Source organism: Coccinella septempunctata, chromosome 1, assembly GCF_907165205.1.
Source record: "Coccinella septempunctata chromosome 1, icCocSept1.1, whole genome shotgun sequence".
NCBI lineage: Eukaryota > Metazoa > Arthropoda > Insecta > Coleoptera > Coccinellidae > Coccinella > Coccinella septempunctata.
Window position 1 is genome coordinate 55,387,988 of NC_058189.1, and position 576,716 is coordinate 55,964,703.

Below are 576,716 nucleotides of genomic sequence, written 5' to 3' on the forward strand. Positions count from 1 at the left end.
AAAGGAAGAAATCCAATTAAGGTTTTGTCATGTACAATCGGGCGTCGCATAAAACTTCAGGGGTTACTGCCGTCGACAGATAAATTTCACAGGCTGTGGAAAAGGAAACTTGGAAAATCTGTTTAATATTTCAAAAGGGTTGGGTCAGACTATATCATATCAATTATAAATATTGGGACGGAGCTACAAAGGAAAAATTATCATACTTTCTATCTGTTCGTTTAAGTTTCGAAATGAATATTTGGTGAAAAAAATCTAGACGCGATCCTTAACGACACTTCCGAGTTTTGGCTTGAATCGACCAATGTTGAAATTTGAATTTTTTTTCGATCTCCTCTGGTTATACCGAAGCAGAAACTTGTTCAATATCGAGCTATAAAAAATTAACCTTTCAACAATCTGGAGACGGAAAAACTTTCATATCCAGAATTTTCATCATGGCACAGCCGAGTTCGGAGGAAAAGTTATCAATAATCGAAGATACAGTGGGTTGAGTAGCGGCAAGACAATTACACAAGGCTAAATGGAAGCATTGGAACGTAAGCCGATTTGGAGAGGAAAGTAGGGCAATTTAATGAAATATCAATTGCCTTTATCTCGAGACAGACCGGAGAATTGAACATATTTTCGCCGCAAAATTGCTTGTTTCGCCGGAAAGTGGAGTTTTCCGTACTGATCTGTATCTATCTCTTTTTGCGGCAACAGCTTTGGTGTTCTTCGGACACTTCACATGCGAGGATGTATTGATATCTAGTTAGCCTAGACCACTTCCATGCATAAAAAAATATTGCGTTACCATAGCAACGAACAATAACTCAATAGAAGTGTCAGTGTGAAGTTTGAGGTCAAAAAAGTAAACCAGAGTTACGCAATAAATTAAAAGATAGAAGATGTCCACCGAAATTGTAAAAATCGAAAAATTGAAGTATCGAGCCATCATCAAGTACCTGTATTTAAAAGGGTTAAGGAGTAAGCAGATTTACGGAGATATGCTTAAGACCCTTGGTGATCAATATCCTTCGTATGTGACCGTGAAAAATTGGACTGCAAGCTTCAAGAGAAGTAAATTTTCCATTGAAGATGATGACCGATCAGGAAGGCCAGTTTCTGTATCAGTCCTCGAAAATATCAATGCAGTTCATGACATGATTTTATCAGGCCGTCGAATTGGTCTAAAACGGATATCTGAAGCATTGAATATTTGATACGAACGCGTTTATCATATAGTTCACGTCAATTTGGACATACGAAAAATTGCTGCAAAATGGATCCCCAAATGTTTGAATGTTGACCAAAAGCGTGCAAGGGGTAGACTTCTTTAACCGAGACTTGGGTACATTTCTACGATCCAGAAACAAATCAACAATCGATGGAATGGCGAAACTCTGGTTCTCCAAGACCTAAGAGGTTTTGTGTCGAAAAATCTGCTAGAAAAGTTCTTGCTTCAGTTTTTTGGGACTGCCATGGAGTAATCATGATTGATTTTTTGGATAAGGGTAGAACAATAACCGGAGATTACTATTCGACATTACTGACCACTCTACGGGAAAAATTTAAGGAGAAAAGACGCGGAAAGCTATCCAAAGGTGTTTTGTTTTTGCAGGACAACGCCCCTGCACACGAATCTCATGTTGCCACGAAAAAAATCTTTATTTAGGGTTTGAGTTACTAGAACATCCCCCTTATTCACCAGATTTGGCTCCATCCGACTATCATATCTTTCCTCAATTGAAAAAAAGTTTAAAAGGCAATAAATTTTCTTCCAACGAGAAGGTAATAAAAGCTGTGGAAGTCTGGTTTGCAGAACAAGAAGAAACATATTTTTTGAAAGGTCTAGAGACGTTGCAGGTTCGCTGTAATAAATGTATCCAATTGAGAGGTATAGAGATAGAGTCATGAGATAATGATCATTGACTTTATCGATTTCTTCTTCAAAACAATGGAGGTATCAAGAATATGTACACTGCTGGACAAAAAAAACCAGACAGAAAAATTTTTCACCGAATTAATTTGAAATAACTTTTTAAGGTGTGCATCGATATTGATTGTTCTGTTGCTTATTTTTAGCCCATTTCATCTAGTTTATCACCTGATGTCGAGTCTGCCGAAATTTCAATTCAATTTGATGGTATACAGGGTAGAACTGAAAGTTGCAATTTCCTTCAAATTTCTGAACAACCTGTGGAGTGACGCAATGATTTGAAGCATGATCTTTTCTCAACATTTTCTTGTTCAATTCACTCCAATCTCTCCTTCCTGAAAGGAAAAACCATTCTTCATGCAATTTATAACATCAAGACGTTGAGAAGCATACATACCTACTGCAGTAGGTGATACGAGCATGTGGAGGCAATACTCAATATAAGAATGTGTTTTTTTCATAACTTTATCTGTATATTCCTAATGTTTTATCGTTAATGTTACAAATTGCATAGCTTCGTTTGAAAAATCGTATTTTCTATCAGGAAAGTGCTATTGAAGTGAATTAATCAAGAAAATGTAAAAAGACTTCAAAAACTCATTCAAAGGCCAACATTTCGTTCCACAGGGTGTTCAGAAATTCAAAGGAAATTACAATTTTCAATTCTACCCTGTATGCCATCAAATTCAATTGAAATTTCTGCAGACTCGACATCAGGTGATAAACTAGAAAAAAAAAGGCTACAAACGAAGAACAAAATGATCCAAATCGATGCACACCTTAAAAAGTTATTTTGATATGAATTCGGTGAACATTTTGTTTGTCTGATTTTTTTTTGTCCAGGAGTGTACAATAACAAGGTATTTATACTGAGTCCTGAAGTAGTAGAACAGTGTTCCATATTTCCATTTCTAAAATGGTAAGGAAACTAAACAAGGCAAGCGACCTTTTTGAAGGGTGTTATTCCTTCCCAAAACAAGGCCCATAAGATGCTTCACAACATATGATGGTTTTATCCTGTAGTTTGTTGAGAAAACTTTTCTACAAAAACTGATTGATCGGAAATAGAAGAATTGGGCTCTCGTTAATCGTATATGATAAGGGATAGTCCGTAAAGAATGGGCCAGAAAACAGCGTATAAAGGAGTTTTCTGAAGAGAAAGCTGGGACAATAACACAATAAGGTTCACCTTTACTTGTTTTTCAATATAAATAGTGATGTGTGTAGAGAAGGATGAGAAACTGTCTATCATTGATAGTAAGATGTCATTATTTGGTAAAATTATATCCTATTAGCTTTCTTACAACAAGGTATATATGAGAGTTTCGGTTGGTAGAGCAAGAACAAGCCATACAACCATTCTTAAAAATATATATTGCGATTCACCCATGAGTGAAGCGTGCATTGCACAAAATAGTCACGTACCAATGAAAATATGGATCAGTGCAAGAAAAATAAAAATTATTCTAGTTCAGCATACGGCGGCCCTGAACATCTCATGGCAGGTTAATGATACGCTATTTCGTATTTCTTCTTTTATTCAGTTGTTCCTTAATTGGCTCGATAAATCTTAACGTGAGTGTGTCTCATTGCTTTCCCCTAATAAGAGTCGTTGGTTGAATCTTGATAGCTGCAGCTTCATTCTGGTGCACCATTATACCCACGCACGTACTCGAAGTACTTATTGAACGTTATGTTGAATAACGACACCATATAAATTACATTTATGAATTTGAAACATTCGCGAGGTCGTCATTATGAAGAAAACATGTGATACTAAACAGTCATTTCCTTATGAATTCAGGTCATAAAGAATGGCGCAGCACTCAGAGAAATTGGTATATCAGAAAAAATGTGTTTTCTAAGATTATTGTGCACATCCAGTTGTCACATTCTTGGTTATTTCCAGTTTGTGTAAGCCCAATTGATTTGACTTTACAAAACAGCCAGCTTGCACAAATGCAAATGAGCTTTATCGACCTTAACTTATAGAAATCGAGGAACAAATTGTGCGAATGTACATAACCCACATTAAAAAACCTGAAAAACTATTCTAACCCTTTCATTTTAAAATGTTACAAATATCACAATTGCAAGAAAATTTTTTCCTAATAATCTGAAAACTTCTTTTTCGTTCACCAATGAAGCCACATTTACGAGATGAGGTTCAGTTGCAAGAACGTCCATTAAGATTTTATGCCTCATTAAAATCTAAAACTGTCATTTTTGAAGGGAAAAATGGAGGATTAACATTTTGATGGAGTATTAAATTTTAACGGACTCTCCTGCATCTCGGCGAAGGAGTAATAATCTAAAATGAACAGTGTAGAAGAATTGAGACACGATATGGAAAATGATTGGAAAATAACTGATTAAAGCCCTCAAAAAAAAAAGGCAGAACGAAATCAAATATCGATTGAAATTTATTCTGGGAGGATTCTGCATTTCTTAATAAACTTTTTAGGGTTTTCACTCCCAATCTCTGAAACAAATTACTGTCAAACAAAAGCCACAATTCAGAAGATTTTCGCAAATAGATTTTTCGTCTGATGAAGGAGTTTGATATAGACTCCGAAACGTTACCACTTAAAATTATAATTTCAACGTTATTTATTTTCAGTTCATTGTCAGGCATCAATTTTTTCTAGTTAATTTGCTCCTGACAAATAAGTACAAGAATTTACGCAGGAGCAAATCGTCGATTTCATTTTTAATTGATTTTGTTTCAGAGATTGGGAGTGAAAACCCTGAAAAATTTATTAAGAAAAAGAACGAAATCAATTCAGATGCATAACATCCGCTGATAACTAACGAATGTCACGATCTAAAACGAACTAACAAACCATCATCCCTCATTATAATAAGATAAATTCTATCTCGTCAAGAAGGAGTAGATGTTGACCATGATTTCGTTCTCATTTGACCTCGCCAGGGCAACACAATTCATACCTCGACGAAAATGGAATTAATTGATGTCCCTTTATTCGATGTCGGTTGCGGGTATGATGTAGGAACACAACTTAGCGACATCTGAAAGCAAACTCATATACAGTACAATCGCGATAACGTGAACAGAATAAAACCAGGGTTGTTCACAAAATAGAGGTTGTTCATGTTACCGGAGGTCACTGAAATACAAACTCTACAACATATTGCTATACAGATTTATTATCTTATAAAACTAAAATATATTTTAATCGACGATTCACAATGGTTGAAAAAGTTGTGGGATCTTAGTTTGCACTTTTTTGGCAGAAACAATGTTGTTCACGCTATTGAGCCGTTCGAACGAGCGAGTGTTCACAGTATCGCGATTGTACTGTATTACGATAAGTAAGCATAGTAAGCTAGGAGAGAGAGCGCGAAAAGGTTCGAATTCATTGCAGTAACCGTTTTGCCCAGGACAGAAATTATGAATGGTTAACGCCATGCCTGGTGAGGCAGGTGAATAATGAACGAAATTAATTCAGATGCATAACATCCGTTGATATTGAATCAACCAACTTTACGATTTAAATCGAACTAACAAACCTCCCTCACTCAGAATATTAACAAAAATTTCATCTCGTCGAGAAAAAGTAAATGTTGACCATGGTTTTGGTCCCATTTGACCCCGTCAGAGCAATACAACTCATACCTCGACGTCTAGACGAAAATGGAATCAGCTACTCTTTCTCAATGAGATGGAATACTTTGAGTGATACTGGTTTGGTCGTCCGATTTAAATCGTAACATTTGCTGATTTGATATACATTTGAATTAATTCCGTTTGTTGAAGTGTTCATGGTTGAAGAGATGTAACTGCTACCGCATTCTTACCCATTTTTACGCCGATCAAGACTGCTTGCACATCAAACTATGGATGATATCCAAAACATGTCATGCCCGAAATGCATCGAAACAATCGTCCTTATCGTGAGGGATTGCCTACGTGTACCCAGTATTCATTTTCACTGAAAAAATAACATCTAACAAAGTGCTACCTACTAAGGTGTTTCGTAATTTAGGAAATGTGGCTACAAGAGGCATGTTCCAGATCGATTCTAGCGATAGTTGGGCGAATGAGGGTATACTGACGACTAATTCTTCTGATTCCGTAAAATAAACAAGAATCAGTTTAGGAATTGGTATTTTTACATATTGACAATTAATTTACTACTAGTGAGGACTTAACATTCTCGACTCCTAGTGGTGTTCTGGATAATATTTTACTTATAATTCTTTTTCTTCACCTCTCTATACAGGGTGAGTCTTTGACTCATACAAATATTTCAACAATAGATTTTTGCGGTCAGAAGAAACACTTTTTTTCCTCGCCATTTTTTCGGAATCGGCTCGGTTTGAAAGATACAGGCTGTTGAAAACCATGAAAATATATTATTTTTATTTCTAGCTCAAAAACGGTTTCATCGAATGATATGAATTCCGAAATATAGTTTTCTTAATATGACCATTACTTACCATAAAAATATCAAAAATTCAGAAATCCCAACTGTGAAAACTAAGTTTTACGCTATCTAATGAATATTTGAATGATTTTTTAAATGAAAGTAGTCCTCGTATTTCATCGTATAATGCGTCGTTTTCTAGTGATTTGATGTAAAAAAATTAAACAGTAACTGTGAAATTTGAAAAATTTTGTGTACTTTGGCTTAATACAACTTTGTTCAAAAGATCCACAGATGTGTAGTGTCACAGATTCAGCTAGTTATTCTGAAGGTTATTCCAGAAGTTTTCCAGAAGTGGCACAGCTCATTATAAAAACTGAAAACGGCTAAATCTTTTTATCAGCGCCGAATCGGAAAAATGGTATGGAAAAAAAGTGTTTCTTTTGACCTCAAGAATCTACTGGTAAAATATTTGTAAAAGTACAAGACTCAGAAAGAAATAACAAGAAACGAAGTAACTTAAGACGGCACCTGAACAGTTATGTTACCCACAAATCAAGCTACAATGAAAAAATTTCCGAAATCTGCGGGTTGAAGAGAAAATAAACTACCCAATCCCTTCACTTTCGTCTGTTTTCCTTATTTTGCCGGTGTGTATATGTTATCGATGTTTTTCACATCTTTCTCCTATTGAAAGTAGCTGTTTGCTAAAAAAGTTGATTCGGACGACTTCGATCTTCTGTAAAATAAATTGCCTGTATCATTGGACGTGTTAAATTATGGCGGAAACTGCACAAATGGTCATACAAAGAGATCAGTAATATAAGGGGCTTTCACATCCAGGAGTATTCACGATAGATTCTAGGAATGCTCACGGTGAAATATAGATTTACCACGAGTGTGTAGCTCTTGAATGCTGTATTTGGAGGCAACCGAGTTTTTTTTTTTTTATATAAGAGTTTGAGGGTTTGAATTCCTAGAATCAATTCTTTCTTCAGGGTCTTTACAATGATTGTAGCATCGCAGTTGGCTTTGAATCACTCTCTTTTGCTCCTTATTGAAGGATTTCCTTCAATGTCAGAGAATTTCAAAGTCGAAGTCCACTAGGCATCTTTTGATGTGGGTTTATGCTGGAAAAAAGTAGAAAACAACTCCTAAGAAGGTGAATTACTAATTTTGTTGTTTCTGTTACAGGAAGACATCGCTGCGAACAATTGGCGCAATTAAGCCGCCTGATCCCACGTCGCCAATAACCCTTGGAGCAGCCAGATCGGATCTCTTACTCACGAGTTCTCCGGCGACTGACAAACCGCGAACTGCACAAGGAGTGCAGTCGGGGTTGCGCTTTATCCCGCTCTCTATCGTGACAGGCCCCCGTCCGCTCGCGTGTTCTAAAATGCGAAGAGATACCAGAAATCACGTTTTCCACGTACTCACGTTCTTCGACATTTGACGAGGACCGTGAGAACTTTATTCGATTATCGTACCGCGCCAGGACCGCGAGAGCAACAGAATTTTCCGAGGAGCATGCTCAATATCCTTTCGAAAGCTCTCCGTGCCCGAACGGCGAACACAGAATCGCGTCAAAAACTACCACACGGTTCGCGGTAAAAAAGGCGTATTTTCGCAACAAGTGCGATCGGCCCGGTGCCGTGCAATTTCACGCTCGCGTTTTCTTGTGCGCGTTATGACGATAGACCTTTTTCATTAGTGCGTAATTATGTGGAGTGTCGAGATGTTGTTGGTGCTTTTCTTCGTATATTTCCTGTCGGTGCATCCGGCAGAGGGTGCCGCTCCGGGGGAGGTGGAAAATGGTGAGTATATGCAGATTTTGCCACGTTTCGTAATCCGTTCGGGAAGGCGAAACGGCCGGGGCGTTTTGTTGAACGCTCGGCGACTTGTGGCGGCTAATTTGACTCTTTCGTGGAAGGGTTTTTTTGGGGGATGTTTACATTTATTATATCATGTGGTACCTATCAAAAGTTCGACTTTTGGCTGAAAGATCTCATATCTTATGATGTTTTGTTGTTACTTGAAATTTATTATTTTTGTCCTTTTACAATGGACGAGTTCAGAAACGCCTGCCAAATATAAGATTGAACTCTTACATTAAAAACGTATTTTCCTCAAATTTTTGCCTTCCGGTTGCTTTAAGCATTTTACAATCCTTGGAAGGTCGCCGGCTTTTAAATCCAGGTGATATGGAATAAAATTCATATTGTATTTTCTAGATAATCTTAGACATTATTCAGACGTTTTTTCGTGTTTTCTGAATTTTATTCATGGTTTCATCTCAGAGCACGTTGCGACTGCGCGTAGAGGTGATACTATGTTGAAACTATCAAAAAACACATAGTAATTTAGGCGTTGTGAGAAGAAACCATAAATACAACACTGGAAAAAACGCCTGAATAATGTCAAAACTTTCCTCGAAAACACAATTTAAACTTTCTTCTATCTCACTTAGAATTGTGATATTCCACGGATTGTGAAATGATTGAAGCAAACTGAAGGTGCAAATATAATAAAAAAATACGTTTACATTGTAAGCGTTTAGTCGTATTGGGTATCAATAAATTAAGGGTAGTCCATTTCTGATCAGATTTATGATTGTTGTGTTCAGTTAACTGGTTGACACAATGTTTTGTATTTTCAAACAAGTGGAGCATAACATACATATGCGAGTATATGGCACATCACATAAAATACAGGGTGTGAATGGATAGTTGTGATAGTGTTCCCCCATAATTGCAAGAGCTAGAAAAAGACACCCTTAATTTTTTTTGCATACAACTCTTTTCCTTATCATATAATTCCATTGAAAAATGAAGTTTTGACAGCTTTATTCACTTTTAACAAATGAGTTCTCTCGTAATTTGTTGCTTAAAATGACGGTTTGTGAAAAAAAGAATCATCAACAGGTACGCAGCCTGAGTAAGTCAAGTTGGAATTATCTTCGGACTTAAATTCACCTAATAGGCGAATATCATGCTGACATTATAAGGGCACACCAACAAAATCTTTCTCACTTCCATATGATGTCTGCTCAAGTTCATTTCATTAAGTTTTTTGGTTTCTAAGAAAGAAAAAATAAAAATTGCTTTTCAGATTCCATCTCTAGGGGGCTGCATGTAACCAATTACTACACACAAAAAAAACAGTGAAAGACCTACAATTTTTTTTGACCAGGAATCACCCCTTAAATTTTCATTTACACCCTGTATATACCACAAAGAACTTCAATAATGGCTTCATCCACAAGAATCGTTTTTATGCACAGGGTGGGCAAAATTGGTGATACCTGAATTACAACATTTTCAACCCAACGAATTAGAGGAAAATGCATTCCTCTATCATCTATTGTTTTCGACTTATAGGTCAAAACTCGGGTCAAAATTAAAATTTCAACTTTGGTCATTATCTGCATTTCTGTTTGAGCTATGATGTTGAAATGAGAACATTATACAGACACTTTTTTGATAGCAATCCAATGGCGTACTCTAATTTTTCCAACAGGTATATTTGCTGAGCTAAAACATAAATGGCATTTTAAACTACTGTTTTCATACGGAAAAACACAACTTTATGAGGTAGCTCAGCAAATAAACCTGTTGGAAAAAATCATAGTACGCCACTGGATTTCTATCAAAAAAGTGTCTTGATAATGTTTTTATTTCAACATCATCTAGCACAAACAGAAATGGAGATGATGACCAATGTTGAAATCGACCAAATTTCAATTTTGGCTTATAACTCGAAAACAAAAGAATATAGGGGAATGCAATTTCCTACCTCGTTGGGTTGAAAAAGTTGTAGTTCAGGTATCAGTAATTTTGCCCACCCTGTAAAGAGAGTTGAAGTGGTGGACAATTGAAATTGTAGCCGAGTCTATGTGCAGAATGTGTAGAGTAGGTACATATGTATGCAAATATTTTTTGACTAGATCAAGGTAAGAAATGTTCCAGCCCCAACAAATTTGAAATGAGATCCATGCCCAACAGTTATAATGAGAATCATAAGAGACATTTAATTAATTTTAACTACGACCAATACAATAACGAAATTGGCCACAGGTACTGTTTATACATGATATGAAAAGTATAAGAATACGATAGAAGTTAAGCATATTACATAAGAATATAGAGAGGTACTAATAGAAAGTTTTCTGCAAAATTTTTTGGAGATCTCATCACTAGAACATATGAGATACTAAATAACTACTAACCAGATCAAATCTGACCAGAACTTTCGAACCTTCGATTAAAAGCCAAGTACTAGTCTTCATCTCTATTGGATCTGTATTTTTATAAATACATATCGCAAAAGTTATGTTTTTTCCCGGTTAGCTAAGCAGCATTGGGCGAGTTGAGTACTAGGATGGGTGACAGCTCTGGTTCTGAATTTGTCCAAGTGTACAAAAGCTACAGAGACGATAGGGATTTTCCCATTTTTTGTGTACCACCTTCCTAGACTGATTCATAATCGATCAACAGAATCACTGCAAAATAATCAAAACTATGGGGAGAAACCTATTTTTCAAATACAAAAATACCCATGTTAGTGCAAAAAATCAGGACCCTCCACATGTAAGTAGAATCATAACATTATTTGAATTGTTTCTGCGCGGGTTACTAATGAAGAATATCGATATAAAGTTTTGTCTACGCAATAGTTATAATTTAAAAATGTAAAAGAAACATAAAAAACAAGAAATCAACGTAAACTATCTAAGACTCAACAACCACATCATGTAAATGTTACAGCTAACTTGGCCAGACATAAGTTCAATTCCACAGTTGTTTTCGGTGAAGCACTCTTGCGTGTTCCAAAACAATGCCCCCAGATAGCCCCCCTAGCGCATTGAAATATTCAGAAAATACGTCCTGGCACATGACAACTTCACCCCTTGGGGTTCCAATCTCGACTATATGAAGATATAATAGAATATCATCACCAGAACTTGAGGTGGAATTTTTAATTTGATCATCAGTGTCCTTGAAAAACTTGGTGATCATATATCTACCTTTATCCAATTCTGACTACGCATCTGAGGCAACATCTCTATAAAAATCTTCTACTTTCTGATTTGATCATCATCTGGCTGCAGGAAATTTGGAAGAATGTATACTCTTTCCAAGAAATGATATCTGCAGTTTTTGTGAATAAGAACTGTGTGAGTTTTTTTTTTGTTGGGACACCCTGTAATACTGGATAGGAACGTATTAAGCTTCCTTTTTTGATTAATTGAAGAGCCATTGTAAAATATACAGATATGAGTTTGATGGTCCTAAAATCTCTATTCGGTGACAATGAATCTAAATATCCTCAGTATTAGTGGGAACTACTCAAATGCATTCCATAAATACCGTATAATAATCTTGTAAGAAACAACCTCATTGTTCCTGAAAGAACATCGATTTTTCTTCGATGCAACAACGGCTTTGTATGCATTATATAAATAGATCTTTTTAACTAGTGGGTAATTGAGTGGAAAACCGAAATACTGCCTTCTCTTTATACTATTTTCATGCAATCGACTTAGCGACTCAAGTCTCGAGTTGTGGAAATTGCTGGTGTATGGATTCTGGCAATTTTCCTTTTTCATTTAGTAAGGTGAGAGTGCCGTGAAATGAGAGCCATTTCATTAAATTCCCGGATATTTGTTGAGGCTAATGAGGCTCTTCTGGGTTTTGAATGAGTAGCGTTTGCTTGAAGACTGATGTCGTAATAGAAACTTCTAGTTCTATATAGGAAGCTACGGACTAATCAGGGTTGAAATAGTTTGGGATTTTCTTAGATGAATTTTGCGATATTAAGTTTCTGTTGAATCATTAGAAAAGTGTAAGGATAAGCTCACCAATGATGATGATGATTTTATTATTGGGTTGATAATACCTATACCTAAAACTATCCAAATGTTTCTGATGTGTGTGTATAACAACGCGTGAAGAACCGTTTTAGGTCTTGCTAAAAGTGAATGGGTAGAACCGGTGTTAAAAAGGCGAATCAACTGTTTTTCACTGGATTCCCTCAATTAGCGGAACTAACACTCTTTCTGAGGATCTTGGTCAAGAATAGTCTTCTGGAAAGGCTTTCGATGGTTGGTTTTGATGCCCAGGCATATGACATACGAGGATATATTGAAAAATTCTTAGCCTACTATAGAACCAAAAAAAATTTCAATGTCAAAATATTTTATTATTCAACATATTTTCCTTTTAATTGGATACATTTATTACATCGAATCTGCAACGTCTCTAGACTTTTCAAAAAAAAAAGTTCCTTCCTGCTCTGCAAACCAGACCTCTACAGCTTTTATTCCCTCCTCATTGGAAGAAAATTTACGACCTTTTAAACTTTTTTTAGTTGAGGATAGAGATGATAGTCGGATGGATCCACATCTGGTGAATAAGAGGGGTGTTCTAGTAATTTAAACCCTAAATCACGAATTTTTTGCATGGCAACATGAGATTTGTGTGCGGGGGATTGCTTTCCGCGTCTTTTTTCTTCAATTTTTACCCGTACAGTGGACAGTAATGTCGAATAGTAATCTCCGGTTCTTGTTCTATCCTTATCCAAAAAACCAATCATGATTACTCCATGGCAATCCCAAAAAACTGAGAGAAGAACTTTTCCAGCAGATTTTCTGACACGAAAATTTTTAGGTTTTGGAAAACCAGAGGGTCGCCATTCCATCGATTGTTGCTTTGTTTCTGGATCGTAGAAATGTACCCAAGTCTCATCCGTATAGTAACAATTCGGTTTGAAGTCTACATCGTTTTCAAATCGAGCACAGATCTACCGCGATGCTTCTACCCTTGCACGCTTTTGGTCAACATTCAAACATTAGGAGATCCATTTTGCAGCAATTTTTCTTATGTCCAACTTGACGTGAACTATATGATAAACGCGTTCGTATGAAATATTAAGTGCTTCAGATATCCGTTTTAGCCCAATTCGACGGTCTGATAAAATCATGTCATGAACTGCATCGATATTTTCGGGTACTGACACAGAAAATGGACTTCCCGATCGGTCATCATCTTCAATGGAAAATTTACCTCTTTTGAAGCTTGGAGTCCAATTTTTTAAGGTCGCATACGAAGGACATTGAGCACAAAGGGTATTTAGCATATCTTCGTAAATCTGCTTACCTCTTAACCCTTTCAAATGCAGGTACTTGATGATGGCTCGAATTTTTCTATTTTTCACAATTTCGGTGGACATCTTCCCTCCTTTAATTTATTGCGTAACTATGGTTAACTTTTTCGACCTCAAACTTCACACTGACACTTCTAATGAGTTATTGTTCGTTGCTTTGGTAATGCAATATTTTTTTTTATGTATGGAACTGGTCTGGGCTAACTATATCAATATATCCTCGTAGTAATAACAAGCAAGCATGAGGTCTGACAGAGCAGCCGAATGCTCATTATTGCCCTCAGTATAATTGAGAAGTTGTGTGAGGAAGATATACCTACTAACCGTCGAACCTTTGAAAGCAACTTTGATATATGAAGACTATACGCATATTTATCATATGTGTGAAAAACAAACATTAACCAAAAATTCTACCATCAAATTATTTAAATTGTTTATGAAATGTTTTCCACGCGACTCAGACCGTAGGCCTTAGCTTACAAGTTATGTGTAACTTCTTCCACTATACAAACACAGGTTCCTAGAAGTCGACAAATTAGAGTGTTCAAACTGTGCCCATAAATAAGAGAAAAATCAGAACCAGTTTGCTTGTCTCGGTCACGATCCCTATATTTAAAGTTCGGAACATAAAAGTGATGTTTGCCCCTATGCATAGTAATTGTGCTAATAAGTATCGGCTTCAGCGGCAACGATTCATTATGGTAAAAATTGTTATTTATTACCCGTTCAAGATTGGTGAAATTAGATGCTTATCGTAAGTGATGAGCACCACCTAAAGATACCGTAACCACTGAATGGTGCTAAACATTCATGTATCAGTTAGAAGGGATCTAATCTAATTGACTGAATGATTCATATGATTTGTTGTTGTTTGTTCAGGAGGAGAATTTGAATACAAAATTGTCCTAATTGATGATGAGCAATCCTCCGGTGATTATCACTAGTTTTATACCGACTTTATTCTCTAAACATAACGACTGGGAAATTCTAAGTGAGATGTTGACATATTAGGGTTTTCGATTATCTCTAATCCTAACTTGTCATACTGAAATTTGTTCAATGTTCTCGGTTTATTTTTTTTTTACCCAATAAACCAACAGTTCAATAAGAATAACGCTAGTAAACGAAATTAATTGAGATGTACAGGCTGAGTTCTTGACTCGTACAAATATTTTAATAGTAGGGGGAGTCCGGGAGACTTGCTCAGGTAGGAGACTTGAACCACCTCAAATATCTCGATTCAAATTTTGCGCTATTGATATCGTGAATACATTGCGACATACTCGTAACAAGGAACAACTAGTTGCTGCTCCATTTTGGCCGCCATCAGAACAGTTCGAGGGTGAGAGGGTTGAACGTGATTTTGTTGTTAGGAAGTAAGAAATTGAATAATTTTTGTTTGTTACACTGTCTCAAAAGTTTAATAGGTGCGTGGTGTTATTCAGTTTTATTGCTTTCATTGATTAATATTGTTTTACAAACGATGAGCTTTTTTGATAATAGTTGTAAAAGTTTCAAGAAATTATCTGTTAAATAGACTAAAAGGGAGTGCGGGAGACTTGACCCATGCTATGGTAGGGAGATATGATCAGTGGTCCAAGTTGCCCGCACTGAGCTTAGATAAGAATTAGCTTCAAAAAAAGATATTTGAATAATAGAAATAAATATAAAAAAACAATAACAAATGTTCAAAAAAGTAAAAAACATCTCGGAAATAAGTGAGAGTGACTCTGAAATAGAAAAATATGTATTTCATACGCTGATACATATGATGATGAAAATCTTGACATAGACAATCGTTGGTCATTGGAAATTGTTTTCTTTCAATGTTTTTCCTGATAAACTAACCTATGGTAAAGTCTCTCTCGCCCCCTGCTCAACTCTACCATGATTTAGGGGAACATAAGCCAATTTTCGGTTACTAAAAAAAATTGCTGTACTCAAAATGTTCATCTCACCATAATTCTATCACGAATGGGAAAAAATGGTGAAGAAAAAAAGTGTTTCTTTTGGCCTCAAGAATCTACTGTTGAAATATGTATTTGTGCGGGTCAAAGACTCACCCTTTATAGGTTAAATCTATAAATACAAATCATAATTGTTTTTGAAGGCATCAACTGACACCGAGTTCTTGTAATGTACAATGATTCTCCGGGTGGTACTTCAATGCCGGAATAAATTTCCAATGTCACTTCATTTTTTTCTCCATTAAAGGGTTCGTAGGGGTTGAAAGTTGTGCATGAACAAAACTTTAATGGTCGACTTTCATTCGTTGACAAATTTCATCAGGTACCATCGTCTCAAGGTAAATGAGCCATGATAAAGTGCACATACTGAAAACCTTTTTGAACTAACTGATTGAAAAAAAAAAATTTTTTTGAAAACTTCTGCACGCCTGTGACCCACTTTCCCTATTCAAAAAATTTAGAGGGTTGATGGGTATGGCACAGGGTACAAAAAAACAGAAATGTATGAAAATTTGGTAAAAGTGAAACAAAAATTGATCTGTTTCAGGATTTTGTTGCCAAATATTTTTCTTCTGAGAAATTTAATTTGTTCCATAATTTTGACGCGCACTGTGTGTGTATAGTTACGAAGAAATGCTGGGTACTTAGAACTCACAGTGAATTTGCAACATTTCTGCCTACCGTCACAGCAACGATGACTAAGAGCTATGCTTCATTAATATACATCATTAAGATCCAGCTTATTGAACCTATCCCCTTGTGATTACTTCCAACCCCAAGGTGATAATCCAGTCTCGTGATTTCCGCCGTAGAGAAAGGAACCACTGTAAACATGCGAGTGTTGCGAACGAGACGACACCGTTTATAACAGCAGATAATGAGCCCCACTAAATCAAGTTGAGACGAAACACAGAAGCATTTATTGTTATCCCCCAATTAAGTGCATCCCACATCTCGTAGGAAGAGTACACATACATGCGAGCGGCGAGATCTGTCGTCCTCATAATGAAGGAACAAACGGTCGGTTTATTTCTTATCTGCTGGATCAATTTCCCTGGAATGCCCGAGATGCCGTCTTCGCCAGTTTTAGTGGCGAAGCCACCTAGTATAGAAAGGCCCGAAAAAATTCGGACGCGCAAAAATGAGTCACTGGAAACGTTATAATTAGCCAGTTGTCTTTGGAGCGGAATTCATTATGACGAGAGAATGGTTTATGCGTTCCTTTTCTTCTGTGTTGCTGGACATCCTGTCTTCTCGATGCAATCAACAGCCATTTCGGAGGAATGGATGGAAGTAACGAATGCAAGAATTTTTTTCTCGAATTCGTAATTAGCGCAGTATTTGGAAAGGGACACAGCATCAAAAACGGACTGGATTTAATTAAAGTAACTCACTGTTCTGCAGGAAGTGTTTCTCATTTAATAAAAACGGCTTGCTAACAAACAAACTCTCTTGTAGGTTAAATATACAGGGTATGGCGTAATGAATGTATAATATGGTGACTGTGGGTAGAGGACCTTATGGCGGTTCAGAAAAATATATTCTATGTTCAGTAAAAGTCCTTGGTTTTCGAGATATTCGAAATTTTTGAAACTTCAAGAAAATCACACCTTTCGCCACTCGTTTTGCAGGCAAAACTCCAAATAAGGGAATTTTTTCAAAATGTTTTTTGGACAGTATTCCTGGATAGATGCGCTATCGAGTGTAGATTATTATTTTTGGGGCGCATGAATAGTTTTTCATAAAAAAAGATCTAACTCAAATTTTCCGTTATGCTTATTTTCTTTTTTCCTACCTTCAACGTGGTGTGAAAAATAATATGGTTACCTGAGTGCCAAAGCAAGAGGAAACATGCCTGTTTCACTGAGATTTTGAAATGGTATAACTCACTCTATTTCCAGCGTTAAATACAAAATAAATTTCTATTTCAACTCGTCATCGCCTTCCCAACGCTGTATGTTGGAAGGGAGGTCGATTTCGAAAAAAATTCATAGGAACTACCCCTCTCTAAGTCCGTCGTATTTGTTTATAGACATCCTGTATAGGGTGAGTCCTTCACTTGTACAAATATTTTAGCAGTAGATTTGTGAGGTTAAAAAAACACTTTTTTTCACCATTTTTTCCGAATCGGCTCAAAGATACAGGCTGTTGAAAAACCATTAGAAAATGTTTTTAGTTATCACAAACGGTTTCGTCGACTGAAATGAATTATGGAATGTATAGTTTTTAATTTGATGAATCTTTTTCGAACACAAGATATCACCCAGATCTCCAGTTTTCTCATTATGACCATTACGTGCCATAAAAATACCAGAAATTCAAAGAACCCAACTAAGTTGGACGCTATCTAATGAATATTTGAACGTTTCGTAAAATACAAATATTCCTCATATATTATTTTCTCGTATAATGCGCTGTTTTCGAAAAAATTAATGTTTAAAATTGAAATGTAGCTGTGAGATTTGAAAACTTGGGTATTCTGGCTGAATACAACTCTGTTTAAAAGATCCACAGATGTGTAGTGACACAGATTCAGCTAGTTATTCTGAAAGTAATTTTGTTTCTACAGGGGTAGCACAGCTCATTTCAAAAACTGAAAATGGCTTCAGCTTTTTATCAACGCCGAATCCGAAAAAATGATATAGGAAAAAAGTATTTCTTTCGACTTCAAGAATCTACTGTTGAAATATTTGTAAGTCAAAGATTCAACCTGTATATTTATTGAGCTATTTTTAAGCTAAAAATGGAGAAGGATATGAAGCAGACGGTAAATATATGAAGGACAAGGTTATACAACCAGAGCGCTTACAATCACATACGAGTACCATTTGAAAAAATTCAGATCAGCACAAATTAAAGCAATCCATAGTGATCAGGCACTACCCCTCATAATATTAATATGTCAAAAATTCAATGTAAAACAATATAGTCAGCATATAATTAAAACTAAACTAGAAAAATCATAGTCATACGAAAATCTGAGGCAATATGATGCAGGATCAATTATTAAGAAAGAGTACCTATCCTTGCAAAAAATATACACATGTAAATTTTCTCAATCACTAACATTCTCACAATATTATATATACTCCATTCACTTTTATTTTAGCACTCGGTTGGCCATGGAAATTTGACACATTTCACTCGTCAAGCTTGTCAAAACATTTTTTAGTTTTAAATCAACGCTATGTTGCCCGTTCTCCGTAAAAGTTTCTGTTATTACGTATTTTATCACAATCTTGAATCTCTTCGGAAAATATTTGACGAACATAATTGAAGTTTATACAAACTGATTGAAGGCATACCAAATCTAGTTATTTGTATGGAAAATTCAAGAGATCAGTATAATATCATAATATGCACTAGCTTGAGGAGAGTTAATGTTCGTTATTTTTTTGGCCAAAGTTTGAATACGTTACATCGGTTGTATTAGATTTCAAAAATATTAACCCGAAGATGAAATGCATATGTTGCTGTGGTTGGGAATGGGTGTCTCCCGAAGCAATTAACAGATAATTATAAGAATGTTAAATTCTTCAACAAAAATCATCTTGCATCAATATAAGTAAAAGGAATTAAAAGAAGGTTCAAGTCAAGATGAACTTCACCTTTGAACAAAAATTTCACATGAATAAACAATTAACAGGATAACTGACGCGTATTGGTGGCTGTTCATCTTAATACATACAATAATAATAATTAGGTATTTATTGGTGCCTTAAGACATTTACAATGTATAGGACAAGTCAAATCAAAAATAGAAAAATCAATTTTCGGGAACTTATTCTACGATGACATTAATCGAAAATCCTGTAGTAACGTTTCGCATCATTCATTCACCCAAACATAAAATTCTCAAATGCCAACACTTTTTTGGGTCTCCCAATAGAAGGAAATTCTTCATCCTCTTCATTCACAATCTTTCTGATTGTGGAAATATTCAGCTGAAATATAAGTAGTTTAGATTCAGATGAAACATTATATAAATTGTCTTACATTGAATATGTTCGCTACCGTCTGACGAATTGTGGATTTTAGAATACAGGGTATAACTATTTGAATGAGCGGATGTGAATTCTAAATAGAACTTTCTGAAACCCTGTTTCTTTTTTTCAATCAATTTCAGCATTTTCGTAATAAAAATTGATATTAGTTGTGGCAACGGCGTTATGACATTAACGACATTTCACGAGTGCCAACGTTACTCCGTTCTAGTTACAAAAACTTTAGAAAATTATTTCACGGCCAACCGACTGCTAAAATAAATGTGAATGGAGTATATAGTCTTTAACTAGGTAACGTTTAGCTTACTTAGATAGCTATCCATTTCCCGTCAATCTCAATAATCGCATCCGGTCATTGGGTCGAATCGAACACCAATCAATTTTTTCCAGTAAAAATAGAAATCACCGCGATATCAAGGAGTCGACCATCGAATTTATTCTCATGGCTATCATGGAATACGAAAAGTTCCTGGAATTTTTATCATATTTCACGGGCTATCGGACCATTCGACAGAACTTGGCAAATTTATTAGAAGAACGGCTATTTCCTAAAGTTTCTTGGCTATTAGTTATGGATATTGAAAATGGGAGAAGAAGTAGGTGCATTCCAGGTCGAGAAGTACTTTATATTCCAGAGGATCAACAAACAAGTTACCATCCTCGAAATGGCGTGAAAAGAAGAATTTTATTAGATCAGGAATTTGCGACTACTGAAATGGATGCACTACGGTATTATGGTGGGCAGTTGTTTGCTCTCCACCTTTGGTTGGAAAAATGGGGGTGATGAAAAAATTATAATGACACCATTCAACTCAAAACTGATTAATCGGGATTATTTTGTTTGGATTCCATACAAAACCTAACTATCTCAAGTTTTTTTTTTCATCTTTGGACAATAAGTTTATAGCATTATAACACTTTCTGATCCGCAGAGGTTGGTTTCAGAAATGTTCAATCACGAATTCTGAAAAAAGGATGGTCTGTAATGAAGTTTAATTTTTTTATAAACATGCACCCTTGCACCCTCATTTTAAAGTAATTTGACCATTTATTTTCTCGTTTCGACTTTAATTGGCATACTTTTGATTCAACTTCAGGATTCAGACATCGTTCGAAACCGTAAACATTACGGACCGTTTTTATTCCTTTTTCAGTTCTGAAAAACGATGCAGCACTGTGAAAAACATCCTGAATTGAGAGATAACTCAGTTTTTGTTCGATAGTACAAATGAGCAGAAGTCAAGACGTCTGCATCGACGTGAGTTTTACCGATTTCCGAGAGAGACATTCCGTTTCCATACCCCACCGGTGGGTACAAAAGGAGATGTCCCCATGCTGGTCCATTAATTCTGATCATTCTGTACTGAATATTCGATTCGTTAATTGGAGGTGATTCCGTATTTAGTGGTGATTCAAATTCTGATAATCATTTCAATTAGTTCTGATTTCTGTCTAGTCTAGGCCGTTATCAACGATAGAGTTTGCGATTTTCCCTTTCTGCGTTTTTAGTTTGAGTGATTCTTCAAGTTACTCTTCGAGAAACCTGTAGAGATAGGCTTCATTTTTTTGAGTATCATCTCTTCTCTTCCTAGCGTTTAATTCAAGGTACGCCACCGTGATTTCAACCGCTCAACAAGTAGCTTATTGCTTGAACAGCCCCTGGAGATAATTTTCGTACACCGAGTCCGGAAGTAATACAGCACTCCGTACTTTTGATTGGGAACCTCTGTTTCAACCCCTTATCCTACTTAATTCTACTACTTCTGTGAGTACGATTTTTTAGCTGGCGTGCAAACCCGTTGGAAGCAGAAATTATACCTTTCCAACTCCAAATTGAGACTAATCACATTCGAGTTGATATTAAACAAATTTCGTATTGAGAAAAGTCATTTCTAGTTTTATTTCATCTTTCAATAAAATTGTTAAAAAGTAACTAAGAATTAAAATGAGGAAAAAATTTATTTCACAACTCAGAGTAGTATATAAACTGAATCTAACGCTATTTTCTGAACAATTCAATTGACAAAGAATCTGATCAATATCTTTATTATTTGACAATATCCTTGATGATCAGATTTAAGTAGAAATGTCATTTTCCAAAATGAGATTGTTCAGTCCCACTTTGAATGTGTTTATTCCCAAGTCGATTGCGTTTACCATTTTGAAGTTGCTTTTTCTCATTTTGAATTTTCTTAATCCCAATTTAAATGTGATCAGTCTCAATTTGAAGTGGAAAAGGTATAAAGTGGTGAACAAGTGTGCCTTCTCCCCTTTTCTAATCAGTTCTATCACTCAAGAGGTTACCATTTTCTGGCTGGTGTGCAAACACGTTGGAAGCAGAAACCAAGTGATAAACAATTGTGCGCCGTTTTCCCTTATCCTTCTTGGTTTCTTTTCGATGGAAGTACGATTTCTGGCTGGCGTGCAAACCCGTTAGATGGAAAAAACAGAGTAGAGAACCGTTTCCCAACGCCGTGCATTATTTCTCCGACTTGCAATCCGTAGTTTTGAAACTGAGCCCCGACTTCATTGCCCGTTAAGGATCTTGCTTCTGGCTGGCGAACGAATCCGTAACACCCGTGGCGCGTATGAGATCGGATTCACTTTTTTTTTCGTCCGATTCACTCCGTGAATTCACCACTTTTGCATTGCTATGTGTATTTAATTTTGAGGAAAACCTTCTTAGGCCCAGTTTCACAATATATGGTTAACCCAAAGTTATGTAGTGACCAGCGGTTAAATCAAAAATTCTGTTTCACAAAGTGTGGTTTATTGTTTGACCTAAAGTAAACTTGTGGTTGACTTAACCCCAAAAATTTCATGAGTTAACTATGAGTTGCCTGGACATAGAAGTTTCGTGGCGTATGCTTTCCTGCATAGATAACATATTTTGAGTTCTGTCAGAGACAAGTCAGCATTTCTTCTGAAATACTGGTTAGGAAGCGTTTCACATTTATTGGGTGTTATTATTTACGATTATCGTGGACGATTATGATGAATACTCATAGTAGTGATGAGGAAACAGTGAGGCCCAGAAGATTTGGAGCTAGGAGGAATTATTTTGAGTAATATGTCGACCTGGATTTCTTCTGTAGATTAAGAAACACAGTGGAAAGGAAGGCAGTTGGAAGAATCTCAGCTCCTTCAATGAGAATATTAAAAGTATAGATGCAATGATGATGATTAAGTCCACAGTCCATAACATATCTCGTAATGAAAATGAAGGACAACCTCCTTCATGAGAAGAAGAAGAAGCAATGAATCATATCAAAATGTTGCTGTGCCCCCTATAGGGGATCAAGAATTATTGTCAGATAATAGAACTAGAAGAACTAGACTGAATCTTATGAATAGTTATTATGCAAATATGTTGAATTAGAGTGGTGAAATTTGAATTTTTGAAATAGATCAAAGCATCTCAATTCAAACTCAAATAATCAATAAAAATAGGCTTTTGTAGAATTGTTGAGGAAAATACCTAGATAGATATGAATTATTTAAGGAACTTTAAGTTATAAATGCAAAACTCAATTTTGTTTGAATTTTTCAATGAAGTAATAATTTCTATTGGTCCAGCACTGTTTTTTCTTATTTCGCACAAGAAAAAACGAACGCTTCAGCTTCACTTAAATCAAAATCCAAACGAAAAATAACCTTTAGGCAATTATGAAACTCATATCAACAGAACATCAAACATTCGTACGATGCTCATACGTTTTATTCGTTTTCTGTCATACTCATAACAATTTCTATATTCCTAAGTTCTTGTTTCACAGAAATACGAAATGTCAGTAATAAATAACCCAAAAGTAGATCTATCGTACACGAAAAACATTACCAACTTTCAGAAAAAAATTTAAACCGATGGTCAAAAAACCATCACTCGTATTTTGTTGTGAAACGAGAATCTTTTTAAACCTTGGGTTAACTCAAAGGTAGTGGTTAGTAAACCACCACTGGTTACCAATGATTGTGAAACTGGGCCTTAGTTGTGTAAAGTAGACTGTTCCTATTCCACCCATTCCACCGCTTTTCACTTAACTCATTTTATAATGCCTATTGTGTTACTTATTGCAAGACAACGAGTACAATTTGAGCATTCTGATTTTCCTGGTTGTCGCTAACACCACAGATAACAAGGAACCACAAGGGTCAGTTTGCTATCTTCCCTTTTGAAGAATAGATGGCGCTTGAGACAACCGAGGAAAAGTCGTTACAGGTCTTCACCCACAGAGTTGCTAAAAAGCTGGAAACCATTTTTTGGCTCTTAACACTTAAGAAATTCCCAACAATAACTCATACAGAACAAAGGCAATTTCTGTAGGCGAGCGATAAGAATAAGCCTATCAGTTGAATCAATTAGGAAACAACTTTCTTAAGGTTCCACAGCTATCCAGACAAAACTGGAGTGGGCCTTAATCTGATTACTAAGAAATTCCTATTTTGAAAGGCAGTGCAGCAGCTACGCTTCTAGCTACCAACCTCTATCAACATTTAAAGTGGGAGCAGTGCTGTTTTTAACTGGGATAATTCCATGTTCGCTAAAATACTCCCTGTTGGAAATATGAAGTAATCCCGTAAAACTTTGATCGTGTGAATATTTCCGCAATAACATCGACTGCTCCTGACCATTTCCCTTCACCCGTTCACTTCAAATTTCAATCGGAAACGTTACCACCCGAACTCGTCGATAGTCTGTTCGCACGCCCCTGTAATTATCGCAGCAGTCGATTATCGGGAGGCGTTTTGCGTACTGCTCGCTCCAGATGGGATTAGCATAGCGGCCGCACACGGCGGGGTCCCAAGGGGGGCCCTCTCCTTCGTGGAATCCAAACCTTCCTTGTTGCAGAGCACACACGCAATCTAATAATGGGGAACAGCGATCAACGTAAATCAATTTTGATGGGATTATATCGAAACGTGCAATATGAGTGTTTGGGGAAGACTGTATCTCTATTGGGTTGATGTTCTGCTGCGAGAATTGGGTATTGTTTGCTCGGCAGGTGTCGAAAACCTGCGGAGGGGAATCATCCTTTGATCCAAGATTCTGCCTTATATTGCATTCTTCGTAACAATTCGGGAGACCTATAATAAAATTCCTCTTCCAGGAATTGAGTAACAAAATTTCGAGATATTAAAAATGATGGAAGTAATAATCCCATCTTATTTGATAATGAATCTTGATTTCCGATAAAAAATAATTCCAATTATAGGGTAATTCATGAACTTCCGAAAAAACTACTAGAAAAAATCCGCTAATATACAGGGTATTCCTTGAAGACATGCTAATATTTGAGGGGGTGATGCTTTTACTCATTTTAAGAAAAAACTTCCTGTGAAAGTATGAAGTATGTCCCAGAAGTCTCAACTCCTAAGGTACAGGGTTATAATATTTTGAAAAAAAGGCAACTTAAAGCAATTCTTATCAAGAACAAAGCATCTGACAAGAAAACATATTTTTTAAATTCTCATTTATTTAAAAAAATATCATCTTTTAATTTGCTTTCAGTCGATGCACAAATATTTCCACATCTTTGTTATTATTATTATTCAATTCATCTTGAAAGTAAAACAATTTTATTCTTTTAAGCGAAAAATATGCGTCGGTCAAATTTGTTCAAAAATGAGGATCTCAAAAGCAATTTCTATGTCAAGAGAAAGCAGTTGCGTAGTAATTTTCCCCAAAAATATTCACTGCAAAACCCGTAGGTGCGGACGCCACTAGGGGTAGTAAAGGGTGCGCAAAATTCGTTGTCTACTGAGGGGAGCTCGAGAACTATAGCAGCTAGAAGAAAACAAATTCTCAATTCTTTTTTCTTGACTAACCCAAATCTGAAAACAGAACTGTTCTATCATTTCTAGATTTTGAGTTATAAACAAAAATTGAGATTTTTACGATTTCGAAAAGTTCTGATAACTTTTTTGTCTTTGAAGTTACAGATCTGAAACTGGAACCTTCTTAGGTACTTATACATAGAATCTATTGAAAAAAGATTTTTTTCCAATTCAAAAATAAGAAATTCAATAGAAGTTTCCATTTAAAAAAAATGAAAGTTTGCCTAATGATTCGAAATGAAAACATATTTCGAGCTCGCCAGTGGATTCTACGAAAAAAAGTTCCTGCAGAAAGTTCAAGTTTCAGATCTGTAACTTCAAGGACAGAAAAGTCATGAGAACTTTTCGAAATCGTCAAAATCTCATTTTTTGCTAGTAAACCAAGAACGAAGAATCGTAGGAGGCTATGGTTTTTACCATTCTTTGTTTTTCTGAAAAAGAGCTACGAAATATGTCATCCGTTTCCTTCTAGCTATTATAGTTCTCAATATCCCCTCAGTAGACAACGAATTTTGCCCACCATGTACATCACAAAATTAATCTTGATGTCTACAATATTACCTCAGTTATTATCAAAAAGCACTGTTTATTTTTTAATTTCATCATCTTGTATTTCAAGAGTTGAGACTCAGTAAATAAGTTCATAGAAAGTTTTTTTTTCAAAATGAGTCAAAAAATCACCCCCTTAAATATATCTAAGCCTGTCTTCAATAAACATCCTGTATAAAAGTCTCGTGCCGTAGTGTTAGTTAACGAACTCCGAAACTACTAGACCGATTTCAATGAAATTTTGTATGTACATTTGGTACCTTTATCTAGAGAAATTTTCCTTATACGGCATCAAAAATTGAATATAACCCCAAATTTTCCTATCCCTTTCCTGAAGAGTTTCACTATTCAGAAATTTAAAGAAAAACTATGATGATTTGACTTAAAAAAAGCCTTGTGAAAACAAAGAAAAAGAAATATCTGGTGCTGAGCCATAATTCACCTCATCAATTGAATGAAAAATTCGAAAAAATCTGAAACTTTCGCTAGTTGAGTCTAAAATTCATACAAAGACATTCATAATTGAATTCTTATCGAGAAACTAAGGTATAACCAAATTTCCTCGATAAAAACCAATCTCATTTCAATAGTGAAGGAAAGTGGATGATTTCTAAATCGATAACCGAATGAAGGTCAGCAGCACACTCATTGAATACTGATTAGAATTTCCACAAAATAAGGGATCCAATCTCTGAAATCTAATTACAAAGCAAGAATATTTGGCCTACCATAGACGAAAGTCAAGCAGCGCAGTAAATTGAGTTCGGAATTGATCAAGATTCCGAAAATTCTTGAATGGATTCAATCAATTCAATGCAAACTATTATACAACAGTATAGAAAGAAAAATACTGTAAATATCACATATTGGATTATCATTTACGTCAAATTTTGTTCTCATTATATTTTCATTTTCATCAGGACCTATGATTGTGGGACAATGAAATAACTACCGCAGCTCAATATGAGCGTAAAGTAAGGCAAAAATATATTATTTAAGCTTGTTTGTACAAAAAAGTGAATACTGAACATATATGAATTTTGGGTGCTATTTTTTTCACTCTGCGTATAGTAAAGACAGGTTGTTCAGTCCAGGCTTAAGCAGATTTTAACGTCGATTCCAGTTTAACTTGACCGAATTTAACCGAACTGTCAAAATTAATCTAGGATCAACTTAAAACTAGGCTTAAACCTGAGCAGTGCTACCGGGCCTTAACAGTTTTTATTGCATGAAATTTGGGCAGAACATGGATTGAGTATCAGGACTCCAGCTGCAATAGTATTTGAAAAAAAATTATTTCTTCATTTCCAACCTCGCCTGTTGAAGCTAAGGAGAGGAGTAACTTTACTTCTGTACCAAGTTTCAACGACAAATCTCCATTAATTTTCTTGAGAAAGCCAAGATTTTTCAATGAAATCTTCCTTATTTTCATATCTCAATTAGATTTCAGAGGCTATTATCCTTTCTCTACAAAATAATATTTTTAATTGTTGGATTTCTACTTAAAACAACCGATACTTTGAAAAGAGATTCTCATTTGGGTTTTCTCATCCTGATTACAAAAAGAGAAGGGTATGAAGCAAATCACTCCAGTTCACTCCTGTTTTTGTTCAGTAGGAATGGCTTCAGTTAGCTACTACTCTGTACATGATATTCATCTCTGTGAAAACTGTCGAAAAATGTTTTGTTACCTCACTTACTGGTAAATATTAATAGGTAACTGCTCAACCTGACCTTAATGCTCATGCAGCAATGAAAATGGTGCTAAGTTAACGAACCAATTGAACCATCTTTTACAGAATAATACACGAATCAGCCAGAAATTGGAGAGTGGGTAATTGCATGGGAACCATTAAGGATTTCCAGCTTTTTCCCAATTCCTTTGCCGAAGGACACGCTAGAATTGGATTCTTTTCATTTAGGGCTCACAATTACATCTGGCGGAGTTGAGAGGAAGAACACGAGGAACTTCGCTGTCTTTCGAAAGGATTTTTAATTTCATTGTTCAACAAATTGCTCGTCAGCATTCCGTAATTACTTCAGTAATTATCTCACCTCCTTTGTCTTCATGGATACGATCGATATTGATTCCTTCAAATCTTGAGGAAAATAGCGGATAATGAGCATTCGTTTAATTGAGGAGTACAAAATTTTTATTACTAGTCGAAGAGGCGATATACGTTTTGATAAGCGGAAGACGTATATGAATCCTTAATTCAACAAAGTAGATTTTCAAACTTTTTTGTAAGATTATTTGTGGGACAAGTAACAGGGAAGCACACCTTGTTAGGTAGATATTTTACACATTCTCACAATTAAAAAAATTCAAAGAAATAATCAAATAAAGAAGGCACATATCCAGATGTGCTTTTCATAGAACTATGAACAGGGTGTAAAGGAATAGTTGCGAGAACAGTTTAGGGTTGATTGTTTGTCAGAAAATAGTGTGTATAGTATTTCCCAAGCAGAACACCGATAACTCATTGTATATTGAGTTAAGGTCCATTCATAAATGTTCTTTATATTCAGAATGTTGTTCATTCACTCCGGAAAATTAGGTCAGTGAGACAGAGTAGACTCTCAACACTTCCATGAACATACCTGTTTTTATCTGCGAAGTAGCAGCTGTTGAAATTCTAACCATGTTTTATGTTTTCTGAGAACTCACTTCAAAAACATCTAAATAGACATAAATTCCAGCAAGTTATTTAATTTTGAGAGAAAACGCAAATAACTTCAACAGTCTGAATTGGAAAGCATCGAAAGCAAAGCTCCGAAATGGAAAATTTCAACGGCAGAAGGATTTTCCAAGTCCTGCTCCCGTTTGCTTAAGAGGATTTATTGAAGCGTCGAAAATATGTAAAAATAAAAGCAGAGAAATGCTCTAATTAACTTCTTTTATTCGATGGGCTAACCGCTGCTTAGTCAGTAAAAAAACATGCTAAATGAGTTTTCTTCTTTATCTCTGTTGTTTGCTGGCCTCTGTGCTGCTTTGAGCTAGTTCATTATTCTCAAGCTCTTTGAGGTACAATAAGGGTTCATTATAGGGAAGCATTATTCTGAAATGAATTTCTGATGAACAGAAACAGGAAAATTTCGAGATGAAATTTTATGGAAGATTACCAGCCTTTCAACTGATCAATTTTCCATCAATTTCGAGATTTTAAGTGACAAATAACAATTCCAACTGAGTTTTCCAATTAACTGATGTAACTTTTCCCCAAATTGGCTCATAGAACAATAATAAATTTAAGAATTAAAATAATTAGTGAGATTAATTGTATGGGGAAATTGACGTTTTTTTTCTACATAATTCATTTAACTCAGATCATGAGTATCGGTTGACGTAGCTCAACACAATATTTGTCGTTACATCTGGTGTTCCACAGGGAGTCAGCTTGGGACTTCTGATTTGTTAAATTCCTGAATGAAAAGGGAAGACGATTCATAGATTTAAAAAAATTCCATTCAGTGGAGATTGCTTGATTCCCAAAAACACAAATACGTATAAAAAACGTTGAAAATTCTACGGAAAAATAACGTTGCAAATTCGTTTCGAACTTACTTTGTGGATATGAGAATGCTAGATGCTACAATGTCTTGTCGTCTAACGGCCGGTTTCATAATCAAACCTAAAGTAGCTTTAATTTTAAAGCTTCCTTTAACCCTACTAAAAATGAGACTAAAGGAAGCTTCAAGTTTAAAGTGACTTTAAATTCGATTATGAAACTGGACGTGAGATTATTGACCATCAATTCAATCATATTTTCCAGTTTTGTCATCTATGCACATTTTTAGACAACACGGACACTCCTACCAAGCCAGGACTCGAACCAGGGCTCCGGTAGGTAAAATTGACCGCCTCTCCATCGAATATTTCTGGCACTGGAATGATGAGGTGTTTCAATTTTTATCACTTCCTTTCTTTATCTATTGGAAATTCAATTACAATTCAAATTGTGGGTGCGCAGAAAATTGATATAAGCTTTTTTACATACTATTGATGAATCCCAAACAATCGACCCCAATCTGAATCTAATCTATTCATTGTTTTGTTCACGAAGATTGTTGAAGAGTTGAATTTTGGCGACCATCGCATTTTCACCTGTATCCACAATTTTCCTATCCTTTTTCCCTCTCTCAACTTTCGAGAAACTTCCCCTCAAGTGGTTCCTAATTGGCTTTTGAGGAAGAATCCGAAATTAAAAATCAGCGGAGAATTCTGGATTACATGACTGAATAAGCTGCAGGACATGAATATTTATCTGTTGGCTTCATTAGATTCGAATCAAATGAGTCAGCGGTTTCTTGCTCTGTGCCGAAAGTCTCTTCCCGTTTTGCCTACGGCTACGAACTAATTCAGGAATGAATTTCATCGCGGGAATTAATTAGAAGTGGGTCGGAATATCGAGTGTTCCAGGAACTGATTTTATTAAGAAGAATTAAGATGTTGGAAAGACATCATCGCACAGATAATTCGTCGATTCCTAAGAGACGGTTCCTGAAAAAGCTGAAATATCTGAAACACGTGGGAGTTGTCGTGAATCGATTATTTTCTGCACCACGGAACTGCTTGGATCATGGTTGGTAGTGTTTTCTGAAATCATAATTTTTACAGCGCTGTTCAACAGACCTTCATAGAAGCTTCAGTTATCAACCTCTAAGAATGAAGGCGATACGTAAAATTGCAACAATTACAGGGGCATATCATCGCTCCGGTAAAATTGTCTCGAAGATTATGGCTAATCGTGCTTTCGACCCAATCGAGGTACGGTGGACCTAATTTTAACACTGCAACAGCTGCAAGAGAAGGCCCGTGAACAACAGTCAAGGATTTATACATCCTATATCGATTACGAAAAATCCTGAGACGCCTTGGAGTACCCAAAAAATTCTTAGCAGTGTGTAAAAGCCTCCATACCAACAACACCGCTGGAATATTGCATAATGGCTCTACAACCGACCATTTCTTAACCAATTCTGAAAAAAGAACCAGGCTGCGTGTTAGCTCCTTTACTGTTCAATATTTTTGCCATAGCTGCATCTACAATTGCTGACATGAGGTGTTGGAATAAGATTCAGATTTGATAGAGGCCTCTTTAACCTGAAGCGCCTCAGAGCAAAAACCCGTGCAAAGTTCATCACGGAACTTCAATATGCAGACGACTGCGCACTTTTTGCTAGCATCTCAGAGGATCTACAGATAATGTTGGACACCTACAAACATATATACGAAGTTTTAGGCCTTAGACTGAATATTGACAAACCAAAATACTTGTAAGTCCGCCAGAAAGCCTTCAAACAGATATCAGCCTGGAGGATTAAACTCTAGAACAGGTTGAGCAGTTCAAATACTTGGGAAGCTTCATAAATGCTAGGGCTAACCTGGACACGAAAATACTCAACCGTATCAATTCGGCATCACGGGCATTCCTGAAGCTAAAGGACAGAGTGTTTCCAAATCACGACCTCAATCTGAAGAACAAGACAGCTGTTTACAAAGCAGTGGTCCTCCCAACGCTTCTTTACGAAGCGAATGATGGACGCCATACAGGCGACATATTAAACAGCTTGAATAAACGCAACAACGTCATCTTAGACAAATAATGCATATCAAATGGTTCCGTAAAGTTTCAAATGCGGAAGTCTTGCAGCGCGCGAGTTGTATAACAATTGAGACTCAAGTAACGAGGGCCCGACTCAGATGGAGTGGACACATTCTGAGGATGCAAGACACGAGACTTTCCAAAATACCTCTGTATGGCGAGTTCACATAGGGAGCTCGGAATCCAGGAGGCCAGTATAAGCGGTTTAAGGATATCCCTAAAATCAGTTAATGCCAATCATAACTGGGAACAACTAGCGTTAGACAGGTCACAGTGGAGGTCTTTGGTCCACAGAGTACAGCGGCGGCCAGATCTGGTTGGTGACTAACATGCCCGGTGCGTGGAAGGATCTGTAGGTCACGGTTGGGTTGGGTTGCCCACAGGAGGGCACATAGTCGCAAGTAGCCCTAAGAAAGTTTGATCGCACCGATAGTTTTGTTTTTGTGTATTTTTGTAGATTCATTCTAGTTAACGCGGGATACAGCAATGAATGAATGAATCAAGAGGACTTCTTAGATTTGGCTCAAAATAATCGAACTTTTGTTTCAATCCTTTCTGTTCAAGCAGACAATTAAACGGAAAATTATTCAATGAGTGGAATTATCAATCGAAGGTTACAACTATACAGGGCGAGTCTTTGACTCGTACGAATATTTTAACAGTAGATTCTTGAGGTCAAAAGAAACACTTTTTTCCTTCATCATTTTTTTCGAATCGGCTCGGTTTGAAAGATACAGGCTGTTGAAAAACTAAATTTATTTATATTTAGTTCTCACAAACGGTTTTATCGAATGAAATGAATTTCGGAATATATTTTTTCATTTATTTGATGAATCTTTCTCGAATACAAGATGTGACCCACGAATTCCAGTTTTCTCATTATGACCATTAGGTTCGTATCATAAAAATACCAAAAATTAAAAGAAACCAACTCTTGAAACTAAGTTGGACGCTATCTAATGAATATGTTAAATAACAGTTTATTTTCTCGTATAATGCACCGTTTTCGAGTAATTTGATGTTCGAAAAAATAGTAGGTATTTGTGAAATTTGAAAAATTGGTTATTTTGTCTGAATACAACTCTGCTTAAAAGATCCAAAAATATGTAGTATCATAGATTCATCTTGTTATTCCGAAGGTAATTTTGTTTTTTCCAGTGGTGGCACAGCTCATCATGTAAACTTAAAATAGCTTTATCTTTTTATCAGAGCCGAATCGGACAAAATGGTATAGAAAAAAAAGTGTTCCTTTTGACCTCAAGAATCTACTGTTAAAAGACTCACCCTGTATTTGTTCCCCCCCTGAAGAAGCGTCGATTCGCGAAAAGTATTCACTCCACAATTTTCAACTCGCCGAATACCTAAGAGCCCCTCAAATAAATTATTCCATCTCGAACCTAACGCGAGATATGGAATTGCTTTGAAGTCGCCAACCCCCGAACCACGAATTCGGAAAACTCGTCCTTTTTTCCAGCCCGAAATCCTTCTTTTATCCTGTCAACCGGCCCAATAAATCAATTATACATTTATTCCTTTCGGAACCGCGTTTATCCGAATTTATATTCTTATAACTCTTCCTCGGATGGCCCGAATATTGTTTCGACTCTACCCTTATATTTGGGTCAGCATTGATTGAGAGCCCTTTCGGCGACCCCGGACCGAATTCTGTCCGTTGATATAGTGGGTGTCAGAACTTTTTAAGGAACGGATCGGTTGCGCAGTGTGGGTTATGGGGACGCGAACATCAATTCGCAAGAAATCCCGCGTGTCAACACGATAAAAAGCTTGGAAATAGCACAAATAAGCCTATTTATAACCTGTTCGGTTTTTCTGGTTTGGACAGTTTACGTTTCAACAGGTTACTTCGGAGAAGTAGGAGACCTCTGTCAGCTTCTGTCTTGGAAGGGTTTTATGCCAAATAAACTGCTCGTCAAAAGTTGAAGATGAATGAATTTCTGTTTTCGCTTCAGAAAAACCGAATGTAGTACTGTGGGTATTGGTTAGATGAAAATCCAAGATTATTTCGTTAATTAAATGTTTGGGCGGGTATTTATGGAAATAACATAATCGGTCCTTTTTACACCCAGTAATTTTACTGGCTAAAATTATTTAGATATATTGGACAACGCTATTCATCAAGCCCTTTTGTGCAAGTATCGAAGAATGCAGAAGATCATCAAACGATCATTTTCTAAAAAGACATATTGAGTGGCCACCCAGATCACCTGATCTGCCTCCACTGGACTTTTTTCTATGGGGTCATCTGAAATACAAGATTTACTCCACCCTGCCTGAGTCACTGGATGATTTGTGAACTCTTATTATTAATGAATGCCGTCAAATTACACCAGAAATCTTGAGTAATGTACGTGAACGTTTTCAGCAAAACTTATATTACTGCGTGGAAGTGAATGGTACTCGATAAGATCTTCCTTATAAGGTATCGCAACTCTGTAACTGGAATTCAAAGAACGGAAAAGTTGTTCCCCCTAGAATCAGAAATTGACGGGTCGGAGCGATTGCCTACATTTTCATTTTAATTCCGGAAAATCGAGATGTTGAGTTTTCGTTGGACCACTCTGTCATTCATTCATTGCTGTATCCCATTACCGGGAAGAAATCTACAAAAAGACATAAAAAAACAGACTTATAATTTCTTAGCACTACTTGCGACTGTGTGCCCGGTGACTGAACAGACCCAACCGTGACCCACAAGATCCTTACACACTCTGGGCATGGATAGTCACCAACCAGATCTGGCCGCCGCTGTATTCTTCTCGAGTCTCCATTATAACCGTAGACCAAAGACCGCCACTGTGATCTGTCTAACGCTAGTTGTTCCCAGATTAGGATTGGCATGAACTGATTTTAGGGATTGATGCAGTATATCATTAAACTGCTTATACTGGCATCCTGGTTTCCGGGCTCCCTCTGTCAATTCGTTACAGTAACAGTAACGAGTAATAAAAATACAATATTAGAAAAAGTTTAAAATTGTATGAAAAACCGAAACTTTGAACACAAGTTTGACCTTCACGTACATCAATAAATGCTTGACGTCTTTTCTCCTTACATACTTTCTACCAAAAAAAAAAATTTGTTTCCAAAATTGTGGCAAAAAATCTTGGAGTGTTTAAGTGAGCATCTTTGTAGTTGATCCCAAGCATACTCGATTGGATTTAGGACAGGGAATCTTGGAGGTAATGCTTGATGTGGAATATCCTGGGTTTTCTAGTAGAAATCACCTGGTAGGAACTATAGTTGGGGACCCGACGATGCTACATTGGGATTTACTCGAGCGTCGTGAAGACCTAGTGGATTTTGATGATAAGATGGTAGAAAGAAAAGAAGATTCTATGATGTATACACTTTCAGCGGTGGGGAAAGCGTCTGCAGGTTTTCAAAGATGTCGAAAACGTCAGGTGTACATACTCGAGCGTGTCAGATTAAGATACGGTATATGGTCTATGTATCTCTGATAATAAATTCATGTTAATCGGACAGTTTGCGTGGTGGGACTGGCCGTACGGAAGAGTTAAAATGGTAAAAAATAATTTTTTTCGAGCGTGTCAGATTTTTGAACGATATGTTAATTGGACCCAAAGGAAGCTACTTTTCGAGAGACTGACAATTCGGACGTGACGAAGGTCTCAGCGGTCCTTCAAAAATGCAAAAAAAAATCGTTACTTGTTCATGCTCGAGCGTGTCAGATTTTCATACAGATGGTTAATCTCGGTGTTGCAGATGTGTTGACCCTTTAATCTGATACTAATCAGGGGGTTTTCTTAATCTGAAAGGACCAAGGTCAATTTACAAACCCAGTCTAGTGTACCTTCATCGCCATTTATCTCAAAAAAATTCAAACGTAGGAAAAATTGCTATGTATGGACATTTTTTATTTTTTCGGATTGCGAAAACTGTCAGATCATATTTTTTTCGTTATTCTTGAATCATTAGCTTCAAAATAAGAAAAAAAAAAGGCACCGCGCTCTAGAATGTGCACGTGACGTTTTTTTTTGCAAGTTTGGCGCTATCCCATACACTTTCGACAAGCTTTAATTGTCAGATCATGGCAATATATACTTTTCAAGATATAATTAACCACATATATCTTAATCTGACAGGTTCCAGTATGTACAATGAACGTTTTTTTTTTATATTCTGACAGGCTGTCCTAGACGATTCCCCCTATATACAATTTTTGGTAGAGGTAGTCTACAGGGTCGAAGGTATCTGCCCTTATATCAATCTGAGACGCTCGAGTAAAACCCGAATTTCCCTTTTGCGCTCCCCAACTACTATGTGGCAGTGCATTATCATCCAAAAGAAAAGGAATATTCTCCAATAGCTGCATGAAATTGTGGGTCTACACTCTACACAGTCTACACCATTGATAACTTCATCAACGTATGCCTCTGTTATATGCATGATGAAAATTTGATTTTTAATTGCGTAGAACTGTTTGATTTATGTGCTCTTTCTTTTTTTCAGTTTTTTGACAATATATCATCTTCCAAAATTTTTTGTGAATATCAAGAGTTTTGGGTGTACGATCGCTTCAAATTTTAATTCGAACAAGCGTGCAAAATCGCAGTTACCTTTTTCCTCATTTATTTCCTGTCCATATGATGTCAATTTAATCGTATGCAGTGTGGGTGTATCTTCAACTTCTGATGAATGGAACTGGATTGCCTGGTTTCATGTAGTAGAGGTTTAATAAAAGATAATGCACCAGCGATTATTCTCCCTGAAGTGATTGATGAAATTTGCTGCCGTGACAGGTAACACCATTTTGTTGAACACCCTCGTTAACTTCATTAATCATCGTAAGATATGTCTGATATCGTTTTTTCGTTGTTGATCAGTACTTAAGATAGCAAATTGAGTCTGCTGTTGTAGTCGATACCATCATTCATAGTTCGGAGATAATGGATCATGCAAAATTATAGGAAAAAATTTGGAAAACCGATTAGTTCTGATAGATAAAGTATAGAGCATTTTTTTCTCGCGCATTGAAGAATAATTCCTGAATTAATAACATCTGGAAATGGTAGGTATAGTAATAGACGATGTAATGACAAAAATAGCTCGAGAAATAATAGAGCAAAGCGGAAGGATTCAAAGTCGTTATTACGATTGTACATTGAAAACTATGCATGCATTTCTGTGGATTTTCTGCCAAATTCACGGAATGCTTGGATGGAATAAACATTCCACGTGCCACCGGGTGTATTCAAGCTGTTCGTTGTAGCAATTCCGATGGTTGTTTGCGGTTGATGTGGGGAAATGATGGTTCCTGAATGCATTATGCGCATTGTTTAGTGGATAAATTGACATGAAGAAATTTATGGACATTAGTGCTCGATATAATTGTATTTTGATGATAAAATGATGGGTTTATTCTAACATACATTCAGCCTGCGATATGGTATGATGCAATGTAAATTCCCTGTAACAATTGAAGTGTTGTGATTTCGAGTTCCCCCACAACCACTGAGAACAGTTGAGTTATGAAAATTTCTGCGAATGCAATCATGAGTATAATCAATTAATGAACTTCATAAGTAGAATATCTGGATGATTTGAAAAATAACGGCTGATATATTCTACAATATGTTTGTTTTGGGATGGCGAATAAATATAACTAATCATTATGTCGGCAAAATATGAACGTTTGAAAAACTTCGTCACTGAGCAGCTCAGATTACGTGTTTGAAAGGAGTGCACAGCTCGTTTCCTACTAGTCTGTGTTTTGATTTCAACTGTATTTTGGACTTCTGTGAAATGAGAATTGGGTATTTTCAAACCCAAAATCTTTTATCAATTCCGTTTTTGTATTCATTATGAAAGTTGTAGATGATAAAATTCTATACAACTTTTGTCTGAAGCAATTTTACGTTCTCTTAACCGTTTTCGAGTTAGAGGGCAAGGAGCTTAGCCACACATACTAAAGGCCAAGGTCAATGTAGAAACCCAGTCTAATGTACATTCATCGTCATATTTCACAAAAACGTTGAAACCTAAAAAAAATTGCTTCAAACAAAATTTGTAGAAAATGCTATGCTCTGCACCTTTTATAATAGTAGTAATAGTAATAGTAATAGTATTTATTGATTCCAGATAATTACAAAGTTTGTAAAAATGGAACATGTCAAAGCCAAATATACAATATCATTGGTTTTTACAAAATTCTTTGAACTCACAAATATCATATGGTTCACAATTCAAGATTAAAGTGTACAAAGATTTTCTGAATTTGGAAGGGCATGAAAGTTTTCTAATCTGAGAGGGCAATATATTGAATAAAGATATTGACATACATTCAACGCTTTTACCTCTTAATGAGGTCTTGTGGGATGGAACTGAATATGGAAACATTCTTCTGGTAGCATTCTGGTTTCTATGTAACTCAAAATAGCGGCTATGATTGCGGAAGAAAATCAGTAATCTATATATGTAAAGTCCATATATGGTAAGAATATTATTACTTTTGAATAAACCCCTACAAGATTCTCTAAAGCCCAGATTGAGCATAGTTCTTAAAGCTCTCTTTTGAACTATGAATAGATTACCTACATGGGAAGAGTTACCCCAAAAAATAATCCCATAGGACATAATTGACTGGAAATTAGAGTAATATATAATCTTCATTAGGTCAAAATCAATCTGATCCCTTAACATAAAGAGCATATAACAAATGGAGTTGAGCCTACATCTAAGTTGTTCAGTATGAGTTCCCCACTTCAAGTGTCTATCTAAAACAAGTCCCAAAAATACAACACTATGTTTGACCACAACATTGCTATTAGCAATATTCACTGATGAAGGATAGTTCAGTTTGGATTTTTCAGTGTAGAAGAAAATACACTGTGTCTTGTCAATATTTAAGATAAGATTGTGATCTTGAAACCAATCACCCACAGACTTCAAGACATTGTTCGAGTCCACAACAGCTGACACTATATCCGAAGATTTTAGCAAATAGTTGGTGTCATCAGCAAACATCCTCATAGAATACTTAGCTGAGACTTTTGCCTTAGGTAACTTGTTGATGTAGATGATAAAAAGAATAGGTCCCGGAATACTTCCTTGAGGAACGCCCATCTTGTTCTCTCTTATGTCTGACTTGACTAATTCACCATCAACCTCCATAACAACTATCTGTTTGCGAGATGTAAGGTAGCTATCTATTAACTTTAATTGATTGTCTCTTATTCCACAGTCATCAAGGATCTCCAGCAGTCTTTCATGCTCCACACAATCGAAGGCCTTTGTTAAATCTAAGAATAGTCCCATAGGCACCTCACCACTCTCAAGGGAAACTAAGACTTCATTAATAAGCTCATAAGTAGCAGTTTCAATGCTTCTGTTTCTCACAAATCCATGCTGACAAGCTGAAATCACATCAAATTTATAGAAAAAATTCAGTAATCTGTTGGTCAATATTTTTTCGAAGACCTTGGAAAAAGCAGACAGAATGCTGATAGGCCTATAGCTATTGGGATCATCAACAGGACCCCTTTTATACAAGGGTTTCACAATAGCAATCTTGAGTTGGTCAGGAAAAATTCCCTCTTTGAATGAGCGGTTAACTATAAAACAAAGGGGTGCAATAATGAATTCAATCGATAATTTGAGTATCTTGATTGGTATCTCGTCATAGCCACATGAAAGTTTATTTTTTAGAGCTTTAACTGTTTTCCGAACTTCATCGTGTGTAACATCAAACATATAGAAGGATTTATCAAGTCTGTCCCGCTCTGTGCTAGAACCTCTCTCCAGACATTCAGTCAGCGCAGTAGGGAAATCAACGAAGAAATTATTGAACTCATTCGGACACAAGGAAGAATCGTCCAGATCACAAGAAGAATGCGAAAACCATTTGAAACCCAGGTGTAGAGATAATTCAGAAAAACTTATTTTTGTGACCTTTATGGTCAATTTTTATTGTTTCGGCTTGCTGAAACTGTCAGATTATGTGTTTTCCGTTATTCTTGAGTCATTATCTTTAACATAAAAAAAGAGCCACCCCGCTCGAGAATGTACACGTGACCTTCTATTTTTTGCATGTTTGGCGCCTTTCTACACATTTTAGTCACGCGTAAATCAGATTAAGAGGATGTATACTTTGCAACATGTAATCAACCACATATATCTCTGACCTTGATAATTCATTTATATATTGCTCCAACTTTCGGTAGAGGTCACCGAATTTCTCTCTTGGGCTCCCCAACTACAAGTATAATTCAGGAATGATGTCAATTCAATGTCAGAAATGGTTATTTGAAATTCAGTTTATTCATGGTTACTGCAGAAACCGTCAATTGTGATTAAAATTTGTCACATTTATTTCAGAAACCACAAAATGTAATTCAGTTTAGTTACATTCATTTCAGAAACGATCAATTGTAAATCAGATTAATCATACCTAGGTATTTCAGAAATCACCATTTGTAATTAAGAAAATAAGAATAGAATTCTTTCTGGATTACAATTGATATTTTCGCAAATACAATCGACGTTTTCTGAAGCTAATGTGATTAAGTTGAATTACAATTGACGATTTTTAAAATAAATTTGACAACACTGAATTTAAAATTGATATTCTGAAATGAAATTGACTAATCTGAATTACGTTTTCGTTTGATGCTCTCTGAAATAAAATTGGCTAATCTGAAACACAAGTGAGGTTGGAAAGTGCTTAATATCTTGTACATCAAGAACTTCAAATGAAAACATGATGCCTAGACTCAGTTACGATCGGTTCAAAATCCAATCGAAAAATTCCACAAATACTCTGGTATTGTGTTCAATTGAAAGCTCAGGTTGAAATTTTCCGATAGAAACTTCCCAATTTACTCAATTTTTCATTAAATCCTGAAATTTAGCTCAATGCCCGAAACGCAGATGTAAATGTGTCTGTAATTTCATTACAGAATTCTTCGTCGAAGGTAACTCCACTCTGAAAATAATCCCATGGCACCCCTGTTCATTTTGAACTTTTGGTCTTTACACAAAGAGGACCAGAAAAAAAATTCATCAGGTTTCATCTGTACTGTTATTTATTTCTTTCATTCACAAACATCGAAAAAAATTCGAACTCTATGGATAGAAATCTTCTCAGAATTGCTAGGATATTATTGGAACGAAAAAAAGCACGTTGATCCAGAGGTACTTTTATCGAGTTTCATCCGATTGTTTTCGGTTGGAAACACGACGGTTAAAAGGTAAAAACCGAGTATTATGAGGAGGGCCTAACCCCATAAGCTCATCTTATAGCTACCGACCTTCGTTGACAATGACGTACATAGCATAGCGGATACGAATGTCCTACCAAGAAGATGAAGAAAAGCCAATTCCTCAAATATACGGAAGATGCAACCATTCCTAAAACTTCCAACAAATTATGTCGTACAAGACGACTCTCCGTAGTGGACAAACATAAAGGTACACATATCGCGATTGAAGATCCGATCCTGATTGAAATTTTTCAAGGATCCATTCCGCATGAGCTGCATCTGGCAGCGCTGCGAGAAGAAATAAACATCGTATGGAATCGGCTGCTTTCATTCAGTCTCCTCTGACCTCCACGGAGAAATCGAAATAAACTGGCGAATGTAATTTTCCTCCGAAAGTCACCTCTGTTGATACAGCAGTGTATTACTTGTTATACTGTACATAACGAATTCAAACTGGTGAACCAGAAGTTGCGAACGAGGAACAGGACCGACGTCAGAGAACACAGGAAGATTTACCGGGAGCATAGTGTGTCGATTGGGATTGGCACTTTAAAGGAGTGAAAATGGTAACCATAAATTGAGTTCCAAAATGTTGTTCACGGCGAGATGTCTACTTTTCCTCGTTTCTCATTTTGAATCTCCAATTAATATGAATATTTCAAACTAGTATTTTAACTCAACGACGAATATATTACTTGAAATTAGTTCAATTAATGTTTCGTGAATAGAATAACTTTGTTGTTGAATTGTGATTGAAGATTGGGCACATAGCCTGATTGGGCTGAGCCCAGATGACCATCATCCTGGTTTAGAGAGGCTGCTAGCTGGGATAACGTGATTAACAGTAAAATGAATATCCCTTAATTGAAAATAATGAAAAGAAAGCCTATAGGTAAAGTTATTGTAGTTGTGTGGGATATTTTAAGTTTCATTATAGAGGGTTAGCCTTTGACGGGTACAAATATTTCAACAGTTGATTTTTGAGGTCAAAAGAAACACTCTTTTCTTTCACCTTTTTTTCCGAATCGGGTCAGTTTAAAAGATATAGGCTCTTGAAAAAACATGTGATATTTAGTTCTATCTCACAAACGATTCTATCGAATTGAATGAATTTCGGAATATAGTTTTCCATTTATTTGATGAATCTTTTCCGAATACAAGATACCACCCACGTCTTCCAGTTCTCTCATTATGACCATTACGTACTATGTAACACTAAAAATTCAAAGAGCCCAACCCTTGAAACTAGGTTGGACGCTATCTTATAAATATTTGGTCGTTTTATAAAATAAAAGTATTCTTCATATTTTCTCGTATAATGTGCCGTTTTCGAGTAATTTGATGTTTTAAAAAACTAAAAAGTATTTATGAAATTCGAAAAATGGGGTACTTTGGCTGAATGCAATTCTGTTTGAAAGATCCACAGATGTGTAGTTTTATGAAATTCGGAAAATGGGGTACTTTGGCTGAATGCAACTCTGTTTAAAATATCCACAGATGTGTAGTGTCCAACAAATTTAGCTAGCTATTCTGAAGGTAATTTTCTTTTCCCAAGGGTGGGATAGCTCATTATGATAACTTGAAATGGTTATATTTTTTCATCACGGATGAATCGGCAAAAATAGTATAGAAAAAGTGTTTCTTTTGACCTCAAGAATCCACTGTTAAAATATTTGTACGAGTCAAAAACTCACCTTGCATAAGTGTGGCTTTGGGCACGAAAAAATATAAGGTTGAAAAAATCCATTTTTGGCATTTTGGAGGTAGTTTCATAATGATTCTATTATAGGAGCCTGGGTCCTTATGGTGAAAAACTAATCGACTTTCACAATCTCCCTTGATGTCCATTCTTAATCCCTAAGGAAGCTTTACAATGCAAAAAAAATGTTAAACGCCTGATGACAGACTACCAAGCGCTTAGAGTTTTTGGCTAGTCCTATGTAATAGTCGTTTGTGGTTTGGGGTTGTGCTTATGGCAAACACCTTTCTTACTGGCCAATTATAGCTGTTTCTGGTCAGTCTCTAGCTTCAAACTGTCCAATTGTCAGTTGTGATCTGAATTCAGTGTTTGGTCATATTTGAAGCATGTCATAATTCATTATTGCTTTACAGTTTGACCGAATGCACAACAAATCCTTCCTGATAGTAAGTTTTTTTTTTGGATGTCACCCATTTCTCATCTCTCATCGGCTTCTCCGATAGAAACCTTTTATGATTTTTCTGTCAATTAGTGTAGCACCCAAACATCGAGATTTTTGAATTCAGCTTTGTGCAAATGGTTTGTAAAAGTTTTATGGTCGATCTTTAGCTCCTTGCCGATGCTACCTACGACTGTTAACGTGAACTCCAATTATTTCTGTGATTTGATATTTTCAACGACGAGCCTAACTGTGTTAACTTGAATAACCTCGAAAATACCTGAACAGAATTGACGAAACCAACCTCGCATTTTATTGGCTGTTACAGTATTTGGATCATAAACACCACCCACACTTTGATCGCCTGCTTCGCATTTTGGCCTTCATCGAAGAAAAACTGTGAAAACTAACGAATTTTCTACTTGTTGACTTCCGTTTTCAGACGGACCCTAGATTTGATATTGTCGATCGATATTCTACAACATATCCACCACTACAGACATCTACCTAGAAAATAATGGATTTTTTGCTCCCCAACCAAATATTGAAACTCATTCTGAAATTTGCACAGTTTAGGTATTGGCAAGTGTAGGCAAACGCTCAAAAACAAACCGTGAGTGATAAAAAGAAGAATAGGTATTTCTTACACCTCTCATTTGTGCAGAATGTATCAAAATCGACGGGAAGGAATGCTGTCTGAGTGCCACCCTGCGTCGCTTCAGGAAATGTCCGCCAGAAAATTACGTTTATTTTGCGACGTTTGTTTTATTACTTGTGGACGTTCCGAATTAGATTTAACCGTGAGTTATTCCTCGTTTTGTACCGAAGGGAAACAATTTCCAAGAGAACTACAAAGTTAATTGAAGGAGGTAAAAAGTGAATTCCGTCCTTGTGAATAGTGGGGTCGTGAGATGTGTTTCCCTCTGCCTTCCATGTACCTTGAAGGGAGCTTATTTCCACTGAAAATACACAAAGAGGTTGTTCTTACCTCTTACCACAATAATGATTATAACAGCTTCGTTATCCATCATGGGCGAATAGTGTACCTAGGATCGGGTTTCCTATTTATATTGTTTTTACATTACAAGGGGTTTCAACTTGAATACGCCACTGGCCACCCTTTGTAAGTATAGTTAAAAAAATAATACCTACAGAAAGCTTTGGCTTTTGAATTCTAGGCAAACAGCCATTTTCATTAAGAATAATGCACAAATCCACTTACGTTTTACGCGAAGCGAGAATCTGTTAATTCTATTTTTTTTTTTCAAGATAATGGTGAGATTCAGTTTTTCATTAGTTTTCCAATGATATCACACATGGTATATTTATTTCCATTTCAAAAAAGGAAGTTGAATGAGGTTAGGTACAGCTAAGGGTTAGAAGGTTATTGCCAGAAAACGGGTGTATTTAAAGATCAGGAGTTTTATTGTATATGTTTGAAAGTTTGAAACAGGGGCAATAAGTCTATGGGAGTAATTGAGGACCAACCTCATTGGAGAGGCACGCAAATATCTCTTACGGCTTCTAGATTATGAAATACTATAGGCGTTTCCCGAAAATCATATAATATTCAAAACCCTATAATTTCTAAACTGTTGATTCGATTTTGATCAAATTTTGGAAGCTCATTGCTTAAGAGGCACTTTTAGTAATTCAGAAGCAACAATTTTAAAAAAAGATTGCACTAGATGATTAACCTTTTGTAGCCTCGTGTGACATTTCTGTAACAAACCTTAATAATCCTTCTAAAATGTATACTCAACATTTGAGTTCATCCAAATCAGTATCACAGTATTATGACATACCACACCGAACATTTTAGCATCAAATATAAATCATAGGAGGTATAATTTGATGCATTTAGCGGGTTTGAATTTCGTGCGTTGATTAAAGTGACAAGAAAAAACATTTTGGAAGTTTGAATATTATATAAATAGGTACACTAAAAGTGTATAAAATTGTATTGTTTTCGTCGAAACCTATAGGGAAGTGATTGACTTTGTTCCTATATTGTTACCAAAGCATATTTTTGCGTTTTTAAGTGCAAAACGTAACTTTATATGTTTGTAACATTTCTGTCACATTGGGTGACGATAGAAATATTATTTGGAACTAAAGTATCTGGATATTCATGTAAAATAGGTGATGACAGCGTTATTGATCCAGATTTTCAGCCGTTATTAGACGAATTATTGAAAAATCTGAACGCAGTGAGCCTATTGCTGGCCCCACGTCTGCACATCCTGGACAGCAAGGTAGCCATTCGAATAAAGCTTCCACTAATCAAAGGCAAAAAAAGCGGCAACTACAATGCAATAACAACACCTAGTTCTTCACGACCAGCAGTTACGATTTACCAGAAATACTACTTTACCGCCAAATTTACTGGAGCTTGATACACCAATTCAATTTTTCCTATATTTTTTTTTCAAAAGAATTGAACTTTTATTACAGAACAAACAAATCTTTACATAACACAAAAAAAACCAAACCAATCCTTTCAAATTACCGATACCGATATCCAGCAGTTTATTGGTGCAACTTATATAATGCCATTGATTCAATTGCCAAGGGTAATAAGTCATTGGAACACATCTTCCTTCCATACCTCATAAGTGTATTTTCTTTTAGTTTCACTCAATGTTACACTCCCTAAATTGTCAAATAAATAAATAATAATAAATATTTTTTAATTTTTGAGAAAAACGGGTTTTTTTATTTGTTGAAACCTATCATATGCTAAAGTGATTTAAAATTTTATGATCTTCGGCTACAAAGGGTTAATTTTTTATGTCTGGGTGCCAGACAATCAATCTGTATAAGCGGTTCAAGGATATACTGCATCAATCCCTAAAATCAGTTAATGCCAATCATAACTGGAAACAACTAGCTTGATAGATCACAGTGGAGGCAGGGACCTATAATACCAGTTAGTAGTATTCGTTATTAGTTATTAGTAGTAAGTATTATACATCTATGAGTGAAGGACTTCGGTCCACAGCTATAATGGAGACATATATAGGTCACGGTTGGGTCTCTTCAGTCACATGAGGGCACACATTAGCAAGAAGCCCTAAGAAATTATGAGTTTGATCGCACCGATAGTCCGATTTTTGAGTCTTTTTGTAGATTCAGCAATGAATGAATGAAAAAGAAATTTTTAATGTAAGTTTCGTGAAGACAATAGAGAATAGCATGCTATGGAAATCAATAATAAATTCCAATGGCACGAAAATTTGTATGGAGTACAGCCATCGAAGAAGAAAATATCTCAATTTGTTTCATTGAAAGATAGATAATCTATAAAGAGTGAGTTTTCGACGCGTACAAATATTTAAACTGTAGATTCTTGATGTACAAATAAAACACTTTTTTACTTTACCATTTTTTCTGAATCAGCTCCGTTTATAATATACAGGCTGTTAAAAAACCATAAAAAAAATATTTGTTGTTCTATCCTATGAATTTCGGAATATAGTTTTTCATTTATTTGTTTTGTTTTTCGAACGCAAGATATCGCCCACCTCTTCCAAAAATTCAGATAATAACCCAATTCTTGAAACTAATTTGAAAGCTATCTAATGAATATTTGAACGTTCTATGAAATGAAACCATTCTTCAAATTTTCTCGTATAATGCTCTGTTTTGAAGTAATTTTATGTTCAAAAATTCGAAAAATTGGGTAGTTTGGCTGAATGCAACTCTGTTTAAAAGATTCACAGATGTATAGTGTCACAGATTTAACTAGTTATATTAAGGTAATTTTGTGTTTCCAGGGGTGGACCAGCTTTTTATGGAAACTTGAAATGGCTATATCTTTTCATCCGGGCAAAATCGGAAAAAATGGTATAGGAAAAAAGTGTTTCTTTTGATCTCAAGAATCCACTGTTGAAATAGGTATTTGTACGAGTCAAAGACTCACCCTGTATAATTCTCGAAATAATCATCTGACTTCAATGATCTTTAAAAGGACGATAATGAATCAGGTTTTTTGAGCCTGCTCTGTTGAACAGAGTTATTTTTGATTTCCATAGCATTTTTCTCCTCTTCGCGAAACAGAGAATGTTTTTTTATGTAGGTACATGTGTTGTTTTGGTTCACGTATAAATGAGTGCAGTTCTGTGTTTTTCTTGAATTTCGCTTCTGGATGTTTTTGAGCGTCTCAGAGACAACACGCAGTTTAGATATTTAAGGAGTTTGAAAATACTATCATTTTCAGGAAACATTTAGTATCTCAGAAACAAGTAGGCATAAGAGATGTTTGAGTGCCCATTTTTGACTCCTTTTATGGTCCTTCATTACTCACCATTTATATCACACTCAAATACTCAGTCTGCAGAAGAATCTCTAAACTTACCTTTCTCCTATGGGCCTACAGAATCAACAGTTCTTATTACATAAACTGCGAGGTGAGCTCCATTTCGAAAGTTTTTTATTCGAGGCAACAAAAACTGAATAGAATACCGAATTATTCCTAGTGGGCACTCGAGCCCAATTTCACCCGAATACCTTGTAATCGAAAACAATAACAGCACCAATAAAAACATTCCCCGAACTCGGAAGAACTTCTACATACGTCCAAACACCAAATTCGCCCTTGTCTATCAGAACGCCAGAAACAAATTGAATTTGCAAGAAAAACAATATTTCTTTTAAAAGCCCCCATTGCCTCCGGAACACCTGGCCAATCCATCAGGAGAAATAATTGATTCTGCCGCGGTCGGACGATAGGGGATACAAAATTCACCTTCGAACATGCTGTTTGGCAAATAAATCAAGGGAACGATTCGGTGGAAGATGCTTTTCTTGCCCGAACAAAAACCATTCAAAGCAGCCGAATCGGCTTGCGGTACACAATTCAGGCCCGAGACAAATGCCTTTTTCTGATGCCGTTCACATTGTTTCAGGCCACGGCAGACAATATAACGTGGAATAAAATTATGGCACACTCCTTTCAGAAGACATTCTTTGGGCGATATGATGAATGGTATCTTTATTTGGTCGATTTTGTTCGTGTGGCTGAGGAATATGTAAAGGGGCGTCTTCGGAAGAAAATTTACGTCTTACGCTTATTAGGCTTGTTCGTGTCCTTCAAAAATTTCAGAGTTTTTACTCACGCGATAATAAAAAATGAGGAAGGCCATGGCGTTATTTTGCACGTTTTTTCAAATTAATAACAGTATCGGTCATCCATCCAGGGCCTGTATTCTTGAGCTCAATAGAATGAAAGCGGATCTTTGATCTTACTTTATCGCAGTTCGCTTGTATGTTTCCATCTCACTTTTCTCTCGATTGTTCCCTGCAATTCAAGAATACGGGCCCTGGTACTGTTCAGATGTCGTCCTCTGTTACTGCGTTTTATTGATCTGTACAGAGGTGAGCAAAAAGAATAAAAACTAAGCTTTTATTCAGAACACCCTTGGAGTGAATCGTTGACAGACGAAGATAACACTAAGATGTTCCTTAATTTTTTTATTTCATTTGCAGAAAAGAGTCGAGTCAAAAACCCTATAAAGATTCAGCATTTAATAATAAAAGAATGAACATAAAATTTTCAATAATTAATCGAACCATGTGAAAAATAACAGAATATGATATAGTACTCTCGAGATACTCTATCGAATCCAATCAAACACTCTGTAATCCCGAAAAATCTAACTCTGATGTGTGTTCGACAAAATGATTTATTTTTCATTTAGATTTTTAACACAATATAAGGGAAAGTGGGGGAATTGGGAACACTTAATTTAAAACGCTGAAAAATTATACAAAAAATCACTAAAAGTATTAAAGTTCCACTGAAAAATGAACTTTGCTCATTTATGTACTAATCGGAAACAAAAAACTATAAAAAATCAACGTTTCCTAAAAAATATCAACGAAATCAAAAAATACTATCGTTTCTATTTATCCGACACCGTATGGGGTAATTGTGAACAGTCCTGGAGCAAATAAAAATAATTAGAAATGGCACATATCACACAAGTATCCACGTCTTGTTTCTCTTGCAGTACATTTTTCATGTGCCCCTAGTTTACAGGTATCTCATATGATCCAATCTTCCATTGGTGGGGCTTCATACCTTACATAGCAAATTATGCAGAAAAATTCTTCTTCTGTGTGACCTGGGTTGAATTTCTCAGTTCTTTGCTTTTGGCGTGCCTTCTTGTACCCTTTTTATGTTGGTTTTAGGTTCTCTATGTTAAATTTTTTCTTTCTTAAAATTTCTCTGTAGGTATTTGCCTTCTTTGCTTTCCTTCGTGTTGATTTTTCATTAGTGAACTTGATAATATCTTGAATTCATTTTGTTTCAATTTTCGGAACAGGGAGTATTTAGTTCAAGCTTAGCCTGATGTGAGCTTTTCGTTTCTTGAATCTTCGAACACACAGCAGGGATATTCAATTTTATATTTCGTTTCAGTCTTTTTTCTATAATTTCCTTGGCATCTAGATAGAACACATTTCAATGTTAATATATTTGTTAACTATCAACCAGAGCAGCACAGAAGTAATTGGGAACACAAGGAACGTTCCCAATTACCCACCTGACATCGCTCCTAATTATCTCAAGTTATCAAAAGAATCAAAAATGGCTGGCATTCACTTACCCATTTTCTTTCAACTTCAAATCACGTAGGTTTTGGAAAAACATAGTACCAGTATGGAATCAACAAAATATGGCACCTCTAAACTTCAAAATAAGATAGTTACAATTATTATTAACACAAGAAAAAATTATAGTTGAAATGCGGAATCCATTCATTGACTCACTGTAACAGGAAATATGCAACTTATCGCCGCAACTTTTGAGTAAGCCCTGAGAATCGCCAGATGCATCCGTTGAAAATGTTGAAGACAGTGTCGCACATGAGGAAGTATTTTTTATCTAGCTGTTCCCAATTACCCGCCGTTCCCAATTACCCCACTCTCCCCTAACCATAAATTGTGATATCAGATAGACTCAATTTTGAAAAAAAAGTTTAAAGAGTTTATGCATTTTAAAATTAGGTATTTTTGCTCAACTTTCCTGTGTTGAGTTTGTTCCATTGTTTGGCCTAATTATGACAATGATTTGAAGATGTCTCCTGGTTTGTTGTTAATTGTTTTTTGATGGATGTAGGTGGGATCCCGGTATTGTTCTTCCTGATAAAACAAGATCATCCATATCATTAAGTATATTAACATTCTATTATTGATTTATTCGCTTGTAATTGACAGAGGTGTTTAAAATTCTAATTCTTCCTGGAAAATTTATATCCATTATGAAACCTACGGTCAACAGTTTTTCACAAAACAGACATGGTCAGAAGGAACAATATTTTGCATGGTTTTACGACAATTTCTATCAACATCATAGTAAATATTATTTCATACCCATCATGGCCACTCATGAAATGAAAATAAATTATGAAGTTATGAGGTCAGTATTAGTTTACCTGCTTTTTTTCCTGCTACGAGGATGTATTGATATCTAGTTAGCCCAGACCAGTTCCATGCATAAAAAAATATTGCGTTACCATAGCAACGAAAAATAATTCATTAGAAGTGGCAGTGTGAAGTTTGAGGTCAAAAATATAAACCAGAGTTACGCAATAAATTAAAAGAAAGAAGATGTCCACCGAAATTGTGAAAATCGAAAAATTGGAGTATCGAGCCGTCATCAAGTACCTGTATTTAAAAGGGTTAAGAGGTAAGCAGATTTACGAAGATAAATATACCCAATGATACCCTTGGTAATCAATGTCCTTCGTATGCGACCGTGAAAAATTGAACTACAAGCTTCAAAAAAGGTAAATTTTCCATTGAAGATGATGACCGATCGGGAAGGCCAGTTTCTGTCCTAGAAAATATCGATGCAGTTCATGACATGATTTTATCAGACCGTCGAATTGGGCTAAAACGGATATCTGAAGCACTGAGTATTTCATACGATTGCGTTCGTCCTATAGTTCACGTCAATTTGGACTTTCCAGAAACTAAGCAACAATCGATAGAATGGCGACACTCTGGCTCTCCAAGAGCTAAGAAGCTAAGATCTTTCGTGTCCAAAAATCTGCTGGAAAAGTTCTTGCTTCAGTTTTTTGGGATTGCCATAGAGAAATTAGGATTGATTTTTTGGATAAGTGTCGAACAATAACCGGAGATTACTTTTCGACATTACTGACCACTCTACGGGAAAAAATTAAAAAGAAAAGACGCGGAAAGCTATCCAAAGGTGTTTTGTTTTTGTAGGACAACGCCCCTGCACACAAATCTCATGTTGCCATGCAAAAAATTCTTGATTGAGGGTTTGAAATACTAGAACCCCTCTTATTCACCAGATTTGGCTCCATTCGACTATCATCTCTTTCCTCAACTGAAAAAATGTTTAAAAGGTCGTAAATTTTCTTCCAACGAGAAGGTAATGAAAGCTGTGGCGGTTTGGTTTGCAGAGCAAGAAGAAACATTTTTTTTTGAAAGGTCTAGAGACGTTGCAAGTTCGCTGTAACAAATGTATCCAATTAAGAGGAGAATTTGTTGAGTAATAAAATATTTTGACATTGAAATTTTGTTTGGGTCTATAGTATTCTAAGAATTTTTCAACATTTCCTCGTATTTTAACGTGTTGATGACTGTAATCTGATTGTGTACATTTGAAATTTTAGCCTTGAGGAAGAAACTAGATGAGTTTCGAAACGTCGGCATTGTAACAAGAAATTTAATAAGGATATTTGGAGTCCAGATTCCTGTTACTGTTATTTCTGTAAAATACCTAACATTGTTCAGTATAATTCCTAACATTCCATGTCCTGTCTTCATAATATTTCAATGTTTTTATCAACGTCATAAAATAATATGAAATTTTGGGTCGTCACGATTTATCCTATTCTTCCATCATTTCGAAGCTTCCGTACGATTTTAGTCCTCCCCATATCCTCATATGCATAAATTTCGGTCTGTTGTCCCTCTATTAACCTGGAACTTCGTTCTGACTGAACAAACGAGTACACAACTTGATAAACGGATGATATCGTTATCATCGACTGATCCCGCCATTCGACAAGTATTCAGCGAATATGCAAATTATAACATGATGCCCGTTCATTCTCTGTCACGAGATTTCCCTCAGGTGGTATTACGATTTACATGATGCGTTGTCCTGTGTTGTCCAGACATGTTATTTGACGACAGGCGGCAAAAAAAGAAGGAAAAACCATTAGAGTTCATTGGTAAAATACGGCCATTCACCTATGATTCGAATTGAATCTTTTCATATTATTGTATGTTCAGAAAGAAGAAGGTTTGCTTTTCAATTGAAAGGTAAGAAAAAAAAACGAACGATGTCGCAGTGAAATATAACCTCGTTACAAAACTTAAGAAACACAATATCTTCTTCTCCCTTCCTTTTTTCTAGGACATGGACCTGTTTTATAGCAACGACTCGTTTTCATTCCTGGGAAGTTGAGGTCCACCTTTCGTACCACCTTTTCGGTGGTCTGTCTGGAGCTCTTTTCCAGCTCGGTACATGATCTTTGACAATTCTTGCTATCCGATGTTTAGCCATCCTGTTCACATGATCTTCTCAGCTTCTTCTTTTACCTCTAACCCGCAGTATTCTCTCAGCTGTTCGGAGTAGACGTTTGGTAACTGCTGTGTCAGCTCTTGTTTCTGTAGCATGTCATGATAGGTCTGACAATGGCATTATATACAAGGATATATTGAAAAATTCTTAGCCAACTAAAGAACCAAACAAAATGTCAATGTCAAAATATTTTATTACTCAACATATTCTACTCGTAATTGGATACATTTATTTCATGAGATGGCACCATGAGATTTGTGTGCAGGGGCGTTGTCTGCAAAAACAAAACACCTTCGCATAGCTTTCCACGTCTTTTTCTTTAATTTTTTCCCGAAGAGTGGTCATATAGTGTCGAATAGAAATCTCCGGTTATTGTTCTATCCTCATTCAAAAAATCAATCATGATTACTACATGGCAATCCCAAAAAACTGAAGCAAGAACTTTTCCTGCAGATTTTTGGACGCGAAACTTCCTGGGTCTTGGAGAACCTGAGTGTCGCCAATCCATCGATAGTTGCTTTGTTTCTGCATGGTAAAAATGTACCCAAGTCTCATCCATAATAATTATTCGGTTTAAGAAGTTTACATCGTTTTCAAATCAAATTTTTTTTATGCATGAACTGGTCTAGGCTAACTAGATATCAATACATCCTCGTATTCTCACTTTGCTGAATTGACATATGCTTATTTCAGTTATTTCTCCACATGATGTCCCTTAACACGTTGACTGTCCCATGAATCACATATGATACATGAAGATTTTCGCCAGGAGTCCATGAGTCGTACCTATGTGATTCATTGATTCATTTAACGTTCAAGATAAATATGCAGTGTGATCGGTTCATATGGGCTGAACGTCTTGTAGAAATATGTATTGATAACCTCAATCATAATTAATCATACGTGATTCAAGAAATGTCAGCATCAAGCTGTCCATTGGACATGAAGATTTTGAACAAGAACACTTCCTTAAATGGCTGCAGAATTAATTTTTTCATAGAATATATATTTTATCACTCAAAAGTAACCCTTCTCTTTGGATAAATGTGTTGGACGTGGGGGGTGAAAAAAAAATTAGAATGGGGACAGTCAACGTGTTGAAAAACCCGATATCACTGTAGCCTTCGTCATCTGGCTTTTCACTTCTTCTGTTAAGGTTCTGCTGCTGGTAATGTTGACGCCGAGATACCTGAAACTCCTAACCTGATTCACTGTCCGATCGTAGACATCTAATTTACAACTTGGTTCCTTAGATGTTGTAAGTGATTCAGTTTTCTGAATATCTTCGTAATATTTCTTGTATAGCATAGAAAATATTGATACAATTTTGTTGTCCAGTTTGGCGTCGAATGGTAAACTGTTACCCTAACTTTGCAGCGTTTCCATGTGAAAAATTTAATCACAAAGTTCTAATGCAAACACCTTTTCCTTGTTTCCTCTGGCTCGTATATAATTCATTGAAAGTTATCGATTTTTTAATCCTTCTCGAGTCTGTAGGATTAAGTCTAATTCCACAGAGTTTCGAATGAGGATCGAGAAAAAACAATGAATAAATCATAATGCAATTTCCGTAGAACGTAGAATAAAATAAAATATTTGCGAAGTCTACATCTGGGATTAATAAACCGCCTCCATAGTGCCCTGAAAGCCATCAAGGATTAGATGGCCGAATCCTGTCGCCATAAAAATACGTAATGAATAAATAATTCCATGACGGAATATGATATACCAGAATATTCGCCAGGACAGGGTATTATGCACCTTCAGGATCGAAGCCAGCTTTTAGTAACCCATTAAGAACCCATTTCGCATCGCAAAGTCTCCGCGTGACTAACGAACAAACGAAATTAATTTATCATCTGGCCCTCGATAAAATCTCAGGCAGCCACGTACGAACCGGCCCCATTTATCTTTTTTCCTCCTTCAAAACCGGGAGTGAATTAATTTGGCTCTACCGACGCAAACTTTGCGAACGTAACGCAAACTTTGTGCACAAAAGAATCGATCCTAATTGAAAAGCGAAAATGTCACATGGGGTCTTTGAGGCTGCGGCGTGAGGATTTCAAATCACGCAGGAATGTAAGAAGTTAGAAATTAAAATATGGAAACTTCGGGAAGGGATTCGGGGTATATGGCAGCAATTTTTCATCCGAGTCGTTTTTCACTTTCAATAAATAGCCACGAGAATTTCATTTGTGGCAAGGGAGGAATGTATTCAAATTTTCCTCTTTCGATATTTCAAAGACCGTTTATATTACATTCGCGGTGGGGGGCCTAAGATTGTAATTCCACTTGGGTACGAGTCAGGGGAATCCGGCAATCGACCTCTTAATATATGTTCAACCATTTCATGATGATAAGAAACAATATAATTTTTCGCATACACGAACGGTTTTTTTTGTGTTGGTTTAACATCAGGTCATCACAGGAACTTGAACACGTTTATTGAAATTTCCAAAACTGAGCTGACGCGCGACATTTCGAAGGGATTTGCCTTCTTCTCCAGAGGCAGAAAATATGCTTAGGAACATGGTGTATAACCAGGAACGTCTTAGACTATATCTTGAATGAAACTAAAAAGCTAAAAGGCAGGTAGCATGTTTATCACGAATCAATGTGACTATTTGTGAAGATATTACACAGAAGTAAGTCTCCTCCTTGTCGAAACAAGCAGAAATATTCAGCGTTAATGATTTCCATCAATTGAACAATTTATCTTCAACGGTAGATAAAAGTGCGTGAGGAAATAGTGTATAGTTTTAGACATATGTGAAATCATCGAATTTCTTTCGGCTTATATGGCTGTGTTTGGAAAGTGGCAGAAATAATGTTTCTCCACTATCAGCGACATCTGGTCGCGGTCAGAATATACTATAACTATAACAAGGTTAAGCTAAAACTAGCTGAAATGTTTGCTCATAGCATCCAACTTTACCAATCTCCATGGAAATTTTTCGCTGGCCCAGGTATTACCAGGATTAGAATACTGAACCCATCATTGGGGTACTGTAGCACCAACTTCTCACGTATTGCTCGTATTGGTCCAGCAGAGGGCTCTTTGTCTGATAGATGACCCCAATATCACCAAACGTTTGGTTCCTATGCATCGGCGTACTGTGATCTGTTATTTTTCACTGTTTTATGGATACTTCAGTTCCTTAGTTTATATCCAGGAAGCCTGGATATAAACCCACCGTAACAGAGATTCGCCTTATTGGCAAAAAAGCTGATCGGCATCTGCCAATTCTAGGTCGATTGGAATGCTGCATGAACCTACAGTTAGGTAAACCTAACGTTTGTCTGTAGAAGACCGGTTATGTTCCATGTGTTGTTTGAAAATATGTGCTTGTCATGTATAGGTGGGTTTCAGGGAAAATTATGTGATTTTCCATGAACGTCTAATATTTGATCAAGGTGAATCACCCTGTATATGTGGCAACAATTTCTTATCTGAGTGGTTTTTTACTTAAATTGTAATTTCACTTGGGTACCTGCCTTTAGGGGAACCGGTATCGACTTCTTAATATGCAACATCTTCAACCAATTCATGATGATAAGAAACAATATCATTTTTCGTGGCATATCAAACGTTGCCTACTGGCAAAATAGATCAGTACACACTCAATTGAGTGAATTCACTCGGTTGGCCATGGAAATTTGACACATCACATGGTACAGTGTGAAAATGTGAGGTTATAACGCTTGTCAAAACATTTTTGGGTTTAAAATCAGTCATGAGTATAATTAACTTTTATACAAACTGATTGAAGAGATTTCAAATCTAGTTACTTGCATGGAAGAGAATTAAATTATAATATGCAGTTGATTGAGTGGCAAATTGACTGGGACAAAAGCAATGCCAAACTAAGGGCTGTCAAAAAAACGGTGGAAAAGCGAAAACTAAAACATCTGCTCAGTCGTACAGAAGATCTTTCTTTGACCAGACTGAGGATAGGACATACAAATCTCACATCACTCTACATGCTACGAGGATCTCATCAGCCTAGATGCCAGGAGTGTAACCAGGTACTCACAGTTCATCACTTATTGTTAGAATGTGAAAAATACCGAGCTGTACGAAATGAACTGAACATGAGCGACATTATTGAAACTGTTTTAATGGAGAAGCCTGAGCATGAAGAAAAAGTTATAAAATTCCTAGAGAGGACACATTTGATGGGAAAAATATGAATTTCAATTATCCTAGTCATATTCATGCACCTCCATTCTAGTCATATTTTCTTCTAGTCATATTTTACTCTAGTCATATTTCACTCTAGTCATATTTTACTCCAGTCATATTTATTATACATTGATCAGTCTAGCTACCCTATACACTCTTTGTTTTGCATAAAGCCCCAGCTACAGGTCTTCATACGAAATTCTGACGATGGGAGAAATGATCTACCCAAGGCTAATGACCATAGCAGTCGATGCCTTTAAGTGAAAAAAAAAAAAATATGCAGTTGCTTATTGAGAAGGGTCAATATTGGTTAACTTCCTGGGCTAAAGGTTGAAGATGTTATACCAGTTGTAGGATTTCAAAAAATAATCCCATCGATGAAATGCTTCTGATGCAGTGGTAGGAAATGGGTATCTCCCAAAGGAATTAATGGATAATCACAAGAATATTGAATTTTTCAACAGAACAGAACCATATTGCCTTAACAGAAGTCAAAATAGTTGAAGGGATTTATAATACAAGTGGAACTTCACCTTTAAACAAAAATTTCACATAAATTATCAATTGAAAGAAGAACTGGCTCATATTTTTAGCTGTTGCATGTCTTTTCTGAAAAAAGTCCCCAAATATCAACAACTTTTTGTGTCTCCCAATAGAAGAAAATTACTCATACTCTTCATTCACAATTTTTCTGATTATCGAAACATTCAGCTAAAATACCTATAAATTGTTTCGATTCATTCGAAAAATAATATAAATTTACTTACATGGAATATGTCGAATACCGTCTGATAGATTGTAGATTTTTTTTTGAATGAACGACCCTCAATTCTAAATAGCACTTCTCTTCTCTCTTTTTCAAACACTTTCGCCATTTTTGTTGATATTACTTATGCCAACGTCGTTATGACATTAACGACATTTTATGAGTGCTAACCCTTAGATTAATATGTGCTATCTATACTCCTTTATAGGTACAAAAACTGAAGAAAATTATTTCATTGCTAACCGAGTGCTTTTATGAAAGTGAATGGAATATACATAGACGAATCCCATGGCTAACTAGTTGAATTGTATGATAGAGAGATAATGATTTTGAAGGGACTGTTAGCCCGTCAAAAGTATTTAGCTTATTAGCTCGTCCAACCCCAGGTTTCATAAAGCTTGATCGGGGAATCAGCGCTTGATTGACGAATAGACGTCAATTAGTTTTCAATCGATAATTCAGTCATGATCATTCAGGATATCATTCTCGCATCGAATTATGATGTTCACACGTTCATTTAATTATTCTCAATTGCTATTTCTTTAATAGATTCAGAAATAAAAAGGTTTCAGTGATTTCGTTTTAAAAATCGATCGACTGTCAAATCGTTGTTCGGACAACCAAAATTTTATGAAACCTGCTGTAAGTGTAGCGAATCACCATCTACGTTCAATCGAATACTACATGTAGCCCAAACCATGGTCCCTAAATTCTTTTTACGTTAGGACTTAGTCCTGTGTTTCATTGGGATGCTAAGGTCCAGATTCTGTACCAGTGGTTTTTGGCGGTTTTCCTGGGAGTCTCGTGCTGTTGGGATTCTGTAATCTACGTGGTGCCTCCACTCTCTGACCACCCATCTCACCACTGCTTGCATCCTACAGATCTCTATTGTCCTCATTTCTCCGTAAATTGTGATCAATTATTGCCGTCCTTTCTAAATTCGAATCTCAAGTAGCACGATATCAGCGTGTACAAATACTGTTCTCAATTATGTGAGTGTTTCTCAGGGTGCTCAATAATTTTTGCGAAAGACACATTAAACGAAATGGAATTAAGGTCAAGATCAAGAAGTACTTGGAGCTCTCTTCCCCGAGTCGGAGAAAGGAAAAGGACAAGTGGCTGAAAATATTACATTAGCTGAAATTAATTCATCTCTATCAAGCCACTCAACAGACGGAAAACTTGATACGAGTGACCCTCCAGTAGCTTCCCTGATCGGGTAAATGCCTCACGAAACCGTGAAAGAATGAACGTCGGAAAACAAAGTGTAAATTCTCCCTTAACATTTTCTCGTTCTCGTCCCTTTCATTCATCTCGCGATGTTTCATTACTCGAAGCGAATAAATCTTCGGTGCTCTCGGCATTTAATAGTTGGAAAATAACTCTTCCAAAGAGGTCCGCGCGCGCAACCAGGATATCTGATGCTTGCAGGTCCGCGCGCCGAACCGAACACGGATTCAATTGAATTTCAAATTAAGAAAGTTTGATTAGTCCAGATTTCGGCTGCTTTATGAGGCTGAAGTTATGGGTCTTAGATTCGAATCGGGGGTGCGCTGAATTTTGTCGCGGCCGGAACGATGCCGATGATTGATCAGGGGTTGAAAATCGCTGATCGAAATCTCGGGAAACTTTGACTTCCGGGAACTTTGAGGTCATGTATGCATGAAGTCGTTCTTGATGAGAAGGCAAGGTTTTCCCCTGAAACGTTGAGAATGGACTGCGCACTTCCTAATCAGCTGTACAGGGTGTCCCAAATTGTTTGATTTTGGCTGTTTCTGGTACTTCTAGACTTGATAGGTGAAAACGTTCAATGGAGTCCTGAGCTCAATTTTCGTGAAAAAACATTGGTGGAAACATATTCATTAGTCTTGGAGATATAACCAAATATTGATATTCTGTCGATTTCGGAAATGTGCCACAATTTCTTTATTTTCGAAAATATCTAAAAAAGATGAAGAAGTTCTACAGGCACTGTGGAAAAAAAATTCGTTTTTTTAAATACGGATGTACAGAAAAAATTAACTTTTCAAAAATATCTACTGGGTGAGTCTTTGACTCGTACAAATATTTCAACTGTAGGTTCTTGAGGTCAAGAATATACAGGGTGATTCAGAACTTGAGGCGAAAAATTGAGGAACGTATACAGGCTGCTATTCTTGATAAAAAAGTAAAATAAAATTTTTGAATATTGCCTTGTTTCCGAGATATAAGTGTTCAAAATTTCTGCATTCTGATTTTAAACTTTAGTAGCTGATAAAAATACAGAAAAAATTAAATGAAATGTTCAAAAATGCCACCATTAGCTTCGATATATGCTTGGCAACGCAGAATAAAGAAATTGTACACTAATTGCATGTTTTGTCTATTCTGATTGGATTCGACTTTATTAATAATTCGTTCCATTAATTGTTCTTTATCATTAATTTCCACTGCGTAAACTTGTTGTTTCAAATGTCCCCATACAAAATAATCCAAAGGATTCAAATCAGGTGATCTCGCTGGCCAAAGTATAAGCGTCAGAAAACATCCGGCGAGATGGTTGTCGTCTCGGTTGTCGTCTATTAGGAAATCTCATGTTGTACCCACTCCTGACAAGCTTTTAATGAGTTGCCATCACAAAAACCGTACACAAAAAAAAATATCTGCATATTCTTCGTTAGAAAACTGCATGTTTAACAGAAGGACTAAATCAGCAAAGCAATTTTTAAATTGGCAAACAATAAGTGTACTGTTACCAGGTGACATTCATCTCAATCATTTCTAGGCTTAATGTAATTTATGAAATTTAATTGGTTGCAAACATAAATATTAATGACCAAAAACTCGGAAACGAAGCTTCCTCGACCAACATTTTTTATTAGGTACGTTTCATCAAGAATATCACTCTCCATATGTCAATTTTTCGCCTCGAGTTTTGAATCACCCTGTATAGAAGATATAACTATTTTAATTTTCCATAATGACTAAGCTACCCATAGAAAAACAAAATTACCTTTAGAATAACAAGCTAAATCTATGACACTACACACATGTGGGTCTTTTAAACAAAGTTGTATTCAGCCAAACTACCAAATTTTTCAAATTTCACAGATTCTTTTTAATTTTTGATCATCAAATTACTCTAAAACTGCGCAGTATAGGTACGAGAAAATATGAAAAATACTTTAATTTTATAAAACGTTCAAATATTCATTAGATAGCGTCCAACTAAGTTTCAAGGATTGGGTTCTTTGAATTTTTGGTATTTTTATGGTACGCCATGTTCATAATGTGAAAACTGGAAGACGTGGATGATATCCATATTTCCAACAATGTTGAGCTTAAAGTCATCAATGAAGTCAAAAAAGTTGTGCTCCAAAAAAATTTTATACAAATCTGCATTTAAACGATCATTTATAACATGTACTGGTTTGAAAATCCCACCCCAAACGTTTACACTGAAACGTTGCTGACATCATCTTTGTGTAATGGCATAAGGATTCTATAGTGCCCATACATGTTCATTATGGTTATTGTTGATAGTATTCTTAGTGAAACAAGTGTCAAATGAATAATTAAGATAACGTCAATTATATCAACCGATATTTTCTGTCGGCATATTTAATCAGAACATAATTTTTTTTTCAAATGCTTGTAACTCCTAAACGAAAACGAATCAGACCTATGTACATAGGAAAAAAGATTTCAAAAGAAGCACAGCTATCTTTTGTCAAAGTTTGTCATAGAGCTTGTAGAACACCCTCTATTACAAATCAGTATAACTGTTGAGTCTCACAAACATTGTCCTATGAATGAAGTGGACATATATTACTTCAATACGTTGTAATAGTAAAAGTCATAGAATGAGATGAATTTTCATAAATTTTTCGCTCTAAATTATTTCCAAAAAGAATCATTGCCATAAATGTAGGCAATCAGTGGATGGAAACGCTTGGTCCTATTGCTTGGCCGGTAAGATCACCAGACCTCAATGCTTTGGATTTTTTGTATGGAGATATGAATGAAATTTTTCTGATTTTGTCACTTTTCAGAACCCATTGACGTTTTGAAACGACTGATGATGAAACGATACTTGTTTCCATAGCAATGGAGTGAAAAATTGAAGAATAAGTCACTAGACGATTGTATAGACATTTTTGGTACTTTTAATTTGAATTCATAGGCATATCCTATTCAAAATTAGAAAATTTTATGTGGGAAACACTATTTTTCGTATTTCGCGTTCTTTTGCGCTTGATATTGTCTTGATTCCACATCTTGAAATATCTTTACTCACATATGATGAAAACGTTAAAATGTGTTTATTTACATACCTATATATGTTTTATTTTCTCGATATATTCTAGGAATAGTTGGATTGTGTGTTAAACAAGAAACTGACATAGTATGACATGATTTCATCAAGCAGACTTTTCACTTCAACGCCACGTTGCCTGATAATATTATTCTATAATAAACGGTCATGTATCAGACCAACTATGAAAACCTATGACCATCACCGCATAAATTCAGTACACCCGACAGCGGATATTGAATTTCTGACCCCTATTTATCAATTAATATCAGTAAATACCTTTATTGTCCGTGCTGGGTAAATATTCCGCTCGTGATCATCGACGATATCAGGCTCGGAACAAAAAAAAAATGATTAATTAGCTGCAGAATTCCGCTCACCGCTAGCTGAATAAATATTCATCCCATTTTCGATAAATAAAAATGACGGCAGCTCAGCGTTATTTATTCCCATTTAAATGAAAGCCATATTTCAAATAAAAATCTAGTTTGAATGAAACACGATGTTTTCGCGAGAAATATATCGAAGTGGTGCGTTTTTGCGGATATTCATCAAAAACGAGCGCATGGGGCGATTAATTTTGGTGGTGCAGGTTGGAAATGGAGGTTCGGCACGAGTTATACAGGGTACACCCGTAAGGCAGCCGGAGTGAAAATGAACCATTACCAAAAATTGATTGCACTGAAGTCAACATATTCGAATTTCACCGAAACAATCTTTGATATCGACAGTTCAAGCGAAATCAAAAACGCCGCAAATATTGCAATTTCACTATTAAAACCTGATCGAAAAAAAAAATTGAAACACAAGCGAGCTTTGTGATCGAAATGCTTGATAAAAGCCAAAGGCTATGAGGATGGCATGGTCTTGATGGAGATCATGAAAATGATATATTTCTTCACCACATATCATTATGTGTCATTCACTTTTTGAATTACATTCCATTTATCGTAAAATGATTATACAGGGTGAATATTTGATTCACACAATATTCCAATAGTAGATTCTTGAGGACAAAAGAAACACTTTTTTCCTTTACCATTTTTTCCGAATTGGCTGGGTTTAAAAGATACAGGCTGTAAAAAATGAAAATTTTTATTTTCAGTTCTATCTCATAAACTGTTTTATGTTCGACTGCATTATAAACACTTTATTTATGAATTCGTTTAGAGTCCATAATTGACTACTTTATTGGACACCACTTTATTGGACTCAACTGTCACTATCATTCTGTCAAGTAAATATATTAGATGCAAACAACACTTTATTCAATAAAGAAGAATTGAACTTCGACCTAAAAACAAAATCATGAATTACTATTCTAAAAATTTGTGTGATAGTGAATATTAAAAACACATTCTTTGTTATCATAAAAATGCATGCCTGCGGAAGTCAAGCTCGAAGTGGAAGTACAGTTTTCGATCTCCAATACTCTTGATGCTAGAATCAACTACTTCCTGGGCCAATATTATGGTGGCCACACTTATTTTAGTACTTTTCGATTTATCTATGCAGTCCATAGCGAAGAACTTTTGTGAGCTTTCACTTCACTATTGAAGTAAGCCAGAATACTGTCTTCTGTTGATTTTACAATTTTCTTTGTTTCACACCACTTGTTATAGGCCGCATACATATTTTCATAAGCACTTTTAGATTAAGTGGGTAAGAGAGATTCTTTGGCGCTTACTGCTGAATTTTCTACGCTTTCTTCTCCAGCACTATCAATTTTTTGGATTATTAAGACGTTTGTCACAAAATTAGTGAGGTAAACAACTGTGTTTACTAAGGTTGCTAAGGTCGCTGGTTACTAAGGTAAGAAAATCAAAAGCACACTTAATGTTTTTCAGTAATAAGCCATTTCAGAAAATAAAATGTCTGCATTGCAGTCCAACATAAAGCTTTGTATGCAACTCGTACATAATTAGGCTTTATGGACTTGTCCAAGTTATGGGCCTCGTCCATAAGACCTAATTTATGTACTTGTTACATAAAAAGCTATTATCGAATGCAATGAATTTCGGAATATAAATTTTGATTTATTTGATGAATCTTTTTCGAACACAAGATATCACCCAAGTCTTCCAGTTTTCTCATTATGACCATAACGTACTCTGAAAATACCAAAAATTCAAAGAAATCTTCGAACTAAGTTGGACGCTATTCAATGAATATTTTAACGTTTTGTAAAAAAAAGTATTCTTCATATTTCCTCGTATATTACGCCGTTTTCGAGTAATTTGATGTTCAAAAATTAAAGAGTATCTGTGGAATTTGAAAAATTGGGTACTGTGGGTAGAAAAGTTGAACTCTGTGTAGTGTCACAGATTTAGCTAGTTATTCAGAAGGTAATTTTATTTTTCTAGGTGTGGCACAGCTCATGAAATTTAAAAAGGCTATATCATTTCATCAGGGCTGAATAGGAAAAAATGGTAAAAAAAGTGTTTCTGTTGACCTCAAGAATCTACTGTTAAAATATTTGTACGAATCAAAAACTCACCCCGTATAGAATAATCGAGTACCTTTTCGCTCGATCATACACAAAAACTGCACATTACCTCTAAATATGCCTTCAAGGTGTAATTAGCTCTCATAAAACATTGCGAACCTTGAGGAGCAAAAACAAAACAAAAATGAGTGAATAGGGTTAAAAGGTAAAAATCACAACGTTTTTCTTTTGTTGATGAAACAAAAATAGTCACATAGCGATTCGCTATGTGGTCTTGTTTTTGCCACAAAAATGTTTGAATTGAGTAAAATCTTCAAAGTATTCTCTGAATTATTTGGATACATCCCTGCAAAAAACTCAACACTGCAAACGGGGAAAACCATTATTGCATTCAGTTACTTCTTGAGATTGAGAAGATGTATATTCCAAGCAGCAATGAGACATAATAATAATTGAATTAAAATTGGATGGAGAATAAACCGTTGTCTGAACATGAACAGAAAATAGCTGCAGTCTGGCCCTGGCATTTCATTCTCCTTTGAACGAAGGACACGGAAGCTTATTATACCTGCTCTTACTCCAGGCGAATATTTTTGCGAATTTTGGCTTACACGAAAGTATACGCTTTTATGCCCAAATACAAGAGCCAAACCCAGAACTTTTTTCGTTCCGAACCCTCCAGGCTATGTTTTCCATACAACAGGGCTTGCAGATTTACAGAAAGCTAGTTTTCTCTTTGAAAAAAGACCCGGAGAGTTTGGTTCACGTTCGGAAATTCCGATATTAATATTCAGTTTAACGGAACTGCATTTCTGAAACAAAATTCACGTCAGAAGGTCTCTAAATTTCGAACTGTTGGTTTTTCTTTCGACAGTTCCTCCATATTTTTGTCGAACTAAGTTTTTCTCCGTATAATGAAAGTAGGACATAAATATTCATGGAGTTTTTCTTGTTGTTTTGCTCGAATTCCAAATTGAACTTAGACGAGACAAATAAAAATTCAGTTCAGTCGTAGTTATTTTTCGAGGACGCTGAATTTTTCTCGATTAAATAATAACGTAAATTCTTTCAACTATATGACGTTTTCTGTGGTTCTTCAAATACAACTACGTCTGTAGGAGGCTCCTCATTTTATTCATTAACATTCTCACACATTTGGCTCTCAGATGCAGCCCCAGAAATCAGTTTACCTGAAAAAGGAGTTGAAGGAGAATTCACTTTTTTTTCTTTCCCTTATAGTTGGGGAGCCACAGAGGTAAATTCGGGATTAACTCGAGCGTGTAAAATTAATATCAGAGGAGATACCTTGGACCTGTATAGTACCTCTGTCAAAAATTAGAGCTGTATATAGGTGGAATTGTCGTGGACAGCCTGTCACAATGATGAAAAAACGAACATTGTACATACATACCCAACTTTTTCAGATTTTTCGAAGGTCAGATTTCGGGTCGTTCATCTCTCAATAAACGTAACCGTAGATGGAAATGTGATACATATTCTGAAAGAGCAACTCTTCTAGTAATAAATCTAAGAATTTCATTCATTTCGGCGCAAACGTCCGGTCTTGACGAATTTTTAACTGAACCCATCTTTTTCATGATTTTTCGAAGGTCAGGTTTTGAGTCGTTTATGTCCCAATAAAAGTAACCGTAGATGGAAATGTAATACATATTCAGAAAGAGCAACTCTTCTAGTATTAAATCTGAGAATTTCATCCATTTCGGCGCAACCATTCGATCTTGACGAATTTTTAACTGAACCCATATTTTTCATGATTTTTTGAGTCGTTTATCTCTCAGTAACAGTAACCGTAGATAGAAATGGAATGTGATACATATTCTGAAAGAACAACTCCTCTAGTAATAAATCCGAAAATATCATACATCTTGGCGCAACCGTTCGGTTTTGACGAATTTTTAACTGAACCCATCTTTTTCTGGATTTTCCGAATGTCAGCTTTCGAGTGGTTTATCTTTCAATAAAAGTAACCGTAGATGGAAATGTGATACATATTCCGTAAGAGCAACTCTTCTTGTGATAAATCTGAGAATTTCATCCATCCCGGCGCAACCGTTCGGTCTTGACAAATTTTTAACTGAACTCATCTTTTTCAGGATTTTTCGAAGGTCAGCTCTCGAGTCGTTTATCTCTCAATAAAAGTAACCGCAGATGAAATGTGATACATATTTCGAAAGAGCAACTCTTTCAGTAACATATCTGAGAATTTCATCCAATTCGGCGCAACCGTTAGGTCTTGACGAATTCTTAACTGAACCCATATTTTTCAGGATTTTTCGAAGGACAGCTTTCGAGTCGTTTATCTCTCAATAAAAGTAATCGTGGATGTAAATGTGATACATATTCCGAAAGAGCAACTCTTCTAGTAATAGATCTGAGAATTTCATCCATCTAAGTGCAACTGTTCGGTTTTGACGAATTTTTAACTGAACCCATCTTTTTCTGGATTTTCCGAATGTCAGCTTTCGAGTGGTTTATCTTTCAATAAAAGTAACCGTAGATGGAAATGTGATACATATTCCGTAAGAGCAACTCTTCTTGTGATAAATCTGAGAATTTCATCCATCCCGGCGCAACCGTTCGGTCTTGACAAATTTTTAACTGAACTCATCTTTTTCAGGATTTTTCGAAGGTCAGCTCTCGAGTCGTTTATCTCCCAATAAAAGTAACCGCAGATGAAATGTGATACATATTTCGAAAGAGCAACTCTTTCAGTAACATATCTGAGAATTTCATCCAATTCGGCGCAACCGTTAGGTCTTGACGAATTCTTAACTGAACCCATATTTTTCAGGATTTTTCGAAGGACAGCTTTCGAGTCGTTTATCTCTCAATAAAAGTAATCGTGGATGTAAATGTGATACATATTCCGAAAGAGCAACTCTTCTAGTAATAGATCTGAGAATTTCATCCATCTAAGTGCAACTGTTCGGTCTTGACGAATTTTTAACTGAACCCAGCTTTTTCAGGATTTTTCGAAGGTGGGCTTTTCGCTTCTCTGAAAGAGTGAACTTTTAAATATATCAGTTCTCATAACCATGAAAACTTAAAAACCAAACGATTACTTCTGAACCACAATCTGCAACACTTCAAAAGGATCATCCCCATAATTATCTTCCGTAAAAACCCGGATTTCTCCTTTTCTCACGAAAAACACATCATCATTTCGTGTCCAATAGTAATCTGCGGGTTCACGCTCTCAGATCTCGACGTTCATTCATGGCGATATTCTTGGCTGAATTTATGACACACGGAATATTGATCGTGACAATCTATTGAGACACCACACAATAATCTCCATCGTAAATTAAGAATGGCGTTGTTGATGCGTGGAATTCATAAGCACAATCGCTTAATGGGCCTTAAACTGCTAGGACGAGTTAAGCCCTGATTCATGTCGAATTTAATGGTGAATTGAGTCTCATATACGATGGAAATTAGTTTATGCAAGACGCTGGAATTGTCATCTACCGAGAAGCGAGCAAAAACGCTGAGAGCGCTTCCTCCTTCTCGAGGTCGGAGGAGGAGAGATTCGATGAGGTTCAAAATTCTAACAGCATCTCCCAAACGGGATAAAAAAACTGGTATTTTTTCGAATACCGAAAAATGATTTTATTTCCCTTCAAATATGAATTAGTTTCAGAATAGTTTCCTTTCGAACATATAACATATTTTACAATTATAACGATATACCTATTTATTTTATATCAACAAACACCTTACAGAATTTCAAATATAGAATTATGCCCCCACCCCAACATCACCCCTGGAACCGCCACTGCAACGAGCTCGATGAAATTTCGAGATTAATAACAAGAAGAATTGTTGTTTTAAAATATGTATCACATTCAGATATTCGTAGATTTTTCTGTGAGATTCGCGTGTCGAAAGTTGACCTTCGAAAGATCCCCGAAAGAGATGGAGTCGACGAAATTCTCAGATTTATTACAAGAAGAGTTGCTCTTTCAGAATATGTATCACATTATCATCTACGGTTACTTTTATTGAGAGTATAGATAAAAGACTCCAAATCTGACCTTCGAAAAATCCTGAAAAAACTGGGTTCAGTGAAATTTTCGGATTTATTACTAGAAGAGTCGTTCTTTAAGAATATGTATCACATTTCCATCTACGGTTATTTTTATCGAGAGATAAACGACTCCAAATCTGACCTTCGAAAAATCCTGAAAAAGATGGGTTCAGTTAAAAATTCGTCAAGATCGAACGGTTGCGCGGAGATGGATGAAATTCTCAGAATTATTACTAGAAGAGTTGCTCTTTCAGAATATGTATCACAATTTCATCTACGGTTACATTTATTGGGAGACAATCGACTCGATAGCTGACCTTCGAAAAATCCTGAAAAAGATGGGTTCAGTTAAAAATTTGTCAAGACCAAACGGTTGTGCCGCGATGGATGAAATTCTTAGATTTATCACTAGAAGAATATACTATATCACATTCAGGTCTACGGGTCATTTAAAAAACCGTCAAGACCAAACAATTGCACATAGCTCCATGAAATATTGAGAGTCGTCACTAGAGAAGTTGCTCTTTCAAAATATCTTTCAGATTTTGGTCTATGATAATTTTTCTGAGAGATATGCGTGTCGAAATTTGACCCTCGAAAAGTTCCCGAAAAATGGGGGTCAGTTAAAGAATTGCCAAAACGGAACGGTCTCACTGAGCTAGATTAAATTCCGAAATTTATAACTATACTTCATTCAAATTTATTTTAGCAGTCGGTTGGCCATGAAATAATTTTCTCAAGTTTTTGTAACTAGAACGAAGTAAGGTTGGCACTCATGAAATGTCGTTAATGTCATAACGCCGTTGCCACAATTAATATCAATTTTTATTACGAAAATTCGAAAATGCCGAAAGTGATTGAAAAAAGAGACAGGGTTTCAGGAAGTGCTATTTAGAATTCAGGTCCACTCATTCAAATAGTTATATTCTAAAATCCACAATACGGTAGCGAACATATTCAAGGTAAGAGAATTTATATAATGTTTCATCTGAATCTAAACGACTTATATTTCAGCTGAATATTTCCACAATCAGGAAGATTGTGAATGAAGAGTATGACAAAGAATTTCCTTCTATTGGGAGACCCAAAAAAGTGGTGGCATTTCAGAATTTTATGTTTGAGTGAATTAATGCGAAAAGTTAACTACAGGATTTTCGATAAATGTCATCGGAGAATGAGTTCCCTAAAATGGATTTTTCTGTTTTTCATTTGACTTGTCCTATATAATGTAAATGTCTTAAGGTACTAATAAATACCTAAATATTATAATTACATCAATGTATTAAGATGAATAGCCACAAATACGTGCAAGTTGCCCTGTTACTGTTTATTCATGTGAAATTTTTGTTCAACGGTGAAGTTGCATCTTAACTTGAAACTTCCTTCAACTCCTTTTACTTATATTGATGCAAGATGATTTTTACTGAAAAATTTAACATTCTTGTAATTATCTGTTAATTCCTTCGGGAGATACCCATTGCCAACCACTGCATCATATGCATTTCATCTTCGGGTTAATATTTTTGAAATCTACAAATGATGTAAGCCAAAGAAGATAACGAACATTAACTCTCCTCAAGCTAGTGCATATTATGATATTATACTGATCTCTTGTATTTTCCATGCAAATAACTGGATTTGGTATGCCTTCAATCAGTTTGTATAAACTTCAATTATGTTCGTCAAATATTTTCCGAAGAGATTCGACATTGTGATAAAATACGTAATAACAGAAACTTTTACGTAGAACGGGCAACATAGCGTTGATTTAAAACCCAAAAATGTTTTGACAAGCTTCATAACCCCACATTTTCGTACTATACAGAGTGTAATGTGTCAAATTTCCATGGCCAACCGACTGCTAAAATAAAGTTGAATGAAGTATAGAAGAGCTGCTCTTTCAGAATGTGTTTCACTTTTAGAACGGCTATGATTTTAATGGTAGATACGCGTGACAAAATCTGAAAACAATTGCACCAAGCTCGATGAAATTCGAGATTTATTACTTGAGAGAAACATTTTTTCGAATTACGAAAAATGATTTCATTTCCTCCAAATAAGAATAAGTTTCAATGGAGTTTTCTCTCAAACATAATATATAACTTTTATTACAATTATATCGATATTATTTTTACAAAAATTATTCAGAATATTTTCCATATCCGCTACCTCCCTAATTCATTATTGAAGAACTGAGAATTCGGTTTAAGTTCAATTATCCTTCATGTTATGATAGCCCAAAATAATCCTATAAAAACTTTCGAACTCTATGCTCAAAACGTTTCCGTTTCGCGTACATGCTATCGCCTACCCTACTCAACATTTTCAACAAGTCTCCTCAACTGAACCATTTTCCGTGATGAGTCGAAACAATTCATTTTCAATGAAATTACCTCTTGAAGCTTTATTTCTGAACAAAGTTAGCGTGTGGAGTTAATAGCACGTTAATCCTTTGTCAAACGAATGAAATATGAAACACAGCGCGAGAATGCAAACATTGAATTTACCTCAAACGAGGGGATGGTGAAAAATGTGCACTTGTGAAAAGTCCATTCAAACACTAGCCCAGGAAACATCAGAAGCTTTGGCTCACATTAACAGTAGGGTAAATCTCGATTCTTGACCCTCCAACAAAAAACTTGCTCAACCATTTTGAAATTCGTAACACGGTATATTAGTTCCACTTGAATGAAATAACATTATCTTTAGTGATGAATCCACATTCTGTTGGCATGCATGCTGGTGCTGTCCAACTCACTTTACCAACAAAATGATTTAGACAGAATTAAGTTCACATTTTGAGGGCTATCTGTCTCGATATTTCACTCATCGAACACGTATAGGACATTATGTGAAGTAGATTACACCGTTTACCCCATTTGTTTCAAATTTCAATAACACCTGACCCTAAGAGCTGTATACAAAAAATTGTTGTAAAAAATTCATTGATATTCCATTCATTGACCCTTAGTGGAATGAAAGACTTTTACTTATGCTTCATCAATCTCTAATGGTGAATATGAAATTACATGCTTTATCTCCATTGTATTGTTGATAACGAAAAATTCGATTCATCTAACTGTACAAACACCAGCTCTAACATGTTAATGAAAACGGGTTCGCAGAATAATTCAGTAGGTATGATACACAATACCCTAAACGTATTGAACGGCACATATACAAACAATTTTCCCACATGTAACGGGATAGAATCGTGCAACGAAGATATGATGGAACAGCATCCAAGGGTTGTAATCAGATTCTTCGGGGATTTGAATTTATACCCAGGAGCTTAATAAAAGGTAGGGTCAAGAACAAAAGATCTAATTGGCCGATGTTCGAAAGGGCTCATATGGCCGAACGACCCCTCATCAGAATTTGCCATTAGTTTGCCGTAGCCCGCGGAGTAGATTAAAACAACCCCTCACATATATCAACACGCCTTCGGTGAATTTACTCAAATAGAAAAACAAAACTAGAAGCACTAACTTAGAAGGCAACAAGAAAAGGAATTGTTTCTTGAGAGTTGAACCACCTAGGAAAAGGGATATTCTCATGTTCTGTAGAAAGGGGAATTCTAATAAACGGATGTTGAATGTCAGTTGAACAGCAGGAAAATATGTAGGCTTTTGATCTAGGGTATGATCCTTTTACAGATAAAAGTACACCTATATTTCCCTTTTTCTTTATAATTACAATGAAACTCGTACCCTATTTGCATTTATTTAGAAATATATACGAGGATGTATTGATATCTAGTTAGCCTAGACCAATTCCATGCATAAAAATATATGGCATTACCATAACAACGAAAAATAACTCATTAGAAGTGTCAGTGTGAAGTTTGAGGTCGAAAAAGTAAACCAGAGTTACGCAATAAATTAAAAGAAAGAAGATGTCCACCGAAATTGTGAAAATCGAAAAATTGGAGAATCGAGCCATCATCAAGTACCTGTATTTAAAAGGGTTAAGAGGTAAGCAGATTTACGAAGATAAGCTTAATACCCTTAGTGATCACTGTGCTTCGTATGCGACCGTGAAAAATTGGACTGCAAGCTTCAAAAGAGGTAAATTTTTCATTGAAGGCCAGTTTTTGTGTCAGTCCCCGAAAATATCGATGCAGTTCATGACATGACTTTATCAGATCGTCGAATTGGGCTCAAACGGATAGCTGAGGCACTGAATATTTCATACTAACGCGTTCATCATACATATATATAGTACGTATAGTTCACGTCAATTTGGACATGAGAAAAATTGCTGCAAAATGGATTCCCTAATGTTTGACTGTTGACCAAAAGTGTGCAAGGGTAGAAGCATCGCGTTCGCTTTGAGAACGATGTAGACTTCTTAAAGCGAATTGTTACTATGGATGAGACTTGGGACCATTTCTACGATCCAGAAACAAAGCAACAATCGATGGAATGGCGACAATCTGGTTCTCCAAGACCTAAGAAGTTTCGTGTCCAAAAATCTGATGGAAAATTTTGGGATTGCCATGGAGTTATCATGTTTGATTTTTTGGATAAGGGTAGAACAATAACCGGAGATTACTATTCGACATAACTGACCACTCTACGGGAAAAAGAGAAAAGAAGCGAAAAGCTATCCAAAGGTGTTTTGTTCTTGCAGGACAACGCCCCTGCACACAAATCTCATGTTGCCATGCAAAAAATTCGTGATTTAGGGTTTGAATTACTAGAACACCCCCCTTATTCAGCAGATTTGGCTTCATCCGACCATCATCTCTTTCCTCAACTGAAAAAAAGTTTAAAAGGTCGTAAATTTTCTTCCAACGAGGGTGTAATAAAAGCTGTGGAGGTCTGGTTGAAGAGCAAGGAGAAACATTTTTTTGAAAGGTCTGGAGACGTTGCAGGTTCGCTGTAATAAATGTATCCCATTAAGAGGAGAATATATTGAGTGATAAGATATTTTGACATTGAAATTTTGTTTAGTTCTATAGTGGGCTGAGAATTTTTCAATATATTCTTGTACGTTGAATTCACTCTACACTAGTCTACACAATATATTCCCAATATAATTAGACAAATACGAACATCCTAAGTTTCCTAAATCATTTTGAAAGTTTTGAATGTGTTTTTTGTGAAACGATTTATTTTTACCAGTTCTACCTTCTGTTCATATTTACCATTTTCCATTGGAAAAAATTCAAATTCAGCAGGGTATTTATTCAAGGAGTTTCTCTACGTGCCATATAAAAACGTCGGAAAAAATCCGAGGGTTACACAAGTTTAATCTGTTATCAAAATTCTGTCATAAGGCAAGGTTAATCTAGCACAACAAATAGTTAGACCGCGGTCCCTCAAAAGCAACAAAATACGCTTAGGGTGACACGGGGTCGAAATTAAAAAAGGCTTTCTAATCCCCTTCAGCAACACCAGGGGTGCAGATACGGAATCAATTGAAAGTTATTGCCGCCAACTTCGGGGGCGATCTACATTTTCCTCCAGTCCTACTATTAATTGAATTTTGCAATTTCGTCACAGAAGATTAATGAGCAGAAAATCATGAGGTTTGGGGTTTCAAGGACACGTGTTTCACGGCCAGGGGACGTGGCAGAAATTGAATTTCAACAAAAGATCTTAATGAAAAATAGCTGTAATAAAAGTTCTTGGTCTCGGCTATTGCTTCTAATGAAAATTTCATCGGACCCGTTATACGGATCCATAATCTTGCGATTGTCGGTGACGAATTTTGCATTTACTACATCCCCCTGCTCCCTTCGATCAGAGAAAAGGGCATTGTTCATTATGATTGAACCGACTTTCATTAGTACGTTCAGAGCACAATTTTCAGAATGTGTCATGTAATGAGTACACTGACGAGTCTTTCTTTAAGGGTATTATCATTACTGGAAACTGCCAATTCGAAAAACGCCGAAACATCATGAATTGTAATCAAATTCATAAAGTATATACGAGGGTATATTGAGAAATTCTTAGCCTACTATAGAACCAAACAAAATTTCAAGGTCAAATTATTTTATTACTCAACATATTCTCCTCTTAATTGGATAGATTTATTACAGCGAACCTGCAACATCTCTAGACCTTTAAAAAAAAGTTTTTCTTCTTCCTTTACAAACCAGATCTCCACATCTTTCATTACCTTTCGTTGGAAGAAAATTTACGACCTTTTAAACTTTTTTTCAGTGGAGGAAAGAGATTATAGTCGGATGGAGCCAAATCTGGTTAATAAGGGGGGTGTTCTAGTAACTCAAAACCTAAATCACGAATTTTTTGTATGTCAACATAACTTTTGTGTGCAGGGGCGTTTTCCTGCAAGAACAAAACACCTTTAGATAGCTCTCCGCGTCTTTTCTCTTCAATTTTTTCGAGTAGAGTGGTCAGTAATGTCGAATAGTAATCTTCGTTTATTGTTCTACCTTTATCCAAAAAATCAATAATAATTACTCCATGGCAATCTCAAAAAACTGAAGCAAGAACATTTCCAGCAGATTTTTGTATACGAAACTTCTTAGGTTTTGGAGAACCAGAGTGTCGCCATTCCATCGATTGGATCGTAGAAATGTAACCAATCGAGCACAGATCGAACGCCATGCTTCTACCCTTGCACGCTTTTGGTCAACATTCAAACATTTGGGGATCATTTTGCAGCAATTTTTCTCAGGTCCAAATTGACGTGAACTATATGATGAACGCCTTATCGCCTTATTATGAAATATTCAGTGCTTCAGATATCCGTTTTAGCTCGATTCGACGGCCTGATGAAATCATGTCATGAACTGCACCGATATTTCAGGGAACTGACACAGAAACTGGCCTTCTCGATCGGTCATCATCTTCAATGGAAAATTTGAAGTTTGAAGTCTAATTTCTCACGGTCGCATACGAAGGACATTGATCACCAAGGGTATTAAGCATATCTTCGTAAATCTGCTTACCTCTTAACCCTTTTAAATACAATAAAATGATGGCTCGATACTCCCATTTTTCGATTTTCACAATTTCGGTGGACATCTTCTTCCTTTTAATTCATTCCGTAACTCTGATTTACTTTTTTGACCTCGTTGCTATGGTAACGCAATATTTTTTTATGCATGGAACTGGTCTAGGCTAACTAGATATCAATACATCCTCGTATCATTAATTTCTCAATCAACTCTTCGAATAGGGGATGTGGATGATTCAAATGGGACTTAAATCGAAAACAATGAAATGATCAGAAGAAACTATCGACTGATATTTTTTTAAATACATAACTTCACAAAATTACTGCACATTCTGAGAACAACCTGCCAACTGCCTTTGTAAGCTGTCATCTAGACAACTCGAAATAATCATTTTTCTACTAGCGTTCCGAAAGTACTACTTCCCTCACGCATTGACGTTTGGAAAGTGGTACTTTTCCAAACTCGTGCGGTAAAAAGCCCTGCTATTCACTTCATCGACACGCATATTCAAAATCAAGATGTTTTTGCTCACCCCCGTTAGGGGGTTGCAGTCACGTGGATGAAAAAAGCAGAAAAATTGTTCCCCCTCGAATCAGAAATTGACGGGTCTGAGCGATTTTCCACATTAGCCTTTCAAAGTCGGAATCGTCAAGTTTTCGTTGGACTATCCTGTATGTATTCCGTTCACATGGTGATCGGCTTCCTCGGTATTCATAATACCGAAGAATTGTTGACTAGTACTGATGCAAACAACCAAACAGACAGAACTTATTCCATACAATGGGAGAAATAGAACATTATGGATTCAAAACAAATTTTGTAGCGAACTTTGTAGCCAAGGTTGACGAACATCCAATCTGTGAGTATTCTAATTAATGTCACAAGTCGCAAGCTTTCATAACGAATCGCTCGAATTCAGGGTGAACTTCTCAGATGAGAATTCCTTCATGTACAAGATGAAACTATTAACTATTTGGTTTCTTTCCTTCCCTGCATCTAACGAAACAGAATTAATGCAAATTTTTTCGTACAAAATGCTTTCACGCAAATCCACCCGTAATTTTGATGCACTTGCGCAAATAATCCGGGGCCCGAGCCAGATGTTTACGATGTCTTTTTTCCCGAATGCCTGTAGCAGACCCCGTTAGTTGGAGGTAGCTGAATAATGGTGTCCAAAAGGAATTATTAACACGCACCATCTGAAAACATGATTCGGGAAGGGAATTCGTGCTCGTTAATTATGTTTTGTACGGAGCTAAGCCTTTTGATATTTCACAAAGAGGATTATTTTGTCCTTCCTTTTCGAACTGTACTAATTAGGACAAGACTAACTTTCACTGCTCCTTTGGACCAAAGGGAATCTTGCGATCGGCTTTTCGTGTCTGCATGCCGCTTTTCTACACCTATCCATTGGTGAAACTTCGCCTTGAAAAGTTCCAATTTGCGAGGGGAAATACGACACGAGTTTGAGTTTTCTCATTGGTTGTTGCCTGAAAAGTTTCCCTTCTTGATATAACACTCATTAAAATACTGATACTCATCTGATACCCGAATAAGTTAAAAAAAAAATCACCTCGGAGTTTCAAGCTGTATCATATATCTGGTGAAAACGGTTAAAACAATATTTGGGTAGAAATTCTCTAGATTGTTCGCTTATTACATCTATTGCGCACATATATTACTTTCTACTCTCAAATTTTGCACTTGAATTTGTTTTCCCTTTCAAGAAAATATCCTTTGATGGTCTTTCATCCCAAAAAATTAAATAGGTGGACTTCAGTTACTGCCTTGAGATTTGGAATAAAAATGGTTAATTTTATATTGAGTGGTACATGGTGTCCGAGTTAAAGGGTCCCTATACCTAGCTAGAAGAAAAAGTTGAATACAAAATTGGTCTATAATCGATTGAACTTTTATTTTTTATAACCCTCCTCAATACAGCGTGCTGCGTTTTTTCCCTGTTGGTATCAACTTTCTTATTTTAAAAGGAACACCCTGTATATTATTGCATTTTTGAATTCCTTGTCAAATTTTAAGGTAACTTTGGTATGACAACCATGGTCCTATATAGCACTGATTCTGAAATATTCGACTTTTTCCTAAAATTTTAACAGCTGTAGGTGCTCACTAAAATAGCTGATACTAGTTTTCTAATGAATGCATCGAAACCAAATTTTGCCCAGCTCTTGTCAACATATTGAATCATAGGTTACATGTCTATTTTTAGCAATCTGACATACAGGGTCTTCAAAAATTAAAGTTAAAAATTCGAATAGAACCAGTTTCAGTATGGTCGAATAAAATGAAATGTCAACAAATTTTTTTGTTCCCTTCCTATAGGACTCATTTCTTTCATAATTTTCTATTCGTATTTTAAAAATGTTAACGTGCCATTTCATTTTCAAATTAAGTTTCATCAACAATGATAATAATAATTTCAAAACAAGGAATATGTGCTTTCATCAATTGTATGCCATTTATTCAATTTAAAAATATCAGCACCCTAAAATTAATATTTCGACATTATCATCATCGTTTCTGGTTGAATAAGCTAAAAGAAGAACGTTTTTTTCAATATCAAAAACCTATTGTCTCACTGGAGTTCGAATATCATCTTGGATATAGGTAGATGTTCATGAAACATATGGTTAAGTTTCGTGTATTCTGCTTGATATGGGGAACAAATAAAAAAGAAAAAAATCACTGCTGGTCAGTTTACCTGGTTAAATTTCAGTGGACAAAGGGATAAAAATATGAAGAATAAATTCTAGAGGGTGATTTCGAGGAAATGTTGGCTTGTTGAAATTGTAGTTGGAGAATTTAAAATTTTAGGGTTCTCACGAGTTTCTTATTTGATAGCCATTCGGTTTCGTATTCAAAGAAACTTTTATGCATGGTGAGTCTTTGACTCGTTTTTTAACAGTTGATTTCTGAGGTCAAAAGAAACTCTTTTTCCTTTACCATTTTATCCGTATCGCCTCGATTTAAAAGATACAGGCTGTTAACCCTAAAAAATGTTTTTTTTAGTTCTATCTCACAAACGTTTTTATCGAATGAAATGAATTTCGGAATATAATTTTTCATTTATTTGATGAATCTTTTTCGAACACAAGATATCACTCACGTCTTCCAGTTTTTCCATTATGACCATTTACGTACCATAAAAATACCCAAAATTCAAAGAATCCAACTCTCGAAACTAATATGGACGCGATCTGATGAATATTTGAACGTTTTGTAAAATAAAAGTATTCTTCATATTTCCTTGTATGATGCGCCGTTTTCGACTAATTTGATTAAAATCAATAAGTATCTGTGCAATTTGAAAAATTGGGTACTTAGACCGAATGCAACTCTTTTTAAAAGATCCACAGATGTGTAGTCTAACAGATTTAGCTAGTCATTCTGAATGTAATTTTGTTTTTCCAGGGGTGGCACAGCTCATTATGAAAATTTAAAATGGCTATATCTTTTTATCAGGCCCGAATCGGAAAAAATGGTATAGGAAAAAAGTTTTCCTTTCGACCTCAAGGATGTACTGTTAAAATATTTGTACGAGTCAAATACTCACCCTGGATATAGAAAAAGGAGCAACTAACAATCAACAAATGGACATAAATAGGTCAGAAATTTTTGCAAGAAAATATTCAGAATATGAACTTGATTATCGATTGGAAGCCCAGTAAAATAATGGTCCAAAAGGACTACCCATAGCGCCAATCAAGAAATACTTCAGCGTGTACCACAAATCTTGACTTTCCATTCCCAGCATTCGAGAATTCAATCTTATGTTCAATTTCCTGTGTTTTCTTCTATCATTATCGGCACCTCAATAAACATGGAAAACCCTGCCTTCTTCCCGAATACTCATACATCCATTTTCTTGTTTATTTCTGAAAGGAAGGATGTTCCTTCACAAGGTATCCCGACTCTTTCCGCTTGATATCTCATATATATTCCCTTCCTGTCTGGAGATCAACGTGGCGAACGTGATTGAAAACCGCTTTCCCGATAGTCGGCATTAGAAGAAAATAACAGAGTGGAAATAAATAACAATTAACTTCAGCTTAAATACATTCTCCAGTGCCGATTCACGAATTTCAATCTACGTGTATCGGCTTTATCGCCCTGCCGCCGTAAAAGAAAATTAGTTTTTCGTCTAATTACGGGAAATCTTCGAGACGAAGTAAATCGAGACAGGACATTCGGGAAGCTCCGATTAGAGAAATAACAATGAGATTTCAGGCGGGAGGGAAATTCGATCGGCTGTTTTTCGGTTTTCGGATGCAATCGAGATACCGGATTTCTGAAACAGAAATGATTTTTTTTAACAATAGTTATGCTCAGTTAAGGGGAAGTAATACCTCAAGATCTCCATTCAAAAACGGCATTCACTAGATCCTAATTTACGCTTCCAATTTCTTACGTGAAACCTTAATTTTTTTTTTAATTGAAGTTAAAGGACGTCTTGATGTCACCCCGTCTCTTTAGTGTCAATAAAACTTGTTTTCACAATAATTTTTCGAAGGTTTTTCGACATATTTCGATAAAAATAACGACAGGGTGACATCGGCGATTCAATTCTTTATATATTGCAAAGATTTTTATAGCGATACCAAAATTACGCTGAAATACAGGAATAACTGAAAACTATTAAATCTCGTATTAAATATTCCTAACCTTTCTACCTCTCACGTGGTAATTTCTAATTTTCTACTGACTCAGTACGTAATTCAGGCTATTGCTCAAAGATGACGCATTTTTCTATTTGGGGTAGCATCCGTAAAGCATCCAATGTTGATCGTCTTGATCTCGAATCGTATGTACTACTTCCGCTTAAGTCCAACAATGTCCAAACAACAGTGATATCATTATTCAAAAACGAGCTACGAAAAAAAGGGTTTTTTAACGATGAGTTATGAAGAGTAGAGATATGGAGAACGATCGCTGCTTTGAGACCACAGATTATTTGTGCCCTTAAAAATGTACCAATAGGTAGTTCATGCTTTTTCCAATAGCAGCGCTGTCGATCACGGGATGACGAAATTTTGATTCAAACTAGTTGAAGTTGGCTGAGTGAACTGTCTTCCTGGTGACAGATGATTAGAATATTATTATTTTCGATTTTTGATAAGAGAATAACATATGACCATGGTGAAATGTTGAACAGTGCGCTAGTGTAAGAGTGTTTTGGCATCGGAAAGGAAAGAAGAAGAGATAAAATTTCAGAGTGCATTTTTGAGAGAAAATTGGAAAAAACCTTACCTCAAGAATCGACTCGGAATCGATTTTTGTATCAAAAGCAGTTTCGCGATGAAGATATCAAAAAAGATGATGGATGCATTATAAGCGAAGTCGAAATTGTCATTCCTCGTGAGGAGTGGACTCCTCTGAATCTAACCAATAACACTACATGGTTCAGAAGTGTATATTCTTGAAGAATTTTGTTCGCATAACAACAAGAAGGTTGTTCATTTCGAATTGACGCGTAAATCCACACCCCTTATCTATCGCGTAGCGACTCCTATTTTCCCTGTTTTTGGTTCACTTTAAACTAGGCCTCAACTGATTGTAATAGGAATTTATTATTTATTTTGAATTAAATGCTGGAAAAACTGACAATTATACCATTTCGGAATCTCAATGAAACAGGATTTTCCTTGCTTTGGCTCTCAGTTAACCGTATTATTCTTAACGCCACGGTGGGTTGAATTTAGGGAAAAAATAAGCAAAACAGATATTTTTGGGTTATATCTTTGTTTGAAAAAAAAACTATGCATGTGCCGAAAAATCATAAATTACATTCGATATCGCATCTATAGAAGAATATTACAAAAAAATTGGAAATGTCGAATATCTCGAAAACGAAGGTCCTCTACGGGCAGGCACCATAGGTATTATCCATTTATTACACCCTGTATAGTTCATTCACACCTGAGAAAATGTCACGTTGTGCCTGTACATCCTATAGGCACATATTAATACTTTCATTCGATGTATAGGGTGGACAAAATTCGTTGTCCACTGAATCTCGAGAACTATAGCAGATAGAAGAAAACCGATGATACATTTTCGAGCTCTTTTTCGGAGAAACAAAGAATGGTGAAAACCGCAGTCTCCTACGATACTTCGTTTTTGAGACTTTGAGTTTGACAATTTCGTAAAGTTCTCCTAACTTTTTCGACCTTGATGATACAAATCTGAAACTTGAACCTTCTACAGGCACTCTTTTACGTAGAATCCACTGATGATCTCAAAATATTTTTTTATTTCGAATCATTAGGTGAACTCTCATTTTTTTTAAATGCAAACTTTTATTGAATTTCTTATTTTTGAATTGAAAAAGAATCTTTTGTTAGTAGATTCTACGTATGAAAACGCCTAAGAAGGTTCAAGATTCAGATCTGTAACTTCAAAGACAAAAAAGTTATGAAAAATTTTCGGAATCGTCAAAATCTCAATTTTTGTTTATAACTCGAAATCTAAAAATGATAAGCCGATTCTGTTTTCAGATTTGAATTAGTCACGAAAAAGGAGATCGAGAATTTTTCATCCGTTTTCTTCTAGCTGCTATAGTTCTCGAGATCCCCTCAGTAGACAACGAATTTTACCCACCCTGTACAGTATCTCAATATTTCAAAGGTTCTTTACCGGGTTAGATTCCAATTCTTTCATTTTTTTAATAGTTGATGTTCCTACATATATTAAAATATAATGATATGCACTCAAAGACTTTCAGTGTAATACTCGCAAAAAAAAATCGAAATTCAAATCATAACCGTTGTTCAATCAGCGTTTAACCATTGTTTTATGTTCCCGTTTTAACAGTCTCCTAAGACGCCAGACCGAATACTAATGCGACGAAGTAAACGATCGAATACCCCTTTCTGCTTCCACACCGGCAAGAGGAATATCATCCCTTTTCTAATTTCCACCGAGGCAACCGAGAATAGAATGCTCAATCTTTCCCTATTCCTCGCATTCTCCGCGAGATCGTGCCTCTAGACCACGTCATTCATCCAGACTGCGTCAGGTTTGTTTTTCCGGCTTCGTACGGACTTTATTGGCTGAAATTCCACACAAAAGGCTTTCAATAACGCGGAGTGGAAAGTCCGTTGTTCTAAGGCGAACGCCAGCTGTTGCCTGACGTTTGTGGAGATCGATCGCGGGTCGGGAAATTCGCCTTGGATTTATACGAATTCGATGAATTTTCCCCGTTCTGATGGATATTTCCTCGATTGTATTTATGCGATGGTTCGGCAGAAAATTAGGATTTTTGGCTTTTCGAAAATTTAGCAGTACCTACTCGGTTGATTGTACGTCATAGATTTATTGAATATTCAAGATGTCACATGTCAAGAGACACCTGTTTACTGTTATACAGGGTGTTAAGTGATCATAGGGCAAAAATTCAAGAGGATATTCCATGGACTATTCTAAGGATATTTCCTGCATTCTATGGTCTGCGGTATGACCCTCTCCTCCGAGGAAGATAGTTCTGTACGCCATTATTCTATTTTGTGCAACATCTAAGGTCATCAGTTTATACTAGGCCAGTAGAAGATGTGGATGATTTAAAAGATCGGATGATTTGTTGTAACTCAATAAAAAACGACCATGTCGTCGTTCTATAACTAGAGGCAGTTTCTTAAAAATAGGCTTCATATGAAGTCTTTTATATGGTTATAGGACTCAGGTTTTTGACCTGAAGATGGCTATAGCCGGAACATATGTCAGCACAAACCCATAAAGAGTTTTTTCAAAAATAATCGAAGGATAAAATATCCTCAAATTACCTCTTGAATTCTTGTATGAAATGCAGGCTGACAACAGTACAGACAAAAATTTATATATTAATATAGCTGGAATAAAAATATGGCATACATTTTATACAAAATATCACAAACATATATTAAACAAGTCAGTTTTTTCAACTCTTTCGAGTTTGGTTTATACCGGGAGTACCTTTATCGACAAACACTCGAAAATTTATTCGGTTTTATACGAAGGCGTAGAGGGTCCAAAGATATATTTTATCTTCAATCCCGACTTCTGAGTCGAAATCTCGAGATCCCGAGATATAAGTCGGGATTATAACCTATAACTTTCAAATTCAACGCAGTCATCATTTCTTCGAGGTTATGAAAATAAAACACGCTAAAAGTTGGGCAAAGTCAAATTTTTATTATATCGATGGTGAAAAAAACCAGGATAGTCAAGAATTTTGTTGTCGAAAGGCGTTCTGACAAATAATGATTTCATTTTGAAAAAATCAGGATGATACATTTTCTACAGATTCAAATAGACCATAAATATAAGTACCATGTTTGTTTTTATTAATGATTTTCAAGTTATTGAACGAAATTTGATTTTGTCTCAATCCTACTGTGACCTGTGCTAGAACTTCGTTTTCCATAATATTGATTGTGTAATAAGCAAAACAAAAGAATATGCGAAAATTCTGGAAAAAGTTATTGTACCAAGGACGGAAAACTGTCTTTTACAATGGAGCCTGCAAATTGATAGCCGAGGCGCAGCCGTGGACAGCAAACAGGCGACACAATATAGACAGTTTTTTGCCGAGGCGCATATGACATTTTTTCGTCGATCTCACATACCTTTATGAAAGTTAGAAGTTACCAGTTTTATGTCCTCATCTAGGAGTCCTTAATTGCCAATTCCCTGAGCTCTGTGAAGTGTTACTATTATCTATATAGGTATCACTATCCATTCTCGATTATACTGAACACTAACATTCAAGCCACAAACCTAATTCACTGGTCAAATCTAGCCGATTTTGTAAAGAATTAATTTGACAACATCAAATGACAATTGATGTCACAGTCACTTATGTTTTCATCAGATTCTGTATTCACAAAATTGATTCAATCACCATAGGATCTAATATATTGCGTAGTGACGAACAGCCGGACGAAAAGTGAATCAGGACGAAAAGTACTCGCCTGTCATTTTTTGTTCAGGTCGACGAAAAAGGTATTTTTCGTGACTTCCTAGTCAGAATACGATGGAATTGACATACAGAATATATTATCAAAAAGTGATTGTTACATCCAAGTTTGTAGGAAAAGTCAGTCTGCGAAAATAATGAATAATAGATTCTAACAAATGCTCTATAGCTGAATTATATTTCTTCAATTTCCTGAAAGAATCGTTATATTCAACTTGACTTCGTGAGTTGTAGGTTATAATCATCCCTTCTACGCCTTCGTAGTTTCAAGCTATAAATTGAGAATTGCGTTTCAGGTGCTATCTTCGGGGGACTGCTCAAATGTTTATGAAACTATTCTTTTACACCGTGTACAACCAATAACCAATATAACTAGCAAGATTACATACACACAGCTGAACTAAAAATTTATCATGAACCTGGATAACCGAGGCCTTTGAGAGCCTACTCACATTATATGATATGATGTGTGGCTTATACAAGAAGTAGAACTTCTAGCACCTTCTCTTTCAATAGCGGTTTATTTGGAACATTATTTTAACTCATATTAAGTGAAGTGAATAACTGACCTGAAGATTACCGTTGACTTGAATTTAAATTTCCTTCTCTTAAATCCGAAAAATTCTCATTGCACCAAAAATATTCGTTAGCAAACAGCGACTGAAAGTAAAACTCAGTCAATGGCTTTAACTTTCACCTGCCCTGCTTACTCGAATGCAAAATAGCCAAGCACACATACCACCTCAGCGAAATAACATAGCCAGCTCGTGCGTGGAATTCCCAACACAGTAGTGTACAAAGACACAAATTAATTTATGACATTTTCCTTCCTCTGTTTCCAGGGAAGGGTGAAACCCCCCACGTGAGCAATACAAAGTAGTCTGGTATCATATTCCGCCTCTACCTCTACGACATATGCTCCATTGGACAATGAGAGGAAGTTGAGTGTTACTCTAGGTGTTGATTTCAAAACGTTTAATTTTATTGGCTTCTGTTGGGGCCGCTAATGGTTGAAATGACCGCCCTCTATATCTTCCCTGTTGGGGTAGTTGGAGAGTTTCTAATAATGCTTGTCAGCGCTATGTGTAACGAATTGATGATTGATTATAGTCTGGCTTAATGATGAGCGGCAAATTGGCGATTGTTTTCAGAGTAGCAAAAACTGGCTGATGAGAATATAATTGTTCAGCGTGAAGTTTTTTTCCATTGTGCGGTTTTCGTCGATGACGGTGAATTTTTATCATTGCAGTTGGAGATTTGGAATCGCCCTTTGTATGAAGATGTGATGAACTTTTGTACAGAACTTTTTATTGATAAACAATTGCATTTTCTCAAAAGCGTGCGTATTTTTCTACAGAGAATGCAGTCACCTTCTTGGTTTTGCCATCATATTTAATTGATATCAATATTAGAAGTTATAGTAAAATGACGAGTAATAATAAAGAGGGAACTGTCATCCGGTAATTTCAAAATTAAATGAATGAACGTTTCTATGCAGTCTCTGTTTCTGTGTGTTGACAATTAATGTCAAACAAAAAGCCACAATTCAGAAGATTTTCAAAAATAGATTTTTCGTCTGATGAAGGAGTCTGATATAGACTCCGAAACGTTACAACTTATAATTATAATTTCAACGTTATTTATTTTCAGTTCATTGTCAGGCAACAATTTTTTCTAGTTAATTTGCTTCTGACAAATTAGTGCAAGAATTTACGGAGGAGCAAATCGTTGATTTCATTTTTAATTGATTTTGTTTCAGAGATTGGGAGTGAAAACCCTAAAAAGTTTATGAAGAAATGCAGAATCCTCCCAGAATAAATTTCAATCGATATCTGAGTAATAATAAACAGAATTATTGATGAAATGAATTGTTTCGATTATTTGGTATTACCAACTTTCTTTAACTGGTTCAAAATTGTTTTCTCTTCACTGTCCGAATCCTTTCTTCGAAGAATTTTTCTATCAATCAATTTATGATTAGTCGAAGGAAATTGAATAAAGTATTGCTGTGTTTCTAAGCACCATGACGTTTTATAGAGATAATATCAGCTATCAAAAATGTAGATGACTACCGAAAGCAGTTGTGAAGTGTACAGGGTGGGCGAAATTCGTTGTCCACTCGAGAACTATATGAGCTAGAAGAAAACGTATCGAACATTTTTAAGCTATTTTTCAGAGAAACAAGGAATGGTGAAAACCGTAGCTTCCTACGATTCTTTGTTTTTGAGTTATCAGCAGAAAATGAGATTTTGACCAACTTTTTTGTCTTTGATGTTACAGATCTGAAACTTGAATCTCCTCAGGCACTTTTATACGTAGAATCGATTGACAACAGATTTTTCTCCAATTCAAAAATAACAAATTTAAAAAGCGTTTGCATTTAAAATAACGAGAGATTCGAAATGAGAAAATATTTTGATCCCGTCAGTGGATTACGTAGAAAACTGTAGAAGGTTGAAGTTCCAGATCAGTGTACAGAGTGTACACTGATCTACAGAAATGTTTTTTCAAATATTCAAATGAAAGAATTTAAGTGCAATTTGATTGATATTAATATGACATTATTGTCATTTTTGTGAGATAACTGAAAAATATATAATATAAGTCCAGAAAGACTTTCCCCATGTTAGTCTCGACTTGCTTCAGGGACTTTTCAAATGGAACTGAAATTTTGCGTTTAGTTAAATTTTTTTTGACTGTTTTGCGTCTTCACAAGAGTGAGTCTTTGACTCGTAAAATTTTTCAACAGTAGATCCTTGAGGTCAAAAGAAAGACTTCTTTCCTACAACATTTTTCCCGATTCGGACCTGATAAATAGATATAGCAATAGTTATGTCTTCTTATCTTTTTTATCGGCATTATGAAAACTTAAAATATTAAGTTTTCATGATGAGCTGCGCCACCCCTGGAAAAACAAAATTACCTTCAGAGTAACTAGCTGAATCTGTAACACTGCACATCTGTGGAACTTTTAAACAGAGTTGCATTCAGCACAGTTCCCAATTCTTCAAATTTCACAGTTACTTTTTAGATTTTGAACATCAAATTACCCGAAAACCCGAAATTGTACGAGAAAATATGAAGAATACTTTTATTTTACAAAACGTTTAAACTTTCATTAGATATCGTCCAACTTAGTTTCAAGTCTTGGTTTCTTTGAATTTTTGGAATTTTTATAGTACGTAATGGTCATAAAGAGAATACTGAAAGACGTTGGTGATATCTTGTGATTAATCAAATAAATGAAAAACTATATTCCGAAATTTATTTCATTAAATAAAACCGTTTGTGAGATAATATTTTTTATGGTTTTTCAACAGCTTTGTATCTTTTAAACCGAGCCGATTCGGAAAAAATGGTAAATTAATAAAGTGTTTCTTTTGACCTCACGAATCTACTGTTGAAATATTGATACGAGTCAAAGACTCACCCTGTATATCAGTGACACATTCTCACTAAACTAAATTTAAACCCCCATTAGTTCTGCAGCAGCTCCTTCAGTAGTTTTTTCACACTTTTTGCAGATTTCATTTTGAAAAGTTAATAAAATGTCTCACAAAATCGAGCATAATCTTTCGATCACAAAAAGAATTGTTGCTTTCTTTTAGATCCTTTTCTATTGAAATCCCCTTTTTCTGAGAAATATATTCCAACCTCATACTGCTCCTGTGGCATGCATACAGTAATCGATGTAAAGTTTCATTCGGAAACACTTCGAGCAACTATCGATCTTAACCATCAAAGTGGGCAATAAATGGCCAGAATATGATTAAGTGGTTTCACACAGTCATCTAAATTGAACATATGTGTAGCTGGAGGAAGGGCCGCAGGAGGGACAAAAGCGCACAAAGGGAGAAACGTTATTGCTGCCAAGTCCAGGTCGGTCATTGTTCTCGAATCACTTAGAAGCTTGATTGCACACGTGTCCACTTACCGGAATACAAGGGTAGGTGCACCCGGTATGCAATTTCTGACCGAATACCGAAAGTCAGGGTTGTATTTCGAACGAGAACGTGGAGGGAACTGAATTTAAACTTAACCATACTATTTTCCTCTGTGTTACAGCTATTGTTTGGAGGATATTTTGGGAGAAGCATGCATCTAGCCTCCTATGCTCTCTGTAGCATTTGATACTAAAGAAATAAGAAATATTTTTTCGATATTCCGAAAAATGCAGATCCAATCAGATATTTCGAAGGTTCACGTAAAATTTGGTCCTCGTATGGCTGAAGGTTCTGAGATTCTTATGATTTTCTTCGTCAATCTAAACAAATATGATATTTCACGTACTTATTTCCAAACGAAAAGTCTACTATTCTTGAAGGCAAAATTCGTTGTCTACTGACAGGATCTCGCGAACTATAGCAGCTAGAAGAAGACGGATGACACATTCTCGAGCTCTTGTTTTCGGAGAAACAAAAAATGGTGAAAACCGCAGCCTGCTACGATACTTCGTTTTTGAGTTTGACAATTTCCTAAAGTTCCCATAACTTTTTGTCTTTGAAGTTACAAATCTGAAACTTGAACCTTCTACAGGCACTTTCTTACGTAGAATCCACTGATGAGCTCAAAATAATTTTTCATTTCTAATCATTAGGTGAACTTTAATTTTTTTTAAATGCAAACTTTTAATGAATTTGTTATTTTTGAATTGGAAGAAAATCTTTCCTCAGTAGATTCTACGTATGAAAGTGCCTCAGAAGGTTCAAAATTCAGATCTGTAACTTCAAAGCTGAAAGAGTTATGAGAACTTTTCTTAATCGTCAAAATCTCAATTTTTGTTTATAACTCGAAATCTAAAAACGATAGGCCGATTCTGTTTTCAGATTAGGATTAGTCATAAAAAAGAGCTCGAGAATATGTCATCCGTTTTCTTCTGGCTGCTATAGTTCTCGAGATCCCCTAAGTAGACAACGAATTTTGCCCACCCTGTACTTTTCGTCCGCATACACTTTTCGTCCGCAGACTCTTTTCGTCTGGTTGTTCGTCACTAAGATACCAATAGAGGAACGATTGAATCAATTTTGTGAATACAGAATTTGATAAAAACATGAGTGCCTATGACAATAATTGTCATTTGCTGTTGTCAAATTAATTCTTCACGAAATCTGCTAGATTTCACGAGAATTAGGTACGTGGTTTGAATGTTAGTGTTCATAATAATCAAGAATGGATAGAAATAGATACCTATAAGTGACACTACTGCAGAGCTGAAGGAATTTACGAGTATACGGCAATCTAGATGAGACCATCAAGGGGATAACTGCTTGCTTTCAATAAAATGTATTTGTGTCTGAAATTTAGGCGAGAAACTGCAATATCATGCTACTATAGTGCCTAAACATTTTCTGTGAAGATTTTTCGTAGGAATGATTCAAAAACTATAATTTCATTTGAAAATAATTTCACTGTTGCGTCCAAGTTATTGAGCAGGTTGTGCCATCTTTAGTGGACTGTACTTACGAGTAAGCAGGGGCTGCAAAAAAAAAATTATACGCAAGGCCTACACAATTTTTTTTACACTGAATCACCCCTTGATATTTTGGCAACAATTCATTCATACTCTGTACTATCTCAATTCTCAATAAATAATTCAAATAATGTTAAAATAAAATCTGTATTTGAACCTTTGATCTTTTTAATTTCTTCATAAACGAATTCTGCGGATTTTCGCATCCATGAAAAAGGGATTTTGTATGTTCGATTGTCTGATGATACTGCCGTCAAATATCTATGGAATATTGATCTTCCAATACCACCCTGTTCGTTTCATCAATCTCTGTGTATCCTGTGTACAATATCGCAGGTAATAAATGGCTTGCGATAAAGGGCATTCATAGCAGACATTGTGTGAATGTCGATTAATTCAGGAAACGATTATTGCAACGATGAATTTTCTAGATGAAAGGGTAACAAAATATTTATATCTTTTTCAGATACCGAGTTTCAAATAGTCCGATTCATTGTACTCCATTTTCTCTGATTATTCATTGATACACATGAGTTATGTCTATCACTTACATTTGTTTAGATACGTACCAATTATAAGTGAAATACATAATTGGAAAGTGTACAGGGGCAAAATTCGTTGTCTACTGGGAGGATTTCGAAAACTATAAGAGCTAGAAGAAAACAGATGACACATTTTCTAGCTCTTTTTCAACTAAACAAAGAATGGTGATAACCGTAGCTTTCTACGATTCTTTGTTTTTGAGTTAGTAGCAAAACATGAGATTTTGTCGATTTCTCAAAGTTCTCATAACTCTATTGTCTTCTTATAAATCTGAAACTTGTACCTTTTCAGGCACTTTTTACGTAGAATCTACTGACAAAAAGATTTTTTCCAATTCAAAAATAGCAAATTCAATAAAAGTTTGCATTTAAAAAACCAAAGTTCGTCTGATGATTCGAAAAGAAAAAATATTTTAAGCAGTGGATTCTACTTGAAAAAGTGCCTGTAGAAGGTTCAAGTTTCAGGTCTGTGACTTCAAAGACAAACATTTTTCGAAATGGTCAAAATCATATTTTTTGCTGATAACTCAAAAACGAAGAATATCGTAGGAGGCTACGGTTTCACCATTCTTTGTTTCTCTGAAAAATAGCTCGGAAATGTTTCATCCGCTTTCTTCTAACTGCTATAGTTCTCGAGATCCCCTCAGTAGACAACGAATTTTTCCCACCGTGTATATCTTTCCACACTCAGCTTCATTAATATTCGAATAGAACTGCCAAAAAAACCTCGTTAAAATATTTTCATACAATTGAATATAGAATATATGTGAAAATCTTATATAGGTAGCAGAAAAAATTCTTTTTCGAAATTATCATGACTTTTAATGCCAGCATTGATCTAACCTATGACAGACTGACTTTTCAATTTATTGATGGAATCAAATGAATTATTTATGTGACTGCCACTTCCACACATTCAACACATGTTATTTACTGAGCACTCTTCAAAACAAGAGTAACCCTAATAGGCAGCATTTCATTATTCTCCACCCTCATTACTAAATTCATATGTTTCGTTCAATCAGATCAATGAAACCACTGAGCATGTGAAATTATTTACACTTGATCGCGCCAATTCAGCTCTCTAACCGTTGTGTTTGTTGGGAATTCACAAAAGGGAAGGGTGGTGTTTGGATAGCACTCGTGTCCAAAATTTTCAATTAGAAAAAGTGCCACAGAAATAGCAATTGTGCGTATGGCAGAATGTTTTCGTATAGGCAATCAATTATATATACAATGTTTACCCCAGAAAGGGTGAGCATTTGGCGAAATAACTGTTTCTGAGAATGATGGATAATGACGACTCCTGTTCCATTACAATGGATACATGTTTATGATATTAAAGGTATTTTAACTCGTTTCAGGAGAGGAATAAGAATATGACAACAACAAGATATTTGAATTCTGGAAACAAGATATTCCTTAATGTATGACTCTGAGAGAAAGCTCATTCTTGGAAATTATTGAGTCTTAAGCCAGTTTGTAACAGCCAAGAGTTCTCTGGAGAATTCTCTAGAAAATTCTCGCAAGAAAACGGCAGAAATTATTTTGTATGCAACTGAACAGAGAATTCTACCGAAAGTGCGTATGTAACGGTAAGGAATTCACGGCGCATGAATTCTCGAGTAAATTTTCTAGAGAATTCTCGGCTGTTGCAAACGGGCTTTAAACGACAAGAATTGCTCACTGCTAATAAACAATAAAATCAGTCATCATGAAGTGGCATTCATCAAAATGAGAGCAAAATTAGTGCTCAGTTTGTTCGAAATTTATTCTATACTTCATTCACTTTTATTTTAGCAGTCGGTTGGCCATGGATATTTGACACATTTCACTCTGTATAGTACGAAAATGTGGGGTTATGAAGCTTGTCAAAACATTTTTGGGTTTTAAATCAACGCTATGTTGCCCGTTCTACGTAAAAGTTTCTGTTATTACGTATTTTATCACTATGTCGAATCTCTTCGGAAAATATGTGACGAACATAATTGAAGTTTATAAAAACTGATTGAAGTCATACCAAATCCTGTTATTTGCATGGAAAATACAAGAGATCAGTATAATATCATAATATGCACCAGCTTGAGGAGAGTTAATGTTCGTTATCTTCTTTGGCTTACATCATTTGTATATTTCAAAAATATGAACTCGAAGATGAAATGCATATGATGTAGTGGTTTGGAATAGGTTTCTCCCGAAGGAATTAACAGATAATTACAAGAATGTTAAATTCTTCAACAAAAATCATCTTGCATCAATATAAGTAAAAATAATTGAAGGAAGTTTCAAGTTAAGATGAACCTTTGACCAAAAATTTCACATGAATAAACAAGTAACAGGGCAACTTGAGCGTATTTGTGGCTATTCATCTTAATACATTGATGTAATAATAATAATTATAGGTATTTATTAGTACCTTAAGACATTTACATTGTATAGGACAAGTCAAATGAAAAATAGAAAAATCCATTTTAGGGAACTTATTGTCCGATGACATTTATCGAAAATCCTGTAGTAAACTTTTCGCATTAATTCACTCAAACATAAAATTCTCAAATGCCACCACTTTTTTGGGTCTCCCAATAGAAGGAAATTGTTTGTCATCCTCTTCATTCACAATCTTTTTGATTGTGGAAATATTCAGCTGAAATACAAGTCGCTTAGATTCAGATGAAACATTATATAAATTCTCTTACATTGAATATGTTCGCTACCGTCTGACGTATTGTAGATTTCAGAATATCAGGGTGTAACTATTTGAATGAGTGGACCTGAATTCTAAATAGCACTTCTTGAAACCCTGTCTTTTTTTCAATCACTTTCGGCATTTTCGTAATAAAAATTGATATTAGTTGTGGCAACGTGGCAACATTAACGACATTCCATGAGTGCCAACCTTACTTCGTTCTAGTTACAAAAACTTGAGAAAATTATTTCATGGCCAACCGACTGCTAAAATAAATTTGAATGAAGTATATATATTCGTTGTGTTGTCAATTCCTTTTCGTTTCAATACCGAAAAAAAGTCCATTAGTTATTAAACTACCAACAACTTTGGAAACAATCTGTACTTAGAAAACTATGGAATAGGTACTTTATTTGATGGTTTAATAAGTAATAAGACCATTACATACCATAAAAATACCGAAAATTGAAGAAATCAAACTCTGAAAACCAAGTTGGACGCTATCTAATGAATACTTGACCAATAATCTGCTGTTGAAATATTTGTACGAGTCAAATACTCACCCTGTATTTTGCTTCTACATCTCTCTCTCTCCAGGGTGTCAAATCTGAAGACGCAGAATTTTCTCATTGAAACTTAATATGTCTATATCTTTCTATCAGGGCCGAATGTAGGGAAAAAGTGTTTTTTTTTGACATAATGTTGAAATATTTGTATGAGTCTGTATAGGGTGGTTTGAAAGTTCTGAGTGACCTTTGATCCTGGATTAATTCGATATTAAAATACCATAATTAATTTCAGGTCAATGTCGTACTGCCCTCGGGATGGAAGAGGGTAAAATTCCAGATCACGCAATAAGTGCCAGTTCCTCCTACGAAGCGAAAAGTGTAGGACCACAAAATGCAAGGTAAGAACCACCCCCCACCCTCCAACAAACATCATTTTTCTCCGCTCAACAACAGACCAAGATTTTTCGGTCCAACCAGTTCGCTGTTGTTGAAAAAACATTTTTCTACCGTCCAAACACCGCGAAATTCTAGGCGTGCGTTCGGCCGACGGTTGAACATTATTTTATAAATGATGTGTATCCACACGAGGGGTACACTCCCCCAATTCAATTTCGGCAGAGAGCAACCCCGACCTTTAATACGTACAGTCATCATATGCAGCATATGGGGTTTGGTGGGACTGATATGCGTATGATCCTTGCTAAACTTGGCAGAAACCGCTTTCATTCCGAAATATGAATAGGGGTAGGCTTTATCATAAGACAAAACAGTCCTATACAAATCTCTTCGCGAAATCTCTTCGTGAGGCATTGAATCTCGTTAACCTGGACAGTTTTGGGAAAACCACAACAGCCTCTGACATAATTGGTTGAATTCAACAAGCCTGTTTTCATCCATTTCTAATGGGTAATCTTTTGAACTGAGAAAGGGGTATGATTAATACGAACCCTTGTTACTATACATACATCTTCCAAAAATTTGCTGGAACTACCAAGACATGTTGGGATGAATGTGTTGAACGAATTAAGAGTCTGTACGGTGAAGGTACACTCTCTCTTTGATTACCGCAACATGACCGCAACATGCGGTTCTTGCAATTGGTGAACTTGAGCTAATCCATATGTGCTGCCATCTCCACTCACAGAGTTAAAGAAGTGAATTGAGTTTTCTGTCAGATGGCGGTGGGGTGTAATCCTTCACCGTACCGACTACTGACATCCAATAAATTCGATCCATGTGAGTGATTTTAGTTTCCTAGTTCGATTGAGACCCTAATTTTTGGTGATGTTATATCAGCGGAAGTTATGTATTTGAATTGAGTTTGTCCAGAATGATAAATAATATCCAAATTCAATTGGTGCCTATTCGAATAAAAATCCTACGTGTATTTATGCCTGATTTTATATGATGTGGGGTAATTGATGATTTAAAATTCATTGTTGGATTTATTAGGCTAATTGCATCATTTTGAACTAATCCAATAGCCCAATATATTTTATATCAGTTGCGAAAAATATTTCAAACGTCATTGAATATTGAATTTTTGTCATAACAATCATGACTGAAATTTACTTCAGTCAGAATAGTTTTCAAACTCATTTTAAAAGTTTTCTATAAAGTTTGAAAAGGTATTCAATATTCATAAATAAATTTCTCCTCGTGCTCATTGAATACGTGAAAAATTCAGATAATCTGTATAGGAGGTTTTCAAGCAGAAAGTTCATAGTGTAGTGAAAACAGTACATCAGTATTATTTGATAATTGGTATGTTAGTACAAAAGCAGTACCAAGTTCTGATTTTCAAAGGAGGATTTTTTTTAAAATAATCAACTACATATTTGGTCAGTCATATCACGACATTAATATGAACTTTTCCTTTAAATTTTGTGGCAAGAAAAATGATTCGAAATTATTTCTAATCTCGACAATGACAAAAGTTTATTCATCTACCCATGGGCCACACAACACAGGTTATTCTGTGCATCGGTTTCTAAATCGTTGTGTGGTCCTTTTTGTCTGTTTATAATGCTGTCAACCTGTTATTGTAAAAATTTGAGACAAATAAACAAATGATGATGATGATGATAATGATGAAAAACAACCGGATGGCAGGGATGCAGAAAACATTATTTCTGCATATTCATAGTAGTTCACTGAAAATGCTGAATGCGATATTCTGGGTGCCCAATGGTCAACACAAGTATCGAGTATCACATAATCGAATGCGAAGTCAAGATTCAAATTGTGAGATTATGTCACAAGTGAGGGAGAACTCTTTTTGATATACTACTAATAAATACAGTACAATCGCGTTAATATGAACACGCGATCATATGAATCACTCCGTAATATGAACACAAATTTTTTTTTATGGACTATTCTGTAATATGAACAAAATAGAATCTCACTAGTATGAACTTGTAGTAACTAGTGTATTTTATTCCAAGGAATGAATTTGTTTTCACGATTTATCGTTAGTTTGATTGAGATACTTACCCTGGAGAACATACATGAAAAAGCGGCTTTATCGAAATTTTTCGCGAAGAAGACTCAGTCTAAAATAACATTTTTCTCCACAAAAGATGAGTCATTATAATTAATTTTAATTTATTATTTTTTGAATATCTGATGGTTTTTCTTTTTCAGTAGACTTCTTATATATAATCATCATCGATATTTTTGTACTCAGTAAAATAAAAAACCTAGAAAACCTGTAAAAAAATTATTTTTTTGACCTTCAGAAATATGAACAGTTCCTGTAATATGAACAAGCCGGAATTTTTTGTGTTCATATTAACGCGATTGTGCACCAGAAAATACCCAAGAAGAAATTGATGTGACAACCGCCAGAAAGAAATAGAACAGAGGAAGTTGACAAGGAACTGAAGGATCTAGACATACCTGATGATTTATGGACAAATAAAGAAGCTTGAAGATTGGGTTTTGGAAAAAGGCGTCTAACGTTAACTGTATTCGGGTTCAAACAAGAACCATTCTCGAACTGTCAGGAGTTTGCACATTATAATGTATTTGTTCGGGTTTTTTTTGGACTGTTCTAGGACTAACATCTTCGTGTTCGGGTTTTGTCAGAATCATCCTGGGACGATCCTAGAACCATCCAAATTCAGTATCTGAGAAGTGATTTGGGATATTTTCGACGCATGTCCATGAAAGAGAATTCGTTGATAACAACCTAACCTAACCTTAATTTTTGAACAGGTAATTTGAAGATGAACCAAGTTTTGTTTATGAAAGTTCTAATTGTGTTCTATTTTTTTATCCCCCTGTTTTCTCATTATGACCCATACATACCATAAAAATACCGAAAATTCAATAATCCCAACTATTGAATCTAAGTTGGATGCTTTCTGATGAATATTTGAACAATTTGCGAAATAAAAGTGTTCGTCATATTTTCTCGTATGAAACGCCGTTTTCGAGTAATTTGATTTTAAAAAATTGGGTACTTTGGTTGAATACAACTCTGTTTAATATCCAGATTCAGTCATTCTGTAATATTGTTTTTCCAGGGGTGGCACAGCTCATTCTGAAAATTTAAAATGATTGTATCTTTTTATTAGGGCCGAATCGGAAAAAATGGTAAAGGAACAAAGGGTTTATCTTGACCTCAAGAATCTTCTGATAAAATATTGGAACGAATCGAAGACAAAGTCTGCTGGAAACGGTCTGCCAACACCGGTAAATTTGTTTGCAGAATAAACTCCCATAGAATGTCGCTCAGAACTTTAGGGGGTTGAATACATGCAGGGGTTGCTCAAAAGAAAAAATTTTATGAGAAAGAGCCACACAATTTTGTGATAAAGAATCACCCCTTCAATCTTGTCGAAATTTAAAAAAATTATTCACACCCTGTATTTCGAACGTTTTCACATGAAAAAAAAACGTCAATCATCCAATAAAATCATGCACTACTACGGCAAATTCGAACACATGGAAAAAGTATGAAATGAAATGAATCTGTTCGGTGAAATCGGAACATAACGATAAAAACGCAAGCCGTGTCGATGCCGACTCGTATTCTAGGCAGTTACACCAAAGGGCACTATAAACCTTTCGCCTTCCAACGGCCCTGCCGCGGATGAAATTCGGAATGCTGATTCCTGTCGGCGGAACGGCCTGAAAACGGGTAGATTTCGAGCCCGAAGTGTTGATATTTCAGACGGTCTATATGGGGGGGATCTTGAAATAGCTCAATTTCCCCATTCGTACCATCGCTGACGAATTAGAGCGTCCCCTAATTGGAGATCTACCCCGAAGTCGCATTTCCTACCAATTATAATGGTAGGAAAATGGGTAAATAGAGAAGGAGCGTTTCGGCGTCAGTCTCTAATTGCCCAAAAATCTCATAATGGCCTGTGTGCCGGGAAGATTCCGACTGAATGGCTTCGGCCGTTTGGCAACGCTTAATTAGTTGATAAATAAGACTCGGGATGCCGGAATCGGGGGTATTCAATTACGGTGGCAAGTAAATCTAACGGGAACCCTTTCGCTCAGCACTAAGCGAATCGTATTAGGTGGATAATCTTCCGGTAACTCGAGTTGAACCATTTTTACCCATTCTTACACTAAAAGGGTTATTCTGACACCTTGGCGTCACGCGGGATATCAGGAAAACAGCATTTTTCACTGCGGAAATAATTATTTCCGACGCCGACACAAAATATTCAGAAAAAGTATTTTTTCGTCGACCTGAACGAAAAATTACATTTTACTTATTCATTTCTAGACGAAAAATCTACTATTTTTGAAGGCCAGTACTTTTTGTACTGATTTACTTTTCGTCCGGCTTTCGTCACTTAGCAATATATTAGATCCCGGGACGAGTGAATCAATTTTGTGAATACAGAATTTGATGAAAACATAAGTGCCTGTGATAATAACTGTCATTTTATGTAGTCATATTCTTTACGAAATCGGCTAGATTTTACCAGTGAATTAGGTGCGTGGTCTAAATAATAATAATAGGCATAATTAGGCATAAAACAGGCAAGAAAAATCAATCAGAGCCAGATGAAGAAAGAACTAACGGAGGAGTTCACCCGAAGATTGAGAAGGATAATGAGAACTGGTCTTAACAGCAAGAATCTGATGAAAGCTATCAACACCTACGCTTGCTCGGCGCTGAGCTATTCATTCGGTATCATCTCTTGGACGACCACCGATTTAGCAGCTTTACAGAGAAAAATAAGGACGATGCTGACTAAACATAATAAACATCACCCCAAAAGCTCAATAGAAGGGACAGAGTTGCCACGACATCTTGGGGGTAAAGGAATTGTTGATTTGTCCAAACGTATGTCCCAGGAAATTGAAGGACTTCGAAAATATTTCCTGAGCAAGGCTGCTTCGTCAGAACTCCATCGAGTAGTTTGTGTTGCTGATAGTTCTACGCCGTTAAAGCTACAACAGGATCACTTGGAAACCGTCGAACACTCTGCAGAAAGTAAAATGCAGAAACTGATTGGCAAACCTTTGCATGGAAGGCACCAGAACGAGGTCAACCATGATTACGTCGACATATCTGCGTCGAACTACTGGTGGACTTCCGAAAGGTTGTTTCCTGAGACGGGGGGCTTCATGCTCGCTATCCAGGATCAGGTGATTCCAACAAGAAATTACATGAAATATAACGCCAAGGATGCCTCAGTGGCGGACGATAGCTGTCGTTATGGCTGTGCGACACATGGAACTATCCAGCACATCACCGGGGGATGTCAGAAGTTCGCGGGTACGGAGTATAAAAATAGACATGATGCTGTTGCCAAGATTCTACATCAAGAATTGGCACTAAAACACCAACTTCTAAGTTCGAAAAAGGTTCCTTATTACAATTACTATCCGGATGCTGTATTGAAAAATTAACATTACGAGCTATACTGGGATCGCACGGTTCTCACAGACCGGAAAATAATCCACAATAGACCAGACCTCATATTGCTCAATAAGGATGAGGACAGAGCACTATTCATCGACGTGGCAATTCCAAAGAATATCAATCTTCTAGATAGGCATACTGAAAAAATTTCAAAATACAGAGATCTCGAGAAAAAAACCAGAAGACAGTGGAAGCTGAAAGATATCAAGACCATCCCTATTGTCATTTCATCTACAGGCCTGATACCGAAGAAACTACTAGAACTTGAGGAAACTTCAGTTGGACGAAAATATCTATAGAGTCATGCAGAAGGCGGTAGCCGAGGAGCGACCCGGACCCGACCACCACTACGAGCCCGAAAACCTGGAAAGGGCTCCAACAGAGCTTAATCCTTTTGAAATCTGAGATATCTGGGATAAGTGAATTTTCCTCTGGAGAGGAGTGTGAAAGCCGCAAGGATAAAGTCATAATAAAAAAACTGTCTATATTGTCTCGCCTGCTTGCTATACTCGGCTGCGCTTCGGCTATCACTTTGCAGGCTCGACTGTAATAGACAGTTTTTCGTTCTTGGTACATAAATAACTATTCTGGACAAGAATATTGTCGCTATACAGGGTGGTGACAAATTAGAGGCTCACCACTACTATCTTTATAACTAGATATCATCCTCGTCTTCCAGTTTTTTCATTACGTACAATAAAAATACCAAAAATTTAAAGAACCCAACTCTTGAAACTAAGTTGGACGTTATCTAAAAAATATTTGAACGTTTTGTAAAATAAAAGTATTCTTCATATTTTCTCGTATAATGCCGCGTTTCGAGTAATTTGATGTTCAAAAATAAAAAATACCTGCGATATTCATAAAAATTGGGTACTTTGGCTGAATGCAACTCTGTTCGATAGATCCACAGATGTGTAGTGTCATAGATTTTGCTTGTCATTCTGAAGGGAATTCTGTTTCTCCAGGGTTGGCATAGCTCATTATGAAAACTTGAAATGGTTATATCTTTTTATCAGGGCCGGATCGGAAAAAATGGTAAATGAAAAAAGTGTTTCTTTTAACCTCAAGCATTTACTGTTAAAATATTTGTAGGAGTCAAAGACTCACACAGTGCGGAAATTGCTTATACCTATCTTCTTTATTTTACGATTTCCGATGATATTTTGAAATTCTTCAATGTTATCGACATTTAATGAAATTATACCATTCCAGTATTTCATCTAAACTTGACTATTTTGCTTAATGTTTTCGTGATATTATTTATGTAACTGACAGGTTACCATTTTTTTTATATCTTGAAAAAAAAAACTCAAAGAAGTATGCGCATTAGCAGAAAAAAGTGGTTTTGAAGATCAGAACAGAAGTTGGAAGCGTGAGGGGGGAGGACAATTGTTCGTCCTTGGAACATAAGTAACTATTTGGATCCTAGGAAAAAATATTTTTCTACCACGAGAAAAAATATTTTTAGATTCTGGGAAAAACTGTCAGGACAAAGCGAAGAAACTTCCAATTCGAACTCCAAGGATTATCAGATTTTTTTTACTTCTTCAAATTTGTCCTGTACAATCCGGGATTTCATATTCACCAATTCACCGTTTTCATGACAGCAAGTAGCCGCGCCAATCTGGCGCCCCTTTCATGTCGAATATCAAAGTAGCGTTCACAAATCTCTAGCCTAATTCCAGAAACCCCAAGTCTCACACTTGAGTGATTCTTGTTGGTGCGATCCTCGCTGGTCAAACAGACTACGCTGATGACGGCTACGGGTTTGAGTTGAATCGGACCGTCGTGTAATTGAATACCCTCTATTTCCAGCTTTATTTATCAACTAATTAAGTGAAACCTAACAGTCTGAAACGATTCGAGCTACTCGAGCAGATTCCGCTGTACATAAACTGATGACCCTTATATATTAGCAACGAGACTTCGATACCAAGTAATGACGAAACGCTGGAAGAATATTTTAAATTTATAGTTTGTTGTCTTGATCAGTTTGACTTATCTAGATATATGATATCTATACTGTTAATGATAAAGCATACACAGGTAATGATCTTCGTGTGAGGTATATCAAAAATACGAATACATTCTGATATATTTTCCGCACTGTAACAAAATGGCGAATGCACCACCTCAACCTTTCATCGTGGTTCCATGAAATTATTGCTTTTCTTCTTCTCCATGATTTATTTTTAGTTGCTATATGTTTTTGATTTTTGTTCAGTTGACGAGAGCATCAAATAAGATGCTCAGATACATCGATACGTCTGAATAATCAATTACTATCTTCTTCTCTGCATTTGTCTCAATCCACCTCAAGTCTCAAGTACTGAGACTTTTAAGTAGAACGGACAACATTACGCAGATTTAAAACCAAAAAATGTTTTGACAAGCGTCCTGATCCCACATTTTCGTACTATACAGAGTGAAATGTGTAAAATTTCCATGGCCAACCGAGTGCTTATATAAAATTAAATGGAGTATAGTTGTATACAAATTATTGGTCCAAATGTTTATTTAGAAATGCAGAATGAAGCTGATTTTTTTTCGTCATGTGATCTGTTAGATATTCTGAAAAGTGTTTTATTAATTATTTCAATTCAAAATATATATGTTTCAAATTGCATTACAGAACATAATTTTGTGAGGGCCACTGTACTTACATGAAGATTTGTAGGTTAATGTTTTTTTTCATTAAATATATATTTTCCCATTCTTTCGAAGTTTGCGAATTCCTTATAGCATTGTTATCTATATCTTGAATCTTGCTAATTTATGTATGAGGATCTATTGATATCTAGATAGCATAGACCAATTCCATGCATAAAAAAAAATATTGCGTTACAATATCAATGAACAATAACTCATTATAAGTGTCAATGTGAAGTTTGAGGTCAAAAAATTTAACCAGAGTTAGTAAATAAATTAAAAGAAAGAAGCTGTCCACCGAAATTGTGAAAATCGAAAAATTGGAGTATCGAGTCAGTTGGTGATCAATGTACTTCGTATGCGACTGTGAAAACTTGGACTGCAAGTTTCAAAAGAGGTCAATTTTCCATTGAAGATAAGGCGAGTTTCTGTGTCAGTCCCCGAAAATATCGATACAGAAAATTACATCACTTTAACAAACCGTTAAATTGGGCTAAAACGGATATCTTAAGCACTGAATATTTCATACGAACGCGTTCATCATATAGTTCACGTCAATTCGGACATGAGAAAAATTGCTGCAAAATGGATCCCCAAATGTTTGAATGTTGACCAAATGCGTGCAAGGATAGAAGCATCGCTTTCGATCTGTGCTCGATATGAAAACGATATAGACGTCTTAAACCGAATTGTTACCATGGACGAGACTTGGGTACATTTCTACGATCCAGAAACAAAGCAACAATCGATGGAATGGCGACACTCTGGTTCTCCAAGACCTGAGAGGTTTCGTGTCCAAAAATCTGCTAGAAATGTTCTTGCTTCAGTTTTTTGGGATTGCCATGGAGTAATCATGATTGATTTTTTGGGTGAGGGTAGAACAATAATCGGAGATTACTATTCGACATTACTGACCACTCTACGGGAAAAAATTAAAGAGAAAAGACGCGGAAAGCTATCCAAAGGTGTTTTATTTTTGCAGGACAACGCCCCTGCACACAAATCTCAAGTTGCCATGCAGAGAATTCGCGATTTAGGGTTTGAATTACTAGAACACCCCCCTTATTCACAAGATTTGGCTCCATCCGACTATGATCTCTTTCCTCAACTGGAAAAAAGTTTAAAAGTTCGTGAATCTTCTTCCAACGAGGAGGTAATGAAAACTGTGGAGGTCTGGTTTGCAGAGCAAGAAGAAACAGTTTTTTTTAAAGGTTTAGAGACGTTGCAGGTTCGCTGTAATGAATATATCCATGAAGAGGAGAATATGTTGAGGAATAAAATATTTTGACATTGAAATTTTGTTTGGTTCTATAGTAGGATAAGAATTTTTCAATATGTCCTCGTATAGATATAGAAAGAGTTCGTTATTCTCTCTCGTGATGCATTTCTATTTTCAGGGATCCTGTAGACGTGTATTATGTTGCTATCAACCTGAAGCTTTCTTCAAGCTCCATCTGATCCACCATTGAAGCCGTAGTTCCTTCGGTACGTCGCGAGTGAAGAGCAAATTTTATGTGCGAAAAGCACTTTATTGAATGATACTAGAGAGCGGTCTAGAAATTTATACATAATAGAATTCCGCTATATTCGAATTCTCTCTACTTTATGATGTATATTCCATATCCGGAATATCTCCCGTATCCTCTGGGCGCATTGAACACCCTATCGACTTTTCATATAAATGTCCCGGTTACAGTACATCAATATCGGGAATGCCTTCGAGCCCCTGGGATATAAAAGCTTTTCATTGCCATGAAATATAATTCAGGATGGATCAATCAGCTCACCCGCCTCGCGGAAGGTGACAGAAATTCGAAATTGTCATGGATGGCGTATAAAAATTCGAATAAAATTCTCATCATTCCTGTGCTGTTATTGGAATTGTAGCCGTTGCTCCTGAAGGGACAAAAGCCATTTTCAGTATTTTTCACTCATTCTGTCACTTAGTTTATAACCGGTAGGTGGTTCACTAACGGACTGGATCTTTTATTAACGATCTACCGGTTATACAGGGTGTGGATGATCTATTAGACGTTTATAGAGAAATATCACAATTTTGTGGTGAAAATTAGTATGTTGGGGTTGTTGACTATGAGCATTCTCCCTAAAATATTTTCAAACCAGTATATCTTTGCATCTTTAGATAGCTGGTTTAATGGCAAATTTAACAGTATGAATCAACGGTTTATGGAATTTTATGAAAAAATGGTAGAAATGGGAGGTCACACTTTTTTGAATATTTCTGCTCTGGAAGTTTTTTTCAGAAAGAAGAATTTCTAATGTGGACCCCACTAGCTCAAGTCGATTGTTCCCATTATTCGAGTGCCATAAATATAGTAAATGATATTTGAAACCAATAATCAGAAAATTTTTGTTATACTACGAAGAGTAAATGAGGTAGAAGTCGAAACATCTCAAATGTACTGAATTGTTTTTGATAAATAAAAAAAAAACTGTTTGGATCAAAAATGTACAGAGTCTTTATGAGAAGATCATCAAGTTGGACATATCGAATTCAACAAAACTCAAGATTCTCAAATTACAACCAGAATTTTCAATTATTTCAGTCGTGAATTCAAAACTGTTTCAATTATTAATGAAAAACTTGAAATAAGGGAAAACAACAATTTCTGACTGCATGATTAGTCTGTGTCTTCCGGAAACCCTAGATGGGTAACAGCAAAGATAAAGAGGTACTGAGCATTAAAAAAAAATCAAATTAAACCAACCCTATAATTTTTTCTATTGAAAAAATCTACTTGATTGTCTTTTCAATTGGGGGGTGCACTGAAACGAAAGCTTTTGAGGATACTTGAATAATGCAACAAATTTTTGTAATATGGTATGGTGATATTGCTTGTGCCATATTTGATTGAAATTATGTTGAGAACGTAGAGCAACTGTAAATAAAGAATTCAAAATTCAGATATTAAACCGAATGGAAAATAAAAATGCTACGTAGGATTGACCAGAGCCGCCTATATATAAGACATTCACGGCTGTGGATTGATTAGGATTCGTAGAAAAAGGAATGAACGATGCCATTGCATTCATACATATCATTCATAAGATAAAATCTTTGATTTTAATTCATAAAATATGATGTTCAGATCACCTCAGAAAAGTTCAACGTATAATTGAGGTGGTATTTTATGGGTACTCAACGTTTAACCTTCATCTGAACATGTTTCATTGAAACACCCATTATTCCATCCATCTTTCATGGAAAATAAATGAAACATTTTTCCTTTTCGACAAATGTCAACATGCCATCCTTATCTCGAGAGACTGCAATGAAAATCCATCCGGATCCATCAGCAATTCTCATGAAACGCAATTGCTTAAACAATCAATCCCAAACATTCCAATAGGCCACCCACCGTGGGACACCCTGTATACTGCAACACCTGTTGAGCATCCAGGTTCGAGTTGCATCATCTTCATGAAATTCCATTCGATCCATTTCCTACAATTCAGTGCGAAAGATCCTTAACAGCCAATGAATCAGAGAAAAATTCAATTAGGATAGAAGTTGTTGCTCGCCGCGATGCCCGGCGTTGTGCTCTAAAAAGTTTCCCGTCTTATTCGCGATAGAATTTCCCCGGCTCGGTACCTAATCGATCTCTCGAATTAACGCGCACGGTCTCATTCATTCCGACGTATTCACGGGGCGCGAAGCGGCAAGGAAAATACGGAAGACACGTATCGAGAAACGCGAAACCGAAGGAAAAAAAAAGGTGGGCAGCAATCAGGCCGCTGCGGACCATCAATCACCACCAGATCAGTGCGATTCGCGCCTCGTTCCGGAGAGAAACGGCATTAATCTGTTCGACATCGATTCCGGGCCGAGATTAATTAATTATATCAGTCGAGTAGATCGAAAATATCCGACGAGCGTCAGGTCAGATTAATGATTTTGTTCCGCCGGGGCTCTCTGAGAAATATTATTGCAATTAGGGGTATTAATCTTGTCTGGATGATAGTTATTATTGCAGGAAAACTTGGGATTGATTGTTTAAGAAATTGCGTTTCATGAGAATTGCTGATGGATCCGTTTTCATTGCAGTCTCTCCAGATAAGGGCGGCAGGGTGACGTTTGTCGGAAAGAAATATTTTTTTCATTTATCTTTTATGAAAGGTGGATGGAATGACGGGTGTTTCCATGAAGCAAGTTCAGATTTTATCGGTAGGTTTTGTGTACCGAAACATAATTGTAGAATTGAAAAGCAATGGAACTTAACTGGATGATGAATGAACTGTATCAAACCTAATACAAAAAATACAGATACCTAAGTGGAAAAAACGTTGAATTTTTAAGTGATGCTATTGTAATTCATCCTTTGAACGTCACCTCCTCACGTTTATTCTACAGGGTGTTGAAGAGCCGATTGAATTTCCAAGGGCTAAATGGTAAAAGTAAAAAAAAAACACGATTTTATTTATTCAAATCAGTAGGAAATACAATTTTTGTACCCAAGTTTTCGATAGCTTTGTTTTTTTCCCTCATTTCAAGTTTTTCCTTGAAAATCGCAATATGCATCTAATGACGTCTCATGTTCGAAAACCTCATGGTTTCTGAAATAAAGACAAATTTCTATGAAAGTGGGGGTTTTCATAATGTCTTGCTAATTTGATCTAACAATTCCTTGTATGCGAATGAGGCAAATAGCTTCATTCGAGTTTTCAATAATTTCAGAATCTCACTAAACGTCGCAGTATGTTGAAATCCTCCTTTTCAAAGAAATTTTATTTCCGAAAAAACGTCGTATACGAAAATGGTACATCATTAGATGCGTATTTTGATTATCTCTGAAACTATCAGATAAGTAGGGTGTTCCTTTCGAAAAATCAACTTTTTGCAGTTACTTCATCGAGTGAAAAGACGAAGAATTTTGGAACAGCCTACATATCACAAAGTTTTTTTTGCTCGAAACTCATCGAAAGTATCTCAGTGAAGTATTTTCAAAATTTTTCTTTTTTATGCCTTTTTCATTGGATCTATGTTTTCGTCAATTTTTGGGGATTATTATATCCGAAAGTATCAGGAATAGCGATAGGGAAGAACCAAACAAAAATACTCAGATGGGGAAAGAGAAGTAAAAAAGGTCATACTAAATACTGTCTCATTCGAAATGACGAAGATTGTAAAAATGTTTGCGTATAAAAAGAAACATTGATTATGATACATCAGAAGCATAAGCCCTAGAACCTATATTTACAGAACAATTTTATGATCCATTCTGCGTAAACGTCTAATAGGCCACCCACCGTATGACACCCCTGTATAAGAGGCTTTTGTTTTAAGAGATGGTAGACGTATCTATAGGTAATTTTTTGGGGGGTTTGCATTGCACTGCAACCAGTTTCAGAGTTCTTATGAACTATCTGGGATAGGTTCAATGAGATGATTTCCTCGCCCATAGTATTTTTTGCGTTGCCCTGCAATGTGACGCACCAGGCACAGATTGCTTCTCCAGTTCACTGCACTCGTCAGGATACCATAGTCAATTTTGATATAAGAATAATAATAACTTTATTTCCACTAAATTCTTACATACCACGTGTACCTCTTGGACGAGAAAATTATAGGAGTAATGAGGGCCTCGAATTTTTTCCAGATACTGAAGTTTATTGGAACACTAGAGCTGGAGGGGGAGCTGTAGAGGGTGAAGTTGTGAGAACAGCTCTTATGGGGGCAAAATAGACCTTGATGTCGCAGTAACATGTCACCTATTTATCAAACTGTAAACTGAACTACATACCTCGTGAAAAAAGTCCCAGATCACCAAAATACATTACACAAGATCTAACAAAGAAATACCATAGAAATTTAGCATCACTGTGGGAATATCTATCAATTAGGAAATTTTTCAATCTCTTTTTTTCAAGTGATTGCAAGTAAAATATTCTTGATGCTCATTGTTTTTGACATAAGTTTATAAGTCATAAACCAACGTCGTCAATTCTGAAAAGAAATTTTCAGGGATTTGAAAAATGATTTCTCCCTGTTCAATTCCACCCAGACATCTCAGCATCCTCATCTGACTCACAAAACCTAGTCACGAAAAGCATCCCTATAAAATCTACATCATACTAACTTGTTCACCAATGTCCAATAATATCAGGTTATTGTTGAACTTCAGGAAGGCCAAAACTGACTGAAAAACATCATAAATTATCAAGCACATGGAATATTGCATCAAATTTACCATAAAAATCGCATAAAAGAACTGGATGGCATGTCTAAATGTACTTTCACATAAGTAATATGGAATTGGAGTAGCCAGGAGCCTTCATGATGAAGCATCAAGACATTGCTCAGGCATAGAAAAGTATGGCTTTTCCGAAAGTTCAGAAGAATTATACTAAAACTAAACGTACGACAAAATAGCTCCTTCAATTCCTATAAGTTAAAAGTCCGGGAAGATGTGAAGAATACACTCTGAGGAGCGCATTCAAGATTTAAATTAATATGGAACCTCATTTTGCTGAAGTTAAATCTAATAATCAGAATTAAAAACATTCATGAAATACTGAATTGAATGATTTATCGCATGAAATACCATGCGAATATACATACAGAAACCAAATGATACATGGCTATTTCTCCTGACAATTGTTCAGTTTTGCTCTTCATCTTATGTAGCATACCTGAATACCTAGACAAGTTGTAGGCGAATGCTCTAGCCTCACTGTGATCGAATTCAACCAAGCATCAAATGGATAAACCTCAACGTATCTCAGTGATAATGCCACCGAAAGAAGCACCAGAAGACAATAAACCGTGCAATAAATCGCAGTTTTCGAATAATCCGGGAGCATCCCGGATTATCTACGACGTATCCGCGGGTAGCGGTGTAAAGTTTACTGCATCAAGCTCGAGTATGTTGTAGACCATTATTGCGGTAATTCCGGCGGTAATTGTATTTTCGAGAGACATTCTGGCCGCGGAAAACAATCTTAGGTATTTATGGATATAACGTATCGATTCCGGCAGCTCAGAACAATATTCCGGGTTCGCAGCGATTTTACGGTCCCGGAATAGACGTATTTACGAGACTCTGCGGATGCGATGATCTACTGGCAAAGTCTTCATCTCGACATTTTTATTCCAGATGCGACGGATCATTTTCGCGAGAGGATGTGAAACTGGATCATTGGTATCAAACGACCCGTGTCATTTCGTATCTGTCTAAGATTTCACGATGAAGAAGAACCAACCAGTGTCTAGTATTTATGTCGAAAAGTATTCGATTCGAAAAACTGTCTCAACAAATAACTGGATTAAAACAGCACTCATACTGATGACAGCCTCTTTTGGTCCAACAGAAATTTTTTTTTTTGCATTTCCTAAGAAATGAAAATGGGGTGGGTAAAAAGTTGACAAGGGGAATATAACAGCAAGGGCATTCAAGATTATTTATCACATTCAGATCTACGATGATTTTTCTGAGAGATACGCGTGTCGAAAAATTTCCAAAAAGATGGGGTCAGTTAAAAATTCGTTAAGACCGAACGGTTGCACCGAGGTTGATCAAATTTCGAGATTTCTTACTAGAAGAGCTGCTCTTTAGAATATGTATCACATTTAGATTTACGATTATGTTTATGGAAGATACGCGTGTCCAAAGTTGATTTCGGAAAAATTCCCAAAAAGATGAATCCAGTTAAAAATTCGTCAAGACAGAACGGTTGCAGAGAAGTCGATAAAATTTCGAGGTTTATTACTAGAAAAGCTACTCTTTCAGAATGTATATCACATTCAGATCTACGATGATTTTTTTCTGAGAGATACCCTTGTCGAAAATTGATCTACGAAAACTTTCCAAAGATGTAGGTTAAAAAAATGGTCAAGACCGAAAGATAGCACCGAGATCGATGAAATTTCGAGATTTATTACTAAAAGGGTAGCTCCTTTAAAAAAATGTATCACATTTGGATAAACAATGATTTTTATGGCTGATGCGCGTGTCGAAGTTGGACCTCCGAAAAATTATGTACCTAACAGTTGGGGTCGCTCAGAAGTTCGTCAAGACCGAACGGTTGTTCTGAGTTCGATGAAATTTTATTACTAGAAGAGTTACCCTTTGAGAAATTGAGATTAATATTTTTTATGTCGAAATGATTTCATTTTTCTCCTCAAATAAAAAATTTCAAAATAGTTTTTTTTTTTCAAACATATTGCTTATATAGCAATTATCACGATATAGCAACCTATTTCAAACACATTAGAATTTCAAATATGAAATTATGCCGTCCCACCAAAATCACTCCTGGAACCGCCACTGTATAAGAGGGGGAGTATATCGCTACAACTTCTTGGGAAATTTCAGGTGCAAGATATTGAGTTGTTAGGAGTAGGGTGGTAAACAATTAATCGAGGAAATTTCATTTCCCAATGAATGAAGACAACCAGCAATCCGTCACAATATACAGGATGGGTCTTTGACTTCTACATATTTTTTGACAGATTCTTGAGGTCAAAAGATACAGTTTTTTCCTTGAGCATTTTTTCCCATTCCGTTCGATTGAAAAGAGACAGGTTGTTGTAAATCCATAAGAAAATTAATTTTTGTATCTCACAGACGATTTCATTGAATTGGATGATTTTGGGAATATAGTTTTTCATTGATGTGATGAATTTTCTCCGAAAACAAAATTCAAACCACATCATCCAGTTTCTTCATTATGACCATAACATAACCGTAAAGATTTCAGAAATTCAAAGAACCAACTCTTAAAATCAAATTCATCACTCGTTTATGAATATTTGAACATTTTGGAAAAGAATTTTTCTTTTTTTTGAGGGTATGAGTGATTTGATATTAAATTAAAAATGAAAAATATCTGTGAACTGCGAAAAATTGGATACTTTGGCTGAAGGTTGTGTAATTTAAAATTTAAAATGACCCGTTTGTGTATTATTTGACAAAATAGTAAGTAATGAAGTGTTGAGTTGCTAGATGCGTTGTTTTCTTTGCTCCATGTGGATATTATTATTTCTGTGTTCTCGACAAGTAGGACTACGACGAAAGTCATCGAATTATGCCAAAAGTGTGTAATGTACGGTCATATTGGTAGAAATTCACTCACCTGAAGATGCTAGTGTCATAGTGAAAAAAGTGTCGTGGTTAAAAACTCATTTTATAAAATCCGCATAATCTGCTTCAAGTTCACAAATTCACATTCAAATTTTTCGTAATTGATGAGCGTGCCCCTTTGTTCTATGTAAACGTAAATAATGCATAGAATACACAGAACACCTACATCGCAGAATAAACACAAGTTATGTTTCCATTTAGCAATCAAATCCATTTCTACGCTCCACGTCTGAACAATAATAACATTCCTCAGTTAACTAATTTTCTAGGCTGTATTTGTATTGCATTTCCCTCGAGTGTCTGTTCACGATTCCTTCCATCATATTATCACCCCTGAATGGTACAATGAATGTTTGTTTATCCTTCATAACTTCGAGTTATATAGGACTAGAGAACTATCAAAACTCTTGGTTTACTATCAAAACTATGCAAAACTATTTGTATATATGATGTCTTGTATTTTATTGTTGAAGTTATTCTATCAGTCCGACATGGAAGTTTCTGATATTGTTTGTAGGACAATATAATTCACCAAGCTTGCTGAAGTGGGTGAATTCTATGTAGGTAGTATATTTTTACAAGGATGAAATTGTTGCAACATCTTCATTGAAAGGCAATTACTTTCATCTGTCGAATTCGTTTTCGGCAATGATCATTATAAAAATTTTCAGCTGCACTTTCTCCTAATTAAAGCAGAAAACGAAAATCTCCCTCAAATACTGTTTTGTCAAAACATAAGTGAAATCTAATATATTGTCCAACACGGTGAAGAATAAGGTTTCACTATGAAATTCAAAGCGATATGAACTGAATGTATAACTGCCTCTCTGCAACCAACAAAATCATCTGCTACTATGAGACCTTCATAATTAAAAGCCATTTCTTCTTAAAATAATTTGTACTTCCAATATTCGAAACATTACAATCCATTATGTCAAAAAAATGCAGAATGCATTGAAGGAGAGTCAGGAGTTTTTACGGGCTTCTTTCCAAAATTAGATCATGTTGAATATTCAACATGGCTTCAAAATAACATTCAGATATTCGTGCAAAATTCAAGCGTTATTTGCCGGATTGTTTTTCATTATGAACTTTTCAAGATAAGGCCTTTCACTACGAAGTTGCGAAAATTACTCGTGTAACTGGGACAGGATCTGCGATCATTATCGAAATGTGAGCATGCAACAATTTACATGTGTGTCTATACACAGATGAAACAACCCTTCCATCTTCTTGATCAAAGCTCGATGCCACCTACAGCACGAAGCTTTGCAACTGGATCTTTCACCAGTTCGGCTTCATTTGATGAGGTTCTGAATTAGAAATCACGTACAAATGAGGAACAGTGGTCCTGATTTATCTTCTCCGTTTCTACCTTTCGAGTCCGGTTCTCTTTAATTAATGATAAGGTTCTGTATTAATCATGAATATGGAGAGGCAGGTAATCCGAATATTATATGAAAGACAACTTTCGAGAAACAACGTAAATGTTTTAATCAGATGGAGAGTGCAAGATGAAATTTATCGCAAAGCTCCAGCACTCGATCCAATTTAGCAATATATCCTCGCTTGACGAGAAGACGCCACAAGTTTATTGAAATTTTTTCATGAATAAATGGCTATATTTGGTCTTGATAAAATATACAGGGTGTTTTCGAAGGTGGAGCTTTTTTGATAGAAGGTAGAACACATAATCAAAATAAGTCGTTTAACCAAAAATTCTCTATATAAAATGACAAAGATAGATAGATAGAAGTTCGACACAATTTCATTGAATTTCAAGTAAAGAACAGTAGAAGGTGACTCCGGCATCGCAAAAACGGAACAAAACATGAACATATGGCTGGACAATTAATGGTTCAGTACCAAGTTCATCGGCTTAGATGCATCAGGTCACTTTTGAGAGAATCATAAATGTTGTATCGTTCAATTTAGGGTAAAAAAGAAATGTAGAAAATCGAGGCAGTTTCTTGAAGGTTATGTTAGTTATTTTGAAAAAGTGCTATGATGTCTCTCCATTTCATCCCATTTTTACGACGATTGTTGGAATGTTGGAACAAGAAGAGTGTGATGTCCATTGTGAAAAAATTCGTGAATAATTTGGACGAATTTTATTGGATAAATTTTGAAGTATTATTCTATTTTTTACACTTGTGTCCTTCTGTGTGTCTCTTCTGTCAGTTGGTATCGAAATGAGCCATTTAATAAAATCGTGTAAAAAATAATGACAACAAATCGGCAATCCTAAGTTTCCATTTTCATTACCATGTAAATATCGAACGATCCAATATCCTAAAAGAAATCACATTTTCGAATCAGGAGTTTTTTCCCACTGCTTTGCGATAATTCAGCTAACAAACGGTGTAGGGACGTATTAGGATCTATTTCAGTAATCATTTAAAATTTTTTTTAACATCATTTTGATCATTTCTACCTTCTGTTGAAAAAAAGCCTCACCTTGTATATGTTATCGGCAAACTACAAAGCGTTGGAACACCTAGGTCTGCCTAGGCAAGTCGCGTTTTGTTCAGAGGAAATTTGAGACAGGTTAGGGGAGACTGGGGAGGGTTGATACGTTTTTTGGAATTTTTATTCTGGAAACTGAATTATATGAAGAAGCAGGACTTTTCTTATATTATATAATTCTTCAATTAATCGTTCAACAAAATAAATATAGAAGTCGCAAAACATAAACATCTTATTCTGTACAGAACGTTGAACACAAAAACATGCAAACTGTCTCAAGCCTCCCCACATAAGGGAGGATTGATACGATGTACTGGGAGAGTAATCGAAAGGATTATTCAGCTCAGTAGGTAGGTCAGCAATGATACTGGCTTGCTTTGGTCCTATAGGTGTAGAAAAATCAGGAAATTGTCAGTTAGTCACTTCCACACAAGAAAAGTCGGCCTCGTTAAATACATGGGGATTGTACGGTTTTTAAAAATCCCTTTGATATGTTGGATGGTGAAGACGCCTTCATGTAGGCCTATCCAACTAGCTACGGAATATTTTTTGAAGATTATACATGTATCAGGCCTCCCCACGACAAATGTCTCAAACCTCCCTGAAAGCAATTTTTAAAGTGATTTATGTTTTCATCTTATACCCATATATTTTGAAAAGCGAATAAAACTGTAAATTGAGTAGTTTTATGCATATTTCCCAGTGAAATGTTTGTTTATGCCGAAGAATTAATGCATGATCATAAAACCCTTAGGTAACTTGAGTAAAAACTTACAATTTCTCACCTGGAAACACTCTTCGTTGAATATTTCACAAACAAACTACTGTTAGCCTTACATATTAACGTCACGCAATGCCCTCTGCCAAAGAATAGTGTTCACTAGTATAATACTTTTGAAAACGGCTACAGATCGCGGATATAAGCCTGTATCAAGCCTCCCCATGTATCAATGCTCCCTAGTCTCCCCTACACCTTGGTTTGAATGTGGTCATGATTTGCGCTTAAAGTTACAAATAGAAAAGTACAAATGAAAGAGAACAAGGATCAGAGCATCAGTTTCGAGGTTTCATTCAGCAAGAAGCTGGACTCAAAGTGTTAGTGGTCAAAAGTTTCCGGAATGAAATCGAAGTGAGAGATGTAGGTACCACTGCTCTTAGAAAAAAAACTGTTCATGATATTCGAGAATAATACTCCCTGTCAAGAAATTTCAAGATCTTGTCCTGTCCGAGGAAAGGATTCTTTTGAATTTCTTAACTTCTTTTAGACAAATCAAGCTGTTTGTCATCAAGACAAGAATTCTACTCTGGTAGAACCCTACACATTACACAGTATTCATTTTTTCCCAGCGTCAATTTTCCTTTAAAAAATTTGTACCTTTATGAGTTGATAGAAATTTGTCTGTCTTTTCTATTTCAGTGTCACTCAATATACAGGGTGAATCTTAGACTCGTACAAATATTTAAACAGTCTATTCCTGAGGTCAAAAGAAACACTTTTCCCCAAACAATTTTTCCGATTAGGCCCTGATAAGAATATACAGGGTGATTCATAACTATTGGTTAAGGGCAGATTATTTTTACCAAAATATGGCGATAGGACCAAATATACCTCAATAAAATATTGCTGTGAAAAGAGATAGAGGGCGTTAAAGTTGAATTTTTTATAAGGGGACAGAATAATATTTTCTTCGAAGTTCGAAAGTCCTTTATTAAAAGAATTAGAAAAGGCAAAGAAGTCGCAGGTGACCACGTAAAACATTTAATTCAAGTTTATTCTTTTTATGTTACATTGTTTTTAATTATGCTTTATCCTCGAAATAAATAAATGAAATAAATAAATCGTTACTTCAAACCCCTACCGATGCTCTGAACTGTTCAATTGTGTTTTTTTTTAAACGGATGAAATATACAGTGAAATTATTAGCAAAAAACGAAAAAAAAATTCAACTTCAACACCCTCTATCTTTTTCCACAGCAATATTTTATTGGGGGTATATTTGGTCCTATCGCCATATTTTGGTCCAAACAGTCTGCCTTTAGCCTATGTCCCAATAGTTATGAATCACCCTGTATAACCATTTTAAGTTTTTATAATGAGCTGTGCCACCTCTAGAAAAACAGCATTACCTTCAGAATAACTAGCTAAATCTATGACACTACATATCTGTGGATCTTTTAAAAAGAGTACCCAATTTTTCGAATTCAACAAATTTTTTTTTATTTTTTAACAACAGATTACTCGAAAACGGCGCATTATACGAGAAAATATGAAGAATACTTTTAATTTACAAAACGTCCAAATATTCATTAGATAGCGTCCAACTTAGTTTCAAGAGTTGGGTTCTTTGAAAATTTAGTACTCATATGGTACGTAATGGTCATAATGAGAAAACTGGAAGACGTGGGTGATATATTGTGTTCGAGAAAGATTCATCAAATACATGAGAAACTATACTCCGAAATTCATTTCATTCGATAAAATAGTTTGTGAGATAAAACTTTTAATGATTTTTTATGGTTTTTCAACAGTCTGTATCATTTAAACCGAGCCGATTCGGAAAACATGGTATACAAAAGAAGTGTTTCTTTCGGCCTCAAGAATCTACTGTTAAAATATCCGTACAAGTCAAAGACCCACCCTGTATACTGCTGAGGAATGAGCGGACCAGAGCATGGACCCCACAGTCCGCGGGGATCTCGAATAACCGTGTAGGTGTCAATTTTTCCCCCCAAGTCCCGGTTCTGGAAACACGAGAAGTGCATAGCAACGAATTAATCTCATCATCTATTTTTATCTCCCCCCGCCTTGTATTCATAAATGCAAATCTGCACGGACTGGAGACCGCGGGTGTTCGGGGATCGAAACGTCGTCCCACGTGGGTCGTACGTCGTCTGTGAAAGGGGTAAGGTCGCAGTCACGCTGCAAACATATTCCCTTTGAAATATTGATGCGGCCCAGAAAATATTAGATGAGACCGGTAGATTAACGGTTAGAACGGGCGTAACTTCCTGGAAGGGTTGCCTACGTGCGAAATTTTGAAATGCAATATGGGTTCTGTAATGTTTACTCTATACGTGATGTGGAGGATACCTTTCGCTTGGATCTATGAATTTGGGAATAGTCACCATTTAAATTTCATGGCGTAGGTGTGGAATTATTCAGGGGTGCTTCTGGTCCGACGTCTGTTTTGTGGCTGTTCTAAGAGATATTTTTGTGAAGGTTGCTCTGGCAGGATGTTATGTTCGGTGAACGAATTATTAATGGGCATCAATGTCTTTTATTCTGTCCGAGAAATATTTTATTCGAAGATTAATTTCTTTTCGAATACAGCATGCTACTGAAGCTCAGAAGTTCCTTTCAAGCATTGCTACTTTTGTTACTCAACTATTGCAGAGTTATTGGAACTTTAGATTACAAATAAACAGGATGATTGTCATTTTGAGTTATAGAAAGGTTTTCAGCTAAATAGTGGCAAAAGCTCAATGCTCTTTATTTATAGAGGACTATATCATACCTATACTATTTCATAGTAAAACGCTAGTTATGATATCATTAGAATAACTCGAAAGAGAAAATTGACAGAAAAAAAAATGAGATTGAAAAGGAATTATGATTAACGATCAGCATCAAAAAATTGATAAGCCTGGGAAGAAAACCATCACGATGAAGAGAACTAAAAACAAACTTCAATTACACCAGAGGATTCGTACTTCTTTCCAGAAAAAAAAACAATTATCTACAGTCTTCGACACTAACATATTACAATCCAAGTCCAAATCGAAATGATCATGCTCTTTTTCTAAACTCGCCTCTATATAGCCGTCAAGTTTCTTCCCTGAATTCTTATTTCTTCAACTTGTCATATCTCGCGAAATACCTTAGAAAACTATGCTGTAAAGAGCGTTTTTCATCAAAAATGAATGATGCAATAAGTTACATTTATTTTCATAATAATTAATTCCAGTCAAAAACCTTCTATTATTGAAACATTATTTTGATTGATTTATATATTATAGTCGATATTTTTCGTCATTTCTTTATTTAGAATTTACAAAATTGTTACCCTAGAGCAAAGAAGGGTTATTCTTGATCAGATATTTTTTTTTGGCATAAAGAATAATCATTTCGTTTTTTCCCTTGTTCATCAGGTTTATTTCAATACTGGTGTTTTTACTAGTCGCTGTAGAAAACTTGTTTATATCCCGAGAGTTCGAACATCATTGTTTTACAATTCTACTTTTCTGAGAATTAAGATTTTATAACTTTTTTATCGACATATTCAACTCTTCACAAACTGTTTTTAGGAGAAGACTCTTAGCGTATATTTGTGGAAATTATTGACAAGAATAAAGTTTTTTTGGAAATTCTTTCTTATTTTCATTATATAATGTGTGTAATAAGTTCATCATCATTATTGTATTTTTTTTTACTTGTATTTTGGTGAATCCTTGTTATTGGGTTTTCCTGTTAGGATTCTTGATCATGTTGAATAAATAAATTTCATCATTATACAGGGTGAGTCTTTGACAAATATTTTAACAGTAGATTTTTGAGGCCAAAAGGAGCAATTTTTTTCCTTACCATTTTTCCGAATCGGCTCGGTTGAAAATATGCAGGCTGTTGAAAAATCTTGAAAAAATGTCTCAATCTCAATTCGTTTCAACCGAATGAAATGAATTTCGGAATATATAGCTTCTCATTTATATGATGGATCTTTTTCGAACACAATTGTAATCCACTTCTTTCAGTTTAAATTCAAAGAACCCAACTCTTGAAACTAAGTCGGACGCTATCAGATGAAAATTTGAACATTTTGTAAAATAAATGTATTCCTCATATTTCCTCGTCTAATGCGCCGTTTTAGAGTAGTTTTATATTAACAATTATCTGTGAAATTTGGAAAATTGAATACTTTGGCTGAATACAACTCTGTTTAAAAAATCCACAGATGTATTCTTCATATTCTCTCGTATAATGAGCCGTTTCTGTGTAATTCGAAGTTCAAAAATTAAAATGTATCTGTGACATTAGAAAAACTGATATTAAAAGATCTACAGAAGTATAGAGTCACAACCGTCTTTATCTCCGATCTTAAGGAGGCTGTGGTTGTGTCACAGATGTAACTATACTTCATTCAAATTTATTTTAGCAGTCGGTTGGCCATGAAATAATTTTCTCAAGTTTTTGTAACTAGAACAAAGTAAGGTTGCCACTCATGAAATGTCGTTAATGTCATTACGCCGTTTCCACAACTAATATCAATTTTTATTACGAAAATGCCGAATGTGATTGAAAAAAGAGACAGGGTTTCAGGAAGTGCTATTTAGAATTCAGGTCCGCTCATTCAAATAGTTATACCTTGATATTCTAAAATCCACAATACGTCAGACGGTAGGGTAGCGAACATATTCAATGTAAGAATTTATATAATGTTTCATCTGAATCTAAACGACTCACATTTCAGCTGAATATTTCCACAATCAGAAAGATTGTGAATGAAGAGGATGACAAAGAATTTCCTTTTATTGGGAGACCCAAAAAAGTGGTGGCATTTGAGAATTTTATGTTTGAGTGAATTTTCGTTTTCTACAGGATTTTCAATAAATGTCATCGTAGAATAAGTTCGCCAAAATGGATTTTTCTATTTTTCATTTGACTTGTCCTATACAATGTAAATGTCTTAAGGTACCAATAAATACCTAATTATTATTATTACATCAACGAATTAAGATGAATAGCCACAAATACGCGCAAGTTGCCCTGTTACTTCTTTATTCATGTGAAATTTTTGTTCAAAGGTGAAGTTCATCTTAACTTCCTTCAATTCCTTTTACTTATATTGATGCAAGATGATTTTTGTTGAAGAATTTAACATTCTTGTAATTATCTGTTAATTCCATCGGGAGGTACCCATTCTCAACCACTGCATCATATGCATTTCATTTTTGGGTTAATATTTTTGAAATCTACAAATGATGTAAGCCAAAGAAGATAACGAACATTAACTCTCCTCAAGCTAGTGCATATTATGATATTATACCAATCACTTGTATTTTCCATGCAAATAACTGGATTTGGTATGCCTTCAATCAGTTTGTATAAACTTCAATCATGTTTGTCACATATTTTCCGAAGAGATTCGACATTGTGATAAAATACGTAATAACAGAAACTTTTACGTAGAACGGGCAACATAGCGTTGATTTAAAACCCAAAAATGTTTTGACAAGCTTCATAACTCCACATTTCCGTACTATACAGAGTGAAATGTGTCAAATTTCCATGGCCAACCGACTGCTAAAATAAAAGTGAATGAAGTATACTTAAGAATAAGTAGTTACATTTACATACCTTCAGAAGAAGGTAATTTCGTTTTTTCAGCGGTGGCATATCTCATTATGTAAACTTAAAATGGCTATATCTTTTTATCAGGGCCGAATCGCAAAAAGTGGTATAGGAGAGAAGTGTTTATTTTGTCCTCAAGAATCTACTGTTAAAATATTTGTGCTTGTGCGAGTCAAAGACTTGCCCTGTAGAGAAACAAACAGTTTATTATTATAAAAATAAAGTATTGAATTAAGATTTTCAAATTTGAGCGGGAGCAAATTTTTGAAATGCTGTATGCAACTACACTGTGTTCGACAAGGTTCAGTTCTGTCATATTATCTCTTTTTCCAGTCAGTAGTGAATTACATGCGCTCAAACAAACCCGATGGCTCGCATCTTAACGAAGTTACCGTGATATAGAGCGAGCCCTCTGCCCGATATAAACCTCATTTGCACCCTGCTGATCTGATTTATGATTGTTGCACTACGACTCGTTTATGCCTCCTTCGTTATTCATAAATGCAGATTGGCTTTCGTCCGGGATACTTAAATTATTGAAGCGAATCAAAATTTTCATCCCATGGGCACCGTTCAGCAGAATGCTCAACCCTATACCATCTTGTTTTAATATTCATAACCGTTGTTGATTTCGGTAGGTGGATACTAATGGAAGGGTGAAAATGATATGCTTTATATGTATGATGGATGGACGCGCCGCTGAACACTGTCTCACGTGTCTGATGACAATCAGTGACAGGAAACGTTTGGGAGAATGAGCAAGTGCTCAGCAACTCTGAGCAGGATGATGATATCTTGATTACCGAATTTCATTTATAATCAGTGAAAAACATACGAGATGTGTCATTTAGGGCCAATTTTACCAAATGGTGATTAACTCTGCTTAACTTGAACTCAGTTTAAAAGTCAAACAAACTCTTTCTAAAATTGACATCTAGTTTGTCTATGAATTGGAGTGAGGAGGCTGAAGAAACCACAAAACACAGAGAGACACTCCATTTTAACTGAAATTAAGATGAGTCATCGACATGAATCGGCAAGTTTTTTCCTGAACGCCAGTTATGTCTAATCTTGCTTTATATGCCTGGTGAAATTGGTGAAATTGGTTTATTTATTTATTTATTTAGAGAATTGGGGATACAAAACAGGTGTGGAACCCAGAAACAGTATCCACTATTAAGAACATGAACTACAAAAGTTGTTCATTAGTTCTCATTGCATTTAATCTTTATCACCAAAAATTATTCCATTCCTCATTTTCCCCAATTATGTTGGAAACGTAACCAATAAAGATAAAATTAAATGGTATACAGAGTATGTCTTTGACCCCGACAAATATTTCAACAGTAGATTCTTGATGTCAAAAAAAAAACACTTTTTCTGATTCGGCACTGATGAAAAGATGTAGCCATTTCAAGTTTTCATGATGAGCTGTGTCACCCCTGTAAAAACAAAATAACCTTTAGAATAACTAGCTAAATCTATGACACGACACATCTGTGGATCTTTAAATCAGCGTTGTATTCAGCCAAAGTACCCAATTTTTCAAATTTCACAGATACTTTTTAATTGTTGAACATGAAACTACTCGAGAACGGCGCATTAAACGAGAAAATATGAGGAATACTTGTATTTTACAAAACGTTCAAATATTCATTAGAGAGCATCCAACTTAGTATCAAGAGTTGTGTTCTTTGAATTTTTGGTATTTTTATGGTGCGTAATGGAGAGACTAGGAGACATGGGTGATATCTTGTGTCTCAAAAAGATTAATCAAATGAATGAAAAACTATATTCCAAAATTCATTTCATTCGATGGAACCGTTTGTGAGATAGAACTAAAAATAATTTTTTTATGATTTTTCGACAGCCTCTATTTTTCAACCCTAACTGATTCGGAAAAAATGGTAACTTCTTTTAAAATATTTGTACAAGTCAAAGCCTCACCCTGTATATGTAGATATATCATATGGCCAACCGAGTGCTTTTATGAATGTGAATGGAGTATTTATTATCCTTATCCGGATAAAACTAAAGAGTTTCGAGTTCCGCTCGTCATTCTATTGAACATATGTTCCTCAATCCTTTCCTCTGCAAATATCCCGCTCAAACTCCACATTTCGGAACACTTAGACCGGCACAACTCACTTTTATGACTATTCGAAATGTTCCAAAGTCGTAGTTTCCGCTCTCAGTCATCCTCGCTGAAATTCAAAGCTTTATCAAGACAGAGAAATCCCCTATTCGAATGAGCTATTCGCAGGTTAACAATAGGAATTTTGTGCCATTAAGACCTGCCGTTTGTGCATTTGTTCTATTTGCCTCGACATCCGTGTCTGCAAACCCAATTAATTCAGGTCCCGCCTTGCCAAATGATTCTTGGCAGTCCGAAAATTCGGCAAACTATATCTCGTTGATCGAGTGTTCTGGCATTGATTTTTGGAAGTGGAGGAAACGGAGTTATCCGGGTCGAATTAGTAAGCAATCTGGTACTGAGTTGCTTTTGATGGATGCCGATGTTCTGGAACAGATCGACCTGGAGAATGCTTGGTCGAATTCTTGTTGTTCCTGAAGGATTTGATCGGGGTTCTCCGGATGCTAGAATTCTGGCAGTATCATCTAATCTCATCGAGGGATTCTTGGCAGTTCGTGGTAATTTAATTCTCGAAATGAATCATGACACTTGCAACGACAATTGGAATCCTGTGAAACAGATATACAGTGTACATAAATTATATGGAATAATTTCATTTTATCGCACTGGGATTAAGAAAAAATGCTGGAACACGTCGATCTACTTTTTGAGAGGGAAAAATTTTAGCCATACTACCTTTCCTCTAGCTTCACCCCCTGAGAGGAGGTGAGTGCCACCCCTAGTTCTGTAATGGGAAGGAGGGTCGAGTGATACCTCATTTTGAAAGTCTCTGGCTCCAGATGAAGCTGCTAGTGTCATCTATGTTAACATGACAGCTTGTCAAAATACCTAATTTTATTAGTTTTTTCAAGGAGGATATATTGAAAAATTCTTAGCCTACTATAGAACCAAACGAAATTTCATTGTTAAAATATTTTATTACTCAACATATTCTTCTCTTAATTGAATATATTTATTACAACGAACCTGCAACGTCTCTAGATCTTCAAAAAAAATGTTCCTTCTTGCTCTGCAAACCCGACCTCCACAGCTTTTGTAACATCCTCGTTGAAAGAAAATTTACGATCTTTTAAACTTTTTTTCAGTTGAGGAATGAGATGATAGTATGATGGAGTCAAATCGGGTGAATAAGGGGGGTGTTCTAGTAGTTCAAACCCTAAATCACGAATTTTTTTCATGGCAACATGAGATTTGTGTGCAGGGGCGTTGTTCTGCAAATACAAAACACCATTGGATAGCTTTCCGCGTCTTTTCTCTTTAATTTTTTTCCATAGAGTGGTCAGTAATGTCGAATAGGAATCTCCGGTTATTGTTCTACGCTCATCCAACAAATAAATCATGATTACTCCATGGCAATCCCAAAAAACTGAAGCAAGAACTTTTCTAGCAGATTTTTGGACACGAAACTTCTTAGGTCTTGGAGAACCAGAGTGTCGCCATTCCATCGATTGTTACTTTTTTTCTGGATCGTAGAAATGTACCCAAGTCTCATCTATAGTAACAATTTGGCTAAAGAAGTCTACAACGTTTTCAAATCAATCACAGATCAAACGCGATGCTTCTACCACTTGCATGCTTTTGGTCAACATTCAAACATTTGACGCTATATGATGAACGCGTTCGTATGAAATATTCATTGCTTCAGATATCCGTTTTGAACCAATTCGACGGTCTGGTAAGTTTTCATAAACTGCATCGATATTTTCTGGGACTGACACTGAAACTGGCCTTCCCGATTGGTCATCATCGTTTTTGGAAAATTTACCTCTTTTGAAGCTTGCAGTCCAATTTTTCACGGTCGCATACGAAGGACATTTATCAAGGGTATTAAGCATATCTTCGTAAATCTGCTTACCTCTTAACCCCTTTAAATACAGGAATTTGAACTTGATGATGGCTCGATACTCCATTTTTTCGATTTTCACAATTCCGCTGGACATCTCCTTTCTTTGAATTTATTGCGTAACTCTGGTTTAATTTTTGGACCTCAAACTTCACACTAACACTTCTAATGAGTTATTGTTCGTTGCTATGGTAACCCAATATTTTTTTTATGCATGGAACTGGTCTAGGCTAACTAGATATCAATACATCGTCGTATATGTTTCAATCCTAAATTGGATCAATCTCTCTTTTGATCAATCTTGACTTCTGAGAAGGACACACAATAAACTTATAGGACGATGATTATTCGGATCCGAAGAATTCTTACCATGCTTCAAAAATGAAATAACTTTCGCTTCTTTAAGTTGAGTTGGAAAATTTCCAGAATTTCAAATATCATTATGAAACGGTGATAGCCAAGATGAAACTTTTACCTCCAAGTGTTCCATGACTGTAAAAATGTGATGCAATAACTTATCCGAAGGACAGAACACAGAACTTGCCTGAAACTGAAAAAGTTATCAAACAAGGATCAAAAAACCATTCAGATAAAACAGAGTAAACACTGGTAAACAAGAATCAGCAGCTTCTGAAACAGTCACAAGATTCTATTCTACTGTCTGTTCAAATATCAATATGTCACATTTGAAATTGTGGTGACAAAGGACAGAGCGTGTGAAGTTCAACCTATTATATTTTCGTTCTTCCTTCCAATTGATCGATTATGGGGCATATTCTTAAGAAAACTTGCGTATACAGCTAAATGATATGTAGAAATATTCCTCTGGTATGAAGACTATTCTTCGTACTTCCAACATGAGCCAATTTCCCTTGTGAAACCGACGTCTGCCTCGAAAGGGAAGGCACATTAAAATCCTCCTATTTCCCCGTCTGAATGGGGGAATTCAGGACTACATTCCCGAAAAACCTACTTCATTTATGTCATAAGCGATGAACATTCGCATATAATACGCATTAAAATCAGTCTAGCGTGACCTCGAGAGCTAGTTTGGAGGGGTTCGACATCCCCGCATTAAGCATTAATATCTTTGCCATTGTTATGGCTTAAGGGTTGATGTGTAAGTTATGACCAGAAATGGGTTCATTATGTTCCAGGTATCGGGATGAATGGACAGGATATCAATGATCGAGGCATTGTTGTTGTGAATACTTTGTTCGTTCAGGGGGAAAATGGCTGATTTCATCTGCAGGCGATTTATATTTTTATACGTGAGATTTCAGTTCGCAATTTGTCACTTCCATGTATTTTCATGCATGAAGAGAAGAGCAATAAACACACACACACAAAAATATAATATACGGGGTGTTTCTGAAGAATCTCAAAGAATGATCCTTCAGCAAAAATTCCATATAACTTTTTGTTCAACACCCTTTTTCCTCCAAGCTATAATAAAGTTTCATTGGAAGATCTTTGAAGTCAGTATTAAACTGTCTAGAAATTAGAGAAAATCAGGACAATAAAACTATTTGTCATGTGTCATATGTATGTAATTCATGTTTAAGGATTCCCATGATTATTGTGCGTGAAACGGATCCATTGCCACATGACCTAAGACAGTCACGTCCTTCGCTTCGTCTCTTTCATGCACCCTCTTCTTTTTTCCAATTGAACCAGTAGCGTCAAGTTTGGCAACTACACTGCGCAAAAAAATCAACGCACATTCTGAAAATCTCAATTTTAATGAAAGTTAACTCTACATTGACTTTATAACTTATTTTTTATGTTCTCTCGGGAAGGATTTGAACGAAACAAGACACATTAAATGGAAGAAAAATTCAGGATTTCTCTTCTTATGTGAAAGAAGAGAAATAAACAATTTCCAAATACTGAAATGCTGATAAGTGATTTAATACTGGGCATTTCCACCCCTTGCGTTAATTACAGCTCGGCAACGACGGTTCATAATCAAAATGAGTGATTCTAAAATGTTCTGATCTAATCCTTCCCAGATTTCTCCGAGTTGGATTCCTAAGTCATTAAGAGTAGCTGGATGATTTTCTGAACTTCTCAGCCTTCTATTGAGGTTGTCCCAAACCTGCTCAATCGGATTGAGATCTGGACTTCTTGCTGGCCATTCCATTCGAGAGACTTCAACCTCTTCAAGGTACTCCTGAACGATGCGCGCATGATGGGGTCTGGCATTATCGTCCATAAAAATGAAATTTTCACCAATGTATGGGGCAAATGGCACTACATGCTCTTCAAGAATGTTCCTTATATACTTATCAGCATTCAGAGCTCCATAATCAACGACCACTAGGTATGTGCGAGCAGTCAAAGATATTCCACCCCATACCATAATCGATTCTCCCCCGAAACCAGTAGTATTCAGGAAATTGCACTGAGCATATCTTTCATGTGGACGTCTGTATACAAGGGAACGTCGATCACAATGGTAGAGGCAGAATCTAGACTCATCTGTGAAGAGAACTCTTTCCCGATCGGCCTCTTCCCAATGGATATACTCTCCCGCAAAATCCAAACGCGCCCTTCGATGGGCTGGGGTAAGAGCTGGGCCTCTTGCCGCGACATGAGGCCTTAAATCACATTCTCTGAGGCGATTTCTTATTGTCTGAGTGCTAATTTGCACCTCATGAGTTTGCTCAAGCTGAATTTGAAGGAGACGAGCGATTGCAAACCTTTGTCTCAACAAAGAAACTCTCAAATAACGTTCTTGAATGGCAGTTGTTACCCGTGGTCTACCCTGTCCTGGTCTTCGGACATTCATACCTGTCTCCCTGAATCGTTGCAACATTCTGGACACACTTGTATGGGAAACTCCAAACCTCTCTGCAATTCTTGTGTATGTCCACCCTTCCGCTTGGGCACATTCCTCTTGGGTCAAATTGCGTGTTTCGCGTTGCATAGCGATCGAGTGTAGAAGATCAAACAAAAGAAAAACTATTGATCACTAGAATTGATCGAGAACAACTGATTTTAGAATGGAGCCAATACATTCAAAATCTGATAATATCATCTTTTTTTATTCCTGCTGGGAAAAAACATCTGTATTGAAAAAAACCGTTGAATGTGGATAACATATGCATGCACAATGCTGATAAAAATAATTATGATTGAGAACACCTTCAATTGTAGAATAAATTTGAGATTTCCATAATGTGCGTCAATTTTTTTGCGCAGTGTATTTGCAAAACTTGAGCAGCTCATAGGTTTTTTCCAGGATGTCGTTAGTTTAATAAAGCCGCTGTTGTTCGCGCAGAGTCGGTATTTCTAAAAAATTATTTTTCCATTCTCACCCTTCCTTCTACGGAATACACCATTTCAATTCTACTACAAGTTTCGAATCGGGTAAATCAAAAATATGGTGGGTTTATTTTTTTAAAAATTTAATAATTGTTTTTTTCAGTTTTCATTTGGGATGGATAATGTTGAATATTACAATTTGTTTGTCTTATTTTACTCTATGAATCTAGAAATTGAAATGAAGGATTTTGTTGATTAGAAAATTCCAAACCCAATAAAAAAAATGTAATCATCATAAAAGTTCATTTTGTTTCTCGCATCGACAGGATATCTCCTCTGACAGAATTCGGTAAATAAGTACATATTTCAAGATATGTTCATCGCTTGATGAATATTCTCTTTACATACCGTCAGTTATTCTTTTGATCGACTACCTTTCACGAAAGACGCTAAATATTTTATGAACTTGTTTTAAAAACCATCTTAGTCTCGCTTTTTTGCTGAGAGCAGGGAATATTTTGTGTAAGGGGATATTTCTTCTCTCCACTGCGTTCCTTTTAAATATTAATGTGATATTGAGTATTCGAAATAGAGTTGAGATGTATATTCTGAAGTGGGTATATATTAGAGAGAATATCTTGCAAAAAAATTAAATTTGATCAGATACAAATTTGGCCTCTTAGAAATCTTATACCTATTTATATTTTGTTCCAAACGATCATTTCAGCGAAAGTATGAAAGCATGCGTTGTTTCTTTCATTGGTAGAGAATAATATCTTCATACATTTACAAATATTTCCGGAATTACCGTTGTCGTATTGTGCATTTAAGATACTGGTGGTATCGATCTATGTTCGTGAAAATTTATGAAGAGACTGTTACTGTACCGGAATATTTCTATTCGAACATTTCTGATGAAAATGCTCCCTAATCATATTGTTTTTTTCAATATTGACCTAAAATGGAAATTAATTTTTCAGCGGTTGGAGGGTGTCTCTAATTATTTGGAGCGTTATCCTGGGCCAACCCGAATTTTAATTAAACTGCTGTTGTTTTTCCACACCTTCTGCACCGCACCATTCGTATAGGTGCCCGAAATGTGTGTTTTTGTGTGCTGGAGCAGCCTAATTGTTATTCAGCACAAACACTCTTCAAACAGACATGAATTTTAACCGGTTATTCTCAAGCAAATTAACCTTTTTGCGGGTCTCTCATTCTCCTTGATGGTCATAAGCATAATTTCCTCTAATGGTATTCGATCTTTCACTTCCCACTTTCAAAATTTTAGAGGTTATTTTTTTTAAATTAGCTTCTCTTCTCAATGCATTATTTTATAGTTATTAAGGATAGGTTCTTTCAATTTTCAATATATTTCGCATTTGACCGTCTACCACACAAACTTCTATTTCGCAAGCTGAAGCATTTTGGAATTCGTGGCCTTTTCCTCTGTTGAAATGTCGAATTGAGGCATTTCTATCGTTTCAGGTTCGTGTTGGCAAGGTATTCTCATCGTCAAGACCTGTTTTAGGTGGAGTTCCTCAAGGTTCTGTGTTAGGACTACTTCTTTTTATTCTTTATTTTTTACATATCTGATTTGCCAAAAATTCTTCAGTCCAAATGTTCTCAATTTGCTGACGATACAAAATTGTTTGGTTATATAGCTCATAAACTCTTTTGGACCAATAATATGATTTCTGTAACATTTTATTTTATGAATTCATATTTAAGATTTTCATGTCACATGACTTCCTGCATTCTACCTCCCCAAAATCTATTTTTTGTTATTGTATGTTATTTTTAATTGTTTATTAATTTTTGTCATTGTATGTCAATTTAATTGTTTATTAGTTTTTATATTATGAACCTCCACTTGAGATACTTCGTTGCTGAGTTTGACTTGTTTTTTCAGCTTAACTTCATTGATTTTCGCTCCTGAGGACGAGCTCATTGCAGCTCGAAACATGTAGAGCTCATTGAACCATTTTGAAGATTTTATATCTGGTTTGATCACCTCCTCCTCCTATTATGAATACAAAGATCCACAGATGTGTAGTGTCACAGATTTTGGTAGTAATTCTGAAGGTTTTGTGTTTTCCAGATGTGACTTACGGCCGTTTTCAATAAACCTATCTATCCATCGTTTCACTTACTGACGATTGGTAACCATTCTAAAATATATCTACAGATAGATCATAGAAACGAAATCACATGCATTTTCTATCTTCGATAACTGAAACAATGGATAGGATTCCAATAGGATTATTGAAAACGTCCGTAAGCTCATTATGAAAACTGAAAATGGCTGAAACTCCTTATCAGGGCCGGATCGGAAAAAATTATGGGATAAAAGCGAGGATAAAAGTGTTTCTCTTGACCTCAAGAATCAACTATTAAAATATTTGTACGAGTCAAAGACTCATCCTGTATAGTCAGAGTGTTTTGAACCATCAGCTGCAAGAGCTCTAGTGTAATAAAATATTTCATCATGATAATAGTAGCTCTTGGAATACACGAACTCAGAATATTTGTTATCGAGTGTGGGAGGTCTCCAGAAACATAAAAATTGAAATTCGAAGTTTTGAGACAGTTGTAGTGAATTTTCCATCAATTGTAGTCCAAATCCCATTTCGCTATCAGAACTACTTCAATAGTTTCAAGTCTATTTGTACCATCTACATCAGGGGTTCCCAAACTTTTCTCGGCCAGGGACCTCTTTTATATTATTCTTGTTAGCAGGGACCATCTGTAATAAACCTGTAATAAATCTGAAAATTTTATGGAGCTCGATGCAGCCGTTCGATCTTGACGATTATTTAATTGATTCCATCTTTATGGAAATTTTTGGATAGTCACCTTTCGAGTAGATTATCTCTCAATAACAATAACCGTAGATGGAAATGTGATACATATTTTGAAAGAGCAACTCTTCTAGTGATAAATATGAAAATTTTTTGGAGCTCGTTGCAGTCGTTCGGTCTTGACGATTGACGATTATTTAATTGATACCCTCTTTTTGGAAATTTTTACGTATACCTACTCACAATGGAAGTTTGCAAATAAAAGCTCGATGGTTATCTTCAAAAATGAATATATTTGCGACATTCTGAAGTTTTTCATCAAGTTTGTATTGACTGTACTACAGATTCTATTCACTAACGCCATCTATTAAACATTTTGGTCTGAAAGCAGCAGTTAAATCTTAAATAAAAAACTGAAAATCATTTGCGGACTTTGAATTAAATTCCATGTTCTGAGTTCGCGGACCATATTTTGGCTTCTGCGGACCATATTTTGGCTTCTGCGGACCACTGGTGGTCCACGTACCACTAGTTGGGAGCCACTGATCTACATCAAACGAGCATATAACTCGAGAATGACGAGTGAAATGAAAATTTTGATTGTGTAGATAAGTTACTCACTATATTTTTTTCCCAATTTCCCTTATTTGAAGTCCAAAATTTTTCTGATCGGAACAACGAGTTAGTGTTACCCTTGTCAGATGCTACTTTTACTGAATCCCATCGAGTTAACTGTAGCAGTTTCCGATTTTTATTATCTGCAAGTTTCTTCAACAAATTATTTCATGGACCAGTGATTAATTGCTCATTAATCACATGTGATTTATGGATCATACTAATCATACTGAAGGGACCATTATGATCACTTTGTGCAGTGCACTGGAATTCCAAGATTCCAGATAATTGAATTCTAGGATAAATATTTAAAGATTTCTGTCTAAGCAATCGCCTTGACGTCAGAGATTAAATCTACTTTTTTTCATCGACTGTGTGATAGTATCTTTCTATCTTTGTATGATTGATTGGGAGGGCTTAATACGGCGGTTGCGGGAAAGAATTTCAGAAGTTGGACTAATGGAAAAGTTACCGCTTGGAACTTTTCCAACTTTACATAACAAAGCGGACGGTTCCCATTTCACGCCTAACTTTCGAAATAATAATGGACCGGCGTTAGAAAGAGAGCGTAACCATGTCATCGTTATTTTGTTTACTAACTACATATTGGTTATTCAGTTTGACTTCGGAAATATAGTCTAGAATTCAGAAGGGTTGCGGCATTCCAGAAAGAGTTTCAACGTTGTTAATAACTGACCGTAACTTTCAGGCGGGTGCAATTTATTTTGCGAGCCGACCGTCGATTAGGAATAATGGAAGATGTCCAGCTGAAAATTGCTCACAGAAATATTTCATCGATCGTTTTTCGAAACTGTGTTAGTGGTGGAGGGTGAACCATTTCGGACTGGGGTCTTTCGGTTTTTATTTCCGATAATACTCATTATCTGGAGGATACTGCAACGGAAATTAAGGGCGGTTTTTCATAATATAATTTGTCCACGACTATCGTATTGAGTTATCGTTATCTATCTGTCTTTTTGATGAAAAGGTTCAACTTATTGTATTCGAATCCTTATTTTTTCACGTAAATCAGTAACATACACTTTAGGGGATGTTGGAGTAGGTAGTAATTAATAAAGGATGAAAGAACTTATTAAATTACTCGTTGATTAATTTTTGTCATTCTAATTTTAATTTCAGATAATTAATTAGGTAAAAATCATGTTTTCCACAACAATTCTTTGATAAAGTGTATGTCATTGGCCCCCAAAATAGTGAATCTTCGATTCGTACGAACAGTAGATTCTTAAGGTCAAAAGAAACACTTTTTTTACACAATTTTCTTCTTATTCGGTCCTGATAAAAACCCTGGAAAAAAAATTACCTTCAGCTAAATTTGTGTCCTTACACAACTGTGGATCTTTTAAACAGAGTTGTATTCGGCCAAGGTACCATATTTTTCAAATTTCACAGATACTTTTTAATTTTTGGACATCGAATTACTCGAAAACGGAGTATTCCGAGAAAATGCGAAAAATACTTTCATTTTACAAATTAATAAATGGATTCTTTGAATTTTTAGTATTTTTATGGTACGTAAAGGTCATAATGAGAAAACTTAAAAAACGTCAGTGATATTTTACATTCGAGAAAGATTCATCAAAGAAATAAAAATCTATATTCCGAAATTCATTTGATTCGATGAAACCGTTAGTGAGATAGAACGAAAATACCATTTTCATATGGTTTTTCAACGGACTGTATCTTTTAAACTGAGCTGATTCCGAAAAAATAGTAAAAAAAAAAGTGTTTCTTTTGTCCTCAAGAATTTACCATTACAAAATTTATACGAGTCAAGTACTTAACCTGTATAATAAATCTAAAACTTCTAATTCAATAGGTTTAACCATGCCATATACAGGGTGATTCATAACTATTCGGACATAGGCTAAGGGCAGTTTGTTTGGACCAAAATATGGTGATAGGACCAAATATACCTCAATAAAATATTGCTGTGGAAAAGGATAGAGGGCGTTGAAGTTGAATTTTTTTTCGTTTTTTGCTAATAATTTCACTATATATTTTTTCATCCGTTCTCAAGAAAAACACAATCGAACAATTCAGATCATCGGAAGGGGATTTGAAGTAACGACTTATTTATTTTATTTATTTATTTCGACGATAAAGCATAATTAAAAACAATGTAACATAAGAAGAATAAACTTAAATTAAATGTTCTACGTGGCCTCCTCCGACTTCTATACCTTTTCTGCTTGTTTTAATAATTAGGACATTCGAAGAAAATTTTATTCTGTCCAAGGGGACAGAATAAAAGATAGAGGTCGTTAAAGTTGAATTTTTTATAAGGATAAAAAATTCAACTTTCTATCTTATTCCACAGCAATATTTTATTGAGGTATATTTGGTCCTATCGCCATATTTTGGTCCAAACAATCTGCCCTTAGCCCATGTCCCAATAGTTATGAATCACCCTATATAATATAGAAAAGGGGTTGATAAAAAGAAACCTCATTGAACCAATCATTTTCAACAACAAAAAGTTTATCCATTTTAGCCCAAATATAAGGGTTGTCATTCGAAAAATTTCAACTGCCATCCACCCCTCTTAGAAATTGCATGATAAACTCCCCAAGAAGTTGATTAATTCAAAATGAAATTTGTCTTCTCGAGAATTTTTCAACCAAATGGTAAATACCGAAGATATACATTTTGTTTTCAATTTCCTTATCATATCTTTTCAATTTTTTCATAGAAACATGTAAAATGTCTCGCGAGAATTTTGTTAGAGAGGAATGAAGAGTTTTACCAGCTGACAGGATTGATTACACTATGAAGAATAAGTTACCATAAAAAAGAAAAAGTTTTGTCTGGTAAAGGACGAAATCCTGTACAATTAATATAAGTGATGTATGCCTATGTGTAAATTATTAATTTCTTATGTTATACATTTTTCTTTGAACTATCATTATATAATTGTTTCCATCAAACTTAAGTTCAATTTAGAACCAGTATGTTGAGGAAATTCATTAATTCAACAGAATGCTTATTTGGTTCTTGTTTTGAAATGTGAGCAATGATCAATAATTGAATGGGAGTTGCGTAATAATATTTCGTTGCATTACAATGAAATCTGTAGATATATTTCAGAATGGTTTTTCCTATCGTAACTAGTTGAAATGATAGGAAGATAGTTTACATATTGAAAACGACTGTTAGTTATGTTATTTGTAGTGTTTCAATACCAGCAGGTACTGTAATTTAACTGTTATCATATTTCTTTTTCTATAAGTCTTCTCTCCAAACAATATAATAATATACGACAGCAGAAAACAAAAGATTTGACGGAAATGGGCACAATGTACTCTGTACCACTATTTTGGCGAAATTCTATACTCTTTTATAGATTTTTTCCAGCAATAAATATGAAAATTCCTAAAACCAATTCAAATATCTCAATAACCCTCATCAGGTCAAGTTGTGCTACTGGGCAGAATCCGGTGCCTGATTGATTTCAGCCAACCTATTAAAAATCAACTCATTAAGACATGCCCACGAGCTTTGAATCTATATATGTAAATGTCAGCCGTTTTTATACCAGTAGTTCAATTTCGACTCCACCAGTCAAACAGTATTTTTCCCTGAATAATTTGCGTTCGTTGTAACCTTTACAATGGTCTGAAAATTGGCACTCAGCCGACATCGTAAAGGAGTTGATAACGACAAGTAAGTGTTTGACCTACGTCTCGTATAATGAATTACCCTCTTCAACGTTGTAAGAGACAGGAACACAATCTCACACTCCTTAACATATTTTTCCTCCATGCATCCACTTCTCTTATCTCAGGAGCATCGTAAAGGGAATCCTTGAACAGGGACGGCATTCTTCGAAAAAAAAAGACGAAAACAATGAGTGGTCAGAGTTGAGTCCTAGTACTTGTGTAGGCCGCATTCTTTACTAACACAGTTGCTTCCTAAGACATTCTGAAAGAGATAATTTGAATTTTTTTGTTTCGCTCTAAAATTTTGTAGATGGGACGAGAATATCACATGACAGACAATAGTGTTTTCAAAGAGTTGGAGGAATCTAGTCATGAACTAAAAACAGAATTATTAGATTTTCACTAACATGAGTTGTTAAACCACGACAAGCGTTTCGCTATCGCAGAAGCATCTTCAGGTGGGCGAAGGTGAACTGAAACTGATATTAGTTCACCTTCAAATATGTTTATGAGATGAATACTATGTTAAATTCCCTTGCTTAGGAGGAGTTAACACCACGGACTTTCTTGCTATCCGTATAAGTCGTAAAGAGGACTACCAGAATGTGGGATGTTGCCAGAACACTTGAACGATAAGTAGAAGTTACGAATATTACAATAGTTTCCACTTTCTTCGAAAAGATGGCAGCACTTAACGAACGTCTGTTTTCAATTTCACCAGGATACGAATTGTAGCCAATGGCAAGACTTTTCTAGAAATTTTTTCATCTGGAAATTCATAGAAAAGAGAATTTCACCTCGGAAAGTCTACTTTTTGTCGACGAATTTCCAGTTCGTAACATTTGTAGATTTCATTATCGGCGGATGTTATGCATCTGAATTTATTACGTTTATTATCCACATGATCCAGTTATGATTACTTTGCAAAACAAAATTGTTTTTATCAAGAAGAGAATTTAGTTGGTACTCGGCAACCTTGATGGTATCAAGTTCCCTTAACAGGATGATTAAGTGAACTTTGTTGAACTATTCGAAGTTTTTAAATGCGGTCCTGCAAATCAAATGATATTTGACAACAGTATTTTTGAACCGTGAGATGGATCTCAGCCATCGATATAATAGGTATCATAAACTTCTGTGCACCAAATTCAATGATTTTCGCATAACGATTCTGATATAAGAAGAAAAAAAAACCATTTTTAGGGGGTTGTAATTCCAAAAGAGGAGGCGTTCTGGCTAAAATAAAAACTAGAGGTCTCCTTATTGTGTCTCCAGAATCTGACACCAAACATTGTATCATTAATTTCGGGACATGCTGTATTAAGTTTTGGTTATCCAGAACGGCTCTTTAGTGCCGCACTTTTACAGCTAGAGCATCTAGGCTTTGGAAATCTCTGCGTTCAAGTGCACTATTAATAAACTTCCTCTCTCCATAGATCCACGGTAATCTCCGTATTTATTTCTAACCTGCGCGGATCGTTACAGTAAAAAAAAAACTGTGCAAGGGAGCGAACAACATTCGCGGTATGATCTATGCTTCGTCATCAAAGAAATATGCTCTGTGTTGGTTTTCTCGAATTTCCGGGTAGGCGAACCGTCTCTGCCCTTATTCCCTCATTTTATTCGCACAGAGATGGGGTTTTCACCGCCGTATTCACCTGGAGCAGAGTGTCCCCGGAGTGCACTTTGAAGTGGTTAGCGCAGTGCATCACATTCGGTCTTGCTAGGAATGTGTTCTCCAGAAATAATGAACCGAATTTGTATAAGATTTCCGCTCCGCATATCCGAGGCTCATTTCCTCCCCCTCATTTCAATTCAGAAGAGTAAGTGTGATTTCAACGTAGGTACTTCTGAATGCCTGCGACTGCGATTATTTGAAAATGTCCTGGAAGTAACACTCAGCTAGTTGTTTATGATGTAAAATGCTTTATTACTACGTGGAACTGTCATGTAATTGGAATGGAGTGAGGTGTAACTATGAATAATGTTGAATTTTTTTACTACATGTTTAAACAAAATGAAAAATTCGGATTGACTGATACATAGTCCATTCAAGAATGATTGACATTCCAGTTTCTTGAAAGTCCAATAATTTTTGAAGTTTCAGTCACAGAACTAGAATATATAAATATAAATTAGAATAGTATTTGAAAGGAGAAATATTCAAATTCAGAGCAAATAAATCAACATTCCAAATTGATACAATTATGTTATGGGTTGTTACCATCTTAAATTCGATTTTCTATAGCCACATCTTTCTTGAATGGACTCTACAAGAATTTCATACAAGAAAACTTGCCATTCCAATAATGTCACGACAAGAATGATTTAAGAGAAAATGCCGGAACAGGCCAATTTCTATTGATAGGGGGACATATTTTGAGCAGAATTGTAAGCCGAAATCTCCTCAACCCTAAGTGCAGGTCAGCTGCACCTCTAAATTCTCAATAGGGAATAGAGGGTGAGCTATACCTCAATTGAAAGATCGTTTGACCCTCTACATGAATACTATGGTTTGCAAATTTTTATTGACTACTTTAAGTAGTGACAGGGGCTGACAATTTGAAAACTTTCCAGGCCAATTATGTCTCGACAAGGATGTTTTCAGAGAAAATGTCGCAACGGGTCTATTTTTATTCGGAGGTAGACATGTTTCTAGCCGAATTGTAAGCCAAAATCTCCTAAATTTTAGGTGTATTAGTTGTCACCCCAAAATTCTTGATAGGGAATAGAGGGTGGGGTATAGGTACCTCAAATGGAAGACAATAGTGTTATGTAGAGGGACATATTGTCTTCCAATTTAGGTTTAGCTCACCCTCTATTCCCTATGAAGAGTTTAGGGGTGATAGCCTCTACAGCTAAGTTTAAGGATATTTCGGCCTACAATTTGGCTCAAAATATGTCCCCCTCCCTTTAAAAATTGACCTGTTCCGGCTTTTTCTTTGAAAACATCCTTATCGAGACATAATTGGCCAGGCAAGTTTTCATGTTGTCACCTCCTGTAACTACTTCAAGGAATCAATAAAAATTTGCAAACCATAGTATTCATGTAGAGGGACGAGTGATCTTTAAATTGAGGTAAATCTCACCCCCTATTCCCTATTAAGAATTTAGGGGTGATATCCCCTACACCTAGGGTTGAGGAGATTTCGGCTTACAATTCTGCTCAAGACATGTCCCACTCCGAATAAAAATTGACCTGTTTCGACATTTTCTCTGAAAACATCCTTGTCTCGACATAATGGGCCTGGCAAGTTTTTGAATTGTCACCCTGTATACCTCATCGTTCATGTTACCAACCGTAGGACTATTTCATCGAAAAGGTGTAGATTATGAGTATGGGTTTGTTCTTATTTGTTCTCATCCATCATAGCCTTCAATTTCATTCGAAAATTTTAGGAATAAGATGAATACATAGTTTTAAAATTCATTTAATTTAAGGCATGAAATGTTTCCATAAAAATTAAGATCACCCAACAGATAAAAAGAGTTCAGGCCATGCCATTTGAAGAAATTCAATCATTTATTCATATTAAAGGTTATTTTCGAAAAATTTCAGTGACTTTTGAACCAACTGAGAAGTGATCCGAAAAACTGCAGGAGACTTGAAAATTGCAGAAGACTTGTAGAGTGTATATAAGGCCGGTACTTCTGCCTTCGAATAAATTTTATTCAATGTGAATAGGTGTCTGTCAAATAATTTCCTATCTGAAGGATACCTTATTTCGGTGCTTTCAGATGAAATTATTTGACGAATAACAATTCTATGAAATGAATTCAGTGAAAACAAGGTATACTACTTTTCACTGATTAATGTAAAATAAGACACCGCATTGTAGAAATTGTTATAATTCCAACTAGAAAGCAAATGTTTCGTGATAATCACATAAAGAATAACCATACATCAAGAATCTAAAATATTCAACCAATAATTGACGTACCGACATTCGATCTATGACTAAAACAAAACCCTTATTATTAAGTTTCAATGACAGATTTATTCGATGAATAAAGTGAAAGTGAAAAGACAGCATTTTTACTTATCCTAAGACCCGGTACTTTCACGTGCGAATAACTTAATTTATTCGATAGAAAATGCAGTGTTTTCAGTTCCAGATAGTGTTATTCATCGCATAAATCTGTCATTGAAACTTAATTAAAAGAGTTCATTTAGATCGAATGTCGGTACGTCATTTTTGGTTGAATTTTTTAGATTCTTGATATATGGTTATTCTTTATGTGATTTTAACGAAATATTTGCTTTCTACTTGGAATTATGACAATTTCTACAATGCGGTGTCTTATTTTACATTAATCAGTGAAAAGTAGTATACCGTGTTTTCATAGAATTGTTATTCGTCAAATAATTTCATCTGAAAGCACCGAAATAAGGTATCCTTCAAATAGGAAATTATTCGACAGATACTTATTGACAGTGGATAAAATTTATTCGAAGGTGAAAGTACCGGGCCTAAGAATAAGACTTATCTATCGAATAAATTTAGTTATTCGCACGTGAAAGTACCAAGCTGGTTTGTTATGATAAATGTCCTCTTTTCTGAAGACGAAGCATTTAGGTAATCATGTTCACATTTGCATATTTTGATGGAGAAAATCTGTTCTTTATTATATGTCCCTTCAGTCCCTTCCACACTAAAGCACTCTATATAAAACAACTGGAGCATTTCTTCCAAATACACGAACGACCTCACCTGTCAAAATTCCAAAACCTACGAAACTACTATTACGATTTTCTTGACTCCTCGTTATTCTGTCGCAGGAATGTCTATTGCATTTCCACCCGCATGTCCAAAGAAATCTCGCATTCGATTTTATCCACTTCAACCCCGAAAATCGCATTTTACACCTTCGGACACGTCGAATATTCCGATTCAACTGCATCGGGTCCATCGGTGCATTATAATTGCGATCGAACTCGGGAACGGTCAAGTGGCAAAAGCGAAGTTCTCATACAAGGTTATGGACGCGGAAGAAAGGCATAAAATAAAATTGGGTTTCGAGGAGTTGTTGGAGATTAGTGCCTCGTAAAAGTGGAGGCAGAGCTTGAAGGGACTGGCTCAAAAGAGGAGGTCACTGGAGATTTGAAACCAAGTTAGGCCATTAGGCGAATAGTCCCGATGATTGGATGTGCTCAGCTGAGGGCACGAATAACAATCCAAGTTCATCTTACTGCGAATAAACACCCACTGAAAAATAATAGCGAAAAGTTTATAGTTTTTAGGGCTGCACGAGTGAATATTATGTCGGAGATATTTATGGCTATTTCGATTATAATCGTTTATTCTTTCGTTTGAAGCACGTTAGACATTTCCCATAGGCACTCACGTCATATTCTTTTTAGAATAGTAGACCTATTTATATTGCCCTATCAGGCAATATTTTCGATCACACAATTCATCTCGATTAGTGAAATTTTTATATCCTGGCTAACTAAAATGACCTAACTAGCAAATAACATTTCTATTTCATTTTATTCTCTAAGTAAGGAAAATTATATTTTTCATTAAATATATGAAAACATTTTTATTACAACTTTCTCAGGGGGTTTACTAAAGGTTAACAATGCGAAAATCTAGAGATAATAAATGTCGGGAGTTTGGATATGTTGAACAGAATAATAAGGTCATCAGCCTACTGTTCGTTCCATCTTCTGGCAAGATGCAAATTTGCAGGTGAATACTTCTAGAACCTTGTGGTGTACAGGGTGGACAAAATTCGTTGTCTACTGAGGGGATCTCGAGAACTATCAGCTAAAAAAAAAAACGGATGACATATTTCTGAGCTCTTTTTTAGAGGAACAATTGAATGGTAATCCGTAGCCTCCTACGATTCTTCGTTTTTGAGTTATTAGCAAAAAATTAGATTTTGACGATTCTCATAACTTTTTTGTCTTTGAAGTTAGAGATCTGAGACTTGAACCTTGTGCAGGCACTTTTTAACGTAGAATCTACTGACACAAAATTCTTTTCTTATTCAAAAATAAGATATAATAAGGATAAATTCAGATGCATACCACCCACTGATATGAATATCAACAAGTGTTACGATCTGAAATGAACTAGCCAATTTGCCATCGTCAAGGCCTCAAATGGAGTACGCACCATCGAAGAAAAGCAGATGCTGGCCATGGTTTCGGTCTCATTTGACCTCATCAGAGCAACATAGCTTTTTTCTCCGATGGCAAGCGCTACTGAGTAATATCCAGTAACACAGCGACTACTGAGTACTATACAGTTACCCAGAGCGCCACCCATGTTCGATTCAATCCCCTCGGGGGAAATAATAAAAGCTCGCATTTGAAGAAAACGAAAGTTCGCCTAATGTTTTGAAATGAAAAAATATTTTGAGGTCGTCAGTGGATTCTATACGTAAAAGAGTGCCTGCGTAGAAGGTTCAAATTCAGATCTGTACTTTCAAAGACAAAAAAGTTATGAGAACCTGTCGATATCATCAAAATATAATTTTTTGCTTAAAACTCAAAAACGAAGAAGGCTCCGGATTCCACCATTCTTGAAAATTTGTCATTCGTTTTCTTCTAGCTCTTACAGTTCCCGAGATCCCCTCAGTAGACAACGAATTTCAATGCTCTAAATCCAACAGTTTCTGAGGAAAATGGCCTAAAATTGTGTAAAACTATCAACATATCGAAAATTTTACCGAAATATTTCTTATCCTTTCAAACTTTCTAAAAAAAAAATGGAGAAAAGTTAAAAAATTTTGGCCTCAGAAGTGGTGCAACTTTGTTCCTACGTGTCTGTTTACCACTCTACCACTTACAAATAAATAATATATAATACATTCGTTTTTCCGTGTTATAGTCCTTCATGGAATATATCAATACCTCACGGGTAATATGGGCTGACCAAAAAACACAGACATGTAGAAGAAACGTTGCATTTTTCGTTGAATAAACGGCAAAATGTCTGTAGGAAAAACTTTTCCTTCTAGTTTCAGAGCTACGTACTACCTCACGTTGATTATTAGTTTGCTACGTGTAGCAACTGCAACTATCCTCCAAAATTCTAAAGAGAAATAGCGATGCAAGTTTGTTTGCAAATTAAATTGTTGACACCCATTCTAAGCTAGGACTCAAACTCAGTGCTAGTCAGAGGTACACTGCCCACCACAGAAACTATCTTTAACTGAAGAACGATTAGATAAAGTATACTGCAGTAATATATTTCGGGTACTTCGTATGATCTTACTTTATCTATTTGCGTATCAGCCAAATGGGATGAATTTTTCAGAATTGCAAGAAAAAAGTGGTGCGACATATCCCCAAATTACCAACACCAACTGTTCTATTTCAAAAGCAGCATATCGTACATCACACAATTATTGGAGTCTGCAGAAACCTACAATTTCCTTCTATAAGTGTCAATTTTTGCTAGAAACCTACAAACACCCCTTATTTCTGAGACTGTTGAAATGTGTAGGATATTTTTTAAGAGTTGTATGATTACTCCCGTAGTTTCATCGGAAAGAACTGAAGATTTATTATATCCACATTCACATAATGAAAACCATGGGCAGCATGACCAAAGTTGCTCCATTCGGAAGATATATTCACTCTGGAGACCGCTAATATGGCGTATATACCGACCATTACTTTACAAGTTATGCAGCAAATTCGTAGTATTAAATTATCTCGATCGATCTCAAAAGATTTAATTACTCTAATCCCCCATACCTAACTTGTTCAATAAACTGATGATTTTTCCATGATCAGTAGGTATTGCATCATGAACGGGTGTTCTGGCAGGTGTGTTGAACAGTTCTTTCACATCTTATTCAACCTGTATGTATATTCCTCAGACTGTCAGAGTTGATATTGATGTCATATACTCAAACGAAAATTTTTGGGTCCATAAGGAATTCTTCTAGCGAGTTCAATACCAAAACTAGATTTCTTTAGGGTTCAGGTACTTATATCAGACAGTCGTTATTACCTTTTTATGTACCCATTGCAATTTTAATCATACTTTCAGTTCTTCAATTTGAATGAAGAAATGATATGATACTAATATATGATACCTAAATATATCACAGCCTACGCCGTTTCTCTTGTCACATTGGCAGTAATTGTTCATGATGTTGCTATTTTGAACCAGCATTTAATACCTATGTCTGTAAATCCTTGTTTAGACTAGGATTCAGGTTTGCAAAAACCCATACAAAGTTTATCACGGAAATTCAATATGTAGACGACTGCTCACTTATCGCTAGCAGCTCAGAGAATCTACAGATAATGTTGGACACCTATAAACATATAGGTATATGAAGCTTTAAGCCTCAGACTCAATATTGACAAAAACCAAAATCCTGGTAAGTCCGCCAGAAAGCCTTAAAACAGAGCAGTTCAAATACTTGGGAAGCTTCATAAATACTAGGGCTAACCTAGACACAGAAATACACAACCGTGTCAATTCGGCAGAGTGTTTCAAAATCACGACCTCAATCTGAAGACTCTTTACAAGCAGTGGTCCACTCAACGCTTCTTTACGGAAGCGAAAGCTGGACGCCCTTTATATAGGGCGTCTACATATTAAACAGCTTGAACAAACGCAATAACGTCATCTAAGACAAATAATGCACATCAGATGGTTCCACAAAGTTTCAAATGCGGAAGTCTTGCAGCGCGCGAGTTTTATAACAATTGAGATTCAAGTAACGAGGGCCCGACTCTGATGGAGCGGCCACTTTCTGAGGATGCAAACCACAAGACTCCGCAAAAAAGCTCTGTATGGCGAATTCACAGAGGGAGCTCGGAAACCAGGAAGCCAGTATAAGCGGTTTAAGGATATACTGTATCAATCCCTAAAATCAGTTGATGCCAATTATAATCTGGGAATAACTAGCGTTAGATAGATCACAGTGGAGGTCTTTAGTCCACAGTTATAATGAAGACTCGAGAAGAATACAGCGGCGACCAGATCAGGTTGGTGACTACCCAAACCCAAAGTGTGGAAGGATCTGTAGGTCACGGTTGGGTCTCTTTAGTCACAGGAGGACACACACACTAAAAATTATAAGCTTGATCGCACCGATAGTTTTGTTTTTGAGTCTTTTTGTAGATTTATTCTCGGTAACGGGATACAGCAATTAATGAAAAGTTCAGACTAGGCTAGTCGAGAAGCTGAAACACCCTCTATAGTGTCCTACTCGACTGAATTCTTTATGTTCACACACAAATTCGCTTCTCGACTAAACTAGCCTAGTCTGAACAAGACTTCAGGATGTACCAACGGCTAGTGGCCAATAATAATTTACATATGCTGAGCTTGTCTGGGCATAGCGAAAATGAGGAGTATTCGAATATTTCCTCATATTCGGTACACAATTTGAATTTATGAATAGATACACCCACTTATTATGCAACATCTGAACTTACGCCATAATTCTTCGGTTGGAACAACTGCAATGGTACGTGACATCTTGGGAAACGCAAGTAGCCGGAATTTATGTTACAATTTCAAATTACGGCTGCATTTTATGTGAGTTGTAAAACCAGACATAAAAATTCGAAGGGGTTTCCTGGAAGAAAAAAAATTATGGAGGGGAGTAAAGATGGGCATAAAATCGGGGAGTGGAATCTTGGAAGTGATAATATCATTGCTGCTATGAGCAACATTGTGGGAATTAAAAATATAAATCGAATCTCGGTTGAACGTAGTATTTTTTTGAATTTTTTTCTTCCTATATCTAGGACACAAGGAAACAAAGACCACTTTAAATGTATGTTGATTGAATTGTACTGAAATCTTGAATTCTTATATTGGTAAAACTGGTAGAAAATTCATTGAAAGAATTATAGAACATTTAAATTATTCGAATAAATATTGAGACCCTGACATTGTAAGAAGCCAATTATCTACTACAATGGATGAGTTCGGAAACGCTACCAACCTTTTGAATATTCCAACAAGCATTTGATTTATATTGACATTTGGTAGTTTTGTTGTTCTTCACATTGGTCTCGTCACAGAGCACCTCAACTATTAAAGTGTTCTGAGGTAGTATCAATGCTTTATATTAACTCTATGTGGAGCTCAGAATATAGAATAATATTCTATAGATGAGAACTGCTATTGGTAAAACTAGTGCAGTGCGAGTGCATATTTTTATGTCACTACAATCATTTCAAAAGATCTGAAGCTAGTTCAGAGCAAATTTATCAACATCGGAAATTGATACAATTATATTTCCAATTCGTTCGATTAAATTAAGGATATAAACAGCAGTACAAAACTCGAACTATCGTCGGTCAGTGCATAGGTTCACATAAATAATAGGTCTGTTTATTCACAATACCAACCTAAATTCCTTACACAAAATCTTAACTTATGGGCTATTACCATACATCCATTATATTATATTATATACTCCATTCACATATTTTAGCACTCGGTTGGCCATGAAATAATTTTCTCAAGTTTTTGTAACTAGAACGGAGTAAGGTTGGCACTCATGAAATGTCGTTAATGTCATAACGCCGTTGCCACAACTAATATAAATTTTTATTACGAAAATGCCGAAAGTGATTGAAAAAGAGAGAAGACAGGGTTTCAGGAAGTGCTATTTAGAATTCAGGTCCGATCATTCAAATAGTTATACCCTGATATTCTAAAATCCACAATACGTCAGATGGTAGCGAACATTTTAATTGTAAGTGAATTTCTATAATGTTTCATCCCAATCTAAACGACTTATATTTCAGCTGAATGTTTCCACAATCAGAAAGATTGTGAATGAAGAGGATGACAAGGAATTTCCTTCTATTGGGAGACCCAAAAAAGTGTTGGCATTTGAGAATTTTATGTTTGGGTGTTTTTATGCGAAAAATTACTACAGGATTTTCGATGAATGTCATCGCAGAATAAATTCCCTAAAATTGATTTTTCTATTTTTCATTTGAGTTGTCCTATACATTGTAAATGTCTTAAGGTACAAACGAATATATGATTATTACTATTATATCAAAGTATTAAGATAAACAGCCACAAATACGAGCCAGCTGTCCTGTTAACTGTTTATTCATGTGAAATTTTTTTCAAAGGCGGAGTTCCTCTTGACCTTAAACTATATTATACTGATCTCTTGTATTTTTCATGCAAATTACTGGATTTGGTATGCCTCCATTCAGTTTGTATGAACTTCAATTCTGTTCGTCACATATTTTGCGACATTGTGGTGAAATACGTAATTACTGAGTGTTTTACGTACAACGGACAACACAGTGCTGATTTATAACCCAAAAATGTTTTGACAAGCGTCATAACCCCACATTTTTGTACTATACAGAGTGAAATGTGTCAAAGTGTTTTTTTTTACCTCAAGAATCTACTGTTAAAATATCTGTACAAGTCAAAGACACATGCACCCTGTATAAATTCGTTACATTTAGGCCCAATGGCTATTAATATTTCTAGAAATTTATAATTAGTAGAAATTCTCTTTGGATGTCTGTATCAGTCCGATTGAGTTTGGTAGCTAAAGTCTATTCAGAAATTTGTCCTTCCTTTGATTATGGTGTTGACTTCTTTCATCAGAATTTTTGTTTTATTTTATTCTTCTCACGCTGATTCATTATATTTTTTTCTTATGGTGCTAAGACAAATATCCTATATTTCCTACCGTCCCTTCAGGTAATCAAACATTATAGATAATTTTCAACCATCAGTCTAATTTTTCTGATGGCTTATTCCTCAAGAATTTTTGTTTATTGCATGTTTGTATAATAATTGTTTGCTTTTATTTCAGTAATGTAATTCACTGAAGTTGAGAGCTACGGCTCTGGAAATGCTATAATAAACTTTTTGTGGACATTGTATACCTATACATACCTAGAGAATATTTATATTGAAAAATTTCGGTAAATTCAATTTTCGCAAAATAAATACCCGAACATCAATCACACAATGAAGACATCACCTCCATCCGATGCTTTCGAGATATTCCATATTCGCGAAAAAGTGTCATTTGCGGAATACTCCCTTCGTTCATTTCCATCGTCGGCCTAAATAGCCCCGTATATATCTGTTTACGGGGAATTCAACATATTGCGGAAAAGCTACTCCTCCAGCGCCCTCGAGATCTTATTTTCGAAGGTATATCTGTTGGAAAATATGCACTTTAAATTCCTCGCTCGGTACTGCGATTCTTATTTCGGGTAATATTACACCGGGGAGTTGGGATGGCGCATGTTATATCCTGAAATATTTAATTTCCATCTAGTTTTGACAGTAAGCATTCGCCGTGATTTATCTTATTCCATGGGCGGAAAATATGGGATTTAGATTTCGCAGCTTACGGATCCGTGCGTTGAACGGATTCGAGTCAATCTATTTGGGTGCGTTGTGTTTTCTCGCCTTCCTCAGAGGTTTTTCCAACCGTTGAGAATACCGCAATATTGTTTTTCCATTATGTTCGAAATTTCTTGCTGGAATCATTCTCTGGCGGAATACGAGTAGAAGTAATTCATGTATCTATTGTACTTCAATACAGAAACTTGGATCTAACGCTGACAGTGTTCCATTGATATTTAGAAAAACTTGATGTACGAGGATATATTGAAAAATTCTTAGCCTACTGCAGAACCAAACAAAATTTCAATGTCAAAATATTTTATTACTCAACATATTTTCCTCTTAATTGGATATATTTATTGCACCGAACCTGCAACGTCTCTAGACCTTTCAAAAAAAATGTTTCTTCTTGCTCTGCAAACCAGACCTCCACAGAGTTTATGACCTCCTCGTTGGAAGAAAATTTACAACCTTTTGAACTCTTTTTCAGTTGATAAAAAAGATCATAGCTTGATGGAGCCAAATATGGTGAATAAGGGGGTGTTCTAGCAATTCAAATCCTAAATCACGAATTTTTTGCATGTAAACATGAGATTTGTGTGCACGGGCGTTGTCCTGTAAAAACAAAACACCTTAGGATAGCTTTCCGCGTCTTTTCTCTTCAATTTTTTCACGGAGAGTTGTCAGTAATGTCGAATAGTAATCTCCGGTTATTGTTTGACCCTTACCAAAAAAATCAATGATAATTACTCCATGGCAATCCCAAAAAACTGAAGCAAGAACTTTTTCAGCAGATTTTTGGACACGAAACTTCTTAGGTCTTGAAGAACCAGAGTGTCGCCATTCCATTGATTGTTAATTTGTTGCTGGATCGTAGAAATGTACCCAAGTCTCACCGATAGTAACAATTCGGTTGAAGAAGTCTACATCGTTTTCAAATCGAGCACAGATCGAACGCGATGCTTCTACCCTTGCACGCTTTTGGTCAACATTCAAATATATGGGGATCCATTTTGCAGCAATTTTTCTCATGTCCAAATTGACGTGAACTATATGAACGAAATATTAAGTGCTTCAGATATCCGTTTTAGCCCAATTCGACGGTCTGATAAAATCATGTCATGAATTGCATCGATATTTTCGGGGACTGACACAGAAACTGGCCTTTCCGATCGGTCATCATCTTCAATGGAAAATTTACCTCTTTTGAAGCTTGCAGCCCAATTTTTCACGGTCGCATACGAAGGACATTGATCAACAAAGTCATTAAGCATATTTTCGTAAATCTGCTTACCTCTTAACCCTATTAAATACAGGTACTTGATGATGGCGATACTCCAATTTTTCGATTTTCACAATTTCGGTGGACATCTTCTTTCTTTTAATTCATTGCGTAACTGTGGTTTACTTTTTTGCCCTCGAATTGACACTCACACTTCTAATGAGTTATTGTTCGTTGCTATGGTAACGCAATATTTTTTTTATGCATGGAACTGGTATAGGCTAACTAAATATCAATGATCCTCGAAAAAAAGGTTTTTTGACCTTTGAAGTTGGTGTTTTATTGTCAATTCTTGGTGAAGAATCTTAGCAACAGCATAATGTCTATTCCTGTGTTCCGTGCTCAAGAAATATGTAATGTGACCTTGTTTTTAGTTTATGTTATTCCATTGAAATATTCCCATCCCAACCCTAAAATTATACAAAAACTTGATTTCCGGAACTAATTGTGTGTTTTTGTTTTCAGGTGAGTTACCATTAGCATCGGGCAAAGGATATTCTATAGGTAAATCGTGGGATCATTCGTGAGTACTCTTGTTAATTTGAACCTCAGTATCAAATCTCAGAGTTCTGCTTTTTGTGAGAAGAACAAAATTTCATCACTTCGGTTTGACATGAATTCATTCTCATCACAAATTCCTCTCTTTCACTCATCTGAAATTCGAAGAAGAATCCTACTACCTGACACGGTTGAACTGGAAGGAATACAAAGCACCCATTTTTTATAAAAATAAAACGAAATCAAGTCGCAAAAAACATCTTTCATTTGTTTTCCATCGAACTATCCTACTGAATACAGCAAATTTTAATTCAGAAAAAAAGTTTGGGGTTGGGGTTTTCATTTTTTCAAGAACATTTTCTGGTTTTCCCAACAAAAAACTATGGGAATTTCTGAAGGTGCTCTAGTTTCTCTAGTGCTCAAATCAAAAAGCTCGTTTTTGGAAATATCAAAACGACAAAAAAATCAGCAAAAATTAACAGAATTTCCTGAAAATGATCAATATGATCCTATGGTTTATTTGACATTATTTATTTGTTTTCAAAAAATAATCATAATCCAAGAAAGGTTCGGTGAAAACCTGAATTTTGTGAATAACCCGATGAATTCGTTCTTGGAAATCACTGTGGAAAACAGGAAACATTGCTTCAATGAAAGTTGAAAATTTCATCCCTCTTGCGTTGAAGGGCAAGTGGCTATGACCGTCCCTCTCATCATCCCTAATAGATAATTAGCTCAGATAACTTCTAGGAAAGCTTGTGAATTTCAGTGAATTCGTATGATCAAAGTTACATGAAAATTCGATGGGGAATCCTCTAAAATGTTTAACGTTTTAATAAATTGAGCATGAAATAACGAAATTGATTGCTACTTTCAACCGGAGTTTAAGTAAAGATGAAAATATTTCTCATTTTACACACATCCCGAATGATATGGGGAGTCCGGGAGAGTTGAACCCCTTTTCACTCTGAAGCCACTTGAGTTGTATCCGTAAATGGTATCCACTCATTTTTTGCGTGAAGAAATCATGCCCAAATAGGTAACGATAGATAAATAATAGTAGAGTGATGGTGAGATGGATATTTTGAGTACCGCAATATTTTTTTTAGGTACCAAAAATTGGCTCATGTCTCCCTAACCCATGGGAGAGTTGAACAGGGGGCTAGGGAGACTTGACCATAAGTTTGTTTATCAGGAAAAACATTGAAAGAAAACAATTTCCAATGACCAACGATTGTCTATGTCAAGGTTTTCATCATCAGATGTATCAGCGTATGAAATACATATTTTCTATTTCTGAGTCATTATCACTTAATTCCGAGATGTTTTTTACTTTTTTGGAACTTTGTATATTTTTTTATATTTATTTCTATTATTCAGTTTTTTTTTTGACCACTGTTTGTGTCTCCCCGACCATAGCATGGGTCAAGTCTCCCGCACTCCCTTTTTGTCTGTTCAACAGATGTTTTCTTGAAACTTCTACATCTATTATATTAAAGGCTCATCGTTTGTCAAACAATATTAATCAATGAAAGCAATAAAACTAACACCACGCACCTATTAAACTTTTCAGACAGTGTAACAAACAAAAATTATTCAATTTTTCACTTCCTAACAACAACATCACGTTCAACCCTCTCACTCCCGAATTTTGATGGCAGCAAAAATGAAGCCGCCACTAGTTGTGCCTTGTTACGAGTATGTCGCAAGCTATTCATGATATCGGTAGCGCTAAATTTGAATTGAAATATTTGAGGTGGTTCAAGTCTCCTACCTGACAAGGCTCCTGGACTCCCCCTACATTCAAAATGAATTTAATGAAAATATCTGGAGTATAATTGTGATTGTGGATGAAAGGATCACACTGTAGGTATGGGCTTTACCATTTACCATTCTGTAAATGGTTCTTTTGATATCAGTTGGAGGAAAAATAATATCGAACCACACTTCCTCTCTTCGATTTTCATTATTATAATAACGATGATGAAAAGTGGGTAATTTATAAATAACCTGGCTCTAAATTCAGAATTTTCCCTTCCAGTGGCATAAATGTGAGTGCAAAGCTCCCTGAAGAATGATTATTTCTATCTGCCGCAATTACGTAACTAACCAAAACCCTGATTCACTCAATCCATTCGACCCTGTACCGATATCAGCACTTACACGAACCATGCTATCGGCCATTACGCTCCAAACACTGAAATATGGGCACTCCTGCCGCTAGAAACATGTGCCACTCTCAGTTATTACGACAAAATGAGATTTCGTAGACCTGAAAGATTACCGCCCGCTAGTTAAAACGGCTATTGGCTTTTTATTGGGAATTCTCCTGTAGGAAAGGACTCCAGGAGCTGTTTGCTCGGAGTGGATGCTTTATTTTATCGTTATTACATACTCGCTCAAGGAGAGTTATGTCCGGCGGTTATTCATATCCTATTTCGGGAGGTTCTTCCTCCTTGACACCAGTATTTACTCAAGACATAACTTCAGTTTCTTCATGCCCAGCCTCTCTGGTCAGTTTGTTGTACAGGCTGTTCCTAAATTGGAAGTTCAAACGAGGAGGGAGCTCATAAACGTGGGATCGCAAAACGTTCCCTATTCGAGACAAGGGTATCAAAACAAGTTGAGAAAACACATTCATTATTAAAAATACCGAGTTTAATTTGATGTATCAAAATTAATAATGAATTTATTCACCACAGCTTACTGACTGAGTTTTTATGACAATTTGGATTTTTCTGAGGATTTCTCAAAATCGGTAACAGATACGACCAAACCACAAGAGACCATAAAGTTTAGTACAAAAACAAAGCCACTGCTTCTTACTCAATCAGGGGTGCCTGGTGGATCTTCTGGTCTCAAATTGAAGCTATGCAATTGAGAAGAGTTGCAATAGTCCATTATCGCACACCTACGAGAAATGTGTTTCTTGTAATTGAAAAATGAGAAATAAAAGTGCCCTTAAGAGAAGGTTGTACGGTCTCAGTTCAAACTGAGCTCAAGCTTGGTACAATATGGGAGTTTCAGTGTCATGAGGGCATATTTTGCAACGCACTTGAAGGAAACATCGAGATAAAAGTAAATTAAAGAATTTTGAACGATGTCCTGGTATGCAAACCTGATACGAATGCATCGGAATCTTGTTATCAGTATTTTACGGACGAGAGTTTAGGTTTTCTACTCACTAGAACAGCGGAGGAAAAAAAAATGTACCCCTAAAACAAGAACGATGGTCAGTAGCTTAGTAGGAATCAAACTCTGACGAAATAGTCAAGAAAAAACGTCAATATAGGGAATTCAAATGAAGATTGCAGTGACATAGTGATATGACAGTTCGAAGTAAGAAGTTCATGGAGTCATTGTAATTTTTGATGGGGATTTTGAGATTTCGTCAAATAAATCCTCTTTGCACAGTTGTTTTTTTTTTTCAATTTTGAAGATTGCTAGTCGAAACTGCATTCAAGTGTTAATTATTACCAATTTTAGGTCAATAAATATCATGAAGTATTCATGAAAAAAACTCCGACCATGTTCTGAGTCAGCTGATAAAAGGGAGCAATAATAGAAGAAAATTCATCATATAGAGAGCCACGATCATGATATCTTGCCTTTTGCATTATATACAAAGGCTAAAATTGCAACATTGATACTAAGAAAACTTGTCCAAGTTGAACTGGAAATCAGATATGATTTTCTAAATGAATTTAGTGTGAAATTTATCGAAATTCATATGTAGGTATATAAACTTTCTGTTTGGAAAAAGTCCTCTCTGGGGAAAACAGATTTGTTTTTTGTGTAAATCCTTTCATTTTGAGGTTATATATCCAGTTTAGTTAATTTACATTCTCTTCTTTGTAACTACTTTGAAATGCACAAAAACTTTACAGTACTATAAGAACGAGATTCATCTATTCCTAAACATTGACTAAACGTTCATTTCATAGTGGAAAATAGTAAAAACTGACATCTTCACAAGTAAGTCGTAATCGAAGATTTGCTCAAAGGATGCAAATTATGAAAACTTCTTTAAGCTTTCCCCATTGTCACAAGATAGATTAAGATATTTTCAACAGATTGAAATATATTTTTTGAAAACAAACAAAAGTGCATTAACTGTTTCGTTACAAAAATTGACTCCATGAGGCGTATCGCTTCTTTGGAATTCCCAATTTGTTTTCTCTATAGGATGTGTTTTTATGACAGACAATGCAAAAAGGAATACTCATTACGGACTTAATACGGGTCTATACCGTTTTAGTTGTCAGTTCAAAAAGAGAAAATGAATATCTTACATTAGAAACCACTACTTTATATGAGGTTTTCATCATAATTCAATTCAATAAGTTCAACACCTCGGAAAGTCAGAATTTTTTTATTCGTCAGACGGAAAAAAAAAATTTGAATTTTTTTTTCATTGAAGGACAAATATTCATGCATGTTATTCACTTTCCGAGGTGCAATTATATTTTATATGAATTTCTACACGAAAAATTTTCTCGAAAAGTCTTGCTATTGGCTACAATTCGTAAGTTTAAGTGCTGTGATGACAGCAAAAGATGTTTTGATGATGCTGAAAACTAAATATTCTTAACTTATCTTTCAAATGTTCCGGCAACACGTCACATTCTGATAGTTTTTCCCCCATTACGCCTTATACGGATGGAGAGAAAGTCCCGTGGTATAAACTCCCCTTAATAGCGGAAAAATATTTGATTCTATCATAATAGTCCACTGAAATAGCAGTTTTCATTTCAAAGCCTTAAAAAAAACATTATATGTGAACGTAAGATTATTTTTGCTATCATACAGATATAGATCAATGAGATGCATCTATGCAGAAAAGTCCCACCATCACCATTCATCTCGAGTACTTGGAAATTCTGAGAAAAATATCGGAATTCGCTGCTCCGGAAAGTTCATTGAAATAATTAAATCAGAACTCGTCTGGCGTCTAATCTGCAGCAACTTTCAGCTTTATTTTGACGAGCGAGAAATCACGCCAGCGAGGGAGATGGAGGAAAGCAATATAGGCGCCATTATTTGGCAACTTCTATTTGCAATCCATTAACTTAATGGAAGGATTTGATCAATGTGGAAATAGAAACCGAAGTTCGATAATTACTTCCACCTGTGGTTATTTTTCAGTGCAACTTGCGTCGAGAATTTGAATTCTGGGAACTGATGGAAGCTGCGAGCGACTGGCGAGGTCTGCATAATTTGATTTTGAAGTTGTACGCTAGAAATTTGTCCTGAATCGAGGCTTTTTGTGACGTCGGGCAATTAGTCGAATGTTCCTTGCAGTCGCCAAGTTTTATTGGTTATGAGAGGAGGGAAAACCCATAAAATTCATATTAAAGTCCTTCAAGATGTAGATGTGCCAGGTAAAATTCCAAAGGAACCTGCAGACTTACTTAGGAAAAGCGAGTCCAGTGAATTTTCCCCATTTTTATATATTATATTTATATCAAGCTTCAGAAAAATATATCAGATTTTCACGAAGGTCCTACATCCGGTTTGTTCTATAGAGCGTTCCAAAATTGCAGCTACGGAAAAATGAAAGTTTAAATTTTTATGATAATTCTTCTAATTTTCAAAATTTCATCATGATGCCTTGGGTTCTGAATAACAAGATATCACAGATATCCAAACACCGCCCACCACGTTAAGTTTCGTTATACAGGCTGTTGAAACTGTATAAGTAACTGAATGTAACTTTGTTAGTGACTTTGGGACCACCCTGAGTTTTTCAAAATATGATACCATGATGTATGTCCACCTCTGTAGGAAGTTTCATTAATGTACAAAAAACAGTTGCAAAATTATTCAGGTTCAAATTCGGATTTCATACAATTTTATTGTGTTATACCTCTTCTTGCTGTTTGGATCGAAAATTTACAAAATGTTCATGGGAAGATTATCAAGTTGGATGAATCGAATTCATCAAGATTTCGGAAAAACAACCTATATTTCTTCTAATTCTAATTCTAAAATATTTCCAATAACCGTAACGTGCAAATATCCAGCACAAAATTATGATTATGATCTCCGTAAAAGTCTACTAATAGGCCATCGCGATTAATCACCCTGTATAACGCCTCTTAACCTTGTTTTTGTGAGGTTGATACCCTATGTTAACAAGCGAAGAAGTCATTCACTAGGTTTTTGTTTCCGCACATTCATCCCACATATAAACATTTTAAATACACTACTTCGCCACAGCTTCATGAAAACTCACATCTAGCTCTACACGACCCATTAAAAAGTAATCATACTCATCGCATTTCATACGAAACGAGTAAAAATATTAATGAATTCTATTCATAACCTGCACGTTTATACAGGTTTCCGATAGAAACATTAGCGGTATGTTTATTCCCCACAACCATCCATACTCCATACACATATAAATTTCATTATACGAACTCCTCTAACGAATCCACATCTGTGGTCTTTCCGTGGCCCCTGATGGAGAAAGCATGTTTTCATCACATAATAGAGCTTGTACTCGTAATGTTTCGGTCTGTGGGGCCTTCTCCAAAGGTCCTCCAGCTAAACGTTCGGAGTTCGGAAATTATGCAAGACTTGCTATCCAGTTGAGGTAGTCCTACTTCGAAAAAGTTAATCCTGCAAGCGTTGTCTGGTCCAATTTTAACCACGATGCGTATCGATCTCACTGAACGAATGAGAGGAAATCGGTTTCTTTATCATTCACGAAGTGGAATTTTTGTTTGATCTGAATTGTAAATTGCGATGATAGTCCGATGTCTGAAAATTAAATATAATTATGAAGATAGGAATTTTCAGACATTGCAGATGTCCTCCTTAGGTAGCTCAGTTGGAAGAGCACCTGACTGGTAATCAGGTGGTCGTAGGTTCGAGTCCTTCTCTGGGAGGTACTTTTTTCATGATTCAATTCTTGTCTGCCAAAACTTCCATTATTGTTTCATCATCAGTGCAGCAGAGCTGCTGACTCGAAGTGTTACCAACTTCACGCTGCTGTATTTGCCAAACGGCTAATGACAGCGCATTCAAAGATTGACAATAGTTAATTCATCAAGTTGTGTTCAAAACCACAAGAGGACATTTGTTTCGCAGAAGAAGAGATATAAAAAATTGAATTCAAACGTAACAGCGTGATCGCCTTATATTTGGCCAGAAAATCGCAATCAACTATTGCTGCAGCATTCATGTGTGAATAAAATGTTTGTGTACCGGATCATCATACGTCACAATGCTACTGGTAGCATCGCAAAACGCCATAGTGGTGGACATAAGACATAAAGGAACAGCACAATCTCCAGAAATGATCCAGAAAGTAGTATGCCGAATTCAACGAAATCCAATACAAAGTGCGGCAAAAATGGCCGCATCCCCAAAAATATCGGGTAAGAGACTTGTTTACATGATGAAAACTAAGCTGGATTGCAGTCTCTCAAAATAGAAAAAGTGCAATGTCTTACACCGGCGCAGAACAAAACGCGCGACTCGAAAGATTGAAGTAGTTGAAATGGTTGCTCGAAACTCATAGTCCAAGAGCCCGCAACAGCCAGGCGCACATTTCATAAAACCTGAAAGTTTGTCCACACACGTCACCAACACAGGTAAGAACGATGGTCGACTACACATGTAGTTTGGGTAGCACCACCTTCAAATACACCCTGTTTTGCAGGTTAGATTAGATTATAGGAGAGGTGATGAGGATTTGAAAACCTTATAGATATATTGACCTTAAGATCTAGCAACCTCGCGCTGTTCACCAGTTAGGCAGCAAACCATCAATAAACTTTACTAATAAACTTACTACTGGTCGACTACACATGTAGTTTGGGTAGCTCCACCTTCAAATACACCCTGTTTTGCAGGTTAGATTAGATTATAGGAGAGGTGATGAGGATTTGAAAACCTTATAGATATATTGACCTTAAGATCTAGCAACCTCGCGCTGTTCATCAGTTAGGCAGCAAACCATCAATAAACTTTACTACTTCGTGGCTCTACATCCATCACCTGTTTTGATTTCAAGATCCACAAGCCAAGGTTCCATAGTCTTCTTCTATAGACAGCTTTCCAATCGCAAAGGAGATGTTCTTAAATCTCACAGGACACTGTCCTGAGAACCTTTTCGATCCAGCTCGTCGAATAGTTGAGGAATAGCGAGGCGTTTCTTAATCATTTTTTGTTTCCATTTCTTGACCGCCATCACTTCTGGGAAACGACAACATGGCTCTGTTCCAATGAAGGCAGTTGTGTCTCCTATACTTGTAAGCTGCTGTCATTTGTCAATTTCCTGAAGATGCTATTGTGCTGGCGAAACATGTGTCGTGGTTCCAAAACTCATTTTTGTGTAAATCATATAATCTGTTTTAAGTTCAATATCGACCACATCAATCCAAGATCTTCAAGTGTGTGAAGTCGACACTCTGCCACTTGCTGTTCCATCACAGCAGTCTGTAAGGTCTTTAGATGGAGGTGGTTCTATCCAGCAATTCGACGAAAAAGTAGATGCCAAAAAAGCCCTCAAATTTGAATGGCAAAGAAACGACTTGTTCAATAACCCCTTCTATACCACTTACCAGACGTTCGCAGTATTTCAAATACTGCTCCCTTCAATACTACACATAAGTAGGAGTAGATACTCGAAATTCTAAACTTCCCCTTTCCCTTACACCGAACGAATTCTTCATGTAATCCAACTTCTTGAATGACATGGAGCCCCAAGTAGTCGAGTTTGGAGCCTTTGTTGAAGATACGATGTCTCTTGATCTGGTGTATTATTGCCACTCGATAGCGTTAAACGTTCCGCCGGCATGTTGTCAGAATTCGCGGTGTCATATTAACCTTTAATACTCTATAATTAGTTGTTGATGGTTAAGTCTGCCATCAGAGAGGAAATCGATACAAGTTAATACCGCCTTGTTAGAGAAGATTCTCCTGGATGTTCAACATTGGGACGATGATGTCGTGGAGAAACATTGTTACTTCATGACATGATATCCTCCCATTACGAGGCTGAGTACAGTGTTGGATTTCGAACAGGATAATTATTTAATAGTAAAATATCCTGTCATTTTCGTGGCTGGAGTTACCTTTGTAATTGATTAAACATTAAACTCATTTCTCATTTCAGAAAACATAATAATAATATTATAATAATAATTAATAATAAATTTATTTGATCATTTAAGACACAAAATATGGTGTGTAAGACAGGTCAATACAAAAAAAATAACAAATAATAAATCACAAATATGAATTGAGGAACCAAAGAATCATTCAAGAATTCTTGCACAGAATAGTAACCTATAACTAAAAGAAGGTTCTTGAACCCTTTCTTAAACATTTTCGAATTGCTAGATTTCATTACAGGTGATAAATGGTAGAACAACTTGCTACTTAGATACAATGGAGAGCATTCAAATCTATAAGTTCTATGTCTAGGCAATAATGAAAAAAAAAACAACAAACATTTGAAAACATATATGCATGGCAAAGTTTTATTTATCGATTATTTTCCTTCTTTCTTGTTTGATTTCTTTAGTTGAATTATTTTTGCTGTGACATTACAATCTATTGTAGTTCAACTTTAAGTTCCTGTATGTTCTTCTCACAGCAATAGCTTCTCAAGGCATAGTTGATTCTCGCTATATTTCGATCCTCAGTGTATATCCCATTAGTTATGAATCACCATCATGTATATTATCATTGAATGACACATGCAGAGAATCCTGGAAACGTGAAGGCAGAAAAACTAGCAAAGCAAGGGGCCTGCTAAGATTTTGCTTGTACGTGCCTTGCACTGCCCATCTGTCAGAAACTTCTTTATTCGATGACTAGACAGAAAAATTTTCTCTTAATGGAGCACTGTAAGTGATCTTAGGTGGACAAGGATCCTCGATTTGAGAGGAAATTGGTATGAATGGATAATTCATGGGTAGTTGATGGCATTTCTCTTACAATATGTAAGGAATTTAACAACAATGAAAAAAATCACTGTGGAAGTTCAGGTATTGATAAATTGCATTTTTGTAACTTCCCATATCGTGGAAACTGAACATAGCTAACTCTCACAATTATTCAGCTACACCCCTACCCTATTTGGGAAAAGTTTCGAGCACCTATATTCCACTGTTCTCGATAACTTTCCACCAGTTTAACATGATTAATGAGCTACCGCCTTTCTAGGGATGGCTTCCTGTTGATAAGGCCTCGTTCTAGGGAAGATGTCGACAGAATTCCTGATAAAGGCCCAAATGACAAAAGTTGAAATACACCTTCTGTACGGATCCCCTTTTTGCTCTTGTACAGACGTCTGTTTCAACGAACAATGCCTTTGTTCGGTGATTGATCATCGTCATCTAATTTGGTTTATGAATGTCTTTATGTGCGCCTCAAACGACACAGCTACTATCGTAAATTTAGGTTCATTATCTGGTTTACGTATATACGTATCGAGTTTTCACTGAAGTTTACAAAGCCAAAGTGGTCTTTTCATGATTGATATATTTTAATAGGATTCTCCAACTAATTCTACAACGTATGCTATTCAACTACTCTGTCATTTCGTTTGTACACGATAAGGAATATATGTATAACGGATTTGTCTTTGACTCGTAGAAATATTTCAACAGTAGATTCTTGTTGAAAGAAACACTTTTTTCTTTTACTTTTTTTCCGAATAGGCTCGGTTTAAAAGATACAGGCTGTTGAAAAACCATAACAAAATGTTATTTTTAGTTCTATCTCACAAACGATTTTATCGAATGAAATGAATTTCGGAATATCGTTTTTCATTTAATTCATTAATATTTTTCGAACACAAGATATCACCCACGTCTTCTAGTTTTCTCATTATGACCACCACGTACCTTAAAAATACCGAAAATTCAAAGGACTTATCTCTAGAAACTAAAATAGACGCTATCCAATGAATATTTGAACGTTTTGTAAAATAAAATTATTCTTCATATTTTGTCGTGTAATGGGCCGTTTTCGAGTAATTGTTCATAAATTAAAATGTATCTGGGAAATTTGAAAATTGGGTACTGTGGTTGAATACAACTCTGGTCGAAAGATCCACAGAGGTACAGTGTCCCAGATTTAGCCAATTATTCTGAAGGTAATTTTGTGTTTCCAAGTTTTTATGAAAACTTGAAATGGCTATATCTTTTTATCAGGGCAGAATCGGACAAAATGGTATAGGAAAAAAGTGTTTCTTTTGACCTCAAGAATCTATTGTTAAAATATTTGAACGAGTAAAAGACTCACCCATTATATATACAAACTGATATAACAAGGAGAGCTTGAGTGAGACATAGAAGTTGAAATACACAATTATATTTCCCTTGAACTTTTAGTTCCCTTTTTGTGTGAGAAATATGAACATTAATTGTATATTCAAAAATGCAGCTTGTGTAGTGGATTGAAATTTTTTACTACAATAATTATTATTCGATATCTTGCACTCAAGTTTTCCGCTTAAAAAGTTGAGCGTAGGACTGAGATTTTCCGAATAAAGTTAACCAAAAAGGTTGGCGGAAGTTGAATGAGTGTTTGGTTTGTTCGTGAGCTCTCTATGAATATTGAATGAATTGAACTAACTTCTCTGCCCTATCTAACTTAGAATTCCCTAGTGAAATTTCGAGTTAGGGGCAATGAGCTTCGTTTTTACCCAAGCCGAAAACTTCATTTCGATTTTATCACACCATAGTTTCGAGCTTACAAGCTTTCCTCAGTACTTACAATAGAGTGATATTTTCTAGGTTTGTTATCGCTAAGGTGATACTCAGTGAGAATCCACAACTGACCTAAATTACACGATTTTTATTCCTTTATATCACAGTAGCTTCTACAAATTATTGGAAATATAATAATACTCGAAATGAATTCAGCTACATAACACCCGCTGATATAAAATTAACAAATGTTAGGAGTTAGGATATCTAATTTGAAAGGCCTTTCTATTCTGATTTCATCATATTTAATTTTTTTTCTATTCAATCCAGTCGTTATTTTATTGAGATATTCAAATTCATATTATGTATACAGGGTGAGACTTTGACTCTTACCAATATATTTCCACAAGTGATTCTTGAGGTCAGAAGAATTTGTCACAAACGTTTTCATCGAATGAAATGAATTTCTGAATATAGTTTTCTCATTATGACACCTTTACGTACCATAAAAATACCAAAAATTCAAAGAACCCAACTCTTGAAAATAAGTTGGACACTATCTAAAGAATATTGGAACGTTTTGTGAAATAAAGGTATTCCCCATATTTTCTCGCTGTTTTTGAGTAAATTGTTGTTCAGAAATTAAAAAATATCTGTGAAATTTGAAAAATTGTGTATTTTGGCTGAATACAACTCTGTTCAAAAGTTCCACAGATGTGTAGTGTCACTGTGACTTAGCTAGTTATTTTGAAGGTAATTTGGTTTTTCCAGGGGTGGCACAGCTCATTATGAAAACTTAAACTGGCCATATCTTTTTTTTTCAGGGCCGGAAAAAAGTGTTTCTTTTGACCTGAAGAATCTACTGTCAAAATATTTGTACGTGTCAAATACTCACCCTGTAGAATAGGGAATACTCCTTCTGACGAAAATGATGTATTTTTTATGAAATATCTTTGAAACGTCACATTTCAACCGTTTCCCGAAAAAAAATTATTTTAAGCACTTAAAAATAAAAAATAAAAATTGCTATTTAAAATTTAAAGCGTTTTATGTGGATTGCACAAGTTGGCAACATCGACTGAAATATGCCTTGATAATAAAGGACAACAAATACATTATCTTGATGAGATAGACAAAGATGGCTGTCTATGAAGTCTGCGACGAACGAGGAAGGTCGTAGAATTTTATGGGATTTTTATGGCCGGTTGCAGTTACCGGTGTGAATACAGCGGCCAAAGATTGCAGACCAAATCTCCGGAAACACCCGAACGCCCAGACCAGTGGCGTCCGGATCGATTCAGTTTTATCATACGAATTCGATGTATAACGGGAGGAATAGTGGGAATATCAGTGGAATCAAGATTTTCTATATTTGATCAATTACTTGTTCAAGGAATGAAGTCATCTAGGAAATTAACCTTTAGAATCGGACTAGTTTTTATTCACGGTTCGTAAATTTATCAATGTCGGCATGAAGAAAATGGATAATGCAAAGATACCAGGAATATACTGTATCCACCAAATTTGAATAAAAAGTATTTCTAGGCAATATCATTAATTAGCGAAAAAAAAATTTGACTTCCGATGGGATTCAGGGGTTGAATTTTCAACCCTTAACAGTAATGGTCGTATTTCGAAGTGAAGGCGTGATCCTTGCATAACCAAATTTGCAGTAAATATTCTTCCTAGAAATATCATTAATTAGCGAAAAAAAAATTTGACTTCCGATGGGATTCAGGGGTTGAATTTTCAACCCTTAACAGTAATGGTCGTATTTCGAAGTGAAGGCGTGATCCTTGCATGACCAAATTTGCAGTAAATATTCTTCCTGGCAATATCATTAATTAGCAAAAAAAAAATTTGACTTCGGATGGGATTCAGGGGTTGAACTTTCAACCCTTAACAGTAATGGTCGTATTTCGACGGGAAGGCGTGATCCTTGCATAATCAAATTTGCAGTAAATATTCTTCAGGACAATATCATTAATTAGCGAAAAAGAAATTTGACTTCCGATGGGATTCAGGGGTTGAATTTTCAACCCTTAACAGTAATGGTCGTATTTCGAAGTGAAGGCGTGATCCTTGCATGACCAAATTTGCAGTAAATATTCTTCCTGGCAATATCATTAATTAGCAAAAAAAAAATTTCACTTCCGATGGGATTCAGGGGTTGAACTTTCAACCCTTATAGGTAATGGTCGTATTTCGATGTGAAGGCGTGATCCTTGCATAACCAAATTTGCAGTAAATATTCTTCAGGACAATATCATTAATTAGCGAAAAAAAAATTTGACTTCCGATGGGATTCAGGGGTTGAATTTTCAACCCTTAACAGTAATGGTCGTATTTCGACGGGAAGGCGTGATCCTTGCATAATCAAATTTGCAGTAAATATTCTTCAGGACAATATCATTAATTAGCGAAAAAAAAATTTGACTTCCGATGGGATTCAGGGGTTGAATTTTCAACCCTTAACAGTAATGGTCGTATTTCGAAGTGAAGGCGTGATCCTTGCATGACCAAATTTGCAGTAAATATTCTTCCTGGCAATATCATTAATTAGCAAAAAAAAAATTTCACTTCCGATGGGATTCAGGGGTTGAACTTTCAACCCTTATAGGTAATGGTCGTATTTCGATGTGAAGGCGTGATCCTTGCATAACCAAATTTGCAGTAAATATTCTTCCTGGCAATATCATTAATTAGCAAAAAAAAAATTTGACTTCCGATGGGATTCAGGGGTTGAATTTTCAACCCTTAACAGTAATGGTCGTATTTCGACGGGAAGGCGTGATCGTTGCATAATCAAATATGCAGTAAATATTCTTCAGGACAATATCATTAATTAGCGAAAAAGAAATTTGACTTCCGATGGGATTCAGGGGTTGAATTTTCAACCCTTAACAGTAATGGTCGTATTTCGAAGTGAAGGCGTGATCCTTGCATGACCAAATTTGCAGTAAATATTCTTCCTGGCAATATCATTAATTAGCAAAAAAAAAATTTGACTTCCGATGGGATTCAGGGGTTGAATTTTCAACCCTTAACAGTAATGGTCGTATTTCGATGTGAAGGCGTGATCCTTGCATAACCAAATTTGCAGTAAATATTCTTCCTGGCAATATCATTAATTAGCAAAAAAAAAATTTGACTTCCGATGGGATTCAGGGGTTGAATTTTCAACCCTTAACAGTAATGGTCGTATTTCGAAGTGAAGGCGTGATCCTTGCATAACCAAATTTGCAGTAAATATTCTTCAGGACAATATCATTAATTAGCGAAAAAGAAATTTGACTTCCGATGGGATTCAGGGGTTGAATTTTCAACCCTTAACAGTAATGGTCGTATTTCGAAGTGAAGGCGTGATCCTTGCATGACCAAATTTGCAGTAAATATTCTTCCTGGCAATATCATTAATTAGCAAAAAAAAAATTTGACTTCCGATGGGATTCAGGGGTTGAACTTTCAACCCTTATAGGTAATGGTCGTATTTCGATGTGAAGGCGTGATCCTTGCATAACCAAATTTGCAGTAAATATTCTTCAGGACAATATCATTAATTAGCGAAAAAAAAATTTGACTTCCGATGGGATTCAGGGGTTGAATTTTCAACCCTTAACAGTAATGGTCGTATTTCGAAGTGAAGGCGTGATCCTTGCATGACCAAATTTGCAGTAAATATTCTTCCTGGCAATATCATTAATTAGCAAAAAAAAAATTTCACTTCCGATGGGATTCAGGGGTTGAACTTTCAACCCTTATAGGTAATGGTCGTATTTCGATGTGAAGGCGTGATCCTTGCATAACCAAATTTGCAGTAAATATTCTTCCTGGCAATATCATTAATTAGCAAAAAAAAAAATTTGACTTCCGATGGGATTCAGGGGTTGAATTTTCAACCCTTAACAGTAATGGTCGTATTTCGACGGGAAGGCGTGATCGTTGCATAACCAAATTTGCAGTAAATATTCTTCCTGGCAATATCATTAATTAGCAAAAAAAAAATTTGACTTCCGATGGGAGTCAGGGGTTGAACTTTCAACCCTTATAGGTAATGGTCGTATTTCGATGTGAAGGCGTGATCCTTGCATAACCAAATTTGCAGTGAATATTCTTCCTGGCAATATCATTAATTAGCAAAAAAAAAAATTTGACTTCCCACCATTACTGTTAAGTGTTGAAAATTCAACCCCTGAATCCCATCGGAAGTCAAATTTTTTTTTCGCTAATTAATGATATTGTCCTGAAGAATATTTACTGCAAATTTGGTTATGCAAGGATCACGCCTTCCCTTCGAAATACGACCATTACTGTTAAGGGTTGAAAATTCAACCCCTGAATCCCATCGGAAGTCAATTTTTTTTTTCGCTAATTATTGATATTTCCAGGAAGAATATTTACTGCAAATTTGGTTATGCAAGGATCACGCCTTCACTTCGAAATACGACCATTACTGTTAAGGGTTGAAAATTCAACCCCTGAATCCCATCGGAAGTCAAATTTTTTTTTTGCTAATTAATGATATTGCCAGGAAGAATATTTACTGCAAATTTGGTCATGCAAGGATCACGCCTTCACTTCGAAATACGACCATTACTGTTAAGGGTTGAAAATTCAACCCCTGAATCCCATCGGAAGTCAAATTTTTTTTTCGCTAATTAATGATATTGTCCTGAAGAATATTTACTGCATATTTGATTATGCAACGATCACGCCTTCCCGTCGAAATACGACCATTACTGTTAAGGGTTGAAAATTCAACCCCTGAATCCCATCGGAAGTCAAATTTTTTTTTTGCTAATTAATGATATTGCCAGGAAGAATATTTACTGCAAATTTGGTTATGCAAGGATCACGCCTTCACATCGAAATACGACCATTACCTATAAGGGTTGAAAGTTCAACCCCTGAATCCCATCGGAAGTGAAATTTTTTTTTTGCTAATTAATGATATTGCCAGGAAGAATATTTACTGCAAATTTGGTCATGCAAGGATCACGCCTTCACTTCGAAATACGACCATTACTGTTAAGGGTTGAAAATTCAACCCCTGAATCCCATCGGAAGTCAAATTTTTTTTTCGCTAATTAATGATATTGTCCTGAAGAATATTTACTGCAAATTTGGTTATGCAAGGATCACGCCTTCACATCGAAATACGACCATTACCTATAAGGGTTGAAAGTTCAACCCCTGAATCCCATCGGAAGTGAAATTTTTTTTTTGCTAATTAATGATATTGCCAGGAAGAATATTTACTGCAAATTTGGTCATGCAAGGATCACGCCTTCACTTCGAAATACGACCATTACTGTTAAGGGTTGAAAATTCAACCCCTGAATCCCATCGGAAGTCAAATTTCTTTTTCGCTAATTAATGATATTGTCCTGAAGAATATTTACTGCAAATTTGATTATGCAAGGATCACGCCTTCCCGTCGAAATACGACCATTACTGTTAAGGGTTGAAAGTTCAACCCCTGAATCCCATCCGAAGTCAAATTTTTTTTTCGCTAATTAATGATATTGTCCTGAAGAATATTTACTGCATATTTGATTATGCAACGATCACGCCTTCCCGTCGAAATACGACCATTACTGTTAAGGGTTGAAAATTCAACCCCTGAATCCCATCGGAAGTGAAATTTTTTTTTTGCTAATTAATGATATTGCCAGGAAGAATATTTACTGCAAATTTGGTCATGCAAGGATCACGCCTTCACATCGAAATACGACCATTACCTATAAGGGTTGAAAGTTCAACCCCTGAATCCCATCGGAAGTCAAATTTTTTTTTGCTAATTAATGATATTGCCAGGAAGAATATTTACTGCAAATTTGGTCATGCAAGGATCACGCCTTCACTTCGAAATACGACCATTACTGTTAAGGGCTGAAAATTCAACCCCTGAATCCCATCGGAAGTCAAATTTTTTTTTCGCTAATTAATGATATTGTCCTGAAGAATATTTACTGCAAATTTGGTTATGCAAGGATCACGCCTTCCCGTCGAAATACGACCATTACTGTTAAGGGTTGAAAATTCAACCCCTGAATCCCATCGGAAGTCAATTTTTTTTTTCGCTAATTATTGATATTTCCAGGAAGAATATTTACTGCAAATTTGGTTATGCAAGGATCACGCCTTCACTTCGAAATACGACCATTACTGTTAAGGGTTGAAAATTCAACCCCTGAATCCCATCGGAAGTCAAATTTTTTTTTTGCTAATTAATGATATTGCCAGGAAGAATATTTACTGCAAATTTGGTTATGCAAGGATCACGCCTTCACATCGAAATACGACCATTACCTATAAGGGTTGAAAGTTCAACCCCTGAATCCCATCGGAAGTCAAATTTTTTTTTTGCTAATTAATGATATTGCCAGGAAGAATATTTACTGCAAATTTGGTCATGCAAGGATCACGCCTTCACTTCGAAATACGACCATTACTGTTAAGGGTTGAAAATTCAACCCCTGAATCCCATCGGAAGTCAAATTTTTTTTTCGCTAATTAATGATATTGTCCTGAAGAATATTTACTGCAAATTTGGTTATGCAAGGATCACGCCTTCACATCGAAATACGACCATTACCTATAAGGGTTGAAAGTTCAACCCCTGAATCCCATCGGAAGTGAAATTTTTTTTTTGCTAATTGATGATATTGCCAGGAAGAATATTTACTGCAAATTTGGTCATGCAAGGATCACGCCTTCACTTCGAAATACGACCATTACTGTTAAGGGTTGAAAATTCAACCCCTGAATCCCATCGGAAGTCAAATTTCTTTTTCGCTAATTAATGATATTTTCCTGAAGAATATTTACTGCAAATTTGATTATGCAAGGATCACGCCTTCCCGTCGAAATACGACCATTACTGTTAAGGGTTGAAAGTTCAACCCCTGAATCCCATCCGAAGTCAAATTTTTTTTTCGCTAATTAATGATATTGTCCTGAAGAATATTTACTGCATATTTGATTATGCAACGATCACGCCTTCCCGTCGAAATACGACCATTACTGTTAAGGGTTGAAAATTCAACCCCTGAATCCCATCGGAAGTGAAATTTTTTTTTTGCTAATTAATGATATTGCCAGGAAGAATATTTACTGCAAATTTGGTCATGCAAGGATCACGCCTTCACATCGAAATACGACCATTACCTATAAGGGTTGAAAGTTCAACCCCTGAATCCCATCGGAAGTCAAATTTTTTTTTTGCTAATTAATGATATTGCCAGGAAGAATATTTACTGCAAATTTGGTCATGCAAGGATCACGCCTTCACTTCGAAATACGACCATTACTGTTAAGGGCTGAAAATTCAACCCCTGAATCCCATCGGAAGTCAAATTTTTTTTTCGCTAATTAATGATATTTCCAGGAAGAATATTTACTGCAAATTTGGTTATGCAAGGATCACGCCTTCACTTCGAAATACGACCATTACTGTTAAGGGTTGAAAATTCAACCCCTGAATCCCATCGGAAGTCAAATTTTTTTTTTGCTAATTAATGATATTGCCAGGAAGAATATTTACTGCAAATTTGGTCATGCAAGGATCACGCCTTCACTTCGAAATACGACCATTACTGTTAAGGGTTGAAAATTCAACCCCTGAATCCCATCGGAAGTCAAATTTTTTTTTTGCTAATTAATGATATTGCCAGGAAGAATATTTACTGCAAATTTGGTTATGCAAGGATCACGCCTTCACATCGAAATACGACCATTACCTATAAGGGTTGAAAGTTCAACCCCTGAATCCCATCGGAAGTGAAATTTTTTTTTTGCTAATTAATGATATTGCCAGGAAGAATATTTACTGCAAATTTGGTTATGCAAGGATCACGCCTTCACTTCGAAATACGACCATTACTGTTAAGGGTTGAAAATTCAACCCCTGAATCCCATCGGAAGTCAAATTTTTTTTTCGCTAATTAATGATATTGTCCTGAAGAATATTTACTGCAAATTTGGTTATGCAAGGATCACGCCTTCCCGTCGAAATACGACCATTACTGTTAAGGGTTGAAAATTCAACCCCTGAATCCCATCGGAAGTCAAATTTTTTTTTCGCTAATTAATGATATTGCCTAGAAATACTTTTTATTCAAATTTGGTGGATACAGTATATTCCTGGTATCTTTGCATTATCCATTTTCTTCATGCCGACATTGATAAATTTACGAACCGTGAATAAAAACTAGTCCGATTCTAAAGGTTAATTTCCTAGATGACTTCATTCCTTGAACAAGTAATTGATCAAATATAGAAAATCTTGATTCCACTGATATTCCCACTATTCCTCCCGTTATACATCGAATTCGTATGATAAAACTGAATCGATCCGGACGCCACTGGTCTGGGCGTTCGGGTGTTTCCGGAGATTTGGTCTGCTATCTTTGGCCGCTGTATTCACACCGGTGTTGCAGTTGAAGCTCGCCAGTAAGTAGGCGCCTGTAGATCAACAGCTGTTATTTTATAAACAAGCTGATCGGACATTTTTCTTTTCATTGTCTTGTATGCGCTGTTGCCAAATCGTAAACTCCGCACAAAGCGATTTGAATTTTAAAACCCCATATTTGAAGGATGATTTTGAATAGTTTCCGCGGCGAATTTGAAAAAATCATGAATGAAACTCATAATTATTCAGTTTAAACTTGCATATGCAGTGATAACCCAAATTGAGGAGAATTCCTCATTGGTCATTTCGTCGAATATGCGGGGTGAATCTCTCAAATTTCCACTAATTCCAATGCTTCATCGAATTTTCACGATTTCATGATAAAAGTTACTCTTTCCTATCTTTTTTCGGTCCATACTGGTTATCGAATTTCTCCTCGGCATACAGGTGATCAACTTCTGGGGGAGAGGAATGAAACCTGGATGAATACTTCATAGGAAATAAACTTCCAACATCTGATTAGCTGTCGGGGCCGGATATTAAGTTTGCTACTGGATATTTACCGAACAGTAGCTTTCTTCTCGGCATTCGTCGAACTTTTCGTTTCATAAATCTCAGTGAACACAAAATTTCTGTCGTCTCGGCTCTTATTCCGCCGAAAGTAAACATTACTTCCGTTCATTATTGGACATTTCGGTCTGCGGGGAAAGTTCAGCTTGGTGAATTGATAGGTACCAGGAAAAATGTCGTATTTTCGTTTAAGATGGTGAAATATTTGATTGGGCGGGTCTTAACTTGATGAAGTAGAAGTTCCACATCCACAGAATAAGCTCGAATATTCATAAAATAGGAAACGGAGAGATATTAACGAATTTCAAGTTTTGTCGCATCAGAATTGTCAAACTTCACTACAAAAATGGGCAAAAAGTTGCTGAAACAGTTAATAAAGTTAAAGTTATCTTGGACGTCGGTCGTGAATTACCTTTCTGGCCATCTATTATGATACTTTTGCAAAATTGCAATGCCACAATATTCCAAGCAGAAAGCAATTGAGGAGTTCTATATGCACCTATTTTTGGCCCATGGCTCATCCAGAATAAACCGGGACACCGAAGCTACACGACAAAACATTTACATATACAGGGTAAGTCAGCAGTGCTCGATCTGTCGATAACTCTCAGAAATTTTGGACTAGGAGAATGATTAAAATTTGAGATGGTTCAAGTCTCCTACCTGAGCAATTCTCCCGGACTCCAAATATTTTATGTTTGAAGAGAAGTGCTGTCACAATGTTTCCAGTTCACGAAATGGAAGATTCCTCGATCAAATAGGATAGATAGAATAGAATAGAATCGAATAGCTTCCGTTCTGGTACCACAGCATCAGCAAGTACAATGTTCCAAGGTGCGAGTGCTCGCTCAGCTCTTTTGACTACTCATCGAGACAATAGAGAACCGGCGAAGCGATAAATTTGTGTATAAATGGCTTAAGAATTCGTATTATTCATAGTCTGAGGTATAAACTGCGCATCGTTCTGAAATATTGCATTCTTGATATGCGGGTCTGAATATTGCACAGTTGAATAGGGTTATGAGCAAATCTCCAGTATCATAACTTCTCTGCTGTGATTTTACTGATGAAATTCCAGTTTATAGACCCTAACGTTTTCCGATGAGAACACAAAGTATATTTCGAACATTCGGATACATTGCAATGCAAGTTCTACCATCAATCGCATTTTGTTGAATTTCCTCAATCCCTAGTGAACGTGATCGAATTCAATATCAGATTCGATATTTGGAATGATAATACAGGGTGTATTTGAAGGTGGGGCTTTTTCTCAACAAAATGTAGAACTGGTCAAAATGAAGCGTTTCACTAAAAATCACCTATACAAAACTTTCAAAATTTCAAAGTTGAAGAAAAATTGTAAATGATCACTGAAATATATCCAAATACGACTCTAGACCGTTTGTTAACTGAATTATTGCAAAGCAGTAGGAAAAAAGTTATCACCTGATTCGATCATGTGGTTTTGTGTAGGATATTGGCTCGTTCGATAATGGTAATGAAAATGGAATCTTAGGACTGCCGCATTGTTCTCATTATTTTTTAGTAACTTCACGATTTTATGAAAGAGCTCATTTCGATACCAACTGACAGAAGAGACTTAGGACACAAATGTAAGAAATTGAATAATACTTCAAAATCTCACCAATAAAATTCTTCTACATTATTCATGAATTTTTTCATAATGGACATCGCAATCTTCTTGTTCGAACATTCTAACAATCGTCTTAAAAATGGGATGAAATGGGGAAACATTATAGCACTTTTTCAACATAACTAACATCAGTACTTTCAAGAAACTGTCAAAAATTTCAACATTTTTTTTCAACCTAAACTGCACGATAAAACAATTATGATTCTCTCAAAAGTGACCTGATGCATATTCTCCGATGAACTTGGTACTGAACCATTCATTGTCCAGCCATATGTTTATGTTGATAGACAATTACAGTTACTAAATTCGTTTTTTTCACTTCGTTAAGAAGACTCTGTGGCAAATTTCAGCACTCAATTTTGTCCAGAAACTGAGGATTGAGAAACGTCTAAGTCTAATGCATGATTAGTTGGATAACCCTGTATTTTCATTATGAAATATATAGTGGAAATCTGTTATCGTGGAACTCAGTGGATTCTCGGCCACTAGAGTATTTCGATAATGTGTAGTACTTACCAGCATTTAGTATAGTACCTACCAGTACTCATCAAGGTGGTAGTTGTGACCATAGTCAGCATCTACTCTTTCTGCACCCACCGTTATGGAGTTTAGCTTGTTCAATTCAGATCAAAACATTTGTGGATATCTATATCCACGTCTGAATATCATTATTTCATAATATCATACGAACATTTAGGTTTGGTTAAATGACAAATTATATCAATCTGAGCTAAAATTTTGTGCACAATATAAAAATGCAATGAAATGTTAAGTGTCTCATTTGAAATTGCAAAGTTTATTGCTTCCCTTCAGGTAAAACAAGAAGTACCACCAAGACGAGAATATTTCAATAAAATATTCCGATGATACTAGATATTGAAGGTGGTTGAGTTGGACTGTAACCTTAAGTTACGAGGCTGTATTGATATCTAGGTAGCCTAGACAGTTCTATTCATAAAAAAAATATTGCGTTACCATAGCAACGAACAATAACTCATTAGAAGTGTCAGTGTGAAGTTTGAGGTCAAAAAAGTAAACCAGAGCAATAAATTAAAAAAGAAGATATCCAACGAAATTGTGAAAATTGAAAAATTGGAGTATCGAGCCATCATCAAGTACTTGTATTTAAAAGGGTTAAGAGGTAAGCAGATTTACGAAGATATGCTTAGTGCCCTTGGTGATCAATGGCTTTCGTATGCGCCCGCGAAAAATTTCACTACAGGCTTCAAAAGAGGTAAATTTTCCATTGAAGATGATGACCGATCGGGAAAGCAAGATTCTGTGTCAGTCCCCGAAAATATCGATGTAGTTCATGACCTGATTTTATCAGACCGTCGAATTGGGCTAAAACGGATATCTGAAGCACTGAATATTTCATACGAACGCGTTCATTATATAGTTCACGTCAATTTGGACATGAGAAAAATTGCTGCAAAATGGATCCCCAAATGTTTGAATGTTGACCAAAAGCGTGCAAGGGTAGAAGCATCGCGTTCGATCTGTGCTCGATTTGAAAACGATGTAGACTTCTTAAACCGAATTGTTACTATGGATGAGACTTGGGTATATTTCTACGATCCAGAAACAAAGCAACAATCGATGGAATGGCGACACTCTGGTTCTCCAAGACCTAAGAAGTTTCGTGTCCAAAAATCTGCTGGAAAAGTTCTTGCTTCAGTTTTTTTGGGATTGCCATGGAGTAATCATGTTTGATTTTTTGGATAAGGGTAAAACAATAACCAAATATTACGGATTTAGGATTCGTGTTCGGAGGGGTATTCTTTCGGTTCTTTCCTTCTCCTGAAACTCTCTCTTGTAGGTACATTTTGCTTCATCCCGATCATTACAACCCACAAATTTCCAGAAAAAATCTCATTCGGTTCTCTAGAAACGCTTAATGGTCACTTTGCATGACACACCCTGTATGTTGGGTATCATTAATCGATTCCATCGATTCCTTCTGTTATGCCTTCTCGATCTCGACTTTTGACGTTGACGCCTGACAACGAATTCCAAGGCAACGGAAGGGGTATAGAATGAAGAACACTCACAAGGATGTCGCAGAGTAACTTCCCGATAACGTAACAATTCCTTCTGTTGCACGGGCCGCTGAATAGCGAACACATCCACATTCCCCACATCGGATAAAATATAATTCCACCTTTCCATCGATTTTCCCCATGAGCTGGGGCACAACGACGTCGAAAACGGATCTTTATTATTTTAGAACCGCAAGGAATACGTCTGACAAAGGAAATGCGCATAAATCCCCGCTATCTGACATAACGGTAAAACGTTTTCAAACATATAGAAACCGTTTCATTTGGAAATGTCGAGAGAGAGAGGGCGGAAATACCGAGGTGTCATGATATCCCGAATCTGCCCCCGTTTCTCAACTACACACAACTTATATATTTGTCAAGTCGGTGGCTCTGGAGGATTTCAATTATGCGAATTCATAGCGGAGAACAATATGGCGGGCGTGAACTGAAGTTGATCCGGTGTCAAAGTGATGGAAACTTTCGCATTGTAGTGGAAGGTGCTCGAATCAAATTGAGTAGACTGTCACTGGAAGATTGCCGGTTGGGTAATTTTATACTATTCATTAAGCCTCTCCGTCAGAAGTTCGGTCCTCGTTTTCACTATTGATTTTTAGAGTTTGTGTCTGGAATTGTTGAACCGGGAGGAATCTGCAATCTGTTCTCAACAAGCGATGTTTTTTGAGTCGGTGCTTCCATTTTGAACTGTTGAAGTATGACAACACGGCAGCATGGTTTATTAACTGACGAGTGGATCTTCTCCTGTGTTTTCTGTGATAGATTGTTGTCATTCTCACCCTCAACATAATGAACAGTAATGAAGAATGATCACGCCTAAACGAGAAGGCAATGAATAAAATAATAAGGATAAATTTAGATGCATACCACCCGACGATATGAATATCGACAAGTGTTACGATCTGAATTGAACTAGCCAATTTGCCATCATCAAGGCCCCAAATGGAGTACGCTCCACCGAAGAAAAGCAGATGCTGACCATGGTTTCGGCCTCATTTGGCCTCATCAGAGCAACATAGCATTTTTCTACGGTGGAGAACGTTTGGAATTGATGGAACTTTATTCAATGTTGGCATGTTCTATACTGGGTATTATTTACCCAGAGCGCCACTCAACATGAAACGGTGTCCGATTCAATCCCCTCCAGATAGAAACCAAGACGAAGACAATGGCATATGTCCCATATTATCCCTAATTCAGTACGCCGATTCGCTTTGCGAACGTCAGACGCATGATGAATTGAGAAGTCTGGGAACGCGCTCAGATCATTGAATAAAGTTCCATCAATTCCAAACGTTCTCCACCGTAGAAAAATGCTATGTTGCTCTGATGAGGCCGAAACCATGGTCAGCATCTGCTTTTCTTCGGTGAAGCGTACTCCATTTGGGGCTTTGACGATGGCAAATTGGCTAGTTCAATTCAGATCGTAACACTTGTCGATATTCATATCGTTGTCGATATTCATATCGTCGGGTGGTATGCATCTGAGTTTATCCTTATTATAATGAACAGTGCTTCCAGATGAAAACACCATACCTAGTATAATTCATAGCACAATTGATTCACCCGAAATTATTCGAACTCATAAACTCTTCTTCGGAGGGATCCAGAGTTTTTTAACATTCAGTACAAACCGAAATTCGAAGGTGAATAGATTCGGATAGATTTGATTCGGTAAAGGAGGCATTACCAAATCCATCACCTGGTTTCAAAAGCATCACCAAAACCTCATCCAACAGTGTCCAACTTAATCTGAATCCGATGTTGATGTCAAGTTCGAATCGATTCAAATCTTTTCGAATTACAACGCCAATCAATATTCGATAGAGCATGAAGTTCGAATGTTTTTGAATAGGTGTGTGACTCAAATAACATATCCTCACAGATATCTGACAACATGATGATGCTGATGGGTATGCTTCCACACCAAGAAAAACCAGAGGAAATAATTGCGATAACAACTTTCATTCCTTCAAACTTGAAATTGATATGGTTTTCAGACATACGAGGATGTATTAATATCTAGTTAGCCTAGAACAGTTCCATGCATAAAAAAATACTACGTTACCATAACGAGTAATAACTCATAGGAAGTGTCAGTGTGAAATTTGAGGTCAAAAAAGTAAACCAGAGATATGCAATAAATTAAACGAAAGAAGATAAAATGCCCACCGAAATTGTGAAAATCGAAAAATTGGAGTATCGAGCCATCATCAAGTACCTGTATTTAAAAGGGTTAAGAGGTAAGCAGATTCACGAAGATATGCTTAATACCCTTGGTGATCAATGTCCTTCGTATGCGACAGTGAGAAATTACTGGTTCCCCAAATGTTTGAATGTTGACCAGAAGCGTGCAAGGGTAGAAGCATCGCGTTCGATATGTGCTCGATTTTAAAACGATGCAGACTTCTTGAACCGAATTGTTACTATGGATGAGACTTGGGTACATTTCTACGATCCAGAAACAAAGCAACAATGGATGGAATGGCGACACTCTGGTTCTCGAAGACCTAAGAAGTTTCGTATCCAAAAATCTACTGGAAAAGTTCTTGCTTCAGGTTTTTGGGATCGCCATGGAGTAATCATGATTCATTTTTGGATGAGGGTAGAACAATAACCGGAGATTACTATTCGACATTACTGACCACTATACGGGAAAAAATTAAAGAGAAAAGAAGCGGAAATAAACCAGGTAGGAAAAGCCTGACATTCTTGGACGACTGTGAACATTTCCTTACAGTTGAGTCAAAATTTCCTAGAGTTTTGGGGTAAAATATTTTTCCGCTTGGAATATTCCAAATGAACACTCAAGATTGAAAAATGATATTGAGTGCATTTATTACATATTGTTAAATAAGTAAAGCTTGGGTACTCGACATTACAGTTTCTTGAGATCTTGAACTCTGATTATGTATTTTGCAGTTGAAATTAACAATATATAATAAGTTTGGCCAAAATAGAAAGTTCCACCAAAAATCACCTGTACCCGGAGAATTTAAGGAAATTGAAAAAAAAAACTGAAAATAAGTTTAAAAACTCACCGATAAAATTGATATCATTCACAAACATTTTTCAAATTTGTCACTTTTAGTCTTTGGCGGTTTTTTGAAATTACCTAAATATACGGTAGTACTAGTTTCACTCAATGCGTTTGTCATTCTTCTAGTCTTTTCACCTTCCTTTTCACGATACCTACACCAAGTTTTTAAATGACGCCAAACCTTTTCTGATCGTTACAGGCTTCTTTCAACAAGCCAAAAACTATCAAAACAAACACTGTCCCGTTGTCAAAAATTCACCTCAATTCCTTTGATAACTTCCTAGATAACAGCTTCGCTATCTTGAATATTTCATATGCAATGTTTGGATGAATTTTTTTTTATGAGTTCTATTTTCTGCCGAATAAAAAGAGTCACCTTTGAAAACACTCTGTTTAAGATATAGGTCAAGAGTTCTGAACGATAATTTTCTTCAAAATTATCCAGTTTTGAGATTCCATTTGATGCAGTCCTTCGAATTTTATTAGAAATCTGTCAATCTCTTGGGCCATTCTACATTTCCCTGTTATGTGCGTCGAACATCAAAAACTCTCCCCTGCTCGGTTATTTCAAGCATTATTGGCCTCAAAGTTTCTCCCCAAAACTCTCTTCCTCCGCAAAAAAACGGTGCCATGAAACTCTCTCAAGCACCAATTTAATGCAACACTCTCGCAGGTCTAAGGGAGATTTCCCGAACAATTCCGAAGAACATCTCAATATTCCGAAGGCTATTACTGCATTTCTGCTCGAACCACTCCCGTTCTGCCCTCCTTTCCAATAAAAACTAAAGGACCCATACGTTTTCAACAATACCGAATGCAATTTGGGTTTTATTTCAGGGGCCGAAATTCATTGCGCTACAATCTTCCTAACGTGAATTTGACCGTAAAATTGCGAAATCATTCCGCTGAAGTTTTATCGCAAGTGGCCATGAAATTGAAAAATGACCAATGGAGAACTCGGGCAGCTTCCATCAACTGTTAAGAACAAGCAATAAAAGAAGGAAATTCGGGTGAGATTGGGACTCCCGCGACATTCTTTTGTGTGTTGTGAAAGCATTATTGTACTCCGACTCCTACCGGCAGCCGGATGGAAAGTGCTGCAATCTGCCTCTGCTTTCTCGAAAGCAAATCGTTCCAAGAGGAATTTTACACAAATATATTATTCAACAATGTCTTTCAGCCTTCGGAATGGGGACATTGTTGATACCCGAAAAGACCCGAATGTACCTACGTGCATCGCCAAAAGAGGCAATTAAAAATAAGCTGTTAAACTTGGTTCGCTCGAAAATGCAAGATTGTCCTCACTGGACGTTTTATACTTTATATCTTTTATTTTAAAAGATTCACGTATGTATGTTTGTCATTATTTATAACGTCTCCCTTGAGGTTTTTTATTTTTCACATAAAAAAAATGTTCAAGGTTAACACCTGCTGGACCTGAGCCTTTATGAGGGCTTGGGAAAGACCAACGTAAGACAGCGGTCCAGCGATGGGAGTTGAACAACAGAATAACCCTCTGGAGAAATACTCCTGGACTTACTCAGTAAAAGAAATAATTTCACCAACCTACACATGAAAACTGCTAAAGCTGTCACGAGCTGAGCTTCGGGTCATGGTGGGACTGCTGACAGGGCACTGTCAGTACATATATCATTTGGACCGTATGGGAAAGTCAGCAGATAAGATTTGTAGGCTCTGTAGATCAGAAGCAGAAATAACTGAACACATGGTATGATGTCCAGAGCTGGCTGGCCTAAGATCCATTCATATGGGGAAAGCATTTCCTAAGGATGTCGGTTTTTTCAACACCATTGACGACCTCCTTGGGTTCCTATGAATGAGAAGGGTAGATAACGAATGATCTGCATGGTCGCAGTTTTAGAAGGCTTACCGAGCCACAATGATCCCGGTTCAAATAATAATAATCAGAATCAGAATCAAGAATATCACAGAATGAAACATTGAAATTATATTTATCAAACCTAAAACACCTAAAACACATTCTCAACAGACTGAAATATCCTGAAGAGTTTGACTATTTGTATAGACGTATCCTATGTCTAAATTTATTGTTTTCGGTTCTTTCTAATTTTATCTTCTCAACTGCCTTAATTTCTTCACGTAGTTTTATTCGATTATCCATATTTGAGTCTTCCTTCTCGAATATGGATCCAGAGATCAACTCTTTGGTGTGTCCAGTAATTTGACACTTTCATCTGCTGCAATAGACGAAATAAGGTTACTCATAGTTAACAAAATTCGATGGGATTAAGGAACAGTTCTGTGAGAGCTAGAGAGAAATGATCTGGATTCTCAAGATAGGTAATGGGCACAACCGAATTCATCTATCTTCTATGGCTTTCAAGATATAAGTGCAACTCTTTAAATCGGTGTCTATCTGGCAATAAAATTTAGAAATATTGAAAAAAAATATAACAATCTACACTAATCTTTTTATGTAGAATTTAGTGGTGTAGTCGAAGATTTCTTCAGTCCACCACTTCATCAGCGTAACTTATATTATTTCAAATGGTGGTAGACTAAAAAAAATCTACATCACTACATAAAAAAGTGACAAAGTAACATGAAAAATTTGTTTTTCGATATTACTAAGCCTTTACGAGGTAGTAACACCAATTTGAAGAGCTTCATCTTTCAAGAAAAATTGCCCCTATTCTATGACGGACACTGCAGAGGACTCTGCTTGCCATGATGCCATACTAATTGAACTTTGTTTCGAGAAGGCTGAACAACAAGAGCAAGGGGCGCAGAAAGTCACCACGGAACAATATGATCTCTCGTCCACACCGAAGTCCGCCAATGTCACGCCAGTGAACGCGTATGTACAGGGTGGGCAGGTGATACCTGAATTATAACTTTTTCAACCCAACGAAGTAGAGGAAAATGCATGGCACATTATGGTCGTCTTTTTTCGAGAAACTAATTAATCAACTGCGTTCATCTATCTTCTTTTGTTTTCGAGTTATAGGTCACTATTAAAAGTTCAACTTTGATCATTCTCTCCGTTTCTGTTTAAACTAGGATGTTGAAATGAAAACACTATACAGATATTTTTTGATAGCAATCCAGTGGCCTACTATGATTCTTCCCAACAGGTATATTTGCTGAGCTATAAAAGTCATTTTAAACTACTGTTTTCATAAGAAAAAACACAACTTTATGTTATAGCTCAGCAAATAAACTTTAGGAAAAAATCATATTACGCCACTGGATTGCTATCAAAAAAGTGTCTGTATAATGTTTTCATTTCAATATCCTAGCATAAACAGAAACGAAGATAATGACCTAAATTGAAATATCAATTTTGACCTATAACTCGAAAACAAAAGAAGATAGAGGAATGCAGTTGATGGCATTGTTAGTTTCTCAAAGAAGACGACATCAATGATACATTCATTCTCCTCTATCTCGTTGGGTTAAAAATATGTAGATCAGGTATCACCGATTTTGTTAGATTCTGTGTGGCATGTCCAAATCCATCCGAAAGCTTTACAACGGTTCCATAGCGAAAGCCTGCGTTCGGTGTATCGGAAGGTGGAGATGGAAATATTTCCGTTCGTAAATTTTGTTGATTGCAAGTTTTGAATTAAATTAATTTTGACAATAATCACATCACTCCCATAACATCGATTTCAAGCCAGCTACTTGTTCAAAAACGATGACTGATGCCGATTGAACGCAGTACGATCAAATACCGAGTACTTCAATGGACCCAATAGACAAACAATTGCACTGTCCCTTAGAGTTACATCATACTATCCCCTCATATGGGACAAACCACCCCTGCGATGTTTATTCCCCAAATTAACTCAGTGACGCGCGTTTATTTCCACTGTCAAACTTGCCTACACACAGCACACTTCGGAGTTTCCTCCTGAATAGCTTTGAAGCCATAAATTCCAAGACTCCTATGTGCATTTAATTATTAGTAAAGCAAACGTCTAACTTGGCCGCATAAACCTTTTGGAAGCTGAGAGCGTCTTGCGAAGTTTCTCTTTGGTTTTCTCCCCGCAGCCAATGTTTCACATTTTCCATGAAGTTCTGCGAAAGGTAGCACTTGTAGCGCGTGCTCAGCTTACATTATCGATCCTCCGCTCACCTGCATACACGCGACAAACACGCATCTCACTCTCCGTCGACCCTGTATGCGTCGAGACGCTCACCGCTTATTATGCTTATTGCATCGGTCAGGATGCACTTTCGACAAAATGAGAAAATCAGCAGAATATGTGATAAGTGTAATCTATAGCACTCTTCATGTAATTCACAATTGTCTTTTTCCCCAATCCATATCAGTAACTTTTCATATTCTTTCTAATATGGATTTTTGGATATTTCAAGCAGTATTAATTTTGATGCAGCATAATTGAACAGTCAAATAATCTCATAAACTACAATTTCCATATCCGTACCAAGGATACATACATATATTCCTGACCACTGACCAGCTGTTTTAAAATATATTATAGTCCATTTACTTTTATAAAACAGTCGCTTGGGCATGGAATAATTTTCTCAAGTTTGTGTTACTTGAATGGAATAAGGTTAGCACACATAAAATATCACTAATTTCAACACGCGACACATTAAACAGCTTGAACAAACGCAACAACGTCATCTAAGATAAATAATGCACATCAGATGGTTCCACAAAGATTCAAATGCAGAAGTCTTGCAGCGCGCGAGTTGTATAACAATTTATTGAGACTCAAGTAACGAGGGCCCGACTCAGATGGAGCGGCCACATTCTGAGGATGCAAGACAGAAGACTCCTCTAAAAAGCCCTGTACGGCGAATTCACAGAGGGAGCTCGAAAACCAGGAGGTCAGAAGATTTTCTAAAAAATAGATTTTTCGTCTGATGAAGGAGTCTGATATAGACTCCGAAACGTTACAGAATTATAATTTCAACGTTATTTATTTTGAGTTCATTGTCAGGCAACAATTTTTTCTAGTTAATTTGCTCCTGACAAATTAGTGCAAGAATTTACGCAGGAGCAAATCGTTGATTTCATTTTTAATTGATTTTGTTTCAGAGATTGGGAGTGAAAACCCAAAAAAGTTTATGAAGAGATCAGTATAAGCTGTTCAAGAATATACTGCATCAATTCATAAAATCAGTGAATGCCAATCATAACTGGGAACAACTAGCGTCAGACAGATCACAGTGGAAGTCTTTGGTCCACCGTTATAATGGAGACTCGAGAAGAATACAGCGGCGGCCAGATCTGGTTAGTGACCATGCCTGGAGTGTGGAAGGATCTTTAGTTCACGGTTGGGTCTCTTCAGTCACAGGAGGGCACACGGTCGCACGCAGCCCTGAGAAATTATAAGTTTGATCGCACCGTTAGTCTGGTTTTTGAGTCTTTTTGTAGATTTATTCTCGATAACGAGATTCATGATTATGATGATGGTCACTAATGTCAAAATGAAGTGCTTGCCAAGAAGCAAAGAAAAAGGATCAAAAAGGCTTTTTTGAATAGGAATCTGCTCATTTTAAAAGTAACCCCGACATTTGGAAACTGACGATTTCTCAGACGGTGAAGAATATCTTCGATGAGAAACACAAAAATGAGTCAGATTTTATTTTTAGAAATATCTGCGACAAATTTCAAAATATAATTTGAAAAATAAACACTTCATTATCGACACACTACTTATGTAATTACGGGTTAAAAATCACAAAACAAGTCGTAACGTCTTCAACTTTCAGTCCAAGAGGTTAACAAACATTAGATCTTTTGAAACATCGGAATATTATGTGTCAATATTTCACTGTTTCTTTCATTACAGAAGCAAATATATTTAAACACTGATATCTTTAACTTTTTAAATTTCAAACTTGATATGGAATTCCTAATCAGTTCGTACAAAGGTTTGTTGTGTTCACCACATCTTTTTCAATTCATTTATTTTCCTGAGTCAACACACATTGTTAAAAATACCTAATTACTGAGGCCTTCAAATGGAACGGTGAACATAACGCTGATTTAAAACCCAAAAATTTTTTGACAGGCGTCTTAACCTCACATTTCCGTCTTATAAAGTTCGAAATTTATCGAATTGCCAAGGTCAACCGACTGCTTTCATAGAAATGAATGGTCGGCTCTTGATTCTCCCTTAACGATTGACAAAGATTCCTGAATTTCATTCTACGGTCCGCATCATAATCAATCTCAACATTGAATGTCCTCAAAAAAATTCACGAAAAAAGTCAATCATCAAGGTTTCCCCCCTCAGCAAGCTCGCTAAAAAAAGCAAACAGCTATAAAGGCCGTGGGCTATTGCTAATGAGACAAACTGGGGTTACCGCCACGATAAAGGAAACAATACTGGGGGAAGCTCCCTCCTAATCCTGGCAACATTTTCAATGAGCACCCCCGAATCTTTCGCAGCCCATCTCGGGTGCACTCTACTGGGAACATCCGCGAAAGTGAGAGGGCCATGATTCGTCTGCGATCCACACTACGTGATACGCATACGTTAGTTCGTTATCCTAACCAAAGTACTTGCAGCTTCCGGCAAAGATGTGTATATTCTGCACCGCCCTTCATTTTCTCCTCTAAGAGCAGTGTGTGTTCTGGTCTGGCATAACGCCAATTTCTGAAGGGGGAATCAATTATAACATGGAACTACCCAAGATTCACCTCGAAGACAGGCAAAGATCGACATAAGGTTCGCTATCTCGGAAAGTATCTCTATGATTTTACACCATAAGGGGTGTTTTCAATCTAGATCTGTGTTATATCTGATTTCTCGTTACCCTAAAATCTACATAGCCTGTCCGAAGATTTTTGTCTGGAGACTGGTAACACTTTTTCTGTGAGAACTGTTATGATTCAAAATATAGGTTTCGGATATTTCTGTTTTCGTTTTCAACTGGATTTCTCTCCTGCATAACTTCTTCCACAATGAAACCTATGTACAGGGTGTGCAATATTCGATGGGATTGAATGGCAACTAAGTAACCGTAAGAGCTAGGGAAAATGAATGGCACGTTTCCGACCTCTATCTTTAACAGATGTATAATGGCCAAAATCGCTTTCCTTCTCTCTATCTTCTTTCGTTTCAAAGTTAGAAATGAAAACTCATTTTTTGCTTTTTGAGTGGCTGCCTCTATTTCGTAAAGTCAAAAAGTCTTCTCAGTCCGCCACTTCAGTATCTTTCATTTTTTTGAATGTACACCCTATGTATTGTTATGTTATATTCCATTCCATTTATCCACTTCTGAAACTTCTGAGAATCTGACAGATATTTATCCGCATACAAAGAAACAAAACGTAAGTATGACTCTATGATAAAAAAAGAAAAAATTAAACAATTCACAGAAATCGTCCAAAAGCCCACAAATAAATCAAAAACTGTTTGGAATCTTGTCAATAAATCACTTGGGAGACAACAAATTCACACAAGTGAAATCCATTATGTGCTCTACCCACAATAACTATTGGACAAATTTAATAACTTCAACTATTTTCAATGAGCACTTTATATTGAAAAGCAGCCAAATGTACAGTACGATTCTGATTCTATATCACATGTAAAAGGATTTTTACATATTTGATGTCACAAAAGATGAGTTAGTTGATACAGTAAGAAAGATGAAAATGTCCAAGCCTACAAGTTATGATGGAATACTTCTTGAGGTGATAAAACAATGTATGCATTTCATAGCAAAATCTTTAGCCTACATAATGGACAGATCATACATAGCTGGTGTTTTCCCTGAGGCCCTCTAAACAGCTATTACAAAACCAAATTTCAAAAATGGCAATCCTAAGATCCAAGTAGCTATCGTCTAATCTGTATTCTAGCCAGTGGCCACCTTGGCAAAGATATTTGAGAGTATTGGCCACAAGAAATTCAAAATATTTTCACCAAGTCACAATGGCTATATTCAGGGAAGAGGCACAAAGGCAATATTCGAATTATTCAACTCTTTAATAACATTAGAAAGAAAGGAACTGCCAATTAGGTAATTTTTAGATTTACCAAAGGCATTTGACTGTGTGGATCCAGAGATATTACTGAAAAACTATAGAAGTACAGAATAAGAGATAAACAACTAAAACTCATCGAAAGCTATTTGAAGAACAGACCTCAGACTGTACGAATGGTGATAAATGATGAACAATATCAGTCCTCACCAAACCTAAGCAACACTGGTGTACCACAAGGAAGTATCTTGAGACCATTACTCTTTTAAATTTACATAAATGATCTTCCTTCAGTGTTGCGTGATTATATCTTTGAGAGACTTTTTGTGGAGCCTGTATCTTTTGCTGATGATACTGTTATCATGAGGTCCCCATCTTTTGGGTGATGGTTCAGACAATACTGGATGACATAAGGGATTGGTGCAGAAAGAATTATCTTATGTTGAACATTGCCAAAACAGAATGCATAATTCTCAGTACAGATAGATCCAACACAGTATAAAGGAGCAGATTACTATTTACACCTCTGCAAAATTCCTGGGAGGTTTTCTGGACAATTACCTAAAATGGAATTATCCCATTGACAATCTTGTGAAAAGATTAAACTCTGTTGAATATTCAGTGCTGAATAGAAATGTCGATGACTAGAAAAAGAGAACCTTTCATTTATCCCTTTCATAGATTGACGATAACAAAAAGTCTCCCCTTTATCTTGGAATAAAATTAATGAATGCTCTTCCTAAAGTAATAAAATGAAATATGTTAAAATTTTCAAGAAAACCCTGTAGGAGTTTATTATTAGGTTAGAAACATATTCATAGTCCGAATCTTATTCTTTTTCTAAGTAACTGTGTAACTGTGCATTTCAATTTTATTGTACTTAATGAATCTATATATGTATCTATATTTTCCATCTTCAAATTTAGTACAATTTTTTTTGACTGAATCGATAAAAAACGAAAATATGAACCTTGGTTTGTAACCGTCATATAACATAACAACACTCATGAATGTATAGTGGTGCAAATTTTTCTTGAAATAACGTGAACGAATTCGATTTGAAATAGGTATCTTCAGCTAATTATAGATACCTATTTGAGCAATTCACTCTCATAAGATATAGATTTAATTATCGACTGACTATAGTTTCGGGCTTATTGGCCCTCCTCAGGTCTCAGCGCAAACTACAACTTTCTATTCTGCGGGAAAGTAATCCACAAAGCTACACTGACAGAAACTCAAGTATAATTCAAGTTGGAATAATCAGCAATTCACCGAGACTGGAAATTTCTTGCAAAATCCTCTCCCATTTGAATTGGAAACCCCAAGAGATAGATGTCATGCCACAGCGATATGTCTCAGTCCTGCTAAGCGAGCGATATGTGAGACATCGCTAGTTGATGTCGCAAGGTGTCAGAACATCTGGCGGCTGTGAAGCCTTATCTTCGCCACGTTCAGTCATTCCTGTTGTGGTCGGCCAGTTAATCTTGAGAGCTTATGCAAAACAATGGAAAGGAGCCAGGACGACCCCGATTTCCGGATAATGCCAAAAGGGCGGCGACTGAATGGGGTTCCGGAAATTTGAAGAAATTCGTCCCTGCATAACCGATCCGGAAGTTTGAATAAATTATGGCGAATGAATTACGAATATCACGTTATGTTTGGGGAGCTCCAGGGGATGATTCGAATTTTGATTAGTTAATATTTAAAATTAATCGGGTAGCTAGATAATCGGTGAATATTTATGATGTGTTTATTGATGAGCTGTATTATTTACGTACATTATTCCGGGAATTTCCGTTTGCCAGATATGGACGTCGAATGAATTCCGACCACAATCGGTGTTCAATCAACCAAATAATCGATTAGTAAGTAAAAATTTGTGCGGCCGCAACTTTCATCACGCTCGGATAAAAGCGCCTTCGGTTAAACTCAGCTCAGAGTTGGTTGCTGCATCAGTATAGTTTCAGTAACATATAAATATAATATAAAAATAGGTATTTATGTAACAAGAAAGAAAACATGTCTATTACAGTAAAGCCCGCAAATTGACGGCCGAGGCGTAGCCGAGGATAGCAAACAGGCGAGATAATAGAGACAGTTTTTGCCGAGGTGCATATTACATTTTTTCGTCGACCTCACATAACCTTATCAAAGTAACTGGTTTCCTATTTGATAGCCTCATCAAAGTTGCCGTGATTGCCAATTCCCTGAGCTCTGGAGAAGTGTTACTGCTATCCATGTCTCTATCACTATCCATTCTCGAATATACTGAACACTAACCCTCAAACCACGTGCCTAATGCACTCTAGCCCATTTCGTGAAGAAATACTTTGACAGCAGCAAATGACAGTTATTGTCACAGGCAAAGATTATAGAGTAGAAAGATAGGAAACGCCCTCATATCTCCAGTTCTAAAAACCGACTACATTTTGATCAGTGAAAACACATTTGACAATGAGATGGCGCTGAAAACGTACTCTCAATACACAAAAACTCTTTGATAACAGTTTACTGTTTTATGATTGAAATGCGCGAAATTCGAATTCTATTCTTTGTATTGAAATTTCATATTCAACTTTTTTGAGACCAGAAAACAAACATCCTGAGCGACAAAACAAAAGTAAAGTTTTGTTTTGTGACCAGGATGTTTGTTTTCATCTGAATATTGTTTGGAATCAATTGACATCAATGAAATACGCTGTTGGATGTGCTATAAACACATTTGAAACATAGATGGCGCTCACATCACTTTAGTCGCTTCGTTTCCTATCTTTCTACTCTATAATCTTTGGCCACAGGTTTTTATATTTTTGTCTACTTCTGTATTCACAAAATCGCTCCGAGATCTAATAGAGCTTAGTGATGAACAGCCGGACGACTAGTGTTTGGTCACGAAAAGTGTAGTATACGAATGAAAGGTGCTTACCTTCTGTCGGAAATTAGTACGTAAAATGTTATTTTTTGTCCAGGTCGACGAAGAATTAATTCTCTTCGACTTAGGCATTGCGGTTTCCACACTCCTCTCCAGGAGAACATTCACTTATCCCAAGTATCTCTGATATCAAGCGGGTAACGCTCTGTTGGAGCCTTTCCCGGCTTTCAGGCCCATGGTAGTGGTCGGATCCTGCTTCCTCCTCGTCACTTTGGTGTCGTTTGGATTCCTGATCTCCCCGCACTTTTTGTCTGAGGTGTGCTTTTCCATGTTCTTCTGCATTTTCCACGTACTTGCGTACTGTCCTCTGCATCCCTAGCAGTACCGTTTTCTTTCAAATTCTCTGGAAGTTATCAGGCCTGTATCTGAAAGGAAGATAGACTTGATATCGTTGAACTTCCATTGTCTAATGGTCTGTTTCTCGAGATCAATATACCTATTTTTAAATTCTTTCAATGTGCCTACCTAGTAAATTATTTTTATTTGGAATCGCCACGTCGATGATTAGTGCCCTGTCTTCATCCTTATTCATTAATATGAGGTCAGGTCTATTATCAGTTATTTTCTGATATATGAGAAATATGCAATCCCAGGTTGTGTTGATAATTTTCCAATACCGGATGGCAATTGTATAAACTTTTTCCACCTTAGAAATTGGTATTTGATGGCCAATTCTATGATGTGCTGGATGGTTTCATTAGTCGCACAGCTATTGTGGCATTTTGGGTAATATATTTCAATTCTTTGTTGGAATAACTCGATCTTGGACGGCAAATATGAAGCCCTCTGTCTCGGCAAAGAACATTCTGGATGTCAACCAGTAATTCGACGTGGACATGTCGACGTAATCATCTTTGAACTCGTCTTCCATGCAAAGGTTTGTCAATCAGTTTCCACATTTTGCTATCTGCAGAATGTTCGACGAATTCTAAGTGATCCTGTTTCAGCTCTAACGGAGTAGAACTATATCCCCCAATTTCCTGCGATATACGGTTGGACAAATTGACAATTCCTCGACCTCTGAGATGTCGTGGCAGCTCTCTTCGTTCTTTTGAGCATTTAAGGTGATGTTTATGATGTTTCGTCGGCGTTGTTCGTATTTTTTTCTGTAGGGTTGCTAAATCGGTGGTGTTCCAGGGTATGATACCGAATAGGTAGCTCAGTGCAGAGCAAGCATAGGTATTGATCTCTTTTATTTATTTATTATTGTTATTTGATACATTTATTTATATTTAATTACACTTTTATTCTCAGCCTACAAGCATTCCTTCTCCTTTATTCTCATATTTCAGAGTGTCTACAAACTTGTTGATCTATTTTCTACAAACTTGTTAATCTATTTTCTACAAGTACAATCAGAAAACATATATAAATTGAAGTGAACCAATTAAGAGGGGTCTACACCCTTTTGGTTGTCAGTTCAAAAAAAGAAAAAGAATATCTTTCGTCAGAAACCACTAATTTATATGGGGTTCTCATTATAATTCAAGTCAATCAATTCATCATCTCGGACAGTAAAAAAAAATTTTATTCGTTCAAAGGAAGAAAAAAATTTAATTTTTTTCATTGACGAACAAATATTCATTCACGTTTTTAACTTTCCGAGGTGCAATTATCTCTTCTATGAATTTGAAAAAATTTCTCGTAAAGTCTCGCCATTCGCTATCCTGGTGAAATTGAGAAAAAAACGTTCGTTAAGTACTGCCATCTTTTCGAAGAAAGTGAAGATTATTGATATATTCGTAACTTCAACTTATCGTTCAAGTGTTTTGGCAACCCTCCACATTCTGGTAGTCTTACCCCCTTTACGCCTTATACGGATGGCGAGAAACTCAAGTGTTATAAACTCCTCTTGATAGTCTTAATATATTTTGTGACCCAATCATAAGCGTATTAATCAATTTTTTCAAGAGGCTCTTCTTATGTCATCAGTAACTTTGATTTGCTTCTCAGCCAAGTGATTTATATACTTTCAAAATGATTATTGCATTATTCTATAATATGGGAGCTTTCTGAAATCGACGATATGCTAGGTCGTGAAAATTGTGGTTTCTTTGGACTCATGGCAGGTGAAGTTTAGTGGGTGAAATCTTGGCCAAAAGAAGTTTAAAGGCTTCAAGAAAAACCACGCGTATGACTGATCATAAAGAGTTGCGGATTTAATTGTTGGGACACCCTGTATACATACTTGAATCTGAGTGTTTATTAATGTGGTTTCCTCGCAAAAAAAAGAGCTACTGCCATCATTCAATGCAGGGAATAAGAGAGAATTTTCGAAGATAAATGTACGGTTCTGTTCTATTTGTTCGCTTATGGATAAATAATAATCGATCAATTCGCATGGATCTCCATCTCGGTCCCAAAATATGCAAATAATTCGGTATGCCTCCTATTCAACGCAACCTTCTTTGCGTTCAATATAATTTCCTGTTGTTTATCCGGCTCTCTTCGTTCTGGGAAATTGTGTTGAGAGGGATTCGTTCAGGAAGTTTCAAGATTCGATAGAACGAGAAAAGGAAGACGAGGAGTGGATTGAGATACCCACCCATGAAACGGAAATTTTTATTTCGTCGGCGTAGGAAATAGACGGGAAATATACATGATGATAATATCGAATTCCGTAATGCGACGGAAAAAATGAAATTTTTATATCGAATAAGATATACAGAAAAAAATGAAAGGGATGGTTCTTTGAGCAGACTTAAAGTGGCTATTTCGTGTGAAATGTTTTGAAGAACCTCCCCCTGGAAAAGTTACTCCCTTCCGAAGATTAACAAGAAAAAATTGTTTTTCCTTTTATTTTCCTTGTATATTAAGCTAGAGACACGAAAATTTTTAAATATCATTTGTCAATGACTTTACACATGCTGGAATATTTTCAACACTGAAGTAAGTATGTTCAGAAAGGGTTGAAATAGTAAACCTCTGAGATATTTTTTCTCAGAACATTTTTCTACATGAAAATTATCCTCTCAAACAAATGGCTTTAAAGCCCAATTTATATACTTTCTCATTTCCACAAATTTTTTCGACAACTTGAGCATTTTTACAAGAAAATATAATGTACAGGGTGGACAAAATTCGTTGTCTACTGAGAGGATCTCAAGAACTATAGCAGCTAAAAGAAAACGGATGACACATTTTCGAGCTCATTTTCGGAGAAACAAAGAATTGTGAAAACGTAGCCTCCTACGATACTTTGTTTTTGAGTTTGGCAATTTCGTAAGGTTCTCATAACTTTTTAGTCTTCGAAGTTACAAATCTGAAAATTGAACCTTCTACAAGCATTTTTTACGTAGAATCCACTGAGGAGCTCAAAATATTTTTCGAATCATTAGGTGAACTCTCATTTTTTTAAATGGCAAACTTTTATTGAATTTGTTGTTTTTGAATTGGAAAAAAAAATTTGTCAGTAGATTCTACGTATGAAAGTGCCTCTTTCATACAAGTTTCAGATCTGTAACTTCAAAGACAAAAAAGTTATGAGAATTTTTTGGAATCGTCAAAATCACAATTTTTTTTTAACTCGAAATCTAAAAATGATAGGCCGATTCTGTTTTCAGATTTGGATTAGTCATGAAAAAAAAGCTCGAGAATGTGCCATCCGTTTTCTTCTAGCTGTCATAGTTCTCGAGATCCCCTCAGTAGACAACGAATTTTGGCCACCCTGTACTGCAAGCTCATGTTAAATAGCATTTTATTGAACAATAGTCAACCAAATTATAATTCTACTAGGCTTTTACAACTTAAACAATAGGGAAAAATCAATTAACAAAATATATCGAATATCAACAATAAAATTATTATCATTTTTTTTGTGAATTTTCGGAAGGGTTTAACTTTTTCTGGGGGAGCTTTTTCAAAAATTTCATACCGAATACTCATGCTAGCTTAGCTAGTCATTCTAGCTTAGCTAGCAATGGCGAGGCATTACGTCACCATTGGAAATTTCTCCTCCTCACCACAGAATCTGCACTCCTCGTTTTTTGCTAGATCAATTCTCATCAGGTGCTTCCTGAGGCAGCAATGCCTTGTTAGAAATCTAGTGAGGTGCAGCATGTTCTTGATAACATCTAAATACTTCTTAGATCTCACAATATTTAAGTTTCAAAGACACCTTTCAAAATGATCTCTGGCGGTTTTTTCCTTCTCTTGAATTCCTTTTTTGTACGTACAGAAAATCCACAGAAAGTTCTGAGACAATGAAAAGAGTTTTTATTCCCTTCCTGTCAAGTACTGCGAACTGCAGTATCTGAAATTGTCATTCCAGATACTGCAGTTCATCAGAACTCTAGAACTTCAGGGCGAGCTGTGGACTATGTAATGGCCAGAGCAGCTCTGATAGGGGCATAATATACTTTATGGTAGCAGTGCTATGAAACCTCCTTAAATCTACAATTCACAATCTACAATATACCCTTCACTCCAGCCTAACTATCAGATAGGACTCATTTTTATATTCATTACTAGCTGACCCGGCAAACGTTGTTTTGCCATATAAATAATTTCCTTTTGTATGTTGTATTATGTATGTATCATAAAAAAATAGAAATTAAAAATTTTGTCTAAAAAATAAAAAAAAATTTAGGGGTGGACTACCCCTAACATTTAGGGGGATGAAAAATAGATGTTAGCCGATTCTCATAGATACCGGATAAGCACAAAAAATTTCATCAAAATCGGTCAAGCCGTTTCGGAGGAGTATGGCAACGAAAACTGTGACACGAGAATTTTATATATTAGATTTTCACCGATATCAACGACGATGTGAAATTTTTCTTCAACAATAAGAATCAAAAATTCCTTGCTCTCTATACGCCATCAATTACCTTCTCACTCAATTATTGAAGACCAAGGTGTACCTTTCGCCATTACCATAATAATTCAACCTGAATATTCCCCATTACTCACTTGTTTATCGGTTCCTTAAAAACGAGAGAAGTTCAAGCATTTTTCCGAGTCAGTGGAATGAAATCTGAGGGATGATAACAAGATAGATAGGAGAATTTTCCAACCTCCCTCATAAATGAACTTCCCCCAAGAACAATGCGAATAAAAGTCGAAGTTTTTCTGGTTTTTCGCTGAATAATACAACTTCAGGAGGATGGGACGTTCTTTCGCGATCATTAAGGTTTTTTCCTTAACAAATGGGAAATTTATTCTTATTGTGTCCGTTCTTTTCCACACTTTCCGAATTTTGCGAACGATGAGGACGAAACACATTCATTAAGTGTGGATCGTGCAAAAAATGGACTAATTTTCTGTTACTTATCATCTTGAGGTGATTAGATCGGAAAAATCCCGTGAAAATTGATGAAAATATCAACACCATATAATACCTGCAATTGTGATTTCTGGATAAATGTCTACAAATAAAATTTTGATAGAGTTTCAAATACTTACAGGGTGTTCCTGAATTTGAGGTACAAACAAAAAGGAGAAATTCTGTAATTTTAAGTAAAACATGGGATCGCCAACGATTCGTTTTCGAGATACAGGGTGTTAAAGTTTGAATTTTTGTATTGGTAATTAACAATGAATTCATTCACCACAGTTTAATAACTGAATGTTTATGAAAATTTCATGAGAATCATTCAAAATGTGACTCACCAAAACGAAGTTCTTGAGGAAAATGTGTTGAAAAATGATTTAAGAATACACTTACATTCCTTCAAATAACTTCTGAATCATAACGTTTTTCTTCACTTCGTTATTTCTTCAGAAAGTGCTGAATACAGAGTGTATTTGAAGGTGAGACCTTTTTTCAACAGAAGGTAGAACTAGTCAAAATGAAACGTTTCACCAAAAATCATCTATACAAAATTTTCAAAATGGCAAAGTTGAAAATAAAATTGAAAATGATTACTGAAATAGATCCTAATACGACCCTGGAACGTTTCTTAGCTGAATTATCGCAAAGCAGTGGGAAAAAACTCATCTCCTGATTCGACAATGTGGTTTCGTTTAGGATATTGGCTAGTTCGATATTTACGTTGTAATGAAAATGGAAACTTAGGATTGCCGAATTTTTCTCATTATTTTTTAGTAACTTACACGATTTTATTAAATGGCTCATTTCGATACCAACTGACAGAAGATACTTAAGACACAAGTGTGAAAAAAAATAATATTACTTCAAAATATCACCAATAAAATTCGTCTAAATTATTCACGAATTTTTTCACAATGGGCATCAAGATCTTCTTGTTCGAACATTCCAACAATCTTCGTAAAAATTGAATGAAATAGGAAACATCATAGCACTTTTTCAACATAACTAACATAAGCATTTTCAAGAAACTGCCTGGAATTTCTACATTTTTTTCACCCTAAATTGCACGATATAACAATTATGATTCTCTCAAAATGAAGTGACCTGATGCATCCAATCCGATGCATTTGGTACTGAACCATTCATTGTCCAGCCATATGTTTATGTTTTGTTTCGTTTTTGCGATACCGGAGTCATCTTCCACAGTCCCGTACTTGAAATTTTGTCGAAATTCTAGGGGTTGTATCTCAGCCATCTTGGATATTTTGTTAAACGACTTAGTTTGATGAGTTCTACCTTCTGTCGAAAAAATCCTCTCTATTGAAAACACCCTGTATAAATAAACGGTGAAGTGACTGAAACACAAGTTTAAATTGACTGGTTACTCACAAACTAGCCTTACATTTATCTGCCTGGGATCTTCTGAACTTGGAATTGCCAATATTTGGAGGAGGCAAAATTTTCGCTCCATAGGAGCTTTTTGACAGGATCGACAGAGTTATAAGTATTTCTTTCCATGAAATATCGTCAAATTCGAGTAGTTCGCTATGCTTTCATCACTAGCAGGTCTGTGAACGATGCAGCACGTAGCCCATTCCTGTTATGCGGAAATAATCGGTTGTTCAACATCGCAGCTACACTGCAATACGTTTTGGAACCTATCCTGCTGAAAATTTGTTTTTGGTCGCAACTAGTAACGATAGTGCATGAAATATTCATAGAGAGGAATTAATTCGGACAGCAACGCTATTTTTGTTCGGGCCTTTTAAACGCAGCTTTCCTCTTTGTGCGATTATTTGCGACCAGAAACAGCGGCACATGTATATCCGGCGATAATTCCATATTGTCTCGGGATTTATTAAAACCCTCACGGGTATCCACTGACAAGCTACCGTCGATATTTTCCGATTAAAAATAATCAAGAGCTACCCCAGTGAGAAATGTTCACAATTTCCCATTTTTCCGACAGCGGTCGTAAATCGAGTTGGCTGGAATAGAAACATGAACGCAAACATGTATATGTTTGAGAGGTCATTTGTATTCCGCTCGTGCTAGGAATGGCGCGCAAAACCGAACTGTGCAGAGATAGTGGGAAAACTGAGAAACATGGAAACAAATATCTAGGAGTGATTATACAAGTTTGGCTGTGTGTCGTAGGATGCATTTCTGAGGCGAGTTTTCTTCAGAACTGAATATCTAATACTTCTGGTTCATTCTGCCTCGAGGATAAAACAACTGACGTTCGATTATAACTGGTTCTTCGAAAATACTGCTCCAAAAAAGTTTTAAAAGTTTCCTTTTTTTCACAAAAACTTTTGTAATATTAAAAATAGAAAATAATTATAATAATTCTGTTCTTTGACCTGTCCAACGCTAGTTGTTCCCAGTAATAAATGGCATTAACTGATTTTAGGGATTGATGTAGTGTATCCTAAAACCGCTTATACTGGCCTCCTGGTTTCCGGGCTCCCTCTGTCAATTCGCCAAACAGAACTATTTTGGGGAGTCTTGTATCTTGCATCCTCAGAATGTGGCCACTCCACCTGAGTAGGGCCCCCGTTACTTGAGTCTGAATTGTTGTACAACTCGCGCGTTGCAAGACTTCTGCATTCGAAACTTTGTGGAACCATCTGATGTGCATTATCTGTCTTAGATGACGTTGCGTTTGTTCAAGCTGTTTAATATGTAGCCTGTAGGGCGTCCAGCTTTCGCTTCCGTAAAGAAGCGTTGGGAGGACGACTGCTTTGTAAACAGCTGTCTTGGTCTTCAGATTGAGGTCGTGATTTTGAAACACTCTGACCTTTAGCTTCCAGAATGCTCGTGATGCCGAATTGATACGGTTGTGTATTTCCATGTCTAGGTTAGTCCTAGTATTTATGAAGCTTCCCAAATATTCGAACTGCTCGACCTGTTCTAGAGTTTCATTCTCCAGGCTGATATGTGTTTGAAGGCGTTCTGGCGGACTTACCAGGATTATCTGTAGATCCTCTGGGCTGCTAGCGATAAGTGCGCAGTCGTCTGCATTTTGAAGTTTTGTGATAAACTTTGAACGGGATTTTGCTCTGAGGCGCTTCAGGTTAAATAGGCCTCCATCAAATCTGAATCTTATTCCAACACCTCTACAGGCATACTCATGTCAGCAATTATCGAGACAGCTACGCTAACACGCAGCCTTGTTTTATTCCAGAGTTGCTTAAGAAATGGTCGGTTGTAGAGCCTGTATTCTAGCGGTGTTGTTGGTATGAAGGCTTTTACACACTGCTTAGAATTTTTCGGGTACTCCAAGGCGTATTCAAACGCAAAATTATAACTGAACCATGCGTAGAGACATATCATTCTGTGGTTCAGCATACTCAATCATTTAAAATTCACATACAAACTATATTTTTCATAATATCTGAACGAATCTTAAAGCGATGTATGATGTGAATATATTTCTGAAACGGGAAAAAAATGGCGGTTCTTTCTAGGTTATTTTGAACGATTGTTTCCATAAGAAAAAATACAACTTTATGTTATACCTCAGCAAATATACCTGTTGGGAAAAATCATAGTACGCCACTGGATTGCTATCAAAAAAGTGTCTGTATAATGTTTTCATTTCAACATCTTAGCACAAACAGGTACGGAGATAATGACCAAAGTTGAAATCACCCAAATTTCAATTTTGGACTATAACTCGAAAACAAAAGAAGATAGAGGAATGCAGTTGATGGCATTATTAGTTTCTCGAAAATGAACGACATAAATGGCACATTCATTCTCTTCTATCTCGTTGAGTTGAAAAGTTATAGTTCAGGTATCACCAATTTTGCCACCCTGTACATTTATAAGGCCCTATAAAACGATATACCGAAAGCTTTTTCATTTGCAGAACTTGGATTTTATGAATATGTAGGTACACCGAATTTCAAACCCTTTATTTATTTTTTCCGAGTTTGAAATAACTGAGTCCTAATATCGATTTCAGTATGCATAGTCCACGAAAAAAAGTACCCGACGCCACTGGTCAAAGTGGCTGCTAACTTCGCACCGGTTTGTCCCATACATTATTACCAAATAAATGTTGTAATCCTTCGCTACAAAGAAAGTTTTACTGAAACTTAAAACTACCCCTTTGAAGAATAAAACTATGAGTTCAGGGTGTTAGAATTTACTCCTGCATTGCTTCCATACGCACATTTGTCGCTATGAGCATATTTCGTCAAAATACTGTGGAAATGAAAGATCTATCTGCCAAAATCAAGTATGGCTCGGCATTTCGGCTTTGCCGTCATCATACAAGTTGCCCATTGGTCGAAAGTATGGGCTCCACCATCGCAAGAAGGCTTACAGCTCTGCTCCTTATCGTCCCATCGCCACCTCCATCTTCCAGGTCCACATACAGCTGGTCGGTTGGACTCATCTAGTGGTCGATAGCAATCTGTGTATTTGAAATCAGTTTTTAATGTCGTAAGGATAGTATTTGAAGAAATAGTTTTTCATGAACATTGTTGAATGTATTTTGTTTCATTCACACCTGGATGCAAAATATGTACATCACTACTGAAAACAATCAATACCACCATATCCTGGACAACAGCGATTGAGTTTAAAATATTCAGATAGTTTATTGAATCGAAGATTTTTAAATTGAATATTCTCAATTTTCTTATGAAGTCTTGACATTGCCCTGGAGTTTATTATTGATCAATTCTCATCGAACTAACGACTTGTTTCATCACGAAATGATTTCAACCCAGATGAATATTTATGTTAAATTCTACCTTCTCTATCGAAAGCGATAGTTCCAGCAATGTAAAGAGTTGACAGGGCTATGATAACTAAACCATACATATTCAAGAACTATAATGGATTCAGTTAAATTTGAATTTTGTTTTGGATTTAATTATATGCAGTTTATTCGGGTAATTACGTTATTGACTGACTTATAATTAGTCATTAAGAGTGTAATTGAATTTCGATTGATTTATTGTTGATATACATAAACAGCAGCATTCTCATGAGAAGTGGTCGGATTTAATTATCGATATCCTCCAATTATATCCAATTTGGGTGCACCCATATCCACCAAATAAATTTCATAATGAGCAGTGCCACCCCTGGAAAAACTAAATTACCTTCAAAATAATTAGTTAAATATGTGACATTACACATCTGTGAATCTTTTAAACAGCCAAAAGTACCCAAAAGTACCCAATTTTTCAAATTTCACAGATACTTTTTAATTTTTGAACATCAAGTATCTCGAAAACGACGCATTTTACGAGAAAATAGGAGGAATACCTTTATTTTATGAAACATTTAAATATTCATTAAATGAGTTTAAAGAGTTGAGTTTTTTGAATTTTTGGTATTTTTATGGTACCTTATGGTCATAATGAGAAAAGTGGAAGACGTGGGTGATATCGAGTGTTCGAAAAAGATTAATCAAATAAATGAAAAACTATATTCCGAAATTCATTTCATTCCATAGAAGCGTTTGTGTGATAGAACTAAAAATAACATTTTTTTATGGTTTCTCAATAGCCTGTATCTCTTAAACCGAGCCGATTCTGAAAAAAGGTATAACCTGACCTCAAGAATCTATTGTTAAAATAGTAATAGTAAATGAGTAGTTGAGACTCAACCTGTATATGTTGAAGATGATGTAATAGTTCATATTTCCGGAATTTGTATACATCTTCATAATATCATAATTTTTTATATGAGTCCTTCTAGAATATTCTTGAATCCGTGAGTCAGTCTATCCTCAATAATTCTAAGCTGTTGTATCTACATAGGTACAAATATCTATTCAGAAATCGAATTCATAGCTCAATAAGTTATGAAGGTAAGCCCTGCCTATTAATTTTCGTCGCTGAATTTGGATCCCCTTCCTAGGGACAATAGGCCGAGAACGTTTAGAATATAGAGGGAAAACGGATGCTGTAATGTTTTAATATTCCGAGGATTATGACTAAATATGTAAATAATCGTTACAGTGACATTCTGATTGATGAGACGGGTTTTAAGGGATATACTGGTTACTTCCCCAATAAATCATCGTTTGTTTCAAACAATATTAAATGCGGAATGGCCCTCTTAAATCTTAGTTGGAAAGCAGGAAAATTTAAGTCCTTTGATTCTAATGAGGATCCCTTTCCTCGATATCTTATAGATTGGATTGTGAGATATATTTTATAAGGGTTTGTCAACCCTTTTCTCTGTAAACATCTTATCTTGCAATGTAAGGTCGCTATTTTAGAGGAGACACCTGACATAATACATCCATATATATATGGGGTGTTTCAAAACTATAGGGGCATTGTCTGAGGAATAATAGTTTGAATGAAATATGACGATATACATACTTGATCATGTTTTTCCCTCAGCAAAAGCTTTTCGAGGCATACGAGATTTGGTCCTATCGATATATTCCTATCCTTAGTGTAAATCCTAATATTTATGAATAACCATGTATATTAGCACGTGGAGAATAATCTTTTTCCACCAATTTATTGAAGGCTGCAAATCGCAAAATCCCTACTGGTTAATTCGTATTATCGTATTATTCGTATGGAAAAGTGATTCATACAAGACCCGAAACCAATTTTTTCTGTACCCTCTACATACGTTGTCCCTGACAGAAAGAAATTGTACATATATGTGCCTAAAACTATATAACAAACTACCATCCAAAATACGTCAAATTGATAACTTCAAATGTTTCCGAAAAGAGGTCTACAGCCTATTGTTACGACTAGAGCCATACACTGTTAGTGAATTCCTGGAGAGTAACATTGAATGTTGATCTTCTCTGTTTTTGTTTATTTTTTTCCTGTATGACGTTTCCCATTTTCTGTATTCAACTAATAACCATAAAGAATTTTGGCAATCAGAATGGAATTCATGTAATCTCTTTAATAAAGATTTGATTACTGATCCTTCAAAAAAAGTTCCTGGCTTTGATCTTCCAAGAAAAATTTGGTGTACACTAAATCGACTGAGGACTGGCCATGGTCGGTGTAATAGCATGCTCTTTAGGTGGAATGCTGTTGATAGTCCAAGATGTGAGTGTGGTGCAGAAGAAGAAACTATAGACCACTTGGTGAACAGTTGTGGAATATATCGTTTTCGGGGTGGTTTCGAAGGTATTCATTCGGTTACCGATTCTTTTTTGAGTTGGGTTACTAATTTCAAAATTATTTAATGAGTAATATAAAATGCAACACACCCCTCTCGTTTTTTCTTTCTTTTTTGTTTTCAGATTATTCTTCGTCAACCATCATAGTACAAAGAATGGGAGGAAGTTTTTGGATTTTGGCATATGAAGAAGATGTCCTTCAATTTCAATTATTTTCAGCTTATTCTTTACACAAATACATCATCATTACACTTATACGGGCAAACAGAGAGTTTTTTCTGAGGTTTTTATCTCTGTTTTTTTCATGTATCATACGAAGATATGTATGGTACCCCGTTGACATTTTTCCTCTGCTTACACTGAGATCTGGAACCTGGAACAGGTTTTTAGGATCTGTTTCTTGTTCCATTTCTTTACACCCGCTTCATTGTTATTTTCAGATTGTAAAAGTTTGTAACACTCTTTTTCAAAAGAATATATATATATATATATATATTGTTTTGTTAACAATTATTATTGGTGAATGAAGATATTCTATTCTATTCTATTCTATTCTATTCTATTATTTGTTTAGGCCACAGCTGCTGCACTTTACGATCTATTCAGTTGTTCAGAGTGAAGGCACTAAGGGATAAAATAATTATGAAATTCATCAAAGACCAGCGGTTGTTTTATATAAGGCTGTGACTAGAGTCCCGACTCGGGATCCGTATCCAGTCCCGACATTGTAAAAGGGTTTTGCGCTTATGTTCGCGAATCGTATAATATTTCGTCGGTTTAGTCAGTTTAGTGCCAAAACAAGATAAGCAAAGATTATAGAGTAGAAAGATAGGAAACGCCCTCATATCGCTAGTACTAAAAACAGACTACATTTTGGCCAGTGAAAACACATTTGACAATGAGATGGCGCTGAAAACGTATTATCAATACAGAAAAACTGTTTAATAACAGTTTTCTCTTTTATAATTGAGAGGCGCGAAATTCGAATTCTATTCCTTGTATTCAATTTCAATATTGACCTTGTTGAGACCAGAAAACAAACATCCTGAGCGACAAAACGAAAGGATGGTTTTGTTTTGTGACCAGGATGTTAGTTTTTATCTGAACATTGTTTGGAATCGATTGGTATCAATGAAATATGCTGTTGGATGTGATAAATCTTTATTTGCAATCTATAAAAAATTTACAAAAATTTGAAATTATGGACCACGAATAGAGCTTTGACTAGGATACAAGAGTACATGGTTATCTGCTATAGTTACGTGAAAGGTGTTTTTTCTGTGAAAAAGTTTCGAATTAATAAACTGAGTTGAATTTTTACAATTTATATCAGAAATTGATATGAACCAATATGCAATTTACCGTCATAGGATACATATTTCCGTTACTTACATATTATTTACAAAATTTTCAGAACCACAATTGAAAAAAACCTTACAGAGGTATACAAGCCTTGTATTCAAGCCCGTCAGTATAATTTCTTCATGCTTTTTCATGATTTCTTCATGGTATGGTCTCTTTATGACACAGTATACAAATTGATTGACGAATGAACACTCACAGAAGGTTTCATAAAACTTTGACTTTCCAAACAACAATTTGACAGTCACCCGATTTCCAAATCGAAATCCATAAAACTTTTGCATTTCTGAATATATTGAAGGCAATTGAGAATCTTTGAATGGACGTGTAAAAGTCATAATTTCCCCTAAATGAGCCCTTCATGTAAGGGATGCTTCCTGCATACAACAATTCACGTGGATAAACTTCTCAATCGACTAGCACATGGTGTAGTCAGTATAGTGTTTGCAGGCCTTTACGCCCTGACAATTTTATCCACTTCGTAGCTCTGAAAATAAAAATCAATGAAAGACCGAGTCACATGTTACCAGTTAATACTTACATTCCCATTTTCCTTAGTAAAATTCGTTTTATTTGATCCACAGTTCTTCACCATACAATAATTTTCGAACGATATTCTGAGGTTTTCGCCAAGAAATTGACAAGACAACAATTTCAATAATCAGCAACTAGAACGGGCTCGAAAAACAAAAAGCGATACGAGGTTGTCTATGGATACGAGAATCAAAACATTCAAAACCGGTTTGATCAAAATGGCCATCTGACTCTGACATCTCGCAAAATTTCATATGTCCCTCGAATTGAAATTTTAACCAGTCTTAGGGCCTTAAAAACACATTTGAAACACAGATGGCGCTAACATCACTCTAGTCGCTTCGTTTCCTATCTTTCTACTCTATAATCTTTGAAGATAAGTACATTTTTTACCATTTTGGTGTTGAGTGCATTTTCGTAACCAAAATTGGTATATAAATGTACCGCATAATTATGTCCACGCAGAACTACAATCTATCTAATTTTTTCACTTATTAAAGGTATCCTTTCATGTAGTTATTTTATTGTAAGGAGAAAATTTCAATCCACAAAACACAAAACTAACAAAATGTTAAATGTTACTTATCTGGTTTTGGTAGTAAGCTGACGATTTATGAATAGTTGAGACAAAATTCAAGGAGTGATTCCTCATCAAAAAATATTGTGTCCTTTTTCTAAATCAAGATTGAAAAGACAGGAGAAAATACTATCTTGGAATTTGAGAATGGAAGGAGCAGCAAAGTATGCAATTCTAACTGGTGAGAAAGTTGGGAATTGCTTAGTGTAAATTGATCCAGAGGAATTGCCTGATGTAATTTTTGATTTAGAAGTGAACCTCTTCTTTACGGCTATTATTGACTAAAAAAAATAATCAAGAAAGGAAGCTGCCAAATATGTTTGTGAAGTGTATGATATTTCATTCGAAAATAACGATACAATACTACAGCACCTCAATAAATTGTATTTTTATTTGAAGTGTATGAAAATTTAGCCGAAAAGGTAAAAGTAGTGTTCTGTTTAAAATGTTCACCTTAGACGTTTCATTTCAAGATTGCTCTTTTTCTCTTTATAAATGTGATGATTTGAAAATAAAATATACTTCAACAACATATTTATCTTCAACAACTCATCATATGTACACGCCCGTTGAAATATGAATCATTGTTTCTATTTGACTGGGTATAGGCTTATGATTTGTACTGAAAATTGAGTTCTTCGCTACTCCTTTAACTGCACCAGTGCAGTGCATCGTTGAATTCGGGATCGAATATCAGTCCCGAATTTTATGACGTCACTCGGGACTGGACATGAGTCCCGAATCGGGACTCTAGTCACAGCCTTTATATAAACCTACCTTATCAAGTACGTTCGTCTTGGTATTTTCATTGTAATAGAATTAAGAATTTCTGCTGTCGATCATTGTGTTTAAATTTTCGATGAAAACAACTTATTTTTTCATGCTTTTGTAATCTTGTACCTATGAGAAAAATGGGAAAAAGTGATATGAATATGAAGAAATGATTGAGTTATCGAATTCGGAAGCAAAACTCCTTTATTGTCCAAAATATTCACGAGACTACGAGACCACTGCGAGACTCTCGTACAAGACTCGAGATGAGACTGAAAAAAGTCTCGTATGGCATTTTTCAAAAGGTAATCGAAATACTTTCAAAACAAGTGTCGGTAAGCCTTCCGGCAACTGCGACCATGTAAATCTTTTGTTCTCCACCCTACTCATTCATAGGAATCCAAGGAGGTCGTCAATGTTGTAGATAAAACCGACAACATTCTAAGGAGCCTTGGCCGTTACCTCGCGAGTATCCAATCCAGAACCGGTTTTCCCATATGAATGGTTCTTAGGCCAGCGAGCTCTGGACTTGCATACCATTTGTTCAGCTGTTTCTGCTTCTGATCTACAGAGCCTACAAAACTCACCTACTTTCCCATACAGTACAAATGATATTTGTACCGACAGGGCCCTGTCAGCAGTCCCACCATCACCCGAAGCTCAGGTCGTGACAGCTTCAGGAGTTTTCTGGTGTAGGTCGGTGAAATCCTCACCAATTTCTTTGACTGAGGTAGTCCAGGAGTGTTTCTTCTGAAGGTTATTTTGTTGTTCAACTCCTATTGTTGAGCCACTATTATAGAGCTTTATTTAATAAAGTTATATTGGTGTTTTCTCAGCCCACAGAAAGGCTCAGGTCCAGCAGGTGTTAACCTTTGCACTTTCTGCAAGTTCATCGGTTTTTTCATTTCCTCCAATACTACAATGCCCTGGTCACTTTCTTGCATCTGGCCAGTTACTTTATGGTATTGCGGCACTCCCACAGCGTGACCTTGATGCATGTGGTGATATAGATACATATGTGTTCCTTTAAGGTTCATTTTAAGACACTCCTGAGCGCATTTGTAAACAGCAAGTGTCTTGGTCTGTAGAATTGAGGGTTCACTTCCCAGGGCTTTAGAGACACTCAGTTTAGGCCCATATACACCAATGCTGGCGCCCCTCTCTAGCTTCCAGCAAGCTGCATTTCCTCACATGTAGGTGTAGGAGAGGCAGATATAGTATGGCATCAAGCGCTGCTTCAGGAGCTCTATGAATAGCTCCTATAACATCAACACAGGCCGGACTTTGCCGTTTCATAAACAAGTTTCACTCAACCCCCTTCCCATTTAAGATTATAGGGTTTGCTGTCATCACGCTCACAGGGTTGATACAAGTTGATTGGAACGAACCGTATAAAATGTCCCTTTACTAACTAAAGTTTACCACTTTTTGGATTTTTTTTCAATTTAGCATGGGGCCGAGTCTTTTAAGAGGGGCATCACCGTTTAAGTAGTCAGTTCAAGAAGAGAAAATGAATATCTCACGTCAGAAACCACTAATTTATATTTATTTATAATTATAATTGAATTCAATCAGTTGGTCACCTCGGAAAGTCAGATGTTTTTTTATTCGTCAAACAGAAAAAAAAACTATAAAACAATTTTTCATCGAAGAACAAATATTCATTCGTGTTATTAACTTTCCGATGTGCAATTATCTCTTCTATGAATTTCCACATGAAGAAATTTCTCGAAAAGTCCCGCCAGTGGCTACAATTCATATCCTGGGAAATTGAAAGAAGACGTTCGTTAAGCGATTGCATCTTTTCGACGGAGGTGGAAACTATTGTAATATTCTTAACTTCTACTTATCGTTCAAATGTTCTGGCAACACCTCTAATTCTGGTAGTGTTTCCCCTTCACGCCTTATACGGATGGCGGGAAAGTCTCGTAGTATAAATCCTCTCAAGATGATACTTTCTCGAATAGGCACACTGTATAAGGTAAAGCGTATTTTTCTGGAGGACACTCTGTAGGTATAAACGAGTACCATCGCGATGGTAAGTTAGCACGACGTGCCACGCCAACATCCATACGCTCCGCAATCACCGGCACTCGAATTAACATAATACACCACTATCTACGCATCATCTGACAATTTCAATCAAATCAAATCAGAACAAGTGCCCATCTGGCGTCTGACGTAACAAATAGTTGCATTGTAGCGGTAGGGCGCCCCGGTAGCGGCGGCAAGCTTACCCGTGAGACCGCGTCCCGACGTTATTCAATCAAACATCGATGCCGAGCGTGCTACGACTCATTAAATATTGCTTTCTGTATAATTGCCGCAATATATCATTGATCTCCCAGAGGGCGCAATGGTCGGTAATTACTTTCGAGTAAAATATTCGGATAAGCGACAGCCACGTTTTTCATTCGAATGTTGCGAAATGAGTTTCTCAATGAAGATTGGCAGGCCCCGAAATATGGGAGCAACGAATGATTGATTGATTGTTACGGGGGCGGAAGAAGGAATACTTTAAAGCTGAAATCTCCACCCTTATTTTTCTAAGTCGATTCTTTGGGTTTTGTGAATATCGAATGGAAGTCGAACTTTTTACTTGCCGTCTTTTGATAATTTGATTAATCTGGAGTCTGAGTGGCGAGAAGTTTACTCAGCAGCCAATTATTTACCTCGAAAGCTTCAAATCATTCATTATATTTTTGCAGGGTACAAACGAAGAGGGGAGATTTCTTAAGTAATTTCAGGAAAAAACGTCTCATAAACAGGGGACCGCAAATGATTCGTTTTAGAATTTTTCTCTTATAGTATACCTACTACAAAATGGGCAAGTTTCTTAAAATTGCAAAATCGAATTTAAGAGTATTTATGGAAACCTTTTTCCATTAGTTATCCAGCAAGTAAAAGATTCCTGTTGAATATAGATTTTATTGAATAAGATCCATTTAAGATCCTTTCTTTTTAGTTGTTATAGAAATGTATAGACAGTAGATTGTTTTTGAATCGAATTTGGTGAAAGATCCGACGTTGAAAAGAGCTTCTCAATTTTATAATTTTATTATTGATATAAAGAGGCAAAATAGTTTACAAAACAATTCCCTTCATATTCGGAAATTTCAGAAATACACCCTTTTAAACTTAGTAAACATTCGAATATGTAAAAGCTTGTGACGTAGAATGCCTTTACTAAAGTCTAGCAATTTTTGTAAGTTCGACAACAGTGAAACCATAGACATATCATTGTGTTTATAATAGGTCTATGAGTGAAACCGATCAAGAAGATATAGAATTCTATATCCACAGATCACAACAATTTTTTTCTGTAATCTGTGTATACTGGCCGTTTGCACCGTTTGTCTAAACAACGATTATATTCTTAACGTTTAATTCCTTAACCGGGTTGCACCGTTCCTAAACGTTGATTATAAGGCCCTTAAACGTTGTTTAATCTTGTTGTTGTTCTTAGGTTATCGTCCATTTAGTTTAATCGCAGAAATTTGCTCGATTAAAGCTCGATTAAAATGTTGATTGAAGTAATACTTCAAATTCGATTGACAACTTGTGTTTTCTATTTGTGTCGATATAAAATTCGAATTAATAATGGATGATTTGGAAGATGAGATATTACTTGATGATGATCTTGATGCACTTGGCAATATCGAATTTGGATTTCCCAGATATTTTCCCCGTAGAAGAAATTATTTCGAAAGAATGGACCTCACTTTTTTCAGAAGATTTCGTTTAACGAAAGAAACCGTGTTATTTTTTTTGCCATATATGGAGAATGATTTGGAATTTCCCAGATGTTTTCCCTGTAGAAGAACTTATTTCGAAAGAATGGACCTCAATTTTTTCAGAAGATTTCGTTTAACGAAAGAAACCGTGTTATTTTTTTTGCCATATATGGAGAATGATTTGGAATTTAATAATTAGTTATATTATACAAATGCAGATATTTCAGGAATAATAGTGTTGCCCCAATAAATCAATTGCTAACTACATTGAGGTTTTATGCTAGTGCTGGTAAGTTGGCTTTTGTTGATAATTTCATAAATGTAGATGTATCGACAGGATCAAGAATTATTGCTGCAGTTTTATTAGCAATTGGTAAATTATATTCCGAATTCATTAAAACGACCAAAGATGAGGATATAGTGCAAATTCAACAGTCCTTTCACAAGAAGGCTTCTTTTCCTATTCCTAGAGTAATAGGATGTGTTGATGCTACTCATGTTCGCACTTCAAATTCAAAACACAACACCGAAACTCCAAAAGAAATGTTCAAATTTCCCACCTTGACAACAGAAGTTTAGTCACAAAACCTTGACTTCTTTTTCTTTTTAATTTATCTTCTATGATGTGCTTGGTTGAAATTTTGAATTTTCTATGCTGTGAGTGGTGTTGCCAAACCTATCGATGATTAAAGTAAACAACGATTATGATTCCACGGTGCAAACCGTCAACCGCTAAGCAACGTTTAAATATTAAACATCGATTAGTTTAACCATGGTTACCAGCGAAACGGTGCAAACGGGCATAAACCTTCTTAAGACCAATGACATTTTGTGTCATTGTTTGTTTTCTTGTCAAATGGGATCACCCAACTTGATATTCATTAAGTCTATGGCATAGACATAGAGACATGGACTGAGCAATATCAGCATGAAAATGTCTTTTTTATAGAAAGAGAGAAATGATCGTCGGGCATTTACCTGTCTCTTTTTTGTTCACATAGAGGTGAATGTGGACCAATCAAAATTCTAGAAAAAGACAACTGCATGCCCGACGTTTTTCTCTGTCACTTTATTTGACCGTATTTCATGCATAGATAAAAAGGGAAGGCACAGTCCATGTCTATATATCTGTGGTCTATGGTGATCAGAAAACTTTTACGACCATTATTGACTCGATGGGCGTTGCCGGATTGTGAAAATGACGTAGAATGTTCAAAAGAGAGCACTTCCAAAATCAGAATACCGACGAAATGCAATATGTTAAAATCCGAAAAAAATATATTTCGATATATTTGAGTTAAAAATATTTTAATGACATATATTTTGAAATTTAGGAAAATAGCCCATTCAACTGAAATTTGGCATAAATATTATAATTGATTGTTCACACCATGTGACATGCCAATTTCGATAGTAATTGTACAGAGTGATATTTTTTCTGGAACACTGTCCCATGTTATCCTCCAGAACCTTTCTTCGGTGAGCCACTGTTCATTTGAAAAAATGTAAGAAGAAGTTTTGTTGTTATACTAAAATTCATGGTCTCCTATACTTTTGTCGTATCTTCTAATGATTTCGAGAAAAATATTTTGAACAATTCTCTCGAAATCTCCTTAGAAAAATCCAAATTGTCATAAAAATTCAGTTAGTAAGATGTGTTAATAATCATAACAAAAAACTAAATGACCACAAAAGAACTGTACTACAGCAATTGTTGAAAAGGTCCTCCCCAACTCTTATACAGGGTGAGTCTTTGATTCGTACAAATATTTTAACAGTAGATTCTCAAGGTCAAAAGAAAAGCGTTTTTCCTATACCATTTTTTCCGATTCGACCCTGATAAAAAGATATAGCCATTTTTGGTTTCCATAATGAAAAAACAAAATTTCCTTCAGAATAATACTTCTGTGACACTACACAGCTCTGGATCTTTTAAACAGAGTGGTATTCAGCCAAAGTACCCAAATTTTCAAATTTCCCAGATACTTTTTAATTCTTGAACATCAAATTACTCGAAAACGTCGCATTATACGAGAAAATATAAACAATATTTTTATTCTACAAAACTTGAGTTTCAAGAGTTCGGTTCTTTGCTATTTTTATGATACGAAATGGTCATAATGAGAATACTGGAAGACGTGAGTGACATCTTGGATTCGAAAAAGATTCATCAAATAAATGAAAAATTATATTCCGAAAGTCATTTCATTCGATAAAACCGTTGTGAGAACTGAAAATAAAATTTTCTTATGGTTTTTCAACAGCCTGTATTTTTAAATCGAGCCGATTCAGAAAAAAAAGTGTTACTTTTGACCTCAAGAATCTACTGTTGAAATATTCGTACGAATCAAAGACTCAACCTGTATTCAAGCTTCTGTTCTTCTTCTCATAGACGACCGAGCTCTTTCAAACACTCTCGGAATATATCTTCCTGGATGTAATTTCAATTCTAAATTGAAGGGTAATCGCAAATAGATGCAGTCATAGAAGGCGACCAATCATTAACATGACCCCCATTTGTCGAAATTCCACTTTGGTTTACGCAACCTCCTCTAATCAGGTATTCATTGGATTGATTATGCCGTCGGTTCTGTTCGATTTGCCTATGTACTCCTAGATATAGTTAATTATTTTATTTATAGCTGACCAGACAAACTGATCCTGCAAAATGAATTAACTGTTGACAAACGTGAAAGCAATCAGGATGGACAATATGGAAAATTTGCTTTGGCGTCTATAGTTTCCGAGAATGCTCTTACAATTTATGTGGAATCGACAGAATTAGAATATATGAATTCATTGTGTGAAAATCAAATCGGATCGGAAGTAGGATCCTCTTATTCGATGCTGCAGTAGTTTATTGTTTTTATTGCTAGTAAAACGTTACTGTATAAACCAGGTATATATGACTGATTGTCATATTCAATTTGCTTCTTTTTCGTTATGCGTTAGTCAAAAATAATTACATAACATACAAATCTTTTTAGTGGAGTGATTGCAAGTTTATTCGAATTTTTCTGAAATTAAAATCATACAGCAAGGAAAAAAGGAATTCTGTCCGCAACAGTGTTTGTGAATACTATCCACAAGTGGAAAGTTTCTCATATTTTGGGAGTCCGGGAGTCCCCCTATATTTATTTTTGTTGAGGACAATGCAAAACATGCTGTGAGGGAAAAGTTTCCCGCCAATTTCCACAAATTCATTGATCATGAATTATTATGAAAATGTGTATACAAAATGAGGATAAGCCAGCAGTGAAATGATTTCAACACTTGATGCATTACAAACATAAAAAGTCAGAACATGAAGAGCACTGAAACATAATCTATTAATACATAAACTGTCAGAGAAACCCTTCCAGATCTGATATAGCTAACCTGATAACATCAGAGAAACCTGCCATTGAAAAAAATAATCGTAAGCTAGTGGTCACATTTCTCAAAGCAATTTCCCTTATATCCTCTTTCGTTACGAACAGTTACTCATAATATTGATTCAATGGAACTTTCTTCCAAGTCGAACTTCAGAAGTGTGTGGTTCGACTGGAGATTTAGAGAAAGGATGTGCGGAGTAACTTTCAAAAATTCCTCGAGTTCAGAGGAAATAGTTTACTTTGGGAAATTCGATCTCGGGAATTTCGTTAATCGCTGTTGAAACAGTTCCTCGACCTGGAATCGAAGGGAGAGAGAGAGAAAAAATGACCGAAAAACTTGGCCTACCGAATTCTGAAGCTGTGGAGGGAAAAACTATTCAGTTTGAGTTATTCGGATGTAGGTAACGATTTGATTACAACTGAGGATATCGATTTGTATTAAGTAAGGGCGTCTCAAAATGAGCGGAAGATTTGTGCACCTTAGTATTGGCAGTCCTGAGAAAAATCAATTTGACTGCTGACAATTTAGGGTTTGTTAAAATGGAGTTTCGTAGGATACAAGTGTTTTCATTGTTGAACAATGAAGGGTTGGATACTGGGTTTTCCAGCAAAATTATCCACATATTCAGCTTTATTGCTATGCTAATCAAAAAATTGCCGCATTTGAGGTTCGTAGAAACCACAAATGATTGTGTTAGATATACCTACATCCGCAACGTGTCACTGTTTGATGGGCATTTTGGGCTGGAGGTAATTGGACCATACTTTTTGGAAAATGAGTCTGGTACTCTGGTAACCGCTACTGGTTCTCGATATTGCGATCTGACAACACAGTTTTTTCTGCCATTCTGAATCATATTGATTGGCCAATATGTGGTGTTAACCACACTTTACCAAAGAGTATACTCTCTAACTTTACCACTCAACATGCTCTGTCGCATGTAGCACATTTCCACAACAATATCCAGTAGTGGGCCAGCAAGTAGTTCCTCAGTAGATCGAAGTTATGATGTAAGGGTGGTTGCTTATGGATGTACGTTTCCATTGCTTGTTTTTTGAAAAATAAGACCTCCCACACGTAAAACTCGATCGGCAATCGCTTAAATCAGTAATCATGTAGCGCATGTAGCACATTTCCACAACAGTATCCAGTAGTGGGCCAGCAAGTAGTTCTTCAGTAGATTGGAGTTATGGTGTAAGGGTGGTTGCTTATGGATGTACGTTTCCATTGCTAGTTTTTTGAAAAATAAGACCTCCCACACGTAAAACTTGATCGGCAATCGCTTAAATCATTAATCAGGTAATTTAAGCTATAGACAACAGAATAATGAATTCGATTTTTTGCAATGGTAACCTTGATCTCCGTACTTTCCACCTATTGGGCAAGCCTGTGATACTATCAGTGAGAAATTAACCAATCCACATCACCTTCGACAGATTTTGGTTTCTTTTCAATTTATTAAATTTAAATTTTTTAAGAGACAAGCAATTTGACATCAGATGGGGTTGTGACTGAGGTTATTGGTTGAAGAAATATTAATTTCATTTCAACCCCAACCCTGTACTACCTCCAAAACTCAATTCAAAGTCTTCCAGCAGAAAATGTTTAGGTTGCTAAATTGTTTTCACTTTCGTCCTTCCAGCAGGAGAACCACCTGTATGCTTTTGGAAACCATTTTTGTAGAGAAATCCACAAAAAAAGAACAATGATACCGATATTTCTGTGAACAGACTATGTCTCAAAATTAACTAAGACGCGTTGGAATTCTACTCACCATATGGTTAAGCGTATATTGGAACAAAAAGAAGCAATAACCTTATATATTTCCAACAATGATTGTCTCACTTACTCTGATTTGGTAATTGGTAAAAAGCATCCACAATATTTTAAGGCCATTGGCCCAATAAAGAACAATGTTGCATTTCTGAAGTAATTCCATTATTCGTAACTTATTTATCTCAAGAGGGACCAAACTTTGGTAGTTTAAGTACGATGAAGAACGAACTCTTAACAAATTTAGAGTGACGACTTGGTGATATGTTATTCCAACGAGAAAATCTGTATGTTATCACATTCTTAGACACTAGGTTTAGAATGCATTTTTTCTCAAAAGATACTTAATAATAAACATCATCTTATATTTCAAAAAGTAAATATACAGCATCTGAAATGGATCCAAAATCCTCGGAAGATGAATATTATATTTCCTCAAGCGATTTATACAATAAGCAAATTTTAGGAAACTTTCGACAGCATTGCTCTACTATTGAAAGATATATCTCCTTTCGAGTTGCGGTAGGCAGAAAAAAAAACAAATTCCCAATTTGTACAACCTTTCTTCAAACCATCTGACAGATGATGTGGAGGTTCAGCATAAGGAAAGCTAGAGTAACTAGAGATAACTTCGAAATGAAATTATATAGAACCTAACTGGGAATTTTTTCATAGTGATACGAAAGAAAAAAAAGATCACTTTTCAAAGCGAGAGAATCTCCTGGGAAGGTCTGGCTATAATATTATGTACTACTGAAAGAGATATTAAAATTCCTCTCCGAATATAACGAAAGATGTCCTCAAAATGAGGTGTTCAACGTTGCAGACTTCGGTGAGACGGTTCCCTTGCAAATTATCACTCTCAATATACGAGTAAAAAGAAATATAATATTCGCGGAGGACACCACCAACACCCTTAGAGACTCTCTCCTGAATTACTCGTGGCTTCAGCATGAACCGATATATAGTCGGCGAATAGGAGATTAAAAGTCTTGAAACGGAAATGCATTAAGTCCCTCTGTGGACAAGAGGAATGCATCAAAAGAGCCGAGAGCTTGGAAATAAACCTCTTGGAATCTGCCACTTGGAGCGACTAATGGGCTTTCAGAGTCTTTTTCACTAGATGTTACAAAGGACCTCTCTATCGAATGCGCTTTATGGAATTTCTACGACTGAAGTTGAAAGTTCGATCCATGATCAATTACGAATCATCAAGGAAGGATGTGAAATAAAGTCGCCTTCTGAAAAATAATATCAACGTATTCTTATTCATAAGAATCATACCTTATTTTCTTCATTTGCATAAAGATGATAATAATCTAAATAAATTCAGATTCATAATATCCAAATGTTACGATATAAATCGAACTAGCCAACCACCATTACTCGGTGTATCAACAGAAAGATCATTTGGATACATGCTGCCATCTTCACTCTGACAGTTAAGAAAGGGAATAGAGTTGAACCTCTTTTCCTGCCAAGTGGCGCTGAGGTATATTCATACATTGTAGCGACTACCAGTCTCGAATAAAAGGGCCAGCAATTCGTTCCATTTTCGTCGGGGTGGAGATTGTGTGGACGACGTCATATAAAATCAAAACCTCGGTCAACATCTACTCTTCCTCAACGAATTGGTCTTTTTATCGATACTTCGAGGAATGGTGGTTGTCTAGTTCGATATATATCAAAACATTTGTTAATTTGCATATAAATGGATGTGCATGTGCATTCTTTGAATATTCGTTTAGTTTAGACTAAGGAAAGTCCTCAAGGGGAGGTTCCCCTTTCTGATTGCATTCGTATCAAAATAACATTTCTTTTAAAGAAGTTCTATCTATATAGCGACCAAAAATTATTCGTTTTCGAGTAATATAAGATTGAAAATAGGTAAATGTATTCATCTTTCAGGAGTATTAAATCAGCTAGAGGAATTGAAGTTGTCGACCAATATTTCTGAAAAGTGATAGAGATGATATCATAAGAATTATGTAGTTTTTGTCTTATAACCTATACTCAAATTTGCTTTAGGGTGCTATTACCATCGTACCATTCCAAAGGGCCCATACTGATGATTTGTTTTTACTGAATAACTTTGGAAAGAAGTACCTACAATAATTAATTCGGATTTTAGATATTATGTTATTTGAGTAACACCACGTTTCCTGCAAATATGCTTCGATTTTTCAACGTTCAAATCGAGATAAATCGTATTAATTAGACTTGCTTCTATAATTGAAAATAATGATAATAATCATTAGTGGTTTCTTTTTTCCCTCATCAATGGATTCTTTATTTTCACTCCCCATTTTTCCCCAACACTATATGTTCCCATTTGTCATTTCAAATTTATGAAATGTTTGCTTACGTGGAGGTGTCCATTTATTTCACTTTCCCGAGTCCTCGGGGAGTAATTCACGTAGGTTATTGGAACCAGAGACGGCTCCAGCTCCACGTCCATTCATTTCGTAATAGAACAGGAGAACATTTCGTATACCAAGCTGAAAAAATAATTTCGATGTTTTTAAGGACCTTGGTTACTGCAATTTCGTAATTATTTAGAGGGTTCTTTTAGGTCTGGGCTGAAGAAACTCAATTTGACAAAATGCCGACTTTTCGATTCATTTAAAATCGTCCTCAGGTCTCTACAATAGATGGCACAACATCTATTGCGTTTTAATGTTGTGTCATCTATTGTAGAACCCTGAGGATGATAAAAGGAAAAAGGATAAAAGAACCCTCTAAATAATTACGAAATTGAAGAAATAATATCTGCATCGGCAGTTTTTTCATGGTTTGAAATCGTTTCATCGTCAAGAAATCCCAACTTATAAATTATATTAAATGAAGCAAGAAGCAAGAGACTTTGTGAATGATAAGGATGGAGAAATATCAATTGGTACATTAATTCATTCGTAATGATAATGAGATAATTAGAATGAATTGATTATTTCAGAAAATGAACTAATTTTGTTTTCACTATGACTGTAGGTACCTAACTGTAATTGCTGAATGACAGTTTTCTTGATATTTCTTCCAGAAAATCAGAAATATCAAATCTGTAAGTGCAACATCTATGAAATAAACATTAGTAATTAAGGGATACATTATGAGGAAACTGAATTCTGTGATTTACGAGGATATATTGAAAAATTCTTAGCCTACTATAAAACCAAACAAAATTTCAATGTTAAAATATTTTAATACTCAAAATATTCTCCTCTTAATTGGATACATTTATTATAGCGAACTTGCAAAAGAAAGTGGAACTTTCAAAAAAATGTTTCTTCTTGCTCTGCAAACCAGACCTCCACAGCTTTTATTACCTCCGAGCTGGAAGAAAATTTACGACCTTTTGAACTTTTTTTTCAGTTGAGGAAAGAGATGATAGTCGGATGGAGCCGAATCTGATGAATAATGGGGGGTGTTCTAGTAATTCAAACCCTAAATCACGAATTTTTTGTATGACAACATGAGATTTGTGTGCAGGGGCGTTGTCCTGCAAAACAAAACACCTTTGGATAGCTTTCCGCGTCTTTTCCTTTGATTTTTTTCCGTAGAGTGGTCAGTAATGTCGAATAGTAATCTCCGGTTATTGTTCTAACATTATCCAAAAATCAATCATGGTTACTCCATGGCAATCCCAAAAACTGAAGCAAGAATTTTTTCAGCAGATTTTTGGACACGAAACTTCTCAGGTCTTGGAGATCCATCGATTGTTGCTTTGTTTTTGGATCGTAAAAATGTACCCAAGTCTCATCCATAGTAAAAATTCGGTACAAGAAGTCTACATTGTTTTCAAATCGAGCACAGATCGAACGCGATGCTTCTATCTTTGCACGCTTTTGGTCAACATTCAAACATTTGAGGATCATTTTGCAGCAATTTTTCTTATGTCCAAATTGACGTGAACTATATGATGAACTCGTTCGTATGAAATATTTAGTGCTTCAGATATCCATTTTAGGCCAATTCGACGGTTTGATAAAATGTCATGAACTGCATCGATATTTTCGGGGACTGACACACAAACTGGCCTTCCCGATCGGTCATCATCTTCAATGGAAAATTTTTGAAGCTTGCAGTCCAATTTTTCACGGTCGCATACGGTGACATTGATCACCAAGGGTGTAAAGCATATCTTCGTAAATCTGCTTACCTCTTAACCCTTTTAAATACAGGTACTTGATGATGGCTCGATACTCCAATTTTTCGATTGTCACAATTCCGGTGGACATCTTGTTTCTTTTAATTTATTGCGTAACTCTGGTTTACTTTTTTGACCTCAAACTTCACACTGACACTTTTTATGAGTTATTGTTCGTTACTATGCTAACGTATGTATGGAACTGGTCCAGGCTAACTAGATATCAATACATCCTCGTATGTACTAGCATATTCTCAAATGAATTTATTAGTATAAAAGTTGGGGACCAATTAGGATGGAACTTGGTCCTAGTCAGAAAAGATGATAGAAGAATCAGTCCCTTATGAAATTGTTAAGATATTCCTTGTCTTTATCATCGTGATACACACACTTGTAAAAATCGTACTACATTGTTTTAATTTGATGACCAATGGATTAATATATTTAATAGAGGACTGAAGAAGCTGATTAAAATTTCTACGAAACGTTGCGGAATATAAACAGCATATAAATTCCAGAATATGATTGAATTCTATCGATACAAATTCCTAAACTTTTCTTTCATCATTGAAAGTTTTCATATCGTTCAACCATACGCCGCATAGAATAGAAATCTCGTCTACAAGAAGAAAAAAGTGTTTGAAGGCTTAAGCTCTCTCGAGTTTCCACCGCCCGAATCTTCCATCAAACAAATACACAGTATACCGTTTCGAGTTTCATGACAAAAGGAAAAAGGCTAGACAGACTAAATACGAGATTTACAATCTTTGTCTTCAATTCCCGAATAACGTCGAATCGTCGTGAACTACCACCCTGCGTAAAGGAAATAATATCCAAAGAATAATACTCGTGTTGTCATAACAACAGCCTCCGAAGCCATATCCGTTTTAAGAATGATGCCCTGTCTGTTTGCGTGCAAAGTCTTAGTTATTTTCCCCCCCGGGTCCTTCCAGCCCACGGAGCTTTTTCAGGAGCAGCGGGGAATTAAGATGGACGAATGGTCAGCTAATTGTTGCCATTTGTTTCACCGCCACCAAGTTGAGCGGTCAGGCAGGGGCTGTTTCTTGCGTTCGCCTCAATTTCACCTTTACTCCCCGCTTTGATGTTTGCTGCAATGCAACGAAAAAGCGGACGACAAGAAGCAGAACTACAGCTCCGGGGGAAATATTGTTTATGTTTTGGTTGAGATCTGAGACGCGGTAATTGGGGTGGAAATAATAATAATATTGAGATTGTAGAAATGAGGAAATGTCTGTTCTGTTTTGTGGCAGGTGCTTCAAGTAAATAATTGAATTGCACGTCAGTTGTGCCTTCATGATATCACTTTCTTATAAAAATGAATCTTCCTGATATCTGGGCATTCCATAGTAAGGTGAATGAATAAACTATTCCAGATAAAAAACTTGAATGATTCAGTTTACACTCAGCATATTTGGATCCAGCATAGCTCATCTTCAGGAGCAAACATAATTTAGGCAAGAACAAACGTCTTTGGTCTTTAGAACTGTTTTTAATGAAAATTAAACTTAGGTGCGTTCAAAAAAATTAACTAATCTTTTCGGCGTCCAAATCATATTCTCAATGTAAAAATTTTAAAGGAGGGCCAAAAAATTATTCCTCATTCCTCAATATGATATGAATATACCTAGTGATTCATGGACCGAAATTAAGGGTAGATAGACGACACGGAGGTGAATCAGAGTAACCTATACAGAGTGAGTCTTTGACTTGTACAAATATTTCAACAGTGAATTCTTGAGGTCAAAATACCTCAACCTTTTTTTCCTACTCGGCCCTGATAAAAAGATATGGCCATTTTAGGTTTTCATAATAAGCTGTGCTGCCCTGGAAAAACAAGATAACCTTCAGAATAACTAGCTAAATCTGTGACACTTCTGTGGATCTTTTAAACAGACTTGCATTCAGCCAAAGTACCCAATATTTCAAATTTCACTGATACTTTTTAATTTTTGAACATAGAATTACTCGAAAACGGCGCATTATTTGAGAAAATATGAGGAATACTTCTATTTTACAAAACGTTCAAATATTCATTCGATAGCTTCCAATTGAATTTCAAGAGTTGGGTTCTTTGAATTTTTGCAATTTTTATGGTACGTAATGGTCATAATGAGAATACTGGAAGACGTGGATGACATCTTGGGTTCGAAAAATATTCATCAAATAAATGAAAAACTTTACTCCGAAATTCCTCTCATTCGATAGAACCGTTTGTGAGATAGAACTGAAAATAACATTTTTTATGGTTTTTCAACAACCTGTATCTTTTAAACCGAGGCGATTCGTAAAAAATGGTAAAGAAAAAAATTGTTTCTTTTGACCTGAAGAATTTACTATTGAATATTTGAACGAGTCGAAGACTCGCCCTGTATCTTCTCTCAATAATCAAGATACCGAGTGTTTTATTGATTTTGGTAATTTCTTCAATTACTAATAACTTTCGAAACACCGTATATATTTTGATGATATTTGGTAGATGCATTCTCCGCAACAGGTTTGGCGTAGAAAGAATTCATAAAGGAGGTTCAGCATAAAAAAAAATACTTGTATATTAAAATTCCAGAAAAAATCAAAGTAAACGAGGTATTTCTCGTATTTTCTCATGCGTTAAAAATACTCAATTAATCCAGTCGAATCTAAATACATATAAAAACAACACAGTAACCAAAATGAAAAATATTAAATTTCATTGAGTAGGTATTTATTTATTTCACCAATGTAATTGAATTTTTTGGGTTACAAACGTGAAACATTACGAAAGCAGAGATCTGATATCTAATGAAAAAATGTCATCGTTTTCACAGACGAATCCGAATACGAATCCGAATACGAATCCGAATACGAATCTGTCCATTTCCTGTGTTTTAAGTTCGTGACCCAAAAAATAAGGGCCTTATGAGAGGCTGAAGATTCAATTAAATCAGAAAAATTACTAGATACCGAATAAAATGATGTTTTATAAAATTTTGGTTACTGTGTTGTCTGAAAATATAGATTTGCCTAGGTTTATTGAGTTTTAAAATAGCATGAAGTACGAGAAATATACAGGGTGTCCGAAAACTAGTGAATCAAACGCCACACAACGATAGAGTAGATCAAATACTTTCGAATGACACCAACATTAGTTGAGCGAAAATGTACCGTTTCTGAAAAAACTTAACCTAAAGTTGCCGATTTTCGAACTATTTTTTCAATCACAAGACCAATTTGTGATTGAGGATAGCGTTTTTCTCCAATATTATCACCCCTATAGAGGGGGTTTAATCTGAGTAATAAAAATCATGTAAAAAAAACAATAGTTTTAATTTACATTTACTTAGGTAATCGATTAACTACTTAAAATAATTTCAATCAGGGGGGATAAAACAATAATCTTAGTTCAATATAATTTAAAATCGATATCCTTTTTCACAAACTGGCCCTGTGATTAAGAAAATAGTTCGAAAATCGGCAACTTTAGGTATTTTAATAAAATTCTTATTATTTTGGAAACGGTACATTTTCGTTGAACTAATGTTGGTGTCATTCGATAATATTTGGTGTACTCTATCGTGGTGTGACGTTCTATTCACTAGTTTTGGAACACCCTGTATTGTTCCCTTTAGTTTTTTCTCCTTTTCTCGAATATATTATCAAATAAAAGAAATTTTGTTGTATGGGGTGTTGTTTTTGCATTCAATCTCATGCATCAGTTTTTCCTAGGCCGGACCGGAAAAAAATTCAGTTGCTATGTAAGGTTCAACTAGTTGCGGAGAATAAACATTCCAAATATTATCAAAATATATAGAGTGATTGGAAAGTTATGGGTAATTGAAGAAATTGGCAAAATCAATAAAATACCCTTCAAATGTAGGATATTGTCCCCTATCTACCCTTAGCTTCCGTCCATTTACCAAATTTCATACCTTCATCATTCATTCAAGAAGCGTATTGATGCCTTCATGCAAAAACAACTTCTTCAATTCCCAAATATAATATGTATTTATGCGTTCTGCGGGCCCCAGTATTATCATATCAGGAAAATTGATTGGACAATGAGACACTGAATTTTTCCAGTCACATCCCTCGCGGCACTTCACATCTAGGCAGCTGCTGCGCGTGGAGCTTCCCATTAAAATGAAATATCATCGCCAAAATTATGAAAGTATATATCCCAAAGACGAGCCACAGATGTGCGGAATATTAGGAGGATCAGGTTGTTCGCGTGAGAGCCCCCCGCTGATGCGCCTGCTATTAGGACGCCTTCGGAGCAACCTGAATTTTTTCGCGGCCTCATTGGCGTGCGTATTTTCGTGAATTAGAAATGAGACGACACAGATGCATCGGGAATATTTTATTCATGAGTAACTCGAACCATAATATTATATAGAATGTCGCAAAATGTGTTCATGTTAAAAGTTGGTGAAGATCAGTATTTTATTCGTTTCACAAACGGTTTCCGATAAAGATGGAATCATTTCTGTATATACTGTCATTGACGTTAATATACATTGAAAAATAACAAAAGGTCTGTCAATTTCCGGCACAAAAAATTAGGGTTGGCATTTAAAAAACTCAACAACCTTTTATAAAAATTCACCTAAGCCGGCAATTTTTATACAAAATAGTAAATACGGAAGATATCATCCAAAATAGTAAATACTGAAGACATGAACCTTGCGCGTTACTTTTCACTACCTCGGCATGTTTCAGAACTTACATGAAGGCGTTTTTCTATTTTAATGACAACACTTCTTCAACAAGCTTCTGAAACAGATTAAAGACATTGTTTCATCTTTCATCTGCAATTACAAGCGATTTGGAAAAGCTGACGATGTTATAATGTAAAATTTCGACTCGTGAGAAGTTTATTTATGGATTTCGATCAAAACACTTTTTGTGTTGTTTCCCTATACAAAGTATGTAATAACCTGATTTATTTTTTCAGGATACGACAGGAAAAAAATGGAGGAGCTTGGTGCCCGAAAGCGCAGATAAGTAGTGACATCAAAGAGTACCTCGAAGTAGATTTGACTAAAAACCACTTGATCACGTGGACGGAAACACAGGGTAGATTCGGAAATGGACAGGGTCAAGAATTCGCTGAGGCTTTCCTAGTTGAGTACTGGAGGCCTGCACTGAACCAGTGGATTGTTTACAAGGATTCCAGAGGAGAAAAAGTAAGATACAGTATAGAAATATAAATCGAACTCTATTAAGAGATTCATGTAAATTAGATCACCTTTAAACAAATATTTCACATGAATTAACAATTAACAGAACAAGTGGCTTGTATTTAAGGCTGTTTATTTTTGATATAATAATAATAGTTATATATTTATTGATTACTGAAGACATTTACAATGTATAGGACAAGTCAAATGAAAAATAGAAAAATTAATTTTCTGGAACTTATTCTACGATGACATTAATCGAAAATCCTGTAGTAACTTCTAGCATTCGTTCATCCTAAAATAAAATTCTCAAATGCCACCACTTTTTGGGTCTCCCAATAGAAGGAAATTCTTTGTCATCCTCTTCATTCACAATCTTTCTAATTGTGGAAACTTTCAACTGAAATATAAGTCGTTTAGATTCAGATTGTACATTATTCATAAATTCACTTATATTGAATATGTTCGCTACCGTCTGATATATTGTAGATATTAGAATATCAGGGTTCCTACTATTTGAATGAGCGGACCTAAATTCTGAATAGCACTTCCCGAAACCCTGTCTTCTCTTTTTTTCAATCACTTTCGGCGTTTTTGTATTATTAATTGATCAAAGATTATAGAGTAGAAAGATAGGAAACGCCCTCATATCTCTAGTACTAAAAACCGACTACATTTTGGCCAGTGAAAACACATCTGACAATGAGATGGCGCTGAAAACGTAGTGTCAATACTGAAAAACTATTTGATAACATTTTTCTGTTTTATAATTGAAGGGCGCGAAATTCTAATTGTATTCCTTGTATTGGATTTCAATATCGACTTTGTTGAAACCAGAAGACAAACATCCCGAGCGACAAAACAAAAGTATGGTTTTGTTTTGTGACTAGGATGTTAGTTTTCGCCTGAACATTGTTATACAAATTATAGACAACGAATAGAGCTTTGACTAGGACAACTCTTGCGATCTGCTATATACGTCCAAGGTGTTATTTCTGCCCTATACGATTTTTAGATATTATAAACTTAGTGGAAGTTGTACAATTTGTATCATAAATCAATATGAACGAATATTCAATATAACATCATAGCATACACATTTCACTTACTCACATACCTATTATTTACAGAATTTTCGGAACCACATTTAAAAAATCCTTACAGAGGTATAATACAGGCTAATAGGGCTAACCTGTATGTTAGCCCGTCTTTATAGTTTCTTAATAATTTCTTTATGATACAGTCTCTTTATGACACAATATACAAATTAATTAATGAACACAACACTCACAGCAGGTTTCATAAAACTTTGACTTTCCAAAAAATTTGCCAGTCACTCGAACTTTTGAATTTCTGAATATATTGAAGGAGTTGCAATTGAGATTCTTTGAATGGGCGTATACAAGTCATAATTTCCCCTAAATAGGCCCTTCATGCAAGGGATGCTTCCAGCACAAAACAATTAACGTGGATGAACGGTTCTCAATTGACTTGCAGTATGTTTATTGCACATGGCGTAGTCAGTGGGTAGTGTTTGCAGGCCTTTATGTCATGAAAATTTTATTCACTTCGTAACACTGAAAATAAAAACCAATGAATGACCTAGTCACTTGTTACCAGTCTTAATATTTACATTCCCATTTTAATTTTTATTTGATCCACAGTTCCTCACTATACAATAATTTTCGAGGTTTTCACCAAGAAATTAGACACAAATTTCAATAATCACCAACTAGAACGAGTTTGATAATCAAAAGGCGGTACGAGAATCAAACATTGAAAACCTCTTTGATCAAAATGGCCATCTGAAATCTCACAAAATTTCATATTTTTCTGCAAATGTCCCTGGAATTAATATTTAAACCAGTTTTAGGGCCTTAAAAACACTTTTGAAACGCAGATGGCGCTCACATCACTTTAGTCGCTTCGGTTCCAATCTCTCTACTTTATAATCTTTGTAAGTGATATTAGTTTTGGCGTTATGACGTTAACGACATTTTATGAGTGCCAACCTTACTCCGTTCTAGTTACAAAAACTTGAGAAAATTTTTTCACGGCGAACCGAGTGCTAAAATAAAAGTGGATGGAGTGTATTTTTAAATTGATAAATTTTGTTTCAATATAAAAGTTTTAGTTATAAATGGAATATGAGTGGATTGTCTCGTCCCTTTTAAAGGTCACTCGAAATCGAATAAATATTCATAGGTATGGTTATTCTGCTTTTCATTCGTTACAAATCTTTAGCTTACAGTTTCGTAAATAATGCAATTCTAGAATTGCTCCTATAACTATCTTATTTGCAGTGTTACTTTCGAACTACTTATCGTAAATAGTAAAGGATTCCTGTAAGCTACAGATCTCCAAAAACGTCCAAGAATACAATTCTCAAGTAAGCTTATGAAAAGTTATAGATTGGCTTACAGATGAAAGCAGAATACCACCACTAGTCTTCTTATTGGTAGAACATGCCCATGTAATGCCATTCCTTCAACCGTCTAGAGAATAATATTTTTGAAAGAGTGTAACTCTAAGAAAGGCAAAAGAGCTTAATGGTGGTATTTTGCTTTCATCTGTAAGCCAATCTGTAACTTTTCATAAGCTTGCAGGAAAATTGCAATTCTGGACGTTTTTAGTGATCTGTAGCTCACAGGAATCCGTAACTATTTACGAGAAGTAGTTCAAACGTAACACTGCAAAGAAGATAGTTACAGGAACATTTCCAGAGTTGCATTATTTACGAATCTGTTAATCGGACACTGACAAATCGATCGTAAGCTACAGATTTGTAACTTACAGATGAAAAGCAGAATACAACCATTAGTTTATATGAAAGACCCCCTTTAATATTCGACAAGGAATCACCTCCTACAAACTTTCGCTTCTATTCAATAACACCTTGTATTTAAAAAAACTCAACTATAAAGAGAGAGAGAGGAACTCCAGCGAAATATAAAAATGTTGGAATAAATGATAATGTGAGTATTAACAGGAGTTAATTTATAATTCTCATCCGAACTCATAATGCATCTTTACATCTGATCAAATATTCATGTTCTGCAGTGTAGTTGAGCGATGAACTTATTCAATACGTTTCAGCTCGGAGTTGATGGAAACAACCTCTCCTTTCCTTGGCCATTTCCCGTTTAGGCCATTTAATAACCCCATTAATTTTCCCTAATGCCCCTCCCGACACCAGTCATTAATAAAATCGAAGTCGAAAAATAATCCTTCCGTAAGGACAGAACTAACTCCATCATAACAAAGTTGGGTTTGACAGCACTCTGATGGGAATATTAGGTACTTAGGGCCGGAGTTGTAGCTTGGAGATACTCCGACGTACACTAGATCATCAAATCCGTCTTAGAGAACTTCATGGTCCCCAGTCGGACGTTTATCTTAATACATAAATATGGGGAGAGAATAATGAAGATCCATTCCGTGTTTTGTACACACAGGAGAATTTCCCGAAGTGTAAAAGTTTGAAACATCAATTTTCATACGAACATAATGATATTGTACTGGACCCATCCTCGTATATAGAGCGTGTCAATTGAGAAACGCCACCTAACGACGATTACATGAACTTTTTATAAAGAATATGATGAAAATATCGCTCTTCAAGTAATTATAGAATGAGAAAATCACTGACAAATAAAAGGTGAGCAGTTACTAATTTTTGTCTTTTTGGTGTTTGAGTCCATGCGTCTAATGAAAATACAGGTTGAGTCTTTGACTTTTACAAATATTTAAATTGTAGATTATTGAGCTTAAAGATAAACTTTTTTCCTTTAGCATTTTCTCCGGATCAGATCGGTTTGAAAGATTCAGGCTGTTAAAAAACTATGAAGAGCATAAAGAGATGTTATCTCACAAACGGTTTTATCGATTGAAATTAATTTCAGAATATGATTTTTCATTTATTTGATTAATCTCTTCCGAACACAAGATATCACCCACGTCTTCCAGTTTTCTCATTATGACCATTACCTGCAACAAAAATTCAATGAACCCAACTCTTGAAACTAAATTGGACGCTATGTGATAAATATTTGAACGTTTTAAAATTAAAGTATTCTTTCAGTATCTGTGAAATTTTAAAAATTGGGCATTTTGGCTGAATACAACTCTATTAAAAAGTCCACAGATTTAGCAAATTATTCTGAAAGTAATTTTGTTTGTCCAGGGGGGCACAGCTCATTATGAAAACTTGAAATGGCTATATACTTTTATCAGGATCGAATCGGAAAAGATGGTATAGAAAAAAAGTGTCTCTTTTGACCTCAAGAGTCTACTGTTAAAATATTTTTACTAGTCATTTTACTCACCTTGTATTAGAATCTCAAATTGATTATAGAGCCTCACAAATTTTTGTATTTCACTTACCAATGCATCTTTCCACTTGACTATTGTAACATATGTTGTCTAACGTATATGATGAGAATTTGTCGATCTATCTGACCACACCGAATCTACTACTGTAAAATTATCTTCTTCAGAAAATATGACATCTGACGAAAATCTCTCCTCTTTATTATACATATAAGATTTTTCAAAACTGAAGTTTCAATGTTTCAATGTCATATTGTTCATATTGTTTCATCTGTGAAAATGGAACAAAGGTGATTAAAGATCTCAAAGAGCATTACTTTGTATTTTTTCGAGATATTTGCGATCAAAGCTTCCCTGCATTTCTAAGAACATTGTATTCATACTGATATCTTGAATCACCAAGTTGGCAGAGATAGATTTTGTTTTTTATAATAAGTAGATTTCTGCCATTGAATATTAAGATTCATACTCATTGCTGTCCAATAATAGTACTAGACTGTTTCGATGAACAATATGTCAAACGTTTCTTAATTTTTTTTTTGAAAAATTTCATACCCTACATTCCGTGAACTAATAACATTATTTGTACAAGGCAAATTTGGCTAAATTCTCATATATGTATTTAAGTGCAGTACTTCCAGTTTCAGGATTTTTCTTTCGTTTCACCTTATATAGTGGGTGAGTTAAAAGTAACTCACCTGTTTACCTATTCGAACAGGTTAATTTTAATTTTAAACTAAGCAAATTCTACAAGGAAGGAGAATTCTACAAGATATAATATGAATTTCGTGCGTTACTTTTTGCTCAACCTGTATAGGTGTTCCTTCATTTTCATACATATAATTAAGAATAAAAGCAGAACATTCGTTTCGAAAACCAACCTGAAGGAGGAACGTGAAATTAACAGGGAGAAAAACACGCTTCAGTTTACTCCAGCAATCTTCAAAGGTTCTTTCCTGTAAATTGCATCCTCCGGGTTTCCTACTATTATGTTTACTTTGCTTGTCAGCCCATTCATTTTGTTCTCTATTTTTCCTCTCGTAAACAGATCCTGCCGTTGTTGATTGAAATGAATACTTCCGTAGTTTTTTGAAGGAATGCAATCAACCGAGATACACAGCAAAACAGAATTATTTCTCGACTAGAACATCACTTCTATGTAATTATTCTATTATCCAGGTTATTTTCCTGAAATTAAAACTGAAGATTTCGAACGCATTAATTAATTACTTCCGCCATTTAAGATCTAATTCGTTTGAATAATACCCAAAAAAACTCCCTATACTTATATCTATGTTTCTTTATAAAATAGCGTATATAGAACAGTCAATCTCCGGCAAAACACCGTTTTAATTCTGAAGAGAAAGGGACAATTGGTTTGGTGCATCATTCTGATAGTTTCAACATCACCATGAAAAAAGTGAAGGATACAATCAGAATGATGTATATCGATTCATATTTCAGGAATCTTTCGTTTTCTAGTCAGATCATACTGAGTGAACTTGTGTACAAGAATATTTCGAAAGGAGTACAAATACATAAGACATCTTGACAAAACTGAAACTGAACCTACTCAACAAACATTACTTATACGTATTGAAAAAAAATATATAAGAATACAACAAAACATAAAGACCATGATGTTTGTTTAAGGGAATTTATGTTGATAATCCTCAAATTATACTCAAGAACTATTATGGCATTCTTGTATTCGAATACATTGAACATTTTTTAGAATTTTATATCTTAGGGAGGAGTAAATTTTTCTTTATTTATCTCATTTTCCTCACTCTGAGGATGGACCATTTCGTTCGATTGAGTTGTGAAGGAATCATCCTACACTTCAATATATTGTTTTGCGCTCGTAACAATATGATGAAATTCTATCGTTCCTTGCCATATTCAAACCCCAATTTCCCAAGGGAAATTCACGAATACGATGCTGCTGATAAGGAAGCCTGAAAGTGGCTTTCGCGCTACCTTGATCTAAGGAATAATGATTCATTTTAGATCAACAAGTCGACTTGTCCAACAATTTTTATATAATAATTATGTGTATCCGTTCTCATCGGAAGTGATGTAATGCATATTTCTCATTTGAGAAAAATGAGAAACTGTGGATTGAAAATCCTTTCAAATACTGCTACTCCATTTGCGGATTTAATTTTGAATAACCAAAAAAAATCTGGATTGTAGCAATACAAATTTTGCTTTCTCCAGAGGATAAACTATGTCTCCATTAGTTTATTCTACTTGTGGAAGACAATTACTACGGTAATTTTCCCCATATAACTGAGTATATCAAGTATTCCAATTGGAATTCAAGAAAAACAATTTGGTTGCAAATTGGTGGAGGATTTGGGCCAATCAGTTAACTATGTCTTGTCATCACATTTGTTCCGTTTACACTAAAAAGCTTGTACAAATATGCAGTTGGTCAGACTGCAGAAATGTCAAAATCGTGTTTTTTTTGTAAGCATTAACAAATCGAGAATATTGATTCGTTGTCTTAGTCTTTTCTCTGAAAAGAGTAGCTATATAAGCACATCATAGGGATCTACGATTTTACATACATTTTTACAATTCACAGTAGGTACATATCTACTCTTCATTTCAGATTCAGATAGCTATGAAACATATTGTAGCTCTCTAATTCCTTTGACGAATAATACGAATTTTTGAAATTCCTTCGATTAAAAGTGTTTCAGTGTTTTCCACTGTTTCAGGCCAGGTTTCCTGGAAGTAGTTTGATTTATGCTTGCCTTAAATGAGTCGCTGCTAACGGGCCTTAGAACATTAATAGTCCTCATTCTTGTAAACACTCCAAGGTTTCTGAGACTGAAATTTCATCTACAAAATTTCTTTTAGGAGAAGGAAGGATAGTTTTTGAAAAAAGGGTGACCTCTTACATGTCCCTTTCAACATATCAAAAATTACAACGATATATTATCTGCTTTTTCGTGAAAAACGTGAAAAAGTTCCCATATTTCAGAAAGAATATATTTGAACCCATGTTTCTTTACAAAAAATTTGTTTTGGAATAAGTAATCACTGCGTTTTTGCAGCATTGTAAGTAGGTACTCTGTACAGGGTATCCCAAATTGCTTGATTTTGGCTGTTTCTGGTACTTCTAGACTAGATAGGCAAAAACATTGAAAGGAGTCCTGGGCTCGATTTTCGAGAAAAGTCCATTAATGAAAACTGTTTCACGATATCTTCATTCGTTTTGAAGATATAAATAAATTTTGATATTTCATCGATTTCGAAAATGTGCCATAACTCTTTCATTTTCGAAAATATCGGAAAACGAATTAAACTTTCTACAGGCACTTTTTTTACAAGGAATCAGACACTGTATTCAATTTTTTTTTGTACTAAGGGTGAAAAAAAACAACTTCGTTGTTTCAAATACGAACCCATTTTTTTTTTATTTTATAGTATTAGAAAAAAAATTAACGTTTCAAAAATATATATATATACATATGTCGATATATCACTTACATCTTCTAGGAAAAATCAGCATAAAAGTGAAATAATCACTAACTGTTGAGTATCTCATACATTACTCTATAAATGAAGCAATTTTCATGAAGTTTTTGCTCTAGATCATTTACGAAAAGAAACGTTGCCATAGATATAGTCAATCTTTCATAGCAAAACGATATAAAGTCACAAAATAAATCATTTATCAATATTTTGATGTTTGCTGACTACGTGGTTTATGATTTCATAGAATTCTATCGACTAATGCATTGAAGTATTCGATGTCTGTTCATAGAAAAATCTATGAGCTACTCAACAGTTAGTGATTATTTCACTTTTACGCTGATTTTTGCTAGAAGATGTGAGTAATATATCGACATATATATATTTTTGAAAAGCTAATTTTTTTTCGAATACTAGAATGCATTCGTATTTGAAATAACGTTGTTTTTTTTCCCACCCTTAGTACAAAAGATATAAAAAAATTAAATACAGTGTCTGATTCCTTGTGAAAAAGTGCCTCTAGAAAGTTCAATTCGTTTTCAGATATTTTCGAAAATGAAAAAGTTATGGCACATTTTCAAAATCGATGAAATATCAAAATTTGGTTATATCTTCAAAACAAATGAAGATATCGTGAAACGGTTTTCACTAATGGTCTTTTCTCGAAAATCGAGCCCAGGACTCCTTTCAACGTTTTTGCCTATCTAGTCTAGAAGTACCAGAAACAGCCAAAATCAAACAATTTGGGATACCCTGTATATAAAAAAAATTGTTCAAAAAGAGATGAAGTAACCTGTAAAATATAACCTACCTTCAAAGTCTTTCCGACTGGACTAATACAAGCATGCAAATGACATATTCTCTAACAAGAGTGCTGATAAACATCGCTTTGAAATCAGTTTTAATCGATCTCAGACCACACTGCAGAAATTCTAATAAATGTGACTGCGATTAACTCAGATCGAAATCAGTTTTTTCCTTTGAAGAGAAAATTAATGTTCTTTGATGTTCAGTGCACATTTCGTTTTCCATATTCGGCGAACAATGAAGACGGATAATGATTCGGCTTTTCTCTTTGCGAGGCAATGATTCGTAGATTATTCTATTTGAAATTTTGCTATCCAGCGTAACTAAAGGGAGGATATGAAATGACTGTATTGTCAGCTGTTTTTGCAGAGTGGAAACAGTGGACTGGAAATTTTGAATGTTTTCAGTACTTTGGGTAAAACAAAGAGCATTCGCTTTGGAAGGAATTTATTTATTTTTTCAGAATTGAAACATAATGCACACAAACTAGTTTACTGCAGATAGAGAATTTCAGTAACGATGTTGTAATTGGACTAGTTAATTCCCTTTTTCGGGTTAGTTAACTTCATAGAGAATTTGGTGATTTAGATCATATTTTGTATAGAATTTCATTTCTCATGACTTACTAATTCTTGCATTATATTAAATCAATTGTTGATTGTTCAATCTGTTTGAAATTTTTAATTTAATATCTAATAAACTAATAATAAATACTTCATTCGTAAAAGAACGATAACCCAACCTGTGTATGCACAAAAAATTGTTATGCTGACAATTCTATTTATCCCTATGTTAGATTCACTGAACCATTGAATATCCACCTTTGAAGAAATTATATGTATTCTGGCTATTTCTACAAGGTAGTAATAATAGTTATGCTAACACATTGCCTTCATATTTCCAGGTATTAACAGGAAACAGCAACACGTATCTAGTAGTGCGCCAAAGGCTAGAGCTTCCGTTCGTTGCAACCAAGGTTCGTTTCATCCCTTACAGCGAACATCCCAGGACTGTTTGCATGAGGGTGGAATTATACGGATGTACCTGGGAACGTAAGTTTCATTCTTGTTTACTCCATTTCAGCAGTAAAACCATATTAAAGTTTGGAACTTAATGACATATTTTCATTAGCAAGTTGCTTTCAGCTGGCTTATGTGTTTGAACAACATTTCACACTTTGCCGTCTTTAATAACCGAACTTTTGAAATATCTAGCGCTTTCAGCATTTTACTCCTTCATGGAAGGAGTTATCATATGTAATTTCTTGCTTTTCGACCCTCCTCAACTTCACTGAGAATTCCAATTTATATGTGATCTACGATGAAAACTGTTAATTTCCGAATGCATCTTCACTGAATTCTTTCTTGAGTATAAAATCAAATTATCAGATATTTCCCCGTAAATATATGGAAAATTTTTCTCAACTCTTTGTGACTTCGCAATGTAGTACATTCTATACATCCGATTGTATTTCTCTATAGGATACATTAATGTAGTCATTAGCGTATTGTCGGTCATAAAATAATATCGTTTAGGTGGAGTGAACCTTACGAGGATATATATACTTAGCCTACTATAGAACAAAACAAAACTTCAAAATATTTTATTACTCAACATATTCGCTTCTTAATTGGATACATTCAATACAGCGAACCTGCAACGTCTGTAGACCTTAAAAAAAAAGTTTCTTCTTGCTCTGCAAACTAGACCTTCACAGCTTTCATTACCTCCTCGTTGGAAGAAAATTTACGACCTTTTGAACTTTTTTTTCAGTTGAAGAAAGAGATTATAGTCGGATGGAGGCAAATCTGGTGAATAAGAGGGGTGTTCTAGTAATTCAAACCGTAAATCACGAAGTTTTCGCATGGCAACATGAGATTTGTGTGCAGGGGCGTTGTCCTGCAAAAACAAAACACCTTTGGAGAGCTTTCCGCGTCTTTTCTCTTTAATTTTTTTCCGTAGAGTGGTCAGAAATGTCGAATAGTAATCTCCGGATATTGTTCTACCCGAGGTTCTACCCTTATCCAAAAAATCAATCATGATTACTCCATGGCAATCTCAAAAAACTGAAGCAAGAACTTTTTCAGCAGATTTTTGGATACGAAACTTCCTAGGTCTTCAAGAACCAGAGTGTCGCCATTCCATCGATTGTTGCTTTGTTTCAGTATCGTAGAAATGTACCCAAGTCTCATCTATAGTAACAATTCGGTTTTGGAAGTCTACATCGTTTTCAAATCGAGCACAGATCGAACGCGATGCTTCTATCCTTGCACGCTTTTGATCAACATTCAAATATTTGGGGATCCATCCTATATGATGAACGCGTTCGTATGAAATATTCAGTGCTTCAGATATCCTTTTAAGCCCAATTCGACAGTCTGATATAATCATGTCATGAACTGCATCGATATTTTCGGGGACTGACACAGAAACTGGCCTCCCGATCGGTCATCATCTTCAATGGAAAATTAACCTCTTTTGAAGCTTGCAGTCAAATTTTTCACGGTCGCATACGAAGGACATTGATCACCAAGGGTATTAAGCATATCTTCGTAAATCTGCTTACCTCTTAACCCTTTTAAATACAGGTACTTGATGATGGCTCGATACTCCAATTTTTCGATTTTTTCAATTTCGGTGGACATCGTCTTTCTTTTAATTTATTGCGTAACTCTGGTTTACTTTTTTGACCTCAAACTTCACACTGACACTTCTAATGAGTTATTTTTCGTTGCTATGGAAACGCAATATTTATTTTATGCATGGAACTGGTCTAGGCTAATTAGATATCAATACATCCTCGTACAAGATCAAGGCAGATCAGAGATCAGGTGTCGGGCTCGAAAGTTATTTATTTCTTCTAAAAGGTTATTCTCGGATGTGCAGAAGCTGTTAATTTGAACGTGAAAATGAATATTCACCTCTTGGAGCATTTCCCTATAAAATAGTGAAGAAGATAAGAATATATATTCCAGAGTATATGTGTTGGTTCGACGACATGTGTAAACATTGTGTCACGCTGTAAATCATGATCATTTCCATTAAATTTACTATACGGTGAAAGAAGTATAATGCTATAATTTTATCTCAACTTCCAGTTGACACTCTGGCTCGTGGATGGTATCAATCTCTATAGAAAAAAGACTGAAATGTTTAGAAAAATAATTTCACTCCAGGAATTCTCATAATGAATCTCATTATGTCGGAAAGCGGAAGAGAGAAAACGCAGGAAACTTTATGACCTCATTCATTAAAACCGGAGTGACAAGTAGAATTTCATCATGCTGAACCATGAGTTTCCAAAAAGGGAAATACCTGCCCTGCAATGTTATTCTCGTGTACACACTATACAGTAATTTAGCGTTAAATTATTAGATATTCGTTTCATGATTTTTGATTTTTGCAAAAATCGAACAAAAAGTTCAATTAGAAAACTTACCAGATATATTCTGAATTCTCCAGAGAATGATTTTTGTCCTGACCCTCACCTCTTTTAGCTTTAGCTTCAACTTACCTATATCATACGATGTTTTTATTTTTTATCCAGTATCTTCGTATGTATGTATGTCAGAAACGCGATGGAAAGGTATCAAGAACAAAATATACAACAGGTCCTCCAGAAAATACAAGGTGTTCCTAATAAGTGTATCAACGGTCAACTGTAGATTTTTCATGAAAAAATAACATTTTTTTCTCTTCAATTTTGTCCTCTGAGTCTTGGTTTCCAAGATACAGGTTGTAAAAAAATTTTTTTTTCAGTTTTGTTCTCAATATCTCAGGAACCGTTTGAATGACCGAATTGAGTTATTTTACACACATTTTCACTAATAATAGCTACTTTTTTGCACTTTACTCGGTTTTATTAGATGTGATAGTGGCTCTAACCCTGAAACTACTGGACCAATTTGCATTCGCACAGCGAATTCTGATGCGCCAATGTGTTCTACAAAAAGTACTAGTGCATTGCTCTAAAGTGAACCGTTTTCAAGAAAAATGGCATTTTATGATCAAAAACAATTTGCTAATGCATTGTTTTCGAGTTATTTGCAAAAAATGAGATAATGACGATTTCGAAAAGTTCTCATAACCTAGTTACAGATATGAAACGTAAACCTTCTAAGGCACTTTTTTACGTATAATCTACTGACAGAATTTTTTTTTTTCAATTCAATAATAACAAATTCAATAAGAGTTCGTCTTATGATTCGAAATGAACAAATATTTTGAACTCGTCAGTGGATTCTACGTAAAAAAAGTAGGTACCTGTAGAAGGTTCAAGTTGCAGATCTGTAGCTTCAAAGACAAACCACCATTTTTTGTTTCTCTAGAGAGAAAACAAATGTGTCATCCGTTTTCTTCTAGCTCTCATAGTTCTCGAGATCCCTTCAGTAGACAACGAATATTGTCCATCCTGTACATAGCTCTATAATTACTTTTCAAAGCTTCGAGCTGAATTTGAGTTCAAGTTGATGAATAGCTTCTGAAATGAAGAATTATGTTCAATTTCTTTCAATGATACGAACCTTCAAACAGTTCTCCAACATTTGCACGAGCTTTATTTAATAAGAGTGGTACTTGTATTTTTCTCATGTACTGAGTGTTGCGACGTTAAAGTAACATGGCACACCTTGTATAGAGTCATTAGGGGCAACTGTGCACACTTTTGCCTTTCAAACCATACTCTGTTTCAAATGTTGAAGCTAGGAAAATTAAAACATATTCATAAGGTAGAGCATTTTCTAATCTATGAAAAAACATCTAAAAGCAAACAAACAAAAACGTTTATTTTTCTTCAAAAAAAAATTTAATAGTGAAAGTCCGTATTGCGGGTAAGCGTGCGCACCCTCACGGGGTAAGTGAACGCAGTGCTTAGTGAACCACACAATCAAAACAAATTACAAAATAATGTCATTAAAATATTACAATATTAGATAAATGTTGTTTATTGTCAATACAGAAGCGCCTTTTTACAAGCAATGCAGTATTGTTCGTGCCACCATTCCTGGTATACAGAACACTGATACATTCCTCTGTTGGTAGCTCTTCATATTTTTCTGAACAAATAGGAAAATGCTGATCGAGTTTCAATCAAGAAAATAAACAATGTCGTCATTTATTCCTCACTGAACTAATGCCCATATAATGAATCTATGCGCACACTTTCCTCAGTAAACCAAAATGTGAATTGACGTTCTTATAGAGTTGAGCAGCTAACAGAACCTGAAATTTTTTCTTATATTTAGATTAATATGTGCATGAGATTTGATTACATGATTTTAATATGTGCATGATCGAATAAAATATTGTTCAACATCCATCAGACTCAGAACTTGGACCTGGCCGAATTTGCAGAGACACTAAAAATTAACAAGAAAACCAGTAAATTTCATTGATTGCAAATAAAAAGTTAACGAAACATCGCTCGGCGCAATCCTATGAGAAAACTTATTTGGCGATTCTGCGCCTGTGCTTCACCCAAATGAACCCCTCTTTCATACATTTCACAGTCGAGATATACGCACTGCGACTGCGCTCACTTACCCTCTGCACCTGCAGTTACCCCGAATGACTCTACTGGTTGCTCTCACATCCTATAGATTCGAAACCATGACAATTGAGTTTGTATTTTCTGGATCAAGTTGAAGAGTGAACTAGAAAAGTTGAAGAATATCTCACTAAGCTAATAATCAAAATCAAAATTTTTCCAGAGTTTTGATAAAGATAGAACATGAACTTCCATAATGAGTTTTATTTCCGGAATCATGGGCGGTCCTACGGGGGGGTAAAGGGGGTAATTACCCCCCCCCAGAGCCTATAACGAATACGATTTTTTGAATTTTTGCATAAAAAAAAAACTAAGAAAAAAATCGTTTCCGTTTATGAGATACAGGGCGATGTTGGAAATTGATACTTTTCGTATCCCTTCTTTGTCTCCGAAGTTTTGAGAAATAATGCTGAGCTGAAAACTACGTCTGATACAAAATTTTGCGTAGAATACAATGTCGTCCTGAATTTTCTTTTTCGGGGTATGGATTTGAAGATACGACACAAACTTATATTTTTTTCAATACAACACCCTGTACTTCATTACTTCGTTGAATTCAGAAATGCTGAAAAACACTAAAACATCACATAATGATGATTTTAGAGAAGAAGAATCAATGAGATGGCAAACAAAGATAATACACTCATCACTAACACGAAAAACAAAACGAAGGTACTATTATGGTTTGCGTTTCCCCAATATATTATTGTTTAGTTTAGTTTTTCCAATGAGTACTAGGAATTAGAAGAAATTTTAGTTAATTTATAAGAAATTCATTCATCATAGATGCTATGCTAGGAAATTTTGGATGGCATGGAAACATAAAAAAAATAATAGGGAGTTGTCAGTCAAGAATAGTTTTCAGAAAAGCCACTCCTTTGAATAGACTAATTGAAATAATTTGCTTTTTATAAGTTACGATTGTGTTGATGGATTTTAACAAAATAATATATAAATAAAATTTGAATTCAGCGGTTCGTAAGAGTACCTACCTAATAGCAGCACATAAATAATACAAAAATTCATAATACAAATTAGATAGAGAAGTTTTTCCAATAAAATATTTATTGGTATTGATACAAATTTTTACTAATTAAACTGTTCAAATTGCTGTCCGTTTTGCCTAATACATAATTGACAAACCTTTTCAATACGTGGTATAAAGACTTCATACTTTATAGGTCTTTATACAATGCCTGAGTGCATTTAATATTATAAAAGGGCTGTTTTGTAATTTCTCTGTTGATGCACGAAGTTCTTCGGGACTGTTGTGTCCAAACACAATAACACTTCATAGCGATGACAGCTAGATCAGATTTGTTTTTTTCTCTTCAATGCCTACTTGATTAAACAATGCTTCCAAATGTATAGTAGCCATAATAACAACGAGGATATTTGTTTCATACATGAAATACTACTCTTAATAATCAAAAGTAATAATCCTCTTATTGAAACTTGGAAAATTCATGGCTCACTAACAAAAAATCATCATTGTGTGATGTTTTAGTGTTTTTTAGCATTTCTGAACATCCTACCTATATAATGTTATACATAATTTTGAAGGGAAAAAAATAACGAATTCAACGAAGTAATGAAATACAGGGTGTTCCGTTGAAAAAAATATAGGTTTGTGTCGTATCTTGAAAACCATACCCCGAAAACAAAATTTGAGTACGCCACTGGATTTTACGCAGAATTTCACAAAAAAGTAGGACAGAAACGTGAAAACCTCAAGGCTCTATCTTAAATAACAAGCCAGAAACCCTGGCTGTCTCACCCAAAATAGGATGCACTGTACAATTCAAAGAAAAAAAATATGGTACTGCAAATGCTAACTAAAGATACCTACAGGGTGTTGTTTGAAGTCTTAATTTGAAATTTCAATTGTTCTTTCAATTACTACCCTCCCCAGAAAATCAGTCTAGGACCGCCCTTGTCCGGAATCAAGCAGGTGTTCAATTAATCTCATCCGAAATTATCGTTATGATTGCCGAAACGAAAATCTCGAATGAAGAACCATCCGATACCGAAACGGAGAGCATTACGAACCGAAAATGTTCATTAACTGTGGACGAAAACAAATGGACTCGAAATTAACGACAAACATTTACTTTTCGCGCTATCGAGAATTCCGAATTGATTATTCAGTTCAAACAAGAATCTGACAGCTTTGATGTCATCCCGTAACCAACAAAAATACCTACAACATTCACATTATGAAAATACGGTAAACGAAAATATTTTCCATGGAATCGATGTTGCAGCGAAAACAATTGCGTCGGACGTAATTGGATCGCGCTTGATTGTACTAATTTTTATCGTGCATCGAAATATTTCGATACCGCGTATTGAAACTGATAATTATTTCATTCTATTATGTATATTCAATTGTTTATTGTGGGTTATTTATGGTTATTAATTCATGTTGACACTATTCCTATATTTGCATTCGTTGGAAAATTCGGTGTTGGATCGTTTGGATTTAACACTGTCGGATTTGGAAAACAAACTGAAGAAGAAAAGTTGGTGATACAGAGTAACGGTAACTTCAGGAGTGCTCTAGATTAAAGATTTTAAAGATCTATCTATTCTCTAACCACATTATCTAGCAAACAGCTGAGCAAATAACTGGATATATGACCGACATCAAACAAACTGAGACACGTCATTTTTCCTGAAAAATTCAGAACTGCAATTGTGAAATGAGTTCATAAAAAAAAGGGTACCTATAGGCAGTTCACCCAGTTTCTCCAAGATTATGGAAATGTCAAGTCAGTCAATAAATAATGGAATATTTGAAAGAGAATAAAATATTCAGAGAAAATCATTACAGTTACTTAAAAGGAAAATATACAGGGTGAGTCTCGTACAAATATTTTAGAAGTAGATTCTTGAGGTCAAAAAAAAAACTTTCTTCCTATAACATTTTTTCCGATCGGGCCCTGATAAAAAGATATAGTCATTTTTAGTTTTCCTAATGAGCTGTGCCACCCCTGGAAAAACAAAATTACCTGCAGAATAACTAGCTAAATCTGTGACACTATTCAAATCTGCGGACCTCTTGAACAGGGTTGTATTAAGCCAAATTACCCAAATTTTCAAATTTCACAGATACTTTTCAATTATTGAATATCAAATTACTCTTAAACGGCATATGATATGAAATATGAAGAATACTTTTATTTTACAATACGTTCAAATATTCATTAAGATGCGTCCAACTCAGTTTCAAGAGTTGGGTTTTTGAATTTTTGTTATTTTTATGGTACTTCATGGTTATCATGAGAACTGGAAGATGTAGGTGATGTCTAGTTTTCGAAAAAGATTCACCAAATAAATGAAAAACTTTATTTTGAAATTCATTCGATAATACCGTTTCTGAGATAGAACCTCGGATAGAACTGAAAATAATTTTTTTATGATTTTTCAACAGCCTGTATCTTTTAAACTGACTCGATTTGAAAAAAATGGTAAAGGAAAAAAGTGTTTATTTCGACCTCGATGATCTATTGTTGAAATATTTGTACGAATCAAAGGCTCGCCCTGTATAAAAACAGCAATCTACCAATTTATCAATGAAGTAGTGGAAGCTTCCAAAAACGAGAGGTCAGCTATGGGTGTAGTAGAAAGAGCTCAATGAAAATGGGCTTGTACAGGGTGGGCAAAATTGGTGATACCTGAATTCCAACTTTTTCAACCCAACGAGATAGAGGAAAATGCATGGCACATTACGGTCGGCATTTTTCGAGAAACTAATAATGCCATCAACTGCATTACTCTAATCTTCTTTTGTTTTCGAGTTATAGGTCAAAATTAAAATTTCAACTTTGGTCATTATCTCCGTTTCTGTTTAAGCTAGGATGTTAAAATGAAAAGATTATACAGACGCTTTTTTGATAGCAATTCAGTGGCGTACTATGATTTTTTCCAACAGGTCTATTTGCTGAGCTATAACATAAAGATTTATTTTTTCTTATGGAAACAGTAGTTTAAAATGACTTAGAAATGCTGAGGGCGATGTATAAATATTTCTGAAACTGTAAAAAAATTGCGATTCTTTTTAAGTCATTTTAAACTACTGTTTTCATAAGAAAAAACACAACTTTATGTTGTAGCTCAGCAAATAAACCTGTAGTAAAAAATCATAGTACCCACCGGATATCATCATACACCGTTGTGAAGAAACACCTTTCAAATGAAGTATCACTCAGCCCCTCTCCCCTATTCAATTTTGAGGGGTTGAAGCGCCCCTTCTTAGGGGGTTGCTCGTTCAAGCCTCATATACGTCAAAAGGTATCCCCCAAACAAAATCATTTGACGTGTTTCGGTTAATTACTCCAATCACTATGGGATAAGAAATATACGGGTGGCTCGTCTGAGATGGAACACCCTGTATATCTTAATGACAGGTAAATAAGTATCGACTGTCTGCTTATACTCAGATTGGGGGTTATTTGGGATTGCAGTCAAAAAAACGAATGGATCACTCTTTATTCTTTACACTCGAGCTTTCGGAATGTATTCATTCCTTCCTCAGGAGCAGCTACAAATTCAAAAAACAACACAGATTAAATCGTACAATCAAAAAATAATTTCTCTTACAATGTGAGGTTTTCTCGTTATGGGTATTCGATTCATAAGTCTTCTACTATGGTAATTAGGAATCTTGCGCATAATCATAAACCTAACTAATGATGATTTTTACAAAATGACCTCAAACTAGATGCTTAGATACAACGAACAGTGACTGTAGTTAATTATGCTGACTATACAAATCTAGATATCGATTGAAATTTATTTTGGGAGGATTTTGCATCTCTTCATAAACTTTTTAGGGTTTTCACTCCCAATCTCTGAAACAAAATCAATTAAAAATGAAATCAACGATTTGCTCCTGCGTAAATTCTTGCACTAATTTGTCAGGAGCAAATTAACTAGAAAAAATTGTTGCCTGACAATGAACTCAAAATAAATAACGTTGAAATTATAATTCTTCGTAACGTTTCGGAGTCTATATCAGACTCCTTCATCAGACGGAAAAATCTACTTTTGAAAATCTTCTGAATTGTCGCTTTTTGTCTGACATTAATTGTCAACACACAGAAACAGAGACTGCACAGAAACGTTGATTCATTTAATTTTGAAATTACCGGATGACAGTTCCTTCTTTAGTAAATTGATCCAAATATGATCTATTCCTATCATATTTGGATCAATTTACTAAAGAAGGAACTGTCATCCGGTAATTTCAAAATTAAATGAATCAACGTTTCTGTGCAGTCTCTGTTTCTGTGTGTTGACAATTAATGTCAGACAAAAAGCGACAATTCAGAAGATTTTCAAAAGTAGATTTTTCCGTCTGATGAAGGAGTCTGATATAGACTCCGAAACGTTACGAAGAATTATAATTTCAACGTTATTTATTTTGAGTTCATTGTCAGGCAACAATTTTTTCTAGTTAATTTGCTCCTGACAAATTAGTGCAAGAATTTACGCAGGAGCAAATCGTTGATTTCATTTTTAATTGATTTTGTTTCAGAGATTGGGAGTGAAAACCCTAAAAAGTATACAAATCTACTTCTGATTGAAAACCTTGGCTGAAAAAAGTTATGTGAACTTACTTATTGGATAAGACAAATGAATGGATCAAAAATAGCAATCTACTTCTCAATGAAGAGAAAACGAAATTCATCTTTTCTTCAAGAACACTTTCAGGAATCGAAGAAAATAATACAATAACACTGGGCCTAGTAAAATACAACATACTGGAATAAAACAAATTTTTGGGAATAGATAAAAACTTCAACGTGAAATAACACATACATTATTGTTATTAGAAAACATTTATATTAATTAATTCTAATTATAGAAGGTCCTGAGCTGAAAACTACTCAACTTGAACTTTCAGAATGAACTATTTGTTAAATAAATTCGTAACGATCTGGTCATAGTATTTAGGACCACAGTTGCGCTCAAAAATCATAAGCGTTAATTAATTTTTCAGAGAAAAAAATGCATTTTTTTAAATTCATATGAACAGTTTGTTGGTTTGAGATGACAATTACTGCCAAAGGCTTTATGGTCGTTCAGAATCTATAGTTGGCCAAAAGTTCATCACAAATTAATGAATTCCCTTTATCTCAAAAACCAAGAGCCTCAACTATTCGCCATTCATGGACCTCTCTGTATAGGACTCACTGATGCCTTATATGAATAATTTACTGTGCAGTAGGACTTAAGCCTTCATTTCGAAATGTATTTGGCTACAACCTCTAAATCAGGTGTGTTATATGTTTTGATATTATATAAGTCGCTTCTACGCGTCCGAGCGATCATTGTTGAATTAGAATACACCTCTCAGGATCCAATAATCTCTTCCGTATGTTGCATTGAGTCCAATACTCCGGAATGATTTTATTCACGTGGTACAAGCTCCGCTCTGCTGGCTGCTGCCGTTTGTTAGACCGGTATTCACTGTTCACCTGAACAGTGCACCTCCTTTAATGTTTCCGATTCACCACGGACCTCATAATCACGAATTAATCAGTTCGCATTTCATCCCTCTCCTTTCACGCTCTACTAGAATCGACAGTTAGTAGTTCACCCCCGAGTACGGAACAAATACAAGTTCCGCGTAATTCAAATGGCAAATGACGTCTCTGTGATCCAAATTGGATGCTGAACGTTATCAATATGAAAGATCGCGAAATCGTGGTCGCTTTGTGCTCTCTCGACCTCTTTCACTCGCTAATGAAAATGTAGTTCAAGGGAACTTTTCACGGCTCGGCAGCTCCCATTCACTCATGTCATTGTCGAAGCGCGGTTGACCAAGATCATAAATTACTCCGAAATTTTCTGCAGCGGCCATGCAACACGACTGAACCGCCATTTGCCGGTGCCTTTCGGCTCGAATCAAAAGCAGATAGATGTCTTTGAGATTGACTTCGCGTCAGCACGTTACAGTCTCTTTGAGTTAGGTGAGCAGTCCAAACCAGAAATTGCGCTTTGAGTTCCAGTCACGGATTTAGAACAGGTCGAATTGCGGCTTTGTGATCAGAGGGAATTCAAATATTTCTGTTGGTCGTGGAGTGTTTGTTTTCGACTGGCATCAAGAAATAACTGCAGGCTTTCTTCTCCTTGTCTAGGTTATGATTAGCTATCGAATTTTGCTTCTTATTGTTGTGAATGATTCCATTTACAAGTTTATTCGAAAATATATGGGGAGTCCGGGAGAGTTGAACCCCTTTTCAATCACAAGTCACTTAAGGTGTTTCTGTTAATGGTAGTGCCCAAATAGGTAACGATAGATAATAGTAGAGTGATGGTGAGATGGACATTTTGAGTACAGCAATTCATTTTTTAAGAACCGAAAATTGACTCATGTCTCCCTTACCCATGGGAGAGTTGAACAGGGGGCGAAAAAGACTTGACCATAAGTTTGCTTATCAGGGAAAACATTTAAAGAAAACAATTTCCAATGACCAAAAGGATTGTCTATATGAAGGTTTTCATCATCAGATGTTATTTCCGTGAGGTTTTTTACTTTTTTGAACCTTGTATATTTTTTATATTTATTTTTATTATTCAATTTTCTCTTTTTGAAGCAAACTATTATCTGAGCTCAGCCCGGAAAACTTGGACAACTGATTATGCCTCCCGACCAAAGAATGGGTCAAGTCTCCCGCACTCTTTAGTCTATTCAACAGATGTTTTCTTGAAACTTTTACAACAACTCTTATCAGAAAGCCTCATCGTTTGTAAAACAATATTAATCAATGAAAGCAATAAAACTAAATAACACCACGCAACTATTAAACTTTCCAGACAATGTAACAAACACAAATTATTCAATTCCTTACTTCCTAACAACAAAATCACGTTCAACCCCGAACTGTTCTGATCTTCTGATGGCGATGGCGGCCAAAATGGAGACGCCACTAGTTGTGCCTTGTAAAGAGTATGTCGCAAGCTATTTGCGATACCGGTAGCGCGAAATTTGAATTGAAATATTTGAGGTGGTTCAAGTCTCCTACCTGATCAAGGGACCTACACTATTTCTTCATTTCATTCAAAAATGTTTACCGGTTGCTGACTACTTTTGGTCTAATTGGGAAGCAAAAAAATTTCCACACCAAGAAAAGATCTATTATAAAAGATATAGTTTTATAAGTCCGAACAAATATAGATAACAATACAGATATGAAGGAACGAATGAACATAGATTATTCAATAGAAAGAATATGGTAAGGACGCCTGAAGGAAATTCCAGAAAAAAGGTAGCCAGCTAAGATCTGGAATTTGAGAAAGACGCAGAAAAGGAGGAAGGGAAAAACGGACGTGAAAGCAGAGTTGTGGGAATGGAAAACAGACAACCACAAGTAGAATATTCACAGGACTTAAATTTTTCCTACCTCCCTACAGAAGAACATGATTTTACTGTCTCTGGGTCTACGTACTTCCTATAGTTGGGCAGCCCAAGAGTGAAATTTGGGAATCATTTGACCTTACATGTCAGGTTCATACAGGGTGTGGCATAATGAATGGATAATATGGAGCGTACGGTCCAGAAAAATATATTTTACGTTAATAAAAGTGCCTTGGTTTTCGAGATATTGGAGATTTTCGAAAATTTAAGAGAATTACACCCTTCGCCACTCGTTTTGCAGGCAAGACTCCAAATGACGGATTTTTCAAACTGTTTTTTAGATAGTATTCCTGAATAGATGATCTATCGAATGTAATTCATTATTTTTGAGGCGCATGAATAGTTCTTTATGAAAAAAAGATCTCATTCAACTTTTCCGTTTTGCTAATTTTTTTTTCATAAGTTCAACCTAGTGCGGTGTAAAAAATAATATGGTTACCTGAGAGCCAATGCAAGAAAAAACATGCCCGTTTCATTGAGATTCCGAAATGGTATAACTCTCTGTATTTTCATCATTTAATTCAAAATAAATTCCTATTGCAATACTATTCAAAAAACAGTTTGAAAGAATTCCTTGATTTGAAGTCTTGCCTGCAAAAAGAGTGGCCAAGGGTGTGATTTTCTTGATATTTCGAAAATCTCGAGAACCAAGGGACTTTTACTGAATATAAAATATATTTTTCTGAAACGCTATAAGGTCCTCTACCCGCAGGCACCATATTATCCATTCATTACGCCACACACTGTATAAGGAGCAAGTATCCTTCTGTATAGGGATCTGTGTGAGAAAATGCACAAAGAAAACTATCATCAATCATACTCAAAAATGTTAGACTAAAATTTAGAGTGATTTACCTACGATGGGCTATTAGATGTTTATGGAAAACTAATTACAATTTAGGCTGAAAATTTCTATGTTTAGGCTTTTAACACTGAACGATCTCCCTAAAATATTATCAGACTTCTGCATCTTACGGTTTGCATAATTTGCTGTTGATTGTGATAACATCCATAAGGCTAACTTGACAGTTTACGTGGAAAATAGTACAGCAGATGCAAAGAATTGAGTTTATACCGAATATCGACCTTTAAAATTCTGTAGCCTACTTGACGACGAATTTTTTTGAACGCCCATTATGTTCGTCATTACTGGACATATCTATATATCGAAAAACCAAACTTTTTGACTTCACTACACCTTTACCAGTATAGGTGTATAGTGTTTGTACTTCGGAATCATCAAATGTTGGCTTATGAAAATTGAAAATCAACCCAGTTCAAGTTTGCCTCGAAATTCAATGAATTTTAATAACATCAATATGATCCCATCTTCACGTGCTCACATCAATACGTAGAATTCATTTATTGAAATCTCGAATAAACACTGAGAGAGCACAATCAATATGGAAGCGTCCGAATTCGCCGAAACCTACCGCTCTTCTGTTTGTTGAAGATGAATTAAAATTGCCTACAATTCTACTGAGTGCAGCTAATATGAAACCATGAAACTGTCGGAGTAAACCCATTCTAGTTATAACTGGGTAGAACTTTCCAATGTGGTGCATTAGCGAAAACCACTGTTATATTACAGAGTGTGGGAAAAGCTGGTTCAATTCATGAATTGAATATGATTTTTAGAAACTTTTAACGGCATTACCATGCTTGCAATTTTCAGCGTTTTGTTCGAATATTTTGGGGAAAATGCGCACAAAATGATATATGCGGACATTATGACACACTGAGGTTTTTTGACTGGTCCAACAGCTACCATTGTGGTTATGACGGTTGAAAATTTTTTCCCTGCTATTGATTTTTTTCTGATGACGTCATCATTTCATTTTTTTCTCAACCATCAAAACATAATAATTGTTTTGATTTTGCGATTTGTATAACTGTTAACAATCTTCGTGAAAAAAATACTAAACTATTTTGTTAGAAAATAATCCAGATCCTAACTTGGGATATTCCGTTTCATGAATTTAGGTTACCTAATATGTCTGCCGTATAACTAGTATAAGCTTGTTCGCCAAATAAATTCTTTATATTGTTCCCCAGGGCCTAATGACAGTTATCATGGTGATCCTTTTCAAGGTGTTTCGCAGGAAAGAATTAGTCGTAGAATTAAACGGTTTAAATAAATGCATAGATCGTTGTTGGTTCAATCATTGTTTCTTTCGCTTTCACATATGAATAATCACATGAAAGGCATATCTTTTAGCTATTTTCAAAAAACCAAATTATGTTTTCCAGTTACAAAAACATTTTTGTATGTGCATGCGGATTCTTAACTCAAAACTAGAGATTTTTGGGTGGGTAAAAACTGCCAACATTCGACATCCTCTAGTCCAGCAGTTAGAGAAAAACGCTCAAGGACGAAATTTCTTATGCACATTCTGAAAATCTCAATTTTAATGAAAGTTAACTCTACATTGACTTTATAACTTATTTTTTATGTTCTCTCGGGAAGGTTTTGAACGAAACAAGACACATTAAATGGAAGAAAAATCCAGGATTTCACCGAATCTTATGGGAAAAAAGAGTACTGAACAATTTTCAAAATACTGAAATGCTGATAAGAGATTTAATACTTAGTATTTCCACCCCTTGCGTTGATTACACCTCGACAACGACGGTTCATATTCAAAATGAGTGATCTTAAAATGTTCTGATCTAATCCTTCCAGATTTCTCCGAGTTGGATTCCTAAGTCATTAAGAGTAGCTGGATGATTTTCTGAACTTCTCAGCCTTCTATTGAGGTTGTCCAAAACCTGCTCAATCGGATTGAGATCTGGACTTCTTGCTGTCCATTCCATTCGAGAGACTTCAACCTCTTCAAGGTACTCCTGAACAATTCGCGCACGATGGGGCCTGGCATTATCGTCCATAAAAATGAAATTTTCACCAATGTATGGGGCAAATGGCACTACATGCTCTTCAAGAATGTTCCTTATATACTTATCAGCATTCATAGCTCCATTATCAACGACCACTAGGTCTGCCCGAGCAGCAAAAGATATTCCACCCCATACCATAATCGATCCTCCCCCGAAACCAGTAGTATTCTGGAAATTGCACTGAGCATATCTCTCATGTGGACGTCTGTATACAAGGAAACTTCGATCACAATGGTAGAGGCAGAATCTAGACTCATCTGTGAAGAGAACTCTTTCCCAATCGGCCTCTTCCCAATGGATATGCTCTCTCGCAAGATCCAAACGCGCCCTTCGATGGGCTGGGGTAAGAGCTGGGCCTCTTGCTGCGACAGGAGGCCTTAAATCATATTCTCTGAGGCGATTTCTTATTGTCTGAGTGCTAATTTGCACCTCATGAGTTTGCTCAAGCTGAATTTGAAGGAGGCGAGCGGTTGCAAACCGTTGTCTCAACGAAGAAACTCTCAAGTAACGTTCTTGAATGGCAGTTGTTACCCGTGGTCTACCCTGTCCTGGTCTTCGGACATTCATACCTGTCTCCCTGAATCTCTGCAACATTCCGGACACACTTGTATAGGAAACTCCAAACCTTTCTGCAATTCTTGTGTATGTCCACCCTTCTTCTCGCAAAACTACCGCTTGGGCACATTCCTCTTGGGTCAAATTGCGTGTTTCGCGTTGCATAGCGATCGAGTGTGGAAAATCAAACGAAAGAAAAACTATTGATCACTAGAATGATCGAGAACGACTGATTTTAGAATGGAGCCAATACATTCAAAATCTGATAATATCATCTTTTTTATTCCTGCTGAGAAAAAACATCTGTATTGAAGAAAACCGTTGAAAGTGGATAACATGTGCATGCATAATTCTGATAAAAATAATTACCATTGAGAACACCTTCAGTTGTAGAATGAATTTGAGATTTCCATAATGTGCGTTAATTTTTTTGCGCAGTGTATTTTCCATATCTAAACAATGAAAAATCACTTCGTTGCTAAAAATTCCTGTACTGCAAATTGAAATGTTATTTCTGTAACGAAATAAGATTTAGTCACATTTACTTTTCGATATCAAAGAAGCCGCATGAAATGCTTTCGTGTAAAAATATTCGACATGATTTGAATGTTTCTTCGCTAAAATTCAAATGATCTTTCCTGTATTCGATTCTAGTCTAGTCTAGGAATATCTCGTAAATTCATCTACTTCCTCTTCTCAAGTTCATGTTTCATTCTTATTGGAATTATGTACCGAATTATAACTGCTTCGAAAGAAATGAACCTTATTTCAAACTCTCATATTTCGACTTATTCTCATCTTCTGGAAATAAAATATCTCTCCTTTTTTGCTCATTCGAATAGTCACTTCACCACTCCCCTTTCGCAATATCCACTTCAGCTTTCCTCTCCAATATTGTAATAACACCACATTTTAATTTTATTACTTTGAAGTGACGACAGAAGTTCTCGGTATTCGAGCCTGAAGCTTTGCCCTTTTGCCTATTTTCCTCTTTATTAGATTAATGTACTGGAAGTAAGCCTTCCACGTAGCTACTGTTTCCTGCTTAGCTAATTTAATAAGAGGATTTAGTAGGTTAGTTCCTGTTACAATATACGCTATATTTATTCGCCATCCACAAAGACGTGTTCAATGGATATTCGGAGATTGAGCTTCGAATTTGATATATCGACATCTTTTATTTCTTTGGAATGATTGATTCATTATCGGATAGAGTTCACAGAAAAAACTTACCGGTTTGATTTTTTCCAAACTTTAAATTTTTGTTTGATAATGATGACCTTCCTCAAACCCTCTCCAGATGGAAATATTATAATAACGATGGATTTTTCTTGCAGAGAGTATCGTCAAATACAGTTCACCAAAAGGAGAAATAAGAGATAAGAATATAAACCTTGAGGACATAAGTTACGATGGTGTCATCGAAGGTAATTACCAGAAGGACGGTTTAGGTCAGCTGATTGATGGTCTCTATGGAGATGACGATTATCAGAAGCAGCTTCAAGGTGAAAATTCAGGTAAGAAAAACCATATTTTTCCGAGGAATGTGCATAAAATTACTGGGGAGAATGGAAAGAGTAAATTTTATGTTTAGTATGAGTGAGGATCACCTCATTTATTTTGTGTTCTGGTCTGACTGTTCAATTTCCTTGTGAGTGAGCTAAATTATTACATTATCTTTTCGGCAATATGGAAATCCAGTATATGCTTTCCCCTCACCATAGAATTTCTCTCAGGCATGAACAAAAAATATGAAGTTGCTCGCGGATAAATTCAATCTGCCTCTCATGTTGCAAACAATTCATTATATTTTGCTTCATACAAATTTATTCTTTCGGTAGTAACAAACTCTCATTATATTATGTCTAAGGATCAAAAGAAACGCAGAAAACTATCATTTTCTGTTCTAGTTTTTTGTCATATTGCATGATTCAACTATTTGTAGTTGAACGAAAATATCACATTACAAACATTGCCTTCGGTGCAGTGTTCGAGGAATGAAAGCACTAATATACTATATCTATATGCCTCGTTATTTGGAGGAAACTCATTAAGAGAATATTTGAAGAGTGAGACAACGAGGCAAATAGAAAACTTTTTTAATGATACGTCCTTTGAAGTTGGTCGTTAAATTAATCGTTCATGCACCATAAGAATATGTTTACATACCTACATATTTTTCATTTCATATACATGCATACGAGCATCCAAGTGATTCAATATAAAATATGTTCTGTGAAAACTACTTATATCAATGTCTTAAATTTTAGGGAAATCTATAATTTTCATCCAAGTAGACTACAAAAATGATTGAATCGGTCACAATCAGCCTGGAGCAGTTTGAACTCAGAGTATTCTATTATAACCTGAAAAACTGGGGAACTTTTGACATCAAGCATCTAATGTTGAAATACAGGGTGAGTCTTTGACTCGTACAAATATTTCAACAGTAGATTTTTGAGGCCCAAAGAAACACTTTTCTCCTTTACTACTTTTCCGATTCGGCTCTGATAAAAATATATAGCATAGCCATTTCAAGTTTTCATAATGATCCACCCCTGGAGAAACAAAATTCCCTTCAGAATAACAAGCTAAATCTATGATACTACACATCTTTGGATCTTTTAAACAGAGTTACATTCGGCCAAAGTAACCAATTCTCCGAATATCGAAGATATTTTGTATTTTTGAACATCACATTACTCGAAAACGACTAATATCTGATTAGTCCAAGTCAATTTACCTGCAGTACCTATTCCAAATATGCTGCCATCCTCTTTTATACATCCTGTACCTCAGACTTGTGATTTTTTAATAGATAATAAAGGTGATCAATATAAGCAAGTTTTCAAATCAAAAGCTTCATTCGAATGTTTTCGCTTTATTTATAGTTTATAGGGTGTTTAAATTCATTCCGAAAATCCAGAAATAGTTCTTTTGTCAGAGGTTTTCTAGTCTCCTGTTTTTCAATTCATGAACAGTCTGAAAACTCCTGTAAATATAAAGAAACATTATCTTTCTTTTTTCTTATCAAGACAGTTCAAACTACGAGAATGACCCAAGAATTATTTTTTATTTGCAAACTGAAGCAATAGGTAAGATTATAATTTTTCTATGCGAGAAAATGAGCTGTATCTTATACAGGGTGTTTCATGAGACGTTGGCCATAGCCTAATGGTAAATGCAGGTCATTCAGGCCTTTCAGAAAACTTGCTTTCTTTGTATCCTAAGGCTATTAGTTTCGGAGATACGGGATGATTGATGAACATTGGCCTAAATTCGCAATAGCCATAACTCTGGACTGGAAGGTCCGATTTCGATCAAATTTTATGGTTTTGTTCACTACAGAAAGCTCTTTCAAACGCCTCATGAAATATCAATATTTTCAGGGCAGTACTCAGAATATCATGATTTTTCTTTCAAGCATCAAAATCTATATTTTTTACATCCCTTACAGAAATTTCGTTATGGCCATGAAAAACTACACAATTTATTCTAAGGAATTCAATTTTCAGTCTGCATGGCACACTTGTCACAAGGGAATAGGAACCGGACGAATTTATATTTCATGTCATTTTTTCGAAATGCGGTCCTGTTTTTATTCCTTCGGTGATAATATTCATTGTCCTTTGTCGAGATTCTGAATTATTTAAAATTCTGTTCAATTAATTTTCATTTTAAACCCTCAGGACATACTGAGTGTAAAAAAGTGTGCAAACTCGAGCTGTGAATTCTTTTGAAATTACATATGGAATTTAGATACAGATGATTCGAACAAAATGCAATCCGTATGTGTATTTGCTTCATAACACATATAAGTATTAATATTTATTTTCCGAAAAACCTTAACCTTTTTATTTCCTTTCATAAAACGACAATGAAAATGTACTTCCATAAGAGATGTTCGAAATGGAGTTCTTCCATCTCGACACATTTCCTAGCACTAAGAATTAGATTATTTATTGCCCCTCTTATCATTTCTGGATTTTGTTTAACTTCTGCGCAGGCTACTTCTATCCTCTGCCGCAAATGCTCTAGTGAAGTGTCTGTCACTTTTTTACGTACACTCAGTATGTCCTGAAAAAGAGTTGAACAGAATTTAAAAAGATTCAAAATCTCGACCGAAGACGTTTAAATAATATCACCAAAGGCATAAAAAAAGAACCGCATCTTGAAAGAATTACATAAAACATTAATTTGTCAGGTTCCTTTTCCCTTGTTACAAGTGTGCCATGCAAAGTGAAAATTGAATAGCTTAGAATGAATTATGTAGTTCTTCATAGCAATAACGAAATTTCTGTAAGGGATGTGAAAAATATAGATTTTGGAGCTTGAAAGAAAAATCATGATAATCTGAGTACTGCCCTGAAAATATTGATATTTCATGAGCCGTTTTGGAAGAGCTTTCTGAAGTGAACAAACCCATTAAATTTGATCGAAATCGGACTTTGCATTCCAGAGTTATGGCTATCGCAAATTTAGGCCAATGTTCATGAATCACCCCGTATCTCCGAAACCAATAGCCTTAGGATACAAAACAAGCAAGTTTTCTGAAAGGTATGGATGACCTGCATTCACCATTAGGCTATGGCCAACGACTCATGAAACACCCTGTATAATAAATGTATATTATTACATCCCCATTTTGATATTTAAGAATGAAGAAGATGAGTTAAAATGTTGAATTTAAATTAGTCATTACAATTTCTAAAACTGTATCTGTTGAAAGTGTGATAGTTCATATTTCACAATTCCAAGTTCATCTTTGCTGGAAAAATTCCAGGGACGAGAATTCGCCGCCCCTTCTTTCAAACTCTAAATTTCGCCCAATCTCTAAACGCATCTCACGTTTTCGTATGAAAAATCATCGCCCTCAATTTAATTACGCAAACAGATCTCATAATGATCTTTCAGCTTTCTGATCGTGCTTTCGCCGAATCCTCGGACTCCTGCTGAATATGCAGTTCACGTGCCGTTCCGCCGACTCGAATTCATTTGTTTGTCTAAATGCCCCGACAGCTGAATGATGAAGCCACTGGTTATATTCCAATAATGAAGATCTCGAGAAATCCAACACGAATCAAAATGTACAGACGAGGAATCATTCCATCAATCATCTTTATTAATGGATTATCGTACTTCGTTGATGTCCGTTGGCGTTTCGGGTCGGGGGTTTGTGTGTTTGAGTGTGGCCAGGATTCTGCCGAAGGGATATTCCAGGGTATTCCGGCTTGGATTTATAATATGAGGTCAGTGCGCTGTAGGGAACTGAGGATGGTTAGACGTTTGAGGGGCTGCATCGTTCCACAAATAAATTCATAATTTGTTCCTAGCTCAGTGGTTTAGAACGTTGGCTTAGGATCGGGTGATACAGAGTCTGATCACGGGGCTAGAAAGGACATTTTTAATCAGCGTGGGTTACCATTCATTGTTGGGTTGGAAATCAACAGTGCCTCCCATAAGTTGGAGTAAGAACACAGCATCAAAGCCTACGCCAAACACCTTTCACAAGCTTTTCAAAGAACTTCTGAGAGATGTCACTTTGGAATCTACGAGAATCGGAATGATAATATACAGGGTGAATCTTTGACTAGCACAGGGTGGGCAAAATTCGTTATCTATTGAAGGGATCTTGAGAACTATAGCAGCTAGAAGAAAACGGATGACACATTCTCGAGCTCTAATCCTGACTATTCCAAATCTGAAAACAGATCCAGCGTAATGGTCATAGATTTTGAGTTATAAACGAAAATTGGGAAACTGTCATTTTTAATGAAGCTGAATAACTCGCTTATTTGAACTCGTATTCGAAATCCATTGGTGCATTCTACAGGTACTTTTTTATGAGGAATTCGAATATGATATCAATAAATTTTTTGATCTAGTCATTTTCGAGATACGACAGGGATTTCTGATTTTTCAAATGTAAACTATAGTTGAAAGTTCTTTCATCTTGCTGCAATTTTTTGCTGATTTCAAGAATGTATTATATGTCGCTATTCACATGAATATAACATAAGAAAAAAAATTCGATACTTTTTCCTACTTTTCGATTTTCTGTTGAATTATAAGTAGGCTGGCTTACCATAGCAACCGTTGAATATGCATTATATTTTGTGAACCTGGGCCTCTATGCTTGGAATCACGAATTGCTGAATAAATATTTCGATGATTAATTTGCCATCGTTTGTTCTCGCGATGTTTGGCATGCTCATCTTACGATGGTTCACAATTCGAATAATACCGTTGACAGAAGAACCTATTTTTCATCATCTTATTTTTGTAAAAATTACAATTTATAGATGGCTATCGTATTTTATTTATATTACTGACTTTTTAAGTTTCTTTCGTGAATAGAAAAACGATAATAGAATCAATTTTCTTCTTTAATAATCAGACGAAAGTCTTTTACTCTCTTTTAAAGGAAATCGATCTCGATATCGATATGTAAAAGAAATAATTATACGACAATCGGTGATTCCTATCACAGAAGGTTGAAGATTATGTGGAGTTCCCGAACCATAATGCATTTTCAACGGTCGCTATGGTTACGCCAGCCTACTAAAAATTCAACAGTGAATCGAAAAGCTGGAAAAAGTATTGAACTTTTTTTCTTATGCTATATTCATGTGAATAGCGACATATGATACGTTTTTTTTAAATCAGCAAAAAAATTGCAGCAGAATGAAAGAACTTTCAACTATAGTTTACATTTGAAAAATCAGAAATCCCTGTCGTATTTCGAAAATGACTGAATCAAAAAATTTAATAATATCATATTCGAATTCCTCACAAAAAAGTGCCTGTAGAATTGAACAACGGATTTCGAATATGAGTTCAAACAAGCGAGTTATTCAGCTTCATTGAAAATGACAATTTCTCAATTTACGCTGGATCTGTTTTCAGTTTTGGATGAGTCAAGAAAAAAGAACTCGAGAATGTGTCGTCCGTTTTTTTCTAGCTGCTATAATTCTCTAGATCCCTCCAGTTCCAATAGACAACGAATTTTGCCCACCCTGTACAAATATTTTAACAGTAGGTTCTTGAGGTTCGGAATATAATTTTTCATTAATTTGATGAACCCTTTTCGAGCAAAAGATATCACCAACGTCTTCCAGTTTTATCATTATGACCATTACGTACCATAAAAATACCAAAACCTAAAAGAATCCAGCTTTTGACACTTAGTTGGACGCTATCTGATGAATATTTTATCGTTTTGTAAATTAAAAGTATTCTTCATATTTTCTCGTATAATGCGCCGTTTTCTAGTACTTGGATGTACAAAAATTAAGAAGTACCTGGGTAATTTGAAGCATTGGGTACTTTGGCTGAATACAACATGTTTAATAGATCCATAGATGTGTGGTGTCACAGATGTATCTTGTTATTCTTAAGGTAATGTTGTTTTTCCAGGGGTGGCACCGCTCTTTATGAAAACTTAAATGGCTCTATCTTTTTATCAGACCGAATCGAAAAAAACATATTGGAAAAAGGAAAGAGTGTTTCTTCTGACCTCAAGAATCTTCTCTTAAATACTTGTACGAGTCTAAGACTCATCCTGTATATACGTACCTAATTCTCACACTTCCTAAAACTAGCATATGCACTTGTGTACAATGAAATGCTATGAGTCAAAAATCTTCGTGCGTGTTCTGAGATGAACGATAAACATGGTTTTGGATCTTCTACGAGGATGTATTGATATCTAGTTAGCCTAGACCAGTTCCATGCATAAAATAAATATTGCGTTACCATAGCAACGAACAATAACTCATTAGAAGTGTCAGTGTGAAGTTTGTGGACAAAAAAGTAAACCAGAGTTACGCAATAAGTTAAAAAAAAGAAGATGTCCACAGAAATTGTGAAATTCAAAAAATTGGAGTATCGAGCCTGCATTTAAAAGGGTTAAGGAGTAAGAAGATTTACGAAGATATGCTTAATACCCTTGGTGATCAATGTCCTTCCCATGCGACCGTGAAAAATTGGACTGCAAGCTTCAGATTAGGTAAATTTTCCATTGAAGATGATGACCGATCGTTAAGGCCAGTTTCTGTCTCAGCCCCCGAAAATATCGATGCAGTTCATGACATTTTATCAGACCGTCGAATTGGGCTGAAACGGATATATGAATATTTCATACGAACGCGTTAATCATATATAGTTCAAGTCAATTTGGACATGAGAAAAATTGCTGCAAAATGGATCCCCAAATGTTTGAATCTTGCAAAAGCGTGCAAGGGTTGAAGCATCGCGTTCGATCTGGGCTCGATATGAAAACCATGTAGACTTCTTAAATCGAATTGTTACTATGGATGAGACTTGGGTACATTTCTACGATCCAGAAACAAAGCAGCAATCGATAGAATGGCGACACTCTGGTTCTCGAAGACCTAAGAAGTTTTGTATCCAAAAATCTGCTGGAGAAGTTCTTGCTTCAGTTTTTTGGGATTGTCATGGAGTAATCATGATTGATTTTTTGGATAAGGGTAGAACAATAAACTGAGATTACTATTCGACATTACTGTCCACCCTACGGAAAAATATTAAAGAGAAAAGACGCGGAGAGCTATCCAAAGGTGTTTTGTTTTTTCAGGACAACGCCCTTGCACACAAATCTCATGGGCCATACAAAAAATTCGTGATTTAGTCTTTGAATTACTAGAACACCCCCCTTATTCACCAGATTTGGTTCCATATAACTATCATCTCTTTCCTCAACTGAAAAAAAATTTAAAAGGTCGTAAATTTTCTTCCAACTAGAGATAATAAAAGCTGTGAAGGTCTGATTTGCAGAGAAAGGAGAAAAAAATTTTTTGAAAGATCTAGAGACGTTGCAGGTTCGCTGTAATAAATGTATCCAATTAAGAGGAGAACTCGGAGGAGAATATATTGAGTAATAAAATATTTTGACATTGAAATTTTGTTTGGTTCTATAGTAGTCTAAGAATTTTTCAGTATATCCTCGTACATGTAGACTATGTAGTTAGTGAAAATAAGCTCTTTCCGCTCCTCCACTTAATTAACTGCTCAATTTGTTACTGAATGTTCTTTTGTCTATATCACTGAGTTCGCTGATCAAATTCATAATCCGTTTAGAGGTTTTTCATCTATGAATTTCTGATTACACTGGTTGGTCGATGACTGCAGAAATTAAAGCTTTGGCGAAGCTCTTCGTATTTACCTCGAAACATCAAACGATGCCGCCCACCCGTTTCAGCAGCAGATATTTTTTCAACCACAACGAAAAACGCCAACTTTTTGCTACGTGACGGGGCATGGCATCGTCGTATTTGCGTCTCGATGCCAAGATAAAACACGCCGCCGAAAGGGCGAGCTATCTGCGGGCCCCAGACGCAGAACAGCTTATCTGTGTGCACTGTCGAATACATGAATTTTAAGTGGAGTCTTGTACAGGTGCACAGAATCCTGGAACAATTTCGTAGTTAATTTGAGAAAATGTTATTCCTTCTTTCGGGTCTTTAAGTCAGGTATATCTTTCTCGTGTCACGTTTGCCGGTGAATTACGAAATGATAATTCCGAGGAAAATTACTTCTTTTTCTGAATGGAAGTTCAAAGGGCGGTTATTTGGGGCGGAAATCCCCCTTTGGAAAAAAGCTATTACAAACCGTGTTATTATTGCATTCAGACTCGCTAGATTTTTAATTACGAAAAATACGAATTCTTCTGATGCCTGAACGTCCCACTGAGACATTGTGAAAGCTTAATTCTCATGAAACTGCTCCGAACGATTTTTTTTCATTACTCATTCATTGAAGCCAAGAATAAACTCCTGGAGTCTTTCATTCGGAAACTTCATTCTTTACATCGGAGAAATAAAAATAAACCGGTAAATGATAAGATAATTTTGAAAGTTTATAACTGATATACCTACATCAGTTAATGCATTTTTCCGCCGACCTCTTAATAATAGCACTGTTTAACGTACACGAAATCAGCTGTTAATGAACCCTTTTATTGGTTAATTTCCTATTAATGCATTATTGTCATGGGTAATCGAACATAGAAGTATTCAGTAGCTTCCCAAATAATTATTTTATTTGTATGTCGCATTGATTTTCGTAGTACCTAGCGGGTGAATTGAGAAGAGATGAAGTGTGGAGGTTGCAGAAAAATAATGATGGTTAGAGAGTATCAATATATCTTTGTACTACAACTCCATCTTCCACCAGCTCCACACATTCTTTAACAGATATTATAGGGAACGATATCAATGTAATTTACTCAAAATGTCACAACTCGAATATGCCCTCTATGGACTTCTCGAATTGTTCGATCGGCCGCGTAAATATCAACATTCCGATATGAACATAGAAAATTCATAGGGTGTCAAATTTGTCCAAGTATCGATAGAAAATTTCTGCAATCAAAAATTCACATTGAATTCAAAATGTGGTCGACGGAAAAATCTTGTAATCAACTCGTTTATTAATTGAGCGATTAATGATCTCGAACATTAACGTCTCAATCATTAATCGCTTTCATTAATAACCTAGTTGATTAAATAACTATTTCTGAACAAAATTTCCTTTTATCTGAATAGAAATTTTTCATGATTAATTTTTCTTGCAGGGACCAGATGGGTTGGATGGAGTAATGGTACACGAGGTGGTGATCCAGTAGATATAACTTTCGAATTCGGAGGTATCAGGGAATTTCATGCCGTTCATTTGCATTGCAACAATATGTTCACTAGGGGAGTACAAGTAAGTAATTTCTTACCATGTCAATAACAGCATTATAATGGTCCTTTTATAAGAGTGATTGGATGAAACATTGAATGAAAATATGCTTTTTCTTGTTTTAAATGTTTAAATGTGTTTGAAAAAAGTTTTTTGAATTATCTTCTTCCTGGGCTTCAAATCGTTTTCGCATTCGTAATAAAAGTTATAGAGCATAACGTTTTCCACAAATTTTGTCCGAAGCAATTTTTCTACGTCCAACCGTTTTTGATATATATGGCGATGAATGTACATTAGACTGGGATTGTACATTGACCTTGCCCTTTCGCATGTATGGCTAAGCTCCTCGTAATCATCGCCATCTAGCTCGCAAACTGTTGAGAGTATGTAAAATTGCTTCAGTAAAAAGTTGTATAAAATTCTAGTATTTACTACTTTCATTATGAATACAAAAACGATTAGAGGTACAGAAAGGGAGATATTTGAAAAATATTCATTGTTATCATCTTCAAACTGTCAGATTGAGAAAACCCCCCCTGATTAGTGTCGGATTAATGGGTCAACACGTCTGTAACACCGAGATTAACTATCTGTATGAAAATTTGAAACACTCGAGTATGTACAAGTAACGACTTTTTTTGCATTTTCAAAAGATCGCTGTGACCTTGCATAAAATCCCAATTGTCATTCTCTTGAAGAGTAGTTTTCTTTGGGTCCAATTAAATCATTTGAAAATCTGACACGTTGGAAAAAAAATTTTTTTAACCATTTTCAACTATTCCTTACCTTCAGCCCCACCACGTAAAATGTCATATTAACATAATTTATTATCACGTAGGGCATATAGAGAATCTTAATCTGACACGCTCGAGTATGTACACCCGATGATTTTTTTTACATCTTTGAAAACCTGCAGATGCTTTCAACACCGCTGAAAGTGCATACATCATAGAACGTTTTTTTCTTTCTACCATCTAATCTTCTAAATCCTCTAGGTCTCCACGACGCTCGAGTAAATCCCGATTTAGTATTGGATCAAAGTCATATTTGATAGACAATCCAAAAATGTCCTAATTTATTGAATATGACATTTGGAAGAACCAAGGTAATAGCTAATCTAGGAATAACCAGAACTGACAAGAACATAAAAATATTTTAGATTTTCTCTGGGACACCATGAAGTTCATGGAAACATTTTTAGTTCTGATCTTGTGCCCATAATATATACAGGGTGTATATATTGGAACTGTTAAAAGACCAGTGAATGAATTTCATCTCAATAAAAATCACACCTTTTGCGATATACTGAAAATATTTATATTTCCAGTGCCATTTTTATAAATTATTTTGGTCTAAACATAACGTTTATCCCCGTGGTTCTTATTCTTTTAACTAAAAATTTGAGGATGTTAAAAATCAACGAACATCAAAGGAAATCAGTTCACAAACACAAATACACTCACTCAGTTTATTTCATACTTTTTGCTCGAACTGTAATTGAAAAACATTGAGATGGTTTCTCCAAATGATTGAATATGAAATGATTCTTATGAAAATGAAGAGAAACTTTTTTAATATCAATAAGGAATGATCGCGCCTAAACAGGGAGGCAATGAATAAATAATGAGGATAAATTCAGACGCATACCACCCGACGATATGAATATCGACAAGTGTTACGATCTGAATTGAGCTAGCCAATTTGTCATCGTCAAGGGCCCCAAATGGAGTACGCTCCACCGAAGAAAAGCAGATGCTGACCATGGTTTCGGCCTCATTTGGCCTCATCAGAGCAACATAGCATTTTTCTAGCTTTTACCCATGGCGCTGTGGGTAAATAAATAATACCCACTAGAACATGACAACATTGAATAAAGTTCCATCAATTCCAAACGTTCTCCACCGTAGAAAAATGCTATGTTGCTCTGATGAGGCCAAATGAGGCCGAAACCATGGTCAGCATCTGCTTTTCTTCGGTGGAGCGTACTCCATTTGGGGGCCTTGACGATGACAAATTGGCTAGCTCAATTCAGATCGTAACACTTGTCGATATTCATATCGTCGGGTGGTATGCGTCTGAATTTATCCTCATTACTTTTTTAATATCGTTATTTCCCCTTCAACAACCGTTAGAAAGTTGACGAGGATATCCAGTGAAAATAAGAAGAAGAAAGTACAGGCGAATAATTGAATGAGAACAAGAAGAATAGAAAATTGGATTGAAAATTATTAAAATGGGACGTTAAATCATGGGTATGACTGGTATGATCCAGAAAAAAGCAGAAAAGCAGAAATAAAAATATTGTCTTCACTGTTTGCAGTACTGGATGTTCGGCCAACTATCTATTCATGATGGTATGGCTCTATTTCAGAGCAGAATTTTTTCCTTGACATCGAATCCAAAGAAAATATAGCTGAAGAGCCTAATTCAACAATCTCCACTAATGAATGTCATTTCCTACTTAATGAAAGCGAGGAAAAAGCGTCGAAACTCATTTATGTTTGCTCGATATCGAAAAAACAATTTGACGTACTTAAACGCCGACGAATCCTACGACACGATTAAATATTTGATTGGGTTCCTATTTATTTCGAGAAAGTTTCTAATTTCGCTCGAATAAGTTGCAGCTCTTTCCTTGCTCTGCCCTTTAATCCTTTTCGATAAGGAAAGAGGAATTGGGATACAGTTCGTAGAAGTCGAGGCGGCTCTGGAAGGATTAGGGAAGTCTGCAGGAAAGCACTGGACGACTTTTCGGTCAGAAGTTACCTTTAATTCCGTCGAAAGTTGTTAGTTCATACTTTCTCCACTTCGGAAACGAATATGAGTTGAGTGAATATTTCAATAGAGAGTCGACTTGAGCAGTGTTTCGTCTATTTGATTTTGCCAGAACTCGTAAAGGGCCAAACAGAAATTCATGACGGAGTTCAAGATGTTGTAAGAGTGCCAAGAGCTGAGGTGGAAAACTTTCACTCCCCAGCCAATGGAAAATTCCGTGTTTATTCCTTGAAAATGGTTCAAGAGTCAATAAGAAAGTTTAAAGGGAAGCTGCTTCTTTTCCCTCAAATTTTTTCAAGGAGATGGGATCAGATCAAGGGCCAGATGCAAATAAGCCTGAAGGTTTATTGTTTGTTGGAATAACATTGACCTTCATCTTATAATCTAGATATAGCTGTTAGTTATTCTGTTAAGAATAATCATCAAAATCCATTATGTAATTTCGGGGAAAACCTAGCAGCGTTATGAATGGAAGAATCTATGAAGCTTCTTATATCTTTTATTTGAACTCCAACCCTAGGATAAACTTCGAATTCGAAAAGTCGGATATTGCATTTGTTTTTTGATTTTTTTTAATTGAAAATGAAAATAACCTTCAGAAAAAATCGTCGTCAAGTAGTCTATGGGATTTTAAAGACCGATATTCTTCGACTAAACGTAAATCTTACCATTTTTCGGAATAACTGTTATGTTGGCATTCTGGATGCTGTATTATAATTATCAATATCAGCAAATTATGAAGATGGTTTTTACCGACGTGTGAAAAGCATTCATTATTGAATAAGAGTCTTTGAAACCACACAAAACATAAATATAACTAAATGTAGATGGTTACGAGAATGTTCGGTCTAATGATAGTTGGGGAACCGACGATGCTAAATGGTTTTCTGATGTATGCACTTTCAGCTGTGGAGAAAGCGTCTGCAGGGTCTCAAAGATGTAAAAAAATCGTCAGGTGTACTTTCTCGAGCGTGTCAGATCAAGATACTGTATGATACTATATGATATTTTACGTGGTTGGGCTGGCCGTACCTGCGGAAGAGTTGAAAATATTAAAACAAAAATGTTCTTCCGAGCGTGTCAGATTTTTAGAGGATATGTTAATTGGGCCCAAACGAAGCTACTTTTCAAGAGACTGGTAGTTCGGACGTGACACAGTGGTCCTTTGAAAATGCAAAAAAAAATCGTTAGTTGTACATTCTCGAGCGTGTCAGATTTTCATACAGATGGTTAATCTCTGTGTTGCAGGCGTGTTGACCCATTAATGTTACACTAATCAGGGGGTGTTTTCTTAATCTGATAGCATTTTTTTAGATATCTCCTTTATTGTACCTCTAATCGTTTCTGTATTCATTTTGAAAGTTGTAGATAATAAAATTCTATACAACTTTTGACTGAAGCAATTTCACATACTCTTAACCGTTTTCGAGCTAGAGGGAGATAAGGGCTAGGAGCTTAGCCACACATGCGAAAGACCAAGGTCAATGTAGAAACCTAGTCTAATGTACTTTCATCGCCATATATCTCAAAAACGCTCAAACGTAAAAAAAATTGCTTCCAACAAAATTTGTAGAAAATGTTATGCAAAAATGCAAAAAACATTTGAAACCCAGAAGAGAAGATAATTCGAAAAAACTGATTTTTGTGACCTTTATGGCCAATTATCATTGTTTCGGCTTGCTAACACTGTCAGATTATAATTTTTTCCGTTATTCTTGAATCATTAGCTTCAAAATAAGAAAAAAGCCACCGCGCTCGGGAATGTACACGTGACGTTTTTTTTTGTTTGGCGCCCCCACATACATTTCAATTTCACTTGAATTGTCAGATTAGGGGAATTCACTTGTCAACATATAATTAACCACATATATCTTAATCTGACACGCTCGATTATGTACAATGATTTTTTTTTACTATTCTGACAGGCTGTCCTAGACAATTTCCCCTATATACAGGTCTAATTTTTGGTAGAGGTACTCTACAGGGTCCAAGGTATCTCCCCTTATATTAATCTGACACGCTTGAGTAAATCCCGAATATTCCTCTTGGGCTCCCCAACTATAAGTAATATTAAATTCCAAAGTTCTTTGCACTTAGAAGAGGACTTCCTCAGACCAATCATTAACGAGTCTTATATTTCCTGTTAGAATCACGATTCATTGTTTCACAATAATATTCAGCTGATCAATGAGGCCATTCAATCCAACAATACCAACAGGAATGAATTGAAACTGAAGAACTCATTTCGTTTCAGATATTCAATCAGGCGGAGATTCTGTTCAGCGTAGACGGCGAAAGATATCAGGCCAGCACCGTTCACGCGATGATTCCTGTGGACCTAACCAGGGAATCTGCCAGAAATATAACGATAAAACTCCATGGGAAACCCGCCAAGTTCATCAAGCTCCGATTATCATTCACGAACAAGTGGATGTTGATTAGCGAGATTTCATTCGAATCAGGTAATTTTGAGAGATCTCTCCATTTTTTCCATTTGTGTTTTCGTCCGCAGAACGGTTATTGCGTAACACGTTGGTTCTTCCGATTTTATATTTGCCAATGAGGTCAACCGTGCAGCGCTGAGCTGCAAAAAACTGACAACAAAAAGCTCTAAGTGCTTAGCACTAAGAACTGCCTTTCATAAAATGCTCACGATGGTGAAGCACTTTGGAAAAGTAGTTCAATGCAGCCATCAGAAAGACTTCAGAAGGGTGAGGCTGTTTTTTGATATACGGGGTGTGAATAAAAAGAACAAATTTAAGAGGAGATTCCTTGTCATGAAATAGGGTTGATATTTATGTTTTTTCTTTTTCAGTAGCCAGAAAAGATATTTTTAATTGTTTCCTTATGGACCAAAACTAGGGCAGAAATTAAATTAAGCAGATATTTTGTGTTCTCCCACTCACGTTATGTAACTGTTGATGCCTTCTTCTTCCTCAAAAAACAGGAATTTCTGCAAGAAATTACAAGGCACTCTATTTGTTCTGAATGAATCAAGCTGAATTTTTTTTTAATAGAATAATGTAAATAAGGAAAAAGGCTCCAGCCAAACAAATTTTTGGGGTGACTTTTTCTCCTCCTTGCAATATCAGGGGAATACCACCAAATTTTTTATGATTGTCCTCTATGTCGCATGAAATGACTGCTTAATTCCATTTTTCTCAATATTTTGACTTAAAAAAGCAAGTGCTGCCCAAAGACATACAGTGTGTGAATTTTAAAAAGTACCACCCTTAATAGCTCGGCCTCCATGCAAAATTAGGAAAAATGCAAAAAGAAAAACTTTGGTTCGTAGAGGGAAGTTTTATACAGTTGTACTTATTATTAATTTGTATCAATCATATGTGCTTGATGACAGCAATCCTTAAAATCTTAAATGGGAGATTTATTGAGTTTCACTTTGTTTTGAAGGTATTTCGATTGCAATTTTAAAGATGTCATACACTCGAGTTTTTGTCGAAAAACGAGGAAGAAAATAGTAGGAAAGTTACGGTATTAAGAGTTGCAATGAAACATGAAAATTTCTTGCTATCAAAGAATTCCAGAATGCTGTCTATCATTGTGTAGACAAAAAAATAAACTAATTTCAAATTCAGCTCCTAACCGCACTATTAGTTAACTATTACTTTCTTGAGAGAGAAAACAGAAATTAATATCGTGTACAGGGTGGGCAAAATTCGTTGTCTACTGAAGGGATCTCGAGAACTATAGCAGCTACAAGAAAACGGACGACACATTCTCCAAAACTGAAAACAGATCCAGCCTAACGTTCATAGATTTTGAGTTATGAACGAAAATTGAGAAATTGTCATTTTCAATGAAGCTGAATAACTCTTTTATTTGAACTCGTATTCAAAATCCGTTGTTACATTCTACAGGCACTTTTTTATGAGGAATTCAAATATGATATTGTAAAATTTTTTGATCCAGTCATTTTCGAGATACGACAGGGATTTCTGATTTTTCAAATGTAAACTATAGTTGAAAGTCCTTTCATTCTGCTGCAATTTTTTTGCTGATTTCAAAAATGTATCATATGTCGCTATTCACATGAATATAACATAAGAAAAAAAATTCAATACTTTTTTTTGCTTTTCGATTCACTGTTGAATTTTTAGTAGGTTGGCGTAACCATAGCAACCGTTGAAAATGCATTATATTTTGTGAACTCCACATAATCCTATGTGAACTCAACCTTGTGTGATAGGAATCACAGACTATCGAATAATTATTTCTTTTATATATCGAGATCGATATCCTTTAAAAGAGAGTAAAAGACTTTCGTCTGACTATTAAAGAAGAAAATTTATTCAATTATCGTTTTTCAATTCATGAAAGAAACTTAAAGAGTCAGTAAAATAAATAAAATACTAAAGCTATCTATAATTAGGATTTTTACAAAAGTAAGATGATGAAAAATAGGTACGTCTGTCCACGGTAGTATTCGAATTGAGAACCATCGTAAGATAAGTATGCCAAACATCGCGAGAACAAACGATGGCAAATTAATCATCGAAATATTTATTCAGAAATCCGTGATTTCAATCATAGAGGCTCAGGTTCACAAAATATAATGCATTTTCAACGGTTGCTATGGTTACGCCAACCTACTAAAAATTCAACAGTGAATCGAAAAGCAGGAAAAAGTATTGAATTTTTTTTTCTTATGTTATATTAATGTGAATAGCAACATATGATACATTTTTGAAATCAGCAAAAAAATTGCAGCAGAATGAGAGAATTTTCAACTATAGTTTACATTTGAAAAATCGGAAATCCCTGTCGTATCTCGAAAATGACTGGATGAAAAAATTTGATGATATCATATTCGAATTCTTCATAAAAAAGTGCCTGTAGAATGTAACAACAGATTTCGAATACGAGTTCAAATAAAAGAGTTATTCAGCTTCATTGATAATGACAATTTCTCAATTTTCGTTCATAACTCAAAATCTATGAACGTTAGGCTGGATCTGTTTTCAGTTTTGGATTAGTCAAGAAAAAAGAGCTCGAGAATGTGTCGTCCGTTTTCTTCTAGCTGCTATAGTTCTCGAGATCCCTTCAGTAGACAACGAATTTTGCCCACCCTGTACAGGCTGGGCAAAATTGGTGATACCTAAATTACAACTCTTTCAACCCAACGAGATAGAGGAAAATGCATGGCACATTACGGTCGTCTTTTTTCGAGAAACTAATATGCCATCAACTGCATTCCCTTATGATCTTTTGTTTTCGAGTTATAGGTCAAAATTATAAATTCAACTTTGGTCACTATCTCCGTTTCTGTATAAGCTAGGATGTTGAAATGAAAACATTATAGAGACAGTTTTTTTATAGCAATCCAGTGGCGCACTATGATTTTTTCCAACAGGTATCTTTGCTGAGCTATAACATAAAGATGTATTTTTTCTTATGAAAACAGTAGTTTAATATGACTCGGAAAGACTGAGGGCGATGTATGATATATTTCTGAAACGAAAGAAACTTATGATTCTTTCTAAGTTATTTTTAACTACTGTTTTCATAAGAAAAAACACAGTTTTATGTTAGAGATCAGCAAATAAACCTGTAGGAAAAAATCATAGTATGCCACTGGATAGCTATCAAAAAAGTGCCTCTATAATGTTTTCGTTTCAACATCCTTACAGAAACGGAGATAATGACCAACGTCCTATTTAAATTTTGACCTATAACTCAAAAACAAACGAAGATAGAGGAATGCAGATGATGGCATTATTAGTTTCTCGAAAAAAGACGACATGAATGGTACATTCATTTTTCTCTATCTCGTTTTGTTAAAAAGTTGTAGTTCAGGTATCACCAACTTTGGCCATCCTGTATGTGTATAGGGTGGTCATTGAGTCGTACAAATATTTAACAGTAGATTCTTGAGGTCAAAAAAAAAATTTTTTCCGATCCGGCACTGATAAAAAGATATGGTCATTTTAAGATTTCATAATGAGCTGTCCCACCCCTGAAAAAACAAAACCACCTTCACAATAACTAGCTAAATCTGTGACACTACACATCTTTGGATCTTTACAACAGAGTTGTATTCAGCCAAAGTACCCAATTTTTCAAATTTCACAGATACATACTAATTTTTCAACATCGAATAACTCGAAAACGGCGCATTATATGAGAATATATATGAAGATACTTTCATTTTACGAAACGTTCAAATATTCATTAGATGGAGTCCAACTTAGTTTCAAAAGTTGAGTTCTTTGAATTTTTGGTAGGTATTTTTATGGTACGTAATGGTCATAATGAGAAAACTGGAAGACGTGGGTAATATCTTGTATTCGAAAAAGATTTATCAAATAAATGAGAAACTGTACTCCGAAATTCAGTTTATTCGATAAAACCGTTTGTGAAATAGAAGTAAAAATAATATTTATTGTGGTTTTTCAACAGCCTGTATCTTTTAAACTGAGTCGATTCGGAAAAAATAGTAAAGTAAAAAAGTGAATGAATAATGGAGGAGAATCGTTAAAATGCTTGACTAACGGAAAGTAAATGCACCCGTTCATTTACTTTCCGCTAGGGTTAGCACCAGTATCAAAAATTTCCTGACATTTTTGTCGCAATTTCCCAGTCCTGACAACAAACATTACGAATGTTTTTCGACGAAATGGAACGAAACGTGCAACGAATATTCATCTGTCCCGCGCGTATTAGCGATTATGAACATCACTAATAAATCAGTTGATAAATGCTGGATGTTGTCCCGTTCATTAGTGGTATCCGATAGTGTATGGCAGGAAATTTTAATGGGATCGGCGAAAGCTTAAATTGCGTCCAGACGCCACCTGAGCCCTCGTTCCAGTTCGGCCGGGGCTTTTAGGATATAGAATTTGTCATTTCTACGGCTGAAATGAATGGGTTTGTCGGCCGTGACATCAGGTCTTATGATTAACGAGCCGAATTTTTACTACCTGTCGTTCGCTTTCACTTTCACGCGTTCCCGCGAATAAACATCGAAATTGTACGTTCGGATTACGTACACGATGTGATAATGAAAAATTCTCGCGTCGTTATTTTCGAGGATTCGCCCGTCACTGAAGTCGTCTGTCAATTCGATTATCCCCCGGTGAACGCCAGCTGACCCTTCCCACGCGCAATTTCGAATAAATAAAAGATTAGTAGGATTCAAATCTTCATACGCCATGTTAGAAGTTTAACTTCATGGTTTTAGTCCAGTCTACAACACTCTTTTTTTTCTCAGGAATCGAAAGGGTTATTCCCATTTTTACAACGTTCCCTAAATTTTATATTATATCCCATTTACGTGTCAGTCCACTAACACAGACCACAAAGATTATAGAGTAGAAAGATAAGAAACGCTCATCACTATAGTCTATCCAAATCCGAGAGGCCAGCGTAAACAAACTGACCAACGCGTGATCTTATTTAAGGTACTCCTCTTATTGGTCAAAGCATCAGGAACGCCATGTTTGCAGGTGGGAGTAATGCAGTACCGCATTACGTTTGATTCATTGATTGTATGCGAATTGTTGTGCAGAACTGCAGAGATCATTCATTGCTTTTTCTTTCGTAAATTGGTTTATAGTTGTAGCAAGTTATTCAAGTTACAAGCATTTAAGATAATGTCAAGTACTGATACTGCTGAGGAATCGCGTGTTGACTTAAGTCCTCCAAAAAAGAGACGTCTGAAACGACACTTCAGTGCCGAGATAAAAGATATGATTTTGAATACTTATAAAATTGAGATTATTCAAAATGCAGGAATGTGTTTAAAGGACGTAGAACTCCGAGTTGCAGAGAGTTGGCATTGGAGCTCGAAGTGTTAGGAGAATTATTTCCGAATACATAAATTCCGGTGTTCTATCACAGCCGGCAACAAATCAAAATCGGAACACCAAATGGGAGTCCTTATCAGATTTCGATAAAAATGTAATACGGCGAAAAGTTCACGAGTTTTTCTTCAGAAATGAACACCCGACTATAGAGAAAGTATTAAAAATAGTTAATGAAGACTCGAACTTGCCAAATTTTAAGAATAGTACCTTCTCTATAATATTGGAAAAACTTAATTTCAAATATGGACGTCGCCAACGCAACAGTTTTTTAATGAACCGTGACGACATTAAATGTTGGAGAAGAAACTATCTCACGAAAATTAGGACCTTCCGTGATGAAAACAGGAAGATTTACTGCTTGGATGGAACTTGGGTAAATACCGGTCATACTAAATCCAAAGTGTGGACCGATGAAACAGTTACATCTTCTCGGCAAGCGTTACTTGCTGGATTATCTACTGGATTAAAAATCCGTCTGGGAAGGTCTTGAATTTTGAGTTTAACCCTTTGGTTTCATAAAGCTTGATCAGAGAATCAACGATCGAGTGACGGATGAACGTCAATTAGTTTTCAGTCGATAAGTTGGTCATAAGCATTCTGAATATCATTCTTTCACCAAATAATTATCTATACACGCCCATTTGATGATTCTCAACTGCTACTCCTCCAATATATTCGGAAATATGAAAGTTTCAATGATTTCCTTCGGGAAATCGAATGCCAAATCGTTGATCGAGCAATCAAAGTTTTGTGAAACTTGATGTAAGTACCTTTTTGGTGGAAAACAATTTCAACATTGTTTTTCAAATGAAGTGAATATATTTTTCCAGGCAAAGGGCAAAGAATTATAGTGTGTCATATTGGCAGTGACACTGGTTTTTTAACTGGAGGACTCTGGACTTTCCAATCCAAAAAAACTGGTGACTACCATGAAGAAATGGATGGTCAGTCATTCGAAAAGTGGTCGAGGGTATAGTTCCTAAATTGGAGGAAAATTCTATAGTAGTTTTAGATAATGCTCCTTACCATTCAAGGAAAATGGAAAAAATTCCTAATTCACAATTCAGAAAGAGTGATATCCAACAATGGTTGAGGGAGAAAAATATTGATTTCACCCCTGACCTCATAAAAGCGCAATAGTTGCAGATAGTCAGGCAGAACAAAGAAAACTTTGAAAAATACATTGTGGATGAAACCGCAAAGGCCCAAAATATTACTGTACTTAGATTACCGCCCTACCACTGCGAACTGAACCCTATTGAATTGATTTGGGCCGATGTCAAGAATTTTGTGGCAGATAAAAACACCACATTTAAAATGGCTGACGTCCAAAATCTTTTTCAAGAGGCTCTCTCACGGGTTACTTCCGAAAGATGGAGAAAGTGCGTGAAACATGTCAAACAAAAAGTTGAGGTAGACATGTGGAAACTGGATAATATTATGGATGATATAACACCAGTCATCGTCAACTTAGAGGAAAGTTCTGCATCTTCTGACGACACTACGAGGTAGTCACTTTTACAAAAAAAATATTGTTACACATTTATATACATAGTATTTATTAAAGTGGGAACTTTAGATTAATTGTTCATTACTCAGACTCGTAGATAAGCATACACATTTTTCACCGAAACTGGAACACTCAAAAAGTTTTAAAATATAACGCTCTCGGAATTCAATTTATTAGTACACCTCTGCGTTATCACGTTCTTGACGCGTGATCACTTCATGCTGCAATGTTTACCGCTGGCCTCTTGGATTTGGATATACTATAGTACTAAAAACCGACTACATTTTGGTCAGTAAAAACACGTTTGACAATGAGATGACGCTGAAAATATAGGGGCAATTCAGTTTAATAACAGTTTTCTGCTTTAGAATTGAAAGGCGCGAAATTTTAAATTTTATTCCTTGTCCTTTGGGAATCAATTGATATCAGTGGAATACGGCTATTGGATGTGCTACATTTTTATTTGTAATTCATAAAAATTGACATAAATTCAAGATTATGGAAAAAAAAAGATTGGAATAGGACACAAAAGTATATGGTGATCTGTTATAGGATAAAGGTGTTATTTCTGTGCTATACATTGTTTTTAATTGATAAACTTAGTTGAATTTGTATAATTTATATCAGAACTTAATGTGAACCAATATTCAATCATCATACCATCATATCATACACATTTCAGTTCTTCACATATCATTCATAGAATTTTCAGAACCACACAACTTACAAAGATATACAAAATCTGTATGTTAGCCCGTCAGTTACTTTCTTTATGCTTTTTTATGATTTCTTTACGATATGGTCTCTTCATGACACAATATACAAATCGATTAATGAATAAACAAAACACTCACAACAGGTTTAATAAAACTTACTTTCCAAACAATAATTTGACAGTCAATTGAGTCACTCGATTCAGAAATCGAAATCAATAAAACCTCTCATTTCTTAATATATTGGATGAGTAGGAATTGAGAATCATTGAATAGACCTATAAAAGTCATAATTTCCCCTTAATGGGCATTTCATGCAAGGATGCTTCCTGCATACAACAATTTACGTGGATGAACAGTTGTCAATTGACTTGCAGTTAAATGTTCACTGCACATGGTGTAGTCATTAGTGTTTGCTGAAGTCATTGTCTTAACGGAGCACTGAAAATAAAAATCAATGAATGACCAAGTCACATGTTTCAATACTATCGCTTTCATTTTCCTTAATATTATTACTAAGTCTTTATTTCGGAAAATCCATTTTATTACTTTATACACAGTTCTTTCACCATTCAGTTATTTTCGAACGATATTTTTCGGGGTTTTCACCAAGAAATAAGATTAAAAAATCAATAATCAACAACTAGAAGGAGATAAACAAAAATCGGTACGAGAATCTAAACATCCAAGAACTCCTTGATCAAAAGGGCCATCTAAAATCTTACAAAACTTCATATGTTTCTGCAAATGGCCTTCAAATCAATATTTTAACCAGTCTCAGCGTCTTAAAAACACGTTTGACACACAGATGGCGCACTTTGGTTGCTTCATTTCCCATCTTTCTACTCTATATTCCTTGACAGGCAATGCAGTGAAGGTTAACACAGATTACTCTGAATCTGACGTGAAAACACGTGGGCCAACGTCATGCTTGAAATATGTAACATAGGGATCTGTGCGCTTGCGTTCATCTTGGCTTGACGTAAAGTGGGCAAGCGCTGTAAGATAGAATCTGACACAAGACACAACTAGTGATTAGCGATATTGTGAAATGTGACCAGTCCTTTTCAATATCAGTGCTGTTGAAGTGCGATCTGATAACGACATCGAAATTATATCGTATACTGAATTCCAAAATACTAGCAGAGCATGAAACTGACTGCAACAATAAGGCGCGAAAATCCGAATCATCCATGTAAATCTCACGGAGATATAGGAAAATGACCCTTATTAATTAGTTTAGGTATAGGGTGGTATTAGGGGGTTACATTGCACTGCGACCTTAAGATTTATTGTGCCTTCCATCAGAGCTGTTCTCACAACTGCGCCATCTAGAGGTAGCTCAGCTCCAGAGTTCCATTGAGGGCTCCAGTATCTGAGAGGACTTCAAGTAGTCCTATGATTTTCTCGTCCAAGGCATTCCTTTCTCAAGCTTGCAATGGCAATACTAAACCAGGTGAACAGGAGTTTCCTTCTTCTTCCCCACAGAATATACACTCATAGACATACTCTCTGATACACTCGTCAGTTTTTAATAAGCCTATTTTCATTATATGCTTGCTGTGAGGACTCGTAGTGTTACGAAGCAATTTGATCTCGCTAATTTCAGACATAATTTTCTTTATTCATCTCAAATCTTCAATAAATTTCCTATGGAAACGCGTTGAGTTTGGTGTATCTTTCACAGTGAATGAGTAATTTCTTAGAAATATATCAATCCAACGGCAGAAATCCCCAGCCTTCAATTGTTTCCTTATGGTGAACATTTTCGAATTTTTCATGAAATAAAAGTTATTTGGCAATATCAAAATCTCAATTTTTCAATGAGCTTCGTAATACAATAAGCCATGTAATCTCAAAAGTGTTATTCGAATTAGAAATAGTTTCAGATATCGATTGAAATTTATTTTGGGAGGATTTTGCATCTCTTCACAAACCTTTTAGGGCTTTCACTCCCAATCTCTGAAACAAAATCAATTAAAAATGAAATCAACGATTTGCTCCTGCGTAAATTCTTGCACCTCTAGAAATAAGAAAACGCGAACATAAAAATAATATTAAAAATAGAGAAATTAATCGATCGCAAATCGCAGATCACATTTGTTCTAATACGGGAGACCACATGATGGATTGGGACAACACTAAAATTTTAATGACAGAACCAGACCATTATAAACGAAAAATTAAAGAGTCTACGTGTATTCTATTAGATCAGGATAATAATTTGGCAAATTGTTCGGTAGGAATAGATCATATTTGGATCAATTTATTAAAGAAGGAACTGTCATCCGGTAATTTCAAAATTAAATGAATCAACGTATCTGTGCAGTCTCTGTTTCTGTGTGTTGACAATTAATGTCAGACAAAAAGCGACAATTCCGGAAGATTTTCAAAAGTAGATTTTTTCGTCTGATGAAGGAGTCTGATATAGACTCCGAAACGTTACGAAGAATTATAATTTCAACGTTATTTATTTTGAGTTCATTGTCAGGCAACAATTTTTTCTAGTTAATTTGCTCCTGACAAATTAGTGCAAGAATTTACGCAGGAGCAAATCGTTGATTTCATTTTTAATTGATTTTGTTTCAGAGATTGGGAGTGAAAGCCCTAAAAGGTTTGTGAAGAGATAGAAATAGTTTCTTGAACTGGATTTTTTGAGTGGCTCCACTCTTCTTTTGTAGAATGAAATGTTGTTGGCATCCTGAATGATGGCAAGAGCCTTGTAACATTGTTGTATTTATATCGACGAATGTTATGGAATTGTCACTTTATGATTATATGCTGGTTCGATATCTAATATTAATTCATCAAGTTTTTGTGGAAGACCCGTCTTGTAGTAGCTTACCATATTCGTTAGGAATAGAATTGTTTCTCAAGGAGATGATTTTTACCATCGCAAAATTGGACGCCATATTGATTTTACTATAATATAACAACGATATTTGCGTGCATCTTGTTTATTGATGAAGATAGAGAGCTTCAAAATAAACGCTTCAGACATCTAGCTTCTGCTGCTAGTCAAAGCACTAAGTTACGAATTGATTTCCTACAATCACTCGGAATTTTCTCGTCAGTATTCCTACCAGAGTTCAATTATCCTCGGAAATTAGCCAACGTCATATTCAGAATGAGGAAAAATGCAGCTGGATTAAACTGCGAATGACAAAACCGCAACCTGTTCTATTCCATAAATTGAAATGAATTCTCCCCGTGAGAGCCTCGAACGGTCGCGAACATAAATTCCAATTTTCCAATCTCGCCATAATTTAAATTATAATCTTAACACAGAAAAATCGGAGCAGATATTCTTTTAACTTAAGAAGTAATGATCCAACACTTCTTCCAGTCTAATCGAATTTATTCTCTCGGTGGTAGTTGTCAGGGAGTAATAACCTTATTAATTTTTCTTGTGCGCTTTCTGAGTGCGATGAGAATTTCATAGCTTTAATCTTCCTGAAGCACCTAGAGTTTCATTGTCATTTGATGTATTCTTCTAAACATCAAAATTTAGGATAATATGTACTTACTTATTCACATTGTTACAATAAAAATTTTATTGCCCTCCATCTTTCTGAATTATCTGCATGGTAGAGAATAAAATAGAGAATACTCCTTCTGACGAAAATGACGTATTTTTTATGAAATATCTTTGAAACGTCACATTTTGAAATATCCATTTCAACCGTTTCCCAAAAAAAAATTATTTTAAGCATTTAAAAATGAAAAATAAAAATGGGTATTTAAAGTTTGAAGCGTTTCATCTCGATTTCACGAGTTGGCAACATCGACTGAAATATGCCTTGATAATAAAGGACAACAAATGCCATTATCTTGATGAGATAGACAAAGATGGCTGTCTATGAAGTCTGCGACTAACGAGGAAGATCGTAAAATTTTATGGGATTTTTATGGCCGGTTGCAGTTGAAGCTCGCCAGTAAGTACGCGCCTGTAGTTCAACAGCTGTTATTTTATAAACGAGCTGATCGGACATTGTTCTTTTCATTGTCTTGTATGCGCTGTTGCCAAATCGTAAACTCCGCACAAAGCGATTTAAATTTTGAAACTCCATATTTCAATATTTGAAGGATGATTTTGAATATTTTCCTCGGTGAATATGAAGAAATCATGAATGAAACTCATAATTATTCAGTTTAAACTTGCATATGCAGTGAAAACCCAAATTAAGAGAATTCCCCATTGGTGCTCAACACTATACAGTTGACTTGTACAAATATTTTAACAGTAGATTTTTGAGAGCTTCTTTTAACCTCAATAATCTACTGTTGAAATATTTGTACGATTCAGAGACTCACCCTATATGTAATAAAGAAATTACGTTTTTTGATTAAACTAATTCCTGCTTTGCAAGTTCTTGATTATGCGAATTTTTTGTGCCAGAAATAAATGAACCTTTTGTTGATGAGAAACTGAGTAGGATTAGGTCATTCATAGGGTTTCATTTTCAACAATTTTTCTTATATTGGATTGATGTGGCCTATACTAGATCCATCCATAAAGCCATAATTGAACTTAAAACAGTATATACGATTATCATCAAATGGGTTTTCAAACCACGACACTTGTTTCGCTATCACTATAGTATTTCCAGGCGGATGAAGGTAAATATCACAAGTTTACAGTCGATTTTTTCAAAATATACAGGGGTTATCTGAAAATCTCTAATAAAAAAGTGATACGGCTGTTAAAACAGATAACTAAATACCAAACTATTATAATATAATGAATTGGTAAATTGATCCGTTATGACGTAGGCAGCAAATATCTAACTCTATTTATAGCGAAATATGATATATTCAATATGATAGAAATTGAGAACAGAATTTTCTGGGCTTCTGAATAATTATTCCATAATCAAGGCCTATGTAGCAATCTCGCAATCCAAGCTAATAAAGGGTATATCCAATTTTAGTTATAGGCAATAGGAGAACAAATATTTTTCCCGAATTTCACATAACTTCGAAATTATATACAAACAATGTACATACATGAAATATCGATTAGGTATTAATTAACTTGTATCTGTACGCCCTTTAATTGGCGAATCATAGGACCCATAATGATTCCACCACGTCATGTTGAACTGACATTTTGTAATATGATAATCGATTGTTGATATCTGGAACTCTCCCTTCTGCAGATATCATTTGTTATGTTATGCTTTGCAGATCATTATTCTAGTCACAATATTGAAATAACCCAATATCGTTCTGTATTGATAATCCGGCTGTGTATGCAATTTGAATCTCTATTCATAGAATCATGCCACTAACTGGGAGGAGAACTATAGTATCTACTGAAAAGCTATGTGACCTGATAATACATCATTATAAATTCAACATAAACAATGTGAGTTCATGGAAATATTCAAAGTTATTACTCCTTATGGGAAGTGTATTATTGGATTATTATTCTGAAAATTCATGTTCTCAAGGAAGGAGAAAGAAATGGAGCAATTAGATACATCTCCGTTCCAGCCAGTTGGAGACTGTTGAGTTAAAAATCGTTTGCGTCCAGATGGCGCTAGGTTATTTTCGTAACTACGAAGCATTTACCGGCATTAATAGAAGTCCATAAATTTTGAAACCTTCTGTATCTAGGTGGGAGTTGTGTTGTCCTGGTGACATCAAATTAAACTGAAACCATGGTCAGTATCTATTCTTCCTAGACAGAATAATCTCATCGTAGCAAATTAGATAAGGACTATGACTATGAAAATTTCCTAGCTCTTTGGTTTCAGAAGTTTACTCCCTACAGACTCATGTATAATCAAGTGGTTCTATTTATTCGTTGGGAATCATACTCAGAGATGCTTTTCAGATTCACCAAAACTTGCCATGTAATTAGAGGAACTTTAGATCGGGTAGAAAATCACTTAGGATCTCAGAGGAGTTCTTCATTAAATATCACCAAGCTTTTGTGACATCTTTAGGGCACTAGTAATTTTTGATAAACGACTATTAAAATTAGTCAGTTGGAACAAATCAGGACCTACAATCAATCTGAACCTATCTAAGCAGAGTCAAGCAGAAAGCAACCAAGAAAGTCCATACAAGAAAATCCTCAGTGTCTTATAACAACTTGAAGAAAGTGGCCATGTGCATGGCAGAGAGCTTGGCGATATTTAATACAAAACTTAACACCAGAGATCCTAAGTTATTTTCTACCCGATTTAAAGATCTTCTAGTTCAGCTTACAATGCCGATATTTCTATCCTCACTTGACAATATGTGAGATTCTTGTTACAAATAAAACATTTTCTGGGTAATTCTAGGTATAGACTCAGATTCTCTACGCAGAACAGAGGAATCTCTTTTCGTACGGGAATGTACAGTGTGGTGAAAGGAGACTTGAATATTTTGAATGGAATATTTTATCCAGTGTGGACAAGTTGTATTCATTATAAAGAATAATACATTTTGTCCTCCCGAGAGATAGAGATTGGAACTCTCTATACACCTGCCAACAAATTTACATCAGTAGTCAAGGGCGGCTCCAGTGGAAGTACCATGACCATCCCTCTTCAAATATTAATGATTTTAAAAGTAGTTTTCTTTTAAACATATAGCATGTATATTACAATTCCAATGATATACTTAATTATTTTATATCAACGAACACCTTACAGAATTTCAAATACAAAATTATGCCCCCACCCCAACATCACTCCGGGACCCGCCACTGCAACGAGCTCGATAAAAATTCGAGATGTATTACTAGAAGGGTTGCTCTTCCAGAATATGTATCACATTTAGATTTACGATGATTTTTCTCGGACATACTCGTGGCAAAACTTGTCCTTCGAAAAATACCAAAAAAGATGAGGTCAGTTAAGAACTCGTCAAGACCAAACAGTTGCAACGAGCTCGATGAAATTTTGAGATTCATTACTAGAAGAGTTGCTCCTTGAGAACATAAGAAAATATTTCTTCAAATACACTCCGCAAAAAAATTAACGCACATTGTGAAAATCTCAATTTTAATGAAAGTTAACTTTACATTGACTTTATAACTTATTTTTTATTATTATTATTATTATTATTATTATTATTTGACAAATAAGAGTTGAGGCCATGCCTATAAACTCACAAAAAATTTAACATATAAGAAAAAAAAAGTGCTAGATTATACAATAAGAGATAAATTCCAAAACAAAAATACAAAATAAGCAGTCCTTCAAAATCATCCACGAAGAAGCCAACCATCGTAGTTGTTCTTGAATGAATTCACAGATGACGACCCAACCACAGATGAAGGCAACGAGTTCCACACACTAAACACCCGATTCGACAGTTTATGTTCTCTCGGGAAGGTTTTGAACGAAACAAGACACATTAAATGGAAGAAAAATTCAGGATTTCACCGAATCTTATGTGAAAAAAGAGAAATGAACAATTTTCAAAATACTGAAATGATGATAAGTGATTTAATACTTGGTATTTCCACCCCTTGCGTTAATTACAGCTCGGCAACGACGTTTCATCCTCAAAATGAGTGATCTTAAAATGTTCTGATCTAATCCTTCCCAGATTTCTCCGAGTTGGATTCCTAAGTCATTAAGAGTAGTTGGATGATTTTCTGAACTTCTCAGCCTTCTATTGAGGTTGTCCCGAAACCAGTAGTATTCAGGAAATTGCACTGAGCATATCTTTCATGTGGACGTCTGTATACAAGGGAACGCCGATCACAATGATAGAGGCAGAATCTAGACTCATCTGTGAAGAGAACTCTTTCCCAATCAGCCTCTTCCCAATGGATATTCTCTCTCGCAAAAACCAAACGCGCCCTTCGATGGCCTGGGGTAAGAGCTGGGCCTCTTGGCGCGACACGAGGCCTTGAATCATATTCTCTGATCCGATTTCTTATTGTCTGAGTGCTAATTTGCACCTCATGAGTTTGCTCAAGCTGAATTTGAAGGAGGCGAGCGGCTGCAAACCGTTGTCTCAACGAAGAAATTCTCAAGTAACGTTCTTGAATGGCAGTTGTTACCCGTGGTCTACCCTGTCCTGGTCTTCGGACATTCATACCTGTCTCCCTGAATCGCTGCAACATTCCGGACACACTTGTATGTGAAACTCCAAACCTTTCTGCAATTCTTGTGTATGTCCACCCTTCTTCTCGCAAAACTACCGCTTGGGCACATTCCTCTTGGGTCAAATTGCGTGTTTCGCGTTGCATAGCGATCGAGTGTAGAAAATCAAACGAAAGAAAAACTATTGATCGCTAGAATTGATCGAGAACAACTGATTTTAGAATGGAGCCAATACATTCAAAATCTGATAATATCATCTTTTTTTATTCCTGCTGGGAAAAAACATCTGTATTGAAGAAAACCGTTGAAAGTGGATAACATATGCATGCATAATTCTGATCAAAATAATTATCATTGAGAACACCTTCAGTTGTAGAATAAATTTGAGATTTCCATACTGTGCGTTAATTTTTTTGCGCAGTGTATATGTATCGATAATTGATATTATTTCTCCTTTCAAATAAGAATCAGTATCAAAGTAGTTTAATACATAACTTATATTGCAATTATATTATAGATATACCTATTTTATATCAATACACGACGATTCAGCGAACATCAACGGTACCAATGAGCCTCGAAACAATAGCCCCCAATATGTCATAGCTGAGCTGGCGCGTTCTTTGTCCAATTCTACACATTGAGCCGTCGGTCGACAATATACAAAATCGACATGCAGCAAAGATGCCTGGCAACGTTCGGCCTCGCATAAATCAGAATATTGGTCGTTAGAGTATGCACATAAATAAAAATATTTTCATAGCCGAACATTCGGTATATCAGGAATGATATATGAGATTCCGATATTGTGCCTAGGCACTGGTTCAGGCCAATAAGAATTTATACTCGGAATAAGTTCTGGGATATGAAACGTCGAAAACGCGCTGAGGTATTGATAGATTGGTTGGCTGTTTAGAAGTACGGGAAATATCTTGATGGAACACTTCAGATAATTCGAGAGACGAATAACAATATAGAAAAATTCCATACTGATATTTCTTTCTCTCACGAATCTAGCTACAACTCGAATAGTGGAGTATTTATTCATTGGTATTATATGTATCATATTCATATTCAATTATTCAATCAAATGGATCCATTTATGTAGGTGGATTGTTTTAATCCAATAATAATTCCACAACTTCTTTCATATCTGGAAATAAATACTGAACATTCGAATAAATACACAACCAGGTATTAAGTGAAATTCTTCTTCCTCTGAAAAACTTTTTGAATTTTAAAAACAATAGATTTTGCTGAAAAAAAAATACCATACCTCAAAATTGGTTAACTCCAAATAAGCAAATTTCATTCACATTTCTCATAGCTTCCTCACCAAGTATTCCATCAATAATTATTTCCGTAATCAATCAAGTTGCAAAATGGTGGAGGTAGCGCTAGCTCTTTGGCGAACAAAAATATACTGCTCCAAAAGAGTTAGCGATATCGTATTCAATCGTTTAAAAGTATGAAATCTTCGAGAAAATCGCTGTAAAATCATTTAATACTCAATAACAACTTGAATCGATCCAATAAGAATCAGTATGAGACATTTTGTCAATCAGGTCGCCTTTTTTCTGAAGTTTGGTTCTTTGTATATGCTTCATGAATGTTCTTATTTTGAAATGAAGTCAGTTTATCAACGGCTTCGATTTGGAACGAGTTTTCTGAAAATGCCAAGACGTAAATTAACAAATGCTGAGGCTCATAGGGCTATCGGAATGCTACAGGCTGGCCTAACTCAAGTTGTTGTAGCGGAAAGGTTCCAAGTCAGCCAAAGTGTGATATCTCGACTTTGCAATAGGTTCAGAGAGACAGGTTCCGTGTTGGCTTGGTGAGCGACGAAAAACAACACCTGCTCAGGATCGTTTCATCACCGTTTCGGCGAGAAGAAACCCTACATCTACGTATAGAATGCTACGGAATACTCTTCAAAATGCAGATGAGGTCCAAGTTTCCATCGAAACCATCAGACGACGTTTAAGAGAGGTGAATCTAGGTTCTAGACGTCCATTAAGATGAGTTCCATTAACACGTGACCATAAGCGTCAAAGACTGGAATGGACAAGGCAACATATCAATTGGAACGATCAATGGCGTAGTGTCCTTTTCACTGATGAATCCAGATATGGACGATTTTCAGATTTTCGAAGAATAAGGGTATGGACAATCCCACGCATACCCCGTAATCGTCGCTATGTCCAAGAAGTCCATCCATTCCGAGGGGGTAGTGGTATGGTATAGGCCAGGATATGTTTCAACGGGCGCACAGATCTACACATTTGTGCTGGGAATATGACCGCCTTACACTATAGGGAGCATGTCATTGACAATGTTGTGCCAAATTTTCACCCTGCTATTGGTGAAACTTTTCAATTTCTAGACGATAACGCTAGACCGCACCGTGCAGCCATAGTTGAGAATGCGCGCGAGGAGCTTGGTATTCCACATTTACCAATACCTCCGCACTCACCAGATTTGAATTGCATAGAACATGCATGGGATATGCTCCAAAGAAGATTAGATAATCATCAACCTACCCCAGAATCCTTAATGATCTGAGAGAGCTTCTGCCCTGTTTTTGGAACCAAATTCCTCAAGAAATGTTCAACAACCTCGTGTGTAGTATGCAAAGAAGATGTCAAGCTGTTATTGATGCCCGTGGAGGCCATACACTGTATTGATAGTCTTAAAATTCTTGAATTCTCTGGGAATAAAATTTCGTTATTTTACTCGATTTTTCTTAACCTCCCTGTATACGCTGCAGACTGACAGGCTAAAATTAATTTGCAACTTGAAATCATATTAATATGAATTTTCATCAAAAAAATCTTATTTCAACTATATTTTTTGCAATTTAAGTCAATATCCCTAACTCATGTGGAGCAGTTTAATATCGATTATACAATTCGAAATATTTTAGTTGGGGAGGCCACGATGCTGAATCGAGATTTACTCGAGCGTCGTGGAGACCTAGTGGATTTTGAAGATTATATGGTAGAGAAAAAAAGGATCTATGATGTATGCTCTTTCAGCAGTGAGCAAAGCATCTGCAGATTTTCAAAGATGTAAAAAAATCGTCAGATGTACACACTTAAGCGTGTCAGATTAAGATACTGCATATTCCCTACGTGTCTCTGATGATAAATTCATTTTAATCTGACAGTTTGCGTGGTTAGGCTGGACCTAAGGAAAAATTGAAAATGGTAAAAAAAAATTTCAGAGGCGTTAAATATTGAATATTCGTCTCTAGATCACTATTTCATTTTTGATAATAATATCAACAAATTCATTCAATATATAATTATTTATTATTTTTGTGTATTTCATTTCGTGCAAGAGTTAACAGATTCAAACATTACCCATTCAACCCTTCATTCTCATATAAATAAATAAATGATGATATTTTCTCTGTTCAAACCCAAGAGTAATGGTTCCAACGTTGCTACATTCACCAGTATTGAACACCATAATGACAACAAAATTCCTTTCATAATAACAAGTTAAATCCATTACACTACAGTTCTGTAATGTATTACATTTTGAGTGGATCTGTTCAACAGAGTTTAATTCAGCCAAAGTACCAAATTTTTCGAACTTCACACATACTTTTTATTCTTGAATATAATATGAGTCGGAAACGCCAATTAATACGAGAAAATATGAAAAATACTTTGTGCATATGTATGTTTAAGAGGTATCATTCATATAACGCAAGAAATCTGAACTATAATTACCCTAAATGCAACCTGATAGTAACTCAAAGACAGCTAGAGAACAGATACAGATACCTACATACAAGTTATTTAATATGCTCCTTCCCAGAAATTGAAAACATAACATCCACAAAAAAATTAGCACATATATAACTCTTAAAACCTTTTCTCTTTCTCTAGATGCTATTTCATGTCATGTAACTCTTTGTTGTACACACCGTAGGAAATGATTTGAAATAAAGTATTATATTATTATTATTCTCCAAAATGGTCAAGGACCTTTGTTACTTCTCTGGATCTTCTTAAGATCGCCACTTTATTTATGTCCTAGGTAGATGAATATCAGCGTATTCTATATGCTAGTTTGCGATTATATCAAATCTATCTTTCTTCTTTATCGGATAGGGATTCGACCGTTTTTCAGTTAGAAGTCTGTTGTTGAAGCAATTTTTCGATTAAAAATGTAACATGTATCCAAATTACCAACAGAATTAATAATTCTTTCCCCATTCAGCATCCCCAGCACTAATTAATTTCTCCGTATTCATACAAGAATCGATAATTTCTAATTACAGTTTTCCGGAGTAATTCACCTTCGGTATAACTACGAAATTAACATTTTCTTTGTGCGTCGAGCAGCAACCAGATCAACTAATACCGCTGTATTATCTTTTCATTCTAGTTGTTTATTATTTGCCATTAATTCAGCCGGCTCTTTGAGCATATACATGTTTGTTCTGCTCGGTTGGAATTGCACACAGGCTGAAAACTGAAAGTGCCTCGGGTTAGCGGAATACAGAGCCGCTACGGACTGCCCAACAACTTTCTGTATGCTGAAACAATATCGAAACGGGCTTCACCTGAACAATTGAACTATCGATCGCGTTATGTTTGGTGGGTATTATTCATAATATTATTACGGATGGGATGAAGCACAACGGCGTGTAATATGATAAGTTGATTTAGTACCATATACACATCCGAATATATATGGCATAGCACAGTATTAATCAGAAATGAGGCCAGTTGGAAGGATTCACTTGCATATGAACAATGAATTAGAAAAAACATCACTCGATAAAGGATCCATTGTACAGGCTGTGAATGAATAGTTGCGCAAAAATAGGCGATGACTTCTTGTCGAAAAAGAATGTTTGTATTTCAAATAAATTTTTGGCCAGTCCCTGCTTAGGTACAGCCCCCTAAAAACTCAAAAAGCAATTCTCAATTTTTTTGTTGGAAACCAGAAAACGGACCGAAATGAAATCGAGCAGCATTCTATGGGAGTTAGGAGGCAATAAAAAATTGGCCATCTTTAGGGAACTGTATTCAAGCAGGGACTGCACAAAAAATATTTATAAAGGGTGTTTCAAATTACGCGTTTTTTTTTAAATAAATAAAACACATAATTTGCAATCGTTTTCAGAAACTTTTTATTGGTAATCGAAGTATCAGTTATGAAATTTATGTACGAAAAATAAGATCTGCCAAATGGCCTCCTCTTGCAGCTCCACAGACATTTAAATTTTCAATGAAATTTTGACATAATTAGGCTCTAACTCACTGATGACGAATAATTTCATTCTTTAGTTCAGGAAGCGATTGTGGATTATTTTTATAGACCTGGCTTCTCACATAACCGCTGAGAAAATAGTCCAACGATGTCAAATCACATGATCTTGGTGGCCAATTGACATCAGCGTTTCTAGAGATTATTCGTCTAGGAAATTATTGTTTCCATAAATCAATTGTGTAATTTTGAGAGTGAGATGTAGCGCCATCCTGTTGAAACCAAATGTCCTCTTTATCAATATTTATTAATTCAGGCCACAAAAATTCGATTATCACCGAACCGGTCTCTTGAAATTTGTTAATAATCAGACCAACAGTGCTTTCAGATGGACGATTATGTAAACCATAAAATTCACGTAATTTTCTAAAAACACTTTTCACTGAACGCTGATTTTCATGAAATAATTTAACAATCTGAACGCGTTGTTGTATCGTGTACGGAGCCATTTTTATAAATGTCGCACATCATACTTTTTAAATGTCAAAATACCCAGACAAATTCGGTGCGCCATCTATATTTTATTTATTCTTAAAAAAAACGCGCAATTTGAAACACCCTTTATATTTGAATGACCTATACTATTTTTTAATAAGAAAAAATCACTCCTTGAATTTTGTCGCAACTATTCTTTTACACCCCGTTTATCATATTTTCCTCATTATAACTTTCCTTATCATATGCTTTCTTTCAATATACAGAGTGTGCAATTGAAAACCAAACAGCGACTCTGTGGGTCGGCAGAACCGCACATTTCAATTTCAAACAACCTAGGTATTCCTTCAAATATGCTGTGTGAATCAATCGATTAATTGTTAATAAAAGAAACGTACAGTAATATTTTGAAGTCTGGTGATTGGGAGCTAAGCTTATCGTCGAAACCATAGAATAAATTTGTGAAAATTTGTTTGATTCAGATAGCATGTTTAACAAAATTACCAATTCTGTACAAAATTTAAATTTGAATATTTCAAAAACGAATGGATTAAATAGAAAAAATTAAATACATCCGGAATCAAAAATCGACGCATTTTTATATAGATTCAGTTCTGCCGACCTATTTAATAATCTATATCTAAAGACATCACTAACGTTTGTTTTATTGGTGCCACAAAAATTCTACCAGCAGCGTTCGAAAAGCTTATTGAATTAAGCTCTGCGATGTTGGTATGCCACATGCAAATTTTGAAATCAAAAACTCAGTGTTGATAATCTATCGGAGGTCTATGTTTGTCAACTTCTCTTTTTCATTTGTCCAGGCGCAGTCAAAGATATACAGTCTGAGTCTTTGATTCGTAAAAATATTTTAACAGTGGATTCTGAAGGTCAAAAGAAACACTTTTTTCGTTCACCATTTTTTCCGAATCGGCTCGGTTTAAAAGATACAGGCTGTTGAAAATCCATACAAAAATTTTATCTTTATCTCACAAACGGTTATATCGAATGAAATGAATTTCGGAATATAGTTTTTCATTTATTTGATTAATTTTTTTCGCCACGTCTTCAAGTTTTCCCATTATCACCTCTACGTACCATAAAAATACCAATAATTCAAAAAACCCAACTCTTGAAAGTTGGATGCTACCTAATGAATATTTGAACGTTTTGTAAAAGAATAGTATTCTTCATATTTTCCCGTATAATGAGCCGTTTTCGAGTAATTTGATGTTCAAAAATCGAAAAGTAGGTATCTGTGGAATTTGAAAAATTGGGTACTTTGGCTGAATACAACTCTGTTTAAAAGATCTACAGATGTATAGTGTCACAGATTTAACTAGTTATTCTGAAGGTTATTTTGTTTTTCCAGGGGTGGCACAGTTCATTGTGAAAATTTTAAATGGCTATATCTTTTTATCAGGTCCGAATCGGGAAAAATGGCATGGGAAAAAAGTGTTTTTTTTTGACCTCAAGAATCTACTCTTAAAATATTTGAACGAGTTGAAGACTCAGCATGTATGAAAAATATTTCCGCATTTTCTGACCAACAAATTTCGGTAAAAGATTTTTAACGGCATAGATCGTCTACTTTTGTTTACCCAATTATTCCATTTGTTGATTCTCAGACCATATGAATTCATCAACCCTTATGAGTATTTTCTTAAAAAATAAAAAAAAAAGATTTTTTTTGTTTATCACAGGCTCATGTTTCTCCATCAAAAATTTTCATTTGTCTAGACCCCATTGAATATCAAATGTAACTGAGAAATTTTGAGTGATAAGTTCAGAAAAAAAAACTTCAGCAAAGTTGTATATCTATCCTAGAAAGTGCAGCACTTTGCACATCAAATTAACTCAGAATAATTGTTTAAAATTGTATTTTCAATAAGCTTTCTAACGCGATTATTGGAATTTTCGTGGCCACAATAAAACAAAAATTATAGAATCCTTTAGGCACATACGCGAATTTCGATAATCTCGAAGGGAATAAAAAATTTTATGGTCCGCTATCACTTATCTGATATTACGGCTCGTATGATCCGTTCCCAGCGTTCGACAATGTTGAACAACAAGTATGGAGGGAAGTACTTCAACCGCCCGACAATTTTCACCGCAAAATACGGGCATAAACGCCTTTTCAAACTACGCGAAAAGACAGATATCATCCGCCTCGAAATCGTCAAATAGGAGTCGATTGCTAATCTCTCTTAAGTGCGCCTTTCAGACCGCGGACGTAATTTTGAATGGCTCATTAAGCTTCGAATTGTTTGTGCAACGTGGAAATTGTATTGTGGAGACAGCACCGACTCTGTGGCCGCGTCTGTGATTTGCATATAGAACACGAATAGTGGAACATATCGGTTTTGCACCGTGACGCTCTGAGCCCTTCTTGAGGTTGCTGGTATTGTCGTCAGGTCGTCTTCGTACGGAAGCAGGAAGCTTTGAACTCTATTAATCCCCTACATTCTGGCTTCATGGGGCAGAATGAAAGAAGTTGAATGCATTGATAATTGTACGACACCGTAACAAAAAGACAATTGCTGATTGGGTTCTTTCAGAAAGAGAGTTAATGAGTTCTGAACGCTCATTTAGGTCAAGAGATGTTTCCAAGTTGTAGTAGCTGTGGTAGCTTTCGTTTGATTGCGCTTTTCAGTTGGGCTTCTGTATTCATAACATGATTCCATTCATGACCGAGTGACCCTAAGAAGAAATCATTCTTTATACATAATTTGTTGTGAAGGGTATTGTAAAGATTGGTTTACGTTGATAGCTCCTATACCTATACCCCTACTCCTTCTCACTCAATGATGATAGCAACAAAATTCGACAAAACATTCTATATAAAGCAAAAGGAGAAAATAGTTGGGAAGCCCAAGAGGAAAATTCGGGATTTATACGAGCGTGTCAGATTAATATAAGGGGAGATACCTTGGACGAGGGTTCAAGTAGAGTCCAGGTAGAGTACCTCTACCAAAAATTAGACTTGTATATTGGTGGAATCTTTTAGGACAGGGCTTCAAATCTTTTTCGCATTCATCATAAAAGTTGTAGAGCATAACATTTTCTACCAATTTTGTCCCAAGCAATTTTTTCTACGTTCAACCGTTTTTGAGGTATATGGCGATTAATGCGAGGTGTTTAGCGATACATGCTGAAGCAAAAATTCACTCGTTGGAAATTAGTACATTCTAAGGTTCAGTCACAGATAACACTAAAATTTTCGTGACTAATTTCGAAATTGTCATTTTCGATACATTGTCATTTTGACAATTGTAGATTAGACTGGGATTCTACATTGATCTTGCCCTTTCGCATGTGTGGCTAAGCTTCTTGCCCTTATCGCCCTCTAACTCGAGAACGGTTAGAAGTATGTAAAATTGCTTCAGACAAAAGTTGTGTAGAATTTTATTATCTACAACTTCCATAATGAATACAAAAACTATTAGAAGTACAGGGAGGGAAATATTCGAAAAAAAGGGATTTTTATCATTTTCAAAGTGTCAGATTAAGAAAACCCCCCCTGATTAGTGTCAGATTAATGGGTCAACACATCTACAACACCCAGATCTGTATGAAAATCTGACACGCTCGAGTATGTACAAGTAACGATTTTTTTTACATTTTCAAAGGACCGCTGTGACCTTGCGTCACCTCCAAATTATCAGTCCCTTGAAAAGTAGCTTCCTTTGGGTCCAATTAACATACCCTCTAAAAATCTGACACGCTGGAAAAATTTTTTTTTTACCATTTTCAACTCTTCCGTACGGCCAGTCCCACCGCGCAAACTGTCATATAAGCATGAATTCATTATCACAGACACGTAGAGCATATACAGTATCTTAATCTGACACGCTCGAGTATGTACACCTGACAATTTTTTTTACATCTTTGAGACCTTGCAGACGCTTTTCCCACCGCTGAAAGTAATCATAGAACCTTTTTTTCTTTCTATCATCTAATCTTCAAAATCCACTAGGTCTCTAGGACGCTCGAGTAAATCCCGATATAGCATCGTCGGCTCCCCAACTATGATGAAAAAGTGTAAGAGAGAGCCAAACTTGCAGAAGAAAGTCACGTGTACATTCTCGAGCGTCGTGGTGTTTTTTCTTACTTTGCAGCTAATTATTCAAGAATAGCGGAAAAAATATACTCTGACAGTTTTAGCAAGCCGAAACAATAAAAATTGGCCATAAAGGTCACAAAAATCAGTTTTTTTGAATTATCTCCTTCCTCGGGCTTCAAATCTTTTTCGCATTCATCATAAAAGTTGTAGAGCATAACATTTTCTACCAATTTTGTCCCAAGCAATTTTTTCTACGTTCGAACGTTTTTGAGATATATGGCGAAGAATATGCCAACATTGACCTTCCCCTTTCGCGTGCTAAGCGGCTAAGCTCTTCTCCCTCATATCTCTCTAGCTCGAAAACGATTAAGAGTATGTAAAATTGCTTCAGACAAAAGTTGTATAGACTTTTATCATCTACAACTTTCATGATGAATACAAAAAGGATTAGAGGTACAGAAGGAGAGATATTTAAAAAAATGCATTGTTATCATCTTCAAACCGTCAGATTGAGAAAAGAATCCCTGATTAGTGTCAGTTTAATCGGTCAAAACGTCTGCAACACCGATATTGACCATCTTTATGAAAATCTGACACTCTCGAGTATGTACAAGTAACGATTTTTTTATATTTTCAAAGAACCGCTGTGACCTTGCGTTACGTCCGAATTGTGAGTCTCTTGGTGAGTAGCTTCCCTTCAGTCCAATCAATCATTTATTTATTCACTCCAGCTATCCTAATTCCATAATAAACCCTCTCGTTCCTCGAGAGTTACTAAAAACTCTACAAAATCCATGACAGAATTGTACTCAACATCATCGTCCTCGACTAGCATAAAATCAGCGGATCTATCGGTCGAAATTTCATTAGGTGTCCAATTTAGATTCTCCTCGACAGTGCATCTAGTGCACCGCTGCACTACAGCGATGATAATGGGAGTTCTTCAGAATATAAAGCTCAGAAGTGGCCGAGATTGGATTTTTCAGTCCTCCTTCGTTAATAACAAGTAACTGCTTCACATTCGAGTGCCGTCCCAGTTATTTGCGAACATATTACGACGTAGGATCTGGCCGTGACATGTTTGAAACCACTTCGACCTATTTATTAGTGTCGATTCGATTATACGAAATTGAATTATTCGGCGCATTGTGCTGAATTCTATGGGTATAATGAGATATCAATCAGGAGCTGTTTACGGTACCAACCCCCTTGTTTGGAACAGTAGGCTGCGAAGAAGAATTGTGTAATTGAATTTGAAACTGCACCACTTGTTGTGTCAATGAACTGTCTCAGTTCCAGTCATGGGGAGACAACGGCGATTTGATTTTAGTGAAGTATAAATTTTTCCAGTCGCAGCTAGTATTTTTTTCTACCGAGTAATGGGTGGTTTTCGAGAAATTTCACTTTTTATCAATATTTTAACAGTTTGAGGTACTTATACTTCACTCACTTTTATTTTAGTTTAGCACTCGGTTGGCCATGGAAATTTGACTAATTACACCCTATATATTATAGTACGAAAATGTGGGGTAATGACGCTTGTCAAAACATTTTTGGGTTTTGAATCACCGCTATGTTGTCCGTTCTACGTAAAAGTTTCTGTTATTACGTATTTTATCACAATGTCGAATCTCTTCGGAAAATATGTGAAGAATATAATTGAAGTTTATACAAACTTCAATCGAAGGCATACCAAATCCAGTTATTAGCATGGAAAATACAAGAGATCAGTATAATATCATAATATGCACTAGCTTGAGGAGAGTTAATGTTCATTATCTTCTTTGGCTAAAGTTGGAATACGTTACATCAGTTGTAGATTTCAAAAATATTAACCCGAAGATGAAATGCATATGTTGCAGTGGTTGGGAATGGTTATCTCCCGAAGGAATTATCAGATAATTACAAGAATTTTAAATTGTTCAACAAAAATCATCTTGCATCAATGTAAGTAAAAGGAATTAAAGGAAGTTTCAAATCAAGATGAACTTCACCTTCGAACAAAAATTCCACATGAATAAACAATCAACAGGACAACTGGCGAGTATTTGTGGCTGTTCATCTTAATACATTGATATAATAATAATAATCAGGTATTTATTGGTACCTCAAGACATTTACAATGTACAGGACAAGTCAAATGAAATATAGAAAAATCAATTTTCGGGAACTTATTCTACGATGACATTCATCGAAAATCCTGTAGTTAACTTTTCGCATTAATTTACTCAAACATAACATTCTCAAATGCCACCACTTTTTTGGGTCTCCCAATAGAACGAAATTCTTTGTCATCCTCTTCATTCACAATCTTTCTGATTGAGGAGATATTCAGCTGAAATATAAGTCGATTCGATTCAAATAAAACATTATATAAATTCTCTTACATTGAATATGTTCGTTACCGTCTGACGTATTGTGGATTTTAGAATATCAGGGTATAACTATTTGAATGAACGGAACTGAATTCTGAATAGCACTTCCTGAAACCCTGTTTCCACTCTTTTTCAATCACTTTCGGCAGTTTCGTAATAAAAATTGATATTAGTTGTGGCAACGGCGTTATGACATTAACGACATTTTATGTAGTTCTAAATAATTTCAAATTATGCTCTACTTAAAAAAAAGAAAGTTTTATTTCAAACTCTTTTTTGTAAAGTTAATAGAATTAGAGTAATCGACCGCTGCCCCATGGCGCGGACACCCTGTATACGATTAGGAATAGATAGTACCAAACAGCTTCTATACTTCAACCATTTGTTCTCGAGGCAGTCATAAACAAAAACCGAACCAATGTAGTCATTATAAAATTTTCCAATTTTATTCGCAATAAATAATTTTTTTCTGTAAAATTAATGATTTAAAGTCGACTAAAACTAACTGTTTTTTTTTTAATTCCAGCTCCTGTTTCAAACAACCTGACCGAAGACCTACTCGGCAAATATCTCGTTCAACCAGGCGAAGACACAGCCACCACATCGCCAAACTCTTCATCGAATGAAGAAAGCAAACACACGAGAAAAGAAGTTACACCTGCTTCAAGTCCAACCAGCAGCGCACAAGCTTACATCGGTCTGATCACAGGGGTTCTGGCCATGGTCGTCCTCCTTTTAGCTTGCACGGTCTTCCTCATGATAAGAAGAGGTAGAAAAAAAGTTGCCCTACTGCACAAGCATACTGCCCTCGTATCCAGCAGTACCAAGCCGGGGGTGACCATCAACATGAAAGATCTGAAGCATAAGTCAACGCCAATAATCAACAACGGTTTGTCTCGATCGAGGTTATCCGTTAAGAGCAAATCGAATACGTTGAACGGTGAAGAGTCTAAGAAGTCAAAGAAATCGAAGGCCTACAATGCTGAGGAATCTGATAGTGAAACTTCTTCAGTCTACCACGAACCTTACAAACTACTGCCAAATACGAAGACTGAGTATGGTTGTTTGCTGAAGAAGGATATTATGAAAACTAGTAAAAGTGTGGATTACACGGGTAGGTTTCATATTTATATCAACTCGTCTTGAAATTTTTCCAGCATGTCATGTATGACCTGTGAAAAACAGCTCATTAGAAGTGAGCTAACTTGTTATTTATTATGTAATCTACCTGAAAGAAGTTTAACTTAAATTGATCACGATCAAGTAACATTTGAAGAACAAAAACCACGAGCACGAGCACGAGCTCTTTCAAAACTGGAAATTGCAATCTTTATTTTGTACACCAACTATACAGGGTGTTTCATGAGTCGTTGGTCATAGCCTAATCATGAATGCAGGTCATCCAGGCCTTCAGAATACTTGCTAGTTTTGTATCCTAAGGCTATTATTTTCGGAGATACGGGGTGATTCATGAATATTGGCCGAAATTTGCGATAGCCAGAACTCTGGACTGCAAGGTCCGATACATAATTTATTCTGAGAAATTCACCGCATATGGGTGCCTTAGGTACTCCGTTTCGGTTGTACCGGGGGTTTTCTGAAATTTCTCAAATTTTTGTTTGGATAAAACTCCTGAAATTCTCTATCGTTTGAACTGAAAATTTATATTTAGGTTGAGGTTGTTAGTTTCAATGAAACAGAACATCAAAATTCGACAATAATCAGGATCGGAGTCAGTGAGGCTTTATTTAACTTTAACAAACTCATGAAAAATACTCTATATGTAGTTTTCCTCATAATATTAACATTTTCGTTATCTGCATGTAATATTCTCTCAAAATGAATTCTCATTGGTATGCCCTATCTGTGGATCATATCTTATAAATAATTGTTTTGTGATCAGACGCCTTTAAGGAATAAAGCACTTCATAAAAATGGATTCAGGAATTCTGAATTGCCATTTTTTCTATAACAAATATTCTGTTGCATGTATTCAACTACATTATTATATCTTCCATATTCGATCATTTAAAATTGTCATTCACAATGAGGTAATGCTTTGTAATTGATACCGCTATTTTGAAACTTTATCTTCTGAATAAATCGACTTTCTGTGATTCACTAGTTGTCTCAAGTAGGTTTTCAAAATGAATTCCTCCACTTTCTAAACACTTTTTGGCTCTCTTTATGAGGTTTATAACTGCTCGTTTTATTACATGAAGATTTCGTCGCAAGCAACATTTATTCAATCTAATATTTATTTCATAGTCAGGATATCTGTTTCATAGAAATTATTTCATAGAAATAACCCCAGAGAAAGAAATCGAGAGGTGTCAGAATAGGAGATTCAGCAGGCCAATATTGGGGTAATCCCCTTCCAATTCACCTTCCATATTCCCTTTTGATAAATTTGTCAATCATTCTGAAAATTTGTAACTACTCAATTTTGTGAAGGGACCTGAAATTCTGATGAATATTTCTTTCTTTATATGAATATTATCGATGTTTCAATGAAAAAGAGTAATAAGACCATAAATCTTCATTCATCCAATAATGGCAGTAACAAAATCAATGAAGAATTCGTAGTAGCATTGATCATATTCGAATTTTCAATTATTACCCTCATTAAAAGGGCTAATTAATTGAAAATTAATCAGGAATAGTACATGAGATCCAAGTTGTCTGTAAAAGGCGATCCATTCTGAAGATATCAAGTTATAATTTCTTTTTCATGCGTAATATTTTATTTCTCTCTTTGTTCATTATCAATAAGAGAGCTTAATATCACTGTAAATGACAAATTCTGAATAACCAGATATGATATAAATATCAAAAACCCATTCAAGCCATATTTTGAACGAAAAAAAAATTAATTGAATATTTACGAATCCATTTTTATGCAGGGCTATTTTTTAATAGGAGTTAGATCACAAAACATATCCACCCATGGCATGGGGCATACCAACGATTCATGGAATTTGAGACTCTTGTACATGCAGATAACTAAAATATTAAAATCAGGATGAAAAACCTACATACAGGGTGTTTTTCATGAGTTGGAATTTGAATATAGCGTTAATGAGTCAGGTCCTGAGTTTTCTAAAATTTTAATATTCTGTTTAATTGAAATTAACAACTTCAACCTGATAATGAATTGTCAGTCGAATCGATCGAAAATATAAGAAGTTATAGTGAAACGAAAATCGAGAAATTTGAGAAAACCCACTGTATATCGAAACCAAAGTACCTAAGACACACAGATGAGGTGCTTTTGATCTTAGCTCAATGCCTTCTATTCATAATTTTCGTTTGCCCGTTTACTCGTGAAACACCCTGTATAGAACGTAACACGAATATTTTGTTAGAATTTATGAATCTGCATTCTCCAAACATTTTTTTCCATCAGTTCTTTCCATTCTTAATAACAATAATGGATTCCCAAGAAAATTTTCATATCTCAGAAGAAGTGAAATTGATTTGGGGGCTCTATTCTTCCGGTGAAGAATGGACTGATTCACCCTTACAACAAGGTTACGTTGAACGAAAATCTCGTTTTATTTACGTGAGAATGAGAAAAACCGAGATTCTCCCCCCTGTTATTACTGCACCTGAAATCTAATAAATTACCCCGTCTATGAGGGAATAAATAACCGTATACTACGAAGAATATTACGTTATAGCTCCAGGGTTCGAATGTAATAATTCAGCTCGTGAAGGCTTTCTCTTTCTTTTACTTAAAGCCTCGTTAGTATTGATGAGAATAAACGGTTATAGTTGCAAAAATTATGGTGCTTAAATAGGACTCATATTTCTTTTCCTCTCTCGTTTTTTCTTTCTCCCACTTCCAATATTGCACGGAACATCTGACAGGGATCTTTTCAGCGAAAATTTGCCGAATTCAAGACCTTACATAATGGCTCTTTCAAAATCTACCCCTATTAACAGACGCGAACACTTCATAACCAACCAAACATTCAGCATTTCAAAACTGGCATATTTCAATGATTTCTATAACTTCCCAATTCACCCTCTCAATTAAGCAGTAGTTAATCTCAATAATTTCCGAAAATTGAAGCGTGTGCTACATTAGATGGCCTTCCATTTCATCAATTCAAATCTTCTTATCTAGTCATCATTCTTCTGGTAGAATTAAATGATTACTTATGGAATGACGAGTTGTGCTCTTATGGCATTTACTCCGTATGAACCATTTTTAATTCGAAAATGAATTCATTCATTTCCATAAATCTCTTTACCGAATATAACGACCATAACATGAAGCTAGATTTGGGTCACAGAAATATTCATTAGAGAGGCCCACCTCTTTCAACCTCCGAATGGACTTTTCCATCTGAAAGTTGGAAATATCCTAGACACTGAAGTAAAAGCTCGTGCGAACACGGCATCACTGAAAATTAAAGTAGTCAAGTCCCTCCAGAGTTTAAATCGTTTGAAGTTTTCATATTTAGTTGGTGAATTACCTTTTTACGGCAATTTAACCTCAATGGCTTTATTCAATTTGTTCTGGTTGTTGGCTGACTGTGCTGCTGAATGAAAATGCACTGGAAAGAGATGAATTTATTCAATGAGTGTGTTTTTGTTGGAGGAGTTTGCGAGTGGGATGAGATATAAGCAAGACATTACGGTTAGCTTTAGTGCATAGGTGCTCATTATCAGTGAGGGACCAGATTAATATATGATGTCGAATCAGTGGCGGTTTCAGGAGGAAAGGGGTAATTGGGGAAAGTTTACATTTGAAATATTCGTTCAGACCGAACGCTTGCACCGAGCTGGAGGAAATTTCGAAATTTATCGCTAGAAGAGCTTCTTTTTTGGAATATGTACCACATTCAGATACGCGTAGATTTTTCTGGGAGATACTCGTGTCGAAAGTTGTCGAAAAATACCGAAAAATTTCTTCAACCCTCCATCAAAAGAGAAAATAAAAAAAAATGTTTCAATCATAAAATAATATCAATTACATATTACTGAACATAATAAATGGTAATTCGTTGTCTACTGAGGGGATCTCGAGAACCGAGCTCTTTTTCAGAGGAACAAAGAATGGTGAAAACCGTAGCTATCTACGATTCTTCGTTTTTGAGTAATTATCAAAAAACGAGATTTTGACTATTTCAAGAAGTTCTCATAACTTTTGTGTCTTTAAAGTTACAGATCTGAAACTTGAACCTTCTACCTAGAATCCACTGACGAGCTCAAAATATTTCTTCATTTCGAATCATTAGGCGAACTTTCGTTTTTTTTTAAATGCAAACCTTTATTGAATTTGTTATTTATTGAATTGAAAGAAATCTTTCATCGGTAGATTCTACGTATGAAAGTGCCTAAGAAGGTTCAAGTTTCAGATCTGTAAGTTCAAAGAGAAAAAAGTTATGAGAACTTTTCGAAATCGTCAAAATCTTATTTTTTGCTAATGATTCAAAAACGAGGAGTTGTAGCAGGCTACGGTTCTCACCATTCTTTGTTTCTTTGAAAAAGAGCTCAGAAATATGTCATCCGTTTTCTTCTAACTCTAATACCTAGTTCTTGAGATCCCCTCATAGACAATGAATTTTTCCCACCCTGTACATACCCATTCTGATAAGATAATGAATTCACACCTGAATCATTTCATTTCACACATTTCCGACAGATCAGCAAGCACCTATACAGGGTCCTGCAATAGTGCGTTAGGCTTCCATAGCTACCAAACCAGACGGTTTAGAAATTTAGTTGAAAAGCATTCCCTTTGTACTTTCAATTCTGCATCTCAGGAAATTATTTTCTAATATACAGAGTGTTCCCAAATAAAATTATTCATAAAATGAATGATTTTTTTCAATGGAACACCCCTTATATTTTTGCATATTTTCAATGCTCTTCAATACCTCTACCATGATGCAAAATATTAGGCATATTTTTTCAATGGTACGGATCTTATTCAGAAAAAACTGCAAAATTTCGTCGAAACAGTAGTTCTGTAAAAGCCCTTTACAGATTTCCAGAAGTGATAGAAATATGAATTTGATCAGGATTTCTTTTAGTTTGAGAATTTGCCTAGTCATCGTTTCTAAATGATCAACCTCTCTTAAGAGAGGAAGATCATTACAGGATGTCCGATATCAATGTCCTAATATGAATAATTTCAAATCGTTTTTTCTCGATTTTTTAAAATGTAACACCCTGTATTTTTTTCCATGATATACAGTTTACAATCTTACATTTTTTCAGAAGTAACTCTTTAGTTACTTAGTCCTTTGGCTATTTTCACCCCTGCGTTCAGCAGGCACGAAAAATGAAAATAGTCCTTAGGTTACTTCTGAAAAAATGTAAGGTTTTAAACTATGTACATCATCTGGGAAAAAATACAGCGTGTTACTTTTGCAAAAACGAAAAAAAACAATTTGAAATTTTTCATATTTGTACATTTATAACGGACACCCTGTATAAGAGAGGTTGATCATTTAGGAACGATGACTAGGCAAATTTCCAAGTTAAAAGAAATCCTGATCAAATTCATATTTCTATCGCTTCTGGAAATCGGTAAAGGGCTTTTACCGAACTACTGTTTCGTCGAAATTTTGCAGTTTTTTCTGAATAAGATCCGTACCATTGGAAAAATATCCCTAATATTTTGCATCATGGTAGAGGTATTGAAGAGCATTGAAAATATGAAAAATATAAGGGGTGTTCCATTTAAAAAATCACTCATTTGTTGAATAATTTTATTTGGGAACACCCAATAATTTCCTGACATGCAGAATTGAGAGAAAAAAGGGAATGCTTTTCAACTAAATATCTAAACCGTCTGGTTTGGCAGCTATGGAAGCCTAACGCACTATTGCAGGACCCTGTACAGTACCTAGAAATTGTATACAATGACTAGGTAAAGTATGAAATGGACAGACACATTCGTATTATTTTATACATTGCCTAGGAGACCCAGGCATTCTATACATTGCCTAGGCAATGAATACACATTGCCTGAAGTATACACATATATATAGCCCATGGGTTCAACTGTTTATCAGTAGTGATCATCAGGCCTTTGTAAAAGGGCTGTTAACTAGCTTGTACCCACTGCTTTCGTCAAACATATGTTTCTCGGCGTTGGTAGACCTGTGCATCTGAGTTAATTCAAACCATTTATTTCCATTTCAGAGTATTCGCGTACGAATGGATATCAGCCGGACCAGAAGTTCAGCTCGCCCTCGTTCTATAATTTGGCTCCACCGCCGCCCCCCTTGTCGAGGCCACCCGCATACGAGGTACAGAATTACCAGAAACCCAACATAACCCCAAACGGAGCGATTCCGACCGAAAACTTCTATGCAGCGACCGATATCATCAAGGTAGGAGCAAATTAGTTTGGTATCCACACAACAACTACAGAATACGTATTCTGCTTCCAGATGCTATTCACTATTAACTATATGTACGTTATCTAGTGTGTTTAGACGTAAGAAATTTCGAGGATGTTTTGCCTGGGTTTTAGCGTCTCAAACCTCCCTTTTTTGTTGTTTCTCTCGTTTGTTGGAAAGAGAGCAACTTTATTGGCCAGTACTTGACTGTTCAATAAAATAATTTTTCGTCGGCCTTAAGCAAAAATTACATTTTATGTAATTAATTGTAACTTCCAAACGAAAAGTCGACTATTTTATTTTCAAAGGCAAATAGGTACCTTTCGTCCGCATACACTTGTCCGCAAAAACTTTTCTTCTAGCAGTGCGTAACTAAGTTACCAATACAAGATAGAGGGGCGATTGAATAAATTTTGGGAATATAGAATTTGATGCAGACCTAGGTTATTCTAACGATTTGTCTAAATCAGCTGACGGTTGAAAGCCGTGAGGCACACGAAGCATTTTATTATCATACTCTAAAGGGGCATTTTTGAGAAAGATTTTAGTCTTATCACTCTAATGTAACGTCGGGAAGAACATTCTTTCCAAAAACATGCACAAAACACAATACTCGAACAAAACAGCATGCGAACGAATGGAGGGAAAAGCTTGTGCTTTCCACGGCAATGAACGTTCAGCTGATTTTGACAAATCGTAAGAGTCATTTGTTGTCGAATTATTATAATTCTTTTGGAAATCTGTCATTTTTTCACGAGATCCGCTAGATTTCAAGAGTGAATCAAGAACTTTGTTTAAATATTAGTATTGTTCATAATAATCAAGAATGGATAGTGATAGTGATATGGACATCAGTTACCCTTTGCCAGAGCTGAAGGTATACCTTTTTCTCCCGAATACAAGGACCTATTGAAAAATTCTAAGCCTACTATAGAACCAAACAAAATTTCAAAGTCAAAATATTTTATTAGTCAACATTTTCTTCTCTTAATTGGATACATTTTTTACAGTGAACCTGTCTCTAGACCTTTCAAAACAAATTTTTCTTCTTGCTCTGCAAACCAAACCTCCACAGCTTTTATTACCTCCTCGTTGGAAGAAAATTTACAACCTTTCAAACTTTTCTTCACTTGAGGAAAGAGATGATAGTCGGATGGGTCCAAATCTGGTTAATAAGGGGGACGTTCTAGTAATTCAAACTCTAAATGACGAATTTTTTGCATGGCAACATGAAATTTGTGTGCAGGGGCATTGTCCTGCAAAAACAAAACACCTTTGGATAGCTTTCCACGTCTTTTCTCTTTAATTTTTTCCTGTATAATGGTCAGTAATGTCTAATAGTAATCTCCGCTCATTGTTTTACCCTTATCAAAAAAATCAGTCATGATTACTCCATGGCAATCCCAAAAAACTGAAGCAAGAACTTTTCCAGCAGATTTTTGGACACGAAACTTCTTAGATCTTGGAGAACCAGAGTGTCGCCATTCCATCGATTGTTGCTTTGTTTCTGGATCGTAGAAATGTACCCAAGTCTCATCCATAGTAACAATTCGGATTAAGAAGGCTACATCGTTTTCAAATCGAGCACAGATCAAACTCGATGCTTCTACCCTTGCACGCTTTTGGTCAACATTCAAACATTTGGGGATCCATTTTGCAGCAATTTTTCTCTTGTCCAAATTCAAGTGAACTATATGATGAATGCGTTCGTATGAAATATTCAGTGCTACAGATATTCGTTATAGCCCAATTCGACGGTCTGATAAAATTATGTCATGAACTGCATGGCACAGTTTTATGAAAACTTAAGATGGCCATAACATTTTATTGGGGCTGAATCAGAAAGAATTGTATAGAAAAAAAGTGTTTCTTTTGATCTCAAGAATCTACTGTTAAAATATTTGTATGAGTCAGAGACTAAACCTGTACAAGACCATGGTCAACATGTACTCTTCCTCGATGGAACAGTCTTACACATTCGATTTGGATGGACATTTATATCAGCTGGTAGTATCTGCTTGAATGATCCGATTTAATATCACATTATGTTCGCTACAACTTGTGGGCGCATTGCTGCAACATGACATCCTGGGAAAAGCGAAGCAAACACGATTATTTTTCTCCAGAGATTGGCATCACATTCTATATAATGAAGTCGATGGGTCGTTCAAACGAGAATCGATTTTGAAATGTCGTGGATGGCATGAGCTTTCGTCACGTGAACGGACTCTAAAAGGTTCGATGATCATATTATCCTCACGCCCAACAGATCACATACCTGGTTACTTAACCACCTATACTCCGTAAAGGATTTTATTTAGTCCTCTTTCTACTGGGGATTTGTCTATTGACTCTGTCACCTAAAGCTGACCTATTTAGACTTGGTTGCTTATTCAATACATCGATAGATTGAAATAATATTTCGAGCACAAATTTCTATAAATTTCGTGGATTTCTTTGGAATTTCCACAAATTAAACAAAGTTCCTTTCAGTAGGTATATCGCTTTCATTAAGTGAACTTCAGTTTGATCCGAAATGAAATTGCATAATAATATTCATTCGGAATAGCCCAACAAAATTTGAGGACATTCATAGTGGGTAAAAATACTTTGTCGAGAAGATTTTTGAAGATTTCAGGTTTTTCAACTACCTTTCCTCTACCGACTACTTCGAAAAGACGTGTACACTTTTCCAGGATTTAGCATGGTTGTAGAAAAAAAAGTATAGAAACATTTGTTTTTGACACCTATTCATTCAGATACCACAAAAAGGAAAAACAGTTCTAGATGAAACTTGGGCATTTGAATGACCAACTGAGTTCGATACCCACTACAGAACATTTTTGCATCACCAAGAAGAAGTTCAGAGAACCTCATAATTCTCATTGAATCTTCTAATAAATTCTAACAGTGGGTTTCATAGGAACTTTTTTTGCCCTATCAGTTATTTGACACAATGAAACCATTCGAATATTTTCCGCTTGTGTAAAAATACAAAATATAGCAGTTGAAAATCTGCCTATAAATGAGTACATTGATCCACATTGGAATTTTAGAATTTCAGTTTCGATTGAAAATATATCGACAGAACACCGTCATCCAAGATAATACAGTTAACCTAACTCTATAATCTTTAACCGTCAATTGAATGCTTGATTGATTAAAAGCCAGTTATATCATCGATTATAATGTCTCCTTTAGTTTCTCTTTTAGAAGGACTAAAGGGGCTTTAAAATTAAAGGTACTTTAAACTCCTTATGAGTCAGCTTTGTGAAACCGGTCATTAGTGTTCAAGATTCTAGATTTCTAGAATTCACAGGGGGTTAGTTTTAGCTGCGACTTCAAGATCTATTGTGCCTCTCATCAGAGCTGTTTTCGGAGTTCAAAGAAATGTGTTTATTCTGTGGGAACAGACATCAAGGGCCAAAACTACTAAATTAATGAGTATCAATTGAAATTATACAGGGTGAGTCTTTGACTCCTACAAATATTTTAAAAGTAGATTCTTGAGGTCAATAGAAACACTTTTTTTCTTTCCCATTTTTTCTGAATCGGCTCGGTTTGAAAGATACAGGTTGTTGAAAAACCATGAAAAAAAATTATTTTTGGTTCTATCTCATAAACGAATTTATCGAAATGACTTTCGAAATATAGTTTTTCATTTATTTGATGAATCTTTTTCGAACACAAGATATCACCCACGTCTTCCAGTTTTCACATTATGACCATTACGTATCATAAAAATGCCAAGAATTCAAAGAACCCAACTCTTGAATCTGAGTTGGTTGGACGCTATCAAATGAATATTTGAACGTTTTGTGACATTTGAGTATTCTTTATATTTTCTCGTATAATGCGCCGTTTTCGAGTAATTTGTTGTTCAAAAATTAAAAAGTATCTGTCTAATTTGAAAAATTGGGTACTTTGGCTGAATAGAACTCTGTTTAAAAGATCCACAGATGTGTAGTGTCACAGATTTAGCTAGTTATTCTGAAAGTATTCTGTTTTTCCAGGGGTGGCACAGCTCATTATGTAAACTTATCTTTTTATCAGGGCCGAATCGGAAAAAATGGTATGGGAAAAAAGTGTTGTGTTTTGACCTCAAGAATCAACTATTAAAACTATTTGTACGAGTTAAAGAACTGTATTTATCACTGATTTGGTGAGGATCGTAACCAAAGACAAAATGTCTGAGACAATCTACTGGATACTTCACGTAATTTGAAACTGTCCCGAGTAGAGTGTTCTGTCTTTCCCCTGTGATGGAACAACTCGCATCACTAAAGCACGAACGTGGAATGAAACAATTGTTCCTTCTTATTTTCAATATTTCAACTTCATACGGAATGCTCCATAAATCCAGAAAACATGCCCATTTCTCCTGGAAACTCGTTAGAGAACAGGAAGAATGTTCCGGGGATTCTTTCCAGAATGTACTACTTTATCTCCTTGTTCAGGTATACCGGAATACGTTTGGATAGGAGAAACTAATTCAGTATTTATGAAATCGACGCCCCCGAAAGGTCTAGGCGTAAATTCATGGACGCATGCAGAATGAGGAAGCAGTTGTGTATTTCTTTTGGGCCTTCTTTGAATTGGAGGGAACTGAAGAGTCGTTTCTTTAGGAGTACAACGTACAACAGACTATAAGTAATAATGAATGAAAAAAGCTCGTGCAGGTGTCCATAAATATAAGTTTTTGGAGGTTAAGTTCCAGATCTTTTCTTGGGTTTCGAGCCTTAGTTCCGTAGAGACTAGACATGGCGTCAGAACCTAGCAGAGACCTTAACATCCTAACCAAAGAGGTTATCTTTGTCATAATCGACTGGGGTATCAGTATCTCAGTTGTTTATTGAACAAACCTCGCACAGATCTTCTCTGGCACAATCATGTGGCAATTGCTGCTAGAAAGAAGCTAAGCCTTTCGTTGAGAAGTCACGAATACACTGCTCAACAATTGTTCGGGTCCACCGACCTTCCATCAATTAATTTCAAGAAAATTCGATTCAATATATCTATTTATTTCGATCAGATAACAGGGTAGGTTTAGTTGATATTCTTATTTTTTCAGAAAAGAATGAAAGAATAAAGAGCTTCATAAAAAAAAATTCAACTGAAAATGAGGCATACGATTTGGATTAGATTATTTATGAAATTTTGGAACATCAATATGTTCCAAAATATATTTGTACCAATGTACAAATATCTATAAAAGAATTAGAAAGCTGCTCTAGTTAATCGATAGGCTAGTGGTGAATGAGGGTCATCTAGGCCTCTCAGAAAAATCGCTTCTTTTGTACTCAAAGGCCATTAATTCCGAAGATATAGGGTGATTTATAGATTTCGATATCTATAAGAGAATATAAGAGAATGAATGGTCCGATTTTGATGAAATTTTGTGGGCTTGTTGACTTCTAAATACTTCTCAAGATGGCGCATATGATTTCCAGATTATCAGGACACTCTTCAGAATATTGAGATTTATTTTTCATATACCTGGTTCAGTTGAAAAACTTTCTTTTTCAGAATTGGAAAAAAGGACATACACAGGGTGTCCCAGATACCGACGTCAATCCGGCACATGGTGATAGCTCAATTCATTTCTGAACAGGATATAAAAAATTGGTTCTAGTAAAAGTGTCTTGGTTTTCGAGATATTGACAGTTTTGTGGAATTCGTCGAAATCATCACCTCATTGATTGTTTTCAGTACCACGGTTACAAATGTTGATGTTTTGTTGTTTTTTTTTTAATCGAATATTAAGGATGAATCAGCCTATTCAACATGATCAAAGATTATCCCAAGGTTACTATGGTGTTCTCAAAAAAATAATAATTCTGACCGTGTAAAGTCGAAAATGTTGTTGTATCGAAAACTCGACGAAACTTTTGGCGTAACATGCCGGAATAGTTGGGTATAATTTTTTATAGCATGAACGATCCAATTTGGGTGAAAAAATTTGGGAAAAAAATAGTGCGAGTGATTTTTTTTTTTGAGCACACCATAGTAACCTTGAGATAATCTCTGATCATGTTGAAAAGATTCATCTTTAATATTCGATTAGAAAAAAAACAACAAAACATCCTCATTTATAGCCGTGGTAGGACTGAAAACAATCAATGAGGTGATGATTTCGACGAATTCCATAAAACTGCCAATATCTCGAAAACCAAGACACTTACAAGAACCAAATTTTGATATTCTGGTCAGAAATGAAGTGAGCTATCACCATGTGCCGGATTGACGTCGGTTTCTGGGACACCCTGTATAAATATACTTTCGTTCATTCGTTTCTCTATTGAAACAAGTGTGCTATGCGAAATGAAAAATGAGTTTGATTAAAAAAAAATTTTTTTCAATTCTGAAAAAACAAAATTTTTCAACTGATCCATAAAATATAAATTTTGATATTTAAAAAATAAATCTCAATATTATGAGTTCTGTCCTGATAATCTAAGAATTGCATGTGCCATCTCGAAAGGCTATTGCTAGTAAACGAGCCCACAAATATTTATCAAAATCGGATCACTTGTTGTCAAGTTATGGAAATTTGACTAAAGCTATGAATCGCCCTGTATCGGAAACTAATGGCCTCTGGGTACAAAAAAGCAACTTTCCTGAAAGGCGTAGATGACCCTCATTCATCACTAGGCTATGAACAACTATAGGGAGAGAGCTGTGTAGACTGCAGACATTTTTGCCCAGACCTGCTCAATGCAATTCATTTCTGGAGAGCGAGCTGATCAGTCCATCCTTTCATTCAATTTTTGTCATATCATTGAGTATTAAACCCAGTGGGTTTAATTTACCGAAAAAATGTAAGGGTGTGCTGAAAATCAAGGTGTGTTTGGTATAAACTGTTTAGAAAAACCTCCCCCGGAAAAGTTACACCTTTCCGAAGATTAACAAATAAAATTGTAAACAAAAATTGTTTTTCTTTTTCATTTTCCCTGTATATTAAGCAAAAGACACGAAATAACTTTGTAAATAGCATTTGTCAATGAAATTACTAAATTACATATGTTGGAATTCTTTCAACCCTGAAGTCGGTATGCTAAGGAAGGGTTGAAATAGTAAACCGTAAAATATTTTTTCTCACAACTCTTTTTCAGATGAAAATTTTCCTTTAAAAAAGAATTACGAAAAAAAATACAATGTATTTTCAAAAAGATAAGTTAATGCGATGGTATTTTGCTTCAATATCAAGTATCGAGTTCCAGTGTGCTTTTCAATGACAATCATGAAAACAATAATACCGTGCACTGTCATTTCCTGTTATCGTTCTTTTCGTTTAATATACAAGAAAATAAAAAAGTTAAATAATTTTTCTGTTAATCTTTAGAGGGGTGTAACTTTTCCGGGGAAAGGTTTTTCAAAAAATTTCATACCAAATACCCACTTTAATTTTCCTCAAAGAATCACCCCTTCCATTTTTTCGGTATCATTCAGATACCCCCTGTATTTTCCCACATCTGAAGCTCTCTACCAACATGATGGGACTTGCAAAATTCCTCTCTATCAATTTAATCTCCAGCTTAGGTATGCTTCGGCAAAACCTGAACGCTCACACATTATAGTGAATCGAAACAATTCCATAATGCAATAAGAAAAAGAATAGGTATCTGCCTCGGGAAGAATAGCCGGCGAATTTATGGGACACCGGTGGCTGTGTTCACCCTTCAACAACACGTTAGGTATCCGTTAAATTTATTTCTATCCCGCGTCGCAGACGCGAGAAGCAAGAAGTTATTAGCTAATGGATTTGTGTCTTAGAATGGGTTCAGCGGTTGTGTAACCAAGATAAGTTCCCACCGACTGAATTCGTTTCAACGAGATGGGGGTTCCACCATATCATGTTATATAAGTTTATGTAACACCTCCATGTCTTCGTGATAAAACGCGGTGGGCTCCGTTGGCCCTAACGTGGGTTGGACGGATGATATCAAATATTTAATCGGTGTCTATCTGATGGGCTACGAACGAGAACGTCAATTTCTGAATTGTATGGACGAATGTGGGCTTCGTAATGAAAGCTCGATTAATTCAGAGAGTGAGGGACATTGGGGATGAAAACTAGACGCCTTGAAGCTAATTTCAGGAATGACTCTGTGAATCCGAGATGATTAATTCAGTGAAATGTTTGCGGATGGATGATATACGGTTACAAATGGGTCGAAAGGATTGTTAACGACGAAAATGGAGAAGATATTCTCATCTCTATCAGATGTTTCACAGTGTATGTCTGAGAAACATCAATACTGCTAGTTTTCACTGTTAAAACTGGCGACCCATGAAAATGGATTGTTGCTACTCCATTCTCTGAAAGGTCAGAGCTTCCATAGAAGATGATCGAAACGGAAAATTTGATTCACTCAGGTTTCATGGAAGGGATTTTGCTTCTTTTTTGTTTGACATGTTGCACTCAGTATGCAGAACTTCAAACACTACTCGGTAATCCAGTATGTACCTTCAGCGACCTGAACTTTAATAGCGATAGTGCAACAAACTCATCGTTAGTGTAAATCGTGTAATTCAGTAATTCAGTTCTTTATTACACTTCTAAAGCTGCTTTTCGGTAGTCAATACTGGGTTTTTACTGAGGTTCGATTCATTAATATAATTCAAAATGAAAAAAATATGATTTTATTATCCTAACTCATCCTCTAAAAACACCCTGTTTTCATTAGAGATGAAAAAGGTTATGACATGAAATGAACTATTCTAATGCCTCAGAATCACTTCCAATATTTGAACTTTGTCATAAGAACCGTTTGGAAGATATTGAAAAAGGGTAGTAAGTCCCTTATTATTCAGTTTGAGATAAGGACGTACAGGATGGGCAAAATTCGTTGTCTACTGAGAGGATCTCGAGAACTATAGCAGCTAGAATAAAACGGATGCCACATTCTCTAGCTTTTTTTTCGTGACTAATCCAAATCTGAAAACAAAATCGGATTATCATTTTTAGATTTCGAGTTATAAACAAAAATTGAGATTTTGACGATTCCGAAAAGTTCTCATAACTTTTTTGTGTTTAAAGTTACAGATCTTGAACTTGAACCTTCTTAGGCAATTTCATACGTAGAATCTACTGACGAAAGATTTTTTCCAATTCAAAAATATCAAATTCAATAAAAGTTTGCATTCGAAAAAATGAAAGTTCACCTAATGATTCGAAATAAAAAAATATTTTGATCTCATCAGTGGATTCTACGTAAAAAAGTGCCTTTAGAAGGTTCAATTCACAAATTTGTAACTTCAAAGACAAAAAAGTTATGAGAACTTTATGAAATTGTCGAACTCAAAAACGAATTATCGTAGGAGGCTGCGGTTTTCACCATTCTTTGTTTCTCCGAAAAAGAGCTCGGAAATGTGCATCCGTTTTCTTCTACCTGCTATAGTTCTCGGGATCCTCCCAGTAGACAACGAATTTTGCCCACCCTGTTCATAAAGTATTACTTTTTGATAGCGTCTGCGGCTTTGTGATTAAAGCTTCGGCTTAGTATACCGATAAGTACAAATAACAAATTAGTGCAAAAATTTTCGCAGAGGCAAATCGATTATTTCAATTTTTCAATTGATTTTGTTTCAAAGATTGGGAGTGAAAACCCCAAAAAATGTTAGAAGGTGTAGAATCCACCCAGATTAAATTTCAATCGATATCAGAAAATATTATTTTTTCATAAACACCCTGTACATTTCAGGCCAAACAGCAAAGAGCAAAGAGTGGTATAATACTAGTCGATGAAAATTTTTTAAATCTTTAATATTCTTCTGAGAAAAACTTCCAAAAAGTGTGAACTATCGTTTTCACCAATTTTTTCATAAGAATCCCGATAACTCATAAATCATCTATTTTTGTCAGTCAAGACTATACCCAGTTATATCGGCATTTCAGTCAAATCTGAAGAAACTTTCTTGGTACTAGCGTATCCCCGAATATATCACATAATTTGATAGAATTTCAAGCAATATTAAAAAAGGTTATCGAATAAATACAGGGGTGAGTCTTTGACTCGTACAAATATTTTAAAAGTAAATTCTTGAGAGGTCAAAAGAAACACTTTTTTTCTATACCATTTTTTCTGATTCGACCCTGATAATAAGATATAGCCATTGAAAGTTTTCATAATGAGCTGATGTGCCACCCCTTTAAAAACAAAATAACCTTTAGAATAACTAGCTAAATCTGTGACAATACACATTTGTGGATCTTTTCAAAAGAGTTGCATTCGGTCAAAGTACCCAATTTTTCGAATTTCACAGAAATGTTTCTTTTTGAACATCAAATTACTCGAAAGCGACGCATTAAACGAGGAAATATAAAGAATAATTTTATATTACAAAACGTTCAAATATTCATAAGATAGCGTCCAACTTAGTTTCAATAGTTGGGTTCTTTGAATTTGTGGTATTTTTATGGTACGTAAAGAGAAAACTGGAGGACATCTTGTGTTCGAAAATGATTCATCAAATACATGAAAAACTTTATTCCGAAATTCATTTCATTCGATAAAACCGTTTGTGAGATAGAACTAAAAATCAATTTTTTTATGGTTTTTCAACACCATATATCTTTTAAAACGAGCCGATTTGGAAAAAATGGTAAAAGAAAAAAGTGTTTCTTTCGACCTCAAAAATCTACTGTTGAAATATTTGTACAAGTCAAAGACTGTATATGTATGAACTCATAAGTCGGTTCAGCACCCCCTCCCTACACAGTGCAGAGTGTTATGACCTACCCCAAGATGTTTTCATAGCACCGACACATTAATCTTGGCATCAAAAGTCCCGTTCTAGCAGCTCCATAAGACTCAATCATTTGTGACGTTTCATTTGAATTTCAATTAATGTATTTGCAGGGGGAGCGAAGAGAGCAACATTTCACTCCTGGTAGATTCACTCCTATCAAATTACCTGAGGGCCCCCCTCTGGAAGGAGTTGCTCATCTGTTGGACTTTCCAAGGCATCGCCTCAGATTATTGGAGAAGTTGGGGGAAGGTGACTTTGGCATGGTGAGTTAATACTTAAGTTAGATATTACACAGAACCGTAGTAGATGAAATAGAACGAGAATTCATTATTGAATTGCAAGTTCTTAGTATTCCCGTATTTATTTGCACTATTTGATAATTAATTTTCAATTTAATCAACGGAAAACTCAAATCTCGGCAAGATATTCCTTATAAAATAAAAATTTGTTCACTGTTCGTAACTTTTTCTGGTTACAAATTTGTGGAAGAATATCTTCGTTCAAATACGAATATGAAATAAAAATAACCAATCAAACTAGACATTGAATTTCATAATTGCCAAACTTTGATTTGGTAGAACAGTAAAAATCTGCTGTTAAAATATTTGTACGAATCAAAGACTTCGTTTTGAGACTTTTACATATGTATTTCTTTTACTTCTTTCATCGTTATCCTTAATGGAGACATTACTGTTATCTGTTCATTTTCGGTATTGGTATTGAACTCTGCTCTATTTTTTGGGAAAAGTATTTTGAAGTTTGTCTCCTATCTGTCCATCAGTATTGTTGAAATTATGCGCTTCTTTTGGTTTTGTTTAAGTTTTTTATCAACCTTCAGCTCTCGGTACTCTCCGTTCCACCCAGATATGTGTTGATTTTCCAGCAGTTTCTTTCCCAGGGTTTAGTTTTCATTTTCGTTATTTTCCTCCGAACTAGATTTTGTGTTATTTTATATTCCACTTTATCTTTCTCATTTTTGTTTTTTAGGAATCTCTGATATTTGCCTCGCTTTTTCTTTGTATCGTTTACTATATTTGGGGCCAAGCAATATGGTTTTCTATTTTTAAGAGGGGTCTACGCCATTTTAGTGGTCAGTTCAAAAAGAGAAAATGAATATCTTACGTCAGAAACGACTAATTTATATGTAGTTTTCATTATAAATCAATTCAATCAGTTCGTCATCTCGGAAAGTCAGAAAATTTTTTATTCGTCAAACGGAAAAAAATTTTACTCATTGAAGAACAAATATTCATTCATGTTATTAACATTCCGAGGTGCAATTATGTCTTCTATGAATTTCCACATGAAAAAATTTCTCGGAAAGTCTCGCCATTGGCTACAATTCGTATCCTGGTGAAATTGAAAAAAACGTTCGTTAAGTGCTGCCATCCTTTCGAGGAAAGTGGAAACTATTGTAATGTTCGTAACTTCTACTTATCGTTCAAATATTCTGACAACATCCCACATTCTGGTAGTCTTTCCCCCTTTACGCCCTTAGCAAGAAAGTCCCGTGGTATAAACTCCTCTTAATGTGTTCTTACATACCCAGTGCAGAGTATGGAGCTGAGTGGATTTATATTTTGATATATTCATAATACTCTTCAGGATTTGGGAATCTCTTTTCTGTTAGTTTTTTGTTCAGATTTCCTTGTTCCTTGTAGATTTCTTCCGTACTTTCATGATCTATATTGTTATATTTTTTTGCATTGTTGATTATTTGATTCAATTCATTGCTGTATCCCGTTACCGAGAATAAATGTACAAAAATACAAAAAGAAAGAAATATAAGAAAAAAAAATAAAGGTGGGAACTGACTTATAATTTCTTTGGACTAATTGCGATTGTGCGCCCTCCTGTGACTGAAGAGACCCAACCGTGACCTACAGATCCTTCCACACTCCGGACATGGATAGTCACCAACCAGATCTGGCCGCCGCTGTATGCTTCTCTAGTCTCCATTATAACTGTGTACCAAAGACCTCCACTGTGATCTGTTTTACGCTAGTTGTCCCCAGTTATGATTGGCATTAACTGATTTTAAGGATTCATGTAGTATATCCTTAAACCGCTTATACTGGCCTCCTGGCTCCCTCTGTAAATTCGCCGTACAGAGCTATTTTGGGGAGTCTTGTGTCTTGCATCCTCAGAATGTGGCCGCTCCATCTGAGTCGGGTCTCGTTACTTGAGTCTCAATTGTGGTACAACTCGCGCGTTGCAAGACTTCTGAATTCGAAACTTTGTGGAACCATCTGATGTGCATTATCTGTCTTAGATGACTTTGCTGCGTTTGCTCAAGCTGTTTAATATGTCGCCTGTAGGGCGTCCAGCTTTCGCTTCCGTAAAGAAGCGTTGGGAGGGCGACTGCTTTGTAAACAGCTGTCTTGGTCTTCAGATTGAGGTCGTGATTTTGAAACAGTCTGTCCTTTATCTTCCAGAATGCCCGTGATGCCAAATTGATACGGTTATGTATTTCCGTGTCTAGGTTAGACCTAGTATTTATGAAGCTTTCCAAGTATTTCAACTGCTCGACCTGTTCAAGAGTTTAATTCTCCAGGCTGATATGTGTTTGAAGGCTTTCTGGCGGACTTACCAGGATTTTGGTTTTGCCGATATTGATTCTAAAGCCTAAAGCTTCTATATATGTTTATAGGTATCCAGCATTATCTGTAGATCCTCTGAGCTGTTAGCGATAAGTGCGCAGTCGTCTGCATATTGTTAAACTTTGAACGGGTTTTTGCTCTGAGGCACTTCAGGTTGAATGAGCCTCCATCAAAACTGAATATTATTCCAACACCTCTTACAAGCATACTCATGTCGGCAATTATCGAGACAGCTATGGCGAAAATATTGAACAGTAAAGGCGCTAACACGCAGCCTTGTTTTATTCCAGAGTTGGTTTTCCAGTTCGGTTGTAGAGCCATTATGCTGTATTCTAGCGGTGTTGTTGGTATGACGGCTCTTACACACTGCTAAGAATTTTTCGGGTACTCCAAGGAGTCCCATGATTTTCCATAGCGCTCTCCGATTCACCGAGTTGAAGGCCTTACTTAAATCAATGTGGGCTGTATAGATCCTTGATTGTTGTTCACGGGCCTTCTCTTGCAGCTGTCGCAGATTGATTCAATAAAGAAGTAAATACAGTAAAATAATCGACATTTCGGACAACAAACTAGGACTATGTATACTCAGTTCCTAGTCATAATCCTATGTGAGTAACATTCAGCTCACGTTCAAACAATAACCTGAGACGACAGAATTCGACCGCGGCCAACGGATATGACAATTGCCCATTTCGGAGCCCCGGCCATACTAGGAGGAGAATCGTCTATGCTGAAAGGCTAATTAATCCGGCGATAACTCGATTACAGGACCCGGTTAATCTAACGGCATGATGAAAATCGACTGATACATCGCGTAGTGTGCAGTTTAATTCTATAGGAGAGGGGTGTCCGATGCAGAGGCAAAGGCTCGGGTTAAAAAGGACATCAAAGGACAATTGTAATTTCGCGTCATATTAGAAGTGACTGTTTTATCGGGGAGGTGCGTGAAAATTGTCGAAACGAAGGGGTTAAACGCTCGGTTCATTTTGAACAAGAAGTAGGGGAATCTAGCTTGATTTCGATAATTATTTTTTTTTTTTGGCTTTTTGTAGATTTATTCCCGGTTACGGGATACAGCAATGATGATGATGATGATGTTGAACCACTCATATTTCATCCGAGGAAACTTACTTAGCTGTGAAATCCATCTCTCTAAATAGAGAAATCATAGTCCGAAATTGTATATCTGGAAATAATAGAAAGTGAGATTGTGATATTGAGATAGCTGCTTGTAAAGCAATTAAAGCGTTCAGAATTCTAGTTCTTGAAATTTGGGGATGTAAGTCAAAAATACTGTCAAAATGTCATTGACCTCAAAAGAAAGTGAAAAATTCGAATTCAATAAGTTTAATCATTTTTCATCCCTTTACTAATAAAAAATACAAAAGGTGTATCCATTTCTAGCCCAAAAGCTCTGCCAGTTGAAAGACCAACAACCCATCCCTCGAAGAGGGTGCATGACAAACTCCTCAATTGTGCATTAAAAGTTGCGTAATAAAAAAATTACTCGTTCGAGCATTTTCTACAAAAAAGTAAATACTGGAAATACGAATTTTGCGCGTTACTTTCTACTCGTCCTGTACAGGGTATTCCAAATTGCTTGCTTTTGGCTGTGGCTGGTTCTTCTGACTATATAGGTAAAAACTTTGAGAGTATTGGGCTCGAAATAGAAGTGCATTTTTTTTTATCTCATATCATACAAAAAAATACCTTTTCAAAAAAAAATATATATATATATATATACAGGGTGTATTTGAAAATGAGGCTATTTTTCAACAGAAGGTAGAACTCGTCAAAAAGAAGCGTTTCACCAAAAATCACCTATACAAAACTTTCAAAATGACAAAGTAGAAAAAAAAATTGGAAATGATTACTGAAATAGATCCTAATACGACCCAAGACCGTTTGTTAGCTGAATTGTCGCAAAGCAGTGGAAAAAAACTTATCTCCTGATTCGACCATATGATTTCGTTTAGGATATTGGCTCGTTCGATATTTACGTGGTAATAAAAATGGAAACTTAGGATTGCCGAATTGTTCTCATTATTTTTTAGTAACTTCACGATTTTATGAAATAGCTCATTTCGATATCAACTGACAGAAGAGTCATAATTATTCATGAGTTTTTTCCCAATGGGCATCTCACTTCACTTCTTGTTCGGACATTCCAACACTCGTCGTAAAAATGGGATGAAATGGGGAAACATCATAGCACTTTTTCAACATAACTAACATAAGCACTTTCAAGAAACTGCCTCGATTTTGTACATTTTTTTTCACCCTAAATTGCACGATACAACAATTATGATTCTCTCAGAAGTGACCTGATGCATCTAATCCGATGAACTTGGTACTGAACCATTCATTGTCCAGCCATATGTTTATGTTTTGTTTCGTTTTTGCGATGCCGGAAGTCACCTTCCACAGTCCCGTACTTGAAATTCAATGGGATTTTGTCGAACTTCTAGGGGTTGTATCTCAGCCATCTTGGATATTTTATATAGACAAATTTGGTTGAACGACTTATTTTTATATGTTCTACCTTCTGTCAAAAAAAAGCCTCACATTTGAAAACATCTTGTATACATAAAAAAAAAAAAAAAACATCCGTACTTAAAGAAGTTTTTTCCACCCTTAGTACAGGAGATAAAAAAAATTGATTATAGTGTCGTATTTCCAGTGGAAACGGGCCTTCAGAAAGTTTTTATGGTTTTCAGATAATTTCAAAAATAAATAAGTTATAGCACATTTTCGAAATCAACAAAATATCAAAATTTGGTTATATCTTCAAGACATCGTGAAACGTTTACCGCCAATGGACTTTTCACGAAAACCGAGCCCAGGTCCCCTCTCAAAGTTTTCACCTATCTAGTCTGGAAGTTCCAGAAACAGCCAAAATCAAGCAATTTGGGATACCCTGTATTTATGAATAGAGTCAGAGTTTTTTTAAAAAGTCGAAAAATTAGTCCTATGAGCGGAAATCGATGTGAGAAATTGCGGGCAAATTTACAGATATAATTAAAACGTAAAACGACTTTATTGGCATCTCCTAACAAAATTTAGGAATCTTCCCGATATTGCATTAACTCCAGGATGAGAAACCATTTTATGACTGACAATACTACCAAAAAATCTACATAATTGTGAAATGGAAAACAATTAAACGAATAAAGTCTTGCATTTCAGCCGTTAAAACAAACAATTTCTTCACAAAACTTCGATAGTTATCCCCGGAATTAAAAACCCCAAGAGCGAGATATTCCCGCCCCTGGGCTACACTGAGTTACCTAAAAATGAATAAATGTATTAGTTCTACGCTTATACCGCCCAAGCAAATCCAACAGACATTCAAAGCTCTCCCATTTTTTTCCCTATTACATCAAATAGAGTGCCTTTACATTCCCCATGCACGGCCGAGCGGGGCACATAAAAATACAGACTGGCGGCGGTTGTACTCAAAATTTCGCTGTAATAAAAGCGAATGAAAAACGTTTACATTAAACATAAATACATATCTTCCGCGTCCTGGCACAGACGGTGGGATTCCGGTTTCAATTATGACAAAAAACGACGGTTGATCAAGAGTACGAGACAAAGGGACTGAAACCGAAATATGGCACGAGTATTTATAGCTGAGGATGCGTTTTTCTGACGGATAGAGGATTATTTCCTAGAGAGAATTTCACCATTTCTCGTTTCTAGAAAGTTTTATGAAAAGTTTTCTTTGGAATAAATAAAAAACATGATTCCTATTTTACTCAAGTAACATTAGGAGGCTTTTGTAAGAACAGAAATCGGGGACACTGAAGTTATAAATATCCAGAGGGGTGTTCGACAGGGTTGCGTTCTGTCTCCGCTATTATTTAATATATAGAGTCATTCGGAGTAACTGAGCGCAGAGGGTAGCAGGGTGCGCAGTTCGTATATCTAGACTATGCAATGTATGAAAGAGGGGTTCATTTGGGTGAAGCAAGGACGCAGAATCGCCAAATTAGTTTTTTATAGGAATGCGCCGTGCGACGTTTCATTAACTTTTTATTTGCAATCAATCAAATTCACTAGTTTTCTTGTTAATTTTTAGCATCTCTGCAAATTCTGCCAGGTCCAAGTTCCGAATCCGACAGTGTTAAACAATATTTTATTCGATCATGCGCATATTAATCTGAATATATAATAAAAAATTTTAGGTTCTCTTAGCTGCTCAACTCTATAAGAACGTTAATTCAAATTTTGGCTTACTGGGGAAAGTGTGTGCGGGTAAGTGTGCGCACAGATTCATTACATGGGCATTTGTTCAGTGAGGGATAAATTATGACATTGTTGATTTTCTTGGTTGAGACTCGATCAATATTGTCCTATTTGTTCAGAAAAATATGAAGAGCCACCAACAGGGGAATGTATCAAGTGTTGTGTTCACCAGGAATGATGGCACGAACAATAATGCAGTGCTTGTAAAAATTCGCTTCTGTATTGACAATAAACAGCATATCTCTAATATTGTAACATTTTTATGACATTATTTTGTAATTTGTTTTGATTGTGTGGTTCACTTAGCACTGCGTTCACTTACCCCGTGAGGGTGCGCACACTTACCCGCAATACGGGGCATGTGAACGCACTCCGACTTTCACTATTAAATTTTTTTTTGCGGAAAAAAAAACGTTTTTGTTTGTTTGCTTTTTGATGTTTTTTTTATATATTAGAAAATTCTCTATCCTATGAATATTATTTTATTTTCCTAGCTTCAACATTTGAAACAGGGTATGGCTTGAAAGGCAAAAGTGCGCACAGTTGCCCCGAATGACTCTACTCTGAGGAAATATTTGCAAAAGCCCTTCATGGCGCGGAGGAAGGAATAAGGGTAATGGAAAAAGGATAAACAACATCCGATACGCAGATAATATTGTATTGATTGCTGAAAACGAACGAGATCTACAGACTCTACTACATAGATAAAATTGTAAATGAAGGAGAAACTTACGGTATCAAAGTTAATAAAAAGAAAACCAAGACAATGGTCGTTTCTAAAAACAGAACCCCCACAATACAAATATCAACTGACGGACACAACATTGAAAAAGTTGAGAAAAAAAACCTTGGTTGTCTGGTGAATAGTGCATTGGACCCAGATCAAGAAATAAAAAGCAAAATAGAACAGGCCATAACTATATTCTTGAAAATGAGAGCCTTCTTGTTTCAAGGGACTTGGACCTTTCTCTTTCGCTATCGTATGGTGAGGTGTTACGTATATAGTGTCGTGTTATACGGCATGGAAACCTGGACGCTGAAAGTTAATACCCTACGCAGACCGGAGAGCTTTGAAATGTGAAATTTTCGGTTATAAATCCCTAAGAAGTCCTAGTTTCGATTAAGGTCCAATTATAAAAGTTGTAGAACACTGAATTCTGCATCGCACGAGACCAAGCGTGTATTTTTTGGACAACCCGGTTCCACACTAATGGTCCTTAAAATTCACCAATTTTCAAAGAAATTGCCATTGGTGCCAAAAAATATTTTTTGCTTTTATTACTTCTGAAAGGGAAATTTTCAAAAGCCTGAGTTATTTTCTTGCCATAGTGGCAGTGAAAATGAACAAAATTCTGTGAGAATGTAATGTACCAAAATAAAAAATAAACCCTAAAGAAAAATAACACGGATTTTGAAAAAATAGTGGGAGATTTGTTGTGCCAAACAGTAGGCAGTTATCATTTCTCTGATTAGATTAGTGATAGTGGGTATTTTCATGACCGACCCATGAGACTGGACTCTCAAAAAATGATTCAACTCTATATCCATTATTGCGTCCTTAAAATATTTAGCTTTCGCCAAAGTAAAGAAAATTGGAGATAGATCTGGTAATCTTGGGTGCCATTTGATCGTGCCATCGTTGAAATCAATATCCGGCAAAGTGGATCTGAGATATCGTGTGACTTCCCGCACATCCTTTTGAAACCACCAGTAGTACCACAAGGTCACGACAAGCGTACGACTCGAAAGTACACAATACCCTTTTCCCATCTTCTCCCTACCCTACCTTTAAGTCTAGTGGGTGAGAACTAGTACCAACGATGATCTAGTGATAAAATGTGGTAGGTACCACTGCAGATATCACCGAAATAGCTGGTTGGAAGAATTCGGCATTCTAGATTAATCATTGTGGTGGTCTCTTCCATGATATACAAGACACTTGTTGAGATGTATCCGAAAAACCAACGTTGAAACGAATATTTTACAATTCCTCTGAAAATTACCTTAATATTGAGTTTTTCTTGCATGGAATCGAATTGTCCAAAAAATAACCGCAAAAATTTTCGAATACAAAGATACATTTTGGTAGTTAACATTGACACCAAGCTCATAAAGGTATCTTATATTTGACAATAATTAGTTTGTAGTTCTCTGCTGAAACTGGAATTCACAAATTAACAAGTAGTTAAATTATTTCAGACTCATGAAAGTTAAGCTTAGAAACCTGTAAAAATAAGCTTTGGATTATAAATTCTCGTTCTTTCTTCGAAAGATATCCACCTAGATGCTTTTGAACTTCTGCTGTTTGGTTGCACTTGCAACCTCAAGATTATTTTACTAATTTTCGAATTACGACTGAAACTGTCTTTACATATGCAGTGCTAGTCACTAACTTGTAATAGATTCAGTAAAGCTCGATTTCACAGTCCAGGCCTAATCCCTTTTCAACATTAATATGAGTTCAACCTGTCAAAATTGAATGAAGCTGTCAAAATTAACTGGGTTCAAACCTGAACTGTGCAAGCGGACCAAAATCAAACACATTTTTTTGTTGTGAATATGCTCGAACGGGTAGATAAGTATCTCAATTTGTCCAAGAGTAATTTTCTATCCAGATCATCTTCGATGAGTTCCTAGTTCCTAGAGAAATGTCATTTTATAATGATGGAATTTCCGTATTTTAGTTTAAGAATTCTGGTCATTGAAGACTGCCTAATTTCGATTTCCCTAGCTATGACCCTAATGGGAACATGAGGATTTTCTTGAACAGTACATTAATTTTGACATCTTCAGTGAGGGAAATCCGACAAGGTTTACTTGTTCTTTTTAAAGGCCCATTTCACCCAAACTATTTTTCAATCTCGCTTATATGGTACTTGACGACATGGGCGGTAAATCAAAACTTCATTTTGTGTTCCTTTCCTATCTCCGTAGCCAATCATTAGTAAAATTTCGTTTTTTCTCACATAACAACAAACCGATAAATATCTAAGCTAATCTTCACTGGATACTATCCTACTCTTCTTACTTGTTTTCATTTAATTTTTTCGTTTTGCAACTAATAAACAAATATCTTTTGATATTCCATTCTCTAACTGCCTGAATTATTATATCATTGAGATGAATCAAACTCCTTCTTTTTGGAATTGATTGATATTTGTTAAATATCTTTTTAAGGACAAGGAATAAGAATGTCATATTTGGTACGCATATGTTACTTGATGCACCCTTTAAGAATAGTCAAACAAAATTCGGATTGACAAAAAATTATCTCTGATGTCATGTCCCAAATTTCTGCCACATTTTCTCACATCAGAAGCAGCGGAATGTAAAATACTAAACCTTAGAACATAAATACATGGAATGGCCATCCAAGTGCTTCGAATGTATTTGTTATGGTACACACATCTCTGTCTATAAATTTATCTACGTTTTCGTATAGAAATTTGATGTGACAATGATGTCAGAGTCAACTGTCTCAATTGTGATTGGCAACAACAAATGATTAGTTTCCATTCCTTGTATCTATATGTTCCGTCTCTGATTCTCTGAATTTATTCCAAGTCACTCATACTGTAAAATACAACTGGGACGATCGGTAAATTATCATATAGACTTTTTCCCATCTATACCCTGCCGTCTGGCTCTGTTTGCTCTGAACCAAACTCGGAATGAATTGTGAACGACGCAGTCAGCCATATAAGCCAAATTGGGTATGACGGGATCAAATATTCAATTCTACAGGTTCATACATCCCAATCATGCATTCAGGTTCATCAGCAGGAGACGATACTAGGTACATAGCGAAATGATTGCTGCAGATATGGAACTCGATTTGAAAGATGTACTAGCTAACGCAGAGGGGTTCCGATATTTGTCAGCGTCGCTATTGCATGTGTCCCCATTTGTTGGGAGGGTTAATGAAAAATTATGCTTTCGATCACGAATCGGTTTTAATGAAGCTCACTAATTCGATGTTAAATTTCTTGTTGGAAAGGCATCTTTTCGATTTATACACACCATTTGAACTTTAGAGATGTGATCTTGAGTTAAGAATTAAACTTCATGATATCATTAATGAAGTGTTTGACCTTCGGATGCCTTTTGCATTCAGAAACACGTCTGGACATACTCCAAATAGAATGGTTGTTTTCCTTTGGAGGTATTCCATCCCTAGCAATTTGTACCTCATGTCTTGTCATGTTGTACCGCTAGTGTCTTTGGAGAATGGGGTTAAGGTTAATGGAGTAATTTTCTTCCCATGATGTTCCAGACGTGTTATATGGGTGGTCTCGTTGGCTCTTATAAATACCAAAGGGGTTTTTTTCCATAAGCATCAGCCCTTCATACCATAATTTCGACAGTGTGGTGCTTATACCATTGCAAAAAAAAATGAGAGTCTTGTCCTTATACCTTGCACGACCATCATGAATTCATCGCTAAAGATCATGTTTAGAAACAAGCCAGTTGATCACTCAAGTGCCTAGGGGAGAGAGATAGGTGCAAACTGAGGATGTTATGAAGTAAGTCCAAAACTTCTGATCCTATGCTCTGCAAACCATTGGTCTACTATTGACCTTGTGATCCTAAAGGAATCTCTCAGAGCCATAGGCCTTGTCACTATTAATGACAAAACACAGTAGACTGTTCCTATATCAGTCTTACTCGGTCTGAGATTGACTTACGAGGATATATTGAAAAGTTCTTAGCCTACTATAGAACCAAACAAAATTTTAATGTCAATATATTTTATTACTCAACATATTCTCCTCTTGATTGGGTACATTTATTACGGCGAAACTGCAACGTCTCTAGACCTTTAAAAAAATTGTTTCTCCTTGCTCTGCAAACCAGACCTCCACAGCTTTTTTAACTTCCTCGTTGGAAGAAAATTTACGACCTTTTAAACTTTTTTTCAGTTGTGGAAAGAGATGACAGTCGGATGGAGCCAAATCTGGCGAATAAGGATGTTGTTCTAGTAATTCAAACCCTAAATCACGAATTTTTCACATGGAAATATGAGATTTGTGTGCAGTGGCGTTGTCTTGCAAAAACATAACAGCTTTGGATAGCTTTCCGCGTCTTTTCTCTCTGATTTTTTCCCGTAAAGTGGTCAGTTAGACTGAATAGTAATCTCCCGTTATTGTTCCACCCTTATCCAAAAAATCAATCATGATAACTCCATGTCAATCCCAAAATACTGAAGCAAGAACTTTTCCAGCAGATTTTTGGGCACGAAACTTCTTAGGTCTTGAAGAAACAGAGTGTCGCCATTACATCGATTGTTGCTTTGTTTCTGGATCGTAGAAATGTACTCAAGTCTCATCCATAGTAACAATTCGGTTTAAGAAGTCTACATCGTTTTCAAATCGAGCACAGATCGAACGCGATGCTTTTACCCTTGCACCCAAACATTTGGGATCCATTTTGTAGCAATTTTTCTCATGTCCAAATTGACGTGAATTATGTGATGAACGCGTTCGTATGAAATATTCAGTGCTTCAGATATCCGTTTTAGCCCAATTTGACGGTCTGATAAAATCGTCTCATGAAGTGCATCGATATTTTCGGGGACTGACACAGAAACTGGCCTTCCCGATAGGTCATCATCTTCAATGGAAAATTTACCTCTTTTGAAGCTTGCAGTCCAACTTTTCACGGTCGCATACGAAGGGCACTGATTACAAGGGTATTTAGCATATCCTCGTAAATCTGCTTACCTCTTAATCCTTTTGAATACAGGTACTTGATGATGGCTTGATACTCCAATTTCGGTGGACATCTTCTTTCTTTTAATTTATTGCGTAACTCTGGTTTACCTTTTTCACCTCAAACTTCACACTGAGACTTCTAATGATTGTTCGTTTCTATGGTAACGCAATATTTCTTTTATATGCATGGAACTGTCTAGGCTAAATAGATATCATCACATCCTCGTAAAAGGATACTATTTTGACTACAAAAAATTCCACAAGAACTGTCAATTGATTTATAATATTAATTAGACAGCAAATTCAGAAAAAAGCTGTTCACAAGTGGTGTTTATTGTTCAGTTCATTGTACTGAACCAATGAAAAATGCCCTAGAGTCTTCCACTCTTCCCATTGAGGAATGCATGAATATACTTCGGTGCTGCAAGAAAATTCCCAACTTGCATAGCCTTATCCAATGAGAATTCGAACTCGATAGTAGAAAACATAACCCCTACGATTCCTTCACTCGCTGAACGACCGAAACGCGTCTGAAATACGAACGAGACGTTTTCCAATTCTTGGAAAAAAAAAACGTTAAACGAGCTCGCCCATTTTTCCGAAAACAGCAATAATTTCTACGTGCACTCCTGAATAGCAGTTTACTGCTCGATCGGTAATGGATAATAAAAAGCTAACGGTTGCAAATAAAAGATACACGAACTGGGATTTTAGAGCAGATAAAATTAAAACTGTCTAATCAATAAATAGCTCGGCACTCCTGTGCAGATTCGAGTTTCTAACATAAACTTCCAGAAGAATGTTACCAACGTTGCAGATTACTTCCTACAGCTCTCCCGGAATGATCTCATAGAATAGAACTTTCCTTCCGTTGGTGGAAATTTTCAATTAGGATCTTTTGAGGCATCTACTTACTTTGAAGAATTCATGGCTTTGTGGGAAAATGTAGCTGGGAAAAATTACTCTTTTGTTTCACCCAATATTTTTCATTTTCCATCCATTGGTTGCAACAATTTTGTTCATCGATTTTTGTGGATATTCGAAAAAGGCATACTACAATCTACACTAATAATATTTATTTAATACAAGATGAGTTACCACGAATTAATCCACCTTAAATGTGTATCCTACGTGACTATACGCTCTTGCAAATGTGATGTTGTTATTCATGTAAAAACAAAATTATGATATGATATGATACCTAAGAATACATAGCTCCATTCAGGAAGATTAGATATGAAAAGAATCAAAAATATAATTTCTTTTCACTGAATCATTAAGAATTTACTCCTAGTCCTGTTGAAGTTTGTTATTTGAAAGCTACAAAGAGTGAGTGAAAAGTAACACAAAAAAGTTCACATGTTTCTTGTTTACTGTGTTTCAGAAAAATGCTGGAAATCGTCAGTTTTTATTTTTATGAAGCAAATTTTCATGTATAATTCAAAAGTTTGTTATGTACCCTCTACATGGGGTGGAGTCTTTGTGCCAGAAATGGATAGGGATAGGGCCTCAAAAGAAGGTTTTCGATAACAAATCAAAAACGCATTCACTTCTAAATTTTATGTCATGGACCCCAAAATACATAAGAACGTTAAAATTCGAATTCAATATAAGTTTAACCATTTCATCCTATAATGAAAAAAGATTTATGAGAAATGCCATCAACGACCAAATTATCATCAGCTACAGAAGATGATCCAATTTCTGGTACCAAAAGTTAGGGTTACCAATAAAAAAACTGAATTATCCTCCATTACATGCATTACAAATTCCTCAATTAGAAATGTTATGTAATTTAACAAAAAATGTACCTGAGAATTTCTCTTAATATGAATTTTGTGCTGTACTTTTTACTGACACTGTATATCAATAGCTTCATGCAACTAGATTATCAATTGATTCTTCATTTTTAATCACATTGGATAACTTTTTTCAGGTGCATCTTTGTGAAGCTGAAGGTTTACCGGATTTCAATGGAGCTTCGTCATTTCACAAGAAGCAACTAGTTATAGTGAAAAGCTTATGGAGGGGTTGTGGTGATTCGAAGAGGTGAGTAATCCATGATTTATGGCATGCATTATAATAGGGTCCAAAAGCAAAACAACAAGGTCTCTAAGCGGACAGTCAGGAATCAAAAGAAAAGCTAACAAGCTTACCTGCCTCAAAGGGAAAACAAACGCTACTTACTAGCCCACAGTAGTTTCTGTGGTATAGGGAAATGCACCTACATATGAGAAAGAGTTTCAGGAGAAGAACACTCTGCGTGGAAATTTCCAAAAATTTTCTTCGAAACTTAAATATAACAACGGAAATATCTGGAATATGCTGCACCTTTACTGGATTCCTTAAAGGGCAACGTGCTTCAGGAAGCACCCAATGGAAATGGGCTCAGCAGAAAATGACCAGTGCAGATTTTGTAGGGAGCAGGAGGAAACTCTGAAGCACCTTGGTGACGGATAACCTTGCCATTACTGGCCAACGCAAAGGATTCTTTGGATAAGAAACTTGTAGGAAGTGATATCCTTGAAGCCATCTCAGTCCGAGCTGTAGAGTACTCATTGGCGAAAACAGCTCTGCAGTTCAATGAAACCCCCAACGATCAGCTTATGGGAATTATATCCTCAAGTTTATTCTTCACAGTGAAATCAATGAGTAGTTCATATTATAAAAAATCTTGTGGATAGGGTCCAAGTTTCATTTAGAATACTTAATTGGAAGAAAGGAAATTCAGAACAGATTTTCTCGAAAAAATATGGTAACCTGGATACGAACAAAAAAGCCTCCACATTTTCGAGTTATTATCTTAATAGATATCCAATTGGAAAATAGGTAACAGTATTCCAATTTCAATTCTGAATTCTTTTCGGAATGAACAATTTCAGTGAAATCTAACCTAATGGATTATCCAGGTTACCCATTCCTATGTTATACCTCTGGAAAATTTTTGATTGATTCATTGCGGTCGTAGCGTACCACGTGTCACCGTATAATACAATATAACAGGACTCCGCCATTTGTGGTATTAGGAACTACCACTTAGGGCCTGTTCCGATATTGCTGTTAGTACTGGCCCGCAATCGAATAACAATAGAACTCGAACGACTGGGCCAATAGGCATCGTTTCTGAAATACTGACAGTACTGTTCAGCAATATCGGAACAGGCCCATAGTATTCGGGACAATATGCGAGGGATGTGAGATTATTAAATTTCAGCTTGTATGCACATGCCCATTATGTTGGAAACCTACCTGAAAAATTGAATTCGGCTGACAAATGTTCCGTTCCTATGGAGTTTAAATTGAAAAATTATGTTTGCTCGTTATCGAATAACAGAATAATTCATATTTTAAACGTTAGGACAAAACGGCATGTTTTGGTAGTCGAAATTTTTATTTGGCTCTTGCGAAAATTGCAAAATGGGATTATTCACCGATCGAACTCGTTAACTTCGGGATAAGTGAGTATGAAAATTTTATTTCGGGAAATTGAATTGGATGAGGGTGAATGGAATTGTATGTTGGAATGAGAAATTAAAAATTTTTTACCAGAATTTCTACATCAAGCTTCATAAAACATTTTTATGGGTTTATTCATCATTATTTCTCCATTTCCTTTTCAGAATTAGCATGCTTTTTCTGGTTCTTGGTTTTGCAAAATGGCGAATGCACTATATGTTGTTTGCGAAGATAACCTTTTTGTAACAGAAGACAGATCTCATCAAAATAAATTATTCCACTGTGTTAATCATCCAGGATAGTAAAGGTATCATCCCCAAAGTCAAATGCGAGTCCATGATAGCTAGGATAGGAGTTAGTAGGTCTTATTATTTCCAAGATTTCAACCAACATATCAGTGACATCATATGAATCTTCAGTACAATACACCCAATGGAATTGTAATTTATTTTTAGGGTACAAATATTACAGTTGCAAGATTATTCTTCCAGAAAATATTTTCTACGTGACTTTGAATGATCTGACATCTATTGACATCTATTTTGTTAATCGAAAAAGCTACACTAACAAAAAATACAGAGCGAGTCTTTGACTCGTACGAATATTTCAACCGTAGAATCTAGAGGTCGGAAGAATCACTTTTTTCTTCCCCATTTTTTCCGAATCGGCTCGGTTCAGGAGATACAGGTTGTTGAAAAACCACACAAAAAATATTTGTTTTAGTTGTATCTCACAATTTTTTTCGAATGAAATGAATTTCGGAAGAAGTTTTTCATTTATTCGATGAATCTTTTTCGAACACAAGACGTCTTCCAGTTTTCTCATTATGACAATTAAGTACCATAAAAATACCAAAAATTCAAAGAATCCATCAACTATGACCGTTTTGTAATATAAAATTCTTTTTTCTCGTACAATGCGCCATTTTCGAGTAATTTGAAGTTAAAAAAAAATATCCGTGAAATTCGAAGAATCGGGTACTTTGACCGAATGCAACTCTTTTGAAAAAAACACAGATGTGTAGTGTCACAGATTAAGCTATTTATTCTGAAGGTAATTTTGTTTTTCCAGGGGCGGCATGGCTCATTATGAAAACTTAAAATGGCTATATCTTGTTTCAGAGCTAAATCGGAAAAAACATATAGGAAAAGAGCATTTCTTTCGATCTCAAGAATCTACTATTACAATATTTGTACGAAAAAAAGACGTACCCTGTATAGTACGAAATAATTATCGTTATACTTTTCCAAATCATTGTCAACTAAATGTTCAAGACTATCGAGTAATATATTCGGGGTCATTTGAAGAACTCAGTGTCTCCAGAAAAGGAGGTGAACATTGTAGAAGAATTTTGTATAGCTTTCAATATTTTTAGTTTCAAATTGTATCCATTTTTACGCATGGAAGAACTGTGCGGACATCTTGGAACATAGATGCATGGAATGGAAAATAAATATTTGTTGTTGTCCAAAGACTGATGGAGTGAGAGAGTTGCTTAGTGTCGCTAATCAAAATTAAGACAGTTGACTCGGACATCGCTGTCACATCAATTTTCAATGCGAATAGATAGGAAAGTATACAGGGTGGGTGAGTTTTGGGGTGGAATAACGAAAAAAGAAAAAACCCTCAGACAGGTCAAATTTTGTTGAAAGGGTGTTCAAATGAGTTTGATATCACTAACCCTCTAGCCGCAAACCCTAACAGCTCTCATTTTTTAATAGGAAAAAGAGGTCGAGGAGCACCTTGTTGGAAAGGCAATTCATTTTTTTTTCCATCGCTTTATTATTATACAGAGTAACTCACTATTCCATCAATAACTTTCACAGGCCGAATTTGGATCTTTGAGATGGAAAAACCGCTCGAACGGATAAAAAAATTAGTTCGATATCACTACCCCTCTAGCCCCTACCCTAACAGCAAATTACCTTTTGAACAAAGCTACTCGACCTATTATCTCTATTTAAAAATAATTACTCTAAGTGGTAGCGGCTAGAGGGGTAGTGATATCGAATTCATTTTTTGACCCGTCTGAGTGTTTTTACATCTCAAAGATCCAAATTCGGCGTGGGAAAGTTATTGATGGAATACTGAGTCACTCTGTATAATAATAAAGCCATGAAAAAAATACACTCATGCAGGAAATTGAATTGCCTTTCCAACAAGGTGCTGCTCAACCCCTTTTTCCTATTCAAAAATGAGAGCTGTTATGGGTTGCAGCTAGAGGGATAGTTATAACAAACTCATTTGAACACCCTTCTTTGTACCCCTTTCAACAAAATTTGACCTGTCCGTGCGTTTTTTCGTTATTCCATCAAAAAGCTCAACAAAATTCGGCGTGGAAAGTTATGGATGGCCCACCTTGTATAAATTTATCCATTTAACGACACTGATTTAGTGTTGCGCTAGATAGAGAAGTATCAAATTTGTGGACGACAACAAAAGCGTTCGTAGCACTGCAATGGCCATTCCATGTATCTATGTTCCAAGGCGGTCATCAACCTGAGGTTGGTAACTTAGAAGCCGAAATTTCGTGAATTTCTCAGAAAATTGTTTGGGTAGCAACTTGGAAGGAAGTAACCGTTTTCCGGGTTTCAAAAAGCCTTTTCCGGAAATCATAACATCGATTCATTTTCAATCGATTTCATTCTGAATATCCATCTTTGAAGCAACCTAACTCTTCAACGAAGGGCTTTCGTCTCACTTTGAGGTTCTGAACCTAATATCCAAATTTATTCCAATTAATCCTGGGACACCCTGTATATTCGAGTGACAACCTACAAATCTCACCTATCCAGATGCGTAGATACGAGGGAATCGATAGCAACCCTCTCGCTTTCCTATAATCGAATCTGGGACATTGTTGACACACTAATTCCATTTATCACGTCCTAGAGGACCGTTGGAAAGTGCAGACTAGGCCGAATATCCTTGCACCCCCGTTACGTCCGCGGATCATCTCGCGCATACGGATGAAAAGATGAAAAATCGAGAATGCTGGAGTGCAGTGAAGTGCAGCCAGCGCGAAAAATCAATAGTTCAAATCTGAAATGCAAATTAATGGCTAAAATCGCTCATCGTTAACGGAAAGCTGCCATTTCGCATTTCCATAATGGCTCGTCGGAAAAGTGCTCACATATCGAGTTTGTAATTCGATAAGAGATGGGCTTGCCGATTCCAAGGTTTCGTGTTTCGCTCCATGGCCGTGAGTTTAAGGGTTGGGGAAGTTTGCGATGTGCGGCTAGTGGGAACCGAACGGGGGAATTCTCGGAATAGCGAGCTGGTTTTTCGAGGAAATCGTGTTTTTTATATCGATGAATGTTTGTTACCCTTTTCCCGTTTTGTTCTTTACTGAAACAATCCAAGCAGAATACCCAGTATTAATAAATTTATTACGACAATTTCGACAAATCTTAAGAGTACCCTACATGTAGTTTCAGGACCTCCTGGAGGTAACGTACTCTGATTATATTGCCTCTGATGAATAGAATAGAATAGAATAGAGTTTATTCGTAAATCACAATATAAACTCATTACAACTGTTGAGTCCGATATTAAATATCAACTGTGCACAGTTCGTACAAACTAATTTTATTTTCTTAATATGTACCACAAATTGTCCCCTTAAAATCCTATCAGCACAACCCACTCAAGACAATACCAAAATCAACCGACAAAAATACAAAAATAAGCCCTCCACATAAAAACAATTGATTATCTATCTATAATATTAACCACAGAAAATTTTCATGAACATAAGATGGTGATGAATGGACAATCAGAAGAAAATAGAAAAACTGAAATGACACGACTGCAATCTGCATCGTAAAGCCATGTAAATTCAAATTCTACAAAACCGAATCGTTACATATTAAGTCACATTGGTTTTTTTTTTTTTTTTGTCAAATCCGAGCATTTTGTAATTAGATACACATTCTTTTAACTGTTATTTATTATCCTGTGCACCTTTGTTTTTTCATAATTAATTATCCATTCTTGTAGTGTTTTTTTGAAGGAAATTTTATGCTTTTTATTCTCTAATTCTTGGGGCACTAAATCAAATATTCTGGGGGCAATATAACTGCAGCATCTCTGGCCTATTCTCTTAATGGATCTTGGACGTTCAAAAGCACGTGCCATTGCTCTTGTTTGGTGTTGATGCTGCTTTTTTTTGACAGGTATTTTTCCCTCAAAAACATTCAAAATGATCCTGTGTGCAAAGAGTTGCCTGACATCGGGTACTCTGGCCAACTCATAAAGTGCTTTGGGGGGAAGGATATCTTCTTTTTATGGATCACTTTCAAGAAATATTTTTGAATGACATCCAATCTCTTTTTATGGCAGTCTAGTACACCACCCCAACCAATTATTCCATATGACAACTGTGACTGTACCAGAGCATTGTATAGGATGTTAAGATGTTTCAAGCTGTCAATTGTTTTCCTCACAAATCTGAATTTATATAAAATTCCCCTCAACTTTTTTGTCAAATATATCATATGAGCATCCCATTTTAAATGTTCATCGATCATTACGCCAAGGTTCTTCACAGAGGATGTTTTCGGAATCGTTAACTCATCGTCCAAGTGTATGTCACCAATATCTTCTGCCACAGCTTTACTCGATTTGAACGGTATGTATTTTGTCTTGGCTAGATTGAGAGTAAGTTTATTCAGTTGTAACCATTTTACTATCTGACCAAAGTCGCGAATCACCACCCTCCTCAAGTCTGACCATGATGTACTTTCGTACAGAACTACAGTATCGTCTGCAAAGCTCAGAATATCACCATCAACTTCCATCTCCAACAGCCCATTCATGTATATAAAGAGAAGCGGACCAAGAACGGTGCCCTGTGGAATCCCGAAAGTAATTAACCTTCTTTTACTAAGCTTGTCATTTATTTCAACCATTTGCTTTCTATTGGAAAGGTAGCTATTGATCAGTTCATAAATCGATCCCCGAAACCCATAGTTGTATAATTTTTCCATCAACTTCTCATGACTGACTGTGTCAAATGCTTTCGCCAAATCGATGAACACAGCTAAATTTGGCCTGCTTTTATCCAAATGGCTATATATCTTAGTTGTTAATTCTCTTATGGCGTCCTCAGTTGAGATACCCTGACGGAATCCAAATTGCCTTTTTGATAATATGCTATACTTGTCTAAATAGCTCATTATTCGGGTTTTTAATAACTTTTCAATGATTTTTCCTATGTTGGAAATTAGAGTTATTGGCCTATAATAAGCCTAAATAATAGCAAATATGACCTTCTTCAATAAGCAATAGCCCCTCATATCATAATTCCGACGTGGTGGTGCATATGCGTTTGCACAAAAAATTCACGTTTTCTTACAATTTCAAATATAAAATTATGCCCCCACCCCAGAATCACTACTGGAACCGCTACCTCACTGAGTTCGATAAAATTTCGAGATTTATTAGAGAAGAGTTGCTCTTTTAGAATATGAATCACATTCAGATCTATGATGTTTTCCTGAGAGATACGCGTTTTGAAATTACGAAAAAGACGGGGTCACTCTAAAATTCCTCAAAACCAAGCGGTTGCACTGAGCCCGATGAAATTGAGAAATTTATTACTAGAACAGTTGATCTTTCAGAATATGTATCACATACAGATATACGATGATTTTTCTGGGAGATACGCGTGTCGAAAACTGACGTTCAAAAATTCCCAAATGTTTGAAAGTAGTTTCCTTTCGAACATATAGTTCATTGACTTTTATTTTACCACTCGGTTGGCCATGGAAATTTGACACATTCCACTCTTCACAGTACGAAAATTTCAGGTTATGCCGCTTGTCAAAACATTTTTAGGTTTTAAATTCGCGCTTTGTTGTTCGTTCTACGTAAAAGTCTCTGTAATTACCTACGTATTTTATCAAAATACGAATCACTTTGGAAAACATCTGACGAACATAATTGACGTTTATACAAACTGATTGAAGGAATACCAAATCTAGTTATTTGTATGTAAAATACAAGAGATCAGTTTTTAAATATATTTATTTTTGCTATGGAAGAAAATTGAATCATTGACGCATAGCATGCAGTAGCTTGAAGAGAGTTAATGTTGGTTATCTTCTTTGGACAAAGGTGGAATACGTTACATCAGTGCAAATTTCAAAAAAATTAACCCAGTGAAAGGGAATATGTATCTTTTGATTATGATAAGGATTACAAGAATGTTGAATTCTTAAACAAAAAATCATTTTGCATGGATGGAAGTCAAAATAATTAGGGAATGTTTCAAGGCAAGAGGAAATTCATCTTTAAACAAAAATTTCACATGAATTAACAATTAACAGAACAACCGGCTCATATTTATGCCTGTTTATTTTTAATAATTTGATATAATATAATAATAATAATTATATATCTATCGATCCCTTAAGGCATTTACAACGTATAAGACAAGTCAAACGAAAACTAGAAAAATTGATTTTCTGGAACTTATTCTACGATGACGCTCATTGAAAATCCTGTTGTAACTTTTCGCATTCGTTCAACTCTAAATAAAATTCTCAAAAGCCACCACTTTTTTGGATCTCCCAATAGAAGGAAATTCTTTGTCATACTCTTCATTCATAGTCTTTCTGATCGTGGAAACATTCAGCTAAAATATAAATCGTTTAGATTCAGATGGAATTTACTTATATTGAATATGTTCGCTACCGTCTGATTTATTGTAGATATTAGAATAACATGGTTACCTACTATTTAAATGAGCGGACCTGAATTCTAAATAGCACTTCCTGAAGCCCTGTTTCCTCTCTTTAACAATCACTTTCGGCATTATTGTAATATTAATTATTGATATTAGTTGTGGCAACGGCGTTATGACATTAACGACATTTCTTGAGTGCCAACCTTAATTCGTTCTAGTTACAAAAACTTGAGAAAATTATTTAATGGCCAACCGAGTGCTAAAATTAAAGTGAATGGAGTATATACAGGGTGGGCTTTTTAAAACGAAACAGACGAGACAACCACATTAATTGTTGAAGAAAGTAATTACCAATAATAATTATTTCGTTGTCTATTGTTAACAATTAACGGTTACCATCGTAACCACAGGATGAATTAGTCAAATAATTGATGATTTCACATAGCATGGCTATCGGAATGACTGGTACTGTACGAAATTCAAAATTAAATATCTCGAAAACGAATGCAATAAATGAGAAAAAAATTAATACGCTGAATTCAGGATGAAAAAGCCTTTCAATTGAGGTATCACTCACCCTATCTTTTCTATTCAAAATTTAGGGGTTGTTGTTCTAACACTAAGGCTAGAAGCGACATAGTTGTGAATTTGACCTCAAAAGTAGTCCCCCTCGGAACAAAAATCGACGTGTCCGAGCATTTTTTCGAAATAAATTTATTCCACCCGTTATCTCGTCTGTTTCGTTTTAAAAAGCCCACCCTGTATACCTATTTTATATCAACAAACACCTCACACACTTTGAAATATAAAATTATGCATCCCCAAAATCGCTCCTGGAACCGCCACTGATATGACAATAAGTCTTTTAGGCTGAGGTGTTTTCGAGTAACAAGCCTCCCTTTCCCTTTACTTCTGACAATCTAAAATCAACATCAACTCACCGTTCGAAAGGGAAGTTTGAGATCCAAGAGGAATCCATAAAATGGATTGAGCAGATCAGCATGCCATACCTGGTCGAACGCCTAAGCAATATCTAGTTGAACTATAGAAATGTATTGTGCTACTCTAAATATGTGTATGTAAGTAGGTCTGTGGTTGATCATTTTCGGCCAATCCCCTCTCACCTTAAGAATGGTGTCCCTTCGTGTATAGGCCTTAACAAGGGATAAACAGAATATATTCACCAGTTTCCTTGATGTTCCCGCATCAACAGAACAGCAGAGAACTATCAGTTATTCGATACAATTCCATTTAAATGAGTATTAAACAGGTGACCACTTAGAGCATCGCTCACCAAGCTTACTTATTCAATATTTTCACTCCGAGCTCAGTATATTTCCACTTATTCCTTTTTTGAAAACGTTAATATTCCACCACTCCCCATATCCGATTGAACCCACCATTTCTATGGCAAGAATCCCCACGAATAAAACCAAATGTCCTTCAAGATAAGAACACTAGACTTCCTCTGTATCGATGCCGATTCGAGATTTATTATCTTTCATTCATACGCAGTTTTACATAACGCAGATTCCATCCTCCAAATCCTTGCTTTATGTCACCCCTTCCTGAGGCTTCAAGTTGGATCTTGCACCCTCCGCACTCTCGCCGTATCGAGGCCTCTCCACAGGCACACAAAGTAATCTAATGGTGCCCGCGAAAATCCTTCTCAAGTTCCTGATTTTCAGGGTATTGTTAGCAGCATTCCTGAGCCCTTTTTCCTCCGGGGGATATACATGTGAGACGTGTAGAGTACTCTTTCATTTCTTTCCCGGGCGTTACCCTTAAAATCGCTCAAATACGTGTAATAATGAGCGGCATCACATTGTGGGGGCATCCTTTTGAGCGCACATTCTGTATGCATAATATACAGAATGTTTATTGGTTTACCAGGAACGATATTACTAAATGAAATTGAGTGTGTTGTGAATACGAGGATGTATTGATATCTAGTTAGCCTAGACCAGTTCCATGCATAAAAAAAATATTGCGTTACCATAGCAACGAGCCATCATCAGGTACCTGTATTTAAAAGGGTTCAGAGGTAAGCAGATTTACGAAGATATGCTTAATGCCCTTGGTGATCAATGTCCTTCGTATGCGACCGTGAAAAATTGGACTGGCAACATTCAAAAGAGGTAAATTTTCCATTGCAGATGATGACCGATCGGGAAGGTCAGTTTCTGTGTCAGTCCCCGAAAATATCGATGCAGTTGACATGATATTATCATGCCGTCGAATTGGGCTAAAACCTTGGCTAAAACGGATATCTGAAGCACTGAATATTTCATACGAACGCGTTCGTCATATAGTTCACGTCAATTTGGACATGAGAAAAATTGCTGCAAAATGTTTGAGTGTTGATCAAAAGCGTTCAAGGGTAGAAGCGTCGTGTTCTATCTGTACTCGATTTGAAAACGATGTAGACTTCTTAAACCGAATTGTTACTATGGATGAGACTTGGGCACGTTTGTACTATCCAGAAACAAAGCAACGATCGATGGAATAGCGACACTCTTCTTCTTCAAGACCTAAGAAGTTTCGTGTCCAAAAGTCTGCTGGAAAAGTTCTTGCTTCAGTTTTTTGGGATTGCCATGGAGTAATCATGATTGATTTTTTGGATAAGGGTAGAACAATAACCAAAGATTACTATACGTCATTACTGACAACTCTACGGAAAAAAATTGAAGAGTAAAGACACGGAAAGCTATCCAAAGGTGTTTTGTTTTTGCAGGACAACGCCCCTGCAAATCTCATGTTGCCATGCAAAAGGTTCGTGATTTAGGATTTGAATTTCTAGAACACCCCCCATATTCACCAGATTTGGCTCCATCCCACTATCACCTCTTTCCTCAACTGAAAAAAGGTTTGAAAGGTCGTAAATTTTCTTCCAACGAGGAGGTAATAAAAGCTGTGGGGGCCTGGTTTGCAGAGCAAGAAGAAACATTTTTTTTCGAAAGGTCTAGGTTGCAGGTTCGCTGTAATAAATGTATTCAATTAAGAGGAGAATATGTTGAGTAATAAAATATATTGACATTAGATTTTGTTTGGTTCTATAGTAGGCTAAGAATTTTTCAATATATCCTCGTAACTATGGTAGAGGGAAAAGTGTTTCTTTTGACCACAGGAATCTTTCGTTAAATATGTAAGTGAAAGGCTCACCATGTATAATTCCCCTTAGAAAACATCTTTTCTCCATCCGAGGTTCATCGTGAGCAGCTTCGTGCTCGATACAAGAAAAAACGAGCAAGCATCTATTTCGCATTCTTGCCAATCAGTTAATTTCCAATTTAGAGCAGCAATTGCTGAAAGTCAACCTTATTTACTTTTGGCTTTCATTCAACCTTAATGAACTGACTTCCGATTCCACTGTTTCATCCATTTCGCTCCGAATACTCATTGAAAATTCACGTCACATCATTCTGGAGTAGCTGATGTAGAGGGGTCCGGCCTCCCACGATTCAGTATAAATATCCCTAGATTGCAATTGAGAGTTACGATTCACCTTGGGACAGTTTGATTTAAAGTAGTTCATCTGAAAAAAGATGAAAAAGTTAAGACACATCCTAGACCCCATCAAGGTGAATGCAAACAAAACAATTTTATCTTGTTTCATTTTGTTTGTTTAAGCTTTCACATAATTCGTTTTTCTTTTTCGAAAATATTTGCTTGAAATTTTGCAAATATTTGAGTTCTTGCCTGGAGTTTCATCGTGTGTGTTTTTCGCTCAGTCCAACAGAATTTTCTGTTGCATACAGATTAATTCAAGGCTGGTGGAGTTGAAAAACATAAAAACCATGTGATTTGCTCCATTCATATACAGGGAGTCTGTAAACAAATGCAAAGGACTTAGGGAGATGATTCCTCGATGAAAATAAGCAGGGGTAGTTCCTATAATTTTTTTCGAAATCGACCTCCCTTCCAAGATACAGGCGATGACGAGTTGACAGTTTTTAATTTTTTTACGGGTTCTAAAAAACACAAAGTCATAAAACTATACATAATAAGAAACACTAAGTAGATGTTACTGACAGAATTTTTTTAGATCTCCCAATTTTATTATTGGAGGTTGAAAATAACAACATGTATTTTAGCGGGAGGTGGTTATTGTATATGAACACTTATACGATGAAATGGAATGAGAACAGTGATCATAACTGTAAGTTTTTATTCATTCCGAGAAAAGTATCGACTGTATCGAAATTTTGCACGAGACATTTTTTCTCCAAAATTGAATGGGAAACCATAAGAGAATTTTATTTTTCGAAAATCTATCCCACGAAAACAATTTTCGAAGGAAAATCATAAGGCTTTGTAATTTTCAACCCCTAATAATAAAGTTATGAGATCTAAAAAAATTGTGTGACATCTAGTGGTTCATATTAGGTATAGTTTTATGACTCAATGTTTTTTAGAACCCGTAAAAAAATTAAGAACTGTATTTCGGAAGGGCTACCCCTACTTATTTTCATCGAGGAATCATCTCCCTAAGTCCTTCGCATTTGTTTAAAGACACCCTGTATATCTAGGAAAATTAAATAAACATTGGCTTGAAATCATAAACATTGGGGAGCTTGTTCAAATTCCTAACCAAGGGAGATCTACCATCCAGGAACTGAACCAGGCCAACCCTACTAGTCTCTTATAAAAATATACAGGGTGAATCTTTGACTCGTACAAATATTTCAACAGTAGTTCCTTGACGTCAATAGAAATACTCTTTTCCTTTACCATTTTTTCCGAATCGGCTCGGTTTAAAAGATACACGCTGTTGAAGAACCATAAAAAATATTTTTAGTTAGTTTACATTTCACACATTCACATATTTCACAATATGGTTTTTCATTTATTTGATTAATCTTTTTCGAACACAAGATATCACCCACGTCCAGTTTTCTCATTATGACCATTACGTACCATATATGGTAGAAATAACATATATAGAAATAACCATATATGGTAGAAATAACAAACATTCAAAGAACCCAACTCTTGAAACTAAGTTGGAGGCTATCTAATGAATATTTGAAAGTTTGGTAAAATAAAAGTATTCTTCATATTTTCTCGTATAATACGCCGTTTCCGAGTAATTTGATGTTCAAAAATTGAAAAGTATCTGTGAAATTTAAAAAACTGGGTACTTCGGCTGAATACTTCTTCTTAAACTTCTTACTTCTTTTCAAAAGGTCCACAGATGTGTAGTGTCACAGTTTTGCTAATTATTTTGAATATTTGTTCCAGGGGCACATTATGACAATTTAAAATGGCTAGAACTTTTTATCAGGACCGTATCGGAAAAAATGGTATAGGAAAAAAGTGTCTCCTTTGACCTAAAAAATATACTGTTAAAATATTTGTACGAGCCAAAGACTCACCCTGTATTTCCCAATAATTGTAGAGATACCGATCTGATCAAATTAACAACTAGTACTTGGCTGAATAAATAAAAGAAATTCTCGTAAATTTTTTGGTAGGGCGCCAACTATCGGGTTGATATGATGTTATTTTTCAAATTTATTTTTGTCTACTCTCCATACGATTCCCTCAGAATTTGAAGAGGTGTTGTCTTCGAATAAAACTAGAAATGCGAAGATAATAATAATTTGATTATTTTGGAAAAAGTAAGTAGATGAGCAGAAAGAAAAAGACATCTTTCTGCTCATCCTAACATTGACATCCTTTTTGCAGAGACTTTCCCTCCGCTATCCAAAACTCGGTTTTTCCTGTTTCATCTTCGTGCCTGCGAATTGAAATCGATAAAATACATTGGGAAAACTGAGCCACATCAAGTGATATACGTCCCGAAATGCGAGGAACATGCAACGTTAACGAATAAATTCCAATTTTTCTCCCCCACGAAGGACATAATATCCATTTCAATGAATGTTCGATCCCCCGGGACCACATATTCCTGGGCTAATAACATCAGTCAAAAGTTGGAATGGCTCGTAACATTTCGACAATTGTCCCGATGGAATATACCGCGGGGAAAAATTTTAAAATGCACCATTCAATTTTCGACAGTCGAAATATTGACCGCTCAATAATTCTCCTTGGGCAATAACGTTGTACGGTTCGGTTGTTTCGAATCCAGCGATGATCTTACCCTTATAATACCAGGGGCGGCTTGTCCTAGAAGGCAGGTGAGATTAAATTTAGAAAACTACCTACTTAATGGACTATTTTATTATTTATATTACACTCCAGGGCAAAAAAAAACCGGACAAACAAAAAGTGACCGAATTCATTTCGAAATATCTTTTCAAGGTGTGCATCGATTTTCATCATTTTGTTGTCTATTTGTAGCCTATCTCATCTAGTTCATCAACTGATGTCGAGTCTGCAGCAATTTCAATTGAATTCGATGATATACAGGATAGAACTGGAAGTTGCAATTTCCTCTTAATTTCTGAACACCCTGTGGAGGTAATAAGTGATGCAATGATGGGTCTTTAAATGAGGTTTTGAATTCTGATCTTCTCTTAACACTTTTCTGTTTAATTCACGTCAATAACTCCTTCCTGAAAGGAAATACGATTCCCCAAAGGCAACTATGCTATTTATATCATTAAGACATCCAGAACAGTCATTAAATGAGGTTTTGAAGCATGATCTTCTCTTAACATTCTCTTATTCAATTCACGTCAATAGCTCTTTCCCTAAAGGAAATACGATTTTTCAAAAGAAACTATGGAATTTATAAGATTAACGATAACACATCAGGAGTATATGAAAATCAAAAATTATGAAAAAAAAACACATTCTTATATTCTAATATTGAGTATTGCCTCCACGTGCTCTTATAACTGCTTACATGCAGTTGGAACGTTTTCCCATTCTCCAAGAAGAGCTCGAGAGCTGGAATGGTTTCCGGTTGACAGAGATGCTAATAAGCCTCCCTAACATGTTTCACTTATGCTCAATTGGGTTTAAATCGGGGCTTTATATTAATTATATTTATATAATATTAACCGTAGACACGTGTTTCGAGCTTTTGGCCCTCATCAGTACGGTGAAAAAGTGCGTTAAATTTCTTCTATCTGTTTCAAACTGTTTCCTCATCATCCTACGTTTTATGTTAATAAAAATAAGTATTCGTGGTAGGTAGGTACTTCCTGTGAATTTTCAGTAAATCAGACTTGCTTCAGTTAGTAAAATGGGACTACCAGTGAGATCAGAAAATCAAATCGAAATATGTATTTCATAGTTGTATGATGAAGTGAATTTGTGCTGAGTGTTTGTTAATGCGAATATTCGAATAAGGAAAGAATAAGTAAGAAACAGATTTATTATTGTTATAAAAAAAGAAACCACAGAACAGATAAATAATTCAGTTGTTCTTAAATAGCAAACTTTCACCTATAGACAAAATATTCAAATACAATCGATAAACTTAATTGATTGATGATCCGCCTTAGCCTTGATATGTAGAAGATCATCTGATGTTCGATAAATCACACCTTGGTCAGTTAATTACTTTTCTACCTCTATAAAAAATATAATAACTATTAAAAAAATCATGGAACGAATAAATAAATAAATAAATATGTTCTGTATAAATGGTCTTTCATTGATAAATTCCTCTTATGGCAAATGTCCTAGATAATTTCTACAAAACATTTAAGGAACTTATTTGCTCTTTTGAAACTTCAAAGGGATTTCTGCGAACATCTTGCAAACTTTTTTGTCCTATTAATTGTTGCCTTGTCAGAATTTCGGTTTCATAAACACTGCTTTTCAAACTACCCCAAAGAAAGTGATCGAGAGGTGTAAGATCGGGGAATCTAGCCGGCCAATTATGGTGTCCTGCCCTCTCAATCCAGTTCCCCATTGGGGAATTCTCCTCAATTTTGGTTATCGCTGCATATGCAAGTTTAAACTGAATAATTATCAGTTTCATTCATGATTTTTTCAAATGCACCGCGAAAACTATTCAAAATCATTCTTCAAATATGGGGTTTTAAAATTTAAATCGCTTGGTTTCGAGTTTAGGATTCGGCAACAGCGCCTACTAGACAATGAAAAGAACAATGTTCGATCAGCTTGTTTATAAAATAACAGCTGTTGATTCACAGGCGCGTACTTACTGGCGAGCTTCAACTGCAACCGGCCATAAAAATCCCATAAAATTTTACGACCTTCCTCGTTCGTCGCAGACTTCATAGACAGCCATCTTTGCCTATCTCATCAAGATAATGTATTTGTTGTCCTTTATTATCAAGGCTTATTTCAGTCGATGTTGCCAACTTGTGCAATCGAAATGAAACGCTTCAAATTTTAAATACCCATTTTTATTTTTCATTTTTGTGCTTAAAATAATTTTTTTTGGGAAACGGTTGAAATGGTTATTTCAAAAGATATTTCATAAAAAATACATCATTTTCGTATTCCCTATTGCGATTCAAAAATTCTTTCATATTATTAAATCCTAAATTGAGCAGCTAGATCTCCAGATCTCAAACATCCGATTACCCTTAGGGTTTCTCGAAAATAGTGCTTAGGAAAACAAATTAACAATCAATAGATGGAATAAAAATTGCTTGTTATGAAGTTCACAGGAAACCTGAAGTTACCATCATCAAGATGCTAAATAATTATTTGTATTAGATTAGGCAAAGATTGGAAAAGAAACCTGACATCTCCACATATTCGTTTTTTCCATATTATTCCATACAATTGAGTATGGATTCTTTCTCAGATTTCTTTCATAAATTAGGTAAATATTTCCTGCTCTGGAAAAAAATCTAAACCTATCCTAAACTTGAATGATCTGTCAGGAAATCAAAGGCTTGTCTCCTTCATCTTTGATATGCCTATGATCGGATGCCCTTTGTGTACAAGCTATTCGAATGTGACTCGCTACCTTTTCTCCCAAGATGACGCCATTCTGCCCGCTAGCATCTCTTTCGACCGCAATTTAATAGTGAAAATTACATGTCCGCCAAACCGTCAAACGTGGTCTACCTTCCATTTTAGCAACAAACAAAAGCGAAGCAAACCCTTGTTTACCTCCAACCTCTGTCAAATATTTTTTCATGATTCCGGCCACGTGCCGCATGCTGCGCTCTCCACAAGCCAGCTGTTCTCCCCCAAGTCCTCTGCACCCTGTCGCGGTCGGCTTAGTTTGCTCACGGCTGAGGATGAATAATAAATGCATGTTGATGTACCGAAACGAAGTAGAGCACTCGAAAATTACGTAGAAGGGAGCTTGAATGGGCCTCAATCAATTCAATTATGAGCTAGATGCTGTTTATACTTCCGAATTATTTCGAACGTAAAAAAACCTGGGAAACCAGGGTCTGTTTGGTGTTTGATGGGTCATACTAGAATTGGCGCCGCGCAAGGAGAATATGACCGAGAAAGATACAGCTTTGTCGGGAAAAACGTCGAAAAATCTGTAATACAATCTCTGAAATTGGTAAATGCAATTACCCATGAAAGATAAAGGACTATCTTGAAGCCATTGCTCTAGCCAAACACTCTCTGACTCCAACAATTCAATTGTTTCGATGTGTGACAGGTGGCAACTTCATACTTCATACATCTCTTCAATGTTGAGAGCATCCATCTGGGTGAACACAAACTCTTCCAACCTGTGCGTATAGCCATCTCCATTAAACTGTAAGATGGCTGCCATTATCAACAACAATAAAATATGGTCCTCTATGACGCGTCTGGCATATAAACCACACCAAATTATCAGTTCTGGTTAATGTTATCATTTCTCAAGAATCACATGTAAATTTTCAGTAGACCAGTAGGGCATTTTTTGCTTATTGACAAAACCACTAAGTCAAAAATCAGCCTTATCCCTAAATATAATTTTTCGATAGGGAGCACCTAAAAAAGAATAATATTTGAATTGCTCTTCTACGCACAGAAATCAAATATCTCGAACTGTATTTTTTTTGCAGGCATGAATTCTTGAGAGAGACGAGCTGGTTGGCAGGACTGAGAGATCCGAATCTGGCAAGGGTGGTTGGGTTCTGCAGCCAGGAGGAACCTATGTGCGCCCTCATCGAACATTCGGAACCTGGAGAACTGCCAAAATTTCTAGGACAACGAACAGGAAACGAAGAAGGAATTCCCGCAATAAGGTGAGGTTTTTATCTAGATTAATGAATAATAATCATTCTATCAGGATCTCGGGTCAACTACTACAAACTAATGTTTACCTTCACCCACCTGAAGATGCTATTCTGATAACGAAACACGTGTCGTAGTTTATAAACTCATTTTTGTGAAAATCATATAATTTGTTTTTACTTCAATTATAGATTTTCATCAAGTACTGGCCACATTGATACAATATTTAAAAACACATAAATGTTATTTGAATTACTCAATTTTTCGTGTATAATTGAGGGGTAGAGGGAAGTTTATATAAATAGAAACTCTGACTTTTTGTCCAAATGTATAGGCCTTTTTGATAAAAGTAATTTGGTTGTCAGTGGGGTTTTTCATCAACTCTTTTCTCATTATAAGGATGAAATGGTTGGTCTTATTGTATTTTCACTATTTTATGTATTTTGAGATTCTCTCTAGGAATTATTGGTACTTTTGAAAAGTTATAGTATTCTAGGGTAGAAGTAGTTGATGCATTATCCAAAATAAAATTCACAATTACAAAAATTGACGAGTATGTAATTGATACTATCTTTCACACGAGAAAAGTATATTTTCGATAACATTTTTTATTATTATCCAAAAAATACAAAAAAAAAGTAAACACTCGGCTTCCATAAGTTTAATCATTACATCATAATGAAAGAAAGGTTGAGAAGAAAAAGCATAAAACACCAAATTCTCCACAACAACAAAAGGTCTATCCATTTATGGCACAAAAATTTATGGTTGTCATTCAAAAGAAAATGAACTCAATTATATTTGAAAAGTTGCGTAATTTAAATCAAAATTGACCCGTTCAGGCATTTTTTACAAAGTATTGAATACCGAAGATATGAATATTGTGCTTTTTACTCAAACTGTATATTCAAATGGAGAAACTAACTCAAGGAAGTAATCAATAATGAAGGATGAAATCAGCAGATCGAATTCACAACTACATATAAGAATGCAAAGATTTCACTTCGAACGAATTTTTCAACCTTTCGATATATTGTCTCAGTTCTACCAGTACCTTTTCAAAGAAACAACACTTGAGTATGTGCCAGCGTATCTTCTGCTCATCTTGTTATTTCGATCAGTATTCTTGAGGTCAAAAAAACAGTTTGTTTTTCTATACCATTATTTCCGATTCCATGATAAAAAAGGTATAGCCATTTTAAGTTTTCCTAATGAGCTGTGCCAACCCTGGAAAAACTAAATTACCTTCAGAATAAATATAGCTGAATTTGTGACACTACACATCTGTGGATCTTTTAAACAGAGTTGTATTCAGTCGAAAAAGTACACAATTTTTCAAATTTCAAAAATACTTTTCAATTCTTGAACATCAAATTACTCGAAAACGGTGCATTATACGAGACAATGAAGAATACTTTCATCTCAAAAAACGTTCAAATAGTCATTAGATACCCTCCAACTTAGTTTGAAGAGTTGGGATCTTTGAATTTTTGGTATTTTTATGGTACGTTATGGTCACAATGAGAAAACTGAAATAGAGAACTATATTCCAAAATTCATTTCAATCGATAAAACCGTTTGTGAGATTTTTCGTACTTTTTCAACAGTCACATAAAAAATGATAAAGGAAAAAGTGTTTCTTTTGGGCTCAAGAATCTACTGCTTAGAATTTGTACGGTTCAAAGACTCACCCTGTATTTCATTCTATAGAAGGTTCAAATTTTTCGACGCATAAGAATTGCGTTCTTTTTGAAATACAAGGTACTGGCGTGAACTACTTCAAAAATTGCCCCCCAAATCTGGAATTCAGAAATGCCTTTTTCGAATGAAAGGAGTCGAAATATCGAACTTTTCGCCTTTGTAGCAAATTTTCCTCTTTCTCTTTCATGCAATGATTCGCCCATTCGCTCGAATTTCATCTGCGCAAATTTTCGCACACAGAGCCCCGGCGTAAAATGCTACTCAAAAGCTCCCATATCCATTCCCCCCTTCCTAATAAGAAAAACATATAGTTCCGCTTAACCCTCGACCCCACTAGCTTTCGAACATACCTTAATTTTCGTCACAGCCGAATTAGCACAAAGTACGAGTAATAATTTGATGGCAGCGCCATCTACCTAACACCCCATGCTAACGAATTCTATATTCAGTCTGGCTAATGCAGCTTGGTCCCTGAGAAGCTGAAATTAGTTTACATTGCCGTCTGTCCTTTGGCAAACAGAATTAAACCCCCCTTTCCTCTGGTCCTGTACGATCCGGGGATTATCGTAATGGACGATAACGTGTGAAAGATTTATGTTATTTATAATTTTAAATGGTTGTAGCAATATGCTGATGTTTTCATGCTGGAATATGATATTTACAGCCCCTTGCAAGTAGCTACACTAAGTGACATTAGCGTATATTATCATTCCAATGTCGCTCTGTGAAGTGAGGGCTTTGCGAAATGGCAGGGGTTTTAAAAGGTAACTTCGAAATGAGAATTTATAGGTTATTGCAATATACAGGGTGATTCATAACTATTGGGACATAGGCTAAGGGCAGATTGTTTGGACCAAAATATGACGATAGGACCAAATATACCTCAATAAAATATTGCTGTGGAAAAAGATAGAGGGCGTTAAAGTTGAATTTTTTTTCTAATAATTTTTGCTAATAACTTCACTGTAAATTTTTTCATCCGTTTTTAAGAAAAACGCAATTGAACAGTTCAGAGCTTCGGAAGGGGATTTGAAGTAACGGTTTATTTATTTTATTCATTTATTTAGACGATAAAGCATAATTGAAAAAAATGTAACATAAATAGAATAGACTTAAATTGAATGTTCTACGTGGCCTCCTCCGACTTCTATGTCTTTTCTAATTCTTTTAATAAAGGACTTTCGAACTTTCGAAGAAAACATTATTCCGTCCCCTTATATCCCCTCTATCTTTTTCCACAGCAATATTTTATTAAGGTATTTTGATCCTATCGCCATATTTTGGTCCGAACAATCTGCCCATAGCCTATATCCCAATAGTTATGAATCACCCTGTAAATCTTGACACCTCGATTTTTCAACTTTAAAATGAAAATGTGGAAGATTGCTCAGGCAACTTTTTCGCTTTTTTCATCCCCCTTACTTCAACACCCTGACGGGGGTGAGCACAACCCTTTGATTTTGAATAGGGATTAGGGGTTTCCGATAACTAATTTTGAATATCGTATCGATTATATCTGACCCTACATTTTCGCTTCAAAATATCCATCGATAATGAAATAACAGCGAAAATAGTGAAAGAGGCTATGTGGAATTTATCTCGAGAATATTATTAGTATCTGGCATATTTCAAAGGTATCTAGTTGTTTTATTGTGAATTGTCAAAAAAGTATGAATTTTTCGTCCAAAAAAGTAGATGGACCATGTTTTTTATTCACGTGAATTTTTAAGAACCAGTGTGTCAAAGCGATTGTAAATTTGTAGTAGAATTAAAATTGTGTATTCCGTAGAAAAAAGGTTGGAAAGGATTAAATGATTTTCTAGAAATAACGGCTCTGCGCGAACAACACCGGCTTTACAACGACATCCTAGAGAAAAAGTTTCGCTGGTTACGTTGTGCAACTGGTTGCTAAATTCGACGCTACTGGTTTAATCGGAAACAAAAAGAGGAAACATGAAAAAGACGAAGTGAGGGACGTGGCTGTCTTAGGTCATGTAGCAATGGATCCAACCTTAAGTACTAGGAATAGGAAATTGTCCGATGTGTCTGGTGCTTCATGCACCTTAAACAACATATTTGCCATCCTGCGATTGGTTCAGGAACTTAATGAGGATGATCCTGATTGCCAACTTTCTGTGAAGTGGTGTGAAAAACTACACTTTCGATATCTGTTTTTCGGACGACTGGTCATTTTACCTTAACGGCATCTATTGGAGAACGTTATTTATCCAGGCCTCGTGCAAGTATTGGAGAATTCAGAAGACCACCGAACGATCATTTTACAACAAGAGAGCGCACCACCTAATTTCGTTAAATCGGTGCGTAAGTTCTTAGATGAAAATTTTTCCCTCGCCTGGATTGGAAGAAGGGGACATAGTGAGTGACCACGAAGATCACCTGATCTGGCTCCACTGGACTTTTTTCTAGTGGGTCACCAGAAATCCAAGATTAACGCTACCCAGCCTGAGTCACTTGACGATTTGTGAACTCGGATCATTAATGAATGCCGCAAAGTTACACCTCAAATCTTGAGTTATAAACGGGAACGTTTTTGCAAAACTTATATTATTGCATGAATGTGATTGATGCCCATTTCCAGCATAGATAGATTTAATAAACTAATCACAAAAGTGTGTAGTTACTCTTTCACTATTTTACTTGTCATTTCGATATCCATGGAAATTTTGAAGCGAAATTTCAGGATCAGATAGTACTCGGTAAGGTCTTTTACATGCGGTATCGCAACACCCCTCATTTTTTTACAATATCAAGGGGTTGTGCTCACCTCCGTTAGAGGGTTGCAGTTACATGGATGCAAAAAGCAGAAAATTGTCTGGTCCGAGCGATTTTCCACATTTTCATTTTAAAGACGGAAAATCGAGGTTTTTTCAAGAGGACGACAAAATTTGAATTGTTCGCCATTCTGGTTGCCATTAGGGGCATTAGGACACCTTGATTTTATCTTGTCAGATAGATATGAGACATGTGACAGTTTAAAAGAGAAATCCCCTAAAACACACTGAATCATAATTGAGTGTGAAAATCAAGAGCAATATCTAATTTGATAAAGTATAAATCAACAGTTTCAAATCTTAATGGAATGATGAAGTGCCGGCCAGTTTGCCGTTGTTATTAATGACATTTCCATAAGAGATTCAGCGGAAACTGATAGGATTCCCCATTGAAAGATCTGAAGTGCTACGAATCGAGCTAATCACTGCGATGGTCCATCAGACTGATTGATGCAAATGCATCGTCTACCGTCTGTATTGGCGACGAAAATTCCGTATGCATTAATCCATTAAGGCATAGTAATGGAATCGAGGATGGGGTATTGATTGTTGTATATATAACAAATTGGTTATTGTGGCCGGGGAAATGATTATTGATTGATGGTTCCACTTCTGTGTGCAACCACAATGGCCGAATGGATTCGTTGAATACGCCCCGAGGATATGCCCTGCGTACCTTTGGGTCGTATGCAATTATACGCAGATAAAGGTATTCGCCGAAATTTCGAATCATATGCAGGCCGTACGAAAGTTCTCTAAAATCTATATTAGCTCTAGCAAGTGCTGCACCCAGAAGCAATTTAAAGATATTTTAAAATGAACCTAGAATGAAACTATAGCAGATGTGTATACTCCATTCACATTTATTTTAGCAGTCGGTTGGCCATGAAATAATTTTCTCAGGTTTTGTAACTAGAACGGAGTAAGGTTGGCACTCATGAAATGTCCTTGAAGTCATAACGCCGTTGATGTCATAACGCCGTTGCCACAACTAATATCAATTTTTATTACGAGAATGCCGAAAGTTATTGAAAAAAGAGACAGGGTTTCAGGAAGTGCTATTTAGAATTCAGGTCCGCTCATTCAAATAGTTATACCCTGATATTCTAAAATCCACAATACGTCAGACGCTAGCGAACATATTCAATGTAAAAGAATAGAGAATTTATATAATGTTTCATCTGAATCTAAACGACTTATACATTTGAGAATTTTTTGTTTGAGTGAATTAATGCGAAAAGTTTACTGCAGGATTTTCGATGAACGTCATCGTAGAATAAGTTCCCGAAAATTGATTTTTCTATTTTTCATTTGACTTGTCCTATACATTGTAAATGTCTTAAGGTACCAATAAATACCTAATTATTATTATTACATCAATGTATTAAGATGAACAGCGACAAATACGGGCCTGGTAATTGTTTATTCATGTGAAATTTTTGTTCAAAGGTGAAGTTCATCTTGACTTGAAACTTCCTTTAATTCCTTTTACTTATATTGATACAAGATGATTTTTGTTGAAGAACTTAATATTCTTGTAATCATCTGTTAATTTCTTCGGAAGATATCCATTCCCAACCACTGCATCATATGCATTTCATCTTCGGGTTAATATTTTTGAAATCTACAACTGATGTAACGTATTCAAACTTCATCCAAAGAAGATAACGAACATTAACTCTTCTCAAGCTAGTGCATATTTTATATTATACTGATCTCTTGTAATTTTCCATGCAAATAACTGGATTTGATATGCCTTCAATCAGTTTGTATAAACTTCAATTATGTTCGTCACATATTTTGCGAAGAGATTCGACATTGTGATTAAATACGTAATAACAGAAAGTTTTACGCAGAACGGACAACATAGCACAAACCCAAAAATGTTTTGACAAGCGTCATAACCCCACATTTCCGTATTATACAGAGTGGAATGTGTCAAATTTCCATGGCCGACCGAGTGCTAAAATAAAAGTGAATAGAGAATACATTTCGACAGTCGAGCTGCCGTCAAAGCTAGCTTTTATGTCATCATGTCATCGATGCCAAAATGGTATGATTAGATTGAAGATTGTCAGAAGTGCGACTTGTATACTTTTCCAGAAAGTTGGCATCCTCTTGCAGTCGTGAGTCAAGGATGTATTAAATAAATACCTAAATAAATAAATAAATGACGTCTTTATTATACAGAAACCTATACAAAAAAAAACATACTCTCATGATCGAGTCAGCAAAGTATGTAGTACGGAATAATTGTATTTATTAGCTACAATTCGCATTCGTATTTGACCGTCATGTTGTAGGAGCTGCTTTAATTTGTTCATCTACCTGGGCCCAGCCTATGTATATCCCGACGTGTTCCTGAATGTATAGGACATCGGCGGTCAGGCAACATATTATTCATTTTTCCTTTTTTTCCTAGGGTTGGATTTCTATCAAATTTTGATGGATTACTAACCTACCGCTAAGACACATGTATACAAAAAATGTTTGTAATAAATTCAATAATACTGAGTGTTCTGTTTTTATGTTCTGTGATGTATGCACTTGCAGTGGTAGGGAACGCGTCTGCAGGTTTTCGAAGATGTAATAAAAAACCGTCAGTTGTAGATACTCGAGCGTGTCAGATTAAGATACTGTATATGCCCTACTTGTCTCTGATAATAAATTCATACGGAAGAGTTGAAAATGGTAAAAAAAAAATTCGAGTCAGATTTTTACAGAATATGTTATTTGGACCCAAAAGAAGCTACTTTTCAAGATACTGACAATTCGGAGGTGACACAAGGTCACAGTTGTCCTTTGAATATGCAAAAAAATCGTTACTTATATACTCGTGTGTCAGATTTTTATGAAGATGGTTAATCTTGGTGTTGCAGACGTATTGACCCATTAATCTGACACTGATCAGTGGGAGTTTCCTTAATCTGACATTTTGAAGATGATAACAAGGCATTTCTTTTAAGATATCTCCCTTCCTGTGCCTCAAATCGTTTCTGTATTCATTATGAAAGTTGTAGATAATAAAATTCTATACAACTTTTGTCTGAAACAGTTTTACATACTCTTAACAGTTTTCGAGTTAGAGGCCGATATGGCGAGGAGCTTAGCCACACTTGCGAAAGGCCAAGGTCAATGTGGAAACCCAGTCTAATGTATATTCATCACCTTATATCTCAGAAACGTTCAAACGTAGAAAAAATTGCTTCCGACAAAATTTGTTGAAAATGTTATGCTCTACAACTTCTAAAATGAATGCGAAAACAGTTTGAAGCTCAGGAGAGGAGATAATTCAAAAAAACAGATTTTTGTGACCTTTATGAACCAATTTTTATTGATTCGGCTTGCTGAAACTGTCAGATTATATTTTTTCCGTTATTCTTGACTCATTATCTTCAAAATAAAGAAAAAATACGCCGCGCTCGAAAACGTACAAGTGACGTTTTTTTGCAAGGTTGGCGCCCTCCCACACATTTTCGTCAAGCTTAAATTGTCAGGTTAGAGAATATATACTTTTCAACATGTAATTAACCTCATCTTATATCTTAATCTGTACAATGATCGCCTTTTTTTACTATTCTGACAGGCTGTCCTAGACAATTCCCCCTACATAGACGTCGAATTTTTGGTATAGAGTTACTCTACAGAGTCCAAGGTATCTATCTCCCTTTATATTAATCTGACACACTCGAGTAAATGCCAAATTTCCCTCTTGGGCTTCCCAACTACAATGCGGGAACGTCTAAAATGACTCTCGTTATGTGAATATAAATTATTATTCTTCTTCTGTTTGAGGAATGGTGTACTCTTAATTTCTGACTGCAATAAAAACGTGGGGACTGCATATTCTTCCGTATTTTCAAGTCATTTTTCCCAAGTTTCTGTTAATGAACCCTTTCATGCACAAACAAGTCTGGTTAATTTCAAATAATGGAATAGTAAATTAAGAAAAATACGCCGAGGGAGCCCAACAGCCACGGAGCCTCTCCTGCCTGGCAGCTTTTCTAACTGAACTCCATATCGGAGCTTAGTGTCTCCCTGCTAATTTGCTCTTCGAGGAATAGAGCGAATTTGAGCTTAATTCGTCTGGCATTGCTTCGCTAAAAATTCAGAGAGAATATGAAGGTTCCGCGGCATTCATAACAGTGAAAGTCTGTATCCTGAAATTTTTCTCCCTTAAATCAGCCAACTCCATTCGTCTCCCCAATTCAGACGATTCCATTTCCCATCACGGCGACAGATAATATCTTTACATCCTCCAAAAAGTAGCCCGTTTTCACATTGTGTTCCCATTTTATAAACCGAGTTATTGGGAGCGAATTTCAATTTATTCGGAAACGAATTTTCCACATCCCGCCAACCATTAAAATTCTCAAAGGTGGAAACTTTTCATAATGGGAAATTCCTCCTCGCGCAAAAAATGCCCCACTCCCCCGTCTCGAGCTTTCGCGTGGATTCGCCTTATTACGTTTTTTAATTTAAAAAACTAACAGGATTCATTAAACATATTCTGCCCGCCTGAAATTTGCCCCGCTCGCTGTTCCATCTTTATGCCGCGGGGACGTCTTATTCCAGGTTGTTATTAATTTTTCAAAAGATGGATGACGACAGAGTGCGGTGTTTTGATCGCTGAACGTGATTCATAACGGTTCAGGGGGTTCGCGTCGATACTCCGTGAAAAATGTTCCTTTCCTGCGTGGGAGATCCCTTTTCTTTCCAGTCTATTTCGGATATTATTGAAAGGGAGTACGGTAAAGATATTCAGGTAAACTGGTTATGCCACCTTAATCATCCTTTATCAGCGAACCCTTACTTTGTATCATTCTTCTTGTCGTGAAGTCAAGAAGAAATCTTGCAGCATGGAGAGTCTTGAAGGGTATAATCAATAAGCCAAAAGATGCTTCACTGCTGTAAAACTACTGATACAAAAAAGTACCTCGAGTTGGCCAATCAAGTATGGAGGCTCTGGACTTACGCCAACGAATTTTGTAATCCTAAAAAGGTCGTCTTGGAGAAAATGAAGAATCAAAAGGGAGCTGTGTTATTTCAACTAAAATCATCTACCACCAGCACACAATCTTGATGTGGGGAAATTCCTGGATCTTCTTGATTGATAACCGAACAAGTTGATTGGTCGAGTGTACTGGACGTGTAGTGAAGTCAGAGAGTACCGGCAACTGACGGTGTACTCAAAAACGAACTTGACAATACAAGAAAATGTTCCTCTTTGGTACAAGCCGGAACTGTAGGTCAATGTTTGGTCACAGAATTCGCAAGAATTCTTCTTGAGGCGCGGTGATGTTAGAAAAAATAACAAGAGCATAATACTTGTACGAGGATGTATCTATATCTAGTTAGCCTAAACCACTTCCATGCATAAAAAAAACATATTGCGTTACCATAGCAACGAACAATAACTCATTAGAAGTGTCAGTGTGAAGTCAAAAAAGTAAACCAGCGTTACGCAATAAATTAAAAGAAAGAAGATGTCCACCGAAATTGTGAAAATAGAACAATTGGAGTATCGAGCCATTATCAAGTACCTGTATTTAAAAGAGTTAAGAGGTAAGCATATTTACGAAGATATACTTGATACCCTTGGTGATCAATGTCCTTCGTATGCGACCGTGAAAAATTGGAGTGCAAGCTTCAAAAGAGGTAAATTTTCCATTGAAGATGATGTCCAATCGGTAAGGCCAGATTTGTCAGTCCCCGAAAACATCGATGCAGTTCATGACATGATTTTATCAGACCGTCTAATTAGACGGTCTGATAAAATCAGCCCAATTGGGCTAAAACGGATATCTGAAGCACTGGGAATATTTCATACGATCGCGTTCATCATATATTTCACGTCAATTCAGACAGGAGAAAAATTGCTGCAAAATGGTTCCCCAATCCCCAAATGTTTGAATGTTGACTAAAAGCGTCCAAGGGTAGAAGCATCACCTTCGATCTGTGCTCGATTTGAAAACGATGTAGACTTCTTAAACCGAATTGTGACTATGGATGAGACTTGGATACATTTCTACGATCCAGAAACAAAGCAACAATCGATGGAATGGCAACACTCTGGTTCTCCAAAACCTTAGAAGTTTCGTGTCCAAAAATCTGCTGGAAAAGTTCTTACTTCAGTCGTGTGGGATTGACATGGAGTAATCATGATTGATTTTTTGGATAAGGGTAGAACCGAGGGGTGAACCGGTCGTGAATTGTGGTGTACAAATTGCAGGAATTGTCATGAATTGAATTGAATTGCCAAGAATTGTTGAGAATTGTCATGAATTGCCAGGAATTGTGGTGAATTGTGGTGAATTGTTGTGAATTGCCAAGAATTGTGTGAATTGTCAGGAATTGTTGAGAATTGTCGTGAATTGTGGAGAATGGGCTATTTTTCTAAATTTCAAAATCTAAGAATTTTTATAACTCAAATACATATATGGAAATTTATTTTTTTTAAATTTTAACACATTGCATTCGGTCGGAAATTGTGATTTCAGAAGAGCTCTCTTATAAAACATGGATATGTTCTAAGGTATAGAATTCAGAAATTTTTTTTTGTAATATGTGGATATTTCGGTGGATATGGAATTCTATATTTTCTTGATCGGTTTCACTGGTGTCGAATTGACAAAAATTACTAGACTGTAGTAAGGTCATTCTACGTTTCACGCTTTTACACAATCGAATGTTTATTAAGTTTCGAAGGGTGTATATCTGAATTTTGAAGCGAATCTCTTACGTGTTGGATAACTAATGGAAATGGGTTTCCATAAATAATTTGAATTCGATTTTGGAGTTTTAGGAAACTTGCCCATCGTCGTAAATTATAAAGAATTGTTCTGAACTATTAATTTCCGTGAATTGTTCGAAAATTCTCATGAATTGTCTGGAATTGTTATGAATTGCAATGCATTTCCTAATTGTTGGGCGATTCGCTGTCTTGCAATTCACAGGTGTCCAACCTGTCCAACTATTAGGAAGCAGAAAGGGAGGTTTGCACATGTATATGGACATGTATATAGTCATATTCATGTAGACATGTATATAGTCGCATGCCGGCGCAATAGTGCAAACTCCGAGTTTAATTTCTGTATTCTGTGATTTGAATTAAAGTGATATAAGATTGAGCAGGTAAGAATTATACAACATCTAATTTTTTTATTATTTCTTATTGATACACAATAATTTCCTACGGGTGTGAAGCCAGGTTTCTTTCATCCACAGTTACAATCTGTCAACGCCGCGCTCTAAGGATAACTGTATTGTTCAGTATACAATTCTTACAGTTCTGAAAAAGATATTAATGCTCGTTTTAGGATTTGAGTTTCTCTTGGAAAAAGAATGAGATATGGTGCAATCGGATATTATTCATACCTTGATTTATACTAATGAAAATCATCGAAGCTCATTGTCAGCCCGTACGGGGGGCCTGAAGGGATTCAAAGTTAAAAATTTCAAATTTTCTCGAGACATGTGCATTCTTGAGAATAGAGTAAATTGGTTCGATATAACATTTTACATCATGCACAGTCATCAAAACACATTGTTAACCTGTACAGGGACTATTCACCAACAATATTGGTGAATATTGGTCCCGATCTCTTTGCGTTCAATAGCAGGTACCTGAAACGATTCCTTTGGTTGAAACCGTTTTATTACTCTGTTGGGAATAACCCATTAAAATCATTGTTAAGAACGGGCGTTCTTTCTTCAATGCATATCATATAATTTTGGTTATTTCAACCTCATTTTTAACACTTTTATAATTTCTGAGAAGATGTTAATTCGGAATGTCGGTCTATATCGGTATATCGATTGCAATAATGTCAATTATATATTCACAGCTTCTTCCCTCTCAACCTGACAAAGATCATTCGGAGGTTCATCTAAGACTTGGAGACTCGCTTGGAGATGTTTCTCCAAGTCTAAAATAAAAATTTTTTGAAACATTTGTCTAATGTTTCAAATAATATATAAATCACATATTTCGCTTAAACCATTTGTAATCAATAGAGCTTTAGTAATGTAATAATTAAGGTCCGCGTTGAATGAATTCCTAGATATGTATACTTCATTCACTTTTATTTTAGCAGTCGGTTGGCCATGGAAATTTGACATTTCACTCTGTATAGTACGAACATGTGGGGTTATGAAGCTTGTCAAAACATTTTTGGGTTTTAAATCAACGCCATGTTGCCCGTTCTACTTAAAAGTTTGTGAATTTTATCACAATGTCGAATCTCTTCGGAAAATATGTGACGAACATAATTGAAGTTTATACAAAGTGATTGAAGGCATACCCAATCCAGTTATTTGCATGGAAAATACAAGAGATCAGTATAATATCATAATATGCGCAAGCTTGAGGAAAGTTAATGTTCGTTATCTTCTTTGGCTTACATTATTTGTAGATTTCAAAAATATTGACCCGAAGATGAAATGCATATGATGCAGTGGTTGGGAATGGGTATCTCCCGAAGGAATTAACAGATAATTACAAGAATGTTAAATTCTTCAACAAAAATCATCCTGCATCAATATAAGTAAAAGGAATTGAAGGAAGTTTCAAGTTAAGATGAACTTCACCTTTGAACAAAAATTGCACATGAATAAAGAAGTAACAGGGCAACTTGCGCGTGTTTGTGGCTATATTCATCTTAATATGTTGTTGTAATAATAATAATTAGGTATTTATTGGTACTTTAAGACATTCACATTGCATAAGACAAGTCAAATGAAAAATAGAAAAATCCATTTTGGGAAACTTATTCTACGATGACATTTATCGAAAATCCTGTAGAAAACGAAAATTCACTCAAACATAAAATTCTCAAATGCCATCACTTTTTTGGGTCTCCCCAGAAGGAAATTCTTTGTCATTCTCTTCATTCACAATCTTTCTGATTGTGGAAATATTCAGCTGAAATGTATGTCGTTTAGATTCAGATGAAACATTATATAAATTCTTACATTGAATATGTTCGCTACCGTCTACGTATTGTGGATTTTAGAATATCAAGGTATAACTATTTGAATGAGCGGACCTGAATTCTAAATAGCACTTCCTGAAACCCTGTCTCTTTTTTCAATCACTTTCGGCATTTTCGTAATAAAAATTGATATTAGTTGTGGCAACGGCGTTATGACATTAACGACATTTCATGAGTGCCAACCTTACTTCGTTCTAGTTACAAAAACTTGAGAAAATTATTTCATGGCCAACCGACTGCTAAAATAAATTTGAATGAAGTATAGGTACACACTAAGGATCATCGAATTGGGCAATTCGGAGAGGGATATATTCTCAGTTAATCAGCGAAGATGAATTAATAATATTAATAATTGTTTTCAGCACTCAAAAAGTAGACATAGATATTTCAGCACGTGTGTCGAATCTCTTGATGATTATTCTGTAAGCTCTTTGTTATTCCATATAAATTGAACGAACAACTTTCATGAGAACACAATCTTGATTTCAACGCACCATGTTTCTGAAACCTGGTAAGTTGTGTTATTATTTTGTAGTACTTCACATACTTTCATAAAATTCCATAAAATAACTCGACATGTTGATGTATGATTTAAAATTAATAGCTTGCACAGTAACCATTTTTTTCAACTACTCGATCAATTTGCGTTTGATAGAAGGTACTGATTCAGAAGATTCCACCTAGAAGTATTTCTTCGCTTCATAAAATTTTATAACTCAATTTGGAAAAACCTACAAAAATTGTCGTTACGAACGGCTACGCTCTGTTGTATTCAATATTAGGGTTGCCCATTTTGACCAAAAAGATTTTATGCACAGAATAACTCTAGAGCCATTTGCTGAGGGAATTTTAAAAAATTTACCTGAAAGTATTTTTTCGGATCATACAATTTTATACCTCAATTTTCAAAATTGTCGTTATGGAAGGGAATGCTCTTATCCTATATTAGGTCGTTTTCACAACATTTTATTCAAATGAATTTCAAAGTTGTTTGAATCAGCCTATATAACTATATAACTATGTTGATGAGGGTAGGTTAATAGTACATCGAACAATGAAGTATAGGATATCCATGGATAGAAGCAATTTCTGTAAGCTAGCCTTAGTTAGCCTTAACTACTATCTGGCTATATCTATAAGACATATTATTGAGTGGTTTCAGACCTCTCATAGTGTGATGTGAAGAAAATTCCCAAAATATATATTCAAAAAAAAAATACATAACTATGAATTGTATTGAATTGTCATGAATTGTATTGAATTGTCATGAATTGTATTGAATTGTCATGAATTGTATTGAATTGTCATGAATTGTATTGAATTGTCATGAATTGTATTGAATTGTCATGAATTGTATTGAATTGTCCGTGAATTGCCGTGAATTGCCATGAATTTTTTTGAATTGTGTGAATTGTTGAATTGTCTGAATTGTTTTATATGCTATTATAGGAATTGCGTGAATTGTCTGAATTGTGGTGTACAACATTTTCATGACCGGTTCACCCCTCGGGTAGAACAATAACCGGAGATTACTATTCGACATTACTGACCCCTCTACGAGAAAAAATTGAAGGGAAACGACGCGGAAAGATATCCAAAGGTGTTTTGTTTTTGCAGGACAACGCCCCTGCACACAAATCTCATGTTGCCATGCATAAATTTAGGGTTTGAATTACTAGAACACCCCACTTATTCACCAGATTTGGCTCCATCAGACCATCATCAAGTTTAAAAGGTCGTAAATTTTCTTCCAACGAGGAGATAATAGAAGCTGTGGAGGTCTGGTTTGCATAGCAAGAAGAAACATTTTTTTTTAAAGATCTAGAGACGTTGCAGGTTCGCTGTAATGAATGTATCAAATTAAGAGGAGAATATGTTGAGTAATATTTTGACATTGAAATTTTGTTATGTTCTATAGTGGGCTAAGAATTTTTCAATATATCCTTTTAATACTTCAGTATTACCAAAAAATATGCTAATTGACATAGTCAAGGGTCGCAGTATTCAGGGTTAGAATCTTATAAGCCAGTCTTCTGAATGCCATCATCAGACCCTTTTATTGCTCCACTATACAAGGTGGATCTTTGACTCGTACAACAATTGAAACAGTGGATTCTCGAGGTCAAAATAAACACTTTATTCTTTACCGTTTTTTCCAATTCGGTCCTGATAAAAAGATATAGCCATTTTAAGTTTTCATAATGAGCTGTGCCACCCCTGGAAAAACAAAATTTCCCTCAGACAGAATAACTAGCTAAATATGTGACACTACACATCTGTGGATCTTTCAGACACAGTTTTGTATTCAACCAATATAACCAATATTTCGAATTTCACAGATACTTTTTAATTTTTGAACATCAAATTACTGAAAAACACCGCATTATACGAGAAAATATGAAGAATACTTTCATTTTACAAAATAGATAGCCTCAAACTTAGTTTCAAGAGTTGGGTTCTTTGAATTTTTGGTATTTTTATGATACTTAATGGTCATAATGAGAAAACTGGAAGACGTGGCTTGTGTTCGAAAACGATTCATCAAATAAATGAAGGACTATATTCCGAAATAAATTTCATTCGATAACACCGTTTGTGAGAAAAAATGGTGAAGGAAAAAGTGTTTCTTTTGAACTCAAGAATATACTGTTAAAATATTTGTACGAGTCAAAGATTCACCCTGTACAGCAGTTATCTCTACATACTTATTGTATTCCACAGAAACTTGTTGCCTAGACTTATTCCCAGATATTATTGACTTGAAAACATTCACATTTTTGCTTGAGGTGCCTCTGTTAAGAATATCCTCGAACTCGAAGTTGTTAGTTATCTTCCTCCAAGTCAGTATTTTCATCGATATTTTTCACTGATGATGGTTTAATAATTGTCCATATGATAGGCTAAAGACTTTAATGAAAAAATGCCAGTCTCTTGAAAATCGAACTTATGTTTTGTGTCCACCTTCATCATCCCATCTCATAATTTCGAATATATATTATACTTTTTCGACCAGACAGTGTCGTTTTCTATATTCCCTCAGTTATGAATAAATTCGCCGGCAATCTTCATCTTGCCAAAAATTATACCTAATTTGTGACATACTGAAATGTATTCATGAATACATATAGTACGAAATGAACAATTCCACGAGAAGAATTAACGTTAGGCAGAAATCCCTCCTCAAGATAAAACCACTCGGCAAGATCCAAATGCCTCACAATTCCATGGAGCAAGTAATAAATTCAACATATACTTGGTATATATGTAGCTATGAGATCTATTCGAAGTCTATCTCTTATAGAATTAGATATGTAATTCTGGTGGGGGAATGAAAGGAAATGCGGAAACAGAGAGAGGATTTTACCCTGTGTGGGGGTTTAACCAAAGCCGCCAATTAGCTCGAACCATGTTTTCACGAATCGTCCTAATAAATATTTACTACAAACCGGATACGTGCATGTATATATCCTACTTCATTAGAGGGGAAATGTAAATCCGGTTCTTCTTGTAAAATCCAAAGTGGCATTTCCTCATTTTGTTCCGTGATTATCTCATGGGAGAATATGTAGGAAATAATCAACATCACTAGTTCCTCTGCTGTGGTGATCCAATTAGGAATTATAGAATCGATCATTTGTGATACCTATAAAGTGAGGGAAAATTCTAATGCCCGTTTGCACCGTTTCGCTGGTAACCATGGTTAAACTAATCGATGTTTAATATTTAAACGTTGCTTAGCGGTTGACGGTTTGCACCGTGGAATCATAATCGTTGTTTACTTTAATCATCGATAGGTTTGGCAACGCCACTCAGAGCATAAAAAATTAAAAATTTCAGCCAAGCACATCATAGAAGATAAATTAAAAAGAAAAAGATGTCAAGCTTTTGTGACTAAACTTCTGTTGTCAAGGTGGGAAATTTGAACATTTCTTTTGGAGTTTCGGCGTTGTGTTTTGAATTTGAAGTGCGAACATGAGTAGCATCAACACATCCTATTACTCTAGGAAAGGAAGCCTTCTTGGGAAAGGACTCTTGAGTGTTGATTGCACTATATCCTCATCTTTGGTCAATTTAATGAATTCGGAATATAATTTACCAATTGCTAAAAAACTACAGCAATAATTATTGATCCTATCGATACATCTACATTTATGAAATTATCAACAAAAGCCAACTGACCAGCACTAGCATAAAACCGCAATGTAGCTAACAATTGATTTATTGGGGCAACACTATCATTCCTGAAATATCTATATTTGTATAATATAACTAATTATTAAATTCCAAATCATTCTCCATATTTATATGGCAAAAAAATAACACGGTTTCTTTCATTGAAAGAGAACTTCTGAGAGAAGTGAGGTCCATTCTTTCGAAATAATTTCTTCTACAGGGAAACATCTGTGAAATCCAAATTCAATATTGCCAAGTGCATCAAGATCATCATCAAGTAATATCTCATCTTCCAAATCATCCATTATTAATTCGAATTTTATATCAACATAAAAAGAAAACACAGTTGTCAATCGAATTTGAAGTATTACTTCAATCAAAGTTTCAATCGAGCTTTAGTCGAGCAAATTTCTGCGTTTAGTTTAAACAGCGTTTAAGGGCCTTATAATCAACGTTTAGGAGCGGTGCAACCTGGTTAAGGAATTAAACGTTGTTTAAGAATATAATCGTTGTTTAGACAAACGGTGCAAACGGCCATAAGGGATTCACCACACTACAATAGAAAGTATACGATCTGATTTTTGTTCAATTTCTTATTGCAATTCATTCTGTTCAGATCCCAAATCGAAAAATTTGGCACTGTGGCACTGGATGATTTTTTCAGTTTGAATACTCAATAACAAAATACGAGGATATATTAGAAAATTCTTAGCCTACTATAGAACGAAACAAAATTTCCAAACCAAGTTCATCTATGATTTCTTATATTTTTACTTTACTTTACTTTACTTTATTGACCAAAATTCCTCCAAAAATAACAAAAAATGAAGGACCCAAAGGAGGCATAAATGCCTGTACATGGGTGGTCCCAAAAAAAAAGAAAACACAATTATTCTCCATTTATGAAAAATCACTTGACCCCCAACCATCTCAAAACTAAACACATCTTTACAACAACAAAAGATAAACTATGACATTTAAAATAATCAACAACAAAAAATACAATTTTTTAGAGAATTCATGTTACTATCCTAGTTTTTATCGCTTCCCTTAAATTCTTCTTTAGGCTGTCACCAACACCAACCATCGACTTCAAATTGTTAGGAAGTTTATTATAGTAAACTTTGGCGTAATAAGAGGAGCTTCTTTGACCTATCTTCAGTTTTTGTCTAGGCAGTTCAACACTTCTATGCCTGGTATTAGTAGGGCAGTTGTTAAATTCATTCCTGAGCTCGCTATAGTGTCTGGTAATAGACTTCATGACGAAAACTTGTCTTATCTCAAGTGGTCTATCAGGATCACTTTCATTAACTCCAATAATCTTTAAAATCCGTGTCTGGAGCCGGATCAAGGGTTTAAGTGAACTATCATACAGACCACCCCAGCCAACTATCCCATACACCGCAACACTATGAAAAAGGCCATAGTAAATTTGCAGTACCTGCCTTCTTGAAAGTACCTTCTCAAGCCTTAAAAACACATATATCAGTCAGTATTTAGCTCTACTGACTATTTTGTCAACGTGCAAGTTCCATCTTACATTAGCATCATACACTACACCAAGGTATTTATAACTATCAACTTTTGTTAGCAGTTGGTCATTAATGTTTACTGGGATGTTTACACTTGGCAGGGTGTCCTTATAATTAGAGAATGGCATGAAAACTGATTTTTCGATGTTTAAAACAAGTTTGTTTACAAAAAGCCAAGAGTACACAGTACCAGCAGATTTTTGGACGCGAAACTTCTTAGGTTTTGGAGAACCAGAGTGTCGCCATTCCATCGATTGTTGCTTTGTTTCTGGACCGTAGAAATGTACCCAAGTCTCATCCATATCAACAATTCGTTTTAAGAAGTCTACATCGTTTTTAAATCGAGCACAGATCGAACGCGATGCTTCTACCCTTGCACGCTTTTGGTCAACATTCAAACATTTGGGCAACTATTTTGAAACAATTTTTCCATGTCCAAATTGACGTAAACTATACGATGAACACGTTCGTATGAAATATTCGAAGTGCTTCAGATATCCGTTTTAGCCCAATTCGACGGTCTGATAAAATCATACCATGAACTGCATCGATATTTTCGGGGACTGACACAGAAACTGGCCTTCCCGATCGGTCATCATCTTCAATGGAAAATTGACCTTTTTTGAAGCTTGCAATCCAATTTTTCACGGTCGCTTACCAAGGACATTGATCACCAAGGGGATTAAGCATATCTTCGTAAATCTGCTTACCTCTTAACTCTTTTAAAAAGAGATACTTGACGATGGCTCGATGTTCCAATTTTTCGATTTCCACAATTTCGATGGACATCTTCTTTCTGTTAATTTATTGCGTAACTCTGGTTTACTTTTTTGACCTCAAATTTCACACTGACACTTCTAATGTTCGTTGCTATGTTAACGCAATATTTTTTTTATGCATGGAACTGGTCTAGGCTAACTAGATTTCAATACATCCTCGTAAACACTCTTGCCTATGAGGATCATAAATTCTCTGAGTTATTGGGTATACCAGTGCTATATATTGCTACATATCTGCAAGAAAAGCAAAGTAATTTTGATTGGTTCTCTGTTTTTGGGCGTTATTTGACATGTTTTGTTACCTGAAAAAAAAAACAATTTTAAGATATAGTTAAGGGTCTGGTATGACATTTGTAATCGATAGGACGTGGGCAGAGAAAACATTAAATCAAAAAATAACTAAGATTATTCTGAAATAGCATACCTCAACATTCATATTATGGAAAAGTTTTTGTTGTAATTTATTTCCATACTGTTAAAGTTTGATATTCAAAAAGTTTTCGAAAAAAGATTTTGTGTTCGTGATTTCATTCAATAATTACAACAATTATGAAAATGTGCGAGACACTAAACTTCTGAGTGAATTTTATTATTTCTTAAAATTTCGTCACCTTTTATCTTCGCTATGGAGAGAAACGGTTTTGTTTTTTATTATGTTGTAGTCTGGTGGACGGTCTACCGTGTACCTACCTTGTGTATCACAGATATACAGGATATTTGATCTTGGTTTGAGCTGAGGAATGACTTGAAATAAGGAAAATATTTATGTGCTTACTACACTCCTGCAGAGGAAAATTATAAAAATTTCCATATTATATTAAAGTCAAAACGTACTCTAGCATGATGCTTAACGATAGTAAAATGAAGATAAATGCTTCTTTGTAGGGCGAAAATTCAATTTCTGCCGAAATGTACACTTAACGTCATTCAATAAAACGAAAATTTAATTTTATAAGGCCAATTTCCAGCCGGATTCAATCTAAGTTATATCCGACGGCGAAGTAAACCTCAATTTCAGCAATCACCATTGTACAGGTACAATTCAAAAAGCCCAATGAATATGCATTAAAAACTTTTTATGGATAATTTCGAAAATACCATTTCGAGTGCGCCATAAAGCCCGGCAAGTAGCAGAGACGTGTCTGGCTGAATTATTAATGAAATAATGGCCATATATTATGCAATGGCTGAGCGATAAGGTCTGATGAGTTTATAGGATCACGTCGGTTAATTTCCGTTCAGTAATGTTTAATAATATGACCGTTCTGCCGGGCGTTGCACTATACCAGAAAAGAGCCCTAGGCGTGCCGGAATCCCTGTTTTCATCCCAGAAGGGATGATATCCGATCCGGTGAAACTTTCTGAATGGAATCAACAGAAAATGGGACGCCTTCATATTGTTCACGGGTTTGTGATTGTCGGCCGATTCCGACAAGCGGTCTGAAAGGAAATAGAACGATGAAATATTGTTTAAATACGCGATATGTTTCAGAACTAGGGATTGCGAGTTTCATCGATATATCGACATCGTGCGAGCCAATTGCATAGTACCATAGGCAATTAGGAATTCCGCCGCTATATCCAGACAAAAAACGCTGCCAAAGAGATCGCATCATTTTTGACGAAAATGCTCACGGTTGAACTCCCCGAATATTTGCATGTACTCATGCTCTTTCAGAATATGTATTACATTTCGATCTACCGTTGTTTTTATTGAGAGATAATCGACTCTACCACTGACTATCGAAAAATTCCCAAAAAGATGGGGTCAGTTAAAACTTCCTCAAAACCGAACGGTTTTGCCGAGATGGATGAAATTCTCAGATTTATTACTAGAAGAGTTATTCTTTGAGAATACTAATCATATTTCCATCTACGGTTATTTTTATTGAGAGATAAACGACTCTAACGGTGACTATCGAAAAATTCCAAAAAAGATGGGGTCAGTTGAAAATTCCTCAAGACCGAACGGTTTTGCCAGGATGGATGAAATTCTCAGATTTATTACTAGAAAAGTTGCTCTTTCAGAATATGTATCACATTTCCATCTACGGTTATTTTTATTGAGAGATAAACGACTCTAACGGTAACTATCGAAAAATTCCCAAAAAGATGGGGCCAGTTAAAACTTCCTCAAAACCGAACGGTTGTGCCGAGATGGATGAAATTCTCAGATTTATGACTAGAAGAGTTGTTCTTTGAGAATTCTAATCACATTTCCATCTACGGTTATTTTTATTGAGAGATAAACGACTCTAACGGTGACTATCGAAAAATTCCAAAAAAGATGGGGTCAGTTGAAAATTCCTCAAGACCGAACGGTTTTGCCAGGATGGATGAAATTCTCAGATTTATTACTAGAAAAGTTGCTCTTTCAGAATATGTATCACATTTCCATCTACGGTTATTTTTATTGAGAGATAAACGACTCTTAACGGTGACTATCGAAAAATTCCCAAAAAGATGGGGTCAGTTAAAACTTCCTCAAAACCGAACGGTTGTGGCGAGATAGATGAAATTCTCAGATTTATGACTAGAAGAGTTGCTCTTTCAGAATATGTATCACATTTCCATCTACGGTTATTTTTATCGAGAGATAAACGACTCTAACTGTGACTATCGAAAAATTCCCAAAAAGATGGGGTCAGTTAAAACTTCCTCAAGACCGAACGGTTTTGCCGAGATGGATGAAATTCTCAGATTTATTACTAGAAGAGTTATTCTTTGAGAATTCTAATCACATTTCCATCTACGGTTATTTTTATTGAGAGATAAACGACTCTAACGCTGACTATCGAAAAATTCCCAAAAAGATGATGTCAGTTGAAACTTCCTCAAGACCGAACGGTTTTGCCGAGATGGATGAAATTCTCAGATTTATTACTAGAAAAGTTACTCTTTGAGAATACTAATCACATTTCCATCTACGGTTATTTTTATTGAGAGATAAACGACTCTTAACGGTGACTATCGAAAAATTCCCAAAAAGATGGGGTCAGTTAAAACTTCCTCAAAACCGAACGGTTGTGGCGAGATAGATGAAATTCTCAGATTTATGACTAGAAGAGTTGCTCTTTCAGAATATGTATCACATTTCCATCTACGGTTATTTTTATCGAGAGATAAACGACTCTAACTGTGACTATCGAAAAATTCCCAAAAAGATGGGGTCAGTTAAAACTTCCTCAAGACCGAACGGTTTTGCCGAGATGGATGAAATTCTCAGATTTATTACTAGAAGAGTTATTCTTTGAGAATTCTAATCACATTTCCATCTACGGTTATTTTTATTGAGAGATAAACGACTCTAACGCTGACTATCGAAAAATTCCCAAAAAGATGATGTCAGTTGAAACTTCCTCAAGACCGAACGGTTTTGCCGAGATGGATGAAATTCTCAGATTTATTACTAGAAGAGTTACTCTTTGAGAATACTAATCACATTTCCATCTACGGTTATTTTTATTGAGAGATAAACGACTCTTAACGGTGACTATCGAAAAATTCCCAAAAAGATGGGGTCAGTTAAAACTTCCTCAAAACCGAACGGTTTTGCCGAGATGGATGAAATTCTCAGATTTACTACTAGAAGAGTTATTCTTTGAGAATACTAATCATATTTCCATCTACGGTTATTTTTATTGAGAGATAAACGACTCTAACGGTGACTATCGAAAAATTCCAAAAAAGATGGGGTCAGTTGAAAATTCCTCAAGACCGAACGGTTTTGCCAGGATGGATGAAATTCTCAGATTTATTACTAGAAGAGTTGCTCTTTCAGAATATGTATCACATTTCCATCTACGGTTATTTTTATCGAGAGATAAACGACTCTAACTGTGACTATCGAAAAATTCCCAAAAAGATGGGGTCAGTTAAAACTTCCTCAAGACCGAACGGTTTTGCCGAGATGGATGAAATTCTCAGATTTATTACTAGAAGAGTTATTCTTTGAGAATTCTAATCACATTTCCATCTACGGTTATTTTTATTGAGAGATAAACGACTCTAACGCTGACTATCGAAAAATTCCCAAAAAGATGATGTCAGTTGAAACTTCTTCAAGACCGAACGGTTTTGCCGAGATGGATGAAATTCTCAGATTTATTACTAGAAGAGTTACTCTTTGAGAATACTAATCACATTTCCATCTACGGTTATTTTTATTGAGAGATAAACGACTCTTAACGGTGACTATCGAAAAATTCCCAAAAAGATGGGGTCAGTTAAAACTTCCTCAAAACCGAACGGTTGTGCCGAGATGGATGAAATTCTCAGATTTATGACTAGAAGAGTTGTTCTTTGAGAATTCTAATCACATTTCCATCTACGGTTATTTTTATTGAGAGATAAACGACTCTAACGGTGACTATCGAAAAATTCCAAAAAAGATGGGGTCAGTTGAAAATTCCTCAAGACCGAACGGTTTTGCCAGGATGGATGAAATTCTCAGATTTATTACTAGAAAAGTTGCTCTTTCAGAATATGTATCACATTTCCATCTACGGTTATTTTTATTGAGAGATAAACGACTCTAACGGTAACTATCGAAAAATTCCCAAAAAGATGGGGTCAGTTAAAACTTCCTCAAAACCGAACGGTTGTGGCGAGATAGATGAAATTCTCAGATTTATGACTAGAAGAGTTGCTCTTTCAGAATATGTATCACATTTCCATCTACGGTTATTTTTATCGAGAGATAAACGACTCTAACTGTGACTATCGAAAAATTCCCAAAAAGATGGGGTCAGTTAAAACTTCCTCAAGACCGAACGGTTTTGCCGAGATGGATGAAATTCTCAGATTTATTACTAGAAGAGTTATTCTTTGAGAATTCTAATCACATTTCCATCTACGGTTATTTTTATTGAGAGATAAACGACTCTAACGCTGACTATCGAAAAATTCCCAAAAAGATGATGTCAGTTGAAACTTCCTCAAGACCGAACGGTTTTGCCGAGATGGATGAAATTCTCAGATTTATTACTAGAAGAGTTACTCTTTGAGAATACTAATCACATTTCCATCTACGGTTATTTTTATTGAGAGATAAACGACTCTTAACGGTGACTATCGAAAAATTCCCAAAAAGATGGGGTCAGTTAAAACTTCCTCAAAACCGAACGGTTGTGCCGAGATGGATGAAATTCTCAGATTTATGACTAGAAGAGTTGATCTTTGAGAATTCTAATCACATTTCCATCTACGGTTATTTTTATTGAGAGATAAACGACTCTAACGGTAACTATCGAAAAATTCCCAAAAAGATGGGGTCAGTTAAAACTTCCTCAAAACCGAACGGTTGTGGCGAGATAGATGAAATTCTCAGATTTATGACTAGAAGAGTTGCTCTTTCAGAATATGTATCACATTTCCATCTACGGTTATTTTTATTGAGAGATAAACGACTCTTAACGGTGACTATCGAAAAATTCCCAAAAAGATGGGGTCAGTTGAAACTTCCTCAAGACCGAACGGTTTTGCCGAGATGGATGAAATTCTCAGATTTATTACTAGAAGAGTTACTCTTTGAGAATTCTAATCACATTTCCATCTACGGTTATTTTTATTGAGAGATAAACGACTCTAACGGTAACTATCGAAAAATTCCCAAAAAGATGGGGTCAGTTAAAACTTCCTCAAAACCGAACTGTTGTGCCGAGATGGATGAAATTCTCAGATTTATTTCTAGAAGAGTTGCTCTTTCAGAATATGTATCACATTTCCATCTACGCTTATTTTTATTGAGAGATAAACGACTCGTTCGGTGACTTGGTGAAAGTCAAAATCCGAGTTCACAAAGTTCATTCGTTGTTTCGCAATAAGGAACACAATAAGCTCTATTACACTCTAAGAATCCTCCGTTTTACAGGAATATAATATAAATCATTCAAGTGAAAATCAAAGTATACTTTATTCACGTTTATTTTAGCAGTCGGTTGGCCATGAAATAATTTTCTTAAGTTTTTGTAAAGAACGGAGTAAGGTTGGCACTCATGAAATGTCGGTTATGTCATAACGCCGTTGCCACAACTAATATAAATTTTTATTACGAAAATCAAATGCCGAAAGTGATTGAAAAAAGAGAAGACAGGGTTTCAGGAAGTGCTATTTAACATTCAGGTCCGCTCATTCAAATAGTTATACTCTGATATTCTGAAATCCACAATACGTCAGAAGGTAGCGAACATATTCAATGTTTCATCTGAATCTAAACGACTTATATTTCAGCTGAATATTTCCACAATCAGAAAGATATGACTATGACAAAGAATTTCCTTCTATTGGGAGACCCAAAAAGTGGTGGCATTTGAGAATTTTATGTTTGAGTGAATTAATGCGAAAAGTTTACTCCAGGATTTTCGATTAATGTCATCGTAAAATAAGTTCTTGAAAATTGATTTTTCATTTGACTTGTCATATACATTGTAAATGTCTTAAGGTATCTACCAATAAATACTTTATTATTATTATTATATCAATGTATTAAGATGAACAGCCACAAATACGCGCCAATTGTCCTGGAGTATAGAATTGGTGGAATAGAAACAGTCTGCTTATCACAACTAAAAGGGCTTTTCTCGAGTGATGTACCAATAGCAATGAGAAAGTTATGATTTCACGGAGTGAACTGAACGAAAAGAAAAGGAGATCTGATCTCGAGATAGGGCTCGAGTGAGACGGCACAGAAACAAGGTGGTTCACCTCTGTGTGCTTTCTGCTCCCCCCAGGTTTCTCACACCAGCAGAGAATCCTACCAACAGTAGAGGTGGGCACTGGCAAGTTTGGAAAAAGAAACGTCTGTTCACACCTGAATGGTTTCTATTCCCCCGGGTTTTCACACCAGCAGACAACAGTAAGGGTAAAACACAATTTGTGGCCAAGGACAGGTGAAGCTCGGCTCATCTAGAGGGTCGGTCTCAGCAATTGCTGATTGAGATTAGAATGAATATTAGACAGAATAATCCAAATTTGGAATCACCACTGAATACAGAATACTCGAAATCAGAATTAATAAGAATCTTAATTAGAATGAATCGATCAGCGGAGTGATATCTCCTTTTGTACCCACCGGTGGGGGATGGAAACGCCCTCATGTGCTAAAAATCGGTAAAATTCGCATCGATGAAAATGCCTTGACTATTGTCCATTTGAGTACCTACCTAATCATGTGAAGAGTGAGCATAAGAACGAATATTTCTGAAGGAAAAGTGAATTCATGTCATTCGAAGACTGAACATATCGAACCGATTCTTTTTATGCCGCGGCAAGCGCCGACCCGGAAATAACCCCAAATGTACATTAAACTTTTTCATATGCGGCATTGCATTCAACTCGGAAAATGCATCTGAATAATGACCGAAATCGGACAACATGGGCGGAAAATTCAATTTCAAAAAACGGATGTATCTGAAATGAACGTCTGGGCAGAACGCCAGATACTCTAATAGGGGAAATCTGATAGTTATTAGACTTCAGACTGCTACAGGAGGGCGCATATCTCAAAAGCCGCCTCTTTCTCTTTGAAATGTAACTTGAAAGGAGGCAGCTCGATTTTCATGTTTCCCTAAGATTGATTATCGAAGTACCTAATGTTCCATTTCTCTTGGAAATTCTACATTTCTAACTCGCTGGAGGAAAATAAACGAAACGTCTCGACTAGAAGAAGAATACACAGGTATTCGAATATTTGTTCGATGTATTCATGTTTCATTTACAGATGCTTATTTATAATGTGCTGGTACGAGGATATATTGAAAAATCTTCTTAATCTCTGAATTATTGTTATTCTAAGATTTGCTTTTTTTCAGTTATGGTTGTTTAATTTATCTGGCAACCCAAATTGCTTCAGGAATGAGATATCTAGAGTCACTAGATTTAGTACATCGAGATTTAGCTGCCAGGTGAGTTTTCCTGAACAAACTATGATTTTTTATGATAATTATATATCGAAGATTTCCGTTTTGGTCCATACGAGATTGTACTCGGGTAAATTATATTGAACGATGAAAATTCAAAGACTAGTATTAATTCTTCCTTAACGGAGTTAAGGACGGAGTTGCAGTTCTTGAATGAAATTTTCTGCATTTCGAAAATATAAATCTATATTACAAAATATAAAGATTTTTCTAGACGTTTTGACATCTAGTTGAGCGATTCCTACGCACCTTTTAAATTTCGAATTATTCGGCTAACCAAAAATTGTTTTTATTGCAGAAACTGTGTGATCGACAAATCGTTCACGGTGAAAATTTCAGACCATGCTATGTACTGTGATAGATACGAAGGAGATTACTATATCAGTGATACTAAAACAAAACTGCCACTCCGATGGATGTCCTGGGAGAGCCTCCTTTTGGTAAGAACTGATCAATTTCACAAGGTTTTAAGTTGTGTTTAAGTGATGTTTCTTCCACATAAAAATCTCTAAAAGAATTATTCGGTTGGTGAATCTGAATCAGCATATAAGGAATTCCTCTATGAATTTTCCGCATAATCGTATAGTTTTATATTTATTTTTATCTTGTCTTAGTATTTTTCTGATGATTTTTCTATTTCAATATTTTTCCTATACCACACACGAGTGTGACGAAATATTATCGAATGACACCAACATTAGTTCAACGAAAATGTTTTCCAAAGTAATCAGAATTTTAAAAATACCTAAAGTTGCCGATTTTCGAACTATTTTTTTTTGTCACAGGGCCAGTTGGTGAAAAAGGATGTCGATTTAAAATTATATTAAACTAAGATTATTGTTTTATCTCCCCTAATTGAAATTATTTTATGTAGTTAATCGATAACCTAAGTTAATGTTAATTAAAACAATTGTTTTTTACATGATTTTTATTACTCAGAATAAACCCCCTCTATAGGGGTGATAATATGGGAGAAAAACGCTATCCTTAATCACAAATTCGCCTTGTGATTGAAAAAATAGTTCGAAAATCGGCAACTTCAGGTTAGGTTTTTTCAGAAACGGTACATTTTCGCTCAACTAATGGTGGTGTCATTCGATAGTATTTCATCTACTCTATCGTGGTGTGACGTTTGATTCACTAGTTTTGGGACACCCTGTATATATTATATAATATATATAATAATATGTATAATAATATGATAATTATATTTCAACAGAGTTCCATATTTCCTTGTTTATACCTTATATGTTTCTTGCAGCATATACAGGGTGAGTATGACTTGTACAAATATCTAAACAGTAGATTCTTGAAGTCAAAAGAAACACTTTTTTCCTACACCATTTTTTCCGATTCGGCCCTGATGAAAAGATAAAGCCATTTTAGAGTTGTTTTTCCAGGGCTGTGTGCCACCCCTGGAAAAACAAAATTACCTTCAGAATAACTAGCTGAATCTGTGACACTACACATCTGTGAATCCTTTAAACAGAGTTATATTCAGCCAAAGTACCCAACTTTTCAAATTTCACAGACACTTTCAAATTTTTGAACATCAAATTAGTACTAGCCATTTGATGTCGTCCAAGTTAGTTTCAGGAGTTGGGTTCTTTTAATTTTTGATATTTTTATGATCCGTAATGGTCATAATGAGAAAACTGGAAGACGGAACTCTATTCCGTAATTCATTTTATTCTATAAAACAGTTTGTGAGATAGAACTAAAAATAATATTTTTTTTATGGTTTACAATAGCCTGTATCTTTCAAACCGAGCCTATTAAGAAAAAATGGTAAAGGAAAAAAATGTTTCTTTCGACATCAAGAATATATACTGTTGAAATATTTGTTCGAGTTAAAGACTCACCCTGTAGATCACTCGAGCTTTTAGTGGTAGTTTTAAAAAAGGCATTTTCTAAATGATGTCGTAGCTTCATTTAATTTGCTCCTCATTCTCTCAATCTTTTGGTTTAGTATTTCCAATATTAATCCAACTTATTAATAGATTCCAACTTATTAATGGATTCGAAAAAAATATAAGTATATCTGAAATTCTTACATTTCCAACTTCGACTTAATGTTTTTATTCCAATTGGGTGATGAAAAAGTGTTTGAAATTGGTAATTTCGAAACCATCGAAAAATTCGACCCCCTATTATGTAAGATTTGCAATTTCGTTTTCTATTTAGAACCATGCCTTTTTTCAGGGAAATCAAACTACCAAGAGCGACGTATGGGCGTTTGCTGTGACCCTCTGGGAAATCTTGATGTTCTGCACGCAGCAACCATTCGCAGAGCTCACCAGCGAACAGGTGGTGGAAAACTCCAACCACTGGTACCAAAATGACGGGTGTCAAAGATACCTCCCAAGGCCTGCTGCGTGTCCTCGCGAGATCTACGATTTGATGGGAGAATGCTGGAAGAGGAATGCCTCTGACCGACCTAAATTCAGTGAAATCCATCTATTCCTGCAGAGGAAAAATTTGGGCTACATGCCTGCGAGCACATAGAACAACGGAAATCCACGCGTGTTCTACATGGAACTGTAACAATTTCAACTGATAATTCCCCTTGTGTTTCTAAAGTGATAAATGTTCTTTTTCTATTAGATGTTCGACGAGATTCAAGACTATATTTTCCGGGCTGTAACCAGAAATTCTCAAATTAGGGCAGAATAGATGGGGCAAAGGAAAAGTCGTTCGTCATTCAAGCGGATCCTGAATGTTGGAAATTAAGTAACTTATTTTTTTAAGTAATATTCATACTATCCCCCACCTCGTGTATATATGTTTTCTCTTTTCCTAAACTTTTGAAATTGCGGATCGTCGTTGGTGAATGAAACAGAATAATCGCCTAATCTATTCTGTCGATAAGAAAGTTAATCTTGTAAATACGTGTGTTGCACATTCTTGTCGTCTCCTTTTTTGATACTTATTAATTACAAATAAATGAACTAATTGTGATATTGCGTACCATAATGTATGCTGAAGAACCATATCTTCTCAGAATGAACGAAATCATTAATGATATCGATCAAATGCTAGTGAATAACTGCAGTTTTAATATCGAAAAAAAAATTTGAATAAAATATTCAAATTTTTATAGGCCGAATTATTGTTCTCAAAATGGTACCTACTTGACTTGACTACTTGATAGTACTGGAGAATACTGGTAAAAGAGTTTACAGTTTACAGGGTGAGTCTTTCACTCTTACAATTATTTTAACAGTAGGTTCTTGAGGTCAAAAGAAACACTTTTCCTATAACATTTTTTTCGATTCGGCCCTGATAACAGCATTTCCTTCAGAATAATTATCTGAATCTGTGGCACTACACATCTATGGATCTTTGAAACATAGTATTCAGCTAAATAAGTACCCAATTTTTCAAATTTCATAGATTATTTTTATTTTTTGAACATCAAATTACTCAAAAACGGCGCATTATACGAGAAAATATGAAGAATACCTTTATTTTACAAAACGTTCAAATATTCATTAGATAGCGTCCAACTTAATTTCAAGAGTTGGGTTCTTTGAATTTCTGGTATTTTTATGATATGCAATGGTCATAATGAGGAAAAATTATATTCCGTTTGGTTGGGTTTAGAAGATATAGCCTGTATCTTCTATTTGATGAATCTTTTTCGAACACAAAATACCACCCACATCTTCCAGTTTTCTCATTATGATCATTACGTACCATAAAAATAACAAAAATTCAAAGAACCCAACTCTCGAAAGTAAGTTGGATGGTATCTAAAGAAAATTTGTAAAATAAAAGTATTCTTCATATTTTCTCGTATAATGAGCAGTTTTTGAGTAATTTGATTATTTAATTGTTCAAAGATTAAAATGTATCTTGTGAAAAATGGAAAAATTGGCTCATTGGCTGAATACAACTCTGTTTAAAAGATCCGCAGATGTGTACTGTCACAGATTTAGCTAGTTATGCTGAAGGAAATTCTGTTTTTCTAGGGGTGGCATAGCTCATTATGAAAACGTAACATGGATATATCTTGTATCAGGGCCAAATCGGAAAAAAATGATAAAGGAAAAAAGTGCTTCTTTTGACCTCAAGAATCTACTGTTGAAATCTTTGTACGAGTCAAAGACACATAAAATTGGGAAATGCGAAATATCTTTAAGAAGATTGGTCATCTGATTCTGATTAGATGTTTTGATGGTATCATTAAACATTTCGTTCATAACGTTCGAATATAGGTTAAACTCGTTTTGTTGAAAGAAAAATCACAAAGTCACTTAAAAAAAAAATGTAAAAATACCAGCATTACAATTTTCATCTTCCACTCGTTCGTTGTGCTGCCCTTCATTCGAATGATGGACTTTCGATGATGATTGAGGAGTTTCGTCATATGTAATGAAAATTATTAATTATTGTAGACTTGAAGCCCTCACTTTGAATTACGTGCTTCCTTGAAATGTCGATTCAAAACATACAGGTTTAAGGTAGGCACCTTCTCTCTGAATTCAAATTCTGTTTATATACTCTTGTGTCCTGTTTTTGTACCATACCTTTTGAAGATAGTAGATTTTTCTACTCGAATGGATTCACTTACAATGAATGAATTTAATACCTTTTCGATATTATAATGTTATTTGTACATTCTAGTCAACTAATTTAGAATATCTACATTATAAGATTTGTAACATCTAACATGTTTTGTGTGAATGTGGGATGATTGGAAATATTTCTTCCATTGCTTTTTAGCAGTTCAGTTGATCACAGCCACTGAATAGAACTCATCTGGGGTCCATTTTATGCCTCTTCCAATAGTGCGAATCATAGGGATTATGCGAAAAAAGTGAATCTAAACGTATTTCTCATTTATTTCATGAAATTCAAACATACAAGTTTGAAATACTCATTGGATGTTTAATTAAAGGAGGTTTTCTCAGCTCTTCAAACCCAAAAATGATATATGATCCAGTGAATAGTGTCATAGCGACTGCAGTATGGGAATATGCCGAAAAATCAGGAAATAGAATCTATTTAATTTTTCTTTCGAAGTCAATCATCCTATACCGAATCTTCCGAGTGTTTCATTCTATAATTGTCTTTCCCCTCATTCGACCATTCTTTATGCGTTTATACACAGGTTGTCAATGAATAATTGCCAAAAAACTTATGGGGTCGTTTGTGCTTATAAAAATATAATGTGGGTCTTTCATATGATTTTTTCATCAACCCCTCTGTTCACCTGCTTAGATACAGCTTCCTAAAGAGGGAACCTGAAAAGCAATTTCATTTTTTTAGAAGCCAGGAAACTGGGAGAACCGAAATTGAGCAAATATCCTATGGAAGGGAGGAGGCAATTAAAAAAAATGTTAGTGGTATAACCCTGTAATGTCAGCATCATATCTGCGTATACCAGGCAGAGGCGGTTGGTCCTAGGTGGAAGTGCTTCACCAATAAATTCAGAGAATTACACCTTCTCATCGAGGATTTCATCATTTATATTTCATTATCACTCTTCAGTAAAAAAAATTTTAAATCATTTTAATTCAGAAGCATTCATAGCATGATTTCGCTTCATCATACAACAATAAAATATATGGCCCTGGCTTTCTATAGCGCACGAAGTCTCTCCGTATCTCACGTCTCATGAGCCTTGTGTATCCATCGCACATTTATGTACTTCCACATTATAAGTACATGGTGTCCGAGTTAAAGTGTCCCTATACCTTATTGTGGAAACTAAACGAGCTAGAAGAAAAAGTTAAATACAAAACTTGTCTGTAATCTATTAAACTTTTATTTTTTATAACCCAACTTAATACCCTGTTGGTATAAACTTTCTTATTCTTAATGGAACACCCTCTATATTATTGCATTTTTGAATTCCTTGTCAAATTTTAAGGTAACTTTAATATGACAACCATGGTCCTATATAGCACCGATTCTGAGATATTCGACTTTTTCCTAAAATTTTGACAGCTGTAGGTGCTCACTAAAATAGCTGATACTAGTTTTCTAATGAATGTATCGAAACCAAATTTTGCCCAGCTCTTGTCAACATATTGGATCATATGCTACATCTCTATTATTATTGAACTTCTATTTGAAGACCCTGTTGATCAGATTACAAAAAATAGAGATGTAACATATTGACAAGAGCTGGGCAAAATTTGGTTTTGATACATTCATTAGAGGACTAGTAACAGCTATTTTAGTGAGCACTTACAGCTGTCAAAATTTTAGGAAAAAGTCGAATATCTCAGAATGGGTGCTATATAGGATCATGGTTGTCATACTAAAGTTACCTTAAAATTTGACAAGGAATTCAAAAATGCAATAATATACAGGGTGTTCTATTTAAAATAGGAAAGTTTATACCAACAGGGAAAAAACGGAGCACCCTGTATTAAGTTGGGTTATAAAAAGTAAAAGTTCAATCGATTACAGACGAGTTTTATATTTAACTTTTTCTTCTAGCTCCTTTAGTTTCCACAATAAGGTATAGGGACCCTTTACGTAACTCAGAGACCAGCCTCTTCCCTCATTATCTCCATATTTAATATGGAGACGACAATTGGAAAAATTTTCGTTCCATTAATGCGTGCTGGTCATGAATCAGGGAAGGAATTCCCAGAGAGGCTGAAACACATATACACACAAACTGTAGACCGGTTTCGGGATTACTGTCCCTCATCTGTACAGTGCAGTGTAACACATCTCAACCGAAGGATGGTGTCTTCAAACGAGAAAAGCGGCCCGCCTTGAGGCTCTATAGAATCCTACACCAATACATGACTCCATGACTTGATGAGGGTTGAAAAATATCCCTCCTTTCTCGCTTAAAGACACCAAGTGGTGGAGATGTGTTACACTGCAGTGTACTGATGAGGGACAAGAATTGTCGTCTCCTTATTAAATTTATCTATTTTATTCAATTCCATCGGGATCAGTCTGTAGAATGATAGAAGAACCGCCTTTAAAACATCATTCTGAGGCAAACCCCGAGCATCTCCGGGCAAATTAATGATGTTTACATATTTATCATCATCAGAATATAAAAACGGTCGTAAAATCCAATCCTTCGTCGCGAAGGGTGGGTCAGAGTCTCCCATAAAATGTCTGCTCAATTTCGTTTCTGTCAGTTTTCTGGTTTCTAAAAAAAATTGGAGGATGCTTTTCAGGTGCCATCTTCATAGGGAGCTGCCTCTAATCAGGAGCTGCTCAAAAAAAACATTTATCTGAAAGACCAAATTATTTTTTTACCCTTAAATTTTCGCAACTAATTATTTATAACCTGTATATCAAGTTAATTGCTACTACTGATTGAAATTTCCATATTTTACTTCCGTTTGTTGTGGACCAATAATTACATCATTAATGTCTTCCCAAATTATAATATGGCTTCAACCTATTGTCTTTCATGAGAAACTAAATCCTACTGATATTGGTTGCTTCGAAACATTTAGAACTATACAGATTTAGAGATTCTAACAATACTGCGGGCTCGCATACATTTTAAGTTATAAGCGAAATTATTGTTGATTTCCGTTGGTATAAGTGGTTGATTTTATGACACTATTCAGCGATTAGTTTACGACTGACTGTTTCTATTTGAGGAACTGAATAACAAAAATGTATACTTACACCGTGGTAGCGATATCTTAGATATGAAAAAAAGCTTCTCAATGGAGTTATACTGGATGATTAAATTGTATTTTCTATAAAAAAAACTATTGAAGAGCATATAGGTGTAGATAAATGCATACAGTGTATGAACAAACGTTATTTTCGATTTAATTTCTTATTAATTCCGATTATTCGTCTGGCATATGCTCCTTAAATTAAAAACCTTATTTGATGAATGGTGGCGAACATACAATATATACTTACATGTTTATGAGGCAGTTTTATTCGCAGTTTTCACACCTTTGGGGTGGATTTTACCTCAGCTGGTAAGTCATGGTAATAATATCTTCGTTTCTCTTTCGAAAAAGGAATGGCTTCTAGTAACTCTTCAACGACTTATTTCGATGAAAATATGAATTCATTACAACCGCGATTTTTCATACAGACATTATTACAGACTTCATGTTCATACAGCCATGAAAATATCAATCATTTGAAATAAGGAGGAAGGATCACGCTTAGGCTTCCTGAAACACCCTGTATAAATAAAAAAGATTAGTTGGAAAAATAAAATCTTTTTACGGCGCTTTTTTCTTCTACAAACGAAGTTGAAGGTGTCTGTCAAAAAAGTTAAAATCAATCACCGTGTCTGCTAATACTTGATTAACTAGAAAATATTCACACAACGTAAATAAAAATATCTGATGGTTGATTTCATTAAAATCTATTGAAGCATCTCTTCAAAGTCCGATACGAACTGTTTTCATACTGATTTCTTATCAGATAGTCGAACATTAACATTACTAATAGAACACATCAGTCATCAAAAGGATGCATATGCCTGTAAACGAAAAATCAAAGCACGAGACAATCAGTGCATGAATAATTACATGCTTAGATAATTCTTAAAATAGACCACAGAGCAAATAAATCGCTTGAATACTATTCCTCCGTTTTTTTGTTTGTTAGGTGTAGTATTCAAAAGACTATTCTCCTAACGTGTTTAGGGCTAGAATGGAAAATGCACATTTACTCTCGTAGATATTTGAAACAAAACAGACATTTCGGTTTCCCTACTCAAAATGAATGTTGTTCATCATCGAGGAGGTATTTCCAGGGCCGTATTTTGGCTATGATATATAGTGAGCCAAGAAGGGGATGAAGGAATCCATGAAAAGATCATAGCCTTTCAAGCCTGATTGGCATGAAAAAAGACGGAACTAAATTATTTGTATTTTTTATCTACTTCAGTTTCTAATATTCATAGGCTCAAGACGGGCATCTTTATGAATGTAATAATTAAAAATTATTTTAGTTTCTTTATCCAATTTTCAAAAAGAGGGGATCCTTGATATCGAAAGTATCCCTGAAAATGATTGTGACTAGAAAATTCCTAACCAAAAAGATTAATATAAGTTTTGTCTTCGAGCTTTCAGTTGCTTGTAAAATTGTAGATAATGGCAATATAAAAAAAACTTGATGGAGAAAAAATCCATTTTTCTGTTATTACTTCCATCTGGAACTGGATATGTGAAGGATATTGAAAGGTTTCAGGAAGCTTGATGGTGGAATCAAATACTACATTCATATAGCAATTTTTTCTTCAATCCAATATTTCCTTTTCAATAATTTATCTTCGACGGCCGTATTTTATCACTCATTTAAAAAATTGAGTGATTTCAATGGGATAATCAACAAAAGTATCAAATTAATGATTGAGCAATCAAAGTTTCGTGAAACCTGTCACATATTGTTCCAAAGCCATTCAATTGAATCTTAGGGACAAATATTTGGATATAAATATACCTATATCTCTATATGAATAGAACAGGCCGACAAATAGGATGATATTCCACAAGATATTTCCTACCGAATTTTTTTTTTCATTGTCTGGATTTTTCATTAGAAACAACAAATCCGTCTCAATGGATTTTATTTCCAGAATAGGCCGCGTTGCAGAAAAACCTCAACCCTCTACACTTTTCCTAAACGAAAATCGATGTATGATTTTGATATTCATACACAAATATACATACCTGCGAAAAAATTTCCACCTCAAGATATACCTAATTAATTTTTTCCTACATTTATGGGGTTCTGCCCCATGTACTTTAACTTCAAGATGATGAGGATTAAGAAGTTAAATTCAATTCGATCAAAATCAAAAACGTACCTCTCAGAGCACCAACCAGGATACCGATTCATGTTTAACTATTTACCAACTCCCAAATAATTTTATGGGGAAATACGACCATTGCACTAAATTTCTCCTATTGATGTTCATTCCTTTATAAATTGATAACCTCTTCTGTGAAATTCGTTTATAGATGTTTAAGTCATACATATCATGAAAATCGTTCACATTTTATTAGCATGTCGATTATGTGTTTCTTGTACATAAAATGTTCATTTGATAATTACTATGAATAGAAAATAAATTGATCGAATTTCATTGATATTCCATTCATTTATTTATTCCCAATGTGAATCCCAAACGAGAACAAAATCAAATTATTTCAGGCTGGAATATTTATATTACGAAATACGCTAGATTTTACGAGTGGATAAGATAACGTGGTTTGAATATTAGTGTTCAAGTGTTCATAAATAATAATCAAGAATGCACAGCGACAGCGACTGAGTAGCACTCCTTCAGGGCTAAGGGCAACTAACTCTGATTAAATGCTTAATTACGACAAAATAATAAAATAAAATAATTAGGTTTTTGAGGGCCATGATTAAGGGGATCTAACATCTGGGGAGTGCATTTCAAAACCAAGGCTTGGTTGATAAAAAGTTTTTCCATGCATATTTCGTGAAATATAAATTATTCACGTCAAATCCGGACACACACCGTATCATGTGAATGAAGTCGTAGTTAAACGATGATAAGAAAACCTGCCAAAACATGAGCCTATTGCTTTTAATTGTTGAACATGGAACTCTAAAAGCAGAAAGAACCCTAAAAGTTCAATGTTGCTGAATCCTGAAAAAACACGAGATCTCATTATACATGGTATCTGTAAATAAAAGCGAAGGACTTAAGGAACCCATTCCTCGATGAAAATTAGCATTGTTTCATATATTTTTTTCTCACAATCGACCTCCCTTCTAAGATACAGTCTTTGTAAGGCGTTTGCGATATGGTCATTTTTAATTTTCTTAGGATTTAAGGGGTTCTAAAAACTACAAAAATTTATATGAACTACTCCTGCTAATTTTCATCGAGTAATTATGTCATGTCGTGAAATCCTCCGCATTTATTTTCAGACACCCTGTATATTAGATCTCCAGGTCTGGATATTTTGACTGTCTTATGGAACCTAGCCGCATTTTGATTAGTTGAAATATCCGTTAGTCATCGTTATGTTGTTATCAGAAGTAGGCCAAATGTCATTGTTTAGGTGTGGTAAACAGATAATGAGCTGTCATTTGAAGTTTGCCTAAATTTTCCAATAAAATAAAATAAAAAAGCCCATTGGGCCGTTGAAGAAATGGATAGTCAAGGAAGAAAAGTAATTGTGTGCGATAACGGCACTGGGGTAAGAAAAAATTGCTTTGGATATAACTAGAATCCTATGTGTCCATTTTACAGTTTGTAAAATGCGGATATGCCGGCAGCAATTTTCCTGCTCATATATTTCCATCCATGGTTGGAAGACCTATCATCAGGGCTGTGAATAAAATAGGGGACATTGAAGTAAAGGCAAGTATCCCATACAAAACACACGAATTCGAAATTCAGATAAACAATTTTCAATTTTAGGGCCTACACGTAAACGTGAGTCATTCCCCACAAGTTTTGAATTTTTTATAGTATGACAGTTTTTCGTGTTATTTAATCACTAATATTAATATATAATCGTGATTTATTATCACTCGATTCATTGCACGCATTCTATTTCGATGAGTTAAAGGATGTAGATTTATTTGCCTTCGCTTACAGAATGACATTTTAGTTTTGCTTCAAATATTAGATGTTCATTAGCCAAGGTATGCTAGGAACAAATAGAAGTTTGATTTAAACGTTGTTTAATACAGCTAACTAACTTTCTACTTATGGAATTTGTGTGAAAGTTTTGTTAACAAACATTAATTGGCATAAATTTTACTTGAAGTTAATTTGCAGCCACCACTATGCAATATCCCAATCAATTTATATGTTATATCTTCAATGATTAAAGTTCTTGTCAGTTTTTCCATGTATCTTAAAACAATACACTTTCATTTCAATTAATAGAAGTGTAAAACTCTTTTCATGCTTAAGGGAGCTGCTAGTACACTTCCCGTAAGTAAAGTGGACTGGGTGGCTATGTTTGTATATCTCATTTCCTGTCGATTGAAAACATGAATCATTTCTAGGATTTGATGGTTGGGGATGAAGCATCAGCATTGAGGTCCCTTCTAGAAGTGAATTATCCTATGGAAAATGGGATTGTTAAAAATTGGGAAGATATGTGCCATGTGTGGGATTATACTTTTGGTCCAAAGAAAATGAATCTAGATCCACACGAAACAAAAGTGAGTTGATTTCATAAAATTGAAAAATTCAGAAGTGAACCTTTTATCTCAAAATTTTATACTTTCACGTACCACTATTCAGAGTAATACTTTTCAGTATCATATGCATCAATAATAGTGAATTAAAATTATTACTGAAACCAAGTTTACTATTCAATAATAAATAAATTCTTTCATATCAGACATTAAATGGTACTAGTGAATTGTACAATTTTCTTTGACAACCGTTTTGGGAAGAAATTCGTATAACTTCGTCACAATGAGGATTATTATCCCATCCTAACTTTCTCATAATTTTCTCTGAATGAAGTTTCATCTTCATCCACCATTATGTGCTTTACTTATTGCAAAAGATTTAAGTAATATCCAAACCATACTATAATAACTATCATATTCACAAATCTTGATTACTAAAATTCATGTAGGAATGAGGCTTCTCAATAAATACAGATTTTTTCAGATTTTGCTCACTGAACCTCCCATGAATCCACTGAAAAATAGGGAGAGAATGATTGAGGTTATGTTTGAAAAATATGGATTTGCTGGGGCTTATGTAGCAATTCAAGCTGTGTTGACATTATATGCTCAGGTGAGTAAAACCAAAATCTTTGTCATCTGTGAAAAAATGTCTGGTTTTTCTACCTTCTCATTCAATAAATTACGAGAAAACTGCATTTTTTTCTTATGCAAATCTAAGAAGAGAAAGGCAAACAATGCCGATTTGATAACCGGTGAAGTGACAGAAGTATTCAAATCAAGAAAGAGTCCATTTCATCCTTAGGAAGCACCCTGAAATACAAAGGTCTGGAAGAAGATTATGAAAATAACAATATTCGTCACCATTGGTATCCAACACCAAGAAATAGGATAGATATACATATAATAAAAATTCCCGTCCCTCTTGAAGATTTTGAAAAGATAAAAAAATTTCTCATTTATTCAGTGAAATTAAATTTCATCCTCATATCAAGAATATAGAAAGAAAAAACAATTTAGGTAAATATATCAAAAAAAATCTAAAATTCAAAGATCCTAGAGTAGGTACCTACATAAACTAACTTACAGAATTTGGGGTAGTTTTATATTTATAATAGGTTAGAAGAATAATTGTCAGGATGTAAAATATCTAATCTAAGGAAGGATAAATTTCACTTCTGTGTCTCATTTTTTGTGAGAAAATTCTCATTTCACCACTTGATAAATTTTACGTACAAAAAGTATTTGATTTATACCAAGTATAATGTTTTTCTAAGAAATCAGGAGATTTGTAGATCATTAGATGAAACATGAAATATTTGGATCATTAATGAAGGCATTAAAATCAATGAGATTTACTAGTCTTCACCAATTCTATAATTTTAGATTAGCACTCCATTTTTGTTTACTTTGGTACTTTCATTTAAATCATTTCTTATTTCATGTTTACTACGACTAGAATATGACCAAATGAATATTTGTCAAGAATTTGGCATACTAATAGTATTTTGACTTTCAGGGATTATTGTCCGGTGTGGTCATCGATTCAGGTGATGGTGTAACGCACATTTGTCCTGTTTATGAAGAATATGCACTCCCCCATTTGACTAGGAGGTTAGACATAGCTGGTAGAGATATAACTCGTTATCTTATTAAATTGTTACTATTGAGAGGATATGCATTCAACCACTCAGCTGATTTTGAAACGGTAACTTTAAAAAATATATTTGGGGATTAACTATCTTAGTTTACTTAAGCATTTTGCTGCAAAATAATAATTTTAATAATCGGAAAATGTAACCCTGGGTTGGATTGTATTTGAAAATCACAATGACAATTTCAGTTCTGACTGATGATTCTAGTTTCATCTCATTAATTTTCCAAGGTACGAATGATGAAAGAAAAGTTATGTTATATCAGTTATGACATAGAAACTGAACAAAGATTAGCATTAGAAACAACAGTATTGGTAGAACCCTACACATTGCCAGACGGAAGAGTTATAAAAGTTGGTGGAGAAAGATTCGAAGCACCTGAGGCTCTATTCCAACCTCATTTAATAAATGTTGAAGGACAAGGAATCGCTGAAATGGTTTTCAACACTATACAGGTAAACATTAGAATTCAGTAACGTTTCCATGGACTCAACTCAACTTGGAAGCGACATATTTAGATTTTGGATATTCACTTCTCACATCTATATTACCTAATTCCTTTTCTCCCAAAAATTGAGATAAGACTAATTATCCTTATTTTAGGCTGCCGATATTGATATGCGACCAGAACTTTATAAACACATAGTGTTATCTGGAGGTTCCACAATGTATCCTGGACTGCCATCACGCTTGGAAAGAGAAATAAAACAATTATATTTGGAAAGGGTGTTGAAAAACGACACTTCAAAATTGAATAAATTCAAAATTCGTATCGAGGATCCACCTAGAAGGAAAGACATGGTTTTCATTGGAGGTGCTGTATTAGCTGATGTTGTCAAAGATAGAGATGAATTTTGGATGTCTAAAGAAGAATATGAAGAACAAGGATTGAAAGTACTGAAGAAATTGAGTACGAGAGCCGCATGAAATTGATTATTGTAATTTTTTTTATTTTTTCACCATTCAATTGCTTGTATACTGTATTATAAACTTCAAAGTATCTTATATAACGATTTATCGAAATACAGAAAATAAACAATAATTTTAAAATCAGTCGAAAGAAAGTGTTTCAATTATATATATATATATATTTTAGCATGGCTAAACATGGCCCTTTTACCCAAGTTATTTTTTTTTTCAATATTTTGAATGAAGCTCTGCTTTTCATATCTGTTTAGATATGGGTAATATTATATTTTGTCCCGCCCTGATAATTTCAATGTAACCTGTGGAAACTGGAAAGCTTAAGTAACAGGTGATCCTTATTGTTCATGTTTAAAACATACAGGGTGATTCATAACTATTGGGACAGGCTAGGGGCAGATTGTTTGGACCAAAATATGGCGATAGGACCAAATATACCTCAATAAAATATTGCTGTGGAAAACGATAGAGGATGTTAAAGTTTAATTTTTTATAAGGGGACAGAATAATATTTTCTTCGAAGTTCGAAAGTCCTTTAAAAAGAATTAGAAAAGGCATAGAAGTCAGAAGAGGCCACGTAAAACATTTAATTTAAGTTTTATTCTTTTTATGTTACATTGTTTTTAATTATGCTTTATTGTCGAAATAAATAAATAAAATAAATAAATCGTTACTTCAAATCCCCTTCGTATGCTCTGAACTGTTCAATTGTGTTTTTCTTAAAAACGGATGAAAAAATATACAGTGAAATTATTAGCAAAAAACGAAAAACAAAATTCAACTTCAACGCCTTGTATCTTTTTCCACAGCAATATTTTATTGAGGTATATTTGGTCCTATAGCCATATTTTGGTCCAAACAATCTGCCATTAGCCTATGTCTCAATAGTTATGAATCACCCTGTATAAAAACTTGATGAAATAGGAATTGGAACGTCCTCTGAACTCCAATCATATGAATCTACCAAACTATGTGATAAATCGCCGAAATTATTCGCTTATCTTAAATATTTTCATTCAACACAACACATTCCTTTCGTAATTAACAGCGACATGCGCTTTTCAATATTGTACAAATGTCATAATTAGAAATGTTTTCATCAGAGTCTCTGGTTTTCATCATATTTTCAACGTAGAAAGTGATTAATTTGTAAATTTTTATGTGATGACTTTCAGTAGTAATATGATTCATTTATTAAAATCAAATTTTATAACGTGTTTGCATAATTTTTTATCAGTATGATTGGGGATAAAGTGATGAAGTTGTTATTGAATATTGATATTGAAGGTTATATGAATATCATCAATTATATGTTTATCTCAAAAATTTAATTTATCCACAAGGAAGTGATGAAAATTGAATATCTCTCTAGAAGCTGTATGCTCTTAGATTTCGTTAATATCGAAAACGAATATGAAATTTTAGCCCATGATTTAATTGAGGACAACTGTGTGTTGCAATGTAGCTCACATTCTTCAGATCAATCTATGGGTCAAAAAACTGAACGTTCATCAACAGAGGAATCAAAAAGTAAAAGCCTTCCTGACGGTTTCGATAATAAGCAAAATGTAAGAGGAAACTCAGGTTTAAATGATGGATATCAGAATATTTCCTGCCACTGTTCTACTCCTTATCTTTTAAGTGATTCATGGTTCAAAACCTGGCCAGAAAAATGTGATAAAAACAGAAATACTAGAATGAATTCATGTAGATCCTGCAAGAGAAATGAATTTAAAAATACTCAGCTCAAAATAAATAGAAGAGAAATAAACTCTTCCCTTGATGAATCATTTGAAAACGTAACTATATCTCACAATGGTCCAGCAACAATTTTGTCACAGTCAGGTAGACGAAAGAGTTCAGAAAGTAATAATAATTCAAACAACAATTACAACCAAAATGAACAAGTTTCCTTGGAAAATGAAGCCAGTGAATGCAATTCCTCGAGTGATATTTTAAGATCTGATGCAGTGCCTATAAATCAGTTTCCATCCAGCAATTTTCATTCAGATGTAAAACCATGTAACTATGAGGTTAACACAGGATGCACCTCCAAGAGAAAATTAACGAGTTTCCTCAACAGGTAAATTTAGTTGTTGCCTTATGCACAGGGCTATTGTATGAATTATTAATTGATTATATCTTTGTCTAGAAAACAGCTCCGTCACTTATGAAGTGGGTGAATTAAGAAATAAGGTTCTATGTTCTCAGATTCTCTAATGTCTAAAATTCTCCACATATAGGTCACTGATTCCATTGATTAAATGTTTTGAATCAATCACATACTTTAGAATGCTGAACATCTCTTTTATGTGTCTTCCACATAAAAATTTTATGAACAGTTACCTGCCATCAATGTTCCTTAAAAAGAGATTCTTCTTGATGTATGCTGATCTTTCAGTTTGGCTTGATCGTTTGGATGATAACTTCTGTATTTTTTAGCTTTGTTCATCTATTATATTTTCCTTATTTTTAAAGTTTCAATTAATTTGAATATTTAGTGTGTGTATTCTGCAGAGTCAAGGCAATTGCTCACCAAAAAGTAAAAATGAAATCTAAAATTTTCTCTTAGCATCAAGATACTTCTTAGTTAATCCCATGGACTTATTATACCGATTTAATGATCGGGGTAGATAGTTCGCATATCTTCTTGATGCTTCATAAACAAGAATACCTAAAATATTTCCGTCTTCTTTCACTTCCACTATTTCTAAAGGACTGTTTTCAGGCAATTATCGGAATTAACTTTTGTCGCTTTGAGTAGGCTTGGAAAGTTGTCTGATAGATAATTGAAAATGATTTTTATTGGAAAATAATTTATTTTATTTTTGTCAAATGGTATGGGATGATTTTCTACATTTGAATTGATTGCTTTGAAAGGGTTGAGCTAATAAATGTGCTTTAGTATATCAATTGATAAATCTTTTTTTCCGGGTTATCTCACCTGTATGTTGCCTTATATTTCTCTTGTTATATTCATTCAAATATGTTAGATCTGCAGCTACAACTCGAACACTACTGCTGAAAAAATGAAACGATACTGCATTCTAAGGTGTACCTTTGTTGCTTCTTGTCTATTGTTCATTGTTGTTTTGTTGCTTTTTCAGTCCTTTTTTTGGGTATTTCTGGTCTCTTGGTTGGACAAATGCATAGTTTGTTCATTTCGAATCCTTTTTTAAGGTTAGTGAATAATGTAGGGTCGATGGATTTCGAAAGTATGATAAAAGATGATAATCTTTCCTTTTAACCTGTTTTGGAAACCTGTTCCTCATACATTCCTGTCAGAAGATATAGTTAGGGTAAGTATTTACCACACAGAAGAAGTTATTAATGCCTTCTCATAATAATCTGTCTTGTTACAATGAAAGTATGCTCCAAGCATCATGGTTTTTTTTTACGACACTTTATTGTAGGAAAAAAAATCCACGTTCTATTTTATTTGAATAATAAATAAATATTTCTATAATAGAAGACTGAAATATTTCATAAGTTGTAGGATGGTGCTCAAATTTTTTCAGTTTAAATCTCTTCGAACATTTTACATCTGTTACCCTCTCGATGCATGCATTACATTCTTGTGTGTGCGTGTTTCGACAACCAAACCAGAAATTCTGAATTGAGGTATGAATCAATATTTGCTATAATGATTCAGGAATGAAGTTACGAAACATTCCGCATTATATCCTATTTCTCAAGACAACTCTTAATAGAAATAAATTCTGATATGATGAAAATTAATATTCAAATATTAAAAAAAAATTTTTCTTGTGTGATTTCAAAGTAGTATTTATGCCTCATTTTTTCAGAAATGTGCTTCTTGGATGGAAGCCATCTGATGTTCCTTCATCCATTGGAAACTTCTTGAAATACTTTGGAAGTGATAATCATCCGATCTCATCTATTTCACATCAAAATGTAGCAAGTTCATCAGCATTATTTCAATACTCAAGGTATTTTTTCTTCTTAAATATATACAGCTCCAGTTTGAAAGTTACTAGTTTTAGATTATAATTTGCTTTTGATTTGATTTCAAAGTTTTATTATTAAATAGTTGTGATTTTTTGTATCATCTGCTTTTATTAGACTGAACTGTCAGAATGTGAAGGATTATTTGACTTGTTCTGCCATTATTTAATCATTGTCATTATGTGTTATTTTTTCAAGACCTCCGAATGTGCCTGCAAAATCTTTAGAAGAAGAGGAAAAACATAGAGAAGAATACAAAGCCATATTAGCTGCAGCCAAAAGAAAAGAAGCTATGCATTCTGCAATCAAGAAAAAGTTAGAAAAAAAGCAATTATTACAAGAAGAAGGCCTGGCTAATGCTGCTAAATACTTCGCTCATAAAGTTTTGCCAAACTGGGAATCTATGTATGTAACTACTGAGTACTAGTGGTTGTATTGTAAATAATTAATTAATTTAGTTCATGACTTTTCAGGAAAGATAATAGAAAAACTAGAGAATTATGGTGGCAAGGTCTCCCTTCGAATGTTAGAGGAAAAGTTTGGAGTTTGGCAATAGGCAACGAATTGAATCTGACTCAAAAGCTATATGAGATATGTTTAGCAAGAGCACAAGAAAAATTGAACGCCCCAAAAGATGAACAAAGAGAGTCAATCAATAATCAGGAACGAAGTCTGGATGCTATAAAATTGGATATCTCGAGAACATTTCCTCATCTTTGTATATTTCAAGAAGGTGGACCATACTCGGAAATTCTACATTCTCTCTTAGCTGCTTACGTATGTTACAGACCCGATGTGGGTTATGTCCAAGGGATGTCGTACATTGCTGCCATCTTGATCCTCAACATGGAGCAGGACAGTGCCTTTATCTGTTTCGCCAATTTATTAAATCAGCCACTCCATCTATCAGCATTTACATTGAATCAAAAACAGATGTTAGCTTATTTTGAAGCTTTTCACGAAGTGTTCAACTACAACCTACCTAAATTATTCACGCATTTTCAAAAATCAGGTCTCACTCCTGATTTGTACCTGTTGGACTGGATTTATACAATTTTCGCTAAAGCTATGCCCTTGGATGTTGCCTGTCGAATATGGGATGTGTTCCTCAGAGATGGATACGAGTTTATTTTCAGGACAGCTTTGGGTGAGTTCAAGCTGCAATAGAAGTTTTGAAATACCACAAAAAGTGTCTTTAATACATGACATGTTTTGAGAGGATAACTTTTTCGCAGGTATACTATATTTACATCAAGATATCCTTATGAAAATGGATTTCCTGGATGGTGCCCAGTTTCTTACTCGACTACCTGACAATATTTCTTCTGACAATTTATTCAGGAGTATTCAAAATATATCTGTAAATATTGGTAAAATGACTTTTGGTCAAATTGTTGAAAGACAAATCTCGATGAGTACACATTGGAATGAATGCTAAATGTATCAACAAAAATTTTTATATTCTAATAAATTATTGATTGTTCCTGCGCTCTTTATTTGTCCTTGAAGTGGTAATACTTACAAGGTTTACCCTCCTGAATTCATGTAGTGATCTTTTTCATTTATAATGATTATCGTACATGAATATTTGCCTACCAGATGAAAAGACATAATTAGGATCATGATGTTTATTGAGAAACATAAAAAAACTTTCATAATATAGTATTAAATACATCCATCCTCCCAAGGTATTTCAGTCTTAAAAAAAACATAATTTTCATAAGAGGAGTTTGGTAAATGATCTGTTCAAACAATATCTGGAATCATGATTTATGTTGAAGACAATAAAGTAAGTGATTTCATCGTACTGAATATCTTGAACAATATTTGAGTGTCCCAATTCCTTATTCTCAATTTTTGATAAACAGTACATTTTTGCAAGATATCCAGGATATCTAGTTCAATGTCAGCTCGACTGTAGTATGTCATAAAAATTTTGCGTTGTAAAATATCATGGAAAAATCTGATAAGAGAAAGTTTTGTCCATGTTTCACATGTCGATGTACAAAATTCGTGCCTGTTACAACACCCAGATATAATAAAGCTGGTGTCGTCAAAAATATTTGGATGAGCGATTTGAAAATATATAATGAGCACAGGAAAAGGGTGAGCTAAGCATACTTCATTCCACTTGTACGACGTGTGATTACATGTTTTCACGCGTTCTACAAAGATCACCCTGCAGTGTAAAGTATACTGTGATTAGACTACTAAGGCCATGCTCGCAGATCCAGTATATATACGGATATATATATATAGGAAAATTTTGTTGAAAATAAATAAAGAGCGAACGAGTTTTCAGGATCACGCGATTCTGAGGCAGGGTGAGTCTTTGACTCGTACAAATATTTTAGCAGAATAAGGTTCTCGAGGTCGAAAGAAACACTTTTGATCTTTAATGTTTGAACATCAAATTACTCGAAAACGGCGCGTTATACGAGAAAATATGAAGAATACTTTTATTTTACAAAACGTTCAGATATTCACTAGATAGCGTCAACTTACTTTCAAGTGTTGGTTTCTTTGAATTTTTGATATTTTTATGGTACGTAATAGTCATAATAAGAAAACTGGAAGATGTGTGTGTTCTTAAAAGATTCATCATAAACAAAGATTATAGAGAAGGCAGTGTTTCTTTTTGACCTCAAGAATCTATTGTTAAATTATTTGTACGAGTACGTCAAACACTCACCCTGTATAGTAAATACTAAAACTCGCCAAAATTCTTTGGCAAGGTAATATCGAGTGACCTATGTTTTTGAACAAGAACAAAAACCTACGATATTATCACTCCCTTGCGTTTCTCCTTTTATGCGCAATCATTTCACTCTCGAAAGTGTCACTTTAAAAGCCGAAATGAGTGAATAAGGATATTTGGGAAACAGTTATTTGTGCAACCAGTTGGGAGAAGCATTATTTTTCGTTCTGAAGCTTCGTTCATTGCGCAAAAGAACGCGAAAACTAATGCGCTTTTCCAACTGGTTGCACAAATAACTACATATTTCCCATGCGTGTCTTTCCGCACCAAGCACGTCGTTCGACCTGTCAATACACGCGGAAAACGAGGAAACTACCGCATTTTGCACTTGTTAGGAAAATAACTATATATTCGCCTCATTCACTTATTCAGAGTTTTCCGCAGTTTTTCTGCAATAGTGCTGGAAATCTAAAATATTCCTGAAAATGGCTATTGTATGAAATAATTTCAGTCTATATATATATTTTTTTAACATTTCCTCATTTCTTCTCGTCTGTTGAATACCACCATTTCTTGCTCGATGTCCTAGATTCTAGGCAGATACATAACTCTCTGTGCGAATAGAAGAATTAATTAATTGAAAAGTGTTAAAATTCCTAAAAATTTCAGTGCTTTTATGCACGACCAAAAATAGATACGAAACCACCACTCTTGGATCTGGGCACGAAAATCAAACCCCTCCTTCTATACAACGATGCTTATTGCGCTGCACATTTAGACCAACAAAATAAGCAGCTTATGAAGCGTTTAATAGAAATAGAAAGACTTGGGGTGAGTATATTTGTAACATATTAACCTTATATATTTAAGTTTCAACTTATTATTGAAGATATATTTTGTAACTAAATTAGTGAAGGTCATTATTTTAGTCAATTGAAGATCCCGAGATTGATGGGGGGTATGGAGAAATTACACTCTCGAAAAAAGTGACTGCACGCTATATAATGCATATGCAAGTGCCACTGTTCCTTCAAAAAATTTATTTGCACCAGAAACAATATATCATTGATTAATCAGAACTAGCAATAACAAGAGCCCATTTGCTAAACAGACAATTATGTTTCATATTTCAAATCTGAGTGATTGTAATTTTATTTCACGTTCAGACTTTTCTTTCCATTTCAGGGACTTACTGATTGTGTAAACAGTCAAATAAACTTTCATATGTCCAATTGGAATTATCATAAAGCGAATATGCATAGGATACAGAAAGAAAATAAGGAATTCCACCGGAGAATTGCAGCGGTCGTAAGTGAAATTACTGAAATTCTTCGAAACGAAAGTGAAAAATCACTCGGTTGGTTTTCCCGCTTCTACTCCCAAAATTATCGTTATTATAGCAATTGCTCAATTTGCTGATGCACCTGAAATCCCAGCAATATCAATTAAATTTCTCTGCTTTTTTCATATACTTAAAACATTTTATTATACTTTCCTTATATACGTATATACAGGGTGGTCTAGATCGTAACCAAGAAATTTTAACCACGTATTCTACATCAAAAATAAGCCCTAGTTTGTCATATAAACATATGTCGAAAATTGTTTCCTCTCCGAGGTACAGGGTGGTGAAATTATAAAAAAAAATGTTTTTTATTAATATCTTTCGCACTGCTTGAAATATTTATATTAAATTTGAGAAATAGGTTTTGAGCGTCAAGGAGCACTTTTCGCATAATATAATTTCTTTTTTATTCTACCAGTGGCGTCCGTACTGCAGCGAGACTGAATATTTTCTGATAAAAAAATGATATGATGGATTTTCCGATAATAAAAATTACTACTTAAGTCCAGCTATGTGAAGCTGGCACCCCCAAATGCGAATTTTGAAACAAAAATTTCAGGGTCGTTTGTCCATCGTAGGTCCACGTTTGTCCACCTTTTTTTTTCATTTGTCCAGGCACCGTTTGAGAGATATGGGAAAAAACTTTTTTCGGTGCATTTTCTGAGCAGCACCCCCAAATTGCAAAAACGTTTTTTTGATGGTACAGATCGTTTGTCCAACGTAAGTCCACTTTTGTCCACCCAATTTTTTCATTTGTCCACCCACAGAACCGTAGAAATCAACCTTTTAAAATTTTGGAAAGTGTGAAGTTGGCACCCCCAAATGAAAATTTTCGAACCAAAATTTCAGGGTCGTTTGTCCATCGTAGGTCCATGTTGGTCCACCCAATTTTTTCATTTGTCCACCCACAGAACCGTAGAAATCAACCTTTTAAAATTTTGGAAAATGTGAAGTTGGCACCCCCAAATGAAAATTTTTGAACCAAAATTTCAGGGTCGTTTGTCCATCGTAGGTCCATGTTTGTCCACCTTTTTTTTTCATTTGTCCAGGCACTGTTTGAGAGATATGGAAAAAGAAGTTGTTGCGGTGCATTTTCTGAGCAGCTCACCCAAATTGCGAAAACGTGCTTTTTATGGTAGAGATCGTTTGTCCAACGTTAGTTCACTTTTATCCATCAAATTCTTTCATTTGTCCACCCACAGAACCATAGAAATCAATCTTTGAAACATTTGGATGAAAGTGTGAAGCTGAAACCTCTCAAATGCGAATTTTGAAACCAACATTTCAGGGTTGTTTGTCCATCGTAGGTCTGTTTGTTGATATAAAAAAGGGAATTTTTCCATTGCATTTTCTGAGCAGTTCCACCCAATTGCGGAAAAGCCTTTTCCGCATTCCACTACAATCTAGGCAATTATTCGATTCGTTCACTCGCAGAACCATAAAAAACAATTAAAAAAAAAGTGTTATATTGGCATCGCAAAATGCCAATTTTCAAAAAAAAACATTCAGGTTCGTTTGTCTTTCGCTGGTTCATGTTTGTACATCGAAAATTCATTTGCAGTTGTATAGACTATTGATTGATTAATCAAAATTCTTCGTTGACTATTCCTAAAATGCTAAAGAATATTTTTTACCAAATGAATCTTTCCTCCAAAGTCACGTTTGTCCAATCAAAATTTTCATTGTTTCATATGCCTTATTGATAAAAAAAGCAAATATTTTCTTTTTATTCGTAATTTTACCAACAACTGCGAATTCATTGAGAATAACGTTGTTGCATGGCGGGTCATATTTGTTTACGAATTTCTTCAGTTGTCCAGGTACCATTCGCAAATGAAATGGAATGTAATATAATGGTAAGAAAACCAATTAGGTTGTCTATCAAAGTCCTTCATCAGACAATTCAAAAATTGCAAATCTTTTTCCTGATGGAATAAAATTGAACGAAATTTCTGAGGATATTGAGGTAATAAATGAAAAATATATGCTAGCCGGGGTGATTGTCCATCATCCCCAACACTTTGTCGCATTTACAAGACAGGTTACAGGAACTTTGACAAAATGCGATGATAAAAAAAAATTTTGATTTGACAAACGTGACTTTGGACGAACGATTCATTTGGTAAAAAATATTCTGTAGCATTTTAGGAATAGTCAACGAAGAATTTTGATTAATCAATTTTTCATCCCATCTTGCTAATGGAGTCTATAAAACTGCAAATGAATTTTCGATGTACAAACATGAACCAGCGAAAGACAAACGAACCTGAATGTTTTTTTTCGAAAATTGGCATTTTGTGATGCCAATATAACACTTTATTTATTGTTTTTTATGGTTCTGCGAGTGAATGAATCGAATAATTGCCTAGATAGTAGTGGAATTGCGGAAAAGGCTTTCCCGCAATAGGGTGGAACTGCTCAGAAAATGCAATGGAAAAATTCCCTTTTTTATATCTCTCATACGCTCCCTGGATAAATGAAAAAAAGGTGGACAAACAGACCTACGATGGACAAACAACCCTGAAATTTTGGTTTCAAAATTCGCATTTGAGGTTTCAGCTTCACACTTTCATCCAAAAGTTTCAAAGATTGATTTATATGGTTCTGTGGGTGGACAAATGACAAAATTTGGAGGACAAAAGCGGGCTAACGTTGGACAAACGATCTTTACCATAAAAAATACGTTTTCGCAATTTGGGTGAGCTGCTCAGAAAATGCGCCACAATAACTTCTTTTTCCATATCTCTCAAACGGTGCCTGGACAAATGAAAAAAAAAAGTGGACAAACATGGACCTACGATGGACAAACGACCCTGAAATTTTGGTTCAAAAATTTTCATTTGGGGGTGCCAACTTCACACTTCCCAAAATTTTAAAAGGTTGATTTCTACGGTTCTGTGGGTGGACAAATGAAAAAATTGGGTGGACAAACATGGACCTACGATGGACAAACGACCCTGAAATTTTGGTTCAAAAATTTTCATTTGGGGGTGCCAACTTCACACTTTCCAAAATTGTAAAAGGGTGATTTCTACGGTTCTGTGGGTGGAGAAATGAAAAAATTGGGTGGACAAAAGTGGACTCACGTTGGACAAACGATCTGTACCATCAAAAAAACGTTTTTGCAATTTGGGGGTGCTGCTCAGAAAATGCACCGAAAAAAGTTTTTTCCCATATCTCTCAAACGGTGCCTGGACAAATAAAAAAAAAAGGTGGACAAACATGGACCTACGATGGACAAACGATTCTGAAATTTTGGTTCAAAAATTTTCATTTGGGGGTGCCAGCTTCACATAGCTCTTAAGTCCTTATTTGATTTGGAGCAAATTCGGTTTCTTGACTTTTGATGTACGAGGCACCGTTTCCGGTTAGAAAAATAAAACACATTCTCATGCATGAAGAAATCGCCAAAATTTGATATAGCAAAAATAGTCTTATTATTATTATTATGTACCTACCATATAAAATTTTGGCGATTTCTTCATGTATGAGAATGTGTTTTATTTTTTTAACCGGAAACGGTGCCTCGTACAGCAAAAAGTCAAGAAACCGAATTTGCTCCAAATTAAATAAGGATTTAAGTAGTAATTTTTATTGTCAGAAAATCCAGTGGCGTATCATTTTTTTATCAGATCTCGCTTCAGTACGGACGCCACTGATAGAATAAAAAAGAAATTATATTATGCAAAAAGTGCTCCTTTTGACGCTCAAAACCTTCTTCTCAAATTTCATAAAAATATTTCAAGCAGTGTGAAATAATATTAATAAAATAAATTTTTTTCTATAATTTTAACACCCCGTATCTCGGAGAGGAAACATTTCTCGACATATGTTTATATGACAATCTAGGGCTTATTTTTGATGTAGAATACGTAGTTAAAATTTCTTGGTTACGATCTGGACCACCCTGTATATACAACAATCCTTGTGAAGGTATTGAACGATAATAATTCTCGGGGAACCATATAGTTATTGAATAAATAAATACTATAATCACCTTTTTTCAGACATCACTTTATAAATATAACCCGAAGGAATGGAAACATTTCGTGCAAGCCTTAAAAAAAGACGCACATTATCCATTAATAGTTTTCGCGAAGAAGGATTTGGACAAGGAAATTAAAACCCAGCCCTCTATCAGCACTGGATTACCTACAATTTCAAATCATGTTGAGTAAGTTACCAACACACTGCGCATAATCATTTTGCAAAAATTTTTAATTCAACTTTTTGTTATTATATTTTTTTGACAGCTTGAGGTTTTGGCGATGAAGCCATTCTACTTATTAAAACCGTTCATATTCGATAGGTGTTTCATTGATTTCACTGTAGAGAATGGAGAATATCTTGGTAGGATTATTCTCGAGCTATACCAAGAGATAGCTCCTCTACAATGTCAGAACTTCCTTGATTTTTGTGAGAGTTACAGTGAACAAACTACTAAGAATAATATCATAATACAAAGAATTGTCAAAGATCGATATCTGGAAAGCTGTTTCATAACGAATAATCGAGCTGACATCATGCATCGGAAACGAAATAAAAAATCTCCCGTTGTTCATCAGGTCCACAAATTGAAACATACCAGGACAGGTAAGCGAGCGACTCTTATTATTATTATATCTCTACAACTTTACAGATTCTGTACCTATATTTTATGTTCTAATCCATATAAACCAGCACTGAAAAAATCAAAAATGTACATTCAGAGCTCGGTCTATTGCTTATATTTTTTGTGAGAGCAATTTATTAATATTCCTCCTAGAAAATTAATTTCCATCGCATTCTACTTTGCAGGCACTATATCGATGATCAAAGACGAGAAACGAATGAATAATCTGAAAATATGTATAACACTTTGTCCAATGCCTCAGTTAGACAGGACAAATGTAGTTTTCGGAAAAGTTACGAAAGGTATCGGTGTGCTGATGAAAATTAATGGTTACAGTCGTAAAATCGGTAAACCCTTAGAAACAATATCTATATCCGATTGTGGAAAAATGCCCGAATGTATTTGTCACAAAAAGATGGTTGAATGCAAACCTTACTGATCACCTGTGTTAAAATAAATATTTATTAATATTTGTGTATTAGTATCTCCGTATATGTTCGCATAAAGGTGAATGTATTATATCAAAGATATTACACATAAAATATCTTTGTATTATATCATCACGTGGATAACTTTTCCTGCGGAGGACGCTACGAGGTACACCGTACCGCTCGAACCATAGAATACAAACTCATTAATAACTGGACGCACCCCTGAACATTGAACTCTGTTGAGTGAAATCTGTGTTATTAGTTTTCTGCATTGAACTAAAGAAAGTTTCTTTAGTTCAATGGTTTTCTGTGTAGGAATCTGACAGACGGCTGTCATCTGTGGACCGCATTGACATTACCAGATGTATTTACGGTCTTGGTACTCTTGGTGTTTATGGTATGCCAATTTAATGCTAATTTCTGAGATATGTTAAATATTATCCAGGGTTTGAATAAAACGAGGACACTTTATTGCGTGCGTTGAAGGAATATTTATAATTGTATGGTTCTGCGTAAATCATTTAACATTATTTCATCAACAATTATCACACTACATTCCTGAAACTCGGACGTTTTAACTGTAGTCGATCATGGCTAAGCGTAAGAATCAAGCCCCAATCTACAGCGATGGAAGTGATAATTCAGATAATGATATGGATTCCGTAAGTATGACATATAGTGCGATCGTAATTGCAAGGTCGATGTAAAAATATTACCTTTTACTGTATCTTTAAGGAATTACTGAATTTGGCTAAAAAGAAAAATAGGAAACGAAAATCGCCTCCTTCCAAAGCAATTTCTGATTCTGAGTCTGATCATGAAACTGCTAAAAAATCTAAATTAAGCCCTAAATACTCGGATTCAGATAGTGATGGCAATGAAAGCAATTCAGAACCTGAAGAAGGTGAAGTTTCGGACTCTAGTTCTTCTGAAGAAGAATTCAATGATGGATATGACGATCAGATGATGGGGGATGAAGAAGATAGAGCACACTTGGCCAGTTTAACTGAAAAAGAGAGAGAAACTGAGTTATTCAAACGTATAGAGAGAAGAGAAGAGATGAAAACTAGGTTAGTATTAAATACCTTATGCATTGATAAAAAGCAAATAACTTTATTATTGGTTGATCCAAGTGATTAGTTATTTGGAAAAAAATTCTGGAATCTTTGTGCAGAGTGATCTCTTTGTATCTTTTCCTGACCTAAATATCACAATATTTTTTTTATGTAGGTTTGAAATAAACAAAAAGTTGAGGCAGGCTAAGAAGGCTGAAAGAGCAAAGGATAAGTCTACGAAGAAACATAAAGAAAAGAGAGTGAAAGAAAAGAAGGAAGAGCCTACAAAAAAATATGAAAAAGATTCTGATAATGACGAAGATCAAAGTGATCTCCAGACTGATTTCAGTTCCATTGATCACAAAGAACGAAGTAAGGAGAGAAAAAAGAATATTGAAGAAAACAGAGGTAGGGTAGATAAGCGTGTCAATGCAATGGCAGAATTGAAAGCGAGAAGGGAAGACAAACAAAAACGTGAAGAAGCAGAGGAGAAGAAAAAAGAAGAACAAAGGAAAAAAGACGAGAAGGAGGCTGAGGAGAAGAAAACAAAGTTAAAAGCCTCAGATATTTATTCAGATGATAGTGATAGCGATTCAGGAGATGAAAATTCTAAGGAAAAATCAAGACAATCACCTGCCTCTGTACGATCAAGATCACGTTCCTCCTCTAGTTCTAGTTCTAGCGAAAATGAAGAAATTGTAGAAGAGAAAACTCAGATATATGTGCCAACAAGAGAGGAAGTAAATTTAATTCGCTTATCAAGGCATAAACTAGAAAGATTTGTTCACATGCCTTTCTTTGATAGAATAGTGAAAGGCTGTTTTGTTAAAATTGGCATTGGTCAACAGGGAAGTATGTCCATTTATAGAGTTGCAGAAGTGATAGGAGTTTATGAAACTGTTAAAGTGTATGTGCTAGGAAATACAAGAACAAATAAGGTATGTATTTCAAAGGAACTATGACAATAATTAATTTCATATTTCTTTGATAACTTTTCTCAACTTTAATTGAATAACTGTAGTACCTACAAATTGGCAAAATTGAAAAAGCATCTGGCATTTATACAAGGTGTTCCACTGGCAGTGCCCATAAAATGTTTATGGAGAAATATATATTGGATCTGTTTGAAAGTAAATGGAACATCATTTTTTAAATATCAACTTGTGTATTTCAAACAGATCACTGTGTATATTATTACATTCACAAATGTATTTTCAAATTCTTCATCCATTTCAGGGTGTGAGAGTTAGACATGGTAATCAAGACAGAGTATTCAGACTAGAATTCATTTCAAATCAAGAATTTAGTGATGCAGAATATCATAAATGGGTAGAAGCTACAACGGCAGCTGGACAAGCTTTTCCTACTAAACAGCATATAGAGCAGAAACAAGCAGACATCAAAGAAGCAATACATTATGAATTTAATGAACAGGATATTGAACGAATTGTGAGTTCCTAATAATCCTACTCACTAATCTATAAAACCATCATCAGCATAAGCAATGACATGTCATTTTCAAGGTTTTTATTTTCGGCTGTAACGGATTTTATCGCATTTTTTTCGAGGGAACAAAACATTAAAATTGCATGATGGTCATAGATGGTTCTACAGGCATATGTATTTCAAAGGAGGTTTTTCTATTGGGTGTTTTTTATCAGCTAACCTAAATTTATGTGTCATAGAGGTGAGAGTTCTAGTTCACTCAGAGGATATAGTTCACTAGTTCTCGTTCACGATGGTGAATAGTTCACATAAATCGTTCACTAGTTCACAATCGTTCACTTCCATTATGAACCATGGAACGATTGACGGTTATTGGTGAGCTATGAACTAGTGATATGCAGTCGCAGGTATATTAGTGTTCTGTGTCTGGAACTGGAACTAACATTGAATTGAAACTGAACTCTGATTGATACAGGTTTCACGAGATATGAAGTGGAAGTGTACATTATTTCAAGCCTTATGATTTTTGCTGGGTTCTGGGATTTGTTTCGAGAATAAAAGAAAAAAGATCAATAAAACGAAATATATTGAGGTCAATAGTTATAAAACAAAAAATACAGTGAGATTTGATGAACTTTTGAGGAGGAGGGAGATACGAAAACGTTGCGAACTTATCGATCGTTTCTGTCATTCAGTGAACGAGTGAACTATACTTCGAACTATTCGTGAACTAGTTCCTTCCGTTCCTTACACGAAACAGTTCAATTGAACTAGTTCGTTCACGAACTACACCCCTAATGTGTCTCAATGTGTTGCATTTGCCAAAAACGGGTGACTACCGAAAAAGTAGACCAGCAAGTCACTACTTGTTATTAAATTTGACTTCTATTTTGTAGATCAGGGAAAAAGAAAGATTCAAACAGAATCCTTTCAATTATGCAATGAAGAAAACTGAACTCATGAAAGAAAGAGAATCTGCACTTTGCCGAGGAGACGAAGATTTAGCAAGGGAGCTCAGTCAAAAGTTGGCTGAGTTGGAAGAAAGAGCATCTCATCTGGATAAAGTGAGAACGTCAACAATATCTAGTATTTCTTATATCAACGATCGTAATAGGAAAAGAAATATTGAGGAAGCAGAAAAAGCTATCATGGCTGAACTCAAAGCTAATAAGGGAAAAAAGGTAAACATTATCACCATCATTTATCAGCATTAAAATTTAATTATATATTTTTCCACTGTTTATATCACTATGAAAATATTTATTTTGTCTATAAGGAATTATAATATGTATTATGCAGGTGGATGATCCATTTACCAGACGTTCTACAAAGCCTACCATGAACTTCAGACCACAAACTGAAACTGCAACAGTCCCTGCTTCGGAACCCGAAGAGGCTCCTGTACAAAAAGAAGCACCTAAGCCAAAAGCCAAACCAGCTCAAGTTACTCATGACGACCTTTTCTCCGCTCATGACTTCGACATCAAAATTGACCTTGAATTACCTTTGCCAGGTGAGATTACATTAATATTGATATTTTGGACATTTTTTGTGATTATTTCCAATTGGAATACCATCGAGGTACACCCAATGATAGTTTTCAGATATTTATAATTAATAATCTTCAAGTTAGGTTCGAATGTGTGTTTATAATGTAAATCATTTCTTAGCAACTCAAAACGTTTGGGAGCCTCCATATAATGCTCAAGGAACTTTTCTCACCCTAGATTTGTGTCAATTGAAAATTTCAAATTTTTGCATGACGACATGTATTTGTAGATTATAAATATCTAATTTCATCTTATATTTCAGCCAATCCAGTAATGGTGATGCCTAAAGCAGTAACGAATGATTTAGCTCCAAGGAGGAGTCTCAACCTTGAAGCATACAAGAAGAAAAGGGGTCTTATATAGTATTATTTATTAATTACTCCTGAACTATTAGATATTTTACCAATAAAAATTGGTACTTTTGACAAAACAGAAGAAGCCTTCTGTTTTTTCCAATTAAATTGGGTTAGAATTTCCCAAAACAGAGCATTGTTGTATGATATGTGATAAGAAAAATATTTTTTGAATTTCAGTTTTTCCTCATATTTATAAAAACATTGACCATGTTATTTTTCAGTAGTATTTCAATAACTTATTTTTTGTAAAATGATTTAGACTTAAAATACATTTTAATATCTCTTTTAATTTTTTGTTTGTTTTGCCTACTATTGGACAATTTATCATGGAAAAACACGCTTTTAGAATATTGCATCTTTTTGAATTTTTTTTCTCAATACCTCAATCTACACTTAGTGGAAACTATGGTGTTCATGTTATGTATAATAAAGGGTTTTCCAATGAGAAGCTTTTATTTTGGATATTCTGGCCTGTTGAATTTCGTGGCCACCTTTTTTTAATTTTTCAAACCTACTGAAATTGTTAAAATTTCATTTGAAATATTAGCATTGTATAAAGGCAACAATTAATGTGGTGATCACTAGTTCAGATCTCCAAATCTGTGTTGTCTCTTTTATTAAAGAGTAGATCTCATTGGTTTTATTGTATACCTCTTTCAGGGGGATTTACCTCAAATCTCCCAGATTAACATTTCAATCGAAATTTTACGAGTAATACAAGAGGCGGAAAATTTAAAGACTCTTGTGTTGTGACTAATTTTTAAAGGCTCTCGCCCCCATGGCTACTTGGCGACGCCCATATGGAATTGGAGCAAAAACACACAATAGCACATGGAAACACCCAATGGTTGTGATAATTTTAAACTCTAGGCAGAGTACAACCAAAATATTTTTATTCAGGTTTACTATGCCCCAGAGGAGAGGGGGGGGAGATGCAAGGCACGCCCACCGAAATTTTGGATGAATCGTGGATCATCAAATGCCAACCCTTTAAAAGAAAGTTTTACCCATAGACATAGACTCTATGGTTTTACCTATTCTCCTATTAGTCGAATCAGTGTAGAGTGTAGATGGTTCTTGGTAGTGGGGGGGGGGGATTATGATCACTGTGATCATACTGATCATCAAATATTATAGAGCTAACCTATCCTAACTGTATAATCTTTGGTGATCAACCATCTTCCCCCGCCAGTAAGGCTGGGCAAAATCAGAGAGACTAGGTAAAAACTAAATAGTAAGTATATTTATATAGGGAGGTGTACTGAAAAAACCATAAATTATTTTATTTCCGTTTTGAATTATTGAAAACTTATATGTATAAAAAATCATTTCAAAACAATTGATTTTTTCATCGCAGCCAGCCTGTACTTCTGAAATTATTTCGGGACTGGATGAAACCTATTTACAAGTCGATATACGTTCAATAATAGTACATGGTAGGTATATATTGACTACATCTAAGAAAATAATGGTGAGCAGAAAAAATAGTTCGAAGTTTTTCTAAAAATAATTGCATCTAAATAAGTGTATGTTAAATTTAAATAAGAATTAATTCTACAGGATGACTTAGATTACGACCGACACCCTTCGTATTCAGATTTATTTCTTTTCATTGAGCTGAGGGAGTTGAAGGATCCTGTGTTGGTGCGCGCATACGGAAAAATATATGTTGACATGTATATGTTGCAATTAACATTACTCAAAATATCATCATATACAGAAATACTGTAAACTCTATTATTCGCATATCTAATAGTTAATCTTATATACACTTTATCAGTTTTCCTCAAGTATCTCGAAATATCTAAAAGTGTGATCTTATAACAACATGTTGTTATAAGTAACTACGCCACTGATCAACGAATTTCAAAAATATAAACTTCGAATGTAACACCAATTAACCTACACAGACTTACAATGTATAATATCTCATATTTCAATCTAAGTAAATCCATATTTCCGACACCTAAGTTTCTCAGAGGGGATGCATATTTTATGAGGTTGTTGATAGGAATTTTTTACATACATAAAAATAAATACAGAGTTTGTCTATCTTCCGACACACCTGTATACGAGGAGATGTACAGAATTTCGTTTATGTAGGAAATTTTTTCCTTGTTATTGTTTTGGTATCTTATTTTATTCCCGTCAATAAGAGACGAAGTTGTTAAACGAAATTCGAATTTATAAAGCAGTCGAATGTCGAATCTATACCTACACTTCACACCCAATCCTCTTATTCAAATGAGAATTCTACGGTTGGGAATAACCGACATATGTAAAGTCTATATTTTACTCATTGAAAATGCTCCCCATTGAATTGAAATGAAAGAAAATACTTATTATTCATCTACTGACCAAAATTGAGTTTCAAAAATCAATAAAGGGGCGTGCCGCTAACCTCAGTTTTCGCCACCATTTTGAAATGAATTCAGTTTGACCATTTATGGGCATTTGAGGAATGGAGCGTCAGTATTGGCTGAAATGTGTGACTCATTATTCTGCTTTCTCTTCAAAATTCAAAAACCGCAGAGATAAATGGCGAAAATTCTGAACTATGCCATTTTAGGGGAATTTCCCTTCAAAGGATCAGGTGTGAAATATACATGGTAATCGATGAGTATCTTCAATTTTATGATTAACAAATTATTTTCGACTTCAAATAATTAAATGAATATTTTCCGAGTCAAAACAAACATTGATATTTGTTTTGACAGTACCTCTCGAAAACAATGTATTAAAAAATAAAAATGAATGCATGTGATAGGTGTTATTTGATTATTTCAGCTCGTTTGCGAATTCATTAATTACGGAAAAATATTTTGCATTCAATCATTTCACACAACGCATGCGTATTATCAGTTCTGATAGAAAACTAGTCGACGTCTGCTCTTGTCGCTTGTTCGGTGTCCGGTGCGTAACGTTATTGTAAGTTCCAACACCCAAACTGTTTGTTGCAGTGTTTCTTCTAAGATAATTTGTTAAATTAAGTAATCTCGAAATAATTAAACATGGTGAGTACATGTTTTTGTAATTTTCTATTGCATTCATATTGTAAATACAATTTTCTTTTCAATTTTGACATGTCAATCCTTAAACCGGCAGCCATATTGATATGCATACTCATTTGCCGAAATATTACCGCAAAAGGCTGAAATTTCAACATGTAGAAAAGTCGGCCGCAGATATTTTCTACCGATTATTGAATGAATAGGAGAAATTCTAAATCGCTTGGCAATATGGGGTCAAGTGCAGTTTGGTCCTTTTTGTACTTATTTTTTTATAATATTAAGAACATTGTTTTTATTGAATATTTAAATTGTTGAGGGCTGGATTTTATCTGATCATTCAATCTCATGACTCATTCTTTGATTAGGAATTCATATTGATATAATCTCCAATTGGAAATTCATATCGATATATTCTTGTCATCCTTGTTTTGTTCTCCTTTCTCCCCCAAGACGTTATTCTTGCAGAGTTTCGATATTGAATTTTTTTAAAGCCGAATTATCATTATTTTTCACTATGAATTCAGTGAATCTATAAAGATCTCCTGTGAGTTTATAAATAGAATTAAGTATTCTTGGCTTCTATATTTGGCGGTGCCCGACAAATTACGTTTTTTACCTATTTTTTTCCAAAAAAATCATTTCAGCTAGTTCAGAAAGAAAAATTTCGTTTTTCCAAATTCTTCTTTATCAATTCATACCTCACACAATCAAATTTTTGTCACACGTATGTTACCAAATTTGTCGCGAATTATTTCAGATAATTATTCAAGTTGAAATACTTATTAATTTCAAGAAGAAAATAGCGTTTGGAGTCGTACCTCATTAAAGGTGTTTCCTACATGGATTACGTTTTTTTGTCAGTATCTAATAATTCAATTTCTTCCAGGCGTCGGGAGTAACGGTATCTGACGCATGCAAAATCACTTATGAGGAAATCAAAAAGGATAAGAAACATCGCTACGTAATTTTCCACATCAAAAATGACACTCAAATTGATGTGGAAAAGATTGGTGCTAGGAATGATTCCTATGAAGACTTCCTCACACATCTACAAGCTGGGGGTGAAGGTGAATGCCGCTATGGTCTTTTCGACTTTGAATATATGCACCAATGCCAAGGTACCTCCGAATCTTCCAAAAAACAAAAGTTGTTTTTGATCTCCTGGTGTCCTGAAACAGCTAAAGTCAAGAAGAAGATGTTATACTCTAGGTAAATACTCTTATATTGACAAATTTCTCTGCCGATGTTATTTCATTTCTAGTACATGGAACTATGTGACAAGTTAATTCATTGCCGCCACCATAATGATTCTGCAAGTCCTTTGATTCATATTTGAAGACCTTTTTAATTGAAAAATTGATGTATGCTCTATTGACCTTTTTTTTTTTCAGCTCATTCGAAGCCCTTAAGAAATCGTTAGTAGGAGTACAAAAATGTATTCAAGCCACAGAATTATCAGAGGCTAGCCAAGAAGCTGTGGAAGAAAAACTGAGATCCACCGATCGTCAGTAGATTGATTAAATCTTTTGCTACGACTGTCTACTCACGCACCTACCTACCAAGGTGTTATATATTTATAAGTATTTGGATATTTAATAAAGCTTCATTTTCAAACTGAGTTCTATCCGTTTCATTGGATTACTATCATTTTCAAAACTGTAACATCCCTTTATATGATTTTTCAGTATTAAATAAAATTTAAATGTCAAACTGTATTATGATTATTAAACCATTAAAGTTTCATTTTCACCTGCTCACCATGAAACTCTAATTCACTAGATTTAACTATCCTGGTTAAATGACAATGTCCTGTAAACCTAATTGAATGATTTTAAAGAGAAGCAAAATAATCCATAAGTTAATAAATAGACATCTCCATCAAAAGTAGTATATTCAGTTTGAGACATGTGTTTTGGAAATGATTACAGATGGGGTTTTATAATAACAACATCCAAGTATTCAACAAAGTTTCACTCATATTCAATGTGAGATCACCTAAAAGATAATATAATGTAGGCGAAATTTGAAAAGTTACCATTGGTGTTTTTCTATCGAAACTTCGAACAATAAGTCAACGAATTTCATCGTTGATTGATGAAACATCAATATTAGGTTTGTTTGTAGAGTGGTTCACAACCATTGTGAACCACCCTATGAAGAAACCCATTGAAAAGTTGATAAAGATCAAAAACATAGAAACTTATATTTCTAGAGTAACCAAAAATAAACTACAAATTTGTTTCATTGGAGAAAAACATCACAAATAATTCAGCATTAACAGATGTTACTACTTCAATCTTTATTGGTTTCACTCCACATCATCTTCTTGCATAGAATTAGTTTGTGCTTTCATTAATCGTGGTGCTACAGCAGGCAATCTTTGAACTAATAAGTGGAACACTTGGGGTTGTAACGTCTGTTGTAAGACTTGTAACAAATCATTGGGTTGTCCACAAACAGCCACAGCGTTACCTAGATGGTCCACGCCGTTTTCAAGATCTCCTGCAGCCAGTAATTCTTCTCCTAGCTGTATTTCTTGAAGGAAGAACTTTTGTACAGCTTCATGATCTTTCATATCTGGAAAAACTGTATTAGATGGTTTTCCCCCTCCTGTCACAGCTTTTTTCAAACGCCTTCCTGAAATTTCATGAAATTTTTCCTCAAGTTTGATACTGACTTCAATATACTTACGTTCACGTAACTTTTTCTTGAAATCAGGGTCACTGTGTCTTTTCTGATCAAAATAAATACAATAGCCTAAAAACAATGTTCCACATACTCCAGCTGCAATGCCAATAGCTGCTTTTGGAGATATCATATCCATTTCAACCAATTTTATTGAATTCCACCTACAACGCTAACGTAAAAACTAACCAAATATTGGTTAGTTTAATTCGCTGGAGAAAGCGAGGCGATAAGAACTGGACTGACAATGACAGTCATCGACAGTTATGAAAACCTAACGCGTATAAATTTCTGCATTCGTACCACTTGAATTTATAATTTTAAAATTTCATAAGGAATAATTAAATAAGAAAAATAATGACAGTTTTTCATCATTTGTTGAAAAATGAAACGCCTATGATCATTTTAATATCGATACGATGGATTTATATTGATATAATTATTTAGAGCAAAAAGGTGGATGCCCCATTAAGGCAGATTTTTTATAACTCTTGATTTCTCGCTAATAATTCTGCATCTCATAATACACTCAATATAATAAAATGATCTGAACAAAATCACGTTATGTAGTGAAATCATTTTGTCCGCGAGTGAAATGTACTGTTTAATTTTTAATGCATTTGTAAAAGACTTCAAACTTGATTTCAATTAGATATAATTCCTTACCTGCTTGAATTGTTCTTAATGAATTATCGTTAGAGTTCGATATTTTCATGTAACAAAAAAATTCTGATCAAAATTCTGTGTTTCAAGATCGAACCCTTTTTCCGTTTTCTGCCAATAAGTTGAAAACTGCCACCAAAAATCAATTATTAGTACAGGAAATTAAAACAAAAATTTAAACTTAATTCTTGTATTTATAACTTATTTTATAATTTATGCTTGTATGTACAAAATATACAAATAACAAAACAGCAATGTTGAAGTACCATAAGTTCTTGAAATATGCCAATGACATTCAACATTGCAGCCACTAGGAAATATGGTATATGAAGTTACCTCTGGAAGTAGTGGAAGGATTTTGATTATTCCAATTCAATATTGATAGGAGATTATGATTGGAAGACGAGAATTCATCCAAGCAAGATTGATCTTTCCAACCTGGACTTCAAACAGAAATTAAACGAGAAAAATCCACGCGTCTCAATTGATCCCAACTATTTAATACGAAGTGATCCATTCAGCCGAAGTGTCCTTATAAAGAATCCCAACTCAGAAACACAACAAGCAGCAATCCATCTTCTTCCATTAAGATCACAGCACATCGAAATCGAATCTGCTTTCATATATTGGGCAACGCAGACATACTGATTTTACAATCGATAAAATTTTTTGTATCATCGGTGAAAGTCAAACCAAAAGGCTCAAGAAACTTTAAGCAGTCTTCCCCGGTTTTGAACGCCAACTCTTCGGACAGAAAAGTGAGTGGGATGCTTTGACGGTAGCTAAACATAAAAAATTATTAGTATGAGAAAACACAATAATATTTCATTAAAATTTATAGCACCAAATGATAGACATATTTTTTCTCAAAATAATTTTTTATAATAATTGCTCCCAGGTCTTTCTTCTTTGATTTGTGATTTGTGCGCTTGAGTTAAATATGTTTCAAGCAAAAAAAATAAAACATAATACACCAAAATGGAAGACAAATCCAACTGGCAATACGCATTTCACCTTTGCCCTCTCAGCAGTTGTCCTAAACAATACTTACCACAAAAAAAATAACAATTATAAATACTTACATCAAAATGACATTGAAATGAAATATATAAATAAGGATTTAAGGGCTTCAATCTGGAGCCTATCATAAATAATACAAACCTTCATATTGAGATTAAAAAAATTTGAAACTTACCTTTTGATCATACTTTTTAAATAGTCTTTACGCTCGCGCTCTATAAACCAATCTACAAGAAAGCCTGACATAAGTGGCGCCCCTATGTAGAGTTTAAAAAACCTGTGGAAATTACCAAGTCCCCAAGCCGACCTCAATTTCAAAGCAAAACTTATACATTTATCTTTTTTCTCTTCTAAAGAGAGTGTTTTCAGTATAGTCATCAGATCTGAAAATAAAAGATTGGAATTTATAAAGATTATTCTGTACTAAAAAAAAGAATGATTTTTTTATTGGTTGTCCCAACAAAGATGATGATTTGTTCATTAATTTTTGAAGAGACATCCAGTAATAAATATGGCTCTAAGTGAAATATTACCCAAATTGTTCTTGGTGAATATATAGTAGAGTATCCTATAAGCAGTGAATTCATTTCTATTAGCACCCCCTACATCTCCATACAGCATCTTTAGCTGTGTTTGACATTGATTAAATTCTTCATGATCCCCCTTTTCTAAAGCAATTCTAGCATGAGTTTCATATACTTCAACAGTGAATTCATTTCTGACTCCTTGTACCTGAAATAAAAACAATTATAAATAACTGATCAATATCCATCAAATTTCTTCAACTTACCGTTAAATCCTGTCTAATGGACTTCAGCTGATCACAGGTATAGAAGTAATCTTGCTTTTTGAGCCACCGGTCTTTCACGTTTTGCAAAGATAACCTGAGTACTTGAACAGGTCGCACATCGCAAGCTTCTGGGGCCTTAGTAAGACGCAGAAAAGATTTTTCCAAATCTTGACAAGTGCCCACCACGTGAATTTGCTCCCAGTCGAAGTCTGCACTAGTATCATCAGAAAACTTGTCGATAACCATCACTTGGCTTTTTGTTACTGGTGAAAGGTTGTGCAAATGTACTTTTTCATTGCGTGAATTATTGAAACGTTCTGCTCTTTTATTCAAAACTTCTTTGTTTTCTTCCAAACCAGAATTGAAATTTGATAAAAATAAGGCTTTTTTCTCTTTAGCCTTAGCTTTCTTTAATTGCTTGGCTGTGATTTTTTTCGAAGGTCCTAGTCTATCTGCTAACTTCCCTCTGTTTTTAGGAGGTGATTTTGTTTTCTTTACATCATCATCCAAACTCGAGCTACTACAAAGAGAAACACAACTTCAACAAATGATTTCATTATTTTCAGTTTGAAAATATGCTTTTAAGTGTTTTTCCATGATAAAGAAATTAAGGTTCGATCGATTTTTTGCAAAGAAAAATTGAATTCTACATGTCGGAAATGTGCAACGTATGTTTAAACAACAGATGTTTATCTGTGTTTCCCATTTTGTGGTTTAATTATAATAAAACATACTTGGGTAGAAGTGCATTTTATTTCCCATTAGAGATGTTGATGATTATTTTTTATAGATAGAATTAGCTATGAAGAATCAAATCATATTAATTTCAAAGTAATCAGGCTTACAACCTCCTTAAACCAAGTCAAAGCATATAATTTCTATTAAAGATGGTTCAAGAATTTAATCTTCGTTTAATGAAACGGCGCATACGGACATCCTAACTGAGGGTATTATTTTCTGAAATTTTTTTTGAATGTGCTATCTCTAATTAGACATTGTACCCTCCTCAACTTTTTCTGCTGAATTTTTCTTTCATAGAGTAGGGGGATAGAAATCCATTGGGACATGTCTCAATCTCCGCAAACTTTTAATTCGAGAGTTATAATTAATCGAACATTTCATCATAATATTCTCATGGAATATTCGGCGCTTAACCCAAAGTAACATGACCTATCCTCCAAATTATTCAGTTCTCTTTTCATTCAAAATTAATCAATTGTTTGCATTTTCCCTATAAATTAACTTAAAATTCCAATTCCTTGAATTCTGTTTGGGGAAATCACACGAATTCATTGAAAATTACAATAAACTAACATCCAAATGTCATAATTTGACACATAACAAGGAAAATTTCGAAAAATCATAGCTGCTTTCCACAAATTCACATTAAAACCATTTTATTCCTTATAGAGGTTCATCTATAAAAAAATAATCAATAAAACCTGTGATGAGGCTTAAATTTCAGTGGAGAGTCCATACTTAAATTATCGATCAATCTATTTCATTCTCTCCTGGAATTCAGAAATTCCTCTTCGAATTTCAACTAATCTTTATAAAATACTCAGCAGACAAAGACCTCTATTGAAAAAATATCTTTGAATCAACCAAAAAGTAAACCAAAACCAAACACATTAGAAGTAAATTTGAACAATGTCGAAAAAGTATAATAAACATAATGAAATTACCTAGATGATCTTCGCCATTTAGGACTCCTAGACCTGGATTTTCTGGTGTAAGGAGATTTAGACCTAGAACGAGATCTAGAACTCGATTTACTCTTTCCTCTTAAGGTAGAAGCTCTCCTTCCTAGCCTAGCTCCGACTGACGAAGACAATACTTTTTGTGGGACAGGTTTTGGTACAAGGGTCAATCTTTCACTGTGTATACTTGGAAGTGGCTCTTTGCTCCAATCTTTATTCATTTGCCCTGTGTTGATGGCATGAGTGATTTTTCCTTTCAATATTATTTCTACTTGATTTTTATCAATTACAGTTTTGCATTTTGCATAGCTATCACTAACATATTTCTTCAAACTTTCAGACCATTCAGCTGTTGGGTCATTACTTACATTATTCACTACCTCATTTTGGGCTGAATTTTTATCATTTTCATCGGGTACTGTTGCTAGGGGTGTTGGGGGATCAGGGGGCAATTCTGGTGGAGGTTCTGGCTTAGGGACGTTAGATTCTGGAGGTGGCAAAGGGGGTAGATTACTGTCAGAACTGTTAAAATTATATTGTTGTAGTTGCTGCTGTTGCTGTTGATTGTTCCTATTGCGTTTACGTTTTTTTTTCGCCGCGCCGCTAGTTAACGATGTGTTTTGTTGAAATGTACTTGGTGCTAATAGACGTTTACCGTTAATATTGAACCTTATGTTACCAAACTGTTTGGGTGAATTTAATGGGGGTGGCCGTACAGAAAGAGGTTGTGACACAGGGGGTGGGGGTCCTTTTGGCAAAGGTGGATTTATGGGGATGTCGTCCTTTTTCATGGTCATTATTTGTGGATAAACATATGGATTAGCACCCATTTGAGACCAATATTGGTAATAATCAGATGCATATTGCTGTGATGCAAGATGATTATATTGCTGATAAAACATCCAGTTCTGTTGAGCTTGCTGAAGAAGATTAGCTTGTGCAACGCTGGTTTCTGAGTTGGAAGTTTCTGCCATTGGAGTACCTTCAGACATCCTGGATTTCTAAAATTAAATAAAAATTTTGTTCTAAAACCTTCACTTACAAAAAAATTAAATTTCTAACGATTAAAATCCACTTTATATCAACCCACAACTCAATTCAATAACAGTATCAGAAGGTAACTAAATTTCTTTCCCACTGAATGAGAAAAGATGAACTTCAAGCTCAAAGGAGAAGAGGAACTTGATATCTAAATGCTAAAATCTAATACAGTAAAAATCTCACATACGTAAGGAAATAAAATCAACAATCTATATGGAGAAAAAGTAATAATTCCAATGTTAAATCAAGCTTAACTAACAAGAACCTTTCAATAAAAATTCAGAGAACCGATCATTTACAAATATAACAGTTTAGCTTGAAATAATTGAAAACTTGAACTGATGAAAACGCTGGAATCTGTCAGTTGAATATAATTTGTTTTCGTGATGCCCAAAAATTAGTTTTAAACATCAATGTTTGATTTGACGCCATTTTCTACTTACCACACGAACTGTTCTTGTTCGCCAAATGAACCTAAGGAAATAAACAATAAGAATATTTTTCACTTCACCAAAGTAACACTTTTTGAACGTTGAAGTTTTGGAAAGTTCACGTCACTTAATTGATAACTAATAATAAGTAACAAAGAGTGTTAATAAACTTCCATAATGATTTTAACATCTATTTTGCTGTTTCAGATTTTCACTTGAACCCATAGACCTAATAATACATGGACAGGGCTTCACGTGGTTTTGCCGTTGTACGCATCGAGGAATACTGAAGAGAGAGAGGGAACTAGTGTAAAGGGAGATAACAACAGCCCCTGGTAGTAAACGTCAGATGCTGGTAGCTGGTAGAGAAGTATTCAACGTTGCCATTTCAACATAGTTATCGGACAAATGCGGGAATTCTACCAGCTCGTTCAGCATCAATGTTGCCTATTTTGTAAATTGGAAGTAAATTTCAAGACTGTGAATATTAATATCAAAGAGTTGTTACTTTTTTCTTTGTTGATATTTTCATGTTTCCATGCATTTCTAAACTAAAATTTGATGCGCAAATGCTAATGAATGAAATATTTTTAACTCGTGCTGTTTATAAGGTAATAAAGTAGGTTTGATTGTAAATCTGTAAATTTGGTAAAAAATTGTGTCTACTGTTAGATGAATCGGTTGAACTTGGCATAAAAAATCTCAAAAACTTTGGAACAACGTTTAATGAAAATTATTTCCGACTGACTACCGAAACTATTTGATAACACCAAAGATTATAGTTATCCATGATCTTTGGATAATATTTTTAACGATAGGGATTCAGTTTGATAGTCTTATTTGGAATATATAAGGGATTCGAAATTCCGCTCATGAACTTTTTGAATAATGTAAAGTAGGAGTAAAGTGAAAACTGAAAAGAAATATAGCCACAAAAACTTTGCCAATAATATACCATTAATGAAATTTCCTTTTCTTTCTGAGAATATAATACAATAACATAGCTTTATAATCTTATTCAATTAATCTTTAGTTAGGATGTATTATGACTTACTATTGAATTCTAGTTCTCGTAACATGGCAGAAAAATGATAATTCGAATATAAATTTATTTATCTTTTGAATAGTGGAAGCTATGTATTGAGGATATTAGGGAAAAATTGTACAAGCACAAAAATTTGTGTAGTTTGTAATTTATTTCAAAAGTTTTACATATTTCTCCTTACTGCCCCCTCTGAGGTATAAGGGAAATCAATTTTCTAGAAACAATATCAAAATTTCATTTCAATTTTATCAATTTTTGGACCACAAGACTTGAGCCTATCAGCGTAAGGGAGGTATACCCTCCTCGCAGTCGGCTTTCTCACTCCTCGCTAAGAGGAACATTCACTTATCCATACAGAATGAATAAAATCACTGCAGAGTATGAGTTATATACTGAATTGATGGTATCCATTTCACTGAGAAGAAAAGAAACCATATTCTGGGAGTGAATTTATTCAATATGTATATAAAAAGGATTAAGCTCTGTTGTGGTTTGTCCTCTTCTTGCTGTCCTGGTAGTTCAGTGCTGTCTCATTCCTGGTACTGATATCCTGTGTGTCCAGGTCCTTCATTCCATGGTTTCCTTAAAAAAAAAAAAAAAATACCTCATAATTTGTTTAAACTACATGCAATTTCTAATTTAAAACTAAGCATCAAACCGTCTTCTTATTCAAGATTGTGATCTTCTGTTTGTGTGGCACAAGTTCCTTGTTTTTTCTTCCCAGGTTCTCTTCTTATCCCTAGTGACGTCTTGTTCCCCTGAAGTCCTATGTTCTTCTCCCATCCAACATTTCATGTTCTAGTACGTGTAACTCGGCAAAGTCAGATTCTCCCTATTTCCTCCAAGTCCTAGCCTTATGTCTTCTGAATGTCAGGTTCTCTTCTCCGTGTCAAAGTTTTCTTTTCATCTCTGGTGGTGATGTCTAGCTGCTCTGAAGTGTTGGTTCTTCTTAACCACAGTGGTCACATATCTAAGTCCGGGTTTTTCACTCTGCTGTTTCCTTGAATTTTTATAAAGTCATTATTTGGTTAATCACTAACTAATATTCAACTTACTCAACTCAAGAATGAATGAAGGGTGCTTTCCACTTCATCTTCGTCTGTAACCCCAGATAAGGGACCCTATACAGGTGCTAGCTTTCCGGGTCAAAAAGCCCCTGGAATCTGCAATGGGCAGGAGTAGATTCACTTCTCCTGACAGGACTGTCCCTAGGGAGTTCCTATTGCTACCCATAATGTTGATACGAAGGAAAATCATTATTGATGATTAAAATGAATCAGTTTTGTTAATTTCTGTCGTATTCTTGACTCAACTTCATTGGAGGTGTTATTTATGTGATGTAGACGAATTGTGTGATAACTTTTCAAGACCAGTTTGACCAGTTGTAGAAGATGGCCACAAAGAGGATCTTGATCTAAAATATGCTCAGCAAGATCTCTGAAAACATCACTAAAGTCTATTTTTCTTAGGGACAAAGTCATCATTTTCATCATTATATTGGGCTCTGAGAAGTTTTTTATTGTCCTCATGATACTCTCAGCCACAATACATATTTTTACTACATCTGGAGAAGGCCTACAGAGCCCACCCCTATTTTTCCTTCGTAGAAGTGCAGATGAAATATTTGAAGAAGTAAGTGATCTGGCACATATATCACAATCAATTTGTTTCATCACTTTTCTACTCACAAAACCAGCAATGTATCCTACAATGTCAGTATAATACATAGTGTTGGAGATTTCAGTGAAAGGCACCATGTAATCAATATCTTCATCTTCAACATCTTCCAAATCCAAGGTATCTAATGAATTTCTACTGCAATAATTAGTTGCTGATGTTGCATTTAATATACTTGTTTCATCTTGTGCCAGACAATTTGCAGATTCTGAAGAATGTAATTCAGTATGGATCAGTACTCTTTTATATGATCCTTCAAATTGTAGTGCAGTTGGATTATTATTAAAACCTCCTCGAGATCTCATGAGTGAAAAAAACATTTCTATGTGATCTTGGCTTAGTTTATATGTGCATAAAAACTTCAAAGTTTTTGATTTTATCAGATCATCGAATAAATTTCCAATACTGGTCAGACAAATTATTAATCCAAGGAAGCCTGTTTTTCGTGGAGATGAAATCATCAGATTTCCTCTCTGGTCTTTGAGTGTACTAAAGTATTTTATTGAGGAAGCTATTGTTTCTTTTATTAAACTTTCATTAGAACTGCAGAGTGGTTTCTTCATAATAACTTTAGTAAAAAAATTTCTGCTGTTCAGAATATCGAATGTGTCGTTCATTTTTCTGCAGAAATTTACGAGTGCTTCACTTCCACTAAACTGTGGAAGACTTAAATCTTTATCGCAGTACTCTAGAGCATCAGCTACACTTGCACTGAATATTTGCACTGCTAATTTCACTCTCATCTTCTCCTTTTGGTAATTCAAGTGCCGATTTCGAATTTTAGTTGCTGCATGGAGACCAGATTCATTCTGCAGTTTAACCAACTCAGCAAAATAATTCCAACCAATCTTGCGGTTAGATCCATCATAAAAAAATCCCCAGTCTCCTAGTGTGTTACGACACAACTTGACCATATGGCAAGGATCCAGAATAACATAAATCTTGTGCTTAGTTGAAGGATGGAGAAAATATGGTCTTATATTTGGCCAGCTCAGATCAGCTCCTAAATGTGTGCACATACTCAGATTTGATGTCAGTCCATCGAAAGTGAGGGTCTTGATTATTACTCCTGTACTTTCCATTTGTAGTAGACAACCTCTCACTAAGTTTGCTTTCTCCTCTGCACCTAAAGTATCTATTAGGAAATAAGCAATTGGAACTTTCCATTTAGCATTCAATGCAACTAGCATGAAAACCAAAGCATTTTTAGCCTTAGGGAGATTATCACTATCCTGAATTCCCGTTCCAAAATTGATATATCCAACATTTCTTGTACCAGTCCATTCAACATGTTCCTTAATGGACATTTCATCCATTACTAATCCAGCTATTAATGCCTTTCCCTTTGTCTTTTCAATGTCCACCTTAATTTTCACAGCTTTTATTGCTTCCGATGTATATCCTGGTGATCCATCTACCGAACAACACCATTTTGACAAGGTCCTTGGGTGAGGGAGAGCATTTGTTCCAAAAGTTCTTCTAATGTAGCTGTAGGCTGAGTTTGAGTAGAAGTTGAGAGTTAGGGCAAAACTTCTCAATTCTGGAGGAAATTTTCCACTTCCTCCCTTCAATTGCCTAGATAGAAGTTGTTTTTCAGCTTCACCAACACATTCCTGTATAAAATATATATAATTTAATTTACTGCATAATACAAAATGAAAACTTTTTGTGGAAAACAAAGAGATTTCTGATCAGAAAAGTTCATCATGTTAACAAAAACATGCAAACAAAAAAGCATAGCATAAACAAACAGAAACATGCATAACAAAGAACCAAATCCAATAAAGATGTTGGTTGATATAATTCAGCCAATTATGAAAATTGTCTCGATGGTTTTTCATTTTTAGTTCATTGCTGATGACAGGCTGAACTATGATACAACAAACAACTTTTTTTTGTTATTTGAAATACCTTAAGCACCAATGAAGACTCAGAAGAAACTTGAAATCTTTTTTTCAAATCATCAAGAAGTTCATGCAGACCTGTTACTTTTTTCTTCAGTCTTTGAATCTTGTTAGAATTACATTTGTTAGTTCTTCTTAATTCTCTAATGACAGACTGAGAGATTTGCCAGTACCTTTTCCTTTTAATGGGACATTCAAGGTCAGATTCAACAAATTCTCCTACATATACAGGGACTGACCTTTTTCTATACAGAACAAGAAAATAATTTGTGAAACATTCTAGCAACAAAGCCTTTTGCAAGTGTTATCCGAAAGATTAGTTATCAGCTATCATAATTAGAACTATCTATTTACCTTTTGGTGATTAATGTGCTCGAATGAGGAGGAGCAACTGCACTGGAACCATCAAGGAACGATGTTGACTGCTCACCTTGAGATGAAGGAACATTTTGTAGTCCACACTCTACATCTTGTGTCTCTTCCACAGGAATTACTGTTATTTGAGGGTTCCAAGCAGCAGGAACGTTTGAGGGGAATGAAATATCTAAATACATGAAATAATAATAAATAAATAAATTTTGAATGAAATTTGAAATATTAGAGAAATTAATTGTGTATAAAAGTATTTTTATACACATATCATCATATCATCTTGATGCACTTTTTCCTATAATTTTCATGGTATTGGCTCAACTCCGTGTTTTTATTAAATGAATAAATAAATAAACATCCCATACCTGAGGCTTTTCCAATGTATGTTCTAGGCACGTTACAATTCTCATCAACCTCGACTTGAAATGGAAAAATTGATGGAAGAGTCTGTTCTTCCATTTGAATTTCTACAAAACTTTCAGCATTTGATGTAGAATCATTTATAGGAGGTGATGTTGATGTGGAGAGACCCTCTGATCGAAAAAAAACATAGGTGATTTTGAAATACAGGAAAAATTTGAATCAAAATTCAACAGATTCCAAATATGGGAACAGTTGAGAGTAACAAAATATCTAAACATATGAATACATTCTTATCAATGAAATTTAAAATATCGCAGAAGTTAATCATGATAAACATCACATACCTGAGATATTTCTAATGTTTGTTCCAAGCAGATTACCATTTTCATCACTAGGGCCTGAAAAAGTCCGAGATGGAATAGTAGGTTCTTCAGTTTGAATTTCATCAAAACTTTCAGCATTTGATGTTGATGTGCTGGGACCAGCTGATAAAATAAAACATATAAAATTAGAATATAGATTTGAAACATAGGAGAAAATTTTCAACGAAATTTAAGCTCTATATTTTCTATAATTTTCTTTCAGAATTTAGATTTGATTCCTAGCCCACTTATAATGATGTGATATAAATTAGAAAATAATTTTTACCTTCCGTATCATCCTGAAAATCTGAAACTGACGGGACAGCTCCTAGCTTCAGAACTGTTCTCCCAAGTTTGTCCACAGTATAGTCCTCAGTTCTGAAGTGCCTACTACAAACTCTCGCTGTAACAGAGGGACGGTAGTGCACTGCAGACAAGGCAATCATCCACTTTTCCCTCAAGATCTCATCTTTCGGTATACTTATTGTTTTAAATATATGAAGATGTACAAGAACAGATTCAACAAAAAAACATGAAAAAAAGTTTTCAGTCATTTGAAGTTTAGAATTGATTGCTGTAACTTACCGATGGAATTTTAAATTTGACCCTTTTTCTGCAATAGCCGTACAGTTGTAAGCTGCACAGTTGGTGGGCATAATGAAATATGTTAATGAACATTAGCACAAACCTATAAGTACTGAAAATTGTTAATTAAAATTAACTAAGGATTATTCAAATTCGGAAAAAATGCTGAAAACCAATAAAATTGTATATTATGAAAATTGTTAATTAAAATTCTACACTATAACTAATGACTAATATCTAATAACTAAGTTAAATGAATATTTAAACTACTGAAAAAAAAAATTCAAAAATTTTCGTAAAAATAAATAATAATAAATAAATATCCAATTAGTTCTCAAAAGAACTTAATCAGTTGTTATTTGGTATATCAGCACAAAAAACAGAGTAGATCGTCGCTTCAAAACCAAAAATTGGAAAGATCTTTGTTCAAAGTTCAAAACCAAGTGATCGCTCAGAAGTAACCAATCAGATTGAAGTTCTTTGTGTAAGATTCTAAAAAGAAAGTTTCAAAACAATGAGTCATCGTTTGCAACACGTGGTTCAAAAATGACATTTTCTACCATATGTCCATCTCTTTCTTACGTACTACTTGCAACCTCTCTCTCTCAGGGCCTGTCCATATATTTTTATGTCTATGCTTGAACCAGGCAAGGTGGATCAATACCATCATAGAAATTAAAACCAAAAACCATAGACAAAGAAGTGTTTGTTTGCATAGTCATAGAACAAAGGTGATCTGCACAGATTTTGTCTTCTTCTTCAATTTATATGTGCCTGCCTTGTCGCTTTCGGCACGGATTAACACGTTCAAAAAATTTGCAAATGACATATACTTCATTCAAATTTATTTTAGCAGTCGGTTGGCCATGAAATAATTTTCTCAAGTTTTTGTAACTAGAACGGAGTAAGGTTGGCACTCATGAAATGTCTTTAATGTCATAACGCCGTTGCCACAACTAATATCAATTTTTATTACGAAAATTCGAAAATGCCGAAAGTGATTGAAAAAAGAGACAGGGTTTCAGGAAGTGCTTTTTAGAATTCAGGTCCGCTCATTCAAATAGTTATACCCTGATATTCTAAAATCCACAATACGTCAGACGATAGCGAACATATTCAATGTAAGAGAATTTATATAATGTTTCATCTGAATCTAAACGACTTATATTTCAGCTGAATATTTCCACAATCAGAAAGATTGTGAATGAAGAGTATGACAAAGAATTCACTTCTATTGGGAGACCCAAAAAAGTGGTGGCATTCGGGAATTTTATGTTTGAGTGAATTAATGCGAAAAGTTTACTACAGGATTTTCGATAAATGTCATCGGAGAATAAGTTCCCTAAAATGGATTTTTCTGTTTTTCATTTGACTTGTCCTATACAATGTAAATGTCTTAAGGTACCTACTAGTAAATACCTAATTATTATAATTACATCAATGTATTAAGATGAATAGCCACAAATACGCGCAAGTTGTCCTGTTACTGTTTATTCATGTGAAATTTTTGTTCAACGGTGAAGTTGCATCTTAACTTGAAACTTCCTTCAACTCCTTTTACTTATATCGATGCAAGATGATTTTTGTTGAAAAATTTGACATTCTTGTAATTATCTGTTAATTCCTTCGGGAGATACCCATTGCCAACCACTGCATCATATGCATTTCATCTTCGGGTTAATATTTTTGAAATCTACAAATGATGTAAGCCAAAGAAGAAAACGAACATTAACTCTCCTCAAGCTAGTGCATATTATGATATTATACTATATCTCTTGTATTTTCCATGCAAATAACTGGATTTGGCATGCCTTCAATCATATTTTCCGAAGAGATTCGACATTGTGATAAAATACGTAATAACAGAAACTTTTACGTAAAACGGGCAACATAGCGTTGATTTAAAACCCATAAATGTTTTGACAAGCTTCATAACCCCACATTTTCGTACTATACAGAGTGAAATGTGTCAAATTTCCATGGCCAACCGACTGCTAAAATAAAGTTGAATGAAGTATAGATTAATGTTCAATGTTGAATAGGAGGTAGGATACGTAGAAATTTCCTCAACTGGAAAATTCAAAATTTATAGACAATGATTAATGTTTCTAAAAACCATAAATGATCAATAATTTATTACCATCTAATTCATTTCCTATTTACTTATTTTTATCACAATTACTTTGTTCGTTCATTTTGAAGTCGATAGGTTTATTAAAGCCCATTAAAATGGCATAATGTTCTGGATCTTCGAAATGACTAGGATGTAAGAAGAGTGGCTTTCCTTTGACTTTCAATGTGGTAAACATTCCTGGCAAATCTGGTACGACAACATCCTCCACTTTAAATTCTACCTGTAAGGCCGATTGATAAATGAACATTTAAATTGGTATGAATTTAAATGTAGTCTACCTACCTTTTTTGTTAGACAGAAAAAGTTTATAGTGTATGCTATATATTTTTCCTCTTCAGGCACATATTCCAAAGAGGTAACATATTTCTTTGTAATACTATGTAAAAGTAGAGGAGTTACAAATGTGAAAAAACCAACACAGCTATAAGCAGCTACTATAATTGGTATATTTCCAGTAGAAACAATTTCTTTATACAAGATAGGTTGAGCAAGCAGGCCTATTATACTTGAAGAAAGCGAAAAGGCCTGAAATTCAAAATACACATTAGAAATTCAATCCACATAATAATTTAATTACCAAATATTGAGCTTTGGACAATCAGTTTCACATCTGTAAAATATGGAAGTTTCATACCTTAACTCCCCTGATCTGAGAACTCAAGATTCCGTCATAAACTTTAACAGATGTGTGTTTATCGTTCTTTACTGCCCACAAAGGCTTATTTGTTGATATAGTTCTCAAAGAAATATCACACAATAGTCTCAGTTTTGATAAAGGTGTTTTTTCTGAATTTTTGCAAAGTATCATACGCCAGCAGATTTTATTCAACATTTTTGTTATAATAATAAAACCAGACAGAAATAAATATTCATTTATGTATTTTATAGAGAGGTTACAAGCAAAGGGAGTTAGGTTAGGTCCACAGAACACAAATAATAGGGATTTGTCAAGCGTTCGTTGCCGTGGGGCACACAAGCTTTTCCCTCCGGTGGTTCGAATGCTGTTTTGGTCGAGTGTTTTGTGCATGTTTTTGGAAAAAATGTTCGTCTCGACGTTACATTAGAGTGATTAGACTATAAGTTTTACAGAAATGCCTCTTTACAGAATATAATTTTTTTTTCAACAAACGTTCTAGAATTCAATTTGGAGAGAAATAATATGGACTTCTGTAGAAAACAAAGTATCAATTCAGAAAGTGGAAAACTTGGATTTTATTCTGTAACATAATTATAAAAGAGTGATAATATGTATATCAATCTTTCAGAAAATATAAACGATAACTGAAACTCTTAAATACATTTAATGTACAATAACAATAAATATTATAAATAAATTTGATACAAAATCATTTAATTTTTGAATTTTGAGTCCTCTTTGACTTTCCATTTTATTAATTCCATACAAGTTATTGCGTCCTCTGCACTGTCATGACCACCTACATCATTTTGAATAATTTTCTTTAAGTAATCACTTGCTAAGGTTCTCAGTGCTCTCTTATGGGGCAAACCCATTTTATGGGGAAACAAAACAGCTGTATCCACTATTGTACCATGAATTATTTTTAAAGCTTTCATATCTGACTCCAAACTATGTCCGATCAATATCGTTTTAGAATTACACAAATGTAAAATATTTGCTTGAACCTGTAAGATTCCAGTACTGGTTCTATCCATTTGTTGTTTGGTTATACCAGAAAACCTAGTGTTATAGTCAATAATTTCATTTAATGGTTTCACTAACGATTCATACACAGTCTTGCAGTTTGTATCGATAACTGTAACTCTAGTAAGTTCAAGTCCCTTAGTAGTATAACACATTTCACAATCTAAAGCATAAATTGCATTACTCCTGGGATCATTATCACCATTTGGGGGTAATGTAGTTTGAAATCCATCGAGCTCTGCATCTTCAGGTGCTTCACTTACATGAGTATGACATGTAACGCAACCTGAATCATCTGTACTTTTACAACACAGGTAAATATGCTCTCCTCTAATAGTTCTTTTCTTCAGAGGATGATAAAGGCACTCTTCTTCATATACAGCTTTACCTTCATCATCAATCAGATATATTTTAGAACACCTACAGCATTTTTTCTGGTTTTTCGGCAAGGGTACAATGCTTAAAGTTTTGCGATTTTTGATTATAGCTTTTCCAGGAATTCTGCTTTCCCTTGGGTATCCATGAATATCCAGTTCTTCATTTGTTAAAACGTATTGCTGAATTTTAGCAAACAAAGCCTTCTTTTCAGCATCACCTTTATTGGCCTGACATGATTCATCTGAACCTATTGGGCCTAAATTTTTCTCTTCTCGTTCTTTCACTTCTTTCCGTAAACGATTCACAGCCAACATAGCAGAGTTTCTATATGTAACTAGAACTTTACATTTTTGATAGCAACTATATTCTTCATCTAAAGCTCTTTTGTAAGCATCCTTTTGAGTCAAATACAACTTACAACATTCATCAGCTAAAAGTGTAAGAAATCTTGAACGAACATTAACAGGTAATTTAGATTTATCAACATCAATTACATCAGGAATATCAATTAATGAGTAATCAGGAATATGTGCTTGTCTTTTACCAGTTTTATTGGTCTGTGCTATTGTTTTAGTAGACTGTTCAGTAGTTTGCTTAGTATTCAATATCTTCAAATTTGCTTTAGCTTTTTGTATATTCAGTACATTAGATACTGGAGCAATTTTTTTGACAGCTGGTTTAGAATTAGTTCTGTTAATAATTTCATCGATCAAAGATGTGTTTGATGGAGGTAAGAAGGGCTTCTCTTCATTAAACTTAGGTTTTTTAGCAGGCTTAAATAACTGTGATGGTTGTGGACGCTTCATAACATTTTTGACTTCATTTGTTATCAATTTTTCTTCATTATATGCTTGAGCTGCTTTGGCGATTTTCAAACGGTTATTCATGATTTGACCTGGAGTGGGTTTGCTTATAGGTTTTTGATGTTGAAGTTTTGTTAACATATTTGATGCATTAGAATGAGCGATTCTTTTCTTTGTGAGAGCTGTATCCTCAGCCAAGTCGGATTCATTTTTGATAGGAACAGTTATTTCTTCAACAGGTTGTGCAACTGTAGGTTTATATTCATTAAATATTTTGAAACATTCTTCCATTGTTTGTTTTTCATCGATATCCATATCATAATCAAAGTCCAAAGACGAAAATTCTTTACTTTCAATATCCTCAAACATTTCAAGAGTCTTCCTTTTTTCAGATTCAGAACTGGAAGATTCTCTTTTTCTTGTTTTCTCATGTTTAGTATGTCTTTTTTCATGTTTTCTATCACATTCATTATTTTCTGCTTTATACTTAGAATGTTTATTTTTATCCCTCTCTTTACTTCTACTGTGAGCTCGACCCTCTTTTTTCTCATCTTCTTTTTCCTTCTTTTTGCTTTTATTACTACTTTTATCCATTTCTCTTTTTGTACAACTGTTTTGCTCTTTTGTATCTTTGGATTTTTTATCAATGATTTTTTTATCTTTATCCTGACTTCTACTACTTTCACTTTTTCTTTTATCATTTCTTTTAGGATCTTTTGATTTTGATTCTCTTCTTTCTCCTTTATCTTTTTCATCACTTTTCCGATCCTTTCTTTCAACTTTCGTTTTATTGTTAATCTCTTCAATTTTTTCCTTTTCAACTTTTTCCTTCCTCTTATCATTTTTTTTTTCTTTTCCATCTTGTCTGTTTTCTTTTGACTTCAATTCTTTGTCCTTTTGTTCACCAGAAATTCTCGACTTTCCATATGTATCACTTTTATAGCCAGAATCTAGTTTATCTGTAGTTTTGGAAGGTATTTGATTAATATGCGATGAACTTCCAGTTTCAGAGTTACTCTCTGATGAAGTCCTTTCATTTTCACAAACTCTAGTTATTGGTTCAGCATCAGCTTCAGATTTTATAGGAATATCAGACATATTTATGATTTCATCAATCATCTCAAACTCATTGTCTAAGTTCTCAAAATTTATATTGCTATTCTGCTTAGAACGGGCAGAAGGAGTATATTTTACATTTGATACTTCATTAAGACCACTTGAATTTGGCCTATAAACAATATCTAATAAACTTTCTTCATTGACATCTTTGTGGGATGTTGGATTATACTCATATTTAATCCGTTGCTCCGTAGGTTTGTATTCATATTCTTCTATATTGTCATTTAGAGTTATTTCATTTTTGGATTTTCCTTTTACTGCATTTTCTGGTATGTATTTAGATTCTATATTATTCTCAGAATTTGAAATGCTGTTATTATCACTTTTCGCACTACTTTTTACACTTGAATTCAACAAACTTATAGGTGTTGGTTTATAAACTATATCCGATAATGTATTGCTTCTGAATGAACGTGTTGTAGATTTTTCAACTTTATAAACATCTGGTACATAGCTGATTGGTATATGACTTTTTCTTACAGCTAACTCGCTCTTTGGAGTTGGTTTATATGTAGGAATTTCCTTAGAACTAGATTCTTCCAAAGCAACTTCATTCACATCATCTTGTTGTTTTTTCCTATGATTGAAATGGCAATAAGGCCGGCCACAGTTATTTTCCAAGTAGGGACATTCAATATCATTGAAATATCCTTTCGAGGGCAACATTTTTTCCAACAATGATGGTAAAAATTTAAACTTAAATGATACTTGAACAGAATATAACCTACATTCAATTGGTTTACACACAAATGTTTGACTTTTGACAGCACAGATTACAGAGTACTAGCAAAGAGTAACCAACTCTTTGGTACTAGGTTTGACAGTTTGACACTTTCTATGGTTTGACATGTTTCACAAATGGTTGACATTTTTTTCTTTTTCACATGCTTTTTGGTCTCTGTCCCGTAATTCATTTATTATTTACTTTACGATAATTCATATTTTTTTAGAATCTTTTTGAAGAGTGATGAAAAAAGCAACTACTACACTATAACTTTATTGGCAACTTAAGTTTTTTCAGTGTATCTACCGGCAAAGATTTCTCTTTGATACCGACCAGGCGCAGTCAAAGTTAGAAGAACAAGATATAAAGAAAGGTGGTCTGTGAAAATCAAGATGTGGTCAAAAATTTATGTGTTCTGTCAAAGAGGAATTTTGGTTCTGTGCAGAGAGAGAAGAGAGACCCTTTCTCTATGTTTCTGTGCTAGTCTGTCAAGTGCGTAGATAGAGGAAAGAGAAGATACCGCATTGCGCAGCTACGAAGGAAAGCTCTCTGTGTCCAACATCAACTTGTTTTTGTTTACGTTTACCCCAATCCGAATCTATCTTTTTCGGCATATTTTCCACAAATTACACAATTTCCTGGCATGTCAACACCGAAATTCTTGATACTCAAGTCTTAAAACGCACGAAACACTATTACATCGAACACAAATACAATAAAAAACATTCAAATATTGGGGTAAACGTAAACAAACATGGAGTAGATGCATAGTAAATGTCAACAAAAACATAGAGATGTTGGACACACTTTTCTTGTTGTTTACGTTATCTTCCCCTTCCTCTATCTACGGTCAAGTGTTGTGTTAGTTGATGTTCTGTGGTGGCAATTTAAACATTTTAAACAAATAGTGGAAAAAAAGTTATTCCATCATCTCACCTAATAATATATACTATTAGGTCGTTTTTCTAGGAAACACCAGACTTGAAAGAAAATTGTGGATTGATTGCACTTCCGTAACGTTTGTATGATTTTATGTTTATCTGAAATCTAGACTTCCTTGGCCTTTTGGCGGGAAATTAGACCCTTATTGAAAAATATTCTTGCAATTTTCTTAAGAATAACAAAATAATCATGAACATAACGCCAAAAAGTATGGAAGACCTCATCCTGAAAAATATGGGAGGGCATGACATAGATCCCCACTTGAAAAAATTGTTAGCAGAATTGAATACATTGAAAGAACAAATATATGGAGATAAAACTAAAAACGAAAAAGAAGTAGAATCAACAATAACAAGAAAGGAGAGCAGCTTAGAGGTGAAAAAAAAAATACCACAAAAAAGAAGAAAAAACACAGGAGATGATCCAGCATTTAGATCTTCAATCGCTATGTTTACTGAAAGAAGAAAGTCAGATAGATTATCTGGTAAACTTCCAAGATTTAATTTTATGGAAGATATCGATGAATTGGAAAATCGATCACTTTTCTCTAACGGTCAGTTAAAATATTCAAAGGAAAGGATACAGCGAAGGTCTTTTTCCAGACAGCAACAGATATCATGTGATCGAGTTATACTCGAACCAGAAGAAATTACTCCTGAAATGCTGGCTGATATTTGTTATAAAGTGACTGATAAAGTTTATGATAAGATAAATGGTAAGTAAAACCATAATTTGAATATTGGAAAATTCATCCTTATGGAGCTCCACACCACTACCCTACATTTTCATGGAGGAAATGGATTTATTTAAATATTTTGATGAAATTTTTTTTTCAAGGCTCTAGTTGTCATCAATGCCGGCAGAAGACATTAGACACAAAAACGATATGCAGAAATTTGGACTGTTTTGGTGTTCGTGGTCAATTTTGTGGCCCTTGTGCAAAAAACCGATATGGGGTTGATATTGCAGATGCTCTGCTTGACCCCTATTGGTCTTGCTTTGTATGTCAAGGAATATGCAACTGTTCATTTTGTAGAAGTAGGCAAGGCAAGAGACCAACTGGAATTCTAGCACCTATTGCTAAAAGAGAAGGTATAGTTGTTTGCATTTATATCGTTTTTAAGTTAATGCATTAAATTAGAAAGAACAAATTCAAGTAGAAGATTATTCAAGGTAAACAAATTGCTAATGTAGTTTTTTTCTATTTTGAAGAATACTTTTCATTTAATGGACCACTAATTTCATTCATTAAATTTTTTGTGGAAGTTCAATATTTATTTTGAAAAAATTTTCAAATATTTGAGGTTTTTTGTTTTGATTATATTGAATAATTACACTTCTTTTTCCTCTAGGTCATGATTCTGTTAAAGAATTTTTGGACGAATTGAAGGTGAAGATGTGCGAAGAGGACGACTACTCGGAATATATGCAAGATCCCGAAAGTATTCTTGGTTTTATAAATCACGACACTGTTTGCACAGTAGGTGGAAATGAAACAATTTTTTGTGGGACAGGGACTGAGTGGAAAGCACCGATATTATTTGACATAATTGATTCACTGGAAAATAATTCATGTTTTAGTGGATTCATAACAGAATCAACAGTAAATGCTAGTAAAAACAAATTGAATAGTATTATAGAATCCCTATCAGAGAAATAGGTAGCTCATTGGATCAAATTCTTATTTTTTTATTTTTGAGTATACTTCAGTTTATTGTAAATAAATCAGATTTTAAGAATAATCAGTCGTTTATTCAATTTTCATAAATAATAAGCTTGAACAATAACAATATTCTGGTCAATTCTGTATTAAATGACAAGTTTTTTTTTCAAATTAACCGGATCATAAATAACAACAAAATAATAGTAACAAATAAAATTTCATACCAAACAGTCCAGCTGATCTTGAGTTATAAATGGCGACGTCTTTTTTATGTTAAGATATCTTCAAAAAATCGAATTTTATTATTTCCCCTGAAGAGTTCATTTTGAGTTCTCATAAAAAGAAAAAATAAATATGGGTGTTTCAAAATTGAAAGGATGTTTGTTTTTCACCATTTGGCAACATCGACTGCAGATTACGCAGCTAATAAAGGAAAATCTTCTCTAATTTCTATTTTCAAGAAAATATGGGAAGGAGGCACCATTCAGTTCAAAGCCGATGGAAAGGGTGGCAAGGTGGAGCTCAATTGACAGAACTAAGTTCGTTAGAAGTGGCGTAGTATACACAATGTCTAAAAAAGATTAAAATAACTTCCAACTTTTGTGCCAAAACGTTGTTCAATTAATGAACGCATAACTGGAATTGTTAAATTGGCTTTCATGAGAAGAATAATTTAAATTTATTGTTACATCAATGCGCGCTAGGATGACGTAGTGTGTGGCAACACCTGAGTGACTTCAAGTACTTCAAATCTCCTATATCTTCAAATTAAAGTATCTTGGAATTTTTCAAATATGCAATGGGGAATTCTCCTCAATTTGGGTTATCACTGCGTATGCAAGTTTAAACTGAATAATTATGAGTTTCATTCATGATTTTTTCAAATTCACCGCGGAAACTATTCAAAAATCATCCTTCAAATATGGGGTTTTAAAATTTAAATCGCTTTGTACGGATTTTACGATTTGACAACAGCGCATACAAGACAATGAAAAGAACAATGTCGCATCAGCTTGTTTATAAAATAACAGCTGTTGATCTACAGGCGCGTACTTACTGGCGAGCTTCAACTGCAACCGGCCATAAAAATCCCATAAAATTTAACGACCTTCCTCGTTCGTCGCATACTACATAGACAGCCATCTTTGTCTATCTCATCAAGATAATGCATTTGTTGTCCTTTATTATCAAGGCATATTTCAGTCGATGTTGCCAGCTTGTGCAATTCTTACAAAACGCTTTAAATGCCCATTTTTATTTTTCATTTTTAAGTGCTTAAAATAATTTTTTTGGGAAACGGTTGGAATGGTTCAAAATGTGATGTTTCAAAGATATTTCATAAAAAATAGATCATTTTCGTCAGAAGGATTCCCTATTGAAAAATAATGAAGTTCATACTAATGAAGTACAGTATATAAAAATTATTTATTAAAACCATTTCCGAAAAAATATCTTCATTTATCACCTTGTTCTCCTATAACTATACATATATGGATTGAAAAAAATTATCGCATCTGTTTATAACGACGCCTGGTTTTTTTTCTGAATCTTGAGACCTTCAGCAATTCTTTCACCAAGTGAAGCATCAACCTGACTGAAGTTCTTGACTGCCCTCAATTGAATGAAATCGGCGGCATCTTTTAGGTTTCCCACGATGTTGCTCACAAGCCTATCTTGTTGTTCTTTTGTTAAAGTTTTGCGATAGAAAGTACTTGCTTGGGAGAAGTTATCTTCGTCGCCTGTATCGTACCGCTTAGCATCTCCTCCAACAGAGAACACAGTAGATAAAATTTTGGTTTCAGCGCTATTAGTTGGCCCTCCGAAACTGTTTGGATGATAGTTTGGAGCACCTCCTTGATTGTGAATAGCTTGTTGGCCATCTCTTTGATAGTTGGCGGTTCTGAAAGGACAGTTAACTGGTAACTGCAAGTAATTAGCTCCAAGACGATGTCTGTGTGTGTCACCATAGGAGAATAATCTTCCAATCAACATCTTATCTGGAGAGGGTTCTATACCAGGGACCATGTGGGCTGGAGAGAAAGCAACTTGTTCAACTTCAGCAAAGTAATTTTGTGGATTTTTGTTCAAAACCAATTTTCCAACTGGTATCAAAGGATATTCAGAATGTGACCATACTTTCGTTAAATCGAAGGGATTGAATGGGCATTTTATGGCTTGCTCATTTGTCATAACTTGAATATAGAATGTCCAGGATGGATAATCTCCCCTAGCAATGGCATTGTATAAGTCTCTAATACTGTAATCAGGATCGGATCCAGATAATTCTCCAGCTTTTTTGACATCCAAATTCTTTATGCCCTGATTTGTTTTATAATGGAATTTGCAGTAAACCCATTGGCCTTCAGCATTGACCAACTTGAACGTGTGCGATCCGTATCCATTCATATGTCTGTAACCATCAGGAATTCCACGGTCGGAAAAAAGAAACATGACTTGATGGGTCGATTCAGGTCTCAAAGTGATGAAATCCCAAAACATATCAGGATCTTTCAGATGGGTTTGGGGATTCCTCTTTTGTGTATGGATGAAACTTGGAAATAGTACAGGGTCTCTTATGAAGAAAATGGGTGTGTTGTTACCAACCAAATCCCAAACGCCATCCTCAGTATAGAACTTAACAGCAAAACCTCTAGGATCTCTTACAGTGTCGGCCGATCCAGACTCTCCTCCTACGGTCGAAAATCGAACAGCTATAGGGGTCTTTTTTCCAATTTGGGAGAAGACCTTCGCCGCTGAGTATTTTGTGATGTCGTGAGTTACTTCGAAGTAACCGAAAGCTCCCGCTCCTTTAGCGTGAACCACGCGTTCTGGTATCCTTTCCCTGTCAAAATGGGCAATCTCTTCTATCAATGGGACATCTTGAAGGAGAATTGGTCCCCTGAGTCCTGCTGTAAGGGTTGCATCCTTGTCCGTTATCGGAGTACCGTGAGCTGTAGTCGCCGATAAGGTATTCTAGAAAAAAAAAACATATATCACACAAAGTTTAAGCTATTCAGTATTCGATAAGGGTCATTTGAAGTTTGTACATGATGCAATGGCGTATATTTTGAAGCTAATGATTCAAGAATATCTCCTCCCCTGGGCTTCAAATCTTTTTCGCATTCATTATAAAAGTTGTAGAGCATAACATTTTCTACAAATTTTATCCTGAGCAATTTTTTCTACGTTCAAACGTTTTTGATTTATGGCGATTAATGCGAGGTGTTTAGCGATACATGCTGAAGCGAAAATTCACTCGTTGGAAAATAGTACATTCTAAGATTCAGTCAGAGAAAACACTAAAATTTTTGTGAGTGATTTCGAAATTGTCATCATAGAAATACCTTGTCATTTTGACAATTGGATGAATGTAGATTAGACTGGGATTCTACATTGACCTTGCCCTTTCGCATGTGTGGCTAAGCTTCTCGCCTTATGTTCTGTGTTCTCGCCCTTATAGCCCTCTAACTCGAAAACCGTTAAAAGTATGTAAAATTGCTTCAGACAAAAGTTGTGTAGAATTTTATTATTTACAACTTTCATAATGAATACAAAAACGATTACAGGTACAGGCAGGGGAATATTCGAAAAAAAGCATTTTTATCATCTTCAAAGTGTCAGATTAAGAACCCCCCCCCCTAATTAGTGTCAGATTAATGGGTCAACACGTTACAACACCGAGATTATCCATCTGTATGAAAATCTGACACGCTCGAGTATGTACAAGTAACGATTTTTTTTTACATTTTCAAAGGACCGCTGTGACCTTGCGTCACGTCCAAATTGTCAGTCCATTGAGAAGTAGCTTCCTTTGGGTTCAATTAACATATCCTCCAAAAATCTGACACGCTGGAAATTTTTTTTTTTTTACCATTTTCAACTCTTCCGTACTACCAGTCCCACCGCGCAAACTGTCAGATAAGCATGAATTCATTATCAGAAACACGTAGAGCATATACAGTATCATATGACAATTTTTTTTACATCTTTGAGACTCTGCAAACGCTTTCCCCACCGCTGAAAGTGCATACATCATAGAACCTTTTGCTCTTTCTACCATCTAATCCCCAAAATCCACTAGATCTCCACGACGATCGAGTAAATTCCGATTCAGCATCGTCGGCCCCCCAACTAGCATATAAATAATAAATTCGTTACGATTTCTCGTATGATCTCACTAATATTCATAATATATATTATGTTAGTATGTTAGTTTTTTCCGCCTATCTTCAATGGAAGCGAAAAATATGGAAAACAGAATTTTTCATTGTTAGTTACAGGCTGTATGTGGTGAAAGCTCCAATTGATTTTTCACTCCGCACTTTTATTTTTTGAATGAAACAATGTAGGAGGTTAAATTCGAAATTGTGGGTCCGGCTTCAAGCGAATCCTTCTTTTGAGCTATTTACTCATCCCCATTTCTTGTAGGTAAACCATCTCTAGAATACAGATCATCATTTTTGTGCCAAATTTATTGGCTACGGCAACTTCTAACAATATTTCCATAAGGCAATATCTCTATGATCAGATTTATTCTGACCATGATAGACTAGTGAATAATGGTCCATAAATCATAAGTAATTGATGAATGTTTGATAGACAATAGGTGAATAATGTTCAGTAATCTCAAGTGTTTATGAATGTCATAATGCCTAAATATTCAATCAACTTCTGACATGAACAACAATTTTGTACAATTGGAGGTAAGCTTGAATCAAGTTTATATTTGTCTCAAAAATAATTAAAAAAACGTCTTGTTATAAGGTATGAAAAACTTACCAGTCAATAGACTCAAAGACAACAAAGAAAATAATTTCTTATCTTGATTATTCCCTGTTTATTTTATGTGAACCACATTGGATTACCAGCAATATGAAGGGTGCCCCAAGGTGGATGGATTTTTAGGCTCGGTTGTTCAATTCAGGTTTAAGCCGAGATTTAAGTTGATCCTGGATTAAGGTGACAGATTTGAACGGAAATGTCAAAATTAATCCAGAATTAACTTTAATCACGAATTGAACAACCGGGCCTTAGACGTTTATCTCTATCTAAGGTAATCACAAGTTTTTGCCGAAAATATGAAACTTGGGTTTTTCGACTATGAACTGATAGATATTTTCAAATCTATGCAGCTTTCGGTTATACGTATAGACTAAACCCATGGGGTTATGTCTATGGTTATACCGGACAGAGCGTAATACTTTTTTATTTCAGGTGGCACACCCAGTACATCTTTGCATCGTTAGATGGCTCCTTTAATGGCAATTTGGTACGGTTTGAAATGTTGAAGATTTAAAAAAAAAATTTCCTCAGCAGAAATATTCAAAAAAGTGTGATCTGCTCACCATTTTTTTCACGTGGATCCCAAAACCTCATGAACCGCTGATTTTTTACCCAAGATATGTTGAAATTGCCATTAAATCAGCTATCTAACGATGCAAAGATATACTGGGTGTATTGATGTCTGAAAAAATATTTTAGGGGGAAAGTTCATAGTCAAGAACCCCAACACGCAAATTATCAGCACAAAATTATGATTAGTCCTCTATAAACTTATAATAGGCCATCCACCGTGGAACACCCTGTATGAATTTTAATGAAACTAAACTGAACTCATCTGTATATATTTGATTTTTTATAATAATTTTAAGGTCTGGATACAAGAATCTTCAAACAATTAATAAATAATTCTTCTAACATATTTTGAATTATCAATAACATTTACAAATAATCTTTGATAAGCATATGGAATGTTCTATCGATTTTTGAGAAAAGACCCAACATCCTGTTTTTGATTTCCGGATCAGTCACTGTCCCGAGGGAATTCGCTATGTTTTTAGCTAATGACTGTTTGTTGAAGATGCCCAAGCTGTCTAAGTACTGTTGGTTTTGCCATACATCATCGTAAACACTGGGCGGCAGCATTAGAAATATATCCTCCTTGAAATCAAGTTTGTTGATAAAAACATCCGGCGGACCTAGAAAGGTGTTGGGATGGTAATTTGGTTCGTCCCCTTGATGGTAGAAGGTTTGGGGACCGTCTCTCTGATAGTTACGTACTGCGTTCAAGGGTCTGTTAGGACCCAGCTGCTGATAGTTGGGACCAAGCCTGTACCTTTGCGCGTCAGGGTATGCAAATATCCTACCTTGCAATATCTTATCGTAGGCAGACGGTTCGATCCCAGGCACCATGTTGGCTGGAGCAAAAGCGAGCTGTTCGATTTCAGCGAAATGATTGGTTGGGTTTGACGTGAGGTTGAGCATTCCTAGACGAGTCCGAGGAAACTCCCTCGACGGCCAGACTTTGGTGTTGTCGAAAGGATCGAAAGGATTAACTCTGCGATGGAGCAGTTCCATCGCTTGCCCCTCTGTCATAACTTGGATGTATAGAATCCAGCTGGGGTAGTTGTGCCTCTCGATCGCATTGAACAAGTCCCTAGTGAAATAATCCGGTTCGACTCGCGAAGCGTCCTTGGTGGATAGATAACGTTTTGTCTCTTTGCATTCGAAAGAGAACTTGCAATAATGCACGACTCTATTGAAGTTCACCAGCTTGTAAACGTTCGCCGGATAAGAATCCATCCTCCTCCAGCCGTCCGGTAGTCCGGTGTTCGAAAACAGTCGCAGCAAAGTGCTCATCGTCTCCGGCCTGAGCGACATGAAATCCCAGAACATGTTCGGGTCCGGCAGATGCGTCTTGGGATTCCTCTTGATGGCGTGCACCAGGCTGGGGAACAGAATCGGATCTCTCAGGAAGAACGTGGGGGTGTGATTGCCGCTGAGGTCAAACACGCCGTCCTCGGTTTGAAACTTTCGGACATCCCTTTCTGGTCCCTCGCAGCCTCCGCCGATCCCAATTCGCCCGCCGTGGTGGAAAACCTCACGGCGACCGGCGTTCTTTTTCCTAAATGGAAAACTTTCGCTATGGTCAGATGGCTGATGTCGGCGGTTGATTCGAAAAATCCGAACGCTCCCGAGCCCTTGGCGTGTAACACGCGTTCCGGTATTCTCTCCCTCACGAAGTGGGATATTTCCTCGACGAACTGGACGTCGCTCAAGGGTATCGGTCCGCGGGGCCCCACTCTTTGAGATCTGTCTTTATTTTCCAAAGGCGCCCCTCCGCCAGTAGTAGCTGTGGTCAAATTTCTCAACAACTATAATGATAATTGATTATTATATTAGGTATTTAAACGAAATGAGGTTGAGTGTACCTGAGTGCCACTGTAACAATCATAAAGAAAATAATAATAAGAATTAATTCAGAGGCATACCACCCGCTGGTATGAATATCAACAAGTGTTAAGATCTGAATTTGCCATCGCCAGGACAACTAAATGGAGAACCTTCCACCGAAGAAGAGCGTAGATGCTGACAATGGTTTCGGTCTCATTTGATCTCGCCAGAGCATCACATCTCCTTCTCCGATGGAAAAACGCTCGGAGTAGGGAATACTCCTTCTGACGAAAATGATGTATTTTTTATGAAATATCTTTGAAACGTCACATTTTGAAATGACCATTTCAACCGTTTCCCAAAAAAAATTTTTTAAGCATATAAAAATGAAAAATGAAAATGGGTATTTAAAGTTTAAAGCGTTTTGTGAGAATTGCACAAGCTGGCAACATCGACTGAAATATGCCTTGATAATAAAGGACAGCAAATGCATTATATTGATGAGATAGACAAAGATGGCTGTCTATGAAGTCTGCGACGAACGAGGAAGGTAGTAAAATTTCATGGGATTTTTATAGCCGGTTGCAGTTGAAGCTTGCCAGTAAGTACGCGCCTGTAGATCAACAGCTGTTATTTTATAAACAAGCTGATCGGACATTGTTCTTTTCATTGTCTTGTAGACGCTGTTGCCAAATCGTAAACTCGGAACCAAACGATTTAAATTTTAAAACCCCATATTAGAAGGATGATTTTGAATAGTTTCCGCGGTAAATTTGAAAAAATCATGAATGAAACTCATAATTAGATTAAACTTGCATAATAATAATAATAATAATATAATAATAATAATAATTTTATTTAATCCTTTGAGACATGGTTCATGTATAGGACAAGTCATTTTACAACCAAAAGAAAAGAAAAACAATATATTTCATTCAATAACAGAGCTCAAAAATTCACTTTTGCTGTAGAAACATTTCTCCAGCAGAAGCTCCTTGAGTTCCCTCTTAAATCTATAGTATTCAAAATTTTTTTAGCCTATTTGGCAGATTGTTATAAAGTTTAATTCCACTATACATAGGTGAATTCTCAAATTTTGATGTTCTATGCACAGGGATTGAGATAGTGTTCTTATGCCTTGTATTATATTCATGATATTGAGAGCATTTCATGAGAGACTGAGTATTGTTGTGAATATGTAATAAAGATCTTAAGATATAAATACATGGAAAGCTCATTATTCTATGCTCCAAAAACATTGGCTTGCAGGACTCCTGGGGTTTGAGACCGAAGATCAGTCGAATTATTCTCTTCTGAGCAATAAAAACCTCCCTACCGCCTGCTGACCCTCCCCATAGAATGACGTTGTAATTCATATGTGAGAATGCCATTGAGTAATAAATACTAATTAACACACCTGGCGGAAATATATTTTTTAAACGTTTCAGTGCAAAAAAGGCACTGCTGAGCTTTGTGCAGACAGACTCGGTATGACTCTGCCAATTTAAATTTTTGTCAACCTTCAGGCCCAAAAAACTTCACACACTCAGAAGATTCTAATCTTCCCAGAGGAAGATCAAGAACCAACTTTTCAACAGATTCGCGTATCTGAAAGTGAACTAGATTTGTCCTATCAACGTTAAGTAACAGAGAATTTTTCCGGCACCAGTCCGAAAAATACTCTACCAACATCTCGCATCTACTCTTTAGTTCCCGTAAGCTTGATGCTGTTATCAAGAAGGACGTGTCGTCTGCAAACAATAAGATTCTAAAATCAAACAGGATGATGAAGTAAATTTTAATAGAGTCCGGTAAATCATTTACAAATAAAATAAACAAAAGTGGCCCCAACACAGATCCCTGTGGTACGCCCATTTGAATAGGATAATCTTTAGAACTTTTTTGATTACTGTAAACAAACATTTTTCTATCCGCAAGATAACTTTCAACCCATCCGAGAAAAATTCCCCTGAATCCTAGATGGTATAGTTTTTCCAAGATGAATTCAAAATTCAGACAATCGAACGCCCGAGATTCGTCGAAAAACAACCCTGCCACAAAAAGTCCACTATCCAGGCAGCCATGTACATAGTCTACGAGTTGACATGCCGCGGTCTCAGTTGACCTACCAACTCGAAATCCATGCTGGCAACTTGTTATTGTTGAGAACTTATTGAGGTAATTCATCATCCTTTCATACACTAGCCTCTCCATCACCTTCGCCAAAGAGCTCAATATAGATATCGGACGATAATTAGCTACATCGTCAATTGCATTTTTCTTTTTATAAATGGGGATAACCTTAGCAATGCAGTGATAACCCAAATTGAGGAAAATTCCCCATTGACGAACCCTGATGAAATACTGGTAGTAGCTTCTGATTATTACCGTGTAGTACTCGAGCGCCATCCAGTATGAAACGAGATCCGGTCTAAATCCCACCAGATCGAAACCCAGACGAATACAATGGCGTATGTTCCATATTTCCTCTAATTTAGTACGCTGGCCTGCTTAATGCATACTCAGAAGCTACTACCAGTATTTAATTAGGGTCAATCAATTCCAAGCGTTTTTCCATTGGAGAAGGAGCTGTGTTGCTCTGAGGAGGTCAAAAGAGACCGAAACCATGTTGTTCGGTGAAACGTTCTCCATTTAATTGTCCTGGCGATGGTAAATTCAGATCGTAACACTTGTTGATATTCATACCAGCGGGTGGTATGCATCTGAATTAATTCTTATTATTGTATTCATTGCCTCCCTGTCTTAACAGGTCTAAACAGATAACGTCTTAACGTTAACATTCTTTCACGAGTTCTTTCATAAAGAAAAATATTTGGGAATATGAAGAGGTAAGCGTGAAGCAATCATAATTTTCACCTAATCCCTGTCAATGAGGCCTCAAGGGGGAGGTGAAGTCTGCATGAAATGTGCCATAATTTCTGGCTCGCGGAATTTGTCAGAGGTACTTGACAGCTCAACAACCCTGTAAGGCGAGCGAGCATATAAGTTGAGAGGAAAATATGTATTTTTTTGTTTTTCACTTAAATCTCGGAAATGGTGCATTTTAGAAAGAAATATGTCATATAAAAATGAAAGCAAATAAAATTTACCGTGAAAATGTCAATATTTATACTTGTCGGATTCCTGATAATTTTTGAAATAAATATACACATTATTAAAAATCGATCATTTTGGAAGTAATCATTTTCAGGTAATATCTTCAGGGAGCTGTATTTAAGCAGGGGCTGTTCAAAAAAAAGAAACAGATGAAGGGCCCACACTATTTTTTGACAAAGAATCAACCCTTAAATTTTTCGCAACTATTCATTCTCATCATCTCATCATTCGGATAATCTGATAAAATCTCAACAACCGTCAAGATTCCTTTTTGACATGTCTACGTATTTTCACTTCGTTCAGTGAGGGGCTCTCTTGTGTTCCCAAAATATATTTTATTCTATTTTATAGGGTCTATTTATGCATGATTATCACTAACACAGTCTTAGCATTATATCAGCAAAGTATCAGTTTTGTTTCAACGTTTAACGTTTTCTAACTTCAAACGTATTTTCATGTTTGTGAATGTGTTTTTTCAACTTTCATTGGAAACAATAAAATTCGAAATCCAAAGAAGTAGTAATTGACCAATATTTTATTCGATTATTACCAACAGTCAGATAATTTGTGATTACTTTAAAATCATGTAAGCAGGTGCACATCTTGATCGAATGGATGAAGAACTGAAGAAATTCGAGGAAAGATACGCATACTTAGCACCGTCAGTGAAGCTAACAACCTACTATGTAATGATTTCAAATTGTATCACAGAACCACAAGTCATCACATCAGTCATTCGTATTTACTCAGTTTGACCTTATATCTGTTGATTTAATCTATGGTGACTGATATAAACCGTGAATGGATTGAGTAAATGGATATATCCTGCCAGAAAAAATTAACACATTCCATGTAATTATTAAATTAAGTTTTCCCAAAAGGTAATTAAGTGAAGCGTTCTTTTTGTTCCTACTTTGAATGTCGGGGTTGAATTCGAAAAACATGTTGGACAAAAGGCCAGAAACTCCCCTTGCAATAACCTACTTCTTATTAGTAAGAACCACACGAATCGAAAACTTGAGAGATGCTAGGTAATTGCTCTTTAAATATCAATGCATTAAGCACCTGTATAAACAATATCTTTAGATCATGGGCCTGTTCCGATATTGCTGTTAGTACTGGCCCGCAATCGAATAACAATAGAACTCGAACGACTGGGCCAATAGGCATCGTTTCTGAAATACTGACAGTACTGTTCAGCAATATCGGAACAGGCCCCATATTATGAAGAGAAATATTCAAGAGAGGCCTATGCAAGGTAAAAGATTAGATTGAATTTACGTTGTATAATCCACCTTTTATAAATATAGGTTGAGTTTTATCGAGTTAGGGATACTTATTCTTATACTGAATAAAACTACTATAAAATTCATTTCGCGAATACATAAATAGTATTAATCTTTTTCATTGACGACTCAATTTTAACTTTGGTATTTGTAGTCGTAAATCTTAAACAATAATGTAGGCTGATTAAAATTGTTCAGTGAACATACATAATGAATAATACCAGGAAAAAGACGGGCTATCTCTTTTGTTCGCACTTCGATAAAGAGAAGTCTTATTATGCTGCTAGCAATCGGGATTTACCTAATGGAAGAAATAATCAAAGGTTAACTACCTCTGATATAATTTCTTCAATAAAATACAATGAAGGATTAATAATTTTATAGACGGGACAAAAGCCGATTGAAACTTTTCAATTTAATATTATTCCCGGTTATGAATTCCCTGTGGGATTTGTTAGATCTGGATGTTATGTTTTATCCCATTCTGGGCACTTTCACATGGTATTTCTCTTATCATTAGATAGAGGATTGCGGTTTTCGAGATAGTTAGCTACTTTTTAAGAAATTAAAAATGAAGTAAGCAAAATTTTGATAGCTCTTCTAGTTTTTGAGATACAGGGTGGAGTTGAAAAGTATCATTTTTCGGGCACTTCTCGTATCTCAGTTATCTTTGAACTTATCGAAGAAGTTAGTAGTTTTTCCGTAACATCTTTTGTTTTTTAGTCATGGAGCAAACATATGTTTTTTGAACGATTTTTTAAAAGGAAAACTCTGGTCTCTAACATGTATTTTTTTTATTCATTAGTCATGAAATGTATACAATAATATTGTAATTGATTTTTACAGAAAAATTGGAAAGTGGATTGTACAAAAACTACATCCTTCCTTCCTTTTGTGTGGAAAACATAAATTCAACCTTGCCCTGAAGAATTGGAAATACATCAACGAAACGTTGGCATTAGTTGGATGTAGTTTTTGTACAACCCACTTTCCTATTTTTCTCAAAAATCAATTACAATATGTCTTTACAAGGAAATGATCAGACCATTGAATACAATAATTTTTGAAAACATGTTCAGAATTTTTGAAATTTTCTGTTATCTTCGTAACTAACTTCTTGCGCATTTTCATTTGGAATAGACAAAAAAAATAGAAATAATAAGAAAGGTGAACCATAAAATTTTATTGCAGATGTATTATGGGGTTCGACACAAAATTCATTGGGACTGCTGAAGGTTTTGGCTCCAAATGAGCAATTTTAGAGGTTGACATTCGAGGAACAATACAAACAGTACAACAAAGTAATAACAATATCCCGAATGTAATCCAGAAGTATGAATTTTTTACCATATGTGTGATGAGGTCAATTAGTTTTCTGGCAATGAAATTCAAAATCTCGAATCCATTACGTTTTACAAAATACCTACTTAATAATATGTCGACCCCACAGTGTGGGTACGAAACTCGCTCAGCTCATAAAACTTTTTGTATAAGCTACACTAGATTTCAGTGGATAATGGAATGTGATTTTTTTCAACGGATTTGTAAATAATATATCAAGGTATAAAAATTGTAGCGTTTTTTAACCTTTAGTATAATATTCAATCAAAAAGATCACATATAACCAAAATGAAGAATAGAAATAGTTATGAAAGGAATAAATTACCTAACTAAAACGCAAAATTTACAATAATTTTAAGGATGAATGGTTACATAAAATTGAATAAAATGGCTTCGATTGTGATGCATGCCAAAATATCCCTTGTAATTAGGTACTGTTTAAAATATTCTAGTTGAATAAATCCAATTGTAGTGGATCAAGAGATCTATCAAAAATAACAACAAAGATTTTTTGCTGTATGTTGAGCAATAGTTTAATAATGATAATGAAAATTCCATTGACATAATACTTGAAGAAAGGTTTTGGAGAGTAATTTTTTATCTTGAAGGCCTGCAGTAGAGGAATCAAAAAATATCGACGCGGAATGCAAACAATTGAATTTCTCATGATGTATTATTAATCAACAATATTTGCAATTCAGAATAGGTCAAAAAGTTGGAAAATGCAATTCATTATCATTCAAAAAGACCCCTTTGATTTCAGAGTTCGTGTCTGCTCCCAATTCACCATAACTTAAATTTCATTTGAATTTTTTAATTGGATAGGTACCAATAGGTTTTATCTATGTCAAGATAAATTTTCGATTCGATCTCATAATAAGGTGCATTCGAAAATTGGACTGCGAATGTCCCACTTTTGGAACAACATAGTAATCAACGCTCCAAAAACCTGTAGATGTTGACCTTAGCCAACATTGAAGTTGAAATAAACTAAAGGTAAACCTTATGAAAGGGTTCAGGTATTTTTCCAATAATTTCTGGGAAATATTTAATAAATCGATAGTTTTGAAAGGTTGAGGGAAGAAACCATTAATTCCATCACTAATAAACTCCAATCGGTGGATCAAATTTGGTGGACAATTTAATCGAAATATAAAAAAAATATGAAAATTTCCTACCTTTGCAGTTTCCTTGTATTTTATTAGTTGGTTAGCCGCTGGATCTCTGCTAGCCATAATTCTAAAATATATCTTCAAATACTTCTTCCCCAAAAGACGAAAATCAGTAGACTGAACAGTCACTACAATAACACAACTATTTATTATTTGATAACAGATATAACCTCAATTAGCTTTGCCGTCACTATCAGTGACAGGACATAGTTCCACGTCAATGTTGCCATACACATATGTGAGGTCACACACAAAGCATTTTTGAGTGTTTGTTCTTATACACGAAAACCTCATCATTTGAACTGAACTAACTGAAATGCCTGTTATTTTAGAATTTTCAGTCGAAAATGATCTCAAACTTTTGGGTTGGACTCATTGATGAAGAATTTGTCTATTCTTGTTTTGTGTCCGTCCGTTAGGAATTTAAAACAATCGCGCAAATGCTCCTGACTTCACATCAATCTTTCTTAGTTTTTTTGTTATTCACATGATTTCTGAATAGTTGATAATTAGTAGTAATTAGTAGAACTTCCAGATATTTAATAACAGATGATGAGATGCATGTAAATTTCTGTTCAATCGATAGATAATTCAGTTTCGAAGATTTGGGAATTTTTATTGCTTCATCAAAGAAAATTCTTCAACTAAGTATTCCGTTTTAGAAAGTACATACTAATTGAATTCAAATCATGTTCTATTACTAGAACTTAATGATTTTTTTTAAGTATATAAAGAATAACTCAGAACTGTCTCAATCAATCCATTGTATGTTTTCTATTGATCTGCTATACAGGCTGGTCCAGATCGTAACCAAGAAATTTTAACCACGTATTCTACATCAAAAATAAGCCCTAGTTTGTCATATAAACATATGTCGAGAAATGTTTTCTATCCAATATACGGGGTGTTGAAATTATAGAAAAAAAATGTTTTTATTAATAACTTTCACACTGTTTGAAATATTTTTATGAAATTTGAGACATAGATTTTGAGCGTCAAGGAGCACTTTTTACATAATTTCATTTCTTTTCTATTCTACCGGTGGCGTCCGGACTGCAGCTAGTGTGAATATTTTCAGATAACAAAATGATACGCCACTGGTTTTTCTGACAATAAAAATTACCATTTAAATCCTTACCTAATTTGGAGCAAATTCGGTCTCTTGACTTTTTGCTGGACGAGGCACCGTTTCCGGTTAAAAAAATAAAACACATTCTTAAGCATGAAGAAATCGCTAAAATTTGATATAGCAAAAATAGTCCTATCCTATCATTATTATGTACCTACCATATCAAATTTTGGCGATTTCTTCATGCATGAGAATGTGTTTTATTTTTTTAACCGGAAAAGGTGCCTCGTACAGCAAAAAGTCAAGAGCCCGAATTTGATCCAAATTAAATAAGGATTTAGATAGTAATTTTTATTGTCGGAAAAACCAGTGGCGTATCATTTTTTTTATCTGTAAATATTCATTCTCGCTGCAGTACGGACGCCACTGGTAGAATAAAAAGAAAATGATATTATGCTAAAAGTGCTCCTTGACGCTCAAAACCTATGTCTCAAATTTCATAAAAATATTTCAAGCAGTGTGAAAGTTATAAATAAAAAACATTTTTTTTCTATAATTTTAACACCCCACGTATCTCGGAGAGGAAACATTTCTTGACATATGTTTATATGACGAACTAGGGCTTATTTTTGATGTAGAATACGTGGTTAAAATTTCTTGGTTACGATCTGGACCACCCTGTATAATTCCTACAACGTGTATCTGCCATAAACTAATTTTGATTATATTTAATGAAAAATCCTCTTACTGTCTTGGAACCTGACCGAAAACTACAAAAGTAAATGTTAAATATATATTATTATTTGGGGCCCTGACGATGGCAAATTGGCTAGTTCAATTCAGATAGTAACACTTGCTTATATTCATATCAGAGGGTGTTATGCATCTGAGTTAATCCTTATCCTTCTTATTGTATGCATTGCGTCCCCGTTTAATTAGGCGTGATCATTCTTGATTATAATTATTAACTTTGATAGAAACCGATTTTGAAGTAAAATCGATCATTCAAAAGGTTGAAAATCATGGAATAGAACTCAGGCCAGACGCATTTCAAAGAATTTTAATCACCTTCGAGTAGATATACCTATGTATGAAAAATGCAAAAATGGAATCGAAAACATTTAAAGATTGTATTTCGGTTATTAGAAAAACAGTGTTCTATTGTGACTTTTATATCCTACAATCTCTCTTCCTGCAATCCTCATTCGAACAAGATGAATATCCCACCGTTTCATTAATTTTTACTTCATTGGAATTCCAGAACAGTTTTTGAGTAAACACGAATGAGTGTATATCTTATTTTTAATTCCGGTTTCCTCCTGAAAACCGCAGTATTCAATGAAAGGAAGTATTTCGGTGATGTAATCTTGTTGAAGATACAAAAAAATAAACAAAATTGCGGTGGGTAATCACTTATGCGAACATATATAGGTATCTTTTGATTATTGGACCATGAAAATTTATCTTCAATGGAACAATAGATAATTAACTATAGATGATTAATGAAAAAGCTGCAAATTTCCCAGGTTTTTTTTTTTTAGAAAACATAACTTCATAACCATCCCTGGCATTTTTTTAGCGAAAATGTGATATGAATCCTATATTCCTATACAGAGTGTTCCTAAATTGAACGTGTACAAACGAAAAGGGGAGATTCCTTAAGTGAGTTTAAGAAAAAAAAGTCCCATAAACATGGGGTCGCAAACGATTCGTTTTCGTGATACAGAGTGTTGAAAAATCGTAATGAAAATAGAAGTCTGACTACATTCAAAAAAATAAATAGCCACAAATGCACCCGCACCTTCACTTTAAAAAAAGAAACAAACGTTCAATAATTTGATATGTCAAACTGGCACTGAATTCATTCACCACAGATTACAAACTGGCCCTCCTATCATAGTTACGAGAATTTCGAGAGAATCGTTCAAAATTTTTTTTCTCGAAATCGTTGGTAGATACGATAAAACTACAAGAGACCGAAAAGTTTAGTATAAGAACAAAGCTTCTTTTTACATTTTTTCAAATTAACAGTTGCTCACCAAAAGAAAGTTCTGCAGAAGAACAGGTGGCAGAGTGTTCCAGAAAAAATATCACCCTGTAGATCTTCTATCGAAATTGCCATGTCACGTGGTGAGAACTCTAAAATGTAATATCAATGACAAATTTCAGTTGAATATCTTGTGAAGTGTAGATACTATGAGAAAAAAACTTGAAAAAAATTCAAACTTCAACACTCTGTATCTCGAAAACGAAACGTTTGCGACCCCATGTTTATGGGACTTTTTTTTCTTAAACTCACTTAAGGAATCTCCCCTTTTCGTTTGTACGTTCAATTTAGGAACATCCTGTATATATACAGTCTATATATATATAAGCTGTATTTATCGAGTCAAGATGATGTGATACACACATAATAATTCATTAATTAATTAACTCAAAAACTGAGCGCCATATGTACTTGGAAAATATTTGAGAATTTGAACATATATTATTTGATTCAAATCTCAATATGTATATCACGCGTTCTCAAAGGTGAAAGTTTTTCTTGGCTTTATTAGTTCCGAGACTTTCGGTTACCTTCAGAAAAGAACGCCACTGAGTTTTAGAGACATTCACCAAAAAATCTTGCATCTGAAATACAAGTTTTTTGTTGTTGGCCACATTGATATTGCATATATGAATTTTTTTTCATTTGAATTTTCATTTAATTTTATTCTGTGTTACAGTGGATGTTATTTCCCTTCCAAGGAAATACAAAATATGTATTAAATACCGTATAAGTAAATGCAGCTTTGTTCCAATTTTACTGAACTTCATAAAGGACATAGTTAACTTATGTATTTGAAGAAATTAATGGAATAATAACCATATAAAAATGCTTTTAACTAGGATAGGAAGATTTTTCAGGAAAAATTTCCACAGAGCTTCTAAGCCAGAAGGTTTTTCACAAGTAACTTATTTTACTAACTACAAAACGAAGGACAGCTTTTTCAATTATGACCAGTTCAAGTATTTGACAATGATATTATCCGGCTACTGTGCATATGCTTATTATAACAAAACCTCAATAATTCCAAGAGTGAAAGCAGATGTGAACCATCTATTCAATCCTGGTGGAAGAAAGAATTATAATTTCTTAGCTGATGTTGTAGAAATAGTAGCTCCAGCTCTTGTGTATATTGAGATTAAGGACAAAAGGTTGGATTTCTTTACCGGCAAGCCTATTACAGTTTCCAATGGTTCTGGTTTTTTGGTAGAATCAGATGGTTTAATTGTTACAAATGCACATGTAGTAACTAATAGATTTAATGCAATAGTTGAAGTAAAACTGTATGATGGGAGAACTTACAAAGGGGTTATAGAAAGCGTAGATGTACAGAGTGATTTGGCCACTGTGAGAATTCCTGAAAAAAACCTCCCAGTTATGAAATTGGGAAACTCTTCAAACCTGCGTCCTGGGGAGTTCGTTATTGCTTTAGGAAGTCCTTTAGCTCTAAGCAATACCGTTACATCTGGTGTTGTAAGTTCAGTGCATCGAGGTTCACAAGAGCTTGGTAAATATAAAGCACATCCGTTATTTGAAAATGAATATTTTGTTGTTTGGCTTTTATTTGTTGCTAATTTTCATTCGAAATTTGAGATGTTGAATGATATTTCTCGGCACTTCAAGTGAGAATTTCTCAACAGTTTCAATTTGAAATTTCAGGCATCATGGGAAAGGATATGAATTACATCCAGACAGATGCAGCTATTACTTTTGGTAATTCCGGTGGACCTTTGGTGAATCTGGATGGAGAAGCTATTGGTGTTAATAGTATGAAAGTTACACCAGGTATTTCTTTTGCTATTCCAAGCAATTATGTGAAGGAGTTCTTGGACAATTCAAAGAAGCATGCAATAAAGGGCTACAATAACTCTAAGAGAAAATATATGGGTATAACGATGATAACATTATCCCCTCAGCTTATAATAGAATTACAAATGAGGAGTAACCAAGTTCCTAGAAATATTCAAAGTGGAGTTTTAGTATGGAAAGTTATTTTTGGATCACCTGCACACTCGTGAGTTTTCAGTTATTTTGTTTGTTTTTACTTGTTGGATACTGGGATATACATATTATGCATTAGGTAATGGAATAATGGACTCCAATACAATCCAGATAATTTTTTAATTTTCTTCGATAGAGAGATAATTTGGATTGTTCAATTTATATTCTTGTTCTTATTTTATTTCTAGGGCTGGTCTACATCCAGGTGATATTATCACCCACGTCGATGGAAAAGAAATATCAGGAGCAAATGATGTATATACCATTCTAGAAAATTTAGCTGCAGAGTCTTTAATATTAACTGTGTTTCGTAATGGTAAAACCATGGATATCAAAGTTACACCTGAATCTTGAGATATATTACACACATAAGACAATACATTTTATTCAATGGTTCTTTTTGTTTCTTTTATATGATATGATGACATAATCATTCATTATTAAATAGAGGCTGAATGTATTCTATATACAAAGTTTAAAATAAAATGATGTAAATTTTTTTTTAATATATGTATATAGTTCAAATTCTACAGAATTCTTCATTTATATTCCTCCACGTGGATATTCGGTTTCTTTCTATTTCGGATAGGTGTCACCACATATCTTTTTGCAAGGAATCTGCTTTTAAAAAGGGACATTTTCCCATTCTAAGCAAAGAGGTGTGTTGATCACTATTCTTCGCTTTCAAGTCTTCGTCTTACAAGGATTAAAAGGATAATAACATATTGAAAGTAGTGAGTTCATTGCTGAGCAGGCTGAGCTTAAGGCACTACTGCAGTAGTAAGCATGAATTGGCTTATTTGAAGCTTTTATATTCAAAATCAATACGAAAAACATTTTCTGAAATTACATGAGTAAATTTCATCTTTCGAGCACTTGAAATATCTGCTCATCAAAAAAATCAAAACTGAACATTTATTGGTCATTTGTTCATACGCCACCAGAAAATAGATTTTTCACCTTTGTGCAGAAAAAATAAATAATAAGGTGTTTGTTACACAGCTAAATGATGATATCAACGCTCTAATTAATATTTGCTGCAGTTGTCAGAGCCGTCAGAGGACAGGACGAAATTTGGATGTTCAAATCTTTGCAGTCTAACTGATATTAAAGGTTGGTTTTGTTTTTTGTTTATTATCGGGAGGGAGGCATAATAGACGAATGCAATATTAGTAGGGACGTGAATCTGAATTGAATATCGAAAGTCTTAATATATATAATATTATTTGAGTATTAAATTTATAATAATAATAATTAATTTTGAAAAATATTTCATATTGTAATTTGATATTTGTTAGATTGTTTGAAATTGAAATTTTCTGCTTCGAATCATATTTATTATTCAGTAATTCAGTCGAAGACTGATTGGCTGATTGTGTCTGGTTGGATAGTTAGATAAGTGTGAATTAAAAAACCTTTTTATTCTAGTGTTTTATTCAAACATTTCATTCGAATCATTTTATATCTGACTGGCCCAAGTCCCTGTATAACAAATGGGATTTGCGCAGTGACAATCACTACCAACAAATGATATAAAATTAAATTATTTTACAGGTTGTATATAAAATGCCCATTTACTAGTAGGATATTGAAAGGTATCTAAATGAGAAGAAATAAAATATAACAAAACAAAGCAACCAGGCAGAAGCTGGTTAACCCGAAAATAAATAAAACAGATCAGTACATAGATCTCAACATAAATTATATTGCACTGCTCATTCTTAATATTCACGTCTAGAGAGAAGTGTGGGTTTAAAACCATATCACTATTTCTATGTTTACTGGCCAACTAAATTACCGATGAATATATTATTTCCGAGCAGTCCTTTCTCATAAGATTCTTCCTTTTTAAATAATATATACATCTTCTTAAATAAAGAAGAACATTTATATTCACAGATAAATTTTAATTTTTTCTGATAATTTAACTATTTACAAGCTAATACCAACATGGTACTAAAGTTTCTGATCATTATTAACACTGCAATTTCATAGTGTCCACTGGCGTTTTCAAATTTCGAACAAGAGATGCCGATGATACTGTTCGTTACAGAGGAACTTGAAATTTGTTTATGTATGACTATTTTACAGACTTTTGGTTGGTGAGCACGTGTAGGTAAACGTTAAAATTTCGTACTCAAGTCTAAAGGCGAGGGTTTTATTCGCTTTTTCTGTTCTTCTTCCGAATCACAGTCGCTTTCTCCGTCACCCTCACTACCCCCGTTGCCTTCTACCGTTGCGGATCTTGAATTTTCGCTTCTGGCTGGGGATGATCCACCTTCACTATTCGATTTCATACTCAAATCAATGGGGTCGTCTTGTATAGGGGAAATCCTGGGTATGGGAGTGTTGTCGATTTCCTCAGGTGTTGGCGTTCTTTGCGACTGCAGGACTGCATCCAGAAATACTCGTTTATTGAACGTCTCGACTCCCGGATTGAGGTTGTGCATGAGCCTGTTGTTGTTGGCAGGTTGTAGAAGACCATTGTACAACTGCGAGTAGGGCGAGTGCATTAGCAAGCTTGGAGGTGGCAGGAAGGGAGGTGGTAACAACCCATGGAAGAGTGGTAACCTTCGTGCATCGCTGTTCTCCAACGAAGAGTCAGAATTATGCGATTCCGGAGAACTGACCGACGGAGATGCCGAGTTCTTATATTCGTCCAAGCCTAACAGCATCAGTTCTTCTTTCGTCTTGGGTATGTGGAGCAACGGAGGGGGGAAATGCTGCGAACTGAGAAAGCCTAAGCCGAAATGTGGATGGGGAGGTGGCGGAGTTTTCTCAGGCGCCCGAAGACCTGGTGGTAAGTGCTGGTTTTGTTGTTGTTGCTGTTGCTGCTGCTGCTCCTGGAGGAGACAGTGAATTTTGAACCAGTTCGATCTTCTGCCGTATCTAGATCCACTTTTCGACATGCCCACGAGGATGCACTTCCTGAGCCGACAGGCTTTGCAGGCCGTTCTGTTTTTCTTGTTTATGACGCATTCTCCGTTGTTTTTGCATTCTGATATGGATCCCAGGTTGTTGTAGGAACGTCCGAAGAAGGACTGAAAAGAAAAAAACATGATTAGAAAATTTTGTTCGGTTATATGTAAGTAGGTTCATAAACAGGGAAGAGAAGAAGTGATGTGCGTTTCTATGGTCATACAGATTAATAATTAATGGTGCAAATTATTTCATATTCTTAAAATATGTGGTACTCGAAAACGTGAGCAAAGGAGGGGAGGTTTTGGTCTATGTTATGCCAGATCCAGACGAGGGCACCACAAAGTAGGATTTCTAGGTTGTAATTTGATATTCAAAAATAAATAATATAGCTTTGTTTCTGTTCGCATTCGGAACTATTCAGAATCGGTTCAAAGTAGTTGAACATCAAAGGTGTGAAAAGCTACGCGCTAGCTCACTCTGAATGAATAAATGTGCGACTCTTGTGAACCGATCTGGAACCATCGAAAAATCGAACCAAAATAGGCATATCTATGAAATTCGAAAAATTGGCTACTTTGGCTCAATGCAACTCTGTATTCATCTCCAATATGCAATCATATATTATCGTTGCTTATTTCATTTTGTACAAGTCACCCAGATTCGAACATAACCCATTTAACATTTCATTAATGATATTTTCTCTGAACGTTCTTCTTCTTTGCCAAGTTTACAAACATAGAACACTATAATGACAACAAGATTTCCCTTCAGAACATAGACATAGAGACATGAGCCATATTTTGGCGATTAAGCGTCTTAATCGATGTCTTAAAGCGTCTTTAAGCGTGACGTCATTAATTTTGTTGTCGCAAAAATAGAATATCGCTGATGGTTGAGTCATCTGTCGTTGTCATTAGACAGCGAATCGAATTGTGAATTTTTCAATTTCTTTTCTTTGGCTATTATTTGAAAAATATTTACTTATTCTAAATGATAATGCAGAAACTGCATTATTGGCAATAAAAGCCCTAGTAGGAATTCAAATCAAATTCGATATAAACAACATATTCTCCCTTCTTCTTTCCGCTTAAGACGACAGAGGCCAGAGACGATGACTCTATGACACAGGCGCTCTCCACAGACCGCCAGGTTCCGCTTGAAGCGTCTTAAAGACTGACGTCATGACTTATTCACTCGAATAGCACCGCTTAAAGACGCTTCACGCGTCTTAATCGCGAAAATATGGCTATGGACTGTGCCTTCCCTTTCTATCTATGCATGAAATGCGCCGGTCAAAAAAAGTGACAAAGAGAAACGCACGTCGGGCATGCAGTTGTCTTTTTCTAGAATTCTGATTGGTCCACACTCACCTCTATGTTAACAAAAAAGAGACAGGTAAATGCCCGACGATCTTTTCTCTCTTTCTATAAAAGAGACAATTTCATGCTGACATTGCTCAGTCCATGTCTCTATGTCTATGCTTCAGATTAACAAGCTCTAAATCTATAACATTACACATCTGTCATGTTTTGAGGGCAACTCTGTGGATATTTTAAACCATAGACATAGAGTCTCTATGTCTATGTTTTAAACATAGCTGCATTCAGCCCATAGACATAGAGTCTCTATGTCTATGATTCAGCCAAAGTATCCAATTTTTCGAATTTCATCGATACATTTTTTTATCAAATTACTACTCTAGAATAGCGCATTATACGAGAAAAAATGTTTCTCCTGACCTCGTGCACGAGGTCAGGAGCATATTCATGAATATGCTGCCAAAATATATGAACAAGCCAAAGACTACAGTTGTGACGTAGAGATGAGAGGAATTTTCAGAGAAGCGGAAAAATAGTTTTTGACGAAAAACGTTACAATTAGACCTATTTTCCCAAAACTCTTCACTCATATAGTACATAACACAAAACTCGAGAATTGTTTGCCTAACAGCAGGTCTGTTGGAGCATAGAACATAATTACATACAATTAGCAGCCGATTATACAGTTGGCCGATTGTGCGGTTGATGCGGGAAAGAACCGCGTGCAGCACAGGCTAACCAACCTGAGAACGATTCGATTTCATCACTATTGACTTCCGACCCAATGCTCCATATGACTGACGACCCTTGAAATGCCGCCTTAGGTGAACGGACTACTGCGTAAGAAGACATTGAACAGGACCACTGACTAGAAACGTCGTGTACATAGTACTATATGGCACAATGTATATCTGGAGATTTTCCCAGATTCTCTAATGAATGGATGCCGAGTGGGATGAGGAGATGAAAACAAAAGTTCACCTTGAACACTTGGGATGACTGAATTAATTCGAAATAATCAGGTCGAGAGCTTACAAAACTAGAAAATCATTCAGACTGAACAGACGTTGCGTTGGAATTAGATGATGATTAATCTGCGTATTTCGCTAGCACATTAGGGCGAAGGTATGGCCACCCACCTGAAGATGCAATTAAGATAGCGAAACAAATCCTACAGGATGAGATTTAGAAAAATTTACTTCTGAAGAATTTATTTCCGAAATCCTCGACTAATTGAAACTTTAACCACGAGCTAAGCACCTACTCTAATTACAGTTCTTCAACACTGTGCGTTTGGTTTTTACTATGAGGATTTAGAAAATACAGATTTTTTTTAAATTTTTTTAAAGCACCTTTATCAGAATGTAAATATGTAGTGAAAATTCGGCGCTGATTCATTTCTTGTGCTCGATAACAAACGATCATTCTTTAATTGACTCTAATGAACAAATAACGCAAATGTTTCTCAACCTCCTTTCTTTTTCGAATGCTGAAGAATCACTATTGTGAGGAGTGAACCAATATACTAATTCTATTACAATAAATCTATCCAACTGAAGAATCTTACTTAATCTGCAGTTTCATTTAGGGCTTCTGGGAGATCAAGCTTTCTAAATTAACGATATCATAATACTCTCGTTGAATTGAAAATCGTAAATAACTCCTCTCGAAGAAGACAAACATTTCCCAAGTAAATAGAGGCTAATCTATTAACACGCACAATTTCACTTTTATCATCATTCGGTATTGTTGAACATATTATGTAACATTCTCCTAACTTCCTGGACAGGATACGAACTGAAGTAACTATACTTTCGAATCGTATATGTGGAACAACAATCATCTATAAAATTTGTTGAAATTTACACCCTGTCAATGGAAAATTCCAATTTTTGTGATTTATATTTGAAAAAAAAAACATTTACCCATGAAAGGCGATTAAGTTTTCCGATTCAATGGTTAACACAGACATATTGGGCAATATTTCCTAGAAAATTTACGTATCCCTTTTGTAATAAAGTTTACAACTCAATTTACCATTATCAATAGGTATATCCATGTATTCTGTGGGTTTTTTTTAGAAATGATAAACTCACTGACGTAGAGTCAAAAGCTTTTATACGCTTTAGCACATTTATAACCAGAACTGTAATCCATCCAAGTCCTAACCTACCCCAACGCTTCTTGGCTACTCCAAGAAAAACATTTCCCAAAAATATATAGATCTGCTAGATCTGAACACTTGTAGTTGTCTTTTAAATAACTTTTTGAAGATTCATGTGCAATTTGAACGTCATCAGGCAAACAGTTGCATCCTATTTCGATATCGGTGGTCATTTAGGTACTCCCCCACACTCATTGATGACCGACTTGTTGGTTGCTCAATGAAAGACAAGGACGTTCAACTAATCGTAGCTATTGAAATGATCAATTGCCAAACCTAATTGCACGTTTGACAAACGCTATCTGTGCAAAACATATTCATGATATGCGGATAATTCGTTGAAAAACTGTCAAAACTCGATGGAAAATCTACCTCAGTATCGAATACTTAGGCCTTGTCTGAAAGTAACTACAAAGTATGAATGGACCGTTAGTATAGCAAGAGCAATAGAAACGTTAAAATATATGTTTACCGCTCTAAGTTGATGGTGGCCGCTTATTGAAAATTAATTCAGAGAACAAAGGAAAACACTGGGTTCCACTGACGTTAATTAATATGAAATATGAACGACAATAAGTAGGTAGTAGGTTTTCTTGTTAATCGGTCGATGGGTTTTAAATTTAACACCTAATCCATCATTGTTTGAGCGAGAAGGAAGTGCGTACCTATATTGATGCGTTTTCAGGGATATATACAGTCTGAAATTGTCGAGTAGGCTATGGAATATTGTTTCAACACGAACCACAGAAAGTTGAAGACTGCCAAGCCGAAAAAGTGGTAGATTCACTTTGGAATGGATCTTCAATAAACCCAAATGACATCTTATATACTTATATTTCATTGCTCCCAATATCTACGTGCCAACTCGAATAATTCACGCGTTACAGTTTTCATCCTCGATCGAAACTAGAAACTTGTGACATATTTACAAAATCGTTGAAATATTGGCGACATCGGTAATTGTTATAATCATTAACCTGTTTTTATATTGCAAAAACAAATCCACTATGTTAAAACGACTAGGCTAATCCATTAATGTATAATAATGACAGTTCGATACATACACACTTATCATTTGTTTCATAATGGGACATCATGCAATGCAGTCACGATGAGCACAGAATTTCAAAGGAAGTTAGAGCAGGGACGGCCTGAGCGGTATTAGCTCTTTTAGATATTCAATAGCTTCACACCGACTCTGTAGAATGGTCTAAAAAATACTGAATGATATAGAACAGAGTAGATATCAGGGTATATCCATAATTTCATGAAGAGGATATGCATAATTCGGCAGTGAATGAATTACTTGAAATTAGAATACGTCATTGAAATACAAATTCGAATTTGGTTTTTGTGATTCATTTAGATCTTGAAAATGTAAATTGCAATTGGTATTTCAAATACTCAGAGCTTCAAAATTCAGTTTAAGACAAATACATTAGCGCTCTTATCGATGGGTGAGTGAGAAATTTGCTCAGGGTAGGTACATATCGATTCTGTAACTTTTCATCCATGACTATCTCTACGTCAAATCTGAGACAAATGTATTAATGTCTCCAGCACCTTGAGGTTTGGGTAGGTGTGAGTTTTTATATGAAGCGTAGTTTAAGATTTTATGGGGAATCTAAATGTAATAAAATATAGAGTGCCCCAGTTGAAATAATAAATTTTGGCGATATTTCATTGGATCCATACAGCGTGTATGGATATGGATATTACAAGAATTTTCTTCCTACTCCATCCCAATGGTTTATTATCGGAAATAAGAGAACATTGTATAAAATTTGCAGAGATTTTTATTCAATTCAGACATATGGCATACATATGCACCATATTCGTATAGGTATGAATGCTATTACTTAAAGCTACTCTCCAATTAAACTCCAATTAAACACACGCCGCTTTCAGCAACGAAACTCGATCACTTTTATCAAAACATTAGCTAATTGTGTCGGCTCGGTTAAACATCACTAGGTCTGTTTCATCAACCGTGCCATTTGAATGACAAAGTTCATTGTGTTTCTTCAATTGGTACGCTGCTTTCTCATTTAGGCCTATTTTCACGCAACTCTGGTTCCGAAATTGAAATATCTTGACGTAATATGCATGTTTGATTAGTCGAAGTGTTTTTATCTAGAGAACCGATTCACATACAAATGAGATAGATCTTCGTATCGCTTGGAAATATCACCTTTAAGTATAGGCGTTCAATCATGAGTTAGTCCTTTGTTATGAGTAATTAGTCCTTCATTATGAGTAATCATTCACGATAAATCAATGCAGATCAAGAAATCACTTCGTTCTTTTGAAATATTGTCTTCTTTGCGGAAGTTACTCTTCATCCCTCATGTGAATTTCAAAGAATGAATGAAAATATTCACTTTCCAGGCTTTTTTACAGAAGCTCATGGGCCAAACTAGACGTAATTTGGAGCAAAATTGAATACTATCTGAAAACGTCCCTACTAGCTTTTTACTGCGAGCTCAGGGGTGAAAAATTGTATGTAATTACTCAATGTACATCTATACGAATAATTTCTTTAAATTTATTACTCATATATGTACTTCAAAAAAGGGCTGATATAGTTAGTTGTGTGAAGTGAAGTGATGAATAAATTTTGTGAAGAACATGACTGAAGAAATGCGGAAGAAGTTGAGGAAAAATCATTGATGGTTTTCCAGTTTTAGAGATGACTCCGATGATTGTTCACTCACGATTTACGTAATTTGTCTTGATTTATTTCACGACTTTTTCTTGGAGGTGCAATTTCGATCACGACGTGTTATAAATTGTTGAATACTCAATATGTTAGCGCTCTAACAATCGGGCTAGAGAGGAGGATTGGGATTTAAGGAAAGGGATCTATATGATTCCTTTCTTTTTTATTTACCTTGCATCCTTCACATGTAAAAGCTCCAAAGTGAAATCCAGCTGCTGGCTCGCCACAAACCTTGCATGTTTGATTCATCTGAAAAAAAAGAGATGATATTAATCGAAATGAAATGAGCGACAAACTGAATTATATCATATAGAAAAAGTTTTTTTAGAAAAGATTTTGAAATAAAACTTTCCTCTTTTCAAGTAGACCACCTCCTAATAATAATAATAATAATAATAATAAAGGTCTTTTATTGAACAAAGTAAGTTTCAACATCTATTCCAACATTTATAGAGGGCGAGGTTCAGTTCGTTCCGAGTATTACATACCCAGAACGTCTGTTCAACTAACCCTACATGAACTCAATAATTTAATCACAATTATGCCAATATATTACTACAAAAATAAAAAAAAGAATTATTTTGAACTAATTATAAAAAGAAACAAAAAACAAAACTTAAAACAAAACTTTTCGAGCGGAGTTATACCCATATACTATAATTATGAATGAGTATCCTGATTTCAGTCTTTATATCAACCTACGTATCCACTCAGAATTTCCAGCACCATCTCCCTGAATCTCCTCTTAGAATAAGATGAATCAATGCTCGTGTAATCCAGGGGGAAGCCGTTCAAACATTTTGCGACGTTATAAGAGAATGAGCGTTTAAATAGCTCTTTTGAGTGAAATGGTATTGTGAGCCTTCCCCTGAAACGGACATTGACATTGTGCACGTCAGATCGGAACCTTATTTTACGATACAGATATGGTGGTGACTTGTGGGCCACAACTGAGAAGAATTGACAAGCAGAATGAAGCCGACGTCTCTGCGCCATGTTTAGCCAAGATATCTCCTTCAACTTATGACTTATTCGATCGAATTTCCTGATGCCATATATTAATCTTAAACAAGAATTCTGCAATTTTTGAATTCTATTAGCATCGGCAGTTGTGATACAAGGCCCATAGACTGTGTCACAATAGTTGGGATGTGAAAGGACCAAACTATCGCAGAGCAGTGCCCTCGTTTTAACATCAAGAAAATGTCTACTGTGAAAAATGAATTTCAGACTGGTGTACGATCTTCTCAAAATCTGACTGACGTGATGTGAAAATCGCAAATCGCTATCAATAAAGAGGCCAAGGTTTTTAACGACACTCTGAAAATTTATATTACAGTTTTCCATCATCAGCAGTTGACTATAGTTCTGCATAAAAATGTCCCTATCCTTCTGCCTTCCAAAGAGAATCTCATTAGTTTTCTGAGGGTTCAGTTTAATTGAGTGATCGATAGAGAACTGTGTCAGATTGCCCAAATCATAATTCAAAGCAGACACAGCTTGTGGACTTTCTTCCAAGAAAAATGATAGATAGAGCTGAGTATCGTCGGCGTAGTAGTGTTGGGTACAAGATTGAAAGGCCGGTGGAAACCGCGATATATAGATGGCAAAAAGAAGAGGAGAGAGAACCGACCCTTGTGGAACACCAGTGAGCACACTCAAGAACGACGACTGACTTCCGTCAAATACAACGGTTTGAGACCTACCCGTTAAAAAGGCTGATATCATATTTAGTGCCGACTGTGATAAACCTATATAGTGTAACACAGCCTTTAAAACATCGTGACTCAACGTGTCAAATGCTTTAGAGTAGTCAAGTAGCATTAATATTGTCAGCTTTCCCTTATCAGTCGCCGTCAAAATATCATCAGTTATCGAAAGAAGGGCTGAACCACATCCATAACCTCGTCTGAAGCCAGATTGGCAATTCGGTAAAATTTTATTATTTTCTACATAAACACGAAGTTGGCTCTCAAGAACTTTCTCTAGTACCTTTGAGAGGGTTGGTAGGATGCTTATCGGTCTTAAATCATTAAGACTTGAAGGATTCGACTTTTTAGGAAGCGGGATGACACGGGCTCTCTTCCACTGCGCCGGAAATACGGAGTTCAAGATGGAATAATTAATTATATGAGTTATGTAAGGCAGCAAGTATGGCAAGCAAAGGTTCAAAGTCATCATATTTATACCATCTAGACCTGTTGCGTTACTTTTGATGTCGGTCATGATCTTCAAAATTTCTATTTCTGAAACGGTATGAAAATTGAATTCTGCTTCTCCACGTCGATTGTTCTCATAAAAAGATATTTGATCTTTATTCGTACCCAATTTTGGAATTGAATCAACGAAGTGTGAATTAATCAAATTAACATCCGACAAGTGGTCTGGTAAATTACCTGCAGATATTTTACCCGTTTTAATATCCAAAGATTTCAGATTCCTCCACAACTCCTTCCCTTTTTTGTCCTTCAGTTTGTTTTCATAAAATGCTTTCTTTTCCTTTCTCACAGTGATAGTGAAAAGATTGCGGAGCATTTTATAGTGATTCCAGTTAAATTCAGTTCTGTGCTTTTTATATTTAGACAGAGCTTTATCTCTATCCTTCTTCAAAGCTCGAAGGGTCTCCGTGAACCAAGGAGCGTATGGTTTGGTTGTGCGATAGGTTTTATATGGCGCATGTATGTCCAAGAGAGTAGTGATGTTGCTACAGAAGAAATCAAGTTTATCATCTATATCACTAATGTCATAGATATTGCGCCATGGAATAGATCGCAAGTCACAGTCAAACTGAGAGAAATTCAGATTTTTGAAATCCCGTGATGTAACCAACTTCGGGTTTGGTTTGCTCACATTCACCTTAACACTACAAGAAGTAATTCTGTGATCTACGAAATCAACAGGCTCTACCTTTATAGACGAAATTATGTCAACAGAATCCACAACTATATAGTCTAATAAAGTGGCAGACGTTTCTGTCACTCTAGTCGGCTCGTCAACCAGCTGTTTTAGACCAAGACCCTCAAACAGATTGAAAACAAAAACTCAATCAGCTTTGGTGATATCTAGCAAATTAACATTGAAATCTCCTAAACAAATAACATTATCCACCATTGGTATAATCTGCGATAACTCAGTTTCGAATGCATCAAAAAAATATTTGTAGTTGAAGTCAGGTGGTTTATAAGTTGAACAGATAGCGATTTTCTTCCCAGGTAACCTCAGCTCAATCCACAATTGCTCTATATCAGCACCACTTGGCAAAACTGTAAAATTCAAATGATTCCTCAATATTATTTAGAACTATACAAAGTGTTTCGTTTCTTCTGCACAGCTATCAACTTCCTTATTTTAAATGGAACACCCTATATATTTTAAGATTTTTGAATTCCCTGTTAAATTTGAATATAACTTTGATAACACAGCTATGTCTGAATTCCCAACGGTTTTCGAGAAATCTGACTTTTTATTAATATTTCGACAGTTTGAGATACTTATATAAAGGACTATAACTCCGTCCCTATTCTATGAAATTGATTCAAATTTGGACTGTGTCTAGTCAATAAATGATACACTAAAAATTTTCTTTGTAAATAACCATATTATATATAGGATGCACGAAAACGTAGATCCATTATCAAAACAGAAATTCATCAAAATCTTCATTTTTTTAATTGCAACCCATATTTTTTTCTGTTCATTATTTTAAAATTTTTTGTTCGCTTTTAGTTGTTTCAAATAATGAACAGAAAAAAATATGGATTGCAATAAAAAAATGAAGATTAAAATTAAGGTTGCACTATGAAAGAATTAGAAAAAACTATTTGTACCTATATACTTGAGTTTATGATTTTCTATTGAGTGTGCTCTATCATTATCATTATCATTTATCATTATCATTCATTACAAGTGTCATAAGCCTTGAACCTTACAAGCACCTTTATTGTTGAAAAGATTAGTACAAATTTGAAAACTGTCACTATCTAGCAATATTAGATAATAATATACCCTTTCATCCTGATTTATTTGATGGAGACACTGATAAAACTTAAATGTACTATGATTACATTAATAATTCAGAAAAACTATATATCAAAACGTAATTGAACACCCTCATTAATATAATTCGAAATGGTCACAAAGTACACGAAGATTTGAGCGAATATTATAGTACCTACTGGAATCTAGATTACCGTGGTAGTGACTTTCATCAATTAGTATTTCATGTACCTACAAACTACACGTTTCTCCGATGGAAACAAATGGAAGGTTACTTTACGAAATGCCTAATTCCAATCGGAAGTATGCTGCAATTCCATTTGCTCCACATAAACTCACCATTGAAAGCACGATGAGAAGACCACAGATAAAACGAAGACACAGACATAAACACTTTGCCGGCATCAGGTATCATTGTTACAGCGCGAAACGCTACTATTTTAAATCCGAAGAACGAATTTTATCGGAAATCTTATGACCGTGATAAGTATAACAGAAAATCTCTCTAGTGTAAATCCTGACACGGTAAGAGACTGCGAAATCAAGAGTGTTTTGTCGGTTTTCGTCGGCGGAACCATAAAAACCTCTATTCACAATGAATGTTGCACTATTGACCGTCAAAAAAATGGACCAGCATTCGATTTGGTTCAAGATAGGAAGGATGGAGAAGCTGGCCTTTTACAGGGCTCTACAGATGGGGTTTCTCGGAGATATTGAAGATTACCAATGAAAAACTTAAGAGAGAAAATAATTTTTTAATGATGAAACTATCTGCAGATGAAATGACCAATTTTACCTACACATAACTCTTGTGGATTAATCCCAAAATCGAATCATAGTTTGCACCCTTGTTCCTAGAAACAGCTAGTGTCTTGATATTATAGTTATAAGTATACAGCTCAAAATATTGCGTTACCATAGCAACGAACAATAACTCATTAGAAATGTCAGTGTGAAGTTTGAGGTCAAAAAAGTAAACCAGAGTTTCGCAATAAATTAAAAGAAAGAAGATGTCCACCGAAATTGTGGAAATCGATAAATTGGAGTATCGAGCCATCATCAAGTACCTGTATTTAAAAGGGTTAAGAGGTGAGCAGATTTACAAAGATATGCTCAATACCCTTGGTGATCAATGTCCTTCGTTTGCGACCGTGAAAAATTGAACTGCAAGCTTCAAAAGAGGTAAATTTTCCATTGAAGATGATGAATGATCGAGAAGGCCAGTTTCAGTGAGTGTTTTTTTTTTTACCTCAAGAATCTACTGTTAAAATATGTGTAAGAGTTCAAACGCAGTACTATTCAGAAATAATTTTTTATGATTCTGAGTGGCTTCGTAGGCATCATGAAAATGCAAAAAAGAAAGAACAGATTTGTATGGTGAATTTCCAGTTTCCATTTCCCTCAAACATTTCTTAATGAATTAATTACATCATGAAAAATTATACCTCCCCACAACTTGCAGCTGCATCATCCGTAAAAGACTTGCACATAAAATTTTTGCTTCGTCATTTTATCGTAGGGGGTTCAGTCCAATAGGCGTGCCCTCACATTTGTAAACATATGCTTTGATTCAATAGAAAATGAAGAAATGAATTGCAGAAATTTCCACATGGACCTATTTTGTCAGATTCGAGTAGATCACCGGGTATATGAATTTAGTTAGAGTAATGACGTCGACTGGGGTAATTTTGAAGCGCGCCTGTTTTTTTGGAAACAATCAGGGCAACTCAAAATAATTGCTCAAGGTTGAAATCGCTGCTATAATTAAGTATCAGCTGATGAGTTTTTTCTGATGAATGTATGCATCACAGATTATTGTATCTCATGCATTGTAGTTTTTATTCTTGAATTAAAGTTGGTTCAGATTTACCTCAACAACCCCAAAGCCAGTTTTAGCATGCTTGTAGAAGGTCGATACGATATATTTCGCATAAAAATGGATTCGTTATGAGAACTCCAGCTCCAAATAATTAATGATTGAAATGTCTTAAATTCAGGTATAATTAGGAATTTCGCCGTTTCATAATTTTTCGTGGATAGAGTGATAAAATCACCTGATTGAGTTTTGCGGTGATCTGAATTCAGAGTGGTTTTCCGAGCGTCATAAGTTTCCAAGAATCCACCTAAATATGCGTGATGAATGTAGCTCGTTCTACGACTGCGATCAAGAAAATTCAATGTAACCAATTCTCAGAAAGACATCTCATATCGAAACTATTCTACATCCTGGAGCATCTCGAACTGCGGTTTATTTTTCGAAGAAGTAGAAACTAGACCAGTTCTTGTAGATCGAGGCGTAGGATTTTCAATAAAAGTTTATTCGTCACAAGAATTTCGATTTTAATGGAGCTATATGTATTCATATTGTATTTTTTCTAAGGCTACGAAATAAAATACTATGGGGAGTCCGGGAGAGTTGAACCCCTTTTCAATCTGAAGACACTTAAGTTGTTTCTTTAGATGATAGCAAGTCATTTTTTTGCGTGAAGATATCATGCCCAAATAGGTAACGATAGATAATAATGATGGTGAGATGAACATTTTGGGTACAGCAATTCTTTTTTTAGGTACTGAAATTTGGCTCATGTCTCCCTAACCCATGGGAGAGTTGAACAGGGGGCGAGGGAGACTTGGCCATAAGTTTTTTTATCAGAAAAAACATTGAAAGAAAATAATTTCCAATGATCAACGATTGTCTATGTCAAGGTCTTCATCATCAGATGTATCAGCTTATGAAATACATATTTTCTATTTAACAGTCACTCTCACTTATTTCCGGGATGTTTTTTACTTTTTTTAACCTATGTATATTTTTCTATAATTATTTCTATTATTCAATTTTCTTTTTTTGAAGCAAACTATTATCTAAGCTCAGTGCTGGAAATTTGGACCACTGATTATTATGTCTCCCGACCATAGCATGAGTCAAGTGTCCAGCACTCCCTTTTAGTCTATTCGATAGATGTTTTCTTGAAACTTTTACAACTTTTATCAAAAAGGCTCATCGTTTGTAAAACAATATTAGTCAATGAAAGCAATAAAACTAAATAACACCACGCCCCTATTAAACTTTTCAGACAGTGTAACAAACAAAAATTTTTCAATTTCCTAACAACAAAATCACGTTCAACCCCCTCACTCCCGAACTGCTCTGATGGCGGCCAAAATGGAGCCGGCACTAGCTGTGCCTTGTTACGAGTATGTCGCAAGCTCTTTACGATATCGGTAGCGCGAAATTTAAATTGAAATATTTGAGGTGGTTCAAGTCTCCTACCTGAGTAAGTCTCCCGGAATCCCCCTATATCATATTATAGCTATTATTCAGGAGGATGTCGTTTGGTAAACAGAATCGAGTTTCGTAAATCATCCAAGTGAATAATAGCCTCAATATTTATTCACCACGGTGAAAAGATTTTTTCTATCTCACATATTTTTCGATAATAGAATAAAAGAGGCATCTCCTAATTATGTCTCGACAATCTATAGCTGAATTTATTGCATACATCTCGGGATACCCTGTACAGCAACAAAATATTTCTATTCCAAAGCTTATTACCCATTGTATGTATTAGTTTAATTGCAATTTGTGTCTTGTTCTTCTTGAATGTAATCATTTCGAGGCGATAGTCTCAATTTCACAATTAATTTTGCCCAGGTTCAAAATGCTCATTTAATGTTCTTTGTAATCTTGGTTAATTGAAATTTATAACTGAATATTGTTGGTAAATGTGGTGGGTACGTCTGTAAACTATTAGGAAGGTCCATACCGGTAATGGCTTACGTTCCTCAGGACATCTATTCCAACAAATATTCAATTAACATCAATTTTCTATGATACTTTGGGAAAATTAATTATTGGAAAGTTTCCTGTTCAGCTTAAGGAATGCAAAATTTGTCGTATATAGGATAAAGTATTCCCAAGTGCCTATCATCGAATGATTTTAAGGCATATAAGTGAGCTCCTGCACAATATACCACGGTGTAAATGAATATTTGCGACATTTGTTTTTTTCATAAAAGAAAAATTTGATAATGGTTGAATACAGGGTGAGTCTTTGATTCGTACAAATACACTGCGCAAAAAAATTAACGCACATTATGGAAATCTCAAATTTATTCTACAACTGAAGGTGTTATGAATGATAATTATTTTTATCAGAATTATGCATGCATATATTATCCACTTTCAATGGTTTTCTTCAATACAGATGTTTTTTCCCAGCAGGAATAAAAAAATGATATTATCAGATTTTGAATGTATTGGCTCCATTCTAAAATCAGTTGTTCTCGATCAATTCTAGTGATCAATAGTTTTTTTTCGTTTGATTTTCTACACTCGATCGCTATGCAACGCGAAACACGCAATTTGACCCAAGAGGAATATGCCCAAGCGGTAGTTTTGCGAGAAGAAGGGTGGACATACACAAGAATTGCAGAAAGGTTTGGAGTTTCCCATACAAGTGTGTCCAGAATGTTGCAGCGATTCAGGGAGACAGGTATGAATGTCCGAAGACCAGGACAGGGTAGACCACGGGTAACAACTGCCATTCAAGAACGTTACTTTAGAGTTTCTTCGTTGAGACAACGGTTTGCAACCGCTCGCCTCCTTCAAATTCAGCTTGAGCAAACTCATGAGGTGCAAATTAGCACTCAGACAATAAGAAATCGCCTCAGAGAATATGATTTAAGACTTCGTGTAGCGGCAAGAGGCTCAGCTCTTACCCCAGCCCATCGAAGGGCGCGTTTGGATTTTGCGAGAGCATATCCATTGGGAAGAGGCCGATTGGGAAAGAGTTCTCTTCACAGATGAGTCTAAATTTTGCCTCTACCATTGTGATCGACGTTCCCTTGTATACAGACGTCCACATGAAAGATATGCTCAGTGCAATTTCCTGAATACTACTGGTTTCGGGGGAGGATCGACTATGGTATGGGGTGGAATATCTTTGATTGCTCGCACAGACCTAGTGGTCGTTGATAATGGAGCTATGAATGCTGATAAGTATATAAGGAACATTCTTGAAGAGCATGTAAGGCCATTTGCCCCATACATTGGTGAAAATTTCATTTTTATGGACGATAATGCCAGACCCCATCGTGCGCGCATCGTTCAGGAGTACCTTGAAGAGGTTGAAGTCTCTCGAATGGAATGGCCAGCAAGAAGTCCAGATCTCAATCCGATTGAGCAGGTTTGGGAAAACCTCAATAGAAGGCTGAGAAGTTCAGAAAATCATCCAGTTACTCTTAATGACTTAGGAATCCAACTCGGAGAAATCTGGGAAGGATTAGATCAGAACATTTTAAGATCACTCATTTTGAGTATGAACCGTCGTTGCCGAGCTGTAATTAACGCAAGAGGTGGAAATACCAAGTATTAAATCACTTATCAGCATTTCAGTATTTTGAAAATTGTTCATTTCTCGTCTTCCACATAAGATTCGGTGAAATCCTGAATTTTTCTTCCATTTAATTTGTCTTTTTTCGTTCAAAACCTTCCCGAGAGAACATGAAAATTAAGTTAGGAAATCAATGTAGAGTTAACTTTCATTAAAATTGAGATTTTCAGATTTGCGCAGATTATAAATAAAAAATAAGGTCATTCGCCTACTTTTTGTAGCGTACTTCATTAAGATTGCTGAAATATTTTAAGAATGTGTGTTTTCTACGAGTTCAGTCTGTTTTCCGTAGAAACGGTTGGGTTTAAACCGTTTAGAGCATTACATTTTCAACCCTGGAGAAGATTAAAAATGGTTCTAAGCTAAGGGTTGGTAGAGCCTGAATAATACAGTAAACAGTGGGCGTAAGATCTTTTTTTTTTTCAGAATAACACAAGACAATCAACTTTATCAACACCATATCTCATAAGGAAATATTAATAGAATAACCTACTAAATTCTTGCCGCATCTTTAATGGACAGCCTGTAGAATATTTTCTGAATATTCCATATTTCAGGTGAGAAATATTTTCTAATTCGTTGGTGTATGGAGGAAACATTCAGATGCCTATTATGGAGTAATCGGTTGTTTGTTGTATTCCGAAAAAACATGTACATTCTTTATTGACTCCCATATCAGGAAAATGTGTAATTTAGTTACGATTGAGACATTAATTAGGTAGAAACATTGTGTTTGATATCATTTCGTTTCACCGCAAGATACTCGACCAGATACTCCACACTAGTATTCAAACTGTTGTTGATTGAATTTAAAAAATGTAGCTATGCAATTATGCAATCATCTATTTGAGTTTTGGGCTCTTTTCCTGTCGCCGGATAGAAATAAGAAGCACACGTGTTTCCAAATAGCTGGTCCAAAAAGGAATTATTACACCTCCTTCGAATTCTGGATCTGGTTATATGGTAATGCTGCATTCGGATGAAGAACTGTCTCGGATTGTACCAATAACTTACGATTTTCATCCACATACGAATTCAAATAAGGCAATTTGTAAGATAATGTTAATTTTCCGAATGTATAGAAACTGTCATTGGTTTAATTTATCGTCGGTCGAGTTGAATTATAAAACGCATTAACATAGATTAGAAATAAGATGGGCTGCGATGAGACCGAAAGAATTCTGTTTGTTACGAAGGTTGCCAGTTGCCTAAATAATAAATTTCTACTATTGGTCCTTATGTCAATAACCCAGAGTAGAAAGTAATTAACTGTTGACCTGAGAGTTCATTCCGAAACGACTAATGCAAATTTGGAGATGAAAGGATAATCTGGTTGTAGGTAAATTAATTAACAAGTTTTTGGAACACTCTTCTCGAAAAACAAACCGAAAATGTATACTGCATTCACATTTATTTTAGCAGTCGGTTGGCCATGAAATAATTTTCTCAAGTTTTTGTAACTAGAACGGAGTAAGGTTTGGTAAGGTTGGCACTCATGAAATGTCGTTAATGTCATAACGCCGTTGCCACAACTTATATCAATTTTTATTAAGAAAATGCCGAAAGAGGTCGAAAAAAGAGGCAGGGTTTCAGGAAGTGCTATTTAGAATTCAGGTCCGCTCATTCAAATAGTTATACCCTGATATTCTAAAATCCACAATACGTCAGACGGTAGCGAACATATTCAAGGTAAGAGAATTTATATACCTAATGTTTCATCTGAATCTAAACGACTTATATTTCAGCTGAATATTTCCACAATCAGATAGATTGTGAATGAAGAGGACGACAAAGAATTTCCTTCTATTGGGAGACCCAAAAAAGTGGTGGCATTTGAGAATTTTATGTTTGAGTGAATTAATGCGAAAAAATTACTACAGGATTTTCGATGAATGTCATCGTAGAATAAGTTCCCGAAAATTGATTTTTCTATTTTTCATTTGACTTTTCCTATCCATTGTAAATGCCTTAAGGTACCAATAAATACCTAATTATTATTATTATATCAATGCATTAAGATGAACATCCACAAATACGCGCCAGTTATCCTGCTAATTGTTTATTCATGTGAAATTTTTGTTCAAAGGTGAAGTTCATCTTGATTGAAACTTCGTTTAATTCCTTTTACTTATATTGATGCATGATGATTTTTGTTGAAGAATTTAACATTCCTGTAATTATCTGTTTATTTCTTCGGGAGACACCTATTCTCAACCACTGATCATATGCATTTTATCTTCGGGTTAATATTCTTGAAAACTACAACTGATGTAACGTATTCAAACTTTAGCCAAAAAAGATAACGAACATTAACTCTCCTCAAGCTAGTGCATCTTATGATATTATTATTATACTGATCTCTTGTATTTGTCATGCAAATAACTGGATTTGGTATGCCTTCAATCAGTTTGTATAAACTTCATTTATGTTCGTTACATATTTTCCGAAGAGATTCGACATTGTGATAAAGTAGGTAATAACAGAAACTTTTACGTAGAACGGGCAACATAGCGTTGATTTAAAACCCAAAAATGTTTTGACAAGCGTCATAACTCCACATTTTCGTACTATACAGAGTGAAATTTCCATGGCCAACCGACTGCTAAAATAAAAGTGAATGGAGTATACAAGTTTTTATTTTAATGGTGAAATTTTCGGTTTGTCGAGAGAATATGAAAGAGTCTTGTGACTGATAATATAATAATATGCAGAGATATGGATTCACCCTTTGTCCAATGAGTCAGACAGTATTCTGGTTATTTCAAAGGTCATTGTTATCTGCTTGTTGCAATTCACCTACACTACTTATGATTTGTCTTCCAAAATTCGACGGGTGGTTGATAATTTTATCAATCCATCATCATTTCATACTAACATATTAAAAAGTGAGCCAATATATAACGTTTTCTTGACATATCGCAATGAAAGATTCAGCAGCTCCCAATATTTATTGTTAGAATTCACAATAAACAGATTAGGTAGAGTCAAATATTGCTTTCTTTTCTCATATTTAGTGATGACTTGCACCTTTTCCCCGAACCTATAAAATTGTGATAGATGTGCTTAGTCGAGATTAAGTAACCGTGTCTCTAAAATCTTCACGAAATATTTGCTTAATCGATGAATAATTGGGGACAGATGTTGGAGGAGATGAATCGCAATTTTTTCGACGAACCTACTTTCAGTTAACAAGAAGTCGAGATGGGTTTTCAAAGAGGTAATTTGGCGGTATTCATTATTTTGAATGGGGGGATTTGGTATTATTTTCCTAACGAAGTGTGAGAGCGAAACGCTTCTGGAGTTTATGGTTTTCTTTGCGTTTTATTTTTGGCCAGCGGTTCAAAGTCTATAGCCTCAGAGGATTTCAATTCATCTGAATGGATTAAATCGAATTGAATTGAAAAATTAGAGATTTAAATACAGGGTGTTGGGGTTGGCCACAGACTAATGGTCATCTAGGCCTTTCAGCTTAAATTTTGAATATTCATAACTCGAGAACGCCTTGGCCGATTTTGATGAAAATTTGTGAGCTCGTTTACTTCCAATAGCCCTTCCAGATGGCTCAGGCTGTTTGCAGATTATCAGGACAGAACTCAAAATATTGAGATTTATTTTTCGAATATCCAAATCTACAGAGTGAGTCTTTGACTTGTACGAATATTTTAACAGCAGCTTCTTGAGGTCAAAAGAAACACTTTTTTCTTTGCCATTTTTTTCGATTTTTCGGCCCCGATAAAAAGAAATAGCCATTTTGAGTTTTCATAATGAGCTGTACCACCTCTGGAAAAACAAAATTCAGAATAACTAGCTAAATCTGTGACACTACACATCTGTGGATCTTATAAGAGGAGTTGCATTCGGTCAAAGTACTCAATTTTTCAAATTTCACAGATATTTTTTGATTTTTGAACATGAAATGTATCTGAAACGGCGAATTATACGAGAAAATATAATGAATGCTCTTATTTTATAAAACGTTGAAATATTCATTAGATAACGTCCAATTTAGTTGCAAGAGTTGGGTTCTTTGAATTTTTGGTATTTTTATGGTACCTACTAGGCATAATGAGAAGACGTGGATAATATCTTGTGTTCGAAAAAGCTTAATCAAATAAATAAAAACTATATTCCGAAATTCATTTCATACGATAAAACCGTTTGTGAAATAGAACAAGAAATAACTTTTTTTATGGTTTTTCAACAGCCTGTATCTTTTAAACCGAGCCGATTCGAAAAAAATGGTAAAGGAAAAAAGTGTTTCTTTTGACCTCAAGAATCTACTGTTAAAATAGACTCACCCTACATATATAGATATTTTCACTTCGCATGGCACACATGTTCTAAAAGAAAAACGAAATTATATTTCAGTTTCATGTTTGAGGATGCAGTCCTGTATTCAATTATTTAGTAATGATTTTCAATGCCACCTGCCGAGATTTTGAATAATAAAAGCCCCCTTTTCAATTATTGATCATTAACACTCACCAGGCTGCCTAAAAATATTTGAAAAATGTATAATTGAATCATCATGAATTCATTCTTTAGTTTCAACTCGACTGTATTCGCTTGATCTCTGAGAGGGATGATATTCACAAACACTAGTAGCCCTAGTTTATTTTCATTTCAATTTGAATTGAACTGCTTAACCTCATAAAATACCAGTTTGTATTACCGAAGAAAATATCATTTATTGACTAAGAAGGGTTGATTCCTATGGCCCTCAACAATGCTCAAATGACATCCGCCACTAGTTTCCCATTTCTAAAGTTGACAAAGTAAAAGTCTTCTGAATTTTCGCAGGATTTCGAAAAGACGATTAGCCTTTATTTTTATGTTCTATCATCCCTAGAAATATTACTCTACATTTCAAATTAAGACTTGGTTTGCTACCTTAAAAGAGGGCGTGTTGTAAGATTAATATTTCTGTAAGTGTACGTTAATGGGAATTAGGAAGGTGAAAAAATCAGCAAATCTTAGCTAATGCCAACGTTTCGCAACATATATTGTCGCTTCTTCAGGGCTAAAAAATACAGAATATCGTGAATAAAAACGAAAAACGACAACACACACAAACGACAATCAACATGAATATAATAAAATAGACAATTGCAGAGTCACGATCCGCACTGAGACACACCTACCATAGCCAAATTATTCTTGCTTTCAAAAAATAGATGGTACAAGAAGAGACAGCAAACAGTGATACATTGAAAAACTTATTGTCTTGTAGCGCGTTCGACATCACTTTTTTCACCTTCCTAATTCCCATTAACGTACACTTACATGATGTTAAGAGGAAGTGAGCTTTTAAGTATTAATATTTCTCATACTCTTTATTTCATAGATCAGGTATGATAACGAATATATTACACTAAAAAACTTCCGCTAGTGCATAATTACAAGATTTCGCGTATCAAAATAAGAAAAAACCCATGATGCATAATTCACATCAAGAAGGATAGTAATGCACCTGAACGGGGTTCATCATCACGTCGGTGCAATCTGCTTCGCTAAATGAGTTTTTAGGCAATTGGAAGAGGTAATATACCTACCCAAGAGGAAGATATTGTCCATAATTAAATGTCTAAAGTCGACAAAGTAAAAATAGAATCATCTTCTGAATTTTCGCAGGATTTTCACCAAACACCCTGTACATTTCAGTGAAAAACCGTAAATACCTCGTAACGATCCAACCCGCGTGCTTGAGATTCATCCAACGACATTCCCGAAGAAGTCCAAATGCCGACCGAATATTTCGATAGTCGAAAGCGACGTTCGGATAAGCGGCGAGTACAAAGAGATCTAGATCAGAATATCAGGTGTGCTATGATTGATGGGTTGTATCGGACTCGCCACAGACCACTAAACGGTTCCTCCTCCACGGAGTGAAGCCTCAATTCAACACCTCTTCGTTTGAGCGAGCCCGCGATCTCAACATCTTTGCGTTTTAATCTTCCCATTATAAGGTAGGTGGTAACTTCGTGATCTACCTAGACGATGCGGCGGCTCGACTTTCCTAATTAAAGGGCTTATTCGCGAGACCGTAACCAGATTTTTGGAATTAACGTCTAACTTCATATATATACGTCCAGTTTCGTGCCTGTATGGGTTACAGTTAGGTTTAATAGATAAATATTATGAGAACGTATGGTGCATACCGACAAAGAGTGTATAAAGATTATAACATATTATTTTCATTGATGTCCGATGTACACAAATCTATAATGGCCTAATCTATGGGTAAGTGCATTTTTTTTTCGGTTGCATTCGATCTCAGCTCGGCTTCATCACCTACGATATTTATGCTTCGACCTATTTACCATTCGGATTCGCAGAAACGCACGCGAGAATTGCTAATTGACATGTTGAAGCGTGAAATATCTCTTATTTAACGTTCCGTCTGCTGTTCATTATAGGGAACAGTCCAATAATATCGTCGTCGGTGAGAGTTGGAATGCTGAGAATTTTACACGTCTACCCATGTGAGGTGGAGGTATCTTTATTAAAAAAAATATAGAGTCATTCGGGGTAACTGAGCGCAGAGGGTAAGTGTGCGCAGTGCGTATATCTCTTAGAACATAGAATATCAGGAAGGAGCTTTTTCGAATAAATGTGACGGGAATTGTGCGACGGAAACGGCCATATTGGTCTTCCAAATTCTGATTTGAAAAGTGGCAGACTTGGAAGTCAAATGATTCTGCTGTCTGTGGCCAAATGAACAAAGTGATGTTTCAACTTAATTTTGGTAATTTGGATTCTTGAAATTTGCTGGAGATTTTGGATATTTTAGCGTGAATAATTCATAGGTAGGTGATTTTTTAAGCTGAATATTATTATTAATTATGAGTTTCTAAATTTCTTGACATAACAAGGTTATCCCATGACAATAACACTCCATGGGCGTAGGTAATGTTGAGTCATAGACCTTAATACCATTATGTATATAGCCAAGCAGTGTTAAGCGGGGTGAATTTCCGCTTTGATTATCAATTTGAACGAGCGTGAAAAAGCTTCTGACTTAACGTCAGTGCTTTCCTAATTTTTTTTATTAATCAGAATCAACTGACTATTGAAGTTAGTTTTTTGGAAACTTCATTGTCCTACGCCTCTGTTGAAACGGAAATATATGTCGGCCATATTTCTCCTCTATTCCGGTCAACTTGAAATGAGCAATATGCTCGTTCCTGTTATTCTATATTCTAAGGTATATCTCGACTATGCAATGTATGAAAAAGGGGTTCATTTGGGTGAAGAAAGGGCGCAGAATCGCCATATTAGTTTTTCATAGGAGTGCGCCGTGCCACGTTTCTTTAACTTTTTATTTGCAATCAATCAAATTCACTAGTTTTCTTGTTAATTTTTAGCATCTCTGCAAATTCTGCCAGGTCCAAGTTCCGAGTCCCTCAGTGTTAAACAATTTTTTATTCTATCGTGCTCATATTAATCTAAATATATAGTAAAAAAATTTGGGTTCTCTTAGCTGCTTAACTCTATAACAACGTCAATTCAAATTTTGGCTTACTGGGGAAAGTGTGCGCGGGTAAGTGTGCGCATAGATTCATTATAAGGGTATTAGTTCAGTGAGGAATAAATTATGACATTGTTGATTTTCTTGGTAAGACTCGATCAATATTGTCCTATTTGTTAAGAAAAATATGAAGAGCCACCAACAGGGGAATGTATCAAGTGTTGTGTTCACCAAGAATTGTGGCACGAACAATAATGCTTGTAAAAAGGCGCTCCTGTATTGACAATAAACAGCATTTCTCTAATATTGTAACAATTTGATGACATTATTTTGTAATTTGTTTGGATTGTGTGGTTCACAAAGCACTGCGTTCACTTACCCCGTGAGGGTGCGCACACTTACCCGCAATACGGGGCAAGTGAACGCACTCCGACTTTCTCTACTAAATTCTTTTTTGCGGAAAGAAAACGTTTTTGTTTATTTGCTTTTTGATGTTATTTTATAGATTAGAAAATTAATTCTCTATCTCATGAATATGTTTTAATTTTCCTAGCTTCAACATTTGTAACAGGGTATGGCTTGGAAGGCAAAAGTGCGCACAGTTGCCCCGAATGACTCTAAGTATATTCTTTCGAATGTGGGCAATAACTTTATGTGATAAAGAACCAAGAAATATGTACTCTTTACCAAAAGAACTAAACATCGAAATCATTTATTGAAGTTGTTGCACCACTCAGAAAAGGTCTATTGATTATCAGTTTTTTCTTATACCTACATAACTTCTGAGAGGAGTACACCAATGAATTCAAATTCCCTTTATGTTTCCAGGATACCAAGAGATTTTAATTGCGCATATACAGGATGAGTCTTTGACTCGCACAAATATTTCAAGAGAAGATTCTTGAGGTCAAAAGAAACACTTCTCAATTCTTCGTAATTCTTTTGACCTCAAGAATCTAATGTTAAAATATTTGTACGAATCGAAGACTCACCCTGTATATGCTGCTTCGATTCTTTAGATTCGCTAACGGTGGCTTTCAAAGGGTGAGATAATTCTTTAGAGCAAAAATTTGTTTTAATTTTTAATGTATTATCCATAAGTAACCTTTTGTGAGAGTCAGTAAGTAATTTCGAGCATATACACCATTCACTTTTATTTTAGCACTCGGTTGGCCATGGAAATTTGACACATTTCACTCTGTATAGTACGAAAATGTGGGGTTATGACGCTTGTCAAAACATTTTTGAGTTATAAATCAACGCTAAGTTGCTCGTTCTACGTAAAAGTTTCTGTTATTACCTATTTTATCACAATGTCGAATCTCTTCGCAAAATATGTGACGAACATAATTGAAGTTTATGGAAACTGATTGAAGGCATACCAAATCCAGTTATTTGATTGGAAAATACAAGAGATCAGTATTATATCATATTATCAGTTGTACCTAGATTTCAAAAATATTAACCCGAAGATGAAATGCATATGATGCAGTGGTTGGAAATGGGTATCTCCCAAAGGAATTAACAGATGATTACAAGAATGTTGAATTCTTCAACAAATTTCACCTTGCATCTATATAAGTAAAAAGAATTAAAGTTTCAAGTCAAGATGAACTTCACCTTTGAACAAAAATTTCACATGAATAAAAAAAAACAGGACAACTGGCGCGTATTTGTGGCTGTTCATCCTAATACATTGATATAATAATATTAATAATTAGGTATTTATTGGTACCTTAAGACATTTACAATATATAGCACAAGTTAAATGAAAAATAGAAAAATCAATTTTCGGGAACTTCTTCTACGATGATATTCATCGAAAATCCTGTATGTAGTAAACTTTCCGCATTAATTCACTTAAACATAAAATTCTCAAATGCCACCACTTTTTTGGGTATCCCAATAGAAGGAAATTCTTTGTCATCCTCTTCATTCACAATCTATCTGATTGTGGAAATATTCAGCTGAAATATAAGTCGTTTAGATCCAGATGAAACAATATATGAATTCTCTTGAATTGAATATGTTCGCTACCGTCTGACGTATTGTGGATTTTAGAATATCAGGGTATAACTATTTGAATGAGCCGACCTGAATTCTAAATAGCACTTCCTGAAACCCTGGCTCTTTTTTCAATTACTTTCGGCATTTTCGTAATAAAAATTGATATTAGTTGTAGCAACGGCGTTATGACATCAACGACATTTCATGAGTGCCAACCTTATTCCGTTCTAGTTACAGAAACTTGAGAAAATTATTTCATGGCCAACCGACTGCTAAAATAAATGTGAATGGAGTATATGTAAATTCATAAGACTACGTACATACTTATTCCTTGGCATTAAACCAAGTCTGGCACTATTTGGAAATACTGGTCGACTATTCTGGTTCACCTAGTTGAGGTAGAAGAGTGAGGTCTTTTGAAAGACAAACATATCTATCATTTAACTTGAATTACTCGAAAATCATATTGGATAATCAAGAGGATAATGCTACCCAATTCCGAAAATATGTAGGAAAACCTAATTATCGTTAGGCTCTTTTAAAGGGTTCTAGAACCCACAATAAGCGATTTCGAAAAAACAAACAGCCTTAATTTTTTATGTTCTCTCATCCCTAGAAATATTACTCTACATTTCAAATTTAGACTTGGTTTTACTACCTTAAAAGAGGGCGTGTGGTAATATTAATATTTCTCCTGCTCTTTATTTCATAGATCAGGTATAATGATGCAGGAATGATAAAAAATATATTACACTAAAAAACTTCCGCTAGTGCATAATTACAAGATTTCGCTTATCAAAATAAGAAAAAACCCATGATGCATAATTCACAAGAAGGACAGCAATGCACCTCAACGGGGTTCATCATTACGTCGGTACAATCAGCTTCGCTAAACAAGTTTTTAGGCAATTAGAAGAGGTAATATACCTACCCAAGAGGAAGATATTGTCCATAATTAAATGTCTAAATTTATCCAATAGATGTGAAGGTAGGAATTGACATTTCGAAATGCCAGCAACACTAACGACACGAAATATGATCACGATTGAATGGGTTTTTAAACTAATCCACAATAATTATTCCAGTTCTGGCCTGATGATATGGCGGCTAAGAAAATAACATTTAAATCAGACGCTTCGCTAGTACCCTATTGACAGAGATACTTCGATGTTGTACCAGTTGCGAAATTATAGGTATGTTGATTTTCGCCTCAGGTTATAGATTTTTATCTTCTCTGTTTATGATGGGATAAGTATACTGGATTTATATATTTCTGTCCAAGAAGTGTTCAATGAAGTGCTAAGCTCATATTATTATCATACTATGGAGTCCAGTATACTCCAATCACTTTTATTTTAGCACTCGATTGGCCATGGAAATTTGACACATTTCACTCTGTATAGTACGAAAATATGGGGTTATGGCGCTTGTCAAAACATTTTTGGGTTTTAAATCAACGCTATTTTGCCGGTTCTACGTAAAAGTTTCTGTTATTACGTATTTTATCACAATGTCGAATCTCTTCGGAAAATATGTGACGAACATAATTGAAGTTTATACAAACTGATTGAAGGCATACCAAATCCAGTTATTCACATGGAAAATACAAGAGATCCGTGTAATATCATAATATGCACTAGCTTGAAAAGTTTGAATACGTTACATCAGTTGTAGACTTCAAAAATATTAACCCGACAATGAAATGCATATGATGCAGTGGTTGGGAATGGGTATCTCCCGAAGGAATTAACAGATAATTACAAGAATGTTAAATTCTTCAACAAAAATCATCTTGCATCAATATAAGTAAAAGGAATTAAAGGAAGTTTCAAGTCCACCTTTGAACAAAAATCACATGAATAAACAATTAACAGGACAACTGGCGCGTACTTGTGGGTGTTCAACTTAATACATTGATATAATAATAATGAAGTATCCATTGGTACCTTGAGACATTTACAATGTATAGGACAAGTCAAATGAAAAATATGAAAAATAGAAAAATATATTTTCGGGAACTTATTCTACGATGACATTCATCGAAAATTCTGTAGTAAACTTTTCGCATAAAATTTTCAAATGCCACCACTTTTTTGGGTCTCCCAATAGAAGGAAATTCTTTGTCATCCTCTTCATTTACAATCTTTCTGATTGTTGAAATATTCAGCTGAAATATAAGTCGTTTAGATTCAGATGAAACATTATATGAATTCTCTTAAATTGAAAATGTTCGCTACCCTCTGACATATTGTGGATTTTAGAATATCAGGGTATAACTATTTGAATGAGCGGCCCTGAATTCTAAATAGCACTTCCTGAAATCCTGGCTCTTATTTCAATCACTTTCGGAATTTTCGTAATAAAAATTGATATTAGTTTTGGCAACGGCGTTATGACATTAACGACATTTCATGAGTGCCAACCTTACTCTGTTCTAGTTACAAAAACTTGAGAAAATCATTTCATGGCCAACCGACTGCTAAAATAAATATGACTGGAGTATAGTTTCAAATATTAAGTAAATAGTAAAGGAAAAAAATGTTTAGTTTGACCTCAAGAATCTACCGTCAAAATATTTGTAGTTGTATTTGTAGTTCGAACATTCTACTATAGTCGCATTGTTCTTCCGATGTTAAATACTCGTAAATAAGGGGATCCCCGGTGCCCCCTTCTGGATCCGCCAGTGTACATGTTCATTATGAACAAAATGAAATTTCGATTCCTGCATTCTTCATTAGGTCTAGAATCTTACATAGAACACAAAAATCGGTAGAAACAAACTTCACTGAATGATTTTAACGCTGAGAATATAAGAAATCAACCACGATAAAAAATCTACACCAAATTAATCCATTATAGGGATCAATGTGATCGATGTATTTTCAGCACGATAACATGATATAAATAAAATTAACGTCCACCAAAAGATAATAAAAGTGCAATGAATCAGAACTGCTTTACCTCGTACCTATTTTATATTATGATAGACTTTAGTATTAAGTATCAAGATCAAGCAATTAAAATTAATTGATGAAACATGTAAGTTCTGACACGATAAAATAGAAATAAGATTAAGGATTATTTATCGGTTTTATTCTACTTTATATCGGGCAATGAAAGAAACTATTATATTGAAGAAAAAACTCACGATAATCTATATTCGCTGTCTTGGCGTGTATCAATTTATCCAAATGATAAGTGCACAAAAAATTATTATTATTAACCATACAATTAGAGTTGAGGCAATTGTAACAAACAGAAATATCATCAAACATAGAGGATCAGGTTAAGATATATTTAGTTGATAACAACATGTTGAAAAGTGGATATTCCGAAAATATGACTCGAAAAGGAGATGGAGTTGGTCAAACTTGCAAAAAAGTCACCTAGACATTCTCGGAATAAACCAAAATAATATCTAATTTCATAACAGCCACAAAAAACGCCAATAAAAGACAAAAATCAGTTTTCCTGAAATATCTTTCTCTAAGAGCCTTCATCAGGAAAGTTGTATTACATGAAATTCTCTACAAGTTTTATCCGAAGAAGTTTTTGATACGTTCAACTGTTTTTGAGTTAGAAAGAGAAGAGTGCGAAGCTCTCAGCTATTCATGCCAAACCAAAGGAACATGGAGTTCTATAACTATTGAGTATTCCATTGTATGTATATATTTGCAATATAAATATTATCATTTACGTATTAAGACAATTTTTGCCCACTTGTTGCAAAAATAGTTTCGAAGGAGCAGACTGTAAGATGCTGTAACAGCGAGCCAACGCTAAAATCACCTAGTAAATGGCACGATTTTTGGTTCATTGTCAATCAAGTTATTCTTGCGTCGTTTAAACATATACCTACATATACATATTGTGAAATTTCTAGGACATCAAAGGAGTATTCACGGATTAATCGATGATAAACGAAGCTAACTCCTATCGAGCCATACAGAATCGAAATTACACGCTTCATCAATTAAATTTAATATCCCCAATAAAATATTTCACGAAATTAAAAATCGCCATTAGGACGTTGGTACAATCTCCGAAAAATTATAGAGGTTGATCCGGCCTAAGTATATGGCAGTAACAAATCATGATTACCCTGAATATTCAATAGAGGTGCCGAATTATCTAGAGATTGTTATTATTCATCGGATCATTAGACGTGGGAATATTCGTAAGTCACCGGTTCATAAACGCCCACGCAGGTGTTGCCCAAGTTGTAGAAAGTAAGAAATTGTGCCTTTTAAAATATAGTGTTCCTGTGGTTGGATTCCACGTGCTTCGTCACTTGACGCAGACCTATTTGGAATGAAAAAAATAATAAGATGAGGATGATCAATCTTTCTCCTATAGTGACATTATTGTTATGATCTTTGATTGAAGAAAAACCACAATGAAATTATATGAAAATTGATAGTAGGTGGGGACATTTTTCAGGAAAAGTGAATCTATGAATTTTTAGTATGATGAACTTGTGGAAATCCCTTATATCGAAAGACTCTCAGAAAATTTCACAATGAAGCTGTAACTCAGGCTCAGGCTGAGATTTGAGCTTCAAAATATTGAAATATTCGCTGAAGTATGTGCGACAGTTTCAGAGTGTTTCCCAAACAAATAGGCCATAAAATAAAAGGGGAAGAATTCAGAAGAAACATCGATTCAGGGTCAGAGACGTTTGTTGAAAAAATTGCTCAGAGAATGCTTCCTCATTGAATAGATCTAGATAGTTAACCTGCCTTCAGAATTCCGCAATTCACGTTTTTTACCGTCGATCAGTTTGACAACGTCTAGCTACAATAACAATTCTCTAATCTCCAGTGTTCAATCGGTCTATTTTGAACATCAAGGTATAAAATATCAAATTTCTGAAACCATGTGAGCTTGACATTCATTACCCTATGGCTTTAGCTCAATCAATTTTCAAGTAACGGATATCATATCTGGGTTTTTAGGTATTTGTTGAGGTAATTTTGCGTTATTTTCCTGTGAATTTAGCCTGTTGACCAAGCGTCGGTACTTTTAGGAAGGAGTAGGTACAATGTAATTTTTTGGCATATTGGAACTCTCTAATATCTTTCACTCAGGGTCAGACTAAAACAAAATCGGCAAATTTTGTGTTTTAGGATGTGGTTTTTCTAACACGTTAAAAGAGCAAATTAAGCATATAATGACACGAATAATTCGTGAATTTGGTGGCTTTTTTACTTATAAATGAGATGATATGGATAACCCGAAGACTGAAGGATTGTGATAATGAAGACTCGTAGAAAAAATAATTCACTTTATTGATCTCCTATTAATCGTAAAATATAAAAATTAGGTCCAATTCTTAGAATGGATCGGAAATACTTTTTATGATGATACGGTTATTTTTCAATCTAAATTACGACTTATTTGCTCAGAACAGTACCTACAGAACAGTGCCCGATGACAAAAATATCAGATAGATATTCCGAATTGCTAAAATATTTTTTGAATACCTATTATTCGAAATAATAGTCATTTTGGATTCCATGTCTACCTAATTTTAGCCGTCGATATTTCGCAGACTACGAGATGAAATTAAGTTGAAAAATAGGTTAAGCAAAAAGTAATTGAAGATCGTTAAAATTTAGTTTCTTTCGATTGTTTTCAATTCAGAGTATAGTGACACTTACAGCGGGTTTCATAAAACGATCAACGAATTGACAGTTACTCGATTTCTAAAACGGAATCACTGAAACCTTTTCATTTCTGAATATATTGAAGAAGTAGCAATTGAGAATAATTGAATCGACGTATGAACATCATAATTTTATGCGAGAATGATATTCTGAATGCTCATAACTGAATTATAGATATATTGAAAACAAATTGACTTCTATTCGTCAATCAAGCGTTGATTCCCCGATCAAGTTTATGAAACCGGAGTTAGGAAGGTTAATTGATGGTTGAAAAATGAAGCTGAATTTTCACGCAAATAATGCTTATGGTATCCCAAGAATGAAAGATGATCATGAAAATATTCGGTCATGAAAGATTTGATCAGTAGTAGTAGAGGTTAGATTAAAAAATTATTAATAAAGTGAATATCTGTGAAATGACAGTATTGGACTGTAGTTTGTTGTATTTTGCAGTCACTCTACGAGAAAAATAAAGCGTGGAATTCCAAAAATTCGGATTCATCAAAGTGAAGCCAATTTTTCCTACAAAATTTGAATAATACCGTTCAGAGCTGAACTGACCGTGTCTCACATTGATATCTTCTTGTGCAGATGAAGTGCAACATTGGAAAATTTAAATATTTCTTCAAATTCATAATTTATAATGGGGATAAAGTCCTTGTCAATGTAGAACAAATAAATCAGGGATTAAGCCCTCCTTTTGAACCTTCTGCTTTCTGATTGACACTTCCGCATCTTGGAAGCGGGTTTCTCTCAAATTCCATCCACAAAATTAGTAAATCTTCTGAGTTCCCTGAACTCCCCCGGGAGACCTTACAACCCCCAACTAACGGGAACTGTTACCGCCCCCAGGCTGATCTAAAAATCTGACTGTTGACGTGCCATTCAGAAAGGATTAGGCCCGAACACTCAAAGTCGGTAGTGAGCCATTTCACGGAATATTATTCGAACCTTTTATTATTTGTGCCTCCCCCCCGTGTTGTGGCGAAGCAACCCTTGTTAGATTAACTCCGATTTTGGGACGCCCCGCGGAGATGGTCAAACCGCATTACAATGTCACCCTGATAAACATCTCGGAGAGGGCATAATTTATTGACCACTGTCACTCTTCTGGCTCTTTTGAAAAAAGTGATGACTGACTTATGACAGCCATTATCGCCGTTTTCTGTTGCGGAGATACCCGAGGATGGAGGATTCAAATTCGAATTATTGAATCCTTCTAATTAGGCCTATTTATCGATCGCGTATTGATTTATTACCAAAGACGTGTTCGAAATCTGTTTCGGAGAGATTTATCTGGCAGATTACATCTACAAATTGGAAGTTACACTGCCGGCAGTATTTTATATCATCTGGACCCACGGTACGTCAGTATCGGGGATTTGGGCAACTTGTTCGGCAATAGCAATAAAATGTCTCGAATTCGGCAGGTTGGAGATATGGACCACCTATACACCGGTATGATATGGTTGTCAGGAGAATTTTTACGATATCAGAACGGCCCATGTGAATTCGTGATCAAAAACAGAAATAGATCTGGGGTTTAGCTACCATATTGTGTGTTTTGTTTTTTTTTGCTTCTATAAAGAGTTGTAGCGAAGAGCAAAAAAGAAATTTTTTTTCTTCTCGAGATTAGGTTTAATATTCCGAATGAAAATCATTTGAAATCGATTGAACAGAATAGCATATTGCTCGAAAAGCATGAAATCATAGTATTGTATTCACGAGTAGGTATGACATTGACCATACTACATTCAAGAATTATTGGAAAATCGAGTATTAGTTGGTGATAACGGTAACATTTTGAGTTGCTTGAAATTCAGGTTGTTATCGAGAATACACTGACTCACAGATTACCTAATATAACATAAGTATGAGAATACGCACTTACAGAAGATGTTCTGAGTTTTGTAGTATTGTTTATGTTCTCAATTTCATCGAACAAATAGAACAGATTGAAAAAAAATTGTGTCAATTTGGAATGCTGATAGTGTGCTCTGAATATACAAGGTGAGTTTTTGACTCCTACAAGTAGATTTTTTAGGTCAAAAGAAACACTTTTTTCCTATACCATTTTTTCCGATTCAGTCCTGATAAAAAGATATAGCCATTTCAAGTTTTCATAATGAGCTATTGAGGGACAAAATTCCCTTCAGAATGACAAGCTAAATCTATGACACTACACAACTGTGGATCTTTTAATTTAAGTTGCATTCAGCCAAATTACCCAATTCACAATATCACAGATAGGTAGGTACTTTTTAATTTTTTAACATCAAAATACTCGAAAACGGCGCATTATACGAGAAAATATGAAGAATAGGTACTTTTATTTTACAAAACGTTCAAATATTCATTAGATAGTATCCAACTTAGTTTCAAGAGTTGGAAGAAAACTGGAAGACTTGGGTGATATCTTGTGTTCGAAGAAGATTCATCAAATAGCTGAAAAACAATATTCCGAAATTCATTTCATTCGATAAAACCGTTTGTGAGATAGAACTAAAAATAACATTTTGTTATGGTTTTTAACGAGCCTGTATCTTTTAAACCGAGCCGATTGAGAAAAAATGGTAAAGGAAAGAAGTGTTCCTTCTGACCTCAAGAATCTACTTATAAAACATTTGTACGAGTCAAAGACTCACCCTGTATATTTCCCCAGTTCAAACACTGTTCTCATATTGCAGTTCTGTTATTGAAACTACAGAAATTATTGAAGATCTTTTGCTGACAATAATTCTTGAATGGACTATACCCTTCAATCATACGAGTGTGAAGTAAACATAACACTTATTGTACGCCCATTACATGAAAAAGTGACATTATCACAGCACTGATGTCATATTGTCGAATGAAATTGATGATTCGCCTTAGTTTTGGTTTGTTTCATTTTGTGACCGACTCTACTAAAATTATACTCCATTATAGTATCCAATGCGGAAATCAATCGAAAACATGTATTGTACGTTGATGAATGATCGAATTTTTCAACAGACATGGAAAGATTTGTATTTTCTATTAATATTACGCTTGTTTCTACTCATAGTACATATTATTTTCATGACTATCACAGTAACAGCTACTGTCAAACTGGTTTTGCATAAGTAAATGAATAAATTCCTTATTTTTGATTGCTATCTGATACAATACATATATTGCATAAGATTGACATCAAAATATTTCAGTAAATTTTTAATGACTGAGTTTCCAGTATCCACAAAAATGGTTCGTTAGTTTGGGTATTTGGATATTTATACTTAGTCTGACTTGATTCTGCATATTCTAGCTTAAGTATATCTGATTATGCTACAAATAGTTCATTGTAGTATAGGTAGGTACATAGTTCTTACTCTTCGAATCCCTAAGAGACCAGGAAAATTTCCTCATGGTTAAAAATTTACGTAATAATTATAATAAAAATGAACAATTATAATGAATATCATAGGTACTACATGCAGCTAGGTGTCGTATCATTATTTTTTGCTTACGGCAATTTTGAAAATGTTATGGATTTCTTGATGGACAATCATACAGTATGGCCATATTCCGTATTCATTAAAGAAGAATGATGAGAGCGAGTATCAAATTTGAAGTTTCTTCGACGGATGTATCAAACAATGAAATGTAATCGCTATTATAATTTTATAAGAGTTTGTTATAATTTTTTAAATGTCTTATCTTTTCCATATCTTTACGTTAGACCACTATTCAAACCTACTCATCATTGAAATTATTGATGAAAATATGTAGGTATAACATTTGTTTTCGAATACGTTTGGTGCTTTCCACGTGATGCGCAAGGAAGTTGACCGAACAATATTTTCTTCTCATTTCTTCCTGAATTAAGTTCCGAAAAATACACAAAATACAGGTATTTTTCAGAACGGTTTGAATCGAACTTATACCAATGATACATTTGAATATGTTTTATAATGACCGATTATTTATTTACTTTACAAAGTTATACCTACCGCTAACTCTTGAATCGGAAAAGCACAGTATAGTAGTGACCTATCATTGTTGAAATAAGACTTGTTGATAATAATTTGAAATTGAATGAAGCAGCAACTAATCTTTGATATTCAATAAAACCATGAATTAACAAAGTTTTTGGTGCACCAAAAACATCTATGCATTGACGATAAACTTCAGCTATTCCGGTATAAAAAATAGTTACCTGGAAAGCATCAGAAGATGAAGAATCTTTCATATAATCTAAGTTCAACTTCGAATAAAAGACGAGAGATAAATCTGATTCAAATTCATTATTACCTACTTCCTTAGGTAGCTAACATTCAATCAAACCAAATAATTAACCGGCACCAATTGATTGACGTATTCGAATAAACCTTATAATATTCCCGACATAAATAAAACGAAATCGAAGTAAGAAATATACCGTTTTTTCCATCTACAATAGCACTAATTGTCAGCTTTTAATTTTTTCAGTTCCGAATCCAACGTGGGTAAATGTTTTCGATATTCCCAAACAACAAAACCAATTGGAATGGGAATAAAAAATTAAAGTTTGTACCTTGTTACGAGGGAACGATTTTTGACGTTGTTATTACTTTGTTTTTGGGATACCGCATTGTTTTAGCGGGAGTAAACAATGTTATCATAAGCTCTTTTAACTTAATGCCAGCATGTGAATTATGAGGTGGATGGCGAAGCAAATGATCGTTCTTTAAACTAGAAATATAAACTTGATTCAATGATCCGACGCGTTGTTTCGCGCTTTATCGCTGGTTGAAGTCTCCGGGAAGCGCAACTTCTAATACACTTATGAGTGACTTACCTTAAAACTATTCAGTTCGCTGCTACAAATCGGAAAGTCCTTCGGTGTCTTAGCACAATCAAGTAAACACAAAATCACACATTGCGTAAAAAAGACGAGGGGAAATCCAAAAATCAGTCGATCGCACAATTTACCGATATCCACTCTCACTGTCTAGGTCGAATAATCCAAAGGAGCACTCAATCACTGGATCAGTTCGGGGGTTAAACGTCAACTGAAGGGTATCAGCTGATGACACTCGAAATGTACCAAACGTCAAACAGCCTCTGGGTGAAGATGTACCTTTAAGGAACTTACAACGAATGAATAAGGAACTCCTCCGTAGAGATACGTACCCTGAGAGGGGATTCTCTACCTGTCCGAAGATCGTACTCATCCGGTGGGGGGGGGGTCATGGAGGGGTGAAATATTGATGATCGGAATCGTATGAGCGTAGCCATCGTGCATTTGAAGAGTCGAGCTCGCGAAAAGGTGTCTTAGATTATGATTGATGCGTGGATGCGGTTTATCGGATTTTAAGATCGCTCCAGGCGCACAAATTGAGCGTCAACGATGCTTCCAGAGCTCGGAGGCTTCTTTAGGCCCTAAATCTGACAAAATTAAATAGTCAAAATTTTGTTGAATCATCATTTTGCCCAAATCTCTGTGATTGATGAATTTTAAGACGAAAATGGTCCCAAACGATCGGATTTGATGTTTGTTACTATGATTATGAATTTGTTCTCAGGTTCAATTCTGTCTGGCCAGCTATAGATAAAAATATGATAGAAATTTTCAGTGTCAGTTCGAGTTTCTGATAAAATAATCCAGTTAAATTTGTTGATGGGCTGAATCTGGCCCAGGGTTTCGAAGTTATAGTTAAAAAGCATCATCGATTTTTCTTTATCAATATATTCAACATCCCAATGAGTTGAAACTCAGTGCATGCATAGTTTGGGAGTATGTTTAATCTTATAAACTATGCACCTTCGATACAGGGTGAGTCATTGACCCGAACAAATATATAAACAGTACCTATAGATTCTTGAAGTAAAATGAAACACATTTTTTCCTTTATCATTTTTTCCGAATCGGCTCGGTTTAAAAGATACAGGCTGTTGAAAAACTATAATATAAAAAAAATGTTATTTTTAGTTCTATCTCAAACGGTTTCATTGAATGAAATGAATATCGGAATATAGTTTTTCATTTGAATTCGAAAAACTGGGTTCTTGGACCGAATGTAACTGTTCTTAAAAGACCCACAGATGTGTAACGCCACAGATTTAGCTATACTTCATTCACTTTTATTTTAGCAGTCGGTTGGCCATGGAAATTTGACACATTTCACTCTTTATAGTACGAAAATGTGAGGTTATGACGCTTGTAAACACATTTTTGGGTTTTAAATCAACGCCATGTTGCCCGTTCTACGTAAAAGTTTCTGTTATTACGTATTTTATCACAATGTCGAATCTCTTCGGAAAATATGTGACGAACATAATTGAAGTTTATACAAACTGATTGAAGACATACCAAATCCAGTTATTCGTATGGATAATACAAGAGATCAGTATAATATCATAATATGCACTAGCTTGAGGAGAGTTAATGTTCGTTATCTTTTTTGGCTAAAGTTTGAATACGTTACATCAGTTGTAGATTTCAAAAATATTAACCCGAAGATGAAATGCATATGATGCAGTGGTTGGGAATGGGTATCTCCCAAAGGAATTAAGAGATAATTACAAGAATGTTGAATTCTTCAACAAAAATCATCTTGCATCAATATAAGTAAAAGGAATTGAAGGAAGTTTCAAGTTAAGATGAACTTCACCTTCGAACAAAAATTTCACATGAATAAATAAGTAACAGGGCAACTTGCGCGTATTTGTGGCTATTCATCTTAATACATTGATGTAATAATAATAATTAGGTATTTATTAGTACCTTAAGACATTTACATTGTATAGGACAAGTCAAATGAAAAATAGAAAAATCCATTATAGGGAACTTATTCTCCGATGACATTTATCGAAAATCCTGTAGTAAACTTTTCGCATTAATTCACTCAAACATAAAATCCTCAAATGCCAGCACTTTTTTGGGTCTCCCAATAGAAGGAAATTCTTTGTCATCCTCTTCATTCACAATCTTTCTGATTGTGGAAATATTCAGCTGAAATATAAGTCGTTTAGATTCCGATGAAACATTATATAAATTCTCTTACATTGAATATGTTCGCTACCGTCTGACGCATTATGGATTTTAGAATATCAGGGTATAACTATTTGAATGAGCGGACCTGAATTCTGAATAGCACTTCCTGAAACCCTGTCTCTTTTTTCAATCACTTTCGGCATTTTCGTAATAGAAATTGATATTAGTTGTTGCAACGGCGTTATGACATTAACGACATTTCATGAGTGCCAACCTAACTTCGTTCTAGTTACAAAAACTTGAGAAAATTATTTCATGGCCAACCGACTGCTAAAATAAATTTGAATGAAGTATAGTTATTCTGAAGGTAATTTTGTTTTTCCATGGGTGGCACATCTGAGTATATATATTGTTTTGAATGTCAGCAATACATTTTTAGTTAACAAACAATATCTATAGCATATGTATGAGTTTGAGCAAAGGTTAGTGTAACGGGGTACCATACAATTTGGAGTATGATAAAAGAGCTTAGGAAAAAACCTCAATAAAAACTCTGTCTCCCCGTGAGTAGTGTAGTGATGACAAACTTGTTTTCAGAATAAGCTTTTTATACTGAAGGGCTTCTTTTCCATTGACATAAAAATTTCTTTATCCTCCTTCTATTTCGAAATACTATCTGAAAAAAAGGAACAGAGCAGAAAACGAGAAAATAAAGTGAATAACAAAGCTTTCGTCCAAACTTATTCTAAAATATTATTGAAAATAAATAATCATAGCTACATAACTTGTCCTTCAATTGCACTGGGAAGAATATCATCTCTGCGTCAAAAATCTTCTGTTGATCTTGGTGGAGGATCACCCTCGTCGTTAGAAATGCCTTCAGTACTCAAATTAATAATAGCCAAATCTTCCTTTTGACTGGGAGGGTCTTTCGACCAGGTCCAGTCTTCCAAGTGATGATTCTTCTATTCTTCAGTTTTCGAGGAACGCTACAGGACCCTTATGTTGGGGAATCATCTTCCATAGATATACCAGTGGTTATTCAGTATAAAATTGAATAAACGGGGAAGAAATTAAAAAAACTCATTGTGAAAACTTAAAATGACTATATCCTTTTATCAGGGCTGAATCGGAAAAAATGGTATGAGAAAAAAGTGTTTCTTTTGACCCCAAGAATCGACTATTCAAATATAAAAAATAAATGTTACACAACGGCTTATTTATTTAGATAATCCACGTGTATGGATATGTAACTATTTCAAGAGCTTTCTGAGAGAGGTACCTACAATTAGAAATAAATGAAACAATGAGAAATTTGAACCCTTAACGGCCGTTTTCAATAAACCTATCTATCCATGACGATTGGTAACCATTCTAAAATATATCTACAGATAGATCATGGAAACGAAATTAGATGGTTTTTCTATCTTCAGTAATTGAAACAATGGATGGATAGGTTTTTTGAAAACGGCCGTAAATGAATTCGTCTTTAGTCTATAGTTGGTACAATATTGAAGAAAATTCTATGATAAATACACAAATTTTCTATTGAACCATAAATTTTCTTCTTACGATCTCGAGGTAGTATTAGGTTATGTAAGGTTATTTTCGAATGAAAAATCACTTATGTAATATCTGAAATTTAATCAATTCGTTTTATTAAATGAATTGTTAGATTATGCCCAAATGTAATATATTTGGATATTTTCCTTTATTCATTCTTGTTTCTACATTTTCAAGTACCTACCTAACGTTTTAGTGAAAAAACTTCGACATAGTTCGATCTACATTTAGAAATTTTTTTCGAAATTCACTGTAATGAGGTCATTAAGATATAATTCGTAGAGATTTCCTTTCAAAGTAAAGAAAGTGCCATGAAATGAATTTCAATTTGTTTTATTTCTATGTCAGACTTATTGAGCTTTTTCAGCTCAGGTATTTTTATGATTCTCATTAAAATAATTGTTCACAATCTGATCTCAGAATATTGCTACAAAACAAAGTAGGTATAATTAAAGATTCTTTTCAAAACTTGTTATCTCACAGTCGCGTACTCCATTTCTTCTTCTTATTCTCATTCATGAACAGATGAATTCCAAGAAGAAGTTTGTGTTCAAAATTAAGATAGTTAGTTGTGTACCTGCTTCGATTGCCTTTGCTGAACTAGATATGCTCATGGTAAAGTGTCATTATGAATACTTTAACAGGTTAAATTTCTGATAATTGGGATTAGATACTTGCCTTTTGAATGAGCTTGGAATAATGTAATAACGAATGAAGTGAATACAAATCATTCATCCAAAAACAAGGACAATTGCTTGATAGTATTTAGTTCAAACGTTAAAAAATTAAACAGTATAATTAAGAAGAAATTCTAAGAAATGCATCTGATTGGGTTAAGTGATATCAACGGGAATTTTCTTCGATTTAAAAATTTATATGATCCTTTTAGGCGGAGAGAAATGAACTCAGAATATGAGTTCCTTTGGCTTGAGGATGTGGAGGTACTTTCTGGATAAGTAGGTAGAATCAAAATTCGGAAACTATATCCATGTTCTTTATGGTTCAATAAGAACTTGATGTCAAATGTGATAAAATGGATAAATCATCAATATATGATATCAAATATTCATTGAACTATATACAACATTATATTTCTTCAGTGTGATTTTGAATTAAATGGGTTGTAATAAATTAAAAGTACCTACATTTATATATATTGGGCATTCAGAAAATTATAAAATGTTTGACATTTTTAGGAAGCCCTATACCTAACCTAGCTCAAATATTTGATCACGAATTCTTCATCAATGAGTCATTTGGGAGCTTTTTCCAAACAAAAGTCCAAAATTACAGATATCTGGGATTGATGCTGACTCTCTCGTTCCTTAGAATAAAAATGCTAAATGTGAATAAGCTTCAAATATATCGTTGGTTCGGAGACTTTGACGACCAGTAAGAAATGAAACTCCTCAAACATTGAAATACCGAATTTTTCACATCGATTCAACTCTCGTTCGAAAAACAATCGCAACCTTCTACAATAAAAATATATAAGAATACCATCTTTAAAACTCTATAACGTCTTTCAAAGTTTTATTGCGCCTAGAAAACTGAACATTAAGGACATCTAGCATGTATGTGATAGATTCACCGAGTTGGTATATTCATTTTTGCGATGAATTACAAAACAATTTACGTAATTTGGATTTAGGTGGAGGTCATATTCTTATCGAACGGAAACACTCGTTAGTTGTGTCATTATATGTTTCTTGCCGAGTTTCGAAGAAGATGTTTGATCATTAACTGCTACTGTTTGTTACGAGATAGAAGCGGACTTTTATGATCATTGTTATACTTCAGATTCAGTTAAAGAGCGTTTCAATATATTTCTTGATTCTTTGACATTTGAGAGGCTGCAGACCCATATAAGTACACATCAAACATAGTGAAATAATATACAGGGTGTCCTGTAAATCTCCTATAAGTATCTACCAGAAAAATCATCAGGTCTAAATGTAATACTTATTCTGAAAGACCAACTCTTCTAGTAATGAGTCTGGAAAAAATCTTATTTTTGAAGGGTGTCGCAAAATTAAAGCATGGATTCAATATGAGTTAAACATTTCTAATTCTTCAGATGTGCTACCAAGCCCTGAAACCTAAAAAGGTTGACGCAAAACATCGCTGCTACAAACGAGAAAAATATCAACAGAACGCGTAGCTAACCTTGCTTACTTAAAAAACTCTTATTCAAATGCGTAGGTACTTTTGAACCTTAAATTTATTGGGTGCTGATAGTAAAAGATATGGGTCAAAATATTTCCATTTGGGACTTGCCTTACAGCTTCGGCTTTTTTTTGCGTGCTTTGAATATTTTTTTACCCAGTATTTTTTATTGTCTTCCGCTTTGCGGAACAGTTTTGCAGATGCTTAAAGATGTTATTACAGTTACTTTGAGGAAGGTAAATATGCAAAACGCCGACCTTTTTCGGAAAGAGCCCAATTCAGGTTGTCGTGTGGCAATTGAACGAACGAAAGTAAGACCGACAAAGCTATTTGAATAGGAATTCGAAGAAGGTTGAAGACTCGTTTTTTAGTTCGCTGAATCTATTGTATTAAAAAATGCCGGAAAGTGGGTCGAATTTTTTTTTATTGTTATTTATGATGTGCATACTGGGATTGCTCACAAACAAACGAAAAAACCAAACATCGAATTGATTTTGAATTGAAATCATTTCATGCATCCTTCAATATTCATATCAATTTAAAAAAATACTCAATCGAAACTCTAGAGAAATTCCGTTGAAGAGATTTTGGAATCGTTTACTAACAAAGAAATGACATAAAAAAGTACAAATATCGGATATTGATGAACAAATTTCACAACATATACAGGGTGAGTCTTTGACAAGTACAAATATTTTAACAGTAGATTCTTGAGGTCTAAAGAATGCTTTTTTTCATTTACCATTCTATCCGAATCTGCTCGGTTTAAAAGGCTGCTGAAAAACCATAAAAAAGATATTTTCAGTTTTATCTCAAAAACGGTTTCATGGAATGGGATGAATTTCGGAATATAGTTTTTCATGTATTTGATTAATCCTTTTCGAACACAAGATATCATCCATGTCTTCCAGTTTTCTCATTATGACTATTACGTACCATAAAATACTAATACTAAAAATTCAAAGAACCTAACTCTTGAAACTAAGTTGGAGGCTATTTAATGAAGTTTTGTTTTTTGTAAAATGAAAGTATTCCTCATATTCTTCCGTATAATGCGCCATTTTCTAGTAATTTGATTTTCAAAAATTAAAAAGTATCTGTGATATTTGAAAAATTGGGTACTTTGGCTGAATACAACTATGTATGTTTAAAAGATCCACAGATCTGTAGAGTCACAGATTTAGCTGGTTATTCTCTAGGTTACTTTGTTTTTCCAGGAGTGGCACAGCTCATTATGAAAACTTAAAATGGCGATATCTTTTTATCAGGGTCGAATCGGAAAAAATGGTATAAGAAAGTGTTTCTTTCGACCTCAAGAATCTACTATTAAAATATTTGTACGAGTCGAAGACTCACTCTGTATACAGGGTGTTCCTAAATTGAACGTACAAACGAAAAGATTTCTTAAGTGAGTTTAAGAAAAAAAAGTCCCATAAACATGGGGTCGCAAACGTTTCGTTTTCGAGATACAGAGTGTTGAAGTTTGAATTTTTTTCAAGTTTTTTTCTCATACTATCTACACTTCATAAGATATTCAACTGAAATTTGGCATAGATATTACATTTTAGAGTTCTCATCACGTGACATGGAAATTTTGATAGAAGATCTACAGGGTGATATTTTTTCTGGAACACTGCCACCTGTTCTTCGTTGGTAGATACGACAAAACTACAAGAGACCGAAAAGTTTAGTATAAGAACAAAGCTTCTTTTTACATTTTTTCAAATTAACAGTTGCTCACCAAAAAAAAGTTCTGCAGAAGAACAGGTGGCAGTGTTCCAGAAAAAATATCACCCTGTAGATCTTCTATCGAAATTGCCATGTCACGTGGTGAGAACTCTAAAATGTAATATCCATGCCAAATTTCAGTTGAATATCTTGTGAAGTGTAGATACTATGTGAAAAAATTCAAACTTCAACACTCTCTATCTCAAAAACGAAACGTTTGCGACCCCATGTTTATGGGACTTTTTTTTCTCAAACTCACTTAAGGAATCTCCCCTTTTCGTTTGTACGTTCAATTTAGGAACACCCTGTATAATGATATAGTAAAATTCAAGGTAATGAAGATTTCCTGATTGTTTCATCACTTATAATTGGAGTGTTAAGCAAACCTTTTCAATAAAATCGAATTGTGGTCCAAATGACAGTAACCTACTCGATACGAATATGTTGATAGCAATAAAGTGAAATGGTATGAATATAGTTGATTACAAATACGAAAAATGTCCTCTTATTCACACTAACTGAGTTTTATAAATTTTCAAATGAGTTTTGGGTGAAAAAGAGACTAATACAACAATCAAGCTCAATCGACAAATGCGGATGTTTTCGGATCCCTATTTTCACCTGCCTTTTATTGGTAGCTACAAAAAAAATTATTGCAACAGGTAGGGTGGTAGTTTGCCACAGTTTTGATCTTGTTCGCACCGATGGTGTAATAAAGCAATGCGTAATATTCCGAGTACCAAATGGTATCGAAGAAGTCGTAAAAGACCAATAAAAGATATGTAAATTTTAGAGGCAATCAATAGGTTGGGGCTGTGGACCCTGGATCCTTTTTAAGTGTTGTAAAAATAAATAAGTTTTGGACCAATTCTTCTCCCCCAAAATCCTATATTAGATGTCGGTTTTCGGGTGTCTTCTATATTTAAAGCCAATGCAAATAAGGATGACAATTATAATTAATTTTTGAATGTTCCCCAAGTCAAGATATTTTCGAATTATTTTCTGAGAATAAGGCTGCGAATACAACAATAAATTGCGTCCAGAACATGATAGTTAACGAGCATGAACGATTGTTCCATATATCTTGTAAACGTTACATCCGTGAAGCGGAATAAGGTCCTCAAACAATAACAAACATTTGTGAAAAATTTATGAAAGAATATCCTTGAACTTTTTCACAGATCTAATTAAACGAAATCGAAATAATTGTATGAATGAGCAATTACATTGTTTTCACTTTTTACAAGATTCCCACATTCGATGAACCTGACATTGAACTAAATATAGTTACGTTAGAAATAATGTAACCGGACATCGTCTCTGCACACTCCATTCGGAAAATAAGGACAAAAGTTTTCTTCGATATTTCATGTCATTCACAAGCTGTAAGTCTATTCTTTTCTACTTCGTACCAAATATTCAGTCCATCAAATTGTGTCTCGACTATGTAAAATCAATTCCACTACATATTTCAATCATTCTGATCTGATTTTTTTCATATTCTTCAGTCGAAGAACATTTTGATAAAACCTGGGAAATTGTTTCGACATATTATTCCTTGTTATCGAGAAAAACATCAGAATTTTTGAATTTTGACTTTCCTACTGATTCAATTTTCCTACAGTATTTACAGATATATTAAGGAGAATATATTCTGACTTATTTTTGGTAATTCAATGTACATATATCTTTTCGACAAGAACTTTCTAACAAAATGAATACAGAGGTAGTATTTATTTTTGGTTAGTTTGAAAGCTTCATTTTGATTCACGCATTATCACAATCTGCCCTGGGTAAGATTTATTATTATAGTCGATCTCTGCTCTTCATCTAAGGAGTTGTTTTATATCACTGTTATTATTCGGAGAACCATCCTCCTTCAACCGTGTGTGTATAAACCAAAGCAGCAATTTTGACGCGTGTGGTAAAACAGTATGGATCAACTTCAAATGACCATGACGGAATGAAAAAGCATTGTTGCAAAGGAAAAGAGCAAATTACATGGTTGATAATTTAGAGCATGAATATTGAAAAACTTGATAGTTGGTCGGAGAACGATTTGGAAATACTTAATTGTTCAGTTTGTTTGTTGTTTTACGCAACTGTATAATTAATCAAATCCAAATCCCCTGATCTTAATAATTTTGAGCGACTAATCATGAATGAAATATTTCATTTTGATAGAACAAGAATATGTGAGTCTTTCATAATAGTGGCAAGATTGTACAGGTTTATTTGATCTATCAAATAAAGATCATTAGAAAAATTCAACAGTTGTTGAGACGCAGTTTATTTATCTGTAATGTACAGGATGCCTCAAAAGTAAAGCGCCAGACGTTAACTTTGAATTCAAAATGGAAGAAATAACCTTATTTTTCTTTATAAACTACAGGTCAAAGCAGCTCCTTTTAGGATTTACAGGGTATTAATTTTTTTTTGAAAAAACAAGGGGAAATATCTGAATTAATCTTTCGAGCTAATAATTTTGTTAATTGTTTTAAAACAAGTGTTATGTTTACAAAAGTTGCTCGAAATTTTGTCCTTACTTTTGATGCAGGCTTTTAGAGTCAACAGTAACAACATCAATAACTGAGCAATGCGTCGTTTTGTATTATCAACATTCAAAAGAATATACAGGGTGTTTACAATGGTGATGCTTTTTTTTTGACAGAAGGTAGAAATAAGTCGTTTAACCACAAATTGTCTACATAAAATATCCAAGATGGCTGAGATACAGCCCCTAGAAGTTGGACAAAATTTCATTGAATTTCACTAACGGGACTGTGGAAGGTTACTGCGGCGTCGCAAAAACTAAACAATACATAAACATTTGGCTGGACAATGGTTCAGTACCAAGTTCATCGGATTGGATGCATCAGGTCACTTTTGAGATAATGATAATCGTTGTATCGTGCAATTTAGGGTGAAAATAAATGTAGAAATTCGAGGCAGTTTCTTGAAAGTGCTTATGTTAGTTATGTTGAAAAAGTGCTATGATGTTTCCCCATTTCATCCCATTTTTACGATGATTGTTGGAATGTTCGAACAAGAAGATTGTGATGCCCATTGTGAAAAAATTCTTGAATAATTTAGATGAATTATTTTGGTGAGATTTTGAAGTATTTTTCTATTTTTTACACTTGTGTCCTGAGTCTCTTCTGTCAGTTTGTATCGAAATGAGCCATGTCATAAAATCGTGTGACTAAAAAATAATGAGAACAATTAGGCAATCCTGAGTTTCCATTTTCATTACCACGTAAATATTGAACGAGCCAATATCCTAAACGAAATCACATGGTCGAATCAGGAGATAAGTTTTTTCCCACTGCTTTGCAATAATTCAGCTAACGAACTGTCTAGGGTCGTATTGGGTTCAATTTCAGTAATCATTTTCAATTTTTTTTTAACATTCTCATTTTGAAAGTTTTGTATAAGTGATTTTTGGTGAAACGCTTCATTTTGACCAGTATTTTCTGCTTCTGATTGTTCGAGTAGAGCAATTCTCAAATATTGGCTGTATATCGGATCTAAAAAAATCTAAATCTACTACATCTTGTATGGATTGATAAATAATTCATATTAACTCGAAAAAAACAAAGAATTGTTAGAGTACATGAATAAACATTTAACCGTTATTCTTGGAAGCACCATGTATCATATTATTTCAGCTCGAAAAGAGTTGCAAGAAGCAAGGATTGACATGAGAATTTCATGCAAAAATGACCATAACCAAGATTAAAGGCTTAAGTGGTAAAACTGTCGAAGTCTTCCATGTTCACAATAAGGTGAAGGTAGTTGTGGAGAATTAGCCAGTAATTGCTTCGCAACTGTTGGAATCTATTCTGAGCCTAGTGGGCGTGGAACGTCCCAAAGTCATTTCTTTTGTGGATTTCTGGAGTGATGATGAATATTTTATGGCCTTTCACCACCAATTTGGACTATATGCATCATTTACCCCTTTCTATTATCTCCATAAATTTCTTCTTGACATTTCAACAAGAGCGATAACATTGTGCTATTGAAGGAGAAAAGGGAATGTATCCAGAATTAGTTCATTTATGATTTATTTCGGTTTGATCTCCAGGAACTCGTTTATAGGGTTCAACTCTTATTAACGGTCAAAGTGTTGCAACTAAAAATATTTCTATACCTGACAGATCAGGATCATTATACAGACAATACAGAGTAAATAAGAAAGTCAATTTCAATAAAGCAATAAAAGAAGTAACGCACAAAATTCATTTCTTCGGTATTTAGGTACCTACTGCTATTTATGTTTTTATTTTATGCTGGAACAGGTCAATTGGTCCAGCGTTCCCATGCGTCAACTGTGGTAGTTCTGATTTTTCGCAGACTTGTTTATGATGTTGGCTTAATGAATAATCCAAGTGTGTGACCTCTGGCTCCGAACGCAACTTTCTCAAAAATCGAAAAACTGTTTGTTTTTTCAGATTTTGGCGATTGTGACCCTTAAAGACTAGTTTTTGAAAAAAAAATTTATGAGTAAATTTGCTACAATATGATGCTAGAACAGTATCAGTAGACCCAATAGTTACCGAGACTAATATTTTCGAAATTTATAATTTTTTTCGAATTTAGCAATTTTTTTGCTATTCCGTCGTTTTGACCCTTTCATCGAAGGGATGTTAAAAAAAAAATAAGAAACATGAACGATGGTGTTTAAGCTGAACTACGAATAATGAAGTGAATAAGATAAGTACAACAAAGGTTAATAAGTTGAGTCGTAAGGAAATTGAGTGATATTAAAAATAAAAAATATAATTAATTAAGTCCTCTTGGAAGGTCCTAGTTGAGGTTCGTCCTCAAGTACTTCGAGTATATCAACAATTTAATAATCTTACAGCGTTGCCAAATGTTAGTTTCCGTTTAGCAGCACCGGTACAAATGAGAAGATTTTTGAGTGAAACTTAAATCTAAAGCCGAAAATTCTCTAGACAATTTACTCGTGAATTCGTGCACCGAAGCAGTTCATAATAATATACTCCATTTACTTTTTTTTAGCACTCGGTTGGCCATGAAATCATTTTCCCAAGTTTTTGTAACTAGATCGGAGTACTCATGAAATATCGTTAATTTCATAACGCCGGCGCCATTGCCACTACTAATATATCAATTAATATTAAAAAATGCCGAAAGTGATTTAAAAATAGAGAAGACAGGGTTTCAGAAAGTGCTATTTGGAATTCTGGTCCGCTCATTCATATAGTAGGTAACTGGTAACCCTGATATCTACAATATCAGACGGTAGCGAAAATATTCAATGTAAGCGAATTTATATAATGTTTCATCTGAATTTCGACTTATATTTTAGCTGAATGTTTCCACAATCAGAAAGCTTGGGAATAAAGAGGATTTTCTTCTATATTGATAGACCCAAAAAAGTGGTGGCATTTGAGAATTTTTAATTTAGGGTGAATGAATGCAAGAAATTACTGCAGAATTTTCGATGAATGTCATGGTATAATAAGTTCCAAGAAATTAATTTTTCTATTTTTCATTTGACGTGTCCTATACATTGTGAATGTCTTAAGGGATCGATAAATATATATCTAATTATTATTATTATATCAATGTATTAATAATAAACAGCCATAAATACGAGGCAGTTGTAATGTTAATTGTTAATTCATGTGAAATTTTTGTTTGAAGGTGAAGTACCTTTTGGCTTGAAACTTTCTTCAATTATTATGACTTCCATTGATGCAAGATGATTTTTCTGAAGAATTTAACATTCTTGTAATTATCCGTTAATTGCTTTGAGAAATACCGATTCCCAACCACTGCATCATATGCATCTTGGGATTGATTTTTTTGAAATGTACAACTGATGTAACGTCTTCAACATATAGCCATATAAGATAACCAACATTAACTCTCCTCAAGCTACTGCATAATATGTGTCCATAGTTCAATTTTCTTCCGTAGCAAAAATAAATATATTTAAAAACTGATCTCTTGTATTTTCCATACGAATAACTAGATTTGGTATGTCAATCAGTTCGTATAAACGTCAATTATGTTCGCAACATATTTACGAATTCATATTTCTGATTGTGATAAAATAGGTAATTTCTGAGACTCTTACGTTGATCGGACAACATAGCGCTAATTTAACACCCAAAAATTTTTTGACAAGCGTCATAACCTCACATTTTCTTATTATACAGAGTGGAATGTGTCAAATTTCCATGGCCAACCGAGTGCTAAAATAAAAGTGAATGGAGTATACTTACTTTCCGTAGAAGTCACTGTTCAGCGTGTTCAGTTGCACACAAAATAGATTCTGCTGTTTTCTTGTCAAAATTCTGTAGAGAATTCTCCAGAGAATTTTCGGCTTAAGTGGAGCCTGGCAAAGAGGGACTTTAAGGGTAAGAGGTGCAAACGGGCGTTAGTTATTCTCGGAAACTATTGGGTTTACGGAGACAATTCTAGTAACATATTGTAGCAGCTTTACTCTACTTTAACAACGTTCTGAGAAAGTTTTTTAGAAAAATTTTATTTTTCGGAAAACTATTGGGTCTACAGGGACAATTCTAGTATCATATTGTACCAAATTTAGTCTTCTTTAAATACGTCCTGAAAAAGTTTTTCTAAAAATCAGTCCTTCAGGGTTATAATCGCCAAAATTTTAAAAAAAATATTGTATATAACATTACTAGCAAGGTAAGAGGGTTTTTACTGGCGAATGGAGGATATAACTGACGAGCCGCAGGCCAGTCAGTTACCTCCTTGAGCCAGTAAAACCCGTTACCTTGCGTGTATTGTTTTATTTTTTATTTGTTTTTCATTTGTAAAAAGGTTAGATAAATTCCAAAAAAATCTCAATAATTTGTCGCAAATGTCGTAAGCTATGGAAGCGTTGCCATGAACATGTCTGTTTATTTTTCTTTACATTTGTTTTGGCGAAAGCGAAAATGAATGTCCAAAAGAAAGATATGGGAAAATACGTTATTGTGACATTGCGGCAAACAAAAAATTTAACAACAAGAAGATGCACCATAACAGATGATGGCTGCAGCTTCAAGCCCTGCATGTTATACAGAAAATATGTAAATCTTCGGCCTCCTGGAACAGAAAGCCTAAGATTTTTTTGACATACCGACATGGAAAGTGCATTTCCCTCAATGCTGGCCAGCACACTATTGGTGGTGTCCCAAAGCAAATAGCGAAATATTTAGGTTTAAAAGACCCAGAGTTATACACCGGCCACTCTTTTCGCAGAACTGGAGCCACTATGGTTGCGGATTCGGGTGGGGATATTTTAGCACTAAAGCGTGCAGGAGGGTGGAAGAGCACCGAAATTGCGATGAGTTATGTCGATGATTCGGTCAACAAAAAAATCGAAATGCCTAGCAAATTATTTGGTAGTAAGCAGAGTAAAAATGTTCTGAAGTCCTCGTGTTCAGCAATTTCTGAGTCAACAGATGGTTCATCATCATCAGTATCAACTCTTTCATCATCAAAAATCTGTGTTACTGGAAATAACAATTGTACCATGATTTTCAACATATATGACGATAAAACAAAATTTTCTAATGTAAATAATACTACTAACTTGTAAAAATTTTGCAAGTTAACTGTCAGTTTTACAAGTTAGTGACTTGATGAAATAAACTTTCTTGATTAATATTGTATTTTTGGAAACTGACGTTTACAAATGAGAAACAAATAAACGATTTTTTGGAGGTTTTATTGATTTTTAATGAAGTTGCGTTCGATGCTCGAGTTCACAAACTTTATTCATTAGTCCAACATCATAAACAAGTCTGCAAAACATGTGGAGTTTGTTATGTACCCTCCATGTGAGGGTTGGATTGTAGGGTAGTAATTTATTGTTAAAAAGCAATCAAAATTGAATTCTATTTTCAATGTCGTTCAGTATAGCTCCTAATTTTTTACATAGGTGGTATATGAGTGGGACTGTGTCATCGTAAGTGATGTGTAAAGCAGGCAACCACACCCAGCGGGTTCAAAAATCACCCGCAGAGTTGTGTTCTCTCATTTTCCCACCCATGAAATTATATGACCATCGAGTCCTGATAGTTATCGGATGAAATGTTTGTCTCCGTAACTCAACACTGCCTGCACTTTGCTCGATATATCTCTGAACGGAATCTGAAATATGTTGCCATAGAATATTTATTTATTTTCAGAATCATCGAAATTATAAGATCTGGTTTAAGTTTCGGACAGGACGTCTCGGACCGAATTTATGGATTTGTTTTCTTGCAGGCAGGGGGGTTTTCTTGGAAAATCAAGTCGGGGACATTGTCCAAGTATTTCTACTGAGTTTTTCACTATATTCTGACCCCCCTTTATCTTTGTTACAAAGAGAGATACAAAAGTAGTTTTCAACAAAAGTTATATGTTTTCAAAATGATTTCACAAAAAGGTATATACGCAGGGTGGACAATAGATTGACTGCAATTATTTCTCTATCAAGAGTGTATGCATGCGAAATTTCATGATCCTTCATGCACTACGAGGATATATTGAAAAATTCTTAGCCTACTCTAGAACTAAACAAAATTTCAATGTCAAAATATTTTATTACTCAACATATTCTCCTCTTACTTGGATACATTTATTACAGCGAACCTGCAACTTCTCTAGACTTTTCAAGAAACATATTTCTTCTTGCTTTGCAAACCAGACCTCCACAGCTTTCATTACCTCCTCGTTGGAAGAAAATTTACGATCTTTTAAACTTTTTTTCAGTTGAGGAAAGAGATGATAGTCGGATGGAGCCAAATTTGGTAAATACGGGGGTGCTGTAGTAATGCAAACACTAAATCAAGAATTTTTTGCATGGCAACATGAGATTTGTGTTCAGGGGCGTTGTCCTGCAAAAACAAAACACCTTTGAATAGCTTTCCGCGTCTTTTCTCTTTAATTTATTCCCGTAGAGTGGTCAGTAATGTCGAATAGTATTCTGCGGTTATTGTTCTACCCTTATCCAAAAAATCAATCATGATTACTCCATGGCAATCCTAAAAAATTGAAGCAAAAACTTTTCCAGCAGATTTTTCGACACGAAACTTCTTAGGTCTTGGAGAACCAGAGTGTCGCCATTCCATCGATTGTTGCATTGTTTCTGGATCGTAGAAATGTACGCAAGTCTCATCCATAGTAACAATTCGCTTTAAGAAGTCTACATCGTTTTCAAATCGAGCACAGATCGAACGCGATGCTTCTACCCTTGCACGCTTTTGGTCAACATTAAAACATATGGGGATCCATTTTACAGCAATTTTTCTCATGTCCAAATTGACGTGAACTATATGATGAACGCGTTCGTATGAAATATTCAATGCTTCAGATATCCGTTTACCCCAATTCGACGGTCTGATAAAATCATGTCATAAACTGCATCGATATTTTTGGGGACTGACACAGAAACTGGCCTGCCCTTCCCGATCATTTTCAATTTAAAATTTACCTCTTTTGAAGCTTGCAGTTCAAGTTTTCACGGTCGCATACGAAGGACATTGATCACCAAGAGTATTAAGCATATCTTCGTAAATTTGCTTACCTCTTAACACTTTTAAATACAGGTACTTGATGATGGCTCGATACTCCAATTTTTCGATTTTCACAATTTCGGTGGAGTTATTGTTCGTTACTATGGTAACGCAATATTTTTTTTATACATGGAACATGTCTAGGCTAACTAGATATCAATACATCCTCGTATAGTTAGAATTATAGCAAAAGGCACATGCACCCCTTTGCAATTGATCGAAAAAAAATGTTCAACTTCTGCCCTAATGGTCAATTTTGAGTGGAAAGAAATTTTAACGATTTATAATAACTGTAAGAATTAATATACAGTGTGGTACTAAAAATGAAAATAGGGATAATCGCTCGGACCCTTCAATTTCTGATTCGAGGGGGAACAACTTTTCCGATCTTTGCATCCCCGTAACTGCAACGCCCTTACGAGGGATAAGGGGTGTTTCGATACCTCATGTTGAAGTAGTATCTGATCCTAAAATTTCGCTTCAAAATTTCCATCGATAACGAAATGACAGGTAAAATAGTGTAGGAATACTTACTTTTGCGATTAGTTATTTCTGAAAAATAACTTCATTTCCACCCTTTCTTCTACAGAAGACACAATTTTAATTGCACTACAAATTTACAATCGCTTTGATCGAAAACAAGGTTGGAAAATCGAGGTGTTAAGTTTTCGTTGGACCATCCTGTGTACAGAATTCCAATCGACACGAAGTAAAAAATTAATTTTTATAATTTTTATTTATTTTTTCGACGACATTCTACTCAAAATTGAACGTATCTGAAGTTACAGCCGAAAAAATAGTCTTTGAGGCTCTTTGTTTCTTCAATGCGAATCATCCTACTTATACTTTTCTTGAATTCTCCAATGAAAAATGGTCTCAAGTGTTGTAATATTCAAATTAACTCCGCTGACGTACACTAAAATGCGAAGTCCCATTGAGTTTTGATGGTGTATTTAATTCCAGATAACGATCTCGGGGTCACTATTCTCAAGAAATATGTCCACATTTATTATTCCAATTTTGGTAGTTAACCTGGTGAGTTCGAGATAATCTGCTATATTATGGTAGATACCTACTAAACACTAACTCGCTCAAAATATATATGTGACAATGATTTATAAGTGCGGTACAGATTAAAATTCCTCCCGAAAGTTGATTATATTATTGGAATTGAAATTCGTTGAGAATTGGCCTTTTCATCAACAAAACATTGGGCTTTGAAAACACTATGTAAAATGAGGTTGATGGTTATTAAAAACTCATTGGATTGATTGCATTTTTGTTCGTTGATACAGCTGAAGTATTACGAAGAAAAAATAAACTCAAATATCGTACACAACTAATCTATTTGCCATCTACGCATACAAGATGTCTCCAAATTGATTTGAAAAATTTGATGTTGAATTCTATGTCAAAAAAAGGAGGAAAATATCATAGGCTGCTCAAGACAGTTATTTTTGTTTTTTTTTTTCGAAAAGGATAGAGAAAAGTGATTGAATCAGTGATAGGAAGTAAATGGAGGAGTTGTTAGCAGAATGCTTGATTTTTTGACATTTTCGGTAATTTGAATCCACAATAATGTGGAAGGTACATTTATACACAAAATAGATTTTACTTCTGGTTACATGAACAAAAAATTTAAAATTGAATCCTTCAAATCGAAATTCAAATTATTTTGAAATACTGAATAGAACATATGATGTATAGGGTGGGCAAAATTCGTGGTCTACTGAGGGGATCTCGAGAACTATAAGAGCTAGAAGAAAACTGATGGCACATTTCCGAGCTCTTTTTTAGAGAAACAAAGAATGAAAATCGTAGTCTTATACGATTCTTCGTTTTTGAGTTTTTAGCAAAAAATGAGATTACTATTTCGAAAAGTTGTCATATCTTTTTTGTCTTTGCAGTTGCAGATCTGAAACTCGCACTTTTATACGAAGAAACTACTGACAAAAGATTTTTTTCAATTCAAAAATGACAAATTCAGTAAAAGTTTGCATTTGAAAAACCCAAAGCTAGCCTAATGATTCGAAATGAAAAAATATTTTGAACTCGTCGGTTGATTCTACGTAAAAAAGTGCCTGTAGAAGGTTCAAGTTTCAGATCTGTAACTTCAAAGACAAAAAAGTTATGAGAACTTTTCGAAATCGTCAAAATCTCAGTTTTTTCTAATAACTCAAAAACGAAAAATCCTAGGAGGCTACGGATTTCACCATTCTCTGTTTCTCTGAAAAAGAGCTCGGAAATGCGTAATCCGTTTCCTTCTAGCTCTCATAGTTCTCGAGATCCCCTCAGCATACGACGAATTATGCCCACCCTGTACGTATAAATGTTCACACACTTCTCCCCATCATTTGCGAAAAAATTATTAACAATATCTTCGAGGAGGGTAGTCTATTAAATTAAGGTACCTAGATATGTTTGAAGATAGAAGTTTGAGATATGTGTATTATTTGAAAAATTACAAAGAAACGATTTTTTCGTCGACCACAACAAAAAAAGGGGTTTTACTAATAAATTTCTGAAAGAAATTCGAGTTTTTCTCAAGGCAAGCATTTTACGTCCGCAGATACTTTTCGTCCGTAAACACTTTTCGTCCGCTATCATCACTATGACACGGCATGGTACGAAAGCGGCAATTGAATCATTTTCGTGAATCCATGATTTAATACAAACATAGGTGTCTGTGAAATTAATTGTCATTTGCATAAGGAGGAAAGTGGTTTGAATATTAGTGTTCAAAAATGGATAGTGATATGGATATGGATATCAGCAACATTTCTCCAGAGCTGAGGGAATTCGCAACTACGGTGACGTAGCCGAGGCCAGCAAACAGGTGATTACTTACTTTCAAAAAGTTATGTAAGGTCGACAAAAAAATGTAATATGCTCCTCGGTAAAAATTGTCTATTGTCTCGCCTGCTTGCTATCCTCGACAGTTTTTCGTCATTGGTACATAAATGAGTATTTTGTAAGTGAAATGTGTATTACTTTATTATTATTCTCTCAGTGGACAGACGAAAGCAGTGGTACTTACCTAAGTTTATGAATTCTTTAGGTCGAATGAAGGAATAATCCTATACCTAATTTCATTGATAGGGATCTAATACCTGCTTTTTGCAAAATGCTGCTTCAATCGCTATCTCTTTGATCATCAGAAATATAGTCGATGACTTCATGGTAACAAATGCGAATTACAAGAAGAAAAGCATTCATCTTCTATTCGATATTTTTGAAGAACTTCAACATCAATAAATGAGCGTGTTTTCAGTGACAAACTCTATAGGTGTGTGAATAAATATTTGATTAAAATATCGACGGCGCATATTAACACAACTAGAAGCAGCCTAGGGAGTAATTAAATATTACGTAAACCAATAAACTTTCAAATCCAGCACCAGATTGTCGCTGGTGCTTTGTTCACGCCTGTAATAGCGGTTCGAGCTGTCTGATTGGTCCTATCTTGTCACGTGTATAATGGAAACATTTTGAAGTTGATAAATACACCCATAATATTGTACATAGGCTGGTGTAATATACCATCTATACCAGATTTTACAGTGTTGAAATATGCCAACACGCAGTTTGAACAGGTATCTAGACGTGATACGTGACAAATCGAGGTCTTGATTGTTTCTATTTTGATCGATTTATTCATAGGATGATGCTGTACTTTGGATGTACAAGGTTTCAGCAACATCTGAAGTATTATCATCTCACGTTTCAAACAGTGAGGCAAATCACGTGGAGCTGTCATGATTATGAGTTCTCTTAATGATTTTTTTTAGAACAGCGAGTAATTTTTTATGCAACGAGGATTTATACTTTCATATTGACCCCACAGTGTTTGACTCGCACAAATATTTTAACATTAGATTTTGGAGGTTAAAAGAAACACTTTTTTCCTTTACCATTTTTTCCGAATCGGCCCTGATAAAAATATATAGCCATTTTGAGTTTTCATAATGAGCTGTGCCACCCCTGGAAAAACAAAATTATCTTCAGAATAACTAGCCAAATCTGTGACACTATACATCTGTGGATCTTTCAAGAAGAGTTGTATTCGGTCAAAGTACTCAATTCTTCAAATTTCAGAGATATTTTTCATCAAATTAATGGAGAACAGCGTATTATACAAGAAAATATGAAGAATACTTTAATTTTACAAAACGATCAAATATGTATTCATCAGATAGCGTCCAACTTAGTTTCAAGAGCTCGGTTCTTTTAACATTTGATATTTTCATGGTACGTAATGGTCATAATGAGAAAACTGAAAGACATGTGTTGTGTTCGAAAAAGATTGATTAAATAAATAAAAAACTATATTCCAAAATTCATTTCATTCGCTAAAACCGTTTGTGAGATAGAACTAAAAATAACTGTTGTTCATTGTTATTTTTCAACAGCCTGTATTTTTTAAATCGAGCAGATTCGGAACAAATGGCGAAGAAAAAAAGTGTTTCTTTTGACCTCAAGAATCTACTGTTGAAATATTCGTTCAACTTTGAGATGACGAAAATTAAAAACGCTGAAGATTCTACAAAAAGGTTAATTTATAGAAAATAAAAATAAACAAAGATTATGGTGGGATGTCATTTTTCGTGAGCTTTCCATAGAGATCACAAATGGAATATGTCTTCATTTGAATAACGATTGAAAAATGTTGGATGGGGTTGCAGCTAAGGGGTTGAAGATAAACACTCAATTTTATTAGCAGAAAATGAGGGGAATCAAAAATTAATTGACTGGTTTCAGTGTTTCCATTTTGAGTTATTGGTTGAAGAATGGTTTTTAAACAACTAGTTTATTAATGAGAGCGATTAATGATCGTTTCACATTTTTTGCTACAGAAATGCCAAGTTTAAAGATAAAAACATGGTCTTCTCAATCCTTTCAATCTATAGGTAATTAACAAGTCAGTCTAAGTCCTTATAACCAAGTAAGTGTTGACGTGATAAAAATAAAACAGCGCAAACTAAGTATATGAGTACAAAACTTACCTAAGTAGTGTAGTTTTTCTGTTTTCAACTTAATTCCTAATAATGTATGAGGGGAAAGAACATATTCTATACAATGCAAGTTTTCCAAAAATACATTCTTGAACATGTATCCTAATTCAAATTTGAAGAATAAAAAATTTTTTAGGAAATCCCATTTTTTTAGTAGTCATTTTTTTCATTAATAAAATCAGCGAGCTTTTTGCAAAAAAAATTATATAGGGAAAAGGAATGTAGAACTAAATTTATAAAACAAATATTTTATTTTCAACACCAAAACATTCAGTATTAGGTCAGCAACTTTGTTTTCGGTATTTTTGAGTTAATTTTGGAAGACTCAACACTTCAACAATTTTGGTGGTTTCCCTTGTACATGTCTGCTCCAACAGTAACTCCTTTACATTCAATGTACAAACTGAAAATGCCGTAATATATGAAAATTATTATTATTGGAAGCTTTCTATCAATTACCTTTATTTTTGAATTTAGGTGCCAATAAACATCCTTCTGTAATGTTATCATCTATCTGGTAATCTTTACTTATGTATTCTTTCCTTATTGGGATAGACACCTGTTTGGTAAATTATTGTTCTCATAATTTTGTGCTCAGAATTTCTAGTCCTTGTTCTGGATGCTGCAGCACATTTTCCATTTCTTGTAGCATAATTTCTGGTTTTTGTTGAACTCAGGTTTCAATATAATTCTGAACGTTTTTATCTACTTTGTAGATTCTGAGGAGTAAGCTGAGAAAGACGAATAATTATTAAAAAAAAATCTTACAGGTGATGAATCAGAACTGATTACAATATCAAAAATTTTTTTGTACACATTTGGTTGCAACAATTAAAATTTGCTTGTGTTTCATAACTGCTTACAAGACAACTTTCAACAAATGGAAAATTCAAAATTCGACTTCCCAGATAGTTAAAATCATTGAATATATTTATTTTCGACAATTAAAATCCACTGATCTTTCATGCTGTTCAATGGTTTATTTTTATTGCTTGCCAGCTCCACCTGGCCAATTTCAAGTTTTTTCCGGATACTTTTTGGGCCAAAAAGTTTGTTCTTCTCTCTACCCTTCATATTTTATTCCAGACTTATGCCCAACCCTGTATGAGAATAACATAGTCAGGTTTATGCCTGATAATTATTCACAGAAAGGACTTAATAGTTAGTTTCTTCATTGAAGTGCTTATGAATAATAGAGACTCAAAAATAAGCAACAAAAAACATCGATACGCATGATAAGATTAATGCACTACATATTATTCCTTACAATTTCATTAAGTACGAATGACAAAAGTCTGGTTCGGGCTTTGTTGAAGTTGTGCCGGTAATAATGCCTGTCGTAGTTTCTATTATATGCAAATTTATATTGTTCGAATTGTAGCATACGACCATACATAGCCATATGTTATAAGTTACAATTCATTTAGTCATGAGGGAATTGTTTTGTAATAAGAATACATCGAAATGTAACACATAATTGTAGCTACCGATGGTTAATTGAATTCGACATTGTCCTCCAGGAAATTTTTTATTCATATGGAGCTCGATACATTTTTTTATTCATGGAACAGCGGTTGCCTTCTTCGGCATGAGTTGGACAAATTCATGCACTTCTTCGTGTACACGTTGATCTGCAAATGGTTATTGATCTCCGATCTCTCCATTGGAGTTGCACCACACGTAGATCTTCAAGAAGACATGAAATTTTAATGTTTTAATCTATGCGTAAATGTTGAATAAAGTTGTTGAAATTCAACTATTATGGATTGAAACATTTGATTCTCAGTCGTTTGATGGCTCGAATATTCGGTAAAATTTTGGTTTAATATTTCCAATAAGAAACTTATGGAATCGGGAAAAATATCTATCCTGAAATTTTTACACCGAGTGATGCTAGTAGTTGGGGAGCCCAAGAGGAAAATTCGGGATTTACTCGAGCGTGTCAGATTAATAATAGGGGAGATACCTTGCACCCTGTAGCGTACCTTTACCAAAAATTAGACCTGTATATTGGGGGAATTATCTAGAACAGCCTGCCAGAATAGTAAAAAAAAACGATCATTGTACATACTCGAGCGTATCAGATTAAAATATATGTGGTTAATTACATGTTGATAAGTATATATTTTCTTAATCTGACCATTCAAGCGTGACAAAAATGTGTGAGAGGGCGTCAAACTTGCAAAAAAAAGTCACCTGCACAGGGTGGGCAAAATTCGTTGTCTACTGAGGGGATCTCGAGAACTATAGCAGCTAGAAAAAAACGGATGACAAATCCTCCAGCTCTTTTTTCATGACTCATCCAAATCTGAAAACAGAATTGGCCTATCATTTTTTCGATTTCGAGTTATAAACAAAAATTAGGATTTTGACGATTCCGAAAAGTTCTCATAACTTTTTTGTCTTTGAAGTTACAGATCTGAAACTTGTGTTCTTAGACACTTTCATACGTAGAATCTACTGACAAAGGATTTTTGTCCAATTCAAAAATAACAAATTCAATAAAAGTTCTACATTCGAAAAAATGAAAGTTCACCTACTGATTCGAAATGAAAAAATATTTTGAGCTCATCAGTGGATTCTAGGTGGAAAAGTGAAGAAAGAAGAAAGAAAGAAGGTTAAAGTTTCAGATTTGTATCTTCAAGGACAAAAAAGTTACGAGAAATTTACGAAATTGTCAAACTCGAAAACGAAGTATCGTAGGAGGCTGCGGTTTTCACCATTCTTTGTTTCTCCGAAAATGAGCTCGGAAATGTGTCATCCGTTTTCTTCTTGCTGCTATAGTTCTCGAGATCCTCTCAGTATACAACGAATTTTGCCCACCCTGTACATTCTCGAGCACGGTGGCTTTTTTTTCTTATTTTGAATCTAATGATTCAAGAATAACGGAAAAAATATAATGTGACAGTTTCAGCAAGCCCAAACAATAAAAATTGGCCATAAAGGTCACAAAAATCAGTTTTTTTGAATTATCTCCTCTCCCGAGCTTCGAATTGTTTTCGCATTCATATTAAAACATTAAAAGCATAACATTTTCTGCAAATTTTGTGCGAAGCAATTTTTTCTACATTCGAACGTTTCTGAGATATACGGCGATGAATGTTTTAAATGCTGTAGTGCTAAAACATCAAAATTTGCCCACCCTGTACATTAATCTGTACACCCTCTAGCTCGAAAACGGTTAAGGGTATAAAAATTTGCTTCAGATAAAAGTTGTATGGAATTTTATTATCTACAACTTCCATAATGAATTCAGAAATGATTAAAGGTACAGGAAAGAAGATATTTAAAAGAAATGCCTTGTTATCATCTCAGATTAAGAAAACCCCGTTGCTTAGTGTAAGATTAATGGGTCAACACGTCTGCAACACCGAGATTAGCCATCTGTATGAAAATCTGACATGCTCGAGTATGTACAAGTAACGATTTTTTTCTGCGTTTTCGAAGGACCGCTGTGATCTTGCTTCAAGTCCGAATTGTCAATCCACTGAAAAGTAGCTTCCTTTGGGTCCAATTAACATATCCTCTAAAAATCTGAAGCGAAAGAAATTTTTTTCAACTCTTTCGTACGGCCAGCACCACCACGGAAACTGTCAGATTAACATGAATTTATTATCAGAGACAAGTAGGCCCTATACAGTATCTTAATCTGACAAGCTCGAGTATGTTCACTTGACGATTTTTTTTACATCTTTGAAAACCTGCAGATGCTTTCCCCACCCCTGTTATCATAGAACCTGCACCTAATCTTCCAAATCCACTAGGTCTCCACGACGCTAGCGTAAATCCCAATTTAGCATCGTCGGCTCCCCAAGTATAGAACACGTTAATTTCATTTCAAACACTTTTCAACTTTTCATTTATAACTGAGGAGTTCGTCATGCACCCTATATGAGCGGTGGTGAGAGAGCAGGAGCTTCTCTACTCACGTGAAGTCAGGGTTTTTCTTGCAGCATTAAAGCATTATATGGCAGAAAACGCATTTTCTTTTTTAGGTTTTTCTTTATTATTTATAGTCATAAGATACCCACGAATTTTCAGTCTTGACGTATCGGTATTTTAAAATTGGTTGTTAAGTTTCAATGTATATTGCATAGGTATATTATAAATATTGAAAAAGAAAAAGAATGTAGATTCCTGATAACTCTGAAACTAATGGCGTATTCGAAACATGAAAGTCTCTTATCTTTCAGAATTAGGTAATTTTTACTATTCAATTAAACGATCGATGCTTTCGGCCTTGGTTTCAGAAATGAAAAAAGGCATAATAACTTCACTACGAAGTACACCATTAAAAAATCGGCAGAAATATTAAACTCCCAATTAAATCGTATCATATCAAATCTAACCATTGTTTCTATCGATTTTATCTGACACTATTGTTTCATTTTATTCGCTTCTAATCGAATGTAGGTACCCATTTATATATTTCATTATGCTCATCCACAATGCCGAGCCGTTCTGAGCGAAAATACTTGAGTAATCCTTGATGCAGCTGGGAATGCTGAATTACATATCAGATATTCTTCCATGCGTCAATTGTTTCTTAATTTATAGCCCATTTGGTCAGTTTTATTGAACGGAGTCTTTTCAGCATTTAATTACCATTTCGAACCAAACGCCTGTTTCAAAGAGTAATGCTATGAGGTTTATAAAACGGTTTGACGCCATGTTGTTAGTTGTGTGACTTGAAATTAATTTCAATATAATGTATCGATTTCACGAATTATGTGAGCCAGTATAGAGGAATTATGAGTAGCGAAGTGATTACATATTTTCATTTTCATCCGTTCTCTTTAATTGTTCTTAGTGTTATTATCGAAACGATGATATAATATATTACTTTATTGAACTTATAAAAGTTCATCGTTTTCATAAAACTTTGATTGCCTGATCAACGATTTGACAGTCATTCGATTTTCAAAACTGAACCGTTTCAATTTCTGAATATATCGAAGAAGTAGCAATTGAGAATCATTAAATGGACGGAGATGGATCATAATTTGATCAGAGAATGATACTCTGAATGCTCATTACTGAATTATCGATGGAAAACAAATTGACGTTTATCTATCAACCAAGCGTTGATTCCCCGATATGGATTTGCGTCAAAATTTTGCGAAAATATGCGCAAAATTTTGACGCAAATGTCTGTGGATTGAATATTTTTTCAGAAATGGGGGTATATGGTACCCCTTTTATACACACTCAAAACACAGCAAACTGCAAGATCTATTCTGTTGTGGCGATGCTCTGTTTTGTAAAAAAGTAGCATGCCCTTATTAGATTCCATATCCCTTGTACTAAATTCAGACTGGAGGTCTATTCCTCAATAATAATTTTAGAAAGATACAGCTCTATCAATATAGCGTCAGGAATTATTAATCTTTGATCCTTTTTCCATTTTTTTCAGAAATATAATAATAACCTTTTTGTTCGAGGTAGATAATTTTGTGAATAAGGGATCTTCTTTCTACAACTGAAGAACAAAACTGGTGGGAAATCTATCAGTAAGCAAGGTTTTGAACATTACAAATTTCAGTATGTATACCGAGAGGCCCACCCCAGACGCTGCGCTCATTTTGAAGGAGTAAATGGAGATATTTTGAAAATTTTTTCTTGTGTTGTGTATAGGGTGTTCGAAAGTACAATTTAAAATTATTGTCATCTATACAGGGTATCCGAAAACAAAGATATAGACCACAGTTACACTTTTTTAAGTGTAACACCCTGTATTTGACCTCAAAAATGGAATAGTAAGCTCAAACTATGATTTTATTTATTTATTTATTTATTTCTCGATTTGGGATACAAACAGGATAACTCCCACAATAGTATCCTCTAATACACAAATAGTAGATATAAAATATACAAACGTTGTTCAGAGACAATTCAAAAAAGATTATTCATTGTTAAAAAATCAGATAATAACTACATGCTATAAATTAGCTCCCTATACTATAAACTACGCATTCTTGAAAATATTTCGTAACATTCCCTTAAACTTAAACAAACCCATTGTGAAAACATCCAGATTTCCACAATACTTATTGAACAAAATACACATTCTAATTACAGGAGAATTTTGACCAAGATTTGTATTACAAATGGGTGTTGCGAGTAGCTGCCTATTCCTAGTATTCCTAGGAGGAACATGATACGAAATCATTGATGTTAAGTCAGATGAATCATAAAAACCACATATTACTTTGAAAATGAAAATTAAATCACTGTTTAGTCTTTTTATCTCTAATGATTGCATACCATACTTAATACGGAGCTCACCAATTCCCTCGTTTACGTAAACATTCGTAATCTTATAATGCAAAAACCTAATGAACTTGTTCTGAAGCCTTTCGAGTCTAGTCTTATGAACATTATATTGTGGATTCCAAATAACACTACCAAAATTTAATTTACTGTACACTAAAGAATAAAAAACTGACTTCAAAGCTAACTCATCATTAAAATGTTTACAAGTTCTACAGAGAAAGCCCAATAATTTACTACAGGAATCAATCAGATAGTCTACATGTGCATTGAAAGACAGCTTTGAGTCGAATATCACGCCCAAGTCTTTCACTATATTTTCTCGGGTCAACTTAAAGTTGTTTAAGTGATAATCAAAATGCAATGGTGTCGCATTCCGCGTAAAAGAAATACAGACACACTTATTGACGTTGAGTTCCAGCATATTGAGCCGGCAAAAATCAGCAAATTCGTTGAGCTCCTGCTGAACTCTTATACAGTCCCGGATGGTCGCAACCTTCATGAATATTTTCAAATCATCCGCATATAGGAGAATATGACAAAACTTGAAACAAGATCTCATGTCGTTGATAAATATAAGGAACAACAAAGGTCCCAAGTTGGAGCCCTGTGGTACCCCAGACGTGACCACGAATGGTGCGGATTTAAAACCATTCACCACCACTAGCTGAGCCCTATTGCTCAGATAAGATGAAAACCATCTCAAAAGATCCCCGTGAATCCCGATTCTAGCCAGTTTAGTTATTAAAAGGTTGTGATCAATTTTATCGAATGCCTTGGTAAAATCTGTATATACTGAGTCAACTTGTACTCGTTCGTCTAGGGCCCCTGCAATATATTGTGAATATATGACCAAATTTGTTTCAATGGATCGCCTAGAAAAAAAGCCATGCTGACAATCAATAATCGAGTTTCTCAAACTATTGAACAACATGTCATGAACCATGCTCTCAAACAGTTTACAAAATGTTGATAACTTGCTAATACCACGGTAGCTTCTAACAGAACTTTTTTTCCCGGCGTTTTTATAAACTGGAACCAGAAGTCCAACCTTCCAAATGCCCGGAAATGTACCAGATTTTACAGAACTATCAAACAAAACTGACAGTGGAAAACATAATGAGGAGCTACAATTTTTAACAAAGATAGAAGGATAACCATCGAATCCAGCACCTTTATGCACATCTATAGATTTCATTTTCTGCAACACAGTTTCTGCCGAGAAAGTTATACAATTCAATACATTTTTGTTGGTAAATTGATCAGATGAGTGGTAGACCTGCCGATACGGTTTGAATACACTCCTGAAATAGGAAGCAAATAGATTACAAATATCTTCTCCGGTATTGGCAGATTCATCAGCACAAAACATTTCATCTGGTATACTATTATCCTTTCTATTATCTTTCAAATAATTCCAGAATTTTTTTGGACAATCTTTCAAATCAGTTTGAACATTTTCTATAAAATTTTTAAAATCTTCTATAATATTGATTTTACTCAATCTTCTAAGTTCTTTGAATTTTTCATAATAATATGGTATCTGTAATTTCTTCCATTTTTTATGCATCACCTTCTTTTGTTTTATGTACTGAACAGTGAGCTTTGAGAAATACTTGGGAAATCGTTTGTTTCTTATTATAATTTTTGGAACATATAAATCAGTACCTTTGGCAAGAATATCATAAAATATCGAAACAGATTCATCGACTGGCTTGCCGAATAATAGAGAGGACCAATCGTGATCTTCAAAAAATTCATTGAGTTTGATGTAATCTGCTTTCTTGAAATTAAAAAACGTTGAAATTTTATCACGCAGTTTACCAGATCTCGGAAAATGTATGTAAAATTCGATGAGTTTCTTCAGATCACTTTATACCTTAGAAGCACCCTTTACGAGATAATGAAGAAAAATTGAAAAGATGGTTTTTTTAAATAGCAATTAATGATGAAACTAATTACACCGGCGTAACACATAAAAAATATTTCAACTCTGGAATATACGGAGTGATCATAATTAATTCTCAAACATCAACTATAAATAATCGTCAAAAAATTCTTATTTCAAATGGCACAACCGGTATTTTATATATCGTTGAACGTAAGAATTAATTTCGAAATTATATTCATAAGGTTTAAACACACCTAAACCTGATAGTTTCTCAGCAGTTTTTGACAATTTTTAGTTGATGTTTGAAAATTAATTATGATCACTCTGTATATTCCAGAGTTGAAATATTTATTTATGTGTAGGAGTAGCCAACTTGTCTACTCGAAAAAATAATGTCTGTCTGTATCGCTGGCGTAACTAGTTTTTTTCATTAATTGCTTTTTAAAAAAAACTCCATATTTTCAATTTTTCGTCATTACCTCGTGAAGGTATGAAGTATAAGGTGATCTGAAGAAACTCATCCTAGTTTGAGCCTGCCAATAATTTTTGAGGTAAAATACAGGGTGTTACATTTCAAAAAGTGTAACTTTGGTCTATATCTTTGTTTTCGAACACCCTGTATATATGACAATACCTTTAAATTGTGCTTTTGAACACCCTACACACACCACAAGAATAGATTTTCAAAATATCTTCATTTACTCTCTCAAAATGAGCACCGCGTCTGGGGTGGGCCACCCGGTATATAATGTGATAATTTCCAACGACAAAGGTCAAGGAATTTACCAAAATGACAGAAGATTATGAAATAAAGGTTATGTTCCTCAAGCTTCTGTGGAATCATTTTATTGGGGTTACTGTAGGCAAAGCAACAAATGGCATGTACATACAAGTCTGACTGGTAGGACTTGGGGATGTAACCCAAATATACTACGATGGATGTACCTCATGATAGTGAGACCTACAATAGCTTATGGGGCAATAGTCTGGTATGCTGAGGCAAGTCACTACAGTTCGAGGAGAGCCTGTGTTGGCTTCACTGGAGCTATAAGAGCTCACAGCTCTGCATCTCTATATAAATAGATTAGCCCATGAAGCCGTTCTAAGACTATATCCAGGCAATGTACTGGCAATAAGAGATTTGAAATCGAGGTTAAAACATCAAAGTCACAACTTGTTCAAACAAAAATGCGAACAGGAATCTGTTGAGCTATAAACCAGTTGAAAAATATTCGTACCATACACAAATAAAATCAAACATTTTAACACTAGCTGAACACATAGTTTCTCTGATGCCAACTCTTGGCGGCACCATTTATGACTGTTTTTATTCCGGTGTGAAATAACTTGAACTCGGAATTAATTACTAACTCAGATTCGTTTTATTAGCATAGCTTTAATTGAACAGTTCGAGACATAAACGCTTGGCAATGTTAAAGAGGCCGGTAATATCTGATAGACGAAAAAATTTGTTTACGATCGTGTTGTATTTCTGATAGCACCTATTTATTGCTCTTGTACTGGATTAGATACATTTCTCTTTTTCTCTACTCACGAAGAACAGAGAAGTCGAGAAGTTTCCAACCCAATATATCGTTTCGTCGAAAATAACAATTCTTATAGTTATGCTTTTTATGTGAGTTGCCCTATAAGCTCCTGACTTCAATTGGTTATTTTGTTGATAATCAAAGACTCATTCAAGTCTTCATCTGTATAGATGTTTTAGTAATGAAAATTATAATGAAATATTTCATCGGGGTTGTCTTGAAGATATCGTATTGAAGCTATTTGAATCCTTGATTCATGTTTCATTCACTTAAAAAAATATTGGTTTTGCCTCAATTTTCAAGCCTTCAAATGAGCATAGATGTTGGAGAGCAGTTATTAGATAAGAAACAATTTTTCCACCAACATTTTATCAAGTCAATTCAATGGTTTTCCAGAAAAAAAATTAAACTATAAGAAAGTTGAGAGGATGTTGATGAGGTTTTTGATGAGGATCCCAAGTTCTGTACCATAGTTTAAGTGCGCCATAATATTAAAAATACAACTTGATGGAATTCATATCATTTAACTCAACATATTATTACAAAAAAATAGTCAACTCAACCCAAGTAAACAGATTAAACAATGCCCTATCACGGTTAATAATACCTGCAGTGATACTCTTACGTCAGCCCATATTTTTTTCAAATATCTACAAAGATGTAAAGCACAATTTTCATAAGTCAACCTATTAAAGTCATGGAATAATTTATGGTCGGCGTAAAATTTTTGTGATGTATTGTTGTTACCTTCTCTCAAAACTAATTAGGTAGCCAGTGAAATGCAATTTTGAAGGAAACATCGAGATTGGCAATACGTTGATTGATATACTGTTTCCAGCTGGCATTAAACCATCACGGTTAATTGTAGGAGTCTGTGCTTAATGGCGTCTTCTTGCTAAGCCATCTCAGATCGCGGATCCAGAAGAGCCGTTTTTTAGTGAGCGTAGACGCCTCACGTCTATGACGTAATATATGGTCCATTGTATTGAGCGCAAAAATGGATTGTACAGTAAGTAATAACACATGTGATTGAAGGCAAGAGCTTGACTAGAATGCTACTTGTACCAGCGGCTCTCCGAGGCACATTTTACCGCGTGGTTGACAGGACTCTTCAATGCCATAGTTGATTCCTAGATACATAGAATTTCGCCTTGTGTGTTCCCATTCCTCTTGCTCACCACAAGATGAATTGATTCCGATTGTTCTGAATAATCGAATAGCACTGCATACAGCTTGACCTTTTATTCCCCACCTGTGCTACAAGAGGGAGAATGGAATGTGTGTACCTTTTTGTGAGTTTGAAACACCAGAGCTCTTTGATCCCGAAGCTCCAGAAGGTATTGTATATGTTTTCGATATACGGTATGTCACATTGAAAACATAATAATACACTGCTCAAAAAAATTAACGCACATTCTGAAAATCTCAATTTTAATGAAAGTTAACTCTACATTGACTTTATAACTTATTTTTTATGTTCTCTCGGAAAGGTTTTGAACGAAACAAGACACATTAAATGGAAGAAAAATTCAGGATTTCACCGAATCTTATGTGAAAGAAGAGAAATGAAAAATTTTCAAAATACTGAAATGCTGATAAGTGATTTAATACTTGGTATTTCCACCCCTTGCGTTAATTACAGCTCGGCAACGACGGTTCATACTCAAAATGAGTGATCTTAAAATGTTCTGATCTAATCCTTCCCAGATTTCTCCGAGTTGAATTCCTAAGTCATTAAGAGTAGCTAGATTATTTTCTGAACTTCCCAGCCTTCTATTGGTTGAGGTTGTCCCAAACCTGCTCAATCGGATTGAGATCTGGACTTCTTGCTGGCCATTCCATGCGAGAGACAACCTCTTCAAGGTACTCCTGAACGATGCGCGCACGATGGGGTCTGGCATTATCGTCCATAAAAATGAAATTTTCACCAATATAAGGGGCAAATGGCACTACATGCTCTTCAAGAATGTTCCTTATATACTTATCAGCATTCATAGCTCCATTATCAACAACCACTAGGTCTGTGCGAGCAGTCAAAGATATTCCACCCCATACCATAATCGATCCTCCCCCGAAACCAGTAGTATTTAGGAAATTGCACTGAGCATATCTTTCATGTGGACGTCTGTATACAAGAGAACGTCGATCACAATGTTAGAGGCAGAATCTAGACTCATCTGTGAAGAGAACTCTTTCCCAATCGGCCTCTTCCCAATGGATATGCTCTCTCGCAAAATCCAAACGCGCCCTTCGATGGGCTGGGGTAAGAGCTGGGCCTCTTGCCGCGACACGGGGCATTAAATCATATTCTCTGAGACGATTTCTTATTGTCTGAGTGCTAATTTGCACCTCATGAGTTTGCTCGAGCTGAATTTGAAGGAGGCGAGCGGTTGAAAAACCGTTGTCTCAACGAAGAAACTCTCAAGTAACGTTCTTGAATGGCAGTTGTTACCCGTGGTCTACCCTGTCCTGGTCTTCGGACATTCATACCTGTCTCCCTGAATCGCTGGAGCATTTCAGACACACTTGTATGGGAAACTCCAAACCTTTCTGCAATTCTTGTGTATGTCCACCCTTCTTCTCGTAAAACTAGCGCTTGGGCACATTCCTCTTGGGTCAAATTGCGTGTTTCGCGTTGCATAGCGATCGAGTGTAGAAAATCAAACGAAAGAAAAACTATTGATAACTAGAATTGATCGAGAACAACTGATTTTAGAATGGAGCCAATACATTCAAAATCTGATAATATCATCTTTTTTTATTCTTGCTGGGAAAAAACATCTGTATTGAAGAAAACCGTTGAAAGTGGATAACAACATATGCATGCATAATTCTGATAAAAATAATTATCATTGAGAACAACTTCAGTTGTAGAATAAATTTGAGATTTCCATAATGTGCGTTAATTTTTTTGCGCAGTGTATAATATCTCCTTCAATTCTTCTCTTCTTAATTTTTCACATTGAGAATTTAGAATGAATGATTTTGAGAATCATCCAATGTTTCGAGGGCTGGACTCTGGTTTGTTATTTATACCTCTTCCGATAAGGCTGTTTCATTCTTCTTCTTGCACCTACTTTGTCTGTTTGCATCTGAGTTAGAGAAGCAAGGAGAAACTATTTAAAAAAATTCAAAGATCAAATAGGTTTTACCATATTGGATGTGGATGCCTTCTTCAGAGAACTGCCTGCAGAAGACCACTATTAACGGCCACCATATGACAAATATAATTTTTCACACTTGATATCCTCAAATGCCATGAAGGGGCTGATCTGAATATACCAATGATTTCTTTGCGGAAAAAATCACACTACATATTAGGATGTTTTCAAACTGCCAACCTTTGTTATTTCGGTCTCATTTTCGCGAAAAGTAGGCGTGAGGTTTGTAGTTGGGGAGCCCAAGAGTACCTCTACCAAAAATCAGACCTGTATGTAGGGGAATAGTGAAAAAGAACGATCATTGTACATACTCGAGAGTGTCAGATTAAGCGTGTACATACTCGAGAGTGTCAGATTAAGATATATGTGGTTAAATACATGTTGTAAAGTATACATTCTCTTAAATTGACACTTTAAGCGTGACGAAAATATGTAGGAGGGCGTAAACTTGCAAAGAAAACATCACGTGTACATTCTCGAACTCAGTGGATTTTGTTGATTTGTAGAGATAGTTATAGAGCATAAAATTTTGTCTACGTCTGAAAGTTTTTGAGATATATGGCCATTTATACATTAGACTGGGTTTCTATATTGACCTTGGTCTTTTGCATGTGTAGCTAAGCTCCTCGTTTTTGAGATATATGGCGATTAATATACATTAGACTGGGTTTCTAGATTGACCTTGGCCTTTTGCATGTGTGGCTAAGCTCCTCGCACTTATCGTCTCGAAAACTGTTAAGAATATGTAAAATTGCTTCATACAAAATTTGTATAGAATGTTATCATCTACAACTCTCGTAATGAATAGAGAAACGACTAGAGGTACAGGATGGGAGATACATTTGAAAAAATGCCTTGTTATCATCTTCAAACTGTCAGATTAAGAAAACCCCCCTGATAAATGTCAGATTAATGGGTAAACACATCTGCAACACCGAGATTAACCATCTGTTTGAAAATCTGACACGCTCGAGTATGTACAAGTAACGATTTTTTTTCCATTTTCAAAGGACCGCTGTAACCTTGCTTTACGTCCAAATTGTCAGTCCCCTGAAAAGTAGCTTCCTTTAGTTCAATTATCATATTCTCTAAAAAATTGACACGCTCGAATTTTTTTTTTACCATTTTCAACTCTTCCGTACGGTCAACCCCACCACGCAAACTGTCAGATTGACATGAATTTATTGTCAGAGACACGTAGGGCATATACAGTATCTTAATCTGACACGTTCGAGTAGGTACACCTGACGAGTTTTTTTTACATCTTTGAGACCCTGCAGACGCTTTCCCCACCGCTGAAAGTGCATACAACATGGAACCTTTTTTTTCTTTCTACCATGTAATCTTCGAAATCCACTAGGTCTCCATGACGCTCGAGTAAAAACGGATTTAGCATCGTCGGCTCCTCAACTATTGGATCAGCGTGTACATTTGGTGAGCTGAATTCTGAACCAACTTCAAATACTATTGAATAATGAAATAAACGTGCGTTCAGAAAATTCGTTGTTAACTAATAGCAGATACCATAATGATTTCTTTCAGCGTGCGGAAAACATTTCTTTCATTTGGTTAGATAACAGGAATCCAAACAATTTGATGCGATCATAATTTTATACATGATAAATGAAATAGTTGGGGTGGTACTAGATATGTTTTGGATTAAGACATCGCATCAGAGGGTTGCATTCTCCTAGAGATAAGAGGGACTGGTCAAGGGAACATTACACAGCCCATGCGATGTTCCTAACAGAATATTAGTTCATACACACCAAGCCTCATCTATGGGTACATAATTTCTTCAACGACTTCCTTGATGAGTTCCGATAAACTATAGTAGGGCATGCAAAGTGCTGGAGCATAAGCATAGTCTCTTCACCTAGCGTGTATATGGCTCTTGACTCTGACTGACCTTTTGACCTCTCTCACATTACCATAGCCAGCGAAAGTCAGACCAGAAGAGTTGCTATCTATGTTCGGTTATAGATCATTCCGAATAAACCACAGAGAGGCTAGAACGACACGTACCTCTATTCGTCCACAATTAAAACACTTATACGTATAATTACAGGATGGTTTCATGTATCGGCCCACGCGTTTCTCTCTATTTCCTTTCGATTTTTACCTGCCTCTTATTGAATCATAATAGTTCTCGCTCACACGATTCTTCGATTCTGATAAACGTGTGCAAGCGCGTCGATTATTAATTTTGAATCTCCCGCCTTGGAATGTTTTTGTTCATCGGGCGAAAACTATCAATTCACATTGATTTTGAAATGTATGCTTGATTTAAAAATCAACCTAACAAACATTGAGAATTAACGAGAGGCGTTAATGAGTAGACCGAGATTCCTCTGAAGCAGTTGTAGGCAAAACGTTGGGGCAGGGTGAGTCTTTGACTTGTACAAATATTTCAACAGTAGATTCTCTAGGTCAAAATAAACACTTTTTTCCTATACCATTTTTTCTGATTCGGCCCTGATAAAAAGATATGGCCATCAGCTGTGCCACCCCTGGAAAATCAAAATTACCTTCAGAGTAAATGGCCTAATCTGTGACACTACACATCTGTGGATATTTTAAACAGACTTTAATTGCGCCAAAGTACTCAATTTCTCAATTTTCACAGATACTTTTTAATTTTTGAACACCAAATTACTCGAAAACGGCGCATTATACGAGAAAATATGAAGAATACTTATTTTACAAAACGTCCAAATATTCAACAGATAGCATCCAACTTAGTTTCAAGAGTTGTGTTCTTTGAATTTTTGGTATTCTTGGAAGGTAATGAGAAAATTGGAAGACGTGGGTGATATCTAGTGTCCGAAAAAGATTAATCAAATAAATGAAAACTATACTCCATTCACTTTTATTTTAGCACTCGGTTGGCCATGGAAATTTGACACATTTCATTCTGTATAGTACGAAAATGTGGGGTTATGACGCTTGTCAAAACTTTTTTGGGTTTTAAATCAACGCTATGTTGCCCGTTCTACGTTGAAGTTTCTGTTATTACGTGTTTTAGCACAATGTCGAATCTTTTCGGAAAATATGTGACGAACATAATTGAAGTTTATACAAACTGATTGAAGCCATACCAAATCCAGTTATTTGCATGGAAAATACAAAAGATCAGTATAATATCATAATATGCACTAGCTTGAGGAGAGTTGATGTTCGTTATCGTCTTTGGCTAAAGTTTGAATACGTTACATCAGTTGTAGATCTCAAAAATATTAACCCGAAGATGAAATGCATAAGATGCAGTGGTTGGCAATGGGCATCTCTCGAAGGAATTAACAGATAATTGCAAGAATATTGAATTCTTTAACAAAAATGATCTTGCATAAATATAAGTAAAAGGAATTGAAAGAAGTTTCAAGTCAAGATGAACTTCACCTTTGAACAAAAAATTCACATGAATAAACTAGACAATTAACAGGACAACTGGCGCGTATTTGTGGCTGTTCATCTTAATACATTGATATAATAATAATAATTAGATATTTATTGGTACCTCAACACATTTACATTGTATAGGACAAGTCAAATGAAAAATAGAAAAATCAATTTTCGGGAACTTATTCTACGATAACATTCATCGAAAATTCTTGTCGCATTAATACACTCAAACAAAAAAAATTCTCAAATGCCACCACTTTTTTGGGACTCCCAATAGAAGGAAATTTTTTGTCTCCCTCTTCATTCACAATTTTTCTGATTGTGGAAATATTCAGCTGTTCAGTTGTTTAGACTCAGATGAAACATTATATGAATTCTCTTACATTGAATATTTTCGCTACCGTCTGACGCATTATGGATTTTAGAATATCAGGGTATAACTATTTGAATGAGCGGACCTGAATTCTAAATAGCACTTCCTGAAACCCGGTTTCTTTTTTTCAATCACTTTCGACATTTTCGTAATCAAAATTGATATTAGTTGTGGCAACGGCGTTATGACATAAACGACATTTCATGAGTGGCAACCTTACTCCGTTCTAGTTACAAAAACTTGAAAAAATTATTTCATGGCCAACCGACTGCTAAAATAAATTTGAATGGAGTATAGGTATATACCGCAATTCATTTCATTCGATAAAAACGTTTGTGAGAACTGAAATTAACATTTTTCATGGTCTTTCAACAGCCTGTATCTTTTAAACCGAGCCAATTCGGAAAAAAATGGCAAAGGAAAGAAGTGTTTCTTTTGATCACAGATTCACCCTGTATAAAAAACTTTTGAGGCTGTTTCTTTCAAAGAGAATAAGTTCTTGAAAATTTCAAGTTCTTGTCTCTATTTCAAGACAAGAACTGACTTCAGAATTTCGAGGCAAGACAAGATATTTTATGTCAATACCAAGATTTATTGTCAAGAAAACAAGAAATCTTGAAGTATCTTGTCAAACCACGAATACTCGAAAGCGTATTCATAAACTATTAGATAGCCCTGATGAAGAATCAATATAGATTCGAAACGTTGGCAATTTCAACAAGAGTTTTTGGTTCCCTTTTGCTGTTTCACTGATCCTCAAGCTGAGATTATTATCTATTGGTGACCAATTACAAGTACGAGATTAGATAACAAAAAAAGATAACATAGTTTGACATGAAATACCTATTTCTATTTATTGAATACGTTTTTTGCTAGAAAAATGTCAATTGAAACTAAGTAGAATCTGGATTTGCAATTTTTTCTTTCAGACATACACTTTCAAATGTCTATGGAATCAGGAAACAAGGTATAATTTTAGCTCATTTATTATATTCGCCGTTGGTACTTGTGTCCACCTGAATTTCCAATGAATAACAGAAAATTACTTTCTGTCAGTATTGCTACTAGTACCTATTGTATTGGTGAATGCTGCTGCTTTTTCCTTTTACCACTGCTTTCGCAGCTACGGTTTCAGATTCAGATTTATCATTTTCACTCGCATTAGTCGAAGTCACTTTAGTTTCACCAAACATTTTATATTTTTACTAATACTCACGTTTCTCTCTATTGCTTCAGTCAGAATCAGAGCCAAATGGCTCAGCATTTTTACTGAAGAGTCGATGTCACTTATGGTGAAAGAAGACTACCACTTTGTGATAATCAAGAGTTGCATTCCAGTTCAAAGCCGACTGGAAGGGTGATTACGCAGAAGGTGGCAAAGTCAAGATCAATTGACAGAACTGCCCCCGTTAGCAGTTGCGTATTGATAGATATCGGTGGTAAAGTTAAAAAGAAGATAATTTGAAATAACTTTGGTGCCCAAACTTTGTTATTGTTCAAATTGGTTTGATTATATGAGAGAGCTGAGGATTTTCGATCTCCTAACTTTCTATATTTTCTTGGTAATAATAACCTCTCTTTACTAAACGGGGTAAAGGCTGCAACTGAGCGACGTCATTTTGGGTTCGCCAGAAAACAAATAAATATCGTGTTAGCACGAAACGCAATGAAAAGTTCGCCAGAGTATTAACATGTACGGTAACACTGGTTAATCAAGAAATTTCAAGATCTTTTCTCAAGAGAAGACAAGAAGTTTTTCATCAAGACAAGAATAATTTTAAGCTCTACCTATTGATAGCTTTCGACGATGTGCATACGATGAGAGTATCAAAGTCAATGTACTATTCTGTTATTCTGGAAAATGCGTTTAGGCATTTCTTTATATTTGTGGCTTGTGGCCAGGATATATCCTTGAAAACATATGAATTCTAAACTTTACACATCCTTTGAACATCCTTTTGTTGCTTTGAGAATCTTCACTTTTGATATTGATTTAGTTCTGACAGTGATTCGAAACTCAAGATAGAAAAAAATCAGTGGGTACTGAAAGCTAACTTTCACGTGTGATGATTTTTTGCTCATTAATGATTCGTGATGCTATAAAACCACAAAGCTAAATAATTTATTGAAGGTTTCATTTTACGGTAATTCCCTTTTAGACGACTTAACAGCGTCTTAATTGTATAAATATACCTACCAATGCAAGATTTTCTATATTTTTCGAGTGATGCAATAGGATTAAAATGCTGAGAGCATTTGTTTATGATTTCTGAATTGCCATCACAGCCTAGTTAAGTGGGAATCTTGGATGATTCCGAGTAACATCTTGTAAGTCATTTGAATATTTTACGAGGCTTCAAGTTTATGGATGCATTTAAGATAGAAACTAATAGAATATAACACACTTAAATTATTCGCCGTTTGTAGTGAAGATGCGCTCCTGCAATGTGCAACATATATTTTATGGCTTTCAGGAATATTTTCTAATAACCGGTGTTTTCAGAGTTTATTCTATTTTAAATACTGTAATTCACATTTGTACTTCAAGAACATAGATGTTGTGCGGACAAACTAATACATTTTGTAAACACTCAAGCGGATAATGTTTGTAGTAGATATCTACACAATTTCAGGTGAGCGAAATGAAATTTAGTCTTTTTCATTTCCAAAACTCTTGAAAGATAAGGCTACTATATTTTGAAATCGATTTGCAGGCTCTTCTTAATCCATTTAATTGGCACGATTTAAAGTTATTGGTACAATTTTTCATCTCAACCTTGAGTCATTAATTCCTGAGCAGAAGATCTGGTAGATGTGTGACATTAGGATACGCTCTTATCTGGAATTGGGACCACTAATCACTGAATTATCCTCGAAAGATGAAACGTGCACCTAGCTTTGCAAATTATTCAACAATGTACCTATAGCTATATATTATAATATATGGAAACAGATTCGATTTCCGTTATCTTGGGACGGTCGTGCTTGAGATTGTTTCCAGTAATTATTAGGTGTCTTTGAGTAGACTGGCACGCGGTTAACGTATCTGTTGCCTTGGGCTATCAAAATGTCATATGCATGCGGTTCTTTTTTATTCCAATCCTCGTCGAAAAATTGAGTTAGGAGGTTGAAAGTATCCGACTCAATGGACGAATGTTATATAGTTGGGAAGCAGAACAGGGAAATTCGGAATTTACTCGTGCGTGTCAGATTAATATAAGGAGAGATACCTTGGACCCTGTAGAGTACCTCTACCAAAAATTAGACCTGTATCCTGTATATAGGGGGAATTGTCTAGGACAGCCTGTCAGAATAGTAAAAAAAAACGATCATTGTACATACTCGAGCGTGTCAGATTACGATATATGTCGTTAATTACATGTTGGAAAGTATACAGGGTGGTCCAGATCGTAACCAAGAAATTTTAACCACGTATTCTACATCAAAAATAAGCCCTAGTTTGTCATATAAACATATGTCGAGAAATGTTTCCTCTCCGAGATACGGGGTGTTAAAATTATAAAAAAAAATTTTTTTTTATTAATAACTTTCACACTTCTTGAAATATTTTTATGAAATTTGAGACATAGGTTTTGAGCATCAAGGAGCACTTTTTGCATAATATCATTTCTTTTCTCGTCTACCAGTGGCGTCCGTACTGCAGCGGGACTGAATATTTTCAGATAAAAATCATACGCCACTGGTTTTTCCGACAATAAAAATTACTATTTAAATCCTTATTTAATTTGGAGCAATTTCGGTTTCTCGACTTTTCACTGTACGAGGCACCGTTTCCGGTAAAAAAAATAAAACACATTCTCATGCATAAAGAAATCGCCAAAATTTGATATAGTAGGTACATAATAATAAGACTATTTTTGTGAACGATTTCTTCATGCATGAGAATGTGAATGAATTTTTAACCGGAAACGGTGCCTCGTACAGCAAAAAGTAGGAGGACCGAATTTGCTCCAAATTAAATAAGGATTTAAATAGTAATTTTTATTGTCCGAAAACCAGTGGCGTATCATTTTTTTATCTGAAAATATTCAGTCCCGCTGCAGTACGAACGCCACTGGTAGAATATACGATTCGGAATACATCATATTTTCCTGGCAAGATCAAAACCAGGATCAGGAACTCTATTTGAGGAATCACTAACTAATTCTTGGTTGAAAATAGAGCACGCATTTCATTCAGACTGTCAAATGTCCCTTAAATTCGAATCAAGGAAAGAGTTGGACATAACATAACGATTTGAGTCTGGCAATCGTATTTTGTGGAATATAGGACATAATTGGAAATGAGTCGGGAAAGGAGTGCAATTTATTCCACGAATTTATAACTACACTCTGTCTACGAATATGGGGCGGTACAATGTTTGAAATAATTGGTAACCATTGAATAGGTGAAGATCTGTGTTGACAGATTATTCTCTATACATCTAAAATCAGAATGACGGAATGCGAGGGCATTATCATACGATAAATGAGCAATTTATTAGCAAGAGCTTATTTCTTATTTTGTGTAGAAAGATTTCGACGTCTCCATGCAAACTCTCCTGTTTTATTAAATTTTGTCCATTATATCAATGAAAGTTTATGCTTGTATGGAGAAGAATGTAAATATCTATGCAAATGAGTTAAAATCCAAGAAATCATTCCCTCTGCCACTCGGAGTGCAGCATAATGGCTCACTTCAGAAGAAGGCCAATAGAGCACAATATATGGGATGCAGTAGCTGTGCATTATTCGAAAATTAGCAACGTTAGTTCATTAAAGAACAATAAATCCAAGGTTGCGATGCACATGCCTTCAAGTTTCTGTAAGTAATATGCATACAGAATCGACAAATAGCATCATATCCTCCCGATGTAATAATTGTTTCTTGCAGACCAATATTGTTTTATGTCTACCATGCAGGGATAAGTGGAGCCCCATGATTCTTGCATTCATAATAACTATCCTCCACTCATCCTATATTGCATATGAGTACGCAGTATTTCTTATTAGTTTGTTCTTTATAGAATAAACTATCATCATAAATAATATAATGTAATCGTTTCACCTTCACCTCAATTTGTTTTTGTATGTGTCGACTACTTTCAGCATAATCAGAATATTATCTTATTTGCTTTGTTCTCAGACAAATTAGCACTTAGGAAATGAGAGTGGAATTGAACAATGGGCCTAATTTCACTTTCAGTTTCTTATTGCCGCTACCCTGATTACCTGGTTTTTCATCAACAAAGTCCATTATACAAAACATTCGAAAAAGGTCTTCTGAAATCCTCCAACTTTTTTGAAACTTATATGATTTCAAAGTACTGGATCTTTTTTTAAAACAATGTAGATATCAGGCATCATTGAATTGTTGTATATAGGGGGAGTCCCGGAGACTCAGGTAGGAGGCTTGAACCACCTCAAATATTTCAATTCAAATTTTGTTCTAGCGGTATCGTAAATAGCTCGTAACAAGGCACAACTAGTGGCGGCTCCATTTTGGCCGCCATCAGAACAGTTCGGGAGTGAGAGGGTTAAAAAAAGATTTTTAAAATTCCGTCTTTGGTCCCTATTGGGAACTAGGGCTCTGAATGGGCAAGTTTCCTAAAACTCCAAAATCGAATTTGAAATTATTTATGGAAACCCTTTTCCATTCGTTATCCAACACGTAAAAGATTCGCTTCAAAATTAAGACATTTCAGAAATATACCCTTCGAAACTTCGAGTATGTAAAAGCTTGTGACGTAGAATGCCTTTACTAAAGTCTAGTAATTTTTGTTGATTAGACAACAGTGGAACTGATCAAGAAGATATAGAATTCTATATCCACACATTTCAAGAAATTGTTTCTGTAATCTGTGTCTATATATTCTTAAAAACGATGACATTTTGTGTCATTGTTTGATATTTCTATGCACTGTTTGTTTTCTTTGTCAAATGTGATCACCAAACTTGATATTTATTAAGTCTATGATGATCATAAAACTTTCATGACCTTTATTGATTCGACAGGCGTTGCCGAATTGTGAAAATGACGTAGAAGGTTCATAAGAGAGCACTTCTGAAATCAGAATTTTCGTTAGTGAATACAGACAAAACGCAATATGTTAAAATTCTAAAAAAATATATTTCGATATATTTGAGTTATAAGGATTTCAATGACATATATTTTGAAATTTAGGAAAATACCCCATTAGGTACAAAATTGGACTGTGAGATCGTATCCTTAGGAAGCAATGACTTTAAACTACTTTTAAGTTCGTGGCTTTCGAATAATGAAATGGATATTCATATAAATTAGTATCGTGGCCCTTATTAAGTCTTAGGAAATGTATATAGGTTATAACATATCTATTTTCTAGATATAAATGAAACGAATTGTATTTTTATGATGATGTTTATCAACTTAAGTAAAGAAAAATCGCAAATGTTTCAAATTTTTTCAGTCTTGGTCCTTGGACCTTATTAGGTAGTTCACATCACAGAGTGGACCTTATTAAGTGTTTGAAAATAACAAACATAGCAACCACTGCAGATTTCGCCTGAAAGATATAAGTTTATAAAGATATATTTTCTGCTCAACACAGTAATCAACATAAATATAATAAATTATATTAATGCATGAGAATTTTGTTCAGAAGCGTTCAAATTATTCTGACTAATTTGAACGCTTCCGCGCAAAGTCCTATGTTAGATTTTTGAATCATGCGCATTATGACTTGGGCCCACGTCACGTCAGAGTAATCTATATGCACCTTAAGTCATTTGAGTAACTGACCATGCATTTTTTCAAAACTTCCCACCCTTAATGAGGTCCGGCCTTTATTTGGAGACGACAAAGAGGACCCTGTTTGGTACTTAGGTATGTCCTGGGCAAATCAAACAAAATCAAAATAAGGAATCAATAATTTTGGTAACTTAATCCATCAATCCACGCTTCAACAGTGTTTCAACACTATTACTGCAGAATTACTGCATAATAACTGGGTTTTATTACTAAAACCACGCCTCTTCAGATATGGCATGTTTTAAGAATATTATATTCCTTATTTTCGCAGACAGATTTTTCCTTCAAACTTGAGTATAATGAACAGTGTTCGACAAAATATTCTGCATTGTCATTCCATCATATTCTGAGGGGTACTGATGATTCTTTTCTGGTTTCTGTTGCCCAACTTTTTGCGTGTTTTGTTGTGTAGGTACGTAACTTCCAGGAAATGATGACTGAGTTCAATTCGAATGCTACAGGTTATAATTCCGACTTGGCTCGTCTATGCTTTCATTGGCTCAAATTGTAAAATAGTATTGTCTGGCTGGACAAATGGAGAATGCACTTTAAATTATTGATAGCTTAGAATAAAATCATTGAGAATGAAACAATTAAACCTATCAACTCGAGTATAATTCTGCCGCACCTAGCAATGATTCTTCTTTATACGCATCCAGCGTTCAAAATTTCAAAGCATTCTTATCTGCTATCGAATTCACAATAAAGATCACCCAGGCCGAGTACCATCATGAAAATTATGGCCGGTATACATTGAACAGACATAAAATTCATTAGAGACGTTTACGGTCAGTTTCAAAATTAGAAGGTAATATAATTTCTCGTATATTATTGGTATATCGATATGCGTTTTACTGTCAGGTATTAAACGTCATGTTACCTGTACATTTAGTAGTGTTTAAACGTTACAGATAACTGCGACGCACTAATATATGGGAATGCCCATTAACAGGGAGGTTGATTGTATATTTTTCTCCTATTGATAATGAAAATCCAGTGTTACAAATTGTCTACAGCATAACTAGAATCATTCAAATTATATTATCTCACAAGCGTGCGATAAAAGATATTTGCAGCACTTAAGACCCCCTTAGGGTTGTAAGAAGAATAGTATAATATACTTTTTCTGTGACAACACAGGGTCATTCTTTTTTTCTCACCAAAAATTATAAAGAAAACTGTTCAAGATATTTTCATGAACTTCATTTTCAGTTTATTTTCCAGGATATCGAAATAATTTAAACTACTTCTAGTTATCTCGGAAGTAGCAAGCAACTTCGTTCTTCAAATGGAAGATGCACTTTTTTGAAACTTGAATATTATGGAAATTAGATTCCTCAGATTATTCATAATGCGGGTTATTTTGGAATTCTGCACCTCAAAAAAATTGATCCTCCTACTACTAGTACTAGTACACTAAGGTAGTGCAGAATTCGATGATTTTGAATGACAGCTCTGTAACTATAGAAGCTAAGGTACAATGGACGGTGTATTTTCGACCTCGATGGGCTCGCTGGATAATGGCCAAAACCTCATATACAGGGTGAGTCTTTGACTCGTACAAATATTTTAACAGTAGATTTTTGAGGTCAAAATAAACACTTTTTTCTTGTACCATTTTTTTTCGATTCGGATCTGATAAAAAGATATAGAGCATTTTAAGTTTCCATAATGAGCTAAGCAACCCCTGGAAATACAAAATTACCTTCAGAATAACTAGCTGAATCTGTGACACTACACATCTGTGTGTCTTTTAAAGAGAGTTGTATTCAGCCAAAATGGGTACCAATTTTTCAAATTAATATGAGGAATACTTCCATTTTACAAAACGTTCAAATATTCATTGGATATCCAACTTAGTTTTAAGACTTGCATGGGTTATTTAAATTTTTGATATTTTTTTGTTACGTACCTAATGTCTTTTTCGAGTTTTTCGTAAGGTAATTATCGAACCAGATGAAAGAAATCATCAATTACCTACATTTTCATTCATTTACGTGATTTTGTTGCAGATAAGTAATGAAATTGAAATATATAAAAAGGAAATGAATTCGATAAAACTTCAAAACATCAATCACTCCTTGGTTTCATTCGCATTCAATAAGTTCAACCATTTCATCCCTGTGCTGAGAAAAGGGTTGATGAAAATCCCCATCATTGACCAACTCATCTTCAGAAACAAAAAGTCTATATCCATTTCTGGCCCAAAAGTTAGGGCTTCCAACTACTGTCACTCCTCGTAGAGCAGCATAACAAATAACCCCAATTATACACGAAAAGCATAATTTGAAACATTATTTTTCTGCAAAATATTAAATGAAGAATAAAGAGAAAATAAAAGTGACGAAAACATATCATTTTGTATTGATTAGTTTTTCCATAACGTTATCTATCAACTATATCTTTTTATCAGGGCCGAATAGCAAAAAATGGTATGAGAAAAAAGTGCTTCTTTTGACTTCAAAAATCTGTTGTTAAAATATTTATACGAGTCAAAGACTAATCCTGTATATCATAGACGAGCAGTGTTAAATCAATAATTCACAAATTTGTGATGTAATGCTTTCTTGATTACATACCTGAAAATAATACACAACTGCATTCACATTTTTCTGCGTTCTCATGGCTATTTCTGTCAAAGCCAAATTAGCATTGCTTAAGCCCACTATTCCACCCCTAATTCGAAAAGCTGTTGAAAATTTTCATGTCTTCTCACTTGATAGACAAATTAATGCAGGTATTTCATATATTTCTTTCTTCAGAATGTTACGGCCTTATGGAGCTAAAATTTAAATATACAGAAACGTTGGGATGGAGGGAAGTTAGCAACTGACACTAATATATTGGTACAGGTTTCTGCAACTATGAAATAATATACTGACAGAGTAAATATATAAGTGAGCTTAAAAAAATGCATTTCTCTAATGGATTGTAAAAGATAAATTCGAAGATATCATGAAAACTCTGGACTGAAACATCAGTCAGAATAAGAAAAAAGTGCTTCTTTTGACTTCAAGAATCTGTTGTTAAAATATTCATATGAGTTAAAGACTAATCCTGTATATCATGGACGAGCAGTGTTAAATCAATAATTCACAAATTTCTGCTTCAATAGGACATATATATTGACCTGTGATTCTCTAGGAAGACAATTCGGACCTGTTCATCAAGGAATGAATTGCAGGCTTGGATTGGAAGACACTCGCAACGAAAAAGTTGGTTCCAGTTACCCATACATCACTTTCGCTGCCTTGTCATTCTGAAACTATGTTAATATTGTAAACTTCGAAAAAGGCGGTCTGGAATCGTGAACATCTGTCAAAAGTTAACATTATAACTAAGATGAAAAGGTTGGTTCTCAGTGACTTGCTAATTAAATTTCACATCCAGTCGAGTTAGGCTCGGAGACGTGGCCGACATGTTTGAAACCATTCCGACAACCATGAACTCGCCAGAACAGCGATTGTTGTGCATATATTGCTCCATCTTCTTTCATCTGCCAGCTCTGGACATCACAGTTATGTCTCATTAACGACTATCCGGAAGTTTTTTCGTTTGGGAGGAAACGATTCAGATCGGTCGTGGGAGAGATGCTGAGGTCAGAATCGAGCCCTTTACTTTGATGACGCTCAATGAAAATCCCCATTAAGAGTTGCCAACTGCGAGGACTGAGTAGAGAAATTTTTGCAGTGAAGGTAATGTGATAGCTTATTATGTGACAAAGGCGTTACGTTGCATTACGCTGATATGGACCCTGCAGAAGGAGATTGTACAGGGTGAGACATTGGCTCTTACAAATATTTTAAAAGTGGATTCTTGAGGTCAAAAAAAATATTATTTTCCTATATCATTTTTTCCGATTCGGCCCTGATAAAAAGATATAGTCATTTTAAGTTTCCATAATTAGCTTTGCCATCGCTGGAAAAACAAAATTACCTGCAGAATAACTAGCTAAATCTGTGACACTACATGCCTGTAGATCTTTTGAACAGAGTTGTATTCAGCCTAAGTGCCCAATTATTCAAATTACACAGATACCTACTTTTCAATTTGTGAATATCAAATTAATCGAAAATGGCGCATTATACGAGAAAATATGAAGAATACTTTTATTCTACAAAACGTTCAAATATTTATTAGATAGCGTCCAACTTAGTTTCAATGGTTGGATTCTTTGAATTTTGGTATTTTTATGGTACGTAATGGTCCTAATGAGAAAACTAGAAGACCTAGGTGATATCTTGTGCCTGAAAGAGTTTAATCAATTTAATGAAAAATGATAATCCAAAATTCATTTCATTCGATAAAACTGTTTATGAAATAGAACTAAAAATAACATTTTTTTATAGTTTTCCAGCAGCCTGTATCTTTTAAACTGATTCGGAAAAAATGATAAAGGAAATAATTGTTTCCTTTGACCTAAAGAATCTACAGTTAAAATATCTGTAAAAGTCAAAGACTCACCCTGTATACCAAGTGTTATAGAAAAGGGAACACGCAGTATTGATGAATCTATTATAGTTCTTTCTACACATGCGCCTAAGGCGCATAACTAATAGTAATCATAATTTCGAAAGTGTGGTGCATACACATCCCTCAATATAATACTTTATTATCTGCAAATCATTCGCAATGGAGTTTGTGGACGTGAAGCGGTCGCGTCAATCTAAAAGTGAGGTATTTCTTCTAAAAGTTCCCATATCTCTAGCTTTTTCGTGTACTGCTTTCTTGATTCCATACCTGAAAATAATACACACAAAAAAAATTAAAGGTGCGAACGGACTTGTAATTTCTTAGGGCTAGATTGCGACTGTGTGCCCTCCTGTGACCTGCAGATCCTTCCACACTCAGGGCATGGATAGTCAGTCACCAACCAGATCTGGCCGCCGCTGTATCCTTCTCGAGTATCCATTATAACTGTGTACCAAAGACCCCCACTGTGACCTGTCCAACGCTAGTTGTTCCCAGTTATGATTAGCATTAACTGATTTTAGGGAATGATGTAGTATATCTTTAAACCGCTTATACTGGCCTCCTGGTTTTCGGGCTCCCTCTGTGAATTCGCCATACAGAGCTATTTTGGGGAGTCTTGTGTCTTCCATCCTCAGAATGTGGGCGCTCCATCTGAGTCGGGCCCTCGTTACTTGAGTCTCAATTGTTGTACAACTCGCGCGTTGCAAGACTTCTGCATTCGAAACTTTTTGGAACCATCTGATGTGCATTATCTGTCTTAGATGACGTTGTTGCGTTTGTTGAAGCTGTTCAATATGTCGCCTGTAGGGCGTCCAGCTTTCGCTTCCGTAAAGAAGCGTTGGGAGGACGACTGCTTTGTAAACAGCTGTCTTGGTCTTCAGATCGAGGTCGTGATTTTGAAACACTCTGATCTTTAGCTTCCAGAATGCCTGTGATGCCGAATTGATACGGTTGTGTATTTCCGTATGACCATTACGTACCATAAAAATACCAAAAATTCAAAGAACCCAACTCTTAAAACTAACTTGGACGCTGTCTAAAGAATATGTGAACGTTTTGTAAAATTAAAGTGTTCTTCATATTTTCGCGTATAATGCACCGTTTTACTCGAAACGATATTCAAAAATAAAAAAATTCTGTGATATTTGGAAAATTGAAAATTGGGTACTTTGGCTGAATGCAACTTTGTTTAAAAGATCCACAGATGTGTAGTGTCATAGATTTAGCTTGTTATTCTGAAGGGAAATTTGTTTTTCCAAGGGTGGCATAGGGCATAGCTCATTATGAAAACTCAAAATGGCTATATCTTTTTATCTATCGTATGGTGTTGTCGTGTGCACAGCTAATCTTCGAGAGCTCCGATATTTCTTTGAAATCAAAGCGTTTAATTTGAATTAAAATTTTATTATTTATATCAGCATATAGGCTATAGTTTCCTCTATATAGAGGGTTCGTGTTGTCTAACAAAGTGATAAAATGGCGAAGAGATTATGTAAAATGTGCAATACCTCAGTCAGTCGGAAATATCCCGGGTTGCAATGTGGCGGTTTTTGTGCCCGATTTTATCACGGAAAGTGTGTTGATATTGTTGGCAAGGAGCTGGACGGCATGAGGAGGGAGGGAGTATCATGGACCTGCATCGACTGTAGGAATTCCCGTCCCCGACTATCAGTCGGTGCACCGCCGCCGCTACAAGTGGGGGATGATTGCTCGATCGAGTCGTTTGACTCATCACAAACTCTTCAGGAGATTCGTGCGGAGTTGCGACAAATTAGGGAGCAACAGGCGGTTCTTCTTCAGTCAGTCAATTTCTGCAGCGATAAAATATCTGATTTTGAAAGCCAGATTGCGAAACTGAATGATTGTGTCAAAAAGACCGATCAAATTTCTAATGAAAATAAGAGGCTCCGATCTGATTTGGAGGCCCTGCAAGCCAAATTCAAGGATTTTGAACAAGTTTCTCGTATGAACAACATCGAAATTCAGGGCATTCCTGAAAAGAAAGATGAAAATTTAATTCATGTAATTGAAAAAATTGGAGATTATATTGATTGCAGGGTGACTCCATCAATCATTGATTACACCCATAGGGTTCAAGCTTACCAAAATTCTCCAAACAAGACGAAAAATATAATAGTTAGATTTGTATCCCGGGGTGATAGAAACCGTTTTCTCCTTGCAGCTAAGAAAAAGCGCATTACAAATGATTATTCACCGAAAATGACTTTGAATGGAGTTTCAGATGAGTTTTACATCAATGAACACTTGACACTGGCTAACAAAGTGTTATATAAGCAAGTGCGACTAGCCGCTAGAGAGAAGCAATATAAATATGTATGGGTTAAAAATGGAACTATTTTTTGTAGAAAGTCTGAGACATCAAAGATAATGGTCATTAAGGATATCAACTCTATCGAGGGGATGTAAATACCTTAAATATAATTCTTTCGTTTATTTGTTTGCTTTTTCGATGGAGAAGTTATTCATTTATGGACAAAACGTGAATGGTTTACGATCAAAGACTGAACAGTTTAGGTTGAATGCTCTGAATATTGGCGCTGACATTTTTCTTATTACCGAAACGAATCTTTTTAGTGGTGTAGAGGATGCGGAGGTGTTCGATTTGTCGGAGTATAAAGTTTTTCGTAGGGACAGGGAGAGTACTGGTTGTGCGGAGGACAAAAAATCGGGTGGTGGTGTGATGATTGCAGCTAAGAGTATCTTCAGTGTTCGGCGTCGAGAAGATTTTCAGAGTGAGGCTGAGGATGTGTGGATCACTATTTATGGTAATGGTGGTAGCTCAAGAATTCACATCTGCTGTGTATACCTACCCCCAAGGAATAACAAGGCAAGAGAATGTTTCACTTCCAAACTGCAGCAAATTATTGATTCAATTTCGGTCGATCCAATTGTTATTTTCGGAGATTTTAATTTTCCTACGATAGATTGGTCGGTCAGTGAGGGTGAAAACTTTTTAGTTCCTGCAAATGTTAACAATGATAATAATGCTTTGATTGATTTACTTTCGTTTGCTGAATTTAGTCAGTTCAATTTTGTTAAAAATGGGGATGGAAGAATATTAGATTTAGTTTTCTGCTCTAAGATTGAATTAAAAGACTTGACTGAAAGTGATAGTTGTTTGGTGGATCCTGATTACTATCATCCCCCTGTAGAATTTCACATAAAGAACACCATAAGTAGAAATCTTCGAGAATCTATCAGAAGTTTTTATAATTTCAAAAAAGGTGATTATGTTGCTCTCAATAAATTTTTTGATGGGTGTAACTGGATGAATGTTTTCAATAATCAATTTATCGATGAAGATGTATCTCTTTTTTACCAAATATTAGAAAGAGGAGCATATTTACATGTTCCTAAAGTGGAAATCAAGAATAGGAAATTTCCTTTCTATTTTTCTGCTGAAACTATAAAATTAATAAAGATGAAAAATCATTTGCATAAAAAATGGAAGATGTATGGATTGATGTATTATTTCGAAAAATTTAGAATAATGAGAAAAAAAACTAAGGACTATATTTTCAGAGACTATCAAAAATATATTAAGGATTGTCAGGATGATATAAAAGTTAACCCAAAAAATTTTTGGAAATATGTGAGGAGTTGTAAGGATGAAGGAGGTGTACCGAACCGGATGCATTTTGGTAACGATTCTGCCGAGGATGGTCAGGATATATGTGATTTGTTTGCCTCATTTTTCAAAAGTGTTTATAAACCTTACTCTCAAAAATATCACCATCATAATGATATCAGTAGTAATAATCTATTAACCTCGGTTGAATTCACTCCACAGGTAGTTTTGAATAAGATAAATTCACTTGATGCTAATAAAGGAGCAGGCTTTGATGGATATCCCTCATACTTTTTGAAAAATTGCGGTTCCAGTTTATGTTATCCACTGTCCATCATTTTTAATAAATCGATGCATTCTGGTACATTCTGGAAGACTTCGCTACTTGTACCTATTTATAAGAACTCTGGTGGTAAAAGTGCTGTTGAGAATTATCGTGGTATTAGCAAGTTGTCTATCTTTGCAAAATTGTTTGAGAGTCTTGTTTTAGATGTGTTGTTTCACTTTCTTAAATCGTCGATACTGGAGAATCAGCATGGCTTTTATACAGGTCGTGGTATTGAAACAAATTTGATAATTTACACTGAATTTATCTCGCGAGCTATGGATAATCAGATTCAGGTGGATTCGCTGTACACCGATTTCAGTAAGGCTTTTGATAGGGTTGATCACAATTTACTTTTGTCTAAGCTTGCTGGGGTCGGTGTGCATGGGGATCTCCTTAGATGGTTCTCTTCCTACCTTTATAAAAGAACGCAATTAGTGACTGTCAGTGGATTCAGGTCAGCACCTTTCGTCGTTACATCCGGGGTGCCTCAAGGTTCTCATTTAGGACCCATACTTTTTTTATTATTCGTGAACGATATAGGTAGCTGATGTTTCAAACGTGTACGCTTTCTTCTTTACGCGGATGATTTAAAGATGTTCAGTGAGATTAGATCTGTAAGAGACTGTGTGGAGGTTCAGAGAGATCTTGATGCGTTTTCTGATTACTGTAGAATAAATGAATTAGATCTGAATGTGAATAAATGTATGTGCATATCATTTTCTAGAAGCCATGCAAACATTGATTTTCGGTATCGATTGGTTGGTTGTGAGGTGAAGAGGGTGGGTCGGGTCAGAGATCTGGGTGTGATTTTCGACTCAAAAATGTCTTTCGGTGCTCACCTTGATACTCTCATTGCTTCTGCCAGTAGGTATTTGGGTTTCCTTTGCAGAATATGTAGGCATTTTAATAATGAGGCAGCTTTAAAAGCAATATATTTTGCTTTCATACACAGCAGAATCAATTTTGCCAGTATTATATGGAACCCTTATTATGCTGTGCACAAGCAAAGGTTAGAGAGATTGCAAGATAGATTTATTAGGTTTTTACATTTCAAAATGACTGGTATTTATGTGACTACAGGTATTAGCCAATTAAGATCTCATTATCATATGGAACCATTGGAGCACCGAAGGATAAAATCGGATCTGATTTTCCTCTTCAAGATTATGAATAACTTTTATGATTCAACCGACTTGATTTCCATGATTCTTTATCACGTTCCTACTAGAACGTTTAGAAATAAGAAATTACTTTTTCATGGTAGATTCAATACGAACCTTGGCAGAAATTCACCTATTATGAGAATGTGCAACCTTTTTAATCAATATTGTAATAGTTTGGATCCATTTAATGTAAGTTTGAGATCATTTAAGTTGAGTATCCGAAGAATTTTCTTTCAATAATTATTGTTTTGTTTCATGTTATTGAGCCACTTATATACACCATAGGATAGGATATTGTTAAAAGTGTTTTTTGTTATGTATCAGAGGATACTTTTCTGGGAGTATTCCTGTTTGTATCCCAAATCAGAATAAATAAATAAATAAATAAATAAATAAATGAGGGCTGAAGCGGAAAAAATGGTACAAAAAAAAAATGTTTCTTTTAATCCCAAAAATCTACTGTTAAAGTATTTGTACGAGTCAAAGACTCTCCCTGTGTATGAAAGGTATTGATTTGAAAGGAGAATGGTTAATTTGGGTCCACAGTTTTATGAAGTGCTCCATTTGGCTGATATTCACTGTTTAGATAGGCAGACTTCAATGATCGCTTAGTAAGACAGTAAGTAATATAATACAGAACGAAAAAAACACTAAATTTAAATACAATTATTAAATCTCAATATAGGACCATAGACTGAAAAATCCACATCAATAAATTTCTTATAATGAATCCACAATTCAACTGACACGTTGTGCAGGACTCGGTCTGGGTGATAAAGCTGATTAAGAATCCTCGAAATCGGCAAGCCTTTCAAGGAATAACGAACGAGGGTTTGAATTTTGTTAACACCGGTGTTTTGCATGCATTTAATCGCCATGTATATTGTAACCGAGGCACATACTCGCGAAACATCACATTTCGTGTGTATCTTCCTCCTCCGGTCCAATAATAAAAGCTTCATTTTACAACGGCAATAACACACCATTACAAGTACTTGGGTAAACAGCACTAAAAGATGCTGTGAGATATTCACAACTCTGATCCATTCACACGCGTTCTGTGAATAAACATAACTGTGCATAAGAGAAATTAAGTAGTTATATAAGAAAGTTTATGCATATACATCACCTGCCGCATATCGAATGCAGTAGATTGAAATTATCGTGCATTTTATTCAGCTGAAGTGTAAGATGACACTCCAGAAATGCTGAAGAGGATTGGCTTTATTGTTTATATTCAGCAGGATAGCGGCAACTACTGAATATCTATGGCCGAGCTCGATGATGTTTCAGCTACCATTTTCGCCCACTACTACGATACCGAAGATTTTTCCTTTCATGTTCGTTCTTGTCTTAGCTTTTCCGATGGACTTCTGTTGTAAGATTTATGTGAATTTATTGTATACTTAATGAAAATGTCTTGTTTCACTAGTTGTGATCCTCCAACGAGTGCTGTACCTACGCTTTATGGTATTTTTGCAGAAATTTGTTTACAAGTTGAGTAAGTGATAGTTGTCAAATAAACCCTATTGTTGGTAAGGTAAGTCATAGAGTCGACTTTGAAGGCAAGTACTTTTCGTCCGCAGACACTTTTCGTCCGACTGTGCGTCACTATGAAATATTGGATCCCGAGTCGATTGAATCAATTTTGTGAATACAGAATTTGATAAAAACATAAGTGCCTGTGATAAAAACTGTCATTTGCTATTGATTATTGCTAATTGATTATCTACGAAATCGGCTAGATTGAATGTTAGTGTCAAGTATAATCGAGCAAGAATGGTTAGTGATAACGATATGGATATCAGAAACACTTCTCGAGAGCTCAGGAGATTAGGGAATTGGCAATTACGGTGACGTAGATGAGGCTATCAATCGAGTAACAACTCACATTTATAAAGGTAGGTATGTGAGGTCAACGAAAAAATGTAATATGCACCTCGGTAAAAACTGTGTATACGGGGATGTATTGAAATCTAGTTAGCCTAGACCAGTTTCATGCATCAAAAAAATATTGCGTTACCATAGCAACGGACGATAACTCAATAGAAGTGTCAGTGTGAAGTTTGAGGTCAAAAAAGTGAACCGGAGTTACGCAATAAATTAGAAAAAAGAAGATGTCCACCGAAATTGTGAAAATCGAAAAATTGGAGTATCGAGCCATCATCAAGTACCTGTATTTAAAAGAGTTAAGAGGTAAGCAGATTTACGAAGATATGCTTGGTGATCCATGTCCTTCGTATGCGACCGTGAAAAATTGGACTGCAATCTTTAAAAGAGGTAAATTTTTCATTGAAGATGATGACCGATCGGAAAGGCCAGTTTCTGTGTCAGTCCCCGAAAATATCGATGCAGTTCATGACATGATTTTATCAGACCGTCGAATTGGAATAAAACGGATATCTGAAGCACTGAATGTTTCACACGAACGCGTTAATAATAATAATAATAATAATAATAATAATATTTATTCAGAGAAATGCAACAAAATACAAAAAACAAGTCAATATAAATTTTTTGCTCAAATTCTGAACAAACAATGTTAATCCACATGGATATCCGCTCGTGGATTTTACAATATATGGACAACATAAATTCAATTTTAATCTTTACAAAAATTTCGAGATCATACATACATCATATTATAAAAGAACTACGACAGTAATTTTGCACAAAATCGGGTCTACTAAGCATTTATCAATGAACATTGTTATTTTTTAAATCTATCCGAGAATGCACAAGAAGCCTAGGGGTTGAATCAATATATTTTCGTAATTGCTTCTTGAATATTGTTGGCATAATAATTTTTTTCATATTTACTGGCAAATTATTAAAAACAAGCGGCCCCAGAAATATATGACTCCGCTGTCCAATTGTTTTATTTATTCTAGGTACTACCGTAGAATACAGTTTATATCTGGTGTTATGTTCATGATTTATTTGTTTATGTTTATATATTTGACTGTGATGATTTATTAGGAGTGACTGATAATATAATTGTCTTAAGTCATATATCCCACTTTCTTTATATAGCAAATCGGAAGGATATCTGAATGGTTTGGAGAATATTATTTTCAATTTCCATTTCTGTGTTGTCTCGATTTTATTTGAATGCACATTCATCAATCCTCCCCATGCTAGATTGCCGTATGTCAAGTGAGACTGAACAAGAGCATAATACAAAATTTTCATTTGTTCAGTAGTACAAAAAGTTCTAAATAATTTGAATTTAGGAATTAGAGACCTCAACTTTTTCACAATTTTATCGGCTTGCCCTTTCCACTGAAGTTTATTATCGATATATACTCCCAAATATTTCACAGAATCTGTGGATGTTATTTCTATAGGTGTACTGTGGGTGGGTATGATATGTAATTTGGTCATCTGGGGTAAGTACCGGGTAAGGCTGGTGAAAGCAACAAATTTAGTTTTCTCGACATTTATGGTGAGTAATTTATAGTTGAAAAAGTCAATAATTTGTGCAAAGTCAACTTCAATTTTCTTTTTCAGGTCGCTCCAGTTTGTATCTTGGTAAAGTATGGCAGTGTCGTCAGCAAAACTTACGATATCACCGACCGATGGTAAGTCAAAGAGATCATTTAAGTAAATGATAAAAAATAAAGGTCCAAGCACAGTGCCTTGAGGCACTCCATACTTTACCTCCCTAAATGTTCCCACCTCATCTCCAATTTTGACAGCTTGTGATCTGTGACATAGATAACTTTCCATTAGCTTCAAAGATTTACCCCTAAAACCTATTCTCTCCAATGACAACAATAATTCATTATGACAGACCGTATCGAAGGCTTTGGCGAGGTCGACGAATACGCAGACAGCTGGCATTTTATCATCAATAGCTTTATACATTTTTCCAGTCAAATAGGCTATTGCATTCTGCGTCGACTTACCGGCTCTAAAACCGTATTGTCGCTCTGAAATCAGGTTATATTTATCTAAAAATTTAGTTATTCTGACATTCAAAACTTTTTCAAATATTTTTGAAATTACGGGGGATATTGAAATAGGTCGATAATTTGAGCATAACGATCTGTCCCCAGACTTATATACAGGTACCACAATCGATTTTTTCAGAACATTAGGGTATTGTCCCACCTCAATTGACTTATTGATAACAAATGTAATAGGCTTAACTATGAACTCTGCTGTATTTTTTATTATTTCTGTTGTTATCTTGTCCACTCCCGCTGATTTACTGTTTTTCAAAGAATGTATTATTTTAAGTACTTCAGCTTCATCAGTCTCCAATGTTGTTCATCATATAGTTCACGTCAATTTGGACGTAAGAAAAATAACTGCAAAATGGATCCCCAAATGTTTGAATGTTGACCAAAAACGTGCAAGGGTAGAAGCATCGCGTTCGATCTGTGCTCGATTTGAAAATGACGTAGACTTCTTAAACGAATTGTTACTATGTATGAGACTTAGGTACATTTTTACGATCCAGACACAAAGCAACAATCGATGGAATGGCGACGCTCTGGTTCTCCAAGACCTAATAAGTTTCGTGTCCAAAAATCTGCTGGAAAAGTTCTTGATTCAGATTTTTGGGATTGCCATGGAGTAATCATGATTGATTTTTTGGATAAGGGTAGAACAATAACCGGAGAATACTATTCGAGAGTACTTACCACTCTACGGAAGAAAATTACAGAGAAAAGACGTGGAAAGATATCCAAAGGTGTTTTGTTTTTGCAGGACAACGCCCCTGCACACAAATCTCATGTTGCCATGCAAAAACTTCGTGATTTAGGGTTTGAATTACTAGAACACCCCCCTTATTCACCAGATTTGGCTCCATCCGACTATCATCCCTTTCCTCAACTGAAAAAAGTTTAAAAGGTCGTAAATTTCCTTCCAACGAGGAGGTAATAAAAGCTGTGGAGGTCTAGTTTGCAGAGCAAAATGAAACATTTTTTTTATAGGTCTAGCAGAGACGTTGCAGGTTCGCTGTAATGAATGTATCCAATTAAGAGGAGAATATGTGGAGTACTAATATATTTTGACATTGAAATATTGTTTGGTTCTATCTATAGTAGGCTAAGAATTTTTCAATACATCCTCTTATTATCTCGCCTACTTGCTAGCTTCGGCTGCGGCTCGGCTATCGATTCGCAGGTTCGACTGTAATAGACAGTTTTTCGTCCTTCGTGAATAAATAACTCTTACAGTAATTCGTTTCATAATAAGGGATGAAAATGTGATTTTTTACAATAAGAAACCCAAAATTCTCATTGATTTGACGGTGCAAATTTCATTCACCCTATTGAGTATATGGCTTAATACTCAATGTGAAAATGAAATTTTTTATGGACACATAAAGGAAAATGGGTGAACGAACTTGAACTGAAGATGAACAAACGACCCTAAATTTTTGGCTGCAAGTTTCGCATTTGGAGGTTCCAACTTCAAAGAGCTGAAGCTGGCAGGCAGTCATTGACTATAATGAACCAAAACGAGCGCAACGGTCAACGATTGTTGAAACAGTTCAAGTATGCCTAGTACGTGTCAAGTGTTTTCTCGCATTATTTGAAAATCGATATTTGCCAGTATGATCTCAATGACGTTCCCATATTTAACGATCTCACGGTCCTCCTTGTGTTTAACATGACATGTGTTATATTTGTTCAGTTCGTAAGTAAATTAGAATATTGTAACTCGAAAGCTATTATTCTAGTCCTGAATGTATGCGGTTTGAATTGCAAATGAATGCAAGAGCATAATATTCTATTATGGTTATGTTATCTAATCTTATCAGTTTTCGAACATATGAGCAAAATATCGAATTTTACGAAATTATTTTTTCTTTCTTCGTTTATCAAATCACCCGTTATAACCTTTTAATCTTTCCCTGATCAATTCTGGTTAATCATTTCCATATTATTTCTTTCGAATCGAGCAGGTTTTACTCGAACAAAAATCGAGTACAGAAGAAGTCCGGTATACTTGATCAGGTAGGAGACTTGAACCACCTCAAATATTTCAATTCAAATTTTGCGCTACCGGTATCGTGAATAGCTTGCGACATACTCGTAACAAGTGGCGACTCCATTTTGGACGCCATAAGAACAGTTCGGGAGTGAGAGGGTTGAACGTGATTTTGTTGTTAGTAAGAAATTGAATAATTTTTGTTTGTTACACTCCTTGAAAAGTTTGATAGGTGCGGGGTGTTATTTAGTTTTATTGCTTTCATTGATTAATATTGTTTCACATACGATGAGCCGTTTTAATATCAGTTGTTTCAAGAAAACATCTGTTAAATAAGCTTAAAGGGAGTGGGGACATAATCAGTGGTCCAAGTTCCCCGCACTGAGCTTGGATAATAGTTGGCTTCAAAAAAAAAAAAAAATGAATAATAGAAATAAATATAAAAAATTATACAAAGTTTCAAAAAAGTAAAAAACATCTCGGAATTAAGGGATATTGACTCTGAAATAGAAAATATGTATTTCATACGCTGATACATCTGATGATGAAAACCTTGACATAGACAATCGTTGCATGGTCTTTGGAAATAGTTTTCTTTCAATGTTTTTCCCGATAAACAATCTTATGGCCAAGTCTCTAACTCTCTCTGTTCAACTCTCCCATTGGTTAGGGAGACATGAGCAAATTTTCGGTTCCTAAGAAAAGAATTGCGTACGTCAAATGTTCTTCACGCAAAAAAAATGAGTTGCTACCATGGTATCAACTTTGTTTGAAGAGTTGGATTCTTTACTTTTTTGGTATTTTTATGGTACCTAATGGTCATAATGAAAAAACTGGTAGACGTTGATGATATCTTGTATTCGAAAAAGATTAATCAAATAAATGAAAAACTATATTTCTAAATTAATTTCATTCAATAAAACCGTTTGTGAGATAGAATTGAAAATAACACTTTTTTTTCATTTTGTTTAGGAAAATTGTTGAACTCCAGAGAACTCTTCGAAGTCAACTCGAAAATGAATAGTGGAAAAACAAAAACAATTATTTTCTCCTAAACTGGGCCAGATATTTGTAATTTTGGGTATGAAAATATAGGTTTTTGAACACGCTGAATCTATTGCCAGCAGTTTCGAAAGCCTATCTCCCTTCGTTGAGATTTTCATCTGCGAAATGGCATTTTCCAAAAATTGCGAATTTCACTTGAAAATTCGTCAAGACCGAACGGTTATGCCGAAATGGATAAAGTTCTCAAATTTGTTACTAGAAGAGTGGCTCTTTCAGAATATGTATCACGTTTAGATTTATGATAATTTTCCTTGAAGATAAATTACTCTAAAGATGACCTTCGAAAAATTGCCGAAAAGTTGGGTTCAGTTAAAGCTTTCCCAAGACCGAACGGTCGTGCCGAAATGGATGAAGTTCTCAGATTTGTTACTAGAAGAGCTACAGATATAAGTGGCTTCAGAGTGAAAACGGGTTCAACTCTCCTGGACACCCCATAATATTTATCGAGTGAAAATCCAAAATATACAAATCATTCATATCTTTCTACAGAATGTGAATACGACGATTATCTTTAAATCGTCTGATATTGTATGCTATAAATACAGAAGTCATTTTTACCAACCGTTTTTATTTTGATTCATTTTCTTCAGATTTCAGATGATTCTGATATATATAATAATATGAAGTTCGAGAAAAAACCATTTTGCGTTCATTTTGGTTTAATTTTAAAGGTTTTCTGGATTTTCTCAGTGGGAAAGTACCAGTACGACAGCATAAATACTAGTTTCATATAGTTTTCAATTCGTTGTAAAAAGACTCCTTGGATAATTTTCAAAATCCACATTGAAAAGCAAGGTAAGTAGTGTAAGCAATTTTTCTGGCGCAAATACATGAATTCTTAACGAACTATCATTCCACAGAAAACGAAGGTTTCGTTTTCATTTAAGTGTTAAAAATAGTACCTTTTATTTTATGTTATGATTTTCTCAAATATGTGTAATGTTGAGCCGAACTTGAGGGCCTCAGAAAACGAATTAAGTTTCATATTTATGAAAAATATGAAAATCACAAGATTGTTTTGGAGTTATAGGCATCTGAAAGTATCAATACATGGAAATTTTTGAGAGGAAATGAATGAAATGAATCTGATAAAATCTTCTGAAAATATCTCAGAAGCTTTTCGCCAGACGAAATGAATTTTGCAAGTTTATGTACAGGGTGGGCAAATTTCGATGTTTTAGCACTACAGTTTTCAAACCAGAGGAGATACACAAAATCTGATACCCCATTCTCGTTCTCTTTTTCTGAGAAACTAAAAATTGTATTAGTCATTTTTGGCCACTTTCTTTTGTTTTTGAGTTATAAGCAAAAATTGGAAAAATGGCGATATTGAAATAAATTTATATCTCCGCTAATACTGATGCTAGAGCCCTGAAATTGAAACATTATACAGGCACTTTTTTCCGTAGAATCCAGTGGCGTGCTCCCTTTTTTTGCAGGATTTTTATTTACGAAGCTATTACCCAAAGTTATGTTTTTTCAAATGGAAACACTAGTTTTCTATGCGATTTTTTGAAAGCTTAATTTTTTCTGATTTCAAAAATATATAACATCATATGGTTTGTATCGATATAAATGATAGAAAATGGTCAAAAACCTTTTTTCTCAATATTTCTATGGTTCCAACTTTTGATGAGCACAGAAACATATAGCATCGTATGATTACCACTGTCTCCTTCTATAAGTCTTTTCATTATTATGAAAGTTTATTAAATATATCTTGATGCAAATTTTGTGAAAATTGGTAAAATGCATAGAAAGAATGACATTGCCTGAAGGAGTCTGCTTTTGTTATAGGAAACTCTATTTTTCTGTGCTTGTCAAAAGTTGAAACCATAGAAATATTGGGAAAAAAAGTTTTTGACCATTTTATATTATTTATATTGATACAAACCATATGATGTTATATATTTTTGAAATCAGTAAAAATTAAGCTTTCAAAAAATTGCACAGAAAACTAGTGTTTCCATTTAAAAAAACATAACTTTGGGTAATAGTTTTGTAATTAAAAATCCTGCAGAAAAGGCGAGCACGCCACTGGATTCTACGGAAAAAAGTGCCTGTATAATGTTTTAATTTCAGAGCTCTATCATCAGTATTAGCGGAGATATAAATTTATTTCGATATCGCCATTTTTCCAATTTTTGCTTATAACTCGAAAACAAAAGAAAGTGGCCAAAAATCACTACTACTATTGTAAGTTTCTCAGAAAAAGAGAACGAGAATGGGGTATCAGATTTTATCTATCTCCTCTGGTTTAAAAGCTGTAGTACTAAAACATCGAAATTTGCCCACCCTGTACATGGGTGGGCGTCCATCAGTGAATTTGAAGAAGCTAGCAGACAGTGCTGTTTGGATCGTAGTAAGTTGAGGTAGATATGTAATGTGACTAAATAACTACCCGATGCAATAGGCTTACATTGTCGTCGATCAATAATTATCAAGAACGTGACTCCTAAATGGTTTTACGACAGAATAAAAAAGCTCCGCTCAAAAAAGCAATCATAGTGACGCCTGCTGATGGTAAAAATAGAAAAAAAATGGAACTGAATAAGCATAGAAAACAATTCAACCATTCTAATTAGAAAATTATCATTTAAAATGCATTCAATTAACTGGTGACATAAGTACGGCTGTAGGCAACTGTAACGTTTGCTTGTGTATGTCGAAATAGTTTCGCAATAAAATACAGTACGTATTGATTCGGGATTTGCACGGCACTTTTAACTCATCGAATTTCAAGTAATTAAGTCGAAGAATGCGGTCTTCGAAGCGACGTTTCATCCGACAAGTTTCAGTGTCAATATTTGATAACCTCCAAGGTTCTACAGTATTTTATTTGAACTGAATTATGTTCACTAAAATGGTTCTGTAAACAGAGAGTGTTTGCTCTGCGGAGTGAAAATATTTCGAGATGACTCCATTTCATTAAAACGATCGCTCGCTCTGTCAATAGATAGGGAGCAGTGCCGCTGCTTGACATGGGACACCCTTGCTATTGAAATATATCCATATTTGGGGTAATTGGATCTTTTCGAGCAGCTATTTATTCACAAAACGCGCAGATGAAGCATTGGAAGCGACCAAACTCTATTTTGTCGCGCTTCTGTTTTTTCAACAGTTGGCATATACTTTTTATACAGGGTGAGTCTTTGACTCGTTCTAATATTTTAACACTTTATTTTTGAGGTCAGAAGAAACACTTTTTTCCTTCACAATTTTTTCCGATTCGGCTCGGTTTGAAAGATATAGGCTCTTGAAGAACCATAAAAAACGGTATTTGATGAAACTTTTTCGAACACAAGATATCACTCACGTCTTCCAGTTTTGTCATTATTACCATTACGTACCATAAAAATACCAAAAATTCAAAAAACCCAACTCTTGACACAAAGTTAGACGTTATCCAATGATTAATTGAACGTTTTGTAAAATAAAAGTATTCTTCATATTTTCTAGTATAATGCTCCGTTTTCGAGTAATTTGGTGTTCAAAAATCAAAAAGTATCTGTGAAATTTGAAAAATTGAGTACTTTGGCTGAATACAACTCTGTTTAAAAGATCCACAGATGTGTAGTGTCACAGATTTAGCTAGTTATTCTGAAGGTTATCAGGACCGAATCGAAAAAAATGGTATACGAAAAAAGTGATTCTTTTGAATTCAAGAATCTACTGTTAAAATATTTGGAATAATTATACACCTACGGAGTGGTTCGGCTAAGGACTCAGCGGAGTTACTTCGATGCGATGAGTATTGGCTCAATTACGTCTACTGAGTACCTCGGCCGAGCTATCTATAACAACACAAGTACATTCTATGGATATCCCAGGGACGTCTCTCACAAAGTAGCAGGATATTCCTGGGACAGTCTCTGTCGGAACGCAGGACATACTAGAGGTGGTCCATGGATATCCCTTGGCTGCCAAAAGGACTTATTAGGGACGTACCCTTCGGTATATCCTAGGAATATACCAGGTACTACCTACAACATCCAAAGATATACCATGGGTATACCGATTAAACACGATACAAATACATTTTCATGAGTTAAAATAACTACTATCAACAATCACTAATCACTCATATCACCAGCGCCCTCACCACAATCTTTGCTTCATGAAGATATATCTAGGATTATATAAAATACATTGCATTCAGATCAAGATGAAACCTTGATTCAAATCTTTGTAGGTATCGTATTCCACACGCGTTATTTCTTCCATTTTTTTGAAGTAAAATTTTAACTTTCTTGGCTTTTATTGGAGGTGCGAACATAGTTCTACTAATATGAATAAATTTCAAGCGAACAACCGGTAACTACTGCAATTATTAATGTTTTTGACGTTGGTTATGTCACTTGTGGCCTTCATGAACTTTTAACTTGACTTCAATAACCAGAAGTTGAACTCATGTCCCGGTAACCTGATGTCAAAATGATGACATTGAAGATCTATTCAATGGTGATTATGGCTATCAAACGTCATTACATTGGCCTACTGATGAACGAGTTTTTAAAAGCTACTTCTATGCTAAAACCTGCGTTATTCGATGGAACTGACCACAAAATATCTGTCGAAGAAAACGAATATAGGGGAGACAGTGGCTATTGAAAGCAGACATACATGAAGAAACTGCAACAGTTTTGAGCCACTGAAATCCAAGAACAAAATAAATTGAAAGGCAGAAGAAAAATGATTGTCTGATAATAGATAAGAAGGTTGCAATGGAAAACGAGCAAACGTGATTTACACTAGCCGAGTGTAAAACGATTGATTGGCTGAGTGGTGGTGGGGGGTCCATACTGACCGAGAACTGTTTCAGACGATTACACAGGGAGACAATTTAATAATTTACCAGGCCAATTATGTCGCGACAAGGATGTTTTCAGGGAAAATGACGGAACAGGTCAATTTTTATTCGGATGGGGACATGTTTTGAGCCGAATTGTAAGCCGAAATCTCCTCAACCCTAGGTGTAGGGGCTATCACCCCTAAATTCTTGATAGGAAATAGGGGGTGAGAATTACCTCAATTGAAAGATCACTTGTCCTTCTACATGAATACTATGGTTTACAAATTGTTTTCGATTCCTTGAAGTAGTTACAGGAGATGACAATTTGAAATCTTGCCAGGCCAATTCTGTTTCGACAAGGATGATTTAAAAGGAAATGCTGGAACAGGTCAATTTTTAAAGGAATGAAGACATATTATGAGCAAAATTGTAAGCGGAAATCTCCTCAAACCTAGGTGTAGGGACTGTCACCCCTAAATTCTTAATAGGGAATAGGGGGTAAGATTTACCTCAATTGAAAGATCACTTGTCCCTCTACATGAATAATATGGTTTCCATTTTTTTGTTTTTGTTTTCTTGAAGTAGTTACAGGAGGTGACAATTTGAAATCTTGCCAGGCCAATTATGTTTCGACAAGGATGATTTAAAAGGAGATGCTGGAACAGGTAAATTTTCAAAGGAAGGGGGACATATTTTGAGCAAAATTGTGAGCCGAAATCTCCTCAAACCTATAGGTTCTCACCCCTAAGTTCTTTATAGTGAATAGAGGGTGAGCTAAACCTCAATTGGAAGACAATATGTCCCTCTACATAATACTATTGTCTTCCACTTGAGGTATACTCCACCCTCAATTCCCTTTTAAGAATTTAGGGGTGATCACCTAGGTTTGAGGAGATTTCGGCTTACAATTTCGCTCCAAATATGTCCCCCTCCATTTAAGAATTGACCTGTTCCGGCATTTTATTTTAAAACATTCTTGTCGAGACATAATTGGCCTGGCAAGTGTTCAAATTGTCAGTCCCTATAACTACTTCAAGGTTGAATGTGTTGGATAGTTTTCTGATCTTCCTGGTTTTCCTTACATATGCCAGGACTATTATTGTTCTGAAGGTTATTCACCCAGAATGCACATGTTTATCATATTAAGGTTTCATCTCGAGCTGATTATAGTGCTTTTCTCAGTCTTTAAGACTGAATATTAGGAAGTAGAATGTGCCAATTTCAAATACGTATTGTAGATTTTTGAAATTTAACTGCATTTGAACCTACAGGTCCTTTGTGGCCTAAAAGAGTTGTTCTCCAGTTCCAGAATTTTAATGAGTTCTACTATCTAGTATGACCTCCTGGTGGTTTCTCTCTTACAATTTTATTATCCAAAGCGTTTTTTGAGTTGACTAAAGGCGATATAGTTCTGCGGTCCTCCAATATTTTTAATCGTAGAATACAGTGGTAAATTATCCTAATCCTTGGAAATCTTGCATAGTGACTTAGAAATTTTGAATGTTTCTACATAGATATTACATCTTGGATGAAATGTTTCAACTCTCTAAATATGTCTCTTTATGAATTCGAATTGAAAACTGCTAAGTGGCCGAAAATCTTCTCTAAAACGGTAGAATCTCCAATTCAAAAACTCGTTGGACCAAGCTCGGTATTTCCCATCGGGTATCATTCGACGAATTCATCCAAATTAAATGCGACGAGGAAAATATTCGGGTTAATATAATCCCACTCGAATCATCATCATTTGTATGGTAAAAAACTCTAATTTATCATTCCAAATCTCTCGGTCTAAGACAGTTTCATCAATAAACGGGTCTCAAAGAAATCGGAAAACATCTACTATTCAAATATTTCCCATAGGTACTACGTATCTCTCTCGATAAAAATCCAGTTTCGTTTATGTGTAAAAGGTCAAAGGCCACATATAGCACGGGTTAAGCTGGGCCATTTGTCTTTGGTGTTAGCTAATAATGTGTCATGTGCCACATGCCGGGCTGGGGGGATAGCGACGGAAGGTGTAAACTAACAGGACGGTCAACCACACGTGTCCTAGACGCGAAGATGTTGACCAAGTTGATGGTAATATAATGCCGCACCTAGCAGAGAGCCTCTTTTCGTTGAAGATGCAGTCGCACCTCCCTCCTCTCAATTTTCGAAAAATACTCCAGAAATAAATCGACATGATCCTCAATTACGCAGGCATTTTATAAAGACCAATATACAGGGTGTTCTCAAAGGTGAGGCTTTTTTTTTGACAGAAGTTAGAACTCCTCGGAATAAGTCGTTTAACCAAAAATTGTATATATAAAATATCCAAAATGGCTGAGATGCAACCCCTAAAAGTACGACAAAATTTCATTGAATTTCAAGTACGGGACTGTGGAAAGTGACTCCGGCAATGCAAAAACGAAACAAAACAAAAACGTATGGCTGGACAATGAATGGTTCAGTACAAAGTTCATCGGATCAGATGCATCAGGTCACTTTTGAGAGAATCATAATTGTTGTATCGTGCAATTTAGGGTGAAAAAAAAATGTAGAAAATCGAGGCAGTTTCTTGAAAGCGCTTAGGTTAGTTATGTTGACGAAGTGCTATGATGTTTCCTCATTTCATCCCATTTTTTGAAGATTGTTGGAATGTTCGAACAAGAAGATTGTGATGCCCATTGTGAAAAAATTCGTGAATAATTTAGACGAATTTTACTAGTGAGATTTCGAAGTATTATTCTATTTTTTTCACTTCTGTCCCAAGTCTCCTCTGTCAGTGGGTATAGAAATGAGCCATTTCATAAAATCGTGTAAATTACTAAAAAATAATGAGAAAAATTCGGCAATCCTAAGTTTACATTTTCATTACCAAGTAAATATCGAACGAGCCAATATTCTGAACGAAACCACATGGTCGAATCAGGAGATAAGTTTTTTCCCACTGCTTTGCGATAATTCAGCTAATTAGATCAAGGATCGTATAAGGATCATTTTCAATCTTTTATTCAACTTTGTCTTTTTGAAAGTTTTGTATTGGTGATTTTTGGTGAAACGCTTCATTTTGACCAGTTCTACCTCCTGTTGAAAAAAAGCCTCACCTTCAAATACACCTTGCATATACAATGACGCAGTTACTTGCCACAATGACCCTTGTAAACCAAAATTACCTACTCTACATTTTTTTTCGGATTTTTAATTTTTTTATCGAATATGTCAGGAATCGTTGATGAGCAAAGACAATTTCCTAAGATTTTCAATCGTCGAACAAATTTCTTAACTTTGTACATACTGAGTTATAGTAGGAACCATAATTACAAAAAAGCATTAAAAAGTTTCGTTATCGCCTTTCCAGTGTTCGAAATCATCTCAGTCATAATTTTATAATAGATAAAATGTGAAAAGCACTGAAGTGAAGCTGTTTCTCTGTTGCTGAACTTCACATCCTGACTGGTCATCCTTCCAGGTACTGAACCCGCTCGACACTGCTTGGCCACCGAAACCAATCATTTATATCATTTACGAAATAAGCTCATCTGGCCTCCAAACCCACTGCAAAAATTTCAAGTCCTTTGCTCTTTGCTTGTTGTGTACTACCAGCCAAACGGACAGAGAATTGTTTTGATCACAAATTCTTCTTCAATGAGACCTAAGTGGTTCGACCTTTTACGTCCAAAATCGAAAATAATAGTCGAAATTTGGTAAAGCGATGACGCTTTCATTCCTAGGCACTAGCGTATAAAAATTGAAAAAAACATTTCAACTAATTGATATTTTAACAATATCCTTTTTTTTATTGGCTTGTCTCGACAATTGATATCAGGTACAGTGTTCCATTCTATTATCTATGTACTATGAGTGCTATTGTTCACGAAATTTTTTATATACAATTGTATAATTGACATTCTTTGAGGACCTTTAGTTCAATTTGTGGTGCTGAGCTGAAGATGTCCTTTGAATTTTCTGTGAGTCCTTTTCGATGGCTGACTTCATCATAATGTGGACAGCGAGATATCTCTTGAAGTCCTCCAATTTTGATATCAGAGTGAAAAACTTGATTATAATCAGTTTTCAAAACAGTTGAAAGTAATAACTTGGTGAGAGACGATTTCTCCAGGTTTCTCTGAAGATGCCTGTCAGTTATGGGCGAAACCTCTGTTGAAAAATTTAAAAGACTAGCTACTACTTGTAGTAGCTAGTAGTTAATATTAATTTGATGAATCATTTTTATTTGGCTCCTTCATCATTTTTCAATTGTAATATTTCTTCAAACCAGTTAGCGAAATCTGGGTGGATTTATTCATATTCTACTTTTACATTTCACTTTGTACTGGAGATTTCGATGGTAAACTAGGCGAGCAAATATCAAAATAAAATCACCAACTGGAAGGATTCCAAAACATAGTTGTTTTAAATAATGTTTATCTTAAATGAAAGAGAGAACAAGAGAATTAAACTATCGGTTTAGGGAGCAATTTTTAATGCTTTGGTATATAGTAAACAAAAATTAATCAAATGAAAGCTGAAATTTCCAGTAAATTCAATAGCTTAGAGTCTCACTCCAACAAAAATGAAAGAAAGGAATATTAAACTTGGTCGCTATCAAAGATTATTATTAGTGATTTACCAAAAATTTTATCAAAATTCCTTACCGAGTTTTTCTGTGATATGAATAATTGGATGGAGTTTGATGAATAATCATATAAAAGTTTACTGAACCCTTATTAGTAGCTCAAAGATGAGATAGCAGAAGCAGAAATATAAATCTACTGCTCCTCAAAAGTTAAGGGAGTTCAGAAATTTGGTTCATATATGAGAAATCAAATATTTACTCTTATACATCTTCAATGGTTTTTTGACCTTCGTTTGATAATAATTTCAGTTTCAGGCAAGCTCTTATCGTTTACTTTTCTGAGAATTTTGGATTGGTTATTGTTTTACTTTCTTAAGCCCGTTTGCAACAGCCGAGAATTCTCTGGAGAATTCTCTACAAAATTCTCGCAAGAAAAGGGCGGAGACTATTTAGTACGCAACTGAACAGAGAATTCTACCGAAAGTGCGTATGTTATTAACGGCACATAATTCACGGCGCATGAAATCTCGAGTAAATTTTCTAGAGAATTCTCGGCTGTTGCAAACAGGCTTTACATCAATTTTGATTCAAAATTCAAAATCTTAAGATTTGTCGAATCCAAAAGGGGAATTGGTCGAGGTGGGACTTAATGACAGATGTTGCGAATTTCTTTCAATGAAATTCATGGTATTCCGCATTTAGCCCTACCCCCTCAGTGGGTAGACCTTCCCTTTGAACACGCTTGGGATCAGCTGCAAAGAGCTTTGGATTCTCATCAACCACCTTTACATTCCCTTCAATACTGAATATGAATTTCACCTGAAACTTATGAAGGAATTTCCAAAATTGCCAAAAAGTATGAGCCGATAAGTGAGTAAACATATAGATCTCTCATATTTAAAAATATTGTGAAAAAAAAATTGACACTGTCTTAAAATTTCTTAACTTTTGTGGAGCAATACATTTCTTCTGGGAAGCTTCAGATAACTTCACCGAGTAGCTATCTTCCGTTTTCGCAGCATTTCAGGAAACAAACAACTATTTTTAATGTCTACTAATCGATATATGCGACACCAATATTTAAATTTTTTCAATTTGTAATTCGAGAAGCCTATCGATGCATAGGTAGGTACGTATATCCTTTAATATGTAAAGATAGGATTTCTCCAAATATAAATCTCGGGATGACTGATCTGTTTATATTTAACGATAAGGAGCTATTCCAGGTATGCGATAAAATTTAATTAAATTAATACCAACCTTTTTACTGGACGAGCTTGAAACCAGTTGGACTAACCGCTGTGATAGCAAAGAAATTTCGATATTATGCCGAGATAAAGCTTGCATATTCATAATTTAGGCACTGCTTCACTATTATTAACATCGTAAAAGAAAATGTATAACTTAAATTCTTACATGGATGATAGTTATAATGTCAAATATTTACGGCGGGGTAGAGATATAAAAATATATCATCTCGAGATGGTACATCTGTATGGGTGTTATTTCGTTCACAAGTTACCACAAATCAAACGGGATGGATTGTGGGAAATCATAGGAAAATATCTATCGGGTTGAATGTTTTGGGGAAATACACATTGTGGCCCACCCACAATGAATCAAGAAGCATTAACAGGTTTCGAAAAATGATTTGTAAAATTTTTAATTCACAATATTTCTCGGTAATTGGATAGATGTTCACTTATGATTATCCAGCAGACATCTAAAAAATTTTTTTTTTCAATTAGATTATGTGGATTTTTCACTTAATCTGGTACATTATGGATCCTCCGATTGTCTTTACTTTAAATTTATTTATGTACTTTATTTATAAGTTGAATACTATGCATATCATGAAATAAAAGGATACAGGATGTTTCATAAACATTCCGGACGAATTCAGGTTCAGGATATTAATATCTGAATTATATGTAATTGGAAAGGTCTTGTAGGCCTTTGTCTGGAAATGTCCATTTCCATGATACAGGGCGTTATATGTTTTCCTATAATCAGAAAAGACAACCCTTTTGTAGGGAGTTCATGATAGAGGTCTGGACTCTTGTATCCTAGCTTGGAGACGGCCATTTTCAACAATTCTTATAATTCGAATACCTTTTTGATGTTTTCAAATACTCTACTATAGTTTTAAATTTTTTACTGGAAAGTAGTGCATCCTAGATAATCTTTTTGTTCTCAATTGTAGCAATCAATTCAATTTTGGAAAAAGGCACTCGTAGAAGGTGCATGACAAACTCCTCAATTATACAGGGTCAGTCTTTGACACTTTCTTTATCATGTTTTCCGAATCGGATCGGTTTAAAAGATATGGGCTGTTGAAAAACCATTAAAAATTTTCATTTTTAATTCTACATCACAAACGGTTTCATCGAATGAAATGAAATTCGGAATATAGCTTTTGATTTATTTGATGAATCAAATGTATATTGTATCAATTCATTAAGGTGTCATTAAATCATTCTTCATTGTGAGAGTATTCATATTAAAGTGAATTTTCTTTTTGACTGAATTAGAAATATAGCTCAGTGAAACCAGTCAGATGGGATCACGGTGCTCCATAACAAAATTCATACCCAATTCCATATCCTTCTCATTTTAACACCTCTTGAAGAATATTGAAATGAACCCATTCAGGTCAACCCTATATCTGTCGAACGAGTTGGAAACTAATAAAATATATTTTTGTATCCGTAACAGTTAACCATCTGAAATATTCATTTCCATGGATCTTATCGGTCTCAATCTGAATGGTATCGCATCGTCCTACGCACCACAAAATTTTTGGCGGACCGTCGACGTCTATGGGGGCAAGATAAAAATTTACATAATTATTTCATCCGTTCATTCTCGACATGAATATTCACGAATACAACGAACTGTTCTCTCCTGAAAAGGAGTTTTATTGACCATTCAGTATTTCGTTCCGATATGTAACATCCATCAATCACAAAATTTCATTAGTTTTTCTAACATCTGTTCATTTTGTGTTGGTGACTATCTGAACTGATTCAGCCGTTATTTGATCGGGAATTATAATTTAGTTTTTATTTCTGTTGTTATAGTTCAAGTTCAAAGTTGATTCCAAGTATTTTCGGAATGGAACGGAATGGAGTTTCAAACATCGTGCTTGATCTGAATTAAAATTCATGAGTTTTATGAGGGATCCAATACGATTTTTCGAGAATAAATTGAAAACGCTGCTGGATGTCAATAACTTTCGACATTTCAAATCGATTATAACAAATGTGACCTGACAAGAAGTGAAATTGCATATCGAATACATCAGTCATGTGAGATTAGCCTCAAACTAGGAACCAGGACAATTTGCAAAATAATGTGAGATTCATTTCACTTTGTCTGGCAGTTGATTGGTTGCTCAATAATTTTTTGTTTAAATCGTTCGAAGCAAAACACTCAGTGAGAATTGAAATAGAAAGGAAGGTGAAGAAATTTTTTGACTAAACTATATGATTTTCAGAGTCTTACTTCTAAAAATGACTTGAAGTAAAGAGCTTTTGCAAGGTTCGCATTATACGCAGTTCTCTGCATTCCACCTAGCTCATTTTCGATACTCTTCAGCATAGCAGTTTTCTACCGTAATTTTTGATTTTTCGGGATTTTTCGCGGGAATTTCGAAATTTTTCCCCGTTTCTTCACCGTTGAATTTAGAGTTTGACGGTTGGCAGGAAACGTCCCGAATTTAATTAAATTTTCCATTGGTCTCAACAAAGATTGACGTTTCAGAACTAATTTTCGCACAGAAATTCGACTATTCTTGAAGGCGAGAATTTTTCGTCCACAAACACTTTTCGGAAACTATCGGGTCTACAGAGATAATACAAGTATCCTATTGTAGCAAATTTAGTCTTCTTTAAAAACGTCCTAGAAAAGTTTTTCCAAAAATCAATCAGAACTAGTGGATTTGAAGCATAGGTACTACCCAATACTTTCGCCGACAAAGTTACTGGATGAAGGTATGAAAAAATGTAATATGCACCTCGGCAGAAAACTGTCTATTGCCTCGCGTACTTGCCTGGCGAGGCAAATGCCTCGGCTATCAATTTTCAGGCTCGATTTCATAAAAGACGTCCTTGCTACATAAATAGCTATTCCTGATTTGTGGATCTGATGCTGATTTAAAAATAAAAGCTTTCATGCACCACAGGTCTTGGGATGTTGATGCCCTGCATTCCTCGAGAAACATCTACTAGCTGGTACTTCATGTACCGGCATGTACGGCAGCCCTAGCTTTGGTTTTTTCGGTTTCTGAATATTGTTGCACCGTTTGGGTTAATAGTGCTCATGTGCAAAAACAGGATGTACAGCAAAATTTTTCTAAATGAGAATTATAAATGGAACTCTAAGATCTTTACCTATTCAATGGTTAGGTACCAGTTCTTTCAAACATTGTGCCGCTCTATATTCGTACACATACTGCAGTTATAAATTTCTGGAATGAATTTCACTCCTTTCCCGACTCATTTCCAATTCTGTCCTATATCCCACAAAATACGATTTAAAGACTTAAGTCGCGTAAACACTGGTCCAACACTTTCCTTAATTCGAGTGTAATGGACAAGGTCATTTGGCAGTCTGAATGGAATACGTGCACTATATTTAACCAAGAATTATGTGATCCCATTGATCCCCCGAGTAGAGTTCCTGGTTTTGATCTTCTCAGGAAAATATGGTTTATTCTGAATCGTATAAGAACAGGTCACGGACGTTGTAATACTATGTTTTTCCGATGGAATTCAGTTGAGAGCCCTAGTTGTGAATCAGGGGAACCAGAAGAAACCATAAATCATCTGGTAAATCATTGTTTCATTTATAAATTTCAGGATGTTTTTAAAGCTATACATGCAGCATCCGAATCTTTTTGAATTGGGTTGTGAATTTAATTAGAATTCAATTTTATTATCTCATATTTTACTTTTGATTTCAGATAAAATTTTCTGGTAACTTGGAGAAGATTCCTCCCTCGATTTTTTTTCTTCGAGGAAAGGATCAATTTCTGCAGTGCGAGATGCCCTCCATCCTCCAATATCACATATTCAGCTCATTTTGTAAACAGTTTCATCTGTTACAATCCACTTCACTCACGGGAAGAAAGGGTTCTCTTGTATCATACACCAAATTGTATGGTAACCCGTTTAAGCTAACTTCTGCTAAAACTGTATCTCATGCACATGCTATTATTATTGTTTGATTTCAAAAATTAATATGTAAAAAACTCAAAAGGAGTTGAATAACGTGCGATAATTCTTCGTGTATCTACGAATTCGAAATTTCAAGCTCTTTCAACATCTGCAAAGATATACAGGAGGTCCCATATAAATTAAAAAAGTTGAGGGAACTTCCGGTTCAACCAAAAGTATATTATTAACAAAAATTGTACATCAGATGCATTTTGCGCTGTTGCACCTATCTGCAAAATTTCATAAATATTGTCTTTTTGGTTCAAAAGATATTTACTTGGTTGCATACTTTATCCCAAGCCTGTATACCGGATGGCCCACCCCAGACGCGGCGCTCATTTTGAGGGAGCAAATAAAGATATTTTGAAAATCTTTTCTTGTTGTGTGTAGGGTGATCAAAAGCACAATTTAAAATTATTGTCATATATACATACAAGGTCTTCGAAAACAAAGATATAGACCAAAGTTACACTTTTTCAAATGTAACACTCTGTATTCGACCTCAAGAATGGAATGGATCACCTTATACCTTAGAAGGACCATTTACACGATAATGGCGAAATTGGTTTACCTACTAGTTTTGAATTAAAAATCGAAAATTGCTCAGAAACTATCAGGTTTAGAGGTAGGAAAAGATAGTTTCGAAATTTATTTTTACGTTCAACGAGATATAGAAATACCGGGTGTGCCATTTGAAATAAGGAAAATGATCACTCTGTATATTCCAGAGTTGAAATTTTTTTATGTGTAGAAGTAGCCAACTTGTCTACTCTAAAAAATTCTGTCTGTATCGCTGGCGTAACTAATTTCTTCATTAATTGCAATTTAAAAAAACTTCATATTTTCGATTTTTCGCCATTATCTCGTAAAGGGAGCTTCTGAGCTATAAAGTAATCTGAAGAAACTCATAGCTTGTGCTTGCCATTCCATTTTTGAGGTCAAATATAGGGTGTTACATTTAAAAAAGTGTAACTTTGGTCTATATCTTTGTCTTCGAACACCCTGTATATATGACAATAATTTTAAATTGCGCCGCGTCTGGGGCGGTATATGTACTTAATGCCTATGCCACATAAATATTTCGTACTAAAATCAAGTATGTGAAAGTGTGTTTTACGATAAATATTTCGTGCTCTCATTACAATGTTTACCATGAGAAATAATAAAAAAAATACATCAATAGAAAGAAACGTTTCCGAAACCGGACCATTCCTAATCTCTATCCCAGAGATAATAACAATTAAATAGAAAATTTCCATTTCACCGTCACTTCCACCCTCCATATTTCAACTAGATTGCTCCCATAAATTCCCGGTCCTTTAAAAGCTCCACTGAATCAATTACATGCATAGAGTTCGAACTTTGGACGTTCCCCGTTCGGGTTTCGTAAAGAATTTACTGTTATCGCCACAAATACGATCCTGTCCCGTAGCTAAGCCCTCTAAATTATTATTAAACTGCCTTATAAAGAACCCAAAAACATTGTCACATGTTTTAGTTCAGAGATAGAAATGTTTAAATTTATTAATATTAGCTCGGGCAGATGGAGTTTGAGACACAAATATGTGAACGTACGGAGCGAGCGTCTACGATTGCCTTTTGATATCATCTTTATTTATGATTTTGTTCGATTATTTTTCATATGGTGCTCCTAAATCCTACCGTAGATCGTTGCTTTATAAATCACGGGATTATATTTCTCGTGCTTTACAAATTGATGGTAATAATTGATTTTTTTTTCCTGACGTAATCGGATGGGAGCTTATCTGATTTTAAATGAAACGGAAAAACGGAGCAAGATTTTTCCAGACCAACTACTTTCTCTTTGTCTCGCCGATAAAACTTAGGATGATAACAGGGAAAGAATTTGAACGCCATACGGAAGAATTTCGGAAAATAATACCTGAGGAATTGAAGACAAATAAATAGAAAATATTTTTAGTTATTTGCTACGAACTAATAATAATAGTTATTCAATCAAGTGATTCATTAATGACATCGATTAATGTTCGAGATCGTTAATCGGTAAATTAATGAACTAGTTGATTACAAGAGTTTTCCGTCGACCTAATTTTGAATTGAAATAGAGAATTTTGATTTTCATCAATACCTAGACAAATTTTCTATGCTCATATCGGAATGTTGACATTTCTAGTACCGATTGAACATACACATATGGAGATGGACTGTGCTTTCCCTTCATATCTATGCATGAAATACGGTCAAAAAAAGTGACAGAGAGAAACGCACGTCAGGCATGCAGTTGTCTTTTTCTAGAATTTTGATTGGTCCACACTCACCTTTATGTGAACAAAATAGAGACAGGTAAATGCCCGACGATCATTTCTCTCTTTCTATAAAAAAGATATTTTCATGCTGACATTGCTCAGTCCATGTCTCTATGTCTAGACGATTGAACAATTAGAGAATTCATAGAGGGAATATGCGTCAAGTGACATTTTGAGTATTTCTATGATTTCACATATATCGTTCTCTGCGATACCAGTTAAGGAATATGTAGAGCTGTTAGAAGCTACAGTTGTAATATTGGTTAAGCTAGAATGATCATCATTTTTCTACAACCTATGACATTCATCTTTTCTCAATGCGCCCGCTTTTCCGAAAATCAAAGTGACCTTCAAATGAAATAATTGAGGAGCTAGGAACTACTAGGAAGTAAGAGGGTGCATTTTTAGTAGTTCTGAAATAATTGGCTCTAAAGTTAATTTGCATCCCCAAAATCCACCCTGTATCTTTTAAAACAATCCGATTCGGAAAAAATGGTAACGAAAAGAAGTGTCTTTTGACCTCAAAAAACTATTTTTAAAATATTTTTATGAGTCGAATATTTGCCCTGTATATTGATACCTTCATTGTTTACATATCAAAATAGAGTTCAGAGGAAAAATTATTTACTATTTAGGTTTAGGGTGTTTTCACAGGTGAGGTTTTTTTTTGACTCATTAAAATAAGTTGTTTCACCAAAAATTGTCTATATATATAATAATATCCAAGATGGCTGAGATACAATCCCTAAAAGTTCGACAAAAGTTCATTTTTGACTCCGGCGTCGAAAAAACCAAACAAACATATCGCTAGATAATGAATGGTTCAGTTTCAGTACCATGTTCATCGGATTAGATGCATCAGGTCATTTTTGAGAAAATCATAATTGCTGTATAGTGTATTGTAGGGTGAAAAAAAATGTAGAAAATCGAGGCACTTTCTTGAAAGTGCTTACGTTAGTTATGTTTAAAAAGTGCTATGATGTTTCCCCATTTCATCCCATTTTTACGACGATTGTTGAAATGTTCGAACAAGAAGATTGTGATGCCCATTGTGAAAAATTCGTGAATAATTTAGACGAATTTTATTGGCGAGATTCTATTTTTTACACTTGTTGGAATACCGAAATGAGCCATTTCATAAAATCGTGTAAGTTACTAAAAAATAATGAGAAAATTTCGGCAATCCTAAGTTTCCATTTTCATTACCAAGTAGCTATCCAACGAGCCAATATCCTAAACGAAACCACATGGTCGAATCAGGAGATCAGTTTTTTCCCACTGCTTTGCGATAATTCAGCTAACAAAACGGTCTAGGGTCGTATCAGGATCTATTTCAGTAATCATTTTCAATTTTTTTTCAATTTGTCATTTTGAAAGTTTCGTATAGGTGATTTTTGGTGAAGCGCTTCATTTTGACCAGTTCTACCTTCTGTTGAAAAAGCCTCACCTTCAAATACACCCTGTATTTAAAAAGCGATATTCTGCACTTGGATCATTTTTCAAAATATGTGCACTTTAACCCTATTACTTCCAGGCACGAAAAACAATTTATTTTCTTCTATTCCTTAATCTATATTGATGTTTCGTGGTAATTTCAGGAGTGCCTCTTTCTGCCTCTTGCAATCAAACAAAAACATCACCAAAATTTCTTTTGATTGTCTTCTCGCTTTTTTTTATTTTTGTCAATGTTCTGGTTTTTAAGATTACACAAGTATATGAGAAACCCACACTATTTTTTGAAAAGGGCTCACGCCATAAATTTAGTCTTTATTTACTCCCTGTACAGTGTACCTATAAGTTTAGTTCACCTTGTTGTAATTAAGTGAGTGTTTCATTGAAATTTTGAATTTTCGTTACATTTTCATACATTTTATTTGTTTTAAATCGACTTATTTCCTGTAGTTCAATGAATACTTGATCAACTCGAAATTTCCAGGTCCGAAGCTTATTTTGATCAGAATTTTTTTGATTTTTGACGGTGAAAACTTTTTTTTTAAGTGCTAGCGAAGCTTTAATTTTTGATTATATTTTTTCCGTCCTCAATTCCAAACATTTCACTTCGAAATTAATAAACTGAACATCGCTCATTTATAGACGCATTCAATCAGAGCACTCGTATGTGTTTATCTGGACGTTAGATGGAGTTGGAGGCAAGAACAGGTGTGAGAAATGGAAGGTCGCACACGGCACTTGCTGGGTGGCCGAATGCTGGCACTCTGCATCAGCTACATGCCGAGATAAACAGAACCAAACAGTGTACCAGTGCCCGTATCACTCACCGGGCGTAAAACACCAGATACTTCATCAACATCATTACCCTTACGATATATACGAACCCGCACTCTCGTGTGAAACAGGGTCGTATCGACAAATTGGACGAGGAATCTGAGTTGTGGGAAGAACGGCGGAGAGACGAAGAAAGGATATCTATACTCCATTCACTCTTATAGAAGCACATGGTTGGCCATGGAAATTTGACACATTCCACTCTGTATAGTACGAAAATGTGAGGTTATGACGCTTGTCAAAACATTTTTGGGTCTTAAATTAGCTCTATATGTTGTCCGTTCTACGTAAAAGTCCCAGTAATTACGTATTTTATCACAATGTGATGATGATGAATAATGATGATGGCGATGGGGAATTCTCATCAATTTGGGTTGTCATAGCATATGCCAGTTTAAACTGAATAATCACGAGTTTCATTCATGAATTTTTCAAATGCAACGCGGAAACTATTCAAAATCATTCTTCATATATGAGGTTTTAAAATTTGAATCGCTTCGTTTCTAGTTTACGATTTGACAACAGCGCCTACTAGAAAATAAAAAGAACAATGTCTCGTTCATAAAATAACAGCTTTTGATCTACAGCCATCATAAAGCGCGTACTCACTGGCGAGCCTCAACAGCAACCGGCCATAAAAATCCCATAAAATTTTACGACCTTCCTTGTTCGTCGCAGACTCCATAGACAACCATCTTTGTCTATCTCATCTAGATAGTGTATTTGTTGTACTTTATTATCAACGCATATATCAGTCGATGTTGCCAACTTGTGCAATAGAAACGAAACGCTTTAAATTTTAAATACCCATTTTTATTTTTCATTTGTAAGTACTTGAAATAATTTTTTTGGGGAAACGGTTGAAATGGTTATTTCAAAATGTGACGTTGCAAAGATACCTATTTCATAAAAAAGGCATACCAAATCTAGTTATTCGCATGGAAAATATAAGACATCAGTTTTTAAATATATTTATTTTTGCTATAGAAGAAAATTGAATTATTGACACAATAATATGCAGTAGCTTGAGGAGATCTAATGTTGGTCATCTTATTTGGCTAAAGATTACGTTACATCAGTTGAAGATTTCAAAAAAATTAACCCGAAGATGAAATGCATATGATGCAGTGGTTTGGAATGGGTATCTCTCGAAGGAATTAACGGATAATTACAAGAATGTTAAATTCTTCAACTCAATCATCTAGTAAGTATCAATGGTAGTCGAAAGAATTGAAGTTTCAAGGCTAGAGGAACTCCACCTTTGAACAAAAATTTCATATGAATTAACAATTAACAGGACAACTGACTCCTATTTATAGCTGTTTATTTTTAATACTTGGATATAATAATAATAATTATATATTTATTGATCGCTTAAAACATTTACAATGTAGGTATAGGACAAGCCAAATGAAAAATAGAAAAATCAACTTTCTGGAACTCATTCTATGACTTATTTTATCCATAATCCTCTTCATTCACAATCTTTCTGTTTGTGGTAATATTAAGCTAAAATTCAGTCGTTTCAGATGAAACATTAGATAAATTCACTTAAATACATTGAATATGTTCGCTACCGTCTGATATATTGTAGATATTAGAATATCAGGGTTACCTACTATTTGAACTAGCGGACCTAAATTCTAAATAGCTCTTACTGAAACCCTGTCTTCTCTTGTTGGTAATATATTTTTTCGATAATTTTGTTGATGGTTTCAAAAACAATGTATTGACATTTAGGGTTGCAATATCTCCGATAAACTATAACTTGAAAGATAACAGCAAACGGAGATGAATGTAAATGTAGTTATCATTAAGTTTTTCATACATTTCAATTCTAATTATAGGTGGTTTTACTATTATTACTATAATTCCTCTATGAAAAGGTTAACGCTCCATATTCGTAGTCCCTGCCAATATTTGTGTTGAGTGTATGGTCAAACTGTTTCGGAAACATCAAAAGTAAGGTACTATTCCTCCTATTGTTCTCCCAACACCTTCGATATAGACATTCTTAACTAAATTATAGGCATTCATCATCTTCTGTTTCCCGTATGATAGCCGAACACAGCTCCTCGATGTGATCAAATGTTGAAATTACAAAGTGTATCATTAGTTTGATTGATGCTCGTTGGACTATTGTACCTGCTTCTTTTATATGATTTTTCTAGTTAGACATAAATGGGTTAGAGGCGAAAAAAAAGCAATTTTGTTAATTAGTTCGTTATTGTGTAACTGTTTTCGTCGATTTCTACGTACGGCCTGTTAGACAATTTCATTTCGGGATTATTTGTCTCAGCAGTCAATCTATCCATCTTGGGTATTGAATGCTTGAAACTGAAGGCGACCGCGCCTCTCTTAGAAAATTGTCTTTATGGAACCAAACCAAACTGTTCTTCAGGAAGAGCATATAGATTGAAAGCAATCTTCCTCCTTTCATTGAATCATTTCAGATTTTTCAAATAGGTTTGAACTCTGGGAGTCATTTTCTATTGAAACGATTAACGTTACCATTTCAAGCATGCCAACGCAGTGGCAGGAATTCAGTAAGGCTAGAGGTGGTCCAACACTTACTAAAAAAAATTATTTCATCTAGTTTTCCTTTTAGTTTGTTCCAAAATTGCTGCGTAGGCAGTAAGTGTTGAATGTATTATTTTGAATTTTTTTAGCATGTTGAATTACGTTTCTCTTAATGTTTCATACTTCTGAACCACGCTATATATTGATTATTGAATTTTCACACATTATTTCCAGAATGACCCATCAACTTTATACACTGGAATCTTAAAAATGGAAAAGAAATCATATTTCATTCATTTTACGTTTATAGTAACGCTGAACAAAACTGAACTACAAAATTTTAAATGAAATTAAGGTTTTAGTTTTTTCATATCACAAATGACAATCACAAAGTATTAATGGATTAGATCTATCATGAGTTTACAATGCCCGATCTTCTGTTAACAATTTCTTGATTAATTCAAGTCAATAGCTGTATTCTGAGAGGAAAAACGATTTTTCAAACGAAACTATGCGCAATTTACCACATTAACGATAACACATTAAGAATAAACAGATAAAATTGTGAAAAATAAACACATTCTAATGTTGAGTTTTGCCTCTTATTACTGCGCTCATGCGTAAGCTGCTTCCAATACAATGGACAATTGTCTGTTGTGGAACGTTTTCCCATTCTTCAAGAAGAGCTGCTCTAAGAAATGGAATGGTTGCGGTTGCGAATAAGCCTCCCACACATGCTCAATTGTGTTTAGATCGGGGCTACTTGGAGGCCAGTCTAATCGATGGATGTTGATCTCATCGATATAATCTGTTACAATTCTCGCCACATAAGCAACTGCTCGCGCAACTTCTTCTGACCGTATCTATATTAATAAAAGAGGATCTATGGTTTACTTCAAAATGCTTTATTGTTCAAACGATCGCACCAAATTGGACAATTCTTTTTTTGTTGTGTTTATTATTGTTAGGGCAAGGTTTATATAACAAAATATTCCCAAAAAAAATTGTATAGAACAGAAAAAAAGGCATTCCTTTTTCTTACGACCAATCGAGCAATCATAGAGTACTTATAGGTTTTCGACATTTGGACAAAAAGTTAAGTTATATCGAGTAAATCGAAAATTTAAAATGATGAGTTCGTTATTATTATCTACCCTAGAAATAATTTAAATGTCAAAACTAGGTTTGCCGGGTCAGCTAGTGATGAATAAAATTACTTGCTAAAGGCAATGCTAAATTCCAGTGAACTGTAACTGACCAGACAGCAACAGGATAGCAGAGTTCCTTGATCAAAAAGTAGGTACATATTGCTATTAATGTTAATAAATTGCATGGTTCCCTTTGAAAAATCGTTTTTTTATGTAGGAAAAAGTTATTGACCTGAATTAAACAGGAAAATGAAAATGTTAGAAGAAGATCAGGCATACAAAAACTCATTATTGCGTCACTAATTACCTCTACAGGGTGTTCAGAAATTTAGGCGAAATTGCAACTTGCAGTTCTACCCTGTTTACTAGTGTTTATCATCAAATTCAATTGAAATTCCCACAGACTCGTCATCAGGTGATAAACTAGATGAAATAGGCTACAAATAGACAACCAAATGATCAAAATCGATGCACACCGCAAAAAGTTGTTTAAAAATGAATTTAGTGAACAAAATTTCTGTCCGGTTTTTTTTGTCCACTATATTGTGTATTAGCCATCTCAAAAGTTTATAAGTTGATATAATAACAATGAAATATTCCAAAAAAGGAAGAATTTAAGTAATAATTCCTCCTTGTTGCTGAATACACGATTCATCCCAATGCGGTGTGTAATATCACTAATCAACAAGAAGGATACAAAAACGAATTGCTCAGCGTTAAGAACGCCCCAAAGTTAAATCAATGTCAGGGAAATATCCCAAGGATTTCGGCATTCGTATTTATCTTTATGTGGATCATCACACGAACAGATGAAAACCGAAACTAATGGTTCCATTATGAGATTCTGACAGCTCAACACCTTCGGTATTAATTGCAGTATACTATTACTCAAATGGTCCCAATGAGGAACATTCTATGAATACGAAGGATGATCAGAGTGGTGAATTGCGATCGACTAGACACAATAAGGATGACTAGATAGGATTCATTTGGTTTTTTGTATGCGCGGTTCGATACCGATTTTACCTTGAATCAATTACCGACTCATTTATGCAATATTCAGAACAGTGGTACACATTCGTGATTTGCTTTTAATTCGATGATTCTTCTCACGGTGCAGCTATTTTTGATTATGACCGAATGTTCATCGGTCAACAGTCTATTCGACTTCATCTATTACATTGGAAAAACCTTGTAAATTATCAGAGTTTTATTCGAACTCAAAATGAGAGAGAGATGCTGCTGAAAATCCATATGCGAATAGAAATTACATAAATGTTTTATGTGTAAGTATACAGATTGAGTCTTTGACTCGTACAGCAATTTTAATAGTAGCTTCTTGAGGTCAAAAATAACACTTTTTGGCCTTCCATTTTTTCCGAATCGGCTCGGTTCAAAAGCTGCAGGCTATTGAAAAACCATAAGAAAATTTTATTTTTCGGCTAATGATATTTGAGCGTAGGCAACGCTGATTATATAACCGGAAATCCTAATTGGATCAGACGGATATAACAGGAGATATGGCAGATTGAAAATTGATATATTTGAAAAATGCCATTTCCAAGAAGAAAATCTGAACTAAGAGAAATTGTCTTTCGAAATTGCTCGCAATAGATTCAGCATGTTCGAAAACCTACATCTGCTTACTAAACTTTCGTTTATCTAACACTGTTTACCAGAAAATCTAATTTTTAATTTTTCCATTATTCAACATTCGAGTTAAGTTGTATCTAGCAGAAAAATCATAGTAGATTCAAACGTGATACATACTTTGAAGAAGCAACCTTTCTTGTGATAAATCTCGACATTTCATCCATCTCGGCGCAACCGTTCGGTCTTGAGGAAGTTTAAACTGAACCCAAGTTTTTGGAATTTTTCGAAGGTCATCTTTCGAGCCGAATATCTTCCAAGAAAATTATCGTAGATCTAAACGTCATACATATTCTGAAAGAAAAACTCTTGTAGTGATAAATCTGAGAACTTCATCCCTTTCAGCACAACTGTTCGGTCTTGAGGAAGTGAAGGAAGTTTTGACTTAACCCAACTTTTTGGGAATCTTTCGAAGGTCATATTTGGATGAATTTATCTTCCAGAAAAATGATAGTACATATGAGCCGGTCAGAGGAAAAGTGGTATAAGTCACAAATTCCAATTTTTGAGTTATACCGATATTTGGGTACCAAAGGTTGCATATTATTCTTCTTATGAGTGGTATGAGTCAAATCGTCGTTTTGACAGAGTTATGTTTTTCCTCTTAACAAAATTTTCCATACCTATCAATGCCTTTGGTACCCAAATATCGGTATAACTCAAAAATCGGAATTTGTGACTCATACCACTTTTCCTCTGACCGGCTCATATATCCAAACGTGGTCATACATATTCTGAAAGAAAAACTCTTCTAGTAATAAATCTGATAACTTCATCCATTTCGGCTTTAAATGAACCCAACTTTTTGCGAATTTTTCGAAGGTCATCTTTCGGGTCGATTATTATCTTCCAGAAAAATTATCGTAGTTCTAAACGTGATATATATTCTGAAAGAGCGACTCTTCTAGTCCTACCAAATCTGAGAATTTCATCCATCTCGGCATAACCGTTCGGTCTTGACGAATTCTCAAGGGAAATTCGCAATTTTTGGAAAATTTCCATTTCCTAGATGAAAATCTCAACGAAGCTAGATAGGCTCACCTGCGATCTAAGATATAATTAATAACGGGGATAGTGATTTCTTTGTACATATATTACCGAAAATTGTAAAATAGATTGTTGTTCACAAGAGAATAAGGAAAACTTCATCAAAACATCTCTTTGCTAAATGAATTCAGAAATGAAATAAAAGATTTCGAAGAAAACCAGAGTTAAAGATGTTTAATGACAAGGAATAAGAATGTTATGTAAGAATGGTACATACGTAACTTCAAATAACCTTTAAGGAAAGTCATAAAAAACTAGGATTGCCATCACAAAAAAAATAGAATAGCTAAAATTTAGGATAGGCTGTAGGTATAACATTAACTTGAATATCTCTGAAAGTCGGAAATCATACTGACATTATTGTAGGCTAACATCATAAAAAAAAATTTATTGCCTTCTTGCTCTCATAGAATGTCTGCTCAATTTTATTTCAGTTAGTTTTCTGGTTTTAATAAACATTTTTTTCTCATTTATAAAAGCTGCTCGAAAAAAATATATGAAAGACACAAATTTTCTGATGAGGAATCACCCCTTGAATCTATTCGCGAACTATTCATTTACACCCTGTATATTCCCCTATTAAATGAACCTTGTGCTCATTGAAATCAGACGGTTCGCCAATCAGTGAAAAATACGGTCGCAAATAAAAGAACTATTCGAAACGTCGAAATGATTCTCGACCTCCAAGCGATGCTTTCTTTGTATCAGTTTCAACAGTAATTTTCAAAAATGCTCCCATTCACGCTGTGCAGATCCATAGAAACGAAATTAAAAATCCTGCACACTATACACGAAGTTAACTGTACCATAGATTTTATCCGGGTAATAAAATCATGAGTTAATACAATAATGATGCGGTCATCAAACTATCAACCATCTCAAACTGTTGACTTAAGTTCTTTGTTATTGAACAATGAATTAATGAGCCTGAAGTCCAGTACGAAGCGGATTGCATTTATGGAACAAATTGACTGACATACTTCATTTCCACACTACTCAGATGGACCTTGGTGGTGTCTCGAGGAAGCACTCCAATCGAGGATAAGAACTGACGAAAAGTCTAGAAGGATCCTTCCATTTATAATTGAATCATACAATTAATAATGAAGGTGAATAACTTAATTCTAGCAGGTTGAGGATCAAGAAATCCAGTATTTTTTAGATAGATGGATGTAGTGAAGGATATCGTGTAGTGAAGTATCTAAGTATCTATCGAACAATTTCAAATCTATGCTCATTGGAAAGGTGACAATTTTGAGGTTGTTTTTGTTTGCTACCTAATGACTATGGGGGGTAGAGAGATGGAGAAAAAACTAGTATAGTTAGGCCAGTTGGCTCTGTGAAACAATAAAAAATATAAGGAAAGAAGATGTATTGATAGAATATTGATACATTGTGTTGGCGCCTTTTTCAAATAGAGATGAATATCATTCAAATTTCATCGATCCATTCCTGGTGAATTAATTGATACAACTTCAGTAATTTTCAACAAAGATAATTTTGGAGATCAATCTTATAAAAACAATTCATCAAAAACTGATATGTCTGAGTTTTGATGGATTTCCTTCCCTAAGATCTGAAACAAAAGGAATACAAAATTGCTGTTGGATAAAATTGCTGCTCTGCATTGTGAAAGATATAAAATATTTATCAAAAACAATTAGTTTTAAAACGATATTGTGTAACAAAAAATATGGAATGATATAAATGTTATGATAATTATCAATTGAATAATTGTGTATTTCAGACTCCTTTCATCAGAAAATGACGTGAATATCTTCTCTTGATTTGTAATTACAAATAGTGGGTTGAATGGAGGAATTTCAAGAAAAATCCACATTTTTTGTTATAAAAATTCCAAGTTTCAGGACAAATACATGCTCCTTTCAAATTATCCTCCAATCTACAGGGTGTCCCAAAACTAGTAAATCAAACGTCACACCACGATAGAGTAGATCAAATACTATCGGATGGCGCCAACATTAGTTGAGCGAAAATGTACCGTTTCTGAAAACCTAACCTAACTTAAAGTTGCCGATTTGCGAACTATTTTATCAATCACAAGGCCAATTTGTGATTAAGGATAGCGTTTATTCTGAGTAATAAGAATCATGTAGAAAAAACAATCGTTTTAATTAACCTTTAATTAGATTATCGATTAACTACTTAAAATAATTTCAATAAGGGGAGATGAAACAACAATCTTAGCTCAATATAATTTAAAATCTTTTACACAAACTGGCCCTAACCTAACCTAACCTAACCCAACCTAAAGTTGCCGAGTTTCGAACTATTTTTTCAAACACAAGGCCAATTTGTGATTAAGAATAGCGTTTATTCTGAGTAATAAAAATCATGTAGAAAAAGCAATTGTTTTAATTCACATTTAATTAGGTTATCGATTAACTCTACTTAAAATAATTTCAATTAGGGGAGATAAAACAATAATCTTAGCACAATATAATTCAAAATCGATATCCTTTTTCACAAACTGGCCCTGTGATTAAGAAAAATAGTTCGAAAATCGGCAACTTTAGGTATTTTAATAAAATTCAGATTATTCTGGAAACGGTACATTTTCGTTGAACTAACGTTAGTGTCATTCTATAATATTTGGTCTACTCTATCGTGGTGTGACGTTTGACTAGTTTTGGGATACCCTGTATAATTAACAAGTCACTGTGAGTTCTTATAACCAAATAAGAATTGCGCAAACTATAAAAGTACTAAACTTCCCTGACTAGTGTAGTGTTTCTCTTCTCAAAGCAGTTCCCAATGAAGTATGGGGAGAAAGAACATTTTCAATGTATGTTTTCTCAAAAAACATTCTCAAACATGCATCGTTTGGACAAAAGAAAAATTGCTGCAAGATTTATTTTATTTATTTATTTATTACATAGTTGTTTCGAGTAGAGGACAAGCCTATAAACTCGAAGATTATTAGATTAAGTATGTGCATACATAAACTGATGAGGATAGTAATGAAAGCGAAAATACAGAACTGAAATATCATATAAAAAAACAAAAACAAAAATTAGATATAACACCACAGTTCCTCATAGAGAGGACTTCCACCTGTCATAACTGTTTTTGAAACCGTTTACCGAAGTCGATCGCAGATGGTTCCTCAAATGTTTGAATGTTGATTAAAAGCGTGCAAGGGTAGAAGCATCGCGTTCGATCTGTGCTCGATTTGAAAACGATGTAGACTTAAATCGAATTGTTAGTATGGATGAGACTTGGGTACATTTCTACTATCCAGAAACAAAGCAACAATTGATAGAATGGCGACACTCTGGTTCTCCAAGACCTAAGAAGTTTCGTGTCCAAAAATATGCT

The 576,716-nt window shown here is 35.2% G+C and overlaps 16 protein-coding genes across 18 annotated transcripts; 8 read left to right on the forward strand and 8 right to left on the reverse strand.

Moving 5' to 3' along the window:
- The first annotated feature begins 7,513 nt into the window (after positions 1-7,513).
- On the forward strand, positions 7,514-371,810 carry LOC123320158 (discoidin domain-containing receptor tyrosine kinase B-like). The gene is made up of 15 exons (XM_044907363.1): positions 7,514-8,123; positions 93,509-93,614; positions 220,056-220,287; positions 229,808-229,955; positions 247,661-247,840; positions 256,918-257,051; positions 262,057-262,264; positions 290,588-291,175; positions 297,223-297,413; positions 308,285-308,437; positions 322,670-322,782; positions 340,792-340,974; positions 368,745-368,837; positions 369,151-369,292; positions 371,055-371,810. Exons 1-15 carry the CDS (start codon positions 8,030-8,032, stop codon positions 371,355-371,357), a joined length of 2,868 nt encoding a protein of 955 aa, XP_044763298.1. The 5' UTR covers positions 7,514-8,029; the 3' UTR covers positions 371,358-371,810.
- Positions 359,434-360,328, reverse strand: LOC123320142. The gene is made up of 2 exons (XM_044907346.1): positions 360,163-360,328; positions 359,434-360,091 (listed from the first exon to the last, which is right to left on the reverse strand). The coding sequence occupies exons 1-2, from the start codon at positions 360,171-360,173 to the stop codon at positions 359,641-359,643; spliced, it is 462 nt and encodes a 153-aa protein (XP_044763281.1). The 5' UTR covers positions 360,174-360,328; the 3' UTR covers positions 359,434-359,640.
- An 8,016-nt stretch (positions 371,811-379,826) lies between the features above and the next one.
- LOC123311500 (actin-related protein 2) lies at positions 379,827-383,663 on the forward strand. Of its 2 annotated transcripts, XM_044895524.1 has the most exons (8): positions 379,827-379,993; positions 380,047-380,157; positions 380,218-380,232; positions 380,814-380,972; positions 381,433-381,561; positions 382,468-382,656; positions 382,834-383,058; positions 383,207-383,663. In XM_044895524.1, the coding sequence occupies exons 1-8, from the start codon at positions 379,946-379,948 to the stop codon at positions 383,528-383,530; spliced, it is 1,200 nt and encodes a 399-aa protein (XP_044751459.1). In that variant the 5' UTR covers positions 379,827-379,945; the 3' UTR covers positions 383,531-383,663. The 2 variants fall into 2 exon arrangements, with proteins under 2 accessions (XP_044751459.1, XP_044751468.1); XM_044895533.1 differs by lacking the exon at positions 380,218-380,232.
- A 939-nt stretch (positions 383,664-384,602) lies between these two features.
- LOC123311487 (TBC1 domain family member 12-like) lies at positions 384,603-388,976 on the forward strand. Of its 2 annotated transcripts, XM_044895514.1 has the most exons (6): positions 384,603-385,095; positions 385,170-385,610; positions 387,334-387,477; positions 387,692-387,898; positions 387,967-388,640; positions 388,729-388,976. In XM_044895514.1, exons 2-6 carry the CDS (start codon positions 385,225-385,227, stop codon positions 388,929-388,931), a joined length of 1,614 nt encoding a protein of 537 aa, XP_044751449.1. In that variant the 5' UTR covers positions 384,603-385,095; positions 385,170-385,224; the 3' UTR covers positions 388,932-388,976. The 2 variants fall into 2 exon arrangements, with proteins under 2 accessions (XP_044751449.1, XP_044751441.1); XM_044895506.1 differs by having other exon boundaries at positions 384,603-385,610.
- Positions 388,977-389,387: 411 nt separating this feature from the next.
- Positions 389,388-396,618, forward strand: LOC123315505. Its single transcript, XM_044901222.1, has 6 exons — positions 389,388-389,599; positions 390,861-391,022; positions 391,377-391,499; positions 395,544-395,710; positions 395,846-396,129; positions 396,334-396,618. Exons 1-6 carry the CDS (start codon positions 389,447-389,449, stop codon positions 396,585-396,587), a joined length of 1,143 nt encoding a protein of 380 aa, XP_044757157.1. The 5' UTR covers positions 389,388-389,446; the 3' UTR covers positions 396,588-396,618.
- A 314-nt stretch (positions 396,619-396,932) lies between these two features.
- LOC123318627 (RNA polymerase-associated protein Rtf1) lies at positions 396,933-401,431 on the forward strand. The gene is made up of 7 exons (XM_044905303.1): positions 396,933-397,241; positions 397,315-397,649; positions 397,810-398,572; positions 398,871-399,083; positions 399,977-400,261; positions 400,380-400,593; positions 400,893-401,431. Exons 1-7 carry the CDS (start codon positions 397,170-397,172, stop codon positions 400,991-400,993), a joined length of 1,983 nt encoding a protein of 660 aa, XP_044761238.1. The 5' UTR covers positions 396,933-397,169; the 3' UTR covers positions 400,994-401,431.
- A 2,411-nt stretch (positions 401,432-403,842) lies between these two features.
- Positions 403,843-405,707, forward strand: LOC123308401 (cofilin/actin-depolymerizing factor homolog). Its single transcript, XM_044891032.1, has 3 exons — positions 403,843-404,000; positions 404,884-405,206; positions 405,389-405,707. The coding sequence occupies exons 1-3, from the start codon at positions 403,998-404,000 to the stop codon at positions 405,507-405,509; spliced, it is 447 nt and encodes a 148-aa protein (XP_044746967.1). The 5' UTR covers positions 403,843-403,997; the 3' UTR covers positions 405,510-405,707.
- Positions 405,708-405,871: 164 nt separating this feature from the next.
- LOC123308394 (mitochondrial import receptor subunit TOM20 homolog) lies at positions 405,872-407,012 on the reverse strand. Its single transcript, XM_044891019.1, has 2 exons — positions 406,689-407,012; positions 405,872-406,634 (listed from the first exon to the last, which is right to left on the reverse strand). Exons 1-2 carry the CDS (start codon positions 406,819-406,821, stop codon positions 406,306-406,308), a joined length of 462 nt encoding a protein of 153 aa, XP_044746954.1. The 5' UTR covers positions 406,822-407,012; the 3' UTR covers positions 405,872-406,305.
- Positions 407,013-407,519: 507 nt separating this feature from the next.
- LOC123308374 (leukocyte receptor cluster member 8) lies at positions 407,520-412,543 on the reverse strand. Its single transcript, XM_044890997.1, has 6 exons — positions 412,340-412,543; positions 410,841-411,856; positions 409,156-409,675; positions 408,899-409,097; positions 408,541-408,748; positions 407,520-408,127 (listed from the first exon to the last, which is right to left on the reverse strand). Exons 2-6 carry the CDS (start codon positions 411,845-411,847, stop codon positions 407,965-407,967), a joined length of 2,097 nt encoding a protein of 698 aa, XP_044746932.1. The 5' UTR covers positions 411,848-411,856; positions 412,340-412,543; the 3' UTR covers positions 407,520-407,964.
- Positions 412,544-420,755: 8,212 nt separating this feature from the next.
- On the reverse strand, positions 420,756-421,656 carry LOC123313677 (transmembrane protein 70 homolog, mitochondrial). Its single transcript, XM_044898652.1, has 3 exons — positions 421,404-421,656; positions 421,052-421,294; positions 420,756-420,989 (listed from the first exon to the last, which is right to left on the reverse strand). Exons 1-3 carry the CDS (start codon positions 421,599-421,601, stop codon positions 420,795-420,797), a joined length of 636 nt encoding a protein of 211 aa, XP_044754587.1. The 5' UTR covers positions 421,602-421,656; the 3' UTR covers positions 420,756-420,794.
- Positions 421,657-421,957: 301 nt separating this feature from the next.
- On the reverse strand, positions 421,958-425,503 carry LOC123316761 (RNA exonuclease 1 homolog). The gene has a single exon (XM_044902980.1). The coding sequence runs from the start codon at positions 425,396-425,398 to the stop codon at positions 422,120-422,122; it is 3,279 nt and encodes a 1,092-aa protein (XP_044758915.1). The 5' UTR covers positions 425,399-425,503; the 3' UTR covers positions 421,958-422,119.
- Positions 425,504-426,340: 837 nt separating this feature from the next.
- On the forward strand, positions 426,341-428,140 carry LOC123309242 (cell division cycle-associated 7-like protein). The gene is made up of 3 exons (XM_044892243.1): positions 426,341-427,113; positions 427,236-427,490; positions 427,751-428,140. The coding sequence occupies exons 1-3, from the start codon at positions 426,588-426,590 to the stop codon at positions 428,056-428,058; spliced, it is 1,089 nt and encodes a 362-aa protein (XP_044748178.1). The 5' UTR covers positions 426,341-426,587; the 3' UTR covers positions 428,059-428,140.
- A 1,327-nt stretch (positions 428,141-429,467) lies between these two features.
- On the reverse strand, positions 429,468-442,315 carry LOC123309236 (catalase-like). Its single transcript, XM_044892230.1, has 2 exons — positions 442,157-442,315; positions 429,468-431,034 (listed from the first exon to the last, which is right to left on the reverse strand). Exons 1-2 carry the CDS (start codon positions 442,211-442,213, stop codon positions 429,580-429,582), a joined length of 1,512 nt encoding a protein of 503 aa, XP_044748165.1. The 5' UTR covers positions 442,214-442,315; the 3' UTR covers positions 429,468-429,579.
- LOC123309251 (catalase-like) lies at positions 433,773-435,026 on the reverse strand. Its single transcript, XM_044892256.1, has one exon. The coding sequence runs from the start codon at positions 434,734-434,736 to the stop codon at positions 433,783-433,785; it is 954 nt and encodes a 317-aa protein (XP_044748191.1). The 5' UTR covers positions 434,737-435,026; the 3' UTR covers positions 433,773-433,782.
- Positions 442,316-445,895: 3,580 nt separating the features above from the next.
- LOC123321414 (serine protease HTRA2, mitochondrial-like) lies at positions 445,896-447,792 on the forward strand. The gene is made up of 3 exons (XM_044908994.1): positions 445,896-446,773; positions 446,926-447,280; positions 447,456-447,792. The coding sequence occupies exons 1-3, from the start codon at positions 446,095-446,097 to the stop codon at positions 447,619-447,621; spliced, it is 1,200 nt and encodes a 399-aa protein (XP_044764929.1). The 5' UTR covers positions 445,896-446,094; the 3' UTR covers positions 447,622-447,792.
- Positions 447,793-448,683: 891 nt separating this feature from the next.
- LOC123322579 (knirps-related protein-like) lies at positions 448,684-486,043 on the reverse strand. The gene is made up of 3 exons (XM_044910524.1): positions 485,723-486,043; positions 456,563-456,640; positions 448,684-450,308 (listed from the first exon to the last, which is right to left on the reverse strand). The coding sequence occupies exons 2-3, from the start codon at positions 456,638-456,640 to the stop codon at positions 449,391-449,393; spliced, it is 996 nt and encodes a 331-aa protein (XP_044766459.1). The 5' UTR covers positions 485,723-486,043; the 3' UTR covers positions 448,684-449,390.
- Between the last annotated feature and the right edge of the window lie 90,673 nt (positions 486,044-576,716).

Bases quoted from the DNA above. Each gene is read 5' to 3' on its own strand.
- LOC123321414 (XM_044908994.1), top strand. From the start codon at position 446,095: ATGCTTTTAACTAGGATAGGAAGATTTTTCAGGAAAAATTTCCACAGA. The intron at 446,774-446,925 runs GTAAATATAAAG...TTGAAATTTCAG, and splicing joins TCGAGGTTCACAAGAGCTTG to GCATCATGGGAAAGGATATG. The intron at 447,281-447,455 runs GTGAGTTTTCAG...TTTTATTTCTAG, and splicing joins TTTGGATCACCTGCACACTC to GGCTGGTCTACATCCAGGTG.
- LOC123311487 (XM_044895506.1), top strand. From the start codon at position 384,877: ATGAAAATTGAATATCTCTCTAGAAGCTGTATGCTCTTAGATTTCGTT. The intron at 387,478-387,691 runs GTATTTTTTCTT...TATTTTTTCAAG, and splicing joins GCATTATTTCAATACTCAAG to ACCTCCGAATGTGCCTGCAA. The intron at 388,641-388,728 runs GTGAGTTCAAGC...ACTTTTTCGCAG, and splicing joins TATTTTCAGGACAGCTTTGG to GTATACTATATTTACATCAA.
- LOC123308394 (XM_044891019.1), bottom strand. From the start codon at position 406,821: ATGGATATGATATCTCCAAAAGCAGCTATTGGCATTGCAGCTGGAGTA. The intron at 406,635-406,688 runs GTAAGTATATTG...ATGAAATTTCAG, and splicing joins CAAGAAAAAGTTACGTGAAC to GAAGGCGTTTGAAAAAAGCT.
- LOC123318627 (XM_044905303.1), top strand. From the start codon at position 397,170: ATGGCTAAGCGTAAGAATCAAGCCCCAATCTACAGCGATGGAAGTGAT. The intron at 400,262-400,379 runs GTAAACATTATC...TGTATTATGCAG, and splicing joins AAGCTAATAAGGGAAAAAAG to GTGGATGATCCATTTACCAG. The intron at 400,594-400,892 runs GTGAGATTACAT...CTTATATTTCAG, and splicing joins CCTTGAATTACCTTTGCCAG to CCAATCCAGTAATGGTGATG.
- LOC123309251 (XM_044892256.1), bottom strand. From the start codon at position 434,736: ATGTTCTGGGATTTCATGTCGCTCAGGCCGGAGACGATGAGCACTTTG.
- LOC123313677 (XM_044898652.1), bottom strand. From the start codon at position 421,601: ATGTTGAATAAAATCTGCTGGCGTATGATACTTTGCAAAAATTCAGAA. The intron at 421,295-421,403 runs GTATGAAACTTC...TTTGAATTTCAG, and splicing joins CTCAGATCAGGGGAGTTAAG to GCCTTTTCGCTTTCTTCAAG. The intron at 420,990-421,051 runs GTAGGTAGACTA...TCGGCCTTACAG, and splicing joins TTTTCTGTCTAACAAAAAAG to GTAGAATTTAAAGTGGAGGA.
- LOC123308401 (XM_044891032.1), top strand. The intron at 405,207-405,388 runs GTAAATACTCTT...TTTTTTTTTCAG, and splicing joins AAGAAGATGTTATACTCTAG to CTCATTCGAAGCCCTTAAGA.
- LOC123309242 (XM_044892243.1), top strand. From the start codon at position 426,588: ATGAACATAACGCCAAAAAGTATGGAAGACCTCATCCTGAAAAATATG. The intron at 427,114-427,235 runs GTAAGTAAAACC...TTTTTTTTCAAG, and splicing joins AGTTTATGATAAGATAAATG to GCTCTAGTTGTCATCAATGC. The intron at 427,491-427,750 runs GTATAGTTGTTT...TTTTTCCTCTAG, and splicing joins ACCTATTGCTAAAAGAGAAG to GTCATGATTCTGTTAAAGAA.
- LOC123311500 (XM_044895524.1), top strand. From the start codon at position 379,946: ATGGATAGTCAAGGAAGAAAAGTAATTGTGTGCGATAACGGCACTGGG. The intron at 379,994-380,046 runs GTAAGAAAAAAT...TCCATTTTACAG, and splicing joins TGTGCGATAACGGCACTGGG to TTTGTAAAATGCGGATATGC. The intron at 382,657-382,833 runs GTAACTTTAAAA...TAATTTTCCAAG, and splicing joins ACTCAGCTGATTTTGAAACG to GTACGAATGATGAAAGAAAA.
- LOC123320158 (XM_044907363.1), top strand. From the start codon at position 8,030: ATGTGGAGTGTCGAGATGTTGTTGGTGCTTTTCTTCGTATATTTCCTG. The intron at 93,615-220,055 runs GTAAGAACCACC...TTATTTTTTCAG, and splicing joins GTAGGACCACAAAATGCAAG to GATACGACAGGAAAAAAATG. The intron at 229,956-247,660 runs GTAAGTTTCATT...TTTTTCTTGCAG, and splicing joins ATACGGATGTACCTGGGAAC to AGAGTATCGTCAAATACAGT.
- LOC123309236 (XM_044892230.1), bottom strand. From the start codon at position 442,213: ATGGCTAGCAGAGATCCAGCGGCTAACCAACTAATAAAATACAAGGAA. The intron at 431,035-442,156 runs GTAGGAAATTTT...TTTTTTTTCTAG, and splicing joins AATACAAGGAAACTGCAAAG to AATACCTTATCGGCGACTAC.
- LOC123316761 (XM_044902980.1), bottom strand. From the start codon at position 425,398: ATGTTGCCCTCGAAAGGATATTTCAATGATATTGAATGTCCCTACTTG.
- LOC123315505 (XM_044901222.1), top strand. From the start codon at position 389,447: ATGGAAAAATCTGATAAGAGAAAGTTTTGTCCATGTTTCACATGTCGA. The intron at 389,600-390,860 runs GTGAGCTAAGCA...TAAAAATTTCAG, and splicing joins ATAATGAGCACAGGAAAAGG to TGCTTTTATGCACGACCAAA. The intron at 391,023-391,376 runs GTGAGTATATTT...TTTCCATTTCAG, and splicing joins TAGAAATAGAAAGACTTGGG to GGACTTACTGATTGTGTAAA.
- LOC123308374 (XM_044890997.1), bottom strand. From the start codon at position 411,847: ATGTCTGAAGGTACTCCAATGGCAGAAACTTCCAACTCAGAAACCAGC. The intron at 409,676-410,840 runs GTAATTTCATTA...TTCTCTTTGTAG, and splicing joins AAATGGCGAAGATCATCTAG to TAGCTCGAGTTTGGATGATG. The intron at 409,098-409,155 runs GTAAGTTGAAGA...TTTTTATTTCAG, and splicing joins CCATTAGACAGGATTTAACG to GTACAAGGAGTCAGAAATGA.
- LOC123322579 (XM_044910524.1), bottom strand. From the start codon at position 456,640: ATGAATCAAACATGCAAGGTTTGTGGCGAGCCAGCAGCTGGATTTCAC. The intron at 450,309-456,562 runs GTAAATAAAAAA...TTTTCTTTTCAG, and splicing joins TTACATGTGAAGGATGCAAG to TCCTTCTTCGGACGTTCCTA.